General features: G+C 48.7%; 4 protein-coding genes across 6 annotated transcripts; all 4 read left to right on the top strand.

Moving 5' to 3' along the window:
* Positions 1-186,797: 186,797 nt before the first annotated feature.
* On the top strand, positions 186,798-478,398 carry ARHGAP39 (Rho GTPase activating protein 39). Its single transcript, XM_077810773.1, has 11 exons — positions 186,798-186,805; positions 187,614-188,048; positions 236,916-236,996; positions 297,223-298,630; positions 331,960-332,521; positions 365,404-365,496; positions 419,476-419,549; positions 451,231-451,430; positions 457,410-457,501; positions 474,117-474,286; positions 478,204-478,398. Exons 1-11 carry the CDS (start codon positions 186,798-186,800, stop codon positions 478,396-478,398), a joined length of 3,318 nt encoding a protein of 1,105 aa, XP_077666899.1.
* Positions 478,399-493,723: 15,325 nt separating this feature from the next.
* C2H8orf82 (chromosome 2 C8orf82 homolog) lies at positions 493,724-512,086 on the top strand. Its single transcript, XM_077809696.1, has 3 exons — positions 493,724-493,902; positions 504,063-504,111; positions 510,290-512,086. Exons 1-3 carry the CDS (start codon positions 493,777-493,779, stop codon positions 510,733-510,735), a joined length of 621 nt encoding a protein of 206 aa, XP_077665822.1. The 5' UTR covers positions 493,724-493,776; the 3' UTR covers positions 510,736-512,086.
* Positions 512,087-534,365: 22,279 nt separating this feature from the next.
* On the top strand, positions 534,366-552,767 carry LRRC24 (leucine rich repeat containing 24). Of its 2 annotated transcripts, none has more exons than XM_077808805.1 (5): positions 534,366-534,526; positions 547,262-547,424; positions 548,538-548,816; positions 549,359-549,527; positions 551,314-552,767. In XM_077808805.1, the coding sequence occupies exons 1-5, from the start codon at positions 534,483-534,485 to the stop codon at positions 552,324-552,326; spliced, it is 1,668 nt and encodes a 555-aa protein (XP_077664931.1). In that variant the 5' UTR covers positions 534,366-534,482; the 3' UTR covers positions 552,327-552,767. The 2 variants fall into 2 exon arrangements, with proteins under 2 accessions (XP_077664931.1, XP_077664930.1); XM_077808804.1 differs by lacking the exon at positions 534,366-534,526 and adding an exon at positions 538,410-538,655.
* Positions 552,768-566,267: 13,500 nt separating this feature from the next.
* LOC144260853 (uncharacterized) lies at positions 566,268-568,544 on the top strand. Of its 2 annotated transcripts, none has more exons than XM_077809694.1 (2): positions 566,268-566,481; positions 566,970-568,544. In XM_077809694.1, the coding sequence occupies exon 2, from the start codon at positions 567,073-567,075 to the stop codon at positions 568,267-568,269; it is 1,197 nt and encodes a 398-aa protein (XP_077665820.1). In that variant the 5' UTR covers positions 566,268-566,481; positions 566,970-567,072; the 3' UTR covers positions 568,270-568,544. The 2 variants fall into 2 exon arrangements, with proteins under 2 accessions (XP_077665820.1, XP_077665821.1); XM_077809695.1 differs by having other exon boundaries at positions 566,392-566,481; positions 566,973-568,544.
* The last annotated feature ends 1,264 nt before the right edge of the window (positions 568,545-569,808 follow it).

The following is a 569,808-nucleotide window of genomic DNA, read 5'->3' as shown; positions in this document are numbered from 1 at the left end:
GGGACAGACAGACAGCCGGGGGGTGGGGGCAGAGGACAGACAGACAGCCGGGGGCGGAGATTCTGCGGGAAGTTATATCCACCTAAGTCTCAAGGAGCCCTGTTAAAAAGTGGGTTTATTTCAGATTTACCCCAGTCTAACTGAGATCAGAAGCTGGGCCCATACAAAAGGTGTCTGCAGAACACTGCCCCCCGCAGGATGGAATAGGTCGGACCTGGGTCTGTGTGAAACGCTGGCCCCCATGCCGGACCTACGTATGCGTGTGTGCCCGGTTGTACATGCCGTGTGTGTGCCCATGCACAAGCAGAGGTGTTGCTCTCCTTTCCTGAATGGAATCGCACATGTTCATTAAGGCTGGGTGTGTACTCCCCAGCTTCGAACTGGATGAGCTGCCAGGCCAGCTGGTTCTTTAGAGGGCCATTGTCAACTTGAAATCTCGTGAATTTTTTAAAAAACCGGTTACAGTCATTTCAGTCCCCGCATCTTCCCCCGAGCCCGCTGCCAATTTTTATAGTTGTATAACCACAAGAACAGCGCTAAGGCTGCTGACCTCCTTTGTAAAGCACTTTGTTATCGACTGATGCAAAGCGCTAGAGCAGATCTAGGCATTATTGTCTTTTATTTTCCTACGGCTAATTCTCCCCTCCACCCTTTGCTGTTGGAGAGGCACACAAACAGCAGGGGGGAACTGACTGTCAGTGTCTCCTGGGGAACTCAGTGACAAGGGCTCTACACAAAGTGCGGCCAGTTGGTGCACAGTAATCCAACCGAAAACGCAGAGGTTTCTCTTCAGTCCCTTTCAGCCATTGCAGTCTTAGGGGAGTTGTTTGGAACTATAGGAGGTAAAGGATTTTCAGACCAAAGGAGGATTTTTGTTTTAAGTTAATGCTGTCTCTTTATCTCCCGCAGTGGGGACTTGTGTTACTGGAAGCAAATACGGTCCTGCCTTCTATATTCTGATCAGCATGCAAAGCCAGCTTTGGCCAGAGCACCCTGGCACTCTTACCCCAAGAAGGCCTTTCTGCTCACCCTCGAACATTGCCCCCACCCCAGGAAACAAACTGCAGTGGCTGTACCCAAGGAACAACCCTGATCTCTCAATCATGCGTGCAGCATTTCCCGCTGGACGCGAGATGTCAGCAGAGAGGCAGAGAACAGCCCGAGCCAGCTGCCCTTTGGCGGAAGGTTCTGGAATTTCACTGGGCACTGTTTCATGGAATGTTACACCAGCTGAGCATCTTGGTGACACACGCATGCACGCACAGGCCCACTCTCCTTGCTTGCACAAGGTGGCCCGAGCCATAACAGAAAAACCAGAAGCATGCTTCTTAATGTTGCCCCAGGGCAGGGGATGGAGGGTTTTGACATCTGGGTAGAAGGGTTGGCTTAGGGGGCACTTGTCCCTGCGCTGAGGTCAGGTCAGGTGCATTTATCACTCGGGGACTACAGGAAGGCTTGCATGGCACACCAGTCTCAGGTGATGTGTGTGATTGTCAGAGCTCAGGCAGGGGTTGGGGGTGCTTGTCACTGGGAGGCTGGGGGGATTGGGAGCTGAGAGGCAGCTGAGAAGGAATCAGGTGACATGGGTGTGTGGGAGGCTTTGCCAGATCAGAGGTGGGAGGTCACTGTGGGGGTGCTTTTCACTAGGTCACCTCCTATCTCAGCAGAAAGGCCAGGAACTGAAGGGGCCATCAAGACCCAAGTTCCTCCTCAGCTCGGGGCTGAGGCCTGTTGTCCGGATCCACCCAACCTTAACTCTTCCCCCAAAGAGACATGGTAGCTGGGTCATAGTAACTAATGCGGTCAAATTCTAATGTGGACAAGGACCGAGGGGTTACAGTGGACAAGAAGCTGGATATGAGTCAACAGTGTGCCCTTGTTCCCAAGAAGGCCAATGGCATTTTGGGATGTATAAGTAGGGGCATTGCCAGCAGATCGAGGGACGTGATCGTTCCCCTCTATTCGACATTGGTGAGGCCTCATCTGGAGTACTGTGTCCAGTTTTGGGCCCCACACTACTAGAAGGATGTGGAAAAATTGGAAAGAGTCCAGCGAAGGGCAACAAAAATGATTAGGGGACTGGAACACATGAGTTGTGAGGAGAGGCTGAGGGAACTGGGGATGTTTAGTCTGCGGAAGAGAAGAACGAGGGGGGATTTGATAGCTGCTTTCAACTACCTGAAAGGGGGTTCCAAAGAAGATGGATCTAGACTGTTCTCAGTGGTAGCAGATGACAGAACAAGGAGTAATGGTCTCAAGTTGCAGCGGGGGAGATTTAGGTTGGATATTAGGAAAAACTTTTTCACTAGGAGGGTGGTGAAACACTGGAATGCTTTACCTAGGGAGGTGGTGGAATCTCCTTCCTTAGAAGTTTTTAAGGTCAGGCTTGACAAAGCCCTGGCTGGGATGATTTAATTGGGGATCGGTCCTGCTTTGATCAGGGGGTTGGATTAGATGACCTCCTGAGGTCCCCTCCAACCCTGATATTCTATTATTCTAAGTTGGGCTGTAGTTTCAGTGGGTTGAAATAAACCCCACCTGCCCCACACTAACGTGTGCGAACACTGCAAGCTTCCTTGGCCACCCTGTGCTTTTACCACATTAATCACTAAGTGTCAGCGATCATGTGACAAACCCCCCCCTCCCACTGCCACCCTTTTTCCTAGTGGTGACACCCCATTAGAGCAGTGGTGTGAGGAGGAGCTAGACTGCAGAGCCTTTCACCTTTAGGCTACTAGTTTGAATCCTATCCAAGTTAATAACAGTTGACAGAATTATCCCTATTCTCAGATGGGCATTATAATCCCCCCAGGGGGTGGTTAGCCCCTCCCCCCCATCGTTCATGTTTGGAAAGTGCTTTGAGATGTTTGGCTAAAAGGCCCTAGAGAAGGGCAGGGTGAAGCTGATTTCTCTGCGTGGATCCTTCTTGCTATGGAAGTGAAACAGCTTCTCTGTGAAATCAGCAGCTGGGAGCAGCCCTGGGAATTGGGATGAAGGTGAGTGTATGGAGCACTGAGTGGGGCAGGTCCCAGAGAGCCTGGCTGGCAGAACCACTGCCACTGCTTTATTTGAAGGCCAGATCCTGCAGCCCTGACTTCGATTTTGCATAAGCAAAACTCCCCCTGACTTCACCGGGCGTCTGGTTGCGTGAGAACATGGGCAGCTCTGGAGGCTGAGCGGGCATGCCTGTGGGGCACCGTCATAAGCCGTTTGTCTGTGCTGCAGACTCATCACATTGTCCTGACAGCTCATGTTGCTCCTCAGCCTCTCGCCGTCCCGTGTCAGCCCCGCACAGACTCTTCCACGCTGCTCACGGCTGTGACGGGGCTGCTAAATTTGACGGGACTGTTCCAGGGCTGATGTGGAGAGCCGAGCTGGCCTGCCAGATAGGGGGTAGAGGTGGGGACCCTTCTCTGAGCCTGCCCCCGCTTTGCATTGGGTCTCACAGAGGTAAAAGAGAACACAGCCTCTTTGGCGCGGAGCCCCTCCTCTCCTGGGCGGTGTGGAGACACACAAAACCCCCTCCTCGAGCGTGGCGGTGTTCGTTACTCATATTGGTGCCACGACCCGTGGTACAGGCGAAAGCCCAAGCGAGCATAACTCATCAGCTGCTAACCCACATGCTCTGCAGTGCGGACACAAGCTAGCGCGATTCGAGAGCTGCTCGTCCTCCAGTGCCTTCCCACAGTGCCTGTGGGCTGTATTTCCTTGCCACCGACTCATTCCTTGTTTGCAGACTGGACGTCACTTACCAATTCATGTAGGTCAATTCAGGGTTCAAACCCCACATTCGCATACAGCTTCCAGCACCAGCCACTGCGCTCATCCAGGTCCAGTACAGCCCAGGAGCCCGTCATCTCAGTGGGCGGCCAGCTGGCCAGAGGTTGACACGTAGTTTTGGTGGCTCTCGGGTGGGAGGCCGGCAGCAACCATTATTTCTGGTCCATGACCCCCATGGAAGTGATTTCCATCATATCCAGGGTTTACAGTTTGGCTCAATGGCTCTCAGCACCCCCACGATTCACATTGTTCCAGCTCCCCTGGCCCCAGAGAGCTGGCAGAGCAGAGGATCCACCCAACGGGGCCTCAAGTCCATTAAAACCCTAGGACAGTTCATAACTCCCAGCCCAGCAGCTCCCTGATGAGATTGTGACTGTTCCATATGCACACAGTCCAGTGTCACAATGGATGGTCTAAGGGCTCCAAGCCAGGTTGTGGCTACAACAAAATGCCCTGTCACAGGGTGGCTGGCCCTCCGGGCCCCGAGCAGATTCTCCCTTTTAGCCTGTTAAGAGGGCGGGGCAGCACCTTGGAGTGATAAAGGCTCAGGGAGTGGCCTAGTGAGAGGGAGTTAGACCAGATCGGGCAGGTGAGAGCTACCAGGGGACTGTAGGACATCCTGGAAAGAAGAAGAAGAAGAAGAAGAAGAAGAAGAAGAAAGTGTTTCCGGGTGGAAGGCAAGTGGGGTTTGCTGGCTGATGTCCCCAAGCCAGGGCCAAGGGCTGGGGAGGCAGGAGAGCAGCAGACGGGCTTATTTGCTGACACGCCCAGGGCCGGAGAGCGTGTTGGGGGAGTGAGGGATGGACACCCCCGCAGGCACCCCACCACCGCAGCCTCTCTGCTGGGAAGAGCAAGATTGCCCTCTAGTTGGAAGGGCTTGGGTGGCTGGGGTCCGCGAGGGTCGTCAGGACTGCTTTGGAGAGCTGCCGCCTGGCGGGAGATGCCAGGGCTGGATGTTGCTGGGGGAATTCAGGACGGTGGTGTTGGGATTTCTTATGGGGCTTCCTTTGGTAATAAACTAACCCCACCAGGGCTATTTGCACTAAGAAAGACTCTTTAGACTATTTCTGGGGACACTGAGGCAGGCCTGCGTGCAGTGTCATGGCCTGCCAAAGTGGGGCGCTCCATGCGGGGCTGCCCTATGATACAGGGCATGAGTAGTGATGGAGGGTATCTGCTTCCTCTTCCTCAAATGAGAATAGCCAGGGCTGCATCAATGCCGCCAGGTGGCCCAGTTCACCTGGGGTGCTGAGCACAATCCTGGACAGTCCCTGTCACAGACTCACTGCAGCTCCCTCCTCGGCTCCTGCTAAGCAGCTGTGCCGGGCATTTTGGCAACTTTCCCAGGGCTCAGGCAAATTGACTGGCTGGCAAAGGCTGGAGAGGGTGTTGCACAACCAAGGGAATAAAGACAGAGCCCTTTGAAGTTCCCCTCCCCTAGCTCCAGGTTCAGAGGGAGAGATTGTCCCCCCGCCCTTGGGTGTGTGGGTCACAATAGCTCCAGCCAGGAGAATGTACTGTTCCTACAGGCTCTGGACGTGCCTGGGACCTAGGAGCAACTGAGCAGAGGGAGTTAGGGTGGAAGCCACAGTTCGGTTTGCAGTTGGCCTATAGGGGAAGGGCGACATTGCAGCTGGGAGCAAGTCTCCCAGTCCACATAGCCAGACACACGCCAGCAGGGTTCAGGTTAGCGCGCTAGAAATAGCCATGTGGACGTGCTGGCTCGGGGTCTCAAGCTCACTCGACCCCGTCTAGGCAGCTCAGCCCTACCTGGAACGTCCACCTGGCTATTTTGAGCATGCTAGCTTGAGCCCTGCTAGCGTAAGTTTGTCTCCCCAGGCTGGGAGGCTCCTTCCCAGCTGCAGCATAGACATAGCCGAACACACCGACCAAACGCACCGCGTCCCTCTTCAATGACTGGCCTGCATAGCGGATAAGAGCCTACTACTGTCAATAACCTGCGTGTTGTGTTTGTTATGTAAAGAGCAAAAGACACGATCAATGTGCAGCAGCAGTCAAAAAAAGCTAACCATGTTAGGGACCATTAGGAAAGACATAGCTAGTAAGACAGAAAATATCAGAATGTCACTATATAAATCCATGGTACACCCGCACCTTGAACACTGCGTGCCATTCTGGTCATCCTATTTCAGAAGAAGTTATATTAGAATTAGAAAAGGTACAGAGAAGGGCAACAAAAATGATTAGGGGCATGGAACAGCTTCCGTATAAGGAGAGATTAATAAGACTGGGACTTTTCGCCTTGGAAAAGAGACGACTAAGGGGGGGATATGATAGAGGTCTATAAAATCATGACTAGTGTGGAGACAGTGACTAAGGAAATGTTATTTACCCCTTCACATAACACAAGAACCAGGGGGTCACACAATGAAATTAACAGGCAGCAGGTTTAAAACAAAGAGAAGGAAGTATTTCTTCACACAACGCACAGTCAGCCTGTGGAACTCATTGGCAGTGGATGTTGTGAAGGCCTAAAGTATAACTGGGTACAATTAATGGAAGATAGGTCCATCCCTGGCTATTAGCCAAGAGGGTCAGGGACGCAACCCCAAGCTCTGGGTGTCCCTCAACTTCTCGCTGCCAGAATCTGGGACTGCACAACAGAGGATGGATCACTCAATAATTGCCCTGTTCTGTTCGTTCCCCCTGAAGCATCTGGCACTGTCCACTGTTGGAAGACAGGAAACTGGGCTAGACGGACCATTGGTCTGGCCCAGTGTGGCCGTTCTGACGTATCTTATGTAAATGGCACTGTGTGGATGTGTCTTCCTATGGCACTGCAGCATGGTAGTTTGCCCGGCGGGGGCAGAGGAGCTGCAGCGCTGACCCTAGTGATATTCCAGTGGGCTGGCTGCATGGCTCAGTGCTTTTCATTTCAACATGACTTCTCCGCCTTAATCCATTTAACAAGTCACTGTGGGGGCTGGGGGAGAGGGAGAAAATTCTACCCTCTCCCCATCCCATTTATTCCCCTCCTCACATAACGCTGGGGCTTATCTGAGCTCCTTAACAACGGATTCCATTGAGACAAGATTTAACCATCTTTAATACACTTAATCTGAGATTTAAAATGTGTGTGTGTGGGGGGGGGGGGGGGGGATGGATTCAGCGGGGCTCGGGAAGGCTTCAGAAAGTCTCAAAGCTGGTGTTTTCCCAATGGGATATCTGCTAAGCAAAGCTGGCCCATGTAAAAGGACAAGGTGAAGGGAGAGCGGGATCTGAAATTCCCCATCTCTTCCCTACCCGCAAAGAGAGCAGGAGTCCCCACGGTTGTCAGGGGTAAGTGGATCTGTGGCTTTTCACCCCTTCTTATCCCCCTCCTCCTTCTCCCAGGTGAGAACTGAAGAGAAAGTTGCACTTTTCATTTGGGGAGGGGGAATTAGAGAAACAATGTCATTCCCAACTTCCCCCTGTCCCCCTCCCCGGCTTCAAACAGCAGTGAGTGAGGGAATGCAGTGGTACATCCCTCCCCCCCCCAGTGCAGCACCTCCGCTTGCAATGCCAACAGGCTGGGCCGGATTCTCCTTTCACATGCATTGGTGTAAATCAGGAGTAGCTCCACAGAGGTCAGTGGAGTCACACCAGCGTGAGGTCGGAATCAGGCCCCCGTCTTCCATCTCTGCTCTTTCACTGGAGGAGCTCGATCCTCTGCGGCCCTGCACCTGGGGTCAGCCCTACAGTGCCAAGATCGGAGCGGCTGGTATTCTTTGCGCCAGAGTCAATGAGGACCCAAGCTGCAGACGGGGTGGAGAGCCAGGCCGTAGTGGCTGAGTCACAAGGGCGTTGGTAGCAGCAAGAGAGGAAGGCTGGGGTGAGAGGCTCTGACCCTTTCCAAAACTGGAAAAATACGTGCGTGTCTTTATTTTGCTAGAAAGAGACAAACTCAGCCCAGATCTTTCTATTAATGTGGGGCCCAGAACTAACCACAACGTTGTCATAATGAAGTGAGCTGTAGCTCACGAAAGCTCATGCTCAAATAAACTGGTTAGTCTCTAAGGTGCCACAAGTACTCCTTTTCTTTTTGCGAATACAGACTAACACGGCTGTTACTCTGAAACCTGTCATAATAATTAATAATACTTGGCGCTTATCCAGCACTCAGCATCCACCACACAACTTTACAAAAGCTGGTGCAGGGTTATTTTGCCCTCTGTAGGGGTCAGGTGATTAAGGCAGAGAAGAGGGATTCGGGGGATCTGGATTCAAATCCCTGCTTTGCCACAGACTCCCTGTGTGACTATGGGCAAATCAGTCAGTCAGTCAGTCAGTCAGCCTGAGCTCCATGGGCGGCAGGTGAACCACAAGCTCAGGGAAGCTAGCCCCTGCCCAGCCCACCCCTTCCACCTGAGGCCCCACCCTTCTTGACCCCCTTCCGCCACCGAAGCCCACAGCCCACCCCCCAAGGCTGCCAGTCCCCCCCACACCCCACCCCCGAGCCCTGGGCTGCCCAAGCACCTCCAGCCCTGGAGTGCCAGGGTGGCAGGCGGATGGCACACAGTACCCCCCCAGCCCCAGAGCACCAGGTGGGCAGCATGCAGCTCCCCCCTTCTCCACAGGCCCAGAGCACCAGGCAGCATTGTCCCAGTGCCCCCAGCCCTGCTCCAGCTCCAGCAGCCTGCCTGGGCTGAGGCCAACTAGTGGCAAGCAGGTGGGGGCCTCGGGGCGGAGTGTGGATAGGGCCACATGGGGCTGTTTGGGGAGGCACAGCCTTCCCCGCCTATTATACGCACCACCCATGCTGACCTTGATCCCTGGGAATCTATTAGAGCAATGTATAAAACATTCAATGTGCAAATACCTGGAGGATGAAGGTTTAATCACTAGGAGCCAGCATGGATTTACCAAGAACAAATCATACCAAGCCAGCTTGATTTCCTTCTTTGACAGGGTAACTGGTTTGGTGGATGGGGGAATGTGGTGGCTAAAATATACGTGGACTTCAGCAAGGCTTTGGACACAGTCCCCCATGACATTCTGATAAGTAAGCTGGAGAAATGCAGGCTCGACAGAGCTACCATTAAGTAGATACATATTTGGTTAAACAACCGCAAACAAACAGTAACTATTAATGGGATGATGTCAGATTGGAGGGAGGTCTCATGTGGGGTTCCACAGGGATCTGTTCTGGGTCCGTGTTATTTAACATCTTTATTAATGACCTGGATATAGGAACAGAGAGCATAGTGATCACATTAGCAGATGACACAAAGCTGCTGGGGACGGGGGTTGCAAACACTTAGGAGGTGGAGCTAAAATTCAGAGGGATCTTGATAAATTGAAGAACTGGGCTAGACAACAACATGAAATTCAACAAAGACGAATGTAAGGTGCTACACCTACAGGAGAAAACCCAAATGCACAAATACAGAATGGGGGATAACTGGCTTGGCAGCAGCACGGCTGAGAAGGATCTGGGCATTGTGGTGGATCACAACCTCAACACGAGTCAGCAACGAGATGCTGTTGCAAAAAAAAGCAAATTCCATTTTAGGTTGCGTTAACAGAGGCACAGCATGCAAGCCACGGGAGGTGACAGTACCGCCCTACTCGGCACCGATTAGACTTCAGCTGGAGAACTGTGTCCAATTGTGGTCACCAATGTACAGAAAGGATGTAGAGAAACTGGTGACAAAGATGATCAAAGGGCTGGAACAGAAGCCAGATGAGCAAAGGCTGAAGGAACTGGGTATGTTTAGTTTGGAAGAGAGGAGATTAAGGGGGGGACATGATAGCGGTCTTCTAATACTTGAAAGGCTGCCATAAAAACGATGGAGAAAAGTTGTTCTCTCTTGCCACAGGGGGCAGGACAAGAGGCCGTGGGTTCGAACTCCAGCACAGCAGATTTAGATGAAATCTCAGGAAAAACTTCCTAATGGCAAGAACAGGAGGACAGCGGAACAGACGCCTAGGGAGGTCATGGAAGCTCCTTCACTGGAGATTTTCAAAAGGAGGCACACAGCTAATAAGCATGGTTATTTGGGACCCGCTGTGTCCCTGTGGTTCCGTCATGCGACATTTGTTGTGTAAACACCAAAAGACACAACTGCTGGCTCCCCAGTGATGCTGCTTCTGTCTGAATTTAAACATGCAGTGCATCATGACCCAAGACACCCGTGACGTCACCATCAATGCAAACACAAGAGGCAGGCAGTGGCTGGAGACAGTGGCGTGTGGCACTGCCCACTCCCTTACCTGAGAGGAGAGAGCAACCATCCCTATCCCACAAGGCCCTGGTGGTGGTGGTGGTGAGACTCAGCATGAGGCATGTCATAACCATACAGCTAAGGGTAGCCTAGAATTCCTCCTTACCTGTAAGGGGTTAAGAAGCTCAAATAACCTGGTTGGCACCTGACCAAAAGGACCAATGGGGAAAGAAGATACTTTCAAATCTTGGGGGAGAGGCTTTGTTTTGTGTGTTCTCTTGGGAAGCAGCGAAGCATCAGGTCAGAAAACTCCTTCTCCTATAAACCATCCTAAAAGTCTCTCATATGATAAAAATTGTAAGTAAAAGCCAGGCAAGGTGTGTTAGATTATCTTTTGTTCTGCTTGTGAATTTTTCCCTTGCTGGAGGGAGGTTTATTCCTGTTTTTTGTAACTTTGAAACTAAGCCTAGAGGAAGTTCTGCTGTGCTTTTGAATCCTTTGTTACCCTGTAAAGTTATTTTCCATCCTGATTTTACAGAGGTGATCTTTACCTTTTTTTTCAAATAAAATCCTTCTTTTAAGAACTTGACTGATTTCTCTATTGTCCTAAGACCCAGGGGTTTGGGTCTGTGATCACTTTGTAACCAGTTGGTTAGGATATTATTCTCAAGCCTCCCCAGGAATGGGGTGTAAGGGCTTGGGGGCATATTTTGGGGGAATAGGAACTCCCAGTGGTCCTTTCCCTGATCCTTTGTTAAATCACTTGGTGGTGGCAGCATACCCTCCAAGGGCAAAGAATTTGTGCCTTGGGGAAGTTTTAACCTAAGCTGGTAGAAATAAGCTTAGGGGGTCTTTCATGCGGGTCCCCACATCTGTACCCCAGAGTTCAGAGTGGGGAGGGAACCCTGACAAGGCACCTCTGCCCAGGCACTCTCAAACCCCCCTGGCTGGTCCATAGCTTGTTATGCCGCTCCCCAGGAAAACTCTGTGCCCAGCAATCACTCCCTCGGTGGACAGGAGTCCATGGGAGAAGGAATTCTTTGAGTAGCTTGGTCCCAGCTCCAGCTCGCAGGAGGCTTTGCAAAGCAGGACCATCACCTTGAGTTTGACCTGGGGTTCAGCGGGGAGCCAATATGGGGGCTGGATCACCAATGTGATGTGTCCTCTTCTGTAAATATCAAACTCTGCTCCTGCACCTCCAGAGTCACTGGGAATTTTGCCATTGACACCAACGAGTGCAGGATCAGAGTCCTGGGGTGCTTAGCAAGCAGACTGCCTAGTTCTGCACCAGCATGAGTTATCTCAGCGCTTTCATGGTCATAACAGGTGTGGTGGGGTGTCCATCCCACACAAGATTGGAAGCAGTTAAGGCAGCCAGGCAGGCCAATCAACTCCACGGGGTGCACCTGGAGGAGCCGGGGAGCAGGGAATTAAGTGATTGTGAGCAGACCCACCTGTGCAGGAACAGGTGGGCCCTATAAAGCCAGGTAGTGGGCTACTAATGAGGGTGCTCGGAAAGACTGCAGAAAGACAGTAAGACAGCAAGCAGGTAGTCCTTGAGAAAAGAGTATGGAGCTGGTATACCCAGAGCCAGGAAGGGAACCAGAGTGATAGGAAGCAGTCCAGGGAAGGAACAGTGAGGGTAGCGAGAGGAAGCCTGGAACTGCTGAGGTGAGGGTCCCTGGATTGGAATACAGAGAAGAGGGTGGGCCCGGGTTCTTCTGCCAGCCACCAAGGGTGTGGCATCAAACTGGGGCAGTGAATGGGAAGACTGCCTAGGATTGCTGATGGACTGTACCCCAGAAGGGTGACCCCTGAATGACCTAGCCACAGGGTGGAGCTTCAGACCAGTGAGAGAGACAGCGACAGCAAACTGTGGACGGGGGAGTCTACCTCAAGAGCTAATCAGAGTGACCAGGAGGAGGTGCCAGACAAGCGATGAGTGGAGCATCCCGTGACAACAGGCTATTATCTGACACATAGATGAACATGATTTGCTGGGGAAGAGTCAACATGGCTTTTGTAAAGGGAAATCATGCCTCACCAATCTACTAGAATTCTTTGAGGGGGTCAACAGACGTGGACAAGGGTGATCCAGTGGATATAGGGTACTTGGACTTCTAGACAGCCTTTCAGAAGATCAATCATCAAAGACTGTTGAGGAAAATAAGCAGTCATGGGATAAGAGGGAAGGTCCTCTCACGGATCAGTAACTGATTAAAGATAAGGAGTACTTGTGGCACCTTAGAGACTAACCAGTTTATTTGAGCATGAGCTTTCGTGAGCTACAGCTCACTTCATCAGATACATACCGTGGAAACTGCAGCAGACTTTATATATACACAGAGAATATGAAACAATACCTCCTCCCACCCCACTGTCCTGCTGGTAATAGCTTATCTAAAGTAATCGTCAGGTTAGGCCATTTCCAGCACAAATCCAGGTTTTCTCACCCTCCACCCCCCCACACAAATTCATTCTCCTGCTGGTGATAGCCCATCCAAAGTGACAACTCTTTACACAATGTGCATCATAATGAAGTTAGGCCATTTCCTGCACAAATCCAGGTTCTCTCACTCCCTCACCCCCCTCCAAAAACCCACCCCCATACACACACAGACTCACTCTCCTGCTGGTAATAGCTCGTCCAAACTGACCACTCTCCAAGTTTAAATCCAAGTTAAACCAGAACATCTTGGGGGGGGGAGGAAAAAACAAGAGGAAATAGGCTACCTTGCATAGTGACTTAGCCACTCCCAGTCTCTATTTAAGCCTAAAATAATAGTATCCAATTTGCAAATGAATTCCAATTCAGCAGTTTCTCGCTGGAGTCTGGATTTGAAGTTTTTTTGTTTTAAGATAGCGACCTTCATGTCTGTGATTGCGTGACCAGAGAGATTGAAGTGTTCTCCGACTGGTTTATGAATGTTATAATTCTTGACATCTGATTTGTGTCCATTTATTCTTTTACGTAGAGACTGTCCAGTTTGACCAATGTACATGGCAGAGGGGCATTGCTGGCACATGTACATTGGTCAAACTGGACAGTCTCTACGTAAAAGAATAAATGGACACAAATCAGATGTCAAGAATTATAACATTCATAAACCAGTCGGAGAACACTTCAATCTCTCTGGTCACGCAATCACAGACATGAAGGTCGCTATCTTAAAACAAAACAACTTCAAATCCAGACTCCAGCGAGAAACTGCTGAATTGGAATTCATTTGCAAATTGGATACTATTAATTTAGGCTTAAATAGAGACTGGGAGTGGCTAAGTCATTATGCAAGGTAGCCTATTTCCTCTTGTTTTTTCCTCCCCCCCCCCCCCCCCCAGATGTTCTGGTTTAACTTGGATTTAAACTTGGAGAGTGGTCAGTTTGGACAAGCTATTACCAGCAGGAGAGTGAGTCTGTGTGTGTATGGGGGTGGGTTTTTGGAGGGGGGTGAGGGAGTGAGAGAACCTGGATTTGTGCAGGAAATGGCCTAACTTCATTATGATGCACATTGTGTAAAGAGTTGTCACTTTGGATGGGCTATCACCAGCAGGAGAATGAATTTGTGTGGGGGGGTGGAGGGTGAGAAAACCTGGATTTGTGCTGGAAATGGCCTAACCTGACGATTACTTTAGATAAGCTATTACCAGCAGGACAGTGGGGTGGGAGGAGGTACTGTTTCATATTCTCTGTGTATATATAAAGTCTGCTGCAGTTTCCACGGTATGTATCTGATGAATGAGCTGTAGCTCACGAAAGCTCATGCTCAAATAAACTGGTTAGTCTCTAAGGTGCCACAAGTACTCCTTTTCTTTTTGCGAATACAGACTAACACGGCTGTTACTCTGAAACCTGATTAAAGATAGGAAACAAAGGGTAGGAATAAATGGTCAGTTTTCACAGTGGAGAGAGATAAATAGAAAGGTCATAAGAACGGCCATATTGGGTCAGACCAATGGCCCATCTGACTCAGTATCCTGTATTCCGACAGTGGATAGTGCCAGGTGCTTCAAAGGAAATGAATAGAACTTGACAATTAGCCAGCGATCTATCCTCTGTTGTCCCGTCAGATTTAGGGACACCCAGAGCATAGGGTTGCATCCCTTCCCATCTTGGCTAATAGTCATTGATGGACCTATCCTCCATGAACTCAACTAATTCCTTTTTGAACGGAGTTATAGTTTTGACCTTCACAACATCCCTGGGCAAGGAATTCCACAGGTTGGACTGTGCATTGTGTCAAGAAGTACTTCTGTTTGTGTTAAACCTGCTGCCTGTTAATGTCATTGGGTGACCCCTAGTTCTTGTGGTTACGTACTGGGGCCAGTGCTGTTCAACATATTCATTAATGATCTGGAAAAAGGACAAACAGTGAAGTGGCAGAGTTTGCAGACGATACAAAACTACTCAAGGTTGTTAAGTCCAAAGCTAACTGCGAAGAGTTACAAAGGGATCTCACAAAACTGAGTGAGTGGGCAGAAAATGGCAGATGAAATTCAACCTGTGGAACTCATTGCCAGGGGATGTTGGTATCTGGCACTGGCCATTGTCAGAAAACAGGATACTGGTCTAGATGGACCATTGATCTGATCCAGTGTGGCCATTCTTATGTTCCTATTGCAAAGATCCAGCCTAGAGGTCTCTCACATCATAGTATCCTACTTAGGGTGTAAACTCTGTGGAGCAGAGACCGTGGCTGTGCTCATTATACTCCCATGCGGTACTTTGTGAGTGTAACAATCCTGTCCTGGGACATCCACAAGGACTGAACCTTTCAGCTTCAGCACCAAATGCACAGGCCTGTACCACTTGAGCTAAAGGAGTTAGCTGATAGCTGCTGCAGGCCATTATCCTCTGTATGGACCATCTGCTGTACTGACTAAAGTGTTACATTCCAATATTAAATAATGATCAAATTCATTTTGCAACCTTAAACTGCAGCATTCGTTACTGTGGGTCTGATCTGCTTTTCACTCTGGGTCTGATCCGAAGCCCATTGAAGTTTCAGCTTGACACTGGTATAATCTTACTGACTACACTAACATTGCTCCTGATTTACACCAGTGTAACTGAAGAGAGAGTCAGGCTCGATCTCTCTTTATATCAGCATAGAATAATTAATTATCCTAAGGCATTCTCCAGTCATTCTTCAGCAGATGAAACAAGAGTCACGCATCCCACGAACATCAATAAATGAAGGGTGGGGGGGAAAAAAGAAGAGAACATCAATGCATAATAGCATTTCCAGCAAAAGGGAGGTATCGCATCCCGTACAGATGGGATCATTAAAGTAAGAATCCATTCCCTGCTCGGCAAGTCTGTAAGCAATTTTTAGGATTCATCTTCATGACCTTTCACTAGAGCTACGGTTGGAGAGTGGGTCAATAAAAATGGAAAGGAACTTTTTTTACTATCGCTTTTAGCCCTGTAGCTTAATTACTTGATTTGACTGTTACGATTTCATGCTAATTGCCTTTTATTGCATGTATACAAAGCACTTCTATTCAATTATGGAGATGGCTTCATTAGGGGAAATGATCATATTCTGATAGAGCAACATTTCAGATTAATGAAAAAAATATTTTAGTATTAGGGCTTAAACACCCCAATGTATCCAATTACTGCCAACCTTAGTATGTTTTGTGCTTTGTGTATTGATGCTGGGGTTTTCCTTTTTCTCTCTGATCACTAGTCCCTGACCAGAGCTTGGGAAAAGTTTATTGGTCCTAAAAATGCTTGTACCGGTCCCACCAGGGTTCCTATCTGGAGCGTGTCATGAGCTATCAGATCTCAAAAATCATTCTGAGTACTATCTTGATTGCCTTCCCCTCCACTTTAATTGCATCTTGATTTTGCCCGTGTACTGTTAGGATGAAAGTCTGGCCCCACTGAAATCAATGGCAAAACTCCTATTGACTTCATTGGGGCTGAGATTTCACCCCTAGGGTCAGAGATTAATGCTATATACAACCCCAACGGTGAGATTCTAGGAGATGGCATGAAGCATTTCTTTCTTTAAAACAAAAACAGTTTGTGTGCTGTCAAGACCACAGCTACTGAAATCATCTCAGAAACAGAAAAGAAAAAAATGCTAATCAAAATGGCATGACTTTGAGGCCTGATATGTCAGGCTATGTCTGCGCCTACGACAGGTTTAAGCAGGAAAGCTGAGATTCCCATTCAGATGGTGTAACGTATGCATGTCTAGCATTGGTGGTTACAATGTTAATGGATACAAAATGTTAAAACAGTCACTGAATCCTCCGTCTAGTCTGGATCCTTCAGGACCGCTCCAGAGCTGAATATAGTAAACCCCAGACCTTGGGCCAGCGCAATTTCCAATCCCCAATTCGTGAGAGAGAGAGAAAAACATCAGATCTCCTCCCCAACAACGAATGCCAAGAGACAACAGCCTGGGCTTTGCTTTTTGCTTTCTGGAGATCCTTTGCCCTTAGAGAGCTGGGTAGAACCCCTGGGGAGCAGGTGCCGCAGAAACAGAGCACAGGCCCGTGTTCTCAGAGGCAGCTCGTCCCTGGCATTGCTGAAATTGAAAAGAGGATGTCATTGTTCAGCTAAGAAATGGCAGCAAAGAATGAACGAGGCTGTTTGGGCTGGAGCCTGGAAAAGGGACAAGGTGGTGGAGGGAAAGAGAAGCTGCTGTGAGCATCTGATACATCTTGCAGAGTAGTAATAATGCCTAGCTCTTCTCAACAGTAGATCTCATAGCATTTTACAACAGAGGGCAGTCTCATAATCCCTATTTAACTGATAGAGAAACTGAGGCACAAGGAGGGGCAGTGACTTGCCCAAGGTCACCCAGTGGCAGAGCTAGGAATAGAACCCAGGTTTCCTGAGTCCCAGCCAATGTGCTATCCATTGGGTCACTCTGCCTCTCGTGCCTCTATCTTCCCCCTCCGCAGCATAGCCTTGACTGGGTTTCTGTGACTGGCCTTTCTTCCTTCCCCTCCTACCTTACTTGTCCGTTCCCTCAGTTGATCCTCTTCCACTTCCATCCTCATCTCTGTTGGACTCTGTCCTCGGTCCTCAGCTCTGCCCTGCAGTGTCACACAAGCTCCCTTGCTTCTCTGTCTCCCCATGTGCTCTGTTCCCCAGCTCCACGCTGCCCTGCAGTATTACAAGGGCTCTTCCATCTCTCCGCTGCCCTACAGTGCTACAGGAGTTTCCACAGAGAGGCCAATGATTGAATGGGCCATGGAGGAAGAAATCCTTTGTCACCCAAAGAAGCAGCCCCTCTGGACCAGGAAAGAGAGTAATTAACCATTGGAACGATCTCTCAAGGATTGTGGTGGATTCTCCATCACCGGCCATTTTAAAATCCAGATTGGCTGTTTTCTAACAGCTCTGCTCTAGGGATTCTTTTGGGAAAGTTCTCTGGCCTGTGATGGTCACATCGGCCCCTTCTGGTCTTGAACTCTGGGGGCTCTCTGGGAGAGGGCTGACAGTGGTGTTGCTACCCAAGCCCGTTTTGTGGCTCAGTAGAAGAGGTTGGTCTCCAGGGATGCCAGTCTGGCACCTTCCTCCAGCACAGCACACTACCCAGGATGTCAGTCCAAAGCCTTGAAGCGAGAAGCAGTGAGGGGGAAGAGAGGAACAAAGGGATGGAAGCCAAGTGATTAAGCGGGCAAATTCATTAAGGGCCTGATCAAACCCCCATTCAAGTCAATGGACAGATTCCCATGGACTAGACAGGGACCGGGACCTCTTTCTCTGCTGCTCTTTATCCCTGATCCCTGCCTGCTTTACGGCTGCTGTCCCTTTAACATTTCACTGAGCTCACCGGCATACAGGGGCTCATGCTTGGCCCATGGAGCTGCCCAGTGGGCCATGGAATCACAGAACCTAGAGATGGCAAAGGCCTGTTAGCTCACCCAGTCCATCCCCCCAGTGGCACAGGCGGTGTTGTTCCCCACGGGACACTCTCTAGTTGTTTGCCCGGTCTAACAAATCTAGAGTAACTGCAGTCAAGTCAATGAAGAGATCATTCCAGATTGACACCTGTGTAACCGAGAACAGCATCTGGCCTGAGCAGCAACTGACAGACCTTTAGTAGAGGATTCTTCTCCGGCATACGGATAGGAGGGGAACAAGGAATGTGGAAAGATAGGCCTGGTGGTTAAAGTACAGGAATGGGAATTAGGAGACCTGGGTTAAATCCTTTGCTCTGCCACAGACTCCCTGTGTGACCTTGGTCAAGCCACTTAATTGGTATGTGCTTCAGATCCCCCTCTGTAAAATGGGGGTGATGAAACTTCCTTCGTCCTTCTGTGGGCCGACAGAAGCTCAGCTAACTGTTTAAGGACTTGATTCTGTGAGATGCTAGAACTGAGAGTCCTGCGCACCTTCCAGAAGGCGTGCAGGATCCAACCAAGATTCATTAGCAGCCATCCTGCCTGCCCTTTTGGAGTTACCGTGGCCTGACCCCCATAGCCTCTATCAGCTCAGCTGCTGTTTGTTCCTCCGTATTTTTCATTCTCCAACACTACGTGCAGGTATTTCCTGTGACACTCAATTTACATGGGGACCACATCCCATTATACTTGGTGTAAAGTGACACTGGATAGCAAATTGTATTGACAGATCCTCATTGAACATAATTACTCGGCTGGGGAGCACCCTGAATCCATTAATCACACAGCAGCTCAAGTTGTATTGGGCAGGACTCCCACACGCCGGAAGGTCACTGGCACCATTCTGTCTCCTGCCAGCAAACACATGCTGTGACCCACGGCTATCAGAACAATTTCAGTATGACTGAGTATAGGTCTGTTGCTAAATCTCTCCCAGTAGCACACGCAATATTCAACCTTTTTGAATGGCAAAAGGGGCAACAAAAATAGCTAAATCTGGAAACATTTGCAGCAGGGTGGGTCAAATCTTGGAATTTCTGTTCTGCAGGGAATTCCGACGCTTCAAAATTTCCCCTTGTCCTGAATCAGAATGAAAAGTCGAAATTTACCCAAAAAATGACATTTCCAAAAAATTGTGTAGGAAATATCGAAATGACTATCAGAATGTTTTGTTTCAATAAGGTCAAAGCACTTTTTATTTTGACTTTGAATATATAAATGTTCAATAATTTTTCACTGACATTTTGACAAACTCAATGTAAGTTCTCACACAATGTTTCGATTTAGTCGAATCAGCATTAGCCATTAGAAAACTCTTCCGCCTGAAAACATTTTGACGAGCTCTAGTCTGGAATCTACCATGTTCAGCCCATGTGGCGTGGAATTCATCCCTCAGCAGAGGACCAGCACAAAACCCATCCCCTGCTTCAATCCCACTGATGGTTTAAGTGGGACTGAGATAGAGGAGAACCCGCACGCTGGGGCGAATGTCACTGTTACAGAAGGATGGTACTTTGCCTGTCCATGGCACCTTCCATCTGCATGCCTCAAATCTCAATGGATGTAGACTCACAACCCTTTCATGACCCTGGTACCCTTATTTTACAGATGGGGAAACTGAGGCAGAGAGCAATTAAGTGACATGCCCAAGGTCCTATTAAAAGCTCATGTGCCAGGACTAGAATCCAGATCTCCTAAATTCTATTCCTGCCCCTTAACCACAAGACTTCCCTTTCTATGGATTTTGGGTGCCAAAAAGAAACTGAAGCTTGTCCAGAGCCCAGAGGTTGTGTGAGGGAAAACCGCCTCCTAACAATCCGGTACGTGTGAGACAGCTACACTCCTGACCGACACTCTGGGGACCTCCAGAGCTAAGCATTCGAGTGGCTACAGCTTGAGCTCAAGAGCCTGGCTCTCTAGCCGGGGGCTGTAACAGACTCGCATCCTCTGCAGCTCAGCACAGCCGGGGGCCTGTAACGCACAAGCCACAGTGAGATCCGTGTGTGTGGGTGCAGTGTTCCCGGAGCTCAGGAGGCACCTGTGTTCGAGGGAAGCCAGTAACAGGAGCTGGCATGCCAAGTCTTAGTGCTGCCCATTGTTATTTGCATTGCAGCAGCAGCCAAAGGCCACAATCAGGATCGGGGCCTCCTTGGGGATGTCTTACGCAGCGTTTTGAAGCAAGCCACCTAGCGGGGCCGGCCTTGGGGGGGGCCACCTGGGCAGTTGCCCGGGGCGCCATGGTCAGGGGGGTGCCGGGCAGCAGCACAGAAGTGAACACTGCTGGTGTAGAGTTCGAAACTGCTCCTGGCTGGCCGGGGAGCGCTGCATGGAGGGGGGCACCCAGACTTCTCCTAGGGGAGGGGGGCCAGCGGTGATGCACAGATACTGATCCCCCCCCAACATTCCTCTAGGCCCCCCCCCGGGGGCTGTGGAGGGGGAGTGAAGAGCAACGTCCGGGCTCTGTGCATCCAGGTTACTTTCCCCACGTGGGCAAAGGGGGCAGTGCAGGGGCTAGGGGCGCAGGAGGGGGATGCAGGGGTGAGGGGTACAGGAGCCTGGGGAGCCTACAGAGGCCAGAGGCAAAGTGTGGGGGGCAAAATACAAGTTTGCCCAGGCAGCCATTTTCCCTACTGCCGGCCCTGCCACGTAGACAGAGCTGGGCTAGAAGGCCTCACGCTAGCTTGTTAATACGCAGCGGTTTGAAGTTGTGCCTCAGCCTGCAGCTTGGCCCCCGAAGCTGAGGAAGGAGGGCGGGCTGTTGAAGGGATGAGGAACTGCCCCATTAGTCTCTGCCCCAGCACGAGGAGGCTTTGCTCACTCCTCACCGTCCCAGCCCTGTGTGGGCGGACAATAGTCAGTGCCCTCTGGCTTGGAGAAGGAGCACTGGGGGCTTCCATAGCCTGTCGCCGTTGGGTGATGGCGGCTTGGGGGGAAGCTGGGAGGGCCCTGTCTGTTTGTGGCTGTATTGTTTGAGGTGTCCCCGAAGGGACTCACCACTCAGGACTGTCACGCTGCTCCAGGAGCTGACGCACCGAGGTGGGAAATTCTTTCTTGCCTTTGAAGAAATCTCTTCCTGACTGCCCTGGCCCTGCTTGGTGCAACACCGGGGTGCCGGTGACTTTGGGGAGGGAAGGTTTGAGTGCCAGGGCCAGATAATCCCATGGCATCTCCCTCAGTCCCTGCAGGACTGAAGCATCATTACAGAGTTTCCAGGAACCTCCAGGCTAGCCCCAAGGATAAATCTTACTGTCTGATTGGCATTATCTGGCCCATGAGAATTTGCAACCATGTTTCCTGCATGCTAAGAATGGGGCTATGTGTAAGTAACCCTGGCACAGGTTGAGTTCCACAATGAATTAGGCCTTTCCCACCCACCCCTCTCTGTCTCACCCCATTCAATTTAAACCGTCACAACTTCAAAGCAGAGTCTGTAGGCAGCCTTAATGCCAGGGAAGCTGTTGTGGAGGTGGAGAGGTGTGGCCTTTCTGCAGTCAGATTCTGGATAACAGTAGGCAAACCAGGGACATGCAGGAAGGGAGAGATGTCTTTCAAGTGTTTATTTAAATCTCTCTCCCCCTACCCCCAGCTCAGAAAGGATAAAGCATCTTGTATCTTGCAAGTCCTAGAGACCAATCCTTGATAAACCCAGTATTTAGCCACATGGCTCCCAGGAAAGAGAACAGGGATACTAAGTTCATAGACTATTCCATGGTGATTTACAGGATGCCATAGTGTGAGAAAGCTAATAGCCTTCTGTGTAGAACTTCCATCCAAGCAGCTCAAAACAATTTGCTAATGCTAACTAATGAAACCTCACAACACCTTAAGGCAGGTAAGGAATATGTTGGCTATTTAATATGAACACCACTGCCCTCCAACTGGACGGAATTAGAAGTGCAAGATTTTGTGCCCTATCCCCTATACTGCTAATGAAGATTCTCCTTTAGCTCAGGTGGGAGTGGGGCTGTACTTCTGGAGCAGGAGGATCTGAATTCTGGTCTTGTTTTTGTTGTGGAGTTCTGAGCAGCCATGGTTGTAGCAAAGTGATGACTGTGACGGTAGGTGGCTGCAGATTTATTAAATTATCGCTTCTCAGATGGGGAAACTGAGACTAAATGACCTACTTAAGAGCACAGAGTGAATCAGTGGCAGAGTAGACCTCCAAAGTCCCAGCCCTGTGCATTAACTACTAGACCAATGCTGTACCTCGCTTCTGGAGCTTCCCTTGTGAACTGGCTCCTTGCATCCACCCTAATCTCACGTAATTTGTTTTACCAAATAAAAGGGTGGCGTGACTCCACCATAACTGCCCGAGGCATGAGGGCACAGCTCACTCAGAGAGAGCACGCTTGTCTAGCAGGCAGCCCGCCGCTGGATGGCTCAACCTTTGCTAAGCAGCAGAGAGACCTGTGGGCCCTCGGCTGCAGGGAGCAGGTTGCTGGGATGGGAAAGGTCAGGTCCCAGCCCTGCATGGCTGAGCCCAGCTCTCTGTGGGGGCTGATAAGTGGGAAGTGCATCTTATTAGCATGGTACAATGGAGCCCAGAGAGGAGCCGCCCACCCTTCAAAGGAGCCATTCTTGTTTGCACAAAAGCCACTGATGTGGGGGGGGAAGGGAGGGGGAGGAAGAGGGAAAGAGGGTGATCCTCTAGCCCCTCTTGTCCCATAGCTCACACACATTCCTTTGCATCTCTGTCACTGACTGCCATTGACAACGGGGCCTGGGGGCAGGGACTGGCTTAGCCCTGGCTAGAGACCCATCCAGAGAAATTCTCTCTCGTCAGGGGCTGGAGAACAGGGACAACGAGATTAATAAAAAGAAAAGGAGTCCTTGTGGCACCTTAGAGACTAACCAATTTATTTGAGCATGAGCTTTCGTGAGCTACAGCTCACTTCATCAGATGCATACCGTGGAAACTGCAGCAGACTTTATATATACACAGAGAATATGAAACAATACCTCCTCCCACCTTTCATATTCTCTGTGTATATATAAAGTCTGCTGCAGTTTCCACGGTATGCATCTGATGAAGTGAGCTGTAGCTCACGAAAGCTCATGCTCAAATAAATTGGTTAGTCTCTAAGGTGCCACAAGGACTCCTTTTCTTTTTGCGAATACAGACTAACACGGCTGTTACTCTGAAACCTGAGATTAATAAACACCCTCACCCGGGACCCAGCCGGACCACGTTTCTGAGCTCATGGTGCTTGCCGTCCAGAGACTTGACACTGTTCTCGGCAATGTCATCTTTCTGTAGGGACTGTGCCTAACTGGGACTTAAGGCTACACATGATCTAGTGTTTGGGACCTGCCTACTCACACTGGCCAGTCAATGGGCCAAACTCCACTCTTAGATTGGTGTAAATGTCAGTGGAGTTACTCTGGATTTAAACTGGTATAACAACAAGCTGGGGCTTGCTTCTCCCCAGTGACCCATGCACAGTCGCCTTTAGGCAGTTTTATTGCCCAAACTTAGGTCAAATCAACAAAATCACAGTTCCTCAGCCCACCCTGAGCTGCAGCTCCCAGGGGCTTTCCCCTTTTGTTCTCAGGTTCCTTTTGCCTCCCTTGCCAGGGGACGCTGGCAGCCCAAGCTCAGGAGAGCTCCCTGTTTCCAGGCAGTGAGATCCCTATGTTCCGTCTCTGCCCCCTTTCCAAACCAGCTCTCAGCCTGACCGGGGTCTCTCGCTTAGCCCAGCTCCCCCTTTTAAAGCTCAACTGGGGTCAGCTGACGGACCTGCTTCCTCTTAAAGGGCCAGCGTCACCCTGCGATGCTCCCCAAAAGCAAAATTTGGGCAAGTGCCTGCCTGGATGAGTCTCTGTCTCATCCAGACAAGGCTCACTGAAGCAGTTGCTAGTGCTTAGAGGTGGGCTGGGATTCAGGAGTCCTGGGGTCTGGGCTGAGTTTTGGGTCCCTTTAAAGGGTCCGTCTTAAGGCACCTTAAAGGGGCTCCCCAAAACCACTAGCCATTTTCAAAAAGGTGCACTGGCCATTGCTGTGCTAAAGCTAATGGGATGGCGAAGCAAGAACCCTGCTTTCCAGAGGCTCCTGCGCGTCCCAGGAATGGCCAGGAGACGGTACACTGCCCACATCAGCTGGCTGAGCTCACGGTACAACAGACAGAGAGGAGGGCGGGGCGCCCACTAGGGTGATAGTAGCAATAATTCCTCTGAAGCAGGCTTCTCTGGGACCTCGTCTGCTCCCGCCAGGCCCTCCTCTCGGGATATGCCTACCTTCTAGTCACTGCTGCCCTCCGCAACGCCCGGCAAGATGGCTTCAGCTTTGGGCTGTCACTGCCATGGGACAGGGACAAACTTGTCACGGAGAGATGAGAGCCCTGAGCCAGCCAGGGCCTACCGAGGAAAGGGCAAAGTCATGGGGGAAGGATCTGTGCAGGGTTTGGAGTCTGAATGAGATAACTGTATGCTGCCTTTCCAGAGATCCCCTTCTAATGAAAGGCCTTCAGGGGAGGTTGTGGCCTATAAATTGAATTACCGTGTTATGTAGACATGCACGGTATGAAGCCTAATCTGGAGGTGTGGGGTTATCGCTAGCCTCCCAGGGGATGCGGCAGACACTGTGTGTTGCCTGAGAACAGAAAGTTAGAGGGGACAAAGCCCCGAGGAATGCACTGGGCTGGCTCAGAGGGGGTGGGCCCAGGCTTTCCTATCTCTGCCTGGCATGCTTCATGCTGAAATGTAACTGACTTCCCAGCGGGGGAAACCCCATTAGCAGCGGTGTCAGGACATCCCCAGCCCTGCTGCTTTGTAACAAGGCAGCTCTTAGGGTGACCAGGTGTCTGGTTTTTGAGCAGAAAGTCCAGTCGAAAAGGAGACCTGATGGTGTCAGATCTACTGACTGGAAACTCAAAGTCCAGTTACTGCAGGTGGGGGAGGCGGGGAGGTGCCGGGTCATCACCCGCACCAGTCCCTACTCAGCCAAGGCCACCACCGACCTGCATCGGGCGGCTGCAGCGCCCAGCCCCAGGCTCTGCAGGCAAGTCCCTCCCAACCCACGCAGGAGTGGGGGAGAGGAAAAAAGGAGTGAGCAGGGGGTGGGCCTCAGGAAGAAGGGGTGGATCAGGGGCGGGGCCTCAGGGGAAGGGGCGGGGCAGGGGTGAGCCCTGAGGGAAGAGGTGGGCGGGGAGGTTCCGGCACTCCTGCTGGGGTGACAGGTTTTTATATATATTACAAAGTTGGTAACCCTAGCGGCTCTAGGAGATCTGAGCTCTGCTGTTTGGAAGCACAGACCTGACTCAGTGGGGATTCCTGTGTCCGAGCGGGTCCCTTTTCCATCCCTCCTGTCTTTTTCCCCATAACAACCTCCTCTGCAGGCGTTTTCTTTGAGAGTAAGGTTCACCAGGCTGGGGAGCAGAGAGGAGCTTGGTGGAGCTTGTCAGGCACCCAGAGCATCCTTCCTCCTGCCTTAACTAATTCCCTTCTTTTGCCCTTTCATTGCCTGCTCCGCATAAGAATGGGCTTCAACGGGGCCCAGCGCTCTGAAGGGCCTGTGAGGGCTGCAAAGTCTGGGGGAAAGGCAACCAAGTTTGGGGGGCTGGGGAACCCTGGCTGGGGTTCAGCTTCTCCAGTCACTGATCCCCTCCAGGCCCTGGGGTAGGGGGTGAGAAGGACATGGTGCTATTTGGGGTGAAGCTGTATTGGTGATGTCATCTAGGGCATGGATAGGATTGGGGGGAGAGACTGAGGCTGGGGGGCGGGCTCCACAGGTGAGGGCTCTGGGAGACAGAGATGAGCCCTCACTACTTTCCAGGCTCACTTTGAGAAAGGATCAGAATAAATGGAGCAAGAAGGATGATCAAGCAGATAGGAGTGGGAGCTGGGAGACCTGCCTTCCATTCCCAGCTCTGCCACAGACTCCCTGTGTGACCTTGGGCCTGTCCCCTAGTCCCTTGGTGTCTCAGTGCCCAGGAGTGAAGTCAGGACATCAGCCCTACCCCACCTCACACAGGTGCTGTGAGGAGACGTTCCATGTGTGGTTGCTTTGGCAACCAGGCCAGGCAAGTATCGAAACAGCAACTCACCAGAGCCAGAACTGCCAAGTGGGGTTTCCATCATTGACAAACAGCAATTATCCAGCAGCAGTGTCATCAGAGAGGCCCTGGGAGAGAACGAGCCAGCTTTTCAACCTTAATAGGGGGCTCTCCAGGAAGCCCTGACGCGCTGAGGCAAGCTTGCCCTGCTGCAAGTCTCCAAGCTGTCAACCCAGCCCGGTTCACCGGCATCGACTGCACCCGCCTGCCTGCAAATAGACAAGTAAAAACAGAAATTGCTGCAGGGAAGCATTCCCCACTGTGCAATCCAACCTGGGTCCTCCCCAGTGGATTTGGGGCCATGTCCATCCATCTATGGTTTGCTTTTCAGTCTGGATCATATAGCCCTTAGCCACGTGGCTGGCTGCGAAGCAGTCCTTTCCTTGGCTCGACTTCTGCTCCTGAAGCACTGGGCTGAATGCTCGAGAGCTCATGTAACCAGAACAGCGAAGGGAGAGGTCCGGTAATTAAAGCCTTTGGCAAACGGCAGAGCTGGACAGCCTTACGTAGCGTGATGGTAATTGGGTAGTCACAGCATTGGACTTAACTATGGTAATTCCTGAACCAGTTGCCAATCAAAGCAATGGCAGGACACTAGAGGAGTTGACTTAGAAAGGAGTAGACCTTCAGAAGCCTAGCTCTATGGATCATCACTTTAATTTTACCCTAATGTAATACAATGATTCGATCATAGTCAGGCCTGATCTCACATTTGTCCATCCTGCAAGTGCCTGACAAATTATGAGCTGAGGCAAACTCCCTGACTCCCATTGATTTCAATGGGCTTTGGATCAGACCCTATAGAGACAGGAATCATTTCACCCACTGAAATGCAGCCACCTCTCGGATGGAACATAGCAGCTGTTTAACAGCACTCCAGGTGGGGCAGGGGAAGGGAAGGGGGCGCAGACAGGGGTAAGGAGGGGTGTGAGGTAAAAAGTTTGGGGACCGCTGTCTTAGGGACAGGGGTGGTAACATAGATAATAATTCATAATAATAATACAGCACCTAGCACAATGGGGCCTCTAGGTCCTGCAACAATCCAATCCTGCAACAACATTCCACAGCAGTTTAGTACAAGATGAAAAGGAGAACATTGTCTCCAGCTGAAACTGAAGGAGGAATGGAGGGGAGCAGAAGGCAAATATTCTGTCCAGATACCCCTACTCTTGCAAAATAATGTCCTGGGATCTTTAATGACCATAAGTGGGTAAAGGCTAATTTGTACATCTCATCAGAAAAACAGATCGCAACAGCCATGCTAATGATATGACTTCGGTTGGCATATGAAATATAAACAGAAGACAATTTAAATGAAAAATATGTAACCTTACACAATGGCAAGTAAAATGCAAGAGGCATTCTCTGGAAGCACTCCCGGCACACATCTCTGAGGCTGCACCTCATTGCTGATGGTGTGAAGAGTAGCCCGTGGGGTAGACACACCCTGGTCATCATAATACTTTGCACATTCACCTGAGGAGCCCAATACCCTTAACAAAGGGGCGTGAGCTCCATAGCCTGCAAGGAACTGTCTAGGACTGTTAAAGTTATCATGTAGCTGTGCAGCTGGACTTCTCTGAACTCCACAGCAAAGGACCCAAATCCTACTGCTACAGAAGCACCAGGACTTTGCGGCTTGCCTCTTTAGCCAAAGGAGAATCTCTGTTAGGTAGTAGCATTATAAGCCTATGACATATAGTAGAACAGCTCTGATTCTGTCCAGTAGATGGCAGTGTTGTGCACTCTCTCACACACATGCAGACCGTAGTTCATTATAATATTATCTCTATTTTACAGATGGGGAAATTGAGGCACAGAGCAATCCGTGTTTAGAAGCCATAGTAATAAAGACTTAGGCTAGATAATCACGTGACTTCCCCAAGGTCACACAGCAAAACATGGGCACTTGGCAAAGTTGGGGAACAGAAGTCTCCTGTAGGGTGACCAGACAGCAAATGTGAAAAATTGGGACAGGGGGTGGGGGGTAATAGGAGCCTATATAAGAAAAAGATCCCAAAATCGGGACTATCCCTATACATCTGGTCACCCTAGTCTCCTGACTGCCAACTCTGTGCTCTGCCCACTGAACCCCACTACCTTGTGCTACAGAGCTGTTCATCTGTTATGCTCACTGGATCTCCAAGTTTCCAAGTACCTGAGTTTAATCACTCTCTGTGGATGCCTCTGAGTCCCTGTGACACTGGCGTTCTCAAATCAACCTGTTGCTTCTTCACAAAATGTGGAGGTAAAATCCAGCCCAGGAAGGGTCACTGGCTTTGCTGCTACTGTCCCCTTTGCTGTGATGTAGGAACTGGTCCCTCTGCTAGGCTGGACTCTTGGAGGAAGTCCAGCCAACTGATGAAAACATAAACAATTGATCCCTTCCCTTCTTCCCGTAACTCTCTGTGTGAAGGACCGAATGCCTAGCCACACGAAACAAGACTCCAGAGCTTCTGGATCGTGCGAGTGTCCAGGTGGAGTTCAGAAGGGCATGTGCGTGACTGGATGGCTTAAGAAGCAGAGACTGGGTGTTAGAGCCTTTTCCTTGCAAGTCAAGCATTCAACTCCAGCCCACAGTAATTGCAACCTCAATTCACTACCCGATGGCTGTTTGGTGGCGCAGGTGAAATGAAATGATGGGTCTCAATCAACAGACTGGTAAACAACCATCGCCACTGGTACCCCGTTGGCAATTGCAGAAAGGCAAGGACAGATTAAATCCATGGAGACTAAACTCCCCTAGCTCCCTTTTCTGCGATCCCCACAAAATCATCCATAGTTAGGCTCTGCTCTTTCTTTCAATTCCTTGTCTTGCAGGGAAACTCCTGCAAAACAGGTGAGTGCTGTGGCTAAACAGAAGAGAGTATGGTCACCAGGGCTTTCAGCAGCACTGAAATATTCATTAAAAGAAACATACCAGAATGCCTCTTGCCCAGCTGGAGTTCAAATTCCTGAGAGCATCTGTGCACAGCTGGAGTCAGGTAAGTTTCAGAGGATAATGCCTTTGCCTAGTAATAAGGTCCTTCCCTAAAAACCAAACCAAAATCCCCCCTTCGAAGCATGAAGAGGTGGAGAGTAGGGAACGCATGTGGGACTCTCTTTCAGTTAACTGTATCCATTGGTTTAGCTAAACCAGGGCTATCCTCTGTGTAGACGCACCTATTTTGGTTTAAAAGTAGCTTATTTTGATTTAGCTCAAGCCAGTTGTAATCATCTTAAATGCAACTGAACGCAGCCTAGTTTAAATTGAATGAACATCACACTTGCAGTGAAATCAGTGCAAATTTCTCAGGGAGGGAGATAAGGTCTTAGAAATGCCAGAACCCGATTAATTCCTGGGTGGATCCCATGGCCTCCTGGGGCCATCCCTTGCACATGTCTGACCAGCAACCAAACAACACACTGCCTATCACAGTATGCATCACTATGCTGAGCCCATTGCATGCTGGGACAGGACTGTGGGAGTTTAGTGGACTAGTGCAACACACGTATGATAATATCCCCTATCCTGACCTCTGTGCGCACCTTCCACTCCCATGCAGGTTTCTCTAGGGACTGTGTGCAGCTGCTCAGAACAATCCAATCCTGCAAGGTGCTACCTCCCAACATGGGTTCTCCAGTATGTGTGTGAGAGAAAGTGAGTGATTTAGGTTCCCCATAGCTCACATGAAGGGGGTGTGGATGGAGATTTGGGCAGCAGTGCAGGGTTCTCTTGAATCTGTTGCACAGTTTGTTTGAGGTCCTTCAGGCTGAAAGCTGCCATATAAATGTAAAATCCCTGTAGTTATTATGACTCCATGGGGAGCAGCCCAGCTCTGTTGGCTCTGAAGCACACATGGGTTTCCTCTAAGACCAGGAAATCGACAAGAATCTCCCAAACCACTAGTTACTGTGTGAAGGTGCCACAGATAATTAAGAGCTTCGAATGCAGCAACATTTGAAATACACAAATTAGCTCCCTTCCCTGGCTGTCTCCCTCTGATCCCTCCAAACCCTCCTGCACAGAGCACCAGTGTCTGGCCCTGTCAGTCGCAGCCTGCTGCTGAGCCAGGCCGGGGTGCAGAAGGGGGTTACCGTGAATTTCTTGCATTTCTGCTCCAGCATCCGCTTTGGACCCAAACTTGAAAGCAACAAGGAAATCCCTGGGATCTTTGCCTCTGGAGGGGGAAGCGTTCGGGCACCGTGAACTCCACAGGCGAGGACAGGACTGAGGTGTAATGCGGGGAGGAGGGCGTTTAAAAATCAGTTAGCAAAGTCTGCACAGGTTCAACCACCTGCCTTTCAGGTCAGGGTCCCTGGGAATGTTCAGGGAGGGAGCAGGGCTGGAGGCTGTGAGCTCTCTGCAGACAGCAGTGGCAGGATATACCAGCTGGAGAGGAATTGATAAGGAGTTGGTGGGGGGTGGGGGAACACAGCTGGGACAGGGGTTGGCTGAAGTGAGGGGAAGGTTTGAGAGCTGGTGTCATAAATATAAAGGGAAGGGTAAACCCCTTTGAAATCCCTCCTGGCCAGGGGAAAGCTCCTCTCACCTGTAAAGGGTTAAGAAGCTAAAGGTAACCTCGCTGGCACCTGACCAAAATGGGAATGGGCAAGGATGTTTCTACCTATGTCCAGTCTTGTGAGGTGTGCCAAAGAGTGGGAAAACCCCAAGACCAGGTCAAAGCCCCTCTCCAGCCACTCCCCATCATTGAAGTTCCATTTCAGCGAGTAGCTGTGGATATTCTGGGTCCTTTTCCGAAAAAGACACCCAGAGGAAAGCAGTACATACTGACTTTCATGGATTTTGCCACCCGATGGCCGGAAGCAGTAGCTCTAAGCAACACCAGGGCTAAAAGTGTGTGCCAGACACTAGCAGACATTTTTGCCAGGGTAGGTTGGCCCTCCGACATCCTCACAGATGCAGGGACTAATTTCCTGGCAGGAACTATGAAAAACCTTTGGGAAGCTCATGGGGTAAATCACTTGGTTGCCACTCCTTACCACCATCAAACAAATGGCATGGTGGAGAAGTTTAATGGAACTTTGGGGGCCATGATACGTAAATTCATAAATGAGCACTCCAATGATTGGGACCTAGTGTTGCAGCAGTTGCTCTTTGCCTACAGAGCTGTACCACATCCCAGTTTAGGGTTTTCCCCATTTGAACTTGTATATGGCCGTGAGGTTAAGGGGCCATTGCAGTTGGTGAAGCAGCAATGGGAGGGATTTACACCTTCTCCAGGAACTAACATTCTGGACTTTGTAACCAACCTACAAAACACCCTCCGAACCTCTTTAGCCCTTGCTAGAGAAAACTTACAGGATGCTCAAAAAGAGCAAAAAGCCTGGTATGATAAACATGCCAGAGAGCGTTCCTTCAAAGTAGGAGACCAGGTCATGGTCTTAAGGGCGCTCCAGGCCCATAAAATGGAAGCATCGTGGGAAGGGCCATTCATGGTCCAGGAGCTCCTGGGAGCTGTTAATTATCTCATAGCATTCCCCACCTCCATCCGAAAGCCTAAGGTGTACCATATTAATTCTCTAAAGCCCTTTTATTCCAGAGAATTAAAGGTTTGTCAGTTTACAGCCCAGGGAGAAGATGATGCTGAGTGGCCTGAAGGTGTCTACTACGAAGGGAAATGTGCTGGTGGTGTGGAAGAGGTGAACCTCTCCATGACCCTTGGGCGTATGCAGCGACAGCAGATCCAGGAGCTGTGCACTAGCTACGCGCCAACGTTCTCAGCCACCCCAGGACTGACTGAACGGGCATACCACTCCATTGACACAGGTAATGCTCACCCAATTAGGGTCCAACCTTACCGGGTGTCTCCTCAAGCTAAAACTGCTATAGAACGGGAGATCCAGGATATGTTACAGATGGGTCTAATCCGCCCCTCTGAAAGTGCATGGGCATCTCCAGTGGTTCTAGTTCCCAAACCAGATGGGGAAATACGTTTTTGCGTGGACTACTGTAAGCTAAATGCTGTAACTCGCCCAGACAACTATCCAATGCCCCGCACAGATGAACTATTAGAGAAACTGGGACGGGCCCAGTTCATCTCTACCTTGGACTTAACCAAGGGGTACTGGCAGGTACCGCTAGATGAATCTGCCAAGGAAAAGTCAGCCTTCATCACACATCTCGGGCTGTATGAATTTAATGTACGCCCTTTCGGGCTGCGAAATGCACCCGCCGCTTTCCAAAGACTTGTAGATGGTCTCCTAGCGGGATTAGGAGAATATGCAGTCGCCTACCTTGACGATGTGGCCATATTTTCGGATTCCTGGGCAGACCACCTGGAACATCTACACAAAGTCCTTGAGCGCATAAGGGAGGCAGGACTAACTGTTAAGGCTAAGAAGTGTCAAATAGGCCTAAACAGAGTGACTTACCTTGGACACCAGGTGGGTCAAGGAACTATCAGCCCCCTACAGGCCAAATTTCAGAGTAACAGCCGTGTTAGTCTGTATTCGCAAAAAGAAAAGGAGGACTTGTGGCACCTTAGAGACTAACCAATTTATTTGAGCATGAGCTTTCGTGAGCTACAGCTCACTTCATCAGATGCATACCGTGGAAACTGCAGCAGACTTTATATATACACAGAGAATATGAAACAATACCTCCTCCCACCCCACTGTCCTGCTGGTAATAGCTTATCTAAAGTGAGTATCAGGTTAGGCCATTTCCAGCACAAATCCAGGTTTTCTCACCCTCCACCCCCCCACACAAATTCACTCTCCTGCTGGTGATAGCCCATCCAAAGTGACAACTCTTTACACAATGTGCATGATAATGAAGTTAGGCCATTTCCTGCACAAATCCAGGTTCTCTCACTCCCTCACCCCCCTCCAAAAACCCACCCCCATACACACACAGACTCACTCTCCTGCTGGTAATAGCCAAAGTGGATGCTATCCAAAAGTGGCCTGTCCCAAAGTCAAAGAAACAGGTTCAATCCTTCTTAGGCTTGGCCGGTTATTACAGACGATTTGTACCGCACTACAGCCAAATCGCTGCCCCACTGACAGACCTAACCAAAAAGAAACAGCCAAATGCTGTTCAGTGGACCGGAAAGTGTCAGAAGGCCTTTAACAAGCTTAAAGCGACACTCATGTCTGACCCTGTACTAAGGGCCCCAGACTTTGACAAACCGTTCCTAGTAACCACAGATGCATCCGAGCGTGATGTGGGAGCAGTTTTAATGCAGAAAGGACCTGATCAAGAATTCCACCCTGTAGTGTTTCTCAGCAAAAAACTGTCTGAGAGGGAAAGCAACTGGTCAGTCACTGAAAAAGAATGTTATGCCATTGTCTACGCTCTGGAAAAGCTACGCCCATATGTTTGGGGACGGCGTTTCCACCTGCAAACCGACCATGCTGCACTAAAGTGGCTTCACACCGTCAAGGAAACTAACAAAAAACTTCTTCGGTGGAGTTTAGCTCTCCAAGATTTTGATTTCGACATCCAACACATCTCAGGAGCTTCTAACAAAGTGGCTGATGCACTCTCCCGTGAAAGTTTCCCAGAATCAACTGGTTAAAATCGTCCTTGAGATGTGGAAAATATTGTTAGTCTTTATGTACTTGGTAGTATATTTAGAGATGCATGTGTCTTATTAACTCTGTTTTTCCTAGAGCTCCAGGAAGAAATCCCAGCCAGTGTTTCACCCTAGCTGAGATTTGGGGGGCGTGTCATAAATATAAAGGGAAGGGTAAACCCCTTTGAAATCCCTCCTGGCCAGGGGAAAGCTCCTCTCACCTGTAAAGGGTTAAGAAGCTAAAGGTAACCTCGCTGGCACCTGACCAAAATGACCAATGAGGAGACAAGATACTTTCAAAAGCTGGGAGGAGGGAGAGAAACAAAGGGTCTGTGTCTGTCTGTATGCTGGTCTTTGCCAGGGATAGACCAGGAATGGAGTCTTAGAACTTTTAGTAAGTAATCTAGCTAGGTACGTGTTAGATTATGATTTCTTTAAATGGCTGAGAAAAGAATTGTGCTGAATAGAATAACTATTTCTGTCTGTAAAAAGAAAAGGAGTACTTGTGGCACCTTAGAGACTAACCAATTTATTTGAGCATGAGCTTTCGTGAGCTACAGCTCACTTCATCAGATGTATACCGTGTATACAGATGTATTCTGTCTGTGTATCTTTTTTGTAACTTAAGGTTTTGCCTAGAGGGGTTCTCTATGTTTTTGAATCTAATTACCCTGTAAGATATCTACCATCCTGATTTTACAGGGGGGATTTCTTTATTTCTATTTACTTCTATTTTTATTAAAAGTCTTCTTGTAAGAAAACTGAATGCTTTTTCATTGTTCTCAGATCCAAGGGTTTGGGTCTGTGGTCACCTATGCAAATTGGTGAGGCTTTTTATCCAACATTTCCCAGGAAAGGGGGGGTGCAAGTGTTGGGAGGATTGTTCATTGTTCTTAAGATCCAAGGGTCTGGGTCTGTAGTCACCTAGGCAAATTGGTGAGGCTTTTTACCAAACCTTGTCCAGGAAGTGGGGTGCAAGGTTTTGGGAAGTATTTTGGGGGGAAGGACGCGTCCAAACAGCTCTTCCCCAGTAACCAGTATTAGTTTGGTGGTGGTAGCGGCCAGTCCAAGGACAACGGGGGGAATATTTTGTACCTTGGGGAAGTTTTGACCTAAGCTGGTAAAGATAAGCTTAGGAGGTTTTTCATGCAGGTCCCCACATCTGTACCCTAGAGTTCAGAGTGGGGGAGGAACCTTGACAGCTGGGATGGGGAGTTGGGGAACATTTGGGCAGGGGAGGGTTTGAGAGGTGGGAGGAGGGGGTTGGGTGAAGCATCTACGGCTGAAAGACGAGGTCAGGACAGGAGGGGTGCTGGTTTAATAGACCAGTTAACAGGGGACTGCTGCATACTTGTCCATGGCGTTGCAAGGGTTAAGAGCCTAGACTCATCCATTCATCTTGAAACAGCAGCTTACAACATTGCTATGCTTATTTATGTCACCAGAGGACCTAGAGGCCCCATTGTGCTAGGTGCTGTATTATTATTATTATGAATTATTACTATGTTACCACCCCTGTCCCTAAGACAGCGGTCCCCAAACTTTCTACCTCACACCCCTCCTTACCCCTGTCTGCGCCCCCTTCCCTCCCCTCCTCCCCCCGGAGTCAGGGCCGGGAGTGGGGTCACAGCTCTGGGAAAAGGGGATGCAGACAGGGGTAAAGGGGCCGAGGCTGGGGCCACAGCTGGGGGCAGGGGCTGGGCCAGGAGCGGAGTCTCGACCAGGGGCCGAGGCCAGCAGCCAGGACCCTGGGCGCGGGGCCGGCAGCCAAAGCAAAGCCGGCAGCCAAAGCGAAGCCAGCAGCCAGGGCCAGGACAAGAGCGGAGCAGGGGGGCACTCCCTCTTCACCCTCTGTGAGGGGTGGCCCAGGCCCCAGCCGCACCCCCCTAAACAGGGGGTGCACCCCACAGTTTGGAGTCCTCTGCCCTAAGAACTCTGGCCTGAGGAGCAGTTATGTGAGAGGGCAGACTGCTCTCTGGGCATCTGATGGTTTCCTGAATCCCAGGTAGCTAAGAATCTACTTTTCTAATGCACAAATAAATTTGTTAGTCTCTAAGGTATCACAGGGACTCCTTGTTGTCTTTCCTACAAGGAAATCCAGTGTGGCTCCCAGGGCAGGATTATTGTGATCTCACTGCTACGGGAGTCTGAAGATAGATGGGTTGCCCTGTACTTGGAGCACTAAGTGTAATCTGCTGATACAGATGCCAGTGGGTTTCCTGAATGATTGACTGGGTTTCTTTGGGATGTTATTAACTTGTTTGTATTACGTAGAGAGAAAAAGCTTGTAAAAAGGAATTGGACCATTGGCCTAGGTGTCTGCTTCTTCCTCCAGGGCGGGGAATTTGTTTTGCGGCCACTAAAAGTTTTTAGCTCGGGAATCCTCCTGCCTTCCCCTGTTTCAATTGACTACAGTGTGTGTTTGCGATTCACAGATTCCAAGGCCAGAAGGGGCCATTGTGACCATCTAGTCCAGGGCGGGCAAATTTTTTGGCCTGAGGGCCACACTGGGTTTCCAAAATTGTATGGAGGGCTGGTTAGGGGAGTCTGTGCCTACCCAAACAGCCAGGCGTGGCCCGGCTCCCGACCCCCCCTGCTTCTCGCCCCCTGATGGCCCCGCCAGGACTCCTACCCCATCCACCCCTCCCTGTCCCCTGATGGCCCTCCCGGGACTCCTGCCCCGTCCACCACTCCCTGGCCCCTGACTGCCCCTGGACCCCCCGCCGCTGCCTGTCCCCTGCCGCCCCATCCAACCCCTCCTCTCATTCCTGACTGCCCCCCCAGGACCCCTGCCCCCATTCAACCCCCCTGTTCCCCGCCCTCTGACCACCCCAACCCCTATCCACCCCCCCACCCTCCTCTGAACTCCCCTGCCTCTATCCAACCCCCCACCCCGCTCCCTGCCCCCTTACTGCGCTGCCTGGGGCACCGGTGGCTGGCGGTGCTACACCCGAACCGCCTGGCTGGAGCCAGCCATGCACCGCACAGCCCAGAGCACCGGGTGAGGCTGCGGTTCTGCAGCCCCCCAGCCCAGAGCATTGGGCCGGCAGCACAGTGAGGCTGCGGGGGAGGAGGAACAGTGGGGGAGGGGCCGAGGGCGAGCCTCCCGAGCCAGGAGCTCAGGGGCCGGGCAGGAGGGTCCTGCAGGCCAGATGTGGCCCGCGAGGCATAGTTTGCCCACCTCTGATCTAGTCTGACCCCCTGTGTAACACAGGCCAGAGACCTGCCCCCAAGTAATTCTTAGAGCAGAGCTGTTAGAAACACAGCCCATCTGGATTTTAAAATGACCAGTGATGGAGAATTCCACACGACCCTTAATAAATTGTCCCATCGGTTAATTACCCTCACTGTCAAAATTCATGCCTTATTTCCAGGCTGAATTTATCTAGCTTTAACCACCAGCTACTTGATGGTGTTAGACCTTTCTCTGCTAGACTGAAAAGCCCATTATCAAATATTTGTTCCCTTCATCGCTACTTATAGACAGTAATCAAGTGATCTCTTTAGTGTGTGTCTGTGTGTGCGTGTCTGTGTGTAAGATGGGGGAGGGTAGCTTGGTGCCTATATCCATGCTCAGCCCACTGGGAAGTGGTTCATCCCCACCACAAACTCAGATCTTTGATGCGTTAACCTCGTGCAGATTCATTCACTGAAACATTCACCCAGCCACGCTTTTCACCCCTGCAAAGTCAAAAAGTAAGATTTGCCCATCCCCCTCATGGTCTGAAATAAACTGTTATTATCCTGATTATGTGAATCAAGGACAGTGGAACTGTACTTGGCCTTTTGTTATGATGGAGGGATTCCCCATCAACTAAGCAGCACTTGCTAGGCAAGGGTCATGGGTTCCAAACTTCTGCCAACTCTGACGGGCAGAAGGGTTACAGGGGTATACATGCTACATGCATGTACATCACTTAGCACAATGGGGCCCTGATCTCAGATGGGCCCTCCAGCTGTACCATAATACCAGTGGTAATCACAGTGCCTGGGTCTGCAGCAGGGAGGAGAGGACAGGATCCCGCCACCAGCTGCAGGCTGGAAAAAAGTCACTTCTGCTCACCCCCCATTTGGCCAATCAGCCTGGTGCACGTGGAACAACTCCCGCCTGCACACACGTGGGACAGCCTGCTCAGACTCCTGGGTGTGGGTCCTCACCCCAGTCAAGCCTGCGCATACACTGTTCCACCCCGCTCGCCCGGGTGACTGCCTATGCTGGTCTCACATCTTTTCCCAGCTGTTTCACCTCCATTTGGCCTTGAAGCAAATGAGCCAGAGAGAGCTTTTGTGCAGCAGGAAGCAGAAAACCCATTCGAATAAAAACAGAAGCCGGGTCCATGGAGAGATAGACATGAACTGAGTCTTTAATTTGCAGATTTGCACCGTGCCAGGCTCACTAAGCCCATGCACTCTAATGATATCCTTTCCAGGCAGCTGGGAGACCAGATCCATATTCCTGCTCCTCCCCAGCTCTAAGCCATGGCGGATCTGGTCAGGATCACGAGAACAGCAAGGAGAAGGGCCTGGATGTCCATGCCGCAGCTAGCTCCAGTCCTCCAAGGTCCCGCATGGTCTGACCTTGAAGAGCTGCTGACAGAATGAGATGAGGAGCTCTCCTCACCCAATGCTTGGCATTTCCATCCTCCTATGCAGCAAAGAAAGAGGAGAGATTTTTAACTTTGGTGGGCTTTTTTGGTGATGGTGCTGCAGATACTTTTGCAAACACACCTCCATGGCAGTGGTGAGGAAAGCCCCGATCTCTTGGCTGGGAGAATCAAAAAAGTGTTTAAGCCTTTATACAGCAATAAAAATTAAAAAGTGCCCCCCCCCCGCTTTGGAGCCTGTTTCCATGACAACAGAGACACCTTATATCTGTGGGCAGAAGGCGCTGGCATCTCGCATTAGTCACAGGTTTAAAGACAGGGTGATTCGTTTCAAAGTTCCCAGAGGACATCACTCGGAGATGTAGCTGCAGTCGGAGTCCCAGTCCGCAGGGGAAGGGGGAGATGTTTCTGATGTAAGGGCTCACGGCTCTGAGACGCAACAGCGAGATACGTGGCTAATGGAGATTGTGCTGTCGCTTGGCTACTTGTGGATCCAACTTCCTTCCCTCCTGGCAGGGAGGTTGTGTTGTCTAGTAGCCTGAGCACTAGAGCTGCTGGCTCTAGTCCAGGTGAGGAGCCGCTGGTTCTAGTCCAGGAACTGCCACAGATATCTAATGTGACCTTCGATAGGCTTCCCCCCATGCCTCTTCTTCCCCATCTGTAAATGGGGATAACTCTCACCTGCCCCATTGGAAGGGAGGATATGCAGCTTATTTAACTCACCTCTAGCTGGTGCACCAGAAGCATCCCAGACATTCAAACGAGAGAAAATCCTGGAAGTGAGTGAGTGATCTTCTCTGGGAAGAAAGCAACGATCCCGATCCCTCCCAGCGAGAGAGACGCTGGGCTGTGGGAGTGACCAGAGCCAGCCTTGCTTTATGTCTGACTGGGATAGAAATCGCTGGACAGCTGCAACCTGTCACCTTCTTCCAGACATTTCTTTCCCACTTTTAAAAGTGGGAAATAAATACAGGGTTAATAACCTCTTTCCTGAACAGCACAGGAGGTGGGACAGTTGACTGGGCACAAGAACATGGGGGGAGGGGTCTGAGAATGCCCTCACTCATGCTCTAACCCCTACCCTACACTTCTTCCTCCCTCTCTAAAGCTGGGTGGCTCTTTGTGCGCTCGGCAAAAGCTTGTCACGACCCTTTTCTCACCTGGGTCCTTGCTCATTAAATAGGCGAGACCAAATTGGCCAAAGAATTCAGCACCCACATGTAAATCTGGCGACTTATTCTGGTGCTGAACATTCTGGCCCTGATCTCTGCCCCTCAGTAGGGGTTGAGTGCCCAACTCCCTTGGGCTGGGGTTTTCAAAGAGACTAAGTTAATTATTCTTCATTAAGGGCTTTAAGATTCCCCCTGCTGTGAAAGTGTCTCAGCAAAGGCCAAAGAATTATGATCTGTAGCACATACCATTCCATGCTTCACAAAACCAGGCTGCTTCGGGGTGATTTATAGGGGCAAGTCAGGGCCAGTAGCATCCCTGTGAGTTATCTTTAAATTAAAAAACATGAGCTCCAAAGTTTGACTGTCAAATGGCTGAAACTGGAAGAGAGCATCAAGGCGCTGTGAAGATCCCTCTTTTCATGGGAAATCCATGTCCTCTGCTCTGCAGGGGAAGGCAGCCTGGATGGACATGTCCCTGAAATAAAAATAACTGACTCTGTCACTCTCGGCAAGGCACAACTGGCAGGTCTGGTTCAGGGAAGGAGCCAGCCCACGGCTCACTGCTCATGGTACTTCTCATTTCAGGCAAGCCGGTAATAGATACAGCAGCTAGGGGCAAACCAGCCGAGATACACGACCTCCCAGAACCTTTACCTGAACTCAAACTGAGGAATTCCTGGGGTCTGAACAGGTTCAGGAAATCCCCATGCCCGACAAAACAGAGTCGCTAATGGTGATTTCTCCACCCCCAGGAAATTCAGAGCCCTCACTGGTGCCACAGGCTGACTAGTTCTCTAACATGCAGAACTTTATCTGCCTTTCACATTGTCATAACCCTAGCCTTCCTTAAGTAAAGATGGAGTTATGAAAATCCCTTAGCCCTGGGTATAATATCAGCAGATCAACAACAACTCCCACCCATCAGCAGCAGGGTGGGGTTTAAAACCCCTGCCACTAATAAGCCCTTATATAATGCCATCTTATTCCTAGCTCTCGAATCACCGAACAAGGGGGGGGTAGGCTCGGTGATATACAGAAGCTCAGACTCCATGATCACAATGCTCCCATCTGGCCTTGGAATCTATTTCTGTTTTCCTATCAGAGAAACAGAGGCACAGAGCAGCGATAGGACTAGCCCACAGTCCCATGGGAAGCCAATGGTGGAGCTGGGACTAGATCTCAACTTCCCTGAGTCCCACTCCAACGCTCCATCTGCTGGACCTTGCTGCCTCCCTAAGATCTTCCACTCTGCTTAGCAAGGCTGGTTGAAAAGTTGCAGTGGCTTCCCTTGGAGCAAAATGAACCCCAAAGCTGGGTACGCGGGCACAGCCCCTGCACAGCCTGCTGAAGAGCTCTCCTCTGCAGCACCAAGCAGGGTCCTGAGCGATGCTCTAACACCACGCCCCGCTTCCCATGCTGGGAACCCGATTTCCTGAGCAAAGGGCTGAGGTATGTGCAGAGAGGGAGGAGGATTTTGAGACCCATTTTCTCTGCAGATGTGTGTGTTCTTATTTGGGGTGGGAGGGTTTGTTTCTGTAGCTGTGTCCTTCACTTGCTCTTCCCCCTCACCAAAGGTTCCCAAGATGCTGATTCCCTGCAGGGTATCCACAGCTGATCCGCAGCTTGGATTCTGTTGAGGCCCTGGGGTAGTTGCCTTCTTGGACCCAGTCTGTAGGATTTAAAATCCTGTTGTCCCAGGGAATGAAGGCAAATCCCCATGCTGATTTAACCAGCCCAACAGGCATGCCTAGTGCTTTACAGACCATTCAAAGTGACAGGTGCCTGCTTCCTTCGCAGGTCCTACGATGCAAATGGTATCGGATTCCTTCAAACCCAGCCACTTCTCTCGCATGTCTTTCCCGATGCAAGTGCCATCCAAACCTGCCAGCGATAATAGTTTGCTTGTGAGACTCAGTAATTCACTCTTGCAATGCAATATTTATGTGGAGAAAACAAAACACAACTTGTTTTCTGGGAACAATCATTCTCTTCCCTGGGCACATAACTGACAAAAAATGGAGTGTAAAGGGACGCTGCAGGGATACCTATACATATTGTATTTAAATGATTGAACAGAGAACTTTAAAATCCACCATAATTTTCAGCATTTCAACAGTCTCTTGCTGCTTGTATATAACTCAGTTGCTCAGTTCACATTTCTGTTTACTGTGCGGCCGGCTCTTGCAACTTCACTGTGAGTCTCACACTATTTGATGTTCTACTAAAAGACCCAGCTCTTGGAGTCAGGTGATTAGTTGAGAGTCCCAGCTTCCATTTAAAATGAAAAGGAATTTCTAGCCCTCCTGGTAGCAGAGAAAATCTTGAAAACATGACCCAGGTACCCCTGAAAAGCTCTGTAAGCAGAAGGTTAATAAAAAGAATCCACATTTTATTTTTTAAATCTCATTATTTTGGGGCCTGACTCACAATTTTTGAATATTTGGGATTGGCCATAATGGTTTAGTCTGTCACTTTATGAATCAGAACATCTTATTTGGAAAGCCTCTTTCACACTTTAATGACCGGACGGGGAGTGTATGTATATAAAACATTGCCCTCTTCTGGATGGAATCAGAACTGCTCAGCTGTGTGGCATATGCCTTATACTGCTAGAACTTAAAGAAGATTCTCCTTTGTTCAAGTGGCAGGGGCTATCCTTTTGGAGTCTGAGGCTTCTGCTGTCATTGTGAAGTTCTGAGTGGCTGCAGTTTGCAAGCTGTAAGTCCTATATGACCAAGGTTTTGTCACCAAACAAACTGCATCACAAGAGGCTTGAGAACATCTCTAACTTTTCCATAGTATGGATCACGTCTTAGCAAAAAAGATGTCTTGTGGACCCACCTCCCCTCCCGTTTGCAATCACAGGGACCAGCATCCCACCGACTACCACTGCAAAACTTCCCTGCAGCAACTGCACACTTTGGAGACATGGAAAAGTAACACTACGAAAGTATGCAATTAATTTTTCACTGTCTTTCATCTGATGTAGCAACTGGAAGGCAGGAGGAGGAGCCAGCACCATGTGACCAGCCAGCTGTCAGCAGACATCCAGAGGTTGGTTCAATGATCGGAGTCAGAACTGTTACAGAGTTCATTAACAAGAGCAGGAGGAGAGCAAAATGAAGAGATATACCAAGGGAGGAATGATGTTCCCTGCTGAGACTCGACACAGAATGGAGTTGATGAGAAGGGACAGACAGTGAGAAGGCTGTTGCATTCTGGAGAATGGAGGGGAGCAGTGGCAGGTTCTGAAAGGCTGCCTGCATCAGGATGATGGAGGATTTGTTGTCGTCGGCGACCCCTCGGAGTTCAAGGATGATGGTCTTCCATAAAATGATAGCTAGTTATTGCTGGTGGATCTGCAGGTGGCTAATGAGACCGATCCAGGATCTACAGATCTTCTTACGATTGGGGCAGACGTTTCCCATGCATCAGAAGGTGGGCGGTGGCACAACATTTACGGTTTCAAAATTATGGCCAAGAATTTGATTCCTCTCATGGTTTTTATCCCTGTTTGAAATAAAGCCACAGTTTGGGGATCAAACTAAATGGATGGCGTTTCTTTAATTTTCCAAGATCTCAGAGCAGTAGGGCAAAGATCCCAGATGAAACCCCAGGGACGCTGAGACTGGATGGATTCCCTGAACCTAACTCCTCTTTCCCATCACCTCACTCTCAGAGGGTCAGCATTCCTGGTGGAAACATTTTATATAGTCTGGGAAGATATGACACAGAGAGACCCATGGGCAAGTCGCTTTGTTCCATCTAAAGCTGGCAAGGAGGGAGGGATTATGATGTGGGGCTTGCTACTGTTGCCCACCCCTTGTCACCTCGACCTTTGAGTGCTGCATGGGGCCACTTAGAAACTGAAGCAAGTGCAGAATGCAGTTGCTCACTTACTCAGTGGCATGTCAAGCCAAGACCATCACACGACTGGTCCCATGCTCTGGGGATCTTCATTGGCTGCCTGCATGCTGCTAACTGGAATTCAAGGAGTCCATTTTGACCGGTTAGGTCCTAAAGAGTTCAACATCGGGTTCCCTGAGATGCCGCTCTCCCATGTGATCCTGGGACAGATGTGATCAGTGGGGGCATTTGATCTGGAGCTCACTCCATTTAAGAGAGGGAACTGCTGGTAGCATGTCTTCCATAAGGGGCTTTTGCCTTTTAAACTCGCTTTGCCTACCCATGGGCTGCCAGAGCTCGGATCTGTCCGCCTTTCCAACACATGGCAAAGCCCATCTCTTTTCCTGGGGACATGGTGGCTAGCGGGTTTGGGTTTGGGAGAAGGTGGTTATGGGGCAGCGGACAGTCACTGCACTGATAAGCCTGCACTCGGATATTATGAAAACACTGAGCCCGTAGGATAAACCCTCGCTACCGTTGCAAACCAAGATCAGTCACAGCAGATCTGTGGGGGGATGGGGCAAAGGCAAGTTTGGGTGTCCGGTGAAGGATACCCCGCATAATAAGGGTCAGCTTATCTCAGGCTCTGGTCTCCTGACCATTGGGCTTCCCTCAGCTTCAGTATGTTCCTGGAGGGGCGCAGTACCAGTGAAAGGAGATAGAAAGGAGGGAAAAGAGTATGTCTGTGTGCTAGATAGGCAGGAGTTACAGCGGCAGCTGCAAGTTGCAGAATGAGCTTTGCAGACAGCTTGGCGGGGCTCCCCACTCCCTGCAGGACTCCACCTGGAGACTTTGGCATGAACAAAGCCATATAGATTCTCAGTTTCAGCTGATCCCCCTCCGCCCTCCAAAGCCAAGGCTGAAGTTCACCAGGAACTGACTGACAATCTCCCGATGCAAGTTTCCTTGGCAAGATGTATTGAATTTCTATACCAGCCTGCCAAGAAGTGACAGTTCTCCCAAGTCACCGTCTCGGCTGTTAGCAAAGCCTCTTTGGGAGGGTTCGCCTCTGTAACTGGCCCTTTCCCATCATAAATCCAAATATGGAGAGACCTGCACCTTCAATCTATAATGCACATGGCCATCGCGAAGGCAGAGCCTGACATCAAGGAGCTGGTTTTGGAGAAGAGCGATGCCAGGTCCTCACTAATACACCTCACTCTGTCACCCTCAAAGCAGATTTCAAGAAAAATCCCAAGTGGAGTTACAGTTAAAGTAAATTACATGCAAATTAGGTGTGACCCTCTTAGGCTCCAAGAAGCTTAAGTGCTGCATAGGTCAGGCACTACTGACTTAAACCAGCACATCTGCTTTGCTTAGGAGACATTATTTAAGGTCAGCTGTAATTTAACACCTGTATTTTGGAGCCATATTTCTTTCTATCTTATTGTCTGATGCAGAGAGGGCAGTTTCCGATGGAGAGGAGTTTAGCACGGTTCCTACCCGCACTGGCCCCGGGGAAATTGCCTTTGGGCTTATCCAGGTATTTATCCTATACACTATTTCTGGGTTTCCTTCTAAGAGGTTAATGTTGACCTGTTTGGCCACTGAAGGTCACGTTTTCATAGCAGAGAAAGCCCAGGGGATAGATTCTCCATTGCCCTGCACCTTGTATCGTCATTTACACATGCACCAAGTGCTATGGTGACAGCGTGCGGTCCAAGAGGACATTATTCCATGGCTGGGCACTGCAGTCACCCCATCCCACCTCTTCTTCTCTTGGTTCTCCAATGCACTCACATGCACCCAGGAGTTTTACAGGAACATTGCCCCTCCTGGGGGTCAAATCTGTTGACTCCTCACCAAATGAGCTCACAGTTCCTCTGGCACTTCCAGGCTCAAACCCTTCTTTCCTCAGTCCCTGGCTGTCTCTTGGTTCCCCCCACTTCCTTCTGAGCAGCAAAGCTCTGCTAGTCCTGCTCCAGATCCAGGGCCTCTCTAGGAAGATGTCCCTCCTGGTCTTTTTCATAGCCCCAGCTCCTGAACTTAGATTCCTTCCCTTGGGGCGGGGTCTCTGTCACGGGGCCCACTCACCACAGCAGTGCCTCCTGCTGGCCATCACAGGGATTACCTCTGCCAGCTGGTGCCTCTTCCATCGTCTTCTCCGCCTGCAGACCCACCTCAGTCCAAGTACCACAGCATCCTCTTTGTGACAAGGTCAGCTCCCACACTGCTGTCCTGGGCAACACAGGACATGAAAAAACAGGTTAAGGACTATTTAGAAAAGCTGGACATGCACAAGTCCATGGGTCCAGATCTAATGCATCCGAGGGTGCTGAGGGAATTGGCTGATGTGATTGCAGAGCCATTGGTCATAATCTTTGAGAACTTGTGGCGATCGGGGGAGGTCCCAGACGATTGGAAAAAGGCAAATATAGTGCCCATATTTTAAAAAGGGAAGAAGGAGAACCCAGAGAATTACAAACCAGTCAGCTTCACCGCAGTCCCTGGAAAAATCATGGAGTAGGTCCTCAAGGAAACCATTTTGAAACATTTGGAGGCAAGGAAGGTGATCAGAAACAGTCAACATGGATTCACCAAGGGCAGGTCATGCCTGACCAACCTGATTGTCTTCTATGATGAGATAACTGGCTCTGTGGTTATGGGGAAAGCAGCGGACATGATATATCTTGACTTTAGCAAAGCTTTTGATATGGTCTCCCACAGTATTCTTGCCAGCAAGTTAAAGAAGTATGGATTGGATGAATGGACTATAAGGTGGATGGAAAGCTGGCTAGATCATCAGGTTCAACAGGTAGTGATCAACGGCTCCATGTCTAGTTGGCAGCCGGTATCAAGCGGAGTGCCCCAAGAGTCGGTCCTGGGGCCAGTTTTGTTCAACATCTTTATTAATGATCTAGATGATGGGATGATTGCACCCTCAGCAAGTCTGCAGATGACACTAAGCTGGGGAGAGAGGTAGATACGCTGGAGGGTAGGGATAGGGTCCAGAGTAACCTAGACAAATTAGAGGATTGGGACAAACAAAATCTGATGAGGTTCAACAAAGACAAGTGCAGAGTCCTGCACTTAGTATGGAAGAATCCCATGCACCACTACAGGCTGGGGACCGACTGGCTAAGAGGCAGTTCTGCAGAAAAGGACCTGGGGATTACAGTGGAAGAGAAGCTGGATATGAGTCAGCAGTGTGCCCTTGTTGCCAAGAAGGCTAACGGCATACTGGACTGCATTAGTAGGAGCATTGCCAGCAGATGGTGGGAAGTGATTATTCCCCTCTATTCAGCACTGGTGAGGCCACATCTGGAGTATTGCATCCAGTTCTGGGCCCCCCACTACAGAAAGGATGTGGACAAATTGGAGAGAGTCCAGTGGAGGGCAATGAAAATGATCAGGGGGCTGGGGCACATGACTAATGAGGAGAGGTTGAGGAAACTGGGCTTGTTTAGTCTGCAGAAGAGAAGAGTGAGGAGGGATTTGATAGCAGCCTTCAACTACCTGAAAGGGGGTTCCAAAGAGGATGAAGCTCGGCTCTTCTCAGTGGTGGCAGATGACAGAACAAGGAGCAATGGTCTCAAGTTGCAGTGGGGAAGGTCTAGGTTGGATATTAGGAAACACTGTTTCCCTAGGAGGGTGGTGAAGCACAGGAATGGGTTACCTAGGGAGGTGGTGGAACCTCTATCCTTAAGAGGTTTTTAAGGCCCAGCTTGACAGAGCCCTGGCTGGGATGATTTAGTTGGTGTTGGTCCAGCTTTGAGCAGGGGGTTGGACTAGATGACTTCCTGAGGTCTCTTCCAACCCTAGTCTTCTATGATTTTTCTATGATTCTATGACTTGGCCTTCCGGCCATGTCACCATCTGTGTTTCCCTTTCTGGGCTTAGGTATCACTGTCCACCAGTCAAGCCACTTCCCCAGTGGCGAATGGTAGGGGGAGACCTGGGCCCACCCACTACTCCAGGAACTCCTGCTGCACCTCTTTAACTTCCATCTCTGCTGCTTCAATTCCCTGGGCCACTTCTCCGCAGCCTCAGCCAGCAAGTCCCAGCAGCCAGCCGGGAGCTCACTCTTGCTCCCCCAGTCCCTGTCAGCAGTTGCTAGGTCCAAGGTGTCACAGGTGTCTCAGGCTGCTAGAGATAAAGTCTATGACTGTAAGGTCAGAAGGGACCATCATGATCCTCTAGTCTGACCTCCTGCACATTGCAGGCCACAGAATCTCATTCACCACTCCTGTAAGAGACTCCTAACATCTGGCTGAGTTACTGACATCCTCAAATCATGATTTAAAGACTTTAAACTTACAGATAATCCACCATTCACACTAGTTTAAACCTGCAAATGACTCGGGCCCCATGCTGCAGTGGAAGGCAAAACCCCCCCAGGGTCTCTGCCAATCTGACCCAGGATAAAATTCCTTCCTGACCCAAATATGGTGATCAGTTAGACCCTGAGCATGTGGGCAAGACCCACCAGGCAGATACCTGGGAAAGAATTCTCTGTAGTAACTCAGAGCCCGCCCCATCTAGTGTCCTGTCTCTAGCCTTTGGGGATTTTTGCTACCAGCAGTTGCTGATGGGCCACATGCCATTGTAGGCAGTCCTGGCCTACCATCCCCTCCATAAACTTATCAAGCTCCATCCTCACCCCTTGAGTTCCCAGCAGCAACTGACCTCTGCTCTGCCCTGCAGCTCCTTTTATGTGACCTTGCTGGGCCTTGATTGTCTGCTCCATGAAGCATCCCTCCAGTTGGCTCCTTCCTGCACAGCCTCCCGAGGCCACTGGGAAGACTCCCCTCCCCTGCTGCTTTCTGGGACAGGGTGTGGCAGGCCCTTGAGTCCTCCATCAACTCCTCCCTCTCCAGAGTGGGGTGAACACCCCATCACAGTCTCCACAACTCTTCTTGAAGCCATGCTTGAATCCTGGTGGGCTTCCCCAACCTACCATCACGGGTTGATCACAGGGCATTCTCCCAGCAGGTTTCTTTGGGTTCCCTCTGCCTGAGCCAAGAGCACTGTCTTATAATCCCCAGTAGTCACACGACTCATGCACTTCCCCTCTCCCCTCTCCCCAGCCCCACCTCTCTTTCCCATTCCCAGCTTGGTCCCAGTCGCGCCTTGTTACAGGGTTGTCTAGCTCCAGGTCCCCCCTGCCCTTAAAGGGGACAGAGCACCCTGGTTACAGCTACCAAATGAGAATGGAAGAACTGCAGCACCCACTGTGCACTGGTGTAAATGACGGTGCCAAGTGCAGGCCACAGAGACCTGGAGCAGCTGACGCATGCCGTGCTGGCCATAGCATTCTGCTCTCCGACCTGCGGAGCCTGCATGCCCCTGCAAGGACATTCTTTCTGATCCTGGCAGTGGGTGGTAGTGACACGAGCTGGGTTTGCTTTGTTGCTAATATTGGTACTAGCAATCCACTTTGCACAATGTTTTGATCTGGCAGCTAAAGGGTGAATTAGCTGTCAAATACCTGAGCAAGGGCTAAGATGGAGTCCCGGAGTCTGCCATGCTCCTGGTCAGCTAGCAGGCCTGAGATCAGTGAGAGGGAACGTTCCAGGGTCTTATCTCCAAACCCCTCTCTCCCTCCACAGTGCAGACACCTTGGTCACTGTCCTGCTCACCTCTGGCTTCAACTGCGGCTCTCACACTGGCTCTCACACTGTTCCCATTGAGTTCAACTGATGTGCGGCTGCTAAAACCATCTCTTCCCCCTGACCCCCCCCTTCAGTGCCTGCACTAACTTCCTGTCTCCCTGTCCATCTCATTCGGGTGCCTCCTCTAGGCTCCACCCCTCTGCCCTGCCCACATCTCCACTGTGCCCCATCTGCTGCCCTGTGCCCTGCTCTGCCAGTGCAACTCACCACATTGCTCCTCTGGTCTCCATCTCCAATGGATGACGGCAGCTTTTCTCCTATCACCCCTCTGCCTGTAACATGCCTCCCACCGTGCACCAGGCAGCAGCATCGCTTTCCTCCTCAAATCCCTCCTAAAACGTCGCCTCTTTCTGCTAGCACCTACCATCCCTGGACCCCGGGAAGCTAAGTGTCAGGCTACCAGTATGGAAATGACTTTAGGCCCAATCCAAAGCCTTCTGATGTCAACAGGAGGACTCGCATTGACTTCTATTGTGTTTGGATCAGGGTCTGTACTGATGTTGTGAACACCGCCCAGTGTGAACTAGCTGTTTCCAGAAGGCTGAGCAGGCTCAGACTGAGATTAGTGCTTGTGCACTGAATAAAAGTGCTGGACTTTCTCTGCATCCTGGGTTATTCTAGATACCCCAGGTAGCCCCTGGTCCCAAACTAAAACAGATATTATGTTTTCCAGACACAAAGAACAACAACTCAGTACACATTCAGTCTGAATTATTTTTCATTTATAGTAAGGGAAAAAGAGCACTATAGGAAAGAACAGAAGTAAAGTCTCTGGAGGGAGCACAGTGTGTGTGTCTCCTTTGTAACAAGCTGCACCAGCTTTGCATCACAAAATGGCAACTGCCACTGCAGTGAGGCTCCTTAACTAAGTCCTGACGGTTAAGTAGCTACATATACAACACTCCTCCTCTGTCATTTTTAAACTGAGTCCTAAGAGAGCCTTGTGTTTAGTTAGTGGCTGGCAGTACTTGTCAGGAGGGGTAATAGCTCATCCTCTAGCTCCTCATTTGCATTTAGAGATTCACTTACATCATCTTTAGGCTAATAAAGAGCATGAATGTTTCCCTCCCCAGTAATTATATTGTCACCTGATTTGGTTTCAGTGCCTTTCCCCTTCCTGAACCTGTATTCCAGAACAGCTGGTTAATAGGATTTTTAACTTTCCCTGCTGTGCTGCTGGTCCCGATGTCTCCCGGATAACATTTCCCCCTACTCCTTTCTCCTTTGTAATTTAATTCCCAAACTCTCTGCTTTAGGTTTAAAGCCCCAGCAGACATATGTTATAGGTTCTTTGCTCTGGTCCTGATTCAGAAAAGCATCACAATGCAGGAAATCACATAAGCATTGGCTTCAATGAGAATTTAAGCATGTGCTTAAAGTTAAGCATTTGTTTAGATGCTTTCCTGAATATGTATGGACCTAAGTATGTGCTCAAGAGCTTTACTGAATTGGGGCCTCTGTGCTGTTTTTCATTGTGTTTTTTTGCTAAATCTGTCCTGTCATTGGTTTGAAAGGCACGTAGACTGAATCACATTGGTTACTAACACAATAATGAGCTTTGCAAGGTATTGTATCTTTTCCTCTGCTGTTTTGCTGGTGAAATTTCTGCTCTTGTCTTAAGAACAAAGATAGATTCACTCAAAGAGAAAACAAATGTTTTTATCCTCTTCTCTGTTCATTAACAAACAGTCTTTATAATGATAATGGGCCTAATTCCCATTTAGGCTAAGGCCCCTTTACACCCATCTGGCAGTGCAAATGAAATTCTCACACACAGACACAGAGCAGTGTGAAGGGGCCTTAGAGCTCGGTTACACTTAAAAGTGAGGTTAGTATAGCTACCTTGCTCATGTGTGTGAAAAATCCACACCCCCTGAGCAATGTATCTACGGTGACCTAACTAGGGTTGCCAACTTTGTAATTACACAAAACTGAACACCGTGCCCCACCCCTTCTCTGAGGCCCCGCCCGCATTCACTCCAGTCCCCCTCCCTCTGTTGCTTGCTCTCCCCCAGCCTCACTCACTTTCACTGTGCTGGGGCAGGGGGTAGGGGGTAGGGGGCTGGGGCAGGAGGGGGTAAGAGCTCCAACTGGGAGTGCGGGCTCTGGGGTGGGGCCAGAAATGAAGGGTTCAGGGTGCAGGAGGGGACTCCGGGCTGGGGCAGGATCACAGCTGTGCTATTAGAACAGGAACTTTCTTCCCTGGAATACATGTGTCTGATCTCAAGTGGCATAGATAATAGGGAGGAAGGATGGTTGGTTAATGCACATCCCTGGGACTGAGGTAATCTGGGATCTGGTCTCAGTTTTGCTTTCTGTGCCATCTGTAAAATAGGGCTAATTTTAGTGACCTACCATTGAGAGGCTGAACTCACTATTGTTGAACAGGGCTTTGAGATAATTCACTGGAGGTAACTGTGAGTATGTATGGAAATCCTGCCATTCTCAGCTTAATAGCTAAAGTCTTCTTTTTACTGCCAAAGAACCAGTGTGGTTTAAAAGCCTTGGGAAGCTGCTTGGTCTGCTCCTGAGTCCAGTTAGAGGTGATGTGGTTTCTCCAAAGGCAAAGTGAACCCCAAATAAAATGTGTTTATAGGATGGGTCTAAAGAGGCCACGGGGTAAAGAAGAGCTCGGCCTGGGAGTAGCCTACAGAGGAAACACGGAGCCCAAAGTGATCCTTGTCTCACAAATTTTACAAAGCTTGACCTCTGCTGTCTCCATCAGGCCACCTCTCTCTGCTCATGGGTACATCTTTGCATGAGACCTGAAACAAATACAAGGTGTCACCGGGGTGACCATCAAAAAGTCCGTAGCATTTTATGTAAAAGCAGAGTGTTTGTCTCGGTTCTTTGGCTAAAATTTCTCCTCTCCTGATGCTGTGGCACATTATGTTGTGCTACTACCCAAAGGCCCTGAATGAAGCAGGAACACAGTTGTATTATGTAGTTTACAAACATACTCACTGATCCTACAAACATTTAAGCATGTGCGTAACTTTACTCACGTGAGTAGTCTAATTGATTAAACTGGGACTACTCACATAAATAATCTTTTGCATATTCTTAAGTGTTTGCAAGATAGGGGGCAGGGACTCCAATTCTGCAAATAGTTACACTCAGGGGTAACTTTGATCATACAGATATTCCCAATGTATTCAGCGGGACTAATCACACGCATCTAGTCACGGGTATATGTATCTGCAGAAGGGCCATAGAAAACTGGTTTCTGCCCCAAGAAGATTGCAATTTAATATTAATAGTAAATGTACTAATTTGGCACTGAATGTCTGGTAGGAGCTGTGTCAGTTGGCTGAAGCCCTCTGCCCAGAGATGGCTGTGTTTCAGTGGTTCTGCATATGTGTAATTTGTGATGTGTTTTTGGACCTTTTGGGATGAATGCTCTTGAAACATAAAATATTCATGATCAATATTAATAATAAAGACTGTCATTCTCAAAAATAAAAACAATAAATGAGAAATACACTAGATAAAATCGACTGGAAATAGTAGATAAAAAGTTGACTGGATTAGACAAAACTAGATTGATTAAAGATAATAAGTGAAATTGATTAGATAAATAGCTATGTTGTAGATAAAATCTAGAACTCATTAAATAAGAAATTTAACAGATTACAGGGTGATCTAGCAGCTAGCATGTTGGACTGGGCATCAGGAGACATAGGTTCTGTTCATGGCTCTGCTACTGTGATTTTGTGCAAGTAACTTTGTGTCTTTATACCATCTGTTATCTGTCTTGTGTAGACTGTAGAACTGTCAAATCAGAGACTGCTTTACGTAAGAATGGCTATACTGGGTCTGACCAAAAGTCCATCTAGTCCAGGATCCCGTCTTCAGAGAGTGACCAATGCCAGGTGCTTCAGAGGTAATGAACAGAACAGGTATTCATCAAGTAATCGTTCCCCCATCACCCATTCCCAGCTTCTAGGGTTGCCAATTCTGGCTGGATGTATTCCTGGAGGTTTTATCACATGACATAATATTTAATTGAATATTAATCTTTAATTCCTGGAGACTCCAGGACAATCCTGGAGAGCTGGCAACCCTACCAGCTTCTGGAAAACAGAGTCCAGGGGCACCACCTCTGACCATCCTGGCTAATAGCCATTGATGGACCTTTCCTCCATGAAGTTATCTAGTTCTTTTTTGAACCCTGTTATAGTCTTTGCCTTCACAACAGCTTCTGGCAAGGAGTTCCACAGGTTGACTGTGTGTTGCGTGAAAAAATACTTCCTTTTGTTTGTTTTAACCTGCTGCCTGTTAATTTAATCTGATGGCCCCTAGTTCTTGTGTTATGAGAAGGAGTAAATAACACTTCCTTATTCACCTCCACATCAGTCATGATTTTATAGATCTCTATCATATACCCCCTTAGTCATCTCTTTTCCAAGCTGAAAAGTCCCAGTCTTATTAATCTCTCCTCAGATGGAAGCTATTCCATCCCCTAGTAATTTTGTTGCCCTTTTCTGTACCTTTTCCAATTCCAATATATCTTTTTGAGATGGGGCGACCACATCTGCATGCAGTATTCAAGATGTGGGTGTAGCATGGATTTATATAGAGGCAACATGATATTTTCTGTCTTACTGTCTATCCCGTTCCTAATGATTCCCAACATTCTGTTTGTTTTTTTGACTGCCGCTGCATATTGAGTGGATATTTTCAGAGAACTATTCACAATGACTCCAAGATCTCTTTCTTGAGGGGTAACAGCTAATTTAGACCCCATCATTTTATATGTATAGTTGGGATTATGCTTTCCAATGTGCATCACTTTGCATTTATCAATATTGAATTTCATCTGCCATTTTGTGACTCAGTGGTCACCCATTTTTGAGAGATCCCTTTGCAGCTCTTCACAGTCTGCCTGGGACTTAACTATCTTGAGTAATTTTGTATCATCTACAAATTTGACCACCTCTCTATTTAGCCCTTTTCTCAGGTCATTTATGAATATATTGAATAGGACTGGGTCCAGTACAGACCCCTGGGGGAAACCATTATTTACCTTTCGCCATTCTGAAAACTGACCATTTATTCCTACCCTTTGTTTCCTATCTTTTAACCAGCTACTGATCCATGAGAAGGACCTTCCCTCTTATCCCATGACGGCTTCCTATGCTTAATAGCCTTTGGTGAGGGACCTTGTCAAAGGCTTTCTGAAAATCTAAGTACACTATATCCACTGGTTTCAGAGTAACAGCCGTGTTAGTCTGTATTCGCAAAAAGAAAAGGAATACTTGTGGCACCTTAGAGACTAACCAATTTATTTGAGCATGAGCTTTCGTGAGCTACAGCTCACTTCATCGGATGCATACCATGGATACTGCAGCAGACTTTATATACACACAGAGACCATGAAACAATACCTCCTCCCACCCCACTGTCCTGCTGGTAATAGCTTATCTAAAGTGATCATCAGGTTGGGCCATTTCCAGCACAAATCCAGGTTTTCTCACCCTCCACCCCCCCACACACAAACTCACTCTCCTGCTGGTAATAGCCCATCCAAAGTGACAACTCTTTACACAATGTGCATGATAATCAAGGTGGGCCATTTCCTGCACAAATCCAGGTTCTCTCACCCCCTCACCCCCCTCCAAAAACCACACACACAAACTCACTATCCTGCTGGTAATAGCTCATCCAAAGTGACCACTCTCCCTACAATGTGCATGATAATCAAGGTGGGCCATTTCCAGCACAAATCCAGGTTTTATCATCCCCCCACCCCCATACACACACAAACTCACTCTCCTGCTGGCAATAGCTCATCGTCTACAGCCAAGCTCTGCGATACAACCGCATTTGTTCCAACCCCTCAGACAGAGACAAACACCTACAAGATCTCTGTCAAGCTTTCTTACAACTACAATACCCACCTGCGGAAGTGAAGAAACAGATTGATAGAGCCAGAAGAGTTCCCAGAAGTTACCTACTACAGGACAGGCCTAACAAAGAAAATAACAGAACGCCACTAGCCGTCACCTTCAGCCCCCAATTAAAACCCCTCCAACGCATTATTAAGGATCTACAACCTATCCTAAAGGATGACCCAACACTCTCACAAATCTTGGGAGACAGGCCGGTCCTTACCTACAGACAGCCCCGCAACCTAAAGCAAATACTCGCCAACAACCACATACCACACAACAGAACCACTAACCCAGGAACTTATCCTTGCAACAAAGCCCGTTGCCAACTGTGCCCACATATCTATTCAGGGGACACCATCACAGGGCCTAATAACATCAGCCACACTATCAGAGGCTCGTTCACCTGCACATCCACCAATGTGATATATGCCATCATGTGCCAGCAATGCCCCTCTGCCATGTACATTGGTCAAACTGGACAGTCTCTGCGTAAAAGAATAAATGGACACAAATCAGATGTCAAGAATTATAACATTCATAAACCAGTCGGAGAACACTTCAATCTCTCTGGTCACGCAATCACAGACATGAAGGTCGCTATCTTACAACAAAAAAACTTCAAATCCAGAGTCCAGCGAGAAACTGCTGAATTGGAATTCATTTGCAAATTGGATACTATTAATTTAGGCTTAAATAGAGACTGTGAGTGGCTAAGTCATTATGCAAGGTAACCTATTTCCCCTTGTTTTTTCCTACCCTCCCCCCCCCCAGACGTTCTGCTTAAACTTGGATTTAAACTTGGAGAGTGGTCAGTTTGGATGAGCTATTGCCAGCAGGAGAGTGAGTTTGTGTGTGTATGGGGGTGGGGGTGGGGGGTGAGAAAACCTGGATTTGTGCTGGAAATGGCCCACCTTGATTATCATGCACATTGTAGGGAGAGTGATCACTTTGGATGAGCTATTACCAGCAGGATAGTGAGTTTGTGTGTGTGGTTTTTGGAGTGGGGTGAGGGGGTGAGAGAACCTGGATTTGTGCAGGAAATGGCCCACCTTGATTATCATGCACATTGTGTAAAGAGTTGTCACTTTGGATGGGCTATTACCAGCAGGAGAGTGAGTTTGTGTGTGGGAGGGTGGAGGGTGAGAAAACCTGGATTTGTGCTGGAAATGGCCCAACTTGATGATCACTTTAGATAAGCTATTACCAGCAGGACAGTGGGGTGGGAGGAGGTATTGTTTCATGGTCTCTGTGTGTATATAAAGTTTGCTGCAGTATCCACGGTATGCATCTGATGAAGTGAGCTGTAGCTCACGAAAGCTCATGCTCAAATAAATTGGTTAGTCTCTAAGGTGCCACAAGTACTCCTTTTCTTATATCCACTGGATCACCCTTGTCCACCTGTTTGCTGACCCCCTCAAAGAATTCTAGTAGATTGGTGAGGTATGATTTCCCTTTACACAAACCATGTTTACTCTTTCCCTACAAATCATGTTAATCTATGTGTCTGACAATTCTGTTCTTTATTATGGTTTCATGGCTGGTACTGAAGTTAGGCTTACCAGCCTGAAATTGCCGGGATCTCCTCTGGAACCTTTTGTAAAAATTGGCCTCACATAAGCTATCCTCCTGTCATCTGGTACATAAGCTGGTTATATACCACAGTCAGTAATTCAGCAATTTCACATTTGAGTTCCTTCAGAACTCTTGGGTGAATACCCTCTGGTCCTGGTGACTTAATACTGTTTAGTTTATTAATTTGTTCCAAAAACTCTCCTAATGATACTTCAGTTTGGGACAGCTCCTCAGATTTTCCACCAGAAAGAATGGCTCAGGTTTAGGGATCTCCCTCACATCCTCAGCCATGAAGACCAGTGCAAAGTTTTGCATACAGTGCCTAGCACAATGGGGCCCTGATCTTGAGTGAAGCTTCTAAATGCTACTGTAATTCAAATAATATGTGTATCGTTAAAATAAGGATAATGAATTGCATTATAGAAATCCTAAAACCCCTACTCTGTATGCACCAGGTACCCTAACATAATTTAAAAATACGTCTTAAGTGCAGCAGCACAATTAAAAATATTCCACCACCAGTTAGTATGAAGTGTGCAAAATGTTGCTAAAAATAGGTAGATTATAAACAACTAGATTGTGTAAAGTCAAATTAAATGGGGTTGATTAAAGACTAGAGTTATTTGGATTGTAAACGCTCCAATGCAGGGATTGTCTTTTTGTTTATAGAGAGTTTAAGACCAGAAGGAACCAAGAGATCATTTGGTCCCACTGCCTGCATATCACAGGCCCTTCAATGTCACCCGTTTTGTTTGTACAGCACCTAGCACAATAGGCCCCACTTCCTGAATGTGGGGCTCCCAGGTGATTAAAATACAGGGGCTGGAATGTGAGTAGGGGGCCTAGGTGCTGTAACTAAGGGTGGTGAGGGTGCCACAGCACCCCTTAGCTTGCAGCGGTTTCCATCCTATCCCGGGTTTACAGGTTGGTTGAAGGGCTCTCAGCACCCCCACTGTACACATTGTTCCAGCACCATTGGTAGGGGGGCTAGCAGAGGACAGAAATGGGCAGATTCTAGGAAATTCTAGGACAGAAATAGATTGGAACAGGCAGAGTTAGGGGAGCAGCAGGCGATTACAGGTGAGTGCTATGGACTGGGCCCAGCTGTTGCCCACAGGTGGGCTGTAGCTGCTGCAGCCCCTGCCTCCCCGGGCAGGAACTACACCTCCCATGAGCACCTGGGCGGGGGGCGGGGCTTGGGCCGCAGGCCCCGCCCCCCGCGGCGCCTGGTTGGCTGCGGCCGGGTGAGGTCAGGTTGTCGATGGTGACGGGGGGACGCGGCGGGGCTGCAGCCGGAGCCGGAGCCTCAGTCGGTGTCGGGAGCCGGAGCCGCTGGGGCCATGGGTTGGCGGGCGGGGGCCGCCGCTCTGCGCACCCAGCCTGCCGCGCGCTAGCGAGCTGCCGGGGAAGATGGCGGAGAGGTAGGTGCGGCCCCCCCCCGGCACCTGTTTCCCCCCCCCCCCGCACTGCCCCCTCACAGCCCCCCCGGCGTCCTCCCCCCGCTGGGCTGGGGTCCGTGTGCCCCCCTCACAGCCCCCCCGGCGTCCTCCCCCCGCTGGGCTGGGGTCCGTGTGCCCCCTTCACAGCCCCACCCCCCTGGTGTCCCCTTCTCCTCTGAGACCCCCCTCACAGCCCCACCCTCACCATGTCCCCCAGCGGGGGTGGGGGTGGTCTGTGTCCCCTCCCCTCACAGCTCCACCCCTACTGTGTCCCCTTCCCCCTGAAACCCACCTTATAGCGCTAACCTCCCCCCTCCCCCCCCGCTGAGGCCCTTCCTCACAGCTCCACTGCATCCCACTCCCCCTGCTGGGTTGGGGTTCTTTGGGGGGGGTCTGTGCTAGTGGTGTTGGGTTTTAATGCCCCCCCCGCTGTGGGGTGTTGGTGTCGGACATGCTGTGGGGGAGGGTTGCTGGGGGTACCTGAACAGGGGTTTATGAGGATGTAGGGTAGGATGAGCGATTGGGACTGGGGTGAAGGGGCAAGTGCAAAAGAGGGTGGGCTGGGGTTGGGGGGTATATATATGTGGCAAGTGAGAGGGGGTAAGGCATGGTTGTTGGCAGGGTGCACACTGATATGGGGTATGGATGCATATGGGTGTGTGCAGGGTATAGAGACTATAGGCTTGTGGGTGTGGGGATAGGGATGTCCATGAGGTGCTGATTATTATGGGGTGGTGAGATGGGGTGTGTGTGGATGTAGGGAAAAGGGGAGTGTATGGTTCAGACTCTTCATATCATAGGATCTGTTCAATGGTATTGTGATAAAGGGTGTGTGGATTATAGGGCTGCAGTGGGATGTGCTGGGGGTGTGTATTGGTATGGGGTAGGGTGTGTGCATAAGGGGATGAGTTTGTGTTTGTGCTGGAATGGGTTTTATTTGTTTTACATGTGCAGCACTTGCAGTCCTCTGTCTTTCTCTGTCCTGTGTGCTGCTCCACGGCTGTGCTGCTTTCTGAGCCCTGCGTTCTTGAGCTGCAAAAACTGCAGGATTTTTTTTTTCCCTGTGTGATACCAGTTTAATCAACCCTCAGGTGACCTCTGCAGAAAAACCCACAGCTGTCATGCTCCTACACTTCACCTGGTGAACAGAGCTTGGGTGGCTTTTAGAAAAGCCATTAGAGGGAATTCATTATATGAGGTTCTAGGTGCATGAAAGCAGCAGGTGGCTTGAATGAGGCAGTGCCTGTCACTGTGTTTACATCTGGCCCAGTAGTAAACAAGGTGGGGTACTGTGATTCAGTGCCATCAGCCCACCAGGTGTGGTGCTGTCTCTGCAGTTTTTTGTGCACCATTGACTGTGCCTTCCCATGGTAGCATGTGCCCAATAGTAGTTGCACTAAACGCTAATATAGCTGTGCATTCATTAAAAACAGTGTGATTGCACTTCACTGAAAATCTGCAGCCTTCATTTGCACTGTTGCTATGAGTGCTAATTTCTTTGTGAGGGAGAAATCAACACCCTTACACTTGAATAATTTGGCTTAATTTTAGAAATGTCCAGCTGTTTTTTGATATGGAGAGAGACAAACAGTTTCTTGCAGTATAGCATTCATGGGTGTGACCTATCTGTAAGATTCAGGCTGTGGCTGGACTGTGCTGGCAGGCTAAATTAGATCTGTTCCTATGCTGGATGCCTTTTTGTAGTGCTGCTGTCGGAATGTTAGGGTTTTGTTACATTGATTTTAATTGATGAAATTGCTTATTTCTTCTGCACTATTAACTATGCTCCAAGTGAACCATTAAGAATGGATGCCAGAGATAGGGATCAAGGTCCCCAGTGTTGATTACCCTCCTTCAATCACAGTGAAGCAATTTTCAGAGTAACAGCCATGTTAGTCTGTATTCGCAAAAAGAAAAGGAGGACTTGTGGCACCTTAGAGACTAACCAATTTATTTGAGCATGAGCTTTTGTGAGCTACAGCTTGTGGGATATGGCCATGTGAACCTAATAGATTCTCAGTTGTACTGTGCCCTGGAGGAGAGCAGACTCCTCCCTGGAGGTCTCAGCCTATACATGCTGGAGGGAAATTCCTTCTCTTAGTTTAAACCTAGTGCCAGTGAATGTCATTCACTGTGACTCTTGCACCTAATCCCATTTCTACGCTGAGATGGAACTCTTTGATTCTTCTTTTTTCTTAGAACCCAGTGAAGTAGATTCTGCCAGCACCTCCTGGGGCAGAAAATCCTAAATATGTATCATTTGGGAGAGGGATGGCTGAGAAAGGCCCTCTGATTTCTAGCTTTGTTTCTTCCCTAGGAGGTTGTGGGCAGCATTTCCTATTAAAAGCCCTTGCCTATGGAATTTTCTGCCACTGGTGATCAGATGGGCCTATATCTAGCCTCCCTGCAAGCCTTATTTCTTCTCATTAGTAGAAGTCCTAGGTGAAGAGAGCAGCCCTAAGAGCAGAAGGCCACTAGTGAGGTTGATCTGGTTTGGGGAGTGTCAAAGAGGGCGGGGAGCAGAGTTGTGGTCCTTTTGATAGAACTGATGTTGCTTCTGTAGAGGTGCATGAGGTATGCTTTTGGTGGTGGTCACGTTATTTACATATATTTATAGGGTGCCTGTGGTCTCTGGGTGTACTCTGTGGCTTAAATATGGTAATACACAAGACTGGCATTTTTGTTTCTTTTATTTAGAATTGTTTAACTTGCAGCTTTGAAGGAGATGAGGCCAGTTGGCTAAAAGCCCAGGATTTCATAGCTCATAAACAGATAAAATTTGGGTGAAAAGATGCAGCAGGATATGGTTAAATGTATTTCTGTTGGGTGCAGGTGCTTTGAGAACAGCCTGTTTCTGGCTACTAACAACCTTATATTGGGACAATGAGTTTGAGTGATCTGTACAGGGTTGGGTCAGAGATGGAGAGGCTGGTCTTTAACGTAAGTGGGGCCCTAGGACATTAAAGGATTTGTGAATAGTGATCAACACTTTGAATTTCATCTATCAGCCAGTGCAGGTTGCGGAGCATGGATGTGGTATATTTTTTTTTTCTCTTGTTCCATTCAGGAGGGCAGCTGCTCCCTGCTGTAGCTGTAACCTCCAGGTGGCTTTCATGGTTAGTCCTAGATTGATCCTATTACAATGGTTAAATCTAGAAGTAAAGAAGGCAAAAGAGTGTAATCTTGACCAGCCTTAGGAGGATTCATGGGTGCGGATGAGGTGTATGTGTCCACTGATAAAGCTGGCAATATAGAAGCAGTGAGGCATCTAAGACCCCAACATTATGGGGCATGTTGATAATGGTGAAGCTGATTACCTTATTTTACTGGGTAATTATAGTCTTAATTGTCTTTCCTTGCCACTCAACTTCAACCACCTTGTTTACATTTAAGTCTGAGCTCTCCCAGACACCAAGAGGTTGGTGAAGGATGTCTGGGTCTGATGAGAAGACTTTGAGCTGAGTATCCGCATACTGTGGAGTGTAGCCACAGACACATTATTTCCCTTGTGTCCTTTTGCATCTTAACTTGAATAGAGCCTTCCATATGTTGGTGAACTCCCATAATTAGGATCTTTCAGAGTCTTTCTCCCAGTTCTACAAACCTAAGATGTTCTTTGTATCATTAAAGCCGGGTATCTTTCATAGCTTGTTTAAAATTTCTTCCCTGTTCCCTCTCCATGCATAGCAAGATAAGTTGCTCCCAGGGGTGGTGTAGAACTTCCCTTTTTATAGACGGGTTTCAGAGTAACAGCCGTGTTAGTCTGTCTTTGCAAAAAGGAAAGGAGTACTTGTGGCACCTTAGAGACTAACCAATTTATTTGAGCATGAGCTTTCGTGAGCTACAGCTCACTGTAGCTCACGAAAGCTCATGCTCAAATAAATTGGTTAGTCTCTAAGGTGCCACAAGTACTCCTTTCCTTTTTATAGAGCCTCTCTGATGCAGAGTTTGCCTTCTGACTCTTAGTTCCGCAATATATCTATGTATGTTTGCTCCTGCTAGAATCCACCAGCCATTTCATAGGTTGTCACACCCATTCCCTTGGTGCTTTTGGGACCTGTAATAAGAAAAGGGAAATCTAGGCTACCTGTCAGGAAGGAATATCTTGACAATGAACTATTTGGCTGTGAAATTGTCCCTCTAGAGAAATGGTGGAAGACCCGCCTACTGGAACATTCATGTTTAGACTAGTAAATATGCAATATGGAACAATCCTGCCCTGCCTTAGGGAGATGGGCTACCATGACCTATTAATGATATTCTCTTCCCTCTCTAACTCGTATGATTCTGATATGTTTAAATCTTTTTGAAGGTATCAGTGTTGTTTCCAACTTCTTGTCTGTCAACAAATTTGGGAGCAGTTCAATCAGAGGACTGAGATTGGGATTCCTAGGTTCTGTCCTTTTGTCACGGACTTGCTCTGACCTTGAACAAATCATTTAAAAACTGTTACCAGTTTCTCGCTGTAAAATGGGTATAATGAGCCCTGTCCACCTTACCGGGATACGGAGAATTAAGTAAATATTTGACTCTTCGAAATCCTTGGTGCTAGAATAGTGCAAAGTGTTAGCGTACCCTTTCCACAGGCACATTCCTACTTTAGACAGTAGACCAAATGAAGAGCAGCATCTGCAACTCCAGATACTGGTGAATTCTCTCCATTCAGAGCTGTTAATATTTACAATGATCTGTGCTTATGATCATCTATCCAGTTTGCTGTCCAGTTTGTATATCCATGTTCAGGCTAGCCAGCCTAAGAATCCATGCCAGAAATTTCCATACTAGCATGCCTAAGGAGAGATACTTAAATCCTGATTAAGTGCTTTACTTTTTGGTGTCCTTGTTCAGAAGTTTTGGCCTCTATGTGGGGATTTTGTCACAAGTTTAAATGATAGTGTAGCTGGAATACATGTGATGTCTTCATCAGCAAGTAGCTTGGTTTGGGATTTATTTTATGTAAGATCATGGAGGTTTTGATAACCCATTCTGTCAATCTATTTATAATAGTCTCCATGATTTTACCAACCGTAAGACTGCACACTTGTTGGATTGCGCCCACTGCTTTCTTCAAGGGAGGGTACCCCTCAAATTCTAAGGTGATTGCATAATATGGTGATGTATGGTATTTTAAAAACAACAAAACTAATAGAACATAAAATTTTCAGGTGTCCAGGCTGATCCCGGGTGTAAAACAAATGTATGTTAGTGGGATTGCCAGTTCACATGCAGCTCTACTGATATTCTGGGCACTGGTTATGAATCATTGAGGCATGAAGATTAATTGGGGTGTCAGATTTTATGCTTGCAATCACTGTACAATGATAGGTTTCAGAGTAGCAGCCGTGTTAGTCTGTATTCGCAAAAAGAAAAGGAGTACTCGTGGCACCTTAGAGACTAACAAATTTATTTGAGCATAAGCTTTCATGAGCTACAGCTCACTTCATCGGATGCATTCAGTGGAAAATACAGTGGGGAGATTTATATACATAGAGAACATGAAACAATGGGTGTTACCATACACACTGTAACCAGAGTGATCACTTAAGGTGAGCTATTACCAGCAGGAGGGGGAGTGAACCTTTTGTAGTGATGATCAAGGTGGGCCACTTCCAGCAGTTGACAAGAACGTCTGAGGAACAGTGTGTGTGTGTGTGTGTGGGGGGGGATAAACATGGGGAAATAGTTTTACTTTGTGTAATGACACATCCGCTCCCAGTCTCTATTCAAGCCTAAGTTAATTGTATCCAGTTTGCAAATTAATTCCAATTCAGCAGTCTCCTGTTGGAGTCTGTTTTTGAAGGTTTTTTGTTGAAGTATTGCCACTTTTAGGTCTGTAATCAAGTGACCAGAGAGATTGAAATGTTCTCTGAGTGGTTTTTGAATGTTATAATTCTTGACGTCTGATTTGTGTCCATTTATTCTTTTATGTAGAGACTGTCCAGTTTGACCAATGTACATGGCAGAGGGGCACTGCTGGCACATGATGGCATATATCACATTGGTAGATGTGCAGGTGAACGAGCCTCTGATAGTGTGGCTGATGTGATTAGGCCCTATGATGGTGTCCCCTGAATAAATATGTGGACAGAGTTGGCAACGGGCTTTGTTGCAAGGATAGGTTCCTGGGTTAGTGGCTCTGTTGCGTGGTGTGTGGTTGCTGGTGAGTATTTGCTTCAGATTGGGGGGCTGTCTGTAGGCAAGGACTGGCCTGTCTCCCAAGATCTGTGAGAATGAGGGGTCGTCCTTCAGGATAGGTTGTAGATCCTTGATGATACATTGGAGAGGTTTTAGTTGGGGGCTGAAGGTGAGTGGCGTTCTGTTATTTTCTTTGTTGGGCCTGTCCTGTAGTAGGTGACTTCTGGGTACTCTTCTGGCTCTGTCAATCTGTTTCTTCAGTTCAGCAGGTTGGTATTGTAGTTGTCAGAATGCTTGATAGAGATCTTGTTGGTGTTTGTCTCTGTCTGAGGGGTTGGAGCAAATGCAGTTGCATTGTAGAGCTTGGCTGTAGACAATGGATCGTGTGGTGTGGTCTGGATGAAAGCTGGAGGCATGTAAGTAAGTATAGCGGTCAGTAGGTTTCCAGTATAGGGTGGTGGTTATGTGACCGTTGCTTATTAGCACTGTAGTGTCAAGGAAGTGGATCTCTTGTGTGGACTGGTCCAGGCTGAGCTTGATGGTGGGATGGAAATTGTTGAAATCGTGGTGGAATTCCTCAAGGGCTTCTTTTCCATGGGTCCAAATGATGATGTCATCAATGTAGCGCAAGTAGAGCAGGGGCATTAGGGGACGAGAGCTGAGGAAGCGTTGTTCTAAGTCAGCCATAAAAATGTTGGCATCCTGTGGGGCCATGCGGGTACCCATAGCAATGCCGCTGATTTGAAGGTGTACATTGTCCCCCAATGTGAAATAGTTATGGGTGAGGACAAAGTCCACAAAGTTCAGCCACCAGGTTTGCCGTGACATCATCAGGGATACTGTTCCTGATGGCTTGTCGTCCATCTTTGTGTGGAATGTTGGTGTAGAGGGCTTCTACATCCATAGTGGCCAGGATGGTGTTTTCAGGAAGTTCACCGATGGATTGTAGTTTTCTCAGGAAGTCAGTAGTCGTAGCGTAGGGCCTGAGGAGGGAGTCTACATAGCCAGACAATCCTGCTGTCAGGGTGCCAACGCCTGAGATGATGGGGCGTCCAGGATTTCCAGGTTTATGGATCTTGGGTAGCAGATAGAATACCCCTGGTTAAGGTTCCAGGGGTGTGTCTGTGCAGATTTGTTCTTGTGCTTTTTCTGGGAGTTTCTTGAGCAAATGCTATAGTTTCTTTTGGTAACCCTCAGTGGGATCAGAGGGTAATGGCTTGTAGAAAGCGGTGTTGGAGAGCTGCCGAGCAGCCTCCTGTTCATATTCCGACCTATTCATGATGACGACAGCACCTCCTTTGTCAGCATTTTTGATTATGATGTCAGAGTTGTTTCTGAGGCTGTGAATGGCATTGTGTTCTGCACGGCTGAGGTTATGGGGCAAGTGATGCAGCTTTTCCACAATTTCAGCCCGTGCATGTCGGCGGAAGCACTCTATGTAGAAGTCCAGTCTGTTTCGACCTTCAGGAGGAGTCCACCCAGAATCCTTCTTTTTGTAGTCTTGGTAGGAAGCTCTCTGTGCATTAGTATGTTCAGAGGTGTGTTGGAAACATTCCTTGAGTTGGAGGCGTCGAAAATAGGATTCTAGGTCACCACAGAACTGTATCATGTTCGTGGGGGTGAAGGGGCAGAAGGAGAGGCCCCGAGATAGACTTAGAGCAACGCTTCCTCAGCTCTTGTCCCTAACGCCCCTCCTCTACTTGTGCTACATTGATGACATCTTCATCATCTGGACCCAGGGAAAAGAAGCCCTTGAGGAATTCCACCATGATTTCAACAATTTCCATCCCACCATCAACCTCAACCTGGACCAGTCCACATAGGAGATCCACTTCCTGGACACGACGGTGCTAATAAGCTGCTCAGCTCTCGTCCCCTACTCACTCCACTCTACTTCCTGCTGTATTTTCCACTGCATGCATCTGATGAAGTGGGCTTTAGCCCACAAAATCTTATGCTCAAATAAATTTGTTAGTCTCTAAGGTGCCACAAGTACTCCTTTTCTTTTTGTACAATGATAGTGGTTATATCATTCATTCCATACATTCTTATAACTTATTTATTTGACCACATTCATGGCCCCCAAAGGTAAATATTATAGAAAACTTCATTCTTACCCCCGATCCATGTCTCTTGATGAGGTTTTTCTCTGCTTAAGTTCTGTAATGACCTACAGTAACCTCTTCCCTTCAGTATGTTTAAAAAATAATTTGTTGTTCCTCTCTAGCAACCATGCTCTCCCTCTTGCATTTTTTGCTTCAGTGATTATTACCTTACATGCTCTAGATAACTCATTGAACTTTGGCTTCTTCTTTTCCTCTTCCATCTCTTCTCAAAAGATTTCTGCTGTAATACTCTTTTCATTTTACTGTTAATCCAGGATGGCTATTTTTAATCCCCTACTTGCTTTCTTGGCAACTGGGATAAATCTACTCTAGTGCTAAGTGGAACCACTTGAGTATTTTCCAGGCAGCATATACACCCTCCCCTTTAAATTAGTTGTTCCTTTTTGAGTGCACTTGTACAACTTCTAACACTTGCTTTCTCAAAGTTCTACCTTTTTCCACCCCCCCGTCTACTTCAGTCTATCCATGAAAAAACTGCAGCACTGTATTGCTGCTACCATGTGTTTCTCATGGAGTTAGTAACTGCTGTGTCTCTTAGCACTTCTCTCTTGCTGGCACCTTGGCTGCCCCTTCAGAGAATGCTCTTGCCTAATAATTAAACACTGTCCATGCTTTCAGAGTATCAGCTTTCCCTGCTGGATGGGATTTTCCAAAAAGTTAGGCTATGTCTACACTGCACTTCCTTCAGTAAAATTTTTGTTGATTTGGTGGTGTGAAAAAAACCACCCCCCCCCCCCCGACAGACAAGCTTTACTGTTGAAAAGTGCTGGTGTGGAGAGTGCTACTGCCCCTCTTTGGGGGTGGTTTTATTTTGTCAGCGGGAGAGGGCTCTCCTGCTGACGGAGTGGCTACACAGTGAACAGTACAGCTGTGCCGCTGTAAGGTGCACAGTGCAAACATAGCCTGAGTCTCAGGACAGTCCCCTTCCTTTGGTGGCTAACTCCAGGGCCACCTATCGCTGTGGGCTTGTAACACATTTGCAGACTCTAGCTTCCGCCAGCTAAATCTGACTTGCTTTTCTAACCTCACTGTGTTGCAAATGATGAATGTATTCTGTGTATGCAATGCTATATACCCTTGTATTCTTCTATTGATGCAGTCCAGTTGGGGACTCTGCTCTTGGATAACAGCTGCTACCTGACCTAGTGGATAGTAAGTCTCCTGTCGTCGTCCGTTCCCCCCTGCGCGCGTGATATCTAACCTTGTGGCCCTGGGGTCTCCTATTTTCAAGCCTCTTCCTAGCCCTCCCAAAGAGCCTCCCTTACTCAAGAGGATGTTACCCAGAGCAGGCAGGCTTCTGTCCCAGCAGGTGCTCCAGTTCCTTAAGGACCTAAATGCCTCCTGCATTACAGTACATTCTCAACGACACAACAGGGGACTGGATCTCCTGTCTATACAATCTATGTGGAAATCTTGTTAATATCTAGCTTTAAAAAAAATCAATCAAAGCAAACAAGCAATGTGGGATTATTAAATATAAGGTGTCGTAAGCCAGTGGCACATCTTCTTCTTCTTTTTTTTAAAGAAAAGCAAAACTACTTCTTTTAAAATGAGAAATGTGCAATTTTGACTGTTGGTTAACGTCTCATAAAACTTCTGGTAAATGAAGCCTGAAATAGACTGTCAGAATGAGAAGCTTTTGCTTATTGTATTTTACAGATAGTGTGATCCAGAATTTTGTTCTTGAATTGAACACTGATTGGTAGTTATTTCTGGTACAGAGCAGAGCTATTTCTTGACTTCTGAATCATTAACTCATCATTGCAGACTTCCAAATATGTTTGGCAATAGAGAGAGAACTTATTGAGGACATGGGGATTAAGTGAAAAGACAGCAAAATGATATCTGGATTTTAATGCTCCATAGAGAAGTCCCCCTCCCCCCCGTTAATGGTTATCGTGTACAGTTGAGTCTGATTGATGTAAGTGTGGCTAACCTGCTGCGTTCAGAACTGTGCAGTGCCCACAAGCTGCCCTCCTCTTTCTTCTGAGGGCACAACACATAGGATTCCTGTTCTATCAGTAAGAAAAAGGGATATGATATTTCAGAAAAATCTCTATCCAACAGTAAATTCTTGTAACTCTTGATACTTTGTGCTTCTCTAGCACCTTCCCTCTGAGGCTCCCAATGCATTCTACAAATATTCATTTAGACTCACGACATTCCTGTCACTATTATTCCTGTTTTATAAATGGGAAAATAGACACAGTGAGGATGACCCTGTCCAAAGTCACAAAAGAATTACATGACAGGGCCAGAAATAGAAGAACCCAAGTCTTCAGACTGTTCTGGGCCTTGACCATGAGATCACGTTTCCTTACCTCTACTGTTACGCATTATGAGGAATCTTTTGCATTTAAGTTAAAGTGAAACATTGCAATGTAGCATTTACAGAAAACAAACGTGAGTCTGTGTCCATTTCTGCTGCTGTTAGATGCACGTGGTCTCTGGTCTTCCTTTTTCGAGGTGATGACATTTCTCTATTTGCCTCATTGCATTTTTATCGATCTGTTTGCTCTGTGCTCTGCTCAAATGTAAATGACTTGCACAGGCAACATGTTTGGAAATCCAGCCTCTTTACCATCTAGAATGTTGTTAACTCTGAGTTGAAGGTACATTATTATTTTATTGATTTCTATAGTACCTCTTGCAAGCTTGAAAGCACTTCATATGCTGTAGGCAGGTAGCATGTTCTTTACCTAGTAAAACGCAGCCATCTCCAGGGTGGTGGTGTTTCTTGCCCCTGTCCTTTATAGTCATGAACCTTGATAGCCATTCTGAAAGGCAGCATTGTGGGGAGAGGAGTTGACAGCTTTTTCTCATCTTCTCAAGCTTCTAGAAATCCTTTCCTTTATTCCTCCTTGAGATCAAACTAAAATCCACCTTTGGGTGTCTCTGACGTAAGTGTCCCCACTTCCCATTCTACATGATGAGTGAAATAAATACTGGTACTAATAGGCCTGGTGTGTATATAGAAGCTTAGTTAGATTTCTCTGCCTGAATCTGTTTGAAGATAATTTCTTATGCTCTCAGCTGTGGTAGGATCCCTACTCCCTTCTAAAAGTCATGTGTCCATCTGCCTTTAGTGGCATATCCTATCCAACCCACCTCTCCAGGTGTGTATCAGAATTGGTCAGGAGAAGGGAGGCTGAAATGAGGATGGAAGAACTAATTTCATGACACACAGCTGTGTTAATTAAGAGTGATTGTTATAAAAGAGGGTGGGATGGGGGACAGAGTCTCCATAAGATTTTCCCCTTCAGATAGAATGTGGGGTTTTTTAGGACTGCTGGGAGCTTTTAGATCTATTTCCCCACACACCCTTTGAAGTGGTGCTGTTGAATCTGTCATAGCTCCCAGTAGTATCACTTTCAAGGCTGTAAGGAAAAATTGCAAATGAATATGTCAAGCTTGCAGTCATTTAGAACCCTTTTTAGTTTTGCATATCTAATATCTCCTTAATGTCACTGTGAGTAATCTGGATCATAGTTCAGATACTCAGTGCTAGAGCAAGGTTTGTGTCAACCTCTTCATTCAAATCTGTTTGAGAGTAGGGTGTGGCCTATAAATTAAAAAATTGCTCCAGGAAGCAACTTAGCATATGTTCTGGTTTTATAAAATTTCCAATTAAAAATCTAAATATCAAGGCTTATTTACTATCTTGAAGGAAAAACAAGTGGCGCTGACACTAAGCAGTAATGCCTGGAACAACTATTTTTTTTCCCAAGGAAACTTTTTGTTTAGATAACTGACATCTTCTTTGCTGGGAGTGATTCACAGTGAAATAGTGGCTGGAGTAGAAAAAGGCTCTAAGAAAGAGCAGAATTGCTCTTGACCAGTCAAATGGAGATTTTTTTTTTTTAAAGCAAGTAAGCAATAGTCCACGTGATGGCACTTTTGTGCGATATCTTTGAAAGACTTAATATAATAAAGTTTGTATTATGGTGTGTTGGTATTATATGTAACCTCTCTGGTAAGGTAGGGGTGGGGAAATGTGACAAATATTGCAACCCTATGCTGTATAATTGGGGTCCATTGGAACTAAAAACAGTGAGTGGCAATTAAGACACATCAGCCAGGTTGTAACCCCTGTCAGAGAGGTACCCCATCCTGGGGAGATTCGCATATACTAGTTCAAACTATATTATCCAGAGACCAACAGACAAAGAAAGGACTTCTGGCATAAATAGCACTGAGTATGTTTAAAATTCAGGCTTTCTTTCTAATACAGCAAATGGACGTGACCTTCTGCCCAATGGGGTCTAATCCTTGCAGAAGGGTTGTAAAGCCTTGACGTAGTTAGGCCCCATAAGACTCATGGGTGACCTCTGATAAGCTTGGCCCGAGGACAGGGAATACAGGTGCAGTGACCCTGAGACTGTGAGAGTCTGGTTGGATTTACCTTAGCCCACCATATTTACCTGTGATAGTTTATGAACCTCTAGGTTACCATCATTTTTCAGAACAAGCAGTAACTTTACAAATACCTCACCAGCATGGAGTTGTTGTAAGTCCCTGTGGTGATCCATGGTGCTGTGGTCTGCAGTTGAATTATATTTGCCCTAATGTTCCTCCTCAGTTTGAAACCTCACAGCAGCAAGTAGGAAGTCCCACAGCGAAAGTCTTGCTGTATTGATGTGAAGGTTTAGGACACAGTATAGAGCCAGACCTGGGAGCAAGGGTCTGACTGGCTTCATTTAAAAACATAGTAGAGTCTAGAGGAGGGATGGGAGGTCCTGCCTGGAGCAAGCAGCAAGCTCAAGAGGGAGTGTTGGTGATGGTATGGTGGAAGCAGAGAGGAGTTTGTAAGTACAGTTCTGCCTCTGGGCTCTACTACTTATTGAATATCATTTATTGAAGTGCCTTTAATGAAAACTCTTAGAAGGTGCGGCGTTTGGGCGGTAATTCTGTGCCTGCCAGGGTAGGCAGCCTAGCTGCTTAGTATGAGATGCCATCTCTTTCCCCTTCTCTCCCTCCCCCCCCCCCTTTTTTTTTTAATCCCCATCTAACCTGTAAAAAAATGAGTCATTTCCGTAGTGGGACTCGGAGTTCCTAGCTCTGGGCGCCATGTTTCATGCAGCTGATCCTGATAAATCAAGGGGTTTTCTGTTCTTGAAGTTCTGAAAGTGGAGTAATTTTTGTATTTTGTTGGGTCAGGTCATTCAAGTTTTCATTTCTCTGAATGAATCAAAATGGCTAAGGGAGTAGGCTCTCAAAATGTAAATGAGGGGGTGGATTGGAGCAGCAGGTTGCTGTTGCTGATTGGCCAGTTGCAGCACACTGCGCTGGTAAACTCAAATTCTGTTGATCTTGGGTGGTCAGCAGGTATGTTAGCAAGAACTAAGGGATGAGCTGCCTTCATGTTGGTTCGTATAGCACTGAGGGTATGGTTGGTACTTAGTAATTAACTCATGCTCGCAAAACTTAATATTAAGTATAAGGACCTGATCAACAGCCCTCTGAAATAAATTAAAAAAATTTTTGGATTTCCGTGGCCTCTGGATCAAACCCTAAGTGCCCACAAACCACAATAATGGGTGAAGTATAACAACCTAGGTAAATATATGGAAGATATACTTGGAATGTTTTTTTATCTGTATTAGGAATATAGCAGTGATTTGTCTTAGCGATACATACAGATGGTGGTACATAGATTTGCCTCTGAAAGCTCTGAATATAGCTTTCTACCTAGGTATTTTAATAGAGAGTAGCATTTAAAGAAGTGAGATTATACAGAAATACCTACATTTCTTCGGTAGCTGAAAATAATTGGTTTTTAAGCCTTGTACCTCCTGTGGTATAACTGCATGCTTTGTCATCAGTTATTACTTATTAGTGTTTATAATGAGGGAAAACTACAGCAGAATGTCACAATGAAAGCTAACCTATTTTGTATTAGTACAGTACATTGCAAACACCTGCAGAGCTGTCTCTACAACCAAAAGCTTGAACATAAATCTTTCATTTTGGTACCCTGGGGAAGATGCTACAAGTCAGTTTATTTTAAGCCAGTGCTATTTATCCCTTAAAATTCCCTCTCTTCCAGATCCAACTGTTAGGATTTTAGTTTGACAACCTTAATAATTTAACAAAATTAAATGTTGAATCATTTTAATGAGAAAAAGCATCTGAAAGAAGAGCCTAAGTAAATAGGAAGAACTAAGACGATATAGATGCATTGTTTACATTACATTGGTACCTGGTGGCCCCAGTCAGGATCAGAGCCCTGTTGTGCTTGGAACTGTACAAAGACACATGAAGACATGGTGCTTGCCCTAAAGAGCTTGCTAACTAAGGCAAATGACATCTGTAGGGCATGGGGAGAGGGCTGCAACCAAATAGGCAAATCTTATCTAGATGAGACATTACATTTTTAATTAATCAGTTATTCCCATCTGTCGCATTTAAACAGGCTTGGCAGAACTTGTTCCTTAGTTTTTATAATTTTGATGGATACTATTGATATTTATTTTAGCATTTTTTATTTTAGTGATTTTAAATTTTCACAGTTGTGGGAAATTATGGGGGATCAGACAATAGTGGGAGGTCTGACAATTATTTAATGATAGTAGTTCAGATTAAAAAAGGTAAAGCTTTATAACTGATACAAATTGTCAACATCACATGTCAAATATACAAAGTAAATATCCTTAAATCAAACTCTGTTAAATTCTCAATCTGTATTTTTCCTACGTTGCCTATCTGTAAATTTTGTTTATCATTGGAAATATTTTTCGTCTGTTTGTGCATATGTGATTAAAATCCATGTTAATCAACATTTAGCAATAAAAATCTAATTTCCAAGCCTTGACATAAGTGTCACTAATACTTATCTCCTGATGCATTTGAGTCTTTGATCTAGTTTGGTAGAAGCTGTTTAAACCTCAGGTTGTTCAGCTCTCATCCCCAGGGCAGACAGTTAGCCATATCATATGTTGTGGTGAGCGAGTTGTCACAGGTACCTACTTTAATTTTGTCTACATTCAGCGACAGTAGTCCTAGATGGCAACTGGGCTCTCTCCCAGCAGGCAGAAAGCATCTTGTTAAAAATCAGTCTGTGACGTGACATATATCTGTGCCCATGTACTGAAAAGTCAAGGAACTCAAAACCCTAATTAAGGGTCCTAATACCAATCCTGCATACATATGCAGGGTTCCCATTGAATTAATTGGGGGAGCCCCTGTGCATACATCCCACTGAAGAATTTGGCCCTAAATTTATTAATGTCTGGGGCATATTTTTGCTAAACTTTGTGTAGGCTGAACGAGGTCAGCACATGAGAGAGATAGTGGGAGGAGAACAAGAGTTGCTTTAAGTCTTATTTGATTTAGACCAATCCTAATTATGTACGCACAAAAAAAAAAATCTAATAGGCTAAATGTTGGACTGGTAATTTGGTAAATGAAATTACCAAAGAAGGAATTTTAATGGTAAGTTAACTTATTTGAATTAGAAAGCCTTGTATATACTAGAGATCTAGCCCCACTAATGCAGCTGTCCCAATATAAATGTAGTGCATTGGTGTAAACTGCAGCTTGCACCCAGTGGAGCTTGTCATGGTTTACACCAGTGGAGCATGTCTACACTGCGGATGTGCACTGGGGCAGCTATGCCATTGGCTAAAACCCTAAATGTAGACAAGTTCTTGAATTCTCATGGGTACTCTCAAGATACTGTTAAGTGCCTTGGCCCTGACCCTGTGCTGGGAGGAGGGAGCGCATACCTTGGCCACTGGAAGGCATGAATTGGGAGTGGCTGGGTGACTACAAAAAATAACTTTCCCTCTGATACTCACCCCTTTTTGTCAACTGCTGGGAATGGGCCACGTCCACTTGGATTGAATTGGCCTTGTTAGCACTGACCCCACTTGGTAAGGCAACTCTTGTCTTTTCATGTGCTGTATATTTATACCTGCATACTGTATTTTCCACTCCACGCATCTGATGAAGTGGGTTATATCCCACGAAAGCTTATGCCCAAATACATTTCTTAGCCTCTAAGGTGCCACAAGGACTCCTCGTTGTTTGAATTAATACAATCTTTCTAGGGTTTTGATCCACTTTGGGTGGAGAGCGGGTTGCCTGGCTCATTAAGGGCTGAATAACTAAGGATGGAAGATCCTGTTCTCTAAATGCAGAGTTAGGAGTCAAAGGCTGTAAGATTGGACTCTGGTAGGCAAAGAGGGTAAGAATTCCTCATTCATAGGAATCAAGTTTAGTAAAACTTGAGTTCATATACTTTACCTGTATCTAGAATTTCTCTGTCCTAGTAATTCCCTGGAAAGCCTAGTTTGTGCATACTTTCACCATTCAAGATCTTGATTTAAAAAAAAAAAAATTTGTAGACCTCATTTCCTACTAGGCGGTGGTGGCTTGTTTTCCAAAGCAAATTGGGAAAGGGGAAAAAATTCTTTCCTCTGAAAGATGCAACAAAATATCTCAAGGGGAGAGTCCTTGGCCCTTAGACTGTTATGCTTCAGAAGTAAATTACTTTCATGTCAAATCTTCTAGACCAGGGGTCAGCAACTTATGCCATGTGTGCCAAACACAGCACGCGAGCCGATTTTTTTTTTTTTTTAATGCCATGCTGCTGCCTGCTGGGTCCCAGCCGCTGGCCCAGCTCAGCCAGCTGCCAAACCCAGGCTGGGACCCCAGCAGGCAGCAGTGTGCCATTAAAACTCCTGCCTGCCCTGGCCCACTCTTCTCTCCTCCCACCCCGGGGAGGGGGGAGGGCAGGATGAAGAAGCTTGGTCCTGCTGGCTGCTGCTGCAGGGCAGGCAAGCTCCCCCCTCTCCCTCGCCTCTTCCCCCAGCACGCTGGGTTCATGCCCCTCCTCCTCTTCTCCTTCCCAGACCCCGATTAGCTGATGGCCCTTGTGAAGAGGGGGAGAAGCCGAGCTGCAGTGCACTTGCCTCTCCAGGGAGGAGGTGGAGAAGAGGTGGGGACAGGGACTTGGGGAAGGGGTGTAGAATCAGGGCATATCCCCTCCAGCCCCCTACTGTGAGCCGCTCTGGACAGGGGGCTGGGAGCAACCCTATGACCCCAGCCCACACCCCATGCCCTGACTCTTGCACCCCCCACATTCCCATCCCCACCCTGAGCACCAAACGGGAGCTCCTGCACACACACCCCCACATTCCCACCTGCACTCCTTGCACCAAATGGGAGCTGCCCAGGTAAGTACTCCACCCAAACCTCCTGCCCCAACCCTGAGCTCCCTCCTTCAGTCTAGCTCTTGGCCAGGCCCTACACCCCAACCTTCAGCCTACCCCTTCACCCGCAGCCCTGTGCTCAGTGCACTCCCACCCTCAGCTCAGTGCAGAGAGAGGGGAAGAGAATGGGCTAGAACCAGGGAGAAGGTAGGTACCCACTCTGTGGGCGGGGCCGTCAGCAGGCTGAGCTGCTCAGCCCACTGCTGGTCTGGGGTCCCAGCCATTGGCCCCACTCAGCCTGCTGCCGGCCTATGTGAACGGAACCCCAGGCTGGCAGTGGGCTGATGGCGTAAGATCAGCATTTTAATTTTTTTAAATGAAGCTTCTTAAACATTTTGAAAACCTTGTTTACTTTACATATGACAATAGTTTTGTTATATATGTGACTTAGAGAGAGACCTAAAAAATGTTAAAATGTATTACTGGCACGCAAAACTTTAATTTAAAGTGAATAAATGAAGACTTGGCACACCACTTTGGAAAGGTTGCTGACCCCTGTTCTAGACTGTATGAAATGTTAAAAAAAAAATACTCCAAATTCTCTTGTTGTAGTTGGCTCTTCTAAACCTATGGCTTTAGTGCAATGGGCCATATCCACTGCATGGAATCCACTGGCAATAGTCAATTTAAAATTGTATACTCTTAGGGTAACTCGATTTTAAAGGAATTGATGCAAATGGTCTCTTTTATGAAACAGAGCATTGAAACTTGGTCCAATATTGTGATGTCAGTCTTTAATCTTACTAAAGATGGATGAAATCCTATGACCTCTTGGAGTATATCCCTGGGATGGTGTTTCATTTAGTTGAATGAATGACATGCCCGCTTTGCGGTTATTCACTTCTGGTCCTTCTAATGGAGCTCTTGGGAGGGCTTTATATAGGGAATGGAAAGGTACGGATGACCAAAGGGGGACTATACAAACAATGGTAAAGGGCAAATTAAGAACAGAAAAGCAAAAGGAAGGAAATGAGCAATAAATCTCTAAGTGCCTATATACAAATATGGGAAATAGGAAGAGTTGGAGATGAGATCGCATTACAGGAAAAAAATGGCTTAGCTGATAATATGGAAACATGGTGGGATAAATATAGCATGACTGGTATGTTAGTACTGATGGATACAAATTTCTGAGAGGAAAAAGGGAAATGGGGGCGGTGGTGGGCGGTTGCACTAGACTATACATCAGAAATACTTACACATGCAGTGACACAGATAATGAAGGCTATTTTCATAGTGATTTATTGTGGGTTAGAAAATGAGATAAGCAACAAAATAGAATACACAACAGGAATCCTTTACAGGCCCTGGATCATTGTGAAGAAGTTGAAGAATGCTTTATTAAATGGATGTCAAATATGACTATGCCAGGATCTAGCTACTGTAAAATTCTTTAATTCCCAGATTATTATTGGGAGACAATACAAGTTCTTGATTTGTATTTAAGGAGTCTTTACCCTCCTAATAGAACTCTGGATGAAGCATCTTTGGATTTGGCAATAGCTAACTGGCAGAAAATAATTGGGAATGTGGCAGGTACAACAGTATGTAGAAGCAACAGTTGATCATGAATTAACTCAGTGTTGGCTGGGAACAGCGAACCGTGGCCACTGTGAGCTGCGGGTGGCCGCGCAAATGTAAACAAATGGTCTGGTGGCCCTCCGGTGGATTACCCTAATGGGCCACGTGCGGCCCACCACTGGATTAAACATTTGCTTGAGCTGTGGTGCTATTCCCAAAAAGTGAATACCATACAACATGTGATGCACACATAAGTTAATGTGTAGTACCAGAGAGTTGGTAATTCCTTCTTCCAACCTTGATTGAAGAACTGAAGGGGATGACCAATGAGAAGAAACATTAGTGCTCTTAGTATATATCCTAAAGGAGACATGACATGTATTGGATTTAGGGCTGTTGGTTGGTCTCCATTAACTCAAATTAATCGTGATTAAAAAAAAAATTAATGTTTTAATCGCACTGCTAAACAATAGAATACCAATTTTAAATATATTAAATATTTTGGATATTTTTCTACATGTTCATATATATTCAGTGTTGTAAGTGAAATTGAAGTGTATATTTTTTATTACAAATATTTGCACTGTAAAAATGATATAAGAAATAGTATTTTTCAATTCACCTCATACAAGTACTGTAGTGCAACCTTTGTCATGAAAGTGCAACTTACAAATGTAGATTTTTTTTGTTACATAACTGCACTCAAAAACAAAACAATGTAAAACTTCAGAGCCTGCAAATTCTCTCAGTCCTACTTCTTGTTCACCCAATTGCAAAGACAAACAAGTTTGTTTACATTTACAGGAGATAATGCCCTCTTCTTCGTGACTGGGTGAACAAGAAGTAGGACAGAGTGGATTTGCAAGCTCTAAAATTTTATATATTTTTAATGCAGTTTTTTGTACATAATTTTACATATGCAAGTTCAATTTTCATGATAAAGAGATTGCACTATAGTAGTTGTATTAGGTGAATTGAAAATATTACTTTTACCATGCAAATATTTGTAATAAATATAAAGTGAGCACAGTACACTTTGTATTCTGTATTGTAATTAAATCAATATATATGAAAATGCAGAAAACATCCAAAAATATTTAAATGGTATTCGATTATTTAATAGTGCGATTAATTTTAATTTTTTTAGTTGCTCGACAGCCTTAATTGGATTGGATATCTTCAGTGCTTTAGCAAAGCAATGAGACTAAATCTACTTTGTTTTGATGTGGAAACAAAATGAATAAATCTTAAAGTACAGCTTAAGTAAAATTTGCACTTGCTACCTTCTGAACTTTGAGCAAGATATTAGGTTGCATGATATGAGGAATTCAGAGGTAATATTTTGGTTGGTCTCCCTTTATTTTCATTGGTTAAATTGTCATTCCCCAGTAAAGGCATTAAGTTCAAACAAACTGTGTTGTCTTGTCTGTATGAAGGCTTGCTCTGTGTATGATCGTTCTTTCATGAAAACTAGACTTGATGTTTTCCTGCACAAAATGGAGCAGTTCAGATATTTTAAATGCAGAGTATTTTTGGTTAGTAAAGATAATTAAGTGTTAATGTGTCTCAATCTATTGGATATGCAGAGATCAAAAGATATGAAGAATTTAAACTGAAGTCCTGCTGCAGCAGGATTAGAATGCTCTGAAATGGCCTATTGAACGAATCATTGCACTTCTATCAAGCCTTTGATGAACAGCCATAGGAATCTGAAATGGTATTCTCCTTCAAATGATCCTGCTACTCTAGGATGGCTAGAATGATGGGTCAGCCTGAAACCCAGTAAGTGAGAGACTGGGAAGACCTCCTCAAACAGTCCTCTTTTTGTCACACTGCTCTCAATTCTCTTCTCCTGCTGTTCAGAGATATCTGCTTGCTACTTCCCCAGTCATCACAGCTCAGCCTTCAGTGTGGCAGAATAAAGCAGTGTTCAATCCCCAGTCCTGCATCTTTCTTATTTGAACTGCTTTCTCATGCTGAAGTCTGAATTGTATCCAGAGGCTGGCAAATACCTTTAGAGTTCTTAGGAAGTTAGCCTGCTGGGGGAAGTCCAATATATACCTGCTGATAGGTCCTCCTCTCAGTATCTTCATTCTGTGTTTTTTGCCAGGAACAGAAAAGGAATGGAGTCTTAGAACTTACTAAGTAATCTAGTTAGATATGCGTTAGATTCTGTTTTGTTTAAATGGCTGATAAAATAAGCTGTACTGAATGGAATGTATATTCCTGTTTTTGTCTCTTTTTGTAACTTAAGGTTTTGCCTAGAGGGATTCTCTGTTTTGAATCAGATTACCCTGTAAGGTATTTACCATCCTGATTTTACAGAGGTGATTCTTTTTACTTCAATTAAAATTCTTCTTTTAAGAACCTGGTTGTGTCTTCATTGTTAAGATCCAAGGGTTTGGGTCTGTGTTCACCTATGCAAATTGGTGAGGATTTTTATCAAGCCTTCCCCAGGAAAGGGGGTGTAGGGTTTGGGGAGGATTTTGGGGGGGAAAGACATTTCCAAGCGGGCTCTTTCCCTGTTATATATTTGTTAGACACTTGGTGGTGGCAGCAATGAAGTCCAAGGGCAAAAGGTAAAATAGTTTGTACCTTGGGGAAGTTTTAACCTAAGCTGGTAAAAAAAAAAAAATAAGCTTAGGGGGTTTATATGCAGGTCCCCACGTCTGTACCCTAGAGTTCAGAGTGGGGAAGGAACCTTGACAAGTTTGCAGGAAGATTGATTGGTTTAAGAAAACAGTAGCTGGTGCAGTGTATTGAGTGGTAATGTTTGGAGGAGGAGCATGCAGTGGGGCTCTTCAAGAGCATGCTTGCCATATAGGCTCTCCTACAACTCTGGTGGCTTTGATATATTGCAGGTCTGTTTCATGTTAGTGTAAACTAGGACACAGGGCCTCTGCTATGGCATAAAGTTGTAAGGGAGCAGATGCTACAAAATTTCTGCTGTACAATGTCCCATGCCCAATGGGGCTTGCAGGAGACCAGCACAGCCCACAAAGTTCTTGATGGTGACTGGTAAAGGATATGGCCAGAGTAGCTAGTGGATGCCTGGATTCACGATTTGCCCATTGCAGCCTTGTCTGGTGGATTGTCTACAGAAATGAAATCTGCCTTCCTCTGGCATCAGACTGCTCTCCCCTGGGATGCATCGGTGATGGGGTTGGTATAAAAGCCTGATTAGAATAGAAATTGTCCTCGGCCGTCAGTGGCATCAACTTGTACCTGCCTGTGTCAGTGCATACTGTTAATTGAATCTGAAGGCTGCTTGCCCCCTGTGACCCCAGAATCCTATCTGTTACTCTGTGGATTTCCACTCTCTCCTCACAAGTTACTCCTTTAGTGTATAGTAGTGCTTATCAATTTGTCACAGGATTCACTGTTGAAGGATACTGTGACAGGATCCCTGTGGTACAACTTGGAACTGGAGTACTGCTGTGCCCCCTTAACTCTCCAGTCTGGACTGTCTCTCTCAATGCTTTGCTAGTGAAAGCAGCAAACCCCTCCAGGTGCTGTTGTTACAACAGCATGTGGAGACCCCCACACCCAGCTAGGTTGCATGAATGCTCCCAGAGTCACTCAGAAATCACACAGAAAGGCACCAGTCAATTCCCCACAGGTCCCCAGCCTTACACTCCAAAGCTGTACTATCTTGCTGTCATCAAATGCCCGACCAGTGTAAGTTTATTACCCAGTCCACACGCCCCTTTCCCCCTGTCACTGTGGAGAGGCCTCTGTAACCTGAGCTCAGATTTCCCAAGCACTTCAACCAAACATACTGTTTTAGGTAAAATATAAAATCTTGAACCTTATTACACTAGGCAGTATTTAGATAAAGCAATTTTCTCACCCAACTGGATGTTACAGTTCATAATTCCCAGGTTTCCCTCTTAAACCTGGGACCAGTCTCCTCAGTTGAAGTTTTGCCTTCTGAGTGTCCTTGTAGCTTCCAGAGTAGGTGGGGAAGAGAAAGGCAAAAGCGTGATGCAAGTGTCCACTATTTTATATCCTAAGGGTATGTCTACACTATGAAATTAGGTCAAATTTATAGAAGTCAGTTTTTTAGAAATCGTTTTTATAGTCGATTGTGTCCCCCCCACACACAATGCTCTAAGTGCATTAACTTGGTGGAGTGCTTCCACAGTACCAAGGCTAGCATTGACTTCTGGAGTGTTGCACTGTGGGTAGCTATCCCACAGTTCCCGCAGTCTCTGCTGCCCATTGGAATTCTGGGTTGAGATCCCAATGCCTGATGGGGCAAAAAACATTGTCGCGGGTGGTTCTGGGTACATGTCATCAGGCCCTCCCTCTGCGAAAGCAATGGCAGACAATCATTTCACACCTTTTTTCCTGAGTTATCTGTGCAGACGCCATACCATGGCAAGCATGGAGCCCTCTCAGCTCACTGTCACTGTATGTCTCCTGGGTGCTGGCAGACGTGGTACTGCATTGCTACGCAGCAGCAACCCATTGCCTTGTGGCAGCAGACAGTGCAATAAGCCTGAAAACCATCCTCATTGTGTCCGAGGTGCTCCTGGCCGCCTCGGTAAGGTCGGTCAGGAGCGCCTGGGCAGACATGGGCGCAGGTACTAAATTAGGAGTGACTTGACCAGGTCATTCTCTTTAGTCCTGCAGGCTGTCCTATTGTACCATCTTATGATGAGCAGGCAGGAGATGAGGATGGCTAGCAGTCCTATTGCACCGTCTGCTGCCAGCCAAAGATGTAAAAGATAGATGGAGTGGATCAAAACAAGAAATAGACCAGATTTGTTTTGTATTCATTTGCTTCCCCCTCCCTCTGTGAAATCAACGGCCAACAATCGTTTTGGTGAGGTCTGTCAGGGGCGCCTTGAAAACTTTAATGGAGATTCAGTCCTGCCTGAAATACCAGAGGGAGGGATAGCTTAGTGGGTTGAGCATTGGCCTGCTAAACCCAGGGTTTTTAGTTCAATCCTTGAGGGGGCCATTCTGTGTAACAGTTGTTTTTGTTTCTCCTTGATGTAAAGCCACCCCCTTTGTTGATTTTAATTCCCTGTAAGCCATGTCATCAGTCGCCCCTCCCTCTCTCAGAGCAACAGCAGGCAATCGTTCCGCGCTTTTTTTCTGTGCAGACCCCATACCACGGCAAGCATGGAGCCTGCTCAGATCACTTTGGCAATTAGGAGCACATTGAACACCATGCGCATTATCCAGCAGTATATGCAGCACCAGAACCTGGCAAAGCGAAACCATGTGAGTAGGTGATCTCAGCGCAGTGACGAGAGTGATGAGGACACAGACACTCCTCTCAAAGCACGGGCCCTGGCAATGCGGGCATCATGGTGCTAATGGACAGGTTCATGCTGTGGAATGCCGATTCTGGGCCCGGGAAACAAGCACAGACTGGTGGGACTGCATAGTGTTGCAGGTCTGGGATGATTCCCAGTGGCTGCGAAACATGCACTGAAGCACATGAATACCAAGATGAGAGCAGCCCTCACAGTTGAGAAGCGAGTGGCGATAGCCCTGTGGAAGCTTGCAATGCCAGACAGCTACCGGTCAGTCGGAAATCAATTTGGAGTGGGCAAATCTACTGTGGGGGCTGCTGTGATGCAAGTAGCCAACGCAATCAAAGATCTGCTGATATCAAGGGTAGTGACCTTGGGAAATGTGCAGATCATAGTGGATGGCTTTGCTGCAATGGAATTCTCTAATTGTGGTGGGGCCATAGATGGAACCTATATCCCTATCTTGGCACCGGAGCACCAAGCCGGCAAGTACATAAACTGCAAGGGGTACTTTTCAATAGTGCTGCAAGCATTGGTGGATCACAAGGGACATTTCACCAACATCAACGTGGGATGGCCGGGAAAGGTACATGACGCTCACGTCTTCAGGAACTCTGGTCTGTTTCAAAAGCTGCAGGAAGGGACTTTGTTCCCAGACCAGAAAATAACCATTGGGGATGTTGAAATGCCTATAGTTATCCTTGGAGACCCGGCCTACCCCTTAATGCCATGGCTCATGAAGCCATACACAGGCAGCCTGGACAGTAGTCGGGAGCTGTTCAGCTACAGGCTGAGCAAGTACAGAATGGTGGTAGAATGTGCATTTGGACGTTTAAAAGCACACTGGCGCAGTTTACTGACTTGCTTAGACCTCAGCAAAACCAATATTCCCACTCTTATTACTGCTTGCTGTGTGCTCCACAATATCTGAGAGAGTAAGGGAGAAGACTTTTATGGCAAGGTGGGAGGTTGAGGCAAATTGCCTGGCCACTGGTTATGCGCAGCCAGACACCAGGGTGGTTAGAAGAGCACAGAAGGGTGCGGTGCACATCAGAGAAGCTTTGAAAACCAGTTTCATGACTGGCGAGGCTACGGTGTGAAAGTTCTGTTTCTCCTTGATGAAACCCCCCGCCTTTTGGTTCACTCTACTTCCCTGTAAGCTAACCACCCTCTCCTCCCCCCTTTGATCACCACTTGCAGGGGCAATAAAGTCATTGTTGCTTCACATTCATGCATTCTTTATTCATTCATCACACAAATAGGGGGATAACTGCCAAGGTAGCCCAGGAGGGGTGGTGGAGGAGGGAAGGACAAGGCCGCACAGCACTTTAAAACTTTAAAACTTATTGAATGCCAGCCTTCTGTTGCTTGGGCAATCCTCTGGGGTGGAGTGGCTGGGTGGCCGGAGGCCCCCCCACTGTGTTCTTGGGCATCTGGGTGAGGAGCCTATGTAACTTGTGGAGGAGGGCGGTTGGTTACACAGGGGCTGTAGTGGTGGTCTGTGCTCCAGCTGCCTTTCCTGCAGCTCAACCATACACTAGAGCATTAGTTTTGATCCTCCAGCAGCCTCAGCATTGAATCCTGCCTCCTGTCATCACGCTGCCGCCACGCTTCAGCCCTCTCTTCAGCCTGCCACCTCTTCTCCCGGTCATTTTGCGCTTTCCTGTACTCTGACATTGTCTGCCTCCATGCATTCGTCTGTGCTCTGTCAGTGTGGGAGGACAGCATGAGCTCAGAACATTTCATCACGAGTGCATTTTTTTCGCCTTCTAATCTTCTAGGCTCTGGGAAGGAGAAGATCCTGTGATCCTTGAAACATGTGCAGCTGGTGGAGGGGAAAAAAAGGGACAGTGGTATTTTAAATACACACTTTATAGAACAATGGGTACACTTTCACGGTAAACCTTGCTGTTAACATTACATACATAGCACATGTGCTTTTGTTCCAAGGTTGCATTTTGTCTCCCACACCACGTGGCTAACCCCTCCCACCTCCCCGTGGCTAACAGCGGGGAACATTTCTGTTCAGCCACAGGCACACAGCCCAGCAGGAACAGGCACCTCTGAATGTCCCCTTAAGAAAAGCACCCTATTTCCACCAGGTGACCACGAATGATATCACTCTCCTGAGGATAACACAGAGAAATAAAGAATGGATGTTTGAACGCCAGCAAACATACACTGCAATGCTTTGTTCTGCAATGATTCCCGAGTAAGTGCTACTGGCCTGGAGTGGTAAAGTGTCCTACCATGGTGGACGGAATAAGGCTGCCCTCCCCAGAAACCTTTTGCAAAGGCTTTGGGAGTACAGCCAGGAGAGCTGCAAATGCCAGGGCAAATTAATCCTTTCACATGCTTTCTTTTAAACCATGTATACTATTTTAAAAGGTACACTCACCAGAGGTCCCTTCTCCGCCTGGTGGGTCCGGGAGGCAGCCTTGGGTGGGTTCGGGGGGTACTGGCTCCAGGTCCAGGGTGAGAAACAGTTCCTGGCTGTTGGGAAAACCAGTTTCTCAGCTTGCTTGCTGTGAGCTATCTACAACTTCATCATCATCATCTTCCTTGTCCCCAAAACCTGCTTCCGTGTTGCCTCCATCTCCATTGAAGGAGTCAAACAACACGGCTGGGATAGTGGTGGCTGAACCTCCTAAAATGGCATGCAGCTCATCATAGAAGCGGCATGTTTTGAGCTCTGACCCGGAGTGGCCGTTCGCCTCTCTGGTTTTCTGGTAGGCTTGCCTCAGCTCCTTAAGTTTCATGCGGCACTGCTTCAGGTCCCTGTTTATGGCCTCTGTCCTTCATGCCCTGGGAGATTTTGACAAATGTTTTGGCATTTTGAAAACTGGAACGGAGTTCTGATAGCATGGATTCTTCTCCCCATACAGTGATCAGATCCCGTACCTCCCGTTCGGTCCATGCTGAAGCTCTCTTGCGATTCTGGGATTCCATCATGGTCACCTCTGCTGATGAGCTCTGCATGGTCACTTGCAGCTTGCCACGCTGGCCAAACAGGAAATTGAAATTCAAAAGTTCGCGGGCCTTTTCCTGTCTCCCTGGCCAGTGCATCTGAGTTGAGAGTGCTGTCCAGAGTGGTCACAACGGAGCACTCTGGGATAGCTCCCGGAGGCCAATACCATCTAATTGTGTCCACAGTACCCCAAATTCAAGCAGGGAAGGCCAATTTCAGCGCTAATCCCCTTGTTGGGGGTGGAGTAAGGAAATCGATTTTAAGAGCCCTTTAAGTCGAAAAAAAGGGCTTTGCCGTGTGGACGGGTGCAGGGTTAAATCGATTTAACGCTGCTAAATTCGACCAACTCCTAGTGTAGACCAAGGCATAGTCTAGACAACACTTGCCCAGACATGTCATGGTGGGCTTTGCCGAGTCGCAGGGTTGAGCAATCCCACTGGTGGTCTTGTGCAACTGAGTCAGAGTTGAGTAGTTCCCATTGTGTGCTGCTCGTGCAACTGTAATTGAATTGTAAATCTCTTGATTACAACTCCAGTGCTGGCTGATGGTCGTTTAACACCTTCCTGGGAGTGGTTAGCCGTAGAGAGACTCAAATTCATAACCAAAAAAAAAACTTGTGGCACCTTAGAGACTAAGAAATTTGAGCATCAGCTCTTGTGAGCTATATCCGATGCAGTGAGCTGTAGCCCATGAAAGCTTATGCTCAAATTTGCTAGTCTCTAAGGTGCCACAAGTCCTCCTTTTCTTTTTGCGGCTGCTACTCTGAAACCTGTCACATTTATAATCTGTCTCAGTAACAACCATACAGCAAAATCTCAACTTCATACACATTGATATACATATTTCAGCAGATCATGACCTTTCCTATATCTATCTTAGCCTGCTTTGTATGAAATAGCACAACCAGATATGAATGATGAATATGGCAGTTACAGGGTGCTATTTTGAAGTAGTGTGTCACAGATACACATGGCTCCCTCCCTTTAGTGGCTGAACTCTCTCTGGTCTGCTGATCCAACACTTACCTCCTGGTTTGGGCATGAGCATGAGATGGCATCAAACCAGTGTCTCCTTCCTGACCGCTATCATACTGCACACTGTCACCAGGCCAGCCATATTGAAAGAATATCTAGTCTTTACTCTAAAGAATGGTCTATATGCTTCAAATTACTGTTTATCTAATTTTATCAAATGCTGGAAAGCCTTTATGTCCAACCATAGGTGATGACTTCTAGTTTTCCCTAGGGGTGCTCCCCCACCTGCTCTGCCCCGAGGCCCTGCCCCCACTCACCCCTTTCTTGAGGCCCTGCCCTCACTCTGTCACTATCTCTCCTTGAGGCCCTCGTCGGCTGCTGTCTGCCCTCCCCAAGCTGCTGATCAGCTGTGGCTGGTGGGTGCTAAGCACCCACTATTTTTTCCCCGTGGGTTGGTGCCAGTGTGTTAGACTGAGGTGCCGGGGCTCAGAGGCTAAAACTTAGAGAGAAGATACATAATGTTCTGGTTTCAGGTTCCACAACAGCTTGTGAGCCCCCTGCAATCATGGAAAATTAGTCACACTTTCTCCTCTGTGAATGTGTTCTCTCTTCCCCTCGTGCTGCCCATAAGACCAAAACCCAGCAGGGAAACTGATGGTTCAGGGGAAAACAGAGAGACAGGTGATACATACATTCAGTGTTGTCAAATGCAAGAAGTTAAGTTGGAGGGGAAGAAAGCAAAATATTTTTCTTTGCCATCAAGTGGCAAAAGTTAGTCTTTTGGATCTCAGTGCCTGTTTTTAAGGTATTATAATTCAGGAGCTCCTTGTCTGATTTTCTTCAAATATGATAGTTCTTGATCCCACTCTGTAATTTCTCTAGCATACTTGTACCAGTAGTGGGTAGGAAAAAATGTCGCTGTGTTTAAATGTCTCCCTTCAAAAACAAAACATTTATCTGCATCCTCAGTGTTTTTTGCTCTGATAAGAATTGTGCAGTGCTGGTGGGGCAGTGGAAATGCTCTTCGTTTACCAGATAAATAATTCACTTCTCCAATTAGGCAACAAAGCTTGCAAGCTATGCCCCCTACATGTAGTGACCAGCCCCCTTGGTGTTTTCAGGTGCAATTTTGTGTAGTGGGTTCAGGATCTGATCTGAAGGCTCTGGTGGTGCAGAGGCTTCAGTGAGACTTCAGAATCACAGCAGGTGCTTCTAGCCTGGGGTATGGCTTGAAAGTTCATTTGTGCTATCAATCTCAGCAGTGGCTTTCAGATGCACAGTATCTCTAATTAAAAAAAAAAAGTACTTCTGTGTATTTTCAGATTGCTGGCTGGCAGCCCCTATTTTCATTCCACTATTTTTCCTAGCAGTGCTTTCTGATTCGATGATTGCCTTTGTATTAGGAAATTTCTTCCTTCTAAGGATGTTGAAACTGTAGCCTCCTTGGAAAAAGTCAACACAAGTTAACTTCACCTCTGTTTCTGCGTGTGCTCCCCCTGCCATCCAGCAAAAGACATAAGATTGTTTAACTTACTACAGCAAAAGTGTAGAACAGTTCATGCTCCTCGTCCCATATTGGCAGCAAACAGGTTGTTTTCTTACATGCATTTCTAATGTGGCTATCCTAATATTTGGGAACTCCAAGTTGTGAATACGAGCCTGAATTATATTTTACTGTGTTGTAGATAAAAACAAAATTCTCTAGAGCAGTCTGAATGTCAGCTGTAACTGCCCCTACAGCTCCAGGAAAAGTTGCTGAAAAATGCACACCTTTTAAAGGAAAACAGCAGTGGTTGGTTGTAGATGACTACTGAAGTCATTGAACAAGCATACTTAAACATAAATAGTTGTTTAGCAGCTCTAACGTAGAGGGGGGCTAGCCTGTGATGCTGAGCAGTCTGGGCCTCCAGCTGGATATGTTAAGGTTGTGTCTCCACAATATATTTTTATAAATGTAAAACCAAGAGAGGACTTGGATCCAATATTTTTACACAATCTACCAGATTTTGTGGGGTGGAGGCATTGGATTAATGGTTCTAATTTAGGACTGTTCTTAGCTGGAACTGATGGTTTTCCAGGGACCCTTCTCTGTGGGTCAGTACTGAACCAATGTCTGTTGTGAGTTAGGGGTCGCTGTGCCTTGAAATGCTGTTCTAGAAAACAGAGCTCCTGATCGCTTGTGGTCATTCAAGATTCCTTTGCACTTTCCATTACCCCATTGTCATGAAAAATTTCATCCTGAATATCTGTATGCAGTGACTTGAAAAAGAGCGCTGTGTTAGCATGTCTCTCACCAACAGAAGTTGGTCCAATAAAAGACATTATCTTGCCCACCTTGTCCCTCTAATATAGTGGATAACTGTCCTTTTTCTCTTCTGCAGGTTTTGGGTGGGAGACTCATTTCCTGTGCTCCCATGACCACCCTCTGCCTCCAGGTAGTTTTGGAGGAGGCGGAGGGTGGAAGGACATGGAAAGAAGAGAGCAGGTTTTGCTCTTGCAGTATGGTAGGGGACTAAATTAGAAGAGTGCTTCGCTGGGTTGCTCCTGCAAGCACTAGTGCTTGTCTCCATCCTATGAACCTAAAATGACTGATTAGGAGTCCCACTGCAATGAGCCGCAGAGGACTGTTGGAGGAACGCGGGAGGTCTGAATGGACTGAAGTCTGGGTGAGAAATGGGAGTTGGTGGAAGGGAGGGAGAATCTGAGGAAGTTTCTTTTCCCCTGCCCCCCTTCTACAGTATGCAGGAGGCTTGAACCATGGGTGACTCACAAGCATTTGAGTCTTTTTATTGACACAGCTAGAGTTTTAAATGCAGCACAGCCAAAGACTGAGGCCTACTCTACATTTAAAAGTTTAGTTGACCTAGCTATGTTGCTCAGGGGTGTCCTGAGCACTGTAGTAAGCTGACCAAACCCTCGGTGTAGACGCAGCTAATTTGATGGAAGAATTGTTCCATTGACCTAGCTACTGGTGTTTGGGTAAGTGGATTACCTATATCAGGGTTTCTCAAACTTCATTGCACCATGACCCCCTTCTGGCAACAAAAATTACTACACGACCCCAGGATGCAGGGGACAGAACTTGCCTAAGCCCTGCTGCCCAAAGTGTGGGGGGGCGGGATGGGAGGGGGGCCAAAGCCTGAGCCCCACTGCCCCAGGTGAGGTGGGTGGGGGGTGTGTGTGTGTGGTGGGGGTGCAAAGCCAAAACCCAAGAGCTTCAGCCCCAGGCAGGGGGCCTATAACCTGAGCCTTGCTGTCCAGGGCTGAAGCTGTTGGGCGTCAGTTTTGGCCCCTAGCAATTGGGCTCAGGCTTTGGCCCCAGGCCCGAGAAAGTCTAAGCGAGCCCTGGTGACCCTATTAAAACAGGACCACTTTGGGGTCCTGACTCTCAGTTTGAGAACCACTGACGGACATCAATGGGAAAATGCCTTCTGCAGTGTTGCATTGGCTGTGCCTCTGTAATGTCTGTACGGTAGACGTGGCCTCAGGCGTTAGCTGCCAGAGTGGTGCAGCTACTGCACGATAGCTGTGCCGGTGTAGCACTGTTGCGTAGATGCGTCCTACGGTGACAGAAGGGGTTTTCCCATTGTTGTAGGGACTGTACCTAAAGTGACAGTAGCAAGGTCAACAGAAGCATTTTTCAGTCAACCTAGCTGCATCTGCACTGGGGTTAGATTGACTAAACTGCAGTGCTCAGGGACTACCCTGCTCTGACTGGTATCAGTCCCTATAAGCCTTCTCTTCTACAATCTTTGCTCTGGGAGACCAGTCAAATGTTGTCTCCTTTTTTTTTTTTTCCCTCCCTACAAAGTGGCAACAGTTAGTCTTTTGGAGCTCAGTGCCTCTGTTTTAGAACGTTGTAATTCAGGAGGCCCTTCAAGGTTTCTTCAAACTTGGTAGAGAAATTCACCTTTGAACCAGGAGCTAACATACCAGTTTTCAGGTATAACTTTGATTGTATTTGAGTGAGGTGGGAGAAATCAGGCTTTGTAATGAAAATTCAGTGCTAGCCTTCACTATGGAGTGATGACAGCTACGCAATAAAATGTACTACTTCTCCCTAGAACTCAACTTGCTAAAAATGTCTTCTCCATCTAGCTGGTCTGTCATGGGCACCTGAGATCATTCTCATTTGTGCCAAGGTGCTTTTTCATCTAAGAGCCTTAACATTATATTCTGATATTGGATTAAACTTGCTATTTGCTGGCCCATCTTAATTTTCTGCTCTAATGAGCCATGTTAGAGTAATGCAGTGGCCTAGCTAAAATCTCCTTTGAGCACGAAAGAGAAGAAACTATATTTAAATACACCCTGTATGTAAAATGGAGTTTCTGCATTGACTGGTGGTGCAGGTATTTCAACGTCTAACAAGTTATAAAGCAAGGTTGGACATCATACATGACTGTACTTTGTCCTCCAGCTTCATGTCCATTGCAAGCCCAGAACTGTTGAGGTTTCTCCAACATGCAACTCATTGGATTTTCATGCCATCCCCTCTTTCGTTCCTAAGCACCAAGTGACCTTTGGTTGGCTTTCCAACACTAACCTCCATTCTGATGCTTTCTCTTCCTATTCGGGCACCTAACCAGTACCAAAGAACCTTACTGACAGTAATGATGTAACTACTTCTATCAATAAAAAGAAATGAAATAAAACGAAACCATCTGCGGGCTACTCTAAATACACGCATTAGCCTGTCAACCGTCCTTGTCTTTTTGTCCTACCCATCCCTATGCTGGCATCTCTTCTCATGCTTGTTTATACTTGTATTAATCATGTTTTAACATATTACCAAGGTGGAAAAATTCAGTGTAAATAAGGATCTGGCTTAGGGTTAATTGCAATCACCTTAAAAATCATTGTCCTTCTCTGTATACTTGTCTTCATTACGGGCGGAGGAAATATGTTTAACGTGTTAGCTCTCACATGTTAAAATCCTAGTGCAAGCTAACATGTTTGTTTAACCTTGATTTAAACCATCTATTTCAATTGTTTTCCATTTGTAATTTTTAGTTCCTAAATAGAGGTTGATTCTCATTTGTTGGTAACAAAACAATTGATTGGCACACAATTTGATGCTGTTTCTTGCTAACCAGGAGGATGGACTATATCATTCACATTTAAGCAATTGAGCTAATCTTTTTACTAGATTAATTTTTACTTGTTTAGTCATCCTGCATTTAGATGAAATTTCAAATTCAATTAAATGCACAAAACCAGATTTAATAAAACAGTTAAATGTTACCTTAAATTTTCTTATGTATCCAGAATATTTATCAAAATTTTTTGTATTTAACTATTTTATTTAACAAAGGCAGTATTTATAGTTAGTGAATTGAACTGATTGTATTCTGTTAACTATGTCCTTCAAGACTTTGGAAGTCTCATTCTCACACCTTTTTTTATTCAGATTGGAAGAATACAAGCTTTCCTGCTTTTTCAACTCCAAATTGTGTTAATGTTGAATGAATTAATCGCTGAACTGAGAAATGAGTTAATAAACTGAAATGAAGAAAATATTCTCTCTGCACCTGCAGAAGAGGCTACTGCTGTCAAAAGCTGGTTTAGCACTTCAGGAAATTGATTCCAGGTGCTTAGCCAGTGACTTCTTATAGTTCAGTGGTTTGACTTTGAAACTTGGTAGCAAACATACTGATTAATATTTTTTGTATTTAATTGATTTTAAGAGACTAGAATAAGTTTAGGTGTTAACATATGTTAATTTCAAATGTAATTTGAAATATTATTTTAAAGAAATCTACTTTAAATAAAATCCTATTAATTTGTTTAATCCACCCTATAACAATACCTTTTTTCCTCATGTAGACATGGTCTATGCTATAGTTTTTAATCATGATAGTCCTGTTTTAACATGTTAACTCTAAGTGCACACAACCCTGATGGACGTTAGCTCTTCAGGGCAGGTAATCCATCTTTACTCATATTGTAAAGTACCAAGCAGATTTCTGGCATTGTAAGTAATAAAGGTAATGTCTGTAATCACTTTTAAGCAATTATCTTCCAAGAACAGACTTCCCTTCTAATTATACCTCACTTCAGTTCCTGCCCTCTTCCCTGCCTGCCATGGTCTGTTCTGTAACTCTTTTAGGGCCTTGGGGCCAGGGTCTTGTCCTCTTGCATGCCAGTATGCCACTGGTGTGCCTGGAACTACATTAATGAACAAAATCATCCTTTGTCATATCTGGCTCATCTACAGGGCCTTTCTCCTCATCCCAAGAGAAATGTACATATCCTATGAGTTGATGGCTATTTCTCGTTTGAGCAGTAGGTATTCTAAATACTATCAGTGACTATGAAACTTAACTCTTTATTGTTGGAATTCCTCAGCCTAAATGGCTTGCTTTGCCCCTTTTGTGTCCCTCTTGGTGTCTTTGTTATACTGTTGATTTCTCTTCTCCTAGCCTTATCTCCAACCTGGTTTGGCAAATTCACTCATGTTGTAACACCTCCCGAGAGGCACCGCCTCCTGCGGAGGCTTGCATATACTGGCTCAGATTGGATTCTCTAGAGACCGGCAGACAAAGAAAGGACTCTTGGATAAATAACCAGAGTTTAAACTGACATGGGGCTTTGTGATCCAGCAAATGAACAGGGCATTCTATTCAAGAAGGGTGTCATAAATATAAAGGGAAGGGTAAACCCCTTTGAAATCCCTCCTGGCCAGGGGAAAGCTCCTCTCACCTGTAAAGGGTTAAGAAGCTAAAGGTAACCTTGCTGGCACCTGACCAAAATGACCAATGAGGAGACAAGATACTTTCAAAAGCTGGGAGGAGGGAGAGAAACAAAGGGTCTGTGTCTGTCTGTATGCTGTGCTTGGCCAGGGATAGACCAGGAATGGAGTCTTAGAACTTTTAGTAAGTAATCTAGCTAGGTATGTGTTAGATTATGATTTCTTTAAATGGCTGAGAAAAGAATTGTGCTGAATAGAATAACTATTTCTGTCTGTGTATCTTTTTTGTAACTTAAGGTTTTGCCTAGAGGAGTTCTCTATGTTTTTGAATCTAATTACCCTGTAAGATATCTACCATCCTGATTTTACAGGGGGGATTTCTTCATTTCTATTTACTTCTATTTTCTATTAAAAGTCTTCTTGTAAAAAACTGAATGTTTTTTCATTGTTCTCAGATCCAAGGGTTTGGGTCTGTGGTCACCTATGCAAATTGGTGAGGCTTTTTATCCAACATTTCCCAGGAAAGGGGGGGTGCAAGTGTTGGGAGGATTGTTCATTGTTCTTAAGATCCAAGGGTCTGGGTCTGTAGTCACCTAGGCAAATTGGTGAGGCTTTTTACCAAACCTTGTCCAGGAAGTGGGGTGCAGGGTTTTGGGAAGTATTTTGGGGGGAAAGACGCGTCCAAACAGCTCTTCCCCAGTAACCAGTATTAGTTTGGTGGTGGTAGCGGCCATTCCAAGGACCACGGGTGGAATACTTTGTACCTTGGGGAAGTTTTGACCTAAGCTGGTAAAGATAAGCTTAGGAGGTTTTTCATGCAGGTCCCCACATCTGTACCCTAGAGTTCAGAGTGGGGGAGGAACCTTGACATGGTGGCATAGTGGTGGGATTAACCTGAAATCATTTTGAGATCCAGTTGAGATTTTTTGAACTAGAAATACAGATTTTAAAAGGAAATTTTTTTTTCCTTTGGAAAGCAGCTGAAACTGAAAGCTGAAACTGTGGCCAAGCAGAGACAAAAGGGGATTATCTTTGTGAATTGCAGGTTTTCTTTGCCTGGAGGCAGGGTACTTAACTCCTGCAGGGAAATTCACAGTCTTCCAACCCAGAGGTTTTTTTTTCTTTTCTTCCAAAAAGTAAATAGGGGGGGTGTGCTCTACCCATTTGCCTGGAGACAAAAGTGGCAGGGTGTTTTTTTTAGGATTTTGATTTTTTTTTTGTTTTACAAGGAGCACAGGTTTGAAAGGGAATTTTCTTTTCTTTGGGCTGGGTAAGCAGGTTTCCAAGTAGTTGGAGGTTTTTTGCTTTAATTTGGGCCCAGAGCAGAGACAAGGGAATTGTCTTTTTCTGTAGGCTGACAATCACTATCAGAGAATAGGTATTCTATTCCAGCGCAGCAAAATTTTACAGCCAAGTTTGTTTGTTTATTTCTAAACCTCGGGTGTAAAGTTAGTTAAAAACAGAGAGGTTAGAATGGCAAAATCCGCGGCTCGACTACAGCTCGAATTAGCCAAATTTCAGGCTGAGGAAAGACAAAGGGAACATGAAAGACAGATAGAACTCATGCGGCTGAAGAAGGAACAAGAAAGGGAGGCAGCGAGAGAAGCAGAACAACACCAAGCGGCTGCTCACAGGAGAGCTATGGAAGCGAGGGACAAAGAACTGGAGGAGAAGGAAAAAGAGAGGAAGTATGTGGAGGAGATGGAGAAGATAAAGACTCAGCAGAATATCCCAACAAACCCTAGTAATCCTTCTCCAAGTACCACTTCCCATCCCAGAAAGTTCCCCACCTACAAGGCAGGCGATGATACTGAGGCCTTCCTAGAAAACTTCGAAAGGGCCTGCCTTGGGTACAACATCTCTACTGACCAATACATGGTAGAGCTGAGGCCGCAGCTCAGTGGACCCTTAGCTGAGGTGGCAGCTGAAATGCCTAAAGAACACATGAACAAGTATGAACTGTTTAAATCCAAGGCGAGAGTCAGAATGGGGATAACACCCGAGCAGTCTCGTCGGAGGTTCAGAGCCCTAAGGTGGAAACCAGACATGTCATTTACCCGACATGCCTACCACATTGTGAAACATTGGGATGCCTGGATATCAGGAGCAAGTGTTGAATCTCCAGTAAATTTGCCCTTCCTAATGCAAATGGAACAATTCTTAGAGGGTGTTCCTGAGGGAATAGAAAGATACATCCTAGATGGGAAACCCAAAACTGTAATCGAGGCAGGAGAGATTGGAGCCAGATGGGTGGAGGTGGCAGAGAAGAAGAAAACTGGTCGCAGTTGGAGCGGAGACCAGAAGGGACCACCCCAGACCACACCCTATTACCGGGGGCCGCCCAAGGCCCCACCTACCTCCCAAAGAACCCTCCAGACCCCTTATCGTCCTGCCACCCCGTTCTCCAGCAACCCTCCTCGCCCCAGTGACCCGTCAGCTGGACGATGTTTTAAATGTAACGAGCTGGGGCATGTAAAGGCCAACTGCCCCAAGAACCCCAACAGATTACAGTTCATTGCACCGGAATCACACCAGAGGTCCACAGGCCCAGATACCTCCCAGATACCCTTGGAGCGGAGGGAAACTGTGAGTGTGGGCGGGAAGAAGGTCACCGCGTGGAGGGACACCGGAGCACAAGTGTCAGCTATCCATGCTTCCTTAGTGGACCCCAATTTAATCAACCCAGAGATCCAAGTGACGATTCAACCCTTCAAGTCCAACTCTTTCAATTTGCCTACAGCCAAGTTGCCTGTCCAGTACAAGGGCTGGTCAGGAATGTGGACTTTTGCAGTCTATGATGATTATCCCATCCCCATGCTGTTGGGGGAAGACTTGGCCAATCATGTGAAGCAGGCCAAGAGGGTGGGAATGGTCACCCGCAGCCAGGCTAAACAAGCCGTGAGGCCTAGCTCTGTTCCGGAAACTTCTATCAGGACCCAGTCAGAGGTGATGGACCCGGACCCCAGGCCAATGTCTGCAACAGCAGTAGTGGATCCAGTCCCAGAGACCCAGACGGAACCAGTCCCAGAACCGGAACCAGCCGAACAACCAACACCAGACCCCGTGCCAGCACTGAATCCAGTACTTGCAACCTCAACACCAGAGGGCCCCACCGAACCTGAACTGGCAGCAGCCGATAACCCTACACAAGAGGCTCAGCCGGAGCCTGAATCCCAACCTAGTGCACCAGCGGAGAGCGGTTCACAGTCAACAGAAACAGCTCCATCCCCTATATCGCTTCCAGAGGGACCAAGCCTAGGTCCACAATCCAATGAGGAACTGATGTCCCCAGCATCAAGGGAACAGTTCCAGACCGAACAGGAAGCAGATGAAAGCCTCCAGAGAGCTTGGACGGCGGCACGGAGCAACCCACCGCCTCTCAGCTCTTCTAATCGATCCAGGTTTGTTGTAGAAAGAGGACTTTTATACAAGGAAACTCTTTCTGGTGGACACCAGGAAGACTGGCATCCTCAGAGACAGTTGGTAGTTCCAACTAAATACCGGGCCAAGCTCTTGAGCTTAGCCCATGATCACCCTAGTGGCCATGCTGGGGTGAACAGGACCAAAGACCGTTTGGGGGGGTCATTCCACTGGGAGGGAATGGGCAAGGATGTTTCTACCTATGTCCAGTCTTGTGAGGTGTGCCAAAGAGTGGGAAAACCCCAAGACCAGGTCAAAGCCCCTCTACAACCACTCCCCATCATTGAAGTTCCATTTCAGCGAGTAGCTGTGGATATTCTGGGTCCTTTTCCGAAAAAGACAGCCAGAGGAAAGCAGTACATACTGACTTTCATGGATTTTGCCACCCGATGGCCGGAAGCAGTAGCTCTAAGCAACACCAGGGCTAAAAGTGTATGCCAGGCACTAGCAGACATTTTTGCCAGGGTAGGTTGGCCCTCTGACATCCTCACAGATGCAGGGACTAATTTCCTGGCAGGAACTATGAAAAACCTTTGGGAAGCTCATGGGGTAAATCACTTGGTTGCCACTCCTTACCACCATCAAACAAATGGCATGGTGGAGAAGTTTAATGGAACTTTGGGGGCCATGATACGTAAATTCGTAAATGAGCACTCCAATGATTGGGACCTAGTGTTGCAGCAGTTGCTCTTTGCCTACAGAGCTGTACCACATCCCAGTTTAGGGTTTTCCCCATTTGAACTTGTATATGGCCGTGAGGTTAAGGGGCCATTGCAGTTGGTGAAGCAGCAATGGGAGGGATTTACACCTTCTCCAGGAACTAAAATTCTGGACTTTGTAACCAACCTACAAAACACCCTCCGAACCTCTTTAGCCCTTGCTAGAGAAAACTTACAGGATGCTCAAAAAGAGCAAAAAGCCTGGTATGATAAACATGCCAGAGAGCGTTCCTTCAAAGTAGGAGACCAGGTCATGGTCTTAAAGGCGCTCCAGGCCCATAAAATGGAAGCATCGTGGGAAGGGCCATTCATGGTCCAGGAGCACCTGGGAGCTGTTAATTATCTCATAGCATTCCCCACCTCCAACCGAAAGCCTAAGGTGTACCATATTAATTCTCTAAAGCCCTTTTATTCCAGAGAATTAAAGGTTTGTCAGTTTACAGCCCAGGGAGAAGATGATGCTGAGTGGCCTGAAGGTGTCTACTACGAAGGGAAATGTGCTGGTGGTGTGGAAGAGGTGAACCTCTCCATGACCCTTGGGCGTATGCAGCGACAGCAGATCCAGGAGCTGTGCACTAGCTACGCGCCAACGTTCTCAGCCACCCCAGGACTGACTGAACGGGCATACCACTCCATTGACACAGGTAATGCTCACCCAATTAGGGTCCAACCTTACCGGGTGTCTCCTCAAGCTAAAACTGCTATAGAACGGGAGATCCAGGATACGTTACAGATGGGTGTAATCCGCCCCTCTGAAAGTGCATGGGCATCTCCAGTGGTTCTAGTTCCCAAACCAGATGGGGAAATACGTTTTTGCGTGGACTACCGTAAGCTAAATGCTGTAACTCGCCCAGACAACTATCCAATGCCACGCACAGATGAACTGTTAGAGAAACTGGGACGGGCCCAGTTCATCTCTACCTTGGACTTAACAAAGGGGTACTGGCAGGTACCGCTAGATGAATCTGCCAAGGAAAGGTCAGCCTTCATCACACATCTCGGGCTGTATGAATTTAATGTACTCCCTTTCGGGCTGCGAAATGCACCCGCCGCTTTCCAAAGACTTGTAGATGGTCTCCTAGCGGGATTAGGAGAATATGCAGTCGCCTACCTTGACGACGTGGCCATATTTTCGGATTCCTGGGCAGACCACCTGGAACATCTACACAAAGTCCTTGAGCGCATAAGGGAGGCAGGACTAACTGTTAAGCCTAAGAAGTGTCAAATAGGCCTAAACAGAGTGACTTACCTTGGACACCAGGTGGGTCAAGGAACTATCAGCCCCCTACAGGCCAAAGTGGATGCTATCCAAAAGTGGCCTGTCCCAAAGTCAAAGAAACAGGTTCAATCCTTCTTAGGCTTGGCCGGGTATTACAGACGATTTGTACCGCACTACAGCCAAATCGCTGCCCCACTGACAGACCTAACCAAAAAGAAACAGCCAAATGCTGTTCAGTGGACCGGAAAGTGTCAGAAGGCCTTTAACAAGCTTAAAGCGACACTCATGTCTGACCCTGTACTAAGGGCCCCAGACTTTGACAAACCGTTCCTAGTAACCACAGATGCATCCGAGCGTGGTGTGGGAGCAGTTTTAATGCAGAAAGGATCTGATCAAGAATTCCACCCTGTAGTGTTTCTCAGCAAAAAACTGTCTGAGAGGGAAAGCAACTGGTCAGTCACTGAAAAAGAATGTTATGCCATTGTCTACGCTCTGGAAAAGCTACGCCCATATGTTTGGGGACGGCGTTTCCACCTGCAAACCGACCATGCTGCACTGAAGTGGCTTCACACCGTCAAGGAAACTAACAAAAAACTTCTTCGGTGGAGTTTAGCTCTCCAAGATTTTGATTTCGACATCCAACACATCTCAGGAGCTTCTAACAAAGTGGCTGATGCACTCTCCCGTGAAAGTTTCCCAGAATCAACTGGTTAAAATCGTCCCTGAGATGTGGAAAATATTGTTAGTCTTTATGTACTTGGTAGTATATTTAGAGATGCATGTGTCTCATTAACTCTGTTTTTCCTAGAGCTCCAGGAAGAAATCCCAGCCAGTGTTTCACCCTAGCTGAGATTTGGGGGGCGTGTCATAAATATAAAGGAAAGGGTAAACCCCTTTGAAATCCCTCCTGGCCAGGGGAAAGCTCCTCTCACCTGTAAAGGGTTAAGAAGCTAAAGGTAACCTCGCTGGCACCTGACCAAAATGACCAATGAGGAGACAAGATACTTTCAAAAGCTGGGAGGAGGGAGAGAAACAAAGGGTCTGTGTCTGTCTGTATGCTGTGCTTGGCCAGGGATAGACCAGGAATGGAGTCTTAGAACTTTTAAAAAAAAAAAAAGGAGTACTTGTGGCACCTTAGAGACTAACCAATTTATTTGAGCATGAGCTTTCGTGAGCTACAGCTCACTGTAGCTCACGAAAGCTCATGCTCAAATAAATTGGTTAGTCTCTAAGGTGCCACAAGTACTCCTTTTCTTTTTGCGAATACAGACTAACACGGCTGTTACTCTGAAACCTTAGAACTTTTAGTAAGTAATCTAGCTAGGTATGTGTTAGATTATGATTTCTTTAAATGGCTGAGAAAAGAATTGTGCTGAATAGAATAACTATTTCTGTCTGTGTATCTTTTTTGTAACTTAAGGTTTTGCCTAGAGGGGTTCTCTATGTTTTTGAATCTAATTACCCTGTAAGATATCTACCATCCTGATTTTACAGGGGGGATTTCTTCATTTCTATTTACTTCTATTTTCTATTAAAAGTCTTCTTGTAAAAAACTGAATGTTTTTTCATTGTTCTCAGATCCAAGGGTTTGGGTCTGTGGTCACCTATGCAAATTGGTGAGGCTTTTTATCCAACATTTCCCAGGAAAGGGGGGGTGCAAGTGTTGGGAGGATTGTTCATTGTTCTTAAGATCCAAGGGTCTGGGTCTGTAGTCACCTAGGCAAATTGGTGAGGCTTTTTACCAAACCTTGTCCAGGAAGTGGGGTGCAGGGTTTTGGGAAGTATTTTGGGGGGAAAGACGCGTCCAAACAGCTCTTCCCCAGTAACCAGTATTAGTTTGGTGGTGGTAGCGGCCATTCCAAGGACCACGGGTGGAATACTTTGTACCTTGGGGAAGTTTTGACCTAAGCTGGTAAAGATAAGCTTAGGAGGTTTTTCATGCAGGTCCCCACATCTGTACCCTAGAGTTCAGAGTGGGGGAGGAACCTTGACAAAGGGACCCAATCCTTAGAGAAGAATTGTAGGGACTGACACCTGTCAGAGTAGGGGTAGTCAGTTTATTTTTTGTCAATGTCCAAATTTCTTGGTCAAGGTATAGTCAAGGTCCAGACAAAACAGTTAGAAAAAAGAACCTCCCTCCCCCAATAATGATACTAAGTAAATAAAAAGATTTTGGGGTCTGTTCAAAAGCATCTGGTGGTCCAGATTTGGTGCATGGTCCGACTATTGACTATCCTTGTGTCAGACCCTGAAGTTGGAGTTGAGTTGATCTCTGGTAAGCTTTTTAGCATGTATAGATTCTTTCATTCTTTTCCTCTGTAATGCTTTCACCTTAAGAATAAATGTGCTTTCTTACGAAGGTGTGTATGGTAACTTATAACTGTAGTCAATTATGCCGTTTTTATAGCCTCTGAGGAGAAAGCAAAGCAAGCCTGCGTAACTGGATTGACTTTCTGGGGAATTCAATTTAGGCAGGGAACTGTGCATCCTGGAAAAACCCTGGCTGGGAAGGAGGATAATTTGGGTCTCCGCCAAAGACAGGTGTCAGCAGAGGAGCTGGGAGTCTAGTGTGGATGCACTTGCTGGACCACAAAGGGGAAATGCAGGTGCACTGAACTGTGCCATATTTTTCCTTTTTATTTTTGGTGGTTCTCTTCTGTCGCCTCGCTTTTCTGTCTGCTTTGCTTCCCACACCTTTTGCTCTTAGCAGCCCCATTCACCCTCTCTCTCACCACAAGCGTACCTGCTACTTTGGGGGGGGGTGCATTAATTTTTGCTACACCAGTCTAAGTTGAGTGCTGTAGAAGCAGCCCATCTAATGAGTACTGCAGAAGCAAAGGGAAGATGCTTGTGTGGCAACTGCCTCCTGCCTGCAACAACATAAATAAGGGGATGTCTGCTCCATTTAGCTCGCTGTGTTAGGGGCCTTGTACCAACAGGGTGGAGAAAAGCAGGTGTTAAGTAGCAGGTGGCTCCTGGGTAACCTAGAGCTGCAGAAGCACAGTGCTGCCTGTCTCTAGGCTCTTTTCCCAGCCCTCACTGTTCCCTCTTCTTATCCAGGTCCCTCAGGATAAGATAGCAGCATGGGGTCCTTCATTTTGTTTGCCTTGGAACAAAATTATGGCTGTACTGGTTTCCTGACATGTTGACAATTTCTGGTTAATCGCTGCTTTTGTTTTGCATCTCATTTTCTAGGTGCTTGAAGGCTATTTCCGTGGCCCCATCTGACTGTGTCTCTGAGTCTTTCCCTATCCTTGGATTACTGTTTCTGCCATTCTGTTGGTTTGCATGCATTTTCCTTTTTTCCTCTTAATGCATTCGGAGATTCTGCTCCTTTTACAATCACACTTTTTTGTCTTTTTTCTCTCGATTATTTTTGCTGCTGCTGTTTGTTGTGTATCTGGTTAGTGAAAGGATGTTTTCACATTTTAGAATCTGCCTCAGTCTTTGATGCTGGGCATGTGCTAGCTTACTTGCATCTTTGTCTTGCAAATATATTTATCATTGCAACTTCCATATAATATTTTGTAGGTATAGCCTTGCTGTATCTGAATTGGAAATAACCACCTTGCTGAGTGTTGCAAGCAATTAGTCCTCTGCCTAACTCTTGGAAACACTATTTCCACTAGTATTGTCTTGCATGTTTTAATGATTCTTACTATACTTACTACTCTTATACTTCCATAGATAAGGGAACAGAGGCAGGAGGGGTTGATTTGCCAGTGTCTCAACTGGTGTGCTCGGCCAGAGCTGTAGACAACATACAGGAATCCTGATCCTTTTAAATCTCTAACCATTGGACAGTAGTCACTTAAATACCCAAATCAATTTAGTGATTTGCAAACAAATCCATGCCCATATATTATGAGATGGTAGCACCCATATGCTCCTAGTGGGGGGTTAGTAACCTGTATGTCTTTTAAAAATATATCTGGTTGAAATGTTGCGTAATCAGCTTGATAAACACAAATTAGATGGCTAAGCTCCAAACTTTAATGTGGGGCAGATCAAGTGTAGAGGTAATTTTTTAGACTTCTTCAGTAGTTAAGAATTATTACTGACCATATACTCAACAGCATCCTATACACAAAATACAAACAATCCCTGCCTCAGAGTTCACAATCTAAGCAAGACAGAATCAGATGAGATGGGCAGAAGTCCAGAGGAAAGAGTAGCTTGGAATAGTTTTAAGTAAAATTGTTCTATCATGCGCATCGTGAATGGATGAGAGATTTCAAGAGAGATTAATGTGTAGGGGCGTGGTGGCTTGGCAAACAAGGATGAATAGAAAAGGAGTACTTGTGGCACCTTAGAGACTAACCAATTTATTTGAGCATGAGCTTTCGTGAGCTACAGCTCACTTCATCAGATACATACCGTGGAAACTGCAGCAGACTTTATATATACACAGAGAATATGAAACAATACCTCCTCCCACCCCACTGTCCTGCTGGTAATAGCTTATCTAAAGTAATCGTCAGGTTAGGCCATTTCCAGCACAAATCCAGGTTTTCTCACCCTCCACCCCCCCACACAAATTCACTCTCCTGCTGGTGATAGCCCATCCAAAGTGACAACTCTTTACACAATGTGCATGATAATGAAGTTAGGCCATTTCCTGCACAAATCCAGGTTCTCTCACTCCCTCACCCCCCTCCAAAAACCCACCCCCATACACACACAGACTCACTCTCCTGCTGGTAATAGCTCGTCCAAACTGACCACTCTCCAAGTTTAAATCCAAGTTAAACCAGAACATCTGGGGGGGGGGAGGAAAAAACAAGAGGAAATAGGCTACCTTGCATAATGACTTAGCCACTCCCAGTCTCTATTTAAGCCTAAATTAATAGTATCCAATTTGCAAATGAATTCCAATTCAGCAGTTTCTCGCTGGAGTCTGGATTTGAAGTTTTTTTGTTTTAAGATAGCGACCTTCATGTCTGTGATTGCGTGACCAGAGAGATTGAAGTGTTCTCCGACTGGTTTATGAATGTTATAATTCTTGACATCTGATTTGTGTCCATTTATTCTTTTACGTAGAGACTGTCCAGTTTGACCAATGTACATGGCAGAGGGGCATTGCTGGCACATGATGGCATAAATCACATTGGTGGATGTGCAGGTGAACGAGCCTCTGATAGTGTGGCTGATATTAGGCCCTGTGATGGTGTCCCCTGAATAGATATGTGGGCACAATTGGCAACGGGCTTTGTTGCAAGGATAAGTTCCTGGGTTAGTGGTTCTGTTGTGTGGTATGTGGTTGTTGGTGAGTATTTGCTTCAGGTTGCGGGGCTGTCTGTAGGTACAAGTACTCCTTTTCTTTTTGCGAATACAGACTAACACGGCTGTTACTCTGAAACCTGTCAAGGATGAATAGGACATTTAATAGGTGTGTGGGAAAATCCACAGATAAGGGTGGGAGAATGAAGCAAATGGAATTGAGCACAGCATTATTGGCAAAGTAGAAGATGAGATGAATGTAGTGCTGAAGCTGTCATTGGTGGAAAGGGAAGAGACCCAATCAGCAATAGGCCAGAGTTGAGTTGAAAAGTGCCTTGAAGAGGATAAAAATTTAATGTAGTAGTTATAGTGAATGTTTGTATACAAAGTTTCCCATTGCCCCTCTCTCTCCTGAGCTTGGTCCTGAGATTGTTAGCTCCTAAGAGCTGAAACTGTCAGATGTGGAAAGGGCCTACCACCTAGTGGGTGCTACCAAAAGCAGACTTACTACAGTGGAGAATGAGAGGCAAGTGACAGTATCATGGGGTTCACTCACCACAGTGGTGATTCCTGCTGGTCACTTTGGGGATTAGTTCTCAAGGCTGACACCCCCATCCACGGTTTGCATGCAGTCACACCAGCTCTTTCTTTCTCTCTGGTCTGTAGCTCTTCTCTTGTTCCCAGGATGGTAGCCTCCTCTTCATGACTCAACCCTCCAGCTGGATCACTCAGCGTTTTCTCCCTTCTGGGATGCAGGCCTTCAATTCTCTGTCACTACCACAGTGACCCAGGAGGTCTTCCCATTCACTGCCCTGCATCTGATCTATGTCATGCCCTCAGTGGCTGGTAGTGCGTGGGCTCAGGTTCCTCTACTCTGGGTTCCAGTCCAGGGACCCTACACCCAGAAGTTCTGGGCTTTCCTCTTCCAGCCCTCACTACTCCTTTCCTGGGCTGCTTCCTGCAATTCCTGGTTTCCATCCTTGCTCTGGGTGTACCAGCTCCAAACTCTCTTCCGAGGGAGTGATTGCAGCTTACGCATCTTTGCGGCCTCCATATGCTCCTTCCCAGGGAGTGACTGCTCTTTCCCACCAGCAGCCCCAGTCTGGGGCTTGCTACCTGGCTTTCTAGGTCTTTCCTGTTGCTGCACAGGTGAGCCTGTTCTCTAATTAGCTGCCTCCAGCCAAAAGCTTCCCTATTTGCAGCCTAATAGCTGATTGGGACAACCTGACCCAATTCAGCTCTCACAGGGATAGTGTGGGGAGCTCACTCCGTCACAGATGTACTCTGATCAGCCATAGAAGATATCAGGGGCTGCACTTTGGATGTGGTCCAAAGGAACATTCATGTAATCCCAGCAAGCCACAAATTGTGTGTGCAGTAACTGATCCCATATGTGCAGCAAGTCTTTTCCAATAGGAACCGATGTCCGTGACATATTTTAAACACAGCATGTGAGGTAATATCTTTCATTGGACCAACTTCTGTTGGTGAGACAAACGAGCTTTCAAGCTTAGAGTACATTTCTGAGATGTGAAGAAAAGCTCTGTGTAGCTAGAAAGCTCGTCTCTCAGACTCTCACCAACAGAAGTTGGTCCAATAAAAGATATTACCTCACCCACCTTGTCTCTTTGATATCATGGGACCAACACACTGTGTGCTTTAATTCACCTCAGAACTAATGTGTTTATTGATGACCCTCCAGCATACAGTCTAAAATCCTGCTGTAGCTGTCCGAAGTTCCCACATGTGATTGTGACAATCTGGCCTGTGCTCCACAGACTCTTAGATGGAATTAATGAGTGTTGAGGTGTGTCTTGGACATTGACCATTATACACATTGTGCTAATGATGATGAAATTCCTCATTATTTTCATAGTGATTGCAGGGGGACCCTTCTGATTCTGTCCTTCATACGGCAGCCATTTTATGAGCTTTCTTCAAATACAGTTACGCTAAAAAAAATTTTTTTTACTGATGCATTTCTAAAACAGAGACAGATTGCTGGATTCATCTGTCTAATCTGTCTGATTGCCATGGCTGTATTGTTGCATTTAATTTGATTCTGTTCTTTACAGGTTTTATGTGTGAGTGTGTTAGCCAATGCAGCCCGATATTCGGGAGTCCTTCCTTCTCATTAAACACTGGGCATGGGAAACCTGAAAGGGTGTGGTCCAAAGGTGATCTGCAAGTCAAAAATTGTGACCCTCTTTTGCTGTGTAAAGCCTCATTTAAAACAAAACACTTTTGCGTGTGTCTTACATTAGAAATTCCAGTCTTCTATTTACTGCTTTTTACTGATAATTCAGGTCTTAAATGGCCTTAGCATCACCCTCTGGAATCATGATGGGGCAGGATCTCTTCCAACCACCCTTTGGCCACAGCGCATGGAATAGCAGCCCATTTTCCCCAACCTGCGACAAGTCTTCTCCTGCTGCCAGCTAGTGTAGTTAGTTTCATAGCTCAGGTTATAGGGCTGAAGGCTCAGGTTGCAGTCCCTGCTGATGCACGATTGAGATGGGAGAGGAGTTGTTAGTTTTGTATAATAGAACTTGTTTACTACTTTCCAAAGAGACAACAAGAACAACCTAGGGAAGATGAAGTCCAAAAACCTACATTAAAAGAATGTTTGTTTAGGTTGCAAAGTCTAGCACTTGAAATTTAGGAAATAATAAATTTTACAGTTGCCAATGAAACCTTAATTGTGTCCCCTTGGCTGTATGCATTAAGTATTTGAGCATTTGATTAAATACAGTTTTTTTTCCACCAGGCCCCTGCCTCATTCAATATGCAAGTTGGATGCACAAGGAAGCCAAATTATGGGCAACTGTAAATCTCATAATTCCTAACTTTTAAGTGCTTGACTTTCCAGCCTAAATAACATTATTTTAATATAGCTAGTCTGTCTCTATGAACCCATCTTTTTTTCCCCTTTGCAAGCCAACTTTAAAGAATGGAGAGGACGGGGAAAGACATATTGTATAAGAAGGCTTACTTTGGGATTTCTATTGATACAGCACTCTTTATCCAGGTACATCTCAAACTGGTTTATCAGCTTTAATAACCTGTACAAAATGAGTAGGTACTTAATTTGTATGAGTTTGAATCAGTGTTTATACAACATCTTATGTGTTAAATTTACATAATCTTACCTCCCCACCACTGAATAGCAGACCCTTCTAGAGTGAAATGCGGTAGCTGTTTGAAAGTGAACAGAAACAATGCATGAGTTAAGGTCAGGAAATGTAGGAATAGTATGTACAGTGAATAGTATTTATTAAGTCTGTTCAATAGCTCCCTTCAGAGAGCTCCTCAAACACTGTTGACTTTATCTTCACAACATCTCTGGTAGGTAGGAAAATAACATTATCCTCATTTTAGAGATGGAGAAATGAGGCTGGAGGGAGGAAGCTTGTGGTGTAAAGTCATACAAGTAGTCTGGGATAGAAACTTTATCTTCTGAGTCCTGATCTAGGGCCTTGGCTTTAAGACTTTCCCCTCTTTAGAGCCAGGTAGCTGCCCCTTTGGCATTGCTAAAGGTAGAATTTGGCCAGGATGCAAAGGACATCCCGACTCCGGTAAAACTGACATGGGACTCAATCCTGTGTGGTTGGGACCTTGATTTTTTTTTGTCTCATCTGAAAGACTTACAAGGAAGGATGCTGAATACTTGTCACTTGCTACAGCATTTGGGTTTTCCTTAGGGGTCTCATTCAAATACTTAACAGGCCCAGTTCTGCTTTGGCTTTGAATTAGTCAGCTACTTAATTGTTGTTGGGCTGCTTTTAAACTTCCAAGTCCATTCTTGACTGAACTCAGTCCAAAGAGGAAGAGCTATTTTGTAATTGCTTATAATTTAGTATGTTTTCATTACCCGTTTAGTCTACAGTTGTTCCCTTGCTGAATTCCTGCATTCAGCTCATATGATAGGCGGAGTATAAGAAGTGCAGCTTTTCTGCTGATCAATATAGGCTAATGCTCTTGGGGATCAGTGAAGACTTCATGAGGATGAGCTGATGGATATCTGCAGTTTGAGACATACTCTGCTTTGAACATAAAATTATGGTGCAGACAACAAAGGTGATAAAAACTCTGCATTTACTGCACTCTTAATGCAGAAAATTAAATCAATGTGCGTTTAAAATGTCAACTGTAAATCAAGACTGTTTAGTTGGCCCTCATTTGCTTATGGCTAGACTCAGTATTTCATAGCTGCCTTGGCAACCATAAAGTTTGAGCACACTTTAGATCTGGTATTTGGATTGGGTAGCTGAATGTTTTTTTTCTCTCTAATGGACAGACCATTGTCATCTTAGGTTTGAGGATGGGGTCCAGCTAGCTTAATGGGGAGAGAACTGTCTTAGTGGAGTGTTTTGTTTGACTGAACCAGTGAGGCCCAGGCAAACTTTAGGGGGAACATTGTTCAGCTTACATGACCATGCTACTAATATGCTGGTATTAATTTAAATGGCCCTCTGCAGGTGACAGTGACTCCTTAGCACCCCTTATAATGGTTTTTACAGGCCTGTGACAGATCAGATGAAAGGAGATAGCTCACTTGAAGGTGGTGGAAACATGGTGCGGAGTCTAGTTATTTGTGTCAGACCTCAGATTGTGCCATGGCTATGTGGGAGGTAAAGTTTAACTGCTTTCACCATGCTGTCTAAGTCTTGCACAGCAGAGCTGTTCTGAATGATCCATAGTTTGGTGAATCCTTGATGCCTCATCTTGGAAATGGAGTAAAGCTTTCTCCATTATGAAGAATTTGCACGTCCAGTTTGCAAATAAAATCATCTGGATACAAGTTGAACTGGCCTCAGAAATGAGTCTGTCCGGAGGACAAAGGGAAAGGCTTCCCTGCGTGAGTTACAGCCACTGCTGCTCCTAAAGGTGCTGGTGTGGCTCTAAGATGCAGTCTGTCATCTGGCTCCTGTCCTTCCTGGCTGGCCAATGCTAGTGAGATGGTCACTTTCTCTACAGAGGTCTGGGTGAGGAAAGCTAGGTGCAAGCTGTTGTGATGCTCAAGAAACTAGTTCATGACTCTACTCTTGCTAACTACTGACCTGTTTCTAATCTCCCTCTCAATAGACTGTAGTGGTGGGGTAACTCACAGGTGGTTTTGGAAGTGTTCCTTTCCTTGGCGCTGGTCAGTCAGATTATAAGCCTGGGTATAGGACAAAATCACTTCTGTTGGTATTAATACCAACTGCTCCTGCTCCTGACTAAGAGCATCTATGCTGATTTTTCTAGATCAATCAGCAACCTTTGATACCATTTATCAGGGGATAGCCGTGTTAGTCTGTGTCCACAAAAACAACAATGAGTCCGGTGGCACCTTAGACTAACAGATTTATTTGGGCATAAGCTTCGTGGGTAAAACCCACTTCTTCAGATGCATCTTCTTTGATACCATTGAATCCAGGATTCTGATGACTTTTTAAAAGAATTATAAATTATGTCTGCATGTAAAGCATGCCCTGGGAGTTTTTTCTTTCTCAAAAATATGCTATGGTAGTAATGTGGTGGATCCAAATTCTGAGCATGGTGTATGTATATTATAACTTCATCCATTTTGATTTGTCCATGATTCAGGTGGTAGGTGGGAAGAATTTGTCCTAACACATCTTTATGCTTCCTACCAGCTATTTTAAGAATTTGAGTCTTACAATTAACTATTATACTAATTCAGAAATGCTCACAATAGTCTCATCACCACCATACACACCCTGAAAGGTTTTCTCTCAGGAGTGACTGTACAGCAAGTACTTGGCTCCTCTCAGCTAGTAATTCTTGTTTCTAGGTCTTTATGGATCTTGTATGTGGCACTTTTATGATTCCCTTTTGTGAAGAACTTCTTTTTCATCCCAGCTGCCAAGAATTTATTCTTACAAACCCATCTCTCCCACAGTATGGCATAGCAAAGGGTCATTTCTGAGTGTGGCAGCATCCTGTATTTGCACATAACTTAATAAAAGGAAACCTTCCTTGAGCTTTCTTGTCTATTACAGAATCCTGCTATGTGCTTAGTGTGACCATCTATAGGTAAAGCAAAATGCATCTCTATTAAATTAGCTATTCCAGGAGAAGATGGGTAATTTAATTTACTCAAATGCTGGAAGTAGGCAATGAATTTTAAAAAGCTGCATAGGAAGATATCAATCTGTCATAGATTGACCAAGCTGGAATTGTGAAGCTAATGAAATGTAAACTTTGGTACTTTCACGGTCTTCCCATGGCTCCCCAGACAAGTGGGTTGGCACCCCTATTAGCAGGTTGAGGCAAGAGTATTTTCCCACCAGACTGACTTCATTCTTTCTGTAATTTATGACCATGATGTGTTGGTGCAGCATCTTAAATTCTGCAGGATAGTAAGTAACTGTGCCTTAATGCATGAAATGTGGGACAAGTTTAGGGCAAAGAGCCTGTGCATAAAACATCTAAACATACTTCAGCAATAGTTATCCTGTATGGAGTCTTCTATTTTTAGGTTTTATTGACTGTTAGTCAATGACTGGCTATCAATATTTTTGCCATCTAAAGCAATTGAGTTGAGGTCAACAGTCTTGAAGGATACCATGACTGTTTTATTCACACAGTGGCATAAGTGTGCATGGAGTCTTACAGATTGGTCCTTGTGTTGAGAAGCTTGTACCTTTAGACCAGAGGTAACAGTGGACAGTGCAGACTTGGGGAGGACAAGTCTCATAACTAATGAACTTTATAGAAGGGAATTGGAGAAGATTGAAAAGAACAAATTGTAATGGACATGTGATGGGAAGTCACTGCTACTTTGAGAAGACAAGCATGATTCACTTGGGTGTCTGCCTCTTGAGTAATGTAGACATCACTGATTTATAGCGTAATGACTAAGCAACCCACGCACACCATACTGTGTGTACGTGCTGCATATACATACAGTGCCTCAGCTGGTAGATTAAAGCAAAAAAAATTTGTAGGGTCCATGTGCTTTCTCCTAAAATATGACTCCACTCTTGCTTTGTATAGTATTAGCATAGTCCCGCTCCTGTCGGCTGCGTCAGTACCTATTAAGTAGCTAAATGGGCTCAGTTGAAGGAACATTCATTATCTCTGAACAACTTGTTCAGATCCAATATTTTCTATCACAGTGCCCATGAGCTGCTACTGCATGATAAATACTCACTTATACAGATAAATACTCACTTATACAGTGCCTTAGGTGTGTGGCAGGTTATAATAAAACCATTTTCTGTCCTGAAGAGATTACATTCTAAATAAGGCTTTGGTCAGGAACTATCTTTTTTGTTGTAATAGTGTCTAGTACAATATGAAATATAACCCAGTGAGGTAGGAGCAGCCAGACGATATAGGGGAAGATAAGAGTTGAAGCGTATCTAGATCATGGATTCACTTTGTAATGTTGCATGTTTCTTGTTCCATATTCTTACAAACTGTTCACTTCCAGAATTACAAAAGAAACACTAAGGTAAACAGCCAAGGGTATAATGCTGTTTCCCGTGGGATGCTCCTGACTATCCAATAAAAGAAAAGCCCCAGCCTTGTAATGATAGTGATGAGTAGCATCTAAGCCCTGGTCTAAATTAGGAGTTGAGGTCTAATTTAGCAGCGTTAAATCGATTTAACCCTGCACCCGTCCACACGACGAAGCCCTTTTTTCCAACTTAATGGGCTTTTAAAATCAATTTCCTTACTCCACCCCCGACAAGGGGATTAGCGCTGAAATCAGCCTTGCTGGGTCAAATTTGGGGTACTGTGGACACAATTAGACGGTATTGGCCTCCGGGGGGCTATCCCAGAGTGCTCTATTGTGACCACTCTGGACCACACTTTCAACTCAGATGCACTAGCGAGGTAGACCGGAAAAGGCCGCGAACTTCTGAATTTCAATTTCCTGTTTGGCCAGCGTGACAAGCTGCAGGTGACCATGCAGAGCTCATCAGGAGAGGTGACCATGATGGAGTCCCAGAATCGCAAAAGAGCTCCAGCATGGACCAAACGGGAGGTACGGGATCTGATCGCTGTATGGGGAGTAGAATCCATGCTATCAGAACTACGTTCCAGTTTTTGAAATGCCAAAACATTTGTCAAAATTTCCCAGGGCATGAAGGACAGAGGCCATAACAGGGACCCGAAGCAGTGCCACATGAAACTTAAGGAGCTGAGGCAAGCCTACCAGAAAACCAGAGGCGCAAACGGCTGCTCCGGGTCAGAGCCCAAAACATGCCGCTTCTATGATGAGCTGCATGCCATTTTAGGGGGTTAAGGCACAAAACGATTGTCTGCCCTTTCTTTCACGGAGGGAGGGAGGGAATGGGGACCTGATGATATGTACCCAGAACCACCCATGACAATGTTTTAGCCCCATCAGGCACTGGGATTTCTACCCAGAATTCAAATAGGCGGCGGAGACTGTGGGATAGCCACCCACAGTGCAACGCTCTGGAAGTCGACGGTTGCCTCTGTACTGTGGACAAACTCCGCCGACTACATACACTTAGAGCATTTGTGTGGGGGGACACACAATTGACTGTATAAAAACGCTTTCAACAAAACCGACTTCTATAAATTCAACCTAATTTCGTAGTGTAGACGTACCCTGAAATTCCATCTTCTCTAAAGAGAAGTGATGCTTCATCTCAGTTGTCCACTGGCTATAAACTATACCTTTACAAATCGCTTTTGAAAGCCTTAAGTTAACAGCCCAAGTCCAGATTCTGCTAGCCTTACTGGTACAGAGTAATACATTATTCTGGATATAGTCCTACTGAAATAATGGAGTATCTGTGCAGTAAGGTATCAGAATCTGTCCCGTAAATTTTACAATACCCCACTTGTTCCACTTCAGTTCTTTGCTATCATGGTCTGATATTTGATGGAAAGAGCCCACATGCTTATTCAGTGACTTGCTGAAATGATCTTGTTGGGTGGCTCAGCTGATGTTTAAAGTATAATAGCAGGAGTTAAGCTGGAAAGAGAAAAAAATCGCTTGTTCAAGGAAAGTTGGATTTTTTTAAAAGGTGACTAGAACTCAAGAGCCTCTGCTCTACAAGGGTCTGATTATACCAATGGTGACAAGTTCCAGGCATTGAAATGGATGGAAAGGGAGACTTGTTGGCTTAGATTTGAAACTTGGCATCTCGTACTAACTGGTTAACCTCCCATGTCTCTCACAACAGTGTTTAAATTCCAATGAGTTTATGTAAAAGCTAAATACCACAGTAGCATCCCAAATGAGTGGTATAGGTTTCCTAACTTAATGAAAGACCTGTGTACTTGGTTAGGGGTTTTAGCTGTTGTGTAGTACCACTAAAATTAAGCAATAGTAGGAGCAGCAGAGTGGCCTATTCCCTGCTGTTGTGCTCTACACCACCCTTACTGAAAGGGTTCTGTTCCCTACCTAAACTGGCAAAGGCTCAATATGCTACAGGAACAGTATTCTCATGTGTGGTGTGTGCATAATGTCTGTTTTGTTAAACAGCAACCATCTCTCCTATTTGGGTAATGAATGGTATTGACTGGCTCCATGTAGTTCTAGGCAGTGGCCTTAATTCATAGCAGTGTGGATTTGAAGTAGAAAGGGAAGAGACCTTCAGTATCCCAGTAAGAGAGCAAAAAAGTGCAAAGTATTAATATGGTCCAGAAAATATTGTTTTAATTACAAAACTCAGGACTGGAGTTGAGAACTAGGTTCCATTGCCAGCTCTGCACCATACTTTCTGTGTAACAATGGGGAAAGTCATTAATGTCTGCATACCCTTCTGTAAAATGGGGATGATGGTATTTGGCTTTCGGGGGCTTGGGGAAGCTTCTTTATTTGTATGCAAGATCCTTGGACTAAAGCTGCTATAGATGGCAAAATGCCATGGCTAGGTGGAAGGGTTTGGGAAGCAGCTGTTAATTTAACCATAGGCATGTTCAGTTACTGTCAGCAGTAGTGGATGTTTGATAAAATGGGAGGGCAATGTGCAGCTTCTATTCAGACCTTTGTTTAATCAAGTATATTTGTATAGAGGAATTAATTTTTTCTCAAAATAGAGTTGGTGCCAAGCAACAGCTGTAATTCTAGCCCAGTCTAACTGTCTGAGGTGTAATACTAAATGAGCTAACCTTTTTATATAACTGGCATTTCCTACCTGGCAAATTGACAAGCCCATGTTGATTTTTTTTTAAACATTTACCTGTATTACAATGAGTAATAGTGATTAGTGGTGGGAGGAAAGAGGAGAGATTTCTTGAATATTAGACTCCTTGTCCTCTAAACAGTTCACAGTTGTTTTTGTAACCAAAAGGTTAAGTAGCGATCAAATAGAATGGAAACTTAAACTAAGGACGCTACAACACTTGAGTGCCTTTTCAAGCACTCTGGGGGGTATTATAAAAAGGTTAAAATTTGCAGCTCAAATGTTAGACGTGAATTTGTCTGAGTGACTGAAAATATTCCTAGAGTATTAGTTCACAAAATGAAATCTTAAGAGTGTTGCAGTGAGAGGGAAGAAAGCAACGGAGCTAAGGGACATAAGAGCAGAGACCTCCGAGCCCCAACATGTTGCATCACTGGATTGGAATTATTTGCAATCCAGCCTTGCTGAACCTTAAACCACATGATGGATAACACAAGAAGACCATTGAGTGTGGTGTGTGCTGGGCCAGATGTTTTTCAGCATCTTGCAAATTAAAAGGGCTATTGTAAATGTGCAAGATCTTATCGGAGTCCAGTGAAACTGTTGGAAAATAGAAAAATACATTGGGAATTATCTGGTGACTGTTCCAGTTGCAGTGTTTTGCAAGAGTCTAATCCACAAAGAGCTCTGTCAAAAAGTCCCAGGAACAGGATAAGAAACACATTAAGAATGGAGGTTGAGGACATGAATGGTCACTGCAGAGCCAGACTAGGAGGGAGGGGTAGTGGTAGAGAGAATTACTATGTTGCAGTTTTGGTGGTGGGAGGGAAATGTGGGAAAATACAAATGTAGTAAAAAGAATGTGAAGTGTCACTGCTGGGGGGGAAGTGGGGTGCCTTGAAGTCTTTGGTCTAGCGTCAAAGTACAAGTTTTTGCTTTGTCTCAAGCAAAGGCTAGTTCAGATGGCTTTGTGAATGTGTCTGGGATGAGCAAGTCGCGACTATTTCTTGTTCCCACTGGTATTGCTAGTTCCTCCCAGGAGTCTTGGTTGGTACTTTACGGTTTGTGGCTATCCTCCTTCTGATAAACCCAAGTAATGCACTTGATTTTGTGAGCTGGTTTAACTTCCTTAGGTAGGAAACAAGGATGCTGCTGATCCAGGTTTTCTTGTGGCATGGTGATAGCTGAAGCAGAGCTGGTTTGTATGCCTTAGCAAGAAGAAACCAATGAACCACTTTAAATTATTCAGCTTGTTGTGGGACAATTGTATTCGGAGCCGAGTTCTGAGCCACTTTAATCCTGAATAATAGCACAGATTACTTCATTGAATGTGAGAAACAAGACCTGTTCAGCCGTTCATCTTGGCAAAAGACCCCTTGCACAACCTCTGGATTCAATGATTTCCACTGAAAATGGCTAGTATGTGTCAAATTCAGCTCTCGGTGAATCAGCGCCTTAAACTGAGCCCCTCTGAGCAGGAACTCTCCCTTCCTGAATTCTAGAAAAAGAACCTAGCATATAATGGGTACATCATAAGCCAATGATAAACATTGCTCCACGCTATTAGAAGTTTATGTACTGTAAGGTGTGAGCGTATCCAAACTTCTGAAAGAGCCTGTCCACCCTGCTTCAGAATGGTTTGCTGAAAAGGAAAAAGCAACTCAACCCGAAAACTTATGTGAGTAAAACTGGGACCTATTAGAGTGGTAAACACTTTATTAAACAACATTGCCTCCATATTCATACAGAAAAAGTTGTTCGTTAATCAGATATGTTTATGAAATCACAAGACCCTTTGGTATTATCAGATGTTTCATTAAATATAATCAGCTACTCAACTTCCTCTTCATTCAGGTCTTAAAACTTATTCCTTGCTTCAAGATGTGCCTGGAATATCCCTGGCCTGGGACATTAACCTAACATCCCTCCTACAGACCCTGAAAATACTTCGGTTCAGGCAGCTTTTCTAAAATAGATCAGTATGAACTATGGCTTGTCCATTTGGATCCCTGTGAGTCAGGGAGATACCTGGAGCTCCTGGTTCAAAAACAGAAGGCATGCAGCATGGTGGGATACTGTCATGTAGAAAGGACACATTTGAGTCCTTCCACATGCCCATGTGGTCCATTTCATAGGTAAATTATCCTCTGATTAGCTAGAACAACTGACTTTAGGCTATAGTGTTTAAATGACTTTCTCCTCTCACTTTTCTCCCTCTCTGTAAGATACCACAGTGGTGGTGACCATTTTATAAATATGTTGTTTCATGCCCTTGATACTAAAGGCAAGGTGAGTGAATGGATTGGACTGGAGTACTAGTTTTTTATGTATCCTTTTTCTTGCAGTCTCTTTTTTGTTTCTTGCTTTCTCCCGGTTTCCATTACGACACCATTTAATATATTATGGGATGCTATTAATGAGCATACCATGTGCACACATGGACGATACATTCCGTGTAATATAAATGAAAAGGACAGAATTAAATAAGTGTCCTTTTCATTTAAAAACAGGGATAGTGTATTCCTTTACTCAAATATTATGGTTGCAGAATGCTTTACTGTGCATCTATGTTCACAGTCTTTACCTGGCACAGTGCAAGTTTAGATTTACAGCCATAATTTAAGTATCATTTTATCATAGACTAGTTGTCTGTCTGAAGTTCTGCAAAAATTTCTTTTGATTAATTGTGGAAGATCATTTAATCTACCATTCTCAGCAGCTAAAAACAAGATTAAATGGAGAGCTGTCAGGTTAAACTTAATATTCTTAATGCTCCACTAAAGGATCTACATGTTAAATAAAATGACATTTTTTTTTAACAGCAAGACTTTGTATTGCACAATCTTGGAAAAATTATTTATCCTATGGAACTGATATAGTGAAGTATGGACTGTCCTTGCAATGGAAGAGCTTTCACACCAAGTATGTATGCAAGAGAAGTGCGAAAAAGAGGATGGCTATTTAGAAATTTGGTCATCTTTTTAGCATTCTCAGGGGAAGAGGGCTCCCCAGCCAGCAAAACAGAAGCTTTAGCCAGATTCTTTCGATATCAACCTGATTCTTACTACATTATATATTATTTATTATGTTAATATTTTATTATGATTTGCCTTAGTTTTTTATAAATTAATAGCTTTAAAAAAACACCTTCCTCAAAACTCAAATAATTCTAAAAACATTAGCTTTTTGCTATTGCTATTTGCATTGCATTTTATCCTGAACTATGAGAATAGACTAATTGGATTCTTTAATGTTCCTAGACACTTGAACTTTCTGCACTTCTTGGTTGCAAACATGCAGGCCAATAGTTTCCATTAGAAATATTCCCATGGGATTAAAACAAAATCACCATGGAAACATACCTCTAATGGGTTTATGGCTTGTAAAAGCTTGCTTAGAAAAGCAAGTTTTGGGCTCAACATGACCTGATCGTGTCACTTCCATTGAATTTTTTCCCTTTGTTTCAGGAGAGTGCCTGAAATGACAGATGATTGGCTGTATTAAGAGATTTAAGATCCTACCCTAATCCTAGACACTTGAGTAACTGATTTTTACAAGAGATACACAGGTGCTTGCTGTTGCATCTGAAATTGGAAGCAGCCATTAATGTACTTGATGAAAGTAAAGTGTGAAACAGTGAATGCTTGATCTTCTTTGATGAAAAGATAAACATACATGACAGGAATGAAAACATCCAAGAACATTGCTGTTGCTGAAGACTGGTTTGGGGCATTTCTAATGGGCACACCAACGTTTCTGATCAAATTATACTTGATTTAATGTATGTGCGCACACTACAATAAAACACTTACTGTTAATTCCACTGAGTTTTTTGCCTTGTACACCCTCTGGGTGGAGTAGAAGGAGACGCTATTTCCATGTTAAATAAAAGGTTTAATTCATAAACTGAAATTTACTCTTACTGCAGTGCTTCAATCCAGTTTCATAAAGGAGAATTATTAATACTGCATAAAGTGTGTGCAGAGGGACCAGAGAGAGCTCTAAACTTGGAATATAGATTTATTGAGAGTCATGGCAGTGCTTCAATAATACGACTTGGAGCCAGGGCACTTGTACGTTTTGAGTTCTGGATTCCATGTGTTGCTTGAATGAGACTAGCATATTGAGTGGTTTGTATTCATACATTTTGGAATGCCAAATCGATAAGGTTAGTCTTCAAGCAGTAGAGATGCTAAAAGAACTTGTTTCAGAGTGATAGCCATGTTAGTCTGTATCAGCAAAAAGAACAAGGAGTACTTGTGGCACCTTGGAGACTAACAAATGTATTTGAGCATAAGATTTCGTGGGCTAAAGCCCACTTCATCAGATGCATGCAGTGGAAAATACAGTAGGAAGTAGAGTGGGGCATTAGGGGACGAGAGCTGAGGAAGCGTTGTTCTAAGTCATCCATAAAAATGTTGGCATACTGTGGGGCCATGCGGGTACCTATAGCAGTGCTGCTGACTTGAAGGTATACATTGTCCCCAAATGTGAAATAGTTATGGGTGAGGACAAAGTCACAAAGTTCAGCCACCAGGTTTGCCGTTACGTTATCGGGGATAGTGTTCCTGACGGCTTGTAGTCCATCTTTGTGTGGAATGTTGGTGTAGAGGGCTTCTACATCCATAGTGGCCAGGATGGTGTTTTCTGGAAGATCACCGATGGATTGTAGTTTCCTCAGGAAGTCAGTGGTGTCTCGAAGATAGCTAGGAGTGCTGGTAGTATAGGGTCTGAGGAGAGAGTCTTCATAGCCAGACAATCCTGCTGTCAGGGTGCCGACGCCGGAGATGATGGGGCGTCCAGGATTTCCAGGTTTATGGACAAACACCTACAAGATCTTTGTCAAGCATTCTTACAACTACAGTACCCACCTGCTGAAGTGAAGAAACAGATTTGACAGAGCCAGAAGAGTACCCAGAAGTCACCTACTACAGGACAGGCCCAACAAAGAAAGTAACAGAACGCCACTAGCCGTCTCCTTCAGCCCCCAACTAAAACCTCTCCAGCGCATCATCAAGGATCCATCTCCACTCCCCCCGTATGTATGTATATGAGAGAGAGCTCTTTCATCTACTGTATTTTCCACTGCATGCATCTGATGAAGTGGGCTTTAGCCCATGAAAGCTTGTGCTCAAATAAATTTATTAGTCTCTAAGGTGCCACAAGTACTCTTCGTTCCTTTTAAAAACTTGGGGATTCGGAGGAGGGTATGATTGGTGTATGTAGTATTAGTGCAGAGAACAAACCAGCACACGCAAACCTGATTTAAGCACCAGTTGACACTGCAAAATATTTCTTCAAAAAATAAAATTGAGAGAGAGAATTCTTGAAATAATTTTTAAAGTTTGCTGGCTTTAAATATATTTACACACTCCTCTCTCTCTCGTGTGTGTGTGTGTGTGTGTGTGTATATATGTATATATATATTTTTAAAAAAACCAAAATGTGTTGGGCTCTTGAAGGCTGGTATTTAGAGCTCTTAATAATCGTTGACCAGGCCACCACCTGCCATTTACTTGTGGAATTTCAATCTGCTTCTGCTGTGAAATCTGGAATAGCAGGTAAAATAACTCATTGGCCAGGATTGCATCATTTTGGTAAGGGAGTGTATATTAGAGACATGTACTAAAGATGCAGTGGGCTGCATTGCCTCAGTGTTTCTGTAACTTCTAGTTCTTGATGGCCTCGTCAAGCTTTTTTTTTTTTTTTAAAAAAGTCTCTGCATGGTTGGGTTGCCGGATTCTGGTTTCTTCCTTGGCTGCATGTCTATGGGTTTTGGGAAGCCAGGTTTTATGTAGAAATTTTGGTAGTGCAGTCAAACTCCCACTGATCTTTGAGGTAATGCAAGATTTGACTGGCGTGGCATGGCATGGCAGTCCTGCCTTTGCTGTGGACAGACACCTCTGACAGTTTGCTACCTGGTAAGTCAGATTAATCATTTAGCGGATGGACTATTCTTCTACCAGGAAGTGGGCTTTCATCCCAAACTATTCAAAGCCCTAGAATTCAGGTGGGGGTCTACCATTTCTGGTCTTTTTCTCATCATTGGCCAATATGAAGCTTGCTCATAGATGTTTATCTTCCTGTGGTGTGGGGGCTTGTTAACACCTGCCCTCTGTTATCTTGGTTCCCAAAGTGAGTGAGAGAGAGAACAAAGGGCACAGCAGATTAGCAGAACCATGGGCATGTTGTGTGTGAATTTTCCAACATGCTGTGTTGGTTTCTTCCCCAAAGTAGTTCCTCTCCTCCAATGATATGACCTCTGCAGCAATCTGATTACACTAATAGGCTTGATGTGAAAGCCCTACCCTCCAACATTTTGGAGTGTCTGGACACAGCTGAGAATGCTAAAGTGCGGAAGGTCTGCTAACTTCATGTATGTGGCAGAATCTGGGCTGCTGTCTTTATCCTTGTCTGCTAAATGGAGGGCAGTGCTGAGTGTTTACCGAAGTAATAGACTCTCTCTTAACTAGGGTTGTCTCAACTCATGCCCTAGCCATATCCCTCCCCCCAACTCCCACCATTTGCCTAAATGGTGCTACCTCCTGCAGACTTCCCTAGGGACCTGTGTTCTGGTCTAGGCAGCATAACACCAGCATAAACCAGGGTGAATTAAAGCCAGTTTGTACTCCAGCCTCCTGATACCATAAGCAATGAAAATTGAAGGTTGGTGTTGAATTGTAGGTATCCCAAGGACAGGGTTATCCATGATCACTTCTCAAATTCTCTGAACACTCAGTTCTTAGAGACAGTTTAAATCTCAAATCTAGGTTTTAGGTGATTTTTAAAAACAAAAGTACAGCCAACTTTTCAAACCTAATAAACAATTGCATGATATTAAACCTTCATTGAAAGATTTCAGCTTTCCTTTAAAATGCTTGCAACCCAAACATGGCAATGTTTTTTGATGATGCAGGAGAAATAAAACTGACTAGTCTATATATCTTCTGTAACCAAGGTGAATGAAGTGCAAAAAAAAAAGGGGGGTATCAAAGGAGAAAAGTACGTTAAATAACTTTAGTTTGACAATCTGAAGTGTTGGTAACACAGATAATGGAAACTCGTTTTTTTTTTTTTTAAATTTTAAATCAGTGTCCCTAGAAAGCTCCCCCTCCCCCGCAAAAAAGGTTCAGAATAATTATTTTTATAGTGTTACATGAAGATGAACGTACTTAGTTCTTGCGACAAGTTTAGATGTGATGGCAACAATATTGGGGGAAGGAAGAGGAAGACAAGGGTGTTAAAATTAGCCATGTGATCCTACTTATGGTTGTATGTACATATTTAGGTGTCATCATTAGAGGTGGTTTTGGAACAAATAGATAAATTAAACGGCAGTAAGTCACCAGGACCAGATGGTATTCACCCCAGAATTCTGAAGGAACTCAGATCTACTAACTAGTCTGTAACCTATCATTTAAATCAGCTTCTGTACCAAATGACTGGAGGATAGCTAATGTGACGCCAATTTTTAAAAGTGCTCCAGAGGTGGTCCTGGAAATACAGACCAGTAAGACTGACTTCAGTACTGGGCAAATTGGTTGAAACTATAGTAAAGAACAGAATTGTCAGGCACATAGATAAACATAATTTTGTTGGGGAAGAATCATGGTTTTTGTAAAGGGAAATCATGCCTCACCAATCTACTAGAATTCTTTGTGGGGGTCAACAAGCATGTGGACAAAGAGGATCCAGTGGATATAGTGTACTTAGATTTTTCAGAAAGGCCCCTCACCAAAGGCTATTAAGCAAATTAAGCTGTCATGGGGTAAGAGGGAAGGTTATCTCATGGATTAGCAACTGGTTAATAGATAGGAAACACAGGGTAGGAATAAATGGTTGGTTTTCCGAATGGAGAGAGGTAAAAAATAGTGGTGTTCCCTAGGCGTCTCTACTGGGACCATTCCTATTCCCTGTTTTCATAAATGATCTGGAAAACAGGGTAAACAGTGAGGTGGCAAAATTTGCAGATGCAAAACTACTTAAGATAAAGTCCAAAGCAGACTGCAAAGAGCTACAGAGGGATCTCACAAAACTGGGTGACTGGGCAACAAAATGGCAGATGAAATTCAATGTTGATTAATGCAAAGTAATACACATTGGAAAACATAATTCCAATTATACATATAAAAAGGTGGGGTCTAAATTAGCTGTTACCACTCAAGAACGAAATCTTGGTGTCATTGTGGATCGTGCTCTGAAAACATCCACTTAATGTGCAGCAGCAGTCAAGAAAGCTAATGGAATATTGGGAATCATTAAGAAAAATAAAATATCATATCGCCTCTATATAAATCCATGGTATGCCAACATCTCGCACACTGCGTCCAGATGTGGTCACCCCATATCAAAAAAGATGCATTGGAATTGGAAAAGCTTCAGAAAAGGGCAACCAAAATGATTAGGGATATGGAACAGCTTCCACCTGAGGAGAGATTAAGATTGGGACTTTTCAACTTGGAAAAGAGAAGACTAAGGAGGGATATGATAGAGGTCTATTAAAATCATGACTGGTGTGGAGAAAGTAATTTACTCTCTCATAGCACAAAAACTAGGGGTCACCAAATTAATAGGCAGTAGGTTTAAAACAAGTGTTTTTTTTCACACAACACATGGTCAACCTATGGAACTCTGACAGAGGATGTTGTGAATGCCAAGACTTTGACATCTAGTTCTTTTTTTGAATCCTAAATTCATGGAGGATAGGTCCATCAATGGCTATTAGCCATGATGGGCAGGGATGGTGTCCCTAATGTTTGCCAGAAGCTGGGAATGAGCAATAGGGGGTGGATCACTTGATGACTCTGTCCTGTTCATTCCCTCTGGGGCACCTGGCATTGACCATTGTTGGAAGACAGGCTACTGGGCTAGCTGGACCTTTGGTCTGACCCAGTATGGCCGTTCTTACATTGATTGGTTCACTAAGTGTATGTGTGTGTATATATGTCTATAAAATGGACAACAGTATGCATATTACTGCTTTGACATTTTAAATTGTGTAGAATCCTAGTTTTGAATGATCTTGTGGCCTTGGCAATTGGGTGTAAAGTAACTAACAATACATTTCATCATGTAGAAGATAATGTTCACCAAAAGAGCAGTACTCTTGCTCTGAAATGAATCCTACTGTTTGGCAAATTATCTTTGACATGATACTTCTGTCCAACTAGAGACTGCACCATTCAAGCAGGCTTACCAAAAAAGCCTAAAGAGAGAGAGGGGCCTATAGGACCAGCAAGATATGGTGAGCGTGAAATCAGTGTGAAGATTACTGTAGTGTTCGGTCCATAAGACTTCTGTTGTTGAACTCCTCACCTGAGTGCGTACAGATCTCTAGTCAGGATGGAATAGTGGCAAATGTCTCTATTTTAGCTATTCATAAGGCACCTATCATCTGTGTTGACATCTGATACTTGATTATGAGCAGTATAAACTAAGCTGTGCTGCTATAGTTGTAGGTGGAATTGGAATGTCCACTCTGGAAGTGGTCCTAATTCTAATTACTCAGCAGCTATTTCAAAGGGCTGCACTGGGTGGTGGTACTTATGTTTGCAGCTGCTGCTGCTTCATACAGTCCTCCGCCCTTTCAGTGATTAAAACCTACAACAAAATGGTGACCCTAAAAGGTCTGTCACTACCTTGAAATCAGCCCAGACACGGATTCTGACTGATGCGTCTTTACCAATGGGACATTAGGCCATTCCTTTCTACTATTCAAAAAGGGTGGCTGGCAGGATACGGTCAAATCCTACATTAATACATTTAATACATGCTACATTATCTTAATTTTTTTATTCTAAATTATACAAAATACAAACACAAAATCCTACTACATCTGTATTCTTAATTTGAAAGCATTCATGAATAGTTTCATAGCTGCAGCCCCACCTTAGTGAGCTGGGTTGGTATCACTGTTTTACAGATGTGGAAACTGAAACACAGGCAGGCTGACTAGCCAAGGGTCATGCAGAAGGCCTCTTGCAAAACATTGAATGGAACTTGGATCTTCTAGGCCTAAACTTAACCACAAAGCCATCCTTTCTCTATCCCTAATAATTGTAGATGTATTTAATGAGCAGCACAGCTTTTTGTTGAAGACATCTTAATCTAATAGCATTGAAAGCCAAAGCTGAATATCAGAAATGTGATACGCAAGATTAGTGATGTTTGTGGAAAGTGGCTTATTATAACACCTCTATATTTGGCCATCCTGTGGTGAACTTTTGAGTGAAAATCTAGATACTGTTTCTGTGAGTGTGTACGCTGAGTAAAAATCACTCCTGTGCATTCTTCTGTCCGTGGAACTGTTGCATGGACATCTTATGTAAATAGGCTTTTGGCTAGTTGTTACTACAGCTTCGGTTCCCATACTGATTCTTATGAAAATAGATTAGTTCCCAGCCGGAGGCTTTTTTCCCTGCAAGGGACTTTTCACATCAAAACAATTCTGAAGCGTAGTGCAGTGCTAAAAGTGACACATTTGTGCACTTTGACTAGCTGATGGTCTCTTCAGCAATCACCTATAGCAGTGGTCCCCAAACGGTGGGGTGTGCCCTCCCAGGGGGGCATGGAGGAACATTCTGTGGGGAGGAACGTGCAGTGGGGCTAGAGCCAGTTCCCCCCAGAGGGTGGGGCGGGAGAACCAAGCCTCCAGCTCCGCTCTGCCCTCACTTCTCTCCGCCTCCAGACCTGCTCTGGCCACAGCTCCACTCCACGCTCTGCTCTGTCCCCGGCCAGGTTCTGCTCTCATTCCCTCTCTGTCCCCAGATCAAGCTCTGCTGCTGAGGACGCTTTGGCTGTGCAGTAATGGGGGCGGGGTGGGTCATGGACAGCTTCTGTTAATGGTAAGGGGGGAGCGGGACTGAAAAAGTTTGAGCACCATTGACTTACAGGATCACTAGAAAATAACATAGGTTTCAGAGTAACAGCCGTGTTAGTCTGTATTCGCAAAAAGAAAAGGAGTACTTGTGGCACCTTAGAAACTAACCAATTTATTTGAGCTGTAGCTCACGAAAGCTCATGCTCAAATAAATTGGTTAGTCTCTAAGGTGCCACAAGTACTCCTTTTCTTTTTTAGAAAATAAGATGGAATTGCTTTAGCCCTCTGCACACCCTTTATGCATCTGGAAAACAGGTGTGGTTCCCTTGTGGAAGGTTTTTGCTGGAAAGTAGATAATTGCCTGTCTGCATGGAGAAGGTGAATTGATGTACTAGCTTTTCAGTTCTGGAATCATGGCTTCAAATCCTTAACAGCATTTAACAGTTGATGGAATCAACTTTGTCTCTAGTGGATATTTGTCTACATGCTAACATTATTTTGCACAACTCAGTACAACTGCAGCTTCTGCTCAGACCCTTACTGCAATAGCAGGGTGTCCTACATTGACAGGCATCCTCAGAGCTATAACAGGAAACAGAGTGAAAATAATTTAAGCACTAGTTAAGTTGAAGGTGTTGTATAAGATTGTAAACTCTGCAAGGCACAGACTGTCTGGTATAAAAAAAAAATTGGAAACCAGAAGGCAAAACTTATTTTTTAATATGTACATACATCTTTGCTATGAACTCTGAATTTATGGAAATAGCAGGGGATGCAGTGGGTCAGGATTTGAGGTGCACTGTTAAAACTGCACGGAGAAGCTTTCTCAGCCCCTGGCTGAGAAATGCCTGATTCTAGTCATCGGTGCTGCCTTCTTAGGGCTCATCTACACTAGTGAGCTTACAGTGACACAGCTGTACTGATGCAGCTGTGCCGCTGTAAGATTGCTCGTGTAGCCGCTCTATACTTATGGGAGAGAGCTCTCCTGTTGACATAATAACTGCCTCCACAAGCGATGTCGGCAGGAGAAATGCTCTCGCCAACATAGCTCTGTCCGCCCCGGCGCTTCTGTCAGTGTAACTTAAGTCACTCCTGGGTGTGTGTTTTCCACACTCCTGAGCAACACCAGTTATACCAACAAAAGTGGTGGTCTAGAGAAGCCCTTTCTCTGAATGCTAAATTCAACCCAAAATCTTAAGCAGAAAAAAAAAAGAACTGAAATAAATTGGCTTCTCCTTGAACCAAGTGGAGGCAACATAGTCTTCAGTCTAGTGCTTCCTGAAGAGCAGTATTGCATCCTGTATATTTGCAGCTTCGACTTTAGCACTAGCACATCTGCTTGCTGATCTTGCTTGTATTACACTTATTCCCATGGCTATTAAATCTAAAGTCTTCAATGTAAATTCTAACTTAGGAAAAGGGCCAAATGCCACCCCATTCCAGTGCTCACCTAAGGATTCCATTTAGGATTCCTTTCACTCCCTTGTTTCCTCTTCTCCCCTTGCCAACCATTGGAAGCTAGGGTTCCCTCTACATAGGGCTGTCATCTAGTAGTGACAGATTCCCCTCTTCTTCCCTACGAGCCATGCATACCCACAGCATCGTCTGTGCCACCAGCAGAGCTCAATAGTGTTCAGCATTAACCCTCATGCAGTGTCTTCGTTGCCCACCACATCCTGACACTGGCAGCCTGGTGGTTCTGTTGCATGTTACTGTGCTATGCACACACATTAGTGGTTGCAGAGAGTTAAAAGTCTCTTCTAGTGAGATGGCAGAAAGCTGACCCTTAGGTGTAGGCTCTTTGGGCAGATCTGTGTGTTCATCCAATATCTGGGCTCTGGGTTTGGATTCCTGGTTGCTTTTCACATTCACCAGCTTAGGGGTGCTTATTTAAAACGTATTGTTGCTAAATTGGAAATAAAATTATAAGAATAAAAAGAAGGGATTGGTCAATTGAGGAGGAGGAGGCAGCTCAGCCCCAGTGGTATAAAATGGGGATGTGATGCTTTTCGGCATAATAGTTTGAAAGATACATTGACACCAGTAAAAATGGGTTACGCTGTTCTGTGAGTACCTTTCATTTAGAACTTCTGCAGAAAGTGACCGATATACAGTATCCTCTCCTGGAGCAAACCCTGTAGAGAGTCTGAATAAAATACTTCTCTCGTCAGCTGGCTTTAGGATTACAAGTGGATGAAAAAGTCAGGAGTGTTTAGATGATTACATCTCAGGGGGAGTGTGGAGAGGAAGCCATTAGGAACTGTGCCCACCCAGAATATTCTGGATTCAAGCCAGGTTAGTTTCCTTGTGTGGAAAGTTAAACACAGAATTCTGTAAAATAATCTGAATCACTTTTTGATGTGGGCAAATCAAAGGCACTACCTCAAAGTCATGGGTTCTGCTCCAAAGCTCCCAGAAAAGCCTGATGTTTATGAGATGGATTGGAGCTCTTCAGAGCCCTCATCTAACAGTGGGAATCTATTTAATTTATCAGGATCTCATTTGTGTGTGAATGACGTTTGAAAATAGTTCTTGTCCCTCCTATGATCCTCTGGAGCTGAAGCATAAAGGGTGCGGTTGACAGCAATGAAGTTTAAATCATGTGAACAACTAGTGCTGCCGATAAATTTAATCTCTCAGATTTTTCATATTTCTAGCAAATGGAGAGAAGTCCTGTATAGGTCTGTCATACCGAATGCCTAACTTTTAATGAATTCTGTGGTTTGACTCTTTCCTTTTCTCTGTTTAATTGGTTTTGTGGCAAACAAAATGTTTGTCAGTTAAGCTCTGCTTGGGTAGTCTTTTGTGATTGCATAGCATTTGTTCTAGCAAGTCTGGTGCATTACATATTGGCCACTACAAGAGTATATCAGAGGGAGGTGAAAAATACCCATAATGCACTTAGCCAATTGTGCAGGGCTCCACCTGGTGAGTTGCGGGGAAAATAATTAAAAAGAAACATAAATATATAACCTGCATTTTGACTTCTAAATCCTAAATTATGCAACAGCTTATATCAATTTCCATGGAACCTAAACCATGGAAATAAACCAAAGAGATAAAGTGATCCAAATGGAGTAGATGATGGAAACGTTCATGCGCAGCCCATGAAAATTCCAAGCACACTCTGCCATGCTTACACTATTTCAGCCCACAGTTGAAAGGATTTGCATTGCGAACATCAAACTAAATGTTCTCCAGTGTTTAAGTGTTGATAGGAATTAAGCACAGCATGAAGATTTATTGCTGCTTGGCCTGATGTAGTTGATACTGGCACTGTTAAACATCAGGATTTCTGAAATTTGACTCTCATGATATTGAGATGCTATAATTCTGCCCAATGATATTGCTACCACTGATTTTTAACTTGGCCATTTTCATGTTGCGTTTTGGTGTGGCTGCTTTACAGCAATAACAATTAGGGTTACAGCAAATGTAGTTGTATCCCTCTAGCTGCCGTCTTTTCTTGCTTCAGCACATTATTCACTTACTGCAAAATTATTCTCTTCAATTCATGCAGTGAATCTCATTGGCATCCTGTGCTACATGCCGTCTAGTCACTTTATGCACAGAACTCCTGGTGTAATTGAGTGTCATGCCTAGATCGTGTGCTAGTGGCAAACGCCAGGAGACTGGGAGTAGGGGTCCTTGATTTCTGTGTACCTCTGCCACTGACTTGCTGTGTGATCTTGGCAGATCTTAGGATCATTTATGAATATGTGAAACCAGAAATAGAGCCCAAATGATGTATTTTGAACATGGATGAGGACATGGCCAGTGAGTCTGTAAACTGTGTAGCTCCACCAGCCAAAATTAGTTCAAAGAGGGTGCAGCTGCGCTCAAGGACTATGCAGTGACTGCGGTCATGTCTACACTACCAGTTTGTCGACAAAAGGTTTACTGACACCCAAAAGTCGACGACATAATCGAATTTTGTGTTCACAGTTGCTCCCTCTGTCAGCAGATGGCGTCCACAGTGGGGGCACCATCATCGGCAGTGTGAGCAATGCACTGTGGGTACCTATCTCAGTCCTTTTGCCACTAGGTGTTGTGGGATGACGGAGTGGATCACGGCGCATCTTGGGACAGTGCTAAATGTCCCATGATGCATTGCTTTCTGTCCCAGCACTCCATGGGCTTCCAGCTTTCTTTCGTGGCATTTTTTTCAATGGCCCTTCTTTGCTGTGCACCCCGGCATCTTTCTGAGAAGGAATGGATCCCACACTGCTCTCCTATGCTCTGTTAACTGACATGAAGACATCGCGGATGGCAGTGTAGTTAATTGTGAAGTTCCTAACGGAAGAAGATTCGCAGGCACCTGACATTGATATGGATAGGAGCAACTTTAGATTGCTTTTGGCATTCACAGAGCAGGTGCATAGGGTAGACAGTTGCTTTTGGGCTTGTGAAACAAGCACTGAATGGTGGGATCATATCATCATACAGTTGTGGGATGAAGAGCAGTGGCTACAGAACTTTTGGATGCAGAAAGCCACCTTCCTGGAACTGTACGCGGAGCTTACCCCAGACCTGTGGCACAAGGACACCAGAATGAGTGCTGCCCTCTCAGTAGAGAAGCATGTGGCAATTGCTGTGTGGAAGCTGGCAACTCCAGACTGCTTCCGGTCAGTCGTGAATCAGTTTGGAGTGGGGAAGTTGACTGTTGGGGCTGTTTTCAGAGTAACAGCCGTGTTAGTCAGTATTCGCAAAAAGAAAAGGAGTACTTTTGGCACCTTAGAGACTAACCAATTTATTTGAGCATAAGCATTTGGCATCCGATGAAGTGAGCTGTAGCTCACGAAAGCTTATGCTCAAATAAATTGGTTAGTCTCTAAGGTGCCACAAGTACTCCTTTTCTTGTTGGGGCTGTGTTAATGCAGGTGTGCAGGGCAATAAATCTCACCCTGCGACTCTGGGAAATGTGTGTGAAATAGTGGATGGCTTTGCAGAAATGGGTTTCCCTAACTGTGGAGGGGAGATAGATGGCACACGCATTCTAGTTTTGGCACGAGACCACCTTTGTGACGGAGTACATCAATAGGAAGGGATACTTCTCCATGGTGTTGCAGTCACTTTTGGATCACTGTGGGCGTTTCACTGACCTCAATGTGGGGTGATCTGGAACACCTCTTTAGGAACACCAGCCTATACAGAAAGCTGCAAGCAGGGACTTTTTTTCCTAACCAGAATATTACAATGGAGGATGTTGAAATGCCCATCATGATCATGGGGGACCCTGTGTTACCCTTACAGCTGTGGCTCATGAAACCTTACATGGGACACTTGGAGAGCAGTATGGAGCAGTTCTACAACAGGTTCAGTAGGTGCCGGATGACAGTTGAATGTGCCTTTGTCAGATTAAAGGCACGCTGGTGATGCTTTTATGGCAGGTTGGACCTCAATGAGGATGATAATCCTATGGTCATAGCCGCGTGCTGTCTGTTGCATAATCTCTGTGAAGCTATGGGTGAAAGGTTTGCTCAGGATTGGAGTGCTGAGGGAAACTGCTTGGCTGCTGATTCTCAGCAGCGAGATACCAGGGCTGTCGGAGGAGCCCAGAGGGGCGGTATTTGAATCAGGGAGGTTTTGAGGCAGCACTTTGACAATGACCACCAGTAACTGTCTGAGTTGCTTCAGTGTTACATGTAGCTTTCCTAGGCAGCAATGGTGACATTTGGGGCTTTATATTCCTGTAATGAAGTGATTAAAATGCCTGTGCATCTACTAGCAATGTCTGCAATCTCACCTTGTTTCCATGCATCCAGTGTTGCAAATATGGCTGCTTAGCAAGGTGATGGTCAGGAGAAGGCTGAGAGAAGTTATCAGACCTCTTTTATTTTCAAACCTGTTGGAGTTTCTTCATCCTTGAGGTGACATGTTTCTTTCCCTTTTGTGTGCAGTGTTGCTGTGTGGGTCCCAGAATATTAGAGAGGCAAGGTGAGTGAGGTAATATCTTGGACCAATAAAATAGATCACCTCATCCACCTTTTCTCTTACCTTTGGGGCTTTCAGGTTGCTGGGCTGAGCAAAACTATTGCAGTTTCTTTGTAAACAAATCACAGCAGGAGGTTTATATGTCTGTGTATTGCAGTGATGCCCCAACTTTTAAGGTCAGCCCCCCGCAATACCAGCAGTGAAATCTGTCTGCAGCCCCCCTCCATTGCAGCACCGTTAGCTCGGCAGAGGAATTTGGGCTGAAGGCAGAACTGGGTATGGGGGAGGAGCTGGGGCTAGAGGCAGAGCTGGCCTGGGGGGATGAGCAGGGGGCCAAGTGGAGCTGCGGCTGGGATTGGAGCTAGTCTAGGGGGCAGAGTGGGGCTTGGGTGGTGCTCCCTCCTCACCAGGAGCCACAGAAGCACCCTAAAAATGGGGGGACCACAAGTGCCCAGTGTCCCCGCTCTCTGTGGCACCTCTTCCTCCTGAGGCCCCACCCCTGCTTGCTCCTCTCTGCCACCTCCGTGTCACTCACCCTTATGGCTGGTAAAAAATGGGGGTCCATGGCCCCCTGGCCTCCCTGCTCCCCACCCCTGTGGGTCTGGCCTGGGCCTCGCCGTACACTCCCCACAACATTTGGGGACCACTTGTCTGTTGCATTACTGAGTGGTAGCATGATGTATGAGACCAAAGGCCTAATAACTTCATCTACCCCAAAGTGTGTACACAGCTTGTCAATCTTCTTATAGATACAAAATAGATAAGCCCAACCAAGGGTAAACCTATGACCTAGACCTTAGGCACTGAGTGGGTGGCATTGGCAGCGAAGTAGAAAAGCTTAATTTTATGTGTGGAGTTCTAAAATCATGTCTCAGGACAACAATGCGTGGTCCTAAACTGACAGTATAACGGATAGATTTTGATGTTGCACGAATGCCTCTTGGAAAACTGGTGGCTGCAAATGGAGAGTGATATAGTCCCAATTAAATTTATTCTTAAAATATCGAATCCTGTCATTCAAGGTGAACCTAGTGATATGGTGATGTTACCTGCAGGAATTGTCCTAAGGGTACAGTGTTAAATAGCTAATATCTGTCAACAAGCATGGATGGCAAATGCAATGATATGCTAAATGGTGCATTTTTAAAAAAATTTGCATTATAAAATTGAGGGGAAGGAAGGAGGAGTGAAATGAATTGCTGCTGTATCTATGTGCAGGAAGTTTATGCAGGTAATAAATGTACGTCCAAGCATCTTTTAAAACCAGGATCTCTAAGCTTCACCTGTCTGTTCTATCAAGTTTGTAAACAAGTTTAGGGTGTGGTGTACAGTCCTTCTTAGTAAGGAGGACCTATGAATGGCATTCCTTGATAGCAGACTGTTCACTTGACTTCTGGGAAGCTGTACACTGTAGAGTTCAGTATCAGATGGAATGTGGTTCTGGTGTCATGTGTTGGGTTCATGAGTTGTCCCTAGAATGATCAGACTCTTTGGGTAAGTTTTGCTCTCACTAAATAGGCTTCATTGTCAGTGGAGCTAGCCTGGCAGTTGCTGAAATGGTTGGTAGGTTTTTTTCCCCGCTGTGGGGAAAAGTCCTTTTTAGATTCACTTGTTTGCCGCTTTTTTAGAGTGGGGGGGGGGGGGGGGGGTTGAACGGTACCTCAGGCAGCAAATTGGAGAGGTTTGCTGGAGATAGATGTTCTCAATATGCCAGCCTGAGACAAACTGGAAGTGACTTTAGGGCACTGACAAATCTTAAGGGCAAAACCAGGTGTACCTTAGTACAGAGGTGGCTGAAGGGTGGCCTGTGAGCCTGATTTGGCACATGGTGTTGTGCAGCATGATTCACAGTGGACCTTGGATGTACAATCTATGACTAAAAGTCCCAGCATACAATGCTCCATAGTGATGCAAATAACCATTCACTGGAATCTGAGGCTCACATGGGTTGTACTGCTGCCTTAAAGTGGTTATCTGCTGCTGTCTGCCCAATTTTATGTCAGTTGGGTGCAGCTTTTGGTTTCCTGACAAGGTGACAGTACGACACTCCCATGGGAAGTTTGGATGATCTTGTTCTGTGGATTTTAACTGTAAAAGTGAGTGCAAGGCTGCTTAGTAATTGTGGAAAATAAATGCTGAGATACAGCCCTGGCATTCAAGTCAACCATATAAATGATTCAGTGGAAATTGAAAGGCTTAAAGCATAGGTAGAGGGATTAGTGTACAGTGGTGGTTTCTGAATGAGGATGTACAGTGGGACAAACAAGTGGTTAAGTAGCAGTCTGCAGTACTCCCCTGAGTTATCTAGCATGTGCCAATTAAATGCTACGTGGCAACCAGCAAACTAATTATGCAATACAAAATTATGCTCTTTATTTCGGTATGGAAATTCTAAACAGTAAGGAAAAACCTGCCTTGAATTTTACTGTCCATTGATTGCATACATTCAGGACAGCTACATAAGAATGGCCACACTGGGTCAGATCAAAGGTCCATCCAGCCCAGTATCCTGTCTACCAACAGTGGCCAATGCCAGGTGCCCCAGAGGGAGTGAACCTAACAGGTAATGATCAAGTGATCTCTCTCTTGCCATCCATCTCCACCCTCTGAAAAACAGAGGCTAGGGACACCATTCCTTACTCATCCTGGCTAATAGCCATTAATGGACTTAACCTCCATGACATAAAATAAGCTAAAATAAAATCATTAAATTAGAAAGTGCAAAATTTATGTTTGGTGCCTGGATGGCATGGATTTTAAGGGTAGAGATGCTATGTTTCAAAATGAAGAACACAAAATAGTGATGCATAATATACGTTGCAGTTCAGAGTAAGTATAGCACTCCTTGTCAAAATGTGTCAGCTGTCTCTTGTTAGAGATTTCTGTAAGTGTGGAATTTGTCAGCTGAATTTCAGACTGAAGAGTCTCTTGAAAACGTGTTGATAAAATCACGTAACAAGGAGCATCCTATTTGTTTTTGGCTTTGTGTGTTGGGGAAGAACTTTTCATGCCATTGGCACAAGGGAAACGAAGCACAAAAGGATAAGGCTGCTTTTGGTCCAGTAGCTAGAACACAGGTCTGGGAATTAAAAAGACTGACATGTGTTCCTGCTCTGCCACTGACTTACTCTGACCTAGAGCAAGTTGATTGACTTGCTAGCCCATCTGTGAAACAGGTGTAATACCAATCAACCTTGGTAAAGCGCATGAAGATCTACAGAAATGCTAGGTGGTGATAGCTGTTTGTATGAATTATCACAGCACTCCATCAACGGTCATAGCTGTTTCTGTACTGGCAGCTAATAGCTTGTTGTCAGGGTTGCCAACTGTCTAATTGCACAAACCCAAATACCTTTGCCCTGCTCCTGCCCCATCCCTTCTCCAAGGCCCCTCCCCCTGCTCACTCCATCCCCCCCCCCTCTGTTGCTCACTCTCCCCCACCCTCACTCACTTTCACCCAGCTGGGGCAGGAGGTTGGGGTGCAGGAGTGGGTATGGGCTCTGGGAGGGACTTTGGGTGTGGGAGGGAGCTCAGGGCTGGGGCAGGGGGCTGGGCTGCAGGAGGGGATGAGGGGTGTGGGCTCTGGCCAGGCAACACTTACCTTAGGTGGCTGCCGGAAGCGACTGGCATGTTCAGCTCCTAAGCTCGGGGTGGCCAGGCAGCTCTGTGCACTGCCCCTGCCTGCAGGAGCTAAACCCGCAGCTCCCATTTGTCGTGGTTCCTGGCCAGTGGGAGCTGTGGAGTGGGCGCTTGGGGTGGGGGCAGCACACAGATCTCATGGCCGCCCCTGTGCCTAGGAGCCAGAGGGACGTGCCTGTCGCTTCCGGGAGCAGCATGGAGCCAGAGCAGGTAGGGATCCTGCCTTAGCCCTTCTGTGCTGCCGACCAGACACTTAGCGGCCTATTAAAATCTCCCGGATTGGTTTCAGTAGCCACAGCGAGATCGATTCTGGGAGGTTGGCAACCCTACTTGTTGTCAGTGCTTACCACTCCCAAATCAGGTCCTATGGGACTTAGCCTTTTAACTTTCAGTGGACTGAAATTCAATGAGAGATAACTTCAGCAGTGTAGTCTTGGCTGTGTTAACCAATGTAGGGAGATGACGGCTGAGAGTTATTGGAAGGCAAGACTGCCATCAGTGTGTGCAAAACAGTAAGTTGGTGCTATGTGTAAATATTATGGCAAAGACGCTCAGAAATGTCTAGTAACTTAAGAGCACAACTCCACTTGGGGTTTGTACACCTAAATGTTTAGGTGCTTTTCAAAATCTGAGAGATGTACACACGTTTACCTGAATCTCACCAAGGATTGTCAGATTGAATGCTAAACAATATTTTGCAGAATTGAAGGTTCTTTTCTGCTACTTCTCAATTCATGTGACAACCTAGAGTTGATTGTTTCATAGAAGCATAGAATATCAGGGTTGGAAGGGACCTCAGGAGGTCATCTAATTTAACCCCCTGCTCAAAGCAGGACTAATCCCCAACTAAATCATCCCAGCCAAGACTGTCAAGCCTGACCTTAAAAACCTCTAAGGAAGGAGATTCTACCACCTTCCTAGGTAACCTATTCCAGTGCTTCACCACCTTCCTCATGAAAGTTTTTCCTAATATCCAACCTAAACCTTCCCCACTGTAACTAGAGACCAGAACTCCTTGTTCTATCGTCTGGTACCACTGAGAACAGTCTCGATCCATCCTCTTTGGAACCCCCTTTCAGGTACTTGAAAACAGTTATCAAATCTCCCCTCATTCTTCTCTTCTGCAGACTAAATAATCCCAGTTTCCTTAGCCTCTCCTCATAAGTCATGTGTTCCAATCCCCTAATCATTTTTGTTCCCCTCTGCTGGACTTTTTTCCAATTTTTCCACATCCTCCTTATAGTGTGGGGCCCAAAACTGGACACAGTACTCCAGATGAGGCCTCACCAATGCTGAATAGAGGGGAACGATCATGTCCCTCGATCTGCTGGCAATGCCCCTACTTATACAGCCCAAAATGGCATTAGCCTTCTTGGCAACAAGGGCACACTGACTCATATCCAGCTTCACATCCACTGTAACCCCTAGGTCCTTTTCTACAGAACTACTGCCTAGCCACTTGGTCCCTAGTTTGTAGCGGTGCATGGGATTCTTCCGTCCTAAGTGCAGGACTCTGCACTTGTCCTTGTTGAACCTCATCAGATTTCTTTTGGCCCAATCCTCCAATTTGTCTAGGTCCCTCTGTATCCTATCCCTACCCTCCAGCATATCTGCCACTCCTCCCAGTTTAGTGTCATCTACAAACTTGCTGAGGGTGCAATCCACACCATCCTCCAGGTCATTAATAAAGATATTGAACAAAACCAGCCCCGGGACCGACCCTTGGTGCACTCCACTTGATACCGGCTGCCAACTAGACATGGAGCCATTGACCACTACCTGTTGAGCCTGATGATCTAGCTAACTTTCTATCCACCTTATAGTCCATTCATCCAGCCCATACTTCTTTAACTTACTGGCAAGAATACTGTGGGAGACAGTGTCAAAAACGTTGCTAAAGTCAAGGAATAACATGTCCACTGTTTCCCCCTCATCAACAGAGCCAGTTATCTCATCATGAAGGCAATTAGTTTCCCTTTTCTGAGTGAGCTTTCACTCTGCTGTAGCAATGTTGGAGCTGTCCACAGACTTAGGAAGGTGTTACTTTGTGGTTTTACACTCTGTGTTCTGCAAAGTTTTGGCCCTCACCTGGGGATGATGCATACTCATCACAGCTGATGATTTTCAAGTCCTCTCTGCACCCTTTGATAGAACTTTCGAAGCCCAGGATCTCAAAGCACTTTATGAAAAGTGTTTCCCATCTCATCTCCCTGTGCTGTAAAGAGAGTGTCATTTTACTCATCTGTAAAGTGGGGATAAGAAATGGAATATCTTGTTCACGGTCACAGTATGTTGCAAGCTGAGAACAGAGTCCAGGTTTTTTGGATCATTCCTCAAAAAGCTCAGGCTGATGGGTAGAATTTAGACACGCTCGCCCTTTTATGGGAATGCCTCAGGACCAACAGAGAATGGGGCCTAATTATGCTAGGGGCGGTACAAACCTAGAATAATACAATCCCTGCCCCAAAGAGCCTCTAGTTAAGAGGGAGATTTTCAGAGGCACAAAGAGGAAGTTAGGTGTCCAACTCCAATTGAAAGCCAAAGGGAGTCAGGTGCCTTAGTGCCTCTTTGAGTTCCCCCTAAATACATGTCTATATCAGGTGGTCACCCAGTGTAGCTGAGACTTTACCATAAACAAGAGAAAAATGCATTTTCTGCAGTTTTTTGGAATAAAATCTTTTTATGTAGTTGTGTGGGCATTGGTGACTAGCGCTGGATCCTACATCAGCTTTTGTTTCCCTGGGCTCATGCTGAGAGAAGGGCCCAGCGCTGGAGATGGAACACACAGATGCATGCAGGAACAAACAGTCCTCCTTTCACAGGAAGAGAGGCCCTCTTCACATGAGGAAGTGTGAATGGGGGCTTAGGCATTCAGCGTGTGGGTAAAGGGAGTAAGGCAACAAACGTGACTAAAGCTTAAAGCATGCTAATGTATTCATGGAGTAAATGAGATGGAGGGGAAAGCAGTCTGCCCAACAGACACCAGCCTGTTTTCCTTAGGGCAAACTGCATTGCACTTGTGCTGTCAAACCAGATTCCTGTTCTCTTTTGGGGTGGAGATGGTGGAAAGGGGGCCTTTTTTTCCCTCTGAGGCTTTGGTTAGTTTGTGGGTTCCCTCTTACTTTCATGATGATGGCAACCTGGCCTCTCTCTCCCTCTATGGTCTGGAGTGGCCCAGGGTGTGCAGCTATATGGTCTGCCTTTGTTCACACCCCTGGGCAGCCTCCTCCATTATTTCTGTACTGTTGGGGGTTGCTTCCCTGGACAATTGACAGGGTATTCTCTGAGAGGAAGGTACTTGCTTAGAAAACAATTGCCCTCTAATAGTCTCGGGGCTTGGTGATTTGCAAGGCATGATTAAAAGCACATGAATTTGATTAGGCTTTTGGCTACCTGATGGAGCCTGTTAGGTTAGAGACAGCACAGGTTATAATTGGTTTTAGGCTACTCTGGTTTTAGTATCTTTTAGAATGTGTTTGTGAAGTATTCTGCTTCTCTAGTGCCTTCCATGAGATTGTAAGGTGCTTTGAAACTATCCCTAATGAATCCAGGCTCTTCACACCCTTGCCAAGTAGGTCAGTCTGCATTTTCCCAATTTTACAGATGTGGCAACTGGGGCATTAAGTGAAGTGACCATCCCCAAGGTTTCAGAGTGGTAGCCATGTTAGTCTGTATCAGCAAAAACAACGAGGAGTCCTTGTGGCCGTTTAGAGACTAAGAAATTTATTTGGGCATAAGCTTTCATGGGTTAAAACCCACTTCATCAGATGCATGGAGTGGAACATACAGTAGGGAGGTATAAATACACAACATATGAAAAGATGGGAGTTGCCTTACCAAGGTGGGGGGGTCAGTGCTAACAAGCCAATTCAATTTAAGTTGGAAGTAGGTTGTTCTGTGAGTTGGAGGCAGAGCCAGGACTGGAGCCCAGGTCTCAAGGGTCCCAGTCCTGAGCTTTAACCACAAGACCAACCAGACCCATTTAATGCCACTTGCAGGTTAAGCTGATAGCAACTTTAAAAATCTTTAAATAAACAAATCTAGGATGAGTGGTAAATGGGAGGTGAACAGGTACATTAATGAAATATGTAGATCAGGAGGAATTGTGGACTTGGAGAAATGATACAAAATGATTTAGAGGTGTTAGAAATATAGGCAGAAGATGACAAAATGAGATTGTTTTGAAAAACACAATAGGGGGATGAATGTATTGAAAATGCTATCTGAAAGTTTCAATGGGATGAAAAAAGCAGGAAAACAGTAATGGCCACCATGCCTCTGGGGTAGGCGATAAACAGTAACTAGAGGTTTGCAGTGTGATAGGGCAACCAATGGGGCCTATACAGTGTTGAGTTTTGTATTGAGAGGCATCAGATCAGAGCGAGGATAGAATAGCTGGGATGTTGCATTGAGGTCCCCTGAACTCAGTGCAACAAGAAATTAACCATTGGGATGGAGCTCAGAGAAGAGCAAGAAAAATGTTTAGGAAGTGTGAAAAGCTTGAATGAACTTAGTCTTGTTCAGCCAACCTAAACCCTATGGGGTGGGAAAAATTCTGAGTATTTAAAAGGGACATGTATGTGTAGGGCTGTCTGGTGGGGGGAAAAACACGTAAAGACTTTGAAGACTATTTTCCAGACCATGGCATGGTGATGACTACTTGCCTTCATTGCATGCATCTTAACTTTAAAAGGTGAAAACCTAAAAAACCAGTAAAAATAAATGGTTGTCTTAGAAGTCGTCAAGCAACCAAAGCCAAATAATTCATATGTGGAATGGATGTTGCTAGCAGAGGAGAATCATCAAACTCCAAAATTCTTCCCCATTGTAATTTTTTTAATGTTACTGTTCAGGATAAATTGCTGTTCCCCCCCCGCCCCTCCCCTAGAGATCGGGGAGGGGCAGATGTTGACTTCAGCAGAGAAGTGTGTAGAACATTAAAAATGCATTATACAGTGTCATTCCTTGAATGCTTGCCTGGGATGTTTAATGTACATGATTTCAATTTCAGACCCTGTGCTAGGGTTGCCAACTTTCTACTCTCACAAAATTGAACACCTCTGTCCTGCCCCTTCTGAGCCCCCACCCTCGCTCATTTTCACTCAGCTGGTTCAGGGGGTTGGGAAGTGGTGGGGGAGGGGTAATAGCTCTGGGGTGGGGCTGGGGATGAGGAGTTTAGGGTGTCGGAGAGTGCTCTGGGCTGGGACCGAGGGTTTGGAGGACTGAAGGGGGATCAGGGCAGGGGGTTGGGGCTCCGAGGGAGAGGGAGGGCTCCAGCTAGGGGTGCAGGTTCTGGGGTGGGGCTGGAGTTGAGGGGTTTTGGGGTGTAGGAGTGTGCTCCGGGCTGGGAAAGAGGTGTTCGGAGGGAGGGGGTTGGGGCACGGGAGGGGGTCAGGGGTGCAGGCTCTGGGTGGTGCTTACCTCAAGTAGCTCCCAGAAGCAGCAGCATGTCCTCCCTCCAGCTCCTACGCAGAGTCGCAGCCAGGCAGTTCAGCACACTGCCTCATCTGCAGGCGCTGCCCCTGCAGCTCCCATTGGCTGTGGTTCGCGGCCAATGGGAGCTGCAGAGCCGACGCTTGGGGCAGGGATAGCGTGCAGAGCTCCTTGGCTGCCCTGATGCGTAAGAGCTGGTGTGGGGACATGCCACTGCTTCTGGGAGCCGCGCAGAGCCACGGCAGGCAGGGGGAGTCTGCCTTAGCCCCACTGTGCCGCTGACCAGACTTAACAGCCCATTCAGCTGTGCTGACTGGAGCCACCAGGGTCCCTTTTTGACCAGGCGCTCCAGTTGAAAACCGGACACCTGGCAGCCCTACCATGTGTTCATTCCAGTATGGCTCTGAAATTTTGTAGGCATTCTCTGGATCTGGCAGCACATGCACAGAAATGGGTTTCTCCTTGCCTTGTCCGAAGTTGTGACCTGTGCAAGGCAGCAAGAGTGCTCCTTGTGTCACAGGTTTCAGAGTAGCAGCCGTGTTAGTCTGTATTCGCAAAAAGAAAAGGAGTACTTGTGCCACCTTAGAGACTAATATTTATTTGAGCATAAGCTTTTGTGAGCTACAGCTGTATGCTCAAATTTGTTAGTCTTTAAGGTGCCACAAGTACTCCTTTTCTCCTTGTGTCACAGTTGTCCTCTCTTCCTCCCGTCTCCTATGCAAGTCCTCAGCTACAGATCAGATTTCAAAACTAAAACATAGTCAAATTTTCTGTGTACAGGTAGACAAGACAAATCTGGGAAAGGTTCTATTAGCACTGAAAGTTGCTTGTTCCTAAGATTACACAACCATAAGGGAAAGGACAATTTAGTGGCCACATTGGTCTTTTCCTTTCTGTAACATTCTATTCTGGTTCTTATACCAGGCCCAATGCAGTGCTCTCTGAACTGAGTTGGTGAGTAGTGAACGTCAAAAAAACTTTGGTTCCCCCCTCAGAGCCTCATGTATTTGGGAGTCCTGTTAGATACCAAACTAGGCAAAATTCATAAGTCAAAAGTATTGAAATGGTGTGTAAGGGGCTACCTTGCCATGGCAGAAAGTGGCCTTTGCATAGGCATTGGGAGTGTTAAGATCTATGATTACATGTTGGTCTTTTTTACCTTGGCCTCACTTCCACAGTTGGCCTTTTTACACCCGTCTCAATAGACTCTTGTAATGACAGGTGTAAGTTACATGCACATCATATACATTAAAGCTCCTGGCTGAGGTCCCTGTCATTTGCCTGGCTTCTACCAACACATGCCTGTGGATAATGACAGGTGATAGTCTTTGAGTTTTGTGAATGGGCTTATGGGAGATGAGAGCTTTTCAGGGAAAGAAGCAGTTTTCTGGGAACTGGAGATGTATGTTTGGCTCCTCTCCATTACAAGGCATCCCTAGAGGGAAAGGTGGGAAAGACGGGAATACTAACATCATGGTGTATAAAACCAGTCAAGGGCTCTTTGTCCAAGCCATCTTGAAGACTGGGCTAAAAGATTTCATCCCTCTAAGAAGCATGTAAGGATTCTCTTAGGTTTGTACCATACCTGTAAAATGCCCCAAACTCAGCCCCTTAAATGGATAGAGTCCAGGTATGAAGTACAGTGCAAGTTATTCCCTAAGACCTGTTTCCTGAATTATACACCCCAGCCTCTTCTGTTTTATGGCTTATGTGATGATAGGATTTTCAGAGGAAAGAGTGGGGCAATGGACTTTATAATCTGAGAATGTCTGCTGGGCTGAGTGTGACTGTCACTGTAATGGCTAGTTCCTTAACTAATGTTTGTAGCGCTTTTTCAGATGCTAGATTGGATTCCTAGGGGACAAAGAGCTTCCACATCCAGCAACCAAGGTTCTCCGCTGAAAAATGCTGCCTTCTGTTTTTCCCCTTTCTGCTCCAAGGAGATAAGACCTACCTGGGGTGCCTGCCACTGCTTCCTCCTTAACCTAGAGGAGCAGGGCTAGAGAGCCCACTCCTCTCCTGTAAACTCCTCAGTGCAGGAGTCCATGTGGGGAATGGAGGGGAGGCCCAGAAAAAAATCTTCTGTGCAGATGGAAATCTGTCAGCAGTTTTGACAGTGGAAACTGATGGGCGTCTGGACTGAGCTTTTATAACCCTTCTTGAATAAAATTTGCCTGCTGCTGGTGCTGCTTTTTCTTGTTTCTCTAGGCTGCTTCATTATTTTGATTAGTTTCACAGTTTGGTGGTGGTGGTTAAACCAAAGAAACAGAATGTCAAATACTCCTTGGTTTCTAGTAAATGTTTGTGTTCGCATGACAAACTTTATCAACAGTAGCTACAGTTTATACATACTAAACGTTAAAAGGAATTAAATACTATTGAGCACAAACCTTCAATGACAGTGGAAATCTTAGAATTGTAGGACTGGAAGGGACCTCAAGAGGTCAGCTAGTCCAGTCCCCTGCACTCATGACAGGATTAAGTATTATCTATGGCATCCCTGACAGGTGTTTATCTAACCTGCTCTTAAAAATATCCAATGATGGAGATTCTACAACCTCCCTGGGCAATTTATTCCAGTGCTTAATCACCCTGACAGTGAGAGAGTTTTTCTAATGTCCAACCTAAACCACCTTTATTGGGCTTGCTTTTAATTGATCTCTTCTATCTGATTCCTGGGTTGGCATCTAAATGGTCACGAAATAAGATTTCTTAAATTGCTTTGCTGCTGCTTTCCCATTGCAGGCATTGCATGGAAAGTGGTAAACGAATGTTCTTGACATACTGACCAGTCACTAATGGTGTCTGAGGTACATGGGCCAGTCCTGAAGACTTATCTTGTCCCATATACCTGGTATGTTGTTCTGCATCTTCTCCATGGGCTGCCACCTTGACATGGTGGAGAAGCTTGCGTATACTTAAGACCCTAAGAGTGATGCTGTCTGGAGTCCTGAACTCCTGGTAGGGTCATCTATGGCGGTAAGGTCAAAGGCGAGGCACCAAAGTGCAGCCCAGCACAACACAGCCCAGTATAAGACCTCAACAGTAGAACAGGCGGATGAAGCAGGATCACCTCTCAATGGCTGCAAAGGTGGACAAAGGCTGCAACGGAGGAGAAACCCCCAATAGCCTTGGACCGCCTTGTCACCGGACATGGGTGCCTCTTCCGCCAAGATTTGTGTGGCTGCTGGTGCACATCAGCTCCCCCACATTAAACTACTCACACGCAGGCTTCTTTCACAGGAAGTACTTTTTCCCCACCTCTCCCCATAAGTCATGCAGCGATGGGCGAGTGGCAACGGAGATAGGTGAAGTGATCACCAGGAGTCCCTAGTCACAGACCCACACGCAGGCGGTGACCACAAGATGGTTGTCATGTGCCCCTGGGCGGGGATAGGGGGGCATTTTCAGCAGCAGTGGTCATGACTGAGCAGGCATTTCTAGGAACCCCTCTGCTCACTCCATACGGGGAAGGGACTAGAAAAGGTGCCCCAAACATAAGCTATCCCACCATACCTGACTGGAGAACCATGTCCAGTGGGATCACTCCTAATGTGGTCAAAAAACCAAAAATGTTCCCTGCAACTTGGAATGTCCGTACCCTGCTAGACGAATCAAAAAGTGAAAGACCGAACTGCAGAACAGCAATTGTTGCCGGAGAACTCTTGAGGTACAACATTGACATCGCTGCTCTCAGTAAAACAAGACATGCAGATGAAGGCCACTTGAGGGAAGAGGTTCTCCTGGAAAGGAAAACCAGCAAGCGACAGGTGAATACACAGTGTTGGCTTTGCAATCAAAAACCTTCTAGTCAACCACCTGACTGAGCTCCCCATCAGCATCAATGAGTGCCATATGATCCCCCAATCCAATTGGTAAGTAAGTCATTTGCCACTATCGGTGCATATGCGCCAACTCTTGATGCTGAAGAAGAACAGAAAAAATCTTTCTACACTGACCTTGATAAAATTGTCATCCATTCCAAAAACAGATAAGAGAATCCTCTTGGGGACTTTAACGCAAGAGTTGGCCGAGATTCTAACATACTGAGTAGCACCATTGGGAAGGAAGTAGTGGACAAGACTAATTCCAATGGCATCCTTCTACTCAGTAAATGTGCAGAGCATGACCTTGCGATCACAAACACAATCTTCAAACAAAACAACTTGGCAACACCCCCACTCAAAACAGTGGCACTTCCTAGATTGTCATTGTAAGAACACAGGATCTAAGATGTCCAAATCACCCATGTCATGAGAGGAGCTGACAATTGCTGGACTGACCACTGCCTGGTGAGATCGGTCATGTCCATCAGGATTGCACCAAAACGGAAAGAAATCCAAATCACACAGACAGCAACACAACATCCAAAGACTTCAATTCTCAGTGCACCAAGAGAACTTCTAAACAGTCCTCAGTGGAAAAACTAGCCATATACACAGCTGGAAATTACAGCACAAGTGTTGAAAACTGGGAAGCCCTAAAACAGACCATCCGTGAGGTTTGCGAGGAATCCATTGGCCTTGCTACCTGACACCATCAGGACTAGTTTGACAATAACATTGAGATTACAGCCCTTTTGAATCAAAAGAGAAGAGCTTTCTGTGAAAAGAAAAAAGCTTTCGCAGCCAGGCAGATCCAGGAAAAATGTCATCAACACCAGGAGCTGTATATGGCCTTTATCCATCTGACCAAAGCCTTTGACTCAGTCAGCTGTGAGGCTCTGGAAAATCATGTCAAAGTTTGGCTGCCCAAGCAAATTTATTGCCATTGTAAGACTCCTCTAATGCCAGAAGACTGCCTTCATCCTGTGCAGTGGCTCAACCTCTGAGCCCTTTCTCATCTGAACTGGAGTAAAACAAGGCTATGTACCGGCATCCACTCTTTTTTTCTCCATTTTCTTAGCAGCTATGAAAACATTAACCCAAGACCATCTGCATCCAATATCTGATTGACAGCAACCACTTCAACCTTTCTCTTCTCCGGGGCAGAACTAAAGTAATATCAGCAACAATAACACTCCAGAACGCAGATGATTGTGCTGTAGTTGCACACTCAAAAGAGGATCTTCAAACAGCCCTTAATTGCTTCTCTGAAGCTTACGAAAGCCTAGGGTTCAGAGTAGCAGCCGTGTTAGTCTGTATCCGCAAAAAGAAAAGGAGGACTTGTGGCACCTTAGAGACTAACCAATTTATTTGAGCGTAAGCTTTTGTGAGCTACAGCTCACTTCATCGGATGCATTCAGTGGAAACTCTGAACATCGGCAAAACAAAAGTTCTCCACCAGCCAGTCCCCAGTCAATCATCAGACCTAGCAAGGAAGATCTACATTTTCCATCTACATAGAATACTTTGCCTATCGTGGCAGCCGTAGACGTCAAGATTCAGCACAGAATTTGCTGTGCCAGCCTTGCCTTTGGCAGACTGTCTCGCTGTGTGTTCAGCAATCACAACATCAGAACATATATTAGGCTTTTAGTTTATAAAGTGGTGGTAATCCCAGCTCTCCTCTATGGCTGTGAGACTTGGGTGACCTACCGAGAGCACTTGGAATGCCAGCACCAGCACTTTCTTCGGAAGATCCTCAAGATAAAGTGGAAGGATCATATCACTGTCCGTGTACTCATAGAGGTAAACATCTTCAGTGTCGAGGCCCTGATTATCCAGCACCAGCAGAGATGGAGCGGGCACTGTGTGCGCATACCTGATGTACACTTACTAAAACAACTGCTATATGCCCAACTCCCGAAAGGAGAAAGGAAACAGGGAGGCCAAAAGGCGCACTTTAAAGATACCATCAAGATAAACATCAAGAGATGGGGCATTGATACTGCACACTGGGAGACGGCAACCCAGGTTAGGGATAACTTGCAAAGACTTGTCAGAGGGGGAATGTCCACTTTTGAGGAAAATCGCCTTGCCCTGGTTGCAGAAAAATGCCAGAAAAGAAAAGGAAAGACAACAGTCGTGCAGCAATCGTGGCCCAACTGTGTCTTCCAACGCCACCTGCAATGTCTGCCAACGAGCCTATGGCTTAAGGATCTGACTCCTCCGTCACCAAAGGACCCATGGAAAAATAAAACCTGTGAAAGATCGTTCTCTACCTCGAGGGATTGCCAATGATGTTGTACTGAAGTGGGTTAATTGGGTTTAAGTGGGGTGCAGAAGGAGGTTCTGGGTGCAGACTATGGGAGGTGCTCACCTCAGGTGAGCCTGCCTTAGCCCTGCTATGCTGCCAGTCAGGCTTTGAGCAGCCCTGTCTGCAGTGCTGACTGGAGCTGCTCGGGTCCCTTTTCGACCAGATGTTCCAGTTGAAAACCAGATTCCTGGCAACCCTAGAGAAGACTCATGCCCTCCGATAGTGGGGGAGGAGTGAGGGCAGCTGGCTTCAGCAGTGTTATGCAGTATGCTCAGTTTGTGTGAGCATGGTCAGTACAAGCCAAGCAGCAAATCTAGGGAGGCACATGACCCCGCATGCCCTCCCCACACATCGCCTCTGATGGCAGCACAGTGCTGAGAAGTGTTCTCGTAGCAGTTAGCTGTGGCAGAGCCAGCAGGGGGAGCTTGGATATTTTTGTGCCCTATATAAGTTTGGAGTGAATATTTTTGTAACTTTTGACTAGGCAATTTTAGTGCCCTAACTAAAAATATGAAGAGTTTTAATGGCCATTCTCTACTTTATATAAAATGCAGTGCTCACGAAAGCTTACGCTCAAATAAATTGGTTAGTCTCTAAGGTGCCACAAGATCTCCTTTCCTTAATGAGGTGATGACTCACTGCCGCGGCACCTCCTGCTGGTTATCCTGGGAATTAGCTAAATTTCAGCCCGGAGCACCCTCCGCAGGCCGGTGGCTCACTTGCCTCAGGCCCCACTGTCCCTCCCAGACCCTGGTGCCCCTTTACCTTGGGGTGCTTCCCCTTGGCAGTGCCCCCACACTCTGGGTCTCCCCTCCCAGGGGAACCCCCAACCCTCTAAACCCACCTTGCCTCAGTGGCTACTGCCAGTCATCATCTAGCCCCTGCTCACGGGGGCAGACTACAGTCTGTAATGACCACTCATCATTGGCAAGGGGTTAGGACCAGCTGCCTCAGCCTATTCCCAGGCTGCACCTCTGTAGCCCTAATACCTTTGTAGGCCTTCACCAAGGCCTGCAGCATGGGGGTTTACCAGGCTGGAGCTCCCCAGCTCCCTTTGCCCTTCCCTAGCACTGCTCCACCTCAGGTACCTTGCTCCCAGGCAGCTAGCACTTCGCACTCCCAGCTAGAGTGAGACTTCTCCAGCTCCTGGCCCCCAGCCCTCTTATCAGGGCCAGCTGAGCCTTAATTGAGCCAGCTACACCTGTGGTCAGCTGCTTTTACCCAGCTGTTCTTAATCCCTTTCCCTGCTGCAGCCCTCTCAAGGGCTGCTTTTATCCCCTGTTCTGCAGGAGTGGGGCAGTTGCCCCACTACAGATGTGTGCATAGCATCAGACATATCTTGGTCTTTCTCTATTGTGTCCCTCATCTCCTCTCCTGCCCTTGGTTTCTAATCATCCCTCATTGTTATATCTCATTGTAATGGTAATTTATTTGTCTTATGTCTAGAGGCACCAGTTAAGGCTGAAAACCCTCTTATGCTTCGTGCTGTACAAACATATTAAGAGCTTATAATCTATTTAGACGTGACAGATAAAGCATAGAAGGAAGACAGACGCACGGAGACTAACTGACTTGCTCAAGGTCACACAGCAAAGCTGGGAATAGAACCCAGGTCTCCTGATTGCCCTGTCCACTAGACTACTCTGCCTCTCAAACTGTGTGGAGCAGGGACCTGTCCTCTTTTAAAAACTGTCTATAAAGTGTGTCATGAACATCTATGATGCTGTGGCACTCAAATGTAAATGTGGCAAGAGAACTATGAAAAAAGGGAAAGGTAAAATACTTTGCATTTCTGTATTGCCTTGATTACAGGATCTCAAATCATTTCACAGGCCTGTCTACCCTGGATGAATTTAGACTCAGTTCTGCTGTAGATATTGCACCACTTACAGCTAGGGAAACTGAAGAACAGAGATGGTGACTTGGGCAGCAGTCAGTGGTGGATTAGCCACAGGGCCTGTGCCCAGTGGCCCTCAATTCTGTCCTGGGCAGAAGCTGTGGGACTGGGGATACCCCCCACAGTGCACCCTCTGGCAGAAGCTGCGGGATAGGGGAAGCCCCTGCAGTGCGCCCCTCTACCCTGTCCTGTGGCCCACAATGATAAATAAGTTGAGAACCAATGGTTTAGGTACAATGTTGTATAGATGTGTTCTGAGCATGTTTAGAATACAAGGTACTTAAAATGCTGGCAGCAGCCAAGTGGATACTTGTCTAGTTTCATGCATCTAACCACCACTGCCTCAGGTTTACCCCATGTGAAAACAGCTTGTTGTAGACACACAAACATGTTTATGGAGCAGGCTGATGGATCCGTGGTGAGGCCCTTTTAAAAAGCAAATCTTGGTTGGCTATGAATCCGAAGCACTAGCAGGGGAACACTCTAATTCACGGTATTATGTATTCTTCCTTCCTTGCAATATGGCATAGTAAAACTTCCCTTTTGATGTTTGCCTTTAATTCACAGTTAGCTGCATCAAAGCCTCAGTGGCTTGGCTCTGAGCACAGGTGGCCCGTTTGTTTATCCAGGACTGCTCCTTGGCTGGGCACATAGGAGTTCTTCTTGCACAGGCCACGTGGCTCCCTTGTTCCTAAATATTTTACACCTCTCTACTTCCAGGTGACACTGACTGGATGGAACTGGATACTTTATTTAACAGCCCAATAGGTACACTGAGGATGCGCTGGCATCTTAAACCCAGTTTTACAGACATTTTAAATTCAGTGTTTGGGCTGAAATTTTTCATGCTTGTACTTGGCCAAAAGTTGCATGTTTTTGGAAAGAATAATTATGAGATCATTTATGAAAGCATTTCTAGAGGTTTAAGGTGTCTTAGAGATGTCTGTGTCAAATAACAATCCTTTTGCTCCTTTTCTAGCAACTTTCATTTGAGGTTCTGAGCACTTTAAGGACATTTTAAGCCGCAAAAGCCCCTGAAAGGTAAATAAACTCCCAGTTTCCAGGTGGAGAAACTAAGGCAGAGGGGAAGTCACTTATGCATAGCCCCAGAGTAAAACTGTGGCAGAACAGGTGTTAATGTCTCCAGGCTAGAAGTCCTGGCACAAACCACTAGACTATGGCAACTCCATAATTTAACGAACCACAAAAAAAAAAAGTTGAAGTGGTGCTGGGTTTAGTGTTGAATGAGAACAAGTGCTGGTGAAATCTTGATTACCAATAACACTGTAAGTGCCCTTGCTTTCTAGATGTCTGCTGCAGTGCTCACCACTGGCAATTTATAGTGCCTCTGAGGAGAGGGATGGACAAGTCATATTGCTATAGGACTTCAACCCCAAAGCATCTCTTCCTCCTGTCCTTGCTTATAGCTGACCTTTAAGCTGTTGGCTCATTTACTCTCCTATTGTAATCCTGATTTGTGGCTTACTTCCCCATACAGTAACTGATAACAAATTTGAAAATACTTTTCATCCTTGTTCTGGCAGAGGAGGGGACTGAATTGTCAGGTAAAAGCCTCCAATCTTTCCCATTTTGTCATATAGTGTCCCTGTGCAAATGCAACTGGTTCTTCCTGTGCATCTAAACAAACCACTCAGCCCTCCTCCCACCCTCTGCAATCTTGGTCCCTGGGAAGGGATGGTGGTGGAAGTTAATGGCTGGTTGGTCCTATTATTGCAGCAACATAAAGCATAATAAAGCACCTTCTTCAATTGCCATCATTGTTCTCCTCCTCCTATGCTTTACGGTCATTGACAGCCTCCTCCTCCTTAGTTGGAATTCTCCTGGTGTCTGCTAGTAGCACATAAAATCTGTCTAATTTATGCCATGCCCTGGCTCAGCCTTCCAATAAGTGGTGGGTAGTTCAGACTTATTTTTTGCTGTATCCAAGTCATTGCTCCTGTGCCTTCATACCCCAGAACTTTTTCTACTTCAGGGTAATCCTTTTCCCTGATGCATCCCCTGGATCACTGCCGTCATAGTGCCCTTAGTAGTTTTTCTCTTTTTCATATATATTATGGCCAGTTTTCTTTTTCTGAGGATTAAATGGTTCTGTCTTTGGAGCCTGTGTTCCGTAATTACTTTTCTAAATCTCCCAGGCAATCAAATCCAGGTCTCCTATGTGGCAGATCCTTTATCACTAGGCTGCTAGGTATTCCTGGTAAATCATGCTCTATCTCCCCTATTTCTGTCTGAGGGAGGCCTGGTTAGTTCTTACAATTGGGGGGACCTGGGTTCTATTTCCAGCTTTTCTGCAAGTCTCCATGTTCCTCCTTAGATAAGTCTCTTAACTTCTCTGGATAAAGCTACCAAGTGAGCTCAATTACGTGAAGAGAAGCATTTTGGGGACAAGCCTAGGTAAAGCTGGAGTACCAGCTATTGGCAGGGGGAGAGAGGATCTGGGAATGCATCCAAGTAGAGCTTTTCTGTGAGCTAGCAGGCTAATTTCCAAGCTATGTGCTCTAGGAACCTCTGCTGGTTAATGGAAATGCAATTTTGAAGTATATTGGTGTTTTCCAGATTGATCTGTTCCTGCCAGAAACCAAGCTCAGACATTCCCATCTGTTGCCATGGCCTGGCCAGAACGTGCTATATAAACAAATACAAAAACTGTTGTATTGATCACTGCACATCACATCATCTTTGCCTATTTCACTCCTGCATACAGTAAATACAATTTTGCATTTAGAACAGGAAATGGAAAAAGTGACTGAAAAGTAGCCCCTGTTGTGATGACTGGAGAATATTTGCTTAGGGCTTTCTATTTTCAGGAGATTCTTTCCTTTGGCTGTTACACAGATACTTGCAGAACTTCAGTCACATTAGACTACATCTTCCTCTGCTGAATTCCCAGTGTGCGCAGTCAGTTACACTTCCTACTCAGATTAATATATAGCTACAGTAAAATACGTTAAATAGAATGAATGAGTGTAATTCAGCACAAATAATACTATCAGAGCTATTCATCTAGCTAATTTTAGTAAATGGGTTGTTAATGGATTAAAGTAATTAAACATCAATATCATTAACAGCTTAAACAGTAACCTACCCTGCAACAGGGCCTTCCTTATCTGACCTCATGGTAACAAATCCATGCCTACCTAAGCTGTTATGGCTGTCTGGGCTGCATAATGTGGCTACCTAGAATGTCCGTGCAGCAGCTGTGGAAGAATTTAGGTCCTTCAGCTCAGGGTGGAGACTCTTTAGGACTTTTTGCACTATTGGGCAAATGATACACACTTGAGCAGTTCTGATTTTATCCAGGAGAGGGTAGTGTTGCAAATAGACACCAGCCAGCTCCTAACATCTGAAAAGAGAACTGAGAAAAAGCTCTGCTCCTACCAGAGGTGTCCCATGTGTATTGCACTTCCTGCATATGATTGCTGCTGAGGGAAGAGGTGGTACTCGCACTAGTGTCCAACATTCTAACATTCAGCACTATAGTGCTGGCTCCCAGCTCCTTGTTGTGTAGCTTCAGGTAGAGCTGCTGCCACTCGCAACACTCAAAGGTTGTTGTTTTGAATAGCTGTAAAGCTTGATGAAAGGACTGAGGTTTGAGGAGCAGGTCCCTGGGCTTCTGTTTTTGTTTTAGCACCAGGTTAGCAAATGGAAGTTTAAAGGGCCTTTTGTTTCTGTGTGTAGCTCCAGCTGTTAAAGTTTTAAAAAACAATATATTATTTTGAAAACAGTGTGGCTGTTTACAAGTGTGCATCTAGTTTCTGTAATTACCTTCAAAAATAAGAGAATTGAGTTTAATTGTAGACTTTTGAATTTTCCATGATTAGAAAAACTGCCCTGAGCTTTCAAATAACCACTCTGATTCCTATAGCTGTTAAACTTGTCACAATACAAAATATTTTTTTTGTGCCCTCTCGGTCCATGTGACTCCTGCTTTAAAATAAGGCAAACCGTGAGGGACAAACACAAAATCTCCAAAAGATGGTCTGCCTTAAATCGAACTCCCATCTCTGCTCTCCCTGGCAAGCAGACTACTCTGATTTAAAGATGCTCTTCCATGAAAACACTCATGGCTGCATAGTAAGCCACAGGAACTTTCTCACTTGGGTGTGAATTTATTAGTGTGAGGATTAAGGTGACTAAACTATAAATGTTTGGCTCTGTTATGGGGCTTTTACTTCATAGGTCACAAAGCACCTCGTAAAGGGAGGAATTTCAGGAAAGTTTCATTATCCCCATTTTATAGATGGGGGTTGGGACTGGCACTTTAACAAAGGAGATGGCTCTTGCAACTCTTTCCCCTTGGGAGGAGCCCAACCAATAGGAAGAGAAGTAGGGTATATACCAGGAGAGCAGTCCTTTTGCCTGCTGTTAAAACAGCTGTGGTGAGAGAGGAGGCGGAGAGACAGATTGGGTTCCTTCCACTCTAAGTCTATTCCCTGGAGATGGCTCCAGTGGCTCAGCTTCCCGTACCTTCTTTGGGAAGCCACATTACATAGGCACCCCCAGCACCTGCTCGTGGTGGTCGGAGAAGCCAGAAGGCATGTCTACACTACAAACTTAAGTCTACGTCAGTTAAGTTGACATCCAGCTGCCACAGTAATTAAGTCGGTAGTGCATGTCCATGCCACATGCCTTATGTCAGTGGAGCATATCCTCACTAGCAGTGCTTGCATCGATGCAAAGAGCAGTGCACTGGGGGTAGCTATCCCACAGTGCAACGCACCACAGGGGTTTTTGGGAAGGGCCTGCAATGCCTCCTTGGCATCAAAACATTCTCTCTCTCAGGGGGGACTGGGAACATGGCTTCAACACTTTCTCCCTCCTTCCCCTGATTTCAGCTGGAACCCATAATATTTCATGCCTGTTTTCCAAAAGACTGGCGCAGCCATGCATATGCCATATCCCAAGAAGCATGGACCCCACTCAGTTGTGCACCGTTGTTGCAAGCATTACAAACACCACACTCCTTGTCCTGCAATATTTCCAAAGCTGCGGGGCAGAACATTGCAGTGTCATTCTAGCAGCCCTGCAGGAAGCCATAGAACAAAACAATTCCCAGTTGCTGCTGGTAGCTGTGCAGCAGCTGAACACAGGTGAGCGCCATTTCTGGTCCCGAGAAACACCCACTGATTGGTGGGATTATGCAGTTATGGGATGAGCAGCAGCGGCTGCAGAAGTTCCATATGCACAGGGCTACTTTCCAGGAACTGTGTGCAAAGCTCTCCTCAGCCCTGTAGTGCAGTGACACTGAAATTAAACCTGCTCTGACAGTGGAGAAGCGAGTGATGATCGCTGTGTAGAAACTTGCGATGCCAGACTGCTACCGGTCAGTGGGGAATCAATTTGGAGTTGGTAAATCCACTGTGAGGCTGTTGTCATCCAAGTATGCAAGGCCATTAATTGCCTTTTGCTCAGAAGGGTTGTGACTGTTCTCAGTGGTAGCAGATGACAGAACGAGGAGTAATGGTCTCAAGTTGCAGTGGGGGAGGTTTAGGTTGGATATTAGGAAAAACTTTTTCACTAGGAGGGTGGTGAAACATGGGAATGCGTTATATAGGGAGGTGGTGGAATCTCCATCCTTAGACGTTTTTAAGGTCAGGCTTGACAAAGCCCTGCCTGGGATGATTTAGTTGGGGATAGGCCCTGCTTTGAGCAGGGGGTTGGACTTAGATGACCTCCTGAGGTCCCTTCCAACCCTGATATTCTATGACTCCAGGCAATGTGCAGGAGACACTGGATGGTTTTGCCACAATGTGGTTCCTTAACTGCAGTGGGGCAATAGATGGCACGCATATCCCTATCATGGCACCAGACCACCTTGCCAAAAAGCACATAAGCAGAAAGGGATACTTTTCAGTGGTGGTGTAAGCACTGGTGGATCACCAGGGCCATTTTAACAACATCAACGTGGGATGGTCAGGGAAGATGCATGATGTGTGCATCTTTAAGAACTTGGGTCTGTTCAGAAAGCTGCAAGCGGGGACTTGCTTTCCGTAATAGAAACAAACCATTGGCAATGTTGAAATGCCAATAGTGATCCTGGGAGACCCAGCCCTACCCCTTACTCCCATACTCGTGAAGCCATTCACTGGACACCAGCGCGGATCGGTTCAACAACAAGCTCAAGTGTCAAATGGTGGTCGAATGGACCTTTGGCTGTTTAAAGGGTTGCTGGCACAGTTTCCTTACTAGGTTAGTGAAAGCAATATCCCCATTCTTATCGCTGCCGGTTCTGTGCTTCATAATATCTGTGAGGCAAAGGGGGAGAAGTTTCCACAGGGCTGGGGCGTGGAGGTGGATAGGCTGTCTCATTTTGAGCAGCCAGATACTAGGGCTATAGGAAGAGCTCAGTGTGGAGCACTGCTTCTCAGGGAGGCTTTGAAAACCCATTTCAGTAATGCTCCACATTAATGTATGTCGCTTCTGTGTATTGTGCCTTCCTATACTGTGAACCTTGCTGTGACAGCTGGGCTTTTCCCTTCTGCAGTTTTTGTTCTCCGTTGCCTGAGTGTCCCTGTGTCTTCTCCCCCTCCCCCCCACTTAAAATTAATAAAGATGAATTCATTCTCAAGACATGGACATTTATTGAATAAACATCCTGAAATTACAAATAGAATTTAACCTTGAACACGCAGAAAAAAATTGGAAGAGGAAAAACACATTCATCTTGTCTTTAAAAGCACAGCAGCCATGTCTGTCACACACCATCGTATGTGAGGCTTTTATTCTTAGGATCCTCCCCTAGCGTTGAGTGGAAGGTATATTGCATTTCTCCCCTTCCCCTCCCCCCCCATACCTCCTGGAACATTTGGGAGAGGGGGAGGGGGAATACCTTGGAATGCCATTGTGCAGGTGCTGCAGAGGGAGAGCCTCAAGGTGTTTCTCCTGAAGGTCAACCAGATGCCCCAACATGTCTCTGTTCCTTCAGAATCCCCAACATCTGCTGCGTGCCGCTCTCTCTCTCTCCTGGGCTGTTCTCCTGCTCTCCATGTCCAGTTTTCAGCGAGAAATCCTTCACGCTCTTTGCTTGGTGTCCACTGTCTCAGAGGTGTTCTTCATCTCGGTACACATGTCATCACTAGAGCCACGATTTTATCACGGATATTTCATTAAAAGTCATGGATAGGTACGGGCAATAAGCCTGTCACTTGTCCTTGACTTTTACTAAAAACATCTCTGACAAAATGGGGAGGGAGGAGGATCCAGCGCCCTGTCTCCCCTGCAGCGGCTGGGAGCTGTGGTGACCCCATTGCTCAGTGGCTCGGAGGGGTCCCCCGCAACCCACAGCAGCAGGGGAGCTGCAGGAGGCCCCCTGCCCCTGGCCACTGACCAGTTCCAGGGTTGCTCTGCTGCTGCAGGCGGGGTGGGGGGAGCCAGCTGTCCATGGGGGCTGGGGAGCTGCATGGGGCGCTCTCCTCCACCCCATGGCTGCTGAGGAGCTCCGGGGTCCCTCTGCCACTGGCGGCTGCGGAAGTGGGGGCCCGGCTGCTGAGCAGTGCCGGGGTCCCTCTGCCACCGGCAGCTGCCAGGGGGGCAGGCTGCTCGCAGAGTCTGGGCTGCTGCCGGGTCCCCAGTGTCACAAAGGTCGCTGGAAGTCATGGATTCCGTGACCTCAGTGACATAATCTTAGCCTTAGTCATCATGTGTTTTCTTTTGCCTTCATCTTATCTGGGAGAGCATCTCCGGTGGTGTGGAGGGAGAGCTGAAGGCCACGTTTTCAGCTGTAAGTCATGGGAAGCACAAAGCAACCACTGTCAGTACAGACCCAGTGTCTAGTGCAGAGTTGCTATGTAAAAATCACTCACCTTATTTCACAGAAGTTTAAGGCAGAACATTTTCATTTATGCAAGGTATTCCTTGAATCGGTTTGCTGTCCCAGCCATGCTGAGTGTGGCCCAGGGGCATGGATGCTGGACCGTCAACAGCATTGGATGTGCAACCCTTGGCGGGGAGCAGAGGTGGGTAGGGGGCTGTGCCACCTCCCCTTTGTAACGTGGACCTTGTCTGGAGATCGGGGGCCAGCACTGATCCTCCCTAACTGCAAGCCTTGGCAGAGGCTGCACTGGGGGGTGCTTGCAGCAGCTAGCAGACTCCATAAAATTTCCCTTCCCCTAACCCACTGATGTCACTGCTGCTAGTCATTGCCCGAGGCTTGCAGTTACTACGATCAGCGCTGACCCCTGCCACCCAAACTACAGCCATGATTTGGAAACTGTGAGTGAAGGGGTGAAAAATCACAACGAGGGGTGGGGGGAGCAGAGGCACTATTGTTTGCGGTCTGAGCAGTTGAAATGAAAACTACCACAGTCTCCCCCAGGTGACCACAGCTGATACCCTCAGGAGAGTGCTAACAGAGGTGGGAAGGGAATGAGATGCTGCAAGTGTCTGGGTCCTTATGTGTACTGTGATGATGCCAGCCGATTTAATACTGGAGTAGCGTGGGAAGGTGTTTTGTCACGGTGGAAGAAATAGGCAGCTTTCCCCAGAAACCTTCTGCAATGGATTGCAGAGTTCCTCCATGAAGGTTTCCTGGAGATCTTGAGGGTTCCCAGGCCATCCTTGTATACATAAATAGTCTTTTTTGTGGGTCACTCTCTGCCTAGCTCATGTGGCCACTGGGAAGCAGATAGCCACTTTATCTTGTTAACTTTTAATTAAAAATAGAATATAAGAACATGTGACCCCAAATTATTACTTGATATTCCATACTCACCAGAGGTTCCTTTCCTGCCTTCATGCTCGGCCATGATGCTGTTCTGCGACTGGCTGGACTGCTCCAGGGTTACAGATAGCTCCTGGCCCTCCTGTCTCCCATTCTCCTCCTCATCTTCCTCATCCAAAGCCACCGCCTTGGTGTTACTTGTGCTGGCCTGGGACTCCCACTCCTCAGAAGTGGCCACGTTGCTTTTACGAGTCGTGGTGGGGTTGCCACTGAGAATCACATGCAGCTCCTTGTAGAAGTGGCATGTCTGAAGTGCTGCATCAGAGCGACAGTTTGCCTCCCTTTGTCTCCTGGTATGCCTGCTGCAGTTCCTTGATTTTTCACGTGGCACTGTTGCTTGTCCATGGTATAGCCCTTCTCTCACATGCCCCGCGCGATCTGCACGCAGATGTCTACATTTCTACTGTTCTTGCACTGCCTCTTCGCCCCACAAACCAAGAAGATCCACCACCTCCTGAATACTCCAGGCTGGAGAGTGTGTTTGGAGCATGGAGCTGTCATGATCAGTTGTGCAGGCAAGCTCTCCGTGCCAAAAGCAGAAATGGAAATTCAAAAGTTTACAGTCCTTCAACAGGGGAGGGGCTCTTTCCTATATACCTGGCTACTGGGCTGTGGAGTTGAAAACATTTACCGGAGTGGTCACAGCGGAGCATTGTGGAACACGTCTTGGAGGCCAGTTAGATCAACATAAGCAACACAGTGTCTACGCAGCCTCTACGTCAACCTAGCAACATCGAATTAGGTGCTGTGCCTCTCGTGGAGGTGTAGCAATTCAGTCAACATAGCAGGCGAGTTACATTGGCAGAACGGACCTGGTAGGTAAGGCAGCTTACGTCGACCTAACTGTGTAGTCTCGTCTCTTCTTCGACACTTGCACGTTCTAAAAGCTCCAGAAATATCTACAATTATCTCCTTGCACTGGTGTTTTGTTACACCTTTCTGTTTTCCGTGTTATGTTGTATCTGTTCAGAATTTGATTTTACAATACTGTCTTCTGACAAAAAGAAAAGGAGGATTTGTGGCACCTTAGAGACTAACCAATTTATTTGAGCATAAGCTTTCGTGAGTGACAGCTCACTTCATCGGATGAGCTGTAGCTCACGAAAGCTTATGCTCAAATAAATTGGTTAGTCTCTAAGGTGCCACAAGTCCTCCTTTTCTTTTTGCGGATACAGACTAACACGGCTGCTGCTCTGAAACCTGTCTTCTGACAAGTATGTGTGTTTATCCCAGCTCAGAGCGAGGCTATTGACAGCTATTATTCATTTTCTTTATAGTTAAAAAAAATCAACACTACCTAAATGCACACAGGAACATGTGGCTACATGGATTACCATTGTTACCCCTGTTCTCCCTTCCCTGGTCTCACTAGCTGTTTTATTACACCCACTTGTTGCATCTTGTTCTTAAGCTGTAAGTTCTTCAGATCAGGGACCATTTGTATTTGAACGGCTCTTGGGAAAATGGTGGTGTCTAATGTACTGGAGTTGGGTCCCTGGGGACTTGGGTTCCGTCCCTGACTGTGGAAAGAGACTAAATGTGTGGCCTCAGGCAAGTCACTTAATCTCTTTCCCCATGTGTAAAATGAAGATATTCCCTGCCTCATAGCAGACCAGGCCAGAGACTCATTCAGCAGCTGCCAGAGTCCAGTTGGGTGGGTGGGTAAGTGGATGAATCCCAAACCTCTGAATGTGGAATTGCCTCCTTAGATATCAGCAGCTCCCTTCCAGTTTTCTGTAGGGAATAGTGCTATTTCTATGGCATGAGTCTGGATATGGAGGTTTCTCTGAGCCAGCATTGGCAGTGCAGGTTGGCTGAGGCACACGAAGGGGAAGAAGTGGGTGGGGGAATAAATGCAATAAGCTTTTGTACTGTTAGTCTGTTTGCACATTCTACTAGTCGAGTATAAGAGGAGGAATGGTAGAATCTCCTTCCTTAGAAGTTTTTAAGGTCAGGCTTGACAAAGCCCTGGCTGGGATGATTTAATTGGGGATTGGTCCTGCTTTGAGCAGGGGGTTGGACTAGATGACCTCCTGAGGTCCCTTCCAACCCTGCTTTTCTATGATTCTATGAATCTATAGTAAGAGTATGACTGTAAGTCCTGCAGTGCAGGGGCTCGCTTTCTTCCTGTGTGTGTTTCCTTTGCCTAGCCAGGTGGGGCCCTGATCCTGATTGGTAGTTCCCAGAGATCCCATAATATAAATGTCAAATATTAATAATCAGGAACAGTCTAGTCTCTTCTTTCCGCCCTCTCTTGACCTGGGTAACAGTTGGCATTGGATAGCCCTCATGTAAGGGGGCCAGACTAGGCCTGTCAGGTATGACTCACTTGCTGGGTAATGGCTAATGCAGAGAACCTGCGAAACCTGGCACTGAGCCTCTGGCACATGAGCGAGGAGCTAAAAGCCTGGCTAATGTTCTCACATTTGCCAAATCTACTCTCTTTTCCTGGTAAATTAGACATATATTTGCGCTTTCTACAAGTAAATTTCATGTTTTGATACTTGATTTGGTGCAAGATCATTTCACGTGAAATCAGCATGATTTGTGTTAATAGCCCTGATACTAGAATATGTTAGTTATGTTCTGTTTCCCAGACTCCTCTCGTAAATTAATATATCCAAGTCAGATTTCCCAGGCTTGCATGCATTTCTTCAGAATTTTCTCTTTGGTGTTTGAAATGTTCTAAGAAACCATTTAGGGCTGCCTTGATACTGCTGTGTTTGTACTTAGGGTTAAAGAGCAGACACTTACTGCAAGAATTATGGAAATACAGTTTTTTGGATCAGTGACTTTGTTGAACTTTCCAGCTTTTGTAAGAGCACCACTACGAAGTTATTGGAAATGGTTTGGCTTTCTACATTTCCTTCTGACCCTTTTTTAGTGCAACTTAACCACAAAAGCATTCAATATATTCTAAAACGTATGACCATGAAAAATAGATTAGGAATAATACTACTGGCAATCTGGCTTGAAAGGTTACCCTGTGGCATGTTGTATAATATATAGGTATACTCTCTGTGTGTGTGTGTGTGTGTGTGTGTGTGTGTGTAAAAACACACTTGCACATTCTAAAAGCTCCAGAAATACCTACAATTATCTTCTTGCACTGGTGTTTTGTTACACCTTTCCATTTTCCGTGTTATGTTGTATCGGTTCAGAATCTGATTTTACAATACTGTCTTCTGACAAGTATGTGTGTTTATCACAGCTCAGAGAGAGGCTATTGACAGCTATTTTATTCATTTTCTTTATAATTAAAAAAATCAACGCTATCTAAATGCACACAGGAGGAACATGTGGCTACATGGATTACCATTGTTACCCCTGTTCTCCCTTCCTTGGTCTCACCAGCTGTTTTATTACACCCACTTGTTGCATCTTGTTCTTAGGCTGTAAGTTCTTCAGATCAGGGACGATTTGTATTTGAATGGCTCTTGGGAAAATGGTGGTATCTAATGTACTGGAGTTGGGTCCCTGGGGACTTGGGTTCAGTTCCTGGCTGTGGGAAGAGACTAAATGTGTGGCCTCAGGCAAGTCACTTAATCTCTTTCCCCATGTGTAAAATGAAGATATTCCCTGCCTCATAGCAGTATTGAGGAAAGAACTGGTAAGTGCTCACAAAATATAGTGCCTTGCCTAAGTACCTAGAGTCTGATATGGGTTCTCTGGGCACTACTATAATACTACTTGTTGATTGTATGGAAGAGGAAAAGTGAGCCAATTTGAGAGTTTGTCCAAGTTCTTGTAGAAAGTGAGCAACAGACAGGAGACTCTTACTGTGTTTAGCACTTCATTGCCCTTCTAAGTACCATGTAGCTGCCATCTCCTTCAGTGTGTTTGGTCTCAGGGGAGTAGGGAACTGCTGAGAGGTTAAAGTGTGCAATTAATGGTTCGATACTCAAGGCTCTTTCAGAAGCATGTAAGCCCTCCTTCCCTCAGAGGAAAAATATTCTACAATGGTGTCTGATTTTTATCAAACTGATAAATTAAATGACCGATTTCTCCCCAACTGTGCTGAACTGTTGGGTTCTGTGCCTGGGTAAGAGGTGTGCTGTAGAAGTGATTTGTAATAACCGCATATGGCCAGGTTTGAATGTGGAGAGCAGGCACTTCCCATCAGTTCAGTTCTGGTTTTGCATGTACTTGTTTGAGTGAGTTGCTTTTCTCATATCCTGTCACCTGTTCTGGCAGCAAAATGGGGGAACGGACCCCAACCCCCACTCTCTATTTGTGGGTTGTTTTGCACAGAGATCCAGGCTGCAGTTATAAATCTGCCTTTAGAATGTTGAGAAAGGTGGAAGTGCTCTGCTTTTTGCAAACTGCACCTTTCCATCTGTTCCCCTTATGAGCTTATTGTATTTGGATGATGTCATTTTTACGCTTATCTTTTTGCTTCTTCAAAGAGCTTCCATCACTTGTTTTTTTAATAATGGATGGATTAATGTAATAAATCTTACCATGCCACTAGCAAGGGTAATTCTTTGTAATGTGGGGTTATCTGATATTAACATTGCGCAGGGGGGGGGGTGCGCGGGGGGGGGGCGGGGGTGGAGCTTAACGTGTTTTGTTTTTAATATCCACCCGGAGTCAGGTGGAAGGGGATCCTCCCCAATCCAACAGCATGGACATGAAAACAGTTTGTCTGTACAACTTAGTTTAAAAGTTTAATAAGTTTCAGACTAAAAAAATTAATGATGAATTGTTTAGTTAGTATCCCCACTAGCTGATGGAAACAAATTGCACTGGCTTTATCTTCAGCCTTCTACCATACACTCCTCTCTTAGCATGCACCAACATTACTGCAGACTATCATCCTAGTTCACTGGCACATAGGAGGAAGTAAGTTTCCAGCCATTATTCCAAGTGCAGCAGTGATGATAAATCAAGGGATGTCAGGAGGCTAACAGGTGGCAAATTTTTCTTGCTTCAAAAGGCTGTAGGAATCCACCTGTTTTGAGCAGCTGGGATTTTCAGCCCTTGTTCCTCTTAGACTGCACAGGATCTGCTATGAGTAGGAGAATTTTCATGTAATATGAAAATGGTGTCCTCTTGGTGCCTACGCAAAATTCAGTCTGTGGTTGCTCTGTGTGATCAGACAGGTGCTTAATCTTAGTAACAAAGAACTATTGAATCATGGCTGTGATTGGCTCATGCTTACTCCTATGCTAGTGTGTCCAGAGTAAGGATGTGCATTTTTCTTCATACCCCAGGTGATGTCTATTCCCTAATACTTTCCCCAAAGATCACTCTATAGCTTAATAATGTATAGTCTTCAGATCACTGGCCACTCCTTGTGCATTTTTATTGCCCATATTCAAGGAAGCTTCACCAGAGAGACTGGCTCCCTTTATTTGTGCAGTCACCGTCCTTAGTAAATATTTTCACTGTTAGCTCGCTCTTGGTTTCCACTGCTTTGTAAAGATTTCCCAACTGAAAGCTGTTCATCACAGGCATTTCTTGAAGGAGCAACCAGTCGTCTAAGTGTTGGTACACACAGTAAATCTGGTAAATCAGACATTTTTAAAATTGCAATTTTAATATTTTTTTCTGATTTACAGTGGCTCTCTAGTTTCCTTCACTTTGAGGAGTCTATAAAATCTGCAGAATGGTAATGGCATTTCACAAAGCTGTCTGCATTGTTTGTCCTCATATATCAACTTGAGTTGACAAATCATGAAAAATAAAGTTGATCCATCATGTCACATGATATGGGGGCTTAGGTTTGTTATCATGTTCTTGGAATCTGTCCCCCTCTACCACTACTCCAAATGCCTGATATTTATTTCAAACCTTAAATATTAAGCTCTCTGTGGCATGGCCCATGTCTTGTGACTGTAAATCACCAGGCATTCTTATAGAGCTGTATAAATAACATACTGTAATAGTGGGTAACTACCCCTTCACTACCATGGTCTGCTGACTATGCCAGCATATGGACCGTTGTCCACCTTCTCTGGTATCTCTCTGGGTAAGAATCCCAGCTTTTCCTGCTCCTTCTTTTATGACCATTAATTACCAGTGAACCCTGCCCTCCACTGACCTGTTTTCTCTTCCACTAAAGATTTTGTCTGTCTTCCTTCCTGGGTCAGACATCCAACTCTTTTTTTTCCTCAGTACTAGGTTGAATCCAAATTAGTTACATTTATACCAGGTGCCCTTTATTGGAGAGAGAAATAGGACAAGGGAGAAAAGAATTTACTGGATTTCATTCAGACAGAGGCTGCAGAGAGCCTTGCAAAGCAGGCTAGATGACTTTGTTACAAGGGTCAAGAGTTGGCAGCTGTGACCTTGCATGTCAGAATCCATGTCCGCTCCTTTTGCTTTCTTCCTTTCTCTCTCCCCCAATACATGGCCTGCTGCCAAGGAGAGAGCTGGTCTATCTGTCCTCTCAGTAGCTCAGTTCTCCTCCTGGAAGTGGCTGGCTCCCTTAGCAAGACTAATCTACTTTTTCTAAAGGCTCCCCCTACTTTGGTGTTGAGGGATATTACTCCCCCAGTACACACTGGTCCAGTGGGTCTGAGAACTCATCTAGTCACCCTAAGGGAATTTTCCTGTACAGTACAACCTGCAATTTCTTCCTAAAGTGTCAATATAGCAAATCTCACAAGAATAAAAATACACAGGAAAGGCTAATTTATATGTCCGGGCATAGCCAAGTGTCACAAACAGTAAAGGATATGGCAGATAAGATCTTTCTAAATAAATGGTTTGCCAGAGAAGTTTAAATGTCTCAGTGTGCATACAGAACAGGGGTGAATGGTGCAGGAAGCCAGACCCTCAGCTGATGTAAATCATTGTAGCTCCATTGAACTCAATGGAGCTCTGCCATTTTACATCAGTTGAGGATCTGGCCCCACATATCTAAAACAGGAAGACTTCTCTTTCACAGCTAGTATAGGCTGCTGTGGAATTCCAGGGACATTCAAATGCCAGTGTTCCATCAAATGCTGGCCCATCATACAGGAGTTTGCATGGGGCTTGGTCCTGCCCGTTTATCTGGTACATCAGGAAGCACTGAACAGCTTTAACCGAAGATGTACAGTGCTGACTTGAGCCAATAGATGGCATGGAGGTTAAAATGCCTATGCCTTGCCTACACTAGTGGTTCCACTGGGGGTGCTAGAGCAGCAGTGGGGAACTGGAAGAGAAATGTTTGTGCAAATATAATCCACATACCTCCTGGGTGTGGTGTTCTGTCCCATCTATTGGCACTGAGATCACAGAGAGAGAGAGAGAGCGCTAAAATGAGTCTGCTCTACAGCCTTAGCTAACAGCCAGTTAGCTTTTAGGTCATTGCTGTAGAGGCTCATGCACTAAGCCCCAGGTTCGATCCCGCCTGCCGTTACACAAACAAGACCTTATTGGCTGGGAACTCCACTTGCAGTTGATAGCTTCACTCCAGCCATTTTAGTGGTAATTTTTCTGAAAAATTCTAAATGACTGATCCTGCAGACTTTTTTTTTTCTTTTTTGTGGAATTGCAAAAGCTGTTTGTTCACACTGGGAAGATTGCAGTGGGTTTGTCGCTTCCCTTTCAATTGCATTGATTTTCTGGGTCACAGCTTGTTCAACCTATTTTGGCGTAATGTCTCAGGGTTCAGATAGTTCCACACAAGTGCTTTGCCTTCCCAATAATTGGTAATGTGCTGCTATTAATAGTAGGACACCAATTGACCCTCCTCAGAAAAAGGCAAAACAACATCAGTTTTTCAAAACATGTCATGTTGGCAAGGTTCAGTGATCACTTAAAAGTTAAACTGACTCTATATGAGTCTTTAAAATTATTTTAGAATATGTGAAATGCACAAAAACCCCTGAAGTTATTACTGTATAACATTTAGAGAATGTTAACTGGAGTTGAGGTTCCAGTTGGGGTCTACGGGAGCAGCAGGTAGCATTGTGCTAGGTGCTGTACAAACACAGATGAAGACACCGTCCCTGCCCCAAATAGTTTACAGCTAAATTCATGTCATTCTGATGCATATGATAATGGGTCAAACCTTGCAACATCTCTCCAAGATGGGATAGGCCTGCTGAAAGATTTCCTGTGGGTTAATGCGCAGAATGGTAGCTCAATCATTCTACTCAGAGATCGTCAGATAAACCATACTGTGTGGGCTTATTCATAATCTATTCATTCAACAATTATGAAAATTCAGTGTACCAAGAGTGTGTAGCTAATTACAAAAGGGTTCTAGTTTTGGCTGGAAATGTAGTTGGTCTTAAGAGATAAATGCATATACTCTTCATAGTGAAGTTCTTTCCCCCTAAATTGGTATCCCACTCTTTGAATTTTCAAGAGAGCTTTATGATGAGCAAAACTACATAAAATTCCTCTTGCAAAAGGAAGTTTTATAAGACTGAGGTGTAGATACCATTTCCAGAGGCTTTGGGAAATGGGCATTGCTACATTTGGAGACTAATACATTCGCTGGATTTCGGGTTTGTTCAAAGTCACTCTGTACCCTTGAAGACAGACTAACACGGCTGTTACTCTGAAATCTGTACCCTTGGTGTGTTGCACTGAAAAAACACTGGGAGCCATTTTGGGAACCCTGGGGTCAGTCCTGCAAGTCGCTGCTTTCGTGCAGATGTTTGATTTGTCTTTGCCTGTTTATCTACTTTCTGGCAGCTTTTTAGACTTTCCGAGTTTTAGAGGAGATAATGCCAGAGCTAACAGTCAGTCTGTGAAGTTTGGATTGGGAGAATCAGGACTTGCATAAGGGCAGCTGAAACTTGGGGAGACTGATAAGAGGGGAGGAAACCTGATACAGTACCCTCTTTATAAAACTGTCCTTTGAAGCTGCTTTTTGTGTATGCGTATTGATCCCTGTGTCCTCTGAGCTAGAATCAATGTAAAGATTACAAAGTCATCAATGTAAGGCAAGGGATGGAATGTGGAGAGCCTCACTATTGCTACGGTTCTCGCTTCCTCAACGGTTGCAATTGGTAAGGTAACATTAAGGATTTTTCAAATAGAGGAGCGTTATGGCTGCTTCTCCCCATCTACTGGCACCTCCGTACCCTAACTCATTTTCGGAAAAGCAAAGTAGAGGTGCATAAGTGTGGGAATGCAAAGATGCATCCTGTGAGCCAATGAAAGCTGCTTGAAAGAAACTGGAGTGTAACTTTAAAAGGCTACTTAAAATATACATTAGAAGCATGAAGTACAAGTAGAAATATTTTGGCTTGGGATTTTCATTTGTTAGAGCAAAACAAAGAATGTCTGTTAGATCTGGGCTTTGAGTGGTACAGTGTAATTCTTCCTCAAAGCGTCTATTTTAATTTTGGTGACTCCATGTAGATTAGGTCCTATGGTTCTGCAAGAAAAACAGATAAGTTAGAACTGAAAAATACCTAGTCCAGTCTCTGTGCCAATTCAGTATTGTTCTCTACAGTATATTGTGTGCTTGGTTGTATAGCTAAATGCCCACTGTGGGAGATGAGGATTTCAAGGAAACACTCAGGAGGTTACTTGTTTCACCTGGAAATATATGTGCTCCAGAGTTGGAGAAAACTAGACATTTGAATAGTGTGCACTTTAGTTAGCTCTGAAGTAAAAGACTGAGGGCTGGTTTTAGGGGAGTCCACAAGCATAGAAATAAAAGTACGGTGGCATCACCACCTCTTTGGGGGTGGGGGGGGAATGAAGATATTAGAATTAAGACGAGGGAACCTAGGGTGCCACTCGACCAGATTTTAATGTTTGTAACTCTGAGATACCAGGGATGTTCTAGTAGTAGGTTCTTGTTTTCTGTTGTGCTTGCCTTAAGATAAGGTGGCTTGCTGCACACATTTCCTGGAGCCGCAGGGTGCCTGCTCTTTTGTGTTCTGACTTTCTCAGCACTGACTGGTAGTCACAGAAATCTCTCACTATGGTCAGTATGAAATGATGCCTACTGGCTAGACATGGTGTGTTTGGTTAAAGCAGGAGGACATGTTTGTTCCCTTATCTTGTTGATGTCATTGTCTAGACATCATGTGTACATGAGTCAGATGCTAGGCTATGGCAACAAATCTTGCTCCAGTGGTAAAACCTATATAACTTGTATTCCTTAAGTTAAATTTCATGGGTTTCCTGTAAGTTTTCTTTTTTTTTTTTTTTTTTTTCTTCTTCAGACTTAGCCTGTGACTGGTGAGGATCTTCAGGTTGTTTGCACTAGTTTTCAGTTCTTCAATCAGACTTAGAGATGCTTTTGTCCTCTCCACAGTGGTCTTTCCAAGTGACTGATGCAAGGTCTTTCCAGTTGGGGCAGTGTTAGGAAACTGCATCATTCAGGCTTTTGCTGTGTTGGTTGTGATATAAATACCTAGAGTGAAACTCTAAATCAGCATTTGGGGAAATAAGATATTTTTGAGGTTCTTCTGTTCTGTGAAGGTCTGAACAAGGCAATGCTGTTATATTCCCTAATGTCGAAGGGGTACAAGATGAGACCGGGAAGGCTTATAGCCCTATAAAGAAATAAGATATTGGCACTTACAGGCTTTGGCTTTTAGAAATGCTGCACAAGAGACTGGCTAACTAGGCAAGATGTGTGGATGTGAAAACTTTTTTCTCTCTGAAACACTTCAAGTGAACTATCTAGGGCACTTATGTACATGTAACCCACCCTGTCATATATGGAGTAAGTATAAGTGCATCAGTCAAGAATCAAATAGTGTCATTTGGCTTAAAAACAATATTCTCCGGGTTGCAAATCTCTCCATGTTTACATTGGTAAAAAACAGAAAATGCAACAACCAGTTGACTTAGCAGTGTATTCATCTGAACAATGAGATCACTAGGATTCAAACAGCTTGCAATGCCTTTAGAATTCTGCAGCGTATGTCCCTACCTGTGCATAACTTCCCCAAAGCCATTGTGCGAGCCAGGTGCGATGTGTAAAGCAGCATTTCTCAAACGCTCGTCCATGGAATGCTTGCTGGTAGTTTGCAGAAAGCCAGCCAGTCCACATGGTACTACCCTTCTTTCTTCTTTTCAGCTGCCAAATTCCACTAAGAGAACTAAAAATACACTGGGAAAGTAATGTTAATTTTCCATGTAACAAATTGTCATTGACACCGGGATTTTATGTGACTGAGCAGGAAGGGAGGTGGTCTGTGTGATTTCAAACTGGAGGGGAGCTGCCCATGACAGTCTCTAAGGTGCGTCCATGCTTTAAAAAAAGTAATCCCTGATTTGAAGGTAAATGTAAAACTTCTGTAATGCTTGGTGTACAGTAAGCATCTAGTTAAGGGGAGAAGACCCGACTGACTGCTTAAGCATTCGGCTCAGTCTGTCTAGTTCATCATAGGCATACTCAGCATAGCACATCCACTCCCATAGTTACAGAGCATCCTCATTTGCATAGCTGCTATCCTAGGTAGCATGATACCTCTGATGCAGGTCATCATGTGGTCTATCGACTTGGAGCAGACTCTTAGTATAGGTCCCAGTTCCGATGGCAACATTGTAGTTCAAAGGTCATGAAGGCTTCTGCACCGGAGTGTCTCCCCTCCCCTGGATAAATCTGCAGTCACAGCCTAGAGTTCCTCACTTCTGTTTACCAAGTCCTACAAACTAGTTGTATAACTGAACAGATTTGGTATTTGAAAGATAAGCGCTGTAGGTGGCACCTGTTCGCTCCCTTTAATGCTTAAAAGTTGAGGTTATTTCCTTCCCAGGGAAGTTAGATGATGGAATCTGCTTGTATATCAGTTTTCTGCTCTTAATTTCCATGCTGGCAGGGATTGAACTAGCTTTGCTAAATAGGAGTGAACGATTTTGTTTAATTTCTGGAGTGTAGGTTGTGGTATGACTTTCTGAGAAGTTTAGACAGCTTTGTACTGTGTCCGTTTCTTACTGAATGTGCTTTCCTCCTCCTCCTCGTCCTTCATGCTTATGGGTGAGGAAGTGTGGGTTATATTTGTTCTTGGAAACATTTCTTCTGTTGCCATTTCTTAAAGGAAACTAAACTACCCGGGACCAGGTTCGGCTTGTAAAGCAAGCTTATAGGCAAATCTTGCATTTGATCTTTCAATATTTCTAATAAGTACATCAGTTTGTATCTGAAGATACTGAAGGACAAAAAATCCTCTAGGATCTGCCTGGCAGAGCTCTGTTGTCGTGGTCTGTTTTTATATGTTTTTGACTCCCAGAGACTGCAGAATATAGTTCAGAACTGCTGTACAAATGAGCCACGTGTATGACTGTAATTTACTAGTGGGGAAACGTAGATGCTCTGGACAAGGGGTCAGCAACCTTTCAGAAGTGGTGTGCCGAGTCTTCATTTATTCACTTTAATTTAAGGTTTCGCGTGCCAGTAATACATTTTAACGTTTTTTAGAAGGTCTCTCTATAAGTCTATGTATTATATAACTAAACTATTGTCGTATGTTGTCAAGGTTCCTTCCCCACTCTGAACTCTAGGGTATAGATGTGGGGACCTGCATGAAAGACCCCCGCTAAGCTTATTCTTACCAGCTTAGGTTAAAAGCTGCCACCACCAAAGTGTTACACAAAGAACAGGGGAAGGGCCCACTTGGAAACGTCTCCCCCACAAAATATCCCCCCCCCCCAGCACTACACCCCCTTTCTTGGGGAAGGCTTGATAAAAATCCTCACCAATTTGCATAGGTTAATACGGACCCAAACCCTTGCATCTTAAGAACAATGAAAAAAGCAATTAGGTTCTTTAAAAATAATTTTAATTAAAGAAAAAGTAAAAGAATCACCTCTGTGAAATCAGGATGGTAAATACCTTACAGGGTAATCAGATTCAAAACATAGAGAATCCCTCTAGGCAAAACCTTAAGTTACAAAAAGACACAAACAGGAATATACATTCCATTCAGCACAACTTATTTTATCAGCCATTTAAACAAAACAGAATCTAACGCATATCTAACTAGATTGCTTATTAACCCTTTACAGGAGTTCTGACCTGCATTCCTGCTCTGGTCCCGGCAAAAACAACACACAGAAAGAGGACCCTTTGTTCCCCCCCCTCCACCTTTGAAAGTATCTCGTCTCCTCATTGGTCATTTTGGTCAGGTGCCAGCAAGATTATCTTAGCTTGTTAACCCTTTACACGTGAAAGGGTTTTTCCTCTGGCCAGGAGGGATTTAAAGGTGTTTACCCTTCCCTTTATATTTGTGACATATGTAAAGTAAACAAGGTTTTCAAAATGTTTAAGAAGCTTCATTTAAAATTAAATTAAAATGCTGATCTTATGCCGCCGGCCCGCTCAGCCCGCTGCCAACCTGGGGTTCCGTTCACCTTGGCCGGCAGCAGGCTGAACGGGACCTGTGGCTGGGACCCCGGCTGGCAAGGGGTCGGTAGCCAGAACCCCAGACCGGCAGTGGTCTGAGCGTGTTGGGGTGTAGGGTCTGGCCAGGAGCTAGAATGAGGGAGGGGGCTCAGGGTTGGGGCAGGAGGTTTGGGTGTGGAGCGCTTACCTGGGCAGCTCCCATTTGGTGCGAGGAGTGCAGGCAGGAATGTGGTGTGTGTGTGTGTGTGTGTGTGTGCAGGAGCTCCCGTTTGGTGCTCAGGGTGGGGGTGAGAATGTGTGGGGGGGTGCAAGAGTCAGAGCATGGGGTGTGCGGAGGCTGGGTATGTGTGGGGGGTGCTGGAGTAAAGGCTGGGGTTGTGGGGGGGTGCAGGGGTCAGGGCAAGAGGCTGGGGGGGTGCAGGGGTCAGGGCAGGCGGCAGGGGGGGTGTGAGGGGGATCAGGGCAGAGGGCTGGGGGTGTGGGTGTGGGCTAGGGTCGTGGGGGTGCCCCCTGCCCAGAGCGGCTCCCAGCCCCCTGCCCAGAGCGGCTCCCAGCCCCCTGCCCAGAGCGGCTCCCAGCCCCCTGCCCAGAGCGGCTCCCAGCCCCCTGCCCAGAGCGGCTCAAGGTAGGGGGTTGGAGGGGATATGCCCTGATTTTCCCCCCATCCTCCCACCTCTTCTCCGCCTCCTCCCCGGAGCAGTGAGCGCGCTGCGACTCCGCTTCTACCCCTCCCTCGCAAGGGCCATCGGCTGATCAGCGGCAGGGAGGGAGAGGACGAGGGGCAGGAGCCCAGCAGTCTGGGGGAAGAGGCAGGGGAAGGGGGAGCTTGCCTGCCCTGCAGCAGCAGCCAGCAGGACCAAGCATCTTCACCCTGCCCAGGGGGTGGGGTGGGGTGGGTGGAGAAGAGCGGGCCGGGGTGGGCAGGATTTTTCATGGCACGCTGCTGCCTGCCAGAGTCCCGGCCTGGGTTCAGCAGCGGGGTGAGCGGGGCCATCAGCTGGGACCCAGCAGGCAGCAGTGTGCCATTAAAAATCAGCTCGTTTGCCGTCTTTGGCACGTGTGCCATAGGTTGCCAACCCCTGCTCTGGACAGTGTGATTCCACCCTTAAATGAGCTGAGTACAGAGGTTAATAATCTTAATGGCTACAAAAAGAAAAGGAGTACTTGTGGCACCTTAGAGACTAACCAATCACAAGTACTCCTTTTCTTTTTGCGAATACAGACTAACACGGCTGTTACTCTGAATGGCTACAAAAGCCTTAGTGGGATAAATGAAGAATGGGCCTGAGCTGCAAAATTCAGATGAGGTGCTGAGCAAAGTTTAGGGTGCTTTGGATTTGGGGTTTCAGTTTAGGGCCACCCAGAAGAGGCTAAACATTTTCAAGAGGGAGAGCATCATGTCCTTGAATCTGAAAACATTTCTATTTCTTTTGGCAATGAATCTCATGAATTCCATGTGTAACAATGATGCTTTCAAGAACATGAAGCCAAACTTGCCAGAAGGCTTAATTTTTCATACTAATGCTGAATTATATAGTACCCTGATGGACTGTAACAGGATGGCCTGTCACTTTAAGGGCTGGGGGGCTTTTGGGCCAGCCAGCCCTCTTCTGAGGCAGAGCTGCTTTACAAACATGTGTGGGCCTAATAGAGGGGATTATTGGCCCTCTCTGGGAAAAGATTGGCTGATTGTCTGGTGAGCACCTGCTTCCTATAAAGGTTGAAAGAGCTCCATTAAAGTGGAGAGCTAATGGAAGCAGAGTTATTCTGTATTGGGGGGCTTTCAGGTAAAGGGCCTTTTGGACTGGAGAAGATCTGCCAGGACTGTGGAATGAAGACTCTCTCAGGAACTAAGAACTATCATAAACCTCACTGTCTCCTGCTCCAGGTGCAAGGCATATTTCTTTGACCATGTCTTCTCTAACAAATGGATAGCAATGTGTATTAAACCGAACGCTACCAAAACAAGATATGATCCACTGCCTGCACTTCTCCTGCAGGTGAACAGACTGATGGTGTAGTGTTTAATGCTTCCTTGGCTGGGGACACAGGCAAGCAGCATACAGACCGGAAAACTTTGCCAGGGAAATATGGAACAATAAACTACACTAGTGTGTATGCATAAAATAAATCTCAAATCCAACTTTAAAAGCATGGCCCTATTGACCTAGGGGTGGTATGAACACATACCTGGAAGATCTTACGGTAACAGGTGATAGGTGACGGGTGGGGAAGGGAGATATGATCAAATCATGAACATAAATTTTACATACATCAATTTTCTTTTGCTCATTTATAAAAATGCCAGCTACCCCTCAAACCATTGTTAAGATGGTTTAAACTCCATTGACTTCACTGACAATTGCTGATCTCACCCTGTTATAAATCAGCATAAGTGAATCACTGCACTTGAGACAGTCTGACGTTCATTGCATAGGAGCTAAATGGGCAAATTGCTCTTTTTTGGGAAGTAGCTAAAGCCCAAAAGGGGATTTTCATGTCTAGATCATAATTCCTTTGTGGGAATATACAGACTTAATCAGACAAGTATAATGAAGCTGTGGAGTAAGCTCCTCTGAATAAGAACCTAATAGTTTAACTTTTGGGACTAGCTAGTAGCACAGCTCCGTGAATAACTATGGAAGAATCTCACTACAAGGAGTGGAGAAGGTCAAACATGCTGCTGTTTGAATTGATTGCAATCAAGTTATGAAAAGGGGCAGGAATAAGCTAAAATAATACTGCAGAAGAAAATAAAAGGAGACTCTGCAGTGGTGTCGCTATACTGGGGGACTATGTCAGTACCTAAGTCTAGGGAGATACCCAGTAGTAGTGCTAATCCTGGTAATGTAAAAAGGTTTTAATGGAAATGTACCCGGATACCGCTACGATGGGGACTGTCATGGCAGTCCCCAACTTCAGTGCTGGATCGTTGCCACAGTTAGCATGTGAGATTACATGTGGATAATTCTTGGGAGCTGTTGGAGACTCCATAATGTCCTTGTGACAGATTTCATTTAGGACTTGGACACATTCACCCCTCTGGGTCATAGAAACATAGAATATCAGGGTTGGAAGGGACCTTAGGAGGTCATCTAGTCCAACCCCCTGCTCAAAGCAGGACCGATCCCCAACTAAATCATCCCAGCCAGGGTCCAACATTGTTCATTCCCTTTGCCTCAGCTTTTGTTTACCTTCAAAGCTTTGCAAAACATTTGGAATTTTCAATGTCTTGTGTTTATATTCAAACTTGTTTCAATGTTCCTTTGCACTGAACCTGTTCAGATTAATTTTCACATAAAGGAATATGGCCTTAATCAGGGAAAGATTAGAGAAATAATTACACAAATAAGGAGTTTACTGCATAGAAAAAAGTGAAGGCAATATGAAAATTATCACTGTCCATGTTGCCAACATAATCCTCCAGGTCAGTCCATTTTCTTTTAAAAGTGGTATCCAAAGTGCCAAGGTCACAAGCTCATGTATAACTTTATTAAAATAAACCATTATTTTGCAATAAATCTTGGGCTGCTTTAGTTGTCGCTGTTGCACATTTCTAATTTCGTAGCAGCAGTGGGATTAGAACTCAAATCCTCTGTCTTTAAAAGTACAGGTCCCTTCCCCTTGAGCTGCAGAGCCATCTATATTAACATATGGCGCATGAGACACTGCTGATCAGTTACAGCTCCATCCAGGAGCAATGGCATGTGCATGCTAGTTCATTTGCAGTATGTTACATCTTGGGTTTCCTAACAGGTTGCATAATGGAGTTAACTACACCACTTCTGTTCTTTCTTAAGTAAACCTTTGCATCTATGCTGACAAGCAGGCTAAACATGTCAATTTCAGTCTGTGCTTTGATAGCTGTGACATTAAGATCTCCATTTTCAGCAGTTAGAGATGGAAGGGTCCCCAACCAGAACCACAGATCTCCCCTTCCCTCAGGAAGGAAGTTCTAAGAACTGGATGCAAACTCTGTGGCTCAAGCTCTTTTAATTTTAATACAAAACCTGAGGATCTTCATTACCTAGCACCCATGCTTATACATTATCTGCCCTTGATTTGATCATAGCAGATACTGTATAGCAATAATACTTGCTTTGTTAAAGCTCTTTCCAGGCATTATGTCACATCCTCATACCAGCCTGGTAAGCTAAGTATTACCCCCATTTTACAGATGATGGTCTAAATCTGAGGTAGTCTGTGATTTCCCAAAGGCCACAGAAGGAGACATGTCAGAGCTGAGATTAGAACTCGGAGCCTCCTGACTCCCAAGATCTCAAGGATGAGGTCTAGATCTATAACTAAGATCTTGGGACCCATAATGGCCTAGGAGGATAAAATCCAGCATATGACTGCCAGCCATTCCCAAATAATTACTACCTAGCAGAGGGAGTGAAAAAACTCAACCCCTTCTGACATTGCTGGTATCTGTAGTAATTTCAGCAAGGGAAAGGCTTCAGTGAAAGTGCTGACAAAGCAAGAGATGGACTCCTTTTTTTTTTTTTTTTTAAACCCATCATAGGAAACAAATTGTGTATCAAAGTGAATCTCAGCTGTATACTGGTCTTGCTGAGTCTTTGCTTATTCCTGTCAAATTAAAAGCAACAAGCAGAAGGCTTTCATTGTGGATGGCTCTTGCTTGCTATATGTATTAATGCCCTTCCCCTTTGAGGAGAAGGGGATTTGAGTTTGTTTACAATGTCAAGGAGAAGGTTAGGGGGCTTACGCTGTTCTGTGAAGATTAGGCATTATGTAATGATCCCAGTCTGAATCAACAGGATTTGTTATCACATGAAGGGTATTATGAAGCTGTCAGTAGAAGTTAATAGACGTTATTTTGCTTGGTTAAGGGTGGTCTGTTTATATTGCACTATCAATAGCAATGAAATAGACATCACGTTCTGATGGGAAGCAGCTTCTTAAATGTCACATTATAAAATAGAGGAGCAAAACTTTTCTTTGTAGAGTGAATGAGTTGGCAAACACACACCTCAGACGTTAGTTGTAAGATTCCTGCTGGCTTGTTTTTATAAACCTTGGGTTTGATAGAACTTAGTTGAACTTTATATTTGCATGAAAACACCGCAAAACTCCAAAACACTGAGAGTTTCTATAGAGAGGTTGAGACCAGTTGGTGCTGCCATTCCAAAATCCCTTCCTGGCTACTCTTCAAGACAGCTAAGATGCAAATGCCCTATTTATGAACAGACAGTACTCCCAAAGGAAGGCATGCAGCATTGTAGAAATATCTACTCTGTTTAGGTCAAATACTTTCAAGCACAAAGTGAGGGACTCCTATTCGGGTAAAAAAGAGTTCAAATTTTCATTGAGTAGCCCAGTATTGCATGAAATTCATTCTTAAAACAGAGACCAACATTAAAAGAGGGAGTCCCAGAGAATGGTTAACATCCCTTAGTAGATGCATATTCAGAGAGTGAATGCCTGGATTTTACAGTGAAAGATACTGAAGGGTATATATACTGCAACACAAGTTAGGAAGTTCCTGTTCAATGTCAAATTTCACTGAAAAATGGTGAAATCACATCCAAAAATATGACCCTTCCCATAGTTTATTTTGTGAGTTAACAGTAAACTCTGTTCAGCTGGATATAGATAAGACCACAGTCCACTCTGTTCTGTATGCAGATGGGTGCTCATTAGTCACGACAACATGGATCTTCCGTACCATTGTCCATTTTGAGGTCTGTACTTTGATGGTTCTATGATGATTTCAAAGTTTCCCCAGATTGGATTGATGTGGTTAAGGCACATCAGTTTCATAGGCCATGGCACACAAGAAAATGATGTGGCTGCTATCCTTGCCACCCGTCCACGTGGATCAAGCGTCCGTTTGGCAGCTGGGTGAACTAGAGGCGGCCTTTCGGTGAAATTGAATGAGACTCAAAGCAACAACCTTCAGGATTGAAGTAGAGTGCCTTAACTCTTCAGCCACTGCAGCTCTGTGGTGATTTGCATGCTGATTAATCCAGTGGGAGTCTGAGTCATTGGTCATTACAGATAAGCCTGAGGAAGACTTGAATTTTCTTAGAGTAGGGGGTGGTAAGACTCAGGGTTTTGTTTTCTAAACCCCTTTCTAGTTCTTTGTGTAAACTATACTGTGCTGCACATATAGAAAGCAGAGTCCTTTCAGTGTGTAAAAAGAAAAGGAGTCCTTGTGGCACCTTAGAGACTAACCAATTTATTTGAGCATGAGCTTTCGTGAGCTACAGCTCACTTCATCAGATGCATACCGTGGAAACTGCAGCAGACTTTATATATACGCAGAGAATATGAAACAATACCTCCTCCCACCCCACTGTCCTGCTGGTAATAGCTTATCTAAAGTGAGCATCAGGTTAGGCCATTTCCAGCACAAATCCAGGTTTTCTCACCCTCCACCCCTCCACACAAATTCACTCTCCTGCTGGTGATAGCCCATCCAAAGTGACAACTCTTTACACAATGTGCATGATAATGAAGTTAGGCCATTTCCTGCACAAATCCAGGTTCTCTCACTCCCTCACCCCCCTCCAAAAACCCACCCCCATTCATTATCATGCACATTGTGTAAAGAGTTGTCACTTTGGATGGGCTATCACCAGCAGGAGAGTGAATTTGTGTGGGGGGGTGGAGGGTGAGAAAACCTGGATTTGTGCTGGAAATGGCCTAACCTGATGCTCACTTTAGATAAGCTATTACCAGCAGGACAGTGGGGTGGGAGGAGGTATTGTTTCATATTCTCTGTGTATATATAAAGTCTGCTGCAGTTTCCACGGTATGCATCTGATGAAGTGAGCTGTAGCTCACGAAAGCTCATACTCAAATAAATTGGTTAGTCTCTAAGGTGCCACAAGGACTCCTTTTCTTTTTGCGAATACAGACTAACACGGCTGTTATTCTGAAACCTTTCAGTGTGTGTTAACCAGTGCAATCATTTTTTAAATCCAAGGTGACCGTGCAGAGCATTTCTCTCCTGCTAATGAGCAGTTGAAGTAGCTGATGCTGAGGTGAAGCACTGAGTTTCCCTTAACCCAGCCAGTCATTAACTGGGAAATAGCTTTTCTGTTTTAAGTATCCAATGTTTTCTGTGCAAGACTGGTGCAGAAGAGCTTTGCCTTTCAAGTGGCCATCCTCATCAGTGGGCCACAATGTACTGAAAGCTACAGTAGGTGGATCCACTGGATTGCTCTTGGGGCACTAGTTGGTTGAGCTGCTCCTGGTGATGGATAAAGAACAGGTGTCCATGCTGATAGTTACCTGCTGCCTTCAGTACTGTGCATGCCTGCAGAAGTGGATGAGTTAGCTTCCAGACAAGAGATCCCAAAGTGTGCAGGGTTGGGTAATTGCTCTCCTGCCCCAAGGACTTTCATGTGTGGGGTACGTTGGGATTCTCTCCTGTCACCCCTCCTGTTAAATGTTAGTGAAGAGATGGGTGAAAGTGCTTTCTGGATGCTGCTGATGTTCAATTCTACATCTCTTGCTTTTATCCAGCATGGAGAACACAGTTGAATGTCTCTGAATGCCTAAAACTGGGGGATGGATGCAAAGAAGCTGACAAGAGAATCCAGCTGAGCCTGAGGGGGTGGTGGGAGGGTGGGGTATAGCAACTGGAATATTTGTCTGAGTGATGAACCTCTGAGCATATTCTTCTGCTATTTGTTACCAGTGTTCAGAACTTGGGAGCCTGATTAGATCCCCATCTGCTCTGATGTAATCAGATTTTGGGGATATGGGCAGCTTTCTCCCATCTGCTTCCTGCTTGGAGATCACAAACTCTTCTAGCATGTGGATCTTGCTGCTACAGTTGCCAACTTTCTAATTGCACAAAACCGAACACCCTTGACTTGCCCCTGCCCCACCCATTCTCTGAGGCCCCTCCCCCCGCTCACTTCATCGCCTCTCCGTCTGTCGCTTGCTCTCCTCCACCCTCAATCACTTTCACAGGGCTGGGGCAGGGGATTGGGGTGCGGGAGGGGAGAGGGGTACGGGCTCTGGGAGGGAGTTTGGGTGCAGGAGGGAGCTGGGGTGCAGGATGGGGTTTGGGATGTGGGCTCTGGCCAGGCGGCACTTACTTCAGGTGGCTTCCAGAAGTGGCTTGGGCTGCACTGGCTTGTCTGTTGGGTCCTGGGATAGAGTTCAAGCTGTTGGTTTTTACTGGTAAAGCTGTAGAAGGCGTGGGACCTACCTGAGACTTCCCCTCTCCCTGTCAGTTCAGCTACAGTTGATTCAGGGGAGGCACTCAAGCTGGAGTTTTTGTAGTACATAGGGGGGTCTGCTGGTAGAGCAGGGGAATCTACATAAGGTCCCTAATCTTTGAAACGGACTCTCCTACCCCAGTTTGAAAAAGCATGGTTTAAAAGTCTGAGTAAGTGGGTTTAGAGCATTCTCACTGATGTGGTAGTAGGCAGAGGGCTCCATGCACAGGGGCCATTGTAGAGGGAAAACCTGAAGATGAGTGAAAAGAATATGGGGTGAGATGCAATGGAGTGGCAGGAAGGGGGTGGGCATTAATAAAAAGTGAGCAGAGACACAGGCAGGGATGGAGCTGTGCAGAGCCTGTCAAACAATGTAAAAACAAAAAGCAGGGCTTGCTAGTTCATGTGTTCGAAGAAATAAACTAGAGCTATGCCTTACCTTGGATACAGCACTGATTTCTTTTGAGTACTTAGCGACCAGTTATTTTATAACCCCAAAATTGTGTTAGGTGCTTCACAGAAGGTTTAGAAAGACATAGCCTCTTCCAGAAAGATTCGTTCCAAATTAATGGTGTGACACAATGAGCGAACCTGTTGCACCAGTACTGCATGTGCTGGATGGCTGTCTATTGGGTGGAGATTAGTTTTGGGAGGGGAGGGAGAAGAGTTGCAGGAGGCCAAGAATTAGAGTAGCATGATGATACGGTTATTCTCACTGCAGGTGGCTGAATGGTTCCATACGTGGCTTTTTTAGTTCGGTGGGCAGGTGAGAAGCAGGACTTTATTCCTAGTTCCTGTAGGTTTTTAAATCTATTGCATGCATGATCTGCACTCGATGCCTGTGCTTTGTTTAATAATAAGGTGTTACATTTTGCACAAGTATATACATTTAGAATTAACCAGCAACTTCTACTGGCACTGAAAAGTAGCATTTTTTTGGTAACTCCCATCACAGCTCTTGATTTTCTTGTCACTTTCTGCTCTGGCTACTCTAGCTCCTGTATCCTCTTGCTTAAGTTTTGTATAGTTTAATGAAATTTGTGTGTAAACGTGCTTGCAACCAATGAATTTATTATTGGAGGAGGAGACCTGGGTGATTTAACAGATTTTTTTTTTTTTGCCATTATCTTGGGAGTTCTTTGATATTATTCTGGTAGCATTTCACAGTGGGTAGAGGATAGTGTTTTACTGCTGATGTTCAGCAATTCTGTGTCAATTCTGCTCATGTATTCATCAGCTTGAGCTTTCTAGGGTCTGACACGCCTAGGAACTACAATTTGTCTTGTAGCTAAAACCAATGTTTTATTGAAAACATTGCAGTGGAATAACGTGTGCAATCTAAAACGTGTGTAATAAACCAAATTGTCCTGCTTGGAGCCTGAATGTTTAACAAAGAATCAAATCAACACAGGTCTTTAAATTCTGAAAGAAATGAAAATGTAGTTGAAGCAGTCTTGCTTGGCAATACTGTAAAATGATGGTAGATATTGTAATCTTCAGGATAGTGTTAATTTCCTAGGTCAAAGATGACTAAAGTATGGCTTGCAGCTACTCTTTTATTTAATATGAAGCCATGGCCCATGCTGACCACTGGTCCCAGCATGCAGTGCTCCATGACTGGATGATTGATTAATTGGCTGAGGAAGTAGTATTTAATGATGGCACCTGTAATTTCCAAGTGTGGGGGTAGAAAGGCACGTAGAGAGCCAAGTAATTTTATCCCAAAAATGACTTAAATAAAATATTAGAGAAACAAAAACTGGTGGGTCAAATCTTAGTTATCTTGTAATGATAATTCAAGCACATTGTTTTAGTTGGGGTGGGATTCTTGCCATACCTTAGAGGACACCATAATTACAACCAGAAAAACTATCACAATTAGCTGACCTATTAAAGAAAGGAAAAGAGAAAAATAAAACAAAACATAAGCAGTAAACAGTGTTTACTTCAGTTACAATCTTTGTCTCTCTGGAGAGCTGTCACAGATGACCCCTTTGCCTGTGAGTCTACCCCAGTGTAGGACACTTCTCTAGGTAAGAGAAAACCAAAGTGTATATTTCCCCAAATCCAGTAAAATCCTATTTTAATGTATCCTGTATGTGCAAAGGAATCTTGTTTAAGGATTGATTTGTTTGGTTTATCATGGATAATTTACCTCTGCTGATTTATTAACTGTTTAGGTTATCTTAAGCCCTATAAAGCTAAAGAAAATATTTTATCTCAGTCACTTAAAAAAAAGAAAAAAAAAAGAAAAAAAGGCTATTTGAGTGCTCTTGAAACAGGCAAATTAATTAACATTAAGAATGTAAAATTCAAATTAAATCCCAGTATTTCTCTCTCTGTTCATTAAGGTTAGCTAATGTTGGCTCTTCAGGAATATGTTTTAACAATCTGCTGTTTAACAGGATAGGCTCTTAGTACCTTGGATGCCAATAGCACTTCAATATCCCATTCAAATTATTTCAAGGAAAAAATTAGGTCTAATCCTTGGCAGTGCTTTTGCAAACGCCATTTCACCAGTGATGCTGAGGTCAATGATGTCGTCAGGTTGCAGAAGCAGTGCTGCAGTGGCACTCATTCAGCCACTCCATCCCTTGCTGGAGGGATGGAGAGAAACTTCTGGTCCCAGTTCCCCCAGCAGGGACCTCATTCTGTTCCCTGCTAATCCTCCACTCCTCCTGCAGGGACTCTGGTCTCTCTTGGTTGGGCAGTCTCCCTTCTTTGTTATCCACACAGCCTATGAGTTGGTGCTGCCAGGAGTCAGGTTGTCGCTGGAGCACACCACATCACAACACCATTTGACACAGCCCACCATCCCTGTCTGTGCAGTGTGGGGTGGCCAGGGTGAATTTCAGTGACATTGTGACCATGCAGCCAGAGTGACACTCTGGACTGCTCTGGCAGCAGCCATGCTGATTAAAGCACCTAAGCGTTCCCTCTTTAGAAGGATATTAACTTGTGACGAGTGAACTCTTTTGTATGCAGGCTAAAGTGTGTTCTGTAGCTTGCGACACTGAGCAATCTGCTTGAGGACCAAGAGGAAAATTACACTTGTAAGCAGACCCTGTTAAAAGAACTCCATCTTCTATGTGCTTATTACAGGCCTCTGCTGCAAAACAGTTCATTCTAAACAGAGCCTTGAATCAATGACCACTTTTGACCCTGTTTTGCTTTGATACCTATCTCACTATTTCCCCCCAACCCTTGTTTATCAATAAATTCCAAACCAATTCACTGTAAAATACACTCGAGTACAAGCTCCTAGTGATTGGAATTAGTATATTTCATAATCACTGCCGTGTCACAAGGGATATCAAAAATTTCCCCAAACTTTAACTCTTGTACTCCACTGTAACAGGTATCTATGGGTGGTAAAATTATCTGTCAAGGTAACTTTTCCAGACAACTACTGATATTACTGAAATTGTTAGAGGCTGTTTATCAGAAGATGTGTGAGGTTTGAATTATTGCTAGCCATCTGACTAGATAAGAACAGCCATACTGGTTCAGACCAAAAGTCCATCTAGTCCAGTATCCTGTCTTCTGACAGCGGCCAATGCCAGGTGCCCCAGAAGGAATGAACAGAACAGGCAATCATCGAGTAATCCATCTCCTGCCGCCCACTCCCAGCTTCTGGCAAACAGAGGCTGGGGACACCATCCCTGCCCATCCTGGCTAATCGCCATTGAATGAGCTAGCTGTAGCAGTAGTGTAGCAATGCTGACTTGCTAGGTCTCCTTGACGGAGCTGTTCCAGTACCGGGCAACTGTGAATCAGCTGGAAGGCGGAGTTTGAGACTTACATTAGACACAGAAACTAAAAGCTCAGAGCTACCTCCTCTCATCTCTTAAAGGAGTAGTGGTGGTTTTTCTTAGACGGTTAATATTGATCCATCACAATTTTTACCTGGATTTCACTAGCAATGTCAAACATGCGCCTAATCCTTCATTCTAGTTTAACAAACCTGTACAGGTTCTCTCACAGCTTCACAGTTGTCACTATGTTGCATGCCACAGCTGGGACTTCAAAGTAGCAGTGGAGACAAAACTGCTGCTCTGAAAGTGCTGGCCTCTGCCGTAGGAGCCGAAGATTAGCTGTACAGGGCCTGTGAAACATAACTGAGCATTTCTGATTCCCTCTAGGACAGAGCAGTGGTGTATTTACAAGAGTGACTCTCTCTCATAATTTTATACAATCCTCCTCATGCACCCAAGTGTCGGGGGAAAATTGACCCCTAATTACTGTGTGTGTGGGATAAGGCTCCATTTATTGCTGTAGGTAACCATGGGTGGTTGTTTCCTGACTTTCTGTTATGGTCGAGTAACAAAATAATTTGTTTCTGGGGAGATATGTCACTGCATCTGCGCTGAACACAGTAACCAGTGCCAGGACAATTAAAACTTGCAGGATATTTGATTCAAATAATTTCAAAGGTGGAACGGAGGGCCTGAAAGGCAGGGTATCCTTTCAGATCTCTAAAGTACACCCACTGCAGAGTTTCTACAGCAACGGGGCATAGTGGGCTTTAGCATTCTTTCAGCCTCTTGTATTTTTAATCCTGTATTCTTGGCGGGAGGTGAGAGAGGGTGTGCACATTTCAAATGCCATCTGACTGAAGCTTGTTCCTTTGTCTATCTGTATAGCTTGGATACAGTCTTTTTGAAGTAAGTATTAACTCCATTAAGAAGTCTTTAAATTGAGTCTTGGGATAGAGTTGATTCTGATGCGTTTTCACCAAATAAGCCATAATTTTTAACAATGAGTGTAATTAACCATGGGAACAATTTACTGAGGGTCATAATGGATTCTCGATTACTGACCATTTTTAAATGCAGGATTGGATATTTCGCCCTGTGGTTTGGTGAGGGGAGAGATCAAGGATGTTGCAAGAGAAGAGGTGGAATTGGATATAGCTCTGCTGGCTTTTTAATTAGCTTGCTGAGAAGTATGAAGTCTGTAGAGTGAATTGGATGCTAGGCCACTGATAACATCAAGAAATGGCTTAGCACTGGCTGGACTGTTGCATATGTTATGCTGGGAGTTGAATGTCCCTTTGGAAAGGAGAAGTTGACTCCTGGTAGAGTTTACAGATGCTCTTGACTTTCAGTAGTCGTGAGGAGCATGATCAGAGGCACAGGTCATCGATGGTTCAGATGTTTTGTCAGATCTTCCAGGGCTTCTGTTGTCTGGCAGGGCCAAATTTCTGGAGGGAGCATGCTACATGGGATGCAGGATTGATTTTTTTGCTGTTTCTCTTGGGTTGAGTAGAGCAGTTCCAGGTTGACAAGAGGACTTGCTCACTTCAGTGGTTCTATAGGGTGTGACTTTGCTCTTTGTCACCTCTCTAGACAGAAGCCTGATAGGATAGATGGGGCTTACACTGTGCTCTGCAGGCCAAGAGAGAGCTATTTCCAGAGTCAAAGGCCTTGCCCTTTGAATGTCCTGCCTTCCCAGTCCTTAGATATTCCAGTGGAGTGGCTGCTAACTCAGGCACCCTAGATGAGGTCATCTGTTGTGGCAGTAGATGGGGGGAGAGGGGGAAAAAGCTACCTTTTCAAGTAGCTAAGAACCAAAGTGTGTAGGGCCTCGTAGATCAGTGTCAACATCTTTACATTGCACCTGGGAGCAGATGGAATCAAATGCAGTTGAGAGCTGGGATTTTCATGCTCCATTCATCTCATGCTCCCAAGCAAGTGGACAGCCACACTTTGCACCAGCTGTTGCTTGTGTGTGACCTTGAAAAGTAGCCCTGTGCAGAGTACATGGTAATGAGTTAATCTGGAGGTCATAACAGCTTAGGCAGCAGCAAGAAGATTCATGTCTCAGAGAAATGATCACAGTTACCATATATGTGTGTTGGTGGTGGGGGGGGGGGTTGAGGAGGAGGGAGGGATTTCTCCCTATCCCCCCACATGGGAACATATAGGTCTTTTATTTTCAGTATCATAACTGTCAGCTTTGGAAAACGCCACCTGTGTGGCATGACCGTGCCATCTGTCCAGAAAATGAGTAGCTCCAGTTTCTTCTATGAACTGAAGCAGACAACACGTGGTATCATTGGCATCCCTTCTCTATGCCAGTAAAATGCACTTTGGTGTGTATACCACATCTTCATTCTCATGTGGCACCTTGTAGAACACTGGCAACATTATGAAGTGCAACATAACACAGGGAGTCTGCTGCCTAATGAAGATACTGTCTTTGCTGTTGTCGCATTGCACCCTGCAGTGATTACAAAGCTCTCTGCTTTTTTTTAATGTGTGAAGTAAGAAGACAGTAGCCTAGCCTGTGTGAATTCACCAGCAGTGTTCTTTGCAAGCACTGTAAAGTCAGAAACAGGGGCTGGAATGAGAGGAGAAAGGGATTCCAGAACACTCCTACAGCACTGAAGGTTCCAGGTGGTTGGTGCCATGACAGCTCCACCAGTGAAAAGATGTGTGACTAAAGCATAGGATTGGGAGGTAGGGGCCTCTGGGTTCTCATCCCAGTAGACTGACTTGGTGTGACTGTGGGCAAGTCAAGTCACTTCAGCTGTCTGTGCCTCAGTTCCCCCTGTGAAATGCATATACTACTGATATATTAGTCCCGCAGCTGAACTGGTTAATGCCAATCAGTCCCTTTCAGATGGTGCTGTAGGAATGTTGAGTATTACAACTGGGTCCAAAGTGACTGGCTCTTCTGCTTGTGGTCACGGTGGCTCTTTGTTTCAGCATAAGGTACTACGCTCAGCATGCTGCTGTTAATAAAAGACAAATGAGAAAATGTGGTGGTGAAAAGCTTCCCCCCACCCCCTCCTAGTTGCTCTCAACTCTTCAGAGATTCAAAACAGTGCACACTGTGCAGGAGGCTGAGATCACTATTGTGAAAAGAAAGGGGCTCCGTGCAGCCCCGCAGGGCTCATGGTCTCCTGGATTTGTTTGTCTCTAGGCCTGGTGGACATAATTGTGTAATGCTTGCTGTTCTCAGATCTTTATTATTTGGATAGATTGTTTTCCCCTTCGCCTCCCGCTTGTGGTCAATTGTGTTAAAGCAAGTGGCTGAGGTGAATGTACCTTGGCCATTGATCCGTTGTTTCATGAAGGGCTAATATATTGAGTTGTGCCAGTTGATTAATAGCCCTGGTAAATTAAAAGGCTGAGGAGAAAGCAGTAGAGCTGTAAAGTCTTAACTCTTTCTCCAAAGGCCGGGGAAATAATGATGTAAAGAAGGGGGGAAATTCCTTGTAGAGCAAAGAGATTTCCCAGCACGATGAGCCCGCTAATCCGCAGAATGCCAAGAGGAAGCTAAGTGCTCCAGTGTCGTGGTGGTGGTCTTGGTGTGCTCTGGCTTTTTCTCTCCGGAGACAGGGATTCCAATCCTGTCCTGGGTCACAGTTGGAGCTATTTTTACTATTTCTAATGGGCCAAATACAGACTTCCTCTTCTAGGCTGGGAAGAGTGTGATGTTTGTGCTCCCAAGCCCACCCACAATGTGGAGTTCACATTCCCTCAGCTCCTCTGTAGAGGGGTCCCGGGCTGCTGGGAAGTGCCTAGCATTTTGATGCATGCCCTTTCCCTCTTGTGCCCCTGGCATGGCAAACTGTGTGTATTGTCCAGGTGCTCCTGGGCTAGTCGGGTAGCAAATTTAAGATTGGGGTTGAAATTGTAGAGGGTCTGAATTTGCTCCCAGGTGTTTGCAGAAGTGATCTTCAGAGTCCTATCAGTATCTCTAGATCCCACTTCACAGGCTAGATGGAATCTATGGGGCTCTGGGGAAAAGTCCTGTCCTGGACAGGTTGACATGTATGTGTCTCCTTGGAGTGATGCTGACTGGGCTGGGGAGGAATGATCCTCTCTCCACAAATATGATTTTAAACCCTTCCTTTCTCCTACATCAGCAAGGAAGCTTCTTTAGTGAGCAGGGTGAAACTGTTTTCTTGTTTGGTAGCTCAGCAGGCTACAAACAATAGTAGCTCACCTGGAGACTTGGGTGTCCAAATGTTTGGGGTTTTTTCGGCAGGGAGGGGGAAGGAGAAATGGTATGGGGCATAAATAGGCCATTTTCTGCTCAAGCTTTTTTCTTTTCTACTGGATTTTGGCCTGTCTCTGCACAGTCAGGAGGAGTATCTGACACATGGTGGGTCTGTCTACCCTGCAGCTGGAGTGGCTTGAGCCAGCCGCCGCATCCACACTGCTATTTTTAGCATGCCAGCTTGAGCCCTGCTAGCTGGAGTCTGTCTGGGCAGGGAGGTTCGCTCGGGGCTGCAGTGTAGACATACCCTAAAGAGCTACAGCAGAGGGAAGCATGCTAATCCCTTCCATGTATACACAATTCCCCGGTTGCGGTTGGTTAGTTCCTTTTCTGCATCCAGTTCTTGACACCTGGAGTCTGCTGCAGAATGACCCAAAGCAGGATTTGTGCCATGGTAGTCAGTTTCCTTTTGCAGCTGGGTCTGTATCAGTGCTTCTGAGCTGAAGTGCAGTTGTAGCTGATGCTAGCTATTTGGGCACGTCCAGGAGAGTGGTGAATCAGGAAGCATGGCAGGTGGCCAACAGCATGTGCTGGAATCACCATGCATATCTGTTTCTCAAATGCAGCCACTGTTGCCGCATGCAGCCACCAGGGGCTTTTCTTGCAGGCAGAGCCTCTTTGGCAGTGATTGGGGGCGGGTGGGGGGCGGCGTGGGGGAGAGCAAAGCAGTGGCCCCTACCCCAGTGCTGCCAGCAGGGGCTGGGCCCTGCCACCTTCTGGAGCCACGAACACGGTAGGAGCACAGGGCCAGTGTGAGTTCCCCACCTTCCAGGTGGGACTCAGGCTTTGGGTTTCTGCCTCGGGTGGTTGGCAGCAGGCTCTGGCCTTGTGGTGGTGGGCTCTGTCCCCGAGATGCAGGGCTTTGGGCTCTGGCCCCGAGAATCCAGCCATGGGCTCACTCTCTGAATATTGCCCCTATCCTCCGCTGCCTCCTCAGCCTCCCATTGCCCCTGGCTCCCTTCCTACCTCTCCATCCAGGGCTTAATTTGTCCTTGCTGGGGCTGAATAGGGCTGCTGTGAAAAGCGATATTAACAAATATCACTTTTCACCCTAGCAGATTTACTAGCTAGAAAGTCGTCTTCTTTTTTTTTTTTTAAATGGGGGGGGGGGCAAAAATATGCAAAGCAACTTACTTATGTTTCTGTTCTGTTTAGGTCCAGTAAAGAATAGACTGCTGTGCATTATGTTTATTATTGAGTGTGCAAAAAACCCCTACATAAATAATACATATGCACGTACACATCTCCAAATCATTGTAATTTGTTTTTCTTAAGGTTGGTTAAGTATTTTAGGAAAAATTGTCAGAGCAGCCACCAGCAAGAGTTGGTGGCCGCACTCTGAGGCCACCCAAAAATTTGTAGTGGGAACTCCTATGTAGAGGGTGGGAGGTGAGAACTCATGGAGGCTTTGTGCTCAGGAGACTCAAAACTAGCATAGCAATGGGTGCGGGAAGTCGAGACAAAGATATGGATGCTGGCAGAGCTTTGCTGGAGCCCAGGACTGAAATAGCAGGGTGTGCTCTCGGTGGGGAGTGAGGGCAGCAGCTGACTTCTGGGGGGCTTAGGAATGGAGAGGTAAAAGGTGCTGAAGGTGAGCATCGAGATTCATTGGCATAGATGTATGCTACAGCTCTTAGTAGCATCATATCAGCCTCTGTCCAATGTTTGGCTCTCAGTTTTCATGAGTACTAAACGCCTTCTCACAAACACCAGTTACGCTGAATGTTGTCTGAAAGTCTGCAGCAATCCTGCAAAAAGGGCTTCTAAGATTCCCCTGGATATAGATAAATGGGGCCAAATCTGGTGCTCAGGACTGCCGTTGCTAGTTGCAGTGGTTCTGTATTTATAGAAAGTGGCTCCATTTCCAAATTATATATGGTTGTTGCTGGACTCTGCTCTCTCTTAGCATCACCTTTTTATTCCTCTGTATTTCTTTACTATTTGAGAGTGCAACAGCATGCTAAGCATTTCTCAGCCCAGTCTCTGCCCTGAAGAGTTTAAAGAATCTGAATAGACAATGTACTAATGAGTGTAGTAGGGTGGTGGTTCAGGAAGCTAGAGGAAAAGGGTGTCGGTGCTAAAATGTAGCACATCTGGTTAGTGCTTGGATTTAAAAAACCATGACTTTTAGATGGTCATCAGATTAGCTCATTCCCCTCTGTGCTGTGAGCTGGGGATGGGGCAAGGCCTTTCAGAAGGTATGCATTTAAGGGAGATTCACTGGAATCCATCGCTTTGTATAGGGAATAGTGCAGGCTAGGGTTTGGGAAAACCTGACTCGCATCCCCTCCCAAGCAGCCTTTGCTCTCCACCCTGCCTCCCCAGCTGGTTCTGGGCAATTGCTACAGCTTTTTAATTGTCCCTCTTTGTTCTTCTCCCTCAGGCTGGAATGGGTGGAAATCATAGAGCCTCGAACGCGGGAGCGCATGTACGCCAACCTCATCACAGGGGAGTGTGTGTGGGATCCGCCCGCTGGGGTCCGCATAAAGCGCACCAACGAGAACCAGTGGTGGGAACTCTTTGACCCGAACACCTCACGCTTCTACTACTACAATGCCACCACCCAGCGGACCGTATGGCACCGGCCGCAGAACTGTGACATTATCCCGCTGGCCAAGCTACAGACCCTGAAGCAGAACACAGAGTCACCGAGGGCCTCCACAGAGAACAGCCCTGGGCGGAGCAGCAATGTCAGCAGGGAGGGCAGCACCAGCTCCTCCCTGGAGCAGGAGCTGGAAGGCAGCGAGAAGGTGCAAGATCAGACGAGGTCAAACCGTCAGTCAGCCCAGTTTGCTGTAGTGAAAGAAGAACCAGAAAGGTAAAGCAGAGCTCTCTCTATGCAGCATGTGACAGACTGATGGGTAGTGAAATACCCTCAGCTGTAAAGAACTTGTGCTGCAAGCAACAGATACTGTGTAACCCACCCCTTCCCTGATGAGCTGGGACTAGAGCCCCGGATGGTAGGCAGCAGGCTCTGGCCATGTACAGCTTGAGCTAGAGCAGTTGTGTCCAAACTTTTTTCCTCTTACATCCTCCCTGCCCCCCTTACCAGTAATAGAATGTGTCCACGCCACCCTGGGCTGGGAGTGGGGTCAGGGACTGGGTGGTGCTCCCTCCCCGATCCCCTGTGGGGGCTGGCCTGCGCTCTGCCTCCACCCTTAATATTCCTCCACGCCCTCCTAATGGGGACTCCCCTCCCCCCCCCCCCACACACACTTTGTGGGGAGCTGTACTAGAGGATAGCTTTTCTAGCTAAAGTATTAATGGGCTGTGTGCAAGAGGGCAATGTCATTCAGTCATAAAGCAGTTATGTATTAGAGGAAGGGGTGTCACCCCCTCTGACTGCAGGGATACCTCTGTGCTGACCCGTAGGTGTAACTTAGTGCTGTCTCCTAAACACACTTAGGAAAAGCAATTTTCTAAACTTAGAAATGCACCATATTTCACAAAATGGAACAATCTCCCCATCAGACCAGTTTCCAAGGCAAGTGACTTTTATCCCTTTTCTGTACCTTGTTGCGAATACAGATGGCCTGGCTGATCTGTTTGTGCCGACTCAGGGGTTTTCCAGCAGGGGTGACTTTCTCTTTTAAAAAGGGGATTTTCAAATTGAATAAAAATATAAAGCCACATTTCCTGGTATGTGGGCACAAATAACTAACTGCGCTGTCCAGTCAGGCAGCTGCATTGCACCTTCTTTGCACCCCTCTTTTGAGTTATTGATTTACAGTTTAGATGCCTACTACCTATTTTTTCCCCCCATAAACTGTATATTATTGAAATGTAAATAAACTCCCCAGCCACATGTCTGCCTGAAATTGCACTCTTGCCATTTGCAAATAATTAGCAGAGAAATTTGTGCTTGTAACTAGGGTTTTACTTTCTCCCAGTCTACATAATCGTGCCATGGCATGGCCTAGTGGTTAGACCCAGGGCTGGGTGTTAGACCTTCTGGGCTGTGCCTCTAAATTGATGTGGTACCTTGGGGAAATCACTTACCGTGTCTGTTTCTCCATTTGTAGAATGGAGGGAGACCTGAGCTTTGTAAAAACCCTTGGAGCTCCTCTGGTGGAATGCACCATAGAAGTACTGAGTATAGTAGTGCTGGATTACCTGTACAGTGTGCTGCTGCATTAGTCATCTTACCGTGCATGTGAGCACTGCTGCCTCTTCCTGGGAATTTGAGCAGTGTTCCTGTTATACCACCATCTTGTGGATGCAGTCTGCAGGCTATATAAACCCTTTTATTTATGTATTACTTACTACCTACAGAGGATATAAATGGGAGTTTTTTCCTCAAAATGATCCCATTGTCAAACCTCTGGATATAATATTCATTCAGAGTTGTCATAGTAGCATCTACTAATTTCCCACCCTCCACTCATTCCAGCAATTACTACTGTTAGCAAAAAGAAAAGGAGGAATTGTGGCACCTTGGAGACTAACAAATTTATCTGAGCATAAGCTTTCGTGAGCTACAGCTCACTTCATCGGATGCAGATTATGCTCAAATAAATTGGTTAGTCTCTAAGGTGCCACAAGTCCTCCTTTTCTTTTTGCGAATACAGACTAACACGGCTGCTACGCTGAAACCTGTTCTAAAGATGCAATCACCCTCTCTCCGGCTAAGTCTCCTCTTGGAGCAGGTGGAGGGTGATTCTCAGCTCCTGTAAAGATATTCATGCTAGCTCTCTTCGAGAATAGTAGCATAGTCATGGTAGCACAGGCAGCAGTGCGTGGTGGCCTGGGCTAGTCAACCACGTACAAACCTGCCTCGATCCCATGAGTGCCACAACTGGGGGCAGCTAGTCCATGCCACTGCTTGCTGCTTCCCGTGCGTGTGCAGATACACTACTATTCATAGAATCATAGAATATCAGGGTTGGAAGGGACCTCAGGAGGTCATCTAGTCCAACCACCTGCTCAAAGCAGGACCAATCCCCAATTTTTGCCCCAGATCCCTAAATGGCCCCCTTAAGGATTGAACTCACAACCCTGGGTTTAGCAGGCCAATGCTCAAACCACTGAGCTATCCCTCCCCTCCCCTCCCCTCGATGAGAGCTAGCGCGAGTATGTCTATGCGAGCTGGGAATCCAGTCCCACCCCTAGTTTCCCTGAGGCATCTACACTTGGAGCTATCATTTAGCTTGTCACTGTTTCCTGTGTTGATTTATTGTACTTCCCCAGCCGTCTGCCTCCCTGATGCTCGTGTTGGCCCTCTACTGTCTATTCAAAATACAGCAGCCAACTTCATATTCTGTCTTGTCCATCATTCCGAATGTCTTACTCCTTCTTTGAATTCCTCTACTGATTTCCCTGGTCTGCCTCATCAAGTTCAAACTTCTTGTCTTCTCCTTCAAGGCACTGGCAACTCTGAGCCATCCCATTTATCCTCCTTTCTTCTTGAAGCCCCCTATCCCTCTGCTCTGCCAGTACCAACTGGGTCTTCCCACATGCCCACATCATGCTTTCTTTATGCTTTCCCCCGACACATGGAATGCCTTCTCTGAACTGATGCCAGAGGCCACTACCTTCACCTCCTTCCAGTTCATTTCTCAAGTTACACTTCTGTGATGCCTACGAGGAACTAACCCACTGATGCTGAATGGGTGGAGGCGAAGTTGGTATAGTTGCTGTGTGTTTCATTTTAAAATGTATATAAAAATCATACATATTTTTGATTGCATTCCTCTCCTCCAGTCTTCGGATGTCATTTCTCATCTTAGATAGGCCCTGCCCTAGCTATGGGGACAGCACTCGGCATACTGAGGGTAACTACCAGAATAAGTAACTGCTCCATGCCCTGAAGGTCACTCACTACATCTGGTTTTTCTCAGGCTAATAGGGGAAGTGATTTCTACAGGTGAGTGCTCTGCCTCCAGATCCCCAGCGTCTGAATCCATGGACACTTAGTGCTAACACCCCATTGGGAACAGGGACTGGCAGTGGATAATCTAACCAAAATTGGAAGAGGGTCAGGCTTTGTAGACCAAGATCACCACCTTAAATTGAATAATTTGTGTCCGTGCTAGCAAGGCATAACCCTTCTATAGCCCCAACCCCAACCAGACCTTCAGGGCTGTTGGACCTGTGACAAAATTCCTGCTCTACCTTGGTGGGTCTTGCGCTTATTGGCGGATTTGCTCGCCTTGGAGCTTCACGGCAGCCCTCAGCTTGGCCGTTTTTCTGAACCCACAGTCCAGGTCAACTCCTCGTGTGTCTGACCAGGAGTTGGGAGGATGGGGGGGAACCCAGGTTCTCTGGGTTCCAGCCCAGGGCCCTGTGGAATGCAGCTGTCTAGAGTGCCTCCTGGAACAGCTGTGCGACAGCTACAACTCCCTGGGCTACTTCCTCATGGCCTCCTCCCAACACCTTCTTTATCCTCACCATAGGACCTTCCTCCTGGTGTCTGATGATGCTTGTACTCCTCAGTCCTTCAACAGTCCGCGTTCTCACTCTCAGCTCCTAGCGCCTCTTGCTCCCAGCTCCACACATGCACACCACAAACTGAAGTGAGCTCCTTTTTAAAACCCAGGTGCCCAGATTAGCCTGCCTTAATTGATTGTAGCAGCTTCTTGATTGGCTGCAGGTGTTCTAATCAGCCTGTCTTAATTGTCTCCAGAAGGTTCCTGATTGTTCTGGAACCTTCCGTGTTACCTTACCCAGGGAAAGGGGACCTACTTAGCCTGGGGCTAATATATCTGCCTTCTATTACTCTCCTATAGCCATCTGGCCTGACCCTGTCACAGACCTTAAGAAAGATAAATTGATCCCTTCGGCACTTACCTGGCCCTATGAACATAATATCTGAGCATCCCCAATCTTTTAATGAATTTACCCTCATAACGCTATAAAACATAAGAACCGCCATACTGGGTCAAACCAATTATCCATCTAGCCCAGTAACTTGTCTTCCAACAGTGGCCAGAGCTAGGGGCTTCAGAGGGAATGAACAGAACAGTCATCAAGTGATCCATCCTATCTGTCGCCCATTCCCTGCTTCTGGCAAACAGAGGCTAGGGATGGGTCAGAGCATGGTTTTGTATCCCTGCCTATCCTGGCTAATAGCCGTTGATGGACCTATCCTCCATAAACTTATCTAGTTCTTTTTTGAACTGTTATGGTCTTGGCCTTCATAGCATCCTCTGGCAAAGAGTTCCACAGGTTGACTGTCCGTTGTGTGAAGAAATACTTCCTTTTGTTTGTTTGAAACCCGATGCCTATTAATTTCACTTGGTGATGCCTAGTTCTTGTGTTATGAGGAGGAGTAAATAACAGTTCCTTATTTACTTTCTCCACACCAGTCATGATTTTATAAGTCTCTATCATATCCCCCCTTAGTCATCTCTTTTCAAAGCTGAAAAGTCCCAGTCTTATTAATCTCTCCTCATATGGAAGCGGTTCCATGCCCCTAATAATTTTTGTTGCTCTTTTCTGTACCTTTTCCAATTCTATATATCTCTTTTTTGAGATGGGGTGACCACATCTGCATGCAGTATTCAAGATGTGATGTAGGGCAGTGCTATTATCCCTGAAGGACAGGACAAGAAATAATGGGTTTAAACTAAAGCAAGCGATATTTAGGTTAGTCATTAGGAAAAACTGCCTAACTGTCAGGGTGGTTAAACACTGGAACAAATTACTTAAGGAGGTTGTAGAATCTCCATCGTTGTTGGTTTTTAAGAACAGGTTAGATAACACCTGTCAGGGAGGGTCTAGATAATACTTAGTCCTGCCTTAGAGCTGGGGACTGGGTAGATGACCTATCAAGGTCCTTTCAGTCCTATATTTCTGTGATACTTTTCTCATTATACAGATGGGGAACTGAGGCATATTGGCTAAGTGATTTGTCCAAGATCACACAGGAAGTCTGTGGCAAAACAGGGGCTGGAACTCAAGTCTCACAAGTCCTAGGCTATCTTAACCAGTGAACCATCCTTTCTCTTTAATGAACAAATCTTCTAAAGTATCAGAGGGTAGCCGTGTTACTCAGTATCCACAAAAACAACAAGGAGTCCAGTGGCACCTTGAAGACTAACCGATTTATTTGGGCATAAGCTTTCGTGGGGAAAAAACCCCACTTCTTCAGATGCATGGAGTGAAAATTACAGATGCAGGCATTATTATACTGACACATGAAGAGAAGGGAGTTACCTCACAAGTGGAGAACCAGTGTTGGCAGGGCCAGTTCAATCAGGGTGGATGTAGTCCACTCCCAATAATTGATGAGGAGGTGTCAATTCCAAGAGAGGCCAAGTTGCTTTTGAAGTGAGCCAGCCACTCCCAGTCCCTATTCAAGCCCAAATTAATGGTGTTAAATTTGCGAATGAATTTTAGTTCTTCTAAAGTTTCCCATTGACTCTCTGAAGCCCAAGAAAGATTTGGAAGAGAGCCAATCTGACCTCTCATTTGAATATGTACTTCCCTTTGCATTAGTAGATCACAAAGTGCTATATAAGAGCTATATGGTGGTGGCATTATTTATTATTACGCTAAGAAAATTGCAGCAGTCCTCACTGCTAATATGGAGGTGCAGCTGCCAGAGACTATGGCTCCCAATACAGTATGTACTGGTGCATCTGCAGTAGCCTCTCTGCTCAAGATGGAAGCTTTGTCTGTTGGAATCTGTTACTTCTGTGGGGTGCACCTGTATATTAAACTGTGGTTTGTTCCTTTTCATGCCAGTTAGGCACAGCTGCTGTGAAGCTTGCCTCAGCAAACTGAAGTTTGGGCCGTCTCCCTGCAGAAGTGTGAAGCGTTAACTAGAATTGGAATGGGAGGCTTTCATTTTCTGTACAGATGGTGCTGTTTTTCTGCAGGCTGCAGCAGCATGTGCATGCTCAGCGGCTTCCTGAAAGAAAAGAGAGATCCATTTTCCTTTCAGCAGCAATACCCGCTCTTGTTTAGTGCCCGTCTTTACTGGTGCGTTGTTCTGCAGACTCTTAATGATCTGCAGTGTCAGAATTAAAGCCTCCACTGCTTCAAATGCCAGGTTGGTGTGCAGCAGGATGCAAAGGCTCAGGAGGGTGAAGTGAATGAAACTGGGCCTGGAAGTGAAAGGGCCTTACCCTGTAATGCTGGAAAATGGTAACGCTCTCTAGCAAGAGCCAGCGCCAGGCTGAGAGAGAACAATAAAACATAGGGTGGCTTCTTGGGAACTTTCTCTCCAATCCCCCATGCATTCTCCCTCCTCCCTTTCCTCCACAATTCAGTAATGGCTCATGTACATTCAGAAAGTGAGTCCTAATTCCATAAGCATTGGCAAATGCACAGTAGGTCCTAAGTTACAAGTCGAAATAAAGGCACCAGGTCCAGATTCATCCTTGTGGAGTCCCCTCAAAGCTGTGTGAACTGTGGTGAAGGTGGAGTTTCACAGCACTGGAAACAGTATGGGAGCTGAAGCAGAATATCTGCCCTCTGTACCTGGAAATGGTTTGATGGCAACTTTGTCTCTCTATCCTGTGTCCTTGTGACAGAGGAGAGCTATAGCACTGCCATACCTGCCCAGGGCTGGATTGAAGCATAAATCCTGTAGGCCCATGGCTGGGGCCCCATCTCCTGGAGTCAAGTGCTTCTGGTAGACTATCAGCAGCTGTTTTTCATAAAAGCTGTTTCTAGCCCTTGTGACTGAAGAAGAGCTTGCAAATATGACCAGAGTGTAACTGCTGCAGCCATTTCTGTCTGATTTTGCAGAGCCAGAGACAATAGGTCTGAGCGGGGGAAACTCCCCCTGCATCTGAGAGGGGGAAGTTCGCTCTAGAGATGGGCCAATACCTGATTTTTTTTATTTTTTTATTTTTTTGGTTGTCAGGTGATTACAATGTATTTACTTGAGTCCAACTGAATCTGAAAAATTTTGGTGAATTGAAAAAGTCCATTTCAGATCAGACGGAACACGTTGTTTGAGCTGAAACTTCCTGTGTCCAGGCACTGGATTCACAAGACAGGAGGAGGAACTATCCCCCTTAACTTTTTAGGCCAGCAATTAGGGCACTCACCTGGGGTGTGAGAGACCCAATTCAAAACCCTGCTCTGACATAGGGATTTGAATCCTACCCCCTGTGTTGCCCTAACCACCAGGTGATAGGTTTTTTTTTCTTTTTTCAAATAACCTATTTGTCTGAAAAACTTCACCCAACTCTAGTTAACTCCAAGACCTGCTGCCTTTTGGGACCAACTGGGAGCTATGAGTAGTAGGATAGTGTAGTGGGTGCAGCTAACCCACCCAGGCAGATGCATCCTAACTACGGGGTAAGTACGGGGCGGGGCTGCTGTCACTTTATCTTCAGATGCCCTGTTGCTTCCTAAAGGTGGCAAGTATGAAAAGTACCACCCTGAAATCCACATCATCCAACTTTGGCTTAAATCTATTAATGCTGCTGGACTCAAGTGCCTTCCGGTTTCAGTGGAAACACATTCCCCGTATTCACCACCCCCTTACATGAAATTATACCTGACTGCAGCAGTATGGCCTGAAAATTAAATATAGCTAGATAAAAATCCTGAAACCCCCAGGAGAGAGGTGCTTTGCTGTTTGCCCACAAAAGGTGCTCTGCACTCGACTGCTCTATCAAGCATTCTTAAAACTACAGTACCAACCTGGTGAACTGAAGAAACAGATTGACAGAGCCACAAGGATAGCCAGAAGTCACCTACTACAAGACAGGCCCAACAAAGTAACAGAACGCCACTAGCCGTCACCTACAGCCTCCAGCGCATCAAGGATCTACAACCTATCCTGAAGGACGATCCCTCACTCTCTCAGACCTTGGGAGACAGGCCAGTCCTCGCTTACAGACAGCCCCCCAACCTGAAGCAAATACTCACCAGCAACTACACACCACACAACAAAAACACCAACCCAGGAACCAAACCCTGCAATAAAGCCCGTTGCCAACTCTGTCCACATATCTATTCAAGGGACACCATCATAGGACCTAACCCTATCAGCCACACCATCAGGGATTTGTTCACCTGCACATCTACCAATGTGATCTGTGCCAGCAATGCCCCTCTGCCATGTACATTGGCCAAACCGAACAGTCTCTATGCAAAAGAATAAATGGACACAAATCTGACATCAGGAATCCTAACATTCAAAAACCAGTTGGAGAACACTTCAGTCTCTCTGGTCACTCAATAACAGACCTAAAAGTGCCCATTCTTCAACAAAAAACACCTTCAAAAACAGACTCCAACGTGAAACTGCAGAACTGGAATTAATTTCAAACTGGACACCATCAGATTAGGCCTGAATAAAGATGGGGAGTGGTTTGGTCATTACACAAACTAAAAACTATTTCCTCAGGCTAATTTCCCCCCCCCCCACTGTTACTCACACCTTCTTGTCAACTGTTTTGAAATGGGCCATCCTGATTATCGCTACAAAAGTTTTTTCTCCCCCTCCTGCTGATAAAAGCCCATCTTAATTGATTTGTTGAGTTAAAGTTGGTATGGCAACCCCCATCTCTTCATGGGGGGGGTGTGTGTGTGTATCTATATCTAATCTTCCTACTGTATTTTCCACTCCATGCATCTGATGAAGTGGGTTTTAGCCCATGAAAGCTTATGCCCAAATAAATTTGTTAGTCTCTAAGTTGCTACAAGGACTCCTTGTTGTTTCTACTGCTCATGACTCTCAAGTGCACTGTGCAGCTCATTGCTCTGCCAGCAGTACCTTATGAAACTAGGATTGAGTCAGTTACTTGGTGTCCAAGGGTTAGTGGGGCCTATGGTTAGCACCTCCGGGGACAGGTCTGCCCTCAGTTGAGAGCTACCACTCTGAAAATTCCTGGAGCACTGATGTACTATCAGGGAAGGGGCGTTACTCTACTAGATCTTACTGCTGCACATTTTTCATTAGTGTCTCCACAGCATGGCAGCCTCTGGCTGGCACGTGCACTTTATTTACATTACAACTTTAATTTTAATGGCTTTGCTGCTGCCTACGGCGCCAGGCTCCTCGGAAAAACGCTGCTGATTGTAGCTGGTGGGGCGCTACATATGAGTGGGATTTGGACGGAGTGCGAGGCTGGATAAACACTACTGGGGTGCACACATGGGGACGTAGGGAAGCAGCAGTGAAACGTTAATGTATTTGGCACCACTTCAATGGCTGTGAAAACTGGCACTTGAAAGCAAAAGAGTTTCAAGAGTGATCCAGTGCGTATGCTGTAATAGGTTCTCTTCATGGCTGAATACAGGTGTTGGCTATGCTGTCCGTATGCAGGTTAAAATATAAGGGGAGGGTAGGGGAGAGTGGTTTCCTTTGCTTTGGAAAGCTAGCGCTTCCTGACAAATGAATGCTGGGAACCAGCAGGGGACCATGGCAGTGTAGTTTGTAGTGCAATATTGTAGTCAAGTCTGAAGCAGAGGCAGGTTGTTGTTTTGGAAACATGTGGAAACAATTCTAAAGGGTAAAGCCCTCGGAAATAGCCTGCAGGGACCAATCCTGTGCTGGCTGAGTGGCAGGCTGGATGACCTGATGGATCTGTTCCAGCTCTGATTTCTATGATTCTGTAGCGAAGCACAAACGAGGAAGGAAGGGTGACTGCAGTCAAGGCTCTTTCATGGGAAGGCCTCCAGTGGCAGAGATCTCATCTCTAGAAGTGACCGATGCTTTGGTTCCTGGAGAAGATAAACTTAAAGAACAAGAGAGCCGTGCAAATTAAAAATTGATTTTTTGATTGCTGTGATAGTGGCTATGAAGGGCAGAGCCAGTCCAGGCATCTGTGCTGCTGAACTCCTCTAACTGCTCAGAGCTCAGTGTGTTCTGCCTTTTATTGTGGTTTCAGAACATTAGTAACTTGATGGGCCTTATTTTTCCACCTTGTGCTCATAAAATTATAACCATATCTTAGCTCGTGTCTTTTGACTGATACCAGAATGAACCTTAAACCTTAACAAACATGCTTCATACATATAACAATGCTGAACACTCACATGGGGCTGTCTAGACATAGAAAAATATACAGACATGACCAGCCCTCAGAGGGAGGGAGCTAAGTATTCTCTCTATTTCAGCTGAGGCAGAGAGGTGAAATATCGCATCCCAGGTATTGCAGAGTCAGTGCTGAAGCCAGGACTAAACTAGGCAGTTCCTGGCTCTTAGTAGGGTCTAATGGACTGAGCTGAACAGAAGCCATAAAAGCACAGTAGCATGTATAGACTGATTTGAACAACAAAGCATTTGAAGATCTGCTTATTTCTTTTTTCCCCTCTTCTTTTTAAAATCTTTGGTTAGATATAAACACCCACATTTTCAAAGCATGGCACAGGATTTCAGCTAACGAGACTCCCATTTAAAGTGCAGCTAGTTTAAAACCAAGGCCTGTTATTTGGAAGATGTCCCTGAGTCATGATAAAGTCCAGAAGTCTGCTTTATAGCAAGCAGAGATGTTAGACTTGAACTGAAGTTTCTCTTGAGGAATCCGTTCTTATAGGCTTGTGATATATTGTCTTAATATGTGGCTGTCTGGTCCTAAATCTAGATATACATTTTCTTTTTACAGGCAGTAAATGTGCATTAACATTCACAAGACCATTTCTAGCCAAAAAATATGTAGCACCATAGATGGGCACCTGGCACTGTAAGGCAAGAGGCTAAACTCCTTACAAGTGTAAGTTGGTGCAATGCCACTGACTACAGTGCTTACAGCAGTGGTGAATTTAGTCTGAGGGGCTTATGTTAGACTTAAGGAAGATCAACAAATTATGGAAAGTGTGGGTAAGACAGTTAGGTTCTCCATCTTTTGCCCTGCTTTATACTTTCTTACCAAACCCTGTTTGCTTTTCCAGCATCAGCCCCATTGGGGTGTAAATGACACCAGTGGAATTAGTGTCTTGCTTATGGTAACTTACCCTAAACTTTAGCTTGTTAGCCTTAAAAAGGTACCATGTTGTATCCCTAAAAGGGTAGATTATAAAATCTGTCAGAGCTAATAGTCTCAAGACTTGCATTGAATATTTTGCTTCATTCTTGGTTTTCCTTCTTTTATAATTTGGAAAAGGCTCTGCTATAGTTACTGGCCTATCTTTCAAAGATGTGACTGAGCCCCTGTCCTCTGTCAGGTAGCCCTAAATCCTTGGAGAACGCTTTTATGTGGGGCAGAGAAGATGTGAAGCCTGTTTTTGGGGCATCATGTGGCTGCCACAGATCTATCCTCTGTGGGTATTTGTACAAGTCTGCCATGCAACAGAATACTGGACAGATCCTCAGATCTCAGTCTGGACAAGGGGGGTATAAATGATACATTTATATTTAAATGAAAGGCAGATCCATCTGTGTATACCCCCTTCCTCCATGCACACACACCCCTCCCCCTGCCCCCGAGAGCTGTACTCAGCAGGGAACATTGCAATTGACTGATCTTGAGCAGGGCATTCTTGACCTGAGGACCATTCACTGTGGAATTGCATCCCAGAAGATATCCATATCTAATCATCTTCAGAGGCCTACTCTTTCCCATAAATCTTCCCCAAATATCAAGGGCTGGCTTGGCAGTGGAGAAAGAATAAATGTGCTTAAATAACCCAACTAATCCACAGTGACTGAACTGGAGTAGGCAAGAGAAGTGTCCTTTTACAGGTCAATTGTTATGAACTTCAGAATTCCATGTCTGGTGCCTAGATGCAGTGGTGATGCATACTCTAGGAGGGTACCCAGCTCTGTGGGATGCAAAAACTTGTCACCATGGGATATGGCGCGCATCTGTTATAGCTTATCTTCAGAATGCTGTACCTTTTTAGGGAAAGACTCTTGCCCTGATGCAGACAGCAGCCATTTTGTTGCTGCAGAATGCAGACACACACACTGTGTGCACATTTGCAGAGATTTAATTTTGTTCTTGTTTTGCTTGATTCAAAATAAATTGGGTTAAGACTGGAAAATGCATGTTTTGCTTTTATGTAGTGTGATGAAGGGGGGATTTTTCCTTATGTTGTATGTGAGTCTTACTGTTTTGCATGAATGCTGTTTGCCTCAGTTTCCCTGTGTATTGCACCAATGTCTAGGTGGTGGGAATAAGCGTGACTTTTGCGGGGGTTGCTCCAGCTGCCTGCTCAGATGCTATGGCTGCCCCTTCGTAACCTGAGACCCAGGAGGGGGATGCGACCAGGTGACTCTTGGCCCCAGGAAGCGAGAGGGAGGCTGGAGGAGAAGCAGCGGGCAGGGCAGGGGCCAGGCAGCTGGAAGTGAGTCAGTCTCGGCTGGCTTGGGGCTCAGGGGGAGGACCAGAGCCCTAGCTCTGGGCTCCCCTCCCCTCAAGATGGACTTGGCTTAAAGTCACCGATTTCTGTGCTAACAAGTGCTGCCCTATGCAGTGTTCCTGTCCACTAATAAATCTTCTGTTTTACTGTCTGGCTGAGAGTCAGTGCTGGCTGCAGAGTTTGGGTGCAGGGCCCTCTGGCTTCCCCAGGAGCCCTGCCTGGGCAGACTTGCTGTGGGAAGCTCACAGTGTGGAAGGGGATGCTGAATGCTCCAAGGTCAGACCCAGAAAGGTTGAAGCCTGTGTAAGCTTCTTGCCCTGGAGACAGTATGCTCAGAGAGGAGGCTCCCCCAGAGTCCTGACTGGCTTTGTAGGGAGTAGTTCCAGAGCATCGTCCCAGTGACTCCGTGACCTGTAGGAAGCATGCCCCAAATGAACAGAGGATGCACTGAATTGTGAATTGTCAACTGCTGGAAATGGCCCACCTTGATTATCACTACAAAAGTTTTTTTTTTTTTCCTCTCTTGCTGGCAGTAGCTCACCTTTATCTGATCACTCTCGTTACAGTGTGTATGGTAACACCCATTGTTTCATGTTCTCTTTGTATATAAAATCTCCCTACTAGATTTTCCACTGTATGCATCTGATGAAGTGAGCTGTAGCTCATGAAAGCTTATGCTCAAATAAATTTGTTAGTCTCTAAGGTGCCACAAGTCCTCCTTTTTTTGTGTGTGAATTCAGTTAGTTTAATGTTTATTTTTTGGTGAGCTTTGTGTACACATTTTATACTTAATATGATACAGGACTTGCCATCAGGGATCTTGCTGTCCTTAGAGACTCTCTCAGCTTCTCTGAGAGGTCGAAAAGTATCATTATCCCCACTTAGCAGCTGAGGAAATGGAGGCACAGACATGGGTGGCGGGTGAACCCTCCTCCCCCTTCAGGAAAGCAAGTTGGCTGGCCCTGCCCCTGCCCCCTCTCTCCTCCCTGTGGCCAGAGGAGTCTTGGCCGGCCTGCCCCAGCTGTACTGGCCAGCTGAAGCCCCGGGCCAGCCCAAGCTGCCCTGGCTGCACCAGGCTGAGGCTGGAGCTAAGCCCCAGCCAGCTTCAGGGAAGGGGGAGGGAGCATGAGCAGGGCCACAGCATAGGTTAGGGAAGACTGTGTCTCCCCTGGCCTATGATACTCAGCCCCTCTGGGCTGGGATTGTATGTAACCACTCAGGAGAGATGTGACTAATGCAAGACCTGGGGGTTCAAAGGACTATATTGAAGAGTGGTTCCAGAAAAAGATGGACTTTTGGAACAAAAGTGTTAATATTTAGGGGGAGTTGAATACAGATTTCCCACCTCCAATTATGCAAAAACGCAGCCTTTTGAAGCTGTGCCCTGAAGAGTGGGCTATTGTCTGCTGATCACCCATTACTTGAGACCAAGATTAAAGGCCTACGCTGTATAAAGGAAAGACTGAATTATTCATGGTGGTTCTGCTTCTGAATCTGAGAACATGTCTATGTTACAAACTTTTGCCAATGCAAGTTACATTGGCATAAAGCCACCACAGTTAGTATATTGCTTGCATGCCCGCACACTTGGTTCCTTGTGTTGGCCCTGCGCATACTCACCATGAGTGCTTGTTTCGATGCACAGTGTAGTGCACCATGGGTAGGTATGCAGTGCAGTGTCTTTTGGGAAGCTTTGGCAATGCATGGGGGAGCAGAAACAAGTCGAGAAGGGGTGACTGGGACAGCAGGGTGAAGTTCCCATCATGCGACTTTCTCCATCCCATAATGCTATTTCTATCTCTTAATTTGCATGCCTATTTTGAAAATCCCATTAACTCATGCAGGATATGTCACTGTCTACCATCTCTGACAGAAGCATTAAACCTGTGCGACTCTACACTACCAATATGGGCATTATAAGCACAGGACACAAGATCTTTCAGTATTTGCAGAGCTGCAAGGGAATGGGGTGATTTCCTGGAGATCCATTTGGTGTTGGACATGGCAAGAACCAATTCAAGATTGGTGGTAGTGTTCACAGAGCAGCTGAAAATGGTGGAGTACTGCTTGTGGGCCCGAGAAACGAGCACTGAGTGGTGGAATTGCAGTGTAACGCAGGCTTGGGATGACACACAGTTGCTGCAGAACTTTCGGCTACACAAGGTCACGTTCCTGGATTTGTGTCGAGCTTGCCTCAGCCCTCCTGTACGGGGACACCAGACTGAGAGCTGCATTGACAGTGGAGAATAGTGTGGCAATTGCCCTGTGGAAACTTGTGATGACAGATTTCTCACTGACCAGTAGCAATCATTCTGGATTTGGAAAATCCACAGGGGGAGGGCGTTTGTCATGCAAGGGTGCAGGGCCATTAATTGTCTCTTGCTACACAGGACAGTGACTCTCAGCAATGTGAAGGACATAATGGATGGATTTGCTGCAGTGGGGTTCCCAAGCTGTGGTAGAGCAATAGACATCATACATATCCCTATTTTGGCACCAAACCACAGAGTACATCAACAGAAAGGGCCATTTTTCTATGGTTACGAACACAGGACTGTTCAGAAAGCTACAAGGAGGGACTTTTTTTCCCGACCGGCAGACTATTAGCAATGTTGAAATGCCAATCATGATCCTGGGGGACCCAGCCTACAACTTACTCCTCTGGTTCACGAAAATGTACACCAACCACCTCGACAGCATCAAGGAAAGATTCAACTACCAGCTCAACATGTACAGAATGACAATTAAAGTGCTTTTTGTAGATTGAAGGGGTGCTGGCATTGTTGACTCACAAGATTGGATCTCAGTGAGAAAAATATCCCAACGGTTATAGCAGCCTGCTGTGTCCTGCATAATATCCGTGAAGCAAAGGAGGAAAAGCTGCTGCCAGAGTGGAGGGCGTAGGCAGAGCAGCTGCTTGCTGAGTTTGAACAGCCTGACACAAGGGATATCAAAAGAGCTCAGTGCAGAACTATGTCTCAGGGAGTCTTTGAAAGGGCACTTTACTCTGGCTCACTGTTAGTGTGTTGTGGTGTATTGTGCTCTACCTGGCCTTGCAGTTTGGGGGCCTGTTAGGAATTGTGTGGTGGTCGGTGCACATCTATGAATATAACACTGATGATGCACCTATTAATAGTGTGAGGCTTCTGGTACATTTTTGATTATTACACTGTTTGTCACTGATCCCATGAGTTGTGCACAATAGTAAGTGGGTGCTTTCAATATTGCCAGCCATTCTGCAGGACATATTGGGAACTAATAAAGATGAATTATATCCCAGCCCCAAGAGTTTTACTGAGTAATGAAAACAAATTTAAAAAAAAATTCTGTGCAAAATTAAAAGCAAATACCTTAAGACTTCTATAAATTTATAGAACAGAGCTTAAAGAAAGGGAAAGAACATTCATGTCTATTATAGCTATGCATGTATCAACAGTGGCTCTGACAGGTCAGTATGTGAAGCTGCAGTTTCCTTTAATGTCCCCTGGAGTGGAGAGGGAGGGGTAGGAACGTGGCCCATAATGCCACATGGAATGTCGAGGGGGACTGTAGGGAAGTGCTATATTGGAGTGCATATATATATGGACTGCAAAGAGAAGTGAGCCTGGGATCATTGAACCTATAGGTCAAAAAGAGTCTGCAGCATCTGTTTGCTGTCAGGGAAGTCTCATTACGTCTGCGTGCTCTCCCTCCCCAAATCCTGGGCCTTTCTCCATGCCGTCTGCCATATTGATCCTCCAGGCCCTCTGTTCATGGTCTGATGCAGCACTGGCTTACAGGATCTCACTGAACATGTCATCCTGAGTCCTCTTCTTTCTCCTCCTCATAAGGCTCATGTGTTCTGTGGGTGTGGGGGGGGAACTCCTCAGGTGCAATGGTAAAACACACAGAGGTACAAGTGCCACTATAGTTTCAAAAGAAAGCATAAGTAAAGTTTCAGAACTCCCTTCCCTTGCTCCCTATAAGTTTTAAACAAGACATGCAATAGAGCAACAGACATCATACATATCCCTATTTTGCCTTCTGCTTTGGAGTGCTTGTGCATGGTACCATGCCCAGCTCCAGTCATGGTGCGTATGGCCTGCCAGCAGTGAGGAAAATGAGAAAGGAATTGCTCAGCTGCATGAAACTGAGCATAGGGCACTAACATGGAGTCCTGGCACTGTTTTCTACAGGCGGTGAGGATTATCACTGATCTCACTCCTGAGGGTAACAAAGTCAGAGAGAGAGAGAGAATCTGCTCTTGCTGGCATCCCAAAGCTGGCTGGGCTGGTAGGCAGCTAGCCTGTTAACTGCAATGGTGCCTACTGAAGTTATTGCCAACTGGTGTGGGAAGGTGTCCTCCTGTGGAGGAAGAAATAAGGCTGCCATCCCTAGAAAGCCATGAGAGAGGATTGTAGAATACTTCCATGAAAGTTTCATCGAGTTCTCTCAGGAGGATTTATGGGACATCCCTGTGTACATAAAGTGCTCTGCATGGCCCCTCTTGCCTAACTACAGGGGAATGAAAAGCAGATAACTCTACCTCCTTGTACTGCTACCTCTTCTCATAAGTATATATATATAACTGAGTATATAACTCCACTTCCTTGACTCAGTGACGGTGGGGTCTCCACCAAGTGTGACATGCAGCACTTTGCAAAAATGGCAGGTCTGTGGCTCAGCACCAGATCAACTTAAGAATAAATGTGCTTGCTTTGAGCTGTGTGGAAACTTACAACTGCAGGCTATTATGAGGTTTATAGCCTCTGGAGGAAAAGCAAAGTGCAGATGCTAACCTGTTTAGGCAGTCTGGCTTTTTGGGAATGTCACCCATTTAGGCAGGAACCTGTGCAGTCTGGGGAAAAAACCACACTCAGGAGGGAGAGAAAGACAGGTCTCTGCCCCGGGGAGAGAATGGCTGGGAAATCAGAAACCTAGAGTGGGTGCCCTTGACCACAAGGGGGGAATACAGGTGCCGTTGCCCTGAATTGTGACAGTCTTCATGATGATTCTGCCAGATAAAGCATATTGGCCCAACCCATTTATTTTTATTCTCTGCTGTTTAAGGGGGTTCTCCTGTTCCGAGCCACCTGATAACTGTCTCTCTTAGTGGAGGGTTTCCAAAAGTCAGTTGACAAATATTTCCAGACTGACTTCCTTCTTTGTTTATTTTAATACTGTATTGAGCTAAAGTAACTAGCAGAAATCACATTAATTTCAAGCCCACTGTGTGAGTCATCCTGTGGCTCACATGGTTGATTGGCTCCCAAGCCAAGGAAACCCCCATGGGAAGAACCCCCAGCTCCCAAAGTGGGAGACTCTACACTCAAGTTTGATCAGAAAAGTACCAGAAAATGCTGAGTGAATGAGGACTCTAAGGGTAGCATGCTAGTAATAGATCCAGCCTTGCTCTTTCTCAGATGGCATATTGGCTTCACAGTGATAATTAATGCTGCTTAGAAATACAACATTTTATTATCAAAGGAGCAGCGTTACTAAATGGAAGTTCAGTGGGCACAGATTTGCTTTTCTTCACGGTGGATTCCTCCCAGGATCCTGCAGATTGCTGACCACGCTCTCGGAGTTCTGGGCCTGTCACGCTGAAGAGATGCAGTATGTGCCTCATCCCAGCACCTGCAGTTCACATGGCAAAAAGAAAATAATCGATCACGTGCCCATCTACCTTACCTCAAAGCTAGAGAGGGGAGGAGCCCTGCAATGGGCTTCAGAATTCCAGCACTTCTCATTTCACCTTGTAACACACTTGCCATCAGGGCATCCGAGTGCCCTCATCCCACTGCTCAGGCAGCTGGTAAGGCCTGTAAAGGCCCTGAGCCTCCTAAGGCAAGAGATGCTACAGAGCTATTTCAGGATGTACATGGTCCAATCCAGCACACAGTGAAAAATGCCAGATTAAGGAGTAATTTATTTAATGGAGCTTTGTCGGGCGGGGGGGGGGGGGGTGTCTTAGCCGAGCATGACCAACCCATGGCCAGAAACACAGTATCAGTCCCTAATGATACTAATTCATCAATTATGTTTTTGCAGCAGCAAAGGCTCCCGTGCAGAGGTAGGTGTAACAATGGGTATGGGCCAATCAGTCTTTATTCTCACAGGGAGAAAAACTGCTCCTCAAACCTTATTTTAAAGTGCACCTTTAGAACATGTTTGCATATTATATCTCATTAGCAAAAGGTCATGGGAACAGGGGTCAGGATTTGTTCCTTGGCACAAAGTTCAGCTCTCCCAACAAGCTTGGAGCTTCTGTTAAGAGCTTCTAGCAGACTAAGTAACATTGTATACAGTTTAATTTCATAAATCACTTTGGTACAGAAAGCACTCCCTCATAAGCAGACATTATAAACTTCCCATGGATCACTACACAAAACCTGGAATTCAAACACCTCTGGGAGCACACAGCAACTTCAGGATAGAATATGACAATGTAGTCTAATCAGAAAAGGGAATTTGGGAAGGCAGAACAGAATTATCAGAGTTGGAACCTGGAAACATCACTGGGGTTAGACTTTAACTCTTGTGAGAAGTGCCATTAGCTCCTTATCTCAGTGTCCGGGACCACAGGTCTCGAACGCTGGTCCACAGTGCTCTTAGGAACTAGTAGGTTCCAACCTGCCACCCATTAACCTGCCAGCAGGTGCTAGGATAGAAACTGAGCCCTGACAAAGGACTCCAGTCTGAGAGACCCTGATTGGTTCAAAGTTTCTATATAAACCCAGCAAAGAAACACCAAGTTGTCCATACAGCTGGGCTCCACCTTGCTCTGGACTGTGCTTATGCTTCCTGCTCCCCTGGCTTGACTTCTTGGTAGCATGACCTGGTCTGATTCTGGTTACAGATTTGTGGTTCTGCTCTCAAGTTTGTTCCCTTGCTTCTGATCTCCCAGTAACCTGACCCTACCTACTTCCTGACTTTCAACTTTTGGTTTGCCCTTTGATCTCCTGGTATCTCACCCGGCCTGACTCCCAACTCCTGCTCTGACCACTAGGTTGGACTGCCTACATCCTGGTCATGATACTCCATTTTACCATCTTTCAGCAGAGATGTAGCCCCAGCCCTACAGTGAGGAAGTGGGTTAACAATGAGTCAAATAGTGCCACTTTCGGAACCCCTAGCAATACTTCCAGCCCTGTAGTGTTGTGGCCATCTCCCATCCGTGGCCTTGTCTACAATACAAAATGCTCCCATGTTTGAATATGGTGTTAACGGAGATAGAGGAGTCCCGAATGTGATTAGATGAGAGGCCCTGGTCTGCGCTACCAGCTTAGCTGTGTTCAGCATGTCATCTGGGTGCTATTCACAGCATTGTTCAAGCACAGCAAAATGTGGAAACAGACTAGCCCAAGTGGTGAGTCTGCTTAGCTTAAGAGATGTGTCAAGATCACAGCACAACGCGGCAAGGCTGCAGGCCCCATCTCAGGACATACATGTGCTGTATAGAGGTAGAAGGGGAATTCCATCCTAAACAATTAACAGTACAATAGGCCATTTTTGGTCTGGCCATTTTAGGCACCTACCACCCATGTGCATCTCAGGGCAAAAGCCTCCTATCAGATCTGCAGTGTGGATCTTGACTTCAGTATGCAGTTCTCCTCAGCTGCCTGGAATGCCAACTGACACCAGCAGCAGGCCTGCACATGCAAGAGGATATCTGATAAATAGTGCAGGAGGGAGCAAATGCCATATTCCAAAAAGGTGGGTGAGGTAATATCTTTTATTAGACAGACATCTGTTGGTGAAAGAAGCTTTCAAGCTGCTACAACACTGCAAACATTTCAGCAAGTAACACAAAATACACTTGCTTAGCAAGAGGTCAGGGGAAGCAAAACCCCATCCATTGTAAACACCCTCCCGCAGCAGAAACGAATGCTTCAGACAGAGACCTCTGCTGACCCCTTTTTTTTTTTTTTTTTTGGTTTTACAGATACCCAGGGCTGTGAGTAGAGCTCAATATAAAACAGACTTTAGGAATTGATTGGAGGCTTGCTTGCCAGTATCTCTGTAGCAACAGCATAATCCGCTACGGTTGCAAAGCGTGCTGGGCTTTCTTCTTTTGATACAAAATTACCTGCGCTGCTCAGCACAGTGGGACTAAAGGCCCCCTGCTTGTTAGCCTTCAGTGTATCACAGGCACTTCAAACTGTCAAAACTACTTTTCTTTAGAGACTTCAAAAAAATCAAAAACACAGGGCAGGGGGGACGTTTTGAAGCGGGCACGTGGATCTTAACCCAGGGTACTGGGAGCAGGCCAAAAGAGAAGCTAGGCTGGATGTAAGTTACAAGGGACAGCCTCATAACCTGCAGTTTTAGCTTCTGTAGCTCTTCAGCTTGACTGACTGGCCCTCTGGGGGTGGCGGTGGAGGAAAGGTGGACACACATTCTTCTCGGAGTGCTCTCCCTGTGGCCGCTCCGCTTCAGGTGGTGGTGCGTCCTGGCGCAGCCGATGGGAGATTTTTGCTAACCATACTGGTCTGGGCGTGCGCAGTAGCGGTCTCGTGGCACGGCTAGCAGCTCGTCTGGCACATGCTCGCCTCAACCCCTTCCGTTCCTTCTCAGCCGTCCTCGCCTTGAGACTGAGTCTGTTAGTGGTGTCCCTACAAAACTATAGGAAAATAGTTTTTAGATTTAGTTTACTTCAGTCTTAGATTAACATAGCAGTACTTTCGTAGTTCTAGTTAGTTAAATTTGTTTTTGGAAATTTCCTTATTTTCGTCCCTGAATCCCAAAGAAGGACGCTTTAAAAAAATGCCTAGATCCCCAGGTTTTAAAAGGTGTGCGTCTTATAATGATGTCATGCCAATCTCGGACGGACGCTCACTTTGTGTCCGCTACCTAGGGGAAGCGCACATTCCTCAGAGGTGTACTCACTGCAACAGCCTAAAGGGAAGGGCCAGGAGAGATAAGGATCTCCCTCTGAAACTAATCTTAATTGAGAAATCCCTTTCCTCTGCAACAGAGTCAACAAGTGGCTCCCCTGGGGTTGTCTCCGTTGACAGGGTGAGTGCCTCCTCTTCGGAGAAGTCAAAAACAGGGCCTTGTCTTCACCAAACCGTGGACCGTTTAAAAAGGAAACGGTCTCCTGCAAGATCCCTGCCATCAGTGCCAAGCTCATCAAGAGTGAACACCTTTGATAAACCTGGCGCCTCCGGTACCATCCGGCAAGGGAAAGAAGTTGAGTGGTGGGCACCGTACAGCCTCCTCCTCCATGGCACCGTTGAACCCCGCAAAGGGTTCAGTACTGCAGCCTGCACCACAGGTCATGACTCCGCCACCGGCACAGAGTGCAGAGGCACCAAGCAAGGAACAAACGAAACAGATGGTGTAGAAGAAAGCCACTCAAACAAACAATCACCACCGAAAGAAATGGCAGCACAGATAACGGCACTGACTCCTCTCCTTCAATTCTCTGAGATACAGACTACATCAGCACCCAGCTCTCCACTACTCAGAACCGCGGACTCGCCGGTACCGACAGCACTGGACCAGCCTCATTTCCCCCATTGCTCTGCCATTCTCAAGCAATGAGGAGGCAGAAGGAGGGGAGGCAGCCTTCTTATCAGGACATTCTTCCCCAGTGGACACTGCCCACCAATACAAACACACAGAACAGACAAGCAAGAGTGTACCACCATGGCTTGCTAACCCATGGATGTGCCCACCCATGCCATTCCCTATTTAGTGGCCACAATGGGACCCATGGGTATCTTACAGGGCCCAATTCCAGAGACCCATATCTGCACACAGGTAACCCATAAGGTCAGCCACAACATCATCTTGAACCCTCTGAGGTCACAGAGGACTGGGAAGAAGAGAGGGATGACTGTTCTGATCGTGAGGAGTCACCAGAACACAACTCCTAGTCTTCCGCAGATGAAGCAGTCATACCTACACCTATGATGGCCCGTGACTATTTCAAACATTTCCAAGAGCTATTTAGGCGAGTGGCACAGAGCCAAAACATCCCTCTAGAAGAGGTGCGGGAGACATAACACCAACTCCTGAAGATCTTACATACTTCCTCCTCATCAAAAATTGCCATTCCGATCAATGATGCCCTCCTGGAACCGGCAGATTCAGCGTGGCAAACGCCAGCCTCCATCCCACCTAACAAATGCACGGACAGAAAAATCACGTGCAAACAATACGAGACCACACCTCAGGACAGGGAATGGAAGAGACTGGACTTATTAGGCTGAAAAGTCTACACCTCAGCCACACTGCAATTCTGCACAGCGAACTACTCCACGCTACTGGCAAACTACGACCATGACAATTATAACAAACTGACAGAATTCACTCGGGACATCCAAGAGGAAAAGAGAGACCAGTTCTGGGTCATCATCTCCAGAATTGCACTCCAGACTGCTCTTGACGTAGCAGTCACAGCAGCCTGCATGACGGCAATGCCATAGTAATGCTTAGGGCCTTGTGGCTTCACTCCTCAGGAATCCCTAGAGCACCCACAGGGGGACACATCTCTAAGAGCCTCAGTTACTGCACAAGGTGAGTAACCTTCCCTTTTGTGCCAGAATAGAAATGTCACTATAGAGCACTGCAGGAGATGAACATTTAGGCTCCCTCAACACCCCCACTTCTCAGGGGTTTGACAGACAGCCCCTTATGCTCCTCAGCAACGACATTCCAGCTAATCAGAGTTTTACAGATTCTCTGTTCTCAAGTGCACATCTGTGCTGATGCCCCAAGCCTACCGAATCCTCTGGTAACAGAAAATTACCCCTCCTTGCCAGGAATGAGATTGATGGAAGCCATTTGACAGCCTTACTCTCAGTAACTAAAGCTAACATTACTTAGCTGATGGAAAAGCAGCTCTAAGAAGAGTGACATCCAAATAAATAGCCCTAGGAGATAACGAATGGTGCAACACTATTTCACTCCTTTGTTTGCATTTATAACACTGCAGCTTTCACATCAAGCTTCTTTAAAAGGGGAACTGTCAAGGCTAAACCCCCCAAATCTGACCCATCTTTCTTATTTCCTTTACAGATGCTCAGATACCAAGGTGACACATGGCATCAAAATACTTGTCAAGACAACTGCTTAGAAAGCCCATTGTGTGCCTGGGGTGGATGGGGGCATCCTCACACTGTATCACAGTGTTCTTTATTTCGCAACAAAATAATTACTGTTTGCACGTAAAAGCTGCCTCTACCCTAAGAGGTTTTGCCACTATTGTCACTCCGCTAAAGCTAGACATACAAACCTTCTCCCGTGTAGGTGCGACTAGCGCCTTACCCAAAGTCAGACACCAACTGAAGCAAGTCTCCCACAGTCCCAGTCCAGTGCGTCCCCACACGCTTGCTGAGAACACCACGATCCACACGGCTGTGGAATATACGACATGACGCCTAGTTGGTTGAACTACTGGCTATGTTTTAATGTGCTGCCTGTCAGCCTAGGCCTTAAGAGAACAAGTACATTCTTATGGCAAATGTATGGGATTTCCAAGAGAGATTTATGCCCACGTTCTCAGTTAGATGTGCACAACTGAATGCATACATTTCATAGGCTACCTAAATGACCAATGTGCACATGCAAGTCACGTATCTGTGAGCATAAGTGATCCGCTACACACCTACTTGGCCCCATGCGTATGCAAATCTCCACTTTGCACAAACATCAGCTTTTTGCATGCTAAAATTAAGTGGTTGCAAATCTATTAATGCAGTCATATTTGCCATTGCTGAGCTAATTATTCTGAGCAGCTCCCTCTTCTATTTCAAACAGATTATAACCACTTGATTTCAGGAAGTCACTGAGCAAATATGAGTATGTGAATGGCCATCACAAAGTGTAAGAACGCTCTGGATACAGGGGAGAAAAACTCTGAATTCTACAAGGGAATTTTACTAATTTCCTCCCCAAAATTTGCAAAGTGAGAGCAACCCATCCACCTAGAACTGGTGCAGGGAATACCTTGACAAGTATCCTCTTAGCCGTAGTCTTTTCTTCTATAGTCTTTGTATCCAGTAAGGGAGCCTGATATGCTATGTCTACAGTACAGATCATGCCAGCACAATTTATGATGCTCAGGGGGGTGAATAAACCACCCCTCTGAGTGATACAAATTATGTCGGCATAAGCACTTGGCCGCACAGGGCTATGTTGGTAGGAGGTCTTCTCCCACTGATGTAGCTTCTGCCGCTCATGGAGGTGAGTTTTTATGCTGATGGGAGAGCTTTCGCTCATCTTCATGGAGCGTCTTCACCACACATGCTGCAGTGGCGATGCTGTACCGGTGCTGCGGCGCTGTATGTATAGACGTGACCTGAGAAGGCAGCATTCAGCATCCCAGTACATCAAGGATGTCTCCAGGGAAAACACGGGGCCCCACTCTCCTCTCACTCTGGTTTGACAGCAGCATAACTCCACTGACTTCAGTGGCGTTGCTTCAGTTTACACTGGTGTGACAGGAGAACCAAGCCCATGGCCTCGCAGCACTTTCCTGTGGTTTCATTTTGCAAGGAAGCTGATCTTCTATTTGTTTTGGAGGAATGGTTAGGCTAGAGAGAATAGTTTGAATTCCGGGAGCCTGTTTGTGTGGAGGAGACCTTTGCAGATAAGCAAATGATCCTATTAGTAAGAGGTTACACTTGCCCTCCTTACATTGCAGTAAGACCTTTCGCTGCTAAAAGAGGATTTGGTGCTCACACCGTGATACATGGACAAGTATAGATTTGCCTGGGGCAGCCGTGTGATCCTCAAAAAGAAGAAAAACATCACAGCAGCTCGTCACAAGACGCAAACAGATTTTTTCACACCCACCTGTGCATTATTGTTACGTGAGTGATGTCTTTACAAAGGCTAAATATCCCTTTAATGTCTGCAATTGGGAACATATGGCTGGTGGCTTTACTCATATACTGCTGTAGAAGGGGGGTGGGTGGAGAAGGAAGCTGGCTTCTTTGGTGATTGAACTCATCCATTTTTAAGCCATCTGTAGGCTGATGGAAGGCAAAGCACAAAGCTAGTGCATCCAGTGCAGTCTATTTTAATAGCAATGCCTTGCATCAGGAGCTATTACCTTGCTGAAAGAGGCCTCTGCAACTGCCCACTTGATTTGGACAGTTCTGGGTTAATCACCAGGCCATCCTACAAGATAACTGAATTCATGGGACAGGAGTTTGTAACTTTTCATCTCAGAGTTCCCCAGCATTCTTTCAGCTTTTACAAGAGATAAGCCTTGGCATTAGGGAAGAGAACAGTTACATTTTCTAAGCCCACAGCCTTGTCTTCTAGCTGAAGCTACTATAGGATGGCGCTGCACAGAGACTCAGACTGTTCACTATCATTCCGTTCTTGTTAAACCCTGGATTTGTGCTGGAAATGGCCCACCTTGATTATCATACACATTGTAAGGAGAGTGATCACTTTAGATAAGCTATTACCAGCAGGAGAGTGGGGTGGGGGGGTGGGGGGAGAGAAAACCTTTTGAAGTGATAAACATCCATTTTTTCATGGTCTGTGTGTATAAAACATCCTCACTGCATTTTCTACTTTATGCATCCGATGAAGTGAGCTGTAGCTCATGAAAGCTTATGCTCAAATAAATTGGTTAGTCTCTAAGATGCCACAAGTACTCCTTTTCTTTTTGCGGATACAGACTAACACGGCTGCTACTCTGAAACCTGTCGTTTATAACATTGTTCACCACACTAATTTCCGGATAAGCTAAATGCCTCCTGAGATCCACACAGCTGATTTTCATGAGGTTCCCAGAGTGAAAGCAGTATGCAATCCAGCACCCCCAACCCATAGGATGCAAACTATGTCACAAACAATATTGTTAAGACCGAACTACCTATCTGACTAGCAGGCCAGGGCAGAGCCAGGTACCCCCCAAAGCATGTGCATAGGTGCTCTCCAAGTGCTTCTCAAAGGGTGGCTGAGCAATATTCTCCTCCTTTAACAGAGGGTGTGACTGTCAGAGAGGTTAAGGCCTGCATTTTCAAACATGCCCATGGATTTCAGACGCCTCGTTTTTTGGGAGGCCAACTTCCCACCCGAAGATCTGAATTTCTGAGGGGCCAAACATCTGCAGCTCCCACGGGCTTCTGTTAGAATTGTGGGTGCTGAGCATCTGTAAAAGTCAGGCCGTGCACGTATGAAGGTGGGCACCCCAAGTTAACAGGTCTTTGAAATTTAGGCCTAAGCAGCTTGCCCAGGGAAAAAAATAAAATCCTAAAGTAAGCCGGTGGCAGAGTTAGGAACAGACCCCCAGGTCTCCTGACTTCTAGACCAAAGATCGGTCTACTTCCCCACAGCTACCTACCTGTCTAGTATGAAACTGATGTGACACTTGCTTAGCTGCAGGACAATCTAAAATGGCTGACAATATAGAGGGAAGCAACATGGTCTGAGGAACAAGAAAGAGACTGGGAGCCAGACTCCCAAACTAGTCCCGGTCTGCCGCTAACTTGCTGTGACATTGTGGGCACGTTGTTTCATCCATCTGGTAAACTTTATCTATACTGCATTAATTGTCAAAATATTGGTTATTTTCACATGTACTAGCTGTCGCAAGGTAGGTGATGAAGATCTTCTTAAAATCCAATGTGCATGAACATTTCAGTAAAATAGAACAGGGGTGGTCAATTATTTTTTGTCATGGTCCAAATTTCTTGGTTCAGGTGTAGTCAAGTCCAGGCTCCAGAGAAAATAAAAAAAAAATAAGTAAATAAAAAGATTTTGGGGTCTGTTCAAAAGCATCTGGTGGTCCAGATTTGGCTCAGGGTCTCCCTATTGACTACCTCTGCAATAGTAGCTTTTCCCAGCTGCTTGGGGATATTCCCCCAAAACTTGTCTTTGGCTGTGTCTATATTGGGACTTAAGGGAAGTTTTTCGTCATTACTCTAACACTAACAGGAGAGCTAGAATCCGAGAGAATCAGAGAACTGGAAGGGAGCTCAAGAGGTCATCTAGTCCAGCTAGGCCAGCTGTGGGAATTTTTACCCTTTTCAGAGCTGGTCTGCAGCACACAGAGGTATGTGTACATGTACACTAGCATTCCTTTCATTGCTCGCAATAGTGAAAACAAGAATGGAAAAAACATGTCTAGTGTAGGAAAGATGAGATGCGAGTCAGAGAGAACATAAAGTAATCTCAGTTCAGCAACCAGGAGATAGCATACTGTGGTATCTTACCGCAGCTGTAGCACGGTTTGTCTGTCTCAGGGGGATTTATGTATGTGAAATGTTAAAGCGAGCAATGAGACACCTGAGTCTAATTAGCAACCTGCATTCTTGATACAGATGCTTGTAATGGGAAGTTCTCATTAGTCTAAACTTATGTATTCCCCTTGGATGCATTTTGCAGAACAGCAGAAATGTTTTCCAAACTTTCTGTACCCAGAGCATCAGTTTACACAGGGAAACGCACAACATTGCATCATAAGGTGTGTAATGACAGACTGCTTGTTGTCTGAACTCTGCTACATACTACGACTGTGACATACTGCAGAAATAATCACAAATTCTAAAGGATATTTAGACACTTCAGCTTGAGTTGGTCTTAGGACCAGGACTTGTGGAATCTCACACGAGGTTTTTATAGCACCCAAAAGAAGTTTACAGAACATATGAAAAGGCCAGGGTCCTGGCCCAAACATGTTATCATCGAGATTTACACAACACGCCACGTGGAGATAGCAAGAATGGAGGGGAACTGGGAAGTCAGTCGTTTGGCTACTGGTGTGCCAAGACAGCTGCCTACCATGCTCGCCAATATTGTCTGACTGTACTCCCTCCATCTGTCTGTATCCATCTGTTGTCTCTTGTCTTAACCTTAGATTGTAAAATCTTCGAGGCAAGGACTGCCTTTTTGTTCAGCATTTGTACAACGTCTTGCACGTGGGGGCCTGGTCCAGGACTGGGGTTCCTAGGTGCTACAATAATACAATTAATAACAGTAGAGCAACTGTGGCAAGAACATGATCACTGGCCTGCTCAGTTAAGGAGTGTACACATCTTGATGGCTTTGTAAAAGAGTTTTAGTGCCTTATGTAAGAAATAAGTTATATCAAAATAAACACAGATAACGTAATATGTTGCATCACCACAGCACCTTCTACACTAACCTCAACCTTCCTGGGGAAGTAGGTAGGTAGGTATGATCGTTCCCTTCTAGGACAGGAAAACTGAAGCAGGAAACAATGTGACCTTGGGTGAGTGATTTCACAAGTTAGTGTCAGAGCCAGGACTTGAACCCAGGTCTCCTGACTTCAGCTTGCATGCTGTAGCTCGCTCTGCCTCCCAAAACCTTACATGTGCAAGAAAAATAAAAGGAAGTGTAGATCCTTGACTTAGCAGGGAAGGAGGCTTAATAACTAGTGACATCAAGAAGGCTGAAGAGAGTTTCATGCCTATTTTGCTCCAGTCTTTGCTAAAAAGATTCATGGTGACCAGCTACTCAACACAATTCATATTAACAAAGGGGAAGGAATGTAAGCCAAACTAGGGAAAGAACAGGTTAAAGAATATTTAGATAGTTAGAAGTGTAAAGTCTGCAGGGCCTGATGAAATCTATCCTATGTGACAAGATGGCCGATGTTAGTATGGTGGGTCCTGTGCTTTTCTTGGCAGGGGGGCTAAGACGCCACCCCTTGCCCCTGCTCTTGGGCTGCCAAGGTCCCCCCTAGTGGCCCAGGAAGGTGGTAGAGGAGGGAAGCGGGGGAGGGGTCTGATCTTTCAAGTCTCACAGCACACCTCCAAGCTCCAGTCTTCTTTCCTCCTTTTTTCTGACTGTCTGAAGCAGGGGATTTTATTAGGTTCCTGACAGGCCTTAAGTGACTGCAGGTGCTCCAATTAACCTGTAGCCAACCTCCCTAGTCTACAGGGAACTGCGCCTTAATTAGCCTTGGGCTTATATATTTCCCCTCTAGGACTCTGCCACTGCTCTGTGGTCCTCCTGTATCACACCTCGTACACTTGAGGAACTAGCCGAAGCAATCTCAAAACCGTTAACTTCAATAACTCAGGGAGGATGGGGTAAGGTCCTAAATGACTGGAAAAAGGACGAGCAGTACCTATCTTTAAAAAGGGGAACAAAGAGGATCCAAGGAGTTTTATACCAGTCAGCAGAGCTTCGATACCTGGAAAGATACTGGAACATATTATTAAACAATTTGTAAGCACCTAGAGGATAATAGGGTGATAAATAATGGCCAGTGTGAGTTTGTCAACTCATGTCAAACCAACCTATTTCCTTCTTTTACAGGGTTACTGGCTGAGTAGATGTGGGGAAGCTATAGACATTCTTTTATTTCAGTAAGGCTTTTGACACAGTCTCACAGGCAAACTAAGGAAATGTGGATTAGCTGAAATTACTTAAGTTGAGTTATCAATGGTTCACTATCAAACTGGAGGGGGACATATCTTCTGGGTTCCTGCAGGGGGTCTGTCCTGGGTTTGGTACACCTCTACCCCGAAATAACACTAATTTGGATATAACGTGGTGAAGCAGGGCTCCGGTGGATCAAAGCAAGTTTGATATAACGCAGTTTCACCTATAACGCGGTAAGATTTTTTTGGCTCCTGAGGACAGTGTTATATCGGGGTAGAGGTGTACTATTAATATTTACATTAGTGACTTGGATAACAGAGTGGAGAGTATCCTTATAAAATTTGCGGATGACACCAAGATGGGAGGGATTGCAAGCACTCTGGAGGACAGGATTAGAATTCAAAATGACCTTGACAAATTTGAGAATTGGTCTGAAATCAACAAGATGAATTCAATAAAATGTAAGGTACTGCACATAGGAAGGAAACATAAAATGCACAAATACAAAATGCAGAATAACTGGCTAGGTGCTAGCGCTGCTGAAAAGGATCTGGGGTTATAGTGAATTACTAATTAAATATGAGCCAACAATGTGATGCAGTTGCGAAAAGGGTGGATATCAATATGAGGTGTATTAACAGTAGACCTCAGCCAGACTACTTTGTTCAGTTTTGGGTGCCACGCTTTAGGAAAGGTGGATAAATTAGAGAGTCCAGAGAAGAGCAACAAAAATGATAAAAAGGTTTAGAAAAATCTGATCTATGAGGAAAGGTTAAAAAAAACTGGGTATGTTTAGTCTTGAGAAGTGAATACTGGGGTGGGGTGGGGGGGATCCATAGGCGCCGACTCCGTGGGTGCTCCAGGGCTGGAGCACACACAAGGAAAAATTGGTGGGTGCTCTGCACCCACCGGCAGCTCCCTGCCGCCTCCTCCCCTGCTTCTCCTCCCAGTACTTGTCGCTGTGAAACAAGCTGTGGGTGGGAGGGAGGGGGGAGCGGGAACGTGGTGTGCTCAGGGGAGGAGGCGGGGCCGGGGCGTGTATTTGGGGAAGGGTTCCAGTAGGGGCAGGGAGGGGGCGGAGTTGGGGCAGGGACTTTGGGGAAGGGTTTGGAATAGGGGTGGGGCAGGGCAGGGCGGAGTCAGGGCGGCAGGACATGAGCACTCACCGGTGCCAGAAGAGGTTGGTGCCTATGGGGGGGAAATCTGATAACAGTCTTCAAATATGTTAAGACTGTCTTATAAAAAGAGGATGGTGATCAATTTTTCTCCATGCCACTGATAGTAGGATGAGAAGTAATTGATTTAATCTTCAGCAAGGGAGATTTAGGTTAGATATTAGGGGGAAAAGCTTTCCAACTATAAGATAGTTAAGCACTGGACTGGGCTTCCAAGGGAGGTTTTGGGATCCCCATCTTTGGAGGCTTTTAAGCACAGGGTGGACAAACACCTGTCCAGGATGATCTAGGTGTATCTGATCCTGCCTCAGCACAGGATGCTGAAATAGATGACCTCCCCTTCCAAGGTCTTCATGCCTCCGATCTTGTCATTATGGCAAAGAATAGCTTGGAAGCCTATGTGCTTTTATATTGATGGAGTGTTAGGCCTTGTCTACATGATGAGATTCACTAGTTTAACTTCAGATGTGATTGCAAACTCATTTAATTCAACCAGTGCCAAAGTCTGTGTGGATGTTTGTATTCTGATTTAAAGCAGGTTTAAGGTTTTGCATAAGTCCATGTTGGGGTTAATGCATTTTAACTTCACACCTTTAGTTAATTCTTCTGAACTTTCTTGAGCATCCCCATGTAGACAAGCAGTTAGTGCGAGAGCCCGCATGAATGACAGCTCTGGCAAATGCAGGGTTAGATTTCCCATGTAAACTCACATTATTTTTAAAGCCCATGTGCAGTGGGTCAATTGACTTTTTTCACATTGAATTCTGGACTATGCAGCCTTCTGGCAGGTCTGTGTAGTTAGGAACTTTGTTGCCTGATCACCAAGGAAGCCTGCAACATCATCAATGTAAAGTACTTTAGGGCGTGCATCAGCTTGGTAATTACAAATTCAAACCCTAACCTTCCCCACAAAGTGAGTTATTAAAAGCACAGCAAGAAAAAATCCAAGTGCCTCCAAAAATAGCAAGCTACCTTCCCTGAACATTCTATGCACCAGGCTGTGTGGGTGAGATAAATACTTGTATTGTTAATGAGTCGTGCATGTGCCTCAAAGAGAGAATGGGAACCTAAGGCTTCTAGGTTCATACATCATACCACTCTCCGTAATATGCCCTGCCTGCACCAAGGGCTGCTCGCTGCTTATGTTTATCTGCTGAGAATTCACACTAATCCTCTCTCCAAGTAACTAATGGGCTCCTGGGCCCCCAAATGATTAGTCTCATAATGGGAGGTTCCAAACCAATTTCCAAGTGTATTTTTATGGTGGCCATTGAGCTAAATGCCCAGCTGGGTTTTATAACATTTAGGAATTACAGCAGATGCCATTAAAAACCTAACTTTTACCACTCAGCACTGCCAGGATGACATTGGATTGTTTATATCTTACCATACATACAGCACATGCCATTGCAAGCGCAACACTGGTACCACACAACAGGAACAGTACATTGCAAGAAGTGGGAAGAACATTGGAAGCAGAAGGAGAAGCAGCAGGACATCAGCGATTGGGGTGCAGTTGGAGCATGGGAGGGGGAGGAGGATTTCAATAGCTGCATTTTAAATCGAGTGGGGCAGGAAAGGCAAGATGGCATGAAGAGTGGACAGGGGGCTTTAAGGGAAGCTACAGTCTTCTGAGCAATCACATGGTCACAGCGCTTCCCACCATGCCTGAGGGGCAAATTCCCTCTGAAACAGTAGTCTTGCATTTGCATTATGTCTGAGTCTTCTGCTGGCTCAAGCCATGATTTAACTGGGAAGCATGACAGTCTGAGGCCTCAGGGGTGCCCAAATTGCACAAGAGATCACAAACAAGCTCCACTTTCCATCAACCTGGTGTTGGTAATTAGGGAGAACATGGATGTCTCATACGCCAACTAACTGTCCCATCACATACAGCAGAGCTGTCCTAATAACACAGGGAAAGTGCTTGAAAGAAATTGGTTTAGGGAGGCCACCTGGTTGACTGAAACTCCTGCGTTGCTGATGTAGCAAATGAAGTTTCATTCCAGGCAGCAACAGTTACTGACCAGCAGCAAACCCAGAAATATTTTTGAGACTAACCAATTTATTTGAGCATAAGCTTTCGTGAGCTACTGCTTACTTCATCGGATGCATATTCTTTTTGCGAATACAGACTAACACGGCTGCTACTCTGAAACCTAGAAATATTTTTAACTTCCTTTCATTAGAGGTTCTTGCAAATGTTAGCTAAACCATTAGACTATACTAAAGAAGTTGCATTGGTTTGACTAAACTTAAAACTGATCTAGTTAAACCAATGTAAACTCCTAATGTAGACACACAACTGATTTAACCCTTGCTTAAATCAGTTTGGCATGCATCCACAACTTACTGAATTAAACAAAACCAATTTATGCAAGTGTCTTGTACATAGCACGTCTATGTTGGGAGATAAAATTGATTTATCTAAATCAGTGCAAAGTCTAATTTATTTAAACCAATGCAACTTTTCTAGTATAAACAAGGCTTAAGTTTCACAGTGACCGCCGTAGCACCTGGGGTTCTCCCATTGCTGTAGTTAGTCACCTCTCTGAGAGGCATCAACCTAGTGCTGGCAACATGGGGGACGGGGAGGCAGTGTGGGGAGAGGGCGTGTGTTAGATCATCTTAACTGCAGCACTCAGGGATGTAGATCTGTCACACCTCTGAACAACATCGCTGGGTTGATCTAACTTTTTAGTGTAAACCTGGCCTATTCACTTATTTTAAAGAATGGGGCTGGGAACTAGGACACCAAGAAAGGAAGTGACTTGCTCAAAAGTCACGCAGCACATCAGTGGCAAAGCCAGAAATAGAATCAGTAGTCCCAATGCCTAATCCCCTGTTCTAGCCACTGGACAGCACTGCCTCCCACTGTCCCTAAAAAAGGGTTACAGATGGTTTTCTATTCTATCTACTACCCAAGATCCATAAACCTGGAAATCCTGGGCGCCCCATCATCTCAGGCATTGGCACCCTGACAGCAGGATTGTCTGGCTATGTAGACTCCCTCCTCAGGCCCTACGCTACCAGCACTCCCAGCTACCTTCGAGACACCACTGTCTTCCTGAGGAAACTACAATCCATCGGTGATCTTCCTGATAACACCATCCTGGCCACTATGGATGTAGAAGCCCTCTACACCAACATTCCACACAAAGATGGACTACAAGCCGTCAAGAACAGTATCCCCGATAATGTCACGGCTAACCTGGTGGCTGAACTGTGTGACTTTGTCCTTACCCATAACTATTTTACATTTGGGGACAATGTATACCTTCAGATCAGTGGCACTGCTATGGGTACCCGCATGGCCCCACAGTATGCCAACATTTTTATGGCTGATTTAGAACAACGCTTCCTCAGCTCTCATCCCCTAACGCCCCTACTCTACTTGCGCTATATTGATGACATCTTCATCATCTGGACCCATGGAAAAGCCACCCTTGAGGAATTCCACCATGATTTCAACAATTTCCATCCCACCATCAACCTCAGCCTGGTCCAGTCCACACAAGAGATCCACTTCCTGGACACTACAGTGCTAATAAACAATGGTCATATAAACACCACCCTATACCGGAAACCTACTGACCGCTATTTGTACCTACATGCCTCCAGCTTTCACCCTGACCACACCACACGATCCATCGTCTACAGCCAAGCTCTGCGAGACAACCGCATTTGCTCCAACCCCTCAGACAGAGACAAACACCTACAAGATCTCTATCAAGCATTCTTACAACTACAATACCCATCTGCTGAAGTGAAGAAACAGATTGACAGAGCCAGAAGAGTTCCTAGAAGTCACTTACTACAGGACAGGCCTAACAAAGAAAATAACAGAATGCCACTAGCCATCACCTTCAGCCCCCAACGCATTATTAAGGATCTACAACCTATCCTGAAGGATGACCCAACACTCTCACAAATCTTGGGAGACAGGCCAGTCCTTGCCTACAGACAGCCCCCCAACCTGAAGCAAATACTCGCCAACAACCACATACCACCCAACAGAACCACTAACGCAGGAACCTATCCTTGCAACAAAGCCCGTTGCCAACTGTGCCCACATATCTATTCAGGGGACACCATCAAAGGGCCTACTAACATCAGCCACACTATCAGAGGCTCGTTCACCTGCACATCTACCAATGTGATATATGCCATCATGTGCCAGCAATGCCCCTCTGCCATGTACATTGGTCAAACTGGACAGTTTTTACGTAAAAGAATAAATGGACACAAATCAGATGTCAAGAATTATAACATTCATAAACCAGCCGGAGAACACTTCAATCTCTCTGGTCACGCAATTACAGACATGAAGGTCACTATCTTACAACAAAAAAACTTCAAATCCAGACTCCAGCGAGAAACTGCTGAATTGGAATTCATTTGCAAATTGGATACTATTAATTTAGGCTTAAATAGAGACTGGGAGTGGCTAAGTCATTATGCAAGGTAGCCTATTGCCCCTTGTTTTTTCCTGCCCCCCCCAGACATTCTGGTTAAACTTGAATTTATGCTGGAAATGGCCCACCTTGATTATCATACACATTGTAAGGAGAGTGGTCAGTTTGGATGAGCTATTACCAGCAGGAGAGTGAGTTTGTGTGTGTGTGTGTGTGTTTTGGGGGGTGGGGGTGGGGGGGAGGGTGAGAAAACCTGGATTTGTGCTGGAAATGGCCCAACTTGATTATCGTACACATTGTAAGGAGAGTGATCACTTTAGATAAGCTATTACCAGCAGGAGAGTGGGGTGGGAGGAGGTATTGTTTCATGGTCTCTGTGTATATAATGTCTTCTGCAGTTTCCACCGTATGCATCCGATGAAGTGAGCTGTAGCACACGAAAGCTTATGCTCAAATAAATTGGTTAGTCTCTAAGGTGCCACAAGTACTCCTTTTCTTTTTGCGAATACAGACTAACATGGCTGTTACTCTGAAACCTATTCTAAGGCTGAGTTTGCATAACTAAATCAAACTTTATTTTGACCTGACAAATAATACTAACAGATATTTCCTTGAGCATTTAAAGGGTTTTTTTAAAACTTATTTTTTATTAATCTCATATGGGAAATATATTTTCCCTCTCTAAACCCCGCCGAGATCTGTGTGGAATTTTCAAACAGTTCATCACTCATAGTGTTGCTCATCCTGTCACAACTTGGACTCCAATACATAAGGGGTAGGGCTGGAAGGTAGTAAGAGAATGGAAATGAATGAAACCCTCCCCCCCCCCCCCATTACCCCGGTGTGGACTAGAAAACTGGTTTAAAGCACCATTTTAAAGTAAAGTATTCTTCCTACACAGCAGGTACCCTAGAAAGAAAAGGTGAGGCAAGGCACAGTTGATGGTTAAAAAATGCCTCAGGCAATCACATCTACCCTCCTCCCCCACCCTCACCTCCTGAAGAAATCAGTTAAAATAAAGTCTTCCAAGTAGGTAAATGCTCTGAAGTCAAGTATCTGCATTATGTAAAAAGAATTGCAAAATGGGTCTTTTGTGAGACACAATGAAGCAATTAACTTGTGGGACGTGCGGGGAATGCAAGCACAGTATTCATCAGCACCTGCAGGAGGAGTAAAACACAGTCATGTTTCACTAATGGGTGACAGGACAAACGGTATGCTCTGAAATCAGGGGCAGCAGCCAGCAGGGCCCCACTTTCCTCAATCAGTGCTGGAGATGAAGGACATCGCAGGACAGGAGGAAAGGCTTTTGCCGTAGCTGTGATGTGCGACATTCAATTTTATTTCAATGATGGACGGAGCCGAGCTTTTAATCATGCTTCTAGAGCTGCAGTTGGGCTGGGATGTACATGACACGTGACTGAGCTGTATCTCACAACATCAGGCAGCATTACAGAGTAGCAGCCGTGTTAGTCCGTATCCGCAAAAAGAACAGGAGTACTTGGGGCACCTTAGAGACTAACAAATTTTTCTGAGCATAAGCTTTCATGAGCGACAGCTCACTTCATCGGATGCATTCGGTGGAAAATATAGTGGGGAGATTTATATACACAGAGAACATGAAACAATGGGTGTTACCATACACACTGTAACCAGAGTGATCACTTAAGGTGAGCTATTACCAGCAGGAGAGTGTGGGGGACAGGGACGGGACCTTTTTTAGTGATAATCAAGGTGGGCCATTTCCAGGAGTTGACAAGAACGTCTGAGGAACAGTGTGTTGGGGGTGTGGGGGTGGATAAACAAGGGGAAAATAGTTTTACTTTGTGTAATGACCCATCCGCTCCCAGTCTCTATTCAAGCCTAAGTTAATTGTATCCAGTTTGCAAATTAATTCCAATTCAGCAGTCTCTCGCTGGAGTCTGGTTTTGAAATTTTTTGTTGAAGAATTGCCACTTTTGGGTCTGTAATCGAGTGACCATAGAGATTGAAGTGTTCTCCGACTAGTTTTTGAATGTTATAATTCTTGATGTCTGATTTGTGTCCATTTCTTCTTTTACGTAGAGACTGTCCAGTTTGACCAATGTACATGGCAGAGGGGCATTGCTGGCACATATCACATTGGTGGATGTGCAGGTGAACGAGCCTCCGACCGTGTGGCTGATGTGATTAGGCCCTAGGGTGGTGTCCCCTGAATAGATCTGTGGGCACAGTTGGCAACGGGCTTTGTTGAGGTGGCACCAGCAGTTAAGCTTCTCAAGGACTATGGCTGCTCTCTGGCAACTCTTTCAGTGCCATTTTCTCTGTGCTCTTGGTTCAGGCAGTATTTCAACATGCTTAGACATTCTCTCCAGATTGAAATTCAGTCTCTAGGTCCTTACGTAGCATTGTGCCTTGGCTGAGGTATCATATCAGCAGTAACTCATGCTGACACTGTACCTCTCCCAAGACTAACTCAGTGCTTGCATATATCATTTTCTTAATCCTCACTGATGTACTTTGTTGGAAGCCCAGTCCCTGCCCTGGTCCAGCAAGGAAACTAATTCTCCATGCATCAGCCTAGAGGAGTGAATATAAGCCCTGTACTGAATTGCTTTATTACCTGAATTTATATTAACAGGGTTAAGCAGAGGCACTAGTGAGCTCATTATTTCTCTCAATTAGGGATCAACAGAAAGGCAGATAACTTGACCAGTTACAGTGGCTACTGACTATAAGCAGCTAATATTTGGCGAGTCAATAAACCCTCCTTAAAACCCACATTTACAGCAACACAAACAGATACACATTCCTCAGTTCCTTCTCTTAAACTTAACCTTGGATCTATACCACCTTCCAAGGACAGCTGTCACCAAGGTTAGAGAGCCCTCTAACTACTCACTCAACCAGGGCTGTTCTCTCCCTCTAAAAAGTAGAGGTCTCACCTTCCATTGCTCATTGCTGAGCCAGTTTCAGTTGTATGAATCTTCTCATTGAGATTTGCTAAAAAACACAAAAAATACAACATCCACGCCAGATTCCAACATGTGCTCACAATCAATTGGGTTTTTTAGTCCTTTCATTTTAAATATATAAACAGTTGTTAGATTTTATTCCCCTCTGACAGGTGGTGAGTAAAACGACCTGTCAGATGATCAAATAGCTCTGTTCATTATAGCGCGATTTCACATCTGACTGTTCCCCAGTAACCCAAAAGGATCTGTTGAGTATGTTTCCCCCCCATCCTTGTTTATCCAGAGTAACAAGAAAGTGGTGGTTTTGGGGGGCTTTTTTTTCCTAAAAGGAAGACTACTGAAGCAAAAAGAACATTGAAATAGAAGATCAGAGAGAACAAGGGGAGAGAAGGAAATAGATCCATCTTTCCAAGGGTTTTAGGCTCGGTCTACACCTAAAACTTAGGTCAACCTAGCTATGCCACTCAGGTATGTGAAAAATTCATACCCCTGACAGAACTAGTTAAGCCACCCTAAGCCTCAGTTTAGAGACCGCTAGGTTGACAGAAGAATTCCTCCTTCCATCGTTGTAGTAAGTGTCTTAAACTACAGCAGCACAGTTGTAGTGGAGACCGTGTACAGCGTACCTGTAGTGTAGACATACCCTTACATGGCTGCCCATCTCTGCAGTAACCTAGTGCACTTCATTAGAGTCTCTGGCACTTCTTCCTTTTCGGGGTCACAGCTCTCCTTGGAGTAATTTTTGTTGTTTCTAGTGGTTTGGAAACAGACAGTCCCCCGAAGTGTTAGCATAACATGAAAAGAAAAAAGGGGGAATAAAGAGAAAAGTTATTTTGGCCCCAATGAGATATTTAAGAATTATCAGGCAAATGTCAGGTTTCAGAGTAACAGCCATGTTAGTCTCCATTCGCAAAAAGAAAAGGAGGACTTGTGGCACCTTAGAGACTAACCAATTTATTTGAGCATAAGCTTTTGTGAGCTACAGCTCACTTCATCGGATGCATTCAGTGGAAAATACAGTGGGGAGATTTATAAGAAGTTCAGATAATGGCAGAACCTCCCTTCCTTTTCCCCCAGGAAATGGCACTCTCCAAGGAATTGGTGTGTTTTACCTTTTATTGACTTTAAAAAAAAAAAAACCCAACAATACAACTGTCAAGGTTCCTTCCCCACTCTGAACTCGATGTGGGGACCTGCATGAAAACCTCCTAAGCTTACTTTTACCAGCTTAGGTTAAAACTTCCCCAAGGTACAAACTATTTTACCCTTTGCCCTTGGACTTCCACTGCCACCACCAAACTTTATCTGGGTTCCTGAGAAAACGTTGTTTGGAAACATCTTTCCCCCCCAAAATCCTCCCAACCCTTGCACCCCACTTCCTGGGGAAGGTTTGGTAAAAATCCTCACCAATTTGCATAGGTGACCACAGACCCAAACCCTTGGATCTTAGAACAATGAAAAAGCATTCAGTTTCCTTACAAGAAGATTTTTAATAGAAGAAAAAAAAAGAATCACCTCTGTAAAATCAGGATGGTAAGTACCTTACAGGGTAATTAGATTCAAAACATAGAGAATCCCTCTAGGCAAAACCTTAAGTTACAAAAAAGACACACAGACAGGAATATTCATTCTATTCAGCACAGCTATTTTCTCAGCCATTTAAAGAAATCATAATCTAACACATATCTAGCTAGATTACTTACTAAGTTCTAAGACTCCATTCCTGTTCTGTCCCCGGCAAAAGCATCACACAGACAGACACAGACCCTTTGTTTTTCTCCCTCCTCCCAGCTTTTGAAAGTATCTTGTCTCCTCATTGGTCATTTTGGTCAGGTGCCAGCGAGGTTACCTTTAGCTTCTTAACCCTTTACAGGTGAAAGGATTTTTCCTCTGGCCAGGAGGAATTTTAAAGGTGATTATCCTTCCCTTTATATTTATGACAACAACTGTAGTGAATTCTCAAATTTCTAGCATACTGGAGTTCCCCTTTACTACCTTGGCCTAAGTTTGAAGCAAGGCACCTTTCAGATAAGATTTGGAAATCAGTACAGGATCATAACGAACAGAGAGTGGACAGAATGAAGCTTCCAGTGAGACAGGAGCAATATGCACTCAGACACAAAAATCATCTGCTCCAAAGGGCATTATGACCACCACTACAGAAAGCCCCTCGTCCACATTTAAGTCAATACTGTGCTTCATACCAGAAGATAGAGGGTTATTTGTGAGCTTGCTAATGAGCTAGAAGAGAACCAGTTTTGCAGGAGAGACAGCTCCTTCAGACAATAACCCACCTGCGAGTTACATGTAGCAGGCAGTCTGCTTTCTGCCCTGGAAGAGAGAGGCAAGGGAAAAACACAAGACTTGAAAAATTATTGTATTCAGAGAGCTCTGCTGTAATTACACTTTAGAAAAGCAATTGCTGTCCTGCCTTGGATGCTCCCAGATTAAATCAGCTACCACTGCTTCAGCATGAGGGGTCTGGTTCCAATTAGCGTCTCTCTGAGAGACTCCAGATTAATGAGGATGACATGCTTTGGGGGTTCACCCAGACCAGCACAGGGCTGTGTCACTACCTGCCCTGTAACTTTGTGTTCTTCTGTGGTATGTTGCTTCGGCTCAGAGCCCTGAAACCAGCCTCTTGCTTACAACACAGTGACCTCACCCTGGCTTTCACCAGTCAGGTTATTTCTTGTAGGTTGACACCAGTAGCCCTTCCAGCCAGGAGTCTCCCCAACACTGTCTCCTCTGCAGTACTCGGCCTCTCTCACTGTAGCACTCACAAACCTTATCCAGGCTTCTGCTCCTTTAAAGAGACAGTACGCAGTATCAGCCCGTTAGTTTGGCTGAAGAGGTTACCCTTCAGTTTGAACTACTGCACTGAGATGGTTGTACAATAAAACAAGATTAAGTTTGTTAGCAAAGAACAGTAATGTAAGTGATACCAAGTAGAAGGAATTGAGATAGAATTGTTACAAACAAAAGTAAAAACACGTTTCTAGGACTCAAACCTAACAAACTAGGGTCTTGGTCTTGCCTATATTCAGGTTTCCAGAGACTTTCATCCCCATGTTTGAAAGGTTCCACTTTTCTCGGATGTACAAGAGTTCTGGCCTCTTGTATCTGCCCAGTAATGGAAACCAAAATGGCTCCGTCCTCACTTAGAGCTTCCAAAGTTAAATGACCTTGCTTCAGAAAACAGGAAGGTTTCCTAGAGCTGCAGTTTCCATCCCCTGTCAAGATTGTTAAATGGCCGTCCTCCACACTGGTTTGCCTGATGGCTTTGTCTGCTTTCAAAGTAAGTACTTCCATTGTTTCTTCTTGCTCAACTTACAAGGGAGACACATTCAAGCAGGCAGAACCACATTCCTTTGTCTAGGATGGGGTGACTTAAGCCCTGCCTGCCAAAGACTATTTAAGAACTTATTTCCAGCACATAGTTATAATTTTTCATACATCACCTATGCATACACCACTCCATAACACTAATGATCAGCTTGTTGCCAGTTTGCATATGACACCTTACATGACCCCTTTTAGATACAGATTATGCCAACAGTGAGTTGGGATACTGAGTTGGTCAGGTCAGCTGAGGCTGTCAGCTACCTACCAGGGAGCCCCCTGCCCTCTGGCATTGGGCTGCTCTTAGGGTCAAAGTGGGTCTGAGAATTAGTCAGAAATTGTGGTTATGGTCTCATGAATCTGCTGCAAGAGGACAGAACTGTGGGTTTGTGTCAATGATTTGATATACAGTTTAGAAGAAGTTATTCAGCAGTGACTGATTCAGCTATTGGAAGAAGGGTTGTCTAAAAGCACCTGATCTGCTCTGAGTAATGAGAGGAACAGAGGAGCTAAAGGGAGTTTTAAATGGCCTTTGTATCCATCTTCTGACTGTCATTTCTGGAGCACTTTGTGACCCACTGGACACTTTCAACTCTCCCTTTGCATTTCACTTGTACTGCATGAGATAAAAGAATCTAGCAGGTCACAAAGCACTGCTGAAAAGGCAGTCACCAAAAGTGGGAGATGGGAAGTAGGAGAGGAGTCAGGAACAGACACACACATAGCATTTTACATCTTCAAAGCAGAGGGCAAATGTTAACCCAGCGGCAGCTCTGGGATGCAGGCTTCATCCCTGCTTCACCAATAGGAACAGCCCTGGAGAACTCACTTTCCTGGATCCCAGTTCTATAGTCAGCCCACTAGGCCACATTGCCTTTAATAAAGCAGAAGCACTAAGGCTCAGGAAATTAAGAAAAGAAAGGGAGGCCAAAGAACTTCAGTAATATATTCCACATCATACAAGAAGAGTTTCAATAACCTTCCTTCCACACTTCTATCTTGGGCATTTATCTGGCATGGACTGCTGTAGTATCCAAGCTCACGTCATTTCTCTCCCCCTGTATGAAGCATTGTCCGTGCTGGAATTTGCATAATGTGCTACAAATAAGTTATTTTAATAATTTTTAAATGAAAAAAATATTTATTTAAAAGCTCTCCAGACTGGTCTATTAGAACATGGCTCAGATTGCTGAAGGCACCTGGACCAATGCACTCGAGCCATCTGTTAATGCTACACTAAAACCAAGGCAGGGGGTCAGGCCGGCCGATACAGCACAGGCTGGTCTGGGAGTTGGGCTAGCTGGTGCAACTGGGGCGGGCTGGCGGGACTCCTCTGGTCATGGGGGAGGAGGGGGTGTCTCAGGCAGAAGGGGGGGGGGTGGGTTAGCCTCCTTGAAGCGGGGTTTCACCCATTGCCCATGTCCCAGCCCACAATAATACATACATAATTCATTTAATTCAGTAGACCCCAAAGAGACTTAAACTTAATTCAGTACCTTTTGTCAAGGATATAGCAGGAAATTGCCATATCTGTCACAAAGACTTACTAGTCCAGGCACAGACTTCTTACTCATGTGCCATGATAAGACATTGTACACGACTATCAAAGATAGATAAATTTGTCATAAGCAAGTAGAATTTCAAGGTTGTCTTAGAAATGTTGGAGTTAGAATAAATCAGTATTTGATGGCTCATCCGCATGGGGGGCTAGAAAGCATCTTTGCTGCTTAGAAGGCTTATATGGTACAAAGACAGCTGCACGTGCCATGCACTGCCATTTAACTACCACAGAAAATGCAGCAGTGGAAGCCTTTGTCCTGAACCTATTTCCAACTTGCAGGACTTGTGTAATTTTCTCTGTAGTGTTTGTACTAATTCTTGAACAAGTTGACCCCCGCCCCATGGATCATAGTGGACCAAAGGCAAATCAACCAACCCAAGCGGTTTGGGTGATGGCAGCATTCCATAATGCCTGTCTCAGTCTTATGACTGTGGGCCAGTAGCCGGCCTGTGTATTAACTAAATGGAGGCAATGGAGCGAAGTTCATGTGCGCTCTGTCTTGCCAAGCATCAGCTTCTACAGCATCAGCATCTACAGTGCTGGGTAGAAGGAAGCAGTTCAAGGCCTTTGCTGAAGGGATGTCACAGACTGATGGTGTCACAGATGAGATCTACATTAGCTCATCATGCTAAGGAGTCACAAAGGCAGGAACACTCTTTTGTTTGGTTTTGCCAAATTTTCAGAATGTGACCAAATGGCCTCAGCAAAGAGGCAAAAAAGTGACAATCCCCTTCCCCCTTGGGCGTTCATGCTGAGGTGTTTCCTGGCCCCTTGGGGCTGCAAGGTGTTATGACAGTTGGAAACTGGAGTTTTTAACTCAGTCTGGTGCATTTAAGACTCTGCAGCATGCTGTGAAGGATGCTGGCTCAGAATTTAATTCTCCTGAGTAAGTTGCTCTAAACATTAGATATACAGTGACATCAATTGGTGAAGCATTCTTGGAGTCTGTCAATCAGAGGTGAAGCAATGCATTCAGGGGAATCTGGGCAGCAGCAGGCTGCTCTGGATTTGATGACCCCCACCTTAAAATATTTGGAAATCTAGATTAAAAAGGAGAACTGACTTGGCAATTTACTGTGAGGCTGGGGAGAAGAGAGAAGTTGGAGATTTGGGGGTTTCCCCAAGACATTTGCTTCTCCCTTTATGCTAAGAATCGTGGGGAGCCCTTGGTTACACCATTAGAGCTTAAGCCAGGGAGTTTAATGGGGTACTCTAACTACCTACTGCCTCCTTGTCTTCCTTCCCTTGCTGGGCTCTCATGTCTTTGACCTCAAGGATGCATCTTCCAGAATATTGGAACTCTCAACCTGAAATCTCAGGGCTAGGTAATGAATCCCCCCATTACTAATCTCATGTGTCAAAGGAACAGTGTCCAGTGTTGTAGTGAAGTTTGGAAATTCCATGTGTGTATCCTGATGTGAAGTGGACAGGACAGGAAGGACCAACATTGGATTGACCTATCTTTTTGTCTCGTACTCAACTAAACAGCCCTTGTATGTTACAGAAGTAGCAAGCCTTGGAAAGAAGCTGTCCACATAGGAATAGCAGCTATTTAGTTGTTAAAATTCTTTTATGTTGGCATAAATTTTTTTGCTCCTTCCTTTATTGCATTCCTTTTATTATACTTATTGTTATTCATTCTCCTTTAAATCTTCCTGCTCTACCAGACCCGTGGTCACTTATGTCCACATGCAATTCCATTGATCTGTTAATCATACGGTACTTGTTTGTGCATCTAGAAGTATTTTTTCACACAACGCACAGTCAATCTGTGGAACGCTTTGCCAGAGGATGTTGTGAAGGCCAAGACTATAACAAGGTTCAAAAAAGAACTAGATAAGTTCATGGAGGATAGGTTCATCAATGGCTATTAGCCAGGATGGCAGTAATGGTGTCCCTAGCCTCTGTTTTTCAGAAGCTGGGAATGGGCGACAGGGGATGGGTCACTTGATGATTATCTGTTCTGTTCATTCCCTCTGGGGCACCTGGCATTGGCCACTGTGGGAAGACAGGATATTGGGCTAGATGGACCTTTGGTCTGACCCAGTATGGCCTTTCTGATGTTCTTAAGAAAGACACGACAACTTGTAGATGATCTGACTCATGTAGGCCTGTCAACAGGGACAGAGCTAGTTTCCTTTGAAAGTTTGCTAAGATTCCTGCTGATGCTATAAAACAGATCTTCTAACTTGAGTGATGGCTTATTTTTCCAGGCTCCTGTCCGATACAGTGGCTTTTCCCCCTTCCCTCAGTCTTGTCAATTACTCAATATTCTGTCCTCTCAAGGGATTTTATTTTTCAGAGTCAGAACCTTCAAAAATCAACCTTAAGATAATGAGTAGTGCGTTCTTAGCAACAGTTATGGAGTGGTGAATTTTGATCTGCTATAAAATAAGTCGTTCATGTGGACCGTCTATCATAAATGACGTTACCATATTTCTCATGACCTTGAAACTTGTAACTTGCAAGTGAGGGACAAGATAGTTGCCAGCAATATCATTTCCAGCCTGGTGCTTCAGTAGGAGGAGCTGATTACAATCAAACTGTGATTCACCAGCAACGGCATGAAGAGCCATACTGTCCATTGTGTGCCCAGAAACAGGGAGCAAGGACCAGGGAATAACATCCCTTATTTCTCCCGACATGTAGTCTCCTCCAGGATCTTGCTGCAATACTTAGGATGGGAGTAGGGATTGTTAGCTACTCCAAAGCTTGCCTCTTGCCATGTGATCTTGTGACCATGCAGCAGCACATACCGTATATGGCTTTGGGTCATTGAGAGCTCACTTATCTACAAGCCTGATATTTGAGTCATTCTCTTCTAATTGCTCTTGGGCTGGCATCTCATGACACTTTCTTTGAAGCTCGGCAAGGCACTAACATCTGCCAAGTGAATATGAGCATGTTTTAGGGCAGAACATATTAAATGCTGCTTCATCTGAGTAGCCATATGTGAACTTTCGAGCTTTACACTGAAAACTTAAAAATCAGTACTTTGGACAGTAATCCCAGCAACACTTGCATTTGCGTGTATTTCACAGGCATTTAAAGCACAAGGGTACATTGTGCAATCTTGTTGAAGGAGATATCTTACGTGTCAGTTCTTCAAATTTATAATGCCCCAAAAGAACCCTGGGTATAGCTAAACATAGAGAGGGTGACATGAACTAGAAAAAATAAAATATAGCCGAATAATTAGTTGCAGTCAGTGCTGACTTGCACCATCTGAATTTCATGGACTCTTTACATCTGGGTAATTTGTTCATTTTTTGTGCGTAAATACAAGCTTAATTCACTTGTGAGCTCCCACCTACCTCAGAAAACTGGGACCTGAGTCTTGCAGACTCCGCTGGAAAAAAGGTGTCTTAAAAGCAACATTACTGTACTGGAGCCTCTGTCTTGAGCATCTGGAAGAACCTTCCCACTTGCTGATTAAAAACAATCTCCCAGACTCACCAAGCCTCCCAGAAGTTCTGTGAATAGTTAGACAGAAGGGAGACCAGGACTTACTGTGGTCAACTCCTTCCTGGGTAACGAACTGGCTAAAGACATGCCATGGCAGTCCCTGTTCCACTAGCCCCATCTGTGGTTCAGATAGGTAAATTCCCTTTGCCTCGGGCAGTTTGTTCTGGGAAGCAGAGGGGTGCTGAGTGCCCTTCGTTTCAGATGTTTGCTGTAACAGAGGAACTTCATCCCAGTCCACTTGGTCAGCCTGCAGCTTCTAATCCAAGCTTCTAAAACTTGCCTGAAGACCTTGCTTAGCTAGAGCCTATTCCAGTCCACTGAAGCCAATAGGAAGCATCCAATTGACTTCAATAGACTCTGAATAGAGCCCACAGCTGGACCATTTTCTAAGTTACGTCCCAGCCTTCTGAAGTTGCCTGAGCCAAGCCTCAGTAGATTGTGTGAAAGGAGATCGCAGCTCCTTGTGGAGGAGTTACCGTCGTCTTTGGATTTGGGTTCAGAACTCAAGACGAGAACACAAGGACTGCAGAAGAGGCCAGATACCAAGAGAGTGAGGCAGGGAGAACATGTGCATGTGCTACATACAGAGAAAGAAAAGGGATTCAGTGATTCAACACAGTGCTTCTGCAAGTCATAATTTTAAGGCTCAGAAGCCTCATTGAAATTAGCTTTGACAGAAGCTTAATTTTATTGCCACTTTCCTGAATAAAATTTGAGTTCTATCCTAATAGGAACATGGCTTTTTTTCTTCTTTCTGAATCCAGCATCTAATCTGAACTCTGTGTCTATGTGTGTGTTTTCACACCATATCTTTTAGAGAATTGATCGGAAAGAAGTAGTTTCTCTAGCTTTGCACTTTGTTGTATAAGGAACTAACAAAATAAATGTCCAACCTTTTGTTCAGTGTGTGTGAATTGCCAGGCGTTCTATAAATAAATAAGCCTGATGATTTATGCAGCCCGTTACAGAGTGTTGTTAAGGGGAAGAGAGTCCCCCTACTTCCCCGTGCCATTACAGATGCATGTTAAGCAAAGCTGGAGGTATAGCACTTTTGCGCTGAATCATATATGCACATTTATATAAAAATGTGAATGCTGCCTTTAGACAAAGAAAGCTAGGGTAAGCTAAATCTAGTGCCTAAATGGAGTAAGGTGTAAAGAGAAATGCATCTCTGCTTTGTGTTCAATCTGGAGGAACGTGAAGTGGGAGTATCAAGAATGTCAAGGGGCAACTGACCTTTGACCTTGTATAATATTTATGTGTGTGAGAGAGAGGCTTTAAAATGTTCTAGTCTGGAAAGCAACGCTTCAAAAATGGCATTATGAGGTTCCAGGCTTGTTCTCTCAATGACTCCAGATCAAATCTACTCAGTGTAGAGTGTGTTTTCTAACTGCCAGTCCTGTAAACTTCCTCCAGATTCTGAGAATCAAGCTGGGTTCACAGGTGTTTGGAACTTGGTAAACAGTTCTGTTGCTCATTGCCCAGTGAGTAGACTGTCCAGCTCCCTCTTCGTTGTCTTGGCACTGCAGGGCTAATGCAAGTAAAAAAGTAGTAACGTTGTCCAGTCCACTGAAGTCGGCATGTACAGATGAGGGTGGAGGACAGACTTTACCGAGTAGCAAGGGGCCATTTCTACATAATAGTTCTCCTCTGAAAATCTGCCTGACTAACAAAACATTGAGCAGGCTCTCCATAGGTGTGCAGATGAGTTAACAAAAAACCAAAACCTCTGGCCCTGCAGAGTTTACAATAAGTTGCAATGTATTTTATCTATTTCTGTGCCGACAGCATGCTAAACTTTATATAGTCCTTGCCCTGAACATAGTATGGAGTACTATGCTAATGTAGAATGGCTTTCAAATAAATGGGTATGGAGTGACAAGCCCTAGGAAGGGAGATGGTTTGAGAGGGACGAAGGTTGTGGGACAAGATCGTGAGATGCTTTTGTTATGGGCACGCTTTGTTGGATCCTTTCTTAATGTATAGTTAGTGTTCATGGGAAAATATGACCTATTTGGGGTTTTGAGGAAAGTCAGTTGAGAGCAATCCAAGGGAAGCAGAAATCTATTACAGTCCATGGATGGCTAAATGATGGTAACTGAGCCACCTGAGAGATAACAATTCTGAGTGTGGTCCCCAGGCTTGTGGGGATTGGAGGACAGTGTCTGTGAATGTGGGTGGGGGTACATCCCTGTCACCCACAAGCTAAAATATTGATGCAAATTGCTGTCCTTGGTAATTTCCTTCTTCCCCATTCCTATGTTGCAGTTCTTCACCTCCCGGAGTGTTTGAGAAAGAATATGAAATATACCGGGATTACAATACAGAAGGTCAACTTCTCCACTACAGGTAGCTGACATTTATCTACAGTAACGGGGCTTTGTCTTCTGAGAATGACTGACTGAAATGTAAACAATGCCGTATTGTGTGTGGGATTGGGGACGCTATTTGTGAGTGTGTCTGTGAGGGGAAAGCGAACTTCATGTAGAAGGAGGTATTGAACGCCTTATCTCTTTATTCCTTTTGATCTTCCTTTGTAAACTTTGGCTGTCTAATGTCAGGATGATAATGTTGTCTCCTGTTTATTTATAGTGGAAGCTCTTTGGGACAGGAACTGTTCACTACTGTGTTTGTATAGTACCTACCACTGTGTGGGCTTGATCTGGGTTGGACCCTTGGCACTAGCGTTATAAACATGATAACAATTGTTAGAGCAGGGCATTTGGAGCCCTGGGCTGGAGGCAGTTTGGTGACTGGGCTGGGAATGGAATGCAGGAGTTTCCTTGTTCTCAATCCTTTAGACCCTGCTGCCTTGCCAGTGTGTTTGATTTCTTTAGATATCTTTCCTGCTGAACATGGGCTGGATAAGACAGTAGCAAATATTCATTTATGGGAGTGATTATTCTGTGTGCATTTCGGAGGTTATCAAAATTGTACTTCAGACAGAAGGCTGCAGGTCTGTTTCTTCTGTGCTGTAATCTTGTCTTTTGAAATATGCTCAACTGCTTACATAAGGATTTTGTATAACAAATTATCAATATTTGCTTTGATTTCTCATTAATGGTAAAACTAGATATTAAAAAAACAGAGGGGGAAAACCCCACCTCCATATTCTCTGCTTGCTGCTCACAAAACCCTGTAAGGCTAATGGGACTCTCACATCAAGAGGAAAATGGGGACCCATTTCAGGAATCATGCAGGCTCCAGCAGTCTGGAGCGCTGTCAGTCACCGCTGCCTTCTCCGTGAGCCTGCAGCTTGCCAGGATCTGGTAAGAACAGCCATGGCATCATTTGTCCACCTTGGGGCCAGTTTTTGTTGGCTTTCTGAGGTTTTGTTTGGGGCTGTAGGTGTTTGTTTATTTGGGTTGTCTGTTTCATCAGAAAGTTCAGTTGGTTTCAGGCACAAATTTTCTGCCACCATGCCTCCTCAATCTCTACAGGCAGAGGAGTTGGAGGCTTCACCTGGGGGAAGGGAAGATAACAATGCATAACGTCAATCCTAGCTTTAAGAAGAGACAACCCATCGTAAGAGTGTCTAGCACTTCTGCACACAGTGCACCTTAGAACTGTGGTTGAACCAGTGCATTTTTTGTTCTCCAAACACAATGCACTGCATTAGGAGATGGAGTTGGGTAATATTGCTAAATCACAACAGTTATAGCATTGATGGCTTCCTGGTTGCTCTAGGCAGAAACTGTTGAAGACTATATGCGTTCAGATAACCCACATACTTCCATTACAGGCTGACTTGTGAAATGCTCTACGTGGTCATTGCATGTTGACAGATGGTGTTTGTACGCATAATGAAAGTTCAAGGCGTTCTAAGCAATGGCTTACTGCAGCACTTCCCCTCTTAGTGTAGATAAGGCCAGAGTGGTCTGTCCCAGTCTGTTCTCTAGAGCTGTCTATCCAAATTGGGGATGGTAGGATTTTCTCTTCCTTGTGACTGGCAGAGTCCAAAGTAATCCAGAAGATAATACTTGGACATCAGTTTTCTCTAATGGAACCGTTTTATCTAATATCAAACCTGAGGCCTCTCTCACATGGACTCGCTGTCCAGATGGCACAAGCAACATGCCTGATTTCAGTCACAACATTACAGTTCACAGGAAAGTGGGATCGAGCTCTGATGTGCTGTCTGACTGTCAGAGAAGCAGTTCTCCAGATCATCATGCTTACATTAATGTATCTCTTAAGGATGTTAGCGCTGTTGGTTAGTGGGTGTCAGATTTCCGGCTTGGATATGAGCTTCAAGGATTGTTCAGTTCAGTGTTCCTCTGAGCCTTGATTAACATTCACAGTGTGTGAGCTCCTAATGGGACATCTGTAGGCTCCAGAAATTAAGGAGAGGTTAATGCACCAGTTGCAATCACTTCAGTTTTTATTTCCGACTAGCATTTAGACCCACTGTTTGTGATGAACATTTTTCCCCAGTTATTTTCAGATCCTTAAAATGCTACCTGCCCTGCTGTAGGAATACCATTGAGTAACAAGAGTACACTCATATCCTGCCAAATATTTGGTATTTTGAGTGTCTAGGACTGTGTGGAAGGGTCGTCTATGATTCTTCAGCAACATTTGTTCTGTAAAATGTATAGAGGCTGAATTGATATTCTCTTCGCCTTTCACCCACTTTGGACATTTGAGACACTTAAGATTTGAACTGGGGCCAGGGCTCATCACAGCAGTGCCCTATCTTAAGGGGTCCACATGGTGCTTTGGTAAAAGCATGGATTGTTACTATTTATTCTTATTTATGATTTGTATTGTGGTATCCCCTGGGAGCTTCAGTCATGAACCAGGACGCCATTGTGCTAGGCACTGTACAAACACAGAACAGACAGACAATGCCTGCTCCAAATGCCTTACAATGTGAGTGAGACAAGGGGGGTGAGGTAATATCTTTTATTGGGCCAACTTCTGTTGGTGAAAGGACGCACTTTCAAGCACACACAGACCTGCTCTTCAGGTCTGGGAAAAGTCTGAAGAAGAGCTCTGTGTGAGCTTGAAAGCACATCTCTTTCACCAACAGAAATAGGTGCAGTAAAAGATAGTCCTTCACCCACCTTATCTCTTTTATGTCCTGGGGCCGACACAGCTATACACTGCAGACTACAATCTAAGTATAAGACAAGAGGCAACAGGAGAAGCACAAGGAAACCGAGACAGTACTGGTCACTGTGACGGGCAGCCTCAGGTGCTCTGCTGTAATTTGGCCTCAGTTTAAGATGAGCTGGAGCTCCCTGCATGAAACTACCCTTAGACCAGCATGGTCCCTGGTTAGTGACTCATCCATTCTGACATGATTAATAGTCAAAATCTGCCCATTGAAGAGGTTCTTGCTTGTGTGATTTGATGGCTGTTGGCAGGGCTGATGTGGTGGTGAGAGCTGGCTGAGAAGCCTGCAGAGGCTGAGTTGGTAACTTTCAGCCTGCATAGCCAGCTATAAATATCTCCTTTCAACTGTCTACTCTGCTAGCCCTGTAACTTAGTTTCTTCTGCACTGATCTTGCAAGAGGAATTCTTTTACACTGACTATCTGGCCTGTCAAAATAAATCTCCATTTGGACCATGGGATGAAAAACAAACTTCCTAAAAGTAAGAGATCAGACTTCCCAACGCAAATGGCAATGACTTTTTATATTGTAACCCTATACCATTGAATGACCTTAATATTCTTGTATAGCCCTGGTAGAGCCGCTTCCTGTGTTCTCTTATATGCACCTGCAAAGTGCTGTATGTGAAGGTAGTGGGTGAGCTTGGCCAGCCTAATAACAACCATTCCTCAGAGCCTTCCTCCGTGAGCTGAGTAAGTTGCATGCCCATTTTTCAGATGAGGAAACTAACAGGGGAAGTGATTTGCCCAAGTTCTATATCATTGTTCCAGCTGGTATTAAACTCAGGGGTGCCTGGCTCTCAGGCCCATGGTTGGCCCAGTAGACCACATGGTCACTCTTTTAGTTTGCAGGTAGCAGTGGGAATACTCATTCAGTATCCATCCAGGTGAGTGACTGAGCAAAGCCAAACAAGGCTGGAGAGGTAACTCAGACTCTTTGATTTGTTTTGTGAGCAGCTATTTCTGTAAACAGGACAGAGCAAGCAGGACAGTGATTTGATGCTGATCAATTCTGACCCTTTGCCTGCTGGATTATCACACTGGATACAAGCTCCAATAAGATAGAAGAGAAAATGTAGGTTCTCTCAGTGACAGCAACTCCATCAGCAAGTCGGCGAATGCCCCCCTCCCACCAGTCAGGAGGTGCAGCTTTACTGCTAGCATGTAGACAGGTTTCAGAGTAGCAGCCGTGTTAGTCTGTATCTGTAAAAAAAAAAAGGAGTGCTTGTGGCACCTAAGAGACTAACACATTTATCTGAGCATAAGCTTTCGTGAGCTACAGCTCACTTCATCGGATGCATACAGTGGAAAATACAGTGGGGAGATTTTATATACACAGAGAACATGAAACAATGGGTTTTACCATACAGACTGTAACAAGAGTGACCAGAAAAGGTGGGCTATTACCAGCAGGAGAGCGGCGGGGGCGAGGGAGGTCAACTTTTTGTAGTGATAATCAAGGCGGGCCATTTCCAGCAGTTTACAAGAACAGTAGGAGGGGAAATAAACAAGGGGAAATAGTTTTACTTTGTAGAATGACCCATCCACTCCCAGTCTCTATTCAAGCCTAAATTAATTGTATCCAGTTTGCAAATTAATTCCAATTCAGCAGTCTCTCGTTGGAGTCTGTTTTTGAAGTTTTTTTGTTGAAGAATTGCCACTTTTAGGTCTGTAATCGAGTGACCAGAGAGATTGAAGTGTTCTCCAACTGGTTTTTGAATGTTATAATTCTTGATGTCTGATTTGTGTCCATTTCTTCTTTTATGTCGAGACTGCCCAGTTTGGCCAATGTACATGGCAGAGGGGCATTGCTGGCACATGATGGCATATATCACATTGGTAGATGTGCAGGTGAACGAGCCTCTGATAGTGTGGCTGATGTGATGTGATGTGGCAGACGTCAAGAATTATAACATTCAAAAACCAGTCGGAGAACACTTCAATCTCTTTGGTCACTCGATTACAGACCTAAAAGTGGCAGTTCTTCAACAAAAAAACTTCAAAAACAGACTCCAACCAGAATTGGAATTAATTTGAAAACTGGATACAATTAACTTAGGCTTGAATAAAGACTGGGAGTGGATGTGTCATTACACAAAGTAAAACTATTTCCCCTTGTTTATTTCCCCTCCTACTGTTCTTGTAAACTGCTGGAAATGGCCCACCTTGATTATCACTACAAAAGGTCCCCCCCCCAGCTGGTAATAGCTCACCTTTCCTGATCACTTGTTACAGTCTGTATGGTAACACCCATTCTTTCATGTTCTCTGTGTATATAAAATCTCCCCACTATATTTTCCACTGAATGCATCCGATGAAGTGAGCTGTATCTCACGAAAGCTTATGCTCAGATAAATTTGTTAGCCTCTAAGGTGCCACAAGTCCTCCTTTTCTTTTTGCTAGCATGTAGAGTGCCTTGTCTGCCTTATGCATGCCAGCAACACGTCTTGCAACAGCTGCCTGTGCTTTCTCTTCCTTTCATGTGGGGCCTTTTCCAGCAACCAAGCAATTAAAAGATGAAATTTCATTGTGGTTAGCACACATGGTCTGTTTGCCTTAGTACAAGCTTTGCTGGAGAGAGAGACTTCCAGTTCTTTCCCCTCTCAGCTTTATTGGCTGTAAAACGCAGACTACCCCTACCTCCCCCAGATCTGTGCCAGATGGGAAGCTAATTAGCAGTTTCAAGCCCCCTGTTTGTTTAATTAGCTAAGAGTGGATTATTTTCTGGAGGAACCAGGCAGAGGTGTCCTTTAGCATGGGCCTCTGTGTGTAGTCAGGAGAGAAGAGCTCCTATAATAAAAGTGGGAGCTTCTTTTGAGGGTATGGCTAACCCCCCATTAAAGTGTAGCTATGTGGGCTTTGGCTTCTGTGCAAACTGTTCTCTTGCCATCAAGGGTGAAAGTTAGAGCCTGGACTTTCAGCCATGCCTAGTGGTTTTTGGGTGCCCAAATTGACACATTTAAAGGGCCTGATTTTCAGGGGCAGGTGTTTGGTGCTTTATAAAATCAACCCCCCTCCTGGATTTAAGGTATCTCAGCTTGGGCTCCCCAAAAACGGAGGGAGCCTGTCTCACTAGGCATTGCTGAAAATCTTGGGCAAGGTGCTGCAAGGCACTGTGAAAGGCAATACATGGGCTATAAGGAAACAAGGAGAGAGCTCTGGCCTAGAGCACTGCTGGGAACAAAGGAAGGTGAGCAGAACCCACAGAATCATGACACAGAATGGCTGTTGTGCTTGGGCACAGCCCGGCAACACAGAGCCAGCTCAGAAGTCACCTCCCTGGGCTGTGTCAGGAGGCAGTGGGTTCGGTCGCTGGCGAGGAGACAGTGCTCCATATCATGCTCAGATAACCCCTCTGAGTAATCACCAGATGGGGGTCCATGTGCAGCAGTCGCTTGGCCAGAGAAAGGGGTTTTGAGAGTGGTTGGGGAAGATCTCCCTGATCTTCCTCCTGCCTCTCCAGCATGCTCACACACACAGACTTGAAAACATGACTAAAATGGACCAGAGCAAGGCTAGATAAAGGTTTAAAGGCTAAATCCTGCCCCAGCTTGAGGTACGCATGTCGCTGCCTGGCTTGCAGAATCCCCCCCTGCACTGCAGCTGAGCTCTCCACATGCATTTGCTGCGTGTGCTTTCATCAAAGCTGCCCCCACAATCATTCAGCCTCAGAGAATCCACCTTATTATATTCAGCAGCTTGCAAATCCCAGGCAGCATCCATTCATAAAACGCTCCTGAGCAGTTACTGTAGGGCAGGGATTCAATATCCGAATAGAGCCAAAACAAAGCATTATCTACAGGGCAGGAGTAGTGCCTGGGGTGGGGGCTAAGACATTGAATATTGAGAGTGGGGGAGCATGAGGCATCTCCGTCCCCAACCCTCCCAAATCCTGCATTAGCATCATAAATGGCGCATTAGCATTAACCTGCATTGGCATTATTTATCTTGGTGCTGCACAGATAAATAAGACAAGGTTCTTGCCCTGAAGAGCTTGCAAGGTAAATGAAGAGGTAGGATGTATGTGGACAGACTGCAGCTTGGGAATGGGGACAAAGGACATGTCATACCAATGAGGCTGAGCTCTTGCTGCATGGCTGATGTTTCTTGGAGGTTGGCACTGGCCTAATATTTTTGTTCTCTCTCCTTTGTCTTTTCCTTACGCCTTTGAGTGCACATGCCCACACGTATGCTTTCATGCACGTGCCCCATGGCGGAGAAGGGAAGAATAGGGGTTGCAAGTCTTGGGGAAGAAGTGTTTGAAGAGCGTTAGTGGAGAGGGAGGAAGCCTGATCACGGGTTCCAGGACTCGTGAGAGGGAGGGTATGTGGAGTGGGCCAGCTTTGTGGCTTGGGCAGAGTTAAGAGATGAGGGAGGCTAGTGAAGGGGTTTGAGGTGTGAGTGTACATAGTTAGGGCCCTACCAAATTCATGGCCATGAAAAATGAGTCACGGGCCGTGAAATCTGGTCTCCCCCCTTGAAATCTTGTCTTTTGTGTGCTTGTACCCTATACGATACAGATTTCATGGGGGAGACCAGCGTTTCTCGAATTGGGGGTCCTGGCCCAAAAGGGAGTTGCAGGGGGGTCACAAGGTTATTTTAGGGAGGTCACGGTATTGCCACCTTTACTTCTGCGCTGCTGCCTTCAGAGCTGGGCGGCTGGAGAGCGGTCACTGTTGGCCGAGTTCCCAGCTCTGCAGGCAGTGCCCTGCCAGCAGCAGTGCAGAAGTAAGGGTGGCGATACCATAGCATGTCACCTTTACTTCTGCGCTGCTGCCTTCAGAGTTGGGCGGCTGGAGAGCGGCAGCTGCTGACTGAGGGCCCAGCTCTGCAGGCAGCGGTGCAGAAGTAAGGGTGTAAATACCACACCAGGCCATCCTGACTTCTGTGCTGCTGCTGATGGCAGCTCTGCCTTCAGAGCCAGGCTCCCGGCCAGCAGACGCCGCTCTCCAGCTGCCCAGCTCTGAAGGCAGCATCGCCGCCAGCAGCAGCACAGAAGTAAGGGTAGCCGTACTGCAGCCCCCCCCACAATACCCTTGTGACCCCTCCCCTTCTCCCCACAACTCCTTTTTGGGTCAAGACCCGTACAATTACAACACTGGGAAATTTCAGATTTCAATAGCTGAAATCACGAAATTTATTATTTTTAATATCCTATGACCGTGAAATTGATCAAAATGGACCATGAATTTGGTAGGGCCTTATACATAGTGAAGGCTTCCTAGCTTTCCCCTGGGTCTACCTTGCCTTGCTGTTCTGAATGTTGCTGCTGCAGTCTTCTGGGAAGAGAAGGCATGGTGGAGGGCAGAGGGCTGTAGGTTGCCAATTTGAAAGTGCCACTCTCCACCTGCCATTCTGCAGGGTGTGCAGTTAAATGCCCCCAGTGCACCCCCATTCTGGCATCCATGCACTGTGGTCTCTCCCTTGTCCTTTACTTCCGGCTAGCGTGTGTGGACGAGTCTGAGGCTTCAAAGCTATCTGCTATGAGAATCATGTACTGTACTGCCAGATTTCAGAGTAGCAGCCGTGTTAGTCTGTATTCGCAAAAAGAAAAGGAGGACTTGTGGCACCTTAGAGACTAACCAATTTATTTGAGCATAAGCTTTCGTGAGCTACAGCTCACTTCATCGGATGCATTCAGTGGAAAATACAGTGGGGAGATTTATATACACACCCATTGTTTCATGTTCTCTGTGTATATAAATCTCCCCACTGTATTTTCCACTGAATGCATCCGATGAAGTGAGCTGTAGCTCACGAAAGCTTATGCTCAAATAAATTTGTTAGTCTCTAAGGTGCCACAAGTCCTCCTTTTCTTTTTGTACTGTCAGAGACAACCCTAGGCATGCTGACAACCTTGACAAAGAAGGGTCACAGTCCCCAACAAATCACTGCTCCCTTCTTCCACCTAGCTCAACAACCCACCTCGTGTCCCCTGCCTCAGACATCCATTCCTCTGAATGGTGTCCGTTCTCTGCAGTGGGCACATCATTCCCAGAATCCTTTGCAGGTGTGCTCCAAAGCAGGGTGTCATGACAGTTTGCACAAAGGATTTTAGGACACATTCAAGATCCAAAGGCAACCAGTCACTTGATGAGATAGAAACTAGTACCCCCAGGATTGGGCAGAAACTCCATGGTCTAAGACTAGCCTGTTGGGAAGTGATAGTGGCTGCCCATGTCCTGTCTCAGCAACTTTCCCACCCATGTGGCATCCTAGGTGTCCAGCTTCCTAACGTAGGCCGAAGGCTACCCCAGGCCCTGCAGCAGGATCCTTGGAAAGAATGTGAAGGGAGCTGGCTGGAATTCTCTGCCTTTGTGGTGGAACAGGATCAGGGCAGCCCTCTGACAATTTGCTGGGAGGATGGTTTTCTAATACAGCAGATTATGATTAGTGGGTGTCATTAAGGGGATGATGTCTCACTTTGTGTCTAGATGGCATTTGTAGGAGAGCCCTTGCATCTTAATGCTTGTCAAGATGGCCAATTGCAATAATCAGCCTTGTATTTAACTCTTTTTATTCTTACTGGGTTGAACATAAAGCAGCTTGTTGTGGCCCCTTGAGCCTGGATCTTTAGATGATCCCAGGGGCCCTGAGAGCATTTCTTCTCTTCCACGCCCTGTAACAATCCAAAGGGCTGAACTCCTTGTACATCTGTGGGGCAGATTTGTCAAGAAAGGGTTAATCAGATCTGAGAAACTGCTAGCCCTATACATTAAGCTGATTTATTGGTCTGATGTAATGCTTCCATTGTGCTCCCTTGATTGACTGGTAGGGAGTGGAGTCTGTTTAAAACATGGTAGAACTAATCTGTCTAGCTCAGAATGCTCCAGCTCACCTGCTCATGTAGTTGAATTCATCTTCTGTCTTAATAAGCAGCTGCCTCTCTTCTGGTTTCTTATTGGCAGTGATTCAAAACTGCATAGGGTGTGCTAACTCTCCCTTTTTTTACTGCACTGGGAGCCCAGGCTTTGTCTGTGGCTGTAAGGAAAGTGTTAAAACTGCAGGGCTGAGCTCTGCAATTACAACCCAGAATCTTGCAATCCATAGGACGCATTGTGCATCGTAGTAAGAAGATATGGTTTGCAGTGTATGTCATAGTGTGTACACCAGGGCACCCGAGGTATTACTCTCCTGGGAATTTCTCAGGAACAAAAGACCTTGACCTTAAAACAGAACCTTCATCCCATTACGTAGGCAATTCTGTTCTGGAAGTAATCAAGCTGTCTGCTTACTTAAGTGTAGACAGTATAATTTTAAATCGACTCTCAAGGGGACTAGTGTGGGCTGGGTGCTCTTTGTTTCTGTTGTATAACTCAGAGTGAATAAACTCTTGGTTCTTGGCCTCCATCTTAAATACTTGATAGAATCAAAAGAAAAGGCCAATCAAATGAGTTCGCTCTTCCAGCTCATCCTTCAAGGCCAATTGCAGGATGGTTCCCTGCGGAGTGTTCTGCCCAAACTAGCCTATAGATGACCCAAGAGATGGGGCTGCAGCCGTTCTCTTTCAACGTCTGGTTCATCTCATGGTAAGGGAGGTTTCCTTGCCTAAATGTTCCCTTTTAAATTTAATTCCATTGTAGTTAGTGTTGTGATATCACTTAATGGGCGATGGTTAGAATGGAGAAGTATAAACATGTGGACAGTGAGCTGGGGATAGATTCCAGGAATCCTGACATTATCCCCTTCTCTGGCCAACAAACAACACTGTCTCTGTGGACTGCCAGCCACACGACTGCTTAGGAAGCTAGGCATACACCTTTCTACCAGCTCAGAAGAGTAGAGAGAACATTTAGTTGTGGATGAAGTTTACCAGCTTCCAGCAGAATTGTTGCTCAGTTTGCTGTGATGCTGCTTGTGTCCTCAGGACATCACCAGCTTGCCAAGTCCCTTGCCAACAGAGAGTGTAACTGCTGCCTAAAGGGATATTTACCAACCTACCTCCCTGCTGTTAGCCCAGGTCTCTGGGTATGCTCAGTGACTGGCCTATGTGAATACCACTGCTGCTGATCTTGTGCTGCCAACCTCTTCTTATATCTCTGCATGGAGCTGATAATGCTGTGGTGCCAAGGGCTAGAATGCTTCCATGTGGCTGTGGGGCTGTGAATTCAGTTCCCATTGAAGCCAGGCTTGAAAGGGTGAGAGGGTGGGGTGATGGAAGCCAGTTCAGGGAGTCCTCCCTATGCAGGGAGCAAAGAAGAAACAGGGGCTCATGGTTCCATCCCGTAGCTGCCACAGCCCCTGGGCCAGGGATGTAGGGAGTTTTCATGGTACAGACTAAGACACTATATCTGCCAGCTGGTCTTCCACTCGGTCGTGTGGTAACACACTGCCAAAGGACAATGGAATGGAGGGCAGGGGCTTGGCAAACCCATGTGGTGCTGTCTCTCTGATCTTCTTTCCCCTCACACTAAAGCTTATCCAGTGTTGTATGGTCCTTACCACCATCTGAGTGTCCAAAAGGCTGAGCAGTATTGGCTCCACTTGAGCAATCCTTCAGTGCAGAGCATACTTTTGCTTGACCCCTTCTTGAGCCTGAGAGTGGCTGCAATCTTGGGCGGCTTGGAGCTGCAGTTCACAACAGGCATTGTTTTAAGGGATGCATAGTCTGCAACCTCCAATACTAAACTATGCCAAAGACGCACGTATCCCAAGCATTTGTTAGCCCTGCTGATGGCTGCTGGGGCACCTGCCTGCAAGAACATCTCATTGATTATTCCAGTTGTCTTGCATGTGGTAGAGTCCAGAACTTGACACTCTGCCCACCAGCTGTTTGGTTCATCCAGCTCCTTAGTACACTGACTTTGCAGTTTATGACTGTGAATTAGACTGGCTCTCAAGATGTTCTCGTAATAAGTGTTTTCCTTCCTGATGCTTAAAAACTTAAAGGCAAATCTGTTGTCTGGTTTCTTCAGAAATAATGAACAGATTTGGGTTTAATGCAAGTTGAGTCCTGAGAGGCAAGATTACAGGAGGATTAAAAATCCATGTGTGTGACTGAGAAACTGAAGAGAAGGGCTGACAGGTTTGTCATTGTTGTTCTCAGTCTATGCAGCTATGGAATAATCCCCAGAGGGATGGAAGCTTCGTTATTTGGGACCCTTATAACTGGAATTGGAAAACATACCGTTTGGAGCGAACTACTTATGGGTCATTTCCATCTCCAGCTCCAGCTTGTGATTCTGTGATTTTAATAGGTTTCAGAGTAGCAGCTGTGTTAGTCTGTATCTGCAAAAAGAACAGGAGTAATTGTGGCACCTTAGAGACTAACAAATTTATTAGAGCATAAACTTTCGTGGGCTATAGCCCACTTCATCGGATGCATAGAATATAGTAAGAAGATATATATATATATATATATACACACACACAGAGAAGGTGGAAGTTGCCATACAAACTGTAAGAAGCTAATTAATTAAGATGAGCTATTATCAGCAGGAGAAAAAAGCTTTTGTAGTGATAATCAAAATGGCTCATTTAGACAGTTGACAAGAAGGTGTGAGGATACTTAACACAGGGAACTAGATTCAATATATGTAATGACCCATTCACTCCCAGTCTCTATTCAAACCCAAGTTCATGGTATCTAGTTTGAATATTAATTCAAGCTCAGCAGTTTCTCGTTGGAGTCTGTTTTTGAAGATTTTCTGCTGTAAAATTGCCATCCTTAAGTCTTTTACTGAGTGGCCTCAGTTTGTATGGCAACTTCCACCTTCTTTGTATGTATATATATATCTTCTTACTATATGTTCCATTCTATGCATCCGATGAAGTGAGCTGTAGCTCACGAAAGCTTATGCTCAAATAAATTTGTTAGTCTCTAAGGTGCCACAAGTCCTCCTGTCCTTTTTGTGACTTTAATCTTACTGTATAGCAAAAAGGCTGGGGAGAAAAAATCTGATCTCTTGTCTGTGGGCAACTAAGACTTTAAATTTGAATATCTGACAGAAAAATGTGGGCGTTTCAACTTTGGGGCAGTAGTTTCATTCTCATGTAAATTAAAACAAAATGCTGTTTGTGTAGGGAAAATTTCAGAAGTCTGAAAAGAGCAACACTCTGCTGTGGAAACTACAAAACCCAAACCACCAAAAAAGAAAATCAACCATAGGTGCCAACTTTTCCCGGTTCCAGTGGTGCTCGCCCCTGGCCCCGCCCCCATTCTAACCCCTTCCCCAAAGTCCCCATCCCAGCTCCGCCTCCTTCCTGCCCCTATTGGACTCCTTCCCCAAATCCCCGCCCCGGCCCCACCTCTCCCCGGAGCGCACCGCATTCCTCCTCTTCCCCCGCTTTCGCGGCGGCAAGTGCTGGGAGCTAGGGGGAGAAATGGGAACATGGTGTGCTCAGAGGAGGAGGCAGAGCGGAGGTGAGCTGGTGCGGGGGAGGCAGGGCAGGGAGCTGCCCACCAATTTTTCCCCATGGGTGCTCCAGCCCTAGAGCACCCACGGAGTCGGCACCTATGAAATCAACCTTCTGTTGGTGGTATCTGACTCAGATGATGAAAATGAATATGCGTTGGTCCACACTGCTTTGGATTGTTATCAAGCAGAACCCATCATCAGCATGGAAGCATGTTCTCTGGAATGGTGGCAGAAGCATGAAGGGACATATGAATCTTTACCGCATCTGGTATGTAAATATTTTGCAACGCTGGCTACAACAGTGCCATGAGAATGCCTATTCTCACTTTCAGGTGACATTGTAAACACCAAGCAGGCAGCATTATCTCCCATAAATATAAACAAGTTTGTTTGTCTGAAGGATTGGCTGAACAAGAAGTAGGATTTGAGTGCATTTGTAGGCTCTAAACTTTTACATTGTTTTATTTTTGAATGTACTTTTTTTTTTGCATATAATTATACATTTGTAAGTTCAACTTTCATGATAAAGAGATTATACTACAGTACTTGTATTAGGTGAATTGAAAAATACTATCTCTTTTGTTTTTTTACAGTGCAAATATTTGTAATAAAAAATAAATATAAAGTAAGCACCATACACTTTGTATTCTGTGTTGTAATTGAAATCAATATATTTGAAAATGTAGAAAACATCCAAAAATCTTTAAATAAATGGTATTCTATTATTGTTTAACAGCATGATTAATAGCGTGATTAATCACTATTATATTTTTAATTGCTTGACAGCCCTAATATAAATACCTACATGAGAAGCAAAATTTTGCTAATGGGCTTGTCAAACTAGCATACAGAGATATAATATGATCTGATGGCTGGAAGTTAAAGCTAGACAAATTCAGACTGGAAATAAGGTGTAAATTTTTAACAGTGAGGATAATTAACCATTGGAACAATTTACCAAGGGTGATGGTAGATTCTCCATCACTGACAATTTTTAAATCCATTTTTTCTAACATATCTGCGTAAGGAGTTATTTTAGGGAAGTTCTCTGGCCTGTGTTATACAGAACATCACCCTAGTTGATCACAACGGTCCCTTCTGGCCTAGGAATCTATGAATTTATGAAAAATCAGAAAGGCTAAGGCACAAAATGAGTTACAGCAAAGGACATAAGTCTATAAGAACAGGTTCTATAAATACATTAGGATCAAGAGAAAGACATGGGCAAGTGTAGGTCCATTACTTGGCAGGGAAGGGGAGCTAATAACGGACAGCACTAAGAAGGCTAAGATGTTTAATGCCTATTGCCTCAATCTTCACTTAAAAAGTTGATTGTGATCAGATGTTTAAACTGTTGATATCAACGAGAAGGGGGAAGGAACACAAGGCAGACTAGGGAAAGAACAGGTTAAAGAATATTTAGGTAAGTTAGATGTATTTAAGTCAGCAGGGCCTGATGAAATTCACCCTAGAGTGTTTTAGCTAGTTTCTTAAGTAATCTCAGAACCATTAATGACTATTTTCAAGAATTCAGGGTAGACGGTTGAGGTCTTTGCCCTTCTCCAGTCCTCTATCATAAAATCTATTTTTAGAAAGAGGCATGAAGAGAATTATAGATCAGCCAACCTAACTTCAATGCTTAGAAAGAAGCTGGAACAAATTATTAAACAATCAATTTGTAAGCACCTAGAGGATAATAGGGTGAGAAATAATGGTCAGCATGGAGTTGTCAAGAATAAATAATGCCAAACCAACCTAGTTTCCTTCTTTGACAGGGTTACAGACCTTGTGGATGGGGGAAAGCCGTAGATCTGATGTATCTTGATTTTTAGTAAGGCTTTTGTTGCAGTCCCGCATGACATTCTCATAAGCAAATCCGGAGAAACATGGTCTAGATAAAATTACTGTAAAGTGGATGCCCAACTGTTGGTAAAATCATACTCAGTAGTTCTCAAGTGCTCGCTCTAAAACTGGGAGGGTGTATCTAGTGATTTCTGCAGGAGTCTGCCCTGGGTCTGATAGTATTCAATATTTTCATTAATGACTTGGATAATGGAGTAGAGAGTATACTTTTAAAATTTGCAAATAACACCAACCCGGGAGGTGTTACAAGCACTTTGGAGGACAGGATTAGAATTCAGAAACAGCTTCATAATTTGGACAGTTGGTCTGAAATCAACAAGATGAAATTCAATAAAGACAAATGCAAAGTACTTCACTTAGGAAGGAAAAATCAAATGTACATATACAAAATCGGGGATAACTGGCTAGGTGGTGGTACTTTTGTAAAGGATTTTGGGATTATAGTGGATCACAAATTGAATGAGTCAACAATGTAATACAGTTGTGGAAAAGGCTATTATTGTTATTATTATGGATTCAGAGTAACAGCCGTGTTAGTCTGTATTCGCAAAAAGAAAAGGAGGACTTGTAGCACCTTAGAAACTAACCAATTTATTTGAGCATAAGCTTTCGTGAGCTACAGCTCACTTCATCGGATGCATAAGCTTATGCTCAAATAAATTGGTTAATCTCTAAGGTGCCACAAGTACTCCTTTTCTTAATAGGAATATTGTATCTAAGATACGGGAGGTAACTGTGCCTCGGCACTGGTGAGGTCTTAGTTGGAGTACTATGCCCAGTTTTGTGTACCACACTTTAAGAAGGATGTGGACAAGTTCAAGAGAGAGTAGAGGACAGCAAAAATAAATAAATAAAAAGGTTTAGAAAACCTGACCTATAAGAAAAGGTTTAACAAACAAAACCCTGGGAATGTTTATTCTTGAGAGAAGAAGCCTGAGGGGAGACCTGCTAAGTCTTCAGTTAGGTTGGGGGTTGTTAAAGAGGATGAGGATCAGTTATCCTCCATGTCCTCTGAAGGTAGGACAAGAAGTAATTGGCTGAATCTGCAGCAAGGGAGTTTTAGGTTAGATATTAGGGAAAACACTCTAAGGATAGCTAAGCACACTGGAATAGGCTTCCAAGGATGGCTGTGGAATTCTCATCATTGGAGTTTTTTAAGAACAGTTTAGACACATGTCAGGGGTAGTCTAGGTTTACTTTGTACTGCCTTGGAGGCGAGGGAGCTGGACTGGACTAGATGGCCTCTCAAGGTCTCTTCTAGCCATATATTTCTGATTCTATGATCATTCAAAACTCACTCAGTGTTTGAATTACCTTGTGTTAGAGTAGCAGTGGTGTCACTAGGAAAGACTGCATTGTCTTTGCAGAGCTTGGTGCGGGTCCTGGACTGGAACTGCCAGGGGAGGAGTGGGTAGGTCAGGATTGAGAGGTATCAGCAGAGCTGTCAGGTTGGGTCCAGGGGACAGGTCTAGAATATCGTCAGAGAAGGGGCTGCTGGTTAGGGTTTAGGTGCATTGGCAGCGCTTTGTATGATGTACTGTAGGAAGGACAGAACTTGCATTGTCTAATTGTTTTCCCTGCTCTTGCTAGTTCTATAAATCTCTCATTAATTCATCAAGTCTTGTTTCAGAAGTACCAAACAAATCTCTGGCTCTTAGCTCTTTGCCCCTACTGCTATATTGCATGAGGAATAACTGGTGTTCGTCGGTCCTGCCTTTGTGGTTTGAGATCACGGCACCTGCTGTGGTACTTCTGAGTTCAGACTGGCTCGGAAGAAACTAAGCAATAGTTAAACTTCTGGTAGTTAGTAAGTACACATAGCTGCTGGAACATCGGAAGCTGGTGGTTTAAAGAAACCAAATGATCTTGTCCTCATTTGGCTAGTGGTAGCCTTTCCCACTTGTGGAGTTGATGGAAGTTTCATTATAGGGTGACAAGGGAGGCAGTGAGGGGTTGTTACAGGGGTTAGAAAGCAGATTGGGGTTCAGAGACCCGTGATCTATTCCTGATTCTGCCAATGGCTTGTGTACTTGGGTTAGATGATTCATGTTTTCGCAAGGCTATCTGTGTCGGCTTCCCTGTCCTTAAAAAGGGGAGAATACCAACCTATGAGATCCTGGGGTAACAGGTGCTAGGCATGGGTTAAGAACTATTATCCTGGGAACGCTGCTGTCATCATACTTTACAGTAGATTAGGGTTGCCAACCCTCCCAGATTGGCTGGCAGTCTACAGGAATCCGCATCGATCTCCAGGTGACTATTGAAAGCAATCTGGGAGATTTTATTAGATTCAGTACAATTAAAGACATTATGTCATGTTGCGGGGGAAACAATCTTCCAGAATAGCTTCAGTCAGAGTTGGCAACCCTAGATACCAAGGTAAATAAAACTCTGATTCTGTACTGATCAGATATTTAAGGACACTATGGATACATCTACACTGGGGGAAAGTAAACAAAAAATACCTTTGGCAGTGAGTCTGAGTCAAGGTCAACTGACTTGGGTTTACGGGGCTTGCACTACAGGGCTAAATATAGTGTAGACGTTTCCACTTGGGCTGTGAGACCGATACCCCTCACCTGGTTTCAGAGCCCAAGCTCCAACCTGAGCTCTGTGTTGCTATTTTTAGCTCAGTAGCATGAGCCTGAGTCCGTTGACCCTAACTCTGAGACTCACAGCCATGGTTCTGTGTAGACAAACCCTCGGTCTCTGGTCTCTCCCTATCTTGAAGTTAATTCCATTTTGTAATATACAAGTGATACTCAGAGTGAGGGTCGCGAGCCACAAGTGGCTCTTTATTGTGTATTCTGTGGCTCTTTACAGCCCCAATTATTAAAATATTGTGTGATTTAATTATTAACTAGGGCAGTTGATTAATCACAGGTAACTCATGCGATTAACTCAAAAAAATTAATTGCGATTAAAAAAAATTAATCACGATTACTCGCAGTTTTAATGCACTGTTAAACAATAGAATACCAATTGAAATGTATTAAATATTTTGGATGTTTTTCTACATTTTCAGATATATTGTATTCTGTGTTGTAATTGAATTCGAAGTGTATATTATTTTTTATTACAAATATTTGCATTGTAAAAATGATAAAATAAATAGTATTTTTCAATTCACCTTGTACAAGTACTGTAGTGCAATCTCTTTGTCGTGAAAGTGCAACTTACAAATGTAGATTTTTTTGTTTGTTATGTAACCCTTCTGCCCGTCAGAGTTGGCAGCAACAAGGGCTGGGTTCAATATCTAGGGGATCCATTCCAATAACACAATGCAAACCGGCTCGATCCCCCACCCAGTGACCTGGGACAAATATATACCACCCCCGCTGGGCGCCTCCAAGAGGCAATACTTCCCCTCTCGTAAGCACATAGTCTGACTGTAGCAAAAAGCCTTTTAATAACAGAGAGAAACAATGTGGCATTATGTTGGGGAAACACCACCAACAGGATTCATAACACAACCCGTGAGCAAAAAAACCCACCCCAAGCAAATTGGGGCATGCCCCTTTCCCTTTGGTTCTTGAGTCCAGCAACCCCAAATCACCCAAAGTCCCAAAAGTCCAATGACCCAAAAGTCTCTGTCCCCGGTCAGGGCAGCCCCAGAGTTCGAAAGTTTATCTGCGGAGCTTTACCTCCCAACCTGGGTGGAGATGGGACGGGGGTAAGAGGCACCTTACATGATCTGAAGCTGACCGCCCCACAGCTCCATAGGCCTTCGCTTCGCTTCGCTCCGCTCCGCCAGCCGCCCCACGAACTCCTTCACTCAGCTCCGCTCCGTGGCCCACAAGCAGCTCCCATCGTCCCACAAATTGCTCCACCAGCCGGTCCACAAACTGCTCTGCGTCCCACCAGCAGCTCCCGCCGTCCTACGAACTGCTCCACGAGCCTGTCCACAAGGCTCTCCAGCCGTCCCGCAAACTGCTCCACAATATATCTTCAGGCTCCCCCACTACTTAACACAACGCTCAGTGATTTCAGCTCTTAGTCAGTTCAGCTCTTTGGTGAATTCAGCTTGTAGTAGGGGAGCCTCAGTGCTGGTGCACCATTAGCCCAAAGTGAGCTCAGCAGCCTGTAACTAGACTCCTAATGGAATCAAAATTAGCTCTGATATTCCACAATGGAGAGAGGAGGAAGTGCAATTAGCATGTAAGGCCCTCACCAAGGGGCCCATGTCACCAAGTATTAATACTTGTCCCCAGCCTCTCTCAATTCACAGAGTCTTAAAACCCATGACCCTTGCCTTGCGAGTGCTACTTAGTTGATGGTGAGTCCCTCCATCATAACAAAAAGCCAAGTACAGTTCCAAGCACAGTTCCCATAATCAGGGTAATCACAATTTATTCTTCCTGCCCCAATAACAGAGACATTGGGGATCCCACAGCAGCCAAAGTGACCATTTGGGCAGCTATGGCCTCATTCTAGGCGGGGTGGGTGTGCCTGTGCAAATGAGATCGGCCCCTGAAGTTCTTTTCCACAACTTGCCACACCTCACCACCAGATGTCAGGGTGGAGCTCATCCTGACACTGCTTACATCACATCCCTGCACTCAAAAACAAAATAAAATAAAACTTCAGAGCCTACAAGTCCACTCAGTCCTACTTCTTGTTCAGCCAATCGCTAAGACAAACAAGTTTGTTTACATTTACAGGAGATAATGCTGCCCTCTTCTTATTTACAAAGTGACCAGAAAGTGAGAACAGCCATTTGCATGGCACTTTTGTAGCTGGCATTGCAAGGTATTTATGTGCCAGAATGCTAAAAACCATAACAGAGGGGATGCTTCCATGCTGATGACGCTGACTAAAAAAATAATGCGTCAATTAAATTTGTCACTGAACTTCTTGGGGGAGAATTGTATGTCTCCTGCTCTGTGTTTTACCCGCATTCTGCCATATATTTCGTGTTCTAGCAGTCTCGGATGATGACCCAGCACATGTTCGTTTTAAGAACACTTTCACTGTAGATTTCACAAAATGCAAAGAAGGTAACAATGTGAGATTTCTAACCGACCCAAGGTTTAAGAATCTGAAATGCCTTCCAAAACCTGAGAAGGACGGGGTGTGGAGCATGCTTTCAGAAGTCTTAAAAGAGCAACATTCCGATGGAGAAACTATAGACTGTAATAAACTATATATAGAACCTGAACCACCAAAAAAGAAAATCAACCCTCTGCTGGTGGGATCTGACTCAGATGATGAAAATGATCATGCATTGATCCGTACTGCTTTGGGTTGTTATCGAGCAGAACCTGTCATCAGCAAGGACATATGTCCCCTGGAATGGTGGTTGAAACATGAAGGGGCATATGAATCTTTAGCGCATCTGGCACATAAATACCTTGCAATGCCAGCTACAACAGTGCCGTGCAAACACCTGTTCTCACTTTCAGAGGACATTGTAAACAAGAAGCAGGCAGCATTATCTCCTGCAAATGTAAACAATCTTATTTGTCTTAGTGATTGGCTGAATAAGAAGTAGGACTGAGTGGACTTGCAGGCTCTAAAATTTTACACTGTTTTATTTTTGAATGCAGTTTTTTTGTAATTAATTCTACATTTGTAAGTTCAACTTTAATGGTAAAGAGATTGCACTACAGTACTTGTATTCGGTGAATTGAAAAATACTATTTCTTTTGTTTTTTTATAGTGCAAATACTTGTAATCAAAAATAAATATAAAGTGAGCACTGTACACTTTTTATTCTGTGTTGTAACTGAAATCAATATATTTGAAAATGTAGAAAACATCAAAAAATCTTTAAATAAATGGTATTCTATTATTGTTTAACAGTGCGATTAATTGCGCGATTAATGTTTTTAATTGTGCGATTAATTGTGATTAATTTTTTTAAATCGCTTGACAGCCCTATTATTAACCTATCAGGATGTTTTTACTAGGTTATTAACCAATTGTAGATGGTCAAATAATAATGCTTGTTCAGTTACTTTGCTGTGAGAATTACACGTAAATGGAGTATTTCCCCCGTCACACTGTTTATATCTGCATTTATACTACTGTAGTAAATGACGCAATGAATTCACAGTACTGTAGCTCTTTTGGGTAATATTGATCACTCATTTGGCTTCTGAACCACTGAGGTCTGAGTATCATTGCAATGGACTCTTCTCTTTTGCTTAACATCTGGTATGAGCGTTTGAAGTGTGTCCATCTTGTTGTTTTCTCCATGCAGTCAGCTGCAGAGTATCCTCTTCTCCACCGTGTGGTCCTTCCTCTGTCCATAGTGATACTCTGCACTTTGGTAGCACCTTCCACTGGGGCATACTATGAATGTGTCTGTTATCCCTGTGTTACAGTCAGGGAAATAAAGGTACTGAGAAGTGAAGTGATTTGCCCAAGGCCATAGAGGGAGTCAGTGGCAGAATCAGAAGTTATCTCCTGAGACAGTTCCCTGCTTGTTTCATTAAATTGTTTGTGTTGCCTTTAGACTTAGATTGTAAATTCTTTGGAGTAGGACCTGTGACTTCATGTATATTTGTATAACACCCAGGACACCGGGAGCCTGATTGGTCCCTCTGGGTGCGATTGTAATATAGATAACAAGAACAGATTTGGCCCTGACATCCTCCACATGTATTAATGATAGAGGTCTGTAGATCTTTTGTGAGCACAGTACGGCTTCTCATGCTTCCAAGAACCATGTTCTAAAGGGATGATATCCTTCCACAGCCCCAAACATGGTTAGGCTTCAAGCAGGGTGACCATCTGTCTTGCTCTGGCCGGGACAGTCCCTTTTTTAAGCCCTATCCCAGCCGTCCTGACTTTTTTGGCAAAAGTGGGTGTTTGTCCCGTTTGCTCTGGCCAACTTGATCAGTTGGCAAGAGCACACGGGACAAATGCCCGCTTTGGTCAAAAAAAGTGGGGTGTGGGGGAATGTGGGGAGGGGGAGAGAGGCGATGCCAGACCCACATGGGGGCAAGGGGGGACAGGGCTCAGGCAGGTAGCCGGGCAGGGCTCAAGCGAGCACCTATGCCAGCCCCAGCCTTTGGGAAATATGGTCACCCTGTCTAGTATGTGTTTCTGCTTGCCAAAGCCCTGCCTGCCCCCCGTGCAGAAAGGGGGGCTAGGGCTTGGGCCACACCCCATACAGTGTCCTGTTTTCCCTTTGGGAAATATGGTCACCCTAGGCCTCTTCAAATTAACTTTCAATAAAGATGAATTGAGCTGGTACACAGATAAATTGGGCACCACTTTCAATCCTACAATCAATGTAGCCTCTTGCTCCCTCCATGCCACGCTTGTTAGAAGGCACAAAGGGAAGACCAAACTGCAAACAATTTAGGCCAGCTGCTGGGAAACTGAAGAGCAGATACAGCCCTTGAATGCTGATTCAATCAGCTGTGTAAAGCAGGCAATAGGATCAAAGCAAACAAAGGCACATAATGGATGAAAACAGTGGGAAAATGCCGAGACTGGATTAGACAGAGTATCCAGAGGTGTAGTAGTGGCTAGAAAAGCTTCAGTTGCAGAAATAAGTGGAATTAAGGTTGTGTAATAAACACAAATGAGGTTCATTGGGAGAGTGGCTAGAGCCGGGGATTGAGTCAGGGCTCCTGAATTCTGTTCCTGGCTCTGCCACTGAATCCTTGTCTCCTTGGGCAGTTGACATAATCTTTGTTTCCTCAATTTACCATCTAAGAAGGGAAACTAACCCTGACCCACCTTCCAGGAGCATGTTATGCTCAGTATTTTTAGAAAAAACGAGCAGTCCTTGTGACTAACAAATTTATTTGGGCATAAGCTTTCGTGGGTTAAAACCCACTTCATCAGCTGCATGGAGTGGAAAATACAGTAGCAGGTATATACACACAGTACACGAAAAGATGACCAAGTGTGGGGTCAATGCTAACGAGACAATTCAATTAATAGTAGAATACCAAGGGAGGAAAATTTTTTAGAGCACACAGAGATCCTCCAGATAAGCAATGCATTTTTATTCATCAGCTGTAATAACTCCAACATTGTCACCCATCCACTGGCATAGCAGACCCTAGCTCCAGGCTGGGTGGGTGTACTCCGTCCCCAGCACTGCTAATGCCTATAGTGCCTGGGTCTCCTTGCAAACTGTCTTTCCCAGCATTAGCATGGCCTGTCCCTGCTTAGTTTGAGGCTTGACAGGATTATGAGCGGTCACCAGTTATATGAGCTTCAGGTTGTATATGGCAGTAACCCAAGTTAACACTGACCTTTGTGGCATTATGCATTCATTAAGGTTAACACTGTCCTTCAGCAGCTTCTCTGCTTTACAGGCAATTAGCTGGAAACCTGCCATTCTTCAGCCATCCATGGTCTTTCATTCCAGTACTCATTGATTGTAATCATTGCAAGACAATCCTGTGCCCTCAAGTTCTGCTGTGTTTCTCTTAGTATCCTAGGCAGGATGGAATCAACTGTGGGTCCCTGTCCTGTCAAACTGGTGTTGCTACCAATCAGAGATTAAGGGCATGTCTATGCTGTCACCTAAATATTGGCCAGTTTTCATTCTGAAATGGTGTTTTCTGTAATTTTGACACTGTAATACTTTTGCTTGACTGCATGGGGTATAATGTATAAGTAACAGTTCTGCACTAAGCAATTATTTTAGTTAGAGAAGTGAAATTCACCCCTGTCAAGGAATCTACGTTAGACCTAGGCATGACCTTAAATTCTATTTTGAGAGTTTAAGTTGTTTCTGTGGTTTATTCCAGCTCTCTCTGCAGTGAATTTCATCCAGTCAGAGTTAAGAAGAAAACCAGTTTTCCTGGTGTAAGTTCAGCTTCCAAACCCTCCTCCACTCCTTTCCTTCCCCCCTCTCCCTCCCACTATAACTAGCAAAAATATCTCCAAAAGCTACCTTCCCATGTATTCAGCTCAATAGAACCTATCAGGCTATTTGTTGCCATACCATCTGACAACTCCCAGTCATATCACACCTTTTGGCCAATCTGTCAGTTTTAGAAAACTTGCTTGGACAAAGATAAATTTTTGAATAAACTGTGAGTGATAGTGATTTGATGCAAAAATCCCAGTTTGCAAAATTTTAGAAAAAGACAACTTTTCCTCTACTTTGCCTCATTGGGATCACTGCAGTGTTCAGGCTAGCTGGAATCTGAACTAATAATAGCAAATAGTAATAGCAAAAAAAATGTTTAAGTACATCAGAAGTGGGAAGCCTGCTAAACAACCAGTGGGACCACTGGATGATTGAGATGCTAAAGGAGCACTCAAGGATGATAAGGCCATTATGGAGAAATTAAATGAATTCTTTGCATTGGTCTTCACAGTGGAGGATGTGAGAGAGATTCCGAAACCTGACCCATTCTTTTTAGGTGACAAATCTGAGGAACTGCCCCAGATTGAGTGTCATTAGAGGAGGTTTTGGAACAAACTGATAAACTAAACAGTAATAAGTTGCAAGGACCAGATGGGATTCACCCAAGAGTTCTGAAGGAACTCAGATTTGAAATTGTAGGACTACTAACTGCAGTCTGTAGCCTCTCATTTAAATCGGCTTCTGTACCAAATGACTGGAGGAGAGCTAATGTGATGCCAATTTTTAAAAAGGGCTCCAGAGGTGACCCCGGCAATTACAGGCTGGTAAGCCTGACTTCAGTACCGGGCAAACTGGTTGAAACTATAGTCAAGAACAAAATTGTCAGACACATAGATGAACATAATTTGTTGGGGAATAGACAACATGGTTTTTGTAAAAGGAAATCATGCCTCACCAATCTACTAGAATTCTTTGAGGGGGTCAGCAAGCACGTGGACAAGGGTGATCCAATGGATATAGTGCAGGGGTGGGCAAACTATGGGCCACGGGCCGGATCCAGCCCCTCAGGGCTTTGGATCCGGCCTGTGGGATTGCCCTCCATGGTGCCGCAGGCCCCGCGCCCCTCTCAGAAGTGGCTGGCACCACGTCCCTGGGGCCCGGGAGGCACGGGGACGCAGAGGGCTCCATGGGTTGCCCTTGCCTCCAGGCATCACCCCCCACAGCTCCTATTGGCTGGGAACGGGGAACTGCGGCCAATGGGAGCTTCAGGGGAGGTACCTGGAAGGGTGGAAAGGACAGCGCACAGAGTCCTGTGGCCCCCACCCCCCCAGCTGCGCAGGGATGTGGTGCCGGCTGCTTCCCAGAGCAGCGCGGAATGGGGCCAGGGCAAGCATGCAGGGAGCCTGCCCTGGCCCTGGTGCATGCCACTGTTAGCCTGGAGTTGCTTTAGGTAAGTGGCTCTGGGCCGGAGCCTGCACCCCGAACCCCTCCTGCAACCCGCCCCCCAACTCCCTGCCCTAAGCCCCCTGCCTGCACCTTGCACCCCCGTGCACCTCAACCCCCTGCCCTGAGCTCCCTCCCAGAGTCCGCACCCCTCCTGCACCCCTGTCCTGAGCCCCCTCCTGCACTCCGCAGCCCTCCTGCACCCCAACCCCCTTCCCTGAGCCCCCTCGTGCACCCCGCACCCCTCCTCTGCCCCAATCCCTTGCCCTGAGCCCCTTCCAGCACACTGCACACCCTCCCACACCCTGCACTCCCTCCCGCACCTCAGCCCCCTGCCCTGGCCCTGCATACAATTTCCCCACCCGGATGTGGCCCTCGGCCCAAAAAGTTTGCCCACCCCTGATATAGTGTATTTAGATTTTCAGAAAGCCTTTGACAAGGTCCCTCACCAAAGGCTATTAAGCAAAGTAAGCAGTCACGGGATAAGAGGGAAGGTCCTCTCATGGATTGGCAACTGGTTAAAAGATAGGAAACAAAAAGTAGGAATAAATGGTCAGTTTTCAGGATGAAGAGAGGTAAATAGTGGTGTCCCCCAGGGGTCTGTTCTGGGACCAGTCCTATTCAACATATTCATAAATGATCTGGAAAAAGGCATAAACAGTGAGGTAGCAAAATTTGCAGATGATACAAAACCACACAAGATACTGAAGTCGAAGTCCCAGGCAGACTGTGAAGAGCTACACAAGGATCTCTCAAAAGTGGGTGACTGGGCAACAAAATGGTACGCACAAATCCTGCTATCCCAAATTGGATTTTCCTGAACCCTTCAAACACGCTGGTTTAGATAATACAACAAAACAAGTTAATTAACTACAAAGAGAGAAATTTTAAGTGAATACAAGTATTCAGGCATAAAAGTCAGAATAGGTTACAAGAAAAATAAAAGTAAAATGCAACTAATCATAGAATCATAGAATATCAGGGTTGGAAGGGACCTCAGGAGGTCATCTAGTCCAACCCCCTGCACAAAGCAGGACCGATCCCCAATTAAATCATCCCAGCCAGGGCTTTGTCAAGCCTGACCTTAAAAACTTTTAAGGAAGGAGATTCCACCACCTCCCTAGGTAATGCATTCCAGTGTTTCACCACCCTCCTAGTGAAAGTTTTTCCTAATATCCAACCTAAACCTCCCCCACTGCAACTTGAGACCATTACTTCCTGTTCTGTCATCAGCTTCCACTGAGAACAGTCTAGAGCCATCCTCTTTGGAACCCCCTTTCAGGTAGTTGAAAGCAGCTATCAAATCCCCCTTCATTCTTCTCTTCCGTAGACTAAACATCCCCAGTTCCCTCAGCCTCTCCTCATAAGTCATGTGTTCCAGTCGCCTAATCATTTTTGTTGCCCTCCGCTGGACTCTTTCCAATTTTTCCACATCCTTCTAGTAGTGTGGGGCCGAAAACTGGACACAGTACTCCAGATGAGGCCTCACCAATGTCGAATAGAGGGGAACGATCATGTCCCTCGATCTGCTGGCAATGCCCCTACTTATACATCTCAAAATGCCATTGGCCTTCTTGGCAACAAGGGCACATGTTGACTCATATCTAGCTTCTCGTCCACTGTAACCCCCTAGGTCCTTTTCTGCAGAACTGCTGCTGAGCCATTCGGTCCCTAGTCAGTAGCGGTGCATGGGATTCTTCCATCCTAAGTGTAGGACTCTGCACTTGTCCTTGTTGAACCTCATGAGATTTCTTTTGGCCCAATCCTCCAATATGTCTAGGTCCCTCTGTATCCTATCCCTACCCTCCAGCATATATCAGGGTTGGAAGGGATGACACCTCCAGGGGTGACAGTGGACGAGAAGCTGGATATGAGCCAGCAGTGTGCCCTCGTTGCCAAGAAGGCCAATGGCATTTTGGGATGTATAAGTAGGGGCATTGCCAGCAGATCGAGGGACGTGATCGTCCTCCTCTATTCGACATTGGTGAGGCCTCATCTGGAGTACTGTGTCCAGTTTTCGGCCCCACACTACAAGAAGGATGTGGATAAATTGGAGAGAGTCCAGCGAAGGGCAACAAAAATGATTAGGGGTCTGGAACACATGACTTATGAGGAGAGGCTGAGGGAACTGGGATTGTTTAGTCTGCAGAAGAGAAGAATGAGGGGGGATTTGATAGCTGCTTTCAACTACCTGAGAGGTTGTTCCAGAGAGGATGGTTCTAGACTATTCTCAGTGGTGGAAGAGGACAGGACAAGGAGTAATGGTCTCAAGTTGCAGTGGGGGAGGTTTAGGTTGGATATTAGGAAAAAAATTTTCACTAGGAGGGTGGTGAAACACTGGAATGCGTTGCCTAGGGAGGTGGTGGAATCTCCTTCCTTAGAAGTTTTTAAGGTCAGGCTTAACAAAGCCCTGGCTGGGATGATTTAATTGGGTATGGGTCCTGCTTTTGAGCAGGGGGTTGGACTAGATGACCTCCTGAGGTCCCTTCCAACCCTGATACTCTATGATTCTATGATTCTATATCTACCGCTCCTCCCAGTTTAGTGTCATCTGAAAACTTGCTGAGGGTGCAATCAACACCATCCTCCAGATCATTAATGAAGATATTGGACAAAACCGGCCCGAGGACCAACCCTTCATAGAATCATAGAATCATAGAATATCAGGGTTGGAAGGGACCCCTGAAGGTCATCTAGTCCAACCCCCTGCTTGAAGCAGGACCAATTCCCAGTTTAATCATCCCAGCCAGGGCTTTGTCAAGCCTGACCTTAAAAACTTCCAAGGAAGGAGATTCCACCACCTCCCTAGGCAACGCATTCCAGTGTTTCACCACCCTCTTAGTGAAAAAGTTTTTCCTAATATCCAATCTAAACCTCCCCCACTGCAACTTGAGACCATTACTCCTCGTTCTGTCATCTGCTACCATTGAGAACAGTCTAGAGCCATCCTCTTTGGAACCCCCTTTCAGGTAGTTGAAAGCAGCTATCAAATCCCCCCTCATTCTTCTCTTCTGCAGGCTAAACAATCCCAGCTCCCTCAGCCTCTCCTCATAAGTCATGTGTTCTAGACCCCTAATCATTTTTGTTGCCCTTCGCTGGACTCTCTCCAATTTATCCACATCCTTCTTGTAGTGTGGGGCCCAAAACTGGACACAGTACTCCAGATGAGGCCTCACCAATGTCGAATAGAGGGGGACGATCACGTCCCTCGATCTGCTCGCTATGCCCCTACGTATACATCCCAAAATGCCATTGGCCTTCTTGGCAACAAGGGCACACTGCTGACTCATATCCAGCTTCTCGTCCACTGTCACCCCTAGGTCCTTTTCCGCAGAACTGCTGCCTAGCCATTCGGTCCCTAGTCTGTAGCGGTGCATTGGATTCTTCCGTCCTAAGTGCAGGACCCTGCACTTATCCTTATTGAACCTCATCAGATTTCTTTTGGCCCAATCCTCCAATTTGTCTAGGTCCTTCTGTATCCTATCCCTCCCCTTCAGCGTATCTACCACTCCTCCCAGTTTAGTATCGTCCGCAAATTTGCTGAGAGTGCAATCCACACCATCCTCCAGATCATTTATGAAGATATTGAACAAAACCGGCCCCAGGACCGACCCCTGGGGCACTCCACTTGACACCGGCTGCCAACTAGACATGGAGCCATTGATCACTACCCATTTAGCCTGACAATCTAGCCAGCTTTCTATCCACCTTATAGTCCATTCATCCAGGCCATACTTCTTTAACTTACTGGCAAGTATACTGTGGGACACCGTGTCAAAAGCTTTGCTAAAGTCAAGGAACAACACGTCCACTGCTTTCCCTTCATCCACAGAGCCAGTTATCTCGTCATAGAAGGCAATTAGATTAGTCAGGCATGACTTGCCCTTGGTGAATCCATGCTGACTGTTCCTGATCACTTTCCTCTCTTGTAAGTGCTTCAGGATTAATTCCTTGAGGACCTGCTCCATGATTTTTCCAGGGACTGGAATGCCTAACTTAACCCACTAGAGTAAGTTCAAAGCAAAGTCTCTCTCATCACATGTTCCTGCAGTTCTATTGGCTGAACTTCCTTTAGTCAGGATCCCTCCCCTGGTCCAGTGTTGCTTTCTTCCTTTGTTCTTTAGGTGTCATGAATGCCATGGAGAGAGAAAGGGAGAGATCTTTTGGGGCATCTGCCCTTTCTTCTTATAGTCCTTTCCCTTCTTTGAGACGCATCTCCAGCTGAGGTGCAGGAGACAAAGTCTGTGTTGACAAGAACTCCATGCTATTTCTTTGCTAAAATGTAGATTTTTCGCTCACACCCTCTTTCCTGCCAAAGAATGGCCATTTAACAGGTGATGGCCCATTTGACCTTGTTTACACCTGGCTGAGGCGTCAGTTTGTCCTTGCTCTCTGAGGAACTGGTTTGGCCACTCCCCAGACTTGGAACAAGTCTTAGGACATGTCTTCACTGGCAACGTTTATGTAGTCGCGGCACAGCGGTGGAAGAGAGCTCTCCCAGCGCTCTAAAAAACCCACCTCCACGAGGGGAATAGCTCCCAGCGCTGAGAGTGCGGTTCCCAGCGCTGGTGCACTGTCTACACTGACACTTTACAGCGCTGAAACTTGCAGCACTCGGGGGTGGTTTTTCACACTGCTAAGCGAGAAAGTTGCAGCACGGTAAAGTGCCCGTGTAGACAAGCCCCTAGTAACACCATACAGTGGAATCTTACGCCTTTACATACAGTGTTGCCATACATTTTACCAGGACAATAATGATCAGCAAATCATGAGTCTTCAAATGATTCCTCACAAGGCATATTTTGTACAAAGATTATTACAATAGTGTACAAGGGTTGAATACAGGAGTACAGACTGTCACTTCCCACCCCCTTCACACATACAGTGAGGCAAGATTAAGTATACCCAGCCTAAACCATCCTTAGCAAGTATTTGTCCAACCTGTTCTTAGCTTCCAGTGACAGGAATTCCACAACCTCCCTTAGCAATCCATTCCAGTATCTAACTATCCTTGTCATTAGAAAGGTTTCCCTAACATGTAATCTAAATCTCCCTTGCTGCAGATTAAGCAGTTTACTTGTCCTACCCTCGCTGGACATGGAAAATGATTGATCCACTGTCCTCATTATAACCTTTTACATATTTGAAGGCTATTATGTCCCCTATCAGACTAAACATGCCCAATTCTTTCAACCTTTCCTCATACATCTTGTTTTCTAATCCTCATATTTTTGTTGCTCTCCTCTGGACTCTCTCCAATTTGTTTACATCTTTCTTAGTGTGGTGCCCCAAACTGGGCACAGTACTCCAGGTGAGGCTTCACCAGTGCTGAGTAGAGAGGAATAATTACCTCCTGTGTATTACAATGCGACACTCCTCTTAATACATCCCAGAATGTCATTTGCCTTTTCTACAACAGTAAGGAGAAGTGCTCCTTTTTATCACTGTAGAAATCAAAATAAATATATTTAAGTGCCTGACAGACATATCCACCTCAAATTTCTGCAGTGGGAATACAATCCATAATGACTCTGTATTCAAATCTTTCTTTAGAAAAAATAGAAAAAACTGTTCTTTGTGGGAAGATGTCTATATCTGTGAAATTTAGAGTTCTCTGTTGCTTGATGTGCTGAGAAAACATGGCCTCATGTCATGGCATATCTTCAAAACACATGACATTTTTGATTACCTAGCATATAACTCACTAACCTTTAACTTTCCAAAGCTGTTAAAAAGATACCAGTTGGACTTCAATGTTAGCATATGGGTGCTTTTAAAATATATAGAACTTTTTAGTCCATTTAAATTATGCAAACTTACAAGCAAATTGATTTCACCAGTCAAAAGTTAAAGACAGTTTGAAAACAGGGGTTATAATGGAAACCTACATGGAGCCTGAACTATGGAGAATGGAAACCTACATTCAGTCTGAACTGTGGAGCCCCAAAAATTAAGAAAAATGATAGACTTCTTGCAAAGTCTGAGATAACAATAATACTTTGAATCTCCAAGAGCTCTCGATGTGAAGAAAGTTAAAATAGTGCCCTGTGAGGCGGATAGGTACTATTAATGGTCTCAAGTTGCAGTGGGGGAGATTTAGGTTGGATATTAGGAAAAACTTTTTCACTAGGAGGGTGGTGAAACACTGGAATGCGTTACCTAGGGAGGTGGTGGAATCTCCTTCCTTAGAAGTTTTTAAGGTCAGGCTTGACAAAGCCCTGGCTGGGATGATATAGTTGGGGATTGGTCCTGCTTTGAGCAGGGGATTGGACTAGCTGACCTCCTGAGGTCCCTTCCAACCCTGATATTCTATCATTCTATGATACTATACCCACTTTAGAGTGAGAAATGGAGGCACATCAAGGCTGCAATGCTTCCAAGGTCACAGAGCATGTCAATGAGAGAGGGATAGCATGTAGGTATCCTGGGGAGTATCACTGGGGTATCTAAAGCACTGTCAATCTGACTAGATGTGGCCTAAGGAGCTAATTAATTAACTAGCTCATGTGTCTCAGGATAAGGCAAAATCAGTACTGCTCAATTGTTATAAATCTATACCACAAACGGCTAGCGGAGATTCTCCTTTGTCACGTGGTCAGGGCCTGTTCTTCTGGAACTGGAGGGTCAGGGTTCTATCTCAAAAGGTTATTCTTGCTCTGAGGCCAGGCTGTGTGGCATGATGACAATGGTGAAGTTTTTAGATTGCCACAAGTTTGTTACTACGCTTAGCACATACACAGTTTTCTTGGTAAGTGCTTTACAAACTCTAATTAAATAAGAGCTATGGGGGATTTTCCCCTCGTTGTTTGTGCCATTACTGCCAAATTCTGCTACTGTACAATTGAATGGCAAAGCTCCTGCTTCACTGGGACAAGGATTTGGTCCTTAGTGATTAAGAGGCTTATTCGTCTGTGTAGCAGAATAATTTTTTCTTTATTAAAGTAACTAGCCTGTCCTTGAGAATGGTGGCTGCAGTGAATTAGTTACAAAAAGGCCTTTCATAGTATTGGTTTTGTGGAGAGAAAATTTAATGTAGTCTGCAGCAATACATTCTAGTGTATAGCAATAATCTGGGATAGTATGATGGAGCTTTCAGGTTTATTAGTTGATGTTGTTTAATATTCTGATTTAAAGCTGTATCTTTGCCAACTTATTGGATGTGCAGGTCTGCAGTCTAGTTCACAGGGATTTTTTTCAGACACAGCATTGCCAGATGTATGCTGCTGTATGAAATATTAATACAGGCCACGGATCCAGGAATTAAGGATGCTTTCACCTGGCTTCATTTAAAATGCCTGGCTCCTGTCTGGGACCTGTGCAGTCTGCATTACCTGGCCCCCACATGAGGCAGGTGGAAGATTTAATGTGGTCCCATGTGCAGAGAACCAGTTAGCATCCATCTGAGCAGCATTATACATTGTCTGGAAAACCACTGAGAAAATTGCTGGCTGCCCTCTGTCCTGTGTGCGCGTGTGGCTCTGTGCTCCAGTGGTTCTCCACAAAGCAGCACGATCCCCACCAGCTATCCTTTTTGGGGGTTGCAAGGTGATGGGTGAAGGCTGCATGCTGTGAACAGAGAAAATAGGAGCCGACACAGTGAAGGGCTTTTTTTTCTGTCTGAGACCCAAAGAAGTGGTGTTGAATAATCCATGTGCAAGGAGATGTCTTGCTACACTGCTTTCCCCCACAAACTCATAGGATATAGGTCAGGATGGAGAGGCTTAATTCTTTTGTTTCCATTAGAATCATAGAATCATAGAATATCAGGGTTGGAAGGGACCTCAGGAGGTCATCTAGTCCAACCCCCTGCTCCATTAGAAAAAGGTGATTCAAATGCAGGTATTTAGACGAAAATAATCTTTCACAATATGTGATCACCTGCAGAGATGTGCCCGTCCGTTACTTCTAGTAATGGCCTCGCTGCTTGGATCACGATGGAATACTGCATGACCTTCATTGGCTGCCTGTGGCATTGGGGCCGAATGTAAGGTGTTGGTGTTGCCCTATAAAGCCGTAAATGGCTTTGAACTTACTAAGAAATTGCCTCTCCTACGGGCATACGCTGTGGTCGGTGGGGTGCTTTTCAACTTTTCAATAAAACCAATAGTGCAAACCAACACACAGCTGAGTTTACGTGATTAGGGGTTGGGCATTTTAGATATCATACACTGGTGCTCTGTCCTGGTCAATGAGAAGAGGAGATTCAGATTCTGTTGTCTTTGTAAGAACATAGAACGTAAGCCTTATGGTTTCACATAGTCAGTAGGGGCCATTCCAACTTGCATCAGCTGGCTTTGAACTCCAAGGAACTATATACCAGCTAGAGATAGCTGGTGTGCTCCAGCCTCTCTTCCTCTTCTTACATGTCTCCACCCGCAGCGCACTCCTGCACCATAATCAGCAGGGAGGAAGCCTAGGAGCCCATTGGAGACTTACGGATGGCTTCCACTGCCTCAGTGGTGCAAAGGGAGCCAATTGGATTAAGCATTATGGCTATCGTCCTCCATTTTTTCTCTCATTCAAATTCCAAGACAACTTCAATGGCCACTATTTCAGACTATCATTGTCAAAAATCAACACTTAGTCCCTTGCAATAACCTGGAATTCTAACTTTTTCTGGATACTTTTTCTGCCTGGTTAAGGAATTTTTTTTTTTTTAATATGGAAAAGAGAGATTCTACCCCAGAAAAGAGCTGTAAAAGTCTGCTGCTGCACCCTGCCGCTCATCTCTCCTTGTCTTGGTTCATGACACCGAGCTGCGAGCACAGCTGATTCTTGCTTTATGATTTTACATGGAAACTTTTATATGCACAGTGAGATCGCTGAAAGGAATAATTAGCAGTGCTGCGGTCTAGTTCACGTAGCATCAGGTAACTGGAAAATGGTTTCTATTCCATTGCCATTTCCCATGAACGGTACCATAGGACACGTTTTGAGTCTAAATGACTGGATAATGTTTCTTTAATAGAGATTTGCTGGTATCAATGGGCAAGATCAGTATAAAATTATATAACATATACACGACCAGATAAGTCAGCCTCTTTCCTATGGATGGTACAGTCCCTTTCCCCTCATATGAAAGCCGGTCAGGGAATTACAGATTACAAATCTCAGGGGCTGGTATTGATCAAAATCATTTACTGCCACTATGAATTCAGTCAAAACATTTGTGAGCCAAATACACTAAGATGGTTTGTAGTTAGGGGAGTAAGTAGGGAAATAAAAAAGAAAACTAGGGACCTGGAGTCTCAGATGATCTTGCCCAAAATAAACATCAATGTCTATCTGTGATCTGAATTATTCAATCAATCCTTCACTGAACTTTTAGGAAAAACCCCAACAAGGAGCACTCTGAGAACTCCAGATGCATTATGCTTATTTCATGTGCTGCAAATCAATAGCAAATGAGTTTCTTTGTTGTCGTTTCACAGTTAGATTTCCACAAGTAAACAAATACTCTAATTCTAAACAAGGGGGGAATCAGCACCAGATATTAATATGCTTGAATTTCTGAAAATATTGTCAGGCTCTTGCAACCAATCATCCCCCAGAGAAGGCAGCCTGCAGAGACTACAGTTCCCAGCATGCCATGCTCCATCTGGAAGCAGATGGAACATTGCTTACCTTATCTTCTCCCTGTTTACATGTTTTGCTGTTGAACGTGACTAGAAGATGGAAGTATCTACTGAATGGGATCATGAGGCTTTTGATTGTAGAATGATGATCGTTGTGTTATGTGTGCCAAGTTGTAGGTACATAGAATATAGCATAGTTCCTACCCCAAAGAGTGCAATCTAATTCAGGTACTGATTACACATGTAATCCTAATCTGATAATGGGGTGAGGTCAAACCAGTTAGGATGTCCAGAAGAGTGTTACTGATAGGCCTTCCTACCTATGGATACCCCTTAGATGATATTCCCATTGCTTTCACTGAAGCATGTTTGTATGCACAATGCATTATAAATTCAGTCCATGTGCAGGCAGTGGTGATGGATGGAGTGTATATTTCTGTCAGTTAATGACTGACTGAAAGAGATGGCCAGCCAGTCATGAACTGCCAGGGAATGTCCAATCCAAAGAGGTCATGATTGCTGGCACAAACTGTCAAGCACCCATGAAGACAGCCGTTAAGCCTGGTAGAATCTGGATGATCAGAATTGCTTGCTGTTGGATGGGAGACAGGATGTCTAGGTTCTATCACCCACTCTGTCACTGACTCAATGTGACTCTGGGTGCCAGTTTTTCAGAGGTGCCTAGGAGTGTAGTTGCCAGCGACTCAATGCTTTCCTTTCATCATCTGTAAAATGGACAAGTGACGCTGACCCTCTTCTGTAAGGTGCTTTGAGGTCTATGGATGAAAAGTTCTTTATAAATGCAAATATTAGTTACTAAACATCTGGATAGTAGAGAGTACAGTGAACAAGGACACACATGGGACAAGTTACAGGAACAAAGCATCACGATGTGTAGAAAGAATAGTAAATATGGCAGGCGACCAGCTTGGCTTAACAGTGAAATCCTTGCTGATCTTAAACACAAAAAAGAAGCTTACAAGAAGTGGAAGATTGGACAGACGACCAGGGAGGAGTATAAAATTATTGCTCAGGCATGCAGGAGTGAAATCAGGAAGGCCAAATCACACTTGGAGTTGCAGCTAGCAAGAGATGTTAAGAGTAACAAGAAGGATTTCTTCAGGTATGTTAGCAACAAGAAGAAAGTCAAGGAAAGTGTGGGCCCCTTACTGAATGAGGGAGGCAACCTAGTGACAGAGGATATGGAAAAAACTAATGTACTCAATGCTTTTTTTGCCTCTGTCTTCATGAACAAGGTCAGCTCCCAGACTGCTGCACTGGGCAGCACAGCATGGGGAGGAGTTCAGCAGCCTTCTGTGGAGAAAGAAATAGTTCGGGACTGTCAAAAATATAAAGGGAAGGGTAACAACCTTTCTGTATACAGTGCTATAAAATCCCTCCTGGCCAGAGGCAACATCCTGTTACCTGTGAAGGGTTAAGAAGCTCAGCTAACCTGGCTGGCACCTGACCCAAAGGACCAATAAGGGGACAAGATACTTTCAAATCTTGGGGGAAGGAAGGCTTTTGTTTTGTGCTCTTTGTTTACGTGGTTGTTCTCTCTTGGGACTGAGAGAGGCCAGACAGAAATCCATCTTCTCCAACCCATCCTAATCCAAGTCTCCAATATTGCAACCAGTATAGGTAAGCCAGGCAAGGCAGATTAGTTTATCTTTTGTTTTATGTGAATTTTCCCTGTGTTAAAAGGGAGGTTTATTCCTGTTTTCTGTAACATTAAGGTTTTGCCCAGAGGTGGATCCTCTGTGTTTTGAATGTGAATACCCTGTAAAGTATTTTCCATCCTGATTTTGCAGAGATGATTTTTACCTTTCTTTTTAAAATAAAATCCTTCTTTTAAGAATCTGACTGATGTTTTCATTGTTCCAAGATCCAGGGGTTTGGGTCTTTGATGATTCTGTAACCAATTGGTTAGGATACTATTCTCAAGCCTCCCCAGGAAAGGGGGTGAGTAGGGTTTGGGGGGATATTTTGGGGGAAAGATGTCTCCAAGTGGTCTCTTTCCCTGTTCTTTGTTTAAAACGCTTGGTGGTGGCAGCATACTGTTCAAGGACAAGGCAAAGTTTGTACCTTGGGGAAGTTTTTAGCCTAAGCTGGTAAGAATAAGCTTAGGGGATCTTTCATGCGGGTCCCCACATATGTACCCTAGAGTTCAGAGTGGGGAAGGAATCCTGACAGGGACTATTTAGAAAAGCTGGATGAGCACAAGTCCATGGGGCTGGATGCGCTGCATCCGAGAGTGCTAAAGGAGTTGGCGGATGGGATTGCAGAGCCATTGGCCATTATCTTTGAAAACTCATGGCGATCAGGGGAAGTTCTGGACGACTGGAAAAGGCTAATGTAGTGCCCATCTTTAAAAAAGGGAAGAAGGAGCATCCAGGGAACTACAGACCAGTCATCCTCACCTCAGTCCCTGGAAAAATCATGGAGCAGGTCCTCAAGGAATCAATTCTGAAGCACTTAGAGGAGAGGAAAGTGATCAGGAACAGTCAGCATGGATTCACCAAGGGCAAGTCATGCCTGACCACTCTAATTGCCTTCTATGACGAGATAACTGGCTCTGTGGATGAGGGGAAAGCAGTGGACGTGTTGTTCCTTGACTTTAGCAAAGCTTTTGACAGGGTCTCCCACAGTATTCTTGCCAGTAAGTTAAAGAAGTATGGCCTGGATGAATGGACTATAAGGTGGATAGAAAGCTGGCTAGATTGTCAGGCTAAATGGGTAGTGATCAATGGCTCCATGTCTAGTTGGCAGCCAGTATCCAGTGGAGTGCCCCAAGGGTCGGTCCTCGGGCCGGTTTTGTCCAATATCTTCATTAATGATCTGGAGGATGGTGTGGATTGCACCCTCAGCAAGTTTTCAGATAACACTAAACTGGGAGGAGAGGTAGATATGCTGGAGGGTAGGGATAGGATACAGAGGGACCTAGACAAATTGAAGGATTGGACAAAAAGAAATCTGATGAGGTTCCACAAGGACAAGTGCAGAGTCCTGCACTTAGGATGGAAGAATCCTATGCATCGCTACAGACTAGGGACCAAATGGTTAGGCAGCAGTTCTGCAGAAAAGGACCTAGGGGTTACAGTGGACGAGAAGCTGGATATGAGTCAACAGTGTGCCCTTGTTGCCAAGTTTCAGAGTAACAGCCGTGTTAGTCTGTATTCGCAAAAAGTATTCGCATTGTTGCCAAGAAGCCCAATGGCATATTGGGCTGTATTAGTAGGAGCATTGCCAGCAGATCGAGGGACGTGAATATTCCCCTCTCTTCAGTATTGGTGAGGCCACACCTGGAGTATAGCGTCCAGTTTTGGGCCCCCCACTAGAGAAGGGATGTGGACAAATCGGAGAGAGTCCAGTGGAGGGCACCAAAAATGATCAGGGGGCTGGGGCACATGACTTACGAGGAGAGGCTGAGGGAACTGGGGTTATTTAGTCTGCAGAAGAGAAGAGTGAGGAGGGATTTGATAGCAGCCTTCAACTACCTGAAAGAGGGTTCCAAAGAGGATGGAGCTTGGCTGTTCTCAGTGGTGGCAGATGACAGAACAAGGAGCAATAGTCTAAAGTTGCAGTGGGGAGGTCTAGGTTGGATATTCGGAAACACTATTTCACTAGGAGGTTGGTGAAGCACTGGAATGGGTTACCTAGGGAGGTGGTGGAATCTCCATCCTTTGAGGTTTTTAAGGTCAGGCTTGACAAAGCCCTGGCTGGGATGATTTAGTTGGTGTTGGTCCTGCTTTGAGCAGGGGGTTGGGCTAGATGACCTCCTGAGGTCCTTTCCAACCCTGATATTCTATGATTCTATGTTATACTGGCAGTTTTAGGATGGGAAGGTTGGACAATGGGGTTTTGTTAGTTGCTGATGGATTATTTCATGCTGTACAAGACAGACATAGTTGTGGTCTGTGTCTGAGGAGTTTACAAGCTAACGAGGCAGCATCATACACTGCAAGCGTGAGAGAGGTTCTGTTGTGGAGTGTCTGGGGGGAGACATGTCCAGTGTGTGTATCCATCCAGTATATGGCAGTAGTAACCTAAACTTGTATAATAAACTCTATATCACCAACAGCTGATGGAGATTCTCCTTTTGTTCAAGTAGTAAGTGGCGCTGAGCTTTATCCCCACGCTTTCTGTGAGTTTTGAATGAACATGTTATGGAGCATAATGATGACCAGAAAGTCCTAGGTGGCCATGGGTGCGTTACATTACAGTAGGCAGGGAACAGCATTTTCATAGATCATAGAATCATAGAATAGAATATCATGATTGGAAGGGACCTCAGGAGATCATCTAGTCCAACCCCTGAATCTGAGTAATCTGGATTCTCCTGAAATTACCTTGGGGGTGTCAGACAGTTAAACTGAACTACACCTAGTCATGGATACAGGCTCTTGGTTCCAGGGTGGCCTTCTGTGGGACTGGCACAGTCACTCCTGGGAAATCAGGACATCATTCTCAACTCGGTAATGTTTATAATTTGTCATGATCGCACACTGGCTTCCGAAGCATAGCGGTCATGGAGAAGAAGGAAGGTCCAGTGGTGAGGGCACTAGCTTAGAACTTGAGACACCCGAGTTGGCATCTCTGCTCCGCCAGATTCCCTGTGTGACAATGGCAAGTCACTTAGTCTCTCTGTGCCACAGTTTCCCATCTATACTATGGGGGTACTCGCACTGTCCTGCCTCCCAGAAGAAATACATTAAAGATTCTGAGGTGTTCAGTATTGGGGGCTGTGTAAGCACTTACTGTAGACATTGCCAGTGGTGAAAGCAGTTGGCACTCTCAGAACTCATTGTTCTGCTTTGTATTTGTTCCCTAGTAAGGTACCAATGAGAGAAGGGCCCCATTTCAAATTGTCTGCTGCCTCCTCAACAGCCTGTATCTTGGAGTTGGAGCAGGAATGCTGCAGTTGGTATAGATCTCCTCCCCGCTTCTGCTTGCTCTCTCTAGCATAACTCCTCCTGGCTTTCTAGGCTGAGCCTGCCTGCGGCTGTTGATTATTCTTTTTTTAATCGTGGAGATGACAGAGCAAGCCACTGCCTACTGGGTGACATTTAATTCTGCAAAGATTAGTTTAAATTGACGTTCCAACCCCAGCTCAGCTCTGCAGCTTGGTGCATTTTAAATTCAGCTGAAAATAACAAGTGTTGTTGAAAGGTGGGTGATCCTATGACCTCAGTTGGAAGGTGCCGCCTGCAAGCACCCCTGTACCAGGTGCAGAGGTGGAAAGGAGGACTTTGTAAAATCAAACAGCGCCCACTACTCCCACAGGGTTTTCCCTTCCACTTCTCTCCCACCCCAGCCCTGTGATTTCTTCTCTGGCCTTGCAGTTATTGCTGTATTGGGGTCCCCCCTGTGATTATTCTCCCATCCCAATTTAGTGCAGCTGTGATGCACCTGTCTTATACTTGGATCATTGCTTGGATTGTTGCCTCCCTCTTACTTTTTCACCCTCTCCTTTCCTCCTCCTCCCCCCCTTCCCCCATTAAAGCAGCGTGGGGGATTCCCCCTGGGCACTCAACACATTGACCCTCATCTGAATGGTAAATGACCCACTAATGGGGGCAGTCTTTATATGAAGATGGTTCTCTGGGGTCAGAACTTAACAGTTCTCCCTAATGGAATCAGCTAGGCTGGTGCTGCCCCCTCATTTCCAGCTGCTCTTGCAGGCTGCCAGGATTCTCTTTGCAACGAAAAGCCATCAGCACCTGTAGAAGCAGCTGGAAACATGGAGGAAGAGGAAGAGCCTGTACCATGTGACCTGCCAGCACTCTGTGGGCCACAAGTAAGTGCTCTGCCAGCCAACAGCTTGAGAACCCCTTCTGCAGTGATTAAAATAGAGGCCTAAGAGTCAGGACTCCAACTCTCTGTCCTTCAGATTTCCCATCTGTACAGCAGGGAAAACTGCCCCCCCCTTGTGGAGTCATTATGAGGCTCGATGTTTGTGAAGTGCTTTGTAATCCTCAGGTGAAAGATGCCAAGGGTTGTTGGAATGCAAGGCTGTGGAGGGGCACACGCTGGGTTTAAGGGATTGTTCTCCTGTCATTTAAGTAGTGAGCACCTGAATCCTGAGAGCTTTGTTAAAACACATGGAATTGCTAGTCCCCTATATGACTTCAGCCCCTAGCATTTGTCCAAACTCCACTCAGATCCTCATTACACAACTGCTTAAGAAGCAGGTTTTTCTGCTTTGAGTTGCATCTATAATAAAGAATTCAGCTTCCATTTGAAATTGCATGCACATGTGTATGTGCACGTCCCACAGTTCGCTTTAGGTAGGGTGACCAGATAGCAACTGTGAAAAAATGGGACGGGGGAGGGGGTAAGAGGCGCCTATATAAGAAAAAGTCCCCAAAAACGGGACATCTGGTCACCCTAGCTGTAGGTGGCAGTGCTTGTTGTAGCTCTATTAAGTGCTGTGTTTTACAGGAGAGTTTTCATTAATTGTAAGAAGGTTTTATCAAGGACACCCTCATTATGAATTGCTGTGCTCGTTGATTTATGTTTCTGGATGTGAAATACAGCTTGTTTTCCCCAGTGTACAGCTGCTTGCAGACAGTGATAAGCAATTTTATGAATCACCTTTTAATCCTTTTCTTGTAATTAGATCCTTAGGAGAAGGAAATATCCTCCCTATACATTAGTGCTGTAATGAGACAACGCGGTGGAATTGGTGCAGTCCATCTTGGCCTGCAGTGCCCTTATTTCTCCTGTCCTGGCTTTTTCTTGAGCGGCTCAGTTGTCAAGCTGACATTTTGGTGTGGACAAGCATCCATCTACTAGGGAATAGACTGAGACCCTTGCACACAGCTGAAGCATGGTGTCAGGGTTCCTTCCCCACTCTGAACTCTAGGGTACAGATGTGGGGACCCGCATGAAAGATCCCCTAAGCTTATTCTTACCAGCTTAGGTTAAAAACTTCCCCAGGGTACAAACTTTGCTTTGTCCTTGAACAGTATGCTGCCACCACCAAGCGTTTTAAACAAAGAACAGGGAAAGAGACCACTTGGAGACGCCTTCCTCCAAAAATATCCACCCAAGCTCTACACACCCCCTTTCCTGGGGAGGCTTGAGAATAATATCCTAACCAATTTGTTACAAAATCATCAAAGACGCAAACCCCTGGATCTTGGAACAATGGAAAAATCAGTCAGGTTCTTAAAAGAAGGATTTTATTAAAAAAAAAAAAAGAACAGTAAAAATCATCTCTGTAAAATCAGGATGGAAAATACTTTACAGGGTATTCACATTCGAAACACAGAGGATCCCCCCTCTGGGCAAAATCTTAAAGTTACAGAAAACAGGAATAAACATCCCTCTTAACACAGGGAAAATTCACATAAAACAAAAAATAAACTAATTCGCGTTGCCTGGCTTACCTATACTGGTTGCAATATTGGAGACTTGGATTAGGATGGGTTGGAGAAGATGGATTTTTGTCTGGCCTCTCTCAGTCCCAAGAGAGAACAACCATGTAAACAAAGAGCACAAACAAAAGCCTTCCCCCCGCCCAAGATTTGAAAGTATCTTGTCCCCTCATTGGTCCTTTGGGTCAGGTGCCAGCCAGGTTAGCTGAGCTTCTTAACCCTTTACAGGGTAACAGGATGTTTCCTCTGGCCAGGAGGGATTTTATAGCACTGTATACAGAAAGGTTGTTACCCTTCCCTTTATATTTATGACACATGGTCTCTGTTAATTTTCTGTACTGCCTACCCTGTGATGAATGGAATTCAGTCTAAGAGGCTGTGTTCCAGTTCAGTGAGTCTGGTTTGAAGGCCAGATTGTGTCAATACCCACCGAGGAAGCTTTGATCTGGCAATGGCAGAGTGCGGGACAGAGATGAGATGCGTACAGGCAGGTCTTCAGACTTCCTCTGAAACAAGCAGGATCCCTCTAATCACCAATACGTGTCTGCACTTCCTTGAAAAGCGGACCCTAAATCCTCTCAATGAACATACCAGCTAAACGTGAACCAATTGGATCAGTGGCCCAACTTGTATGCCCTACATTCTGCTCAGTCAGCTCTCCCTGGGCGTGTTGGTGTTGAGACATTAAGGGCCAATTAGCTGCACTTGTAGTAAATTATCCACACACCCATGTTTGTGCAAGTAAAATGTGGAACTGAACCCAGAAATGGATGCTTACTGCAAGAGGCATGGTCTGCGCATGGGGCTGGGAAGCAGCCTCTACGGAGTTCCAGTCTTGGCTCTCCCTAATTCTGTGTGGCTTTGTGCCCAAGTCACTTAAGCCTTCTGTCTCCATTGCAAAATGCAGGTGCCTACACTTTGTAATGTACCCACTTTGTAACGTGTCCCTTCACCTTGGTATCACCAGACTAGTGAGAGGATTAATTAGATAATGTGTGAGGCATTGTACACAGTGTTTGTTAGGTACTGCAGGTGTAGCGGGTTTGCACAGGCGGTAGTTTCACGTCTTTTGCAAGTGCACCTTGGGCTTCCATGCTTGAAAATGAAGCCTGGTATGTGGGGTTACCAATTTGCTGGTTGAATTAGGAGAGATCCATACAGGTGGCCTGGAGCCAGCAGCTTTGCTGAACAACATTAAGCGCAGTCCAGCTCCCCCAGCCTGCAATTATTGCAGTTAGTAACCATGGTGAAAATAAATGAGTGTTCTCTGCAGTAGGATAATTAAGTAATAGGAGAGCATCATGGTTAGTGTCCATGCTGCAGGAGAGAGGTCATTCATCAACCAGGGCTATTAGGATAGCAGGCGAAAAGAGAGAGGGAGGAAAAAGGAATGGGTAGCAGGGCCGGGCTGGTGTGTTGTGTGCACACTTGGCTGCATCTTAAAATCTGGGGAGATTGTTCATTCGTAACCTCAGGGTTAAAGCCTATGGGAGCCACAGGCAGGACTCGGTGCAGTCTCTTTACTTGAGGAAGCCTTCACTTCTCAATGGCTGTTTATAGAGTCCTTTATAATCCAGTGTGGATGTGTTCTTATGGTAGAATAGGGAGGCAGAGTGGGCTAGTAGCTAGAGCGCAGGACTGAGAGTCCACACTCAGGTTCTAGTCTTGACTCAATCTCTTCCTGTAGCAAATGACTAATGGGCTGATTTTCGGAGGTCCTGACTTCTGTAGCAGTTGTGGTGCTCAGTACCTCTGAAGATTAGGCTATTAGCCATAAAGTTCCTCAGCTTTTTCTCCCTTTTAAAATAGGGATAATGTGGGCTGCCCACCTTTTGAGGTGATTTGAGATCCTGAGATGAGAGGTGCTAGGTGGATGAGTGTGAAGTACTAGTAACTACAGTAAATGGGACTCAGGTTCTACTGCAATAAGCAGCTTCACTAAGATTTCATCGGACAGCATCTGCTCACTCTTAGCTGGTTAAGTTTCCATTGGTAGAGTCCTGGGGTTTGTGATTGTCAAGTAGTGAAATCCCTGAATGGACATTGAGGATGACTGTACAGTGGCACAGGAGAGCTTCCAGTCCAAAGGATTCCAAAACGCTTTGCAACCTGAGTTAGATCATGAGTAGGGGACGCCCCCACCAGTGGAGTTAAAGGTGGTTGGTTAATCTCCATTCTCATGAAGCCATTGACTAGTTTAAATGGCCAAGCAATGTGAAGTGCTAAGGAGAGAATGAATGAGAGGGACCATAGTAGGTGGAAGTGGGGAGAACTTAGATCCTGCACAATTCAGCTTTCATTTGAACTTTGTCAGGCCATAATCCAGGGGTGTGTGTGAAATCCCTTCTCCTGTGCTGTCAATGTGCATGGCATGTCTTCTGTGAATTTACCATAACCTACTTTGAATCCCTTCCAAAAGTTCCACCTCTGCCACAATGCTGATGAGAAATCAGCCCATTAGCCATGGCTTGATTGTATGGCAGTGAAGATACTTGGCCCTGGCTTTATCTACTAATAACAAAATGGCAAACATATCTATGTGTATAAAAATTGTTCGTATTTGTATCCCTCTCACCCCAATCTTGACTTGCAATCTTAGACTGTTCAGGACAGGACTGCATCTTTGTGTAGCTAATGTTAATACTGAAGTACTTTTAGACGTCTCAGAGTTGTCCCTGGTCTTGACTGGGGGTGGGGCGGGTCTGACACTACTACGGTATAAATGTCAAAAATTAATGATGAACTGGCCATGTGAAAGGAGTGTCATTTGCATGTTGCAGGGAGATGGAGTGTATGCCAGAAACAGATGGTGTGAAATAACACAGCCCCCATCCTACTTTAGCTTGCATCCTCCTGTTAGTTGCTTTTCCTGCTCTACTGCCTTTCTGCCACTTTGGCATTGAAGTTACTCTCACATTGTTCACATGCCAAGTGGTGGACGGCTCAAATGACACTGCTTTACCCCTCCACCTATTTCCTGACCAATTTGCATCCATCGTGTCAGTGACAATCGCCTGTGTCCCTTCTCATTTAGTCCCATTGTGTGTGATCTCTGGGCACTGAATTCCAGTTCTATGGGCATGAAAAACTTTCCCAGCCTAGAGCGTCTTGGCCTTTTACTGAGTACAAGTCACCATGGATTGAAAGGGACATTAGCTTATAACAGCCCTTTGACCGCTGCAGTCTAACTTCTTCTGGCCAGTTGGTCATGTATGTATGTTTCGTTTTGTTTGTATTGTGGTATTCCCTAGATGCCCTAACCTGGATCGGGGGCCCCATTGTTGCTAGGTGCTGTGCAAACATACAATTAGACGCGGTCCCCACCCTTCAGCCTTGCAGAGAATCAGTGGCCATGAAGAGTGAATTTTCCCCTTTTCTCAAGGTCCCTCCAGAATAGATCTGATCACATTGGCAGAAGCAGTGATGTTTGGAGAAGCCAGAGAACTTACATGAGCAGAGTTCACAATTCCAGCTGAGTACTGAGCTGCAAAGCTCAGGTGTGGAGTTCAATCTCCCTACCCCCAAGAGTTGGGTGTGAGCAGATCAGTGTTTTGACTCGTCACCTTCTGTGGGGTTCAGCTGTGAAATTTGTGTAGGTTTGGATTCTCAAACCTTGGCAGGAGTTTAGGATTGTCTGGATCTGAATTTCAGAATGCACTGATGATGAAGATTGATGATGATAATGTTTCACTACCTGAAATCCCCCTCAAAACTCACCACTTAAGTGTTTGTTCAGTACGTGGCAGAATCTCATTAGTGAGCCACGTTTTACTCATACAAGTGTATGGGTGTATTTGTATAGAGAATTCCAATGTGTTGTATGTTCTGCTTCTGTATAACGTGGAAAATTGAGAGCCTTTCTCTTCCCGCAAAGCCACCTCCATTCTTAAGAGAATTCTGGCCGCCAACGTCTCATTACTTACCACGTTACACAGTCATTTTTAATGTCACGTGGGTGCTCTACAGATATCCGAGTGTGCCATTATTTTTGCCTCTTCAGATACTGCTGTAGATGAGGCACTGCGAGCAGAACCAGACCACCTTTGCTAATGAGGGGTCCCTGCCTGTAGCAATTCTTTGGAAGTCTTGAAGCAAAGCATTCTCAATTTGTACAACAATAAGCGGTGCACACGAGAGAGATGCATATGGGTAGATATTTGTCTCTCTCTTTGTGGGCATTTTTCTGCAAAACCCATAATTGGACACATTCCATAGATTTTTCTGAAGGGCAAAAAGGACGAGTGCTGTGAAAAGGTAACAGAGAAGTTTAGAGAGCGAAATTAGCTAGGAAATCAGTATGTGTGTTCTCCCAAATGTACTTGCAGCCTGTATCTCCAGTAGCTTCTATGCCAAGATAAGGACTCAGTGAAGAATTAATAAGATGAAACAGGTCTCCAGCACTTTCCACTTGAGGATCTCAAGGCTCTTTACAGACTGTAGCGAGGGGGAGTGCTCCACTCCCTGACAGATGGGGGGAGAGCTGCGACTGCCCCCTGGTGGGCAGAACCAGGATACCCATGGCCACTCCACCGGAAGCAGAGGGGTGGGGCAGGAACAGAAACTGGAACTATAAAAGGCCGGCCCTCTACCTCAGTTGGGGCAGAGCTGCCAGAGGAGGAGGATGTCTCTTCCCTGCTGCTAAGCCCAGACCTGACAGAGGCTGCTACAGTGCCAGAGACCCAGAAGGACTGCCGGAGCTGCCGGACACTGGGGACAGCGAGGAGCTGTTGGGGCTGCCGCTTGCAGTTTACCCGAGCGAGACCGATGACAACCCTGGAACCCAGGTACCCTGGATTGGGAGTGTAGTGTAGGACTGATTGCAAGCCGGCCAGCGTGTTGCAGTGGCATTTCCCCACTGACCCAGTGGCGGACCATTCCGCCATTGTTAGGGCCCTGGGCTGGGATGAATTGGAGCAGGAGGGCCTTCGTCCCCCTACCCCTCAACATCAGGGGTGGCAGCCTCCCCACTTCGTGGTCAGGAGGCCTGCATTGGTCTGGCACCCACCTGAACTAGGATGCCAGAGGGTTTGCTGACTCTCCCACCAGAGAGCCAATCTCCCCACTTTTCAGAGTAACAGCCGTGTTAGTCTGTATTCGCAAAAAGAAAAGGAGTACTTGTGGCACCTTAGAGACTAACCAATTTATTTAAAGTCTGCTGCAGTTTCCACGGTATGCATCCGATGAAGTGAGCTGTAGCTCACGAAAGCTCATGCTCAAATAAATTGGTTAGTCTCTAAGGTGCCACAAGTACTCCTTTTCTTTTTGCGAATCTCCCCACTGTTGCTCTGCCCAACTGCTGGCCAGAGCCCCTTACCTGAGCTGACTGCTGCCCCGCCCTGATGGAGGGCCCCGGGCGAATAGACTCTACTGCTCTGCCTGAGTGACTGTAGGTCAGAGCCCCTACTGGACTACTGCCCCTCCCTGATAGACTCGTTGCAGCTCTCCCAAATCTCTAGCCAGAGCCTTTAACTGTGTGTCGCCCTGCCCTGAATGAGAGCTCCAGGCCTATAGACTTATCGCTGCTTGGCCTGACTGTAGGCCTGGGACATTAACTGTGAGCTAATTTCCCCCTGAACCGAAGCGCTCCAGAAGTGTCATAGAATCATAGAATATCGGGGTTGGAAGGGACCTCAGGAGGTCATCTAGTCCAACCCCCTGCTCAAAGCAGGACCAAACCCCAATTTTTGCCCCAGATCCCTAAAAGGCCCCCTCAAGGATTGAACTCACAACCTTGGGTTTAGCAGGCCAATGCTCAAACAACTGAGCTATCTCTCCCCCCTGTTGTAGCGAAGGGGGCGTGGTCTCCCACCCTGATGGATGGGAAGAGAGCTGCGACCACCTTACACAGACATTGATGAATTTGGACCACTCTGCCACTGTTATGGCCCTGGGCTGGGACACATTGGTGTTATGACATGGGGAGGTAGTTGTTACGCCTCTAAAAATTACGCAAGCTCCTCATCCTGATTGTCCCCTTATGTCACTTTTAATGTGGGGCACTGAGTGAAGGGCAGATGGATTGAAGAACCCTCCCAACCATTGGACTATCTATACACAGATCTATCTAATGGAAAATAATCCTCCTACCGTCGATCTAACCCAGGTAATCTGTGTGTGGTGCGCTCGTTACACCTGTTTGTGGCAAAGTTCTGCGTATTTAAAGTGTGTTAGATTGGAGGTGATATGGCCATAAGTCACCAAAACAACTTTAACAGCTCCCAGTCTCATAATTTATTACCAGGTATAAATCATAGAATTGTAGGACTGGAAGGGAGCTTGAGAGGTCGTCTAGTGCAGTCCCCTGCACTCGTGGCAGGACTAAGTATTATCTAGACCACCAATGTAAGCCCCAATGTGCTCTGAATGCCTTGGACTCCTCCAGTGCTCATGCCAAGTAATGGAATAGTTTTGGAGAACCATGTGTTTCATCGTAAGCTCATGGAATGGATCTGCTGTGAGTCTTCTCAGTTGGTGAGGAGTGTCCTTGAAAACTTTTAGAGTGAAGTGGAGACAGCAAATGTGGTCCTCTTACCACCATGGGGGCTGTCTTTGGGAATGTCATATGTCTTGGATGATTTAGAAACAACAAATCCTGCACCTATGATTTTGTGTCTACACTACAATTAAAATCCTGTGGCTGGCTCATGCCAGCTGACTCGGGCTTGAGGAGCTCAGGCTAAGGGGCTGTTTAATTGCAGTGTAGACATTTGGGCTCAGGCTGGAGCCCTGGCTCTGGGACTCTTTGTGGGACCTGAGCCCGAATGTCTGCACTGCAGTTAAACAGCCCCTTAGCCCGACCCCCTTAGCCCGAGTCAGCTGCTTGGGCCAGCTGCAGGATTTTAATTACAGTGTAGACATACCCTTTATGACCTTCAAGGCACGCTGCAAGGATCCACTTTCTAGCCGAGTTTTATTGAAAGCAGTGCAGAGAGGTTTTTTTAATTTAATTTTATGTGGAGCTATGAGACGGGGAGGTTTCACAGTATTAATGTAATTAAAGGTGCTAACAGGCTCTCTATAGATCTGAATAAATTGCTTCCCAACCCGTTCTTCAGAGTGACTGCAGTTCCTTTTTCAAGGCAGGGGAGTCAGTCATGATAAACAAAGATGTGTGTGTTTGAGAGCTTTGAAAGAATCACATGCCAGGGAAGAGGCTCTGTACATCAGCGCATGTTGGCTGTTGCCAGCTCTTATTCTGTCAGTGTTGCAGCCTGCCTGGCATGTCATTGAAGGCTGTGCCTGGAGCAAGCAGGGAATGATCAGAGGCATTACTTTGAATGGGTGAAACTGAAATGTGACATTTCACATCAAATCTGTAGTTGTAAATACATTTGGAGTTTGCTTAGCTTTTCCAGTTTAACCCCTGGCAGCTGCACTTTGGAATCAGTGGAGGCGCTGTGGCTCCCCAGCTATGGAGACAGCCTGCATGCTGCTTTGAGAAGGAACTGGGGAGTCCTTCGCCAGTAGGAGCTGACCTGAGCAATAGTGGCTCATTGCTGGGAGCATTCACGTCCTGGGGAGAGCATTGGTGATCAGTGTTTGGAATGGCACTTGAAACTTTCTACCTCCAGGTCACTGGTACTGCAGAAGTGCAACATAAGTCAGTAGCAACCAGAAATCTGTTAGAGTCTGATAACTCTTTGTTGCTTTATGCGCAGTGAGTTGTATTGGTTCTCAGACGAGTTCCTGGTGGGACAGGTGTCGCCATCAGTCACCTCCACAACTGGTGCTAAACTCTACTTGTTTTTTGTACAGAGAGGTCAAGGGTTGAATGGGCCATGGAGACTCAACTCTCTTCTCAACCCCTACAAGTAGGGTAGCAGGGCTGAGGCCTATGTGTGGGGCAGCCTGGGGGAAGGTGCTGCCTGTTCCGTGTCTGTGCTGTGGATAGAGGGTGTCTGTCCATTAGGCATGTTTAAATGAGAGAATCTCTTTAAAAGAGAAAAGGAGCGGGGTGGGAAAAGGAGGGCTGGGAGTAGAGACAGGAAAATAAACGTTGAAGGGGTTTGTTCTTTTCTGAAGTAACCATTAAGCATAGATGGCTGTATGGTCCAGTGGGTTAGCTACTGGATTGGGAGCCAGGGGATCTGGGTTCTGTTCTGTTCTGGGATCCGCTACTAACCTGCTGTTTGACCTTGGGCAAGTCACTTCCCCTCTTTGTGCTTCTGTTTCCCTTCCTGCCTTGTCAATTTAAATTGTGAGCTCTCTCAAGCCAGGACCGTCTCTCATTTTATGTTTGTACAGCACCTAGCACACTGGGGTATCTTGGGTTGGACCCTCCGGGCACCACAGTGATACGAACAAGAACATCCTGACACAAATGAGAGGGAGTTGTTAACAAGCCTTGGTTAGTCTATGAGCAGAGATGATGGTTTAAATCTGGCCCAGTTTGCTAGCAACCAGAAAGTCTCTGATTTCCAGAGGTGCCTGTTGAAGTCAATAGGAGCTGCAGATGCTCAGAACTGCAAACCAGACCCTGCATTATCTGACTGCAGTTTGGAGAAGGATAGGAACTAGGGCTGACGAGCGATTAAAAAAAATTAATTGTCGTTAATCATGCGATTAATTGCACTGTTAAACAATAATAGAGTACTGTTGATATACATATTTTTGGATGTTTTCCACTTTTTCAAATATATTGATTTCAGTTACAACACAGAATACAAAGTGTACAGTGCTCACCTTATATTTATTTTTTATTATAAATATTTGCACTGTAAAAATAAAGAAATAGTATTTTTCAATTCACCTAATACAAGTACTGTAGTGCAATCTCTTTATCATGAAAGTTGAACTTACAAATGTAGAATTATGTATAAAAAATAACTGCATTCAAAAATAAAACAATGTAAAACTTTAACGCCTGCAAGTCCACTTGGTCCTACTTCTTGTTCAGCCAATCTCGAAGACAAACAAGTTTGTTTATATTTGCAGGAGATAATGCTGCCCGCTTCTTGTTTAAAATGTCACCTGAAAGTGAGAATAGGTATTCACATGGCACTGTTGTAGCCAGCGTCACAAGATATTTACGTGCCAGATGCTCTAAAGATTCATATGTCCCTTCATGCTTCAGTCACCGTTCCAGAGGACATGCATTCATGCTGATGACGGATTTTGCTCGATAATGATCCAAAGCAGCAGACCGACGCATGATCATTTTCATCATCTGAGTCAGATCCCATCAGCAGAAGGTTGATTTTCTTTTTTGGTGGTTCGGGTTCTGTAGTTTCCGCATCAGAGTGTTGCTGTTTTAAGACTTCTGAAAGCATGCTCCACACCTTGTCCCTCTCAGATTTTGGAAGGCACTTCAGATTCTTATACCTTGGCTTGCATGCTGTAGCTATCTTTAGAAATCTCATATTGGTACCTTCTTTGCATTTTGTCAGATCAGCAGTGAAAGCGTTCTTAAAACGAACATGCTGAGTCATCATCTGAGAAAGCTATAACATGAAATATATGGCAGAATGCATGTAAAACACAGAGTGGGAGACATACAATTCTCCCCCAAGGAGTTCAGTCACAACTTTAATTAACACATTTTTTTTAACAAGCGTCATCAGCATGGAAGCATGTCCTCTGGAATGATGGCTGAAGCGTGAAGGGGCATATAAATGTTAAGCATATCTGGCACGTAAATACCTTGCAATGCCAGCTTCAAAAGTGCCATGGGAACCCCTGTTCTCACTTGCAGGTGACATTGTAAATAAGAAGCAGGCAGCATTAACTCCTGTAAATGTAAACAAGCTTTTTTGTCTGAGAGATTGGCTGAATAAGAAGTAGGACTGAGTGGACCTGTAGGCTCTGAAATTACATTGTTTTGTTTTTTGAGTGCAGTTATGTAACAAAAAACAATCTACATTTGTAAGTTGCACTTTCATGATAAAGAGATGAATTGAAAAATACTATTTATTTTGTTTATCATTTTTACAGTGCAAATATTTGTAATAAAAATAATATAAAGTGAGCACTGGACTCTTTGTCTTCTGTTTTGTAATTGAAATCAATATTTTTGGAAATGTAGGAAAATCATCCAAAATATTTAATAAATGTCAATTGGTATTCTATTGTTTAACAGTGCGATTAAAACTGTGATTAATTGCGATAAATGTTTTTAATTGTGATTCATTTTTTTGAGTTAATCGCGCAAGTTAACTGTGATTAATTGACAGCCCTGATAGGAACAGATTTTGGTTTGTCCCATTCTCAAAAGTCAGGTATCCCCATGGAACAACCTTCTGCCAGAAGATTCCTGTGCTCCACAGAGGCACTTGCTGGTCCTTTCCCAAGTCAAAATTGACTGTATTCTAAGGGACTTTTGTTGTTTTTATTTTATTAGTTTGACATGGTCAGACAGGTGGTCATATCACTTTATAGAGGACACTAGGTAGAGTCAAAGATGCCCAGGACCTGGAATATTTATATAATCTTATCTGTTGCTGAAGCCAGAGAGGGCAGTTCTGGGGTTTCGTTCCCCCACCAGCTATGTCCACCGCTATTTTGTGATGGGGGGAGGTTATTTGACGGGATCTCTGCTGTCTCAAGCCCTCTGCACTACCCCAACTTGAAGCAGCAGAACTGGGATCCCAGCCCTGTTGGGATCATCATGTTGCTGATTGATTGATTGGGAGCTGGAACTGTGTCATCCTGCCACCAGCACAGATGGAAACTCCTGCCTTGTTTGTGAATTTTTGAGTGTGTCTTTGTTCCTCCCTTTAGTATCCCTTTCCTGTTGCTCCTTGGGCACCCAACAGTGAAGAGGTGAAGGCCTGAGGGCTTGAGCAGCTCAGGAGGGACAGTGTGGACAGACGAAGGATTCAGGCACAGTCCTGAAGAGTTAATATTGTGGAGCTGAGGTTATAATTATTTCTGTCCATGAATTATTAATAAAGAAAAACTGTGTTCATTTCATTGCAAATTCCAATTAGAGTTGAAATGGATAACTTGAGGACATGCCACTAGAATGTAAATCACAGGAGTTCCAGCTGCAAGCTGGAAATGCATTTTGCTGGATTCTTTATTATTCTGGGAAAACATTACTTACAGTAAAAAGAAAAAGGAGTACTTCTGGCACCTTAGAAACTAACACATTTATTTGATGCATCCAATGAAGTGAGCTGTAGCTCACGAAAGCTTATGCTCAAATAAATTTGTTAGTCTCTAAGGTGCCACAAGTCCTCCTTTTCTTTTTGCAGATACAGACTAACACGGCTGCTACTCTGAAACCATTACTTACAGTGAACTTAACATGCATTACCAGGGAAGCTGAAGGCCGGTCTGGTTTCATGAAGGTCAAACCTTCTTTCTCAGTGCAATTGCAGGGGCCAGATCTCTTCCCTGCACATACCTTGTCCAGCATCACTTTGACATCATCCCAGAGATGGGAGTTCATGCTCCTGAGGACTTGGAATTTGCGTTTCATAAGCAGGAGGATGGAGCTATATATTACACCTTCCCCTTCTCTCTTTCTCATCATCCTCCCCTCGCCTGACTTGCTTTCCTAAAATGGCCTTGTAGCCCGCCCCCCCCCCCCCCCCCCGTCATGAGCACAGGAATGAGCTCCCACTAAAGCGTCATTCGCTCTTTCTCCATCAGGAAAAATAACTACCAGGATGGTCCCAGCTGTTTCCTCGCCTGGAGAGCAAGGAATTGAGTACGAGATCCCAACCCTCTTCAGCATGACACAAAACACAACCACTGCAGCTGGCCCAAGGCGAAGTTTTTTGTGCTGGGAAAAGATTGTTTGTTTGCCTTACACTCCAATAAAAGGATGCAGCAATTCTCAGTCCTACCTGCTCAGGACAAGGCTCTACAAGGCCCTCCCACAGCCTGCCCCCCAGATTCCTAGTCTGTCAGCTTTTCTTCTTTCTTGTCTCTGTTGCTGCCTCTCTCACCAACAGAAGTTGGTCCAATACAAGATATGACCTTACCCACCTTGTCTCTCTAATGGCCTGGGACCAACACAGCTACAACTACACTGCACACAGGTTTTCTTCTGGAAAGAAAAGTCAAGAAGAGCTTCTCCCTCCTCCTCGTTGTACCAAGACTCACCTGTTGAAATAGAAGGGCTTTTATTGGCAAAACATATGGTCTCCTGCTGAGATGATCTGATGTCCCTGGAGCTATTCGTGTTCCATTGCACTAGGTTACCCATGTTGACTGCATCGTGGGTAAAATCACTGCATCAGGTGATAGTGGATAATATGTAACCGTATTAAGTGAATTATTTTTCTTAATTATGAGATGTAAATAAACGAGCAAATAAAATAGGTAGCACAAGTTGTTACTCGCTATCTATAAGTAGCATAGACTGCAACTAGGCAGTACAGAATAACCTTTCTTGCCACTTCCTCTGAAGGACTGGCTGCCATTGGAGACAGCATACTGGTCTAGCTAGAGCCCACTGGTCTTGGTTCTGTGTAGCAATTCCATGTTCCTGTTGTCGTTCCATCTGGCTGCAGCAATTAGACTGTAGTCTCTGCCCCAAAGAGGAGTGGATCTTACTGTAAATTAGCACAGTCCCAAGCACAGTGGTACCCCTTGGTGCCATGGTAACGCAAGTAATTGGTGTATTCTCTCATGCTATCAAATGTCTGGACTCACCAAAAATTTAATCACATTTTTTTGGGTCCTGGAAACCACCTGAACCTATTTAACTGCTTCACTGCCATCTAACAGGGGAGTGCTCCAAGAGAAGGCTGCAGCGGTGGCAACTAGCCAATAGGCTGAAGGCAGCATGTAATTGACATGAAACTGCGGCTGTTTATTACAGAGATGCAGCCTGTGGAAACTACAGGTCCCAGCATACTATGTGTCCGTACTGCTTTGGCCATCCTCAGTACAGACGATAGAGCAAAATTCCCACAGTGCCCCCTCTACCTTCTACAACGCCAGCATTCCATCACCATTCCAATCAAACCTCAGCTCTTGGAAGGGAAATTTCCTTGGATGGGGACTGGCACCCGTGTCAGGTTAAAACTCTTTTAGGATTTAAAAAAGAAGAAAAAAATTTCATCCGTGCCAGCCACAGTCCAGTCCTCTGACACTGCACCAGATGCAGCGCTGGATCACGGAGGGGTAGAGTAGCAACAGCAACAAGGCTGAACACCACCATTCCAGTGCAACACTGTAATTAGCATGTGCACAGCCATGTTAAAGGGAAAATGCAGGAGGGTGATTATTTACTGCAAATATGCCTTTGAGCCATCCCCACTGAACATCAGCGAGGTGCTTTTACTCTTTCATTCCCTCGTCAGTGTTTGTCTTTCTAAAGCTGCCCTCTTTGCAGTCACCTCCCAGCAGCAGGAGTGTCAGATTGGTTTAGCTGCAGCGATGGGGAGAATTGCGTATGCAGGGCCGTCACATTTCTCTCCCCTGCTTACTTCTGATTCGATTTTGTGTGTTAGTGTGGTGTTGGATGTTAATCTTGTGCAGTGAATTGATGTGTCTGAAGTCTGGTTTGCAGTTCAGTCAACATCAATGCTATTCCTCCAATAGAGGAGGCATTAGAAAGTAATGTTGTGCTGGTTTGGGGCAATATGTTGTGTTTTCGTTCCAATGCCATGTATAATGTGCCATAAGTTAGCTCCCTTGGTTGAAATAAAGTGTTACATAAAATCATAGGAGTGCAGGACTGGAAGGGACCTCGAGAGATCTCCTAGTCCAGTCCCCTGCACTCATGATGTAACCTGTTAGAAAACTTTCCGTGGAAGAATTGTAAACTGAGTACTATGTAGGTGAAGCAGAGTAGCAGAAAAATGACCTTTAGCATCAGCAGAACTAAATAATTAACATCTTACCATCTGCATCTATGGATCCCGATTCTGCTTTCATTTACCTCTGTGTAAATCTGAGGTAAATCCACTGACTTCAATGGAGTCTGAGTTCCAAAGCTGGTCTGTGCTCTGTATGTACAATAGGAAGCATTTTTTGTAATGGAAAAAACCCTAAACACAGCCCCAGAAATGGTCCCACCTGGTGAAGATGAAAGTGCTGCACTTGTATTCCCTCTCTTATTCTGCATTGTGTCTGGGAACTGCGCTGTTCTATACCTTCTGTTTGCTAGTTTGTCGGCTCGGTCACCTCTCACCACAAACAGTGACCAGACTTAATTCCTTACGTCCCAGTTCCTTTGCTGCATGCTGTCTGTTACTTACATAACTGGCTGCTCCGTTTATTGTCCAGAGTTGTGCTGCAATACTGAGTCTGGGAAATACAGCTACAAGAATGAACTTTGTTGTGTTTTGCTGTGGAATTGATCTCTCATGGTCTGGTTAGACTCTCCATTTTCAGTTGTTTCTATTTGTTAAATATTGTATTTCAAAATAGTAAAAATTAGCTTTGACCTCCTCTGACAACTGAATTGACCCTGGAATTTACATTTCCCATTCTATGTATATGAAATACAAGTGCCGTGATAATGCCAGATGCCCTGGCATGGTAAATATGTGGGTTTTTATTGGTATGCTCTCTTGTGAAGGTGTAACTCAGCAACGAGGAACAGCTGGGTGCGATGGGAAGGAAGCAATAAACTCTCACGGACTCCTGGAGTCTTGTACCCTTGCAAACAAATGGGACAGTGTGGCTGAAGTAGCAAAGCTGGTGGCCCCATGCAGTGCCCAATATGAGAGGCCATATTTCTCCAAGGGAAAGGAGGGCTTTAAAAATGTCCATAAATAGATTTCTCTGCGTTTTGAGTTGTCTATTGGGGTCCATAAACGTCAAGCAGCCATCTCGATAAACAAGGCTGTTGGTCCTAAATCATTTTTATGTGTGTCTGTGCCTTGGTGTTATGGAGCAGGTGCCCTATGGTACTGGGGCGGAAAAAAATCAAGAAATGCTTTGTAACGACATTGCCGAGCTGCCTTATCATTTAACTTGGGGGCTGGGGAGGAAGGACTGCAAAAGCTTTCCCCCACCCCACCTCCTGAAAAGGAAACAATTCCTCTCTACCATAAGCACACATCCCCCCTTTGGCCTTAGGACTCATACTCACAAATTACTGCTCAGGCCCCCAAGAGTCACAATTGGCTCAAAAATCATGATTTTTTAAAATAATAAATGCTGGGTGCTTTACATTTTGTCTTCTGGATTTTGAGCTCTTAGGATTCTTGCTTCCTAGCTTTTCCCCTCAAATGAGGACTAGAAGCTTGCTTGGTTTTAAGTCATAGAATCATAGAATCATAGAATATCAGGGTTGGAAGGGACCTCAGGAGGTCATCTAGTCCAACCCCCTGCTCAAAGCAGGACCAATCCCCAATTAAATCATCCCAGCCAGGGCTTTGTCAAGCCTGACCTTAAAAACTTCTAAGGAAGGAGATTCCACCACCTCCCTAGGTAACGCATTCCAGTGTTTCACCACCCTCCTAGTGAAAAAGTTTTTCCTAATATCCAACCTAAACCTCCCCCACTGCAACTTGAGACCATTACTCCTTGTCCTGTCCTCTTCTACCACTGAGAATAGTCTAGAACCATCCTCTCTGGAACCACCTCTCAGGTAGTTGAAAGTAGCTATCAAATCCCCCCTCATTCTTCTCTTCTGCAGACTAAACAATCCTATTCCCTCAGCCTCTCCTCATAAGTCATGTGTTCCAGACCCCTAATCATTTTTGTTGCCCTTCGCTGGACTCTTTCCAATTTATCCACATCCTTCTTGTAGTGTGGGGCCCAAAACTGGACACAGTACTCCAGATGAGGCCTCACCAATAGAGGGGGACGATCACGTCCCTCGATCTGCTCGCTATGCCCCTACTTATACATCCCAAAATGCCATTGGCCTTCTTGGCAACAAGGGCACACTGCTGACTCATATCCAGCTTCTCGTCCACTGTCACCCCTAGGTCCTTTTCCGCCTAGCCATTCGGTCCCTAGTCTGTAGCTGTGCATTGGGTCCTAAGTGCAGGACCCTGCACTTATCCTTATTGAACCTCATCAGATTTCTTTTGGCCCAATCCTCCAATTTGTCTAGGTCCCTCTGTATCCTGAGATCCTCATAGTTGAGATTTTTGCCTAATCACATGTCTTTAGGATCTGGTGTTCCTTCATGGAAAGCACCAAATGTTGAGAGACTTGCAATACAATCATGGGAGTTGGCAACACTGGGAAGGTGGCAAGATTGTCGTTCAAGAGACGCCTCAAATTTACTGGACTCACTTTACAATAAAAAGTAGGGAGGTGGCATGGGGAGAAGAGGATCTCTCGCTTTCTCTTCTGAGGACCTTGATAAGGACAAGGGCTAAAGGCTTTCCTCAGTAAATGAAAGCGAAGATTCTCCTTGACATTTTTAGTTCGTTTGGCTGGGCTGGGCTGGGCAGGGCAGGGCCCAGAGGCTGGCTCTGTGGTGTTCAGGGAGATTCTGTGGAAGGATTGGAAACCCTTTTGGATCACTTAATTGACCTGTCACAGTGCTGGGAAGGCGGAAGGGGTGGTGTTGCGTAGTGAATATGGGGCTCTGCTCTGTGTTTTACTGATTTAAAGCACTTTGCTGATTGGTGCCAGTAGGAATTTCTCCAATAAATGAAACTGAAGCCAATGGGGGGCGGTGCCTGTGGGCGAGAGCAGCATGTGGAGCCTCCCCCCCCACACCTAGAAGCCGGACCTGCTGGCCGCTTCTGGGGTGCAGCGTGGTGCCAGGACAGGCAGGCAGCCTGCCTTAGCCCCGCTGCACTGCTGACCACTGCCCACCCTTCAGCTTGTTCAACAAATGAGGCAGGGATCCTACGGAATACAGTCTCATTCACTACACAGCCTTGACTTGTTCCTAGAGCAGCTCTGTCTTGTGCACTGAATGAGGCACCGGTCTTGTGGACAACATAGGACGTGATCATGTAATTAAAGATTCTCAAAGTGCATACACAAGGGGTCATTCTGTAACTTCTGAGTGCTTGACTTTACAACTTGAATTCTTCCCATAGTTCTTTGCATGTAATTATATAGAGTGCCACAGTCCTGCCTGGTACTTTAGACACATGGACAGACAAGGTCCAGGCCAAGGCTTTCAGATGTGACTCGTGAATCTGGCTGCCTCCATTGAGACACCTTAGGGCTGATGTTTAGAAAGTGCCAAGCTACCAGTCCACTGAGAATCAGGCCTCTCTAAAGTGTCTCAAGTTGGGCATTCAAAATCACTACCCCAGGTCGCTTCCGTGAGGGGCTGACAACCTGCGGCTCAGTTCTCCAGAGCAAGGCACCTATAAACCCAGTCCGGGCACCCAAAGCCTTTGATCTGTGACCTTCCTTGGGTGAAGATCGTTCCATATGATTCTGTTTTGGGTGCTGTTTACTTGAACTAGTTACGTTAAATCCACCAAAGCAGTGTGGACCATGTGTGCTGTAGCAGAGAGATGAGTCTTTCTCTGCATGTGCCCCAGCAGCAGTTGAGAGGCTTCCTAGATTTAACTGTCTGGGGAACAGTGCCAAGTGATCTCAATGGACAGTGTTAGACAGGAGCTTGCTTCCCTTAAGGATCTGGCAGAGGCTGACTTTAATGTCTCAACTGCTAGGCTAGGCCCATCACTCTTGCTGGGGGAGTGTGGTAAGGTTGGCTGCCTTCTGGGAACACCTTTGTTTCTGTGCAAATGGAATATGTGTTAAATAATTGTGATGGAGAGCCAGGTGCTTAGAACACTGCACAGAAATTCAGAGCTCTTCTGCTAACTCACCGGGGTTCCCAGACCAAATGGCTCCTATCACCTCCAACTCGGGTGACTAAAGGGGTTAAGAGTTTCTAAGGTAGAAGGAACTAGGTAGAAACACAGGAGGTCCTGCAGGGAAAAACTTTGGGAACAACTTAACTCAGGAAGCTTGGGCTGAGGTTTATATTTGGAAGGATCTACATTTGGATGTTCTCCAGTGTGTATGTCTGTGTTGGGAGCAGGGTGGGGATGCCACCTGCTTATACTAGTGTATGTGCCCCTGAGAGGTGGAAGTGGGTATCTTTTGGAAACCTAACACACAGTATAAAAATTCTCAGGCAAATGCTCTTTATTCTTTGCATGAAAACACCCCACTCCCCCTGTCCCTCCCTTTCTGACAGTGGCTTGTGTGTTCTCTGCCTCGCACAGGACATCCTCCCTGCGATGGAACACTGGCACCAAGGAGCGCATGCTGATCAAGGTGACGGACCGCGAGCCGAGCTTCCTCATGCACCAGGGCAATGGCTACACCACTGACAACCAGCAGGGGACCCGCTCACGGAGGCCGTCGGGGGGCCAGCAGTCCCCCAATCTGCAGACATTTGCCCCTGACACTGACAACTCCGTCTTCTTCCCTGAGAGGAAGCAGTCTCCCTTCTTGAAAAGGGCTGACCACGTGGGCAGCTGCTCCCCGCTGCTCGGTCGGGGGGATTCATTCTGCTCTCCGCTCCAGTCCCAGCACCGGAAGCACTCGAGTGAGTCCCAGCCATCTTCTCCTCGCTACGCCTATGAGCCCCCCTTGTACGAGGAGCCCCCCATGGAGTACCAGGCCCCCATCTATGACGAACCCCCCGTGGACATGCAGTATGAAGCCAGCGGGAACTACAAGGCGGGCTCCCCGCAGAAATCGCCCATCCGCAAACCCCACCCATTCTTGCAGTCGCCCAAGCAGGGCCCCAACTCCCCCTACCAGCAGCTGGTGCTGACCAAACAGAAATGCCCTGAGAGGTTCATGAGCCTGGAGTACAGCCCTGCAGGCAAGGAATATGTAAGGCAGCTGGTTTACGTGGAGCAGTCCGGTTCCAGCCCCAAGCTGAAAACGGGCCTGCGACACAAATACTCCCCCAACCCCGTAGGTGGCTCATACTCGCTGCAGCACAGCCCCTGCCTGGTGAGGGACCAGCGCCTGGAGATCAAGTCTGGGGACTACAGCAGCATGGAAGGGGCTGACTTCCGACACAGCCAGCCCGTGAGCCAGGCCTCCCAGGGGGAAGACTCCATGTCATGGTCCAGCCAGCAGGACACCATGTCTTCTACAGGGTACTCACCTAGCACCAGGAAAAGGAAAAGCAGGAAGCCCTCCCTGTCCCATGACCCCAACACCTCCTCGACGGATGGCTCGGGGGATCGGGAGGCACTCAGCGAGCAGCTGATGGCAGAGGAGAGGCCCATGCCCGGCGCTTACAGGCCCCAGATGAACCGCACAGAGAGCAAATCCATTGAGGCCGAGGCAGCGCGGGGCTTCCCAGAGCCCTTCCTGGCCCAGGCCCGGCTGGCATGGGAGGCGCAGCAGGCTCATTACCACATGAAGCAGCGGAGCAGCTGGGATTCCCAGAAGGACGGCTCAGGCTATGAGAGTGATGGCGCCTTGCCTTTACCTATGCCTGGCCCCGTGGTGCGGGCCTTCAGCGAGGATGAGGCCCTGGCACAGCAGGAGAGCAAGCACTGGAAGAGGAATACCTTTGAGAAGCTGGGGTTCCCTCAGATCCTGCTGGAGAAGAGTGTGTCTGTGCAGACCAACCTGGCTTCTCCAGAGCCCTACCTGCATCCATCTCAGGTAATACGTACAGCAGGGCAGGGTTTGGCTGTCTGATCTAAGGTGCCCATCACTGTGGGGTCTGGGCATCACACTGCTTCCTGGCGTACCACACACTCTATAAGGTGTAAGTGTTACCTGACACTCATTTACTCACCGTGCAGCACTTCCCATGGTGTTATAGCCACATGGTATCCGTCAGGGTTTGCACCTGATTCAGATCTAACACAGCCTTTGCTAGGCCTGTCAGCGCAAACAAGCGGTGGCAGAGCACAGTGTTGCATGGATACCCTGTGAAAGACACGTGACTCTGGCAAAAGTCAGCCCAGAGAGGTTTCATTCCTCACCTGGGGTCAAGCCTCATGGATCCTTAGGAGTCAATGCAGGGATGTTCCTCAGAGTATCCTTTCCCAGGGTTTGATCACAGTTCATGTAACAGCCAGAGCCCACTCGGGACTCCAGCAGGGCACCCCCACATGACCACATGCAAAAGTAGCTGCTGCCATGCGAATGACTGGCCTAGACACTGGCTCTACAAGATGCTCGGCTCTGCTTTATATACTGCTAATAAAGGCCTCTGGTTTTGTGAGCCATTTCTCCTTCCCTGTAAAATACTCAGCCCTGCTGTCACTCTGCAGCAGGATTAACTGAAGGGAGTGAGCGGCTGTCAGGCTCCAGCTGCTCCACTCAGCTCACACTGACTTTCTTAAGTATAACCCTGTGCCTGAGATGTATGGGCATGCCCTGGCGTTCCTGCCATGCAGGGGGCCGGTGTGCCAATGAAAAGGGCCCTGTGAACTTCGCAGTCATTGATTCTCCCCACCTGTGTCCGGTATGATGAGGATTATTTTTGTATTGAGTGTAAAGGGAAGCCAGCAGTACAGTTTGCTGTCAGATCACGACAAGGAAGGCAGGAATGGGGAATGCACTTGGCTCTTCAGGCAGAAGCTGCATGCATGGTGAAGACTGTTTACATGGGAATAACGAGTGCTGTCTGCCTCTTAGGGGCTGCTAGCAAGGAGACTGCAGCATGGGCCTTAACAGCTTCCTTGGGATTTCCAAAGACTTCTCCCTAGTCTTCTCTAAGGATGGAGGGAAGCCACTCTGCACAGAGATCTCCATCGCTAGGAAGGCAAAGCCTAAGGCTTTTAATTGACCAACGGGCTGATTCTGCTCCCACTGAAACCAGTGGAAAAGTCGCCATTGACCTCACTGGGTGCAGGATCTAGCACTAAATGACTACTCCTGAGACTCTCTGGATCACAGTCAGAGCGAGACTACCCCATTTCACTGTGCTAGTGAGCCAGACACAAGGATCTTCATGGCAAACTTTCTATAAAGAGTAAAAGGAAACCATAAAGCATTTAGGAAAGGAAATCCTGATTCAGAACACATCCAGCACTGTTCCCTGTAACACACTTGAGAACCTAGTATGACAGGTGCTAAGGAAGTGCAAAGTAGCATTATCCTTAGAAATAGTGAAGATCTATATCTGCCTTCTCCCCCACCTGGTTGCACCCCCCAATCTGTTACTGTGAGGGCTGGGTTGGATCCTTGGCGGTTCCTGAATGTTCAGGGAGCTGCTGTGGTCAGAGCGCTACTTCCGGCTGCACGTGGCGAGAAGGTTGCACCTGTCTTTTCACATGTAGGACCTGGCTACAGTGATCCGTGCCATTGGCACCTCCAGATCAGACTCTGACTGTCACCTCAGCGGCATTTGCACCTGCAGACCTTTTGGAAATTTATATTATTAAATGGAGCCTCAAATTGACAACACATCCCAGTGGGGCTGAATGGTTTTTGCTGGCCAGTGGGTACTGGTGCCCAGGGAGAATCAAAGGGATTGGTCTTTGACATACTGTATGCAGTTCTAAACAGGCTGGGCCTGGCTACCTGAGACATCTCTCTACCCAGCAGGTATCATGGCAGCTTTGACCTCTCGGGTTGCTAATAGCCCCCTAGTTTGAAAAAGGAGGGACTGGTGGCAGGGCACATTCCTCAACTCACTGTCCCGCCTGGCCCAGCAAAGCCCTTGTAGGATTTGCCACACTTGATCAGACCTGAGGTCCATGTAGTCCAGTGTCCTGTCTGTGACAGTGGTCAGGACTAAGTGCTTCAGAGGACGGTACAAGAAACCCTGCAGTAAGTAGATGTGGGGTAGCCTGCCCACCCATGTTAGGTCTTTCTTTTAATCCCTAATAGTCAGAGATTGGCTTAAATTCCAAAGCAGGAAGTTTAATATCCCTTCCAAAAACTGTGTTGGTATTAGCTATAACTCTGGATAATCTAGCTATGCGTATATATATCCAATCCCTTTTTGAATCTTGCTAAGTTTTTGGGCACAATGACATCATGTGGCGTTGAGTTCCACAGTCTAATTATGCATGTGGAAAAATATTTCCTTTTTGTTGGTTTTGAATGTGCCACCTTCTGAATTTCACTGAATGTCCCCTTGTTATTGTGTTATGAGATATGGAGATGTGGTGGTGTGTTTTTTGAACAGACTCCAGGGTTCATGTGTGCGGGAGTGGAGCTTGGGGAGTTTACCCTGGCTGACTGGGATTTTGTGGGTGGGGGTCAGTCTGAACAGGCTGCTAGAGTGGGTTGCTAAAGTGGTTATTGTGTCCTGTGAAAATCTATCCAAGGAAATAGAGCTTTGAGAGAATGAGTAGCACCTGAGAACTCTGGGTTCAGTTCCCAGCTCAGCCACAGACTCCCTGTGTGACCTTGGGCAAGTCATGTATCCTCCTTGGCCTTCCGTTCCCATCTGTAAGACTGGCACAGTACTTCCCACACTGCCTGTGTAAACTGTAAGCTCTTTGGGACACGGGCGTTCTCTCACTGTGTGTCTGTGCAATGCCCAGCCCATAGCAGGCCCAGACCTAGGCTGGGGTCTCTAGGTGTGGCTCTTATACAAACACTCATGGCAGAATAATGGGGATGCATTTAAAAGAATCCCTCCAGAATTATCTGGTCCTTGGGGAAAAATTTGAAAATCAATCCAAGTTCTCATCTTGTAGGGAAAAAGCTGCTGGAAAATGTGGACTTAATTGTAGCCAGTGTGTATTTTCTGGCTCTTTTTAGAACAAAAAGATTTCTGCCTGAGCATTTTCCATAGTTCTGAAAACCCTTTCTTTTGCTGATGCTGATCTTTGGAGCTGGAAGCAGGACTGCTGTGTGTCGCCTTTATGCCTGAACACTGGTTTGTTGTAGGGTTGCTGAGAGTGCTGGGCTCCTGCAACTGATTTGTCTGGTAAGAAAGAAGAACATTAAAGCTTTTTCTTCTGAGAGAAGAAAAACTCTGTTTGAATAAATGCATAAGGCTTGCAAAGAGACTGAAGAGAAATGATGAGTCATGTCTTTGAGCCCACCACCACCCCTGACAGCATCTCTTTGCAGGTCACTTCTACAAGGAAGAAAAATTGTGGTCGTCTGCTCTTTTTATTGCTTCTTGATCCATGATGAAGGGCCTAAAAGGTGTGTTCAAGAGCTGCTATTTTCTGCTTGTTTGTTTAGACTAGAAATGGGGCGCCAGCTTCCTAAAAGAGCTCAGCACTCATGGGGTGCCATAGGGGCCCCTAAATACTGTACTTAGCTAGGTTTTCAAAAGAGTTCTGCTTTCATTTAGATCCTTGAATGAGATGGGTAGGATTTCAGCCAACTCCAGTGTTCTCAGAGGGAGCAGGTAGGCGCTGAACACTTCTGAAAATCTGGCCCTTAAGTCTTCTCTACCTTGTCTTTCCTGGAGAATTTCATAGATGGCTAGAGAACCAATAGGGTGATCTCAATGCCCCCGAAGTGAAACATGAGCCATTGGGGCTTTTAGGGAACTAAGGCCCAGTTAGGAGCTCAAATATCTTTGAGGCTTTGGGCCTAAGGCTTCAGATAGGATCCTTTGTGGGACAGGCACCAAGTATAGTCAGGCTCTTTCAAATATTCTTAGGGTTTTGTCTGAGTTAAACTCCGTATTAAAATTAAATATTTTTGTTTAAAGATTCAACACCTTGCTCCTTCAATTAAGAGCTGAGAAAGCTCCCACTCTAGCTCTCTAGTTCTCCAAGGAGACCTCCTGTAAAACCAGAAGGACTAGATTTAATATTCCCAGCATATATATTAGTAAGATAAAAACACTACTCAAAAGGGACTTTGTTTTGTTTTTCCAAACTCTCTTTCAGTCCTCCTTAAGCATCCTGAAGATGCAGAAAAGGGCACACACTCATCTCTTCCTTTGCAGGCCACCTTCCAGCCCAAGGACCCATAGGTGTCAGTAGGTCTAGTGCCCAAGGTGACACCATGGCTAGCCAAAGAGAAAAAATAGTCCCGGCTACAGTAGAGTTACAGTTGTCAGCATAAGGATATCTTCAGATAATTGTTCCAAAATAAAATACAGTATTTCCATGAAGGCTACAAAATGGGGGGTGAAATATTTTTCTGATCGCATGTCTAGCACCAATGAACAGAAAATTGTACTGGTCCTCATAGTAGCTATACTGGTCCTGTCAGTGTTTCTAGCTCTTCCAAGATGTGAGATAAAGGACTTTAAAGGAGAGTCATATCTGTGATTCCAATCTTGTTCTATTTTCCAAAGGGTTTATCCTTCAGATACCTGGATTGTGTCTCCAAGTATGTGAAATACTTGTTTGTGTCTTAGTGGTTTGAGATATTGACCTTTAAAAACTGTCACTGGTTCTTCAATTTGGCAATCATTATACGTTTTCATGGGGTCCATATAACTAGATAGTGTGGCTGCTGGTCCGGGACTGAGGGGTAAGACCAGGGCCAATATAATTTTCATTCCCTGGAGCTACTGTGTTTCTGCAGTAAAATTAGATAACTCTCTAATCTATTGATCCAAGTGCCTCTACTTCCAGCCAGCTGAACCAATAATAAATACAGAGCAACGAAAGTGAACCTTCGCCAGAGTTATGTAAGGAACATACAGCCATGTTTTTGCAGGTGGCTGCCTAAGTCTCACTTTCAAACTGCTCGCTCACCTGTGGTGTGTGCCAGCCCAGTGTCATGGCCACAGATCTACCTAGGCCCGTGCAGTCACCCCACTGTCCACATGCAGATGCCTGTTAACGTGTTAGAGGCAGGCATCAACCTTATAAGGTGGAAAAAGAAAGTGCATACTGATTGGTTAGTAACTTATGTGGGACCTCTTAAGTGTCTGGATCTTACAGCAGTTCTCAGATTTCTGTTAGCAAAGAGAGATTTAGATCATAGCATGTCTTCGTCCACAGGTACCCAACTGCCAAGATAACCTGTCTTTCCCCAGCCTGCGTCCTGCATGTCTATCATTCAAATCATCTGGATCCCCCCAGTTGATTGCACAGATTTCCAGGCCCCTGGAGACATCCAGTTAAGTGGTCACATGGAATGAGTGCCTTGGGAGGGGCCATCAGCAATGAGAAAAGGACAGGTTAATATGTACTATATGGAAGGTGATGGATGGTCCTTTCTGGGTCTCACCTGCCCTGTGATGTGCTGAATTTCCCTTTTCGGGTGCTGTTGGTGTTCACCATAAGTTGGAAGAAGCTTTTGCAGCTTAAAGTGTCTGGATGTGCTTCTTACAGAGCTGTCTCCTCTCTTTATAACTGGACCAATCACAGTGGGCTTGCAAGAAGGGCAAACTGCCCCTTCTGCCTCCCTATTTCTTTGCCTCCCCTACTCACCAAATGCCAGGATCGTGCATGAAATATGCTATCATGTGATGTGTCCTTAACTAGACATTATCCTTGCATCATCCATGCGTGGCTCTCACTTTCATTTCTGATAGTGCAGGCTCTGCTACTAATTCAACAAATCCCTTGCTGCCTTGCAAAGGCAGAAGACAAGAGGATAGGTAGCTGTCCCCTAAGATGCAGTTCTCCAGCTGTAGCCCTACATTCTGCTAGGAAATAGGGGAGCAAGGAACGAGCTGAGATGAATAGTCTAGGTCAGTACTGTTCCGATTACAAGGCTTGATGCACCTCTGATCCCTGTCTCTGAGCCACCCTGGGTGTCAGACCTCATGCCTTCACCTCTCCTGGGGTGCAGCTCTCCCATAGCAGACCAAGTGTGTGACTACAGTACCCTGAGTACTGACCATGTTTACCCAGCAGGTACCACTGGGTGCAGCACCTGCAGTCCTTCCCTTCAGGAGTGTGTGACCAGCGGTAAATATAGTGACTCCACTGCCTCCTGGCACCAAAGAATTGGTTAATCTTAACAGTGAGAACACATGATTTAGGAAAATATTTAGGAATCTCCCCACTGTATTTTCCACTGAATGCATCCGATGAAGTGAACTGTAGCTCATGAAAGCTTATCCTCAAATAAATTTGTTAGTCTCTAAGGTGCCACAAGTCCTCCTTTTCTATTTAGGAAAAAAGGATTTGAAAACAACAAACAGTCTATATACATGTATCTTACCCTAGCCTACCCTTCCTGCCTAAACAGTTCCTCCGCAGCAACCTCCCTGGGGAGGGATTAGTCATTTTTATCCAGGTAGGACTTTTATCTGTTCCAGGGCTGTTTACCCTACTTGTCAAAAAAAAACAACAACAAAAAACAGTTCTGTAACTTGGCAGGAGTCTGGTGGTATAATAGCATTGTCTCTTAACAACCCTTGAGGGTTTACTGTGAAGTGTGGCTTATCTTGAGCCATTCTTTCTGCTTGTTTTCCTTACAGCTTGCTTTTAAACTAAACCACCACATTTGTACAGTAAACATCCAAATGACCTCACCTACATCATTCATCTGTTCTTACAGAGCAGCACTGTAGAAGTATGGCGTACCTTGGAGAGCCAGAGAGCTGCTGTCAGTGAGTCTAGTCACAGAAAGCCACAAAAGTCATGGCCTGACACTGGTATGCCTTGGCCATGATATTACAGCAGCACAATTCATTATCATCACATACTATTGTTGCAATGAAAACACTGCAAGGGCTGGATGTGTCTGTGGTTATTTTGTGGCCCATGGTGTTCTAGAATCTTCTTCCCCTTTCCCTCCCATCCCAACCCCTGTCAGGCTGCTAGGAGGGGTAGAGGAGGGGCCTGGTGGCTCTAAACCATTTCTCCAGTGTTCCCGTGCTACTTTACCTGTGTCTGGAAACACCTGTGTGATCAGCACTCTGCTTATTGTACCGGGGCCAGGCAGAATACAAAGAATTCTGGTCAGACTTGTGGACTTCTTGGGGACCATATGTGTTTCTTTGAGCTCCATTGTCAAGACCCTAAATGGAAAACCCAAGCAGCCCCCAATTCTCCTCTGTTGGCTGAGGTGGAGAGAGGCCTCCAGTCCAAAAAGTTTATGCTTGCATTATTTTCAGAACTGGCGTATCTGGAACTTCCTATGCTTAACCGGCAAGGCAGCCTCAACCCGTGTTCGCTGTAAGCTCTGCGGCGTGGATAAAGCTAACCTAGAATGCAGAGGCCCAAGCAATGAGATGTTTTCCGTGCTTGTGGAGAGATGAAAGTGGCTAAGTGATAAGGACATTGCTGGTGTATTGAGCAACTTGCTGTCCACTTGATTTAGTTAAGCAATAAGGATAAACTTGCTGCTTGTTTAAAAACCCCATTCTTTTTGTACAGTATATATTAGGGGGACAGAAATATCAATACATAAAAGAAGAGGAGATTGATTAGTTCTGGGTCCCAGTGGGGGAATTGAGCCTGCTGGTGTGGAGCATATGTAATCACATTTTCATCATCACATTCAGAAACTCGTGCAAAGATGGGGGCAGGAGGCACATTGGTCCCAGCAGGCATGGAGAGAGGAGGAGAGGGGTATATGCTACCAAAACTGCCTCAAAATCCTCCAGCTCCAGCATCACTGACAACCTGTCCCTCAGCTCCATATGGTGCCTTTGCCAATGTGGTAATTAGATTGTACGGTGCCCTTGTTATTCCGCACATAAATAGCTGCCTCCTTACAGTGCTTAGCTTCCCCTTGACAATGCTACCGTAGCGGGGCATCTGGCGTGTGATAGCTGGTGAAATGGCAGAGAGCGTTTCCTTGTGGGTTTGACAGCTCAGGGCTGTTATAGGTCTGTAATAATCTCACTAATCTAACTGTAGCTCTGCCTCTCCCATCCCAGGCCCCAGAGCCCTTAACCCACACAGTTTTATTTCAAGAAGCTGGAATTGCCAAGGATCCTCCATCAGTCTGTACTGGGGGAGTAACCTAGAGGCAGCCAATAGCCACTGAGCTGCAGGGAATGTTAGGAGCCAGGCTTCAGTCATGAATTAGCCCTGGCAGGTTTTCAAGCAGCCGTCCCTCTGACACAAATATATATATGCACATAAAAGTGATGCATTGATAGCAGATCTGTGCTTATGAGTACTGAAAGATTATGAGCCAGAAAATGGTAAATTTACTAGGAGTTAGTAACCCCCCTGGGGAGGCTTCCACCACCACTGGTCAGATCTAAAAGGCTAAATTCTCTTCTCAGCCAGAGCCAAAGTTAGCCAGATTTGGAGGTGTGGGGTGTGAGAGAAGGACTAGTGGATAAAGGGGAACCAGTTGACAGAGTTTATGAGAGAGACAAGGTGGGTGAGGTAATATCATTTATTGGACTGACTTCTGTTGGTGAGAGAGACAAGTTTTCAAGCTTGACTTCTTCAGGTTGATCACAGCTAAATACAAGGTGGGACAGATTATTTAGCATAAGTCGTTAATACATATTTCAAGGAACCATTCAAGATGAAGTGTCCTGTTAACACGCCTCGAGTCATAAGGGAAAAGGAAGAAAACAAAAGCTGAGGGCAGGGTTTAGGTGGGTTATAGATTGTTGTAAATAAGCTATAAATCCAGTGTCTCTATTCAGTCCGTGATTTTTAGTATCTAGCAAAGTTATTAATGTAAACTCCCAGGCTTGTCTTTTGAAGGTGTTGTGCAGATTTCCCTTTAGGGTGAGGACTCAGAGGTCAGATATAAAGCAATCACACTGTATCTGACCTCAGCCTTGAAGGCCATCTGCACACCATCAAAAGACCAGCCTTACCCATCCTCCTTAAATCCTAGTCATTCTCCCTGTGTATATTTGAGATTGTTGGATACAAGACACTGTAGAACTGCCTGGGTGACAGGATGGACCCTGCCCTGGAAAGGGTGACTGCTAGAAAAGGGCTATATCCATGTCAGAATTGAGAGTCCTGAAAGCTCACATTGCTGCTGTAGGGCATCATCTGTTTGTTTATATTGCAGTAGCCCCTGGAGGCCAGGGACCCGTTATGCCAGACACGATACAAAATACATCCCAAGCCCCAAAGAGCTTTCAGTCAAAGTACAAGACTGTAGACAACAGGTGGATAAAACAAAGAGGGAGGAAACACAAGGAAACAATGAGCTGATACTTGTCATCATAAAAACCAGTGATCACAACAAATCACGGAGGCTGTGTTCCGCAGGATCAGCCCACATACAGCCTCAGTCCTTTTCTGGTGCTATCCTTCATTGCCCTATAATCTTTGGCTTTGTGCCGTGTTTTCCAAATGCAGTAGTCACATGTGTGGTCATTTTACAACTTGAGGATCCTCCTGATGTACTGGAGCATGTATTTATAGTGTGTGTAGCTTGTTATGAACTCGTCCGGTGTCTGTGTACTCCCCTAGCTGGAATGGAAGTCTGATGTACAGCTGTAAGCTACAAGGGTGTTTATTAGCCTCCAGGGGTTTATCCATGTTTGGAAATGATTTAGTCTCACGGTTACTGTTCATGGCTGCTTGTAATTTCCTCCAGGAGATCTTAATTTTTTTATTCTCTCTTGATCAGCTGGTGGGACTGGAGGACTTTAAATATTGGTTAAAAGTGTAAACAGTTTGGAAAGGAATAAAAACCTCAAACCAATATTAAATGTATATTTGAACTGAGAAGAAAACATGGTTATCACTCTGCCAGTTATAAGACAAAACACATATACTGTAGAAGTAGTCTGGAGCAAAGCAATGAAAAGGTATAAGCATCAGGAATTTGGGATGATATATGTTGGAAAGAGGAGACCTACAAATACAGAATAATATATGAAATATGTTGTAGATTCCATTAGGTGCTCTTTGTTCTCTCCATCCCATTCCACAAGAAAAAAGAGGAACTCTAAAAAGCAGCCAATTTAAAAATATAAAAGGAAATACTTTTTATGCACCACATATAGTTAACTGTGGGACTCACTGCTGCAGGATAATATTGAGGCAAATCTCTTAGTGAATTTCACAGTTCTTCTTTGAGTGTTCTTTGCATATTCCCATTAATTGGATACTCCAGTTGGTTCAGCCTGGTTCAGCTAGCAGTAGTCAGAGCGTTCACGTGCCTTCCTCGCCTCTCCCTTCAGTGAACATTGAACATTCCAGGGCAAGGTTATAAAAGGGGGCGTGGCAACTGCAACCAGCTGAACGGATGAGGAACTGTTCTGCGATGCTCCCTGATCTGTAGCTTATTAGTTGATTAATCGTTTTATAGTTAGATTGTTAGCTTATTAGGTAGTTAATAGTTTAGTATTTGGTTCAGTTAGCTGTAAATCATTGGTTCGCAAATGGCGGAACTGAAGAATAAAAAAATCCCGGTTTTAAAAGGTGTGTGTCAAGTTTGGTAGTGTTTCCAGCATCCGGCACACATGTCAGAAGTGTATGGTCTCTGTGATACAGCAGGTCAGACTAGATCAGTGGTTCTCAAACTTGTGTACTGGTGACCCCTTTCACATAGCAAGCCACTGAGTGTGACCCCCCCACCCTTATAAATTAAAAACACTTTTTAATATATTTCACACTATTATAAAAGCTGGAGGCAAAGTGGGGTTTGGGGTGGAGGCTGACAGCTCGCGATCCCCCCATGTAATAACCTCATGACCCCCTTGGGGTCCTGACCCCCAGTTTGAGAACCCCTGGACAAGATGATTGCAATGACCTCTTATTTAAACAAACAAGGCGGGGCTCGTTCTACGCGATTGTGCGTAGAGGCAAGGCATCTTTGAGATTGGTGTACAGAACAAATGATCACCCAATAGCAATTCATGTACCGGGGCAACAAAACACACTTGTAGATTACCTGAGCAGGTTAACCTCTCAGATGCACAAATGGCCTTTTGAAAGACCGAGTAATAACACACCTCTTCAGGTTGTGGGGAATCCTGGAATAGATCTTTTTGCGTCCAGCAGGAACAGGAAGGGTCAGAAACTTCGCTCAAGAGTGAGAAAAGACAGGGACTCAATATCAGATGAGTTTCTAATACTCTGGGGTCAAGGCCTAATTTTTGCATTTTTCCCATTTCCCCTCATTCAGATAGTGATAAAATTATCCTGGCTTTGTCTTGTTTTATTTTAATGGTACCAACATGGGCTAGACAACAATAGTACCCGGATTTACTTCACCTGTTCAGAGGGTTAATCAAATCTCCACAGTAGTACTGGGCTTGTTCACGCAACAACCGGGACGTTCTTTCACCCAGATCTTTAGTCTCTCTGTTTAATGGTATGGGGAATAAGACTTTGGGATTGTTAGAAAAGTTTTGTTTGTTAGAGGTACAAAATGTACTGATAAATTCAAGGGAAGAGTCCACATAAAAATATTATAGTCATAAATGGAAAAAAAATATTGTGGGTTACCATTTATGAGATAGATCCATATATAGGCTACAGCACCCATTAATTATATAGTAGAATATTTATTGTATCTTCAGAGAACAAGTCTTTCACTATCTTCAGTGAAGGTTCACCTCTCCACCATATCAGAATACTATGTACCTGTGGAGAGTAAATCAGTTTTTACTTATGATGTGGTTAAAAGTTTCTTAAAAGGCCTTAATAATCTATATCCTTACCTGTCACTGGAGTTCTTTGAGACGGACTCTCTGCCCGCCATGCCCCTCGACCCCGGAGTCCTACTGACCAAAGGCCTTGGGCTCCCAGGCGAAGGAAGGAAGGCGACTGCAGTGTCACATCCGTTATATACTCTTCCCTTGGACGCTTTGACATTCTCTGAGGGGAGGGGTGAGGGAGGCATGTGAGTGAGTACAGCATCTGCTCGCTGGAGTTGTACCTCTTCAGGCTGCACCCCAGGAGTGTGAATGTGCAGAGCTCATCTCAAAGATCCTCCGTTACAGGTGAGGAACCTTCCTTGACATGGTTTGAGAATGGTGGCTGTACTGGTAGGAACTCCATCATCCCCTGATGTTTCAGGGAATACGCTGGGATCTGGAGGAATTCCCTTCTCCCCAGCCCTGGTACAGTATTGTACAATTAGGGGGATTATGGGGTGGGGGCAGCAGGATGTTTACACTTTCCTTCGTACGAGGATTCAGCATTGACCTCTCAGGCAACATATCAGACTGGATGGACCTTTGCTCTGTTCCTGTGACAATTCTTATGCTCTTGCTGATGACAGCTGAGTCTGCACCCACCTTCGTCTTGTGGTGACAGTGTCATTTTACTAGGTTAGCTTATGCTCTAATTTTCTCCCTCGTGCAATCGCAGGATGTAAATCCGGCCAGGATCTGGCTTCCATTAAGCCAATGACAGCATGCTGCTGTTCTTTCCGGCAGCAGTAACATCATCTGTTATCCATTACTCTTAGTGCACTAATTGGGGAACACTTAAATATTTTTGGATACACTCCCATCTCCCTCTTCAGAGATAGTGAACAAAGAACACCCTTGTATTAGATGCCTCACCTGAGGCCCACAGAGGCCAGCAGCCTTCCAGCATGCAGGAAGCACAGCCAGGTAGTATAAACGTAACCCTTCTGCCAGGCTGAGTTGATAGCAGCAAGGGCCGGCTTCAGTACATAGGGGTTCCCTCTTAACAACGCAACGCAATGCAATACCGGCTCGAGCCCCCACCCAGTGACCTGGGAAAATCTTACACACACCCCGGGCGCCTCAAAGAGGTAATACTTCCCCTCTCACAAGAACAGAGTCTCGGTGTAGCAGAAAATCTTTAACATGAGGTAAACGACATCAGCATTAAATTGGGAAAACACCACAACTAGGGTTCATAAACCAAACCATGAGCAAAGACCCACTCCAGCAAATTGGGCCATGTCCTTTCCCTTTGGTTCTTGAGTCCAGCAACCCAAAAATCATCCAGACTCCCAGAAGTCCAACAATCCAAAAGTCTCTTGAGTCCAGCAACCCAAAAATCTCTGTCTCTGGTCAGTGCAGCCCCAGAGTGCAAAAGTTTATCTGCACAGTTTTACCTCCCAGCCTGGGTGGAAATGGGGGGGTGTTAAGGGGCACCTTACATGGTCCGAGGCTGACTGCCCCACCTCTCCATGGGGTTCTGCTGCAGCCTTCCCTGCAAGCCACTCCACCTGCTGTCCTGTGAGCCGCTCCAGTTGCCCTGCGAACTGCTGCACTCTACCAGCCGTCCCGTGAGCCGCTCCAGTTGCCCTGCGAACTTCTCCGCTCTGCCAGCCACTCCACCAGCCATCCCGCAAGCTGCTCAGCTGTCCCACAAACTGCTCTGCTCCGCCAGCCGCTCAGCAATATATCTTCAGGCCCCCCCACTAGCTAACACAGCACTCAGTGATTTCAGCTCTTAAGTGATTTCAGCTTGTAGTAGGGGAACCTCAGTGCTGGTGCACCATTGGCCCAAAGTGAATTCAGCTCAGCAGCTTGTAACTCCTAATGGAATAAAAATTAGCTCTGATGTTCCACAGTGGAGAGAGAGGAGATGCAGTTGGTGTTTCAGGCCCTCAAAAGGGGCCCACACCACCAGGTACAAATACCTGTCCCCAGCCTCTCTCAATTCACTGGGTTTTGGAATCCATGTCCTTTGTCTAGCAAGTGCTACTTAGTTGATGGCGAGTCCCTCTGTCATAAAACAGTTCCACTGTCCTTGAGTCACATAATCAGGGTGACAACACTTTATTCTTCCTGCCCCAATAACAAAGAAACTGGGGATCCCGCATCAGCCAAAGTGACCATTCTCAACTCTGCATTCCTGACTCTGCTTGCATAAAGAATGGCTGCTTACCTAACAGCAACCAGGGCTGTTCAAGTGTCTGTCCATATGGGTGCTGTTTCCACCATATGGGTGCTGTTTCTGGTGCACATAGGTGTAGTTCACCCACGTGGAACACACCCAGACCAGAAGTGGGATTCACGTGGCATTATTCTGGTTGCAAATTCCTTGCCGAGAGGCTCCTGTTTCAGAACATCCCTAGGGCATGGTGTGTTTAACACTAACAGACCCATGCTCTGAGAATTGGGGTATTCCCACGTGTAGCTAGAAGCAGAGCACTTGGCTGCTATGCTGAGCTGGTTGCCCTCCATCCTTCCTTTTGCCTTCTCACCTCTCTTGGTTCCTCCCTTTTGACTCCAAAACACTTATAATGTGGGGGAACAGCTTAGCGAGGTTCAGGACTTACATGCGGAATTTTCAGGAGAAGTGTCCAGCTTGTGCAATAGGCCAAGCACTATAAAAACATAAGAACGGCCATACTGGGTCAGACCAAAGGTCCATCTAGCCCAGTATCCTATCTTCTCACGAGTGGCCAATGCCAGGTGCCCCAGAGGGAATGAACAGAACAGGTAATCATCAAGTGATTCATCCCCTGTCGCCCATTCCCAGCTTCTGGCAAACAGAGGCTAGGGACACTATCCCTGCCCATCTGGTTAATAGCCATTGATGGACCTATGCTCCATGAATTTATCTAGTTCTTTCTGAACCCTGTTATAGTCTTGGCCTTCACAACATCCTCTGGCAAGGAGTTCCATAGGTTGACTGTGCGTTGTGTGAAAAAATACTGACTTTTCTTTGTTTTAAACCTGCTGCCTATTAATTTCATTTGGTGGCCCCTAGTTCTTTTGTTATGAGAAGGACTAAATAACACTTCCTTATTTTCTCTCTCCACACCAGTCATGATTTTATAGACCTCTATCATATCCGCCCTTAGTACTCTCTTTTCCAAGCTGAGAAGTCCCAGTCTTATTAATCCCTCCTCATACGGCAGCTGTTCCATACCCCTAATCATTTTTGTTGCCCTTTTCTGAACCTCTTCCATTTCCAATATATTTCTTTTGAGATGGGGCGACCACATTTGCACGCAGTATTCAAGATGTGGGTGTACCATGGATTTATATAGAGGAAATAAGATATTTTCTATTTTACTATCTATCCCTTTCTTAAGGATTCCCAACATTCTGTTCACTTTTTTGACTGCTGCTGCACAGTGAGTGGATGTTTTCAGAGAACTATCCACAGTGACTCCAAGATCTCTTTCTTGAATGGTAACAGCTAATGTAGACCCCATCATTTCATATGTATAGTTGGGATTATATTTTCCAATGTGCATTACTCTGCATTTTTCAACACTGAATTTCATCTGCCATTTTGTTGCCCAGTCACCCAATTTTGAGAGATCCTTTTGTAGCTCTTTGCAGTCTGCCTGGGACTTAACTATCTTGAGTAGTTTTATATCATCTGCAAATTTTGCCACCTCACCGTTTACCCCTTTTTCCAGATAATTTATTAATATGTTGACTAGGACTGGGCCCAGTACAGACCTCTGGGGGACACCACTATTTACCTCTCTCCATTCTGAAAATTGACCATTTATTCCTACCTTTGTTTCCTATCTTTTAACCAGTTACCAATCCATGAGAGAAACTTCTCTTTTACCCATGACTAATTTATTTTTCTTAAGAGCCTTTGGTGAGGGACCTTGTCAAAGGCTTTCTGGAAATCTAAATACACTATATCTCCTGGATTCTCCTTGTCCACATGCTTGTTGACCCCCTCAAAGAATTCTAATAGATTGGTGAGGCATGATTTCCCTTTACAAAAAACGCATTGACTATTCCCCAGCAAATTATGTTATCTGTGTGTCTGACAATTTTGTTCTTTACTATAGTTTCAGGCTTACCAGCCTATAATTGCTGGAGTCACCCCTCGAGCCCTTTTTAAACATTGGCATCACATCAGCTATCCTTCAGTCGTTTGTATAGAAGCAGATTTAAATGATAGGTTACGGACTACAGTTAGTAGTTCTGCAATTTCACATTTGCGTTTCTTCAGAATTCTTGGGTGAATGCCATCTGGTCCTGGTGACTTAAACTGTTTAGTTTATCAATTTGTTCCAAAACCTCCTCTAATGACACCTCAGTCTGGGACAGTTCCTCAGATTTGTCACCGAAAAACAATGGCTCAGGTTTGGGAATCTCCCTCACATCCTCCACCGTGAAGACCGATGCAAAGAATTCATTTAGTTTCTCCGCAACGGCCTTATTGTCCTTGAGTGCTCCTTTAGTATCTCGATCGTCCAGTGGCTGCACTGGTTGTTGAGCAGACTTCCTGCTTCTCAAGTACTTTTTGCTATTACTTTTTGAGTCTTTGGCTAGCTGTGCTTCAAATTCTTTTTTGGCCTTCCTGATTGTATTTTTACACTTCATTTGCCAGAGTTTATGCTCCTTTCTATTTTCCTCACTTGGATTTAACTTCCACTTTTTAAAGGATGCCTTTTTGCCTCTCACTGCTTCTTTTCCTTCGTTGCTTAGCCACGGTGGCTCTTTTTTGGTTCTCCTATTATGTTTTTTTAATTTGGGGTATACAGTTAAGTTGAGCCTCTATTATGGTGTCTTTACTTTGGGTACTGTACCTTTTAATGTCTGTTTAACTAACCTCCTCATTTTTGTGTAGTCTCCCTTTCTGAAATTAAATGCGACAGTGTTGGGCTGCTGTGGTGTTTTCCATGCCACAGGGATGTTAAATGTAATTATATTATGGTCACTATTACCAAGGGGTCCAGCTAGATTCACCTCTTGGACCTGATCCTGTGCTGCACTTATGACTAAATCAAGAATTGCCTCTCCTCTTGTGGGTTCCAGGACTAGCTGCTCCAAGAAGCAGTCATTTAAGGTGTCAAGAAACTTTATCTCTGAATCCTGTCCTGAGGTGACCTGTACCCAGTCAATATGGGGATAGTTGAAATCCCCCATTGAGTTTTTTGTTTTTATAGCCTCTCTAATCTCCCTGAGCATTTTACAGTCACTATCACCATCCTGGTCAGGTGGTCAGTAATATATCCCTACTGCTATATTCTTATTATTTCGAGCATGGAATTACTATCCATAGAGATTCTGTGCTACAGTTTGGTTCATTTAAGATTTTTACTTGATTTGACTCTACGCTGTCTTTCACATATAGTGCCACTCCCCCACCAGCACAACCTGTTCTGTCCTTCCGATGTATTTTGTACCCTGGTATTACTGTGTCACCTTGATTATCCTCATTCCACCAAGTTTCTGTGATGCCTGTTATATCAATATCCTCACTTAATACGAGATTCTCGAGTTCACCCATCTTATTATTTAGACTTCTAGCACTGGTATATAAGCACTTTAAAAACTTGTCACTTTTTAGCTGTCTCCCATTACATGATGTAATTGAATGGGACTTTTTTTCATTTGACTGTTTCTCAACAGATCTGCATGCCTCTACCCCTATATGTCCCCCACCCCACCCCATCCCCTGACCCTCTTTGGATCCAAATGACCCTTAATGCAGCTGAATTGCTGTGGTTCTCCTGTGCGAGTGCCAGGCCAGGTGCTGGGATTCATACCCTCCTGCATGCTGCAGAGCTCAGCTCCTTGGTACCTCTGTGTGCAGCACAGTGGAGGGGATTTTAAGACATGATGGGGGCAGGCTGGAAAAGTAATCATGGGGTCAGCCACTACATGGATTCCCTGGCCCAAACCCTTGTGAAGAGAGCAAACGGGCTCCAGCTGCTGCTATAGCCTATCCCTCAGGGGCTGAGAAGAGGCTGTTCAGCTGCTGTGCACCAAACCTCCAGGCTGGCAGGAAATAATCCTTCCCCCCACTCCCTCTTCTATCCCCTGTACAAAGCCTTTGTGCTTGCACTTTCTGTGAGGGTTGCAGAAATTGTCCATAACAAAGGGTTACCCAATCAGACAGCTGTGAGCAGGGGGTTGGACCTCCTGAGGTCCCTTCCAACCCTGATATTCTATGATTCTATAATGACAGGTTTCAGAGTAACAGCCGTGTTAGTCTGTATTCGCAAAAAGAAAAGGAGTACTTGTGGCACCTTAGAGACTAACCAATTTATTTGAGCATGAGCTTTCGTGAGCTACAGCTCACTTCATCAGATACATACCATGGAAACTGCAGCAGACTTTATATATACACAGAGAATATGAAACAATACCTCCTCCCTCCCCACTGTCCTGCTGGTAATAGCTTATCTAAAGTAATCGTCAGGTTAGGCCATTTCCAGCACAAATCCAGGTTTTCTCACCCTCCACCCCCCCACACAAATTCACTCTCCTGCTGGTAATAGCCCATCCAAAGTGACAACTCTTTACACAATGTGCATGATAATGAAGTTAGGCCATTTCCTGCACAAATCCAGGTTCTCTCACTCCCTCACCCCCCTCCAAAACCCCACCCCCATACACACACAGACTCACTCTTAAACTTGGAGAGTGGTCAGTTTGGACGAGCTATTACCAGCAGGAGAGTGAGTCTGTGTGTGTATGGGGGTGGGTTTTTGGAGGGGGGTGAGGGAGTGAGAGAACCTGGATTTGTGCAGGAAATGGCCTAACTTCATTATCATGCACATTGTGTAAAGAGTTGTCACTTTGGATGGGCTATCACCAGCAGGAGAGTGAATTTGTGTGGGGGGGTGGAGGGTGAGAAAACCTGGATTTGTGCTGGAAATGGCCTAACCTGACGATTACTTTAGATAAGCTATTACCAGCAGGACAGTGGGGTGGGAGGAGGTATTGTTTCATATTCTCTGTGTATATATAAAGTCTGCTGCAGTTTCCACGGTATGTATCTGATGAAGTGAGCTGTAGCTCACGAAAGCTCATGCTCAAATAAATTGGTTAGTCTCTAAGGTGCCACAAGTACTCCTTTTCTTTTTATGATTCTATGACACTTCTGTTCATTGGGTGCAAGTGGGACCAGTGTAGCACCAGGATCAAATGTGATCCATCAAGTTCTACAGTAAATCAACTTGGTTTCATCCTTCATCTGAAATACAGCTGTGCAGCCTCTGGGGACTGCAGATCCCAGCATGCAATGCAGCCTTTTGCTCAGAGTTAAGCTTGCATTCTGATGAAGAAGCGGCATTGTATGCTGGGACCTGCAGCCTCTGTGGGCAACACCTCAGTCTGTTTGGTTGTCTGCAAACTCAGGCCGCTGGCTGTGGTATCGTTGCTCTTGGTTGGGAAAATCAGATTCAGTGGCATGATTATAACCTTTCATTTTCATATGATATGCATGAGGCTTAGCAGGTGAAATTTCAGCTCAGACAATTTTTGAAGAGCAACTGACCAGACTTGTTGAGAATGGGAAGTGTCTTTGGAAGCCCTGACTGTGCTGCTTGTTGCTAGAGAAAGTGATGATACAGGAGTACCACCCACAGCAGAAATGCAGCTGTGCCAGGGAGTGGGTGTCCCTGAGTCTGCTGGCAGTTGGCTTGGTGATGGCCCCTAGTTCTCATACCATGTTACCTAAATACCTTGGGACAATAATGATCATGGGATGAAATTAAAAGAAGGAGCACTTAATACTAATATTCTTCCCATCTCCAGTGCCACTCATCAAAGCACTTTAGAGGCGTCGAAGAGGCCTCCGTTGGTTGAGTACTATGTCCAGTTTTGGGCATGATGGCGAGAGTCCACAGGCGAGCAACAAAACTGATAAAAAGTTTAGAAACTGTGAGCTGTGAGGAAAAGTTGAAGGAATTGGGTGTGCTTAATCGAGAGCATAGGAGATGGAGGAGGGACCTAATAAGTCTGTTACAAAGTGGACGGGGATCAATTTTCTGCATGTTCATTGAGGGTAGGACACGAAGGAATCATCTTAATTTGCAGCAAGGGAGATTTAGATTAGATATTAGGAAAATCTTTTCAACGCTAAGGAAAGTTAAGCACTGGAACAGGTTATCTTGTTCGGTTGTGAAATTCCCATCACTGGAGGTTTTTAAGAACAGGTTAAGAAGTTAAGAACATCTAGCGGGAGGGTGGGGAGGTGAGATGGACTTGGCCTTGCCCCAGCATGAGGGGATGAACTAGCTGGTCTCTTGAGTTCCCTTCCAGCCCTACATTGCTATGATGAAGTCTTGCAACAGCCAGAGCAACAGGGGAATGTCTATGTGATTGGGGACTCTTTACTGAGAAGAATAGATAGGCCTGTAACCAGAGCTGATCCAGAGAATAGGAGGGTGTGCTGTCTTCCAGTGCTAAGATACGGGATGTAGAGCTGAGGTTGAAAAGGATTCTAAAGGGAGCAGGAAAGAATCCCCTAATTATCCTTCATGTGGGAACAAATTATACAGCTAGATTCTCGCTGGAAAGTATTAAGGGAGACTGTGCTAGGCTGGGGAAGATGCTTAAGGAAATTGAGGATCAGGTGATCTTTAGTGGGATTCTGCCTGTTCCTAAGAAGGGCAACAAAGGTGTGACAAGATTATGACTATCAACAGATGGCTTAGGCAGTGGTGCTATAAGGAGGGCTTTGGGATGTATGGCCACTGGGAGGCATTCATGGATAGAGGACAATTCTCTCGGGATGGACTTCATCTGAGTAGGGAAGGAAATAGACTTCTAGGATGGAGGCTGGCACAACTGATTAAGAGAGCTTTAAACTAGGAATTAGGGGGAGATGGTTGGGAGATGTCCAGGTAATCTCCACGCCAGAATTTAGCATTGAGAGGAAAGAAAATGAAGTAAGAGTGGATACAGCCATGGGTAGGAGGAAGGGCAGTGTAGATACAAGTCTAATAGGTCATACTGGCTGTAGAATGACCGTGCCTAATAGGGTACAGAATGTGAGTGAGGCCAAACAGCAAAAATTAAGATGTTTGTACACCAATGCGAGGAGCCTAGGTAACAAAATGGAGGAACTAGAGCTACTGGTGCAGGAGGTGAAACCAGATATTATAGGGATGACAGAAACAGGGTGGAATAGTAGTCATGACTGGCCTACAGGTATTGAAGGGTATGTGCTGTTTAGGAAAGACCGAAATAAAGGTAAAGGTGGTGGAGTAGCACTGTATATCAATGATGAGATAGAATGTAAAGAAATAAGAAGCGATGAAATGGATATGACTGAGTCTGTCTGGGAAAAATTAAATTGGGGAAGAAAACTATTAGAGCCTCCCCTGGGATAGTGCTTGGGATGTGCTATAGACTGCCGGGATCTAATTTGGATATAGATAGAGCCCTTTTTAATGTTTTTAATAAAGTAAATACTAATGGAAACTATGTGATCATGGGAGACTTTAACTTCCCAGATATAGACTGGAGGACGAGTGCTAGTAATAATAATAGGGCTCAGATTTTCCTAGATGCGATAGCTGATGGATTCCTTCATCAAGTAGTTGCTGAACCGACTAGAGAGGATGCCATTTTAGATTTGGTTTTGGTGAGTAGTGAGGACCTCATAGAAGAAAGGGTTGTAGGGGATAATCTTGGCTCAAGTGATCATGAGCTAAGTCAGTTCAAACTGAACAGAAGGATTAATAAAAATAAATCTGCAGCTAGGGTTTTTGATTTCAAAAGGGCTGACTTTCAAAAATTAAGGAAATTAGTTAGGGAATTGGATTGGACTGAAGAATTTATAGATCTAAAGGTAGAGGAGGCCTGGGATTATTTTAAATCAAAGCTACAGAAGCTATCGGAAGCCTGCATCCCAAGAAAGGGGAAAAATTTCATAGGCAGGAGTTGTAGACCAAGCTGGCTGAGCAAGCATCTCAGATGATTAAGAAAAAGCAGAAAGCATATAGGGAGTGGAAGAAGGGAGGGATCAGCAAGGAAAGCTACCTTATTGAGGTCAGAACATGTAGGGATAAAGTGAGACAGGCTAAAAATCAAGTAGAGTTGGACCTTGCAAAGAGAATTAAAAGCAATAGTAAAAGGTTCTGTAGCCAAATAAATAAGAAGAAAACAAAGAAAGAAGAAGTGGGACCTCTAAACACTGAGGATGGAGTGGAGGTCAAGGATAATCTAGGCATGGCCCAATATCTAAATAAATACTTTGCCTCAGTCTTTAATAAGATTAAAGAGGATCTTAGGGATAATGGTAGCATGACAAATGGGAATGAGGATATGGAGGTAGACATTACCATATTTGAGGTAGAAGCGAAACTCAAATAGCTTAATGGGACTAAATCGGGGGGCCCAGATAATCTTCATCCAAGAATATTAAAGGAATTGGCACAAGAAATTGCAAGCCCATTAGCAAGAATTTTTAATGAATCTGTAAACTCAAGGGTTGTACCGTATGATTGGAGAATTGCTAACATAGTTCCTATTTTTAAGAAAGGGAAAAAAGGTGATCTGGGTAATTATAGGCCTGTTATTTTGACATCTGTAGTATGCAAGGTCTTGGAAAAAATTTTGAAGGAGAAGGTAGTTAAGGACATTGCGGTCAATGGTAAATGGGACAAAATACAACATGGTTTTACAAAAGGTAGATCGTGCCAAACCAACCTGATCTCCTTCTTTGAGAAAGTAACAGATTTTTTAGACAAAGGAAAGGCAGTGGATCTAATTTACCTAGATTTTAGTAAGGCATTTGATACCATGCCACATGGGGAATTATTAGTTAAATTGGATCAGATGGGGATCAATAGGAAAATTGAAAGGCGGATAAGGAATTGGTTAAAGGGGAGACTACAACGGGTCCTACTGAAAGGTGAACTGTCAGGCTGGAGGGAGGTTACCAGTGGAGTTCCTCAAGGGTCGGTTTTGGGACCAATCTTATTTAATCTTTTTATTACTGACCTTGGCACAAAATGTGGGAGTGTGCTAATAAAGTTTGCTGATGATACAAAGCTGGGAGGTATTGCCAATTTAGAGAAGGACAGGGATACCCTACAGGAGGATCTGGATGACCTTGTAAACTGGAGTAATAGTAATAGGATGAAATTTAATAGTGAGAAGTGTAAGGTCATGCATTTAGGGATTAATAACAAGAATTTTAGTTATAAGCTAGGGACGCATCAATTAGAAGTAATGGAGGAGGAAAAGGACCTTGGAGTATTGGTTGATCATAGGATGACTATGAGCCGCCAATGTGATATGGCTGTGAAAAAAGCTAATATGGTCTTGGGATGCATCAGGAGAGGTGTTTCCAGTGGGGATAAGAAGGTTTCAGTACCGTTATACAAGGCACTGGTGAGACCTTACCTGGAATACTGTGTGCAGTTCTGGTCTCCCATGTTTAAGAAGGATGAATTCAAACTGGAACAGGTATAGAGAAGGGCTACTAGGATGATCCGAGGAATGGAAAACTTGTCTTATGAAAGGAGACTCAGGGAGCTTGGCTTGTTTAGCCTAACTAAAAGAAAGTTGAGGGGAGATATGATTGCTCTCTATAAATATATCAGAGGGATAAATACCGGAGAGGGAGAGGAATTATTTAAGCTCAGTACCAATGTGGACACAAGAACAAATGAATATAAACTGGCCACTAGGAAATTTAGACTAGAAATTAGACGAAGGTTTTTAACCATCAGAGGAGTGAAGTTTTGGAATAGCCTTCCAAGGGAAGCAGTGGGGGCAAAAGATCTATCTGGCTTTAAGATTAAACTCGATAAGTTCATGGAGGAGATGGTATGGTGGGATAACATGGTTTTGGTAATTAAATATCCATGGTAAATAGGCCCAATGGCCTGTGATGGGCTATCAGATGGGGTGAGATCCGAGTTACCCAGGAAAGAATTTTCTGTAGTATCTGGCTGATGAATCTTGCCCATATGCTCAGGGTTTAGCTGATCGCCATATTTGGGGTTGGGAAGGAATTTTCCTCCAGGGCAGATTGGAAGAGGCCCTGGAGGTTTTTTGCCTTCCTCTGTAGCATGGGGCACGGGTCACTTGCTGGAGGATTCTCTGCTCCTTGAAGTCTTTAAACTACGATTTGAGGACTTCAATAGCACAGATATAGGTGTGAGGTTTTTTTGTAGGAGCGGTGGGTGAAATTCTGTGGCCTGCGTTGTGCAGGAGGTCAGACTAGATGATCATAATGGTCCCTTCTGACCTAAATATCTATGAATCTATTAATGTTTGCCCTGTTTAACAGATGGGGAGACAAAAGCCTAGAGGCAAAGTCATTCTCATAAAGTCAAAAGGTGAGTCTTTGTCAGTGTGAGGAAGAGAACTGCTGATCTCCTGATGCCTAGGCCCACAGATTATCCTCCTGCCCTGAGAGTGAGCAGTAAGAAGGACTTGCTGATGATGGGAGTGCACAGAGACAGTCTCCCAAGGGAAGTGGGGGAAACCTTGTCACATGGGGCAGTTGAATCTCGTGTGGACAAACCACTAGTAATGAGCAGTGGGGCAATCCTGCACAGACAGGGAGATGGGGCCCAGCATGTTTCCACTCTCTAAAATCTCTGGTTCACGTTATCCCTTGGACCTGTTGACCCTCCCTACAAGTGCCAAATGTTTTGGGGATAGTTCACTCCTGGGAGTAAAAGAAATGTCGTTTTATTAAAACAACGGATCAGACAGCAATTCAAACCCTCCGTACGTGCTCAGTGCAGCAGGAGGGATCAAAGCCCTTACATGTAGCTCTCTGGGTGGTTTACTCACTACTTCCTCTGCACCCACCTGCTCTCATTTTCTTCCTGCTGCTGTTGGTTTCCCCGTTGCCTCTGCCCCTTTCCGTCTCACTTTGGCTTGTCTTTGCCCTGTTCTCCTCCTGCAGAGCACAGAAGAGCGAGGCCTCAGCAGCGATGAGATATTGCACTGGGCGGAGGCCCCAGTAATAGCAAAGCGATATAGCCATTCTTGATGTCACACCTGAGTGGGCCCCAGTGGAAAACACAGCTGTGAAGTGACAAAGGAAGGACAGTGGATTCTTCCAAATCAGAAGCAACAAATAGTCCGAAGCCTCTGTATCAATCCCAGGGCATATTTCCAAACTGGCAAAGATTCTGACAAAAAGAAATAAGCTTCGCTGCACAGTGCCTTAAAGCCTTTCAGTGTTTGCAGAGTCCATGTACTTAAAGGTCATTCAGCTGGGAATCTGGCTTTTGAAATACAGGGCCAGCTTCATCCCTGGGGTAACTTTGGTTAGGGGGAGGAGAGACTCAGCAGCTACTGTTTGTAACTGTTAGGACGGTCCTGTCTGCCCCAGGAGATGAGGGTCGTTCATGGATGCTCTTTGCACAGCTTTGCAGAGGTCCATCCTGCCCATGAAAAGGCTCCCAGTCTTTGTGAGTCTATTCATGTGGCTCTCAGTCACACGAGGCTTGTAGGCATGTCGCCCTCCTCAGCAGCAGTAAAACAGGGCTCCTGTAGAAGCACGTTGGAGTTTCCTGTCTTGTTCGGAGACCTTCCTGCCGCTTGTGCAGCGAGGCTTTGCCACCAAATGCCCTGCGCAGAGAAGCCACATTGTGGATGAGAAAGCAGCAGTAGCCTAGGACTTATGGACAGCTCTGAACTGGAGCTTCAATTTGACAGCTAGATTTGCAGGTCCGGGATCGTTTCTTTTCTGTGTCGTACAGCCCTCAGCACGATGGGGCTCTGAACCCAGGGAGGGTTATGGATGCTACTAGAATATACATATTTAATAATAGTCGACTGAAGAGTTTAAAAAGCAAAACCTGTGCCTATGTCTTCATCTGTAAATCTTATTTAGCTAGCACTGAATGCTGCCCGCTGAGGGGCAAATCCTCGGCTGATATAAATTGTCGGTGCTCGGCTGAAGTCCAATGGACAGTTTGCACCAGCTGAGGAGCTGCCTTGCGTGGTGGCTTAGCGATAAGAGAGAGAAAAGTTAAGAACATAAGAATGCCCATACTGGGTCTCTAGACCAGTGGTCCATCTAGCCCAATACCTTGTCTTCCGACAGTGGCTGCTGCCAGATGTTTAAAAGGGAATGGACAGAACAGGGCAATTATTGAGTGATCCATCCCCTGGTGTCCAGTCCCAGCATCTGGCAGTCAAAAGCTTAAGGACACCCACAACATGAGATTGTGTTCCTGACCATCTTGGCTAATAGCCATTGATGCCCTTATCCTCCATGAGACACTTCACTTTCACCTGAGACAAGGAGCATAGCAATTGTAAATGTCATCAAGCTTGATTTGCAAAGTTTGGGAATGGGAGATGGGTAGTAAGATAACTGTATTACCTTTTAATATGTGTATTACTGTGGTGCCTTGAGGTCCCAGTCAGGATCAGGGTCTTGTGCTAGGCCCTGTACAAACGACTGCTTGATTGGATGTTAGATAACACAGCGGGGCCTGCAGCAACCAAGCCCTGATCTCAGTGGAGGACCTGGGAAAACTCCTATCTGTCTTCAGAGATGCAGGATTGGGCCCCTGGAGACCAAGATTTTTCTTCTCCAATCAGGCCAAGGCAAAAGAGGGCTCTGCCATATCCCTGACTCCCAGAGCTGGAAATAGACCTTTGACCTCCTGACTCCCTGGGCTCCTGCACTCATTTATTGGCCTTGCCCTAAAATAAGGTGCTAGGGAATATGCTGCTTTGAAGTTGTTTCTCCTCTTCAGCTGCTCATTGGTCATGTCAGCATCCCTCCCATCACCTGTCCCCCGGCCCATTCTCCCATCTCCTAATATGATCTGAACTCAGCGGGCTCAACGGGTAGTGATCAACGGCTCAATATCTAGTTGGCAGCTGGTATCAAGTGGAGTGCCCCAGGTTCGGTCCTGGGGCTGGTTTTATTCAACATTTTCATTAATGATCTGGATGATGGGATTAATTGAACCCTCAGCAAGTTCGCAGATGACACTAAGCTGGGGGGAGAGGTAGATACAATGGAGGGAAGGAATAGGGTCCAGAGTGATCTAGACAAATTGGAGGATTGGGCCAAAAGAAATCTGATGAGGTTCAACAAGGACAAGTGCAGAGTTCTGTACTTAGAAAGGAAGAATCCCATGCACCATTACAGGCTAGGGATCGACTGGCTAAGTAGCAGTTCTGCAGAAAGGGACCTGGGGATTACAGTGGACGAGAAGCTGGATATGAGTCAGCAGTGTGCCCTTGTTGCCAAGAAGGCGAACAGCATATTGGGCTGAATTAGTAGGAACATTGCCAGCAGATGGAGGGAAGTGATTATTCCCCTCTATTCGGCACTTGTGAGACCACACCTGGAGTATTGTGTCCACTTTTGGTCCCCCCTCTACGGAAGGGATATGGACAAATTGGAGTGAATCCAGCGGAGGGCAACGAAAATGACTGGGGGGCTGGGGCACATGACTTATGAGGAGAGGCTGAGGGAACTGGGATTGTTTAGTCTGCGAAGAGAAGAATGAGGGGGGATTTGATAGCAGCCTTCAACTACCTGAAGAAGGGTTCCAAAGAGGATGGAGCTCGGCTGTTCTCAGTGGTGGCAGATGACAGAACAAGAAGCAATGGTTTCAAGTTGCAGTGGGGGAGGTCTAGGTTGGATATTAGGAAACACTATTTCCCTAGGAGGGTGGTGAAGTACTGGAATGGGTTACCTAGGGAGGTGGAGGAATCTCTATCCTTAGAGGTTTTTAAGGTCCAGCTGGACAAAGCCTTGGTTGGGTTGATTTAGTTGGTGTTGGTCCTGCTTTGAGCCAGGGGTTGGACTAGATGACCTCCTGAGGTCTCTTCCAACCCTAATATTCTATGATTCTATGAACCTATCGCAAAAGTTGAATGACGTGTAGAACCAAATCCTGCTGAAAGTCCCTCCTGCTTTTGCCTCTCCCTAAAGAAACCACATTGTGTCAGCGTGTGGCACATCCCCCTGCTTTTCTCATGCCCCTTTCTGGCACAGCTGTGACTGCAGGGCCATTTAGTCACGCTAACTCCATCTTGTAGACCTGCAAAGGCGATCAATGGCTTTCATGAGCTTTTCTGGAGGACTGGGCCCAGGGTGTGGTGATGTGCAAGTGGCAGGCTAGCTGCAGGGCTGGGGGTACAGAACTGCAGTGGAGTTCAGTGGAAAGGGTGCTTACCTGGGACTTGAGCCCTGGGTTCAATTCCCAGCTCAGCCACAGACTTTCTGTGACACCTTGGGCAAGTCATTTAGCCTCTCTGTGCCTCCGTTCCCATCGGTAAATAGAGAGAACTCTTCTCTGCCTCCCCAGGGTGCTGTGAGCATACAATCCATGAACAGCTGAGAGATGCTCAGATACTACAGTGATAAAGGCCATATAAATTGATGGAAACTTAGCGCTCTCCTCTCTTGCTGTTCTTTCTATGGCATTGTTGTGGCCATCACCGTGTGTCTGATCACTAATAGAAATCATGGCATTTATAGGGAGCTTTTACATTAAATGCACTTTACAGACATTAACAAAGAAATTCCCCAAACAGCCCTGTGAGGTGGGCAAAAAACTCTCTGTATTTAGACAGCAAATATTATCTCTGTATTTAGACAGCTCCTACGTATGGAACACCTTCCTTGGGCTGCTCCTGATCCCTTCTCAACACCACCGCTTCAGGATTGCCCACAGGAAATCAGCCAGGCTCAGAGGACCGAAGTGGAGGAGAGAGGGGATTGCACCTGCTTATGGACATAACTGCATTTGCTTTTGTTGACTATTTTGTATCACTGTGTATTAAAAATGTATATATTGGATCATCTCCCTCTCTAGTCTTCATAATCTGTTCGTCTTCTTAGATCGTAAACTGGTTGGAGCAAAGACCATCTTTGTATGTTTGTACAACACTTACTACATGAGGGCCCTGGTTGAGGCTACTGTAATATGAATACAAATACACTTTGCAACTGAGGAAACTGAAGCAGGGGAAGTGACTTGTGCAAGGGAATTGGTTTGGGAGCTGGAATTAGAACTCAGGATTTCTTGATTTCCAGTTGAGGGCTTAAGCCACCAGACTTCACCTCACTCTGCCCCCTGGGCCAGCTGTTATTTTTAGGGATAGTTACGTTTCCTGGCTTTATGCAAAAATCCCATCATACATAGAATCATAGAATATCAGGGTTGGAAGGGACCTCAGGAAGTCAGCTAGTCCAACCCCCTGCTCAGAGCAGGACCAATCCCCAACAATGCTATGATCGCTATAATCACATGCTATAACCGCTATCAGTTTTTGGTTTAAATACGTTTATCTTTACATCTGGTCTACATTTCCTAGACACAGCTAATTTTAAAGGCACACTGACAAGGCCTCCCATTTCAAATCAGTATTAATCTCTAGTGCTTTTCAAACATGAATTAACTTCCTCTCACTTTCTGTCACAGGGTGTATGTCATAAGGGCACTGTCTGGTCCCCATGGAATAGGTTCCTGGTCCATGACTGGGGTGTCTATGAGCTACAATGATTCAAATAATTGAGGTGTTCACTTCAGCTCTGCTTTCCCTGCCCCTTGCTCAATGATTGTTTTTAAGGCAGAAGGGGGCCCTAGTGTTTGGAGTGAAAATCTCTGTCCTTTCTCTTAGGGTAGTTCACACTTCTGGTTCTAGGCCCTGGTTCAGGACAGCACAATCAGTGCATCTTAAGCACATGCTTATGTGATGTCCTGAACAGCAATGCTTTCCTGACTCTGACCCCTACACTCTACTTTTGTGGGAAAGACCTTGCTGAATTTGGGGTTTTTCCCCCTCTGCCTAGTCATTCTCTGAGTTCACAGCCCTTTGAAGTAGGCAAACATCAATTCCTTTTACCAGTGGGAAAACTGAGTTGTGGAATGATTTGACTAAAGTCACACTGGAAATCTGGGGTAATGGTGGAAATAGAATGTGAGTCTCTTGACTCCTAAGGCTTCTGCCCCAACCACAAGACTTTCCTCCTTTCTTAAAGTTGCACTGTGTTAGCCAACTACTGCTGGTTATAACCAAAACCAATCCCTTCAATGCTGTGGAACTAACATTAAAAACACCGTACCTCTCACCTTAGGTCCTACACACAAACTCATCTCTGCATATGTTGTAGAGTGCACATATGCAGGACGCTCTGCCTGGGAGATGTTCAGTGAGAGCAGAGCTGGTTTTATGACCCCCTTCCTGTAAAGTTGGTTACTCTGTCAATATGGAAAGATGAAGTTTTCTCGTGAAGTTTTCTGACCAGTGGCCTTCTCCATGAGTGCACCACGTTCACATTCCCACCTCCCCTGGATATCTGTCTTTTGCCAGAACACATTTATTTTGAGCTGTTGGGAGCTAGTGAGTATTTTCACACAGCTGCAGAATGTGTCTCAGATGAGATGTAAAAACCAACAACCTGTTCTCTTGTGGTTAGTAAAGCTCCTACAGCCATTTTCACGAGAGTAGGAGTGTCAACCCCCAGCTTCTTGGCCAACTTGGAGTATTGTATTCTGTCTGCCTTCCATTTCTAGTGGAGATAGGATTTTTTTCGTCACTTCCTGGTTTACCCTATGGTGTAGCATTGGTGTGCTTAGTTAAATAGCAGTTATTTCAACCAGAGCTGGCTGCATTTCATTGCTGAGTGAAGCATCACATGCAAAAAGTAGTAATGAAAAGCGCATCGTGTAAACAGAGATGGAATTCTAGCTGCATGTATAAAGAGACTGATGTTCATAGCTGCCTTAATGCTTTCATTCCAGTGTTCTTATTAGAATTTGAATACTGGGTTAAATTCTGTACTGCTTTATATTCTGTACAACTCGTGGCCTGAGTTGTCTTTGCAGCTTGTATTTTTCAGTCTCTCTGGTCTCTCCGGTCTCACCCCCCAAGTCATGTTCTGTCGGGTTAGACAGCTTTGTATCAATGCAGACAGTGACAGTGCACTTTATGTACTACTAAGAGCTTGTGTATACAGGAAAGCTGTCATGGTATAAGGTAAGGTGTGAATTTAAACCATGTAGTTATACCGGTATAGCCCTCTGTGTAGAAAACCTTATTTGGATATAAAAGTGCCTTTTTTCAATCTAGCTTAGGTTGCATGAGTCAAGGTTTAGGCTAAACCAAAAAAAGCCACTCTCATAGCAAAGTAAGAGTGTCTACACCGAGCGTTATATCGGTATAGCTGTGCCATGAGAGACAGGCTAAGGCAATGACTTCCAAGGCTGTGCTGGGCACTGATGTATTGCACACAGTGTGCAGAGTATGTATTTGGGGAGAAAGAATGATCTTGTGGTTAAGGAACAGGTCTGGGTTTTGCCACATTGATGGTGGGAAAATCACTTCCCTCCTCCCTTCCTCAGTTTCTCCATCTGTAAAATGGGAATGACAGTTCCCTACAGGGACGTTGCAAGGTTTAGTTCGTTAATGTTTGTAAAGTGCTTTGAGGTCCTGAGATGGAAGGTGCAAATGTGTCATGCAGAGCAATACTGACTCTTATTAGGGTGTGCCCAGAGGGCAGTTATTGTATTTGGGGGAAAGCTTTGACATCAACTCTTCGCAAAAAAGCCTAGAACTTCATGTGCAAGTTCCTGGGATGCAGGCCTTGGCAGAACCTTTTTGTGCCTGAAGACCTAACTGGGTCTGGAAGCCCTTCCAAAATACTGGACTCCCCAGGCACCGAATGGGACCTAGCTCATGCTGCTCTCCTTTCCCAAGAGCTGTCTGCTGTAGCATTTGCTGTGGGTGGCACCCCGGTTTCTGGTGCCTTCCCCATACTCCAAATCACATGTTTAAGAGTGGAGAACCCCACTTCCTCCCACAGGTCCAACCCCCTTCCACAGCCTCTGGGAGGCAGGCATTAACCCCACAAATATATGCTGCATCTGGACATAAACCAGTGACTTTATCTGGGCGGGGCGATAGCTCGATGAGTGCAAGGAGCCATTCGGCAGCTCCTCATGGAGTCCCCCCCCAGCTATAGCACAACATCCTGAGTCCCCGGTGCCGAAATACAGAGCACTGCTGTCGAGCCTGAGTAACAGTCCAGACTGCCCCAGCTCCAGTGCCAGAAGAGGGCTCCTCTACCCCTGCAGGGACCACGGGTGCTTGGGAGCAATGCCAGCCCTGAGTGGTGATTCCTGCTCTCTGCTGGGTTGCCGGGTGTCTGTCTCTGTGGTTGCCTTGATGGTCAGGTCTCCTCTGCTGTGTCTGGACCACGCCTCTCGTCTGGCTGTAGCTGTGCCCTGACCTGTTCAATGTGCCAGGCCCCAGCCCCCCAGATCCAGGCTGCATCTGGGTCTGCTCCCTAAGGCAGCTGTAGCAGCTCACTGCCCAAGCCCTTGGTCCTCTTCCCACCACCAGAGCCAACCAAGTGTCCTGCAACCAATCCCCTGTCCCAACTTGGGTCGGGCTGAGCTCCTGCTGTCATTTGCTTCCAATGAGAGGTAGAACTGGCGTGGGATTTCCTCCCAGCCTTTTAACCAACCAGGTCTGGGGCACAGGGGCCAGGTCCCCTCTCTGCCCACCCATGGAGGGTGAGGTGGAGGGCTGGTGCTTGTACACTGCTGCCACATGCCTAGTGAGTGAGGGGCTCCACAGCGCAATGCAGAGAAAAGCCACAAACAGATGTCAGTACAACAGGCATTCTCAGTACTATAGCGAGCCTGTAGCAGGGCAGGGAAAGTTGGGCAGGACAGGGGACAAAATCCTATGCAAAGTAATCTCCAAAGCCTGCCTGTCTGTATGGAGGTCTGTATGGGTAGAACTAAATCTTTCCAGGCCACAGTCTGTTGGGTCAATAACCGCCCACTTGTGCAGCATATTCCTCTTGAATGTGGTTATATTTCTGCCTAATACAGAGCCAGCCCAATATTCAGCTTCTGAACGTCCAGAGGGAAATATCTCATTAACCCCTATTTGTATTCAACTCTGAATACTAAACGTGGCCCCAGTGTAGACCCCAAAAGCCCCTTCCCTCACAGGGCACGTGGACATATGAAGACTCATGACCCTAAGAGTGTGGCTTGGTGGAGCATATTCTACTCAGCAGACTCTGGTCACAGGTGAATGTCTTCCATTTCCAGCTGTACACTGAGCTGGATAAACATGTATAGCCTACCAGTGGTCTGAGATGATGACTTGTATATATCCCAGTTACATGGAGAGGCCTAAGGCAGGTAATGCCATCTGTCATTCCAGTCTGCTTTCCACACTGCGGGAAGCTCTCCGTGGAGTTACAGCTTGTACAGTCCCACTGGCTTCCTTTGACCATAGCTGTAAGTAGGAGTGAGCAAAATGGCCATAGTGATCAGTGGGAAGGGGGGATGAATGGAGCAATGACATCGGCTGATCAGTGGCTTCGCTCACCTGCTCTAATACAGCCTCTCCCAGTAGTAGCTAATAATATTGGCTGGTGAAATGTGACTGATGAAGTGTTTTACTTATTATCCATGATTCTGTCTGTTAGTTTTACATCTTTGTGGGGCTTAGGAACCCCTCTCCTAGGAGTGTCCACAACTTGGTGGGTGCATTGGGTGCCCTGTTAATTCTGTAATGATTGATTTGCTGTTCACTGTCTGTGAAGGATCTAAGTGGGTTGATGCAGATAGTAACAATGACTTGTCTGGCTATTGTTTCTCAGTCGGAGGATCTTGGTGCCTGTGCCCAGTTTGAGAGCAGCAGACAGAACAGAAATATGATGCCTAGTGCCAGCTGTGTCTTCCCTACCTTCACCCTACGAAAGCCCTCCTCGGAGACGGACATTGAGAACTGGGCCTCCAAGCACTTCAACAAGCACACCCAAGGGCTCTTCCGGAGGAAGGTCTCCATTGCCAACATGCTGGCCTGGAGCAGCGAGTCCATCAAGAAGCCCATGATCATGACCAGCGACCGCAACGTCAAGAAGGAAGCATGTGAGATATTTAAACTGATTCAGATGTACATGGGGGACCGGCGGGCCAAGGCAGATCAACTCAACGTGGCTTTGGAGATTGCCACCAAAGGCTGGAGCATGCAGGGTCTGAGGGACGAGCTATACATCCAGCTGTGCCGGCAGACCACTGAGAACTTCCGTTATGAGAGTCTGGCACGGGGCTGGGAGCTACTGGCTATTTGCCTGGCCTTCTTCCCGCCCACTCCCAAATTCCATTCCTACCTAGAAGGATATATTTACCGGCACATGGATCCGGTGAATGACACCAAAGGTAAGAGAGAGACTGCTGTTGGTTGATGTTTACCCTAAAGAACTTGAAACCCTTTTTTCCTTTTGTACTGTGCATTGTGACCTCCCTGTGAGACGAGTGAAGCACTTGTAAATAACCGGCCAGCCGGAGAGGCTTAGCGAAAGCATCCGTAGGCTTTAGCACTGGCCTTTCATCCCTGGGACACTGTGAAATCCAGCATGAGATCCAGCATGAAATGAGCTCAATAGCTTCATGTTAGACCTAAATGACAACTCATGGTTTCACCAAGCACCAGCTGGGCTCTTTTACACATGCACACATGCCACATGCACACATGTGTAACGTACAGATGTTTGGGGCCTTCTTCATCTCTGCTCAGGGCCCACACAGTCCTGCGCTGGTCCTCAGCGTGTATTTGTTCTGAGGAGAAATGTAAGTAGCCAGACCTGCATTTTGCTTATCTCTAGTGATGAAAATGTCACAGATTGCTGCGGTGTGATTTTTAACGATGTGCATGTCCTGCCGGTTCGCGAACACTGTCAGCAGAGAGCAGCCAGGCTATCCGGATGGCCCTCTTGATTATGGCAAGTATGGAAAAAGGGCTCCTCTGCACATCCAGAGTCCGATTTCCTGACTTCAGTGACAAAATTCCATTTTCTACCCCTGTTAGCCCTGCAGAGGCAACCCAGCTGTGGGGAAGGGAGCTGGATTATCTCCTGGCTTTTGCATCATCATCAGAATGCTTAACTCCGTTCCAACAGCAGAATCTCATTATCAGTGATGATACAGAAGCTGGAGAACAGCACCCAGCTTTACTCAGACGTGAGGGGCAGGCTGCGGAGCTGGCAGCTGGAAAAAACAGTTTCTCATAAATTTAGTACATTTCATCTGGCGTCCGTGAAAGACCCCCACAAGGCCATTGTTAAGGGTCCTTTTCAGAGCTGAACTGCACTTCAGAAGTGACAACTTCCTGTACTCCCCCTTCCTGTACTCCCCCTCAGACAAGCTTCACAATGCTAATCTCACTTTGGTGAGCACAGCATTAAATCTGAATCTCCATGCTCATTGCACAGGTTTGAAGCCATCAGAGCTATTAGGGCCTGCTCTTGCTCCCTTTGACTTCGCTGGGAGCAGGATTCAGGTCCTAAATGAAGATGAGGCAGTGGGATTGGCAGCATTTTGTTCTGGTAGCCCAACGGGTGTGCACAAGCATGTAGTCTGAGCCTGCTTCTTCATGGGAGCAAATTCTTACAGTGCTCTTGAACGGATGCGGTTTGCAGGGGTGGGACAGTGTAAAGGCTTCCATGTGCTCTTCGCAGGAGCAGGGGAAAAGCTTGCACCACCCAATCTCATTTTGTGCAGTGTCTGTCATGCCAGCTGTCTCCCAAAGTGCACATGCTTCGCAATGGGAAATACACCAAGCCAGCTCCTCCTTGCTTTGCACTGCGTCACTAGTGTGACATTGCTGTAAACTTGCTTTAGGCAAGTCTGGAGAGGATCACCCAGGTGTAGGGGCTCCCAGCTGCTTACAGCCTAGCAGGGAAAAGGGCATGACTGGAGAAAAGAGAGTATGGTTGGGGCACACCCATAACACATTGATCCTGGGCTGCACTTTCAGCCCCCAGTGCCCATTGGAGCCCCGTGTCAGTCAGCAGCCTGGATATTGCTCTGTCACTCAGTGCATGGGGGCACAGCCATGCACAAAGTAATGCCAGGATCAGGGGAGTGCAAAGGAGAGCATTTCACACCCCACCCCCGGACCCAGATGCAGGCGGCAGAAGAGATGGTTTCAGGTGAGGTTTGAACACAGAAAGAACATTGATAAGATACAGGAGAAGGCTCACAGACCAGGGCTGACCAGGGCACTGGGAGAAATAAGAAAAATGTTGCCAGTCGATGAGCTAAGAAGAGGCTGACACTCATGGAAGGTTTGTAAATGTCCCTAGATAGGCAGAGGGCATTTTGGACTGTATCTGGAAGTGAGTGGGGAGAAGTGGAGGCAACAAACCTAACTGGCTTCAAGACTGAGCTTGATAAGTTTATGGAGGGGATGGTAGGATGGGACTATCTACAATGGCATGTGGCCCATTGGCGACTGCCGGTAGCAAAAATCCCCGACTGCTGGAGACAGGACACTAGCTGGGGAGGGCTCTGAGTTACAACAGAGAATTCTTTCCCAGGTGTCTGTCTGTCTGGTCTTGCCCACATGCTCAGGGTCTAACTGATCGCCACATTTGGAGTCAGGAAGGAATTTTCCCCTGGCTCAGATTGGCAGAGAGCCTGGGGCGAGGGCGAGCGGGATTCAACTTCTGCAGTATGAGGCACAAGTCACTTGCAGGTATAAACTAGTGTAAATGGTGGATTTTCTGTAACTTTAAGTCTTCGTACCATGATTTGAAGACATCAGGAACTCAGCTAGAGGTTAAGGGTCTATTACAGCAGTGGGTGGGTGAGGGTCTGTGGCCTGCAATGTGCCAATGGTCAGAGTAGATGATCATGCTGGTCCCTTCTGACGTTAAAGTCTATGAGTCTGTGACTGGAAGGGAGATAAGGATGTGTTTCTCTTGTCTACACAGCAACTAGACATCTGCAGCCAGCCCGTGGCAGCTGACTAGAGCTTGGGCTGCAGGGCAGTTTCACTGTGTGGACTTGGGCTGGAGCATGGGCTCTAGGACCCAGTGAGCTGGTGGTGGGCGTCCCAGAGCTTGGGCTCTAGCCTGAGTCCAGAAGTTTACAGAGCAAGGAAACAGCCCTGCAGTCTGAGCCTGAATCAGCTGGCATGGGCCAGACATGGGTTTTTCTTTCTGTGTAGACGAGCCCTGAGCTGCATTCTGCATGGGCTGGTGTTCAGGCCATCGAGAGGGCGAGGAGGAAGTTAGACCTCAGCACATCCCATCTTTCTCTCCAGGCTCTGCTGGTGAGTTGGAAAGAGGAGCAGCTGCATCTTTAAAAGCTGCCCCTCTGCAAGTTCGATTTCAGCTCTGACCCATTAAGTGTCATTTCCCTATAAATGTCATCTGCAATATGGCAATCCCTGAATCATCTGCTTTCCACCTCCTTGCTGTCTGGCGCTGCAGTTAAAGCTAGTAATTGGTTACTCTAGACACTATTAATGTAAGGCTTTTATTTTCAATCATGAAGCAGTAAACCATATATTAACTCCTGACCGGGGCAAGCCGCAGCTAATGCTCTCTACCTGACGACCATTCAGGAGAAAATTATTTTTTAACGAGGTGTGAAAATGCATTAAACTGTTTCCTTTTCCTTTACCTTATAATAACTCACCAGGAGTCCCTGAGATGACAACGCTACAAAATCAGAGAGAGAACAAAGGTGCCAACACCTTTCCTGGCAGGCTGGAGCTGCAGACAGTCATTAAAATAAGCCACACAGTTGGCTGTGAAGTTTCCTTTATTTCTTGACCCATGTTTCCCCTGCTGTATAGTCAACAGCTTCTTAAGCAACGTCCTAGCCTCAGGAGGGAAGAACTCTCTCTGTCCCTTCAGCTCCCATCCAGTACGTGTGGTGCCCCGGGGGACAAACATTGCTCTGCTTGTTTGACCTGGACTCTTGAACAAATGCCTTAAATCTAGTTTCATCAACAGCATGATGTGCTGTTTGGTTGATTCTCTTTATTACAGCTCTGCATTGGAGCCTACTGTCTGGTGTAACCCCTGCTGGTCATTCAAACCAAGGCTGGGGAGCAACCCTCTGTTTTCCCTGCGCACTAGCACTTAGGCTTATCTTGACAGCAGCTGCTTAAGGGTTTAGTCTTGCAGAAACACAGGTATCAACACATGTGTATACAAGTTTGTTAATTATACGTAGCCTGGTTCCTCCTTCTCCATGGCCTTCCCAAGTCACAGCTGTCCAGGTGCCTCATTCATCTCCTGATCTGGTTCAAAATCCCCCCTTCCCCACTTTTGTTAAAAGGCTCGACTTAGGGTATGTCTATACTAGAAACGTAAGCCACCGCAGTAATCAGCTCTGCTGGCAGCTTCCTGCTGAGACCCTGGCTGCCTCACGGGCTCCTGGCAGGCTGCCTCACAGGCTCCCGGGCTGCCCCTATCCCCCACCACTGGGAGTGGGGTCCAGCCACCCAGACCTCTCGCCCTGACTCCCAGCCAGGAGTGGGGTCCAACCACCTAGCTTTCCAGGGAGCTGGGGGGCAGGTGGGCCCTTGCTTCCCAGCTTTCTTCTCAGTTTCATGGCTCATGCCATGAAATTGACAAGACTGCCAGCAGTCGATGTAAGGAACACAGTGTCTAGGGGACACTGCATCACCCTAACTACACCAACATAAGCCCTACGCCTCTCATGGAAGTGGAGTTATGTCGGTGTAGTAGGACACTGACATCGGCAGTGACACAGATCGATGTAAGCTGCCTTATGTCAACCTAACTGTGTAGTGTAGACCAGGCCTCAGTCCAAGCAACATTACCATCTAAGTGTGTCTTGTCCTTCCAAATCCCTCTCTGTCCCTGCTCAAAATCTAGTCACCTATTGTGCAAGTGCCTTCTCCTGTGCATCTCTTGCTGCCTAGAACAGCCTTTCTGTATCTCTCCATCCATTTCAAATCATAGCTGAAAACCTCTTTCATCCTTGTCTCTCCCTCTTAGCTTCTCTCTGCCTTAAATTATGTACAGCAAGACCCCTTAAATCAAGTTGGAGCATCACAACATGGGTCTTATGTTTCCCAAAGGCTGCATATGTGAGTTAAAGATCTATTGAATCTATCTGATCTACTGGCTTGTCTGGTCCCCATCACCATAAACAATATTTGGGCATCGCCTCCACATATTTAAAAGTAGATACAGCAATAACCATTTCTCCCTTCTCAGTCTGTGGGAGAACTAGCCGGATTAATAGTTTAGCATTTGTGGGGGAGTGTGTGTGTTGTGTATACGAAGAACTTACTAAGGGAAGATGAAATCTGAGAGATGAGGTTTTTTAGATTTAGTTCCAAGTGATGAGGGCTGTCATCTCATCTCCTGTGGCATTGAGTTCCACAGTCTAGATCTGTCTCCTGGTAAAGTTTGGTCTCATGTAAGTGTCTACATGAGGAGAAGATTTCTGATAGTAGATGGCTCCTTAATCTTTGCATACAAAGTCACAACAAGATGCAATGGCTGGAAGCCAAAGCTAGACAAACTCAGGCTGGAAATAAGGCAAACATTTTTAACAGAGACAGTAATTAACCATTGAAACAATTTACCGAGGAACGTGGTAGTCTCCATCACTTGGAACCTCTAAATCAAGATTGGGTGTTTCTAAAAAGTATGATCTAGTTCAATCATAAAATCTGGGCTTGATGCAGGAAGCACTGGGTGAGGTTCTGTGGCCTGTGGTATGCAGGAGGTCAGATTAGGTTTAGGTGATCCTAGTGGTTCCTTCTGGCCTGAACATCCATGATTCTCTGAGCCTTCCCCACAGGTTGACTGTTTCATGGTTCCAGTGGAACATAGTTATGGCTGAGGAGGGGAGGTGATCTCTCATGTAGCTGGGGTCATTTCCATGGAGAATTTTGAATATCAGGACAGGGACCTTGTATTGGGTTGTATTCAGAAAGGAGCCAGTGCAGTGAGCAGAGCCCCACAGGGCTGTGTTCATGGCTCCAAGTGCTGCTATCAGACAGGCTGATGCATTTTGTACTTCATGGAGCTTTTCCAGGGCTCGAGGCTTCATTCCGACATCTGGGTTACAGTAAGCGAGCCTGGCAGCCATGCATGGCCAGTTCTGAGTCTGCTACAAGCAGGCATACACTTCTGGCAAGTTGCAGATGGAAACTGGGAGTGTTTTGCTGCCATGACTGTTTGGGCACCCAGTAAAGATGCCCAAAGACCAAAAGCCTACAGATTGATTTAATATGCAGGAATAGGCCCTGGATAGCAGAGAGGTTACATGGAAGGCAAGTTCTTGAAAGTGCTTCTCTCTTCTTACCGGTATCAGTTGGTCTTGCCTGGGTCCGACTGCTCTGTGCCCATGGTGATGCTCTGAGTTGGACACACAAGCTGGGCGATGGTGCTGGCTACGTTCGATGTAGGGGAGCAGCAGAGCTGGGTGTTGTCTGTGTCTTCCTGGCCATTCAGCCCTTGTTGGCTGTCTAGAGATGCTGAATAATGTGGGGGTTATTGGGTTTTGGAGGTGGAGAAGCAATTCTCCATAACAACCTCTTGGGTTTGGTTGGAGAGGATGGGCCTGAGCCACTTCGGGGTATTTCTGGTCACCCCGGCAACCTCTCGAGGGCCAGACAGAGGTATCTGGTGATCAGTGGTATTAGGTGCAGCAGAGGGGTCCAGCAAGGTGAGTGTGGATGGACTTGTCCTCTCTTTGGGCATAAGGAGGCCATCCCTTAGAGCCACAAATGCTGTCTGTCCCTGTGGTGGGTTGAAAGGGACCCAGGATAATGGCAGCTACCAGGTGGTGTTGGAGACTGTGGTTTTGAAGCTAGATACTGGGCAGTGGTTTGCAAGGCCTTGAAGATGAGTAGCTGCCACCTGCTCCAGTTTTATACAGGTTAATTGTGGCCCTCGGGCCCCAGGCAAATTGCCAGAATAGGCCTCGTTTAGGCAAAGCTTGGGCACCCTCTGTGTGATCCCTGTATCTTGTGTTTGTATAGTGGGCGAGGGATTGCTTTCCAGCTCTGCCTCTTTGGGCTGGCATGCATGCAGCAGCTTGCACTTTATCATTGGTTTCATCATCAGTTCTGAAGCAGCACCGTTTAGTGCAGATGCCTGTTTTCGATGATGTATAGTAGCCGTCCAACAGAGCCAGATAGGTACCCATGCACCTATGGCAGCTTGGAACACCATTAGAGCTCCAACAGGCTTCCAAGTGGCTGTCTTCTGCCATCACCCCCAGTGCCTTTGCCTGTGAACTGCCAGCCTGCAAAGTGATATAATGGAAAAAAGGCCTATGTAATTTTGTGACGGTACATGCAAAGGCCTCAAGTCCTGGAGCAGGGAGGGGCTAACCCCACTGTACCTGGCTGTGGGAGCCTGAACCAGGAATGCTGGGTTTCATTCTGGGCATCTCATTGTTGGAAAGATATTGGCAAAGTTTAAAGAGCAAACAATGTGGAGCTTGGCGGAGTGATGACTAAGGGAGGGGACCAGAACGGGCTTCAAATACTAGTGAGGCATAAGCACCAGGGAGGGCTTGTATGTGGGAGTCAGGGATGTGGGGAGCAATGAGGGATAATAGGATAAAGGTTAGAAGGGGGAAGTGGGAGATAATGTTTTGGGAAAACTTCCTAACCAGGAAACTCATTGGTTCTGGGATCATCGTCCCAAAGAAGTAAAACTCATGTCTCAAAGCCTTGGAAAGAATAACCCTATTCTGCTTCCCAGGATTGGACCAGCCAGCACCTAAGAGCAGGTGTCCTCCCTCCGCTTCCCTGCGAGTGGGAGTCATGTGGGGAGCAGAGAGAGCAGGTGCTCAGACGCTGCCGTGGTGAGGGCAGGATAGGGACGTAAGTAGAATCGAGAGATCCTTGTAGAATGCCGTGCAATGGGCTGTCCCAGTGGAACGTGTCCAGAGCACTGGGCACCCAGTGTGGAATAGCCGCCAGCATTACTTTTTGGTGAGGGTGCTAGTGATCGGGGTCCACGTTCAAACAGCATGACTAGTGCTGCTAGCTCGGCCTCCTTGAGCCAGCTGCCAAACAGCCGGAGTGTGGAGCGTCTGAGGGCAGAGCAGCTTGCCGTGGGCAGAGACCATCACTGCGGCATTGTAGCCTCTCTTTCTGCAGAGACAAGCCCCTTCCCTTGTTTGCCGGCTCCTCTGCTGCCTGTTTTCCTGGAGTTCACATGTGGGTGGCAGGCAGCGGAGCGCTGGGCTGGACACAGAGGGCTTCTTGTTCTCGGTGGATTCAATTCCTTACCCAGACGAGCCCATGGAGGGTAGGGTGAGATCATGTTCCCTGGCCTTGCGGCTGCTGGTTGTGGTGGTCTGGCTTTCTGAGTGGGTGACTGTGTGTATGACAGGTGCTCTGTGGGCACGGACAGGGAGAACAGCAGCCACTGTGCAAACTCCAAAATAAGAGAGTGCAGCCCCTCTCCCCTGTCCCCCGAGAGCTGCAATGACGCTGACTCTTTGGGAAGTAGCAGATTTGTTACTGTACCTCTCTGATCAGTACTGTGCCCATTAAATCATCCAGCCAGCAACCTGCTGGCTTCCACTCACTGAATCATCCGGAACTGTGTGTGTGTGCGTGTGCATTCTCTGTATCCACAGCCCTCCCAAGCTTTGCCCCAGCGAGAGCCATGTGGGCATTTGCCGTGGGCCCAATGGCTGTTCCAGGGAACATCACGGCCACCCTTTTCTTTAATGCAGAGTTGTGGCTTGTGGATACTAAAGGTCCCAATATCCAGTGCTCCATTTTGATCCAAGATGGATCAGTACATGCTGGGACCTGCTGTCTCTGGGGGCAGTTTCAGGCTGAACTGTAGATTTGACATGGGGGCCATGCTGTTGTCTCTTGGTTCCTCTGACTCCCCTTGTTGTTTTAAATCCTGTTTCAAACCCTCACCTGCTCTCTCCCCTTAATGCTGCTGCTGCTGATTTGATGTCGCTCTCTTCCTTTTCCTGAGGCTCACTCTGCAGTTCTGGGTCAGGGACCCCCAACTGGTGGTTGTGTGTTGATTTTTATTGCTGTGCCCTTCTACCCCCGGACTCCCATGCTTCATATCAAAGGCACTAGATAAATCACAGTGTCATGCTAGAGACCAACTGTCTTGCTGCTGATGTGACATTATGAGCCCCTATCAGTATGACTGAAGGGAAGACAAGCTGATAAGCAATGACTTCTATATTATACTGGCCCCCTGTGAGGGGGCTTGTCTTCCTCCACCTCTAACTCTAGGCTTCTGCAAGGCATTTGGCTTGGTACCACACAAGATTTTGATTAAAAAACTAGAATGATATAAAATGAAAGTGGGGCACATTACATGGATTAAAAGATGGCTAACTGTTAGGTCTCAAAATGAAATTGTAAAGGGGGAATCATCATCAAGCAGGTGTGTTTCTAGTGGAGTGGTTCTTGGCCCTATACTGTTTACAGTTTTTATCAGTGACCTGAAAGAAAACAAAACCTGATAAAGTTTACAGATGACATAAGAATTTGGGGGAGTGGTAGATAATGAAGAGGACGGGTCACTGTATTAGTGATCTGGATTGCTTGGGGAGCATTTTACTATGGCTAAATGTAAATGTATACCTCTGGGAACAAAGAATGGAGGCCATACTTACAGCATGGTGGACTCTGTTCTGGGAAGCAGTGACTCTGAAAGAGATTTGGGGGTGATGGTGGATAATCTGCTGAACATGAACTGCCAGTGCAACATTGCAACCAAAAGGGCTAATGGGATCCTTGGATGCATAAACAGGGAATCTCAAGTAGGAGCAGAGAAGTTATTTTACCTCTGAATTTGGCACTTCTGTGACTGCTGCTGGAATCCTGTGCCCACAAACCAAGAAAGATGCTGAAAAAATTGGAGAGAGTTTAAGAGAAGAGCCACGAGAATGATTAAAGGATTAGAAAACCTGCCTTATAGTGATAGATGTAAGGAGCTCAATCTATTAGTTTAGCAAAAAGAAGGTTAAGGGGTGATTTGATCACAGTCTATAAGAACCTACGTGGGGAACAAATATTTGATAGTGGCTTCTTCAATCTAGCAGAGAAGGATCTAACACATTCCAATGGCTGGAAGTTAAAGCTAGACAAATTCAGACTAGAAATAAGTCATAATTTTTTAACAGTGAGGGTAATTGGCCATTGGATCCATTTACCAAGGGTCTTGGTGGCTTCTCCATCACTGGCAATTTTAAAATCCAAATTCTAACAGCTATGCTCTAGGAATGATTTGGGGGCAGGTCTCTGGCCTGTGTTAAACAGGAGTTCAGGCTAGATGATCACAATGGTTTCTTCTGGCTTTGGAATCTATGAGTCTACCAAAGAGACCATTTAAGGTATGGTGGCCCTTAAAGACCAACTCTGGTCATCTGTCCTATGATGGCTACTCTTCAATCCCTGATTGTAATTTTCCCAAGGGCCTGATAACCTGGACCTTAGAAAGTCCTGTCCCTCTCAGCTGTTTCCCAAGAATCTCACCCCACCCCCTAAACAGTTTCAGCTCCTTCCCAACCTCTCTCACCGTGCCTCCTTCTGCCTGAGTTGCAGCCTTTTCTCCCAGCTGCTGCTAGTCAAATAATTAGCCTCAGGTGGGGGAAGCTGTTCTGTCCATTAACTCCTCTGTGGCTGTTGCTGTGTAGGGTTTATACACCCCATCACCATGCCCCAATCCTGCAAGCCCAGCAGCTGCAGAGCCCCCACTGACCCGAGCTCTCCAGGACCTGGCCCCTGGGCTGTAAACAGACTGCAGATGAAGGTAGTTGTTGATAGTCATCCCATCCCCCTGTCTCCCTTAGCCACCCTATAGCCAAACTCACGGTACAAAAGGCGGGATCAGAACATGGGATTAGGCGTGAAGAGACCCATATTCTATTCCTGGCTCTGTGCCTAACTTTATATGCAAATGCAGTATAGTCCTAACCAGTAATATATATAACAGGTACTTCAAAGGGGCCAGTTTCTCAAAGCTAAAAACAATCATGAGCAAAATTGAATGGGAGATAAATACAAACATAAAAATGTGAAGGACAGTGGAGTGTTGTTTAAGAATGCTTTACTAGGCGCCCCAAAACCCACAATTCTGCAATCACTTAAAGTTTCTTTGGTTAGAAACCCTACCCCCAAACATCCTGGTTAAGAGGGGTCATGAAAGTAGCAAGTAATTTTTTTTAAAAAAATGGAAAAATGGAGAAGTTGATTGCAATGAAAACAAATTGGCAGTTACGAAATGCAGACAACTGATAAGACAAGCTAAAGGTATCAGTGAACAATCTGTGGCTAACAAGGTTAAGGACAATAAGAGGGAATTCTTTATTATATCAGGAACAAACAAATACCTTACATTAGCACAGCTCCACTATTAGATAATGATAGTAAAATTATGAGTCAAGATGCTGAAAAGGCAGAAAAATAGTCAATAAATATTTCTGTATCTGAAAGGAAGCAGACTGATGTACTCATATCTTATATTGATAAGGAAATATTTTCTATTCTTTAAATAATTAGGGAGGATATGAAACAGCAGCTATTAAACATTTTTAAATCAGCAGGACCAAGGTTATTAAAAGATTTAGCCGAGGAGCTCTCTGAACCACTAACGTTGATTTTTAACAAATTTTAGAACACTGGAGAGGTTTGAGAGGACTGGAAAAGCTAATACTGATCCCTGGCAAAATCTTGAAAAGGCTGACACAAGGCACAGTCGGTAAGGAATTAAGGAATGGTAGCACAATTAAAGCCATCCAATATGATTTTACAGAAAATAGATCATGTCAAACAAACTTGACACTTTTGATGCAAGTACCAGTCTGATTGATGAAGGTAGCTGAGTTGATGTTAGCCTTCTGTAAGGCATTCGAGTTAGTCCCATGTGACGTTCTGATTTTATGAAAAGTAGCATTATATAAAATCGGTGTAGTCCATATTAAATAGATTGGGAACTGGCTAACAGAGATCTCAACAAGTGATTGTAATGAGAAATCATCATCCTATGGGGGTGTTTCTAGTGGGGTCCCCCCCCAGATCTGTTCTTGAGCCACAACTATGCAATATCTTCATCAATGACCTGAAAGAGAGTATAAAATCTTTACTGGTAAAGCTTGCAGGTGACACACAAATGTGTGAAGTGGAAAATAATGACGGGGACAGGTCAGTTATACAGAGTGAGCTGGATTATTTGGCAAGGTGAGCTCATTTGAACATGAGTTTTATCACAACCAAATGTAAGGACATGTGTAGGAAAAAAGGGTAGGTCATACTTATAAATGGGTTGTGCAGAATTTTATTTTTATTTATCATTTCAGCAGATAATATCAGTGTTTATTTTTAAGCATTTTCCCCATTTTTAATCGATTTAAATTTTCACACTTGTGGGAAATTATGCAGAGAGTCAGACAATAATTATTTAATGATGGTAGATTTTGAGATTCAAAAACTTAAAAGCTTTATAACCATTAAAAACACTAATTGTCAAAATCACATAAAAATATATGAAGTAAATATCGTTAAATAAAACTCTACGTTCTTAAGCAGTATTTTTCTCATGTTGCATATCTGTAAATTTCAATTATTATCAATGGAAATTTTTTTCATGTGTGTGTACCATAAAATTGATGTTTAGTGATATTTACCTATAAAAATCTAATCCTCCTAAGTTTACTTATAGGAGGGGAGACAGTATCTTGGAGTGATGTGACACTGAAAAGGATTTAGGAGAAAAGGTAGATAATCAGTTGAACATGAGATCCCAATGTGAGGCTGTGGCTAAGAGGGCAAATTCCGACCTATTCATGATGACGACAGCACCTCCTTTGTCAGCCTCTTTGATTATGATGTCAGAGTTGTTTCTGAGGCTGTGGATGTCACTGTGTTCTGCATCCCCTTAGATTTAGAAGTAGGGGAATATTGAATAGGAATAGGGAGGTGGTATTACCTCTATATATATGGCATTAGTGAGACCATTACTGGAATAATGTGTCCAATTCTGCAGTCCACACTACAAGAAAGATTTGAGATCTGGAAAACCTGCCTTATAGTGAGAGACTAAAGAAGCTCAGTCTATTTAGTTAGTTTTTCGAAGAGAAAAGGGTAAGAGATGACTTGATCATGGTCTAAGAATACCTACATGGAGAAGAGATTTCTGGTAGTAGATGGCTCTTTAATCTAGCAGAAAAAGCTTAATGAGATCCAATGGTTGGAAGCTGAAGCTAGACAGATGTAGGTTAGAAATAAAGCACACATTTTTAACAGTGAAGGTGATTAACCATTGGAACAACTTACTTAGGGATGTGATGGATTCTCTGTAACTTGAAGTCTTTAAATCAAGACCAGATGTCTTTCTAAAAGTTGGGCTATCAGAGTTACAGGCTTGAGATAGACATTACTGGGCGAGGTTCTCTGACCTGTGTTATGCAGGAGGTCAGACTATATGATCTTAATACCATCCCTTCCAGCTTTAAAATCTTTCTGTTTTCTCACCTATAAAATGAGGGTAATTATATGGACCTAGGTCACAGGGGAGCCAACAGATTAAGTTTTTGCGGAGCATTTTGAGATCCTTTGCTGGAAGGTGCTATAGACACACCAAGTACTGTACTATGAATAACACATTCTCATAAAGCAGTCTCTTGGGCCTATTGTTCTAGTTTCTCTCTTCTGACCTCCCTCCAATTTACAGGCACCTCTTTGGCACGGAGATGCTATTCTGGTGCAAAACATAGGATTCGGGGTGCTGAATCACTAGTGCCAACAGATAAAGACTCTCCTCTCCCTTGCTTCCTGTCCTGCCGCCTCTGTGCAATACAAGAGAGACTGGCTTGGATCAACAAAAAGAAAAGGAGGACTTGTGGCACCTTAGAGACTAACAAATTTCTTTGAGCATAAGCTTTTGTGAGCTACAGCTCACTTCATCGGATGCATGCAGTGGAAAATACAGTGGGGATGATCATGCATCCGATGAAGTGAGATGTAGCTCACGAAAGCTTATGCTCAAATAAATTTGTTAGTCTCCAAGATGCCACAAGTACTCCTTTTCTTTTTACTGTAACAAGAGTGATCAGGTAAGGTGAGCTATTACCAGCGGGGGGGGGGGGACCTTTTGTAGTGATAATTAAGGTGGGCCATTTCCAGCAGTTGACAAGAAAGTGTGAGGAACAACGGGGGAGAAATGTAATCGAGTGACCAAAGAGATTGAAGTGTTCTCCGACTGGTTTTTGAATGTTATAATTCTTGACGTCTGATTTGTGCCCATTTATTCTTTTACGTAGAGACTGTCCAGTTTCGCCAATGAACGTGGCAGAGGGGCATTGCTGGCACATGATGGCATATATTACATTGGTAGATGCACAAATAAACGAGCCGTCACGGTGCCAATGTCTGAGATGATGGGACGTCCAGGATTTCCAGGTTTATGGATCTTGGGTAGCAGATAGAAGGTCCTCCTGAAGGTTGAAACAACAGACTGGACTTCTACATAAGTGCTTCCACTGATGTGCACGGGCTGAAATTGTGGAAAAGCAGCATCACTTGCCCCATAACCTCAGCTGTGCAGAACACAGTGACATCCATAGCCTCAGAAACAACTCTGACATCATAATAAAAGAAGCTGACAAAGGAGGTGCTGTCGTCATCATGAATAGGTCGGAATATGAACAAGAGGCTGCTCGGCAGCTCTCCAACACCACTTTCTACAAGCCATTACCCTCTGATCCCACTGAGGGTTACCAAAAGAAACTACAGCATTTGTTCAAGAAACTCCCTGAAAAAGCACAAGAACAAATCCGCACAGACACACCCCTGGAACCCCGACCTGCGGTATTCTATCTGCTACTCAAGATCCATAAACCTGGAAATCCTGGATGCCCCATCACCTCAGGCATTGGCACCCTGATAGCAGGATTGTCTGGCTATGTAGACTCCCTCCTCAGGCCCTACGCTACCAGCACTCCCAGCTACCTTCGAGACACCACTGTCTTCCTGAGGAAACTACAATCCATCGGTGATCTTCCAGAAAACACCATCCTGGCCACTATGGATGCAGAAGCCCTCTACACCAACATTCCACACAAAGATGGACTAGAAGCCGTCAGGAACAGTATCCCCGATAATGTCACAGCAAGCCTGGTGGCTGAACTTTGTGACTTTGTCCTCACCCATAACTATTTCACATTTGGGGACAATCATAGAATCATAGAATCATAGAATATCAGGGTTGGAAGGGACCCCTGAAGGTCATCTAGTCCAACCCCCTGCTCGAAGCAGGACCAATTCCCAGTTAAATCATCCCAGCCAGGGCTTTGTCAAGCCTGACCTTAAAAACTTCCAAGGAAGGAGATTCCACCACCTCCCTAGGCAACGCATTCCAGTGTTTCACCACCCTCTTAGTGAAAAAGTTTTTCCTAATATCCAATCTAAACCTCCCCCACTGCAACTTGAGGCCATTACTCCTCGTTCTGTCATCTGCTACCATTGAGAACAGTCTAGAGCCATCCTCTTTGGAACCCCCTTTCAGGTAGTTGAAAGCAGCTATCAAATCCCCCCTCATTCTTCTCTTCTGCAGGCTAAACAATCCCAGCTCCCTCAGCCTCTCCTCATAAGTCATGTGTTCTAGACCCCTAATCATTTTTGTTGCCCTTCGCTGGACTCTCTCCAATTTATCCACATCCTTCTTGTAGTGTGGGGCCCAAAACTGGACACAGTACTCCAGATGAGGCCTCACCAATGTCGAATAGAGGGGGACGATCACGTCCCTCAATCTGCTCGCTATGCCCCTACGTATACATCCCAAAATGCCATTGGCCTTCTTGGCAACAAGGGCACACTGCTGACTCATATCCAGCTTCTCGTCCACTGTCACCCCTAGGTCCTTTTCCGCAGAACTGCTGCCTAGCCATTCGGTCCCTAGTCTGTAGCGGTGCATTGGATTCTTCCGTCCTAAGTGCAGGACCCTGCACTTATCCTTATTGAACCTCATCAGATTTCTTTTGGCCCAATCCTCCAATTTGTCTAGGTCCTTCTGTATCCTATCCCTCCCCTCCAGCGTATCTACCACTCCTCCCAGTTTAGTATCGTCCGCAAATTTGCTGAGAGTGCAATCCACACCATCCTCCAGATCATTTATGAAGATATTGAACAAAACCGGCCCCAGGACCGACCCCTGGGGCACTCCACTTGACACCGGCTGCCAACTAGACATGGAGCCATTGATCACTACCCGTTGAGCCCGACAATCTAGCCAGCTTTCTACCCACCCTATAGTGCATTCATCCAGCCCATACTTCCTTAACTTGCTGACAAGAATACTGTGGGAGACCGTGTCAAAAGCTTTGCTAAAGTCAAGAAACAATACATCCACTGCTTTCCCTTCATCCACAGAACCAGTAATCTCATGATAAAAGGCGATTAGATTAGTCAGGCATGACCTTCCCTTGGTGAATCCATGCTGGCTGTTCCTGATGTATACCTTCAAATCAGCGGCACTGCTATGGGTACCTGTGTGGCCCCACAGTATGCCAACATTTTTATGGCTGACTTAGAACAACACTTCCTCAGCTCTCGTCCCCTAATACCCCTACTCTACTTGCGCTACATTGATGATATCTTCATCATCTGGACTCATGGAAAAGAAGCCCTTGAGCAATTTCACCACGATTTCAACAATTTCCATCCCACCATCAACCTCAGCCTGGACCAGTCCACACAAGAGATCCACTTCCTGGACACTACAGTGCTAATAAGCAACGGTCACATAACTACCATCCTATACCGGAAACCTACTGACCGCTATACTTACTTACATGCCTCCAGCTTTCATCCAGACCACACCACACGATCCATTGTCTACAGCCAAGCTCTACGATACAACCGCATTTGCTCCAACCCCTATGACAGAGACAAACACTGACAAGATCTCTGTCAAGCCTTCTTACAACTACAATACCCACCTGCTGAACTGAAGAAACAGATTGACAGAGCCAGAAGAGTACCCAGAAGTCACCTACTACAGGACAGGCCCAACAAAGAAAATAACAGAACGCCACTAGCCATCACCTTCAGCCCCCAACTAAAACCTCTCCAACGCATCATCAAGAATCTACAACCTATCCTGAAGGATGACCCATCACTCTCACAGATCTAGGGAGACAGGCCAGTCCTTGCTTACAGACAGCCCCCCAACCTGAAGCAAATACTCACCAGCCACCACACAACAAAAACACTAACCCAGGAACCTATCCTTGCAACAAAGCCCGTTGCCAACTCTGTCCACATATTTATTCAGGGGACACCATCATAGGGCCTAATCACATCAGCCACACTATCAGAGGCTCGTTCACTTGCACATCTACCAATGTGATAGATGCCATCATGTGCCAGCAATGCCCCTCTGCCATGTACATTGGTCAAACTGGACAGTCTCTACGTAAAAGAATAAATGGACACAAATCAGACGTCAAGAATTATAACATTCAAAAACCAGTCGGAGAACACTTCAATCTCTTTGGTCACTCGATTACAGACCTAAAAGTGGCAATTCTTCAACAAAAGAACTTCAAAAACAGACTCCAACCAGAGACTGCTGAATTGGAATTAATTTGCAAACTGGATACAATTAACTTAGGCTTGAATAAAGACTGGGAGTGGATGTGTCATTACACAAAGTAAAACTATTTCCCCATGTTTATTCCCCCCCCCACACACACACTGTTCCTCACACGTTCTTGTCAACTGCTGGAAATGGCCCACCTTGATTATCACTGCAAAAGGTTTCCTCCTCCCCCACCCCCTCTCTCTCCTGCTGGTAATAGCTCACCTTACCTGATCACTCTCGTTACAGTGTGTATGGTAACACCCATTGTTTCATGTTCTCTGTGTATATAAAATCTCCCCACTGTATTTTCCACTACATGCGTCCAATGAAGTGAGCTGTGGCTCACGAAAACTTATGATCAAATAAATTTTTTAGTCTCTAACATGCCACAGATCCTCCTTTCCTTTTCTTTCTGCGGATACAGACTAACACGGCTGCTACTCTGAAACCTGGCTTGGATCAGAGGGGCTATTCTGGCAATATGTGATGTCTGTAACTATCCCCAAATTTCAGAGTAGCAGCCATGTTAGTCTGTATCTGTAAAAAGATACACACCTTAGAGACTAACAAATTTATTAGAGCATAAGCTTTCGTGAGCTACAGCTCACTTCATTGGATGCGTACAGTGGAAAATATAGTGGGGAGATTTTATACCTAAGCCTAGGGAGCATTTAATCGCTCTTTCCCTTGAAATGTTCTTTGCCATTGTGATTGCAGACATTAATTAAACAAGAACATTCCTGGAGTTAGAAAGCAATAAATGGGTATCACACTGAGCACAGCTGATAAATCTGAGACCTGGTTTGCAAGCATCCGCTGACTCACTGTGATTGTTACTGGTTTTGAGCAAAGAGGCCTGGGGAGTTTTAACCTTCACCATTGGCTCATTAAGCCATTTGTTACGGTGTCATAAACAGACATCCAGTGGGGTTGGGAGATGATCAGAAGGGGGAAAATGGGGTGATCCTCATGGCTCCATACTTCCTCCCAGGGATCAGAGCTAGGGTAGTTCTGTGCTTCGTAATATACAGAGCTGCAGTTCATCCTGCTCCGAGGGCAGAGGATTCAGAGGCCGCTCTGTGATTTGTAAAGTGCAGTTATTGCAACTTGAGGTGGATGCAAACGGTCTCAAAACGCTGCACCGGGATTGAAGCAGAGGCAAAAGAGGAGCAGGCAAAAGTTCAGGTACACACATAGCCATTGTCAGGGTGGGTGAGTCCAGTTAGGCCGGTATCCCGGCTGCTGCAGGGAGCAGTACTCAGTACTGTACATTTGGGGGTGGGAAGCATCCTCATCCCCGAGCATGGGATTTGATTACCATTAGGTAATAGGTATATTTGGACACCTTAGAAATATATCCTCATGCTACCTGAGTACAGTTTGCAACATTTAATTAAGAGAAAATGCTTCCCAAGCTGGGCCCCTGCTTTGTTGGAGGAGATTGTATGTGAGCTAGAGATTATTTTATAGGGTGCATCTACACAGCAGCTGGGAAGCTGTAGTTCCCGGCCCAGGGAGACTTAACACACTAAAAATAGCAGTGTGTCTGTGGCTGCATAGTCAACAACTCAGGCTGGCCACCCTAGGATCTCTGATGGGTCGTACTTTTGCCTGCTCCTCTTTTACCTCGGGCTAGACCCAGCCACCGCGGCCACACTGGTATTTTTAGCACACTAGGTTGAGCAGCGTTGGTGTGTGTATGTCTCCCAGAGCTGGGAATTACATCTCCAGCTGCAGTACAGACATCACCTTCGAGCAGGGGTGGGCAAACTAGGGCCCGTGGGCCGCATATAGCCCGTCAGGGCTTTGGATCCGGCCTGCAGGACTGCAACCCCTGCGGTGCTGCGGGCCCCGTGCCGCTCCCAGAAGCGGCCGGCACCATGTTTCTGAGGGGGCTTGGTGGGGGGAGACAGAGGGCTTCATGCACTGCCCTCGCCTGCAGGCACCACCCCCTGCAGCTCCCATTGGCCGGGAATAGGGAAGTGCGGCTAATGGGAGCTTCGGAGGAGGTACCCACAGGAGACAGCAGCGCACGGAGCTGCTCCACCCCAGAGCCGCTCCAGGAAAGCAGTGCCGGGCCAGAGCCCACACCCCGAACCCCTCCTGCATCCTGCCCCCCAACCCCCTGCTGCACCCTGCACCCCAACCCTCTTCCCTGAGCCCCCTCATACATGCTGCACCCCTCCTCCACCCCAACCCCTTGCCCTGAGCCCCTTCCAGCACACCGCACCCCCTCCCACACCCTGCACTCCCTCCCGCACCCCAACCCCCTGCCCCAGCCCTACATTCATGACCCTGCATGCACTTTCCCCACCCAGATGTGGCCCTCGGACCAAAAAGTTTGCCCACCCCTACCTTAGAGGGCTGTATATTAATAAGAACAGCAGCTGTAATTACAAATGTGAGAATAAAATATCACAAGTTCCATCAAATCTCATGGCTTCAAGGCATGAGCTAAAGGTCAGCTGGGGACAGGAAGAAATATCTCCATCATGGGCCTGTACTATACAGTTGGCCAGGTGCCCTATGGGGGAGGGAGGAGGAAACTCACCCTGTTTTGAAGAACTTGGTATAAGTCACTGCTCTGAAGGCAGCACACTGAACTAGATGCCCTGATCCAATCCAGCTGCTCCTTATTTGACAATGTGATCAGGGCTGGATTTAGGGGCAGACAACCCAGGCAGCCTCCTGGGTGCTGGGCTTGGGGGCGCCGGGCTCAGGGCACTGTTTTTGTTGTTAGTGACAAAAGGGAAAATAGAATGTTTGAAGTAAATGTTTCAGGTATTGTGAATGTGGCTTCATTTTTCACTAGCCTCCTAGAGTGTTCTGGACCTTTCTAGAATCTTGTGGAACCTTCCAGATTTTCTGAGAGCTACATTTAACTTGAACCTTCTAGAATGTTGTCAGCCAGGCCCTCTTGGGGATATAAGGAGCAGGATGTTACCTGTCAGTCAGTGAGATATAAGAACAAAGTGAAGTGAGAGCCCAGCTACAATATTGTGAACCTTGTTTTATTGATAATACATTTCAGTTATTCTTAAAATTAAAAAGTTTCTATAAGCTTAGAGGAAACAAATTTTGTATTTGCTTATATATGGCATGAATAAATACAGATTTACTGATTTTAGCATGTACATTTATCTTCTTATGTGACAGGGATAAGTCATGCATGCAAATTGTGCATCAAAGTTGTGAAATGGGCAACAAATGCAATAAAAAATAAGGTATTCAAATGCTTAATAAATGGAGAGGGGGGCGCCATTTGGTCCAGGGCTGGCCCTGAATGTGACTGATATTAATAGGAGACATATGACTAACTGGCTTCTTCATACTTTTAAGCTGCAGGGTGTTCTCCAGAAACTAGCTACCCCACAGCTAAAAAGTGCAGACTGAACTACATGCTATGAGGAGCAGAACATGGCAAATACCAGGGAATTTAATAGGCAGTGTTCATGTTTGAACTAAAGGGGTTCAATAGGAGGAATCAAAATTTCATGGCAGAGGTTAGATTGGCATGTTAGCCAGGAGCCATGGGACCGTACCTACGCGAGTGACATCACATGGGTCTTTAAAACAAAGCTGGGGCCTGTGGAGAGACAGCCTGTGGCTGCAGACAAACAAGAGTAGAACCTCAAAGATACGAACACCAGAGTTACGGACTGACCGGTCAACTGGACACCAAATGAAACTGGAAGTAATCAATCAGGCAGCAGCAGAGACCAAAAAAAAAAAGTGCAAATACTGTCCTGTGCTTATATTGCATCTTAAAGGTAGGCACATCTGGGCTGCTTGTCCCCACCCCCACACACGGGGCAGCCACTTACCGCAAGATGCTGGGGCTTCCAGCCCACGGCAGCCGGAGCCAGCCAGCAGAGCAGGAGCAGTGCTGGGGTTTGCCCCGCCTTCCCCCCTTCCTCCTCACCTCGCCAAGAAGGGGATGCGCTGTTTTTACCTCCTCCTTCTCTGGGAGGGGAACACGCTGTTTTCACACACTCCCTTCCCCCATCAGGATGGGGACAAGCTTGCAAACTCATGCCGAGGCTGAGTAGGGAGCTCAGCTGCTGCTGAAGCCTGGCCTGGAGTGTCAGCTGCTGGATCTGGAGCCCGACCTGCGCTTTGATCAGATTTATGAACATTTCAGAGTTATGGACACCCTCCATTCCAGAGGTGTCCGTAACTCTGAGTTGCTACAGTATACTGCTGGTTTAGTGTATGTGATCCTGTCTCCCTCTAGTGCCTGTCTCCAGAGTCTCTGACAGCCTACTGCTTACTGCCCACTAGGGGAGTTGCTCCTTCTGTTTAAGTGGGTAGGATATTGTGATTTGGTGCTGAAAGTCCCAGGTTCAGGCTCCACTGACGATCCTGTTGTCTGCATGTATGAGGCCTCAGTTCACTACCCAAAGCTCAGTCACACACGCCGCTTGAATCGTGATGGAGCATTGCATGTCTGTGCAGGCTGCAGTCCCTCATTAACCACGACACGGCCAGGGGCTGCATTGTGGTACTCGGCTGCATTTGACCTCTACGTGCGCTGCCCATTGGCCTTCCCTGGCTGAAACGGCAGTAGTGTGTGGCAGGTTCTTCCCCAGTGTTCCATGCCTCGTGGACCCCGCCCCTCCTCTGCAGGGCTGTGCTGTGCAAGTACCTTCCTCTGGCAGGAGCGGCCCTTGAAGAGGCCACTAGTTTGTGCTCTCAAGGCAGGCTCTAGAGGAGACAAGCTCCAGCATGCATGTTTGTATACCCCCTAGTGTCTGCTCCTCCTCCAGGAAGTGCCCTGGACCATGCTTCATAGAATCATAGAATATCAGGGTTGGAAGGGACCTCAGGAGGTCATCTAGTCCAACCCCCTGCTCAAAGCAGGACCAATCCCCAATTAAATCATCCCAGCCAGGGCTTTGTCAAGCCTGACCTTAAAAACTTCTAAGGAAGGAGATTCTACCACCTCCCTAGGTAACGCATTCCAGTGTTTCACCATCCTCCTAGTGAAAAAGTTTTTCCTAATGTCCAACCTAAACCTCCCCCCACTGCAACTTAAGACCATTACTCCTTGTCCTGTCATCTTCTACAACTGAGAATAGTCTAGATCCATCCTCTTTGGAACCACCTTTCAGGTAGTTGAAAGCAGCTATCAAATCCCCCCTCATTCTTCTCTTCTGCAGACTAAACAAAATCCCAGTTCCCTCAGCCTCTCCTCATAAGTCATGTGTTCCAGACCCCTAATCATTTTTGTTGCCCTTCGCTGGACTCGCTCCAATTTTTCCACATCCTTCTTGTAGTGTGGGGCCCAAAACTGGACACAGTACTCCAGATGAGGCCTCACCAATGTCGAATAGAGGGGAACGATCACGTCCCTCGATCTGCTCGCTATGCCCCTACTTATACATCCCAAAATGCCATTGGCCTTCTTGGCAACAAGGGCACACTGTTGACTCATATCCAGCTTCTCGTCCACTGTCACCCCTAGGTCCTTTTCCGCAGAACTGCTGCCTAGCCTTTCGGTCCCTAGTCTGTAGCGGTGCATTGGATTCTTCCGTCCTAAGTGCAGGACCCTGCACTTATCCTTGTTGAACCTCATCAGATTTCTTTTGGCCCAATCCTCCAATTTGTCTAGGTCCCTCTGTATCCTATCCCTACCTGCCACCGTATCTACCACTCCTCCTAGTTTAGTATCATCCGCAAATTTGCTGAAAGTGCAATCCACACCATCCTCCAGATCATTTATGAAGATATTGAACAAAACCAGCCCCAGGACCGACCCTTGGGGCACTCCACTTGATACCGGCTGCCATCTAGACATGGAGCCATTGATCACTACCCGTTGAGCCCGACAATCTAGCCAACTTTCCATCCACCTTATAGTGCATTCGTCCAGCTCATACTTCTTTAAGTTGCTGACAAGAATACTGTGGGAGACCGTGTCAAAAGCTTTGCTAAAGTCAAGAAACAATACATCCACTGCTTTCCCTTCATCCACAGAACCAGTAATCTCATCATAGAAGGAGATTAGATTAGTCAGGCATGACCTTCCCTTGGTGAATCCATGCTGACTGTTCCTGATCACTTTCCTCTCGTGTAAGTGCTTCAGGATTGATTCCTTGAGGACCTGCTCCATGATATCTGTGGAGATAGAGGTGGTTAGGGACTATTTAGAAAAGCTGGACGTGCACAAGTCCATGGGGCCGGACGAGTTGCATCCGAGAGTGCTGAAGGAATTGGCGGCTGTGATTGCAGAGCCATTGGCCATTATCTTTGAAAACTCGTGGCGAACCGGGGAAGTCCCGGATGACTGGAAAAAGGCTAATGTAGTGCCAATCTTTAAAAAAGGGAAGAAGGAGGATCCTGGGAACTACAGGCCAGTCAGCCTCACCTCAGTCCCTGGAAAAATCATGGAGCAGGTCCTCAAAGAATCAATCCTGATGCACTTGACTGAGAGGAAAGTGATCAGGAACAGCCAGCATGGATTCACCAAGGGAAGGTCATGCCTGACTAATCTAATCGCCTTTTATGATGAGATTACTGGTTCTGTGGATGAAGGGAAAGCAGTGGATGTATTGTTTCTTGACTTTAGCAAAGCTTTTGACACGATCTCCCACAGTATTCTTGTCAGCAAGTTAAGGAAGTATGGGCTGGATGAATGCACTATAAGGTGGGTAGAAAGCTGGCTAGATTGTCGGGCTCAACGGGTAGTGATCAATGGCTCCATGTCTAGTTGGCAGCCGGTATCAAGTGGAGTGCCCCAAGGGTCGGTCCTGGGGCCGGTTTTGTTCAATATCTTCATAAATGATCTGGAGGATGGTGTGGATTGCACTCTCAGCAAATTTGCGGATGATACTAAACTGGGAGGAGTGGTAGATACGCTGGAGGGGAGGGATAGGATACAGAAGGACCTAGACAAATTGGAGGATTGGGCCAAAAGAAATCTGATGAGGTTCAATAAGGATAAGTGCAGGGTCCTGCACTTAGGATGGAAGAATCCAATGCACCGCTACAGACTAGGGACCGAATGGCTAGGCAGCAGTTCTGCGGAAAAGGACCTAGGGGTGACAGTGGACGAGAAGCTGGATATGAGTCAGCAGTGTGCCCTTGTTGCCAAGAAGGCCAATGGCATTTTGGGATGTATAAGTAGGGGCATAGCGAGCAGATCGAGGGACGTGATCGTCCTCCTCTATTCGACACTGGTGAGGCCTCATCTGGAGTACTGTGTCCAGTTTTGGGCCCCACACTACAAGAAGGATGTGGATAAATTGGAGAGAGTCCAGCGAAGGGCAACAAAAATGATTAGGGGTCTAGAACACATGACTTATGAGGAGAGGCTGAGGGAGCTGGGATTGTTTAGCCTGCAGAAGAGAAGAATGAGGGGGGATTTGATAGCTGCTTTCAACTACCTGAAAGGGGGTTCCAAAGAGGATGGCTCTAGACTGTTCTCAATGGTAGCAGATGACAGAACGAGGAGTAATGGTCTCAAGTTGCAGTGGGGGAGGTTTAGATTGGATATTAGGAAAAACTTTTTCGCTAAGAGGGTGGTGAAACACTGGAATGCGTTACCTAGGGAGGTGGTAGAATCTCCTTCCTTAGAGGTTTTTAAGGTCAGGCTTGACAAAGCCCTGGCTGGGATGATTTAACTGGGAATTGGTCCTGCTTCGAGCAGGGGGTTGGACTAGATGACCTTCTGGGGTCCCTTCCAACCCTGATATTCTATGATTCTATGATTTTTCTGGGGACTGAGGTGAGGCTAACTGGCCTGTAGTTCCCAGGATCCTCCTTCTTCCATTTTTTAAAGATGGGCACTACTTTAGCCTTTTTCCAGTCGTCCAGGACTTCCCCCGATCGCTATGAGTTTTCAAAGATAATGGCCAATGGCTCTGCAATCACAGCCGCCAACTCCTTTAGTATTCTCGGATGCAACGCATCTGGCCCCATGGACTTGTGCTTGTCCAACTTTTCTAAATAGTCCCTAACCACTTCTTTCTCCACAGAGGGCTGGCCACCTACTCCCCATGCTGTGTTGCCCAGCGCAGCAGTCTGGGAGCTGACCTTGTTCGTGAAGACAGAGCCAAAAAAAGCATTGAGTACATTAGCTTTTTCCACATCCTCTGTCACTAGGTTGCCTCCCTCATTCAATAAGGGGCCCACACTTTCCTTGGCTTTCTTCTTGTTGCCAACATACCTGAAGAAACCCTTCTTGTTACTCTTAACATCTCTTGCTAGCTGCAGATCCAGGTGCGATTTGGCCCTCCTGATTTCACTCCTACATGCCCGAGCAGCATTTTTATACTCTTCCCTGGTCATTTGTCCAATCTTCCACTTCTTGTAAGCTTCTTTTTTATGGTTAAGATCTGCAAGGATTTCACTGTTAAGCCAAGCTGATCGCCTGCCATATTTACTATTCTTTCGACACATCGGGATGGTTTGTCTCTGTAACCTCAATAGGGATTCTTTGAAATATAGCCAGCTCTCCTGGACTCCTTTCCCCCTCATGTTATTCCCCCAGGGGATCCTACCCATCAGTTCCCTGAGGGAGTCGAAGTCTGCTTTCCTGAAGTCCAGGGTCCGTATTCTGCTGCTTACCTATCTTCCCTGTGTCAGGATCCTGAACTCGACCAACTCATGGTCACTGCCTCCCAGATTCCCATTCACTTTTGCTTCCCCTACTAATTCTTCCCAGTTTGTGAGCAGCAGGTCAAGAAAAGCTCTCCCCCTAGTTGGCTCCTCCAGCACTTGCACCAGGAAATTGTCCCCTACATTTTCCAAAAACTTCCTGGATTGTCTGTGCACCGCTGTAGTGCTCTCCCAGCAGATATCAGGATGATTAAAGTCGCCCTTGAGAACCAGGGCGTGCGATCTAGTAACTTCTGCGAGTTGCCGGAAGAAAGCCTCGTCCACCTCATCCCCCTGGTCCGGTGGTCTATAGCAGACCCCCACTACGACATCACCCTTGGTGCTCACACTTCTAAACTTAATCCAGAGACTCTCAGGTTTTTCTGCAGTTTCATACCAGAGCTCTGAGCAGTCATACTGCTCCCTTACATACAGTGCAACTCCCCCACCTTTTCTGCCCTGCCTGTCCTTCCTGAACAGCTTATATCCATCCCTGACGGTACTCCAGTCATGTGAGTTATCCCACCAAGACTCTGTTATTCCAATCACATCATAATTCCTTGACTTTGCCAGGACTTCCAGGTCTCCCTGCTTGTTTCCCAGGCTTCGTGCATTTGTATATAGGCACTTGAGATAACCCGCTGATCGCCCCTCTTTCTCAGTATGAGGCAGGAGCCCTCCCCTCTCACACACTCCTGCTCGTGCTTTCTCCCAGTATCCCACTTCCCCACTTACCTCAGGGCTTTGGTCTCCTTCCCCCGGTGAACCTAGTTTAAAGCCCTCCTCACTAGGTTAGCCAGCCTGCTCGCGAAGATGCTCTTCCCTCTCTTTGTTAGGTGGAGCCCGTCTCTGCCCAGCACTCCTCCTTCATGGAACACCATCCCATGGTCAAAGAATCCAAAGCCTTCTCTCCGACACCACCTGCGTAGCCATTTGTTGACTTCCACGATTCGACGGTCTCTACCCTGGCCTTTTCCTTCCACGGGGAGGATGGACGAGAACACCACTTGCACCTCAAACTCCTTTATCCTTCTTCCCAGAGCCACGTAGTCCGCAGTGATCTGCTCAAGGTCATTCTTGGCAGTATCATTGGTGCCCACGTGGAGAAGCAGGAAGGGGTAGCGATCCGAGGGCTTGATGAGTCTCGGCAGTCTCTCCGTCACATCGCGAATGTTAGCCCCTGGCAAGCAGCAGACTTCTCGGTTTTCCCGGTCAGGGCGGCAGATAGATGACTCAGTCCCCCTGAGGAGAGAGTCCCCAACCACCATCACACGCCTCCTTCTCCTGGCATGGGGCCTATGAGGGAGGGAGAGCAACGCACCCCTGTCACGTCATACTTTGCAGACAGGGAAGCTGAGGCAAAGAAGCAAAATCAGGTGCCTGAGCCCATGCAGTGAGTTAGTGGCGGAGCCAGGCCTGAACTCAGGGGTTGCCTGTCCTGTGCAGAGACCATTAGACCCAGCTGCCTCTCTCAACGGCTTCAGCAACAGTCTGCGGCCTGCTGTGCAAATGCTATGCTGTCGCCCCTGAAGCCTGGTTTCCAGCACAGGAGTTGACTAGACAAGTCATTAGGCTAGTCCCAGTGCTGCTCTCCCAGTGAGCCTTGTGTCTGTGGGCCTGGTTATCATTAGGGCATCTGAGGTTTGGCTTTAATTGATAAACACCAATAAAACACCCTGATACCAAAAAGGGGGGGGAAATAAATGGGTATTTATCCAACAAACAGTGGCAAAACACCAGAAATGGTTATTTGTATCTACAGGCTTGTCTATGCCGAGCAGTAAGACTACGGGGGTGTGATTTCTAAAGCGCACTAATGTGTTGCATATTAGTATGTCCCTGTAGACCCTGTTAGTGAACACAAAAGGTTCCCTAGTGCACTTAGATGTCGTGCTGTGTGAAACAGTATTACGTTTAAGTGCACTAGGAAATGTTACACAGAGATTGCTCATTACGGTATGTACAAAGGGAGAGCCCGCCTAAATCCTGGTCTTTGGACATCTGCGCAAACCTCAAAATCTGCTAAAAATAAACCTGAAAAAAAGAAATGAATAAACTCCAGAAACCAGTAGCCCTAGTAATCACGGTGCACTGCCAGTGACTCCCAGGCAAAGGCATACGTATGCTAATCCCATGATACCTTCGTGGGAGCAGAGCTTGTCCATCGGGCTAAGGCTGTGAGCCATCATGTAGGCAGTGACTGGGATGGTGGGGGACAGAAGCGCCGGCCCCTGAGAGCCAACATACAGTTCTTTGTCAGCCTAGATCTGCACCCACAGCCTGGTATCTGATCCTAGGGCATGAGGGACCGTGGCTGCATGGCCGCCCCAGAGCCCAGCCTGCTGGCTGATGGACACAGTGGCCTGACCGCAGTTCCACAGAGGATGCGTGTTCTGCTGACACAGTTGGAGGTGAGATGCTGCAGTTACAGCCTTGTGTTTATGGGAGAGATGGGATTGGGGGTGGGGAGGAAACAGGTAAATTGTAGCCCTAGAGCAAAGGGAATTGGTGGGATGGGAGAAGCTTGAGACTTTGTCTAGGATCAGCCTTCCGCTTGGAGATAGGCCTGGCTAGAGCCCCTGCTCAGATCATGGGCACACTCTTTAGCCTCCCTCTCTCCCCTGATTCTAGCACTGTGGATTGCGCCACATGTGAGCTAAAATAACTCTGTGCTAGCCTGGAGGAAGGATGGTGTTGTGGTCAAAGCACAAGCCTAGGCTTGAGGACTCTTGAGTTCTGTTCCCAGCTCTGTCCCAATTCAGATTGTGACTCAGGGCAGGGCCCTGCCTTTCCCAGTCCCTCACTTTCTAGTCCAGGGAAGCTGTGAGGCTCAGTTTGTTAATGGACTGAGGATTTGAGACGCTCAGGCAGAAGGTGTTACAGGCAACCAGCGTATCATTGCCTTCCCTGGATTCTGCCATGCTCCCAGCTTCTGTTAAATTCTGGGCCCCAAGCGTCTTCCCCCTCCTTGTTCATGCTGCTACGTGGCTGATGCCTGCTTCACTTGACACACAACCCTTGTCCGGCTTAGCCACATACCTGGGCAGAACATGAGATCTGTGCCTTGTCCATCATCCAGCTCCAAGAAGACTCAGAGGGCACTGTGCATGCTGACCAGGCTAGCAAGTGTGTGGAGCGTAGTGCAGTCCAGTGCATGACAGTACTTCTCTCGTGTTTTCTAGGCCCAAACTTTAGGTGCCAATGATTTCACACTGGCGCCAGCAATGCAGGCCCAAGCCGGTGCCCCAGCAGTTTGTGCTGCTGCAGGCAGGGCGCCATGCCGCTGCCTGGGGGGGCCTCACTGGTCGCTCCATGGCCAGCGGGGGTGTTGGTGTTTTGAACTCTGTAATTCACTGGGGATGGCAAGGCACACAGATACTGCAGGAGCGGGGGCCAGAGATAGATGGGCCAAATTGGACACGGGGCCCATCACTGGGGAAGCCACGTAAGGCCAGCTGCTTATTGAGAACTCCAGTGGAGTAATACAGGAATGCTCAGTTCTGCGTATTCAGTCCGCAAGGAGAGGCTGTCCTGCTACCTGCAATGGAGCCGCTAGCAACTGGCACCCAGACGGGTTCAGTCAGAGCCATCCCTGCTCACCAGCCGTGCAAGGGATCCCTCAGCTTGTCCCCAGGAGCCTGTAGTTCCCCCTCCTCTCCCCACTGCTGTCTTTGGAGTGCCCCGGTTCCGTTCCACCAGCCTGAGCTGATTTCCTGCAGCGCTGGCATCTGAGCCGATGTAGCACCGAGGGAAACGAGTGCTCGCGAGGCTGCTGTCGAACAGGAGGTCTCTTGCGGTGCTGCAGACAGCCATGGGACTGTGGTGAAACGTAACAGCCTAAATCCGGACCCTGGGCAGGGGAACATAGGCTCTGATGGGTACCAGGGCCCAGCCAAGCCTTACACCTCATTTGCCCCTTGACTAAGCAGGCAAGGGCTGCAGTGGGATTTCTGGGCCCATGGGCTGCCCCCACCATATGACTCAGGGCATGTGCTGGGGCCAGTCCCCACAGGATATTTCTTTCTCTTCTCTGTGTCCGGGAGCCACCATCCTCTGCTGGAGGCTGTTAGGCTGTGCTTGGCCTTGTAACACAGCGGAGTAACAGCAGCAGTAGCGTGTAATGTCGCAGGTACACAGCACTTTCCACCTTCACTGAGCAGGAGGCCTTTCCCCATCACGTCACATCTATTCTGCTGCCTGCACGGGGAGTGCGCCCCCCTGGGCTAGGCTCGGGGTTTTCTCCAGTTTTAACTAAAAGCAAAGGAACTCCCAGCCCTTGCCTTGGGAGATGATTCCGGAGTCTGATCCACCTCAAGGCTGGGAGAGCTTTCTTCATATTCAACCTTTCTCTGTTTGCTTCCATTACTCCTCACTATGACCCCTCCCTCTTGTGTGTTACAGTTGCTTAGCCCCACTGCGGAGTTAGCTCTTTAATCTCTCCTCATGAATCAGTCCCTCCAGCCCCTTGATCACTTTCCTTGTTCTCTGACTTTCTTCTGATTTGTCAATGCCATTTAAAGCCCTTTGCAAAGAGTTACCTTCACAAGCCCTTTGGTAGCTGGTCAGTATCATTATTCCCATTTTTCAGATGGGGAAAATGTGGCTCAGAGAGAGGAAGGGACTTGGCCAAAGCCAGAGGGAATTGGCATTAGAGCCTGGGTTGGAACACAGGAGTTCCTGCCTCCCTGCTCTGTGCTCACAGCATTAGATGAAGCTGTCTCTCTCAGTGCCTCCTCCCCTGCACCCAACTTGAGCAACAACCCCAGCCTGTTGATCAAGAGTCTGGCACAGGGATTGGCACCCTGTGGGCTGGCCCCAGTGATTTTCAAAGAGCTCCTTGTCCTTGTGAGGTTTGTGTCAGTGGGTTGTGGTCCCAGCAAAGCTGTGCTCCTGCCCCCACTCTGCTCTGAGCAGGACGTGTTGGTGGGGATGGAGTGCAAATAGCCTCAGGAAAGGAAAAAGAGCCTCCCAGGCAATGACCGCTCCCCTTGCTGCACTGAGAACTCCATCAGCTCACTTCAGGGACACAAATCCATGTCCACTGCTCACTACTCCTGTGAGCTCCACAGAGCCATCCCAGCTCTGAGAGGGAGACCGGAGTCTATCCCAGCTCATGCGCCACCAGCAGAATTGCTAACTACAGGAATCAACTGTGCATTGGACCGTCCATCCCTGCAGAACGCCAGTGGGATTGGTCACATGTAGCAAATAAAGTTTGGAGACAATGGGGTTATGCAGGTGTAGCTCAGAGCAGCCTTTGGCTCATAAAGTGTTTATTACCATGGATGATGCATGAGCCAAAACGAACCCAGCGTGCTCTCAGACCCTACAGGTTGTGTATGGCCATAGCGCAAGAGATGATAAACCTGGAATCCCCCAGTGCAATGTGGACACTTTTAATCTATGTAATAAGGTCAGGCCTAGACATGTGGCAGCGGGGGTGGGCTGCCATATTCCCCTGGATGCACAAAAGCTAGGGTGGCGTGGGCTTGGTGGATGTATGCCTCTGGGCGCATTGTGGGCAGGGTATTTAAAGGCCTCGTGGCACATACAGGAGTGGGTCTCTCATGGTGAATCTCCGTGTTGTTAAGTTGCCATGTGTATGCTAACAGCGTATATTGGTGAGTACACAGTACCACAGGAGTCAGAGTCGGCCACCAGACCTTCATGTGCGGGTCTCTGAGGCTGTTCTCCACTTTAAATATGTAACTTTTATATACATCAAAATACATGCACGCATGCACACACCCACACACGCTCTCACTCTTCCTAGGCTGACCTGTAACAGGCAAATGAAGCTCATTTCATTAAGTTGCCTTGGTCAATGCTGGATTGTGGCACTGCCTGTCCCACCTACGAAAGCCAGTGTCTAACATCAACCTCTGTTTTCCTTCTGACCCCAGGAGGGAAAGGTTGGTTCCAGGCCCAACATCTTACTATTGTTTTATTATGGTTCCTTTATTTTTTCCCCATGTCATTTTATGTTAACAGGAGCCATGTTTTCAAATCTGCCGGCGTTAGATCTTTCTGATGCAATGTTAAGCCAAGGTCCTGTCCCTTTCTGGTCCCTGAAGATCCCATGGAACTCTTCTGCACGTGCAGGGGTCTCAACCCTGGTGTCCTGACCAAATCCCAGACTGGGTGGTTACGTTCTTCCAGCCTCAGTTCCGCTGCAGTTTCAACAGGAGGAGTTAATCTTTTCTTAAACTTTTGAAACCCTGTTGTGTTAGTGAGGAGTGGCTGCTGCAGAGTGCTGCAGTTCAGCAATTCCTTCATATTCTGAAGGAACCTGAGAGACTTGATATCAAGCTCTCCATAAATGTAAGATCGTAAGAAGTAGCATTTGTGCACTGAGTGCAGGAACAGGTTAGGATTTTAGTGGCAGAGAGTTGAAGGGACTTGCCCAAAATCACACTGTGAGCCAGTGGCAGGGCTGGGAATAGGTCCCGGAGCTGCTGGGTTCCAGCTCTGTGCCTGGACCAAGTGCAGCAGCAGCTGTTTAACCACACACACAACAAATGCAACATGACAGTCTGAGGCAGGGAGTGAGACTGCAGGGGGAATTGAGGCCAGCAGAACATAACTACCTGAGCAAGACAGACAGACTGAAATGTTCAAACTCGAGGGTCTGAAGCTAGGCACTCCACAAAAGTGATTATAAATCAGGTGAGACTGATTTTCAAAGGTGCCGAACACCCACAGCCGCCAGCACAGACAAGAGGAGCTGCTGATGCTCAGCACCTTTGAAAATCCGCCCATGTCTATTGAGATGCCTGATGTCAGACACTCCAGTTCGAAGATGTTGGTCGTAGGCCCGGATTCTGCTCACAGCCTGGCACAATGGAGGGAGAGCAGAACCTGGCTGATGTGGCTTAACACGACTGTGCTGGGCGTCACCGACAACTGACAAGACAATTCGCTGATGTGTCCGTCTGCCCTCCCCGTTCCAAAGGGACCCAAACAAACGCCAGGCTCTTCTGAGAATGCCTCCGTGTGCTGCTGGCTTTGAAAACAGGGCTCTCTGCACGTTAAGCCATTTTCTCTTTTGTGTTCCATTCTGTTGTCCTCATCATTTTGTTTGTTTCTCAGTGACTCAGCACATTAAAGAGCTCCTGGAAAGGAACAGTAAGAAGAAATCCAAATTGAGAAAGAAACCCAAGCCCTATATCGAAGAGCATGATGGTAGGGTCCATGTCACTGTTCATTTAGCGCCTTCCTGTCTTAGACATAGTAGCAAACCTGCTTTTTTTCAGCCTCTTTCCCTCCACCTCCACCTCCACTTTGGTTCTGTCCATCCTCTTAACTGTTCATTTGGGCTGTGCCTGCGCTAGGGATGAGACATGTTTGTGAGGCCCCCTGGGGCTTGCCCCTACTGTGACTTGGACACTGGTGTGGATGGGGGCCAAATGAGGATCAAGGTGGCTTTGGAGAGCGTGACTGGCCATGGAGCTGCTCTCTGCACTGGGTGTCAAGCCCAGTTTGGCTTTACTGTGGGGAGTCCTGTCTGAGATCCAGTGTAAAGCCCTGTCCATCCCTAGTGCAGACAGGGCCTGTGCTTCGCTCAGTAGCATTTACAGCATTTGGGCAGGGTTGGCAGTGGTGGGAAATGCCCTGGTAACCAAAGGTGCCTGCAGAAGCAATGGTGGCTGCGATGGATGCAGTGAATGGGAAAGGGATGAATCACTGTGAATCAGCAGCAGCAGCCGATTAATGAGTCCCCAGTGTGGGCTCAGCTGGCTTTTCATCATCCGCCTTGGAGCTGAGTCACCGAGCAGGCTGTTCAGTGGTAAATTGCCTGCAGATTTTTACAGCTATCGTGTTGCTGGGATCTTCACCTTACCTGTTTGAATAGGTTTAGTTATTTATTGTAATGTACCAATTAGCAGAGATGGGGTCGAAGGGTAATTAACCAGAGCCAGTTAAAGAAATGACTTAGATTTTCTTGTTTGCTGATAGATTAACCTGATCTAGGGGTGGTTGGCTTTTATACTGCAAACATGCATGGAGGGATGGGCGAAGGGAGGCACGAGGAAGATGTGGGAAGTGCTGCCCACCCTCTGTGGCCTGACAAGACATGGAGAGGTTTTTTTTTAAAAGGGAGAACCTACCTGATGTTTTAATGCTGAGAAATGGGTGTTAATAAGGTAAGTGTTTTGGACAGATAAATTATCTCTGTCAAACATCCTCCGAGCCAGCGTGTGCAGCTGATGAAGCAGTGAAGGGTGGGGCGGGAGCGCACATGTGTGTGAGGGAGAGCGAGAGAGCGAGCTAATTATAACATTTCACTCCAGTGGAATCTAAAGACAGCCCCTGTCTGTCTTGCTTTAATGACAAGAGCGGTGTTACACTGCTAGGTCAGAGGGGGAGCAACACTACCAGCCACACTCCTTTCCAGCCCAGAGAAACTGCCCCCTTGAGTTCTGATCTTCCCCGCCTGTGATAGGGCTAACTCTCGTGCCCCAGCCCATCTCTCCAGCAGGCCAGAGACCGATTAGCTGCAGGGGAGGCACCGGTGCCTGCACGGACGCTACCTCCTGCATCTTGCCACAGATGTTACAGACAGGGCAATCTTCACAGCAGGGGGCTGGGATCGTTCAGTGATGGAGTTTCTGAGTGGGTGTGGTTCCTCCCATGGGCCTCTGAGCCTTTCCCAGCATGGCACGCTTTCTTAACCTTTAACAAAGTGCTGGCACGACTGGACTCATCGCTGGGTTGCCTTAACCCGTTGTGAGCAAACGGTAACTCGTTCGTGCGGCAGCAGGACCTGTTCTTAGCTGCCCTGCGCATGTATGGAGCCATTAGGAACCAATGGGGGACCTGCAGTGCTAGGGAAATGCTCTGTTGTGTAAAATTCCAGCACCTAACCAGTGGCCAAAGGTCAGCAGAGTCAGAGGGAGCGCAGCAAATGGATGGCCCTTCAGCTCAGTGTTAACCCAGCTCAGTAGGTGCCAGGGGTTGGCAGTCACTGGGGTCTGAAAGCCAAAGGGGAGTTTAACTTTCATCACCACTTCCCCAGCACCACTTTGAAAAGGAACCAAGTGAGTGCACTGAGCAGTGAGACTGATAAGCCATGAGCATACTGACTATCCAGAGCCATTATACCTCTGACCCAAAGCATTCCAAGGGGTGGTAAAACTTGACCGTGTGCGTTATGCACCACTAAAATAGCTATATTGTAAACCGTCTGACTCCCCAGGCAGTGCTGCCGTTCTCAGTAATAGTTATATTGCCGTGACCTCCAGAGGTCTCACTCAGGATTGCGTCCCTTGTGCTAGGTGCTGTACAACACATATGAAGACGTGGCTTCGGGCTGATATTGTTATACCAATAAAATAAAAACCAGCAGGATCTTATTAAAGGGAAAAAGGCAAAATACCACATTTATTGTGAATATAGAAAGACTCATAGTAAGCAGTTAGTTATAGCTATAACATTCCATTCAATCTCATATTTATTCACACATTCATTCCTACAAACACACACACACAGGTTCTGCAAGGTTGTTACCATCGTTACCAGCCTTAGAGTTGCTCATGCCAAGCCACTGCCCAGGTGGCCTGGACACGAGGAGGGAGCAGGGCCTTGTCAGGTGCTCATCTGATGCTCCTGGAAGTTGGTTTGCAGAATCAGACCCCAAAGTTCTCACTTTCTAGAGTCCATTTTTATAGGAGTTTCTTCCTATGCCAGTCTATGGGAATTGCTTCATCATGCTGTTGCTGAATCAATCAGCAGATGGCACATTCCTGACGGCTCCGTGCTGCCAGATGTTATCTTGTTCTTTGATTCTCCCATTCTTGAGGCTGTTGGGTGGATTCCAGTCTACCCTCCGGAGGTCCTCTGGTTATTTCCACTTGACGCCTTCTTCAACTGATGGACACTGGATTCTTAAGCTGGCACCTCCCTGATCATTCAGTTATTATCCACACCAAGCATCCATCCACATACATCCTCTATCTCTATTTTAATCACAATTGTTAATACAACAAAAGGGCGGGGAGTCTCTGGGTGCTGTTTCTGTTGTTACAGAGTATTGCTTTGAGTCTCTCTCCATGTGAATTGCTTTGAGAACAGACTCTGTCTTAGAATGTACTAACGTAATTAGCAACTCGCAAGTTTCACATATAGAGGGAGAGAAATAGTACCAAAAACCAAGAGACCTCTTAATTAGTAATACCCTGGAATTTAAACTATGGGGAATCAAACTCATTTGTGATTTTAATACAGAACTTCTTTAATATGATCCAACAATGTCTGGGGCAAAGAAACATGATAGGATGGGGCTGTGGGCGGAGATGCATACCGTCAAACAGATGCTAGTTTGAGATGCATAGGTATAGATGTTTGGTTTTTTTATCTTATCAATAGATGAAGTGCATGCTAGCTGTCCTCATCTGCCCTTCAAGCTGGCTTTAATTGCCTGATTTCTTAAGGCCTCATGGCAGAGGCAGGGCTTATGGGAGGGATTGAAGGAGGATAGTAGAGGTGCCTTAAGGATCAGGGAGATTGTTCTGGGCATGGAGGATGGCGCGTTGTCTCATGCTGTAATGTTCAGTGGGCATCCCCTCCGATTCCTGATAGGGACTTTGGAACAGCCATAGCGGTGGCTGTCTCCAGGCAGTCCACCCCATGCTTTACAATAGGCCCTGTGTGTGCTGTGTGGATCCCCATGCAATGCAGACATGGCCAATTCAAACTGATAGTCATATCCTCACTATCTCCGCTAAGTGCTCTGATCTGAGGATCTCCCAGCGACCAAGGATGTGACCTGAACACTGGAATACATATCATACTCTTTGCAGCATTTGCTACTGGGATATTAGACTAGATCAGTGGTTCCCAAACTGGGGTTTGCAAAATGTTACAGGTGGTTCTCAGCGGAAAAAATTCCCTAATGGCAGATAGACTGTCCCTAGGAACCATGGGCAGCACGGGGTCAGAAGCCCGGAGCCCCTGAACTTCCAAGAGCTAAGCAGATCAAAGAAAGCATATCTATCACACTGAGGAGATTTACACTTTAAGACTCCTTATAAGAAATGGAAAGGGAGATGGATATTTTTTGCTGTTTTTAAAATTAAATGGGCAGCTAGTATTGTTTTTAAAATTATGCTGAAGAACAAGTTTAAGCTTTGTTGTAACGTGCGTCATTTGCCTGGACTGCTCAAGACCTGAGTGCTTGTGTAGGAGGAACTCTGGGTTGGCTTCTTAAATCCCTTCCTGCTGTTTCACATCTGAGACTCCTTGATGAAACACAGGAGCCTTGTCTTATAACAGGCTTATTCAAAGTGATACAAGCTATGAACAGGGACCGCTAACAGGGAGTTTCAAGAGGGAGTTCTCCAGGTGACATAGGGAAGGGGAGGAGAGACGTCCTGGAGGCCAAATTTAGGCTGCTAGGAAAGAGACTGAAATGCAGGACCTCCATGGTGGCATTCTCAGAAATGCTTCCAGTTCCAGGCGCAGGGCCAGGTGGGCAGGCAGAGCTTCAGAGTCTCAGTGCGTGGATGAGACGATGGTGTAGAGAGGAGGGGTGTCAGGGTTCCTTCCCCACTCTGAACTCTAGGGTACAGATGTGGGGACCTGCATGAAAGACCCCCTAAGCTTATTCTTACCAGCTTAAGTTAAAAACTTCCCCAAGGTACAAACTTTGCCTTGTCCTTGAACCCTATGCTGCCACCACCAAGCGTGTTAAACAAAGAACAGGGAAAAAGCCCACTTGGAGAAGTCTTCCCCCAAAATATCCCCCCAAGCCCTACACCCCCTTTCCTGGGGAAGGCTTGATAAAAATCCTCACCAATTTGTACAGGTGAACACAGACCCAAACCCTTGGATCTTAAGAACAATGAAAAAGCAATCAGGTTCTTAAAAGAAGAATTTTAATTAAAGAAAAGGTAAAAGAATCACCTCTGTAAAACAAGGATGGTAAATACCTTACAGGGTAATCAGATTCAAAACATAGAGAATCCCTCTAGGCAAAACCTTAAGTTACAAAAAGACACAAAAACAGGAATATACATTCCATCCAGCATAGCTATTTTACCAGCCATTAAACAAAAGGAAATCTAACGCATTTCTAGCTAGATTACTTACTAACTAACAGAAGTTCTGAGACTGCGTTCCTGATCTGTTCCCGGCAAAAGCATCACACAGACAGACAGACCCTTTGTTTCCCTCCCTCCAGCTTTGAAACTATCTTGTCTCCTCATTGGTCATTTTGGTCAGGTGCCAGCGAGGTTATCTTAGCTTCTTAACCCTTTACAGGTGAAAGGGTTTTGCCTCTGGTCAGGAGGGATTTTATAGCACTGTATACAGAAAGTTGGTTACCCTTCCCTTTATTTTTATGACAAGGGGTTTAGATTATTAGGAACTGGGGAAATTTTAGGGATAGGGGGAGCCTATACAGGAAGGATGGGCTCCACCTAAACCAAAATGGATCCAGATTGCTGGCACTTAACATTAAAAAGGTTGCAGAGCAGTTTTAAACTAAGAGATGGAGGAAAGCCGATTGCTGCAGAGGCGCACGTGGATCGGACAGAGACTTCTCTTAGAGGAGAATCTATTGATAGAGATTCTCTAGGTTTTAGTCAGGAGGAGAGGATGGAAGAGGATAAAGTATGGGCCAGATCAGACGAGAAACATTCACATAAATAATCTGACCCATCAGAAGAGGGCAGACAAATAAACAGTGACAAGTTTTTAAAGTGCTTGTACACAAATGCTAGAAGTCTAAATAATAAGATAGGTGAACTAGAGTGCCTCGTGTTAAAGGAGAATATTGATATAATAGGCATCACAGAAACCTGTGGAGTGAGGACAATCAATGGGACACAATCATTCCGAGGTACAAAATATATCGGAAGGACAGAACAGGTCATGCGGTGGGGCGGGGAGGGCACTATATGGGAAAGAAAATGTAGAATCAGATGAAATAAAAATCTTAAATGAATCCACATGTTCCATAGAATCTCTATGGATAGTAATTCCATGCTCTAATAAGAATATAACAGTAGGGATCTATTATTGACCACCTGACCAGGACAGTGATAGTGACGATGAAATGCTAAGGGAGATTAGAGAGGCTATCAAAATAAAAAACTCAGTAATAGTGGGGGATTTCAGTTATCCCCATATTCACTGGGTACATATCCCCTCAGGACAAAATGCAGAGACAAAATTTCTCGATACTTTAAATGGAGCAGCTTTAAGAGTACTTTAAATGGATACTCTTGGAGCACTCTTAGAGTATTAGTACTCTTAGTACTCTTAGAGTACTTTAAAGAGTACTTTATATGGATACTCTTGGAGCAGCTGGTACAGGAACCCACAAGGGGAGAGGCAGCTCTCGATCTAGTCCTGAGTGGAGTGCAGGATCTGGTCCAAGAGCTAACTATAACAGGACCGCTTGGAAATAGTGAACATAATATAATAACATTTAACATTCCTGTGGTGGAAAGAACACCTCAACAGCCCAACACTGTGGCCTTTAATTTCAGAAAAGGGAACTACGCAAAAATGATGATGTTAGTTAAACAGAAATTAAAAGGTCCAGTGACTAGAGTGAAATCCCTGCAAGCTGCAGGGACACTTTTCAAAGACACCATAATAGAGGCTCAACTTAAATGTATACCCCAAATTAAAAAACACAGTAAAAGAACTAAAGAGCCACCGTGGCTTAACAACCATGTAAAAGAAGCAGTGAGAGAAAAAAGGGCATCTTTTAAAAAGTGGAAGTCCAATCCTAGTGAGATAAATAGAAAGGACCATAAACACTGCCAAATTAAATGTAAAAATGTAATAAGAAAAGCCAAGCAGGTGTTTGAAACTAGCCAAAAACTCAAAAGGTAACACCAAAATGTTTTTAAGTATCTCAGAAGGGGCCCCTGGACGATGGAGATACAAAAGGAGCTCTTAAAGACGACAATCTCAGAGAAACTAACTGAATTCCTTGTTTTGGTCTTCACGGCTGAGGATGTTAGGGAGATTCCCAAACCTGAGCCATCTCTTGTTGGTGACAAATCTGAGGAATTGTCACAGATTGAAGTGTCACTAGAGGAGGTTTTGGAATTAATTGAGAAACTTAACAGTAACAAGTCACCAGGACCAGATGGCATTCACCCAAGAGTTCTGAAAGAACTCAAATTTGAAATTGTGGAACTATTAAGTATGGTTTGTAACCTGTCCTTTAAATCAGCTACTGTACCCAATGACGGGAAGATAGCTAATGTAACGCCAATATTTAAGAAGGGCTCTAGAGGTGATCCTGGCAATTACAGACTGGTAAGTCTAACATCAGTACCGGGCAAATTAGTTGAAACAACAGTAAAGAATAAAATTGTCAGACACATAGAAGAACATAAATTGTTGGGCAAAAGTCAACATGGTTTCTGTAAAGGGAGATCATGTCTTACTAATCTATTAGAGTTCTTTGATGGGGTCAACAAACATGTGGACAAGGGGGATCCAGTGGACATAGTGTACTTAGATTTCCAGAAAGCCTTTGACAAGGTCCCTCACCAAAGGCTTGTATGTAAATTAAGTTGTCATGGGATAAGAGGGAAGATCCTTTCATGGATTGAGAACTGGTTAAAAGACAGGGAACAAAAGGTAGGAATAAATGGTAAATTTTCAGAATGGAGAGGGGTAACTAGTGGTGTTCCCCAAGGGTCAGTCCTAGGACCAGTCCTATTCAACTTATTCATAAAAGATCTGGAGAAAAGGGTAAACAGTGAGGTGGCAAAGTTTGCAGATGATAACTAAACTGCTCAAGATAGTTAAGACCAAAGCAGACTGTGAAGAACTTCAAAAAGATCTCACGAAACTAAGTGATTGGTCAACAAAATGGCAAATGAAATTTAATGTGGATAAATGTAAAGTAATGCACACTGGAAAAAATAACCCCAACTATACATACAATATGATGGGGGCTAATTTAGCTACAACAAATCAGGAGAAAGACCTTGGAGTCATCATGGATAGTTCTCTGAAGACGTCCACGCAGTGTGCAGCGGCAGTCAAAAAAGCAAACGGGATGTTAGGAATCATTAAAAAAGGGATAGAGAATAAGATGGAGAATATCTTATTGCCCTTATATAAATCCATGGTATGCCCACATCTTGAAGACTGCGTACAGATGTGGTCCCCTCGTCTCAAAAAAGATATACTGGCATTCGAAAAGGTTCAGAAAAAGGCAACTAAAATGATGAGGGGTTTGGAACGGGTCCCATATGAGGAGAGATTAAAGAGGCTAGGACTTTTCAACTTGGAAAAGAGGAGACGAAGGGGGGATATGATAGAGGTCTATAAAATCACGAATGGTGTGGAGAAAGTGAATAAGGAAAAGTTATTTACTTGTTCCCATAATATAAGAACTAGGGGCCACCAAATGAAATTAATGGGCAGCAGGTTTAAAACAAATAAAAGGAAGTTCTTCACTCTGCACACAGTCAACCCGTGGAACTCCTTGCCTGAGGAGGTTGTGAAGGCTAGGACTATAACAGGGTTTAAAAGAGAACTGGGTAAATTCATGGAGATTAAGTCCATTAATGGCTGTTAGCCAGGATGGCCAAGGAATGGTGTCCCTAGCCTCTGTTTGTCAAAGGGTGGAGATGGATGGCAGGAGAGAGATCACTAGGTCATTACCTGTTAGGTTCACTCCCTCTGGGGCATCTGGCATTGGCCACTGTCGGTAGACAGGATAGTGAGCTGGATGGACCTTTGGTCTGACCCAGTATGGCCATTCTTATGTTCTTATGAAAGTGAGATCTTGGAAGAGTGTTGCCGTTTTCATAATGTAATAAAAATATTGTTATGATAAATAATAGTGTATAATAAGCATGTCATAAAAACAAATTTTAAATTTCCAAGATCACTGCTTTTATAATTTATACTCAGGTGAAGGAGAAAAATCCCTGGATATATTCATTTTTAGGAGGGGGTTCGTGAGACACAAAATTTTAGTGAAAGGGGTTCACAGGTTGTTAAACTTTGGGAACCACTGGACTAGATGGATCACTGGTCTGATCTGGTGTGGCAACTCCTATGTTTTGTACACACACACACACACACCATATGTTTGGTAGGAGTAGATGTCTTGGTTGGGTTTTTTGCCAGGATAAGGTGCTTTATCCCAAAGTGCCCGCTCATCCCATCCCCATCTATTCTATTTCTGTAACATGGCGGGAGACAAGGCAAAAAATAACTCAGCGCTATTCATGCTGATCAGGTCTGTCTTTCTGTATTGTTGGGAGCTCTCCTGCTGCCACGAGCTCCTTCCCCTGGTGACCGTATACAGGAACTGGATTTTTAAAAATACATTATGCTTTTAATATGTCTCCCTTCTCTAGCATCTTTCGGGAGTCTTAGAATCACAGACCCATAGAGTTAGAAGGGACCACAAGGGTCATCTAGTCTAACCCCCTGCCAAGATGCATGATTTGTTGTGTCTAAATCATCCCAAACAGATGGCTCCAGCCTCCTTTTGAAAACCTTCAGTGAAGGAGCTTCCACACCCTCCCTAGGCATCTGTTCCGCTGTCCTAGTGTTCTTACCATTAGGAAGTTCTTCCTGAGATTTCATCTAAATCTGCCGTGCTGTAGTTTGAACCCATGGTCTCTTGTCCTGCCATTTTTGGCAAGAGAGAAGAACTTTTCTCCATCTTTTTTATGGCAGTCTTTCAAGTATTTGAAGACCACTATCATGTCCCCCCTTAATCTCCTCTCTTCTAAACATACGCAGTTCTTTCAGCCTTTGCTCATCTGGCTTGCATTCCAGCCCTTTGATCATCTTTGTGTCTCGCCTGTGGATCCTTTCCAATTTCTCTACATCCTTTCTGTACATTGGTGACCAAAACTGGACACAGTACTCCAGCTAAGGACTAACCTAACTTATCTTGGAGCACTTCCCCTACATGAACCAACCCTCACAGTACCCATGTGAGATGGCAAAGCTCCGTTGTACAGAAGGGGAAACTGGAGCACAGAGAGGTTAAGTGATGGCAAGCCTACAGCAGAGTGAGGAGTGGAACCCACGCGTCCTGAGCTTTTATCACTCGCCCATGCTGATCCCCTTAGGAGGCTGCAGGGGAATGAATTATTGTGGAATAATTCATGCAATAGTGGCGCTCAGCCTTTAGCTTGGTGCCTTACACGTCACCTTCAGTTCATGTGAATTATTGCACAGTAATTTTTGTCCTGTCCATCGTGGCTCAAACAAATTAGCTGGAATTGACGATGGTGATGTTTAAAAATGGGACATAACTCCCCAAACGAGATGGGCCTTTGTTCTGCAGGAGACACTTGTGTCTGGGAGATGCAGCCACCTGTTTCCAGCATGCAAAGGGAAATTCACCCTGGAGAAGTGTACCAGCTCAGGGATCTAGATACATCACTTACGTCCCACTTCAGCCCTGACTTAAGTCGTAACTAAGCCTTGTGGGGCTTAAATACAGCCAGCCTGCTTGGATAAAGGAGGAGCACTGCATGCTAGGATCTGTAGCCTCCACATTTCCACTGAGGACAGTCTCCTGCTGTGCTGTAGAACTTCATGCACTTTGGGTGCACTCTTACCGCCCCTCTCCACTTTAACATTTGTCTTGCTGATTGACACCGCGAAGGCACTCATCACCATTGTATCTAAGCATCTCACACACATAAATAAATTAGCCTTGTAACCCGGCCCCCTGCAGCCTTCACATGAGGTAGGGAAGTGATAGTATCCCCAATTTACAGATGAGTCAACTGAGGCACAGAGGAGGGCAGTAACTGATCCAAAGTCACACAGTGAATCAGTGGCAGAGGATGGAATAGAATCCAGCTCATCTGACTCCTAGCTCTTTGGTATAAGCCTTGGTTCAATGCAGCACTTCAATGTGTGCTTAAAGTTAAGCATGTGCTTAAGTGCTTTGCTGAATCAGGGAATTTTTAACCACAAGGGAGCATTCAGAAGGGAGTATCTGCATCTTACACAGGTCCAGCGTTCTCTTGTCAAGGATTCATAGAATAAGCAATACCTTAAACCTTGCCTGTTCTTGGAAGACATGGCCATGTGAGTTGCCCCATGGACTTCAACAGAGCTGCTTGGGGGAGTAAAGTATCCAAGTGTTGGCAGGATCAGTATGGTCCTGGGACCTTCTACTGGGACAGTCTCAGTTTTTCTTGTGATGTCCTAGGTTTTCCATTTGATCAGTCAAACCGTTTGAGGTTCTATATAACTACAAAATGTGTATTCCAGATGTCGTGCTAGACCAGGCAGAATCTGCTGTGTTCACTAGGAGCAAACTGAATGAGTGTTCAATGTGAGGAGTGCTGTGTGCAGTGAAGGGAAAAGCTGAATGAGCGTAGATGCTCTCTCCAAGCAGCTGTTTGGCTCACAAGTGAAAGTTAAAGACAGTTGTTTAAGCGTGCCACTGTAAACTAATTCAGACACAAGTCATTGAAAAAATCCTGTACTCTGAGAAGCGTGCCTGTGTTGCTGTAGAGTGAGAAGCTGGGTGCAGTGACACTAGCTCACTTTAAAAAGTGAGATTTTGTACAAGTATTTCACAAGCTTTAAAAAAAAATTTAAAAACTGGGCCCCTGTTTGGTTTTTGGCCAAACACTACTGGCGAAAAGTAGGCTACATACCTCACTTTTCTCTCTTTCATATCTGATATTTTTGGGCTAAAATTCCATTCTGCAGTCAGCCCCTTTCTCCCCGACAGTGCTGTAATGGGAAGCACAAGTCCAACCTGGTCTTCCCGGCTGTTTTTAGCTCTCATCTGGAAGACAGTTTGGCAAAAGGGCTGATCATGTTTCCCCTGTGCCAGCTGCATTGATTACAACTGAACTGGTTAAACGGCCAGACTCCTGCAGAGCACTCAGGTTTCTATCTGAGCGGTTTAGGCCCTAGATAGAATCAAATCCTCTTTGTTCTGTTTGCTCTGGTAACAGTATAGCTGCTTAACATGTACGTAACACTAGTCTGTACAGCATCGGAGCTCTTTACAGACAAATATTGGTTTCTTTACATTGGCTGTAAAGGCAGCCTGAGGGTTTCTCCTGTTTGGTTTTTATCTTTGAAATACCCTATTTTTGCTGGAGGTCTGTGGCCCATTAAGTGGAGTCAGGCTCAGCCTTGCCCATCAGTAGCAATGAGCCTGATCTTGGGGCTTAATTAGCACTAGTGAGCCTGGCTGTGAAAGGGCCAGAGAGGAGGTTCAGTCAGAGAAAGAGGCCCAGGAGAGAGGAGCTTAGAAGAGCTTGTTGAAGGGGGCCTACGAGCAGATTAGGGTTCTGTAGGGGGTCCAGACATAGGGCCGGGGAGAAGCAGCCAGAGATCACAGGGAGGGGAGGCAGTGGGGAAATCTGCTGGGAAGAAGGGCCTCTAGGGGAAAAGCCCTGAGGCAGTGCCCAGCCAAAGGAGCAAAGAAGAGCTCTGCAGGGCCTGGGAGTGGGGGCAAAGAGCAGGGAACTTCAGCCTAGCCCAAGGAGACAGAAGAAGAATTGGTTCAGAGGCTTATTTGGGTTTGCAGTTAGACTTTTGATACTCTGAAAGGGGACTGAACTTAAAAGGTGACCTGGCCAGTGGGCTGGACCATGGAAGAAGGGCCAAAGAAATGGTCATCAGGTGGCACTGGGGATAAGGATGCCCGCAACACCAGGCTGTGATGTCAGAGGGTGTTACGGCGGAGAGTGGAGCAGTGTATAAGGGGTCCTTCGAGAACTGGAGAGAGTAGGTGTTTTTTCAGCCTTTAATTGTGCAGGAGGAGTGACAGCAAACACCCAAACTAGGTTTAAGAGGCTCTTATTCGGTTTATGACTGGGGTTGTATGCTGGGATTGCCTGCAATAGCAGGGGACTGGATGCGATGACCTAGGGTGTCCTTTCCAGTCCTGTGTTCCTCTGACCTTTTCTCATTTCAGCCTCTTGGGTACTTGGCGCTCATAGGACATGTTTGAGTCCCCTCTGTTGGTTGAGTTCTGATCTTGTGCGTGGGGAAGCTCGGCTGTGCAAGCCACTCCCATGGCCTGAGGCCCCTTGGGTAAACCCAGCCTCAGTAAGTCTAAGGAGTGTTGAAAACCTCCTCAGTGCTGGCACCCAGACCCTTTCCCTGAGTAGTAAACTCCCCTGCCTCCTCTGATGGGTTGCTCCACTGCCCAAGAGGAGAGGAGAGGGAGGCGGGTGGTAAGATACAGCGCTGCCCCCAGTCCATGTCTGTTCTTCCCCTCTCCCAAAAAGGTTGGCCACAGCAGCTTCTGACAGATCTGCAAAACATTTTCCCACCATCCTTTCCCCCTGTCCACCATCCAACCAGTTGGAACCCCTTCCTGGGATGGCAGGGGGCTGTGGGTCAGGATTGAGGAGCATCAGCAGAGCTGTGGTTGGCGGCAAGGACTAGAATAACAAGGGGACTGTAGACCAGGAGTGAGGTGGTGATGTGGTTGGCACAATAGGAAAGAGAGGTAATTTTATCACTGGAGTTTTGGGAAGACAAAGAGAAGAAGACACAAAGAAGAGAATATTGTGGCTGACGGGAGAAATGCAGGAGATGTTTAAGGCATGGTCCAAGGTTTAGCAGTCAGGATGGAGATGAAAGGACATACCTTGGAGATGAAATAGGGGAGGAAGAAGCAGGAGGAACAGGGTGTGGGAGCAGATAGGAAAGATGGGGAAATGAACCCAAACTTGGCATCCTGGGTGTCTGGTGAGGATGGTGGTGTCCAGGGATGTAGAAATGCAGAGAGAAGGTTGGTGGGAAGATCAGCTCAGTTTTACACCCTCCTGGATGTCTTGAAACCACATAAAGCTCAGTGTGTTTATCTGAGAGTGTGTGCAATTGGATGGGTGAGGAAAGGTCAAGGCTGGAGAGTCATCGACATAGAGGGAAGAGTTGAGCTCAGGGGACCGAATTAGACCCTGCAGCAAGGGAGTTAGATGGTAAGAGCAGGGGACCATGGATGGAGCCCTGGAGGACTGTGATGACATGGAATGGAGGAGAGAAAGGGAGAAGATACAGAAGGTTACTAGAGAGTGTGTTTCTGTGAGATCTTTCAGTGAAGAGCAGAGAGGGTTTGTGTGTGGTTGGAGGGGAGAGTTGGATCATGTTGGGCTGGATCAGCGTGGGAATTCCAAGTACACGGGAGCAACTTGACAGGAGGGGGACACCAAACAGTAAGTGGCTGTGTGTTGTGAACAGGATGTAGAGGGTGCTCAGTCGGGAGTACAAGGGAAGGAGCCCAGGGCAGAGAGACAGGCAAGAGCTGGCTTGGGTAGGGCCATGACGGCAAGGACCAGCTGAGACCATTCCAGCTAGCTCAGTACTTCGTCCCCCTCTACACAGTTGTAATTACCCCATGCTTTGCATTGTTGCTGTGTAGTGAGTGGGATCCAGCCAAATCCCTTTTCTGTGGGAGATATTAAACTCCTAGTTTGTAATTAGTTTCCTTGTGTTTAAAGCACAATCTGAAAGTAGGATTTCACAGAGTCTCATTGTTCTGCCCTTGCTATATCACAGCGACAGCCTCTAAATTTAAGACTGTCTTGTATCCCCAGCATATGCTGCTTTTAGAGTTGACATTATGGGTGCAGGAGTGCGTGGGAGTCCCGGCTTTGTGCAGATGTGGGTGCGTGGGGAGGAAGCTGATACAGTTTATGTAACACAAGAGCTTTGTATTTGTGCAAGGATCACATTACATGCTGTAGAGCAGATGGCTGGGAGTCAGGCCTCCTGGCTTCCATTCATAGCTCTGTCCCAGCTTGCTGTGTGACTATGGGCAAGTTGCTATTCTTCTCTGTGCCTCAGTTTCCCCATCTGTAACATGGAGATGATGATCCTGACCTATCTCCGAGAGGATTGTGAGGCTGAATTTTTAGTGTTTGTAAAGCGTTTTGAAACTCACAGGTGGAAGGGGCAAGAGAAAGAGAACATATTTTGCCTTTGCTGGTGTAGTACATTCCCATCCTGTCGTGTGTGTGCAGATCCCGTGGTGGTGGTGTGCAGAATGTTGCACTGGGACACTGGGGATACGGGAGGGGCAGTGGCCCGTTAAGCAAGATCATTGGTGGCCAAGGCATGGACAAGGGACTCAGGCAGGGCTCTCCTGTGTGTTCTTACCATGGAGTTTCCTACAAATGTAGCAAGTCAGGACAGACGAGCAAGTGCAGCAACAGCCCATGTTGTGGTTTCTGTGCTGTTTCCCACAGTGAGCATAGGAGATGCCTCTGAGTTCTTTAATGATGTGTCTGGCATTTGATCTGCATTGTTACCCAAACACCAGTCCCAGTGCGGGGGGAAGGTAACTAACTAACTATTTAAGGAAGGGTAGGAACGGTCAGCAAGCTGTCCACTGCAAGCCCGTAGCCCCCATGTCCTTGGGCAGCATTGAAGAACTGTTTTTCTGAGAGGCAATCACAAGCATGCAAATGACTGCTTTGTCAATTGTGCAGTTTCCAGGGCTACATACCTTGATGGTACAGTAACATGCTTTACAGAAACAGACCATGCTGCATTCCCTGCAAATCCACCAGCGAGCTCTGGCTCTAGGGTTGAAAACTGCTTATTGATGCTGGTTCTTGTGGAGGGGGAGATGTGGAATTTTGTTACTGATGCACTTATTAATATCGGAGCAGGTCCCAGGGAGGCTGCCAAGGAACACAGCCGATTTCCCACCTGCACCCAAAACAGGGAGAGCTGTTTGCCTGACAGATCTTGGGCAATACTTGGATGGGAGATTGCTTTCTCCACTCAGAGTTACACCACTGCCCAAGCATGGTGTCATGGTGGAGGAGGTGCTGTACGTTGTGCCTTTCGGATGAGATGGAAGCAGTGGTTATTAGAGATCACGTGGCACCCATTGTAAGGGTTAGTGTTGGCATCCTGGCCAAATTTCAACTCTAGTTACAGACTGCTTAGCTAAGATTTCCCCTGGACTTTCCATCGGGCCAGGTCTTGTTCACTTCCTCTCCGACACTCCGGCAGAATGTTGCTGCTTACTGTTAAACAACTGCTGCAATCCACCCCAGAGGTGGCTCCATTTTAGTGGAGGGTGAAGCAGTCCCTGTGTAGATTTTGCATATCAGCTTGCAGAGCTCTGGGAAATCTCTCTGGATGAGGCGTTGTAGAGCCATGAAGTTGTCATCGTTCTCCCATTAACTGAGCTCTCCCCTTCAGCCATGACCTGCAAATGGCTGAAGTTGGATTCCACATCCCTCTGCCCGTGAAGGCACCTTGCATGTGCTTGGTGTAGCTCTTTTCCGTGGAGGGAACGTTGGATTTCTCGGCACCACGGCAGATTTGTTGCTTACCCAGTGGAGTGCACGGAGAATTGCTCTCACGTTCCCAACAGTTCTGTTAAAGTTCACCAAGCTTGCCACTCTTACTGAGGGTTGGGGACTTACGCTGCAGCTGTGGGTTGGGGTGGGGGCAAGAATGAGGGTGTCTAAGACCCCTGGAAGCCATCAATGCTCAGCTAGCAGGAGCTCTGCACACCCTTTGGAAATGTTATGAGCTAATGTAACTCATTGATCTGTGTGTGTAGGATGTGTCGTGTTCCCCCCCACACTGTGTAGATGTAGGTCTGTTATAGCCCTTGGCTAGGGAGTCCAGCTCTGTAGCTCAGGCTGTAGAGACTCCTGCCTGTAGCTCTGGAAGACCCTGGGTCAACCCCTGGTGTCAGCCAAGATGGCAGCCATCCTCCTAGCATATTAGAACCCTGAACAGAAAATGCTCTCCCTTTGATCAGGTGACTTCACCCAAAGGGGTTTGCAATCATAGCAAGTTATAAATAAATAACAGTAAGCCCTTCTATAGCTTGTTATACCTACAAAGCAGACATTAGCCAGCCTTATGAGAGAGGAGGTTATCCCTGTTTTACAGAGGGGGAAACTGTGGCACAGAGCAGGGACAGGACCCCGAAAGCTGCGGCTGATCAGTGTCAACTGGAAGAAACTGCCGTTACCCTTCTGTTCCCTCCATATTAAGCATGCTACAGAACATGTGGATCCCCAGCATGCAAATACCCTTCCACAAAGCTCAGTGGGGCGCATTGCATGCTGGGACTTGAAGTCTCTGCAGGCCACATCTTCATATTGAGGAAACCCTCAGGCTTGCACTTTGGTCCTCTGTTCTAGATGCAGAGAGCTGCCTGGTGACCTGTGAATAGTTGGGCAAGGCCGACTCCTCTCTGCCAAGCACTGAATCCCCAATCTTCCTCCTCCTGGAGTGTCTTTCCTCAGCGGGCAGCTTGGCCTGAGTGAATTAATAGGGTGGTTTGGAGCAGTTCATAGATTCCAAGGCCAGAAGGGACCATTGTGATCATCTTGTCTGACTTTCTGTGTAACAGAGGTTGGAGACCTGCCCCAGATCATTTCCAGAGCAGAGCAGTTAGAAACACAGCCCATCTGGATTTAAAAATTCTCAGTGAGGGAGAATCCACCACGACCCTAGGTAAATTGTTCCAGTGGTTAATTACCTTCACTGTTAAAAATGTGTGCCTTATTTCTAGGCTGAATTTGTCTAGCTCTGACCTCTGACCATTGGATCATGTTAGACCTTTCTCATCTAGATTGAAGAGCCCATTATTAAATGTTTGTTCCCCATACAGGTACTCCTAGACTGTGGTCAAATCACCTCTTAACCTTCTTTGTTAAGCTAAATAGATTGAGCTACTTGAGTCTTTCACTATAAGGCTGGTTCTCTAATCTTTTAATTGTTCTCATGGCTCTTCTCTGAACCCTCTCCAGTTTGTCAACACCCTTCTTGAATTGTGGGCACCAGAACTGGACACAGGATTCCAGCAGTGGTCACACCAGTACCAAATTCAGAGTGCCAATCTCCTACTCGAGGTTCCCCTTTTTCTCCATCCAAGGCTCACATTAGCCCTTTTGGCCACAGCATCGCACTGAGAACTCAGGTTCAGCTGGTTACTCACCATGGCTAACGCTACAATTTTGTCATGGATATTTTGAATAAAAGTCAGGAACAGGTCACGGGCAAGAAACAAAAAATCACGGAAGCCGTGACCTGTCCCCAACTTTTACTAAAAACATCCCTGATGAATGGGGAGGGAGGAGAGTCCAGCACCCTTCCCCTCCCCCACCTGCACCAGCTCAGAGCTGCAGAGTCCCCATTGCCCTGCGGAGCTGGGCGGGGGGAGGGTTCCCCTGCCACCACTGGTTGGGGAGCTGCGGGGGGCCTCTTCCAGCAGCCACTCAGCAGCTCCGGGGTCCCTCTGCCTGCAGCGGGGGGAGGAGGGACCAGCTCCTCACAGTGGCTGAGCAGCTGCAGGGGAGAGGAGAGGCCCTGCCAGCGGTGGCAGCTGGGGAGCTCAGGGGTCCTTGCCAGTGCTGGTTAGTTCCGGGGGTTCCCCATGGCCTGCAGAGGCTGGGCTGCTGCTGGGATCTCCTGCTGCTGGCTTCAGCAGATGTTACTGAGCATGCTCAGTACACACTAAGAAGCACATTCAGTCAGCAGTTTTTTACACTAGAGAGCAGCTGGTCGGTCCCCTGCGGCCCCGCAGTGTCAGGGAGGTCGCTGGAAGTCACGGATTCCGTGACTTCTGCAACCTCCCTGACATAATCATAGCCTTAACATGACTGCCAAATCTTTTTCAGAGTCACTGCTCCCTAGGGTGACCAGATGTCCCGATTTTATAGGGACAATCCCGATATTTGGGGCTTCCTCTTATAAAAGTGCCTACTACCCCTCACCCCCATCCCGATTTTTCACCCTTGCTCTCTGGTCACCCTAGTGCTCCCCAGGATAGAGTCCCCCATCCTGTAAATATGGCCGATGTTCTTTGTTCCTAGATGTATATGTTTACATTTAGCAATAATCAAATACCTATTGTTTGCTTGGGCCCAGCTTCCTAAGGGATCCAGAGGGCTTGGTGTCAGTGACCTGTCCTCTTCATTGTTTACCTCTCCTCCACTTTCTGCGTCATCTGCTAACTTTATTAGTGATTTTATTATGCTTTATTAAACTTGATTATGTTTTCTTCCAAGTCATTGATAAAAATGGTAAATAGCGTAGGACCAAGAACCGATCCCTGCAGGGCCCCACTGGAAACACACCCACTCAATGATGGTTCCCCATTTACAATTATGTTTTGGAGACCTATCCATTGACCGGTTTTTAATTCATTCAGTGTGTGCCATGTTAATTTTATATTGTTTTAGTTTTTTAGTTGATATGTCTTCCAGTACCAAGTCAAATGCCTTATAGAAGTCTATGTATATTACATCAACTCTGTTACCTTTATCAGCCAAACTTGTAATCTCATTGCAAAAAGATATCTAGTTAATTTGATAGGATATCTCTGCCATTAACCCATATTGATTGGCATTAATTATATTGTCCTCCTTTAATTCTTCATTAATTGAGTTCCATATCAGCTGCTCCATTATCTTGCCCATGATTGATGTCAGCCTATAATTACCCAGGTCATCTCATTTACCATTTTTAAATATTGGCACAGCATAAGCTGTCTTCCAGTCTTCTGAAACATCCCCTCGAAAACTTATTGAAAATCAACATTAGTGGTCTAGCCAGCTCCTGGGTGGACCTATCAGACAGCTCTTTTAAGACTCTTGGATATAAGTTATCTGGGCCTGCTGATTTAAAAAGATCCAACTTTGGTAGCTGCTCTTTAATAGCCTCCAAATATACTTGTGGAATGGAAAGATGACGATGAGATTAACATCTGTTTTTCCCCTAATACAGATCAGGAATATTTATTGAACATTCTGTGTGCCTGTTCTGCATTATTATTATTCTAAATAATTCTACTATTTCCATCTAGTTGGCTGCTCCCTTCTCTCCATTTGTAATTAGCAGGAGTCTCTCTGGTTGTCCTGGACCCTGAGTGCCATGTGTGTGTTGCTGGTAGGCTCTGGATTCCGTCATGCAGATCCCCTTGTGGGAGATAAGCATCAAACATCCCAGCACGTGAAGCAGGAGACAGGCTGAACGCGAAGGCCCATGGGCCTCTCCAAGGCAGCCAGCACGGAGAATCTCGCCAGTGAAATCTCTGCGTGCCAGTGCTGAGGGCACTCGGCCCTAGCAGTGAACCATCACTCCAGAGCCGCTGGCTTGCCCCAGCTCTGCCTGCTGGGGAAAAGCTTCCCGAGATCCTCTGCTCCGACATGGCCTCTGACAAGCACAGTGTCCCCGGCTGGATAAGGGGGATTGAGTTATCGTGAGTCTGTGATGCCAGGTGGCTTTGCCTGTTTGCTGCTGTGGTCACATCCAGGTCTGTGCTAGTCACAGCAGTGGCTTTGAGACAGTGGCGAGTGTCTGGGAGTGCGGGGCAACGATGGCAAAGGAGATCAGAGAGAGCAAAGCCGGCATGGCGTCTCATCACTGTTAGTACTCATCCAAGACTGGTAGCCCTGGCTCGCTGCACTCAGGCTTTGACTGGGACACACACAGAGCCAAACAAGGCTGGTCCAAAGGGTCTGATGCTTTGAAGCTTCACCCCACTGCTTCCAGCTAGTCGGGAACTTTCCCCTGTGTGCTGCAGTGGGCTGTCTCTCTCCACTGCCTGCTTGACTCTCCCTAGGTCGCAGCGTGAAAGTTAGGCCAGGAAAAGCTGCATGTGTGTCTCCCTTGCAGTGTTTCTCCTCCCTCATGCAGCACCTCATTCCCCTTCCTCCCTGCCTTTCCCTCTTCCCCTTCCAGCTAGTCTTTACCCTGTCCTCCTCTCCTTCCATAGACTGATCGAGATTAGTGCTGGGAGAGCCTTGTTCAATCCAAGCCAGTCCCTCCCCGCCACATCTCAGGGTCAGGGTAGGATCCTTCCATACTGTGCATATCCCTGTCTAGTTCCAAACTCAGGCAATGCGGCTTCCACCGCTTCCCTCAGACACTTCCCCAACCCCCCTTGCCTTCCTCCTCATGTTTTCTATCTCTTCCTCGTATCATTCTCTCTTCTCCTTCCACATACCCATCCTCCTCTGCTCCTTGTACCTGCATCTCTCTCCCTCCCATTCCTTTTCCTATACGTCCATCTCTCTAGCATCCTCTCCCTCTAGGACCTGTCCTGCCCTCCTCCCGGGCTATTCTGCTCTGTGTGTGCCTGCAGCCGCGGAGTGAAATTGGCTTAGGCCCCAATCTGTGAAGTGTCAGTTGAATCAGTGGGAGCCAGGGCAAGTTGGTACAGAACAGCCAGGGCAAGTTGGTACAGAACAGCCAGGCAAGAGCACAGCACAGCCAGGGCAAGTTGGTACAGAACAGCCAGGGCAAGGGCACAGCACAGCCAGGGCAAGTTGGTACAGAACAGCCAGGCAAGGGCACAGCACAGCCAGGGCAAGTTGGTACAGAACAGCCAGGCAAGGGCACAGCACAGCCAGGGCAAGTTGGTACAGAACAGCCAGGGCAAGGGCACAGCACAGCCAGGGCAAGTTGGTACAGAACAGCCAGGGCAAGTTGGTACAGAACAGCCAGGCAAGAGCACAGCACAGCCAGGGCAAGTTGGTACAGAACAGCCAGGCAAGAGCACAGCACAGCCAGGGCAAGTTGGTACAGAACAGCCAGGCAAGGGCACAGCACAGCCAGGGCAAGTTGGTACAGAACAGCCAGGCAAGGGCACAGCACAGCCAGGGCAAGTTGGTACAGAACAGCCAGGGCAAGTTGGTACAGCACAGCCAGGGCAAGTTGGTACAGAACAGCCAGGGCAAGTTGGTACAGAACAGCCAGGCAAGAGCACAGCACAGCCAGGGCAAGTTGGTACAGAACAGCCAGGCAAGAGCACAGCACAGCCAGGGCAAGTTGGTACAGAACAGCCAGGCAAGAGCACAGCACAGCCAGGGCAAGTTGGTACAGAACAGCCAGGCAAGGGCACAGCACAGCCAGGGCAAGTTGGTACAGAACAGCCAGGCAAGAGCATAGCACAGCCAGGGCAAGTTGGTACAGAACAGCCAGGCAAGGGCACAGCACAGCCAGGGCAAGTTGGTACAGAACAGCCAGGCAAGGGCACAGCACAGCCAGGGCAAGTTGGTACAGAACAGCCAGGCAAGGGCACAGCACAGCCAGGGCAAGTTGGTACAGAACAGCCAGGCAAGAGCACAGCACAGCCAGGGCAAGTTGGTACAGAACAGCCAGGCAAGGGCACAGCACAGCCAGGGCAAGTTGGTACAGAACAGCCAGGCAAGGGCACAGCAAAGCCAGGGCAAGTTGGTACAGAACAGCCAGGCAAGGGCACAGCACAGCCAGGGCAAGTTGGTATAGCCCCCCATGCTGGCAGGTGGTGGGGTCTGGGCGAGCAGGCACCTCTAAAACTGACTTTGAATAACGGAACAGTAAGGCATAAATCGTATTATGAGCAAACAAGCTGCCGGATTGTGCCATGCTGGGGACTTAGAGTGATTGTTACTTTCTAAACCCTCTCTGGTTTGCTCATTGTGTGCCTCCAACATGGGCGTTTCAAACTCTCTAATTAGAGACAAATCACCCTTTGACCCTTCATAGAGCAGGAACCATTCCCCTGAAACACGCTCCGTTCTGAGTCTACCAGCGGAGCTGCTCAGACCAAGAAGTGAGTCTTACTGCTTGCAGACCAAGGTCTGGAGGGCTTGGGGGAGAATCCCTGATTTGTGAGCCCCTCACCCCCCAGATGGGAGGCAGAAACCTCGTGGGCTCCACCTCTCAAAGCATGGCCCTTTTACATCAAGGCCCCATCTATCCTGGGTCTGCAATGAATATAAGAACGGCCATGCTGGGGCAGACCAATAGTCCACCTAGCCCAGTAGCCCGTCTCTGACAGTTGCCAGTGCCAGATGCTCAGAGGGAATGAAAAGAACAGGGCAGTTACTGAGTGATCCATCCCCTGTGGTCTAGTCCCAGCTTCTGGCATGCAGAGATTTAGAGACCCTTGGGGTTGTGTCCGTGATCATCTTGGCTAATAGCTATTGATGGACTTATCCTCCATGAACTTATCTAATTTTTTTAACTCAATTATACGTTTGGCCGTCACAACATCCCCTGGCAGTGACTTCCACAGGTTGTGTGTTGAGTGAAAAAGTACTTCCTTTTGTTTGTGTAAAACCTGCTGAAATGGAGAGAAGAGGCTGTATTTCCCGGGTTCTAGCACTGTTTGCTTGCCTCTTGTGCATAGAGCCAAATCATGTGAGACCCATGGGTTTTTTTGTTTTGTTTTGTTTCCCCTTGCAGGGTTTGCCCCAGGCATGGATCTACAATACCCAGGTTAAACAGAGTCTAAAAAACTAGCCATTTAAAAAAACAAGTTATTAGGTCCAGGTCTTACAGCTGTCCCAAATCCTCTGCCAAGTTTTGTGATTTTATTATTTTTTTTTTACAACCAAACTCTCCCATTTTTGTACTTCAAGAAAGATTTGGACAAATTGGAGAGAGACAAGAGAAGAGCAACAAAAATGATTTATGAGGGAAGATTGAAAAAATTGGGTTTGTTTAGTCTGGAGAAGAGAAGGCTGAGCGGCCAAGATAACAGTTCTCAAGTACATAAAAGGTTGTTACAAGGAGGAGGTAGAAAAATTGTTCTCCTTAATATCTGAGGCTAGGACAAGAAGCAATGGGCTTAAATTGCAGCAAAGGAGGTTTAAGATGGACATTAGGAAAAACTTCCTATCTGTCAGGGTGGTTAAGCACTGGAATAAATTGCCTAAGGATGTTGTGGAATCTCCATTGTTGGAGATGTTTAAGAGCAGGTTAGACAAACACCTGGCAGGGATAGTCTAGATAATATTTAGTCCTGCCATGAGCGCAGGGGACTGGACTAGATGACCTCTCAAAGTCCTTTCCAATCCTATGAGTCTGTTTTTCGCTCCCCTTTTGTTGTGTGAGATCCACAGTCGGAACTGATGCATGGGAAGTGGGCTATACACAATCTCCCTGTAGCACTTTCATGGCCCCCACTACTTCAGGGACTGAGTGCCTCCCAACCTTTAAGGTGTTTCTCCTCCCAGCATCCCTGTGAAGTAGGCTATTATTCCCATTTCACAGATGGGGTGCTGAGGCACAGAGAGATTGACTGTCACAGAGTCTGTAGGGGAGCAGGGACTTGAACCCTGGTTTCACAAGTCCTAGGTCCATGGCTTAGGGCACTAGCCATAATTTCTCTCCAAACAAACTGCTCAGTTTGTCTAAAACTAGCTTGGATAAAGAACCAGGAGACAGGCTGCCAGGGGGGATGGACTGTATCAGCTAAAAGCTCTGTCCTATCTCTAGCTTCTCTAAACCAGTACGTTCCTGTGCTGAGCAGTGTGTGCTTGCACCAGCTGACAGTCATGTATGTAATGAGGGGGTGGGATTTGTCTCCGGTGGCATTAAAACCACCCCACTTAGGAAGATGTTAACAAGAAACAGGAGAATTTGCGGGCGTGCTCCAGAGCCAGGAAACCTAGCAGGGAGAAGCCATGCAGATGGACGGGCAAGGACCCACGAGCTGATAGCATGTCAATGGTAGCAGATGACAGAACGAGGAGTAATGGTCTCAAGTTGCAGGGGGGGAGGTTTAGATTGGATATTAGGAAAAACTTTTTCACTATGAGGGTGGTGAAACACTGGAATGCGTTACCTAGGGAGGTGGTAGAATCTCCTTCCTTAGAGGTTTTTAAGGTCAGGCTTGACAAAGCCCTGGCTGGGATGATTTAACTGGGAATTGGTCCTGCTTCGAGCAGGGGGTTGGACTAGATGACCTTCTGGGGTCCCTTCCAACCCTGATAGTCTATGATTCTATGATTCTATGTCTCTTTGCAATGAGGAAGTCCCTGCTGCCAGTAGACTGCAGTACAAAACAGAGAGTGCAGCAAAGAATTTGTGTGAGATGTGATCGCAATTGCCCCCTGTAGGTGGGCTCCTTGCTAGGCAGGTGCAGCATGCTGAGAATGTACCAATGTAACCCCATCTCTGCAGTGCCTGTTCCCGCCTATCGTCTGCATGCTGCCCCAGGCGCTCGGAAACCATTCTGCCATCTCATGTGATGCCAGCCTAGGAGAAAGGGGCTTGACCAGGCTCTTGGCCGGCAGATTGAGCCAGGACTGAAGTCTTTCATTGATTAGATTGCTGGGTCTCCAGCTCTAATCTGTGCCTCCTTCCTGGTGGGTAACCGGGTGAAAGCTGCTGAGTTTGCAAGTTCTTGGGCAGAGGAGGGGAGGGGTCAAGGGATGTAAATAAGGTTCAGAGGATCATGGGCTTGGGGTTCAGAGATATTGTCATTTGTCCTGAGTGGAGGAGGGAAGACAGACTGCAGTGGAGGAAGCCAGTGAGGCCATATCCCTGGGGTGTTCGTGAACAGAGGGCAGTGGGTGGCCGGGGTGAGCCAGGGCTGAGAGTTTGAATGGGCTCTAGGCTGGGAGAGGATAAATACAATAGAGATTGTGAGGTGCTCAGATACTAAAGTAGTGGGGGCCATATCAATACTTTAGATAGTGAGAGAGTCCTTTGACTTTCTGCACTGGTCCACCCCTCCTCCGAGGGTTAATCTGCTGCAGCTGTGCCGGAAGGATGCTTTGAAAGCAAGGCTGATCTAGCAGCGTGCACGGTGTGCCATGCATCCCTGCTGTCCAGAGCGTAAGCCAGTAATTGATGCTACCTTTAGGGTACATTCTGGGTTGACATTTAATTGTCCCACACCCCAAAAGCCAGTCTGGCATGAAAAGCATCTGTGTCTACTACCCCGGTGTCTACCTCCTCAGGAGGTAGCTTCAGCCAAACTTGTGCCCATTTGGAATGACACATGCTCTGTGTCTGCGGTCAGAATACTCCCGGAGTCCAAAGAAAGCGCGGGTCCCAAAGCCAGCCCCACAGCAGTCATCGTGGATGTGAGGTTACTTCCCTTTGCAGAAGCACAGTGGCTCACAGGCAGTTCTCGTTTGCCTGCTTGTGGTAACTGCACGCGGGAGGAAAGGCCGAGACTGGGGAGAGCTGGCTCTGCTGTGGGGCACATGATACCCATGTTTGACACATACCATCTATCAGTGTGGGTCTCACTGCAGTGTGAGAAGGGCACCGTGTGGAAGAGCAGGAGTGGGGCCCAGCTGATGGGTACACAGCTCGGGTGTCGTTCTCCTTAGGAGGGCCAAAGTGGAATAGAATGATTTATTCTGCATTGTTTGAAAGCTGAGACTCCATCCTGCCAGGTTTTATGGTTGTCTCATTCCCCCTGCGATTTGTACCCATGGCTACTCAGTCTCCTGCTTGTGAGCTGGTATTGTGACACAGCCTGGGCCACTTGGGATTTCGCAGCATCCGCTAGACTACACACTAGGGTCCTGGTGGCAGCGGGGCTAGAACTTGGGTGCTACTCCATGAGCAAAGGTCCTGGCCACTGGAATGGACAGAGAATCTCCATTCGCTGCTAGCAGTATACGATCTGTGACACACAGCTGAATACTGGTTCCCTCCAGTGGAAGGCATTAGTCCCCGTGCACCTTGGTCAGGTGATGACAGCCCTGAAGCCAGGAGTATCATTCTTTGTGCTGCTTCTGTATACACAGAGCTACTGCATCTTGTCCTATGTGACTTGATTACCGGAGACCTTTAAAACACACCCTCAACTATTCCAGGAATAAACCCCCAGTGGTGTTTGAGGGTTGATATTGCAGGTAGGCTGAGAGCAGCAATTAAAGTTACCAGGATTAACTCTTGGCTCTGGCTGGTGGGTTCAGCATGGTGGCTGCTGCTCCCCACGAGTAAATTGCAGGCTCAGCTGTGCTGCGTTAGCGTTCTGTAACACTGCCTCAGTGCTTGAGCCTGGCTGCACCAGAATGCCTCCACCGCTCCTCCCCGGAGCAGCCTGTCAGTCCCGCTCTGCAAGACCGCCCCTGTGTTAGACTTCAGCAGACCTAGACTCTTCGGTAGAAAAAATACAGACTCTGGAGGCTGAGACTGCAACAGGTCACCTCAAATGGCATCCTGTTCCCCGTGGGGTGCATTGCCCTGCCCCTGTTCGGGGACTTCTGCCTCTGCCACTGACTGCTGTGTATCTGCATCCACTTACATGTAATTTTCAGAGGTCCTGGCAGTGGGACTCAGTGGGGGGGCTGGAGCCCAGCGCCTCTGACAAATCAGCCCATCAGTCGTTCTGTGTTTCCCTGGCTGTGGAAGAGGGGAAATGCTTTGACAGACCCAGAACATTGCTAGAGCAGGGCAGAGAATTTGTGTTTTCATTTAGCAGTTCACAGCTTCCAGGAAGATTTCATGTGCTTCACGTGTCACAAAGGTGTAGCACTCTGCTGTCACATGTGGGACATGTCTCCCTCTAGTGGCTGGCCCCGGTGTCTACAACAACCTACCCAGCTAAGGGAGTTATTCCTTCAGCTTGTGTGCTGGAGGTGTGGGCTTTCCGGGCTGAAGGTCTCAGGTTGGAGCTCTCTGCATAAGCACCCACGCTTTGCTACAGATGGTCAGTCTAAAATGGGTGACACAGAGCACCTGTTTTAAATAGACTGGGACACATTTTCATAGCATCCCTCCTATCCATTGCCATAGGAGTGTTGAAAATGTGGACATCTTTATAGCCCCCTCCCCAATCACCCTGTGCCCCTGAGGATGGGGCAGCTCTGGAGAGGAACCCATTACTTTTAGGTTGTTGAAGCTGGGAGCTGTGGCCCAGTACACGGGGCTCCCGCACTGCCAGTGTAACATGATGTAACTTCCCCCGCGGGGTGCCGCTGATTGCAGGAGCCTCAGAAATACCAGCTGTTCCTCTGTGATCCCTTCACAGCAAATTCAGGGGGGCAGCAGAGCTTCTGAACTCTCCAACTGCTGAGGAAGAGGGGGCACCATATTACTTTCACTTTGCCATTTACTGCTCCACTAGAGTGTCCAGATAAGAGAGGCCAGGGCTCTCTGCTGGAGTGCTGGGGCACAGTTAGGACCGTGAAGAGGCCAGCAGGAGAGGAAAGGAGTCAGGGGCCTAGGAGAGAAGTGAGTGAGCAGGGGACTTACAGAGGGTGGAGAGGTGGGACTGGGCCAATCACAAGAGACCTTTAAACCAGGATGGACTTTAAAGGGGACTAGGAAGCCAGAGAATAGCAGCACTGTCCTAATGCTCTGCCCATTTTATCCATATATCTCGGGCATTGCCTCTTAACCCCCCTGTAAGGGATAGCTCTCCCCCACTTTATAGATGGGGAAATTAAGGTATGGAAAGGTTTAATGTCCAAGCTCACATAGAAGAGCAGGACATAAAACAAAGGTACTCTTTTCCCCTGTCCCCTGCTCTGATAACTAGGTCACACTCCCTTTCAGAGCTATCAGTAGCACCCAGGAGCTCTCCCCCCAAGCTGCCCTCCCCCATGAGAACATGCTGCCCCTTTGCTGGTGAAGAACGCAGGGAACATGTTTCATTAGAGTTTGTGTGTGTGTAAGCTGGGGATGGCATTTTGGATTCCATAAAGGTAGAGAGCCAGGTCCTAGCCTGCGAATTGCAGCAGATCTGAGCAGAAAGTGCTGGTGTTTGAATGAGGTTTTCTGCCGTGGGGAGCTGAGTCGACGTCTGTGTTGGGAAGGAGCAGAAGCAGGAGAGCAGAGAGCAATGTCCCCAGAAGGGTGTCAAGTTCTGAAAGTAGAGATTATGTTGTTGACAGGAGCTGAAAGTGTCAAGACAAGGGCAAAGATGAGGAGAGATGGGGGCTAGACTGTCAGTGGTGACAGACATGCCTCTCCTCTGCATAGAAAGGAGAGCAATGGTTGAAGTCAGGAATGAGATATCTCGGAGGAAGGAGGTATTGTGGAGAAGAGAGGGAGGCAAGGACAGCACTTCAGCAGTGCCAGGAAGGGGGTATAAAACCTCCAGGAGAGAGGACAGAGAGGGAAGATCCCACCCAGGGAAGGAGACTGCAGGTGATTCCAGCTCCTTGCTCAAGAAGGATAGGGTGATCAGTGATACCAAAAGCTTCACTGAGATCCAGTGGGGGACGTGGAGGAGGAATCCCTGATCAGAACCTTGCTGAGTAGAACCTCGCAGACTACTGCACTGGGCAGCACAGCATGGGGAGGAGGTGGCCAGCCCTCTGTGGAGAAAAAAGTGGTTCAGGACTATTTAGAAAAGCTGGACAAGCACAAGTCCATGGGGCCGGATGCGCTGCATCTGAGAGCGCTAAAGGAATTGGCGGATGTGATTGCAGAGCCATTGGCCATTGTCTTTGAAAACTCATGGCGATCAGGGGAAGTCCCGGAAGACTGGAAAAACGCTAATGTAGTGCCCATCTTTAAAAAAGGGAAGAAAGAGGATCCTGGGAACTACAGGCCAGTCAGCCTCACCTCAGTCCCCGGAAAAATCATGGAGCAGGTCCTCAAAGAATCAATTCTGAAGCACTTAGAGGAGAGGAAAGTGATCAGGAACAGTCAGCATGGATTCACCAAGGGAAAGTCATGCCTGACTAATCTAATTGCCTTCTATGATGAGATAACTGGTTCTGTGGATGAAGGGAAAGCAGTGGATGTGTTATTCCTTGACTTTAGCAAAGCTTTTGACACTGTCTCCCACAGTATTCTTGTCAGCAAGTTAAAGAAGTATGGGCTGGATGGATGCACTACAAAGTGGGTAGAAAGTTGGCTAAATTGTCGGGCTCAACGGGTAGTGATCAATGGCTCCATGTCTAGTTGGCAGCCGGTATCAAGTGGAATGCCCCAAGGGTCAGTCCTCGGGCCGGTTTTGTTCAATATCTTCATTAATGATCTGGAGGATTGTGTGGATTGCACCCTCAGCAAGTTTGCGGATGACACTAAACTGGGAGGAGAGGTAGATACGCTGGAGCGGAGGGATAGGATACAGAGGGACCTAGACAAATTGGAGGATTGGGCCAAAAGAAATCTGATGAGGTTCAACAAGGACAAGTGCAGAGTCCTGCACTTAGGGCGGAAGAATCCAATGCACCGCTACAGACTAGGGACCGAATGGCTAGGCAGCAGTTCTGCAGAGAAGGACCTAGGGGTGACAGTGGACGAGAAGCTGGATATGAGTCAACAGTGTGCCCTTGTTGCCAAGAACGCCAATGGCATTTTGGGATGTATAAGTAGGGGCATTGCCAACAGATCGAGGGACGTGATCGTTCCCCCCTATTCGACATTGGTGAGGCCTCATCTGGAGTACTGTGTCCAGTTTTGGGCCCCACACTACAAGAAGGATGTGGAAAAATTGGAGAGAGTCCAGCGGAGGGCAACAAAAATGATTAGGGGTCTGGAACACATGACTTATGAGGAGAGGCTGAGGGAACTGGGATTGTTTAGTCTGCGGAAGAGAAGAATGAGGGGGGATTTGATAGCTGCTTTTAACTACCTGAAAGGGGGTTCCAAAGAGGATGGCTCTAGACTGTTCTCAGTGATAGCAGATGACAGGACAAGGAGTAATGGTCTCAAGTTGCAGTGGGGGAGATTTAGGTTGGATATTAGGAAAAACTTTTTCACTAGGAGGGTGAAATGCGTTACCTAGGGAGGTGGTGGAATCCTCTTCCTTAGAAGTTTTTAAGGTCAGGCTTGACAAAGCCCTGGCTGGGATGATTTAATTGGGGATTGGTCCTACTCTGGGCAGGGGGTTGGACTAGATGATCTCCAGAGGTCCCTTCCAACCCTGATATTCTATGATTCTATGAAGAGCGACAGGTGGGAGATGGGGCATCGGCTGTCAGGTGAGGAAGGGTTTGTACATACCTGCTTGTAGCAGTTAGTGCGTGGCAGGGAAAGTCCAGTGGCGAGGGAGTGACTGACTCTAATGGTAAGACAAAGAGCTCAGGGCAAGGCTGGGAAGGGGGCAGGGGAGTAGGAAAGGAAGGCTGCGATGGAGGTGAGTTAAGGGGATGCTGGAGTTCCAGAGGATCAGCTGGCAATGAGGCACTTGGGCCTGGGGGTTCCTGCATTCTCAGCCTTTCTAGGGCTGACCCGACGAACGGCAGTTGCTGCATGAAGGGACGGTGGTGGTAATGGGAGGGAGGCAGTAGTCCAGCACCTTAGAGACACTCAACAAGAGCGGGGAGGTTCTCTGGAAGCAGGCTGGGATTTTCCATTTGCCCCCAGTGCTGAGGTGATGAGGCTGCACTGAACATAAGGACAGCCATACTGGGTCAGACCAATGGTCCATCTAGCCCAGTATCCTGTCTTCCAACACTGGCCAATGCCAGATGTTTCAGACGGAATGAACAGAACAGGGCAATTATTGAGTGATCAATCCCCTGACACCCATTCCCAGCTTCTGGCAGTCAGAGACTAGGGACACACAGAGCATGGGGTTGCATCCCTGACCTTCTTGGCTAATAGCCATTAATGGACTCTATCCTCCATGAACTTATCTAGATCTTTTTTTCACAACATCCCCTGGTAATGAGTTCCACTGGTTGATTGTGCACTGTGTGAATAAGTTATGTTACGTTAGTTTTAAACCTGCTGCTATTAATTTCATTGGGTGACCCCTGGTTCTTGAGTTATGTGAAGGGATAAATAACACTTCCTTATTCACCATCTCCACACCATTCGTGATTTCATAGACTTCTAACCACGGCCGCCCAGAGGATTCAGGGGGCCTGGGGTCTTCGGCGGCCGGGGTCCTTCAGCTCCGGGTCTTCAGGGCACTTTGCCGAAGACATGGAGCGGAAGGACCCCTGCTGCCGAATTGCCGCCGAAGACCCGGAGCGGAAGAAGCGGCAGCGGGTCCTTCACTCTGGGTGTGTTCGGCGGCACTGAAGGACCCCCTCCCCCGCCACTGAAGTGCCGCCAAAAACTCTAGTGGGAGCCCCTGAAAACTCTTGTGGGGGCCTGGGGCAAATTGCCCCACTTGCCCCCCACCCCGGGCGGCCCTGCCTCTAACATATCCCCACTTAATCATCTCCTTTCCAGCTGAAAGATCCCTGTCTTTGTAATCTCTTCTCATATAGAAGCAGTTCCACATCCCTAATCATTTTTGTTGCCCTTCTCTGTACTTTGTCCAATTCTAATATATAGTTTTTGAGATGGGGCGACCACATCTGCACACACTATTCAAGATGTGGGCGTACTGTGGATTTGTATAGTGGCATTAAGATATTTTCTGTCTTATTATCTATCCCTTTCCTAATGGTTCCTAACATTCTGTTTGCTTTTTTGAGTCGGCTGCACATTGAACAGCTGTTTTCATAGAACGATCCAAGATCTCTTTCTTGAGGAGTAACAGCTAATTTGGTCCCCATCATTTTATATGTATAGCTGGGATGATGTTTTCCAATGTGCATTACTTGGCATTTATCAACCCTGAATTTCATCTGCCATTTTGTTGCTCAATCACCCAGTTTTGTGAGATCCCTTTGTATCTCTTCACAGTCTGCTTTGGACTCACCTATCTTGAGTAGTTTTGTACCATCTGCAAACTTTGCCACCTCGCTGTTTATCCCTTTTTCCAGATCATTTATGAATATGTTGAACAGCACTGGTCCCAGTACAGACCCTTGGGGGACCCCGCTATTTACCGCTTTCCATTGTGAAAACTGACCATTTATTCCTGGCCTTTGTTTCCTGTCTTTTAAGCAGTTACTGATCCATGCGAGGACCTTCTCTCTTATCCCATGACTATCCCAAGGCTATTTCATGAGGAGCCCAGCAGCTGAGAGTTACCTGAGGGAAACTACAAGACATGGGTGATTTCTGTTCAGTGCAGAAGACTTGCCAGCAATTGTCCACCCCGCCATGGAGCATTCCGACCCCGTTGTTGGGGTGATGGAGTGTGCGTGCTGGTTTGCCCAATGGCTATGTAAACTCAGTGCAGCCCTGGAATGGGCACAGTGCGGCATTGTGGGATGAAATGGGGTTCTATGGAAATGTGCAGGGACAGTCTCCAAACAAATGGGCATCCCTAGGAGGTGCGGTACTGGGTCTGCTGGATCTGTTGAAGCCGAAAGGTGTTCTGATGGAATGAATCAGCCTTGAGGTACCCATCCCTCACTCCATCTCTCTTGCAGGACTGCAGTGATGAGCAGGTGCAGGTGATTAGCTTGCCTTCCCTGAGCAGGCCTTCAGTTTGAACAGCTGTCCCTGCCAGTCAGCTAAGCTAACACATTGGCAGGATTAGGCTGGTTTTTCTACAGAGCCCTTCACCCTGAAGCCCCATTGCTAGTTATAATGCAGCGATATGCCTGGGAGCGGCTAGCGTTTCCCATCTCAGCTGCTGACCTGGATAATTATTGCCATGATCTGCTGGCTCTGTCTCAGCAGCATTTGGTTGTAGACACAACAGTCCAGATTCTGTTCTCCTTTACACCATTCCTTCCCCTAGGAGAGGCCGTTCCATAGCCTGAAGCATCTCCCTGTCAGGAAAATGTCTCTGATATTCATCCTGCAGTCCTTCTAGTTCTACCCCCTAGTGCCACCCTCTCACTGCCTGGTGTTTGCACCTTTCACATACATGCAGCCTGTTACCATGTCCAGCTTGTATGTCACTTGGCCTGCCCTCAGACAGCTCTCTCAATCTTTCCCAAATCCATCCCTCCAACCCCTCATCATTCTGTTGTTGTTCTCCGGATTCCCTCCAGTTTGTCAGTTTCTGTCTGCTAACATGGTTCCCAGAACTGAACACAGTGTCCGAGCCCCACTTACCCTGGAGCCTCAGAGAGAGAGACTATCCCTCTGTGTGTGCAGCCCCCAGCCACCTGGCCTTTATATTGCCATATCTCACTACAGGCTGCTGTTGAATGTGCAACCTACTGTCTCCCCTAGCGTGTACACTTACTCGCTCTCCATTCCTGATCCCTCAGTTTCTCCCTCCGGTTGGGCATACGCCCAAGGGATGATTTTTCCCTGGGTAGGTGAGCCAATTTTCACATTTCCTTGTGGGTATCATGTCATGGGGATCTGGAGCGGATGGCTGCAGTGCCTGGGGAGGTGGAGTTTTGAGACTCTCTGAACGGAGAGATCGCTTATCTGATTGGCATGTGAATCGCGGGGGACTCTGTCCCATACTGCCCACTGCGGCCTGACAGCCAGCAATTACCCTCCATCAGCAGGGCAGGGACAGTTGTAGCAAGCGCCGCTGCCCCACGGGGGGCTACGCTGTGAGTTTCACTTCACTCCAGCTAGCTGCAGACTTCACCACATGGAGCTAGGTCCCAGTTATTCCCAGCCCCCTCCTGTGCCCTGCAGGAGAGAGCTGGCTGCTGCCCAGCTTCGTGGTTACAGTTCAGCTGCAGAGACACCTGTTGTTGACCTGTCTCCTTCTCCCAACGGCAGTTCTGATGCAATCTGAGGGGGCAGCAGTGGGGTCATGGAGACTTCCTGGGAGCCAAAGGCATTGGCTGAAAGGAAGTGATAAAAAGCTTTGGAAACTAGAGGGTACGTCTACACTGCAGTAGAATACCCATGGCTGGCCCATGTCAGCTGACTCGGGGTCGGGCTGCGGGGCTCTAAAATTGAAGCTGGATCTTTGTGGGGTCCCAGGGCTCGGGCTCCAGCCCCAGCCAAAATGTCTACACTTCAGTTTTATAGTCCTGCAGCCCAAACCCTGCTAGGCTGAGTCAGCTGACATGGGCCAGCTGCAGGTGTTTCACTGCCGTGTAGACACACCCTGAGAGAGCAGGTCAGGGGGTGTTTGGCCATGGGTAACTCCTGAGCTCAACATATGGCCAGGCCATGAAGAAAGACACAGCACATCCTGGAGAGGACGAAGTGTTGGGCACTTGTGGGGGACAGTGAATGTGGTGCTGAGTCTGGGCAGAACTTGCTTAATGTTTAGTGAATTCCTAAAACATCCAAGCATGTTCGGAGATGTCCCTGGTACGTTCCCAGCCTAGTGGTGAAGTCGTACCCCTTCCTCCTTGAACTGCTTGCTCCCCAGCCCGCTTGGGGTCAGCACTAGAATCCGGGTGTTGGGGGCCCTGCACCCTCAGGGAAATCAATCCTGTCAACCGCATGCTCTTGGATTAGACATGGGGTTTAGTGCACAGCCCTGCCAGGATTCAAAGGGGGGATCCAGGAACCCTTGCTCACCATGCACTGGGAATTCACTCAGTGTCTGCAATGACCCCTCCTTGGCTCTTTGTGGGGCTCTGACCCCTGTTGCCCCACTAGAAGGTGACAGAAGGAGGCCATGGCAGGGCAACCCAGAGGAAGGCAGGAGATCCCAAGAACAGCTGACTGAGCACAGCAAGCTGGTGCATTGTCTGTGTGTGCACAAAGCCCCTGGACAAGCGGATTGCTCCATCTGTAACGATCTGTGGTCACAGGTGTACAGGCAAGACTGTCCCATTGCTCTCAGGCCAGCTGAGATATCCTGCGTTCAGCTGGGCTGCAAGAATGGCTACCATTGCTGCTTGTGGTCGCCCAAGGTTATTGTGGGGCCGGCTCTTCCACTGGCCAGCAGGGGAAGTACCAGGTGGTGACACCCGCAGAGAAGAGCTGAGGAGCCTGGCAGCGCCAGCCTCTCCAACCAGCTCTCCTTCCAGCTTCCTCGAAGAAAGCAGCCCCTGGTCACGCACCTTAGCTCCAGATCACTCACTCTGCTCCCCCACGCACAGCTGCTAAGTTTTGTGCAGCTCCATGTCCTGCCTCCACTCTGCCTGGGGCAGGGTGTGTTGACTGTCAGCTGAAATTTAGGGGCTTATGCGAACTGGCTTATAAATTAGTGTTAAATGTCCCACAATGATCTGAACCAAACTTGGCAGCTACCTACAGTCGTCAGTGGGGAGGAAATATGAAATCTGGAGCCATTAGCAGCAAAATGCAAGCCTCCCTCCAGGAGTGCCTGGGGCTTGGGCTCAGGTCTGGTGGAGAGGGATGAGCACTCACTATTTACTCACTGGAGGAGAAAGGAATGATTCCAGGTCTGGCCCTCCAAAAATCTGCATTTTAAAGCATGCCTCCGTGCAGATCTGTTTGTGTCTGAAGGTAAATGATCATTTCCAGACACACTATGCCTCCTGGGACAGCAGCTGCCAGATCGTTATGGGTAAATGTTAGTATTTCAAAATGAGTGTTTTGCACACACTGAAATGTATCATTGCTGGCTAGACCATCATGCTTTTGAATGAGCTGTTGCAGCCTATAAAGTCATAGACTTTTAAAACAGACAACATACAGGTCAGAGGGAAGAAACATGGTCATATGATTAAGGGTGTGACCAGCCTACTCTGCTGTAGATTTGCTTTTTTCACGGTGGAGAAAGAGCACTAAAAAGGTATTGGATGTTTTTAAGGGTCTTTTTTTCTTGTTTCATGTTTCCGTAAATAGATGTGGAGTTGTCAACTCTGGCTTTGCTGGAGGAGGTAGTAAGGGTCTCATGTGTTGGATGTTCTCCCCATTCTTGACTGAAGGGCTAGGTTGTTAAAATGTAGCCCCAGCAGCTTTTCTCCCAAATGTTTATTGGGTGTTGGAGTTAAATGGGTGTAAACAAAAAGGGATTTGAAACAATCTGACTAAAATTCTCATTCCCTTCCCCGTTGTTGAACCTTTCACTCTCTAGCCTCTTCTGGTAACATAGTTTTGGTCATGATCAGTTTTTAAAGGTTTGTACACGATTAATAGATGGTTTAATAAATGGCTTATCAATTGTTATAGATTATTTGTAGAGTCCAACAGGTCCATAGGTTGCTGCTTATATCCATAGATTATAACCATCTATAACACATGCCTCCACTCATGTCTACAACATGCTTATAAGATCTGGTCAGCAGTTATTAAGCCTTCACAAACCGTTGATAAAGTGTGACCATAATTGCACCAGTTCTTGAGTCACACAAAGTCTTCCTGGGCCGCCTGGGCCTGAATTTCTAGTGTAAAAAACCAAGACGTCAGTTGTGTCAATTCTCCTGCCCTTCCTGTGCCATTGGTTTAAATCTGCCCTTGTAGCGCGGTTCACCTGAAGTACTGCCTGGCATTTAGCACAACCTGACGGAACAGTGGTATGCATCCGTCGCGGGGAGAGCACCCCCTAGCACAAAGCTGCTGGCCACAGGGATGAGTCGCATGGTTCAGTGAGGAGGAGTGAGACAAGCAGGGATTTACAGAATACTACAGTGGGTGCAGGGTGAAATGAGACAATCTCCCAGTGCGGTCATCAAGGCCTCTGCAGTGCTCAGTTCAACAGCCCTGCAGAGGGAGCAGAGCTAACCTACTCCCAGAGCTTAGTCCTAAAGTTTTACACACCCAGAGATTCAGCCCAGCCCTGTTACAGAGCCGTTTTTTCTGACCATGATTGTTGCTTTGGTTTGGATCCTGCCCTTAGATGCCAGGGCAGCTCTTAGTTGCTGCCATAATGAAGCTGCCCTTTGAAAGGAAAATCCTTTAGGTAAGCATTATGCTAACTTGGGCTCATTGGGTTCCATCCTAGCTAAAAAAAGCCATCTGTTCCCAGTGGGGACTCTGAGTGCCAGGAATCCTACTTGTAAATCAGATTAAATGGCTAATTACAGCCTACTGGGGCATTTTACACAAGTGCCGTCCTTCATGGTTGGGGGTAGGGGGGAATTCTTGGTTTCCTTTTACAAGGCACGCGGAAAGATTATTGGCCTGCCGTGTGTGGTGGTGCCTTCCAGGAGAGAGTGATCCCTTTCTGAAAACAGCCAGGACACCTCCTGGCACGCTGTACGTCGTGACACGTCCTCCTGCTCTCGTGCTCGTTGAGGAGCCTGGGAGCGCGGCGGGTGTTAACTGCAGCCTCTCCCGGAGACCGTCACTTCATTCCACTGCGCCGTCTCGTCCGGAAGTGTTGTGTCGGGTTGTTGTGTGCTGTGAAACCACTGTCGTTCTCGTTGTTAAGGTGAACGCTTTGCAGCCACTGCAGGGATATTGATGGCATAATCAGTGGGGAAAGCCGGTGGGAACTGAGAATGTTCGGCACCGCAGGCTCAGCCCCTGGTCCTGCATAGCACTTTGAGATCCTCAGATTACTAATGCTTTAGTGGGGCAAAATATGTTCTTGTTAGCCATAGTCAGGGTGCCCCAACTTTGCCTGGCCAAGGGCTGTATTGGCAAATTGCCAATGACTGCATCTGATTTGCATAAAATGGACTGAGGCCCCCTTGATCTTTAGGAGGGCGCACAGCCGTGGGGCTACAGATCGCAGCCTGCAGTGCTCCGGCAGCTTGGTGGAGTATTTAAAGCTGGGACCGGCCGTCTTGGCCAGCTGCACCTTTCTGGCGAAGGGGTGGCAGTAGCTGTGCGTTCTGTTGCAGCGCTCGGAGCTGCTGTCTGCACTCCTCTCCCCCCGTCCAGCCTGGGGGGTCCAGAGAAGAACAGCTGTCCTCCCTCTGCTGTAAAGGAGGCAGCGTGCCCAAGGGCTAGGACACAGGACTGGGAGTCAGGGGGATCTAGGTTCCGTTTCCAGCTCTGCCACAGACGCCCTGTGGGAGCTCGGTCAAGTCACTTCACCTCTCTGTGCTTTAGCTCCCACCAGCAAAACAAGGGTGCTAATAGTGACTCCCCTGTGCAATATGACTGGGTGAAAAGGGCAGTGCTATTATGTGTGCTGATGCTGATTACATTAATTATACGAAATCTGCCGTTAAAAACTAACCACCTCCCAGGCAGAGCATGGGGTAATCCTAGAAAACCTGCTTCAAGCAGCAGCCTGAGGTGTCTTCAAAGGCTCTGCGTTGTATTAATCTATGATTATGGCCTTTCCACAACCATCCAGCTTTCTCCTCCCGCTTCCTGGCAGTCCAGGCATGGAGCAGTTAGGAAGTATGGCATTCCCTGCGCTCCTGTGCTCTGTACTGTGTGTTTGCTGTACAAGATTCACATCTGTAAACAGGGCCCTCCCGCCGCAAATGTAATTGAATTACTAGATCCAGTGGAACAGTAAAGCTGGGCTATTAATAGACCCTGTAACTGCCTCCGTGCTAAACGATCAGAGCTTTAACCTCGTGCTTTCAGTTCTCTATGATGTCTTGAAAGCTCAGTACGTGGAATTTGCCCCCCTTCCATAACCTTTCCTTATATGAATGAAATAGAAAGCTCCCTCTGGTCCTTTCATCTACTGTGTGCAGAGTAGGTGTCTTAAGTGAAAGCAGAAAGGCTGCCCCTACTAAATAAGAAACACCGCTAAATGCTTCCCAAATGTTATGATTTTAAAAAGCATCCCAGAAGTGTTCAGGGGGGAGTAAATGCACTCAGACATAGAGGTGGGGGCACACCACAAAGGGAAATACTTCTGTTCACATTGCATAAATACCCTCTGGAACTCATTGCCACTAGGTATCGTAGATGTGAGGAGTCAGCAAAGTACTAGACATGGATAATGGGAACGTCTATTTTTAGATTAAAGAGGATAAAACAAAGCTGTGAATCAGGGATCTAAACCCTGTGCTTCAGGTATGAGCCAGCTGCTCAGTGCATGGGATTTAGAGGAAGCTTCACCTATAGATGAGTTATTCAAAAATTGTCCAGTAAGTGGTTTCTTGCACCTTCCTCTGAAGCAGCTGGTGCTGGCTGCTGCCAGACAGGATCCTGAGCAAGAGGGACCCTGGTCCAATCTAGTTTGGCAACTCCTGTGGCTTTGTTTGATGGGGTGATGGGCTGTGCTGAGAATTTTGGCCTGAGCATTCCATGGGAACCCTAGAAATGAGCCACGGAAACAATCCATGAGGCAACATCTCGTCCATCCCTAGCCCAGATTGTTCCCCTCTTATCATTTCTAGGATGTTTGTCCCCGCCAGGTTTAAATGATCCAAGCCTCAGGGCTTTCACCACTTCCCTGGCAGTACCGGTCCCCAGCCTGCCGGATCTCACTGTTTGGAAAATTTCCCTGATGCTGAGTCTAAATTTTCCTTTTCTTGGTTATTACAGTAGCATCCAGAGGCCCCAGCTGAGATCAGGGACCTGTTGTGTCAGGCAAGGCACAGGGAGAGTGAGATACAGTCTCTGACCCAGAGAGCTCACAGTCTATACAGACAGGACAGCCACACCATGATGTTCTCCCAAGAGGCTCAGAGGGTTTATGTGTCTTGTCAAGGACATCCAGAGAGTTGGTTACTGAGGCAGGAACCAAACCCAGCCCCCATGAGTTCCAGCCCCCATGCCGTAACCATCCTTCCTCTCAATTACTATTTAACATTCCTGCTTCTAACCCCCTACACCATCCTACATAATAGGATCTACACTCTCTCACTATTATATACAAGCTCTTTCCCACTCCTCACCTCTCACCCTCTTAGCTGGGCTTTTGCTGAGCTCTGCCCTACAGACTCAGTATTTGGATCCCAGACCTAGATTTTGAACACACTGGAGTTCAGAGTGTTCAGACCCAGGCTTTTGATTCAGCTCACTATGGAGGTAATGGGCCAGCCACGCTGTGCTTCAATACTGCGACCAGTTCTGGGGTCCACATTTTAAAAAGGATGATGAAAAATTGGAGAGGGTGCAGAGAAAAGCCACAAAAATGATTTCAGGGCTGGAGAAAATGCCTGACAGTGAGGGACTTAAAGAGCCCAACCCATCTCCTTTATCAAAAAGGAGATTGAGAGATGACTTGATTAGTGTATGAAGTACCTTCCCCGGGGACAGTCAACCGGTACAACCAGGCTCTTTAATCAAGCTGAGAAAGGCAGACCTAGAACCTAGGGCTTGAAGCTGAAGCTGGGTAAATTCAAATTAGAAATAAGGCACAAGTTTTTCACAGTTGGGGTGATATATCACTGGGACAAATGGCCTGGTGAAATGGTGGATTTTCCATCTCTTGACGTGTTGAAATCCAGACCAGCTGCCTTTCTGGAAGAGATGCTTTAGCCACATGCAAGTGATTAGCAAAAAGAACGAGGAGTACTTGTGGCACCTTAGAGACTAACAAATTTATTTGAGCATGAGCTTTCGTGGGATATAACCCACTTCATCGGATGCATGCAGTGGAAAATACAGTAGGAAGATATATATATACATACACACATACACACACAGAGAGAACATGAAAAAATGGGTGTTGCCATACCCACTAGGTGAGAGTGATCAGTTAAGGTGAGCTATTAGCAGCAGGAGAAAAAAAAAACCTTTTGTAGTGATAATCAGGATGGCCCATTTCCAACAGTTGACAAGAAGTTGTGAGTAACAGTAGGGGGGAAAAATAAGCATGAGGAAATAGTTTTACTTTGTGTAATGACACATCCACTCCCAGTCTTTATTCAAGCCTAATTTAATGGTGTCCAGTTTGCAAATTAATTCCAATTCAGCAGTTTCTCGTTGGAGTCTGTTTTTGAAGTTTTTTTGTTGTAGTATTGCGACTTTTAGGTCTATAATTGAGTGACCAGAGAGATTGAAGTGTTCTCCGACTGGTTTTTGAATGTTATAATTCTTGACATCTGATTTGTGTTGATTTATTCTTTTACGTAGAGACTGTCCGGTTTGGCCAATGTACATGGCAGAGGGGCATTGCTAGCACGTGATGGCATATATCACATTGGTAGATGTGCAGGTGAATGAGCCCCTGATGACGTGGCTAATGTGATTAGGTCCTATGATGGTGTCACTTGAATAAAGATGTGGACAGAGTTGGCATTGGGCTTTGTTGCAAGGATAGGTTCCTTGGTTAGTGGTTCTGTTGTGTGGTGTGTGGTTGCTGGAGAGTATTTGCTTCAGGTTGGGGGCTGTCTGTAAGTGAGGATTGGTCTGTCTCCCAAGATCTATGAGAGTGAGGGACCATTTTTCAGGATAGGTTGTAGATCTTTGATGATGTGTTGGAGAGGTTTTAGTTGGGGGCTGAAGGTGATAGCTAGTGGCGTTCTGTTACTTTCTTTGTTGGGCCTGTCCTGTAGTAGGTGACTTCTGGGTACTCTTCTGGCTCTGTCAATCTGATTCTTCACTTCAGCAGGTGGGTACTGTAGTTGTAAGAATGCTTGATAGAGATCTTGTAGGTGTCTGTCTCTGTCTGAGGGGTTGGAGCAAATGCGGTTGTATCTTAGAGTTTGGCTGTAGACAATGGATCGTGTGGTGTGGTCTGGATGAAAGCCGGAGGCATGTAGGTAGGAATAGCGGTCAGTAGGTTTCCAGTATAGGGTGGTGTTTATGTGACCATCGCTTATTAGCACCGTAGTGTCCAGGAAGTGGATCTCTTGTGTGGACTGGTCCAGGCTGAGGTTGATGGTGGGATGGAAATTGTTGAAATTGTGGTGGAATTCCTCAAGGACTTCTTTTCCATGGGTCCAGATGATGAAGATGTCATCAATGTAGCACAAGTAGAGTAGGGGCATTAGGGGATGAGAGATGAGGAAGCGTTGTTCTAATTCAGCCACAAAAATGTTGGCATACTGTGGGGCCATGCGGGTACCCATAGCAGTGCCGCTGATTTGAAGGTATACATTGTCCCCAAATATGAAATAGTTATGGGTGAGGACAAAGTCACAAAGTTCAGCCACCAGGTTAGCCGTGACATTATCGGGGATACTGTTCCTGACGTATTGTAGTCCATCTTTGTGTGGAATGTTGGTGTAGAGGGCTGCTACATCCATAGTGGCCAGGATGGTGTTATCAGGAAGATCACCGATGGATTGAAGTTTCCTCAGGAAGTCAGTGGTGTCTTGAAGATAGCTGGGAGTGCTGGTAGCGTAGGGCCTGAGGAGGGAGTCTACATAGCCAGACAATCCTGCTGTCAGGGTGCCAACGCCTGAGATGATGGGGCGTCCAGGATTTCCAGGTTTATGGATCTTGGGTAGTAGATAGAATACCGCAGGTCGGGGTTCCAGGGGTGTGTCTGTGTGGATTTGTTCTTGTGCTTTTTCAGGGAGTTTCTTGAGCAGATGGTGTAGTTTCTTTGGGTAACCCTCAGTGGGATCAGAGGGCAATGGCTTGTAGAAAGTGGTGTTGGAGAGCTGCCGAGCAGCCTCTTGTTCATATTCCAACCTATTCATGATGACGACAGCACCTCCTTTGTCAGCCTTTTTGATTATGATGTCAGGGTTGTTTCTGAGGCTGTGGATGGCGTTGTGTTCTGCACGGCTGAGGTTATGGGGAAGTGATGCTGCTTTTCCACAATTCAGCCCGTGCACGTCGGTGGAAGCACTCTATGTAGAAGTCTAGTCTGTTGTTTCGACCTTCAGGAAGAATTACACAATTGATTGGTCTCAATACATGGGTAACTGGGTGAGATCCTCTGGCCTGTGTTAGGAGCTCAGACTACATGATCGAATGGTCCCTTCTGGCCTTAAACACTATGAAGAGTCCAGGTCAGAATCTGAGTGCGGATTCTGAGTACCCCAACACTTCTGCCTGTGCTGATCTGTGATTTTGGTCCAAGCCTGTGGTATTCCCCATGTCAGTGAAGATCCAGGACTCAGTGGTGATGAATACAAAGGGGGCCAGCTAGCGAGGTTGCTGGAGACGCAGACCCTGCCGTTTTCTCTAGCTCCCAGACTACTGCAGACTGTGCTGCATGTTATCCTCTCACAGGGTCTCCCTAAATCCTGGCCTGGACAATGTCTGGAGGGAGCTGCTGACCACCGTCTCTGGCCCATCTTGAATATCTAGCTCTTCTAATCTTTCCTCCTATGCTGGCCCTTCCAGGCACTTACTCCTCCTTGCTGCCCTTCTCCAAACTCTTCCAGGGTACGAATGAGCCTCCAGCATGGAGGTGCACTGCTCCAAGGGCAGCCTGCCCTCTGCAGCCTTGTCTCAACAAAGCAATCCTCCTGCCCGCCCCGCAGACACTGCTGTTGCCTACTTCTTGCCCCCTGCAGACACTGCTGTTCCCCACTGTCCCTGCCTGTCCGTGTCACATTGTAGATCATTTGCTCTCAGGCCAGCTGTCAGTGGCAAGAAAATACAAAGCACTTGGAAGTGACATGAGAAGAGCAAACTTTCAGAGGGAGCCATGGGTGGAGGAGCACCGCTGGTACCGGCCGGGAGGGGGACGCAGCACCCTGGGCAGAGAGGCACCCCTGGCACCGGCCGGGAAGGAGACGCAGCACCCTGGGCAGAGGGGTATCGCTGGTACCAGCCGGGAGGGGGACGCAGCGCCCCGGGCAGAGGGGCACCCCTGGCACCGGCCGGGAAGGGGACGCAGCACCCCGGGCAGAGGGGCACCCCTGGCACCAGCCGGGAAGGGGACACAGCATCTGAGTTGGAGGAGCACCACATCTTGCTGTGGCATTTGTCAACAGAGCTCCTCTGGATTGTGTGAGGAAAATGTGGAGAGATGGGTCCTAACTACCATCCCGATCCAAACCCCCTAGACCTGAGTGGGATGGGGAAGGTAGGTCTGGCTCTGGATCCCAAACCCTAGATGTAGCATATTTAGAATCCAGGCCCACACCCTAACAGTGAATTCCCACACTCCTATTGGGATCATTTTATCCAGACCCCCCCACCCACCCCCATCTGAAATAGTTGTGTGCCCATCAGTCTATTTTTCAGAGCTTTGACAGTGTGATTTTACAGCCACCCTTAGGAGGCTACTGCTGAGTCTTCTCAAGCAGATATTCTACCTGTTGTTCTCAGCCGGCTCTTCCCTTCATCTCTGCCTCAGGGAAGGAAGTTGCAGCCCCAGCCCCTCAGAGAGGAGAGCAACCTGGCACTGTGCTTGCAGATTCCTGAGGCGGCACTGCTAACCTGTGAATGGGATGAGTCCTGGCTCCTGCTGCTGATTCACTGAGCAACCTTGTGCGAATTGTTCCCTCTCTGGGCCTCAGTTCCCTCTTCTCTACAGTGGGGATAACAGCTACTTTCCCAGGTTGTAGTGAGGACACAGGCATGGAAGTTGGCAAAGTGATTTGAGTTCCTTGCATGGACGTCACTCTAGGGGCACAAAGTATTGTATCAGATCCCTGGGCTTCTCACACTTCAGTGTTCTCCTTCTGCTGCTCACCAGGGTCACTCAGAACTTCACAGCAACATCAGGAAGGAGCTCAGAGATGCCTGCTCCAAAAACACAGAACTCTGCTACTTGAGCTGAAGGAGAATCTCTGTTAACTCTCCAGGGCCAATGACACACAGTTTAGCCTTTCTGATTACATCCAGCAGAGAGCACTGGTGACATACAGTAACCCCAGCCAGTTCGTTATGCTGCTTTTACTGTTTTACACAAAGAGAACGCTACTGTTGCACTGTAAACCACTTCAAACTCCAGAGATACCAAAATTAAGGCTACCCATTTACCCTTAACTCTGCCCCCTTGTGTGTATGTACTCCAAGCCTTCCTTTAATCACATGATCACGTACCGTCTGAAACATAATCACAGGAAGATCTTTCTGCAAAGTGTGCAGCTGCCTTTCCTAATCCGCACAGGGTAAGTCAAGTGTTCACCGGGAGACTCTTTCTGTGCCAAATTTCAGCTTTCTAGCATCAGACTTTTCAGCTGTTGAAGCTGGTCTTAAAAAGATTACAAGAATTTTGTTAAATCAGGTAAAGGGTCATTCCCCCTCCCCCTACTCAGAAACAGCCCTACTGTTTTCTCTCAAACTTTCCAGAAAAAAATCACCTTTGAACATAGACCAAAAGATTACCATTTCAGGCCAAAAGTTGGAAATTTCAGCAAATGTTGAGTGAATTTCAGATGGCATATGGCTGGGGGCAGGGTTTGGAATAAGTCATGAGTGACTGAAAGGGACAGACTAGAATTATGACCGTATTTTCAAACGGGGACGCTTTTGCAGCAACACTTTTGAGGCTTGTGAACTATTGCTAAAAAGGACAGTGCTGATCTGGTCCTTCCTGCCAGCCTCTGGCACAGCTGCAGCATTGCCAACGCGAAGCATGCCAGACCCATGAGCTAGACCTCCCCAAATCATGAGACTGGCTTTAACCCAGAGATTTCAAACCCCCTAATGCTCTGGGGTTTGTTTATATGCTGGCTGGTGTTTGAGCCAGTACCCTTTTGCCCTTTCAGGCTTATCTCCACAACTGTGAGGGCTAAACACGTCCGTTAAAAAAAAAAAAACCACAAGATTCTCACTTCACCACTTGAATAAGGAGCTGGGGCTTTAAGAAAAACACCAAACAACACTGGTCTCTTGATGAAATCCTGAGACTTGGCAACATTGGAACAGTGTCATGGGCCGATTTCTCCAAGTGGAGGGTTTTCCAGTGACTTAGTGCCTGAATGAGGTTAGCATGGACATGCTTTGAGCAGAACTGTCTGAGGAGTGCGGATGCTTGTTGAACTTTTCCTTTCACTCCAAACGCTGTTGGTCACGCTGAACGCTCATTCCCTGGCCTCTGTTCCTGGTAAACAAACAACAAATGCTGCTCCGCACGGTTCTGAATCAGAAACATTTTGTTTACAAAATAAATACGATAAATGTAACTGATAGAAACAATCTCCACCCTCCCACCTGCTCTGACTCTCTCACTCCCTCTCTTCCTTCCCTTTCCATTTAGCTGATCCCTGCAAAGCTAACTCCCTCTTTTTCCCCACCCACAAAAAAAATTGTGGAATGCATGTGCTCTTTGCTGCTATCACACTGATCACTCTGCTTGTGTGTTACACCCCCTTTCCCCACCCTGTGTCTGTCTTATCTATTTAGATTGTAAACAACTCAGGGTGGGATTATATACTGTGTTTTTGCGGATCCCTGGGCACTACCATAATAAAAATGGTTAATAATAACAGCAAAACCAGGATCTTTCAAGTGTCCTTAAAGAACCTCTTAGGATGCTGGGATTGTCTCAGCCTAACCAGCCTCACTTAGCTTCAATGAAAACTCTTAGAGAGACTGAAAACAGAGGGGGTTAGAATGGAAACCGTTTGGCATCCTTAATCATAACTGTTGCTGCTCTTGGCTGCAACCACAGCTGCTGCTGCTGCTCTGTCTCACAATGCAGGGATGGTCTGTTTGACCCTTAGCTCCAGCTGAAGGTTTGTGTTTGCAAGGACACAGAGCGTCAGTCAGGGTTTATTGCTTTCTGTTACTACATGTAGACATGACCTAATGAATCAGGACCTGTTCCCTACTGTGGAGTGATAAATTGGCTCTGGGATCTGTTAGTTATTTATTTTTAAAGCCCTCCTGCATTTACGCATGCAGGGAATGAGTGAGGACAGATCAGAGACAAACAGGAAGTAAATCTGAAATTACTCCCTTTTTTGTGCAGTGAAATGAATCTGTCTCATGATATTGTGTTTTCCCCTCTGGTGGTTGTTAGAGAAGTTCATCTCCCCAGATGGGACACATTAAAGGCCATTTCTCACTGTCACAGACCAGGGTGTGGGCGGTCAGGCCTAGTGGTGAAAGCCATGGTAGTCATTCCTAGTGATCAGAACTGGAGTCAGAAACCAGGAGGCAGAGCCAAAGTCAGAGCTGGAGTCAGGAAGCAAGCAGAGAAGCGGGCAGCCTGTAGCTGGGCCAGAGCAAGATAGGAGCACGGTAAGCAAAGCAAAGTAAGAAGTCATGGGATAAGAGGGAAGGACCTCTAATGGATCAGTAACTGGTTAAAAGACAAGAAACAAAAGGTTTTCACTGTCCCCTAAGGATCTGTTCTAGGACCAGTGCTGTTCAACATGTTCATAAATGATCTGGAAAAAGGGGATGAACAGTGAGGTGGCAAAATTTGCAGATGATACAAAATTATTCAGGATAGTTAAGTCCAAAGCTGACTGCAAGGAGTTACAAGGGGATCTCAGTAAACTGAGTGACGGGGCAACAAAATGGTAGATGAAATTCAATGTTGATAAGTGTAAAGTAATGCACGTTGGAAAACATAATCCCAACTATACATACAGAATGATGGGATCTATATTAGTAGTTACCACTCAAGAGAGAGATCTTGGAGTCATTGTGGATAGTTTTTTTTTCCGTGGCAGCCAAGCAGAGTGGTCAACCAGGTGGCCCTGCCATGGCCCAGCTGTGCTCATAGGCTGCCCGGAGACTGGGCAGGCATAGCTGCAAGTCCTTATTTCTAAAGCTTACATGGGGATGAGCATCGTGAACTCCCAACTAAGGTTACATCTCTCCTGGGGTGAAATGCAGCCTGGTGCAGAGGGCCAGCATGGGGCCATAGGACTGAAACAGGACTTATATGGTGTCTAGGCCATGTGCTGGCCCTCAGCCTGGGGGTCAGCTTGGCCACTAGATCTGAACCAGTAATGCCACGTTCCCTCTGCACTAATTCCGCTCTTAAGGAACGGGTCTCTTGTTACTTGTCCTTCCCCATTACTCACCACAACTTTGTAGTCCCTCTTCTTCCAGGACAATTAATTGAGTGGATAACAAGGCCCAGGAAAATATTTCCCCCTCCCCCACCCCAATAATGATCTCAGCTTCACCAACTTCAAGCATTTGAAAATTGTGACTCTTCCCCCTCCCCCACATCATGAGATTGTCTTAAAAATCATGAGATATTTTAAAAAAATAATAATCTGGGGCTCCTTTTTGTTGCCCTTCCGGGTTTTGGGCCTGTAGGGAGTCATGTCAAGGTCAGCTCCCAGACTGCTGCGCTGGGCATCACAAAATGGGGAAGAGATGGCCAGCCCTCTGTGGAGAAAAAAGTGGTTCAGGACTATTTAGAAAAGCTGGACGTGCACAAGTCCATGGGGCCGGACGAGTTGCATCCGAGAGTGCTGAAGAAATTGGCGGCTGTGATTGCAGAGCCATTGGCCATTATCTTTGAAAACTCGTGACGAACGGGGGAAGTCCCGGATGACTGGAAAAAGGCTAATGTAGTGCCAATCTTTAAAAAAGGGAAGAAGGAGGATCCAGGGAACTACAGGCCAGTCAGCCTCACCTCAGTCCCTGGAAAAATCATGGAGCAGGTCCTCAAAGAATCAATCCTGAAGCACTTGCATGAGAGGAAAGTGATCAGGAACAGCCAGCATGGATTCACCAAGGGAAGGTCATGCCTGACTAATCTAATCGCCTTCTACGATGAGATTACTGGTTCTGTGGATGAAGGGAAAGCAGTGGATGTATTGTTTCTTGACTTTAGCAAAGCTTTTGACAAGGTCTCCCACAGTATTCTTGTCAGCAAGTTAAGGAAGTATGGGCTGGATGAATGCACTATAAGGTGGGTAGAAAGCTGGCTAGATTGTCGGGCTCAACGGGTAGTGATCAATGGCTCCATGTCTAGTTGGCAGCCGGTATCAAGTGGAGTGCCCCAAGGGTCGGTCCTGGGGCCGGTTTTGTTCAATATCTTCATAAATGATCTGGAGGATGGTGTGGATTGCACTCTCAGCAAATTTGCGGATGATACTAAACTGGGAGGAGTGGTAAATATGCTGGAGGGGAGGGATAGGATACAGAAGGACCTAGACAAATTGGAGGATTGGGCCAAAAGAAATCTGATGAGGTTCAATAAGGATAAGTGCAGGGTCCTGCACTTAGGATGGAAGAATCCAATGCACCGCTACAGACTAGGGACCGAATGGCTAGGCAGCAGTTCTGCGGAAAAGGACCTAGGGGTGACAGTGGACGAGAAGCTGGATATGAGTCAGCAGTGTGCCCTTGTTGCCAAGAAGGCCAATGGCATTTTGGGATGTATAAGTAGGGGCATAGCGAGCAGATCGAGGGACGTGATCGTTCCCCTCTATTCGACATTGGTGAGGCCTCATCTGGAGTACTGTGTCCAGTTTTGGGCCCCACACTACAAGAAGGATGTGGATAAATTGGAGAGAGTCCAGCGAAGGGCAACAAAAATGATTAGGGGTCTAGAACACATGACTTATGAGGAGAGGCTGAGGGAGCTGGGATTGTTTAGCCTGCAGAAGAGAAGAATGAGGCGGGATTTGATAGCTGCTTTCAGCTACCTGAAAGGGAGTTCCAAAGAGGATGGCTCTAGACTGTTCTCAATGGTAGCAGATGACAGAACGAGGAGTAATGGTCTCAAGTTGCAGTGGGGGAGGTTTAGATTGGATATTAGGAAAAACTTTTTCACTAAGAGGGTGGTGAAACACTGGAATGCGTTACCTAGGGAGGTGGTAGAATCTCCTTCCTTAGAGGTTTTTAAGGTCAGGCTTGACAAAGCCCTGGCTGGGATGATTTAACTGGGAATTGGTCCTGCTTCGAGCAGGGGGTTGGACTAGATGACCTTCTGGGGTCCCTTCCAACCCTGATATTCTATGATTCTATGTTTTCAGGATTTTCTGTGCAATCACGAGGACTAGAAATTTACTTTTTTCCTTTAATGAAAGCTGGGAGTCTTGTTTAATAACCTGACTCCAGGTGCTGGGGCTTTAAGAACAACACCAAGAATTGCAAGACTTCCAGTAATATCATGAGAGTTAGTGCTATCCAACTTCAGGGCAAGGTTCTGCTCTTGGACCTCCCTTCTGATTTTTTGCCATCCTTGGAGTCTGGGGTGATGGGCATGGTAAGAACCTAAGTAAATCCAGATTGGATGTTTTTCTAAATGATCTCCTCTAAGAGTTGTATGGGGGCAGGTCTCTGGCCTGTGTTACAGAGGCAGTCTCACTTGATGATCACCATGGTCCCTTGTGGCCTTGGAATCTATGACTCTGAAAAAATAGATACACGTGTGAATCTGCCATTGGGAGAGTGCACCATCGGGGGCAGGTGCCATGTGGAGGATCAGGATGGAACGAAGTAGCATTCAGCTGATGGAGAGTGTTCTTACGCCTTTTGTTAGCTGGGAACTGAACTGCTGCTGCTGACGTTACTTGCATTCATTATCGCTGTTTCTTCTCGCTCACTTACATGTCATCAATCGCAGCTCCCATCGCCGCCATTCTGTCCCGTAGTGATTGTACTCCCCTTTCCTTGTACTGCTTCTGTGTAAGGGGCACTGGAATGTACTGTGCAGCCACGTGTTGCATGGGCAGGTCACAGCTGGACCCACGCTGTGTCCTGTCAGCTCTATGAGGGGGTGGTTTTAAAGTGAAAGTGCTCTTTGCCTCCTGTAGTCACTGTTTGGAGGTGGATGCTCAGGAAAACAGTGCATTCAATGTCTGTGGCATTAAAACTTTGCTTTTAAGGAAACTTAGGGTCTGATCTGAAGCCCATTGTCTTCAGTGAGCATTGGGTCAAGCCCTTGCTGAGTTGGTCTGCATATATAGGAGCTACTTACGGTGCTTCCAGATTGGAGCTAACTATGGTGAGCTACGATAGAGTGGCAGTCCCTTAAACTCTGAAAAATGACCCCATAAAACCAGCCCCCGGCGGTCCTTCTCACAAGGTGACTCCAGATCATCTTTGCTCAGGATCTAACACAAAGATCAGTTAAAAGAACAGGAGGACTTGTGGCACCTTAGAGACGAACAAATTTATTTGAGCATAAGCTTTTGTGAGCCACAGCTCACTTCATCGGATGCATTCAGTGGAAAATACAGTGGGGAGATTTTATATACACAGAGAACATGAAACAATGGGTGTTACCATACAGACTGTAACCAGAGTGATCAGGTAAGGTGAGCTATTACCCCCCTCTGCCCCCCCTCCCCGCTCTCCTGCTGGTAATAGCTCACCTTACCTGATCACTCTGGTTACAGTGTGTATGGTAACACCCATTGTTTCATGTTCTCTGTTTATATAAATCTCCCCACTGTATTTTCCACAGTATGCATCCGATGAAGTGAGCTGTGGCTCACGAAAGCTTATGCTCAAATAAATCGGTTAGTCTCTAAGGTGCCACAAGTCCTCCTGTTCTTTTTGCGGATACAGACTAACACGGCTGCTACTCTGAAAAAAGATAAGTTAAGGAGCTCGTATTCCTGCTGGCTGTGGACTGGCCGCTCTCAGCAGGGCCGTCCTTAGGCATATGCACCATACGCAGCTGCGTAGAGCACCATGAAATTTGGGGCACCAAATTGCCCCAAATTTCATGGTGCCCTAGGCAGCTGCGTGCTGCATACGCAGCAGCACCAGCCTTGGCGACCAGCCCTATCCCTCAGCTGCCCCCCCCACGGGCTGCGCCCACTGCAAGGGGCAGGGCCATCCCTAGGGGGGTGTGGGCCCCCATACAACTCCCTCTGCCCCACCTCTTCCCCTTCCCCCCTGCTCTGCCCCCGGCCCGCCCCCATCCCACCTCTTCCCCCAGGGACCCCACGCTCAGCAGCGGGAAGTAGAGCAACCCTACCCCAGCCCGCTCCACTCTGCCAGCTCCCAGCCACGGTGCTCCGCTTCCCGCCGCTGCCGGTGAGTGCGGGGGGACACACCTTTCCCTCCCCCCAGCGCCATGGCTGGGGCCAGGGCAAGGGAAGTGGAGCAGGTTCCTCCTGGCCCCCTGCTAATTCCCTGGGCCACCCTGGGCCTGTGGGGCCCCCAAAAGTGCCCCCCCACAGCTCCTGCCTCCCAGACCCTGGGCGGGGCGTGCGCGTAGGGCATCCAAATGGCTAGGGATGGCCCTGGCTCTCAGTTAGCAGTCTCCAAAAGGTGGCACAGCAGAAGTGGGCCCTGCGGCGGGGATAGACAGAACAGGGGAGTGGTCCTATGGCTTGGCTCAGGGAGAGAGTTTCACGTGCCGGGGGCGGTGTGGATGAAAGCTTGCTGGTGCCAGTAGGCGAAGCAGATGGGTGGGCAATGGAGCACAGGGCTTTGGGGCGACGCAGTGAGATACGGGAGTGGATAGGCAGTAGAGACAGGTGCGAAGGGCCTTGGAGTGGGGCACTGGAAACTTGTCCTGGTTATGGTGGGGAAGCCACTGAAGGATCTGAGGGGTGGAGATGGGGCGAGACATGGTCAGAGGAACGAGCCAAGAAGATGATGTCAGCAGCAGCATTTTGAATGGGCCCAAGTGGGGGTTGAGATGGGAGTCATGGAGGCCAGAGCAGGAGTCGAGGCAGGAGATGCTGAGAGATGGGAGATGTAACCATGCGGGTAGAGAGGAAAGGTCAGATCCTGGCAATGTTGTGAAAGGAGAACTGGCAAGATGTGGGTATGGCCTGGCTGTGGGGGCTGAGCAGCTTAGCAACCTGAGTGAGAGGGAGGAGGGTGGCGCTGCTGGTGGCAACAGAGAAAGGGGGAGAAGCCGAGGAGCTCGATTTGGGGTCAGAGTGTCAAGCTGGGCTCCTGGCTCCTGCAGCATCCTCTGTACTGCAGGTTGGGTGAGCCGAGTGCTGCTCTCTGTGCTAGCTCCTCACCACCATTGTTCTCCGAGGGCTTGTGGGACGGTGAACGAGATCGGACTCTGCAGCTGAACTTGGGTAACAGTTGTTTTGATGAGCCAGAATAGAGTCCAGCTCTCTTGTGCCGGCTCCGCAGGGCTAACTGGCACAAGAGGCCCTAAAAACTTATTCTTGCCTCTTGCGTAAACAGCCCTGACCCTGGATCCATCCAGGGGCAAGTCTGTGGATGGAAGGGCATCTTTACAAAGTCGCCTGCTGACGCTAACTGCACTTTAATAGCAAAGTAGAACGGAAGCCCCACACCCAGTTATCTCACTGCAGCTCTGGTGATGTGCAGTGACCATGCTTTTCTATCGATTCGTTCCGATTGGCTGCAACATCCATCACATGACCAAAAATAACTTGGAACTGTAGTCTATAAAATCAGGAAGAGTCATGTTAAAAAAAAATCAATCCATCAAGCAGTAGTTGGGAGTCTAAGGGGGATTTACTGAGCATGCTCAAAAGCACCACGCTTCCAGAAACAAAGGTAGCCAACACCTGCGCTCTGCTTCTGGGTTTGTAGTTTTCTATTAAGCAATAGACAATTATTATTAAAACAGATCGTGCCTGTCTCTTCCCTCCAGGCAATAACCCTTGAGAACGAATGATAGTCTGAGCACTGCCTAAGGGATTTAGACACACGGTCCTCATTAAAAATCAGTGAGAATTGGGCCTCTGAACCCCAAGGCAACTTTGAAAATATCACCCCAAATCTTTCCTCCAGTGGGGAAATCAGGCCCCAAGCCCTTGGCCTTCTGGTGGTGGTGGTGTTTCTATCCTCACTCGTGATCAGGTAGCCCTTATGCTTTCAGAATGAGATTCATAGCTTGGCTTGGCACTACGCCTCTTGGAATCAGATGTGCTCCCTTTCCTGGGACAGTCCCGCTGCATGGGTTAATTTCACAGCTGGAGGTAAGCAGCTTTTAGGGCCTGGTCTCCAAAGCCTGGCATGTACCAGTCAAGCACTGGGTGCCTCACTGTGCAGGTGCTATTCATACCTGCTTTATGTGCAATTTTGGATGAAACCACCCCTGTGCAAAAGGATCAGCAGAAGGCCCAAGCATCACGGAGGTCCTGTATCAGCCCTGAGCGCTGCCTGAGAGGTGCAAAGCATCCAGGGCTGACGTGGGACTTCAGTGGTGCCGAAGCCTTGTGCACTCCCTTCTGAAATTCCCCATCCCTGAGCTTTCCCGAGGGCCTCTACAATGGATCACGGGGCTCCTGCTTTTCCTATTTCCTGGAACGTCTGGCTTGACTCTCTGCTCTCTGTTTTTTCTTATAGGGGTGGCAATAAGCACTTACGCCAAGTACTGTTACAACAAGCTCCAGAAAGCAGCCTTGACAGGAGCAAAGAAGGTATCGTCTGGTCCCTTTTTGCTTTCTTTCTTTCACGTTGGCTTCCGAGCCAGCTGTTATGAGCAAATGTCCGACTGTAATTAAAGCATGCCCGGGGGGTGGGGCCATGATAGAACCTCGTGGGGGTGGATGGAGTGTGTATTATCTTCCCAGTCCAGGCTGTTTGCTCCCATGTTCTCTATCTTTCAGCCTGTTGAGTCTCTCCAAAGTCTAGAGAGTCCTGCATGTCTTGGAGATGGACTTGGGTAGAAAGATCAGCTCATTGAGGTGCAATGTTTGTGTTACAGTGAAAGGGGAGAGCCATCTCTGCTTACAGTGAAAGGGGAGAACCAGCAGAGATGGACTCAAATGGAAAAATCTGCAGCTGGATCTGGAATGAGTGACCCTTTGGCTTGGCCCAGTATAAAAAACTGGGGCAATCGTCTGAACTAGATTTCCAACCAGTCTCTTTGTTCTGGATTTGTACAGCACCTGGCACAGAAGAGTGCTGGCCTGTGCCTGGGCTCCTAGGTGCTGCTGTAACACAGATACCTGGGAGTGGTGCATCCCAGGCCCCCCAGAGACCAGGGCCCCGTTGTGCTAGACTCTGTGTAGACACATGGTAAGAGCCAGCCCATGCCACCAAGGAGCTAATCTAAATAGAGCAACGATAGGCAGGAGGTGGAATGGTGGCGCAGAGAGGGGAAGTGACTTGCCTAAGGTCACCCAGCAGAGCAGTGTCAGAGATGGGAAAAGAGCCCAAGGCTGGGGATGGTGGCGTTGGAGGCTTGATTCAGGCTCAGGCCTGTAGCCCAGAGTCCTACCTGAATCTCCAGTTTCATTTAGGCCTGTGGAAACTGGAGAGTTGGAGCTGCTTTTAGTTGGGCATCTGGAGCTGCATGTTGTACTGGAGTTCAGGGTTCCCCTAGGCCTTTGTGTCCAGTAGACAGCAGCTGTTTTTGATACAAAGCACCTGTCTCTCCTCTCGCTCCCCTGGGAGTAACTCCACTGACTTAGTGTGGGAGCAGAGATTGGGTCCCTAGAGATTGGGTCCCACTGCTGTGAGGGACCTGATTCTTGACTCTGTTGGCCTTTGAGTAGCCAGTTTTTCCTACCAGCCTGGTGTGAGCAGAGATTGCTTCGGGTCTCCCTGCTTTCCCTGGTGCTCTCAGATCACCACCCTTTGCCCACCACGTGTCCACTGCAAATGCTGCTTTGCTGTCCAAATGGAAAAACAATCCTGAGTTTATTGCTCCCGCTGTTAGTTTATGGCCCCCGTTGTTTTTATGGGAACCGAAAAGTAGGGCAAGTGCTGAGCAGTGGCGTGAGATTTACAGCTGCTTGGGGAGCCAGTGCTCCATCAGTGTTACAACCGGGCCTGTGCAGAGGAACGACCTTCCCAAAGCCAGCCACGCTGCTAGGCAGCTCGTACTCACAGCCAGCACCAAGGGAGAGAATATTGCGAGCGCAGTTCCCAGGGTGCAGACAGTAGCACGATGGGTCCAGTGGGAGAACCTGCTCGCACACAGGACAGAGGCCTTGCTGAGCTTGGGCCTGATCCAACACGCACTGAAGCAGTGGGCGTCTTACCACTAAGTTCCATGGACATTGGATCGAGCCCTGTGGTATGGGAACCCTGCTTACTGCCTAGTGCAGACAGCTGAGTTAGAGGCTAGTCCATTCCGCTGAGCCCTACTTGAAACCTCTGCAGACTCTGCTGGCTGGGGACAAAACCCACCGGATCCCACAGTGCCCAGTGCCAAAAGGCAGGAGATCATTGCTGGTCCCTGCTGAGAGATGGGGGCCACGGTCCATAGAGACGTCTGTTGCGCCTGTGTGTTCACATGCCAGGTCGGGGGGAAACCCTGTGGTTCGACAAGAGACAGCTCAGGTTGGGGCTTCTGGAGGGAGAGCGGGAGTGCTGAGTACCTGCGAGGGATGGGCATTTTGGGGAAGCCCATTCCATGGCTGGGCAAACCTGGTCCCTCGGTGGAGTTCATGTAGGACGAGTCTGTTCGTCCCCAGGGTGCTAACAAGCTCAGGTGTTACTTGCTCTCTGCCATGTGACCCGCGTCACAGCGTGGACCGGAAAGCTGGCAGGGCAGGCGCATGTGATTTCCCAAGATGTCTTGGGTCAGGCCCAAAGGAACTGAGCATTGTTTCCCTTAGAGGGAAGGACCTGCTGGGTAGGAATTCTCAGGAGCAGCCTGGGGCTCCCTGCTCTGCTCACAGGCTTCACACAAGCCACAGAGAATGAAATGAGTCTGCTGGGGCTTGGCCCAGATCCTGGGCATGGGTGCCCATGAACAGAATCACCAGCCCACTTGGCACTAACTGGCCCCTGAGGACTCTGTGGGCTGAAAGGACTGAATTCCTCCCGCGCCTTTAGTGGGGGGTCTCTCCAGGGCAGAGGTGAGGCCCATTGGCAGGGCAGCGGGGGTGGAGTGGGGAAGCTTGACCTGCCACTACCCAGGCAGTGCTGTTCTGGGAATGAGTAATGGGCTTCAATCTCCTGGACTTGTAACGTGCTTCTGTTTCTCTGCGGTGCGCCTGTCTTGGGGGAGAGGCTGCAGCTGGGTTTTCCCTGCTTCCCCTTGCCTAGGCCACCTGCTGGGGAGAGGGGTTACCATCCATTCCTTCCTCCGTGCACTCACTGTTTCACCAACCTGCTCTTGCTCCCTCTTAAAGCTGTTTCCTCCCTCCCGAACCTCCAAGCCCTGATTTCAGAGCCCTGCTGCCAGCTGTCTGTTCTGCTGCAGGGCACAGTGCCAGCCTGCCAGGCATGCCACAGCCCTGCAGCCTCTGTTCTCACTGGTATGTTACAGTCTTCCCGCTCACCTTGAAGAGACACCCCCAGCTCCACGATGCATGACATGGATGGCTGGGAGGCTTGGGGTAGGGTCCAGCCACAGAGGCAGTGCACAGGGGCCTGGAAGGATCTGGATCCTGGAAGCAATGCCGAGGGTTCACATCCCAGGGCAGATCTGTGGTGGGAGCCCTGAGGATCTAGATCCTGGAGGTTGGCACAGGGCACTGGAGCAGGGGGTTTGTGGCATGGGAGCCTGGGGGGCAGAGGTATCTAGATCCTGTAGGCTCTGCTGGACAGGGGTGTGTGACATGGGAGCCCAGGGGGTGTCTGGCTGCAGGAGGCCATGAGGGGTGGGGGTGGGTGACGTGGGAGCCCGGGGGGTGTCTGGCTGCAGGAGGCCATGAGGGGTGGGGGTGGGTGACGTGGGAGCCCGGGGGGTGTCTGGCTGAAGGAGGCCATGAGGGGTGGGGGTGGGTGATGTGGGAGCCCGGGGGGTGTCTGGCTGCAGGAGGCCATGAGGGATTGGGGGTATTGGAGGCAGCGTTGGGGTTTTTCTCTCTCCCTAGCAGGGGTTTTGATGGCAGGTCTTATTGCCTAAGCACATCGCTTACTGGTTTTCTGTCTGGTAGTACAACCCCCGTCTCAGCCTGACTGAGGGGGAGGGATAGCTCAGTGGTTTGAGCATTGGCCTGCTAAACCCAGGGTTGTGTGTTCAATCCTTGAGGGGGCCATTTCAGGATCTGGGGCAAAAATTGGGGATTGGTCCTGCTTTAAGCAGGGGGTTGGACTAGATGACCTCCTGAGGTCCCTTCCAACCCTGATAGTCTATGATTCTATGATACCGTAGTGCACAGTGCTGTGTTTTCACACACAGCCCATCAGCCGGAGCGCTGACCTGTCTCAGCCAGTCCAGCTGCTGGCATGAAAACAGAGGGAGTCCCATGGAGGAGTTCCCATGGAAGGGACTGTGACAGAGACCATCTCCCTCGACCGCATCCCCCAGTGTCAGACTGCTGGCCAGCCAGACCACCTGGAGCTGGTGGGAGCATATCATAGTTCAAGTCCAGGGTTGGTGATAGAGAACCTGAGCCCGCCCACTCCTCTGGGTTCTAACCAGGGCCCTGGGGCAGGGAGTCCAGTGGCCTGCAACGCGTTCCCCCAGAAAGGGGGCTGGAGGTCCCTCCCACACAAGCAGATGCTCCGCTCTCTCTTCTGCAGTGGCTTGCGGCTCTGTGTTGAGATCAGCTTCAGGGCAGTGCTGGCCTCCTGCGGGAGCTATCAGTGCAGGTCTGCTTCTTGTCACTGACTGCCCTGACTGAGCTGTGCTGCCCTTTTAAACGCCCCCTCCATTCAGAGCACGCCCCGCGGGCGCAGCTGGGCAAAGCCTCCTGTGCCCAGAGCTGCTCCTTAACATCCCCCCCACTACCTGATTGTACAGCCCATCACTGGGCTATAATAGCGATCGTGGCCCTCCTGTAGCACCATCAAATGTGCTCAGAGCGCCGCACAGTTACGAACTCAGCCTCGGTGATGGGGAAACTGAGGCACAGAGTGGGAAACTGACTTAACCATGGTCCCACAGCGAGTTGGGCGGAGCTGGGAATAGAACCTGATCCCCAGTCCTGTGTCCCCACCCCGGCACTCCCCCAGAATTCCCTGAGAGGGCTGCACATTGGGCTCCCATTCCACACCAGGAAGCTGAATGCATATGGGGAGAGGCCACTCTGGCCCCTTTCCATCTGTTCCTGTTGCACCCAGCTCCTTTTGTGAGCTTAGTGCCGGTGAATGGTGCCAGATGGACAGCCCTGGAGGTGATGGCCTCATGGCCTCTGAGCAGGTACAGTGCAGCCCGTGGAGGCCACCTCTTACCCGCTGCCTGCCCCGCATGCCCTAGCCTTGTGCTCAGCGCCAGCTCCTGGGATGAGAAGGGCCCTCAATCCCTAAGGCACGTTCTGTCCTGGGCCTTCCTGCAGAGACTGCCCATAAGGAAGCCAGCTGTGGTGCTGCCAAAACGCCATTAGGAATTGGACAGAGGGTCTCAACTAATCACAGGCCACCGAACAGCTGTTGGGTGGCAACAGCTGTCAGCCGCTGGACTGGAACTGGTGACCTAGGCGTGAAAGGCGCTGTGTCCCACTGCCTGTCGCCTCCAGTGCAAGGAGATTATCCAAGAGGCTGTTTTATCTCCTGAAGAAGAGCTGAGCTGGACTCAGTATTTGCTAGCCTAAAATGTAGGGCAGTGCCCAGGAGACACAGATCTCACTGCAGCCTCCCCGAGCTCAGTCTTACAAGACAGACTGGAGCTGGAAAGTCCCAGGAGCGTGTCAGAGACGAAAGACAAGTGTTTCTTCCAAGTTCTTGTCTACAGAGAGACCAGAGCATGAGTCATAGGGCAGACTTGTTCCCAAGGATTTCAGCACAATGGCAGCATCCCAGGTGGGCGGATGGAGCAGGAGAGGGAAGGAAATCTTGAAAATATTCTCCTCGTCAATTTAAAGAAGAAGAGCCTGGCTGCTTCTCATGGTCTCCCTAGAAAATGCAGTGTCCGAGCCAGAGCACCTCCCCACAGAGCAGACAGACAAACGATAAACCCTGGAGATCCCAAAGGACAGATGACTGGGAATCCAGATCCCAAAGGCAGCAGCAGCAGTAAGTGCTTTATCTCTAAGGACACTCATATTCTTATGGAAGGTGGGAGGCAGCACTGAGGAGAAATCCACAGATTCATAGATGTAAGACCAGAAAGTAGCACTGTGATCATCTAGTCTGACCTGCATAACACAGGCCATGGGATTTCCTGAATTATTCCTGTTTGAATTAGAGCAGATCTTTGAGAAAAACATCCTATCTTGATTTCCAGCGACGGAACCCTTGATAGCTTGTTCCAGTGATTAATTACTCTCACTTTTAAAAATTTGCCACCTTATTTCTAAATTTGTTGAGCTTCAACTTCCAGCCACTGGTTCTTGTTAGACCTTTGCCTGCTACATTGAAGAGCCCTCTATAGTCACATATCTATTCCCTATATAGCTACTTATAGATTTTGATGAAGTCACCAAGGGCTTCTCTTTGTTAAGCTAAATAGATGGAGCTCCTTGAGTCTATCACTATAAGGCAGGTTTTCCAATCTTTTAATCATTCTTGTGGCTCTCCTCTGAACCCTCTCCAATTTATCACCATCCTTTTTGAGCTGTGGATACCGGAACTGGACACTGTATTTCAGTAGTGGTTGGTCCAGTGCCAGATACAGAGGTAAAATAACCTCTCTATTCCTCCTCGATATTGCCCTGTTTATACATCCAAAGATTGCATTAGTCATTCTGGCCACAACATCGCTCTGGGGGCTCAAGTCCTGCTGGTTATCCACCATGACCCCCAAGTCCTTTTCAAAGTCGCTGCTTCCCAGGATAGAGTCCCCCATCCTATAAGTATGGCTGTATTCTTTGTTCCTAGATGTATGGATTTACATGCAGATGTATGGATTTACATGTATCAAAACACATATTGTTTGCTTGTGCCCAGTTTACCAGCTGATCCTGATTGCTCTGAATCAGTGACCAGTCACATTGTAACAGAATAATCAGAAAAGGAAATTGTCCCTGTGTGAAAATGGCTCCAAGAGAGACCAGACCTTTGAGCAGGGACCAAGGGCTCCCTTGGTTCCTACAGGGGCTTTTACAAGGAGCAAGCTCTGGAGCACACGGAGGTATGTAGACAGGAAGCCCCTTTGCGCTACACAAACAAATTCTGCTGTTTGCTACATCCGTGTCAATCCAAAGAGCTATGTGGACTAGAATGGGATTTACACCCACAGCACTGAGAGCAGAATCTGGCCCACTGTGTGATTTAGCCCTGACCAACAAGGGAGGGTTTGTCACATCCCAGAGGGGTTTGTAAATGACAGTAATTCTAAATGAAGGCTGTGCTCAGAGAACTGCTGGAGCATGTGAGTTACTGATGTATCCAGCTGCCGTCACTCCAGTCCTGGGAGAAATAAACAGCCAGGCAGTCACTAACGAGGAGTAATGTGGGGAATTAAGGACAGGACAGTTTAGGCTGAAGATCAAGAAAACATCCTGGTGGTTGAGATCTGCCAGGCTGTGGAGGGTTGTGGTGTAAACCTCCTCTGAAAAAGCACAAGAACAAATCCACACAGACACACCCCTGGAACTCCTACCTGGGGTATTCTGTCTCCTACCCAAGATCCATAAACCTGGAGATCCTGGGTGCCCCATCATCTCAGGTTTTGGCACCCTGACAGCAGGATTGTCTGGCTATGTAGACTCCCTCCTCAGGCCCTATGCTACCAGCACTCCCAGCTATCTTCGAGACACCACTGACTTCCTGAGGAAACTACAGTCCATCAGTGATCTTCCTGAAAACACCATCCTGGCCACTATGGATGTAGAAGCCCTCTACACCAACATTCCACACAAAGATGGACTACAAGCCGTCAGGAACAGTATCCCCGATAAAACCCAGTGGCTGAACTTTGTGACTTTGTCCTCACCCATAACTATTTCACATTTGGGGACAATGTACACCTTCAAATCAGCGGCACTGCTATTGGTACCCGTGTGGCCCCACAGTATGCCGACATTTTTATGGCTGACTTAGAACAACGCTTCCTCAGCTCTCGACCCCTAACGCCCCTACTCTACTTGCGCTCCATTGATGGCATCTTCATCATCTGGACCCATGGAAAAGAAGCCCTTGAGGAATTCCACCATGATTTCAACAATTTCCATCCCACCATCAACCTCAGCCTGGACCAGTCCACACAAGAGATCCACTTCCTGGACACTATGGTGCTAATAACGATGGTCACATAAACACCACCCTATACCGGAAACCTACTGACTGCTATACTTACTTACATGCCTCCAGCTTTCATCCAGACCACACCACACAATCCATCGTCTACAGCCAAACTCTAAGATACAACTGCATTTCCCGTCACCACCCTGGGGCTGTCTCCCTCCTTCATTCTAATGGCTGTGCCAGCTCCCGTCTGGAAGCACCTATACAACCTCACCAAGGAGGCAGGCTTGAGCAGAGAGGCTCTCTCATTGCCCGACTCTCAATTTGCTCTCCCGATTAAAGCATGTCCTCTTGCTCCAGCCGCGCTTTGACAACAGCATTGACAGCTTCTCTAACTTAGCAAGTGCCTATCAGTGTCAGCTCAGCATATTAAACTGTCGCTGCGAATTTGCATTATCCAAAGAAGGCAGTGGAGACAGAAGGGGTGAGATCTTCTCAGCAACACTTGCTCTCTTCTCCCCAGGCTGAGGCCCATCACAACCTGGAGTAAGGGAGAGGTGACGACATCAAATTCTCCTGGGCATGCAGGTCTGCCTGGTGCTGGCTCCCTGGGGGACACAGAGCCCCACACTTCCTGAACTGGTCTTCTGCAGCCGCCCATGCTAGAGGATGTCATGGACCTTGGAGTGGGCAGGTCCCCTGCCTACTCTCTGGCCCGCTTCATTAGTTCAAGCACAATAGCACAGGCTATTTCTTGCCATGTGATGGGATTTTTCAACCAGTCATGAATCAGAAGTGAGGAAGCCTTACATGGGATAGCAGAATCGCCAACCCCTAGCATTTAAAACTCAGGAGTCAGACCCAGAAAATCACAAGACTAGCTTAAAAACTGTGAGGTATTAAAAATAATAAATGTGGGGTCCTTTTAGTTGCCTTCAGGTTTCTGAGCCTTTACAAGTCCCATTTTCAATCTGTTCTCTGCAACCACCAGGGCTACAAAAACAGAAAAGCCAGTAATAACGGGGGATTTCAGCTATCCCCATATTGACTGGGAACATGTCACCTCATGATGGGATATGAAGATAACATTTCTAAACCTCATTAATGACTCTTCTTGGAGCAGCTAGTCCTGGAACCCACAAGAGGAGAGGCAATTCTTGATTTAGTCCTAAGTGGCTCAGGATCTGGTCCAAGAGGTAACTGTAGCTGAACCTCTCAGTAATAGCAACCGTAATGTAATGAAATTTAACATCCTTGTTGGAGGGAAAATACCAGACACCCACCACGGTAGCATTTAACTTCAAAAAGAGGAACTACACAAAAATGAGGAGACTCGTTAAACGGAAATTAAAAGGAACAGTCATAAGAGTGAAATGCCTGCAAGCATTTTAAATTTTTTTAAAACTGCATGATAGAGGCTCAAACTATATGTATACCCCAAATTTAAAAACAAACAAACAAGAGGAACAAAAAAATGCCACTCTCGCTAAACAACAGATTAAAAGAGGCAGCTAGAGACAAAAAGACATCTTTTAAAAATTGTAATTCAGATCCTACTGAGGAAAATAGAAAGATGCATAAACTCTGGCAAGTTACATGTAAAAGTATAATTAGGCAGGCCAGAAAAGAATTTGAAGCGCAACTAGCAAAAGACACTAAAGCTAACAGTAATTTTTTAAAGTACATCAGAAGCAAGAAACCTGCCAAACCATCAGGAGGCCACTGGATGATCAAGATGTCAAAGGAGCACTCCAGGAGGACAGAGCTGTTGGGGAAAAACTAAATTAATTCTTTTAATCAGTCTTCACTGTAGAGGATGTGAGTGAGATTTCCACACCTGAGCCATTGTTTTTAGGTGACAAATATGAGGAACTGTCCCAGACTGAGGTGTCAATAGAGGAGTTTTAGAAACAAATTGATAAATTAAACAGTAGATGGTATTCATCCAAGAGTTCTGAAAGAATTCCAATATGAAATTGTGGAACTGCTAACTGTGATATGTAACCTATTGCTTAAATCAGCCTCTGTACCGGATGACTGGAGGATAGTTAATGTGGTGCCAATTTTTACAAAAGGCTCCCAGTTATATGTATGAATGCTGTAGCCAGCCACTCATGAATTACACTACAGAGCAAAACCGCAAACTCCCAGTCCCAGAGTTTCCCCAGCAGTGTGTGTTTTGTACTGCCCAGCTCTCTCCTGGACAAAACAAGCTCATATAAAGTCTGCCATTTTATTAATACAGAATGATATGTACAAATCCTGTTATCCCAGTTGGAGTTTCCTAAACACTTCAATCCAAATACACTGGTTTAGATAAATCAGTAAAACAAGTTTATTAATTACAGAAAGAGAGATTTTAAGTGACTACAAGTAATGAGGCATAAAAGTCAGAATTGGTTACAAGAAAACAGAAGTAAAACACAACTAATGTCTAACTTAACAAGCTAAGTGAATTCAAAGCGAAAGTCTCTCTCAGCACGTTTCAGCAGTCTTACTGGCTGAATTTCTTTCCATCAGGATCCTCTCCCAGTCCAGTGCTTTTACCTTTGTTCTTCAAGTGTGGTCGATGACGAGGATAGAGAGAAAGGGAGAGAGAATTTGGGGTGTTTGCACTCCCTTCTTATAGGTTTCCTCCTCTTTGAGAATCCTCTCCGGCTGAGGTTCAGGTGAGAGAAAGTCTGTGCGGATGGGAATCCCCAGCTGTTTCTTTGTCACAATGTAGATTTTTGCCCACATCCTCGTCCTGCCAAAGAATGGCCACTTAATGAAGTGATGGTCCATTTGACTTCGTTGGCATCTGTCTGAGGTGTTGGCTAACCTTTTGTCTGTGGGGAGCTGGTTTGTGACTGCTCTCCAGACTTGGAACATGTCTTAAAAATATCATACAGTAAAATCTTATAACTTTACACACATGGACGATGGGTGGAGCCCCCCTTTGGGGAGGCTAGCCTCTGGCTCTGTTCCTTTCCCCTGCCCCTGGAGCCCTGATCCCTCCCACTCCTCCCGCAGCCAGAGCACTGAGACCCCCTGCGGCCAGAGCCACAAGACTCCCCCGCTCCCGCCCGGAGAAGCCTGACGCGCGCTCCCCGCAGCCAAAGGAGCCCTGGGCCACCTGGAGCCCTGAGGCCTCCCACCCCGGCCAAAGGAGCCCTGGGCCAGCTGGAGCCCTGAGCGCACCCCCCCCCCCCCCCCGCCAGCTGGTGATGTGCCTCCCCAGATCCCAAGCCTTATCTCTTTTCTGGGAAAAGCTCTTATCTCTTCTCTTTCAAAAGAACTGGAGCTTTTGATATACCCCATGCAGGTTCCAGGGCAACTGAGGGAGATTACTGATGAACCCAGGAAGCTGAGTAACACATACTGCCTTCTCAGTCGACCTGGAACCTGCATGGGGCATAATAATCAGCAAAAACTTCCCCACCAAACCGGCGTCCGGCGGCAGTGGCTGCACCAGGGAAGGCTGAGGGCCTATTATACCCACCACCCATGTTTACATACAATGTTGCCACACATATTTTACAAGGACTATAACGATCAGCAAATTATGAGTTTTCAAATGACACCTCACAAGGCATACTTTGTACAAAATTTATCATCTTGTAAAAAGGGTGAATATAAGGGTATCGACTGTCACACCAATCTATTAGAATTTTTTGAAGGTGTCAACAAACGTGGACAAGAGTGATCTAGTCAATATAGTGTACTTGGACTTTCATAGATTCATAGATACTAAGGTCAGAAGGGACCATTATGATCATCTAGTCTGATCTCCTGCACAATGCACAGAAGCTCACCCACCCACTCCTGCGAAAAACCTCACCTATGTCTGAGCTATTGAAGTCCTCAAATCTTGGTTTAAAGACTTCAAGGAGCAGAGAATCCTTCAGCAAGTGACCTGTGCCCCATGCTACAGAGGAAGGCGAAAAACCTCCAGGGCCTCTTCTGATCTGCCCTGGAGGAAAATTCCTTCCTGACCCCAAATATGGCGATCAGCTAAACCCTGAGCATATGGGCAAGATTCACCAGCCAGATACTACAGAAAATTCTTTCCTGTGTAACTCAGATTCCTTTCAGAAAGCCTTTGACAATGTCTATCACGAAAGACTCTTAAGCAGAGTAAGCAATCATGGGATAAGAGGGAAGGTCCTGCCATGGACAGTAAATGATGAAAAGATAGGAGTCAAAGGGTAGAAATAAATGGTCACTTTTCACAGAGGTAAATGAGAGAGAGGTAAATAACAGGGTCTCTTAGGGATCTGTATTGGGACCAGTGCTGTTCAACATATTCCTACGTGATCTGAAAAAAGGGATAAACAATGAGATGGCAAAGTTTGCAAACAATACTAAATTACTCAAGATAGTTGAGTCCAAAGCTGACTGCGATGAGTTACAAAGGGATCTCATTAAATTGGGTGACTGCACAACAAAATGGCAGATAAAACCTAATGTTGAGAAATGCAAAGTAACGCACATAATCCTAACTATACATACAAAGTGACAGGGTCTAAATTAGATGTTACCATGCAAGAAAGAGATCTTGGCATCATTGTGGATAGTTCTCTGAAAATAGCTGCTCAATGTTCAGTGTCACTCAAAATAGTGAACAGAAAGTTAGGGACCATTAGGAAAGGGATAGATAATAAGATAAAAAAAATCATAATGCCATTATAAAAATCCATGGTATTCCTACACCTTCAATACCGCATACAGTTCTGGTCACCCTCGCTCAGAAAAGATATATTAGAAGTGGAAAAAGTGCAGAGAAGGGCAACAAAAATGATTGGGGAGATAGAACAGCTTCCATATGAGAAGAGATTGGAAAAACGGGGACTGTTTATCTTAGAAAAGAGATGACCAAGGAGGGATAGAGGTCTGTACATTCATGAATGGTAAGCGTTATGTATCCCTTCACATAAACACAATGAAATTCATAGGCAGCAGGTTTAAAACAAACACAAAAAAAGAGGAAGTACGACTTCACACAACGCACAGTCAGCCCGTGGAACACGGTGCCAGGGGATGGTGTGAAGGCCAAAAGTATCACTGAGTACAAAGAAGAATGAGACAAGTTCTTGGAGGATAGGTCCATCAATGGTAATTAGCCAAGGTGGTCAAAGGTGCAACGCCATGCTCTGGGTGTCCCTAAGCCTCTGACTGCCAAAAGCCGGGACTGGACGACAGGGGATAGTTCACTCAATAAATTGTCCTGTTCTGTCCATTCCCTCTGAAGCATCTGGCACCAGCCACTATAAGAAGACAGGATACTGGGCTAGATGGACCATTGGTCTTACCCACTATAGCCATTCTTATGAAATGTGGCAGAGGGTAATCCAGGTACGCCAGGTCTTCAGAAGCTGTGGACGGGTCTTTCCAGTCCCCCAGTGGAAGATCCGGCAGAAAGAGAGCAGTGTGACTGGAATGAAAATAAACGACAAATGGGAAAGTGCCTTTCATACTGTTAGACAAAGTCGTGGAAGCAGGTGCTCTGCCCTGGCTTGCCGTGACTGATTTTTCACTTCTTGATTATAGCTTTCAATGAATACATGTATTTTTCATGCCTTAAGCACAGGACTAGAGTTATAATTGCTTTTCGAGAGCATCACAGGCTGTGAGGTTCCTGAGACAACGGGTGGTTTTAACCCTTCGTGGACAGGATTTCTGTCTCCCTGGCAGTGAAGTTGACTCCAGCGCAGGGGGACCAAACTCAAGGGCCAGGCACCACATATGTCCTGCTGCAGTCCACTGAAGTGGGACATGTGTGGTGCCTGGCTCTTGTATCTGTCCCCCCTCCCTCCCTCTGCAGTGGGGTCATTTTCACTTTAGAATCAACCAAGCACAGCTGCAGCTGCTTCCCAAACAAAACCGATTAGACTTTTATTTGTAGCTCGGATTTCAATTCAATTAAACCCCAGCACAGTGCTAATCAAAGTTACCGAGCACTGAAATAAAACTTTCCACAATTAAGCATTACAAGGTGCCCGTCAGTTCTCTCATTACTCACTCATTAGGAAAGTTACTTTCCCCCATCTGGTGTGCTTAAGCTACTTACAGCTTCTAAAGGATCGACTCTTTCTCACCCCTTAGGGTAGTGTCACGGAGTGTGGGGGAGTCCAGGCCCTGCACCCCTCTTTCTGGGATTCACTGAGACTCTCAGCCAGCCAGTAAAACAGAAGGTTTATTGGACAACAGGAACACAGTCCAAAACAGAGCTTGTGGGTACAAGCAGGACCCCTCAGTCAAGTCCTTCTGGGGGAGCAGGAAGCTTAGATCCCAGCCCTGGGGTTCCCTGCGTTCCTCCACCCAGCCCCAAACTGAAACTAACACCCCCCCCCGCAGGCTCCCTTCTCAGCCTGTCTTCACATTCCTGGGCAGAGGTGTTACCTCCCCCTCCCCCTCCTGGCTCAGGTGACAGGCTCTCAGGTCTCCCATCCCCAGGGCACATTCCCAGGTCAATGCTCCCCCCTCCCTCCTGCGTCACAGGTAGCAATTCTTATTAAGGATGGAAAGTCCGAGAGCTAAGCTGTACAGACTGCAGCGCTGCCTCTTGTAGGGGAAGAACTGCACTGGTCGTGTCTAGAGGCCCCACAGGTGTTGTACAAACATAGTAAAATACAATCCCAGCTCCAAAGAGCTCCCAATCTACATAGGCAAGACAGATACAGGGTGGGAGGAAAGGAGTGCTCTTGTTCCTGACTGAACTGATGAACAGCTGAGACGCAGACATAGCAAAGTGACTTTCCCCCAAGCACATAGAGAGCTGGGAACCGAACCCAGGACTCCTGAGTCCCAGCTCACTGTCTTCACTACAAGCTCGTCCTTCCTCTAATGTCTGTCTTTAGAGCACAGTGTCCCTCGTTGCCCAACACTAGAGATGCCCAAACGTTGCTTAGCTGAGAGATGCCCTGGCCACTTGCCAGGAGCCTGCACTTCTGCTGGAGCCTGCAGGCTGCCTTAATTTGCACCCAACTGCTCCCACCTGTGGTGGGCTGTGCTAGCAATCAGGAAGGGCCAGGGTGCTGAGCTTCAGAAAAGCAACTGACAGAATAAAGAAATCCCAATATGCTTAACAAACCTACTGTTAACCTGGGCTACATAAATAAGCTCCAAGAACAGAAGTGCAGGCAGAAAGCTGGCAGCAGGGTGATGGCTATGCAGCTTATTGCACTGAGTGCAACATGTATGATGGCCTGCTCATGGGCAGGTGGCGTACATGTGCACTCTGTGCAAGCCACTCATGGCCCTCAGAGATAAAGACAGGCGCTGGGGGTCAGAGTGGCTGAACTGGAGCAGCAAAGGGGGACACAGAGGTACATAAAGGAGACTTTCAAGGACAGGGTAGAGTGGTCCCACCTCCTGTCCGACAGCCCATGCACTGTTGAGGAGGATGAAAGTCTCAGGGCAGCAGCAGATCAAACTGAAGAGGAGGGAAACAATCCCATAGTTGGGACCCACCTTCCACATGATGTCAGGAGATCCTCTTGCCCTGAGGATACCCATCCAGGGCAGGGACTCCAGTTATTGAAAAGAGACAGGCAAAGCAGTGAGGGTTTCGATATTAGAACGAGAAGTATTATTTACCCTTTCACACAATACAAAAACCAGGGGTCACCCAATGAAATTCCAGTTCAAAACAAACAAAAGGAAATATTTTTTCACACGACACACCATTATCCAGTGGAACTCATTGCCATGGGAAGTTGTGAAGGTGAAAAGTGTAACTGGCTTCAAAGAACTAGATAAGTTCATTGAGAATAGGTCCATCAGTGACTATTAGCCAAGATGGTCAGGGATGTAACCCCATGCTTGGGGCGACCCTAAACATCTGACTGCCAGAAGCTGGGAGAAGAAGACAAGGGTGGATCGCTCCAAAATTGCCATGATCTGTACACTCCCCCTGAAGGTCTGCTATTGGCCTCTGTCAGTAGACAGGATACTGGGCTCAGTGGATCATTGGTCTGACCTAGTATGGCTATTCTTATACCCCAGTACATATACACATGGGCTGTTTTTCCTCATTCCTTCCCCTCCCCAAGAGCAGGAGGATACTGCTGTCACAAGCTGTGCTACATCATGGCACTTTATACCATGATACCAATGGGTCCTGCACTCAAAGTACGATAGGGACAAGGGAAAAGGATTATGCTCTTTTGTCCCTAGGGAGGCCCTGTAATCACTTTGGATATGTGTGAACACTGTGGCATGTACAATAATCTGCATTCCAATATACGCCCTGCCGAGAGGATGTGCCCAGTGCTGTTTGTCACAACCTCCTCTGTACTGCAAAACAATGGCTGATCCTTCACAGGAATGGCGGTGAGCTGGCGAGGAGTCGGTGGGGAACAGAGCAAGGGTGTGCTCGTGTCAAAGCACAGCGCTGGGGGTGAGCATTGGAGCCCAGTTGTGCAGGCTTTCCTGGGATTGGCCATGGAAGCCTGGGCCAGACGAAGGATAGTCTTTCGGGTGCCCCACTGGTATGGGCTGCAAGGATAGGTTTCTGGGTTAGTGGTTCATAGAATCATAGAATCATAGAATATCAGGGTTGGAAGGGACCCCTGAAGGTCATCTAGTCCAACCCCCTGCTCGAAGCAGGACCAATTCCCAGTTAAATCATCCCAGCCAGGGCTTTGTCAAGCCTGACCTTAAAAACTTCCAAGGAAGGAGATTCCACCACCTCCCTAGGCAACGCATTCCAGTGTTTCACCACCCTCTTAGTGAAAAAGTTTTTCCTAATATCCAGTCTAAACCTCCCCCACTGAGGAAAGCCCGTTGGCAACTGTGTCCACATATCTATTCAGGGGACACCATCATAGGGCCTAATCACATCAGCCATGCTATCAGAGGCTCGTTCACCTGCACATCTACCAATGTGATATATGCCATGTGCCAGCAATGCCCCTCTGCCATGTACATTGGTCAAACTGGACAGTCTCTATGTAAAAGAATAAATGGACACAAATCAGACGTCAAGAATTATAACATTCAAAAACCAGTCGGAGAACACTTCAATCTCTCTGGTCACTCGATTATAGACCTAAAAGTGGCAATTCTTCAACAAAAAAACTTCAAAACCAGACTCCAGCGAGAGACTGCTGAATTGGAATTAATTTGCAAACTGGATACAATTAACTTAGGCTTGAATAGAGACTGGGAGTGGATGTGTCATTACACAAAGTAAAACTATTTCCCCATGTTTATTCCCCCCCTCCACCCCCCAGTGTTCCTCAGACGTTCTTGTCAACTGCTGGAAATGGCCCACCTTGATTATCACTACAAAAGGTTTCCGCTCCCCCCACCAGCTCTCCTGCTGGTAATAGCTCACCTTACCTGATCACTCTGGTTACAGTGTGTACGGTAAAACCCATTGTTTCATGTTCTCTGTGTATATAAATCTCCCCACTGTATTTTCCACTGAATGCATCCGATGAAGTGAGCTGTAGCTCACGAAAGCTTATGCTCAAATAAATGTGTTAGTCTCTAAGGTGCCACAAGTACTTCTTTTCTTTTGTGGCAGCCTCCCCTCCCAGCTCTAACACCCATGCCCCTGGTTAGCTTAGATCTGGCTCGGGGTATGTCTACACTTACCATTTCAAACCGCGGGAGCGTCTACACTTGTTAATGCTTTTTTTGCAGTGAAGCTCAGAAGTTTCACTGCAGAAAGAAAACCACCCTCACGAGAGGCGTACAGTTCTTACCGCTGTTCTTTTTGTGCTGCTGTGAAAGTGAAGACACGTTCTAGTGGTGTAAACACCCTTTGGCCTCCAAAGGATATCCCACAGTTCCAAAAGCAACCACTCTGGCCAGCATCTTCTCTGCTCTGACACACGGGACACTCGCCCCTCCTTCCGAAAGCCCAGGAAGTTTGAAGCTCCCTTTCCCTTTGTTTGTAGATGTGGCAGGGAAAAGCAGCCAGACAGCAGGAGGTTTTAAAAAAAATGCCATGGAAGAAACCAGGAAGTAATGGGGCTCCTGAGACATGAAGCAGGGCAGCACGGGGCACTGAGCAGGGACCCAGAATGCCTTCTGCTTCCCCTCCCCCCCCCCCCCCCGCAAGACCTATTGAGAGAGCTGCACTGTGGGATAGCTGCCCTACAGCGCTGCTTTCATCAGCAATGGAAGTGTTGCTAGTGTAAACGCTCTGACGCCTGAGGAATTGAGTGAGTCACAAACCAGCGCTTTTCTTTCCCCGGCTCCCTATCGCTGGTGAAACAGACAGCGCAAAACCTGCAAGTGTAGACATCCCCTAGGTTCTGGCGCGTGGGGATAGAGTTGCATAGGAATGCATGGCCTTCAAACATATAAAACTGCAAGCAAGGGGAGCTTGCAGCTCCGCTATAACCATGCCTCTGACACATGGGTGCCCATGTCATTCTGCCTGCCTTGTAACACCTGCCCCCCATGCAGCATGTCATTCTGCCTGCCTTGTAACACCTGCCCCCCATGCAGCATGTCATTCTGCCTGCCTTGTAACACCTGCCCCCCATGCAGCATGTCATTCTGCCTGCCTTGTAACACCTGCCCCCCATGCAGCATGTCATTCTGCCTGCCTTGTAACACCTGCCCCCCATGCAGCATGCAGTTTCTCTGCCTGTACATGTAGCTGCTAGGAACAGGCTTGTCATAGAGAGTGCTTCTACTTTAGCATCCATCTAGGGCCAAAAGAAATCTGATGAGGTTCAACAAGGACAAGGGCCAAGTCCTGCACTTAGGAAGGAAGAATCCCATGCACCGCTACAGGCTGGGGACCAACAGGCTAGGCGGCAGTTCTGCAGAAAAGGACCTGGGGATTACAGTGGAAGAGAAGCTGGATATGAGTCAGCAGTGTGCCCTTGTTGCCAAGAAGGCCAACGGCATTTTGGGCTGTATAAGTAGGAGCATTGCCAGCAGATCAAGGGATGTGATTATTCCCATTTATTTGGAACTAGTGAGGCCACACCTGGAGTACTGCATCCAGTTTTGGTCCCCCCACTACAGAAGGGATGTGGACAAATTGGAGAGAGTCCAGCGGAGGGCAACGAAAATGATTAGGGGGCTGGGGCACTTGGCTTATGATGAGAGGCTGAGGGAACTGGGCTTATTTAGTCTGCAGAAGAGAAGAGTGAGGGGGGGATTTGATAGCAGCCTTCAACGACCTGAAGGGGGGTTCCAAAGAGGATGGAGCTCGGCTCTTCTCAGTGGTGGCAGATGACAGAACAAGGAGCAATTGTCTTAAGTTGCAGTGGGGGAGGTTTAGGTTGGATATTAGGAAATACTATTTCCCTAGGAGGGTGGTGAAGCACTGGAATGGGTTCCCTAGGGAGGTGGTGGAATCTCCATCCTTAGAGGTTTTTAAGGCCCGGCTTGACAAAGCCCTGGCTGGGATGATTTAGTTGGGGTTGGTTCTGCTTTGAGCCGGGGGTTGGACTAGATGACCTCCTGAGGTCTCTTCCAACCCTAATATTCTATGATTATATTCTATGATTCTCATGTACGACTACCAAGCTTTCCATGGCTGGGGCAGTGGTTTGCCTTAACCAAGTGCCTAATGGAGACTGGGATGCAGAGCAGGGATGGACTGATACACTAGTGACTATTATCTGTTGGGGGGCAGCCAGGTTCGGCCAATCACAGCTCCCACTGGCCGCGCCACTTCCTGCAGCCCCCATTGGCCTGGACCGGCGAACCGTGGCCAGTGGGAGCCGCGATCGACCGAACCTGCGGACGTGGCAGGTAAACAAACCGGTCCGGCGTGCCATGGGCTTTCCCTGAACAAGCAGCGGACCGGCTTTGAGAACCACTGATCTAGGCTAGTGGGTCTCAACCAGGGGAACATACGTGTACCCTTGGGGGCACGCAGATATCTTCCAGGGGTACATCAACTCAGCTAGATATTTACCCAGTTTTACAACAGGCTACATAAAAAACTCTAGCGAAGTCAGTATAAACTCAGATTTCATACAGACAGTGACTTGTTCATACTGCTTTATGTACTATACACTGAAATGTAAGTACAATATTTATATTCCAATTTATTTATTTTATAATGATATTGTAAAAATAAGAAAGTCAGCCATTTTTCAGTACTAGTGTGCTGTGACACTTTTGTATTTTTATGTCTAATTTTGTAAGCAAGTAGTTTTTAAGTGAGGTGAAATTTGGGATACGTAAAACAAATCACACTCGTGAAAGGGGGCCAGTAGTCTGTAGAGCCACTGATCTAGGCACAGAGAGAGGAAGTGACTTGCCCAAGCTCACACAGCAAGTCAGAGTTAGGAACAGGATCTTGGCCTCATGAGTCCCTGTCTAGTGCCGTCTCCTCTTCTCCACACCTGTCTGTACCTGGCAAGGCAGTTGGGTCCTTTCTTTGTGAATGGGGGATCCTTGCCTCATCTCTCTGTGCCTTTGTCACCTTGCCGTCGGGCTACTGGACTGGAATCCATATGGGGCCACACTTTCCAGCAATCTGGAAATAACAGTTATTGCTAAGAGCATGGGACATATGAGCTTTGGGACCTGCACTGGCTGCCAGCTGGTATGTGGGGGAGGTCAAGGGTTTGAGGGTGAACTAGCAGTCCCTGAACGCTTTGGGTCCTACCTACCTGCGCTGATGCCCACCTTGGTTCACTAGATCCAGTGACCTTCAGAACAGGCTGGAGAATTCCTGTTTGCCCAGGCATAGCCTGGGAAATTGGGGGGTGAGTGGGCCATGAAAGGAGGAGGTTCTGGTGGAGGCCAGGCCGATAGGAGGGAACACTGTCCAGGAGGCCTGTGTTTCAGATCTAGTGGCTCTGTGTGTGTGTGTCCAGTGCGTGTAACACACCGATGGCATGAGGCAGATGCAAATGGAAAAATCCAAATAAATAAATAAAATGAAATAATTGAAAGTCTGCCCTTGCCAATTCTTGCTGCTTCCTCCAGTTCCCCAGGATGTAAAAAAACAAGATTAGAGTCTATCCAACCTGAACTTTCCCATGGCAATTTCAAGCCTTGATAAGAGGCGCATCTGAGGCAGGGAACTGTGTTCCCTGAAAATCCCAGAGTGCCGATGATGAGAGCTGGGTCTCCTGGGTCTGGCTCATAGCATGGCCCCAGCTTTTCAGTTCAATTTTGATTTGATTTATTCTATGCCCTTCTGAATTACCCCATTTACAAACAACATCCATGAAAATCAACCCAGGCAAGAACCTGAAGTGCATCTGTAAGCTATTAGCACTGTACTGGAGAATGACTGTGCTCATAAAAACGAGTCACAAGGGGCTCTGTGTCATGGGCATATAGCAAAAGGGTGCAGAGTTTTTCTTCTCCATGTCGTGGGGTCAAATCCCATCCAGGTGATAGTGACCAGAAGCTGCCATCTGACATCCGTTGGGTGGAATGAGTTTGGTGTGTCTCATCCAGACCTCAGTGGCAGGAGTCCACATCACTGAAGCCACCATCTCTGTTAGGACCATTAGTTCTCTTGTGGGCAGTGTCAACAGAAAGGTCAATGAATAGGCTACAGCGGCAAGGTGTCCTTCTGCCATTTGTGGTGGTCCGTCCAGCACACGGGTGAAGCATACTGGTGCGGTGTGTGTATGGAAGGTCTGTCAGGACTCAGCCTATGCTCTCCCTGCTCAGTCCCCAGAGCTGCTAACATGGCACCTTTCCCCAGTCCTTTAAATTCCCCTGCAAACATTTATGTGATTGTAGATGTTTGTAGCATTCATTTTGCAGGCCGAGGGCAAGCTCCATGTGATGAGGAGCAAGAGGATATTAGCGCACAGAGTAGAGAGGAGTTTGTGAGCGAATTGCAGATGTCTGACTAACCTCTCTGCTGAGTGAGCTCCCCTGGGCTGCATTACAATAATCCAACCTTCATGGGACCAGTGCCTAGCTGTTGTGTGATAAGATCAGCCAGTGGGAGACAGGGATATGAACTGGCTGCATATCCCAGAAGGTAGGATCCTCTTCTTGCGACAGCTGGCATCTGAACTTCAGTAGGTGAGAAAGACCTTGAAATAGCCCAAGAGCAAGGATGTTGAAGGTGGGCAGCTCCATGGTTTCCAACTGGCATTTTCTAGTCATTCAGTCCATGGAAAGATCTCAAAGGACAAGAATAGACAGCTGGCCTCTGCGCATAGCTAGGTCATGGCCAGCTTTACAAGGCCTGTCTCAGCATGCTGGCCAGGCCTGCAACTCAGCTGGCATTTATGGAAGGAATCAAATAATGTGCTTGAGTAATTGCAGCATGCCCAGACTATACCTAGAGTAGATGGGTTGGGGCTGTCATTAGGACATTAAGATATGAAACGATTTCATAGCAGAAGCATCACCAGAGCTATCTGCAGGTGCTAATGGCCACACTAACCTTCCTCGAAGAGGCCCCTTTGTTTCCATAAACACCGGCACCATTTATGGCTACCCAGCCATGTACAATCAGTCCTGAGGGTCACCAGGACCAGGTGCCTCTAGTGAGATGCAAAGCAATCATTGCCTTCCAGCACCCCGCAAGGGAGGACAGTTTTGTGGTTAGACACAGGACTTGAGAACTCTCGAATGTCACTCTCAGCTATTGGGGTAATGCAATGGGAACTCCAACTCACCATCAGTGAATCGCACTGCCTTGCCTCCTGGGAGTCTTGTGCATGCTGTGAAGAGCTCCAGTGGGACGTGCTATGGAAGAGAAAACCACTGATTGCAGCTTAGGCAGCCTGAGCATTGCCATAACATCTTCACATGATGTCCAGTCCTTTCCCGTTCATTTGTTTCTCCCATAAGAAGTGACCCTGTTGCTCACACTTGTATGGTGTGACGTCTTCATTCTTCCATCAAAGGTGGTGCAGGGTTGTAAGCATGTCGATCACTAGAGCAGACAGATGGATAAGGCTTTGCTGAGGGCCTGGTCTCTTGTCAGTCCCTGGTCAGCTGGGTAGTGTACTCCAATGTCAGTGCCAACAAAGTGGCTGGGTCCCACTCCTGCAGTCCCTTAGCACTGATCCTGCACGGCTCTTCCCATGCTGTTCATGTCCCACTGAAATCAGTGTCACCCCAGCTCATTCAGGAGTAATCAAGACTTGAGGGAGTTAACATACTGGGGGATTGGCTGCCTTGCTTCCGTCTCTCCCCCCTAGCATCTGATGATAACTGGGTAACAGCTGCTGTGACGAGAATGACTGGCCACTGATACATGGAGGGAAAAGAATACAGCTTGGGAGTTTTGTGCCAGGCTGTGCCTCCGGGTCAGCTTGTAGGACTTCAGAAAATCAATACATTGTGGTTGGCAAACTGAGCAGTGGTTGTTGGAGACGCAGAAAGAGCGGAAATGTAAGCCCTTGTTTATGAGGCTCTCTGAGGGATCCTTCTCAGCAGGACACTCCAGTTTTCATAGAGACATCCAGCCAGCTCCACTGCATACTAGGACTTTGCAATTAGAATGAAATTTGTCATGATTCCGGCCATCAAGGGCTGATTTATGTTAAATATCCTGTTGACCTTTGAAATCAAACACAGAACTGATTCAAGGAACAGCCGCCCTGGCTGGAAACAAAGTGCAGCAGCTGGAAACAAAATGGGTGCCTTTGAGCCCGGAATAAATGGCCTGCCAGGGCTTGTCCTTTTGCCTTCAGTTCTGTAGAACAGCTCAGACGCCAGCATGCTCCAGCGGAGGGGGAGTCAGAGTCCTGCCCGCACAATGGCACACTCAGGAAAGCCCCCTAAAGCTTGGAGGGCTTTGGCTCTCTGGTTTGATCGCCAAACTAGGGTCCAGCTGCAAAGCCTCGAGGGAGGCTGAGTCTGGATCCTGTGCTTGGGGGGATCCAGATCTGGGGGTTACTCCATGCCCACCTCTAGTGGACTTTTGATTCACACATTCTACCCCACCCCAAAAAATAGTCATTATGCTGAGCAGAGTGGTTGCAGGTTTTCTTTTCACACTATACCAGCAAACTTGTGCTCTCTGCTGCTGGCCTTGTTCCCCAGGAAGCCTTTCAGGGCATTACTTTGATCTGCTGTAGACGGGATTCCTGTGACATCAGCAACGCCAGGTGTATGGCTTTGAGGGCATCTCTAATGATTTTGCCCTGGAGCCAGTTGGACAACTGCTCGCTGAATTTCAGTGTGTTTCCTTTTCCATCAGCGCAGCACCATGGCTCAGGTCTGTCATCTCTTCCTGCTTCTCCCAGCCACTCATGTCTTCTTGGGGATTATGGGGACTTGGGATCCTCCTGCCAATATTAAGCTATCTCTTGTCTGCTTTCGGAACTGGGTGCCAGCCCTTATAAAGAGAGCTTTTGAGTCATGTACAGTAAGAGGTTGGCCCAGGTGAATGGGCTTGCGGAGCTCACACAGCGTGCAAATACCAGTTCTCTTAACTCAAACACTCAGTTCTCTGTAGGTCAGGTGTGTCCCCACTCAGCTCTGACCGCTGAGCAGGAAGCCATTGCACTCATGCAGAGCCCAGTCCTGCGAGCCGCTGAGTCCACTGACTCCAGCAGGACTTGGTACATCAGTGGGATCAGGCCCAGTCCATTTGGCGCCCATCACCAGAACATCTGAGCATCTCCTGGTCCTCACAGCCCCTTGAGAGGGAGAGAAGTGCTGTTACCCCCACTTTACACATGGGGAGCTGAGGCCCAAAGGCCCAGGTATTTAGGCTCCTAACTCCCATTGAAATCAACAGGGTTACTCCTAGATTGGGTGACAGTAGATTGGGTGACCATATGTCCCGTTTTGGCTGAGACAGTCCCGTTTTTAAGCTCTGCCCTGGCCATCCCGACTTTTTTTACAAAAATGGGCATTTGTCCCATTTGTTCTTCCCAACTGATCTGTTGGGAGGAGCAAACAGACAAATGCCCAGTTTACCAAAAGAGTTGGGGGTGCAGAGGAACATTGCCGGGGAGGGAGCAATGTGAGGTGCCAAGCAGTGGGGCTCAGGGCCCAGCCCCAGCCGGTGCAGATCTCGGGGTGGTCAGCCCCAGCCGCGGGCAGTGTGGAGGTTGGGGGATCCAGTCCCAGGCACAGGCGGCAGGCAGCTCGGGGGGGAGGGGTCAGCCACAGGGGGCAGGAGACTCGGCGGGATCAGCCCTAGCCGTGGGCAGCAGAGGCCTCAGGGGAACAGCCCCAGCCACGGGGGGCAGAGGGCGGCTCAGGCGAGCCCCAGCCGTCCCATTTTTACTTTAGGAAATATGGTCACCCTACTCCTAGAGTAAGTTACTACTCAACAGGAGAGAGGCCGTAGTCAGATTGCGGCCACTCCCATCCAAACCCACCGGTGCCAGAGGGGATGAGGCAGGGAGCCTGCAGCCTCTTCACACTTCCTACCCCTCCCAGCGAGCGAGAGATTAGTGGTGATTCAGACAAGGCCTCTTGCACTGCCCTGCCCCCACCTGCGTGGCTTTGTGTCCTTTTGCTCCAGCGCTTTGAAGTGTATCTGTGGTGTGCAGTACACCCCGGGCTATCCAGGGCTGTGCAGCTTGATGCCAGTCCAGCCCGCCTCGATACGCCAGGAGTCTATCGACTTTGGTTCTTTGCCTTCCCGTTTACTGCAGCCTTCAGCTCCCCAGGGCTGGAAGCAGATCTCTGCTGCTGTGGAGTTTACACCCTGGGCAGGAGCTGAGCTTAAGCACTTGGCACTCCTTGGGGCTGAAGCTTGTAGGCTCCTGGTGACACACTGGTGATTGCTAGGAGGGCTGTCAGAGGAATCCCCTGCTCTCTGTGAGGAGGAGTCTGTTCCCGAAGGGGGTGCTCTCACACTCCCATGCCAAGGGCTGGTTGCTGTCTCGCTCTGTTACTGGCTACGAGCAGCGCTGGCTGGGGCTTTTGTCATGGCAAATGTTTAAGCAAAGTCACAGGATGGCTGCAGTGAAAAGGGCAAAGTCTGTGGAAACAGCCTAATTGAAAATCCCCACCAGTGGTAGGCCATGTGCTGTGCCCACTGTGATCTCCTGAGTTTCCATTCCTAACCGTCAGTAGGGTTTCCAGCACAGGAGTTATAATTTATAAACCAAAACCCAGCTCTTTAAATACAGATCGGCCTAAACCAAGCCCCCAAAATCCAGACACCCCTGTACTCTGGGAACAGCTGAATCTAGAGCGGAACCTCTGCAGCTTGGACCCACCTGTCAGAATTTAAAGCAGGCTAGGAGGAGTAATTTGATACCGCTATTGGGGTATTAAGGCTCTCCCTGAAAATCCAGGGGCTGTGCTCCCTCCTTACCACAGCGTGTCACTGAGCTCCAGCTGCCTGGTGTTATCCATGCAGTGCCGCTGGTGTGCTAATCTCATATATACCTGTGCAACTGCCCATCATAAGCATCCACCCCATTCCCTCACTCACTTGTTCCTCATCTTCTGGTGCTCGCTGGCTTGTTATCATAGGGTTGCTCCCAGGCGATTGGCTGTGTAGAATCTCAGTGCTTGGCAGCTGGCATGGCTTGTGCAGAAGCATTAGTTTTGGAGAGAAACGCAAAAGATGAATCACAAGGACAAGAATGAAGATGTGTCGAGTCTGGAGCCTGTTGCTCTTGTCCGTGTCCCCTCAAGTCAGTGACACAGAGCGCCAGGCAATGCAAAGGTCAGGCCGATCTCACTCACAGCTCCTGGGGGGCTTTCCCAGCGTGGCTGGTATCCATTGCTGGGCCAGGAGGTGGCATCTAGTGTCTTGCCATCAAAGACCCAGCCCATTTCATGGACTCATTGTTCCCCACACAAAGCAGAGGCTGGAGCATTCTCCTAACCAGAGCACAGGGGAGAGGGCTCCTTTTGGACAGCGAAGGGCCACATGGTTGACTATGCAGGGCCCCGAGGGCTACCCATAGTGTCAGACTCTCCCACCTTTACTGATGGTGAGGAGCAGCGTGCTGCTCAAGTGGTGCCATTTATTTCAGTGGAGTTACTCCTAGAGCAAGGCACTACTCACCGTGCGGGACGGGGCAGACTGTAGCCCATAGTCAGTATAAAATGGCTCATCTTGAGTATGGCCTTTCAGGCTGCAGGACCCAACATGCAATGCCTCACCTTGAGCCAAGCAGCCTGCCGCCTGGCTCAGGTTGGAGTGGTGCATGCTGGGACCTGTAGTCACCATGTGCTGCGCCTCGCTGTTGAAAATTAGATTAGCCACGGGTCTTGTTGCTAAGCATTGTGAGCTGCCCCTTATCTTACCATCCCTCTTGCTTTTCTCTAGTTAATGTTTCTGTTCCTGATGTTAACTTCAGTGTTTGCTTTTAATCTCCCAAGTAGTGGAACTACAGAGGTTTGCCTCTCCTAGGGAAGATGCCAGATGAGTCGTTGATCTTGCTCTTTCATTAAGACAAATGGCTGTAGTTACCGGTTCTCAGTACATGAGAAAATGTGCAGCATAATGCTCAAACCATCTGGAGAAACCTGGAACAGGGAAAGGGGGGAAATCACACGCTTCTGAGCTTGACGTAAACATATCGCTAGCCGAGAAAGAGCTTAGCCAACAGCTTTCGAGCAGGGCCAGGGAGGGTGCATGTGAACTCCAAGTGTTCCCTGGAAACCAAACTTAAAGGGTCATTGACACCTCATGGGAAATGTACAACAACAGCTGTACTTTGTGTAACATCTTCTGCGTTAATTATGTCCCAGTGCGTTTTGCAGAGCTAAGAAATAACCCTTTACATCTCTCTAACCCCTTCCCACTGAGTGTTTCAAAGCCTTCTACAGACAATGAATTGAGGCCCCCAGCCCAACCTCCTCTGGAGGAAGTTCACTATCATTATCGTCATTTGACACATGGGGAAACTGAGGCATGGAGTGGGATGTGACTTGACCAAGGTCACACGGCACATGGGCAGCAGAACTGGAACTGTTTCAGAGTAGCAGCCATGTTGTCTGTATTCGCAAAAAGAAAAGGAATACTAGTGGCGCCTTAGAGACTAACCAATTTGTTTGAGCATAAGCTATCTTGAGCTACAGCTCACTTCATTGGATGCTGGAACTGGAACTGGAAGCCAGGTCCCTTGACTCCCAGTCCTGTGCTTTAGCCATTCAATCGTGCCTCCTCTCCAGCTACACAAGAAACCTAAAGATTATGACTGACGTTCACCCATGCAGTGGGTCCCCTTACATCCCATCAGAGCTTAGTTGGTGCCTAATGTGATCACTGTAATGGCAGAGGCTGAGCGGCATTAAAAGGATCAGGGGAAAATGGATTCGGCTCCTTTTTGCATTTCTCTTCCTCCTCCTAGGATCAATAGCCCAGAAAGATGATCATGTACAAAGTCTGTGCTGCTTGTTCTGTCTGCCCATTCCTAAAGCCCTCTTCACCTGGCCCCCTGGAGTGGAGGCTCCTTGAGGCAGGGATCATCTGTTTGTTCTGTTTGTACAGTGCCTAGCACAGTGTGGCCCACGATGAGGGTTCCTCAGAACTACCACTATGCAAGTAATATTAATAGCCCCCTTTGCCCGCCGGACACTCTAGTATGTCAGGACAGGAAATAAGCAGCTAGAGCAAGTGAAATCCTGAGCAACAAAGATCCCATTTTCCTGCAAACACCCTTCATGGAAAGAAAGAAAGAAAGAAAGAAAGAAAGAAAGAAAGAAAGAAAGAAAGAAAGAAAGAAAAAGGGAGGGAGGGAGATTAGTGGCAGGCGAAGTAATAACAGTCTGCTCAGGCCACTAGACCACACTACCTCCCACAATGGGTGTGCAGGAGAAACACCAACCACATTGTTAGAGATGGCCCAGCAGCCAGCTGGGACCCATCTCCCTCCCCTGCACATTGCTCACAGAGATTAATCCAGCCTTAGGGCTTTGCAAACTGACCTGTATGGCCCGGTCTGGCCTCTAGATACGGATCCAGCAGAGCACAGGAGGTGGGAGCCCATTGACGTGAGCTCTCCCCTCTCCTGGCCTCCTCCGCTGCTTCTGTAGCCTCCTGGGGCTCAGAGGCCGTGCCCGTACAGTGAGTGGCAGCCGGACGACAGGCGCAGGCTTGCGGGGCTCACAGGGCACGGCTGTACAGCGTATGGCAGCCAGACGACAGACGCAGGCTCCTATGGGTCACAGGGCACGGCTGTACAGCGTATGGCAGCCAGACGACAGACGCAGGCTCCTATGGGTCACAGGGCTCGGCTGTACAGCGTATGGCAGCCAGACGACAGACGCAGGCTCCTATGGGTCACAGGGCACGGCTGTACAGCGTATGGCAGCCAGACGACAGACGCAGGCTCCTATGGGTCACAGGACACGGCTGTACAGCGTATGGCAGCCAGACGACAGACGCAGGCTCCTATGGGTCACAGGGCACGGCTGTACAGCGTATGGCAGCCAGACGACAGACGCAGGCTCCTATGGGTCACAGGGCACGGCTGTACAGCGTATGGCAGCCAGACGACAGACGCAGGCTCCTATGGGTCACAGGGCACGGCTGTACAGCGTATGGCAGCCAGACGACAGACGCAGGCTCCTATGGGTCACAGGGCACGGCTGTACAGCGAATGGCAGCCAGACGACAGACGCAGGCTCCTATGGGTCACAGGGCACGGCTGTATAGCGAATGGCAGCCGGACGACAGACGCAGGCTCCTATGGGTCACAGGGCACGGCTGTACAGCGTATGGCAGCCAGATGACAGACGCAGGCTCCTATGGGTCACAGGGCACGGCTGTACAGCGAATGGCAGCCGGACGACAGACGCAGGCTCCTATGGGTCACAGGGCACGGCTGTACAGCGTATGGCAGCCAGACGACAGACGCAGGCTCCTATGGGTCACAGGGCACGGCTGTACAGCGAATGGCAGCCAGACGACAGACGCAGGCTCCTATGGGTCACAGGGCACGGCTGTACAGCGAATGGCAGCCAGACGACAGACGCAGGCTCCTATGGGTCACAGGGCACGGCTGTACAGCGTATGGCAGCCAGACGACAGACGCAGGCTCCTATGGGTCACAGGGCACGGCTGTATAGCGAATGGCAGCCGGACGACAGACGCAGGCTCCTATGGGTCACAGGGCACGGCTGTACAGCGAATGGCAGCCAGACGACAGGCGCAGGCTTGCGGGGCTCACAGGGCACGGCTGTACAGCGAATGGCAGCCAGACGACAGACGCAGGCTCCTATGGGTCACAGGGCACGGCTGTACAGCGTATGGCAGCCAGACGACAGACGCAGGCTCCTATGGGTCACAGGGCACGGCTGTACAGCGAATGGCAGCCGGAAGACAGACGCAGGCTCCTATGGGTCACAGGGCACGGCTGTACAGCGTATGGCAGCCAGACGACAGACGCAGGCTCCTATGGGTCACAGGGCTCGGCTGTACAGCGAATGGCAGCCGGACGACAGGCGCAGGCTTGCGGGGCTCACAGGGCGCGGCTGTACAGCGTATGGCAGCCAGACGACAGACACAGGCTCCTATGGGTCACAGGGCGCGGCTGTACAGCGTATGGCAGCCAGATGACAGACGCAGGCTCCTATGGGTCACAGGGCACGGCTGTACAGCGTATGGCAGCCAGACGACAGACGCAGGCTCCTATGGGTCACAGGGCGCGGCTGTACAGTGTATGGCAGCCAGACGACAGACGCAGGCTCCTATGGGTCACAGGGCACGGCTGTACAGCGAATGGCAGCCGGATGACAGGTGCAGTGAACTGTGAAGTGAACTTCAGGGGAAGAGGAAATGCCCCCAGGGGCCCGGCCTGCGGTTTCATTCCAGGGATGGCAATGCCACTCCACTGACAGAAAAACTGCAACTGGATCCCCCAGCGTGGGCCCCTCCTAACTGGTCATAGGGCCACAGAGGCCACCACGGTGAAACGGGAGACAAAGGGAACCATGAGAAGAAGCAGCAGATCCCCAAACCAGACCTTCACCCTGGGAGGCTTGGCCAGAATGATGAGCCTGTGGCTAAAACCTGTATCTGGAGTCTGGAGAGCTGGCCTCTATTCCCGACTCTGCTGCTGCCCCTGGGGGTCTCCGAGACAGGGAGTAAGAGATCCCCTCTCTCTCAAGCTGTGTGTGAAGCTTAATTGTTTAAGGTTTGTGAAGCACCCAGAGACCCTCCATGCAACTGGTCATACAGAGAGAGTCATTGCCAGAACCAGGAGGAGGCCCCTCACTCCCAGTCCTGTGCTCTGGCCACTAGACTGCTCCCCCTCCACCCAAAGTGCATAAATAGTTTTTTCAAAGATACATTATTAAGGGCACAAGAGGAAACTATCCCACTGTGTAGCAAAGATCGGAAGTCTGGCAAGAGACCACCCTGGCTTAACCAGGAGATCTTCAATGATCTAAAAATCAAAAAAGAGTCCTATTTTTGACTATACTTTTGTATCATTGTATGAAAAGGTGTCAGTGATGCGGCCCTTGGGCCAATGTACTAGTCCTCATGTGGCCCTCGTGGTGATTTGAGTTTGAGATACCCGTTCTAAACCCAGAGCAGGGAGGAGCTCGGGAAGTTGGAGCCTCCATCAGTCTCTGAGTCAGCTTTGTGTGTGTAGGCCAAAGTGGTCAGACTCGGGTGATGAAAGTGAGGCCTCTCCCTCTGTGCTTAGGTAGCCAGCTGAGAGCAGCCTCGTATTCAGCAGTTTGCATTGAACTTCAGTGGAAGTTCTGGGTGCTCAAAACATTGGGAAATCAGGCACCCCAAATGAAAGTCTAAGTCTGAAAGTGTGGACCTTCCCCGCTCTGTGCCTTGGTTTCCCCAGCTCTGGGATTAAGGATCCTTCCTCTCCTCTGTAAAGTGCTATGGGATGTATGGAGAGCATGCTAGAGCAGTGCCAAGGGCTTCTGTTGCTGCTGTTACGGGACTTGTTTCTAGGAGACCTCAAAGCCACACCTCTCGTTACTGTGGCACAAGACTTTCCATTCCAAGGGGCTGTGCACAGCGGACTGAAGACTTTCCCCTGTCTGGCTACAACAGGCCTTGGACACTATCCAGGACCACTTTTTATTTATTTATTTATTTTTGTAAGATTTGAGCCCAAATGGTTCTGCCATTTTCAAGACTAAGGAGGGTTGGAGAAAACATTCTTGCTCCAAAGATGTGACTTTTTTTTTGAACGCATGGTGGGAAAATGGCAGGAACATGGAATTTGGCAGCTCTCTCGGGCCAGGCCAGGCGTTGGAGCAGGGTGTAAATTGGTTTTGACTTGCTACTTGAGTAACGACTGTGCATGTATCTCTGGGCCTTCATGTTTGTCTTGGTTCCATCTCTTGCAGGGCCTGAAGAAGCCGAATATTGAGGAGATCCGGCATGCAAAGAACGCAGTGTTCAGCCCCTCCATGTTTGGGAGCTCCCTGCAGGAGATCATGAACATGCAGAAGGAGAGGTACCCAGATCGGCAGCTCCCCTGGGTGCAAACCAGACTGTCTGAGGAAGTGCTGGCGCTGAATGGAGACCAGACCGAGGGCATCTTCAGGTAATGCTGCCTTGTGACTCTGACCCTTCTTGCACAGGCCAGCTCTCAGGGAGTTGCACACCAGGCATTCACTTCCAATGGAGAAGATGCAGCTGGATGCTTCTGTAATAGGGCAGGGTGGTCCAAGAGGGCCCAGCAGGGGTCTTAGAAGGGAGTGTTGCATGCTGGGACATGTAGTCAGTCTTTCTTAGCAGCACCTCTGCTAAGGGTGAGGATAGCCACAGATTGCATTGTGGAGCACTGTGGCTTGTGCTGTGGCCACTTCTGCCTCGCAGTGTGACCTTGTGGAGCAGGCAGTTAGAGCATTCTCTAAGGGGCGACATAACACTTCCAGCACTGGGTCTGGCTGTCTCTGAGCAGACTAGAGAAGTAACAACCAAGGGAGGACTGTTGCTAGTTGCTCACCTCCCCTCCCAGCCTGGCCCAGGCCAGAGCCTCGGAGAAGAAACCTTTGCGATCGATGGCATGGTCTGAGCCCAGGGTACTTTCTCTCTCTCCCTTGTTTCCTTTTTTTATATTGCCTATCACCACATTATCTAGGCTCCAGCGCTTCCATCCAGGAACTCTGTCGTTCACCAGTTGTCATTGTTTTGAATAAGATTTAGCTGTGATATCTGTAACACATCCTGTGTGCAAGGGCACTGTTCCTGCTCTCCCACTGTCTGCCTAGTGCCGGGCCTTAGCAGTGGGGCCCTCTCTTGTCAGTGACAAAGCGTGATCATGAACAATACGTTTCCATCGGGCCTCTCCTCTGGGACCATGCAGTAGAAAGGGCACCAGGGCATAGGAGATACAGAGGATCCCCTCTGATTTCACAGGCCACCCAGCTCCTCCCCTTTCTGGGGGTTCTGCAGTGTGGGGGTGCTGCTGAGGGGAGAACAGTGTGTTCTCCCAGGTGGTCTGGGCTAGCTGTAAGCCACAGTGTATCCCTGTGGACAGAACCCCCCCAAAGTGCGGTTAACGCCTGTCTGGTTCTAAATGGTTGGCGTCCCCGGTTGCTGCAATGGACCGAACCAAACTCCCAGACACTAACCCCCTGAATTCTGGGGAAGGTCACAACTAGACTTGAGTCTGAGGCCAGCCTCTTTCCCAAATGGGCCAACCCAACACCCGCCCCTCTGGATCTGCATCCCAGCTCAGTGCCTCTGGCCTGTCTCTTGAGATAGCCCTAGACTGAGTGAAGTGCAGCCTGCATGCATGCTGCCTAGCAAAGTATTTCTCCTTGCTCCCTTCCAACTCCCAGTAAGAGCTTGACCAGGCCACTTCCTACCCCTCTGCACTCATCCCAGGAGAACCCAGGACTCAGAAAATCCACACCCCACTGACCTTGTTCTTCAGCTCCCAAACATGGATTGTTACCCCACGGCTGGCCAGGGCCTCTCTGGATTTGCAGCTTGCCTTTCCCTGGAAATGACACACATTCCTTCCTGGTGGGTTTTTCTCAGGTAGCTTTATCTCTTGACTCCCTCCAGACACAGGAAGGGGACTGGCAGCCACCCCAAGTGCGGCTTAGCCTGCCATTCCCAAGAAGGTGACCTGAGAGCAGCTCCTTGGTGTGTGAATCCAGAACCATATTGGGCTGGGAAAGTTTCCCTGTGTCATGACCTGAGGCTGAGCCACCGCTGGGTGGCAATGACCAGAGGTGCTGAAAACCCAGGCAGTGATGGCAATAACTACGTGCTGCTGTGTGCTGGATCCTCTGCTGCAGCCTTTGGGAGCGGGGAGGGGAGTGAATTTCACCAGGACTATCAGACCTGCCTTGTGTTAGTCACGGCTCTTTCCTGGCCGCTGGACTGTGGGACTTCTTCGCTTGCAGTTGCTCATTCACATCCCATTTGAGGCCAAGAGCATCCCCCAAGGGTTTCTCTTGTTTGTAGCCTGAAGGGATCGTCCTATGCACAGTGCTCAGTAATGTCACTCCTCACCTGGCCAGAGGGGTCGCTGCTGAGCCACACGCGGCCCTTCCCCGCCCCATGGGCTCAGCATGATGTCTGCTGCTGCAGGGAAATGTACCTGTCTATTACAATGTATTGTGTCTGTCTCCCCGACTCCACACCTGGCAACTGCCTCTGGTAAGCAAGGTCTCAGCTGGTTACTCTGTCCCAAGCTTACACAGCCTCCCCCACAGGCTCGGCTCCGCTACCCCGGTGCTCAGAGAGAGGAGTCAAGTTGTGCAGGGGGTACAGTGACGGGATCCCCAGGGTACAACCTGGAACTGTGGGATCACTGTGCCCCCTGAACTATGCAGCCTGGGGGCACAGTGGTCCCAATGCTTTGCTAATGACAAGCAGGAAACCCCTCCAGGTGCTGTTATCCCTCAGCCTCCAGCATGCAGAGACAGACCCAGCTAAACTGCATGAATGCTCTCCAAGCCACTCATGAACCATCCACAGGGAAACACCAGCGAATCCCCCCAGCCTCTAGCCTTGAACCCCAGAAATGTACTATCTTATACTGCTCAAGATCTTCTCTTGAACAATGCAAGCTCATTAATTAGTTTGCCACTTCGTCAAAGGATAGTGGACACGCACCAGCCTTTGTAATCTGAGCAGATTCCCCAAGCACTGTAGACGAACCCACTGGTAAAGATAAAACATTAAAATAAGTTTATTACCTACAGAAAGATAGCTTTATAAGTGATTATAAGTGGTAGGCATAAGGGTCAGAGCTAGTTACCTGAGAAATAAAAGTAAAATCACAGTCTAAATCCTAAACTCTATTAGACTAAGCAAGATTTGGATCAAACAGCTTTTCTCACCCCACTGGACGTCGCAGGCAGGTTACAGTTCTTAATACACAGGCTGAATTTTCTTCTCAGCCTGGACCCAATCTCCTCAGTTCAAAGTCTTTGTCTACCCACCATTCTTGTTGCCTTCAGCGTAGGTGAGGGAGGAGAGAGGTGGGTCTCATGATGCCGCTGTCCCTATTTTATACTCTCAATTCATGGCCAAGGAAAGATACTGGCCCAGACATGTCCTGGTGGGGATGGCTGAGTCACAGAGTTGAGGAATCCTCATTGTGTGGTACTTGTGCAACTGTCTCTTACAGAATTGTAAATCTCTTGTTTACAATTTCCCTGCTGGTCCATGACTTGTGCTGGTCGCTTAATGCTCATTTGGGTGTGGGTCACCTCTTTTGTTGCCACTGGAGAGCTAGGAGTGGGCATCTCCCAAACTCACAACCTATTTCAATAACAACCATGCAATAAACTCTCATCACTTCATACACACTAACGATATACAGATTTTGACAGAACAATGAGTTTCAGCAGATCATGGTCTTTCATATGGTGTCTTACATGGCATGCAGTGTAAGAAATATCAAACCATATTAATGTGGGGGTTACAGGGTGCTACTTTGAGGTCCAGTGCATCACAGGTACATAGCAGTCCTCCCACAATCCCAAACCCCACCCACATGCCCAAGATCATAGAATCATAGAATATCAGGGTTGGAAGGGACCTCAGGAGGTCATCTAGTCCAACCCCCTGCTCAAAGCAGAACCAATTCCCAATTAAATCATCCCAGCCAGGGCTTTGTCAAGCCTGACCTTAAAAATATCTAAAGAAGGAGATTCCACCACCTCCCTAGGTAACGCATTCCAGTGTTTCACCACCCTCCTAGTGAAAAAGTTTTTCCTAATATCCAACCTAAACCTCCCCCACTGCAACTTGAGACCATTAGTCCTTGTTCTGTCATCAGCTACCACTGAGAACAGTCTAGATCCATCCTCTTTGGAACCCCCTTTCAGGTAGTTGAAAGCAGCTATCAAATCCCCCCTCATTCTTCTCTTCCGCAGACTAAACAATCCCAGTTCCCTCAGCCTCTCCTCACAAGTCATGTGTTCCAGACCCCTAATCATTTTTGTTGCCCTCCGCTGGAAGTTTTCCAATTTATCCACATCCTTCTTGTAGTTTGGGGCCCAAAACTGGACACAGTACTCCAGATGAGGCCTCACCAATGTCGAATATAGGGGAACGATCATGTCCCTCGATCTGCTGGCAATGCCCCTATTTATACATCCCAAAATGCCATTGGCCTTCTTGGCAACAAGGGCACACTGTTGACTCATATCCAGCTTCTCATCCACTGTAACCCCTAGGTCCTTTTCTGCAGAACTGCTGCCGAGCCATTCGGTCCCTAGTCTGTAGCGGTGCATTGGATTCTTCCGTCCTAAGTGCAGGACTCTGCACTTGTCCTTGTTGAACCTCATCAGATTTCTTTTGGCCCAATCCTCTAATTTGTCTAGGGCCCTCTGTATCCTATCCTACCCTCCAGCGTATCTACCTCTCCTCCCAGTTTAGTGTCATCTGTAAACTTGCTGAGGGTGCAATCCACACCATCCTCCAGATCATTTATGAAGATATTGAACAAAACCGGCCCCAGGACCGACCCTTGGGGCACTCCACTTGATACCGGCTGCCAACTAGACATGGAGCCATTGATCACTACCCGTTGAGCCTGACAATCCAGCCAACTTTCTACCCACCTTATAGTCCATTCATCCAGCCCACACTTCTTTAACTTGCTGGCAAGAATACTGTGGGAGATCGTGTCAAAAGCTTTGCTAAAGTCAGGGAACAACACGTCCACCGCTTTCCCCTCATCCACAGAGCCAGTTATCTCATCATAGAAGGCAATTAGATTAGTCAGGCATGACTTTCCCTTGGTGAATCCATGCTGACTGTTCCTGATCACTTTCCTCTCCTCTAAGTGCTTCAGAATTGATTCCTTGAGGACCTGCTCCATGATTTATCCAGGGACTGAGGTGAGGCTGACTGGCCTGTAGTTCCCCGGATCCTCCTTCTTCCCTTTTTTAAAGATGGGCACTACATTAGCCTTTTTCCAGTCGTCCGGGACTTCCCCCGATCGCCATGAGTTTTCAAAGATAATGGCCAATGACTCCGCAATCACATCCGCCAACTCCTTTAGCACTCTCGGGTGCAGCGCATCTGGCCCCATAGACTTGTGCACATCCAGCTTTTCTAAATAGTCACGAACCACTTCTTTCTCCACAGAGGGCTGGTCACCTCCTCCCCATGCTGTGTTGCCCAGTGCAGTAGTCTGGGAGCTGACCTTGTTCATGAAGACAGAGGCAAAAAAAGCATTGAGTACATTAGCTTTTTCCACATCCTCTGTCACTAGGTTGCCTCCCTCATTCAGTAAGGGGCCCACACTTTCCTTGACTTTCTTCTTGTTGCTAACATACCTGAAGAAACCCTTCTTGTTACTCTTAACATCTCTTGCTAACTGCAACTCCAGGTGTGATTTGGCCTTCCTAATTTCACTCCTGCATTCCCTAGCAATATTTTTATACTCTTCCCTGGTCATTTGTCCAATCTTCCACTTCTTGTAAGCTTCTGTAAGATCCAGCAATAGCCCCCAAAGAGCTGGATGGCTGTGCTCAAGTGACCAGCAGGGAAATAGTTAATGCTGCCAGTTAGTAGCATGTATTCCCAGGCTGGAGGAGCAGGAGTCCTAGGGCAAATCTGTGCAGACAGTAGTGAGCTATACAAGGTACTTTCACAGCTCCTGCAACCACAATATCCAAGCACAATACACATGCAGATAGTAGTGAGGCATCTAAATAGCCATGTGTATTCAATCACAAATTTTATATGGCCAGGCACCATAATAATGCATGTGAGATGCTCACCTCTGTGCACACTTTTCCACGTGGGCAGCCTCTGGTCTGTATGTTTGAAAAGTGGACTGTTGTCATCATTAGGTTTAAGAGTTAACATACCATTAATCTGACGAAGGTAGTATTCCCCCCTCTCAGCTATTGTTTTAGTCTCTCTGCAGACTCAGGCAGGCAGTATGTTTAAAGTGCTCATCGTTGAGGTATCTAAGTGTTTCTCCAGACTCTGTCTATAACAGGGACTCTGGCCTCAGCCAAAGTAACTGGCTTTCAGCATCCAGTTGTCAGCATCCAGGTGGACCGAGTCTGAAATCTGTGGACATTTCTTTTCTGCACAGAGTGCCTGGAGATATCGACGAGGTCAACGCCCTCAAGCTGCAGGTCGATCAGTGGAAAATCCCCACCGGCTTGGAAGACCCTCATGTTCCTGGTAAGGGTTCCTGACCCCCCTCCCTTCACACATGGAATCCTGGTGCAAGGGGGAGTGGGGAGTGAGTCCTGGCTCTCAGCTTTGTGGGGGTGAAGCCAGCCAAGCCTGGGGTGGGGCCCTGGACAAGGGAGAGAGTGAGAGTAGAGTCCGAGAGCAGGCCTTGGGAATGGGGGGTGGGAGCCCACTTCAGGCACTGGGCATAAGCTGGGGAGGGAGATGAGGAGAGAAAGGACAATGCTAAGGTCTGGTGTGGCAGAGGGGATTGGAGAAGAAGAGCAACCTGGTCTGAGCACCAGGGGAAGAGCTGAGCATGCAGGAACCCTACGGGGGAAGCCCAGTACATGTGGCCCAGCCAGGCAAGCACCAGCTCCAAGGATCCCCAAGGCATAAACACAGGAGAGGAGAGCCCTCCCCAACTGTGTGAGCTGTCTGGCTGTGGGACGCGACGGGAGCCCCATCGTCTGGGACTGGAGCTGGGCCACAGGGGCCCTGGCCTCAGGTAAGGGTACACCACTGAATACAGCACATCCATCCCTCCCTTCTTGGAGCCTGGCTGCCCCCGGGGCCACACAGATGCCAGAGCATGCACCAGCTCTCTCATGTCAGGATTAACATTTTAGAACAAGTGTCCATGCTGCACTGAGGCGGCTGCGCGGCGGAGGTCGGGCTCACCAACAGTTGCTGGCTTGTTAATCACAGCTGAGCGGCCGAGCATGTCAGTATTTAAAGCCTTCCCGTTGATTCCAGCTGTATAATCCGCCAGCCCAGTCTGCTGAGCATCAGCTCTCTGCCTAATCCCTCTCCAGGACACAGAGCAGCAGGAGCATGGAGCTCACAGTGGGAGCATCTGCAAGGGACAACTAGTAACATGGGATCAGTCCTAACCTCTCATATGGCAGGCTGGGGCCAGCGGAGCCAGCAAGAGTAGGGTGGACACTGTCCCAGCCTGTGTAGGAGGATAATTAATTTCCCGCATACCCAAAACATAGCAAAGCATCTTAGGGAAGGAGTCTGATCACCGTTCCTCATAGTCAGTAAGGCCAAGAAGAGGTTCAGTTGTATTAACAATAGGATGAAGAACAATAAAGAAGTAGGACAATGGCCATTCTCTAAATATGCTGTAACAACCTCATTGTCCCATCTCCAACAGGACACAGCAGAGATAGCAAAAAGCCCAGCAAGGGCGGCTGGTAATAGAGGTGTGGGATCCCATAAGGGGATCTCATTCAAAAAAACATTGAGAGACACACAGTCTGCTCATAAACTCAAGTGACCTTGTGCATCACAGGTGAGATCTGGGGCATATTAGTTTGGAGAGTGGAGAGTGAGAGGAGGGCTATGAAATCACAAAGCAGAGAGAAGATGGATCAGTCTTCTACATACTCCATCTTGTGGCACAAGAACCAGGGAGTGCTCAGTGAGATGGCCACACGTTTAGAATGGATAAAGGAAGCACATAGGCAGCCTGTGGAACTCACTGCTGCAGGATATAAAGACAGATAGCTTAGGGACAGATTCTGTCTCGCTGACTCACACTGCATAGTACCGCACAGGGCTGCTCATGGAATAAAGTGCTTCTCAGAATGAGTAATGAGGGCAGAATCCAGCCCTCAGTGTTTCAAAGAGCTAGCTGTTTGTATGAACACGGGTAGCAGTTTCAGTTCCCACTAACAAGATTGGCCAAGATAAGGGTTATCAAGCTGTGTGCTGCAGGTATAGAGTTGCCAACTGTCTAATCACACAAACCCAAACACCCTTGTTTCACTCCCTACCTCGCCCCTTCCCAAGGCCACACCCCTGCCCCGCCACTTCTCTGAGGCCTTGCCCCCCGCTCACTCCAGCCCCCCCCCCGTCACTCGCTCTCCCCCACCCTCACTCACTTTCACTAGGCCGGGGTAGGGGGTTGAGGTGCGGGATGGGGTGTGGGCTCTGGGCTGGGGGGTGGAACCAAGGGGTTCAGAGTGTGGGAGGGGGCTGCAGGCTGAGCCTGGGGCAGGGAGTTTGGGTGAGGGAGGGGGCTCAGGGCTGGGGCAGGGGGTTGTGGTGCGGGAGGGGGTGCAGGGTGTGGGCTCTGGTTGTGGTGCGGGAGGGGGTGTGGGGTGCGGGCTCTGGGAGGGAGCTTGGGTGCAGGAGGGGGCTCTGGGTTGGGGCAGGGGGTTGGGGTGTGGGAGGGGGTGAGGGTTGCGGGTTCTGGGAGGGAGTTTGGGTGTGGAAGGGGGCTCAGGGCTCGAGCAGGAGGTTGTGGTGTGGGAGGGGGTGCAGGGTGCAGGCTCTGGGAGGGAGTTTGGGTATAGAAGGGGGCTCTGGGCTGGGGTAGGGGGTTGGGATGTGGGAAGGGGTGAGGGGTGCAGGCTCTGGAACGGAGTTTGGATGCAGGAGGGGGCTCAGAGCTGGGGAAGGGGTTGTGGTGCGGGAGGGGGTGCAGGGTGCAGGCTCTGGGAGGAAGTTTTTGTGTAGGAGGGGGCTCAGGGCTGGGGCAGAGGGTTGGGGTGTGGTAGGGGGTGAGGGGTGCAGGCTCTGGAAGGGAGTTTGGATGCAGGAGGGGGCTCAGGGCTGGGGAAGGGGTTGTGGTCCAGGAGGGGGTGCAGGGTGTGGGCTCTGGTTGTAGTGCAGGAGGGGGTGTAGGGTGTGGGCTCTGGGAGGGAGTTTGGGTGCAGGCCAAATTCCAGGCCAGTGGGATCTGCGGAGTCGGTGCTCAGGGCGGGGGCAGAATGCAGAGACCCTCCTGACCGTGCCTCCTCTTAGGGGTCTCTGCCGGACATGTCACCGCTTCCGGGAGCGGCACAGAGCCAGGGCAGGTAGGGAGCCTGCCTTAGCCCCGCTGCACCACCGGACTTTTAGCAGCCTGAAATCTTCCGGGTGGGCTTCAGTGGCCTCTGGCAGATCGAGCCTGATTTCGGGAGACTCCTGGCCAAACTGGGAGGATTGGCAACCCTAGGTACAAACTGAGTTCAAATACTATGGAAAAGTTGGATACAGAGTGCTGGCAAAGGGAGGCCAGTTAGCTCTGTGTATACAGCCAAGGGGCTGGAAATCAGGGGAACTAAGTTCAAGTGCTGGTTTAGCCATACACTCATTTTGTGACCTTGGGAAGCTGCTGCATCTGTCTGGCTCAGATTCTTGCTCAGGAACCTCCCAGCCAGGAATAAGTCGCCAGTGTCCATGCATGGGGAATACTGTCCCAGAGAAGTGGTAGGAGCACCCTCACTAGAGACACTTCAAAGCAGACCAGTCCAAGCCTCGTAGGGAAAGTCCCATGCTCACCCCTTCAGGGATGGACTAGATGGGACTGAACATCTTAGACAGGATTTTGATTTCTGTGGTGCTCTTAGTGATGCATAAGCCAGACCAAATCTCTCCATTTAACACACCAGGGGTCATCAGCAGACATCCTAGGATAAGCCTATGTCCTCCGCTAGCCAGGGTGTCCAACCTCTACAACCCTCTAGCACACGTGGCTCCATCTCGTTCTGTTCAGTAAGAGGTAATTTAACCCTGCAGGATAGGAGCGCGGATTTCTGCTCTATTACCTGTGGTAATCTCCTGCCATAACAGAGAGCAGCCGGCTGTAGCTTTTCTGTTCCTCTGGCCTGCAGGGTCTCTTTGGGGACTATGGAAGAGCACGTTGGCCTGTGCACGTGGGCTGGTTCTACATGAGTCCTCAGGAGCCCATTAGCTCCCTTGAGATGGGTTGGCGGGGCTAAAAGATGGCAGAACTGTTGGTGCTTTAGTTAGAGCCCTCTGCAGGGAATCCAGCCCTGGCAAGGCCTGGAAAGCATTTCCCAGGCTGAGCGAGTGCGTGCAGGGCAAAGGGAGCGTGTGTGACCGGGAGAGGCAGAAGGCGAGAGGAAGAACATGCTGTAGGGGCAGGGACCTGCAAGGGGATCAGCCTTTGATCCTGCGAAGGTTAGAATGCCAGTGTCCTTTGCGTGTAACCAGCACCAGCTGCTGTTGTGATCTAACTAGGGATGAGATGCCACCATGATGGGGCCCGGGGTACACCTGACAGGTCACTGTGCTGTCCTGGATACTTCCCCTCCCCAGGATCCTGGCATCCCATCAGGCAGGCTGCTCCCAGGGCCCAAGGAATCCTGCTCCGATAAGAAGTGTTAACCTCACCACCGGTTTTTAACAGAAGGGGAGGAATTTCACCCTCTGGTGAACACATTTAAGCCTCTCTCTGGGTGCAGCTAACCCCTCCATCCCTGGAAGGGCTCCCTGGCTAACAGTTGTCTGATGAGCAAATATTTTGCCTTTGAGATGTGCCAGCCCAAATGGCAGGTATCTCCACACCATTTCCACAGAGAATACCCCCATTCAACGCTCCCCTGGGAAAGTTACGCTCTCTCGCGGTGTCTCACAGCACACCCCCAAGAGCTGAGCTGCAGTGAGAGCCATATTTACTCTGCCTCAGCAATGAGACTGAGGTGATCCGTCTAGAGGTTCAACTCCATTAGAAAGGGAGAGAGAGAGCCAAGGAGAGAGAAGCAGGGAAACCTTGTCTGCTTACTGCCAGTGAGGTAGTGGTGGGGCTGGTCCCCTTATCTTATGTGGCTAGCCAGGAGCCAGGCAGCAGCAGGGTGCTGGCTTTTGTCTCTGCTGGGCCTAGCAATACAGCAGCTCAGGGAAATGGCCAGGCAGCTGGAGGGTGCTGTTTGGTGTCTGGCACTTGATGCCTCCTTGCAGAATGAAAATCTAGCCTTGCTGTGGCACAGAAGCTGGGAGATCCAGTGCCCCAGTCATGTGGGCAGGTCTAACCTGGGCGACTGCTGCACACCTTCCCCCACACCATTCTACGCTTCCGCCCAGCCATGGGACTGCCCTGAGTTCTGTTCAATGGAGTGAGAGGCTTGGAGGCGAGTGTTAACGCAGATCCTGACAGAGTCTGCAGCATTCCAGAGAAGCTAACACTGCGGTAGATTCTACAGGCCCTCCCACTGGCCAGCGGGGGGAAACGGCCCAGCCCAGACTCTCGGCATAATGGTCCATGATTACAAATGCTCTTCAGTTCAGGTCATTACAGTACCCATCCGAGCAGCTCCATGACACAGCGCCAGATCCCACAGTGGTGAGCGCAGGATAGACAGACAGCTCAAAGCCAGAGGGGTCTATTAGATCATGTAACCTGAGCTCCAGTGTAAAAGAGGCCAGAGAATTTCAGCCAATAACCCCACACATTGAGCCCAGTAACTCGTGTTTGACTAAAGCACGTCTGTATAGATACTGACAGGTTTCAGAGTAGCAGCCATGTTAGTCTGTATTCGCAAAAAGAAAAGGAGTACTTGTGGGACCTTAGAGGTGCCACAAGTACTCCTTTTCTTTTTGTATAGATACTGTGGCTGGAGGGACAGGTAGCTCTATGGATGGATAGATCTTCAGAAGAGGTAGGCCCCAGATCACGCCCTTCTGCTCTTGTTCCCTGAGGTGTCTGTCTTGTTTGGACATGTTCTCTCTGGGCAAGGTCATCCCCCCCATTCATTCTCTCACATTCGCTCTCACGCTCCCGGTGTCAATGCAAGAAGCAGCTACAGCCTGCTCCTGCTGAGCAGTTTCCTTCAGCTAGCATCCTTCAGTCAGCTGGGGGTTGTTCTCCCTTCCCTGTGGAAATAGTGTGGTAAATAAGGCCCTACTTCATTCGCGATATTGCGGAAATTGCAGATCCTGCAATATGAAGCTTTCACTGCAGTTTTGATTTTCATTCGCTTACTTTGCACAGTCCACAGTTTTGCATACATTGAGGTTTGCAACACACACTTTTCCCCCGTTAGTATAGTGTGGGGCACTGACAGCTGCACAGGGAACACAGCTGGGCCCCGCTCAATTTCACAGCAGGGAGCCTACCAGCCGTGGAATTGACATTCTTGTCGGTTTCATGGCTGCTATTATTTCAGGTTTCCTCTCTGGCTGGGGCTGCCAGCCCAGCGCTGCACAAGGAAATTCGAAATAATTGGCTACAGTGGGTCAGTGTGGTGGGGTCAGATGCACTGTGGATCAGTGTGGTGAAGCACTCTGGGAGGTTGGGACCCCCCCACCCCACCCCCCACCACCACCAGGGAGATCATACCCCACAGGCTGAGAGCAGCAGGCACCATGTATTTGAACCTACCGTGGCCTCCGGGTAGACTCCCTGCTGCATGTTAGCAGGGTTACACCTGGGATTCAAGAGGAGAGGGTGTCATGTCCTTGATGGGGCCACATCTAGACACATTTCACAGCCAAGTGCTGGTTCCTCAGGGGTTTATCTAGCTATTTACAATGACTTTTCTCTCCAAAGCAGCCTTCTCCTGTCCCAGAGGAGGCTGCATGTCAGTGCTGGGTATACGGGTGTAGTGACATGTACAGCCACCTGGGTCTGCTGAATGGAAGGGGAAGGGGGCCCATTGACTCATTTGGAGACAACTGTGCACTTTAGGGCAGGGCAGCTGCATCATTTGAGGCTGAACAGGGGATGCATGGTGCCTTTGTACAGTGGGGCAGGTGAACCGACAGCAGTGGGGTTACTAGGGGTTTGGAAGGTTCTTTAGCATTTCCCATTTAGGTATCCGAAATGGCTTCCATCCAATCAGCAGCTAGAGCTCCCAACCCCAAGCACAGTCCTGTCAGGCACAGCAGCACCACCTGAGAATCCATTAGATGTTTCCAATTCAAGCACTGAGCCTGCCTGACCCTACTTAGCTTACCAGAGTTGACAGGCTCACACCACGGTATGCATCCGATGAAGTGAGCTGTAGCCCACGAAAGCTCATGCTCAAATAAATGGGTTAGTCTCTAAGGTGCCACAAGTCCTCCTTTTCTTTTTGCGAAGACAGACTAACACGGCTGTTACTCTGAAACCTGGTGTGACTACAGGCATTCTTAGTAGCCGGACAGCCATTAACAAGCAGCCTTCCTGACCATTTGGAGATCTATGGGAGGGGCCTCCATTCCAGCGTGCCAGATGCTTGCTGGCCACAGCGAAGTCTTCCAGGTTTGCAGGCACAGCCAGCCCGGTGCTCCCACCAGCTTTCAGAGCTACGTGGGGCTGCTGGCTAAGCCGCTTACTCCATCCCTGGATTCCCTGCAGCCCTTGCTGTAACTACAGGGATGTCTGCTCATTTTCCTTATTATTCCCACATCCTGATTCCGCTCCCAGCGTTTCCTGTCAGTCGCACTATCAATCCACTGTCAGCAGCCAGGAATCATCTGCCAGGCTCCAAACCGCAGTCCAGTTGCACTCCCACATCCTGCTAGATGGGACGCCCTGTTCTCTCCTGCATCCTGATAACCTGCCCGCACTGTGTAGCTGCGGCCTGGAAAGGCCAGCTCTGAGGCTATGGCAAGTTACTGTTCCCGGAGGCACGTTTCCATCTCCAGACGGTGCCTAATGACACTGGATGTTGGGGAGTTTTTAATATAGCGAACTGACATCTCTGGTAGCATTTTTATTGCTTCCTGAATTCTTTGTGAAGCTGTGGTAGGTGGGGGGAATGGACATTGCTGAGGTCTGTCCACATGCCAGAACTGTAGAATGAGCCAGGTACGTTATTAATAATAATTAATAATCATGGATTAATTCCTATGGAATCTTCCACCTCAGGATCTCAAAGCACTTTATCTATTGCTGCCTCACATCCCTCTTGGGGGGTACAATACAGGTCACGTGGCAATCATTTCAGTCAGCACTGGAGTGCAGCCACCTCTGGGGTGGAGCACAGCAGCTCACAGCAAGGCTGCATAACACTTCAGGACAGGAAGTGAAGAATACGGTGTCTAAGTGAAAACGCAGAAGATGATCTAGGGAGGCGCGTTACGGTCACCTACATTAGAATTTGTCCAAGACACCAGGGTCGTGCCCTAAGCTGTAAGAAGTGCTACCAGATCTGTAACAAACACAAGAGATCAGGGTCATGGTTTCACCTCTTGTCACCTCTGGTAGCGCTCCATGTTAGTCTGTGGGTCTAACCCAGATCGTATTTATTTTTATTGCAGTGGGGCTGGCAGGGAGCCTGGGGCTGCCTAAACCCGGTGGAAGAGAGGTTCCTCGAAGCAGAGTTTCTGTCAGATAGATGCAAGAGGTGCCTAGGCGTTGAGCCTGCTGTCTGCCCGCTCCGGAGTCAGGCCTCCCCCTGGGGGAACAGAGCAATAGTTACGTTGGGGGGACTCCTGCCCCGCTGCCGGGCTGTCACCGTCAGGGATTGTTTTGGGGACAGAACCTTGATGGGAAGCAAAGGCACCTCTGTGGAGGGATTGGGGCTTGTCCGACATGCACAGGTCTCCTGCTCAGAAGCAGGCAGCTGCATGATGTTGGACCCTCCCCAGAGCTGACTGACTGCACAACACTGGCTTCCGTAGGACAGACGCAAGGTGTGCCAACCCCAGAGGGAATCGTGAGCAGTGCACGGAGTCTGCTTATAGCACTGAAACGCAGCCACCTCTGGGCTGAGCGTGGCAGCACATTCCTTATCAGAAAAGGCTACACACGGTGTGTAGGAGGGAAAGTGAAGAACCCCGTGTGCAGCTGACACTGCCGGGGGAGAGTTCGCACGAACCGGGACGAATGACTCTAGTGAACAATGCCCTGGGATGCCAAATGAGCACAAGTGGACAGCACCTACACACACACACACACACACACACACACTAAGTCACGCACACCTCTCCGTACCACAGCACCCCTTGCGTTGTGCTGGGGCAGTGGGGCCTGTACTGACTAAGACGGGAGAGTGACCCCTACTGAGTCATAAATATAGCTTCCTGCAATGCCTGGGCTTTCTCTGGGTGGGGTAAGGGGAGTCATCTGGGAATCCTTTGTTTCCTTGGTTTTTATTTCAGTCCCTTGGAGGCAGCCTTCCCACATTGCTTGTAGCTACTTCTCTTGACTCCCAGCTGCACAGAGGGTCCTGGAGAAAGTAGCTCCGTGTATTTGCTCCTTCAGCACAGAAGAAGTTGTCACACCGGCTCACCATGTTATAGCTACAAAAGCCTATCTAGAGAGTTCCAAAGAGATTTATGTTTAAAAGGTGTTCTGTCTATTGAAGAGCAAATGCTATCATTGCCTTAGTTCGTTTGTATGACAATGAAGACTGCGTTTCTGTACTCACTAAAGACCATTTTCACATGAGCTAGAATGTGAACCCTGCCATCCTGGCCAAATTCCAAATTGTTTCATTCCATTCTGCTTCCTACATCCTCCCTGCCATTTGGGTGCAGGATTCTCTTTCACTTCCTGCCCTGAAATGCTGGATGGCATTGATTAATGTTCTTAACAGCCGTCATGTTCCACCCCAGAGCTGGCTGCATTTCAATGGTGCAGGAAGTGCTTTGCGATTCCGTCTTGGTGGCTATCATCCTGGCTTTTGTTGCTTTGAGATTAGACTTGCAATATGTTGTTCTAAGGCACAGCCCCATGCACAACTTGGGCACTGCACTAGCGTGTGTGTGATGTGACGCATTTTGCAGCAAGCAAGGGATGCGTTGTTCTGGGTTCTATTGATTTGGATCATTAAGGCCCTAGCTGGCCACCCCAGCCTGGTGCCTGCCTCCCGGAGAGATTAGACCCGCTATCCTCAGTGCCACATAAACAATCAATCACATCACTTTCGTCCGTTTCCCTGCTAGCCAGTAAATGGGCTCCGGCGATGCCAGTCAGTAGTGACTGATGGCTGCTCATTTAACAGTGTAGCGCAGCCAGCAGGAAGGACACGTTGATCCCGATTGTAGCTCTCCCGTTGTTTAATGGGAACACCCCATAAGAGATGGCACCCAGCAGCCCAAGATGGGGCCATCTTTCCTTGCATGCTAGTGAACCTCAGTTCATAGCAGCCACACAGAGCTGTGTACTGCTGCTGCAGACAATGACCTGCTCGTGTATCCTGTCACAGCCCCATCATGCCCAGGCTGCGCACTGAATCGGACACATCTTTTCAGCCAACACCTAGGGGCACAGTGCACAGAGCTGAGAAAGAGCAGCACACTTGCATCAGCAGGCTGCTGAGCCATCAGGTGGCCCATCCATGCACACAGAACAAATGCTGGCACCATGTCTCCACTGAGAAAAGGTCAGATGGGGACTGAGAGGGAGATTTCATCCTGGCAGATGCCGTGTGGCGGGTAAGCTGCAGTGATTACGGGGCCCTGAGTCCGTGGTGTCTCGGCTGCTGGCTTTCGGAAGCCAGGGAGCATGACTGCCTCCAGGGGGCAATGTGTCTTCCAGATGTCTCTACAAAGAATTACCCCAGCCTGGGGCCATGGGAGCCTGGGTACAGTGCTGCTGGGCACAGTTCATGTGACATGGGGTCTGGCCCTGACATTCCCAGTGCAGCCCTCACTTGGCAAAGTTTGCCCGTGGCTGCTGTTTTGTGTAACCCCCGTCCTGTCAGGTACTGGCCGTGGCACCAGTACCAGCATCCCACAGCAGCAGGCAGCCCAGAGTGGGTCAGAAGCTGCACCTATAAGTTGCTGGGTATTAATGTAAAGATCAAATGAAGAACGACACCAAACTCCTCTCTTGCCATGCAGGGTCCTGGAGTGAATTTACCCTTGAAGCAAACTGGTCTCATGCTCCTAGCCCAGCATTTTCATTGATACATTGCACCTTCCTTTCCAGGGATGAACCCGCTGCCGGGAGCTAGTCAGTATCATTTGACAAATGGGGAAACTGAGGCGGCAACCAGCCAGGACCTGAGCCTGCAGGCTCTTTGCAGGGGGAGCATTTCTCCCCTCCAGTGGGAATTCAGCCCATGGCAAAGGCAGGATTGGGCTCTAAGTAACCTGCTCATGCTGTGGCAGATCCCAGGCTAGAACTCAGGTCTTCTGGCTCCCAGTTGTGCCTTAAGCACAGGTTGATTCTTCCTCCTTTAGTTCACTGTAGCCTGACTCCTGTCTATAAAGGATTCACCTGGATGGACTCCCAGCAAACAATGGTCCCTCTAGTGCCAGATTTGTGGAGTGCCCACTTACCTGCCAGTTCCCTTTGGAGCAGCCTCTCAGGGAAGAGAGTGTAGGTGGGGAGCAGACAGCGGAAGGTTTCTGTGACAGTTTTTCCAACCAGCCTTCTCCCCCAGTAGGCTTAGCCAGTAAATCCTAAATCTGTTTGCAGGACCAGTGTGTAACTGTGTCCATAAAAACCCCACAGCTTGTCTCTCCAGGGAGAAAAGAGTAGCTCAGAAAGAAGAAAATTATTATTGGCTTAACCAGGAGATCTTCAAAGATCTAAAACTCAAAAAAGAGCCCTACAAAAAGCGGAAACTCGGTCAAATTACAAAGGATGAATATAAACAAATAACACAAGTATGTAGGGACAAAATTAGAAAGGCCAAGGCACAAAATGAGATCAAACTAGCTAGGGACATAAAGGGTAACAAGAAAACAGTCTACAAATACATTATAAGCAAGAGGAAGACCAAGGACAGAGTGGGGCCATTACTCAATGACAGGGCAAAGACAATAATATAAAATGTGGAAATGGCAGGGGTGTTTAATGACTTCTTTGTTCTGGTTTCCACCAAGACTGGTGGTGATTGGATGTCTAACATAGTGAATGCCAGTGAAAATGAGGTAGGATCAGAGTCTAAAATAGGGAAAGAACAAGTCAAAAATTACTTGGACAAGTTAGATGTCTTCAATCACCAGGGCCTGATTAAATGCATCCTAGAATACTCAAGGAGCTGACTGAGGAGATATCTGAGCCATTAGCGATTATCTTTGAAAATTCATGGAAGACCAGAGACATTCCAGAAGACTGGAAAAGGGCAAATATAGTGCCCATCTATAAAAAGGGAAATAAGGACAATCCGGGGAATTACAGACCAGTCAGCTTAACTTCTGTACCCGGAAAGATAATGGAGCAAATAATTAAGCAATCAATATGCAAACACCTAGAAGGTAATAAGGTGATAAGTAACAGTCAGCATGAATTTGTCAAGAACAAATCGTGTCAAACCAAGCTGACAGCTTTCTTTGACAGGGTAACAAGCCTTGTGGATGGGGGAAAATGGTAGATGTGGTGTATCTTGACTTTAGTAAGGCTTTTGATACTGTCTCACATGACCTCATAAACAAACTGGGGAAATACAATCTAGATGGAGCTACGATAAGGTGGGTGCATAACTGGTTGGAAAACCATTTGCAGAGAGTAGTTATCAGTGGTTCACAGTCATGCTGGAAGGGCATAACGAGTGGGGTCCTGCAGGGATCAGTTCTGGGTCTAGTTCTGTTCAATATCTTCATCAATGATTTATATAATGGCATAGAGAGTACACTTATAAAGTTCGCGGACAAATTCAAAATGATCTGGACAAATTAGAGAAATGGTCTGAAGTAAATAGGATGAAATTCAATAAGGACATATGCAAAGTGCTCCACTTAGGAAGGAACAATCAGTTGCACACATACAAAATGGGAAATGACTCCCTAGGAAGGAGTACTGGGGAAAGGGATCTGGGGGTCATAGTGTATCACAAGCTACATATGAGTCAACAGTGTAACACTGTTGCAAAAAAAAGCAAACATCATTCTGTGCTGTATTAGCGGGAGTATTGTAAGGAAGACACAAGAAGTAATTCTTCCGTTCTACTCTGCGCTGATTAGGCCTCAACTGGAGTATTGTGTCCAGTTCTGGGCTCCGCATTTCAGAAAAGATGTGGACAAATTGGAGAAAGTCCAGAGAAGTGATGAAAGGTCTAGAAAACATGACCTATGAGGGAAGATTGAAAAAAATGGGTTTGTTTAGTCTGGAGAAGAGAAGACTGAGAGGGGACATGAGAACAGTTTTCAAGTACATAAAAGATTGTTGTTACAAGGAGGAGGGAGAAAAATTGTTCTTGTTAACCTCTGAGGCTAGGACAAGAAGCAATGGGCTCAGATTGCAGCAAGGGAGGGTTAGGTTGAACATCAGGAAAAACTTCCTGTCAGGGTGGTTAAGCATTGGAATAAATTGCCTTTGGAGGCTGTGGAATCTCCATCATTGGAGATGTTTAAGAGCAGGTTGGACAAACACCTGTCGGGGATGGTCTAGACAATAGTCCTGCCTTGAGTGCAGGGGACTGAACTAGATGACCTCTCGAGGTCTCTTCCAGTTCTATGATTCTGTGATTGAACAGTTCCTCTTCCCATGGCAGGAGAATGCCACATTCCAGACTCTCTTTGAGCATGTATCTCACTGACCAAAGGGCTGTTCTGCCAAATAGTGCTTACCAGTGCACTTCCTTGGCGGTCTCCCACGCCAGCACCGGCCCGGCCCAGCGGTGAGCGGAGGCAGTGGAGATTATTCCAGCCCTTTAAGCAAAATAGAAACTGGATTTCCATTCACCATCTTTTCTCATTTGCTTTTGTGCGAGCGGGTTTTGGGTTCCCATGGATTTGGGTCCCTGCCCCTGGCTGATCCTCATTCTGTGATGACGTAGCAAACTCCCTCACAGCACAGCTGCCCCTCTCCATGGTGCCCGCATAGGAGGATGAATCTGTGCTGCTGGTGCCCCAGTTAGGGCTGGCCCATGGCATCTGTATGGGGTCAAGTCATGGGGTTTTTCCACGGCTGCCTCTTTTGTTCATTGCATGACTCCTGACCAGTCCAGAGCCCTGACACAGAGGCTCTACCTGTCTCCTTCCCCTGCGTCTCTCATAAGCTGGATGCTTCTTGTTCTCTGGCTGTCATTCAGCTTCCTCTTGGCCTGAGGCTGTGCACTCTCAGTGACCCAGTTCCAGGGCTTTGTGCATCGATACACACCACTTACAGAATCCACCTGGTTGTGCCAGTGCCCATCTTTGGCTGGTGCATTGCTGCTCCCTGGGATGCCCAGGGTGACGTTTTCCTGCAGCTGCAGCGATTCCTCAGGAAACCTGCCTTGGCTGTAATTGCTGCGCTCTGAGTCAGTGAAGCTGCTCTGCATTGTTAGCCCTGCAATGGGCTGGTTGCAGGAAATTGATCAGCAAGTGCTCTGGGAACCATCTCCTCTCTCTAACTTGGCTGAGCGCAGATGCATGACTGAGGGTCTGGGTCTGTGAGCTGAAGAGGGGCTGGCACTGTCAAACCAAGTGTATGCTCTATAGAAACAGTGGGCTTGCCAGAGCGAAACAGGAATAGAAATGGGCCTGGGGGTGAGGTGTTAAATATCACTGGATTTAAACCTCTCACCATCAGTGGTGGGAAACACAAATATAATCAGCCCCTTGGTTCTGGATAAGAGCCTACTACTGCTGTGACGGGTTCGATCACAGAGCCCCCTTGGGACTGTTACCTGATGTGCTTAGACTACCTCTGAGCCTGTTTTCTCTGCCAGCTTGGGCCTCCAGAACCCTGTCTTGTTGAGCGAGACACACTAGCCTGCTGCAACACAGACCCAGGGTCTGAACCACGCCCCCAAAGCTGCAAACGTAACTGAAAACATCTTAGCAAGTGCTCCTGTCTCCAGCACCCAGACACCCAGCTCCCAATGGGATCCAAACCCTAAATAAATCTGTTTTTAAAGCTTATACAGGGTAAACTCATAAATTGTCCGCCCTCTGTAACACTGATAGAGAGATATGCACAGCTGTTTGCTCCCCCAGGTATTAATCACTTACTCTGGCTTAATTAATAAACAAAAGTGATTTTATTAAGTATAAAAAGTAGGATTTAAGTGGTTTCAAGTAGTCATAGACAGAATAAAGTAAGTTACTAAGTAAAATAAATCAAAATACTCAAGGCTAACTTAATAATTAAGAAACTGAATACAGGTAAATCTCACCCTCAGAGATGTTCAAATAAGCTTCTTTCACAGACTAGACTCCTTCCTAGTCTGGGCCCAATCCTTTCCCCTGGTTCAGACCTTGTTAGTTCCAGCAGGCATCTTAGGTGAAAAGCAGGGGATTCCACATGACTGGGACCCTTTGTTCTGTTCCACCCCCTTTAATAGCTTTGGCACATGGAGGGAATCCTTTGTCTCTCTCTGCGTTCCCACCCCTCCTTCTAAATGGAAAAGGACCAGGTTTAAGATGGATTCCAGTACCAGATGACATCAGGGACACAGAAAGGCTTGCAAGTAAACAGAGCTATTTACAACCAATTGTCCTAGTTAATGGGAGCCATCAAGATTCCAAGCCACCATTAATGGCCCACACTTTGCATAGTTACAGTAGGACCTCAGAGTAATACTTCATATTTCTAGCTTCAGATACAAGAATGATACATTCATACAAATAGGATGAACACACTCAGTAGATTATAAGCTTTGTAATGATACCTTACAAGAGACCTTTTGCATAAAGCATATTCCAGTTACATTGTATTTACACTCATAAGCATATTTCCATAAACATATGGAGTGCAATCTGCGACCTGTTAATGGACTTGCTCCTTTAGCTCAAGTGGCAGAGGCTCCTGGAGTTAGCGCTAAAAGTCCTGGGTTCAGTTCTTGCTCATGACCCCTAATAGGGAGCCATCACACAAACCCAACAGCCTTGAATGTGTGGGTGAGAAGCAGAAGCCCAACTCCTCATCTGGTGTCGATCAGGGGAGGTTCACTGACTCCTGCCAATTCCATTTGAGGATCTGGCCCCCAAAGGGAAGGTGACCCGCCTAGTTTCCAAGGGGAGTGAAATGCAACAAAGTATATAAGCAGCATTGGGGTGAACGGCCGGTTAGATTCCTGGAAGAGCTGTTTGCTGTGATCCCCGGCAGTGGCTTTCCCCCAGAACCCTTCTCCCAATGGGCTAAGGATACGTGCTCTCTCCCAAGTGTGCAGCATCGATCGCTCTCTAAGCAGCGACGCTTCCTGCCAGTTGGTGCCCAGTGTAGGACTCTAAACCGAACCAAAACAGCACCCATGGAAGCACGCTCCCTTCAGCCTCGGGCCAGTCGCTTCATGCCTGACCTTTGCGTTTATGCCAGGGACGACTAGCGGACGGCCCTCTGCACATTGGCGCAAGGTGGCTGTGAGCTCTGGGGCTCACTCATTAGCTGCCACAGGTTTCTTGGCTGAAATCCATTGGATAGAGCCAGTGCCCTCAGATGGCCGTAACTCCAAGGACCTTTGTACATTGATAAGCTGTCGTCCTCCTCAGGGATCTGATAGAAACACCACAGTCCCTCCCCCGCCTCACCCCGTAACCAGGGGCCCTAGAAATGCCACATCTCCTCCCCCCACCTCACCTGAACTCAGGGGCCCATAAGGAACAAGTGGGTCAGATTTCAAGTCTGTACCTAGAAAGATGAACAATTGAAATCCCAAGGCAGGTTGGTGACTCTGATGGGAAGGTCAGTCGGAGATCAACATGGCATGGGAGCGCCTGCCACATGTCAAGATGCTGGCTCCTTGGGGACATGGAAATGATGGCACTGCCATGCCGGGACAGACCTCCACGTAGGATTAGGTGGGGGAGAAGCAGAGAGTGAAACTGACTAGGCTGCTTGGATTGCCCCAGGGGCGCAGCTGGCATTCCAAACTCTCTAAGAACCCTGGCTACATCAAAGCTGCCCCAAGTCAGCTTTGCTGGATCGGGGCTTCCAATGCCTGGTGCACTCCCCCATGCATGCTGCCCACACCCCCACATGCCCTGCCCCACTCCACCCAGCACCCTGCCCCATCCCTGCACACTCAGCTCTGCATCTCTCTTTTTTAACCTAACACGAGCTCTGCTACTTGTCTCCTCTCCGCAGCGTCGTTGCTGAAGCTCTGGTACCGGGAGCTGGAAGAGCCGCTGATTCCCCATGAGTTCTACGAACAGTGCATCACCCACTACGAGAACCCAGAGGCAGCCATCGCAGTCATCCACTCTTTGCCCAGGATCAACAAAACGGTGCTCTGCTACCTCATCCGCTTCCTACAGGTAGGGCAGGGGGGCGGGCTCCAGCCAGGGGGGCTCACCCGTGGCTGTGTTGATACAGTCCTCTGCCTTGTCACGCAGCTCACTCCCAGCTTCGCTGCACTTATGGACGCTATTGCATTGACCCTTGTTGTGTTCTGGGGTTTTGGTACTGTATCACTCAGCCACTGTAAATAAGACCGATAAGCTCACTGATATTGTTACTCGGGCTGTCAAGCAATTAAAAAAAATTAATCACGAGTAATCATGCAATTAATCATGCTGTTAAAAGGTGATAGAATACTATTTGTATAAATATTTTTAGATGTTTTCCACATTTTCAAATATATGGATTTCAGTTACAACACAGAATACAAAGTGTACGGTGCTTACTTTATATTTATTTTTTATTATAAATATTTGCACTGTAAAAATAAAAGAAATAGATTTTTCAATTTACCTAATACAGGTACTGTGGAGCAATCTCTTTATCATGAAAGTTGAACTTACAAATGTAGAATTACGTACAAAAAATAAGTACATTCAAAAATAAAACAATGTGAAACCGTAAAGCCTACAAGTCCACTCAGTCCTACTTCTTGTTCAGCGAGTCACTCAGACAAACAAATTTGTTTACATTTGCAGGAGATAATGCTGCCCGCTTCTTGTTTACAATGTCACTAGAAAGTGAGAACAGATGGTTTCATGGCACTGTTGTAGCCGGCGTTGCAAGATATTTATGTACCAGATGCGCTAAAGATTCATATGTCCCTTCATGCTTCAACCACCATTCCAGAGGGCATGCAGCCATGCTGATAACGGGTTCTGCTCAATATCGATCCAAAGTAGTTCAGACCAACACATGTTCATTTTCATCATCTGAGTCAGCTGTCAGCAACAGAAGGTTGATTTTCTTTTTTGGTGGTTCGGGTTCTGTAGTCTCTGCATCAGAGTGTTGCTCTTTTAAGACTTCTGAAAGCATGCTCCACACCCCATCCTGAGCAAATTTTGAAAGCCACTTCAGATTCTTAAATCTTGGGTCGAGTGCTGTAGCTATCTTTAGAAATCTCACATTGGTACCTTCTTTGCGTTTTGTGAAATCCACAGTGAAAGTATTCTTAAAATGAAGAACATGTGCTGGAACAACATCATCTGAGACTGCTATTAACATGAAATATCTGGCAGAATGCTGGTAAAACACAGAGCAGGAGACATACAACTCTCCCCCAAGGAGTTCAGTCACAAATTTAATTAATGCATTATTTTTTAATGAGTGTCATCAGCATGGAAGCATGTCCTCTGGAGTGGTGGCCAAAGCATGAAGGGGAATACGAACGTTTAGCATATCTGGCATATAAATAACTTGCAATTCCAGCTACAAAAGTGCCATGTGAATGTCTGTTCTCACTTTCAGGTGACACTGTAAATAAGAAGTGGGCAGAATTATCTCCCATAAATGTAAAAAAACTTGTTTGTCTTAGCAATTGGCTGAACAAGAAGTAGGACTTAGTGGACTTGTAGGCTCTAAAGTTTTACATTGTTTTGTTTTTGAGTGCAGTTATGTAACAAAAAAAAATCTACATTTGTAAATTGCACTTTCACAATAAAAAGATTGCACTACAGTACTTGTATGAGGTGAACTGAAAAATACTATTTCTTTTGTTTATAATTTTTACATTGCAAATATTTGTAATAAAAATAATATAAAGTGAGCAGTGTACACTTTGTATTCTTTGTTGTAACTGAAATAAATATATTTGAAAATGTAGAAAAATGTCCAAAATATTTAATAAATTTCAATTGGTATTCTGTTATTTAACTGTGAGACTAAAATTGCGATTAATTGTGATTAATTTTTTTAATCAGGATTAATTTTTTTGAGTTAATCACGTGAGTTAACTGCGATTAATGGACAGCCCTAATTGTTACTCTTCCATGTTACCCCATGTGTACATCACATTATAGCAGTGACACACATTTCCTGTCCTTCCTGGCCCAACACTGGACACAAAGCTACACACAGAGCCACAGCTCATAATAATAGTCACACTTCAGGGCAACTACACCTGCATTCCCCATCCGTGGCCCACCAAGGGCATCCACTGTAAGCTTCTGGCTCCCAGCCATCACCTCTCTTGGTGAGAGATCCGCATCTCACTCCCTCCTGACTGGGGTTTTAAGGCTACACAGCTCCCTGGGTTACACTGCAATGTCCCCAGCAAACCAGACCAGCTAAACAGCCCAGAGCCTGTGCCTTGCTTTCTTTGCAATGGCCATGAACAGTGTGTTGCCTGCAGTTATAAGGTGTTGCCTGCAGCTGAGTTATCCCACAACTCCTTCTAAGCAAGTACATTTATTCTTAAGGTAAAAGCATTACAGAGAAAATGTGTTAAAACAATCAAAGAACCTACACGCCTGCTAAAAAGCCTACCAGAGATCACCCATTGGGGCCCTGTCAACACGCATCCCTACCTCGAGGGAACTCCCTCCTGCTCGGACACAGCATTGCAGGGGACTTTGCATCACACCCCCTCTGGAGGCCACTTTCTCAGCGATAATGACCAGCCCCAGCCAGTCTCTTCTCTGGACTCTCTTACTTGGTCTCCTGTGGCTCCACCCGGCCAAATGACAAAACTTCAGTCCCCTTCCGGGGTTCAGCTCTAAGTCAAAGGTCCTTCACCACCACCACCACCCCAGCCTTTTCCCTGATGGCCTTCTGCCCCTTGTAGGCATCTGTCTCATTCCCTGGTCCTTGCAGAGCCTACCTAAGGCTCTCTCCACTCTAGGGCCCCACCACAGGAGCTGACCCTGCTCCTGTAGCTCTGCTCTCTGGCCACAGCCAATCCCAGTGACTGGACCTGCCTTCACGCCCTTCCCATGGAGAGGGAGCTCCCCAGAGCTCCTCTCTCCTGGGTCTTTTCCCCTCAACCACCCTGCTCAGCTGCTTATATAACCCAGCTCCACCGCCTCTGGCCAGGTCATTCGTTAATCACCTCCCAGGTGCGGAGCATAACTAAGTAGGTTCTTTCCTTTGCTTTACAGGTGATGGGGTTAAGCCCATCACAGGCCTAGTAGGGTAAGTCCTTCCCCAAGGATGGTGTGCCCCTTGGACAGAAGGTCCTGCTCACTCGCTGGAGCAGAAAGCAGGCCCCGAGTCAGTTTAAACTCAGGCTATTTATCCCAAAGACCTTTCTTTGTCTGTTGGTGTCTGGAGAACCCAGTCTGAACCAGTCTAGGGAGCCTCTCCAGGAGGGGTGGACCTCTCGAGGGGTCACAACCTGGCTGGTTTGCCTTGATCACCTCCCACGGGTTTTAGTTCCTGGAGGAGCTGTAGTCCCCCTCCCCCATGGAGTAGAACACAGTCAGACATAAACCATTCAATTAAAACAATGGACCACAAAGGAGAAAGTCGCCGTTCCTGTCACAAGCCACAGTTAATATCTAGCTTCTCTCTAGCGCTAGCGATCCCAGTGTTGTACCCCTTAATGGCATTTACCGGGTTACTGTCTCTCACTTTGTGGGTGTGCAGTCCCCGGCACCACAGGGGCTGCAGCCTCAGTCTGGGGGTCTGGGCTGCCCCAGCACAGTGGGGACTCTGAACTCAGTGTTTGTGCAGCCCCTGGCAAAATGGGAGCCCCGATCTCAGGCAGGGGCTGTGCAGCACCTGGCACTTGGGGGCCCTGATCTCAGTCACGGCCTCTAGGGGCTGCTGGGACGCACAGATAGTAACAGATGGCATTAAGGAACAGATCCAGAACTGGGCAAGCAGAGGGGTGGGCAGCAGACCAGGCCCGGGTCTGTGACGCTGGCAGACACCTGGGCGGTGCTAATAGCTCAGATGGTAATTCTGAGCGGGCCCCAGAGCTGTCTGAGGAGCCGGTGGCGATGCGGCTGGAGGGGGAGTCATTCCCCGCATGCTGTAACCTCTCTCTCTTCCCCAGGTGTTCGTGCAGCCAGCTAACGTGGCGGTCACCAAGATGGACGTCAATAACCTGGCCATGGTTATGGCCCCCAACTGTCTGCGCTGCCAGTCCGATGACCCACGGATCATCTTCGAGAACACCCGGAAGGAAATGTCCTTCATCCGGGTGCTGATCCAGCACCTGGACACCAGCTTCATGGAGGGGGTCCTATAGCGGCGAGCTGCGGGAGGAGCCAAAACCAAATCTGACGACGACCACAACCCACCCAACCCCCCTTAAACCCCAGGTCAATCAGCCGACGAGTACGAGCCAGACACCACAAAGGGAAGGCACTGGGCAGCCCTGGGCAGGGCCTCTTGTCCCCGTCACACCGTGTCCCCAGAGCCATTATGAGCTGGCCTAGTCCCACCTCTCTCACCCCAGCATCTCTCATCATCCTTTGCCCTCTAGTGTCATACAGGAAGTGGTGGTGGGATCCCGCCAGTGTTACTGGCAAAATGACATCTGCCCTCCCCTGAACCAGACCTCTGGAGATGTTGCTGCTTATCCCCCCAGCCAAGCCACCGTGGGGCAGCCTGCAGGGTTAGCCTGGCGTGGCAGCCACCTGCAGGTGAGGCTCGGGAGTCCTGCCCGGCATCCTGGGCCTGCAGCCACTCTGGGGATGTGGGATGCTAGGCCTTGCCACCGCACTTTAATGAGTGCTGTGTCTCGCAGACAGACGTCCAGGACAGCCACTGCTGGCTGCAGCTGCCACATGCTTCCTAGGGGAGAGGGGTGGCTGCAGGAGGGGGTGGTGCTTAAGATGGCAGTGTGGACGGAGGGGGAGATCAGAATAAGTTAGCGAGCCTCACCAAGGCCTCCCAATGCTCCTGCCCTGGGGCCAGCGCTGGCTGGGAGGGTGGGTAGGACAGTCTCAAGGCAGGGACTGCAAGGGGGTATTTGCAGCAGTCCCACGCAGCCTGGAAGCTAGGGGATGCCCAGCGGGAACATTCATGTGGAATAGGGTATGGATCCATCTGGGAGGATAAAGCCCCTTGGTAGGAAGGGGTCTAAGCCCCACGCAGGCCTCATCAGCTCAGCCCCCTGCTGAGAAGAGGGACCCCTTTATGGCTGAAGGAGGGGGCCAAAACCAACTCCAAGTTCTCAGGGCAAAGCTCGTGGTGAGGCATCTCTGTGACCCAGAGCCACCTGCATCCGGTGATGTCACTTCCCCTTCCTTTCCTTCTCTTCATCAGCTGCTTGTAAAGCCCAGATCTGATCACACGTCTGTGTTGGGAGGGCGGGGTGTCGACTCAGCAGTGATTAATTCTCAAACCCTGAGACCTACCAGCCCTTTCTAGACAGGATCTCTGCGCCTTGAATGTAACCCCGTACCGGGAGGTTCAGGGCAGGGCAGAAAGCTATGACTGCAGCCTGTTTTGTCCTGGCGTTCGATTCAGGCTCCCGTGCTGCCTGGGCTCCCGTTCCAGGGCAGGACAGCCAGGAGCAGCTGGGCTTCATTTGCCATTTGGGTTGTGGCAGGCTCAGCTGGCGCAGGGTTCGGCTACATCTCAGCAAACCCATAACCTGAGCTCGTTCCTTGCCATCTCTAGAAGGGGATTGTCCCTGGCTTTTCCTGACTCCCCTCAGCAGTGGGCCATCTCCGCCCGCCCTCAAGAGGGCAACAGTGCAGTCAGAGAGTGCGTGTCCCATCAGAGCCACCTGCAGACGATGGATTTAACAATCAGTCAGGGATAGAAGAATGACCATCAAAGGTGGCACTCAAGTTCCACTTTCACTCTCCTGAGTATGGGCAGGGCTAGTTAACTTCCTGGGTGTTTTGCCCATGTGGCCCATGCGCAGCTAGGGCCTGGTATCAGCAATAACTCCATCGCTGATTTCCAAGACAACATCTTCTCGGTTTATGAACACAGACAAGACTGGCGCTGGCTGGTGCTGCGTGCAGCAGGTCAGACCCCGGCTCGCTGGGCCCCAGCTCCATCAGCCCTGCGGAGGAGAGTTGTTCTGGGCAGGGCGCCAAGCGGGCGCAATGGAAGAGATGTGCTGTCGGGAGAGTGGAGACTGCCAAGGAGCTGGTGTCACGGGAGCACCCAGCGTGCCAAACCCTTCCACTGTAGCAATATCCAGGCTGGGCCGTGTCGGGGCTTCTTTCTGTCATGGCTGGATTCTGCAGCATCGGCCAGGGCAAAGAGGCTGCTGTGCTGAGCCATGGCAATGAGCAAGGCTTTTAAAGCACTTGGCTAGTGTGGGACACACTGTGGGTGGAGGTGCTGGCTCCTGAAAGCAGAGAGTGACCGAGGGGTTCTCTCCTGCTGTCAGAGAATGAAAGTGTGGGTCAGACTTGTGAAAATCCCACCTGGCAACACGTTCTGGATGGCCCTTGGCATCAGTCCCAGCGAGGTGTCAGGGGCTTCTGGATCACCGGGCTCAGAGGGCTCTGGGACACATGGCAGAGCTGAAGCCATCAGCAGTGCCATGTTTTCTCTCTTCCTTGCTCTCTGGAGGGTTTCCAAGGCGGATGGCTGCTGTTGCTCTATGGGAGCTGGGAGGCTATTGGGAAATGGTTACAATCCAGCTCGTTCCCTCCTCTCGAGGGGCTCTCCTTGGGACAGTCAGGACCAATGCAGGCTGGACTTGGGTCTCTGAAAGTAACCCTGGCATCTCCGACTCCCCATCTGATGGGCAAAATCCCTTCTCGTCGAGCCGCCTGGCGAGTCTCAAATGCCCACGTGAGCCTAGTGCTGGGCCCCAGCATCTCCACGCTCCGGTGCCTTCTGCAGTTGGCCCCTTGCCCAGCTGCCACCCCCAGGCCTGTGCTCTAGCAGATATCCAGCTCAATCCACCTTTACCGGAGGCCAGTTCCCTCGTAAGCGTCTGTAGGCCTTTAGGGTTTGCATGTATTAAAAGGGAGTCCAGCTCAGGACGCAACCAAATCAGCCCCTGAGCAGCCTGGTGGTGGCACTGGGCTGTGCCTCTGAGGATCTGCAGTGCACTGCCCCGTATCCCTGTTTTTATAGAGCTCCCCACTTTAACCCTGAGCTGCTGGCCCATGACCCCCACCCCCTGCAGGAGAGTTAACCTCTTGGCTGCTGGTGCTCAGGCAGGGACTCTGTGCCCTACCATCTAGGTTTACATTTCTCCATGTTAACTCTCTTCTCCCCAGCCTCTCTCCCTGCTGTGCTCTTTAACCTGCTGCCCTGCTTCCTTGGGATCTCAGTGGAGGAACTGGTTTTTCTGTCTGACCTCTATTTACTGGATGATTCCCATTCATGCTGGGATTCGAACTCTTGGCAGCAGCAAGACACTGGCTGCATGTGTGTGTGTGACTGACCTGCTTTCCTTCTGCCAGCCACGAGGATTTCACTTCGCTGTGCCGAGGGACCTTTAACTCCCTGGGGGACCCATCCAGTGACAGCTCCCCCACGCTGGATTCCTCCTCAGCCTCTGTTTCCCGATCAGCTCACTTCAGCGTTCAGCTGTGATGGTTCCCCCCTCTCACCCCGGACAGCCTGAGCATGGACAGCCCACGTCTACTTGCACCGGAGCACTGTGCCCACAGGCCCCTCCTGCCTCGCTGAGACCTTGTTTTCATCTCACACTGCCATCAGTCTGTGGCAGGCAGCTGGGTCCTCGGCGCTGCTCAGCACGTGGCAGCGTGCAATGGCTGGGTGCCCCACAGCAGGTGCTCTAGGGAGCCGCGAGCTCACCGACCTGCCAGCGGTGCAGTGTCCACACTCCACAGCATCCTTGTGGCTCGAGGCAGGTCTCACCCGGAGAGAAACCTGCACCGGGTCCTGGGTGGAGAGCCCCATCCCACCCCCCGCGAGGTGTCTCAGGAGAGCCCCAGAGAGTCCGGCTGAGTGTCTAATACCTTGGGTGTCAGGTCGATGACGAAGCCCTGGGTGCGAGGAGCAGAGTGCAGTGCATACCCGCTGTGCGTCCCACAGCGCTGGGGTGCGTCAGGGGCCCCTGGCCTGCCTTCTGTAGCTCCCATCCCCACAGGAGCAACGTGCTGCTCTCTGCGACCGCAACGGCTGTGTGGAGGCACCGCAAAGCACCAGTGGGGCCGGTCGCACATGGTCGGGCAGGAGAGTCCAGCGGGAATCCCCACCAAGGTGGGAACATCCCCCTCTCCAGGACATTTTCCTTCCTACTGACAGGGAAGGAGCAACTCTTGCTGTTAGAGACAGGCTGGGCTTAAACAGGGTCAGGGAACAGAAGCAAGTCAGATCTAGCCGTCTGTCATCTCGGGTATTTCTCATGTGTTGTCACTGCGTGACTAAGTGCCAAGAACACACAATAGGGTAATGCTAAAATTACCCACTGGGCCCTCACTTGTCATTCTCCAGGATTCATTCACTGGTACAATAAATCTTTCTTTTCCTTCTCTCTCCTCCTCCTCATCGCCTGGCCACGAAGAAGGATGCATTTCATCACCAGGGAAGGTTTCTCATTGAGTGCCAAACACACTCAGGCTTGGGCTGGTCCTTCTCTCTCCTCCTCCTCATCACCTGGCCACGAAGAAGGATGCATCTCATCACCAGGGAAGGTTTCTCATTGAGTGCCAAACACACTCAGGCTTGGGCTGGTCCTTCTCTCTCCTCCTCCTCATCACCTGGCCACGAAGAAGGATGCATCTCATCACCAGGGAAGGTTTCTCATTGAGTGCCAAACACACTCAGGCTTGGGCTGGTCCTCCTGTGGCAAGGAGTTCCACAGTCCGCCAAGGAGGCTGTGACCCAAAGGCCAGCAGTTCTTCCAGCCTGGAGGAGGGGCCTCATGTCACACTGCTCCCTGGCTGACAGCTTTGAGCGTCTGGTTAGTTACTTCCCTACAGCCTCCTTGGGGAAGGGAGTCCCTGGGAACTCGCCAGCACCTGGGCTGCCTAAGAGATTAACCCCTTGGTGTTTTCACAGCTTCTCACCAGTCCCTCCCTCCAGCCTTTCTCAGCGAAAGGGAAAGAGAGCCGAACCATCCCAGCGAGCCTGTTCCTCAGAGGGATGATGGGCATCAGGGAACCTGCTGGGGGAGGGATGGGGTGTAACCCCATGCACATGAAACCCAGAGTCTTGGACGATGGCAGGGACAAGTATGCAGAGCTGGAGCCCAGACGTGACATGATTCTCTCCATGCAGCTATAAAGAGCAAGTGCCTTCAGCTCCCTGGGAGAAACAGCTACTGCCAGCCCAGAGCCAGCCCAGAGCCAGCCCCAGCAGCAAACGCCCTCCCTGCCCACACGCCTGCCGGGAAAGGAGTGAGACACAGGTGCTGTGAGGAGCCTGGGCAGTCCAGCGGTGAGCCTGGCAACCCTGCAGTGGCTGGTGCTTTTGTCCTCAGTCTCTCTGTGAAGTCCCATACCCTCCTGGAGAGCAGTCTGTTCTGCCTCTGGGTATCAAATGCTGTGTGGGACGGATTAATTAACCTGTCTCGTGTCTCCAACCTTCCTTGGTTCCTCGCGGTTCCAACTGGCTGCACTCACCCCCCACCCCGCCCCGATCTCAGCTGGGGTCTCTTTGGCCTGGGCTTCTCTTCTCCAGTCTGACAGTGAGATTTCATCCCTTCCTACCCGAAATGTTATTCTTGCCACCGACGTGGACGCGTGCGGTGTCCGCATTGCCTGCTGATGTGTTCCAGCCATTTCCCTGAGCCCAGGCAGTGCTGAGCACCACTAGCCCCTGCCAGAGAGGAAGGGAGCTGAAAGCTCCCTGCACCCTGCTGGATGAAACCCATGGGTGCTGTTCCCAGCTCAACAAGAGCTTTCAGGTGTGTTCCTGCAAGTCGCAGTGAGTCGTTCCATGGGTGCCCGTGGGATGTTCCCGGGAGTGAGGAGTGCAGGCTCGTCCCGGGGGGTAGCGCCCGCTGCACAGCTCCCAGGGTGCTGCTTGTGTGGGTCACTTGCCCATTCCCCACAGCACGCTGGGTCGGAGATAGCATGTGCTGAGCCATTTCCGCCCCCCAGGACTTGGAATGGGAAGTGGATTTCACTGGGCTGGGCCTGGACAAACCCTCTCAGCTGTGTGATTGATCGATACCTTGGGGAGCCTCTTGTCAGTTACACCCCAGCCTGCCATGTCTGGCCTGTTTCCGTATGTCCACATGGCAATTAAAAACCCACAGCTGGCCGGGCCTGCTGCCTCGTGCTTGCAGGGCTCAAGCTAAGGGGCTGTTTCACTGCGGTGTAGACGTCCAGGCTCCGACTGGAGCCTGGGCTCTGGGACGCTGCAAGGGGGGCGGGTCCCAGAGCCCGGGCTCAGCCTGAGCGCGAACATTTACACCGCAATTAAACAGCCCCTTAGCCCGAGCCCCCCCGGCCCCACGAGCCAGAGTCAGCAATTGTCTGACTGCAGTGTAGACAAACCCTCTGTGACTCTGGCTGCTTGTAGGCCTTGTAAATACTTCTAAGGGCTGTAATCAGGTAACCATTCAGATAAGCTCCAGATGCTGCAACAGACCAAAGTGGGGAGGCGGAGGGGCCTTCCCACTTACTTTCCTGTTACCAAGTCATCTGATGGCTTCAGCACGGGAAATTCCCCTCTGAGAATCATGGTTCTCCCCACAGAGGCTGGTGGGCTTTCTGACCAGGTCTCCTGTAACTCTCCGTGCCCAGTGTCATTAAACCCGAGGCCTAGGGCAGCATGAGAAAGCAGGGTCAGCCCCGCAGTCCGTTCGTTTGCCCTGTGACTGGCTGTTTCCCCTAGCCCTCCTGCAAAGTCCATGGAATCAATGTGTCCCCAAAGATGTCCCAGGGTGCAGCGGGCTCCAGACGCTTGCTGCAGGAGCGGGAGTTGTCAGCAGGGGGTACAACGTCAGCACCATGGAGGGCTTGTGTATCAGGGTTTCTACCTGTTGCAGCAGCCTGGTCTTGGAGCTGGTGTGAGTAATGAAGCCGCTTTTGCACTTCCCAAAGCAAACAGCCAACGTTGCTCACTGCAGGCTCCAGGAGAAGGGCGTGAGGAGAGCTGCTTCCTCGCACCTGGGAGGGACACTCCTTTGGCTGGTGCTCATTTGTTTTGCCCTCTTTCAGTGGCCTGGTGACGTAGGCACCCCCAGGCTGCAATGTGAGTCATGCTTAATCAGTGCCTGTACTGGATCCGAAAGCAAAAATGGTAGAGGCCCCAGACCAGGCTCCCATCTGGCTGGGCAAGCCTCCTTTCAGGATCCAGCAACTCTGCTGCTCATGGGCCTGGCCCTGTGAGCTGTCGAGGGCCCTCAGCTCCCATGTCGTCAGTAGGAGGTTAGGACCCTCGGCCCTTCTCAGGATTGGACCCTCAATTAGCAGAAACCCAGCTCTTTCATGGACTCACCTAGAGACACCTGCTCATCCACTGAAGATAGCAGTCTGGATGTACAGTGCTAGCAGAGACGAGATTGGGCAAGGTCAGCCGACACCCCAGCTGGGGTTTCTGGGTGCAAGTGGTACCCTGTGTCCCCTCTTTCACCAGTAGAACTTACAAATGGAAGGGGCCTCCCAGACCATCTAACCTGTCCCCCCGGCAGGGCAGGGAGGGCAAGATTCTAGAAGCAAGGTCTGGAGTAGCTCCAGCAACAGGAGCAAGAGCGATGGAGAGGGAGATTATTTTTATTTAATGCGTTCCTGTAAAGCTGGAATGTTATGACGCATCCCAGGCCAGTAAGATTATATAGAGAGATATAAAGAGAGAGAGATATACATAGTAAAAATCGCTAATGACATAGTTTTAAATCCAGATGCTATTTATCTTTAGAGCCATTGTCTGTCGCCGTTTCATTGCACAAGAATTAGCTTTTGTCCCAGTTTGTTTGGGGGGGTTCCATTGCAGGGTTTTTTCATGGCTTCTGACCAAAAAATAATACTCCTCTTCCCCCTGCGTCCTGTAGAGAAAGGCTCCCTTAGGGACAGGACCTTCTGCGGCGCTGACTCCACTCAGCCGAGTGCAGGGGCCGCCTGGCCGTTCCCAGGCTCGTTGCTGCAGGATCAGTCAAGAAGGCAAAGGTGAAATGTTAGAGTCCCCCAGCAGTGAGGTACTGGCAGTTCCTTGCTGGGTGCTGAGGGTCCGGCCCAATGGGGCCCTGCTCTAAGAGCCATCTCTACTAAGCAGCTGATTGAGTCTCTGCTGCTCTCCCAGGCAGCCACACACGACAGGTTTAACTAAGGCTCAGCGCCCACCAGGTTGTTTCTGGCACTGAAGTCTCCCCTCTGGCTGGTTTACGGCAGTAAGAATGTGCACACTGCTTGCCCGAGTTCCACACCTTGCCCAGGGCCAGATCGTGCCCCGGGGACCCTGAGCGCAGCTCCCTGGGTCTTACTGACAGAGCAGCTGGTAGGCTCCTCCCTTTCCTTGGGAGCAGCCGAGGAGGCACTGTTGGGAGGAACCCTCTTGGACCCAGTGCGTGCTGTCTCTGCTCTCGAAGCCCGTAGGAGTCGCACTAGTGTAGCAAGGGCATCACTGGGCCCGTGCAGGGTCTTGGGGCTGGATTCTGATCTCGGCGAATCTGGAGAGATCTCCCCTACATTGAGATCAGGAGCTGGCTCTTGAGTTTCCAGACAGGGCTGGGAGCCCCTTCTCCCCAGGGGCTACACCTTCCCACAGGTACCAAAACCTAGAGGAACGTGGCTCTTTCAAGGGACGTTGTCGGGGAGTTTTGGCCAGAAACACAGGCTGTGTGTTACAGGAATGGTCTGACCACAAGGCGGCAGTGGGGAAGGGTTCATGAAATCTGCCTGGTCAACATTCAAAATGAGATTGAAATTGTCCCTGCTCCTCAAAGAGCCCTGGGCTATTGCCTGAGAACCAGGAAGTGAAACTGCCCCGTCTAGCTGCACAGCCTGAGCTGATCAAATAACTGTAGATGCTGCTAGGAAGCCAGGGAAGGGATTTTTAACCTGACAGTGTCCCTTTAAATAGGGGAAGGGGCAAATTCATCCCTATAATGAATCCCTGGAAGCCAGGGATGAGTTTGACCCCATGTGTGGCAGGGAGCAATGCACTGCTGGGGCCACCATGGAATAAGCAGACGCAGATTAGTGCTGAATTCCTAGGCAATGTGTCTCTAGGACTTGGTCAGCGTCCATACGGCCAAAGGAAGTGACTGGCACGTAGCTGTTTGTTACAGAGCGTTCGGCCCATCTCCTTGCTGTCCCCCTGCTGGAGGAGCCATATATGGGGACCCCCGGTTGTGTGGGGAGCCTTGTTGTGTGCTTGCTGCCCACAAATCTCTGTGTAACTCTTGGTTGATTTGCTTTAACATTATCCATTTGCATGTGCCCAGGTGGGAACCCATCAGGCCTTTCCCAGCAGTGGCTGGAGGTTTTCCCAAGCTGGGGACTGGAATTGCAGCCTGAACAGGCTTGTCCTGTTGAACCAAATTCTAGTTCTTGTCTCATTTACCCGAGCGCAAATCCATCCACGTCAGTGGTTTTTACTCCAGATTTACACTGGCAGGAGATCAGGGGGCTGGATCCTGGCCCCACTGAAGCCAGTGGGAATTGTACCCTTGACTTCAGTGGTAGACTGGGCATTAATGCTGGAGGTACTGGCCTGAATCCCAGTGCATGAGGAACGGGGGTTTGACACCGATTCTCTTTTCATTGGCTCCATCTTTTCTCAGTTCAAGACAGGAGTTGTACAGAGATTTTCTAGCTATCCAGAAGCTCTTTTGATCTCATTAGAAGCTCTGGAGCTGATTCTCCCCCATCTTCATTTTGTTTTATTCTTAGATGGAACTGGCCTTTCTCCAGCTTTGTATGTTTCAGATGTTCTGACTTTGTTCTTGTCGTCATAAACTCAGTTTTCCCCCTCGATTTTATATATCAATTTTTTTAGACTTGAGTTTTTATTTATTATTAAAAAGACAAAAAAAGAACAAACCAAACCACTCATGGAGGGACAGCAAGGAGGGAGCCAGACATTACGGGAGACAAAGGCGACTGCTCCGGAGGGTGTTTGGGGCTGGAGATGCATTCTCCATCAATGGGCGACAAAGATTCCCACCACCCCACCCTCACTGGGTCCGTTCCAGACGAAGAAACCCCATAAAGTGAAACTTGCTTTTATCTACTCAGTGACTAACCACTAATGTGCCTCAGCACATGCGACCCCCAACTCTCTGCTCCCCCACCCCAGGGGTTTCTCTCCAGGTGGGGCTGGGCTTGTTGGCAATGTGGAGCCTGCCTGTGCCCGTTCTGCTGTCCAGGGCATGCAGTCTGGCATCTCTCACCAGCACTAAATTCCACAGGCAAAGCAGAACCCAGACAATCCAGCAACTGGGCCTGATTCTCCTCTCACCTCCATCACTCCGCTGACTCCGTAGCGTGTCCCCCACCCCCCCAGTTTACACCCGCGTGAGCTCAGAGGCCCACGTTACAGCCGGAACAAACCAGGCCAGCCCTTGTGGGCCAGCCCCTAGCATATAGTATATCCAGCCAAAGGGCTGGATTCTGGGTTAACACAGGTCAGTCTGGGGCGAGTCCACAGTCGATGGGCCTGATCCTGCATTGACACCAGCCCAAATCAAAAGCCACTTCATCCTGGTGAGCGGAGGGGAAGTGCGAGCAGAACCCAGCCCAGTGGAGTCACTCAGAGCTAGAGCTAGACCCGTGTGACTGAGATCAGGATCTGGCTCAGTGCCTGGCATCATTCCTCAGCTGGTGATATTAGTGATTTGGCCTGTCGCTGACATGGTGCAGAGGCTGGAAAGCAGTGCTGCCTGGCCCAAGCCAGCCCCAGCAGATGGAGTCACCATGTTACCCCAATGGGTTCCCTAGCCAGGAATTGTGCTTTGCCTGGGATCACTGAGGTCGTTGCTGGACACTGTGTTTCTGTCTCTTTTTTGTTCCTTCCTTTCAAGTGTCAAGGTGAATTTGAAAGTCTGATGCCCTCCTTCCCCCCCCCCCCAACTCCCCGATGTTTTCCTTGGACAATCATCTCAGGCACTGGGCAGGCTGCAAGCAACGCACCTGAAGGGACACAGACGAGACTCGGCTCTCTCTGCCATCCGCATTCACGGCGGAGATGGACATTCATGAGACATGCTGAGTAACCTTTGACCTTTAATGCCACGGGCCGTGAAGGCAATTAGGGGGGCAACCTACCGTGTAACGTTGTCTGACTAACTCTGTAATTATGAAGCATGGACAGGTAGCAGCGACTCCATGTTGTGTGAATAAAGCTACATATGGACATTCCCCTGTGCTGCATGTCCTGGGTGTTGGTAGCTGCGTCTGTTTCCTGCATGTGTAAAGGGTCCCTTCTCCCCCCAGACACGCACAGAGCCCCCATTAGCAGGGGGGTAACATCACAACCTCCCCTGCACAGCTCATGGGCCGGGTTTGAACACCAGGACTTCAAGAACAAAGGACCCTGCCACTCAAACTAAAGAAGGAACTCCATAGGCTGGTAGCAGCAGCAGGCTGTTATCCTCTAGCTGATCAGCTAGAGTGAGAGTGATGCACACGCTCTGCCAGTGGGCTCCAATAACCTCAGAAGTCCACAATTTGTTACATTTCCTGAACAAGACCAAAGCAAACGGAGCCTGAGTCTCTGTCCTTAGTACCAGGGTCTCTCCATCAACTTCAGGTGAACCTCTCCTGATTCATACCTGATGAAGTGAGCTGTAGCTCACGAAAGCTCATGCTCAAATAAATTGGTTAGTCTCTAAGGTGCCACAAGTACTCCTTTTCTTATTGTGAGATGAGGATCACATCTTTCACCCACCACTGAAATGCAGCCCGCTCTGGGATAGAAAGCAGCAGCTGTTTAACATCACACAGTGACACTACATAACAAGGATAGGAGAAAATTAGGGAAGTGGAATGGGATTAGCTGAGTTGGGACCCAGCCAGGATACTTTGGGTTGCATCCTGACTCCTGGGGATCTTCACTGATTCCGAGTGCTCAGGGCCTCGGTTTTACCTGTGGTTTGGAAGACAGCACCTCTCCTTCTGGAGCTTTGGGTCAGATGGGGCAATTGGCAAAGCACCAAGCTGGCATTGAGTGCAAAGCCAGGATCCCTTACACCACTGGGATGGGTTGGGGGGCACTGACCGGCCTGTGTGGCAGCAGGTGGATGTGCCTGGGAAGTTACTGGGAGTTTCTCTGCCCCAGAGGTGGGAGGATGGGGATGGGCTTGAGGTGTCAGTTCCATTCATTCACATCCCCTCTAGCCTCGATACGCCTCTTTCCATTGGCCACCACAGGACTACCCCTGCATCACACTGGGAGATCAGCATCACGCCCCGTCTGAGCTCCGGATCCCCCAGGGTTAGCACAGAGCAAAGGTCCTAGCCAGGGCAGGGTGGTGACACTTCCCCCGGTTCTCTCTCCGAGTTCTGCCAGCTGGAGGTCTGACTATGGCCACAGCCTCCCAAAGACCCAGCAGGGCCCTGGCTCTGCCTGCTACACCTGCGTCCATCAGGAGCAGCCTCTGCAGGCAGTGGACCTCAGCCAGGCTGAGAGGAGGCTCTGACTGTCACACACCAACGGTTCTAGGTCAAAACTTCCTCTCTTGGCTTCTGAAGCTGGAACTCAGAGTCCAGGAGCCCCAGGGCCACAGATCTGACTCCAGACACCCGGGGCCAGGGACTGTATCATTGGCTTTGTCTCTAATGCCCCCGCGACACTACACAGAGAATAAATATCCAAGGTGTCCTCTGCCCCTGATAAACTGGTGGTCAGCTGGGCACAGGTTCTGCTCCCAGCTTCTGGAGAGCTCCCAGGGGCCACCCCAGTCTCAGGAGCTCAGTGCTTTTTATTAGGGTTCAGTTACACAATTGCTGGTCACCAAACACCCCGGTGTGCACTCCCCACCAGGTGGCCTGCTAGCCCCTCCCCGCCCCGGGTACATGGCTCCCCTCCGCACCTGCAACAGGTCTGCCAAACGTCCCTGGAACAAGCAGCATCAGGCTGTGTTCGATTTCAACCCTTCGCTAAGTCTCTTGGGATTGTAGCACAAGTCTCATGATATTTGGTGGTTCGCTTAAAGCCCCAGTTCCTGGAGTCCTGGGACTGGGTGGAAATCTCAGCCTTGGTGTGTGGTATGGAAAGAGGTTGTAACTTCCAGGGGCCTGACGGAGAAAGGGGGCCAAGGGGAGTTGGTTTCCACCCCTCATGGTTGCAGAGGAGACTTGGAAAACGTGACTCCTAAAGACTCCAACATCCAGAGGCCAAGAAAAGGCCCCAGCTGGATGATTTTTTAAAATCTGATTTTTAAGCCAACTCTTAATATTCCGGGGGGGCGGGGGGGGGGGACGACTGACCTTTGGAGCTGGGAGTTGGTGACACTAACTTGGGGGTATCTGGGGCATGTCCTACAGCCTCAGTGCCTGCTGTCAGGTAATTCTGGGAACCTCCCAGCTTGTATTTGTTAAAAGAGCAACTTTGTAGCCCTTCTGGTAACGGGAAAGTTTTAAAACGTGACTCCAGCGACCCCTAAAGACTCAGAAACCAGGAAGCAAAAAAAAAAAAAATTAAAAATCCCCAAATAGATCTACATATTTTTCAAAAGCTCATTGAATGTGTGGGGAGGGGCTGGGCTGGGGGAATCTTACTCTGTATGCGACCGAGGGCAGAGCTCACTGCATCAAGGGCACCTGCACATTGGCCAGCAAGGCTGGCGTTACAGGATATGATCAAAAATAACCAGGAGCAGCCAATCTGGTGCCCTAGCGGTCAACCCTCTGCCCAGCCAGGCAGGGGAGCTGGGGCTGATGTGGCTCCCATAACGCTGCCTTCATCACCCGAGCAGAGGGAGTTTCATGGAATCATAGAATCTCAGAGTTGGAAGGGACCTCAGGAGGTCATCTCGTCCAACCCCCTGCTCAAACCAGGGCCAGTCCCCAATGTTTGCCCCAGATCCCTAAATGGCCCCCTCAAGGATTGAACTCACAACCCTGGGTTTAGCAGGCCAATGCTCAAACCACTGAGCTATCCCTCCCCCCTGGATTTAGCTCACCCAGCCTGAAGCACCTGTGAGCTCAGCACCCAGAAGGGCTGGCTTTACTCTCGTCAATCAATACCGTACAAGCTGTCTGGGCGCACACAGGCACGGTGGTTCAGCAGAGGGGCACTGCCTCCTGTAGGTGAGACCAGGGACTTGCACCCCTGCTGATCACAGGTGGAAGGAATTGTAAAAGCTGGCGATGAAAAAGGCCTGCTAGGGCCTACATCTGGTCTATTGCCTGGGGAGCAGGGCTGGCCTGGTCCCAAAAGTGAATTCTCCAAGGATGGCGCATCCACTGCTCCCTTTAGGAGGCTTCTCCACAGCCCAACAACTCCCTGCTGGGAAAGGTTCCTTGAATTTCCCAATTCCAGGCCAGCAGAGCATGGCACCCAGCAAAGGAGTTAAACAATCAGTGTCGCAGGCTGCCGACACCCCTTCTCTCCCTAGGTGTGGGGCCAGCCTTTCCCCAACCCTGGGCCTGGTTCAGAGCCGTGCTGAGCAACTGTACCAGAAGCAGCGGGAGCTGGGGACACGCTCAGCAGCTTGGACTATCCCGGCACAAGTGTCTGGGGCTGGGCACCCGACACTGGAGGCCCCCAGAATTAAGGGAGCCCTTTGGAAATTGAACAGAGTATTACTGAGCCAGGGGGACGTTACACTGAGCGTGACTGACTCTGCCCTCGCTGCTCGGAGACGGGAGGCCTCTGCACATTCCACCTCATGTCACACGGGCCTCTCTTGTTCCCATATCCTACTGCAAACTCTGGCCTGATTCCCTGCCCCTCTGTCTCTCTCAGCCCTTCCTGCCCCAGGTTCCACCCTTGCAGTCAGATCAGAGTTTCCGGTTCTTTTCCCGCAGATGGGGGGAATTTGCCTGGGCTGGTTTCTATTTCTAGCACCCCTCTAGGTGAAATGTCCCTGCCTGGCGGGTGCAGAAAACCGCATCAAAGGTAGTCAGTCCTGTTCCTGCTGCTGTGTGAGGACCGGTCACCTTGCAGCCCCGGGGAGATCAGTCCACCAAGGACAGGGGGAAGGGTGCTGAGCAGGAGTTAACTGGGGCAGGGTGATACGGGGAGGGGGGGTTAATTGGGGTAGGCAATACGGAGGGCAGGCTGGGCAGTGCTGGGGAGGGATGTTAATTGGTGTGGGTGATACAGGGGGCAGGCTGGCCAGTGCTGGGGGGGCAGAAGCTGTGCTGGGGGGGTTAATTAGGGGAGGGGGAGATGGGGGCAGGCTGGCCAGTGCTGGGGGGGAGTTAATTGGGGTGGGCAATATGGGGGCGGGCTGGCCAGTGCTGGGGGGGGGAGGACCTGTGCTGGGGGGGTTAATTAGGGGAGGGGGAGATGGCCCGGGTTGGCCAGTGCTGGTGGGGGTTAATTAGGGGAGAGGGAGACGGGCTGGACCGGCCAGTGCTGGGGGGGGGGTTAATTGGGGGGGTAATTGGGGTCAGGCCGGCCAGTGCTGGGGGGGTTAGTCGGGGGGGGGACAAGGGCGGGGCCAGCCATTACTGGGGGGGTAATGGGGGGGCAAGGGCGGGGCCGGCCAGTGCTGGGGGGGGGGGTTAATTGGGGCCGGCCCGGGGAGGGAGCCCGGGCCCGGAACGCGAGCGCAGGGCCGGGGAGCGGCTGCGCGGCCGGACCCGCCGCTCCAGGGTAACCGCGGCCGGCCCCGGCCATGAGGCTGCTCCGCGGCGGGCTCCGCTTCCTGCTGCGGCCCGCGGGCCCCGCCGCCTACACGCAGGGCCAGAGCCCCTCGCCCCGCGCCCGGGAGTATTTCTACTACGTCGACCACCAGGGCCAGGTGCGCCCCGGGCCGGGGGAGTGGAGCGGAGGCCCCGGGCCGGGGGAGCGGAGCGGAGCGGAGGCCCCGGGGCCGGGCGGGCCGAGCGGAGGCCGCGGGGCCCCGGGGCAGGGCAGACCCGGCTCTGCGGAGCCAGCCGAGAGCCTGAGGCTGGAGATCCCGGGGAGCCCCCTGCCGTGGGGCCGAGCCTAGCGCTGCCCCAGCGGTGCCTGGCCCCAGGGGGCTGGCCGGGGTTGCTGGGCGCACTGAGCGGGGGGCTGTGGGGAGAGGAGAGGGGCTGGGGGGGAAGGGGGCCTGGGGAGACGCTGCCGCCTCTCCCCGTGGGCCAGGAGCTGAAAGTGGGGCTCGGGAGCCTCAGCAAACCCCACTGCGCCAGAGCCTGGCAGCCCCCCGTTTCTGCCAGGCAGCGTTGCCAGCCCCAAGTGTTCGAAAATCATGCATCGGGCTCCCCGAAAATCATGCAATGATGTAAACGTACTAGATTTGGGGTTCTTTTTATTTGCCTTCTGTTTGTTGAGCCTTCAGGGTGCACGTTTTGAAGCTATCTCCACGCCAGCCTAGAAACTTACTTTTTTGTTTAAGAATGGTGGCAAAAAGTCGTCCCATATCCCCGTGACTCCAGGAGCTGGGGCTTTAAGGAAAACAGTAATTATCATGTTTCAGAGTAGCAGTCGTGTTAGTCTGTATCCGCAAAAAGAAAAGGAGTACTTGTGGCACCTTAGAAACTAACCAATTTATTTGAGCATAAGCTTTCGTGAGCTACAGCTCACTTTATGCCAAATCATGAGAGTTGGCAGTGGCTAATTTCTAGTCACTAATGGAGCAGTAACAGCATCGACCACCAGGGTCAGGTGGGGTGGCCAGGAAGGATTTGATTTTTTCCTAGTAAATGTTGATTTCATCAAACACTCAGGAACCCACAAAATATTTCCATCCATCATGACCGACATTTACAGATAGGTAAAGTAAGAGAAATCCTGCTTGAGAACATACCAGGGTTTGATTTAAGGCTATTCACGTTGTATATTTTAACATGTGATGTTGTCAGTTTGTGTTTTAACATTTTACAAAGATTTAAAACTATTTGAATCTCAACATCTACGGGCGTTAAGTAATTGTCTGACCCCCCCCCCCCCAACAGTTTCCCACAAAGGTGAAAATTTACATCAATAAAAATTGATAAAATACTTAAAATCCATAACTTTGCACAACTGTGAAGATGTAAATTGATAAAAATAACCGTTTAGTAATAAGCATGGATATTATCAGATGAAATGATTAAAAAAAAATAAATTCTGTCCAGTCTCATTATGTGGGACAAGGCAGAGCTGGGCACAAAATGAAGTTGCAATAAGGTGAGATCGCTGCTCCCAGCCTCCAGACAGGGAGAGTCCCTGTGTCCTCCTTCCAGCTCTGCCTCGAGGGGAGGGCTTGGCTGCGTTGTCTCTAAGAATGGCCTCTTTCCCCCCCCTTGCCGTGCATCTGAGTCGGGTCTCTTGCCTTGACAGACACCGCCATAAATACAGGGGAGCAAATTAGAGCTTATTGTGCCTGTCGTGTTATCAGCAGGACCCCCAGATCCTCCGGCCACAGACTGTTGCTGCCAGTGCTTAAAAACTGCCCCTGACGATGCGAGGTTAGCGGTGGAAAGAACCCAGCTTGCTGTCTGGCTCCCAGGTGGGGAGGGAAGGGAGGGAGTTTGCAGGGCTGGCAGGTGTTGGGTCCCTAGGCCCCACTCCCACCCCTCAGTCAATTCGTAGGCAGCTATGCTGTCCTCTGGTTCTTGGCCTTCAGGTGGCGACTGCGTCTGGATTGTGTGCAGTGTTTAGCTGTGTTGGTCCCAGGATATCAGAGAGACGGGGGGGGGGGGGGAGGGGGAGGTAATATGTTTTGTTGGATCAACTTCTGTTGGAGAGAGTTTCAAGCTTTTGTACTGCACAGACCTCTTCAGGTCTGGAAAAGGTGTTCAGAGGGTATGCCTACGCTGCAATTAGACACCCATGGCTGGCCTGTGCTGGCTGACTTGGGCTAAGGGGCTGTTTAATTCTGATAGATGTTTGGGCTCGGGCTGCAGGCCTCTGGGACCTTCCCACCTTGCAGGTTCCGAGAGCCCAGGCTCCAGCCCTAGCCCGAACATCTAATGTGCGATTAAAGAGCCCCTTAGCCAGAGCCCCAGGAGACGGGTCAGCGGGGACAGGCCAGCGTGGGTTTTTAATGACCGTGTAGACATACCCAACGGGTCACGGCTAAATACAAGCTGGACCAGGTTGTTTCACATAAGTAGTTCATGAATATTCTAAGGGACTATTCAAGGTGAAGTGGCCAATTAACACCCTTCCGGTCATAGAACAAAAAAAGGGAGTTATTGGGTTATTGATTGTTGTAAGACGCCATAAATCTGGTGTCTTTATTAAGATGATGATTTTTAGTGTCCAGCAAAGTTATGAATTTAACTCCGAGGCTCGTCTTTTGAAGGTGCTGTGCCGGTTTCCTGCGAAGATGAGAACTGAGAGGTCAGATATAGAACAATTGCTTTGTGGAAAGTCTTCACCCACAGTTTATACGGTGCTTTTGTCTTTTTCCTTTGTGAATTCGTTTGAGAGCATAGTTATTGTCTGGTTTCACCCACATAGAATCATAGAATATCAGGGTTGGAAGGGACCTCAGGAGGTCATCTAGTCCAACCCCCTGCTCAAAGCAGGACCAATCCTCAATTAAATCATCCCAGCCAGGGCTTTGTCAAGCCTGACCTTAAAAACTTCTAAGGATAGAGATTCTACCACCTCCCTAGGTAACGTATTCCAGTGTTTCACCACCTTCCTAGTGAAAAAGTTTTTCCTAATATCCGACCTAAACCTCCCCCACTGCAACTTGAGACCATTACTCCTTGTCCTGTCATCTTCTACCACTGAGAATAGTCTAGTCCTCTTTGGAACCACCTCTCAGGTAGTTGAAAGCAGCTATCAAATCCCCCCTCATTCTTCTCTTCCGCAGACTAAACAATCCCGGTTCCCTCAGCCTCTCCTCATAAGTCATGTGTTCCAGACCCCTAATCATTTTTGTTGCCCTCCGCTGGAAGTTTTCCAATTTATCCACATCCTTCTTGTAGTGTGGGGCCCAAAACTGGACACAGTTCTCCAGATGAGGCCTCACCAATGTCGAATAGAGGGGAACGATCACGTCCCTCGATCTGCTGGCTATGCCCCTACGTATACATCCCAAAATGCCATTGGCCTTCTTGGCAACAAGGGCACACTGTTGACTCATATCCAGCTTCTTGTCCACTGTCACCCCCAGGTCCTTTTCCGCAGAACTGCTGCCTAGCCATTCGGTCCCTAGTCTGTAGCGGTGCATTGGATTCTTCCATCCTAAGTGCAGGACCCTGCACTTATCCTTGTTGACCCTCATCAGATTTCTTTTGGCCCAATCCTCCAATTTGTCTAGGTCCCTCTGTATCCTATCCCTACCTGCCACCGTATCTACCACTACTAGTTTAGTATCATCCGCAAATTTGCTGAGAGTGCAATCCACACCATCCTCCAGATCATTTATGAAGATATTGAACAAAACCGGCCCCAGGACTGACCCTTGGTGCACTCCACTTGATACCGGCTGCCAACTAGACATGGAGCCATTGATCACTACCCGTTGAGCCCGACAATCTAGCCAACTTTCTACCCACCTTATAGTCCATTCATCCAGCCCACACTTCTTTAACTTTCTGACAAAAATACTGTGGGAGACTGTGTCAAAAGCTTTGCTGAAGTCAAGAAACAATACATCCACTGCTTTCCCTTCATCCACAGAACCAGTTATCTCATCATAGAAGGCGATTAGATTAGTCAGGCATGACTTTCCCTTGGTGAATCCATGCTGACTGTTCCTGATCACTTTCCTCTCGTGTAAGTGCTTCAGGACTGATTCCTTGAGGACCTGCTCGATGATTTTTCCGGGGACTGAGGTGAGGCTGACTGGCCTGTAGTTCCCAGGATCCTCCTTCTTCCCTTTTTTAAAGATTGGCACTACATTAGCCTTTTTCCAGTCGTCCGGGACTTCCCCCGATCGCCACGAGTTTTCAAAGATCATGGCCAATGGCTCTGCAATCACAGCCGCCAATTCCTTTAGCACTCTCGGATGCAACGCATCCGGCCCCATGGACTTGTGCATGTCCAGCTTTTCTAAATAGTCCCAAACCACCTCTTTCTCCACAGAGGGCTGGCCACCACCTCCCCATGCTGTGTTGCCCAGCGCAGCAGTCTGGGAGCTGACCTTGTTCGTGAAGACAGAAGCAAAGAAAGCATTGAGTACATTAGCTTTTTCCACATCCTCTGTCACTAGGTTGCCTCCCTCATTCAGTAAGGGGCCCACACTTTCCTTGGCTTTCTTCTTTTTGCCAACATACCTGAAGAAACCCTTCTTGTTACTCTTAACATCTCTTGCTAGCTGCAACTCCAGGTGTGATTTCGCCCTCCTGATTTCATTCCTACATGCCCGAGCAATATTTTTATACTCTTCCCTGGTCATTTGTCCAATCTTCCACTTCTTGTAAGCTTCTTTTTTATGTTTAAGATCCGCTAGGATTTCACCATTAAGCCAAGCTGGTCGCCTGCCATATTTACTATTCTTTCGACACAACGGGATGGTTTGTCCCTGTAACCTCAATAGGGATTCCTTGAAATACAGCCAGCTCTCCTGGACTCCTTTCCCCTTCATGTTAGTCCCTCAGGGGATCCTACCCATCCGTTCCCTGAGAGAGTCGAAGTCTGCTTTCCTGAAGTCCAGGGTCCATATCCTGCTGCTTACCTTTCTTCCCTGTGTCAGGATCCTGAACTCAACCAACTCATGGTCACTGCCTCCCAGATTCCCGTCTACTTTTGCTTCCCCCACTAATTCTTCCCTGTTTGCGAGCAGCAGGTCAAGAAAAGCGCCCCCCTCAGCTGGCTCCTCTAGCACTTGCACCAGGAAATTGTCCCCTACGCTTTCCAAAAACTTCCTGGATTGTCTGTGCACCGCTGTATTGCTCTCCCAGCAGATATCAGGAAAATTAAAGTCACCCATGAGAACCAGGGCGTGCGATCTAGTAGCTTCTGCGAGTTGCTGGAAGAAAGCCTCATCCACCTCATCCCCCTGGTCCGGTGGTCTATAGCAGACTCCCACCACGACATCACTCTTGTTGCTCACACTTCTAAACTTAATCCAGAGACACTCAGGTTTTTCTGCAGTTTTGTACCGGAGCTCTGAGCCGTCATACTGCTCCCTTACATACAGTGCTACTCCCCCACCTTTTCTGCCTGGCCTGTCCTTCCTGAACAGTTTATAACCATCCATGACAGTACTCCAGTCATGTGAGTTATCCCACCAAGTCTCTGTTATTCCAATCACATCATAATTCCTTGACATCACCAGGACCTCCAGTTCTCCCTGCTTGTTTCCAAGGCTTTGTGCATTTGTATATAGGCACTTGAGAGAACCTGCTGATGGCCCCTCTTTCTCAGTATGAGGCAGGAGCCCTCCCCTCACAGACGTTCCTGCCATAACATAGTTGTTACGGGGGGATTTAATGCACTGGATGAGGTACAGCACATGTGATAGGCATGTGTAGGACCCATGGATCTTGAAAGGTGTGTTATGGGGGCATTGAACGTCATAGCAGAAGAGGTGTCAACAGGTTTTGCATCTGTTCTGGCAGAGTCTGGTGCCACTTTGAGTTGGTGGGTCCTGGTGTATGGGGAGCTTGCTTCTAATGAGAGCTTGATAAGGTTGGGTGTGGGTGTTTGAAGGCCAGAAGAGGGGGTTTGGGAAAGATTTCTTTCCTGTTGGGGTCCCCATCAAGTATGCATTATAACTGTTTAATGTTACCCTGTATGGGTTCTAGTGTGGGGTGGTAGGTGACACTGACGAAGCGGGACTGTTCTTAATGTTTCCTCTGAATAGTGTGGGGGTGCCTCAGTTTCCCCTAGGCAGTTCTTAAGTATCTAGGTGGTGGGGTAAGGGTGTATGATCATTGCAGAGCCCTAGAGGGCAGGTGTGTGCAGGGGTCTGGACACAGAGAATGGCCGACACCCTGTTTCCTGGTAACTGATGGCCTGGGCCCTTCCCCCCTGCAAGGTGAGAGCTAAAGGGTTGGAGAACAAAGGAATCAGGTGCCCTCCTGGCCCAGGAAAGGAACAAAGCCCAGAGGAGGAGGGGGCTGGAGGGAGTTTCAGTTTGAGGCTGGCTGGGGACATGGAGTGAAGGGCAGACGTGGTTGTCTGACTCACCGCCCCCCAAAATGGACCCAGCTGAGGGGTCCCGTTCTCTGCACCTACAAGCTCTGTTTTAGACCATGTTCCTGTCGTTTAATAAACCTTCTGTTTTACTGGCTGGCTGAGAGTCGCGTCTGACTGCGAAGTTGGGGGGCAGGATCATCTGGCTTCCCCAGGAGCCCCGCCTGAGCGGACTTGCTGTGGGAAGCGCACGGAGGGGCAGAGGAGGCTGAATGCTCTGAGGTCAGACCCAGGAAGGTGGAAGCTGGGTGAGCTGTGTGTCCTGAAGACAGGCTGCTCACAGAAAGGCGACTGCCCCAGAGTCCTGCCTGGCTTCATGGGGAGCAGTTCCAGAGCATCGCCCAGGGACTCCATGACCGTGACAACTAGAGATGTGAAGTCAGAGAGTTTCTTTTCTGTATTGAAGCAGGTTCTTTTGAGGCATTTGTGGCCTCTTCCATGACATGATCTACTTCTGTGGTGAAGTGTCCTTGTTTAGTGAAGGTAGATTTAAGTATGTTAATGTGTGTATCCTGGACTTTCTCCTCAGAGCATATTCTGTGGTATCTGAGTGCCTGACTGTAGATAACAGATTTATTTCTTGGTGCGTTTGGGGTTGTTACTGGATGTGTGATCTGTGAGTGTTTTGTATGTAGTTGTCTGTAGGGTTCCATTGCTGAAGCTGATCGTGGTGTGCAGGAAGTTGATGCCGGTGCAGGAATGTTCTAAAGAGAGTTTAATGGATGGGTGCTGGTTGTTGAAGTTTTGGTGGAAATCTACAAGGGAGCTTAGGTCATCTGTCCAGATATATCTCAGGTATGTCATTGGTTTCATGGTGCATTTGTCCAGAAATTCCTCCTCAAGGTGCCCATGAAGAAGTTGGCATATTGGGGAGCCATTACCCATTGCTGTTCCCATTGTTGCTGAATGTGAAATTGTTATGGGTGAGGGTGTAATGGATGAGTTTGGAGATGTTTGGGGTGGATACCTGAGTGTTGTCCATTGTTTTGTAGATATTTGAGGAAGGCAGCCATGCCGTCATTGTGAGGAATGTTGTTGTGTAGGGAGGTGACATCCATGGTGGTAAGGATGGTGTTCTGAAGGAGGCAGTTAATGTTGTAAAGTTTCTGGAGGAAGTTGGTTGTGTCCTGGAGCAAGCTGGCCTTTTGTGTGGCGAGTGCGTTGAGGATGGTTTCTATGAGTCCTGATCTTACTTCAGTAAGAGTACGATGGCCAGATATGATGGACCTGCCTGGGCTCCCTTGGGAGGCATGTAGAAGGTCCCTGGGGTGGTCTCATGGGGGGGTGAGGTTGTATAGTTTCTCTTGGAGTTGTTTGGGAAAGGATTTGATGGCATCCTTTAAATTCCTGGTGAATTGTGGTGTGGGGTCTTCTTTGAGTTTCTTATAGTAAGTGGTGTCTGAGAGTGTCAATTGGCCTCGTTGACATAGTCGTCATGGTCGAGAACTACGATGGCACCCCCTCCATCTGCTGGTTTGATTGTTTTCTGGTGGCTGGATTTCAGGACTGTATAGCTGTCCTCTTGATGGTGGAGGGATTGTGGTGGTTGTGATTTGTGTTAAGGATTTCACAGCCAATCAATGTAACGATCAAGTGTGTGGTTTTGTCCACTGTGTGGTGTTGTCAGAGGGTTCTTTTTTCCTATGATTGTCGGTGGGAACACGGTAGTTGTGGGTGGTGTCGTCATTGTTGTGAAAGAATCCTGGGAGGCAGAGGTGGCAAAAGATTTCTTCTAGCTCTCCACATGTTAGTATGGTATCAGGTTCTGTGATGGGGCAGAAGTTCGGTCCCTTGGAGAGGACAGATAATTCACCTCCGGTTAGGGGTTGTCCTGATAAACTGATGACACTGGTGTGTCATGGAGTGCTGTGGAGTCTCCCAGAAGTGGTGGTCTGTGAGTTGTGAAGTTTGTTGTAGTTGGTTCCACTTTTGTTATTGTGTTGGATGGCTGTTGTCAGGTGTTTTTTGTCTGGATTGTGCATGGTTGGCGTAAAGTGACAGTTCCCCAGTTGTGCCACCAGGTGGTGCTAAAACGCTAACTATGGATATTACCGTGCCAAAGTCCTCAAATAAGTGACTGTAAGCGCAGCCTGATCCCTGCCATCACCCAAGGGTGGCCCAGCCCCAGGAGGAAGGGGCTGGGGACCGGTGAGGCTGTGTCCGTTCCAGCCTGAAGGATGGAGGCGACGTCGCTCGGTAATGGGTGGGGCGGTAGCTTTGCTGAGGTTGCTGTCTGGTTCAAATGCAGGGTCAGGTTGGTGGGGAGAGGCCCTTGGCTAAGAGGCTATTGCAATACGCTCGCATGGCGCCTCTGACCCTGTCCCCCTCTAGCCGCCGGCTCCAGTGACGAGAGCCGCCTGCTACGGACTCCCAGCTAAGGGAGTTACTCTCCTAGGCCAAGCCGTAGCAGCCTGTGCCCGGGTTAGTTACACTGTGTATGAACTGTGGACAAACCCTGGGGAGCAGACTCCTCTCTGCCAGGAGGCAGATGAAATCTGTTCCTTGTTTCGTTTGGGGGAATTCCTGGCTCCTTGGAGCCAACAGCAGCTCCCCTTTGCCCCCACCATGCCCCCTTCTGCTCTCCTCTGATTCATGCAGGTGGCTGCAGCGCTGAGGGAAGGCCTTCCAGCATCCATTAATGCCACCCCTAAAGCAGCCAGGCAAATTGCTGCTGAGCAAACTGCAGTCACTCCCCTTGCTTGCCAGGGGCTGGAGGGCACCGTCCATGCAGCATCACTGCCAGGAGCAAAGGGGATCGAGGCTGGGTTTCCCAGGCAGGATAGCAGCATGCTAGCTGTAGGGTCAGCAGGCTGGCCTGCTTTCAAAGCCAAGTGAAACTTATTAATAAGCCCCATGTGAGATCTCAATCCTGGGACGCATCAGACCGATGAAATAGTCTCTTCTGGGCTTGGGAAGTTCCATCTGGTCCTCTTCTAACCCTCCGGGCTGTTTGTGCCTCTCTAATCCGTTAGCCTCAATTGATCATTTTTTCTGCATTAACCACCTACTGAATTAATGGTGAATTAGTCATAGCGGGAGAGATTAGGAGTTGTAATTAGTGCTAAAGAAGCATCTGCAGTGCTGAGATGTCTGCCTGCTCTGTACATTAATGATCCTGGCGAATTCAGGTTTTGTGGCTGTTTGTGGCTGCTGCAGAATTGCCCCTTTCTGCTGTGGGGAGCAGGGATGGATGGCCTCATTTTCAACGAGGCCGAGTGTCTAGAGGACCCCTGATTTCAGTGGGAGCCGCAGGTGCTCAGCACATCTGAGAATCCGCCCGCTTGTTAGTGCCCACTGGTAGGAACAAGACCCGGGGAGGGGACGGCTGCATGGCCAAAACATCAGAGGCCCAGTTCTCTTCACAACCCCAGAGGACACTGGAAACTCCTTGTGGCTCCAGTGAGTTACTCGTTCCCTGCGGCTGGGCAGGGGGGCGCCTGGCTGGACGTAGCTTTCAGCAGCACCGTGTTCATGTGTAAACTGGGATGAGAGGAGCAAATAGGAAGCTGGGATCATTGACTGGATGCGGCGACAACATGGAGCAGCTGCTCCAAAGCAGAGTCAATGTCCAGCGCAGGTGCACGTTGGCAACGTGGCAAGGGCCAGTCGGTCTCACCTAATTTGTATCGTGTTGGGGCCCACTGTAGCCTCATCCTGAGACTGCAGGTCTCTGCCTGCCATTCTCCATCATGATCAAAGGGCAGCCGCAGAGCTCCACGGACCATGCTTTGCCCATGCCATAGGGTAGGATAGTTGGGCCATGGACTCCTGGAGCCGCAGACGCAAGGCTCTGAAATGTCTCCCATGGCCTCTGGGGCACGGGCCTCTGGAGGAGCCCCGCTGTGCTGTGGCAGGTTGATCTTCACCGTCCGCCTCTCTTGCCTTGTTTTGCAGCTTTTCCTGGACGATGCCAAAGTGAAGAACTTCATCACCTGTTTTAAAGGTAACGCCTTCCCTTCCCCGCACACTGGGCCCCTGTGCCATATGCCCGGTTCTGCTCTCCCTTGTCACCTCTCCAATGAAGGGATGAGTTCTCTTCCCCCGTCTGTGAACTTGGCACTCGCAAGCTAAGCAGGATTGGGCTGGCTCAGCATTTGGATGGGAGACCTGTGAGGAAAATCTCCCCTGCCCCAGGAAGGGGAGAGAGTGAATCAGTAGGGAATTCTCTCTCCTCAGAATTGTCACTCATCCGATGGGACCCTATGGGGTGCTCTCCCCTCTGGGGCGGTGCAGACTCCAGTGAAGCACTCAGGGGCGCTGTGCTGCAGGGAGCAGGCGGGGGGTGTTCTCCCCTCTGAGTCAGCGTTGGCCCCATTGCCCTAGCATGGTGCTAGGAGATGCCATGCTATTCAAATTGCCATTTTTAGCTGAGGCATGAAACTCAGCCCCCTAGGGCCCTGTGCGCTCCCTTTCCCACCGCTCTGGGTCAAGGTCTCTCTCCTGACTCGAGGGAGGCGTGGAGAGGGGTGTGCTGAACCCAGCGGTGCCTCCTGGCTCAGCTCCTTCCCCTAGCTGCCTCTCGGTTGAACAGCTGTGCCGACACCAGGCAGTGCTTGGAATGGGCCAAGCGGCTCCTGAGAGCACTTGGTGAGGAAAGAGGCAGGCATGTGTAGTCAGATAATGCTGTCCTCCCAGGATCTCTGGCCACCGCTGCCCCCTGCCAGCTGGAAACCATCAGACCCCTTCGTTGGGTGACCATGCTGCCCTCTAGTGGCTGCAGCCCTCCAAGGCCACTACTGCTGCGCGGGTGTGAATGTGTCCCAGGCTATCACGGGTAAATCTATATTGTGCTGCACTTCCTAGGCATGGAGACAGCCTGGTGCGGTGTGAGGGATCTAACTCAGCTCAGTTCTCCAGCCCCACCGCTGATCACCCGTGGGTCCCACTGCAGAAACCCAGTCTCCCTTGCTGCTCGCAGGAGGGTGTTAGTCTGGGGTCTGCCTGCAGGACTCCTGCACTGACTTCCTCCACACTCGCTGCTGCGATCTGGGCTGTGTCACACACCCCTTTGCAGGGACAGAAGGGGAGCGGCCCGGCTGAGATCGTGAAAGTGAGAGCCCCATGGGAACGTTCAGGGCTAAGCCTGGAGATGATTTCTAAAATCCCCTCATTTAGCTCCTCTGCAGGATTTTTATCTTCCTCTGGAGCCGTACTCATCCCCTTCTCATGGGCTGGTGTTTAAGAGCTGCGTGTGCGATTGTAATCCTTAATCGGGCTCTGAAAATCACGGCTGGCTGATCACCAGAGACAGATGGACCTGCGTGTTATTAGAGCAAGTCAGCCACAGGCAAATCCCTGCCCCCCTGTACCAGCAGCCCGCTGGGCCTGGAGCAGTGGGTGAGGAGAGAATGTGATTTAAATGGGTTCAATGGGAGGTTGCTTTGATATTGGTTCTCGCCCCTCGTAGCCTGGCTGAGCGCAGAGGGGTTTGGGTCAGTGAAGCCCGTCACATCACGGTGCCATGTTCCCTCTTAGCAGGTCCCTGTTAATCTGCTACCGCCCCCATAACCCTACCCCCTCGTCAGAGGCTGCAACAACTGGCCAGTTAAACCTTAAATGGGGCTTTAAGATCCACCGATGTTTTCACACGAGCTGAAAAATGGGATTTAGACCCTAAGTCCCCTGAGCCGCTTCCTGCCAATGGCCCTGCTTGGCCTGCCACCCCTTAGCAATGTGTCTCACCAGGCTTGTTGTGAGCATGCCAGCGGGGTCTGTCCCTCTCCTGAATGGGCCACCTGACAGCTACCCCTTGCTGTGTTCCCTGGCCATTACATCAGCTTCCCCACTTCTTAACAATCAGGGTTTGGGGCGGGGGAAACGAGCAGTCATGAGTCCCAAACCTTGCCCCGCAGAACAGAGCAAACTGCAGCCCCCCACAACTTTAAATATAGCTCTGCAGCCGCAGAGACTACAGGTCCCAGCATGCAATGCTGAATCTTCATCTGGGCTGCCTTCTGCTCAGGTCACGACGGAGATTGGGGGAGCGAATAGGTCTGTCCCACTGCGACCAAAGCCCAGGGTCTCTTGGCTGCAGGCACAGCTAGGCCTCTTACTACCCGGCATCTGGGACTTCCCTCTAGTCCTGGCACCATCTTTGAGCTCCAGCTTCATTTCGGTCCATCCCAGTTAGTGTTTGCAATTTAGTTTTTCTCCAGCAGCAAATTCCCTGGCAAAGACAGTGCAGTGCCTTTTGCGCAACCAGAGGGATTCAGCTCTTGCCAGTCACAACTTCTGTTCACTTCTCCCCTACCTGTTAAACCTTCTGAGCCTTCTGCCTGTTTCACTCTCTCTACGGCCCGGATTGAAAGAGGCAGTAGAGGGCAAGCGGCTACTGTTGGCTTCCCCTCGCTGTATTTTGGGTGAACAATCAGCCACAATATGTCCACCCCCTTCCTGGCACCGTTCTGGAAGAAAGCCGTGACATTGCTTGATAAAGGAGGCGAGGAGAAACAAAGGAATAAAAGACACCATTAGCAAACAAAAATGGATCCACACAGCAGGGTCTAAACTAATAAATACTGGGAAGTAATTTGCTTTTGCCAAATGACTTCTCCCTGAGCTGCAGGTTTTCCATAAGCTCTCAGCAGCTCTAGCTGTCCCAGTAGGTGCAGAGGCAGCATTGCTGCTAAATAGTATTTTAAAGGTGATTTGTGAATTGCCTGATTGCTCTAGGACACAATTCACTTGGCAAACAGGCAGCTGTGACTTCATTATCTTTGTTACATACAGCTAACCTGAAAACGCATCTCGTGAGCTTTCAGAGGGGTAGCCGTGTTAGTCTGTATCAGCAAAAACAACAACGAGTCCTTGTGGCACCTTAGACCAACAACTGTATTTGGGCATAAGCTTTCGTGGGCAAAAACCCACTTCATCAGATGCATGAAGTGGAAAATACAGTAGGGAGGTATAAATACACAGCATATGAAAAGATGGGCATTGCCTTACCAAGGGGGGGGTGAGTGCTAATGAGCCAATTCAATTAAGGTGGAAGTGGGCTATTCTCAACAGTTGAGAAGAAGGGGTGGAAGTATCTTTTGTAGTGCTAACGAGGCCAATGTAAACAAGGTGGCCCATTTCAAACAGTTGACAAGAAGGTGCGAGTCTCAGCAGGGGGAAATTAGTTTTTGTAGTGACCCACAAGATGCCTCAACAACTCCTTGTTTTTCCTCGTGAGCTTGTGCCCCTTGAAAGATCCGTGAGCGACAAAGCTGGCCAGCGCTGGCATCGGGCTTCATTATGGGAACAGCCTGGCAGCTGTGGGGGGGGTGTAATGGGCAAACGTTCCCTGGCCAAACTCAGCTGCTTCACTATGACCAGCTAGAGTCCTCCGCCAAAGGAGAGTCCCCAGCCTGCCAGTGTGACTTGCTGTCACCCCTCCTTTGTGCACACGCTTCCCTGAGCTACAGTCAGCTTGGTTGTGCTGGTGTAGATCTCTGGAGTGACTCTAGATGTCTGGGGTGGAAGTTGAGACGGGAATCTGGCCGGAGTTCTTGGGAAGCATTGTAGTCAGCACGTAGGTTTCAGCAAGTGACTTCTACCTCTGTGGAAAACAGGGTGATTGCATCTCATCCTAGGATTCAGGCATCCTGTTAGGTTTCCTTTAGCCCATTCCCCAGGGACCAGTGCAAGATCAGTCCCTGTCCATTCACCAGCCCTTTGCCCAGTCCCAAACTCCTTCCTTTGGGCAACTGCTCCACGGTTCAACAGGCCTTGCTGTGAGGAAGCTCTTCTGTTCGGCACGTCAGGGAGGAGGGTCTGGTGGCTAAGGCATGCGGCTCTGTCACTGGACAAGTCCCTTAGTCTCTCTGTGTGTCAGTCCCCCATTGGTAAAATGGAGGTAACTGCACTTCCCTACCTGACGGGGGCAGGAGGGGAGGGTACATAAATGGCTGTTTGTAAGGCACTCTCATGACTGGCCTTTGTCCCAGTAGTACTGAAGAACCTAGACAGATCAGTGTCATCCCCTTGCTTTTAGCTGTTGTAATTCTCTGAGTTTCATTGCTCTGCCCCAGCCAAAGCCCTCTCTGCACACACACAACTGAAGTCCTGTAATGTCAGTCAGTGTCCTTGCCCCTGTTGGTTAACTGAGCCAGGGAGCCATTAAGAGACTTTTCCCAAGGTCACGCAGCATCTCAGTGGCAGAGCTGGGCATAGACCTCTATAGTCCTCTCTCCTCCCCTCTGTGCGTCACTTGCCTTTTTAGATTGTAAATTCCTGGAGGAAGTGACTGTCTTCATGTATCATATGTTCAGCCCCAAACCCAACTTGAGTCCAGTCCAGGCCTCTGGCTGCTATTGTAATACATTCCCTAAATAACAATTGGATCATACGTCTTCTCATATACCCCTGGGACTACCCTCGAGAACTCTTCTCTCTCATGCTTTTAAACCCTGTGGGGAATATTTCCAACCCCACATGCACTGACCAATGGGGCTTCCCGTTTTCAAATAATCATTTGTGTCGGTTTTCAAGAATATGTGAGATCTTGGCAATAGATTTAAAAGCAAACGAGAGAGAGACTGTGACAAATGGAGCGGGGCTCTGCCAGGAGGGCTATGCTGGTGCCCTCTCGTCTGGTAATGAATGCGTGGCTCATTTTCTGTGGCGCTCACCATGTGCAAGGCGCTTTCCAAAGACAAAAGGGCCCCACCCCAAAGAACCTCCATTGGAGAAGACGTGAGCTGAGGGGCACAACATGCGAGGGATGTGATCAAGGTGGCCTTGGTCACTCAAGTTAACACTGGGGGTTTTTCGTGAGCTGGCTAGGTTCTCCCCAGGCAGCCCCAGCCTTCCCATAAGCAGCCAGTTAGTTTCTGTAGACCCAAAGACTGGCATGCAGAGGGGACATGGCCCTGCAGAGGAGCTCGGGAAGGATGTTCCATGCAAAGGCAGTGGGACAGGAGGACAGACAAAGGTCCTCTGGAAGGAATGGCTAAATGGGCCCTTGAGACCTGGAGAAGTGGGTAGGGTGACTAGAGGGCAAGTGTGAAAAATCAGGACCCTGTTTTGGAGGGGCGGGGCGGCATAGTTGCATATAAAAGACAAAGCCCCTAGCATTGGGAAGTCGGGTCACCCTAAGAGGGGAGAAGAAGGGGAGACGGGGGGGAGGGGCTGAGGAGGAGACAACGCTGAAAGCCAGAGCCAAGGAGTTTGGATTTCATATGGTGAAGAAAGGGGTGCCATCAGAGGGATTCAGGGCGGGGGGTGAAAGGAGGAAATGGAGGAGCAAAGAACAGGGTCTCCTGTCCCTCTCTCTTTCCTGCTTCCTGGCCACAGAGCAAAGCCATGAAACTAACCAGATCTTGTGTGTTTCACTTTCCTGCTTTGCCCACTTAGGGGGATAAGTGGGAGTCTGGCAAGAGAGGAGCTGTCAGTGCTAGGCTGGCCTCTGTAGTGCCCTGGTGCAACTTGAGAGTGCCCCCAGGAGGTTCAAGCCACCCGGGGAAAGAGGTCTGACGGGGCCCCTTGGTTCTAAAGATCATGCCGACTATGCAAGGCTGGAAGCAGAGTGTCCAGAGAGCTGTAGGTGGCCAGTAACAGAAAGGGCTGATTCCTTAGCCCCATACAGCCCAGAGCAGCCTGTCAGAAGACACCTGGAGATGCGCGGCGTGCAGTCAGCAGAGAGATGAATGCGGGGGCCTTTTAGAGACCGGAATTAATCAGGAGTGATATTTCCAGCCTCCTGATTAGCCTGGCAGAGCTCTGGAGATGGAAGGGACCAGGTGCAGCTTTGCTCATTTCCAAGGGAGACATTGTTTAAAGGCCTGTAACTGCATTGGAATAACAGGCAATGGGGAGGAGGCTGCTCCCTGAATCAGAACAGGGCATCTCCAAGAGCAGATCAGTCAACAGGCCCATGCGAGGCCTGGGGGCCTCCGTCCTCCTCAGCGTGCAGTTTGAGTTGGGTTTGGCGTGAATTGCAGCCCAGAGTGAGTCTCGTGCCGAGGTTCCCGAGCCCCCTCAGGGAACGTGCCTTTCGCTGGCCTGGCATATGGGGCTTCTAATGAAGGTGCTCGCTGCCGGGGGGAGGCGTGTTGGGTAAAACAGGCTTCAGCATTGCAGTGCACATCGATCTAGTTCACTGGCCTCTGAACCCCCCGTGGTTTCTCTCTGCTTCCCAGATAAGAAGTTCCTCGCCTTCTTCTTCAAACAACTGCAGCTGAACCGGAGTGGGCGCTACCAGGACGCCTTCCCCTACCTCTCCCCCTGCGGCCGAGAGCACAACTTCGTGCGCTGCGACGACCGCCCCATCGTCTTCACCCACCTGCTGCGGGGCCAGGCGGGCGAGGAGCTGCTCTCCTACTGCGGTGGCGGAGACAGGCTGGCGGTCAGCTTCGAGCCGGAGAAGCTAGTGATGCTCCCTGAGAATGGGCGTGTCTACCACCCGGGCCCGCAGAAAGCCGGCGGCGTGGGGCTGGTGAAATCAGCCCTGGCCTTCGAGCTGAGCCCCTGCTTTGAGTACAGCCAGGGCGCCGGCGGGCCCCCCACCCACTTCCGCTGGCAGGGCAAGCGGTGCACCCTCACCAACGAGCTGCTACAACTGATCCGCTCGGGCAGCAGTGCCTGAGCCAGGGCGTCGCCGGTGAGGCTGACTGGCCCAGAGCTTGGCCCTCGGCAGCTATGCTGGGTGCATCCCAACAGCCAGAGGAGAACACCTCCCTGGCGCTCACTGGAGCAGGTCGCACCCAGCCCCCTCTCTGCAGCCCACCCCTGGCTGCCCTGCCATACGTAGGCCACCTTGGGCCAAGCAGCCCCGGGGCTGGCTGCTTGCAGGGCCTCCATGGGCCTCTTCTCCAACTGGGGTGTGGGTGCCCTCGAACCCCAAGGGCTGCACGTAAGGCTCTAGATTGGGCTGGGCGGCCCTGACGTTCGACAGCCACCTCTTAGTGGGAGCAGAAGCTCTTGTTCCCTCTGGTCCAAGCAGATGGCCAAGCCGGAGATGAACGGAGCCCCTGGTTTGCCATTGCGTGGGGAGCTGGGCTGGGATTCTGTCCCTGGAGAGCAGCGTGGGGTGGGGCAGACCCAGAATCCATGATTCGCTCACCTGTGGCCCTACAAACTCCACAGCCCAGGGCCCCTCTCCTCCCTCAGCCCCTCTCCTCTCTCACCACCTCCCCATTTTAAGGATCTGCAAATTCAGTGTGGGCCCGGGGCCTGCTGCATTGCTTGTTGCTCAGTGTGTCTGTCCTTCCTCAGCGCAGAAAGCGGTGAGCGCTGTGGGGAAAGAGCCCGCTGATTGACCCACCCCCACCCCCACCCCCACACACACACCACGCCAAGAACAGATCTGCTGCCCTGTCCCTCCTGCCTGTCCATAGCAGGAGAGGCTGCTGGGAGTGGAAGGAGAGAATTGGCAAGATTAGCCTCCGTGTCCCCAGCCGGCTGCCCGTGCCCCATTGCCCTGCTCGGCGGCTTCTTGCCATGCTGAGCCATAGGGCCCGTGGTGCTTTGTGCTGGTACAGATCCCTGCCTAGGCAGGCTCCTCTGAGCTCCTGGGTGGCTGAGTGGGACGGCTCGTGGGAGCCTAGCGGTGCTCGCAGCAAGGCTCCGGCGTGTTTATCTCTGGCACGCTCTGAACGGGGAGGGCTGGGATTAGTCAGGGGAACCAGGAGCTTAAATTGCCGTAATAACAGTGTTTAAAAAACTCTCTGCTGTTTCATAACTGCGCTCTGCAGATAACCTGACCCACCCAGCTCCCCCAGCTGCAGCTTGCTACTGGGGAGACTTGGGCCGTGGGGAGGACTCACACCATGGCCTGGGACCTCTAGAAACCTGGTTCCAGTTCTGACTCAGTTTCCAGCCAGCAGCTATTCTCAGTCAGCCGCAGTCACAGTTTGCCATCTCTGCTCCCAAGAGGCTCGGGAATGGGGGCCGGGGGGATGAGGACTTAGGGGCACCTGCAGAGCAGTGGGGCTGAGTGTGGGGCTGGATTGGGGGGGGTTGGGGGCGTCTGCAGAGCAGTGGGGCTGAGTGTGGGGCTGGAATAGGAGGGGGACTATGGGTCAGGACTGGTCTGCTGAAGGAATCTACCAGCCCAGCAATGTCAGTTTGGAGTGTGAAAACCCCACCCTCCGAGCCGCCGGAGCCCTGCTAGCAAAAGCCCCAGGCTAGGCACGGCCAAACCAGCCAAAAAGCCCCTTTGCCGAGGTCTGTTCCGTGAGGGGAGCCGGGTTAAGCTAGACTGACAGAAGCACTCCCACGAGGGCGGGTTGCCTGTAGAGATCATCTGCTCTGGCAAACCCTCCTGGTGTGGACTAGACCCCCTGAGCTGCAGCTGCCGGGCTGCACTGGACCGGGGTGAGGGTCGGGGGTGGAGGGGCGGCAGGGCAGGACTGAGGTGCCCGCGTGATGGAGAATCTTTAGCCAGTGCTGCCCAGAGCCCCAGGCCACTCAGTGAGAAGGGAAGGGTCTCCCCTGGGAAGGCGTTAACCTGCCCACTGGGGATCAGCACCCCAAGCCCACTAGCCCCCTGAGGTAACTACCGAGCTTCACTCGACCCCAGGGCCTGCGGATCCCCCTCCCCGCCTCAGAGTGCCAGGCTGCAGACTTGGGCCTCCCCTTGGGGCTGACGGTGACTGCGATGCCCCTTGCCACCCTCTGCTGGCTTCCACCCCAGCCCCAAGTACTGCCCGTAAACAAGAGACCGTTCTTATCTGGCTGGCCCCGTTGACGGGAGGGCTTGATGCGCTGCCCTGAGGGCCGCTAACCCAGCCGCTAAATAAATGCTGGGTCGATCCCACCCAGATGCCTTTTAATGGGCCCAATCCTGCCATCCTTCAAGCTGGCAAAACTCCCATCGGCCTCTGGGCTTTTGTTGATCTCTGGCCCAGGGCGTTTCCTGTTTGGGGGCTAAGGATCCCAGCCCGCTGCCCACGTGCCACTCAGACCACAGATCCTGGCTGCCTTACGGGTGTGATCGATGCCAGCAGGCCGAGGTCTCATGCCGGCCCGCCCCGGGGGTGGAATCTACCCTCTGCTGCCCCAGCACAGAGCACGGTCGGGTTCCTTGCCAAAAGCCATCAACGCGCAAGGTCGCTGAGCTGCTCAAACCTCCTCTTAAAAGGCTTTTTTCTCAGAGACTTAATGCTCCCTGACAGCTTTTGAGCGGGACCCTAACCTTAGCCAGGATGCACTGCCCCTGGCATCTGTTAGCAGCAGCTGGCCCAGAAAGCCTCTCTCACAATCCTTAGAGCCTATTTTTAGACAGCCTGAAGGTTTTCGGGTTCTGTTACTGCTTGGCGGCAGCAAGGGGTCAGAGGGGCATTGCCCGGAGTTAGCATGAATGGGGTGGGAAGGACCAGCAACCGCAGTCTGGGATCCGTGAGCACAAGGGGCTTTTGCTCCTTTCCATGGGATTGCTTAAGCTGACCCCTTGGCTGCCGGCTCGCCGGGGGAGTCAGGCTGCCGGGTTCTCTGCCGAGTAAACGTCACGAGTTGCCTCACCTGGAATTTTCAAGCGTCTGCTGATTGTAGGTGCCTCCTTTTTTGGTATCCAGGTTGAGGCCCCCCCCCCAGCCTGCTACTTTAGAGGGGCTGAGCCCCCCCAGCTCAGTGGATGGGGTGGGTGTTCAGCACCTGTAAAAATGCCTCACGCTGAGTACCCAGAACCAGAGGGCCCTTGTGAATGTGTGGCCCTTTGCTGCCCGGTGCCTTCATTTCCCCCATTGTGAAACTGGGCCAGTGCTGTCGACCTTTGTGAGGTGCCCTGAGATCTCATTGTGCAAAGCACCAGCTGAGGGCCAAGCCATCTGGAGTCCTTGGGCCATGTCGTTGTTCCACTGTCCGCTGGGGGAACTAGGCCCTTGGCACCAGGACGGCAGCAGTCAAGTCGTCAATGAGTCGCGTCTGTTCCCCTCTGGAACAGGCCTCCCTCCGAGTGGGTGGATGCTCTCAGCCTTTGGCAAAGCCTGTCCCTTGATTTTGATTCCTCTGAGTGAAAAGCCCAAGTGAGGAGAGGATGGGGGAGGAGAAGTCACCCAGCAGAGTGCGTGAGGATGAGCCAGCCAGGCTGCATTGGTGTGGCCCGCGCAAGTCGGTCCAAGCGCCCCCTTCCCGAGAGGGGCTGGATAAGCTGGAGTATTGGAATCGATTGCTGTGTGCTGCAAAGGGCTGCTCCACCCGGCTGCCACCTGACACCCGCACCCCGTGTCCTGGCTGGGGTCTTTTTGAGTGGAACACTTGGGTGTTTTATCTGTGACAGCCACTCAATAAACAGATGATTGGCCGTGGCTTGGGGTGGGCTGATTTCTTTGATGTTCTCACTGGACTGTGGGGTCCAAACTTCCCACGGTTCAGGGATCCAACCTTGCTTTCCAGCCAGCAGGCCCTTCAGTCACCTGTGCAGACAGCCCCCACCCACCAACTCCCACAGGAGCCGGGTTCATGGCTGGGGAGGAGGCAGCTGAATTGCTGTGCTGGGTAGCGGGAAGGCCCTGCTCCATCCCTGGACCCTCCCCATCCCATCCCGGCTGCAGTGATCTAATTCTCTTCTGTCGGGCATTCTCAAGGCTGCTGTTTCATCTCCACTCTCTGGCCACAGCGAACAATCCACCCCAGCCGACATTGTGGGGGGCTTGCTGACGAGCCCACCCAGTGGGCAATGAACATGGAAGCCACCACATGTCAGGTGCAAGGGGCCCTGTGCACGGCTGGCTGCTGGTTCTCCCTGACAAGGAGGAATGAATTCGTGGGCACGCCTCTACTCCCGCCAGGGCTGTTTCAACCCCCAGCTTCGTTAGCACGTGGCATTCAGCATGCTCCCTTGGGCTGTCCCTGGCTTCTCCCGGCTGAGAGGCAGGGACAGAGTAGGGGCCGAGGGACAGGAATTAATTGCATGCTGCAATTAACCACCGATGGCTCCTCAAGCCGATGCTTTCTTCCAGCCCAGTGGTACGGCAGCCAAACCTTCAGGGAACCCCGGAGCGAGCAGGGAAATAAAATGAGTGCAGCGGAGTGCTTTTATCTCCGCAGAGCTGTGCAGCCATTAGCCCCTCGGGCCCAGGCCAGGATCCTTATCTCCCTTGTTCAGATGGAGAAACAGGGACACGGGGAGTGGGGCGGGGGGAGGGACTTGCTTGGGGTCTCACAGCCACATCACTGGGCTGGGCCCAGGGCCCAGGAGTCCTGGATGCTGGTGCGTGCTCTGATTGGCATCAGCGGGGGTGGCAGCCGCGGGCTGGCAGCTGGCTCTCCCTCAGCTGATCAAGTGGCAACGTCCCATGGTACTCGGTGGGAGAGGGTGTGTTGGCGTTAGCGGCTGGCCCGAGCGTTGCAGAGGCCGTGTTTCACCCCAAGGGCGGGGAGTTACCCTCTGGCGATCCACACACCCAGGCCACGGATCATAGCAACAGTGCGGGAGCTCTCTCTGGCCAGCTGTGGCAGTGGGTAGCTTGCCTGGCGCTGGAGGGGCAAAGCAGTGCCCCGAATTTCCCATTGTGCCGAGGCTGGGAATTCTCCGAGCCCTGGCAAGCTACACACGTTCAGCTCAAGAAGTGCCAAAGCTCAGAGGAAAGCGCCACGCTCCCCGTGCTCCCCAGCATCGGGCAGGAAGGCACTTGCCTCGCTTTGTCGCCAGCTCTTGAAGATCAGAGGTGCTGGTGCCCGGCCCAGCCCTCAGTCCGGAGCTGGGAGTTTCACAGGGGCTTTGCAGGGAACCAGTAGAAAATAAATCCCCCTGAGTCTTCCTTCTCCTCTGGGTTTTCCCCACTGCCAATTTTACATCCAGCCTCTGGCTCTAAACTCTCCGCTCCTGCTGCCCGCGCGCTGGCTCCTACAGCGGGAAAGAGCATCCGGGGGGTTCGAGCTGCAGAGCGAGGGACGGCTGTGCTGGAAAGGGGCGTCTGCACCGCGGATCTCAACCGAGCGTCTTGCCAGGCCGTGCCGCGCCAGCGACTCATCCCATGTGTACGTACACAACAGGTGGGTAGCGTGTGGGTCCTAACCACGGGAGAGGCAGCGTGTTCTAAAGGGCTCTTTGGCATAGGGGCGAAATGCGGAACAAGGGCCGAGGGCTGGAAGTTAAACCAGTTAGACACGTTTTTCAGTCAGGGTCAGTAGCCACTGGAACAACCAACCAAGCCAAGTGGTGGATTCTCCATCTCTTGAAGGTTTCAGAGCCGGCCTGGCTACCTATAGCCAAACAAGTGATGGGGCTGACTAGCGGGGTGGTTGGGAGGAGGTCAGACAAGATGCCCCAAGGGTCCTGTGAGGCCGGGATGTCTCTGAGATGAGCACACAAGGTGCAGAGGACCTGGGCCCTGGGAGAGAACCGCCTCTGAGTTGGCCAGACGGTTACTACAAGGCTGGTGGCTGTGATGGGTGTTTTCCCGAGTGCTGACCTTTGAGGAGTGCTGGAAAGTCCTTTCCTCTGGCTCCACCCACCCAGCGAGTCGAGGCCCCGGGGAAGTTTTGTTTGGCCTCCGTTCTGGGCCAACTGAAGAGCAGTGGGGCCAAATGGTGCATTTGCTCTAGGTCCTTCATGTAAATAAAGTGTGCACAGACCAGTGTCAGAAAGCTGCTAATGAGGGTCACAGCCTGGAATCGGGTGTATTGTAATTATGGCTCATTTCTCTGCTTGCTCCAGTTCGTTGGGCTATAGCAGGAGATCCGAGAGGCAGGTGAAGCCCAGGGAAATGAGGCTTGTTGGACTGGAATAGCCACCAGAGGGCAGGGGCATGAGCCCCGTTGCTCAGCACCCTCGAAATGAGTCTGGGCAAAGCACTAATCGGTGCCCCTGGGGAATACGCTGTTCCGGCTGGGAGATGGGCGGCTGAGCCCACAGGCTATTCATTGCCTCGGCCTCCACCCACCCTGAGTACGTGTTATGGCTCAGCTAGCCACGTACCGGGCCACGCGTGTAGCTGCACGCTCCTGTCTCCTGCTGAAATCCCCTGTGGTGCTGGGCAGCAGGGTGAGGTCTGGGAATGACGTAAATTCTGCTTCAGGCCAAGGGCCTAGACCTGCCCCCAGCACCGGGGGAAGTTCTGCCAGGGCCGCGTCCTTCACTGCACAAGTCCCCTCTGTCCTTGGCCTGGGGCTGGATAAAAACCAAGAGCCACGAAAGAGTTATCCAGTAACTAGATGCCACTGAAGACAAGATACTGGTGTGCAAGGCACAGCACGGAAGGTGAGGAGGGATGGCTCCACCCTGGGTGCTTGTGGCTCAGGACACAAGCGATGCCAGGCTGCAGTCAGGGCTGCCCCTGCTGGTGCCACTCGGGCAAACTCGCTGGTGCCATTGCACGGGACGTGAACACACCACCGTGGAATGGACGCATGCGACACATCGTGAGGAACTATTTTCGTTTCACTCACACGCTGCCTCTCTCCCTGAGAATTGGAATGGCAGAACCAGCCATTTCCCTTCAAACCAAAATTCGCCTTCGGGGCAGGGCCTGAGGCTGGTGAGTGCTGGTAAAAGCAGTGCGTGGCTGAAAACAAGGGGGTTCATATGGAACCTGGGGTGCCAGTTTAAAGGTGGCCCAGGGCTCTTTGCCCCCCCTCGCTAGAAGGCGTGTTGGAACATTATTACTGATTTGTATTATCCTAGCGCCGAGGGACCGTGGAGCTGTCTGGCGTTGTGCTAGGCTCTGTACAAACACTGACCAAACCATAGGCCCACCCCAAAGAGCCGACAAGCTCAGTATGAGACAACAGCCAGACAAGGCAGCACCAGGAGAATGACAGGCGGTGGTCACAGTGTGCTGGCTCCCCTAAGCCAGGTCTATTTGAGAGCCGGGGTAGCCTCGTGGTTAAGGCAGTGGACTGGAGTCAGGCACAGGGGTCTGCGTGGGCCACATTTTTAGGCCTGAACCAGACCCAAGCCCACCCACGTTAGGCCTGGTGGGTGGAGCTGTGCAAGAAGCCAGATGTAGAGACGGGACTATGCTGAGGGCAGCGCTGAAATGGGGGTCTTGGGACAGGTCATGGGTCAGACCTGAGGTCCAAGCCTGCGGACTAGCCAAATCAGGATCGCAGTCGGCATTTCGATGCAGGCCAAGGGTTGAAGCCGGGTTGGAGTCAGTCCAAGGGTCGGGGTCAGGAGTGGGGGCAGGGCTGGAGCGGGTCAGAACAGGGCTGGAGCAGGGTCAGGGGAGGGCACAGACGAGGCTGAAAGGAGCTGGAACGAAGCTGGGGCAGGAACTGGATCACGGGTAGGCTGGAAGCCTGGGGAACCAGTAGCCCCATGAGGCAGCAGGGGGGCGCCTGGCCGGGCAGGACTGTCGCACAGTCCTGGCGCTGGAGGGGCAAAGCAGGGGGTGCATGCTCCGGTGGGGTCAGGGAACCCCCGGTGCCTGCGGTCGGCACAGCAGTGGCTGCATGCCCCGCGGCTGCATCCGCCGCCCCCTGCTGGTTGGGTGCGCCGGGCAAAGAGACGCTCTCCCACCCCTTGTGCCGCACGCACCGGCGTGCCTGCCCCATGGGCAGGAGGAGAGCTGCCCCCCAGCATTGTTTTCTCAGCTGACCTGACCCACGCCCGAGGCTGGCAGTCGGAACTGGAGGGTTGGGGTCAGGTTGCAGGGCTCTAGGCGGGAGACAGCAGCACGTCGGCTGGAAAGGGCCCCCTGGGTCACTGAGTCCAGTCCCTGCAGGTGCAGATGACCCCGTCAGCTAATCCTGGTCACACATGCATCGAGCTCCACCTTAACCCTGGTTAGGGTCCTGGCCCCACGCCACCTCTGGGTGACCGGGTTCAATCCAGCTCCCCCCACAGCCGCCCTGGGTGGCCCTGGACAAATCACTCCACCACCCTGTGCCTGGGGTCCCCAGCTGGAAAACGGGGCTCATGCTCCCGCCATGTCTTGCCTGTTTAGCGTGTCAGGGCACGTCCTGCGGGAGCAGGAGCTTAGCCGCAGCCTCCAGGTGCTCCTGGCGGAGCAATATGAGCAATCCCCTGGCTGGCTTGTCACGAGCCCGGCTGTCCTTCAGGTGTGAGCAGGTTTGCGTTAGATGCCAAGCCGGGGGGCCGTGGACAGCTCTCTGATTGGATGTGTGGTAGGTGGGGGTGCTCCCATCCCCCCACACCCTGTGCCCCCCCACTGGGGCAATAGGGGGCAGCGCTGGGGGGGCAAAGGAACTGGCTGGCTGTGCCCCCCAGCAGCACCCCCTGTGGTGACAGGGTGACCAGTCAGTGCTGGGGGCAGGAGTGGGAGCAGGCGAAATGTGCCCTGGCCCACCTCTGGGAGTTCCTTGGCTGGCTGGGCCCAGCGCTCCGTTGGGATCTGCATGGTCCACCAGCCAGTGGAGTCGGTGAGCTCCCCCGCAGACGTGGCCAGGGAGGGGCAGTGGCACGGGGTGGTTGGCCCAGCCCGCCCATGACAAACTCCTGCAAAGGGAGGCAGCTGAGTGACTAAGGAGCCCGTGGGCATGAGAAAAGGCCGTTAGGGCCCAGCTGCAGGGAGGTGTCCCCACGAGTGACGCGCTCATAGGGAAGAGGCGCCCCCCAGGCCACGGCTGCGAACCACACGCCCTAAGGAGGAGCCTGGGGAACCCCCTGAGCCCAAGGAGACAGACTTTAGTTCATGCTTCTTTGGACTTCATGGAACCCCAGTGCGGGGATCCTGTCGTACCTGCTTTGGGATGGTGTGGAGTTCTTAAGGGGCCCTGAAGGAAAGGAAACTGAGGCAGGGTGCGTGCAGAGCCATGCTGTGCCACAAGGGGGTGTGTGTGAGGGTGTTGCCTTTCAACAAGCCGGAGTCACTAAGTGCACAGGGCAGGGCAAGCTGCTCCCAGACCTGGCCCCCTGTCAGGATGCTCACCCTGCCCCCCGAGGGGGAGAGAAGCGCTCAGCTCAGCCTCCAGGGCCTGTTCAGTCCCTGGGCAGGTGCAATACAGACACCAGGGGCCAGGACTCATTTCACTAGTGAGCTGGCTGGACTCAGGCCTCCTCGCCCTGGAAGGCCCCCCCCAGGGCAGGTGGGGGAAGCTGGCACTGCCCAGCCTGTGCCTGCCCTTGGGATACCCAGAGCATACCCAGCTGTGTCACTCTGGCATGAGAGGCAGACATAGGGCAGTGGGGTCCCAGCATGGGGTGGGGATGGCATGCCGAGTGGGGAGTTGGGGGGGGCAGCAGGGCGCCCTGATACCTGATCCCCATTTGCCACCAGGGCTGCTCATGCGAGACAAACAGCTGTGCATTCAGAGGGAAAACAAGCCATTAGTGCCGGGCTTAAGAGCTTGGCAGGCAGATGATGCGTGTGACGCTGGCATTGCCGGCTCTCAGGGCCCCATGCCAGCTGTTGGGATTCCAGCAAAGAGCCGATTGCAGAGCAGGGGGCAGTGCCCACACCACGGCTGGAAGCCCAAGGGGTGGGGGGAGCCCAGCGTCCAGCCAGATCCTTTTCCATCCTGCTGGCTTCCAAACCTTGCCCACTGCAGAGGCTCCTAACACTGCTGCTCCCTGTGGGAAACTGAGGCACTAACCCATCCAGTACCCTGGAGAGATGAACCCACCCTAGCCTGGGCCCTCCTCGACCTCAGTGCTTAGCCCTCAGCTCTGTCTACTGAGTCAGCATCACCATGGAAGGGCTGTGGGGCACACACAGATCCCCACAATGCAGGGGTGGAGGGAGCAGAGTCTGTGCTCCTAAGAAGGGGGGGGGGGGAGAAATAGAGCTGGTGGGGGGGGGTGGGGAAACCCAGGAAAGGAGGAGACAGAAAACACCCAAGAGATAGGGAGGAGATGGAGAGCGGCTGGGTTGCAGCAGGGGGAGTTGATGTCCAGAGTCACATGGGGGGTGGGGGGAAGGGCAATAAAACAGTCTAAAGGACACCGCCCTCCAGCCAGCCCCACACCGAGGGCGTTAGGGGCTAACTCCCCCCAGGGGCAGGTTATTCCAGTATTGGCCACTGGGGGGTTTCCTGCACCTCCCTCAGATGCAGCAGAGTGGCCAGGGGACTGGGCTGGATGGAGCACCGGGTCTGATCCAGTCTGGTGACGCCCATGCTCATGCGAGTCCCCGTGCATGCTGGGAAGGATATTTGGGCCCATCTGCAGTACAAACGCACCTGATTGCAGGTAGCCCGGCCCTTAGCCCAACCCCGACCCAGGGCAAGCTCTGGAAAATTCCTGGTTACGCCGCAGGGCCCATGGCCCAGTGAGCTGCCCCTGCGGGGGGGGACAGGGAACGGAGAACGAAAGTTTGTGCCCCGGGCCAGCTCCTTGTGCCAGGGGCGCGTCAGCCACAAGAGCATCCCACGGGGATGGCCGATGCAGTGGGTGTGAGCCCATCGCTCGCTCAGCCCATCCGCTCGCTCAGCCTGTCGCTCGCTTAGCCCTTCCACTCGCTTAGCCCATCCGCTCGCTTAACTCATCGCTCGCTTAGCCCATCCGCTCGCTCAACCGGTTGCTCGCTTAGCCCATCCGCTCACTTAGCCCGTCACTCGCTTAGCCTGTTGCTCGCTAAGCCCATCCGCTCGCTTAGCCTGTCGTTCGCTTAGCCCTTCCGCTCGCTCAGCCCATCCACTCGCTTAGCCTGTCGCTCTCTCAGCCCGTCGCTCGCTTAGCCCATCCGCTCGCTTAGCCCATCCGCTCGCTTAGCCCATCGCTCGCTTAGCCTGTCCGGTTTCAGAGTAACAGCCATGTTAGTCTGTATTCGCAAAAAGAAAAGGAGGACTTGTGGCACCTTAGAGACTAACCAATTTATTTGAGCATGAGCTTTTGTGAGCTACAGTTCACTTCATCGGATGCATACCGTGGAAACTGCAGCAGACTTTATATATACACAGAGAATATGAAACAATACCTCCTCCCACCCCACTGTCCTGCTGGTAATAGCTTATCTAAAGTAATCATCAGGTTAGGCCATTTCCAGCACAAATCCAGGTTTTCTCACCCTCCACCCCCCCACACAAATTCACTCTCCTGCTGGTGATAGCCCATCCAAAGTGACAACTCTTTACACAATGTGCATGATAATGAAGTTAGGCCATTTCCTGCACAAATCCAGGTTCTCTCACTCCCTCACCCCCCTCCAAAAACCCACCCCCATACACACACAAACTCACTCTCCTGCTGGTAATAGCTCATCCAAACTGACCACTCTCCAAGTTTAAATCCAAGTTAAACCAGAACATCTGTGGGGGGGGGGGGGGTAGGAAAAAACAAGAAGAAATAGGCTACCTTGCATAATGACTTAGCCACTCCCAGTCTCTATTTAAGCCTAAATTAATAGTATCCAATTTGCAAATGAATTCCAATTCAGCAGTTTCTCGCTGGAGTCTGGATTTGAAGTTTTTTTGTTTTAAGATAGCGACCTTCATGTCTGTGATTGCGTGACCAGAGAGATTGAAGTGTTCTCCGACTGGTTTATGAATGTTATAATTCTTGACATCTGATTTGTGTCCATTTATTCTTTTACGTAGAGACTGTCCAGTTTGACCAATGTACATGGCAGAGGGGCATTGCTGGCACATGATGGCATATATCACATTGGTGGATGTGCAGGTGAACGAGCCTCTGATAGTGTGGCTGATGTTATTAGGCCCTGTGATGGTGACCCCTGAATAGATATGTGGGCACAATTGGCAACGGGCTTTGTTGCAAGGATAAGTTCCTGGGTTAGTGGTTCTGTTGTGTGGTATGTGGTTGTTGGTGAGTATTTGCTTCAGGTTGCGGGGCTGTCTGTAGGCAAGGACTGGCCTGTCTCCCAAGATTTGTGAGAGTTTTTTCCTACCCCCCCCCCCCCCGATGTTCTGGTTTAACTTGGATTTAAACTTGGAGAGTGGTCAGTTTGGATGAGCTATTACCAGCAGGAGAGTGAGCCTGTGTGTGTATGGGGGTGGGTTTTTGGAGGGGGGTGAGGGAGTGAGAGAACCTGGATTTGTGCAGGAAATGGCCTAACTTCATTATCATGCACATTGTGTAAAGAGTTGTCACTTTGGATGGGCTATCACCAGCAGGAGAGTGAATTTGTGTGGGGGGGTGGAGGGTGAGAAAACCTGGATTTGTGCTGGAAATGGCCTAACCTGAAGATTACTTTAGATAAGCTATTACCAGCAGGACAGTGGGGTGGGAGGAGGTATTGTTTCATATTCTCTGTATATATATAAAGTCTGCTGCAGTTTCCACGGTATGCATCTGATGAAGTGAGCTGTAGCTCACGAAAGCTCATGCTCAAATAAATTGGTTAGTCTCTAAGGTGCCACAAGTACTCCTTTTCTTTTAGCCTGTCCGGTCGCTCAGCCTGTTGCTCGCTTAGTCCATTGCTTGCTTAGCCTGTCCGCTTGCTTAGCCCAACCATTTGATAAGCATGTTGCTCACTTAGCCTGTTGCTCGCTTAGCCCAACTGCTCACTTAGCTTGTCCTCTCACTTCCCCTGTCCGCTCAGTGACCAGAGCAGCAGCGGGGCCCACAGAGCGGCAGGCTCTCAGCTCCAGGCAGCTCAAACATTGCCACGTGTCTTCCCTGCCCCTGCTTGGTCCAGTGCTGCTCTGGCTCAGGGATTGGACGGTTCACTTTCCAGGCAGAGGCCGGACATCGCAGCTGTGGCCATAGGGTGGGGGTTGGGGGGCAGGGCAGGGGATTATCCGCTGAGAAGATTTGTTCCATGTGCCATAAAATGCACCATGGGGCTGTTCAAAATGTTTCTTTGCTACGTCGTGGGTGAAGATTTCATTAGCGTGAGAAACGACAGTCCTAGAGCTGGCAAATCTGCTGGCACCCATCAATCCCAACCCGCAGGCCCCTGCTATTCCAGCCTTGCGCTCCCCACTCCACACAGCTCTGCCAGTGCCCTTCAATCGCAACCCTCTCCACCACTAATATCCCTGCCTGGGCTCCCTCCACCCCCATGCCAGCTTTGCCAGTGCTGCTCATTTCTGAACTGCAGCACAAAGGGACAACTGGAAATTGGGCATTTCCTAACTTTTGCAGGCTTGACTTTGCAACTGTCACATGACAGCTGGCCTGTAACAGGGTGCATTCGCCCTATAAGCCAAAGGAGGATCCTGGCCCAGACAGAGTTGAATTGTGGGAGTTGTAGTTCCTGGGGCTGATGGGAGCTGTAGGCCTCACAGCCGGGAATGCTGGGAAGGGAAGCTGTATATAAACAGCTCCTTTCCCTCATTTTATGGCAGGGAGTAAGAGTGGTGTTGTGAAGGGTGGCTGGGGAAATGCCCTGGGGAGGGGCTTGCGAGCTGGGCTTCCCCAGGGAGTGTAGCAGAGCTGAAGAATCTAGGCTTGCAGGGAGGGGTGTGCATCAGCTCTGGTGCTGGTGTTTTTCACCAGGGGCCCAAGGCTGGTGGCCTCAGTGAGGGGAGGGTAGGAGCTCCCCTCTGACTTTTGGAGGGACCCCTGGCGGTGTTGCTGTTATACCCTGGAGAGGTGAAGTTTGGGAGCTTTCTCTGCACTCCTGGCCATCTGAACACTTGTTCTGCTGGGAGGTGGGGGACTGGACCTAATCTCTTCCAGGGGGAGGGGATCTGAGCCAGCACAGCCAGAGGTAAGTGACTCCTGAGCCTGCCCCAGACACACACACACACACACACACCCCCCCCGGCAATCATGCCCCTTGGGGATGTTCTGTGTCATGCCATGCAGAGCTTGATAGCCCCTCCCTGCTCTCTACACAGCTCCCCAAGCTCCTAAATGCCTACGTAGAAGGCCCCTGTCACTGCTGTGCCTCTGACACTCGTGAGCTCATTTTCACCCCCTCCAGGAGCTGGGGGAGTGCCAAGCCCTGCCCTGCCGATGGGGAGGTGCCTCGTCTGGGCTTGTGCACAGAGTCTGAATGCAGCTCTCCTGGCTCCCAGCCCAGTGCCATAACCAGCAGCCTCCTACTCTTCTGCCTCTCTTGCTCCCTCCAGCCCTGGGGGTGAGGAGAGGGGCTGCTAACCCCAATGGGAGGGGAGGAAGCCGGGGACATCCCTGTTGGCAAATGGAGTCAAATTTTCTTCTCCCAGCATCAGCCTTTGTGGGTTGTTTAGTACTGTGGGAGGGCGAGTCAGCTCCCCTTTCCCCCCACCCCCTGCCCCAGCCAATGGAGCAAGAGCTGGGGGGTGGGTAGGAAATGGGGGTAGGTTAGGGGTATTGGTGACTCAGTAAGGGGTGCTCTTCATCCTTAGTGCTGAGTCCAGTGCCCCAGGTCAGCACCGGGGGGTGCTCTGCAGAGGATGCCTTCCTCTGGAAGTCCCTGCTGATCCCAGGGCTATGGGGAGCTGTGCGGCTGGAGGTGTGAAATTGAGACATGGCCATAGGACCGATGGTCAGCTAGGCTGGTAACTAATGGGCCTGCTCTCACCCTTTATTATGCATGTGGGCTACCGGGAGCCCTGGGCCAGATCTGATGATCCAGCCTGCATGCGCCTATCGCAGCTCCAGCGGGAACGGGGCCGTGGGGTGGGAAGCCGAGCCGCCTGGGGCTCTGCGCAGATGGCTTGGGGAGAGAACTAGACCGTGTGTGCACAGCAGGGCCCCGGGCTGCGCTGGGGGGATGAAGGGGCCGGGTGGATAGAAAAGCTTCATGGGTGCTGTTGCCTCTGCAGGAGCCCTGGCCCCAGAGCTAAGGGGGGCTGTGCTGCAGGGAGTTCCCCATTGGGGCCATCTTCTAGGGCAGGTCGGACTCTCCCCCTGCACCTCCTCCGGTCTGGCTGTAAGTGACCCATGAATTATTATTAAGTGTCGGAGCCCATTTCCCTGCTGGAGAGCTCTTCCTACCCCGGCTTGAGATGGGGCTCGGTAGAGGAGAGTGGAGTCAGCTGATGGAGAAGGCAGCTCCCAAATGACCTGCTGCAGTGTGAATACGTGTGTGGCCGTGGGTGCCCGCAGCAGCATGCCTTGTGTGCGCTCCCTCATGCACTCACCGCCTGTCTTCGGTCTTGCTTTCCTGGCAGCCATCCCGGATCCTGCCTGGGGGGGATCATCTGGGTAAATGAAGTGACATTCTAGAAATTCATGAGATCTGCTAATTGAGTTGATCTAGGTAAATTAGTGCAATTAGAACAGCTCTGCAGAAAGCAGCTGCTTTGTTCGTGGCTCTTGTCTGACTGGTGCGGCGCTGGGGATTAATATCTCACACAGATACAGCCCGTTCCTCAGCAATCCGGGCCCGGTTGCTCCTGCTTCCTGGCCATCTTGGTACTCTTCATGAGAAGCTGATCTCACACCCAGTCTCTTTCCACCTGCTCGTCCAACAACCCCGGGGCAGCAGGGAGTTCGAACCCCTCTCCCTCAGAGCCAATGCGTCAGCCACTAGAGCTGAAGAAGTAACTCCTTTGGCTGGTAGCAGTAGTTGTCTCTTACCCTCGAAGGGGGCCCAGCCCCTAGAGCAGGAGGTGAGACAGACGGCTGGGGGGGGGGTTGCCCTTGCTCAGTTACCGTTGGCCTCCTCTGTGACCCGTCTCTGCACGCTTGGCGTGAGAGCTCTCGTCCCGCTCCTGGGGTCTGGCACAGTCTCCCCGCAGCTGTCTCATGACACGGGGCCTGCTGAAAACAAACCCTCCTCTCCCTGCAGCAGAGCACCCCGAGCCCTGCCCTAGGGCCTGGATTGATGTAAAGTGGAGAGCACCTCCTACTGAGCCCACCCCACCCCTTGCACTGCCCTGGGCTCAGCATGACTCGGAGGAGAGAGCTCCCTGTACTGTGCTCGGTCAAGCCTGATGCTGAGGAAAGAGCCTCCGTCCGATAACACCCCCCCTTCCTTTTGGGCGGGGGCCTCGTTTGGCTCCAAAATATCAGCAGAGCAGCAGCAATTCAGATTGCCCAGTCCCTCTGGGTGGTGCTGTCCATGTCCCCTTGTCACTAGTGTGCCCTGTATGGGCCAGCCAGCTCTCTCTAGAGATCACCCCGTTTCCTGCCCTGCCTCTGGGGATTGTCTCCCCCCATGAACGCTGGCCCTGCTTCGCTTATGAACCCACCACGGCGTCGCCACTGAGCTCAGCACTGCCTGGTAACCCCTGGGGCCTCTCCGCCGGGCACATGCTGCAGCCTGCCCGTGTGCGGCTAGCGCCGGCCCCGCCCTGCCGGTCAGCCCCTCGGAGGCCTGCAGTACGGGCCATTTTACAGCTCCCTGGCTCTGCCATGGCTCTTTAAGCCTGTTGCTGCTAATTCAGTTTTACTAGCAACTTTACTGCTCTCCATTAAGAGCCCTTTAACAGGCTCTAGGCATAGGCCTGGCAGCAGGTCCCTGGACACGTCTGTCTAATGCAGCCGCTCCCAAGGGGTGGCTGGGGGGACGAGGCCCTTCCTGACCAGGACAGGGGTCTGCCTGCCAGTCTTGTGCCATGTGTGCTCACAGGGCAGTTGATCTGGATGGAGCTGGGGGCATGATGTCAGCAGCAGGGTTTGGTCTCCCTGTCCCCCAACCAGACTCACCACTCTGTTGCCCATCACCTCCATCCAGGCCTGGTCACCCCGTGAGCTCTTAGCTCTGAGTGCAGAGGGTGGGAGGTTGGGTGCTGGCCCCAGGATGCTAACTGGTGTTCCTTAGGGTAGATCTGCACTTCCGTTAGACACCTGTGGCTGGCCCAGGCCAGCTGACTTGGGCTCAGGGCCTGTTTCATTGCAGTGTAGATGTTTGAACTCAGGCCGCATCCCCAGCTCTGGCCCAGCCTCCTCGCTGGGTCCCGACTCCCAGAGCCTAACCCCGAACATCAACACTGCAACGAAACCGCCCTGTAGCCCAAGTCAGCTGGCACAGGCCAGTTGTGGGTTTTCAGTTGCCGTGTAGACCAACCCTCTAGTGTCTCTGTATGGCACCCAGTGTGTGAGGGCGCCAGGAAAAGCCATTGCTGGGGCAACAGTTTGAAGACGTTGCCTGTGTCTCATTTTGCTCCCTGATCAGCCTTTATTTCCCTGCAGGTGACAACATGCTGGCCTCCTTCCAGCCAGGGACCTCCAAGCACTTGGCAGACATCTGTGATCTGCCTCAGACAAGCTGGGAGCCTGGCTCTGTGTCCCCCTGTAAATTGAGGGGGAGAAACTGAGGGACAGAGTAGGGGAGTGACTCACCCCCAGCTGTGCAAGCAGTCTGTGTTAGTGTCAGGAGCCCTGAGAGAGACCCCCCTAGGAGAGGCTGCCCGTGGTTATCTGGGAACATCCTTCCCACTGCCCCCATCCCCGCACTAGGCTGCGAGCTCACTGACTTTAGCCCGCGTGGCTGAGTTTGGAGGGTAGGAGGCTACTTGGTAACTCATAGGAACGCTTTGGCCCTTTCGATACCCTGAATAATAGCCCATGGTGCTTCCTCGCTATGGCGTGCCTGACAACCCTTCATTGCTGAAGAGGAAACTGAGGCAGAGCTAAGTGGGGTGACTTGCCCAGGAAATTGTGGGCAGACCTGGGATTGGCTGCATGGCTCCAGCAGGTGGCCCCAGGCCACACTGCCTCTGGAGCACCCTGCTTGGGCAGCGAGTGGCTTTGACTCCTGCTCCATGGCTTTCTGGGCACTTTGCAAACTTCAGGGGATATTCTGCCAGTGGCAGGCCTGCTGGTGTGCAACTTTACCTGTCAGCTTTGCCTCCCCACCATGGGGACGGAGTGGGAGCTGGGAGCCAGGAGCTGCTAATTGCAGTGAAATTATGTATTGGATTTATCGACAAAGGTTGGCACAATGGGCTAGTTAATTGCAATGATTCCTGGCACCTACAACTGCCACAAAGAGATGGGTGAGTGCTGGTAGCTGGGCTCATATGGCCTAGGAGTGCTTTAAAGCTAAGCAGGAGGGAGCCCTGGTCAGCATTTGGATAAGAGACCCCCGTAGGGGCAGGGCTGTGGATTCAGTAGAAGGGGGTGGCTATCCTTTGCAGAGGAGACATAATCCTGGGGTGGGAGCCTCTCTAGTCTGTTCTCATGGGATTCTTATCCTGCCCTTAGCACTGGAGCCCCTTCCAGATGTGCACTCAGTGATATGAAGCCCCTTCACTGGGGGGCTCCAAAAGGAGGCTCGCTAGCAGTCTGTCTTGGGTGGGTCTGTCACGGAGTCACCGGGCGATGCTCTGGAACTGCTCCCTACGAAGTCAGCCAGGACTCTGGGGAAGTCTCCTTTCTGGGAGCAGACTGTCTGTCTGCAGGACACACAGCTCACACAGCTTCCACCTTCCTGGGTCTGACCTCGGAGCATTCAGCCTCCTCTGCCCCTCCGTGCGCTTCCCACAGCGAGTCCGCTCAGGCGGGGCTCCTGGGGAAGCCAGAGGATCCTGCCCCCCAACTTCGCAGTCAGATGTGACTCTCAGCCCGCCAGTAAAACAGAAAGTTTATTAGATGACAGGAACACGGTCTAAACCACAGCTTGTAGGTGCAGAGAATAGGACCCCTCAGCTGGGTCCATTTTGGGGGGGCAGTGAGCCAAACAACCACGTCTGTACTTCACTCCATGTCCCCAGCCAGCCCCAAACTGACTCTCTCCAGTCCCTCCTCTTCTGGGCTTTGTCCCTGTCCCGGGCCAGGAGGGCACCTGATTCCTTTGTTCTCCACCCCTTTAGCTCTCACCTTGCAGGGGGGAAGGGTCAGACCATCAGTGACCAGGAAACAGGGTGTCGGCCATTCTCTGTGTCCAGACCTCTGCACACACCTGCCCTCTAGGGCTCTGCAATGATCATACACCCTTACCCCACCCCCTAGATACTTAAGAACTGCATTGGGGAAACTGAGGCACCCCCACACTATTCAGAGGAAACATTAAGAACAGTCCCGCTTCGTCACAGGGTCAGACACAACAAATCCTTCACTTTGGCAGGGGGTTAGAGTAGCTGACCCTTGCGCTCCCTTCTAACCCTGTGGTTCATCTGAGACTTGCGTGTGTCCCTCTTCTTTTTTTTTTTTTTTTTCCCCCCTTCTCCTTATCTGAGAGATTTTTAGTTGTTTGTTTGGGGGTCTGCTGTGCTGTGCGTGAGCTTGAAGGGCTGGTCCTGCCAACTGCACTCCCTCTGTAGCGCCAAGTACACCTGGGGGGGGCGCTCTTCTTTCCTCCTGTTTTGTCAGTGCTGCCGTGCAGCTCCCACGTGCCACCCTAGAGACGGCTGCATTTGGCAGGTGAGTGAGCTGCCCCTGCCCGACCTCAGGGGATGGCGTGAGACTTAGTGAACGAATATTTCCGGGGGCTTCTTGGGTGAAAGCTCCAGAGGACGCTCCCAGTGTGACTCGGGGAACCCGTTTTCTGACACAGGTTAACACAAGAAACTGCCCCACACTGAGCCCTCTCTCCAGCAGCCAGCTGGGTAACTCTACGGAGCAGTGGGCCAGACCGGGGGGCGCTCTGGGAAGTGGGGGTTGGGTTGGGTGCAGCTCTAGGGGATGCAGCCACCCTGGCGATGGTCCCCTGGAAGTGCTGTGCCTCACCGACAGGCCGGGGCCCTGCTCTGGCCGGCTTCACCCGGCCAACGGAGATTGTTGGGGTTACAGCCGTCAGTGTCCGCGCCTCCATAGCCCGAGGCAGCCCCCGGCCAGCTCACCCTCCAGGGGCCCTTGGCTCGCCCGCTCTGTGGGGCGGCTGCTGAGCTGCTCACGCACCGGGGCAGCTCAATGGGGGCTGCACCCTCATACACAGCGAGGTGTGAGGCCTGCCCCACGCAAGGAGCAGTTTTGTTTGTGACGCACCCGTATAAAAACCCCCCAGCTTATAAACCACCCCCCCCACACACACACACACACCTGCATACACCACCAGGCCCCTGCCTCACACACAACCCTACCTCCACCCCCAGCTGAGAGCACCTGTGCCTCGGCCCCCTGTGATGACAGGCAGCAACTGTCCTGCCCTCCTGGGAGAGCCGCTGACCTTTCCACCCATGGGCCAATGCACGGCCTGAGCTTCAGTGAAACCATTGTAAATACAGAGGAAGCAAATCACCCCCCAGCCAGAGCGTTTCGCACGCTGCGCATGCCAGGGTGAGGGAGGGCAGCCCTTAGGCGCAGAGCCTGGCAGCTGTGCTCTGTCTTCACACAGGCAAAGCACCTGTTGATGCCAGCTCTGGCCTTGCCCCTGTGTTAATGGGGAGTCCCCTGCCATCTCGTGCAATGCACAGGGGCTCAGAGCTGCCAACACCCTGAGGATCAATAGGAAGGATTGAACCTGGGACCTTCAGCACCAAAAGCCCCTGCCGGCTGAGCTAAAACCAGCTGTCCCTGAGCTGCAAGCAGCAGGCTCAGGGCAACCACTAGTGGGAGACATGCTCACGCACACTGAGCCACTGCCTGGTGGTTGCCCCTTCTGTCCTTGGTGGCTGGTGGGGCACTGGGACCTGAGAGCTCTTCAAGGGGCACCGTGTGGCTGGACAGGAAGGGGAGCCCAGGGGTCTTTAAGCTGAGCAGTCAGGCCTGCGCCGTTCACAGGGGAGGGTGTCATGGCAACCCCTGCTAGTGCCCCTTGGGGTGGGAGGAGGCGGGAGCACGTCCCCTGTGCTTGCTGCCCCCTCCTAAGGGCTGTTTCAAAGGGGCCCTCGTCTGGGAGCTCCAGGTGGCCTCATGCCAGGTGCTGTGAGGCTTTTATGGCTCACCTCAGACTTGTCCTTTTCCCCCCCCCCCCCGCCATGCTGCCCTGAGAGCTGGGGGGTGAAGGGCTTGGACAGTGACCCACCAGGCCTCAAACGAGGCCTCTCCCCCACTTCAAGGGGTGGCAGCCAGTGGGCGCTGTCCATGGTACCGAGCAGCAGCCACCCCGCACCCCCATGCAGGGAGCAGAACCCGGCTGCATTCAGCTGTAGGTGGGGAAAGGAGACCTGGGGATACCTTGGGAGTGGGGGTGTTCTGGGGGGGGGATTGAAGGGAACCATCCCCCTATGGTGACTGCCAGGGCAGCTCTGGAACTGATCAGCCAGAAAGAACTGAAAGAGTCAAGCCTGCCAAGAAGTTTAATAACAGAGCTAATGCTGCTGGCTACGTCTATGCAGCTGTCGCCCTCTGTCCGTCCATCCCCGTACGCCGCCCTCCGTCTGTCCGTCCATCCCGGTACGCCGCCCTCTGTCTGTCCAGCCCCATACTCAGCTCTTTGTCCAGCCAGCCCTGTACCCCATCCTCTGTCTGTCTGTCTTTGTCCATCCATCCCCATGCACAGCCCTCTGGCTGGCCATCTATCACTGCTCACAGCCCTCTGTCTGTCCATCCCCATACACAGCCCTCTGTCCAGCCAGCCCTGTATGCAGCCTTCTGTCTGTCCGTCCATCCATCCACCCATATTCCCCATAGGTACAGGTCATCTATCGATCTCTCCCCGTATATCTATCTGTCATCCCCACGCACTCCCCCCCCCCCGCATACATACACACTTGTCGCCTTACACGTCCCTTTTCTCAGCCCATCAGCCATGCTGAGACCCGCCCCCCTCCCCCCAGGTGTCTGCCCCCCAGGCACGGCACAGCGGTCCCTTGGCCGAACCGAGCCCACACGGCTGTTTCCAGCCGGCTGCCCCCGGCGCTTTCCCCAGCGCGTTGGGGCTGTGACGAGTGTGAGCCCCCCCCGTCCCCCCTCCCGGCCGGCGTCCCCCCCCCCCCCGCCCCCCGCGCCGGAGCCCGCAGCAAACGCTCCCGGTCACAGCTGCTGCTATTGACTGAAACCAGCCCCAACGCCCGGGGTCTGCGCCGTGCGGGCAAACCGGGGGGGGCGCTCTGCTGGGGGGGGGGCGCTCTCCCCTGCCCCCAGCCCTCGGCTCCCGCACACGTGGTGTGTGTGTGTGTGAGAGAGACTGACTGAGACAGAGATCTGTGTGTGGGTGTCCTATCGGGGTGTGTCAGTGTGCTCTGTGTGTGTGTGGGGGGGGGCGGTGTGTATGCTGTGTGTGTGTGGGGGGGCGGTGTATGCTGTGTGTGGGGGGGGCGGGGTGTGTGGGGGAGGATGTGTATGCTGTGTGGGGGGGGCGGGGTGTGCTGTGGGGGGGGGCGGTGTGTGCTGTGTATGTGGGGGGGGCGGGGTGTGGGGGGGGTGGTGTATGCTGTGTGTGTGGGGCGGGGCGGTGTGTATGCTGTGTGTGTGTGGGGCGGGGCGGTGTGTATGCTGTGTGTGTGTGGGGCGGGGCGGTGTGTATGCTGTGTGTGTGTGGGGCGGTGTGTATGCTGTGTGTGGGGGGGGCGGTGTATGCTGTGTGTGGGGGGGCGGTGTATGCTGTGTGTGGGGGGCGGTGTGTGTGTGGGGGGGCGGTGTGTATGCTGTGTGTGTGTGGGGCGGTGTGTGTGTGGGGCGGTGTGTATGCTGTGTGTGGGGGGGGCGGTGTGTGTGTGGGGGCGGTGTGTATGCTGCGTGTGTGTGGGGGGCGGTGTGTGTGGGGGGGCGGTGTGTGTGGGGGGGCGGTGTGTATGCTGTGTGTGTGGGGGGGGCGGTGTATGCTGTGTGTGTGTGGGGCGGTGTGTATGCTGTGTGTGTGGGGGGGGCGGTGTGTGTGTGGGGCGGTGTGTATGCTGTGTGTGTGGGGGGGGCGGTGTATGCTGTGTGTGTGTGGGGCGGTGTGTATGCTGTGTGTGTGGGGGGGGCGGTGTGTGTGTGGGGCGGTGTGTATGCTGTGTGTGTGGGGGGGGCGGTGTGTGTGTGGGGCGGTGTGTATGCTGTGTGTGTGTGGGGGGCGGTGTGTGTGTGTGGGGGCGGTGTATGCTGTGTGTGTGGAGGGGGGGCGGTGTGTGCTGTGTGTGGGGGGGGGCGGTGTGTGTGTGGGGCGGTGTGTATGCTGTGTGGGGGGGGCGGTGTATGCTGTGTGGGGGGGGCGGTGTGTGTGTGTGGTGGTGTATGCTGTGTGGGGGGGGGCGGTGTATGCTGTGTGGGGGGGGGGCGGTGTGTGTGTGGGGCGGTGTGTGCTGTGTGTGTGGGGGGGGGCGGTGTGTGTGTGGGGCGGTGTGTATGCTGTGTGGGGGGGGCGGTGTATGCTGTGTGGGGGGGGCGGTGTGTGTGTGTGGTGGTGTATGCTGTGTGGGGGGGGGCGGTGTATGCTGTGTGGGGGGGGGCGGTGTGTGTGTGGGGCGGTGTGTATGCTGTGTGTGGGGGGGCGGTGTGTATGCTGTGTGTGTGGAGGGGGGGGGCGGTGTGTATGCTGTGTGTGTGGGGGGGGGGGCGGTGTGTGCTGTGTGTGTGTACGACCCGTGCGTGCCTGCGGGAGCCCGGCGCCCCTGCCCCGCACGGGGCGCTGGCGGGGCTCAGGAGCGTGACATCACATCGCAGGCCCGCGGTTGGCCGAGCCCGGGGTGATGTCAGCCGCGGCCGCCAATCGGGTCCAACGGCAGCGGCCCGGGGCTGCGGGTTCGGTCCCCGCCGCCGGCCGGGCGCAGTCGGGGCCGGGCGCAGGGGGTGGCGGACGCGCGGCGCGCAGGGGCCGCCCGGATCCCGCTGACCCGGTCCGGGGACGCCGCCCGCTGGAGCCGGGGCCAGGCGCGCTGAGGCTCCCCGCGGGCTGGCGGCGGATGCCATGGACGGGGAGCGCTGGCCAGGCAGCCCGCCCGCTCAGGTGAGCCCGGGCCGGGGGCGTGTGCGCCCTGCCTGCCCCCGGGGTACGGGGGGGGTCCTCAGATGTTGCATGGGGGCGGGGCTGGGTCCCGGGGCTGGGGGCAGCATCTCCCCCCGCTGAGGTCACCTTCTGGGGGGGCGGGAAGGAGGAAGGCGAGCTGCGTATGGGAGCAGCGCGGGGCCATCCGAGCTAGGACGCCTGGGTTCTCTTCCCGGCTCTTTGGCCTGCTTCAGGTCCCTGTAAGGTGTGGGTGAGGGAGCGGTCATGCCCCCCCCCCCCGTGGGAGGACCCGAGTGGCAGCAGCGGGACAGAGCCCGGGGTGAATTCCTGGCAGGGGAATGGAGATGCCAGGTGCTCTGGGGACACATGGGGCCAGTGTCCGGGGGGAGTTCCTGGTGGGATCTGCTCGCACCTGGGCGCCTTTCCAGCCTCCCTCCCCATTCCGTCACAGGCTGCTCAGGGTACCCAACGGGGGGCTGGCCCCCCATGCAGCCCCATTGATTCCTGAGCAGAGAGTCAGGGCAGAATTGAGCCCAGACATCCCAGGGCAGGGGACTGTTCTGGTGCCAGCTTGCAGGGGGGTGTTTTGGCAAGAAGGGTTGGGTCTTGCTCCTGGGATGGTCCCCAGGTCCGGCTGGGGCATAGAGAGAATCGAGGGGAGGGGGTAAGACTGAGACCAGAGGTTGGCCGGGGCGGGGGAGACTCGGGGATGAGTGGGAAAAGCCAAAGGGAAGCAGCAGGATCCCAGCCAGGAGCATTCCTGTCTCCCTTACCTGTGAGAGAGGGTCACTGGCTGCCACTGCCCCGGGAGAGGGGGTGGGCCAGGATTCCCCCAGCTTTGTGACCCTTTCTGTAGCATCAGGCCTGAGCCAGGGCTGGTGGGCTCAGGTGGCTGATCTGGCCCTAGGCCCAGAACCACAGTGTCCCACTAACGGCTGAGGGGGAGTCTCCTTGGCTGAAGTGGCAGGGTCTGTGTGTTTGGAACCCGAAGATCTGTCGTTGCTTTAACCGTGAGGTGCCGGTTATGGACGGTGGCAGGGTGTGCCCGGGTTGGCTGGTGGCAGTGGGTCTGTCTCTGCCTGGGGGGAGGTGTTACATGAATTTATTGATGACTCTGGGGGCTGGATCCTCTGATCCTCAGAGCAGACGCGGCCCAGGAAGCAGTATGGCAAGGCTCTGCCCTGGTGGCACCCCATCTTCGGGGCTCATTCGCTCCCAGGCCCTTCTGCTGTGGCTGCCAAGCACAGGGCCAAGACAGTGCAGGTTGTGATGAGGACGCCCCTCGGGACATGGGCTGAGACCTGGACGCTAGCCAGCAACAACCTTGGGGCTGGATTGTCAGAGGGGCTCAGCGCGGTGGGGGCACAGTGGGTGCCAAGCCCTTGACGAGCTGGCCTCAGGCCCCTGTCGCTCTAGGAGCAGTTCAGAGCCAGCTGAAAGGGGCTCTGTTCCCACTCCCGGTTCTCTGGGCTCCGGGGCAGATGGCTGCCAGGCGGCTGACCCTGCCGAGTCAGGGTTAGAGTGCGGCCTGGCTGGGCAGCTGCTGTGGCCACTCTGCACTTTTGGTCATGGTTTGACTTTGTGTGGTTTGCTGATCTCGCTCCGTCTTGCCCGCTGGGTCAGCCAGCGAAGGACCTTGTGTCACGCCCCTTCTGGAGGTCTGGCTCCCTGCATGCCCAGGGAGTCCACCAGAAGTCACTAACCTGTAGCCGGTTTGGGATGCTAATAATGATACTGTAACATATTGGACCAGATACATGTGATTGCCACTGCCCCCTAGCTTCCTGAGTCAGAGCTGTTCAGCTGTGTGTCACAGGCCCTGTACTGTTAACAGCCACGGAGATTCTCTTGTAACTCAGGTGGAAAAGGCCTGGGCTTTCAGAGCAGGCTGGTCTAATTCTAGCTGTCACTCTGCAGTTTCGTGTAGATTTGTTTTATCCCCTGGTGGCAGAAGGGTTCGTCCGAGCAGCTTCCATTTCGGTATTGCGCCGGTTACCTCAACCAGATTGCCACATCTCGCCTGTCGGCAGCATAACCCCTGTGCTAAATGCACTGTGCGGGGCAGAGCCAACCTTATCGGAGAGGGTGGAGCCAACCCCAGGTTTTCATATCTTCCTGGGGTTGGACGAGCTAATGACCCCCCCCCCAACCCCACTGCTGAGTTTGCCTCGGATCAGCCCCTTTGGAGGCACCTAACCTGTTCCGTGGCCCCTGCACTGTCCAAGCAGCAACGCGAGAACTGACCTAACCTATCCTGCCCTGAGGAGCTTCCAGGCAACGAAACAGACCACGGCCGAGAGGGGAGCGAGGAGAGGCTGTCAGTGCGGAAAGGGAATGTGAATTCTGGAAGGGGGAGAGAGGTCGATGGGTGGGCAGGAGGTGGGAAGCTCGGCTGGGAGAAGCCATGAGAGAGGGGCCAGGAGTAGCCTGGAGAGTGTAGCAGTAGGATCGGGTGGCATCATTATCCCTTTTCACAACCAGGGAACTGAGGCACTGAGTGGCCACGGGACCCGCCCTGCCCAGTCCAGGGTCACAGAGTGGGTCGATGTTGGTGCTGGTACGAGAACTCCGACTCTGAGAGCTCTAACATCCCTCCGAGGCTGCGATTGGCTGCGGGCTTTCTCCTCACTTCCTGTCCCAAACCGCTCTGTGGGATTGCTGAGCACCGTTACATGGCTGAGATGTTCCGCTCCAGAGGTGGCTGCATTTCAATGGTGGATGAAAGGATTTATCCTGTGTATAGGACCGTGGGAGCCTTCAATGGAAAAGTCTCATTCGTCAGATCCTATGTGCGTTGTGACCTGCCGGTGCCTGTGTGCTGGGAAGGTGCTCAACACCCCAGAAACCTTCTGGGCCCAAGCCCTGAACTCTCCTTTGTATGTAACTCTTGATGGTGCGTTTAAACTCCAGGGCCGGTGGTGGTTAATATTAGCGTAGGGTTGGAGACGGAAGCCCCATTGTGCTGTGTAAGACACGGGCCCTGTCCCAGAGAGCTGGCACATGGCCTGCCTTGGGGGAGGAGAAGCAGAGCCCCAGCCAGTGGCAGAGCTGGGGATAGACTCCAGCTCTCGGGACACCCAGCCTAGTACCCACGACCGGAGTGGGCCAGAACCAGAGCTTTGGATGGGAGAGAGATCGCGGTGCTGGGCGTGCGGCCGATCCAGCTGGAGTCAGAGCCATCTGACAGCAAGCGGCCCGCATGGTCAATGTCCTGTTCCAGCACTGGTGGAATTGGCTGGCTGCTCCGTTCCAAAGCAAACACGGGACAGAAGCCGTGAGATCCCAGTCGGGCTACAGCCCCGAACCTTAGCTGAGCTGGCTAAATAACCACCCAGATAACCAGAGCGCTGGGCCCGCCCAGCCTGGCTGGCAGACTTTGCTCTTTCCCCCCCGCGAGCTCTGACAACCAAGTGAGCCCGAACTGGGGTTTGTGGACTACGCTGACCGCTTCTGAGTGACCTGCTGCGAGTTCACACGTCCTGGTGTGCAAAACGAGCATGCTGCCAGCACACGAGGCAGGTCAGGTGGAGAAGCTGATCGGAAGCTCCCTGGAGCCGCTCTGCCTGCTCCACTGCTCTGAGCCAACCGCCGGCTTCTTGTCAGAGCCAACATTGTGCGGGGGAGCAGGGCTCTAGCTGGCAGGCTCCCTGCAGCACCGAGCCGTGAAAGCAGACCCGTCGCCTCTGCTCCGCCCCGAGGAACACGGGGTCCTGCTCCCGCGTGCACCCACGCGCATGCTCACGCTCCAGCAAACACGCCCACACGGCCCCATCAACACGCGCTCCCACCCACGCAGGGAAAAGAGCTCCGTGCTAAAACACGCTCCGGCTCAAACGTATGCCCCCTGTCCAAGGACACCCTGCTCGTCCTGCTGCTCATACGCACCTGCAAACAGCCCCCTTCAAATGTAAGCACAATGGGGCACGCCTGTGCAGGCCAGTCACTCGCACGCACCCAGCATCCGGCACACGCCACGGCACTGACTTCTGTGCACCAGCGCACGCTCCCCGGTGCCAATCCCCCCGGACGGACGGGTGGAGAGAGAGACACTCATGCCCTGCAGCTCTTGTGATTTTAATTGCAACTTTTGTGATGGGGGGTTTTCTGCAAGCCCCGTTGCTGCAGGCAGGTGAATAAGGGAGAATCTCTGGGCTCCTCACCCTGGTGAAAAGCCCCAAAATGTGCCCCCTGCACTCCCAAAAACTCAAGCCAGCAGGTGAATGACAAGAGCCTGCATCTTACCGTTGTTTAAACTCTCCTGGCTTTTGAGCCAGTCTCGTGTCCTTCTGGGAAGGACTGCTGGTTTTTGAACCCATGGAGCGAGTAATCCTGCTAATGATGTGTCTGGAGACAAGGTGGCAGCTGGTATCGGTTCTCCGTGCCATGGGGCGGGCAGCGTGTGTGTGGGCTGGGGGAAATGGCCAGTCTCTCTGTGTTAACAGTGCTGCGAGAGCGTCCGTGCTGGCCCCGGCGGGCCTCGAAATGTGTGAGGCTGTCTGCTTCAGGGCTTCGAGCAGGAGGGAGCTGGGGTCTATTTCCGGCTCTGCCCCTGACTTTGTGTGTGAGACCCTGGGCATGTCCCGTCCCCGTCTGTGCCCAATCCCCCAGCAGCACCTTGCGGGTAGAACGGCTGGAGCAATCTATGGCCCTGAGCTGGAGCAAGGGGCCGCAGGGCCCCGCTCTAGAGTGGGGCGGGGACTTTCCCTGCCATTCATCCCCCTCAGCTCCCCCCGGGCTGTGGATGATGTGTGCGTGTCCGGGGCTGTGTGGTTGCTGCGTGGGCGATGCACTGACCTTTCCTTTGTTGGCCCCTCCCTGCCAATGGGTATTTGAGGAGCTGAGCAGTGTGCCCTGAAAGGACCCCCTGCTTCCCCGCTCCCCCCCACAGACAGCTGGCGGTTCCCCCCTCTGATAAACCCCCTTCTGAATTCTCCTCCCTGCTCTCCTGGCTGGTTGGCCCTGGGCGCCCTGATGGGAGCGGGGCTGAGGTCTGGGTAAGTGTCTCCTCTCGGGCGTTATTCTCCCATCTCGCCAGCCTGGCAGCCGCTTGTGGGGCTGGGGGCAGGGGCCTGAGTTGCCGATTCACGGGGACTCCCTGTCACCCTCTGCCTGGCCCGGGTTGTGCGTCGTGACTGTCCAGCGCTGGCGGATATTGGTGGGGAAGGTGCTTTACAAGCCCCTCTCAGCTCATTCTGCGTCCCCCACACCCTGCCCAACCAAAGCCCCTCACGGGACAGGGAAGTGGCTGGAGCCACCCTGACCTGTCTGAGTGGCTGTTTTCTGCTTCACGTTTTCACACGCTTCTGCTGATGTCCCTCGGTCCCAACCCACGGCCGTCCCGCCCTGGGATCCCTGCCACTCTGCCAGTGCCTCTCGATTTCCACCCACGGCCGGCTGCTCTCCCAGCCAGGGGCTCCCGACACACATAGCTTTGCCAGTGTCCCCCAGTCCCAACCTGCAGCCCCACAGGTGTCCCACTCTGGGACCCACCCCCCAAATTCTGCCCGTGCCCCTCACTCCTGCCCTGCAGCCCGCTGCTCTCTGAGTTCTAGCCTCCTCCTGAGCAGAGACGGATTTGGTGAACAGCAGAATCGAGTCAAAAGGCCAGTGCACCTGTCCTCGCACAGCAGGGTCCTGTCCTAGCCTGCAGGCCTGGCCCTCGGCCGCCCATGTGCATGGGGCGCAGCATCAAAGCCCAGTTCCCGCTCCCATCCCCGCCATCCATCATCTTCGCCCCTTGATGCTCCTGGCTGGGGATCCTGCCCTGCTCTCCTGACTTGTGGGAGGAACTTCTGGAGGGTGGTCATGGCACAAATCCTGCACATACAGTCCCTCAGCAGAGACTGAGCTGAGCCCATCAAACTCATCTCACTGATGGCCTGGGATGGGAGCCCCAGTGCTTCCTTCAGAGCCGGAGAGACTCCGTCCTTCACAGACGGGCCGGGTCCAGCCTGGGCGCTGTTCTAGCAGGTCCTTGCCCACAGCAGGCAGCCTCCCAACCCAGCTTAGGAACATGTTCGGTGCATGAGACCCCCAGCTCCAGCGAGATCTCTGTAGGCGAGAGAGGCTCGGGCTGGATCCTGCTGGTGGCCAGCAGCAGAGGTCGGAGCCTGCAGTGGCCATGAGGCCTGCACAGACGGGGCCTGGAGCCCAGCTCCTGGATTAAAAACTCCTCTCTGCTCCCGCCGGGGTAATGGCACTGTGGTGTTTTTAGAGCCCCCGTCCCCAGAGCATCGCTGCGTCTGTAGTGCATTACCCTCCCAACCCCCTGGGACTCTGGGTAGGGCCATTACACCCATTGTACACGTGGGAAACTGAGGCATGGAGCCACTGAGTGATTTGCCAAGGTCACACGGGGGCATGGTAGAGCGGAGACTCAAAGTCAGGTCTCTCTAATCACTGGACCAGCCTTCTTCTCACAGATCACTGTTAGCCATGCAGGCAAAGGAGGCAGCGTGGCCTAGCGATTAAAGCACAGGACTCCTGGGTTCCGTCCCCAGCTCCTCCACTGACTGGCTGTGAGTCCCTTCCCCTTTCTGTGCCTCAGTTTCCCCCCAGTGATCCCAACCCCAGTGATCTCACTGGGCTTGAGGTTAACATCTTCCTGCCCCCCCCCCCCCCGGCTCCAAAAGTTGGGAGGGCAGTGGCCAGGCAGGGGGACACACCCACCATCCCTGGCAATGCCACAGCCTCCCTCCACCCCTGAGTTCAGAGCAAAGAGAAAAACAGCATCTCTATTTAGTGTGTTTTGGGGTGGGGGTTGGTCAGGCCTGATCAGGCCGATAGGAAGAAAGTGGCAGGGAAAAGCCAGAGGCAAGGCGTGTGCCAGTCTCAGGGGGGCAGATGTTCTCAGCTGGGGGAGAGGAGCAGGGCGTGGGTGGGTGAGGAGCGGGGAAGAGGAATATATCTGATGGAACATGTGTGAGTAGGCAGCACTGTCTAATGCATGAAGCACAAGGCCGGGGGTCAGGACTCCTGGGTTCTATCCCCAGCTTGGGGAGGGGAGTGGGGTTTAGTGGAGTAGAGCAGGGGGGCTAGGGACAGGACTCCTGGGTTCTGTTCCTGATTCTGCCACAGATTTTCGGTGTGACCCTGGGCAAGTCCCTTCCCTTTTGTGTCTGTTCTCTCCTTCCCAGGGGATCTATATAGCCCCTGATGCTGCCCCGGGGCCCCCCTCTCCTCAGTAGGGCAGGGCTCCTGTGCTCTATGGCATGTGTTGGGCATGTGGCTCCCTGATCCCCTCCTGCGATGGGGATCCAGCAATCTGTGCAAGGAGTCAGTGTCCTTAATGCGGGCATCCACTTCTCCTGCCCATATCCACGCATCTCCCCTTCCCTATACACACACGCACATCCCTTCCCTGATCATACACTGTCTGCACACACCTGTTACACACACACCCCCCCGCTTCCCTGATCATACACCGTCTGCATGCAACCATCACATGCACACCCCTTCCCTGATCATACAGTGTCTGCACACACCCGTTCCCTGGTCATACACCGTCTGCACACACCCATTACACACACGCACACACCCCGTTTATACACACATCACCCTTCCCACAGGCTCCCCTCCCCTACACATACCGACTGTCCACCCCCTTCCCTGCACAGAGATGCCCCACTCCATGCACACACCCGGCTGCCCACTGGGACCAGCCCAACGAGTCCTGCCAGCCCCCATACTCCCGGTGCTTGTGGGTGCCCCTCCCCCTGCCCATGGCTAATCCCTCTCGGGAGAAGCCTGAGTCCCAAATCCCCCGCCCCGTAAGCAGCTTTGGAATTATGTGGAGCTCTTTAAATATGCCATGAAACCCGCGGTAAAGAGGCCTAAGCTGATAGCAACCCCCTATGATGCCCCTGCAGCGGGGCTGCCTGGGAGTCATGCCCTCCAACCCCGCCCCCCAATAGCCAGCCACAGCCCCCAGCTTCCCCCCCCCCCCCCGCCCAGCTGCCAGCCATCCACGGCCCCCAGCTCCTCCCCCAGCTGCCCAGGTGTCATATTATCAACACCCCCACCCCCAGCCACCCAGGAATCATGCTATCACCCCCTCAGCTGCCCAGGTATCATGTTGTAAACGGCCCCCCACCCTCCCTGCTGCCCCATGTCGTCTCATCAACCGCCCCCACCCCAGTCACCCAGCTGTCACATCAACCAGGACCCCCACTCCAAGTCTCTGTGTCGGGGGGAGGGTCCCTTTGGCTGGTGCTGCTCCATGGGGAGGAGACAACGCCAGGCTGATGCAGACTTTGCCCACTGGGCTAGCAGCCCAGAATCCCAGCCCCAGCCCTGCTGGTGGCCAGAGCCCGGCACCCCCAGCGCCAGGCACAGTCTCTCTTCCTCGCCTCTCTGTGCGATGTCGTTTCCGATTCCTGGCCCCTTGGGGGAGTCTCTCCCTGGGCCACTGGAGCAGATGGTGTTTGTGTCTCGCGGACACTCCTCTCTGGACGGGGTGGCTCCCTGCCCGTGGGACCCAGCGCTGCGGGGAGCAGCTACTAGCATGCCCCTTCCATGCTGGGGGCCGGAGCGTCCGGCTTCTTGTCTTTGATTTGCTCTCCTCAGTGACTCGTCCGCTCTGGCCTCCTGAGCGTTTGGGGGCAGAGTGGGGTGGTTGGCCCTGCTGCCTGAGGGCTTGGAGTTAAGGTATCTGCCCGGGCTGAGCGGTAGATCGTGTCCACGCGTGAATGTGCTGCCTGGGGACGTCAGCTTCTTGTGGCTGTTTTAGGGGCTTTTCCTCGATTGCTGTGTGTTTGTGATGGGGGCCAGCTCCTCCGGCAGCTGCCGGGGGGGGGAGCTTGCAGCTGGGCTATTGTTTATTTTATTTGGGTTGGACCAATGTGGGTGCAGCGAGACAGTCCCTGCCCTGAAGAGGTCATGGACTAGTGGCAGGGTTTATCCTCCCCCGTTCAGATAGGGGGGAACTGAGGCGCAGAGAGCACGAGTGATGTGCCCAAGGTCACACGGGAAGTCAGTGACAGAGGCAGGAATCGACTCCAGGCCTCCTGAATCCCAGCTCAGTGCCATGGAAAAGCCATTTTAGGCCCCCACCCTGGTCTGCTCCCTAGGAGCCAGTGCAGAGTCGCTCCCTGCCGTCTGCCCAGTCTAGCTGAGAGTCGCCCAAGCAATGGGAGAGTCGACCAGTGGGAGGCGGTTTGCACAGCCCAGGGCGTCTCCTGGTTACCTTCTTTCCTATTAGTCAGCCTCCACTTTCCCTTTGCTCCATTTCATTCTTGTCCTCTCGTTAGACCCCCTTGTTGCCTCCTGACTGATTCCCCTGCCTCCTGGAGGGGCTTGGTCCCTTCCCATACTCGGCCTCCTTCGGATACTCAGCCAGTGTGCGCTGATTGGTCCTATGGGGTGAGCAGCTCTGGGCCTCTCTGCCCCATTGCTTGGGTAATGCTGGGCACTCGTGTAGGCCAGTGCACCAGGCACAGCTGAGCCCCAGACCTGTTGGCTCCCAGGCCCTGGGCAGTGAGGCCATCGTTCCATACAGGATGCAGCCCAGCTGCGTAATGACTTGGCGCTGATGCCCCCAGGGATTGGCCAGCGCCGTGCCCGCCCGGCAGCTGGGAGGGAGGAAGTGGTGGGAGCCCAAAGGTCTCTGCTTGCACAGTAAGTGACTCTCCCAGGGTCATGCAGGGAGTCTGTGGCAGAGTCGGGAGTTGACCCCCGCTCTCCTGAGCCCTCCCGGGGCTGTGCCCACGAGGCCGTGCGTCAGGACAGGAGGGGAGCCTGGCTCGGGAGTTAGTGTGGGACTCGGCACCATGCTCCCTTCCGGGTCACAGGATCCAGTGCCTGGGGAGTCCTCACCTCACTGTCTGAAGGCTGCTGAGCGAGCTGAGGTCTGTCTGGGGACGTCGCCGCCCGTTGGCAGGGGCGGCACCGTGATGGAGAATCTCCGCAGAAGGAAAGGCGAGGAAGGAATGGGCTGGGGCGAGTCCTTCCACCCCGGGGGCAGCAGCTTGCATGGCCCCTGCCCCATGCCGCACTTGCTGCGAGGCCCTTTGGTGTCGAGGGCCAGCCCAGCACCTGTCAGCAGTGAGCAATCGCCTCTCCAGCCCCTAGGCTGGGGCGGGGGCTGTCGGGGGGCTAGGGAGGAGGGAGGGACTGCCCTGGTGTGAGCCCTCCTGGCCGGGTGCTGCTGGCATTCGGGGCTTTGCTTGATTGCTTGAGACAGGAGCCAAAGCCTCTAATGGGTTTAGGACGTGCTGAGCTGTCTCTGCCCATTTGGGGGTGGGGATGGTGGCACAAGGACCCGAGCGAACCGGTGAGCATGCCAGTGTCCCTGGCCTGGCTTCGCCCAAGCGGAGCAGCTGGGCCGGAGCCTGGGGTCCAGTGGGCCAAGCGGGTCTCTCACCCTTCCTGTAGCCAGAAAGACCTCGCTGCCTGCGGGTGTCTCCATGGGGTCCTGGCACCTCGTGACCACGGCTGCTGATCTTCAGCCCAGGTATCCAGCCCAGGGGCCCCACCCAGCCTCTTCCCCCTCACCTGTGGGGCCTCCTGTGGGGTGAAGATGTGTCCCAAAGCACGTGGGAAAAGGAGACCGTCTCGCTGTGCTCCTGCCATGGGGCAGCACAGGGCTCCACGTGGCCCCTGGGCCTAGTTAAGGGGACACCCCTGGGGCAGGTTTGTGGGTGTCAGAGCCTGAAGGCGGCAGGGGACAAATGGCCAGTGGTGGCCCGGTCCTGGGGCTCCTGGCCACGATTGTTGGCAGCGTTCTCTGAGGCCGCTCTCCTGGTCCCCATGGCCGTTCCAGAGGGGGAGGGGACCCCCCACCCATTCCTACTCCTTGGGGTGGGGGCCCACTGCTGTTCTGCCAGCGGCTGCAGAACTGGAAATCAGGCCTCCCCAGACAATGACAAATTAGTGAAAGCAGCTTGCGAATCCCCAGCAGACAGCTGGCGGTAACCCCCACCTCCACCCGCTCTGTGGGACAGATCACGGGAGCCAGGGAGGGACCTGAGCCTGGCAGGGAGCCTGCCCGCTCCAGGGGTGGGATCAGCGCTAGGCCCTTCCTCAGAGCTCTGGGGGTACGTCCCAGGCCCCAGAGGGCTCAGGGAGGGGGACCCTCTGCTCTGGAGACCAGCAGTAAGTCCCTAGCACCCAAGCCGCTGGAGCATCTCTCTCCCGCCTGCCAAGAGAGGTGCTCGCAAAGTTTGGGGGCTAACTGCCTGGGGGCTGGCAAGGGGTGCGGATCCCCCCCCCGCCTCATCTAATAAGAGCTATGTCCCTTTAACACAACACCCTGGGGAACGCGGTGTCGCTGCTCCCCCATCCCAGCCGGCTGCCAGGCGCAGCCCTGCCCGGAGCCGCTCCGCAGGGCCTGGCATTTGCCCTGCATTAGGCCCAGCCAGGGAGGGGCCTTCCCCACTGAGATGCAGCCAGGCCGACCGCTCCTTCCCCGCAGGGAGCCCAGGGCAGGCCCCTGAGCAGGGGGTCTGGGAGCCCCAACTAGCCGATGCCGCGCTGCTCCTTGGGGAGTGGGGGCGTTCTGGGGGGGCCAGCTGGTTCCAGGATGAGGCGACAACCCTGTCCTCCCCATTCCTGCCTGACAGCGGGCGTGATGAGTTCGCTGGGTCTCAGTCCCGCCTTCGCCAGGGCTGGGGGCCAGAGATGACATGGCCGCTGGCGCTCACTGCAGCCTCTGTCGGGAGGCAGGGACTGAACGGGCCCCAGAGGGTGAACCCCCGTCGCTCTGCCCCTTGCGGGACGCCCCAAGGCCATCGGGCCCAGGGCTGTCAGCCTGGCCTCATATTGGGGCGAAGCAGAGAGCCCGATCCTGCTGCCATGGGAGTCACTCGGCAATCTCCACTTGGCATCAGTGCGGGCAGGGCCGGGCCTGTGAAGTGTCAAAAGGGCTGCAGAGCAGGGACGGGGAAGGAGCTGGAATGGGGGGCTGGGGGCAGGGTGGGAAGGCTGGGGGGATTGGTGCTCAGGGACGGGGAAGGAGCTGGGGGCAGGGAGGGAAGGCTGGCGGGGATTGGCACTCAGGGATGGGGTGGGGCTGGGGGCAGGGTGGGAAGGATGGGGGGATTGGCGCTCAGGGACGGGGAAGGAGCTGGAATGGGGGGCTAGGGGCAGGGAGGGAAGGCTGGGGGGGGGTGTTGGTGCGTAGGGACAGGAGGGAAGGAGCTGGGCTGGTCCGGACAGAGCTTCCAGCCCCATCAGCCCCACTGAGCAGCGACAGAATCTTGACGGCGGAGCTGCAAAGGCCTGATCTGGTCCTACCCAGGCTCCGGGGCAGGGCTGTGCCCTACTGTCCAGCCTCTGGCCCATCCAGCTCAGAGCATCTGCCCCCTGTCCCTTGGGAGCCAGCGCCCCCGTTTGCCCTGCCATTCAAAGTCCGTGTTTCTTGCCCCATTGGCTGCTCCCCCAACTGATCCCTCCCCATCGTGGGGGCTGCTCCAGGCCGTTCTCCTGCCTCTAACCGGTGCTTCCACTGGGCTCTGGGCCGTTTCCCCCGGGGTCGGGGTAGGTCTGGGCCGTGGGAGCCCCAGTCTGGTTTGGGGATGGATGGGTAGGACTCACATGTGAGTGTCGCCTTCTGGTGGCCGGACCCGTGTACAGGAGCAGGGACCTACTGCTGGGGCTGGGCCGAGGAAGACCTCCCCTGGCTCAGCGGGCAAGCGTGGGGCACCTGGTTCCCCCTGACTCCGCTGGGGCGATGGGGTTTGGGGCAGGGGATCCGTTCAGCATTGGCCATATTCAGCCCCCGCTCTGTCTCTTTGGCAGCTGGTCTAAAATGGCCCTGCTTGTCTCGCCCCTCCTCCTCCTGGGCCTGCTGGTGCTCAGGGCCAACGGCTGCCCCGCTACTTGCCGCTGCTACAGCATGACCGTGGAGTGCGGCTCCCTCGGCCTCAAGGAGATCCCGGCCAGCATCCACCCCTCCACCCAGGTACGGCCGGGCCCCCCCAGGCCCCCCAGTTTCATGTTGGCATCCATCCAGCAGGCACCCTTGGGAGCGGGGGAAGGGTCATTATCCCCTTCTACAGAGAGGGAAACTGAGACATGGGGCAGGACCAGCCCAAGGTCAGGGATGGAGCTCAGGTGCCCATTATTATTATTATTATGGTAGCGCTAGGTGCTGTACAGACAGAATAAAAAGTCAATCCCTGCCCAGGCTAATTACAGGGCTAGAGACAACAGATGGCTACAGGCGGGGGAGAACAAGTATACAATACTGGTCCATGGCAGGCAGTTGTCCGCAGCTGAAAACAGGAGCTCGTGTTCGATGAGCTAGACCAGGGGGAGCCGGGGGAAGGATCCAAAGAGAGGGGCCATCTGGGAGAACGGTCTTGGCAGCAGAGTGGAGAGGAGCCGGGGAGATTGCGTTTGTCGGGGCCAGAGAGAAGGATGGAGCCCTGATGGAGATGCTGGGGCGAGGGTTTGAGTGGTGTGGATGGAGAGGAAAGGCCGGATCGTAGCGATGTTGTGCTGGAAGAGTCTGCATAGCAAGGACTGGTCTATGTGTAAAAATTAACTCGACTTAGCTACAGGGCTTAGGACTGGGGGGAATGTCATGCCCTGAACGCCTCACTCCTGGTGTAGACTCCACAGGGGCTGGGTCAGAAGGGGCCGTCGGCATGAACAGCCCCACCCGGTCCGCTGGGTGAACCGGGCAGCAGGCCCCTCGCCAACCTGCAGCCGCTGAACGAGGCTAGAGAAACCAGGAGAGAGGATGGAAAGGCCAGTGCTGTGATGAGCCTCAGTGCATTCTGGGTAAACCCTGCTAGAATGCCCCCCCCGTGCACGCGGGGTACCTGACCCCTGAGCAGGTGCCCTAGTGACAGAGCTACTGGGGCTTTATCCCTGGCCCGGCTGGCACGGGAGAGCCCTGGGCCAAAGCCTGGCATGTGGGGGAGGGAGGTTCTGTCCGGGCTGGGTTACTCCAGTAGGAGTTGCACCTGTTTCTCACCATGGGGCAGGGAGGTTGCAGGGGGCTGGGGAGGGCTGTGCCCCCCGGGGGGTGAAGCCAGGGTGTTGCTCTCACCCCGTGTCCCCTCCGCAGACCGTCTTCCTGCAGGATAACAGCATCACGCAGATCCACCAGCAGGACCTGGCGGCGCTGCGGGGCCTGCATTACCTCTACATGCAGAACAACACCATCTCGGCGCTGGAGCCGGGCGCCTTCCACAGCCAGCAGCACCTGCTGGAGCTGGCCCTCAACGGCAACCGCATCCACCTCCTCGACAGCAGCATCTTCAAGGGCCTGGAGCACCTGCGCGTCCTCTACCTGGCCGGCAACCAGATCACCAAGCTGCTCGACTTCACCTTCTGCGACCTGCAGGTGAGAGGGGGCTGCCTGTCCGCCCACTGGCGGGAGCCCCATGCTGCCAGGGGAGGCAGGTGCTCCGCTCCCGGGAGGAACACAACAGACAAGGGGCTGGAATGGCCTGAGAAACGGAGGTGAGGCTGGGAGCCCGGATTCCCCCACCCCGTCACATGGGAATAATGTTCCCTCATCCCCCAGGGGCCAGTACGTGGAACGCGGAAAGAGCTGAGCCTGTTACTGGTAAATGCTCCGGGGTCCCTGTGAAATTGGGGGGGCTCTTGTGGCTCGCAGCGTGAAGGGCAGCGGCTTGCGGCATTCTGGATATGAGGCGGGGGGAACGTGTGTGCGAGGCGGGGTGGGAACCGGCGGGCGTACGTCAGCCTCTGTGTGCGTGCCAGTGTGTTTGGTGGGGGCGAGGACGTGGGCACGATGGCTTGTGCCCGCCGGTGCAGGCAGGTGTGTCGGGCCCCGTCAGCCCCCCAGGCCTAGCCCAGCGCTCTCCAGCGGCCGAGCGAGCAGCCCTTTCAGGTGACCCTCCGTCCCCTGCTCCATTGCAGAGGCTGCAGGAGCTGCACCTGCAGGAGAACAGCATCGGGCTGCTGGAGGAGCAGGCTCTGGCCGGGCTCTCCTCCCTCGCCCTGCTCGACCTCAGCAAGAACAACCTGCGCACCATCAGCCGCCCCGCCCTGCGCCCCCTCATCAGCCTGCAGGTGCTGAGGCTGACAGGTAACCACCGGCCCCCCTGTGCCAGGGCGCCTGGCCGCTGCAGCGCCACCTGCAGGTCGGACGGGGTGGGGGGCGGAATCTGCTGGTCTTGTTGCTTGGCAGGACCAAGGGCTCCCTCTGGAAAGTCCAGTGATAATCTGTGTGACCAGGCCCTGAGCCTGGCGGCCCCCCGTCCCCAGCGTTCAGGCTGTTGGGGCCCAGGCAGCTCTCTGGCCTGGATGCAGAGCAGGGAGCTGGCAGAGAGAGCCAAGGCTCTGGGCAGGGAGTGGGACTACAGGCTGCTGAGAGGGGCCTCTCCCCCCGGCACAGCAGACAGGGCCCTGGCTCGGGCAGCGAGGCCTGGTGTCATGGAGTCCCCAGGTGATGCTCTGAAACTGCTCCCTACGAAGCCAGGCCGGACGCTGGGGAAGTCTCCTCTCTGGGAGCAGCCTGTCTGCAGGACAGACAGCTCACCCGGCTTCCACCTTCCTGGGCCTGACCCCGGAGCATTCAGCCTCCTCTGCCCCTCCGTGCGCTTCCCACAGCGAGTCCGCCCAGGTGGGGTCCTGGGGAAGCCAGAGGTCCTGCCCCCCAACTCCGCAGTCAGATGGGACTCTCAGCCAGCCAGTAAAACAGAAGGTTTATTAGACGACAGGAACATGGTCTAAACCAGAGCTTGTAAGTGCAGAGAACAGGGCCCCTCAGCCAGGTCCATTTTGGGGGGCAGTGAGTCAGACAACCACATCTGCACTTCACTCCATGTCCCCAGCCAGCCTCAAACTGAAACTCCCTCCAGCCCCTCCTCCTCTGGGCTTTGTCCCTTTCCGGCTGAGAGGGCTGGGAGGTCACCGGATTCCTTTGTTCTCCAACCCTTTAGCTCTCACCTTGCAGGGGGGAAGGGCCCAGGCCATCAGTTGCCAGGAAACAGGGTGTCGGCCATTCTCTGTGTCCAGATCCCTGCACGCACCTGCTCTCTAGGGCTCTGCAAGGATCATACACCCTTACCCCACTACCTAAATACTTAAGAACTCCCTAGGGGAAACTGAGGCACCCCCACAATATTCAGAGGAAACATTAAGAACAGTCCCGCTTCATCACACCTGGGGAATTAGCTGCCGTGGGGTTGCCCCCTGTTGTCCAGGGGGGATAGAGGGTGCTGACTGGTAGGGGCATTTAGGGATTGTCCCCCAGGATACTCCCCCAGCGATGGTGTCGTTCAACATCTCTTCACCTGGCAGGCGTCTCTGAGAGGCAGTGGATCTAGCAGTTAATGACCGGGGCGGGGAGTCGAGAGGCCTGGGTTTGATTCCCGACTCTGGACACACTCCCTGTGGGACCCTGAGTGACCCCCCCCTCCGGCAGTGCAGCGGGGACGATTGCGCTGGGGTGTGGGGGCTGAGGTGCCGAAACTCTCTCAGAGCACAACGTGCAGGAGAGGGGCGAGGTTTAAGCAGTCTGCCCCCGTGGGAGATCGGTCACCACCCAGCCCCCCTCACCTGTGCTCAGCCCATGAGCCCCCCCCCCCCCCCCCGACCACCCCACGGCTCTCCCTGGCAGGGAAACTCCCCCAGCTTCAGCCAGACTTTCCTTCGACTGAATTTCAGCTCATTCCCCGAGCTACCCACCCCACACGATCCCCACCCCGGCTCCCTGGAGCTGCGCAGCACAGCTCCCTCCGGCCCGGTGCGCCGCGGTGGTATGGCTGAGCCGTCTAGACGTGCCTCTTCATCGGCCGGCCCCTTCCTTGGCTTGGGGCGGGGCTCAGGCGACTGGACACCGTCCTGACTGACCCAGCTTCTCTTGGCAGAAAACCCCTGGCGATGTGACTGCGCCCTGCACTGGCTCGGCGCCTGGATCAAGGAGGAAGGGCAGCGTCTCCTCAGCTCGCTGGACAAGAAGATCGTGTGCTCGGAGCCCCCGCGCTTGGCCTACCAGAGCCTGCTGGACATCTCCGGGAACAGCCTGATCTGCATCCCGCCTGTGGTGCAGGTGGAGCCGCTGGAGGCGACGGCCCGGCTCGGGGACGACCTGCGGGTCTCCTGCCAGGCCTCCGGCTACCCGCAGCCGCTGGTGAGCTGGCGGAAGGTGGCCCACGCGCGGGCAGGGCCTGCCACGGCGAGCGCCAAGCCGCTGGGCGGAACGGCGGAGCTGCGGGAGCCCGGCGGCAGGGAGCGCTTCGACTCGGACACGGGGAGCGGGATGCTCTTCCTCAACAACATCACGGTGGCCCACGCCGGCAAGTACGAGTGCGAGGCCTCCAACCCGGGCGGCACGGCCCGCGTGCTCTTCCACCTCATGGTCAACCGCTCCCAGCAGCAGCCACCGCCGCGCGCCTACCCGGCCTCCGTGGACGTCAGCCAGGAGCCCCTCTACGACATGGAGAGCATGGACTTCAACGCCCTGAGCATGGCCACGCAGACGGCCATCGCCGTGGGCATCTCGCTGCTGGCCCTCGTCGCGCTGCTCCTCGTCGTCATGATCTACAGGAAGCACCGCAAGCGGAAAAAGGCCAAGAAGGAGGAGAACATCCTCTACGTCAACGACTACTCGGACGGGCCCACCACCTTCGCCCAGCTGGAGGAGTACCGCGACGAGCGGGGCCACGAGATGTTCGTCATCGACCGCACCAAGCCGCTCTTCGCCACCTACAAGGACCCCAAGGGGCTGGCCGGGGCCTTCCCGGGGCTTCCAGAGCTGCTGCAGGACCAGGCCACGCAGACCCTGGAGGGGGAGGAGGAGGGCGAGCGGGAGGCCAGCGAACTGTTTGTCAATCAGGGACTTGCGTTCCAGCCGCAGATCGCCTACGAGATCCACTGCTGAGGCGCCGTGGGGAGATGGGGGGCGTTAGGGCAGGGCAATGGGACAGACCCCTCCCGTCCTCACTCCAGTGTGGCTGTGACCCCTGACTGGTCTCCTGCGTCCCTGTAGCTGCGATAGCTCTGCCCTCTGGGATTTCGGGCAAGTAGAGAGGGAGCTGGGTCTGCCCTGGCAGAGGCTGAAGCCTGCCTGGGCATCACCGGCACTGGGCATGGTTGGTTCCCGGGGGTGGGGGGTGAGACAGGCCGTCTGTCCAGCCAGACAGCTGCACGGCAGGGTGAGCCCCATTTGCTCCCGGCTTCCCCTGCCCGGCTGGAGACACTGTGAAGCCACCCAGGGCATCGCCGGCCTGGCCAAGGGAGGGAAACCTCTCCCGGAGCTGAAAGAGTCGCCGGGGGCGGGGTGTTTTTTAACGAAAGAAATAAAATTGCGTCACTGTCAGGAGCCATGGAAAAGCGCCATATTTGTAGGATTTACAAATCCCAGCCTGGCTCCGGTCCATTCAGCCCCAAAGGCAGGACGTTTTACACAGGCGCGTGACGGCCAGAGCTGGGGGTTGGTGCGTCCGGCCCAGCCCTTTCTGTTACCCTCTGCAGGGAGCAGACCCCATCGCTTCCCAGTCCCCAGGCCGGGGCAGAGCCCCGTGGCTATTTCTAGCTCTGGGGTGTCCTCCTGGGTGTCGATCCCCTTCCCTGGGCCAAGGGATGCTGCCGCTGACTGAGTCCTCCCATGTCCCCCCCCCCCCCCCCCTTGCTCACATGTACCCCAAAACCCCAGCTGGGCTCGGGCTTCTCTTAGCTTCCTGGTTCTGGCCCCAAGGCCAGGCCAGACCCCCGCGCTGAGCCAAGTTTTTTCTTAGCCACCGTGACTGTACCCTGGGCCAAACGGATCTTTGAAAGCCAGCGTCCTGAGGGGCCAGAGATGAGCCTGAGGGTCAGTGGCCTCTCGGGCTGGGTCGAGTCCCTGCCGCCGCCTGGCTCGTGGGAGCCCTGCTCCAAGGGTGGGTGATGGCTCCTGCCCCACGATGGCACTGAGACGTTGCTGATCCCCCCCATCCTGCTCCTCTCCCTCCCCGCTGTCTCGAGAGTCCCCACGCTCTCGGCGGCTTTGCCTGGGCAGGCCCGCAGGCTGGGGTGGAGGACGACAGGCTGATGGTGGCGCTGCTAATATTTCCGGCGCCCCCCAGAGTTCGTGCTCGAGGACAGACGTGCCCCACCCAGCCATGGGAGTGCAGGGGGGTTGCGGAAGGAGCAGAGGGCACAGCGCGTGGTGCAGGCAGATGCCGAGTCGCCGTTTCCTGGCAGGTCTCGCAAGCAGCTGCGACTGCAAAACCAAAAAGGGCCCAGTAAACTCGCCAGGGATGGTGGCCGGCGGTGCTGGCGACTGCTCTGGTGTACCAGTGTCCGGCTGCCTGAGCAGCATGGCCCCCAGCTTTCATGGTCTGGGGGGGGTGCCCAGGTGGGAAGGCTCAGACCTGGGGTTCCCCACATTGGGGCATCATCCTGCCATTGATGGGCTTGGAGGGCACGTGGCACCCTGCTGGATCTGGCCCAGTGTTTGTCTCCGAGCTGGGCGGAGGAAAGGGGCCTTTGATCCCCTCCTGTGTGGGGCCACACCCCTTTCCGAGGGCAGCAGCCAACCACAGCCCAGCCAACCTTGAGCGACCCAGCTGGGAAACGAACTGGCAGTGGTCTCCCCCTCCCGCACCTGTCCTGACCATACCAGCAACGCGCCTTTTGGTCCAGGATCTGATGGGGTTTGGCTTGGTGGGAGCAGACACTGATGAGGAGAGGCCTTGCTGGGTTCTACACCCCCCGGTTGGATCACTGTATCCTCCTGCAGCATGCAGTTAATCTGTGCAACTCCCTGCTGCAGGGGGCTGGTGTGGCAGGTGGCTCATTGAGACCCTACACCAGGGGTGGGCAAACTACGGCCCACTTGCTGGGTCCAGCCCCTCAGGGCTTTGGATCCGGCCCGCGGGATTGCCACCCCCGTGGCACTGTGGGCCCCGTGCCGCCCTCAGAAGCAGCCGGCACCACATCCCTGTGGCCCTGGGGGGGCGGGGGTAGAGGGCTCCGCGTGATGACCTTGCCTGTGGGTACCTCCCTGGAAGCTCCCATTGGCTGGGAACAGGGAACCGTGGCCAATGGGAGCTTCAGGTGTGGAACCCACAGGCAAGGGCAGCGTGCGGAGCCCTCTGCCCCCCCACCCCCACCCCAGGGGCTGCAGGGACATGGTGCCAGCCACTTCCGGAGCGGCGCAGGGCCAGGGCAGGCAGGGAGGGAGGGAGCCTGCCCTGGCCCCGGTGTGTGCTGCTGCCCCCCCGGAGCAGCTCCAGGTAAGCAGTGCCGGGCTGGAGCCTGAACCCCTCCTGCACCCTGCCCCCCAACTCCCTGCTGCACCCTGCACCCCTCCTGCTCCCCAACCCCCTGCCCTGAGCCCCCTCATGCACCCTGCACCCCTCCCACACTCTACACCCCTCCTGCACCCCAACTCCCTGCCCTGAGCCCCCTCCTGCACTCTACACCCCTCCTGCACCCAACCCCCTGCCCTGAGCCCCCTCGTGCACCCTGCACCCCTTCTTTGCCCCAACCTCTGCCCTGAGCCCCAACCTCTGCCCTGAGCACACCGCACCCCTTCCTACACCCTGCACTCCCTCCCACACCCCAACCCCCTGCTCCAGCCCTACATTCATGGGCCTGCATGCAATTTCCCCACCCAGATGTGGCCCTCGGGCCAAAAAGTTTGCCCACCCCTGCTCTACACCCTGATGCAGATGTTTGTCTATGTACAAAAACCTTCTCCACTGCCCTCCAGCTGGGATTCAGCTACAACAGGCCTTGATCCTCATGCTCCAGGCCATAAAGGGAGCCAGGGCCGGGGGCAGCTCCCTCCCCACATCCCCAAGTAGATTACGGCATAGTAACAGGCATCGCGGGGGGTTACATCTTCCTTGGAAGCATCTCACGTTGGTGCCGACTGTGAGATGATGGGACAACAGCTCCGAGGTGGCAGCTCGATGGGGGTGTGTGTGTGGGGGGGATCCCTGCCTGGGACCCCTTGACTGAGATCCCTGCCAGCCCACCCCTCAGAACAGCCCTGCTCAGACAGGGCAGGGGGTACAGAGGCACAGAGCTGGGCAAAGCCACACACGCAGTGCCCGGCAGCCCTGTCTCCTCGATAGCACTGCCAGGGGCTTCCCAGGGTACGTCCACACTGCAATTAACCACCGGCTGCTCCCCCTCTGCCCAGGCTCCAGCCCAGCCCGACTGGCTCTGCTGCAGCTTCATAGCTCCCCAGCTCCAGCCCCGTGAGCCCGACAGCTGACACAGGCCAGGCACGGGTGTTTCATTGCAGTGTAGACAGATACCCCCCGCAAACACACTGAAGCAGGGGAGACCCAGTGGGGGGTGTGTGTGTGTGGGGGGAAATGGCTGGAGGGCAAGATAACCAAGAGCCCCCCAAGACCCCGGATAGCCAAGCCTTACATGGGGGCCTGACATTTACCAGCACAGGACTCCTGGGTTCTGCCCCCAGCTCTGGGAGGGGAGTGGGATCTAGGGTGTTAGACCTGGGAGTGGCGGTGGGGGGGCTGGAAGTCAGGACTCCTGCCCCCTAGTTCTGGGAGGGGAGTGAGTAGGGGGCGGAGGGAGGGAAATATGAAGTCCTGGTTTCTTCTGCCACTGATTTCCTGGGACACGGTGGGTGAGGTAACATGAGGCTTCTCGCTCTCACCAACAGCCGTTGGTCCTATAAAAGATATCACCTCCCCCACCTTGTCTCTCTAAGATCCTGGGGCCAACATGGCTACAACAACACTGCATCCAACTGATTTCCTGGGTGAGTCACTCACCTGGCTCTGGGCCTCAGTTTCCCCCTGGGTGAATTGTGCCTGTGGACTGGTAGCACTAGTCAGCTCCCTGGCTTGGGTGAGTGTCTGGCACGCTGGAGGAGCCAGGCAGCGGGTGCCGCTGGAAAAGCTGCAGTTACTCTAGCTTTATTGGGACTGGCAGGATAACAAACCCACGGCACTGCCCCCTCCCCGCCCCACACGGGGCATCTTGGCCTAGCGGCAACGCACTGGCCAGCTGCTCCACGCACTGTCCGACTCCTCCTCCGTCTCGCCCCCGCTCAGGACACCCACCTCAGAGAGGTAGGTCCTGGTCCGGTAGCCCCGGAACGCCGACTGGATCCTGATGGCAGCCTCCCTCTGCTCACGCAGTGCCCGCCGCGCCTGGCAGCCCCGCCAGAAGGCCTGGATGAGCGTGGCTGCCCGCGCCAGCTGCCAGTACCGCTTCCTGGTCTTGAAGACCGGTCTCTCGCCTTTGGGCTGGCTGGGCCAGAAGCTGCTGGAGACCCAGGCCGTGGCTGTGGGCCCTGCGGCCTGCTGGTGCTCGGAGCTCGGGGGGAAGCTGGCAGAGGCGTGGTACATCATGGCACTCGAGTCAGCCGTGCTGCCCCTGCCCCGCTCCCTGCACCGGGTTGCTGCCCAGGCCGCACAGGGGCGAGCCGTCTGTCCTTTCTCCCTGCCCTGATACCACGCACTGGGGGCAGCCCGATATTCAGCCACCCTCTTGCTTGCTGGTGGGGTGCCTGTCCAGTGACGGTGCCCATTGCGGACTGCTCCCTCCGCCCTCTCCGTGTGGGAGACCCCGGCTCGTCGGGCCTGAGCGCGGCCATGCCCAGCTCTGTAGCTCGCTTGCTCTGCAGCAGCACTGTACCCGGTGCCCTCCCTCCTGGCGCTGGGGTGGCTGGGTGCCGCCTGCCGGGGGAGCCCCTGGGTGTGGTAATAATGTCCTTCCGAGCTGGCATCCGACTGGTAGTCCGTGCCCCTCCCCACCCCCACCAGGACCCGGACCATCGTGTTCCGCCCACACTGGGGGCATTTCTTGAGGGCAGGCAGCACCGTGCCCCCACTCTGCGCCAGGGCTGGCGGCTTTGTCGGCTTCTCCCTGCCAGCCCCGCGCTCCCCTGGCCAGCAAGCAGGGAACCCGAGCGGAGTCTGGGCCCCCGGGTGGGCGTGTCTCCTGGACCCCGGCCTGGGGCGGGACGGGGCCTCCTGTGCCCCCGTCATGTAGTCGACGAGCCCTCGGGACGTCTTGCTGAAGAAGTCCCTCAGGCTGCTGGTGGGGCGGGGCGGGGCCCTGGTGTGGGCTAGCACCTGCCTGGTATGGTAGCCCCGCCAGTGGGCTTGGATGGTGGTGGCGGCTCTGTGGCTCTCTGCTAATGCCTGGCGTGTCCGGTACCCCCTGTAGTGGGCTTGGATGGTGGTGGCTGCCAAGTACTGGTTGTATATCTCACACCGCACCCGGTAGCCCCGGTAGTGGGCCTGGATCACCACAGCAGCCTGCTCCTCGGCGAGCTCTGGCTCGGCCCAAATGTGCTCCCTGCTGGCCGCGTAGCCCTGCTGGCCAGCCGCCTCCGCCCTCTGGCTGGCCAGCCGCTCCCTGGTGAGGAATCCCCTCCAGGTGGCTTGGATGGTGGAAGCCGCGTGGTCCTGGGCGCGCAGCTGCTGCCTGGCCTGGTACCCGCGCCAGGCGGCCTGGATGACGGTGGCCGCTGCGTCCAGGAGCATGTCGAACTCGTCCACCAGGACGTCGTCGAAGGACCTGGCCCGGTGCTTGCTGTGGTGCCGACTGGGGCTGGGCCTGCTTCTGGGCCGCTGCCGCCCCCCCGGGGTCGGCTCCTCAAAGCTCAGCTGGACGCGGGCATGCCAAGGGCGTGGGGCCAGGGGGTACTGCTCAACGGCCTCCATGCTGTGGGGGCAAAGCCACCTGTCAGGCTGGGGGGGGGCACAGGGGGGCCCTGACCCTGCCGCTTCCCCCAGGACAGATTCCCCGGTGCCACAGGGCCCTGCTTCTCCTTTGCCTCTGCCGCGAAGCCAGCAGCAGCCAGAGAGGAGTGGGGCAGGCAGCTGTCTGGGACCACGGCTACTGCCCCCGCCCTCCCCCCTGGGTTCGTCACTTCCAATCCCCTGTTGGGCCCAGCCCTAGAGCGAGAGCCCTGGCTGGTTTGCCCAGTCCCATGGGGCCCCGGGGTGATGCTGCAGGAGAAAAAAATGATCATTAAGAGCAGGTGTGAGAGGCACATGTGATATGAGCCCCCCTCCCCCCCCCAGCGGGCGGCACTGTCAAGGCTGATGCACAAGCTCAGGGAGCCCCATGAGCTCAATGCCATCATGGGGAACCCCTTCCAGTGACCCCCCGCTTTGTGATCAGCATGCCTCTGGTCAGCCCCGAGCAGCCTCCTCCCCAGAGATCTCAGGGCTCCACCAGCCCAAGGGGAATGCAGCCACAGCTAGGTGGGAGCCAGCTGGGCCACCAGTACCCTGCACAATGGTTCTAGTTCACTGACATCTGAAACAGCGCAGCATCGAGCAGCGATGGCGGGCAAGGACATGCCTCCTGCCCCATCCCCCTTCTCCTGGCTCATGTCTGGGTCTCAGCCGGCTGCAGGCAGTGGATGGGGGTCCTGGGGCAGCTGGCAGAGGTACAAGGGACTGAGGGGGCAGTAGCAGGGGTGAGGGAGGGCAGGGCTGTTGCGGGAGAGGGGCCTGGCAGATCCCATGCTTGGAGGATAAGGTGCAGGCTGGTGGGGAGATGGCTGAAAGGGAGCTGTATGTTGTTAACCTGCGGAATTCACCACTGCAGGATATTAGCATGGCAATGCCTGGGAAGCTTTTTAAAAAGGCTTAGCCAGAGCAACCTAGACCTGGGGACATGAGCTGCACTTCCACTCACTAGGACAGACAGACAGTGTGATTCCTGGCCACCAAACCGGGCTCACACAGGTTCCCCCTGCTCCCCACCCTCGGCAGAGATTAGGGCAAAACTCAGGCAGGCAGGGCTTGGTTCTGCTATAGCGCCCCAGCATGATGCCGGCACGCCCAGACACACTGGGAATGGGGTGTGCAGGGCTGCTGGGCTTGGATGGGGCTGGATCGCTCCCCTGTGCACCTGAGGTCATTCCTTGCCCTGACTCTGCCTTTGGGCTAAGGGACGCCTCTTCCCAGCACACTGAGCAGGGCACATCCTACCTGTCCCCAAGTGAGCATCCCAGCTCTGCTGCTCTCAAGCCTCTGTGATGCTACTTGCCGGAAAGCGAAGCCTGGCTGCAGGGCATCACCTGCAACATCTCTACTGGGGGGGGCAGGGGGGAATGAATGGGGAGCCCAAGGCAGGCCACTGATCGGCGTTCACGTGCCAGAGGCCCTGGTCCTGTCCAGCCCAGGGGCGAGGCATTGAGGGACCGGGGCACTTGGCAAAGGCACAGCATTGGGTGCTAAACAGAATTTCACATTTCATGCAAAGGCAGGATTCCTGCCAGGGGCTTGGGGGGTGGGTGAGTGCCCAGACAGGCTGCCAGGTGCTTGGGTTGGGGGTAATCCATCCATGGAGGGCCTGGTCACGGTGCCAAGCTCTCAGGGCTGCTTCCCCGCCCCCGGAGCCCCATTCTCAGGGAGAACTACAGTCCTGAATCCTGGCTGCACCTGCACTGAAGTGGGGAGCTGGGAAGCCTGCTCAGGTGCCAGCTGGGGTGGGCCTCCCAGCTCCCTCGTCTCCTGCTGCCGCATGCCCAGGGAAGGCTGATGTCTCACTGTGTGATGTCACAGTGACTGTTGCCATGGCCTGTGCTCTACCGGTCCAGATGTGTGTGTGTGTGGTGGGGGGGGGGGATGCCCTGGCCTTACCGTGCCCAGCCAGCAGTGCCAGCTGTTTGTGGAGGCATATCTGCACCAGACACCCCATTCCAGGGGCAGGCGCAGCCTGAGGCCCTGATGGCCCCATACGTGGCTGGCGGGGGAGGGGGCCCACTCGCTCGCACAGCCTGGGGGCACAGGTGTGCACAGCCACGTCGCCTGCATCAGGCTGTGAGACATCACAATGTGCCGTTGGACTGATGAGGATGCTGGCATGGCATGGGTCCAGCAGTGCCAGATTGTGTGTGTGAGTGTGTGAGAGTGAGATCCAGCCCTGGCATCCCTGACATGCCCCAGCTGCAGGAGGCGCTGGCATTGCTGGGCTGCACTTGAACTGACCGCCCAGCCCGAGGAAGCAGGCAGCGAGGCAGGCCCCCCCGCCCAGGCAGGCTGGGCTGGGCTGGGCTCTCCAGCCAGGGTTTACAGCCCCTTGCTGTGCAGCCCCCTCCCCAAGTGCCCAGCCCTTACCCCGCGCCCACTCCCTGCAGCCGTACTGGCACACCAACCCGCCTGGAGGGGCTGGCGCCTGGGCGACCCCTGCCCGTGCGCCTCACACATTTTCGGCCCCTGCTGGCTGACAAATGGCCATCCCGAAACCCTCAGACACCCTCAACCTTGGAGACACATCGGACTCGCGAGCCGGGGCGCTGCGGGAAACAGGGCTGGTGCTAGGCCATTAGGGTGGGGGGGCCTACACACAACACATACTATAATTAATAGCCCCCCACCCCCCGCCCAAGCTGCCTGGGGCCCTGAGCAACTGCTTCGTCTGCTTATGCCTAGCGCCGGCTCCGGGGCAGGAGCTGGGCTGTGATGCCCCTCGGCCGTGTCCATTGGCTCGATTCAGCAGCAGCACAGGGGATTGGTTAGGCCTCAGTGTGACAGCAGAGGTGACTCAGCCAATCATCACCAGGCCCCGCTGGTTAATTTGCATGCTGCAGTCTCATTGGTGGAAATGAACGGGGGGGGGCGTGAGGGTGGGGCGTCAGAAGGTCAGTGTGGCTGGCGCCGAGGCGCCGGACCCCATGCGCCCCGCCAGGCCAGCCCACCTCCTTGCCCCTGGGGGGGCCCTGGGGGGCAGCAGAAAGCAGCGTGACGCGGGTGTCCTGCCTGCAGGTAGCTCCCTGAGCCACACTGGTGAGCAGCATGGCAGAGATGGTGACCCCGGAGGCACAGATGTCCTGCTGGCCTCCAAACTCCCGGCAGGGGATCTGCTGCCCTCGCCCAGCCTGGCGAGGGGCGGGTGGGGGTCTGAGAGCTGTCTCTGAAGGGTGGCAACCCCAAAGGAAGGCCCCTCCAGCTCAGGGTGAAGGTGCCCTGGCAGGGGGCAGTATGTGCGTGGAGAGGAGCTACCCCTGCCCTGAGAGATACCCTGGACATCAGACACCTCCCCACAGCCCCAAATGCACCGCAAGAGAGCGGAAGGCTAAATAGGAGGAATGAGGGAGCTCCATCCCGGGGAGAGGTCTCAGCGTGGGAGCTCATATTGGGTTCTGGGAGACTAAAGGACCCTCCCCCAGCCTATGGGGAGGAGCCACGGTGCCCTGGACTCAAATGATTATTTGAGGCCGGGGGGCGGGGACGGACAACAGAAAAAATAGCAAGGACAGGTGTGAGGGTCAAAAGTGGGGAATCTGAAGGGGACACTGAGCAGAGAACCCCGGACGGGGCTCACTGATCTGTGAAGGTGTCAAGGGGGGCCAGCGGACGCCGCCCAAAGGAACTCTGCCCAGATACATGAGCAGCGAGTGGAACAGAAATAGGGCCCACAGTCGCAGAGACCACCCCCTCCCCCAACCAACAGCCTCTCCGTGGGGCTCTAGACGGCCACTTTGGCCACTGCTAGGAGGAAATTGACAAGGAGGTTCCACGACTTTGTGGAGTCACGGACAGGATGTGCGTATATAAGAAGATTGCGGGGGCGGGGGGGGGGGGGTCCTGTCCTCAGAAGTTAAGAAGAACAATTTTTCTCCCTCCTCCTTGTAACAACCTTTTATGTACTTGAAAACTGTTATCATGGTCCCTCTTAGTCTTCTCGTCTCCAGACTAAACAAACCCAATTTTTACAATCTTCCCTAAGAGGTCATGTTTTCTAGACCTTTCATCATTTTTGTTGCTCTTCTCTGGACTTTCTCCAATTTGTCCACGTCTTTCCTGAAATGTGATGCCCAGAACTGGATACAATACTCCAGTTGAGGCCTAATCAGTGAGGAGGAGAGTGGAAGAATTACTTCTCGTGTCCTGCTTACAATACTCCTGCTAATACATCCCAGAATGATGTTTGTTTTTTTTGCAACAGAGTTAAACTGTTGACTCATATTTAGTTTGTGATCCACTATGACCCCCAGATCCCTTTCTGCAGTACTCCTTCCTAGGCAGTCATTTCCCATTTTCTATGTGAGTGTGATATTCTCCTCTGGTGTTGTCTGGACTGGTGATCTGCTAGGTCACTCCAAGCTTTGACTCTGGGAGCCAGCGTTACCCGCTCTGCTGTGAGAACCCCCACTCCTGGGCTGTTCATGCACAGCCTCTGGCATGTAAGCTGCTCCTTGGATTGTGTAACCGAATGACACTAGCCAATACCTCCGGTCCCAGACCCAAACCATCTTGCAGTGTCCAGTAATGCCCACTGGACACTGCAAGCTTATATGAGTTTGTCAAATTAACAAAGAAATTGATATGCACCAGGCTTGTTATCCCAAGGGGAGTCTCTGTCACGCTTCAAACCAAACGCACTGCTTCAGGTAGAATAAACAAACAGATTTATTAACTATAAAGATAGATTTTAAGTGATTATAAGTCAAAACGTAAGTCAGATTTGGTCAAATGAAATAAAATTTCAAACCGCATTCTAAGCTGGTCTTAACACTTTCAATGTCCTTACAAACTTAGATACTTCTCACCACAGGCTGGCTGGTTGCTCTTCAGCCAGGCTCTCCCCTTTGATCAGCGCTTCAGTGGCTTGGTGTGGTGTCTGTAGATGTAAGTGGAAGAGAGAGAGCATGGCACATGTCTCTCCCTTTTATCATGTCCTTTCTTCCCTCTTGGCTATACCACCCCCCTTCAGAGGCAGGTGAGCATTACCTCATCGCAGTTCCAAACTGACCAAAGGAAAGGAGGTGACTCCCTTGAGAGTCTAACAGATTCTTTTGTTGCTGCCTAGGCCAGTGCCCTTTGTTCCTGTGAGGCTGGGCTGGGTTTGTTCCATACCTTCCCTGATGAGGCTGTCACGGAGTCCCCGGGCGATGCTCTGGAACTGCTCCCTATGAAGCCAGTCAGGACTCTGGGGAAGTCTCCTGTCTGTGAGCAGACTGTCTTCAGGACACACAGCTCACACAACTTCCACCTTCCTGGGTCTGACCTCGGAGCATTCAGCATCCTCTGCCCCTCCATGCGCTTCCCACAGCGAGTCCGCCCAGGCGGGGTCCTGGGGAAGCCAGAGGGTCCTGCACCCCAACTGTGCAGTCAGATGTGACTCTCAGCCAGCCGGTAAAACAGAAGGTTTATTAGACGACAGGAACATGGTCTAACACAGAGCTTGTAGGTGCAGAGAACAGGACCCCTCAGCTGGGTCCATTTTGGGGGGCAGTGAGCCAGACAACCACATCTGCACTTCACTCCATGTCCCTGCCAGCCCCCAATTGAAACTCTCTCCAGCTCCTCCTCCTCTGGGCTTTGTCCCTTTCCCGGGCCAGGAGGTCACCTGATCTCTTTGTCTCCAACCCTTTAGCTCTCACCTTGCAGGGGGGAAGGGCAAGGCCATCAGTTGCCAGGAAACAGGGTGTCGGCCATTCTCTGTGTCCAGACCCCTGCACACACCTGCCCTCTAGGGTTCTGCAATGATCATACACCCTTATCCCCCCACCAAGAGACTTAAGAACTGCCTAGGGGAAACTGAGGTACCCTCACACTATTCAGAGGAAACATTAAGAACAGTCCCACTTCGTCACAAAGGTGTGAACTGCCTCTCTGCTCTTGGAGAGTTTTTTCCTGGGCTTATTTTAAGCCATGAGGATACAGTTTCAGCCTCATAACTATATACATGAAATTATAACCTATAACATTACTGTAACAACAATGCTCAGTGCACCATGAACAACACGACAAACTTTGAATTGGATACCACAGAATCATTTTATAAAGATGAACATAGAGGGTGCAGGGTGTTCCTCCGAGGTACAGAGCGTCACAGTGTGCATCTGATTGTTCCTTCCTAAGTGGAGCGCTTTGCATTTGTCCTTATTGAATTTCATCCTATTTACTTCAGACCGTTTCTCCAGTTTGTCCAGATCATTTTGAATTTTAATCCTACCCTCCAAAGCACTTGCAACCCCTCCCAGCTTAGTATCATCTGCAAACTTTATACGTGTACTCTCTATGCCATTATCTAAATCATTGCTGAAGATATTGAAAAGAACCAGACCCAGAACTGATCCCTGCGGTACCCCACCTGTTGTGCCCTTCCAGCATGACTGTGAACCACTGATACTGCCTCTCTGGGAATGATTTTCCGACCAGTTATGCACCCACCTTGTAGTAGCTCCATCTAGGTTGCATTTCCCTAGTTTGTTGATGAGGCCATGCAAGATAGTATCAAAAGCCTTACTAAAGTCAAGATACACTACATCTACCGCTTCCCCCCCACACATCCACAAGGCTTGTTACCCTGTCAAAGAAAGGTGTCAGGTTGGTTTGACACGATTTGTTCTTCACAAACAAGAGATTTCCCAGCGGCTCAGCCTGGGCTAGCCCTAAAGGACGTACAATACTTGCTTATTATAGAAGCTTCTATTAACTTTTGAAGTTTAAGTTTGTAGCAAATTTGTGTATCTATTGTTACCTGCTTTAACCTTGTAAATAACGCTCTAATTTCCTTTTCTTATTTAATAAATCTTTATACAGATTTTTATAGGATTGGCTACGAGCGTTGTCTTTGGTGTGAGACCTAGGGTGCAATTGACCTGGGGTAAATGACTGATCCTTTGGGATTGGGAGTAACCTGAATATTGCTGTGATTCTTGGTGTAAGAGACCATCTATCACAAAGGTAGGCTCACCAGGGTGGTGCAATAGATCAGAGTATCCAACAGGACTGTCTGTGACTCCATGGTAAGGCTGTTATAGTGTCTGAGGAGTTCACACTTGATAACTGGTTGGTGAAATCCAAGTATAGAATTCACAATCAATGTGGAGTTTTTGCCCTGGTTCCTAACAGTCTGCCCTGAGGTAGGGTCTCATGCTCTTGAGTCACTGCAGGCAGCGTTACAAGGACACCTGGGTTCTACTCCCATTTCTAGATGTCAAGGTGGTCTCATGTTTGGAACCCAGTCTTAAGAGTCAGGACTCCAGGCTTCAATCCGTAGCTCAGTCCCTGACTTGCTGAGCCTTCAGGTAAAGTGCCTCCACTTTATGTGCCTCAGTTTCCCCATGGGGTTAATGATACTGACCAACTTCCCAGTGGAGTTATAAATGCTTGATTCATGACTTGGAGACCCTTCGCTTGGAGGAAGCACAGGATTATTATAGGTGGCATCTGTTCTCATCCGAGCCACTAAGGGCTGGTTGGTATGCAGCATGTTACTGCAGTTCCGGTCTCAGGGAATTCCTCAGCCCCATTCCAAAGGAGAGGACATTTTGCCCCGATACATATAGGGTGAAATTTAGAACTCTTAAGCGGGGTGCTGGTGTGAGTAGTAACGAATATGTCGACAGGGTGAACGATCTAATGGGAAAGTGGGTGAGGCTACGTACTGGCTCTTGCCCTCCTGGTGTACTCTCACCTCCGCCCGTGCCCCAGCCCCTGCCCCAGCCCGGTGAGAATGAGCCATGGGGAGGAAGTGAGGGGAGATGGAGTGAGCGGGGGCGGGGCCTCAGAGAAGGGGTGGGGCATCAAGGAAGGGGCGGTGTATGGGTGGGGCCTTAGAGAAGGGGCGGGGCCTCAGAGAAGGGGTGGGGCATTAAGGAAGGGGCAGTGTATGGGTGGGGCCCCAGAGAAGGGGCGGGGCCTCAGAGAAGGGGTGGGGCATTAAAGAAGGGGCGGTGCATGGGTGGGGCCTCAGAGAAGGGGCGGGGCAGGGTGTTCGGTTTTCTGCAATTAGAAAGTTGGCGACCCTCCTTGGCCTTGCGGGGGGGGGGGGGGCGGCGGGGAGCTCGGGGCCCAGCCGGGGGGAGCCTGGGGATGCGCCTTGCGGAGTGTGTGGGGGGGGTGGGGGGGCATTGACCCGCCCCGGGGAACTTGACTCCCTCTGCTAGGGGCGGGCGGTTCCGGGGCCCGCCAGCAGGGGGCGAGGGGCGAGCCGGAGGGACGCTCTGGCCTCACCTCTCCACTGCTCCGGCCCCTGTCGCTATTTGATGACGTCTACAGAGAGCGCGCCGCTGTGTGGGCTGGGCACCCGGAAGAGCCCGTAACAATGCGGGCAGCGAGGGGAGGAGCCGTTCAGAGCCCGGGGCGGGGGAGCAGGTATGTGGGAGGGAGTCAGGGCTGTACGAGGGGAGAATATGGGGCTGCTCTGGGGGAGGGGCTACTCTGGGAGGCTGGGGAAGGGGGAGGGGCTACTCTGGGGGAGGGTGAGGGGCTGCTCTGGGAGGCTGGGGGAGGGGGAGGAGCTACTCTGGGTGAGGGTGAGGGGCTGCTCTGGGAGGCTGGGGGAAGGGCTCTGCCTGGGGGGGGGGGCTGGGGGCAGAAAGCAGTACTGCCAGAGGGGGGGTGGAGAGGTCGGTCGGTCCGTCGTGGGCAAGTTGGGGAGGTAGGGTTGGGGGAGGGGGATGGGTAGCAATCCGGAGAGGAAGGTGGAAGACAACAGGGAGGCCATGGCCCCCACCCCACCCCCGATCCCAGAGCGATTGAGCCATCTGGCTGCACGGCACCCGGGTGCTGTGAAGTTTGGAGCGGGGGTTTGATGGGGGTTTCTGGTCCGTCCTGTGTAACAGGGTGTCGTGCTCTCTCAGCAGGACTCAGCCAGCCACGCCTCCCTCCGACGTGCCTAGTTGAGCATCATTGCCACTGACCTTCTGCCTTGGGTGGGGCCTGGGTTGTGGCTGGCTGGGCACGATGCCTCGGAAAAGGAAACATTGTCAGCGTGCAGCCCCCCCTCAGCTGGCTGCGGTCACTGCCACGGGAACCCCAGTCGTGGCCAGGGCGGGCTCAGGGTGCCGCATGCAGCTGAGTCGCAGGACTAGGAGTCCAGCCTACTTTCCCTTCAGCTTCCTGCCAGTGGACTGTCAGCTCCATGTCTTCTCTTTCCTTTCCGAGGTGGAGAAGTGCACAGCTGCCCTGGTTTGTGAAGCCTGGAGCAAGCTGATCCGCACCCCCAGGCTCTGGAGGGTGGCTGACTTCATGAGACTGGGGGCCTTCCAATCAGGCATGGATTTGGTGCTGGTTTCTGCCAGAGAATTTGAGAGATGGAAAGAGTGGGTCCACCAGTATGCCTATCACCTGAGCTCTCGCAGTGCTAGCCTGTTAGTCCTCAGGGCCAGCTTTGATTTGGGTGACCAGAAGACCAAATGGGCTGACTTCCTTTCACGCTTCTTGGACACTGTCCACTGTGGGGAGCTGCAGGAGCTGGAGCTCAACTGGACCTTGACTCACTTGGAACCCCCAGACTTCTACCCGCCAGGCACCTGCAGTATGACTCAGGTCAGCCTGACCAAAATGGACCAGATCAGCAACTTCCAGACCCTTCTGGAGAAGTTTATCCAGAGATCTCCAAAGCTCACCAGGATGAAGCTGCCCTTTGACTGGTCTGCATACTCAGTTGCCATGCTGACCCAGTTCCAGCAGCTTCACACCTTAGAGTTGAAATACTTCTGGAGCTTCAAAGGGGTTTGCCCAGAGATCATGCAAGATCTCACCAAAGCCCTACCCAACCTCAAAACTCTCATCCTTCATGTGCTGGTGCCAGTCAAAGACTTGGGCATCTCCTATTCTCTGGAATCCAGATCCCTGGAGTACTTGGACGTGTCCCAGAGCCGTGGCCTCGTGTTCTGTCACCTCGACCTGCCCTCCCTGAGAGTGCTGAGGATCAAGAAGACGGTTCGGGGCATCATCCTGAACCGGAGGACGAGGCTGTCTCTTCAGAGCCGCTGGTCCTGTCTGTACAGCCTGTTACGGAGTGGCACGCCCAACCTTCGGGTGTTCAACAACCAGGTGTTGCTGCCGCACTGGCGGGAGCAGACATACAAGGAGCTGAATGCCTTGCTGCTGCAATCATGCTACTGTGTTCAGCACTCGGACACGTGGTTACTGTAAAGACTGATGGTGAAGGGAACAGAAAGGAGAACCTGGGTTCTCTCGTATCTAATGGTGTCAGTGGAGGGGGTGTATAGCATGAAGAGACTATGTGTTTGCCTTGGGAGGGACCAGGTGGCCTGTGTGTCTCTGGGCCTAGCATTTGTCAGGTTTCAGGAGAGGCTACATCTGGGCCCAGAGTTTGCTCAAAATGGGAGGCTGACTGAGGGATGTTTAGAGAAAAGGAGACTCTGTTTCCCTTCTACCAAGACAGAGTAAATGTTCTGTTCCCCACAGCTGGTCTCTGCTTTTCATTTATAAGTGCACTTTATGGCCCATAAGTGATGGCCTGTGCTCCTTACGTAACAGGAAGGGCTCTGAGTGCTGCACACAGTAAAATCACAGAGCTGCAGCCAGACACGGGTGCCCTGGTTGTCTAAAGGCGCTGATGCAGAAGTGAAGGTAGAATTTGTAACCTTTTGAGCTCAGACCCCCATGAACCCCTGTCTGACACAGTCACAGGGTAGTTCCATGCTCTTAGCTAGACAGTGTTATCAGCTGGTTACAGCAGGGGAGTTGGGTTTCCTGGGTTCTTTTCCAGTCACTGTCATTAATTTTGGACATGTTACTTAGACTCATTTTCAAAAGCAGCCTCTAATTTTGGGTGCCTGACTCGAGCTATCTTGCAAGTTGTGGGAGCGCAGCAGCTCTGCAAATCAGGACCAAGGGGTCTCGAGTTAGGAACCTCAGGGTCCCATCTTTAAAATGGGAATAAGCCAAACTTGCATCTCTAGGAAGATGGTGAGGCCTTTAGACCCTTGGACTTAGGTGCTGCCAAAATGTAAAGTAGTATTAGATTGTGGAGGAACATGGATGTGTGCCATTTCCCAGCCAGCAGAAGGCACCCCTTACTTTGTTATGCCGATACATAACCTGACTGATTCTTCAGACATATCCATTCCCAGACGGTTTCTCTGATGCTGGTGGCCAAGTGCTGAGTTGACCCTAATAAAGATAAACAGAGCCCCATCTCTGTCAGTCTGTTCTAACTCTGCACTGGGCCAGGAATTCTTACTAATGGTTGGATCTGTTTCCTAGTAGCCTCCTCCTACCCTGGAGGGAGCATATGTGTAATCCTGGCTTTGTAGCGGTGATGCTCCTTGTGGGACATGGTGTGGAAGATGACATGGCTTTGTGCTGGGGTCTGTTTCATAGGCTGTGGTGAGGGGGCAGATCCAGAGTTATTTCAGACTGCACAAGTGGCTGGGGAAGAGGGAGCTTCATTGTCAAATGCTGGCAGGGGTGATTCCCATGTGTGGTCTCTGCTGCTGTTGATTCTCTTTCCCTCAGGAGGCTTGAGCCAAAAGCCGCGGGTAGCCTCTGGCGCAACTGACCCAAGTAAGGGTTTGTCCAACACCTAGCACACCTAGGTCCATGACTAGGGCTCCTAGGCACTACAGTTAGACAACTAAATAATCAGGGTCCTACCCCACATCTGTTTGTAGCTTCAGTCAAATGAGTGGGGCCCTCCTGTGTCTCCTGCCACTTTCTGATGCCTGA

Source organism: Eretmochelys imbricata, chromosome 2 (genome assembly GCF_965152235.1).
Source record: "Eretmochelys imbricata isolate rEreImb1 chromosome 2, rEreImb1.hap1, whole genome shotgun sequence".
Taxonomy (NCBI): domain Eukaryota; kingdom Metazoa; phylum Chordata; order Testudines; family Cheloniidae; genus Eretmochelys; species Eretmochelys imbricata.
The sequence above is the reverse complement of the archived record's forward strand: the minus strand, read 5'-3'. Positions and strand labels throughout refer to the sequence as shown.

Excerpts from the sequence above, each read along its gene's own strand:
- ARHGAP39 (XM_077810773.1), top strand. Across the intron at positions 298,631-331,959 it reads CCTACCTGCATCCATCTCAG|TCGGAGGATCTTGGTGCCTG; the intron begins GTAATACGTACA and ends ATTGTTTCTCAG. Across the intron at positions 419,550-451,230 it reads CCTTGACAGGAGCAAAGAAG|GGCCTGAAGAAGCCGAATAT; the intron begins GTATCGTCTGGT and ends CATCTCTTGCAG.
- C2H8orf82 (XM_077809696.1), top strand. The coding sequence starts at position 493,777 with ATGAGGCTGCTCCGCGGCGGGCTCCGCTTCCTGCTGCGGCCCGCGGGC. Across the intron at positions 493,903-504,062 it reads ACGTCGACCACCAGGGCCAG|CTTTTCCTGGACGATGCCAA; the intron begins GTGCGCCCCGGG and ends CTTGTTTTGCAG. Across the intron at positions 504,112-510,289 it reads CTTCATCACCTGTTTTAAAG|ATAAGAAGTTCCTCGCCTTC; the intron begins GTAACGCCTTCC and ends TCTGCTTCCCAG.
- LRRC24 (XM_077808804.1), top strand. The coding sequence starts at position 538,579 with ATGCCCTGCAGCTCTTGTGATTTTAATTGCAACTTTTGTGATGGGGGG. Across the intron at positions 538,656-547,261 it reads AGCCCCGTTGCTGCAGGCAG|CTGGTCTAAAATGGCCCTGC; the intron begins GTGAATAAGGGA and ends TCTCTTTGGCAG. Across the intron at positions 549,528-551,313 it reads GCAGGTGCTGAGGCTGACAG|AAAACCCCTGGCGATGTGAC; the intron begins GTAACCACCGGC and ends TTCTCTTGGCAG.
- LOC144260853 (XM_077809694.1), top strand. The coding sequence starts at position 567,073 with ATGCCTCGGAAAAGGAAACATTGTCAGCGTGCAGCCCCCCCTCAGCTG.